Source organism: Balaenoptera musculus, chromosome 5 (assembly GCF_009873245.2).
Source record: "Balaenoptera musculus isolate JJ_BM4_2016_0621 chromosome 5, mBalMus1.pri.v3, whole genome shotgun sequence".
Lineage (NCBI taxonomy): Eukaryota > Metazoa > Chordata > Mammalia > Artiodactyla > Balaenopteridae > Balaenoptera > Balaenoptera musculus.
The window spans coordinates 68,374,320-68,872,782 of record NC_045789.1 but is presented as its reverse complement, the minus strand read 5'-3'; the positions used below and the strand labels follow the sequence as shown (position 1 = coordinate 68,872,782).

At 38.1% G+C, this 498,463-nt stretch overlaps 4 protein-coding genes, 1 non-coding gene and 1 pseudogene across 18 annotated transcripts; 4 read left to right on the top strand and 2 right to left on the bottom strand.

Annotated features, from left to right (window-relative positions):
• Positions 1-14,059: 14,059 nt before the first annotated feature.
• On the bottom strand, positions 14,060-18,971 carry LOC118895310 (annotated as a pseudogene).
• A 17,279-nt stretch (positions 18,972-36,250) lies between these two features.
• Positions 36,251-176,937, top strand: SLAIN2 (SLAIN motif family member 2). 5 transcript variants are annotated; one of them, XM_036852424.1, is made up of 11 exons: positions 36,251-36,338; positions 51,868-51,999; positions 93,202-94,355; positions 130,835-130,983; positions 136,535-136,699; positions 138,582-138,743; positions 141,534-141,893; positions 143,388-143,525; positions 151,246-151,323; positions 172,215-172,533; positions 173,903-176,937. In XM_036852424.1, exons 3-11 carry the CDS (start codon positions 93,967-93,969, stop codon positions 173,967-173,969), a joined length of 1,827 nt encoding a protein of 608 aa, XP_036708319.1. In that variant the 5' UTR covers positions 36,251-36,338; positions 51,868-51,999; positions 93,202-93,966; the 3' UTR covers positions 173,970-176,937. The 5 variants fall into 5 exon arrangements, with proteins under 5 accessions (XP_036708319.1, XP_036708322.1, XP_036708321.1 ...); XM_036852427.1 differs by lacking the exon at positions 136,535-136,699; XM_036852426.1 differs by lacking the exon at positions 151,246-151,323.
• Positions 169,793-169,865, top strand: TRNAG-UCC. The gene has a single exon. It is a non-coding gene; the product is annotated as a tRNA-Gly (tRNA).
• Positions 176,938-228,860: 51,923 nt separating the features above from the next.
• SLC10A4 (solute carrier family 10 member 4) lies at positions 228,861-234,627 on the top strand. Its single transcript, XM_036852366.1, has 3 exons — positions 228,861-229,655; positions 230,440-230,650; positions 233,607-234,627. Exons 1-3 carry the CDS (start codon positions 229,060-229,062, stop codon positions 234,117-234,119), a joined length of 1,320 nt encoding a protein of 439 aa, XP_036708261.1. The 5' UTR covers positions 228,861-229,059; the 3' UTR covers positions 234,120-234,627.
• A 57-nt stretch (positions 234,628-234,684) lies between these two features.
• On the top strand, positions 234,685-251,600 carry ZAR1 (zygote arrest 1). Of its 6 annotated transcripts, XR_005019937.1 has the most exons (6): positions 234,700-236,382; positions 237,845-237,937; positions 238,022-238,096; positions 239,358-239,560; positions 249,284-249,336; positions 251,253-251,600. XR_005019937.1 is itself a non-coding variant. In XM_036852370.1 (4 exons), exons 1-3 carry the CDS (start codon positions 235,537-235,539, stop codon positions 238,098-238,100), a joined length of 1,011 nt encoding a protein of 336 aa, XP_036708265.1. In that variant the 5' UTR covers positions 234,685-235,536; the 3' UTR covers positions 238,101-238,107; positions 239,358-239,494. The 6 variants fall into 6 exon arrangements, 4 of the variants coding, with proteins under 4 accessions (XP_036708265.1, XP_036708263.1, XP_036708264.1 ...); XR_005019938.1 differs by lacking the exon at positions 249,284-249,336; XM_036852370.1 differs by lacking the exons at positions 249,284-249,336; positions 251,253-251,600 and having other exon boundaries at positions 234,685-236,382; positions 237,852-237,937; positions 238,022-238,107; positions 239,358-239,494.
• Positions 244,582-486,900, bottom strand: FRYL (FRY like transcription coactivator). 5 transcript variants are annotated; one of them, XM_036852364.1, is made up of 65 exons: positions 486,705-486,900; positions 448,885-449,061; positions 422,865-422,996; positions 378,332-378,531; positions 369,605-369,658; positions 366,428-366,567; positions 365,503-365,599; positions 359,165-359,244; positions 358,700-358,780; positions 355,736-355,904; positions 355,351-355,443; positions 347,117-347,215; positions 345,980-346,081; positions 343,004-343,048; positions 340,423-340,526; positions 340,115-340,223; positions 337,733-337,819; positions 335,028-335,199; positions 334,392-334,524; positions 331,976-332,083; positions 327,441-327,678; positions 325,815-326,000; positions 325,461-325,547; positions 323,704-323,972; positions 320,859-321,054; positions 320,068-320,192; positions 318,379-318,436; positions 315,658-315,749; positions 313,263-313,435; positions 311,587-311,747; positions 310,926-311,036; positions 309,942-310,096; positions 309,530-309,629; positions 308,256-308,424; positions 304,744-305,003; positions 304,232-304,372; positions 301,068-301,236; positions 299,179-299,263; positions 298,540-298,652; positions 297,426-297,576; positions 296,649-296,752; positions 294,828-295,013; positions 293,323-293,527; positions 292,052-292,173; positions 291,011-291,201; positions 289,422-289,516; positions 287,743-288,350; positions 287,318-287,415; positions 283,182-283,352; positions 280,778-280,918; positions 277,672-277,869; positions 274,730-274,891; positions 274,474-274,548; positions 273,956-274,132; positions 269,951-270,154; positions 267,337-267,504; positions 261,607-261,857; positions 259,143-259,350; positions 257,485-257,634; positions 256,707-256,805; positions 250,300-250,368; positions 247,527-247,544; positions 246,605-246,715; positions 245,393-245,583; positions 244,582-245,071 (listed from the first exon to the last, which is right to left on the bottom strand). In XM_036852364.1, exons 4-65 carry the CDS (start codon positions 378,449-378,451, stop codon positions 244,813-244,815), a joined length of 9,093 nt encoding a protein of 3,030 aa, XP_036708259.1. In that variant the 5' UTR covers positions 378,452-378,531; positions 422,865-422,996; positions 448,885-449,061; positions 486,705-486,900; the 3' UTR covers positions 244,582-244,812. The 5 variants fall into 5 exon arrangements, with proteins under 5 accessions (XP_036708259.1, XP_036708255.1, XP_036708256.1 ...); XM_036852360.1 differs by lacking the exons at positions 422,865-422,996; positions 448,885-449,061; positions 486,705-486,900 and adding an exon at positions 400,268-400,420; XM_036852361.1 differs by lacking the exons at positions 343,004-343,048; positions 422,865-422,996; positions 448,885-449,061; positions 486,705-486,900 and adding an exon at positions 400,268-400,420.
• Positions 486,901-498,463: the final 11,563 nt, after the last annotated feature.

The window sequence follows — 498,463 nt, the reverse complement described above, 5'->3', positions numbered from 1 at the left end:
TTTGATTTGCATTTCCCTGGTGATTAGTGGTATCAAGCATCTTTTCCTATGTCTGTTTTATGTCTTCTTTCGAAAAACGTTTATTCAGATCCTCTGCCCATATTTTAATCAGGCTGTTTGTTTGTTTTTTGATATCGAGTTGTAGGAGTTCTTTGGATATTAACCCCTTATCAAATATATCATTTGCAAATATCTTCTCCCATTCAGTGGGTTGTCTTTTTGTTTTGTTGGTTGTTTCCTTTGCTGTGCAAAGGCTTAGTTTGATGTAGTCCCATTTCTTTATTTTTGCTTTTGTTGTCCTAGCAACATATCCAAAAAAATATTACTAAGACTGATGTCAAAGAGATTACTGCCTATATGTTCTAGGAGTTTTACAGTTTCAGGTTTTACATTCAAGTCTTTAATCCATTTTGAGTTTATTTTTGAATATGGTATAAGAAAAGTGATATACATAAATCTGCTACATTTCTATATACTAATATCTATCTATATCTATCTATCTATATACTAATATACTAACCATCAGAAAGAGAAATGAAGCAAACAATCCCATTTACAACTGGAATAAATTTAACCAATGAGATGAAAGACCTATACTCTGAAAACTATAAGACATTGAGGAAAGAAACTGAAGACAACACAAATAAATGGAAAGATATACCATGCTCATGGATTGGAAGAATCAATACCATTTAGATGCCCATACTACCCAAAGCAATCTATAGATTCAATGTAATCCCTATCAAAATACCAATGGCATTTTTCACAGAACTAAAACAAATAATCCTAAAATTTGTATGGAACCACAAATGACCCCAAATAGCCAAAACAATTTTAAGAGAGAAGAACAAAGCTGGAGGCATAACACTCCCTGATTTCAAACTATACTACAAACTTATGGTAATCAAAACTGTATGCCACTGCAATCAGTGGAACAGAATAGAGAGCCCCCAGATAAACCTATGCTCATACAGTCAATTAAGCTACAACAAAAGAGGCAAGAATATACAATGGGGGAAAAGACAGTCTCTTCAATAAATGGTGTCGGGAAAACTGGAGAGCTACACACCAAAGAATGGAACTGGGCCTTTTTCATATACCCTATCCCTAATGAAGTAAACTGACAATGTACTTCCCTGTTCTTTGCTCTACCCATCATCATCATTATCTGGACCATCTATGATATGTAATGCTGCTCTTTTTTAAAACAGATGCAAATTCACTGACACTCCTCCCCTTGAATCTGAGTGGGATTTTGATTCCTTCAACTAATATAGTACAGCAGAAGGGATACTATGTAATCTCTGAGGCTAAGCCAGAAAAGGCCAAGTAGCTCCTGCCTTGTTCTTTCGGACTTCTCATTCTTGGAACAGTCCTTCTTGGAACCTAGCCACCATACTGAGAGAAGCTCCTGCCAAATGCAGAAGCCACATATAGGTGTTCTAGTGTAGAATTCCTGCTGAGCCCAGCCTTCAAATCATCCCAGCCCAGGAGACAGATATATGACTGAGAAAACTCTCAGATGATTCCAGCCCTTAATTGTCCAAGTTGCTCCCAGGTAGCAAGTTTTCCAAGAGCACAGATATTGTGGAGTAGACATTCCCACTGTGCCCTGTCCAATTCTTAGACTACAGAATCCATGAGTGTGATAAAATGGTTGTTGTTGTGTGCCTGTAAGTTTAAGGTAGTTTGTCACACAACAGTAGATAACTGGGACATATAATTAATATACTACATCATTCTTGACCACCTCATTCTCATTTCATTCATCTCTAATCCCTGTCAACTCTCTTCCTTCCCTTAAATGTTTCCTCATTCATTTCTTCACTCATCCATCTTTTCATCATGTTCAGTTCACGAACCAATCTGTTCAGAGGAGTAGTTTCAGACATTCATACATAATCATTCATTCTGGCATTTACTGCATAGCCATGATGTATGAGGAACTATGCATGAGGCGTTGAGGTGGTTACAAAGATGAGCAAGGTATGATCTCTGCTCTAGAGTGGCATAGGGAAAAGTGACTTAAAAACAAAGAGCTACAGTACAATCTGTTGAGGGCTATAAAAGTGATATGTACAAAGTGTTCTGGAACACTAATAGCCCCTAAAAATCACTAACATGTAATCACTAAAGAGGTAACAATTACCCCTCTTCGAAGTATGGTGGACCACTTCAATGCGGATATGACATATAAAGAGAATTTTGACAGATGGCTAGAGATACACCAACACATGAATAAAAGTAGATGTTAATATTCTGGTCTGTATAATCACTTCCATGTATAATATATATGAAAATTTTCTTTCTTAAAAGTTGCTTGATTTTAATCTGAATCATAAAAAGGAAATAAAAGTTTTTAAATGGCATGTGTTCACTCTGTCATTTTCAGAATTTTTTTTTATTGGAGTATAGCTGCTTTACAATATTGTGTTACTTTATACTGTACAATAAAGTGAATCAGCTATATGTATACATATATCCCCTCTTTTTTGGATTTCCTTCTTATTTAGGTCACCACTGAGCATGGAGTAGAGTTCCCTGTGCTATGTAGTAGGTTCTCATTAGTTATCTATTTTATACATAGTATCAATAGTGTATATATGTCAATCCCAATCTCCCAATTCATCCCACTCCCCTTTCCCCCTTGGTATCCATACATTTGTTCTCTACGTCCGTGTCTCTATTTCTGCTTTGTAAATAAGATCGTCTATACCAATTTTTTCAGATTCCACATATATGCGTTAATATACGATATTCGTTTTTCTCTTTCTGACTTACTTCACTCTGTATGGCAGTCTCTAGGTCCATGCATGTCTCTACAAATGACCCAATTTCATTCCTTTTCATGGCTGAGTAATATTCCATTGTATATATGTACCACATCTTTATCCATTCCTCTGTTAATAGACATTTAGGTTGCTTCCATGTCCTGCCTATTGTAAATAGTGCTGCAATGAACATTGGGGTGCATGTGTCTTTTTGAATTATGGTTTTCTCAGGGTATATGCCCAGTGGTGGGATTGCTGGGTCATGCGGTAGTTCTATTTTTAGTTTTTAAAGGACTCTCCATACTGTTCTCCTCAGCGGCTGCATGAATTTACATTCCCACCAACAATGCATGAGGGTTCCCTTTTCTCCACACCCTCTCCAGTATTTACTGTTTGTAGATTTTTTCATGACGGCCATTCTGACCGTTGTGAGGTGATACCTCATTGTAGTTTTGATTTGCACTTCTCTAATAACTAGTGATGTTGAGCATCTCTGCAATTCAAGCTGTTGACAAATGTGTTTGTTGGCCATCTGTATGTTCAGAAGTTTTATACTGGCTCTCTGCTATGAGTTTTAATTTTGCATATTTTGTTAGTGTAGAAAAGAATTTAAACAGAAAAGCAGTAGCCTTAGTTACGGAAGAATGACTCTTTTAACTACATATATTCTTCACTTTACATACGAAATGCATTCCAAGTACATGGCTGAAATTAAAATAAATTCTAACTAGAATAATGTGCCAATATGGATTCAATTATAGAATTAAAAATACATTTGCATGGGGAAAAACGTTTATTCGATACACATGGTACAAATCTTTGGAAAGAAACAAGGCCATTCTGGGTGTTAAAGAATTGAGAAATGGTTTCATGAAACTTCCAGAATTTGTCAACAGCTTGAATTCAAATCTAGTATTTTACAGAACTTTCATTTCACCATCATCCTATTACTTACTCAACTACCTTCTCCAAAACAAATGTTTCCCACACATAAGCATCCCCTAACCATACAAAGATTTTGACTCTAGACACTTCTCCTTTGGGGGTGATATCCAAGCATTAAATCTCTATTTTTTTAATTTATTCATTTATTTATTCATTTTTGGCTGTGTTGGGTCTTTGTTGCTGTGCGCAGGCTTTCTCTAGTCGCAGAGAGCGGGGGCTACTCTTCGCTGCGGTGCGCAGGCTTCTCATTGCAGTGGCTTCTCTTGTTGTGGAGCACAGGCTTTATGCGCGCGGGCTTCAGTAGTTTTGGCACGCGGACTCAGCAGTTGTGGCTCGTGGGCTCTAGAGCACAGGCTCAGTAGTTCTGGCGCACGGGCTTAGTTGCCCCGCGGCATGTGGGATCTTCCCAGACCAGGGCTCCAACCCGTGTCCCCTGCATTGGCAGGCAGATTCTTAACCACTGCGCCACCAGAGAAGTCCCCCAAGCATTAAATCTTAATATCATGTTTTGCCAACAGATGATTGCATATTTCAGTGTGTCTGAAAATTCCATTTGAAAACTTATATTCTATAAAATAGATGCCCAACTTTTTCCAGTGCTGTGTGAAATTGTAAAAAATCAACTTTACATAAATAAGAATACTGATATTTAGATAGCCACACAGAATAAATTAGTTAATATCTATGTGTGTGTATACATGTTATACAGACATATAAATATCCATTCTGTTCCACAGCAATTTCTCAAAAGCATATTTCCAACTATTTTTCCCCCTCTGAATACTCTGTCTTAACACAAACCAAGCAAAAGAAAGTATAATATTTGGCATGATCTAGCAACTGGCACACTGCCTGAAACACAATACGTATGCAGTAAGTATTAGATGGCTTAATGATTTCCCTTTATTTAAGCCTCAATGGTATTTACTTCAGAAGCCAAACCTCAAAGGTAATGGAAGCATCTACTTCATCCCTCTCACCATATTTATTTTCTCTTATTGTCACTGGACAGACCAGCAGGAAAAATCTTTTTCAAAAGTACATCCATCTGCATTTCAAATCAGCATGGTCTTTGTCTTTGAACCATAAATCAACAAAAAACTAACAGGATCTTTTTCTCCTCTGAAATGTTCCTGAGGATTAATTCTGCCCTATGCACGAGGTTCTTTTTTCTGACGGGGCTGGCAGCTCAGAGTTTACTCAACCCAGAGTCCCACACATCTCTGATGTTGAGAACTGACGGTGTTTCCTCCAAGCTCTCCTGTACTATCTCTTCAAAGTGACAGGTCTTTGTCCGCCACTATTCCGAATCTCTTGTTAACATGTAAAAGTGAGCCTCATGGTATAGAAGAACCTTCTCTGCCCTTAGCTGACAATGCAATGGAAAGCAAAAACTCACAAACTCTGAGACACTATGATGTCATCTCTAAGATTAATGCACTGAAGCTGATGAGCTCTAATGTAGTCTTTAGCCCTAAAATTCTATGTAGCTCAACATTGTAGAAACCCACCTGTTCCCTATATTACTACGGTATTAAACACAGAAAATTCAACCATCTAGAAGGCAGGTCTATACCTTTTGACATGTTAACTCTCAAAATTTTAATATGTTCCCTGACAGAGCTGCAAAAGACATAAACAATGGTTCTTTAAACATTATACTAAAGATTCCTTTCCCTATGTCACCCTCCGTTACCTTATTTCACCAACTGCTTACGTTAGAACTTCTGGCTAAGCAGCATGATTTAGTAGAAGGAAGCTGAACTATTTTTTTTTAATTGAAGTATAGTTGATTTACAATGTTGTGTTAGTTTCAGGTGTAGAAGAAAGTGATTCAGCTATACATATACAGATTCTTTTTCATATTCTTTTCCATTATAGGTTATTACAAGATATTGAATATAGTTCCCTGTACTATATAGTAGGATCTTGTTGCTTATCTATTTTATACATAGTAGTTTGTATCTGCTAATCCCAAACTCCTAATTTATCCCTCTCCCACCCCCTTTCCCCTTTGGTATCCATAAGCTTGTCTTCTATGTCTTCTATGTCTGTGAGTCTGTTTTTGTTTTATAAATAAGATCATTTGTATCATATTTTAGACTCCACATATAAGTCATATCATATGATATTTGTCTTTCTCTGTCTGACTTATTTCACTTAGTATGATAATCTCTAGGTCCATCATGTTGCTGCAAACGACATTGTTTCATTCTTTTTTATGGCTGAGTAATATTCCATTGTATATATGTACCACATCTTCTTTATCCACTCATCTGTCAATGGACATTTAGGTTGCTTCCATGTCTTGGCTATTGTGAATAGTGCTGCTATGAACATTGGGGTGCATGTATCTTTTCGAATTACGGTTTTCTCCGGATACATGCCCAGGAGTGGGATTGCTGCATCATATGGTAACTCTATTTTTAGTTTTTTAAGAAACCTCCATGCTGTTTTCCATAGTGGCTTCACCAATTTACATTCCCACCAACAGTGTAGGAGGGTTCCCTTTTCTCCACACCCTCTCCAGCACTTATTGTTTGTGGACTTTTTAATGATGGCCATTATGAACAGTGTGAGGTAATACCTCATTGTAGTTTTGACCTGCATTTCCCTGATGATTAGTGATATTGAGCATCTTTTCATGTGCCTATGGGCCATCTGAATGTCTTCTCTGGAGAAATGTCTAGGTCTTCTGCCCATTTTTTGATTGGGTTGTTTGGTTTTTGTTACTGAATTGTATAAGCTGTTTGTATATTTTGGAAATTAAACCCTTGTTGGTCACATTGTTTGCAAATATTTTCTCCCAGTCCATAGGTTGTCTTTTCATTTTGTTTACAGTTTCTTTTGCTGTGCAAAAGCTTATAAGTTTGATTAGGTCCCATTTGTTTATTTTTGCTTTTATTTCTATTGCCTTGGGAGAACAACCTAAGAAAACATTTCTACGATTTATGTCAGAGAATGTTTTGCCTACAGGAACCTGAACTTTTGAGTCTGACTGACCTGGCTCTAAATCTTAGCTCTGCCATTTATTAGCTGTATAACTTCATGCAAGTTACTTAACTCCTCTGAGACTATTTCCTTACCTATAAAATGAGGATAATGATACCAACCTTAAAGGAATATCATGAGGTGTAAATCAGAAAAATGCATGTAAAGTTTCTTAAAAACAGCAAACAGGAAAGCGGGCTTTCCTGTCAGTTGGTTTTGCCATACCTTTGTTCTGAACTGATACACATCTACACATTCAACAACTGTTAACTGAGCATCTGCTAAGTGCCAGATATGTTATCAGGTTCTGGGACACAAAATAAAGCATAAGACACATCCAGTAAGGTGTCCACAGCCTAGGAAAAAGGACATATATGACAGAAGCTAATGATGTCATTAACCACGTGATAAGTGCTACACCACAGATGGATACAAGCTTCAGCTCTGCCCAGAGGTAGGAGGTGGAAAGATAATCAGAGAAGATGATGTCTGAGCTGGGTAAAGGCTGAGTTAGTTGTCACCCAAGGAAGATAGTGGAGCAAGGGCTCAGCCTCATGAAATGCAAGGTGAGTTTGAAGAAAAACAAACAGTAAAAACAGCTTCTATTCATTTAAATATATTCTATTTCAGTAATCCTTCCTCTCCCCCATTCCCATCCAAATACGCACACATACTCTCAAAGGAGAGACTGCTATTTCCACTATCAAAAAGAAATCGAAACCCAAAATGATTCCTTTCCAGCCTTGTGTTTGTTTGTTCATTCATTTTTCAACCAAATAAGGTTTGTTTAAAATCTACTGTATACCAAGCGCTGTGACAGAGATACAACAGTGCAAGGGAAAACACAGGCCCTGCCTTCTTGGAGCTTACACTCCAGTGGGGTTTCTCTTTAATGCCTTAAAGAGCCCTCCCCTGCAACATCCTTCTCAAATGCCACACAGAGGACAGGGGTGTACCCAGGTTATTCATATTCAGGTTATTTGATTACAGAAAATGAGAGCTAGGCACTCCAATAATTAGAAATCACTAGGTCCAAACCTCTCTACTGATAATATAAATATCAGAGTCCAAAAAAGCTGAGTTGACAAATACTACCTCTCTCTCTTTGTTCATTAATACTGTTATCAGTATCTAAATTTTTAAAAACTAACTACTCACCATAGCAATTTTTTAAGAACTCTAGGCTAAAATTATGGGTTGTTTTTTTTCAATGTCATTCAGAAGGTAAGGTTTCACACACACAAACACACAATCACACAGTCCTTTTTTCAATGTCATTCAGAAGGTAAGGTTTCACACACACAAACACACAATCACACAGTCCTTTAACTTTTAAAACTGCACCCCTGGGCTTCCCTGGTGGCGCAACAGTTGAGAAGAATCCGCCTGCCAACACGGGATACGAGTTCAAGCCCTGGTCCGGGAAGATCCCACATGCTGCGGAGCAACTAAGCTCGTGCACCACAACTACTGAGCCTGTGCTCTAGAGCCTGCGAGTCACAACTACTGAGCCCGTGTGCCTAGACCCCATGCTCCGCAACAAGAGAAGCCACCACAATGAGAAGCCCACACACCGCAACGAAGAGTAGCTCCTGCTGGCTGCAACTAGAGAAAGCCCGCGCGCAGCAACGAAGACCGAACGCGGCCAAAAATAAGTAAATAAATTTATAAAAAAAAAAAAAACAACTGCACCCCCACTCAGTATTTCATTTCATTAAATGAGTTCGTACACATAAAGCACTCAGAAGAGTACGTGGCACTTAAGAGTCATGTAAGTGTTTCATCCTAGTGTTATCATTTTAATTTATTTTTCATAGTGTTACTATTAATCACTAAGAAATTAAAATGTCCAAGAGTCCCGTAGCAAGTACCACTTTATAAATAAATAAATAAAAGCAAAGAGAATGTAACCAATATAACAACAACAACAATAATAATACCTTTGAGACTAGAAATCTAGTGTCCTTACTCCCAGACTTCTATAGTAAAAGTCTGGCTACATTAGATAGCTGACAAGCTACATTAAAATTTTTATTTTTATTGGTTTATAATTTATACCTTGTGTACATCCAGTGAGAAATTGAGACACCTTACAATAAAAATACATGAACAATAGCAGCACTATTTATCATAGCTAAGACACGGAAACAACCTAAATGTCCATCGACAGATGAATGGATAAAGAAGATGTGGTATATATATACAATGGAATAGTACTCAGCCATTAAAAAAAGAATGAAATAATGCCATTTGCGGCAACATGGATGGACATAGAGATTATCATACTAAGTGAAGTCAGAAAAAGAAAGACAAATACCATATGATATCACTTATATGTGGAATCTAAAATATGACACAAAAGAACTTATCTATGAAACAGAAACAGACTCACAGACATAGAGAACAGACTTGTGGTTGTCAAGGGGGAGGGGAGTTGGGGAGATGGATTGGGAGTTTGGGATTAGCAGATGCAAAATATTACATATAGAATGGATAAACAACAAAGTTCTACTGTATAGCACAGGGAACTATATCCAATATCCTGTAATAAAATGTAATGGAAAAGAATATGAAAAAGAATATATATATGTATAACTGAATCACTCTGCTGTACAGCAGAAATTAACACAACATTGTAAATCAACTACACTTCAATAAATTAAAAAAAATACATGAACAAAATTTAACCAAGGATGTGTGAGACTTATGCACTGAAAACCAAAAAATGTTGTTGAAAGAAATTAAAGAAGACCTAAATAAAGGGAAAGTCATCCATGTTCATGGATTGAAATTCCTAATATTGCTAAAATAACAAACTTTCCAAATGGCTCTACAGATTCAACGCAACTCTATCAAAATTCCAACTGCCTTTTTTTTTTTCTTTTTTTGTACAAATGGACAAGCTGATCCTAAAACTCATACAGTAATGCTGAATAGCCAAGTTAATCTTGAAAAAAAAAAAAAAAAAGGTTGGAGGACTCACATTCCCAATTTCCAAACTTACTACAATATTACAGTAATCCACACAGTGTGGTATTACATAAAGATAGATACACAGATCAACGATATAGAATTGGGAGTCCAGAAAGAAACCCATATATCTATGGTCAACTGATTTTTGACGAGCATGCCAAGACCATTCCATGAGGAAAGAGTAGTCTTTTCAATAAATGGTGCTGGGACAACTGGATATGAATGAATTTAGACCCCTACTTCACACCACAAACAAAAATGATTTCTAAATGGATCAAAGACTTAATGTAAGAACTCAAATCAAAAAACTCTCAGAAGGAAACGTAGCTGTAAATTTTCATAATTTTAGATTAGATAATGGTTTCTTAAACATGACACCAAGAGCACAAGCAACAAAAGAAAAATAGATAAACTGGACTTCAACTTAAAAACTTCTGTATGTCTAAGGACACTACCAAGGAAGTGGAAAGACAGCCCACAGAATGGGAGAAAATATTTGCAAATGATATACCCAATAAGAGTCTAGTATCCAGAATATATAAAGAACACTTACAACTGAACAACAACAACAAAATTTTAACAGGTAATGGACTTAAATAGACATTTCTCCAAAGATGTACAAAAAGCTAATAAACATATGAAAAGATGCTCAGCATCACTAGTTATTAGAAAAATATAAATCAAAGGCACAATAAGATCCTACTACACACACACTAGAATGGCTATAATCAAAAAAAAAAAAAGGAAAATAAGGATTGACAAGAATATGGAAAGACTGGAATCCTCAAATACTACTAGTGTAAAGTGGTGCAGCCACTGTGAAAAACATTTCAGCAGTTCCTCAAAAGTTAAACACAGAGTTAAGCTATGACACAGCATTTCCACTCTTAAGTATATACCCAAGAGAACTGAAAACATATATTCACACAAAAGCTTGTAATGCTCATTGTGGTATTAGTCATAAGAGCCAAGAAGTGGAAACGATCCAAATGCTCATACACTGATGAATGGTGATATATATATAGATATATATATATTTATTTATTCTCTCTCTCTCTCTCTCTATATATATATATACCCATACAATGGAATGTTATTCCACCATAAAAAAGAATGAAGTACTGATACATAGTACAACATGACTGAACTTTGAAAACATTATACTAAGGAAAAGAAGCCAGGCACAAAAGGCCACATGTTGTATTCATTCCATTTATATGAAATGTCCAGAATAGGCAAATCAATAGAGAAAAAAAGTAGATTACTGTTTGGATGGGATGAAGGAAGAATGGGGTGGGGGGGGGGGCAGGGGAGAGAGTATCGGGTTCTTTTTTGAGTGATATAAATCTTCTGGAATTAGATAGTGGTGGTGGTTATACAACACTGTAAATATATTGATACTAAAAACCACAGTACTGTGCTCTTTAAAATGGTTCAAATGGTGGTTTTTATGTTACCTGAATTTATTCTCAATAAAAGAAATTTAAGAGAAAATACAGGCACAACATGTAAACAACATACAGATGAGAATTAAAAGTAAAAGGAGAAATTAGAAACCAAAAGGAAGGAATAAAACAGAGTGGAACCAAAGCTTATGTGGAGGTTGGTTCTCACATCAGCATGTACAGCAGAAACTGAATATAATCAAAATTAGCCTTGAACATTCCACAGAAGACATGGCCATACTATCCCTGGATAAGTTCAACATAGCATCAGCAAAAATGTCCACTAGCACTGGAAGTTATATTAGTTAGCTTTTGATGAGAATGACCACCACCAAAAAACCCCACTCCATAACTACTAGCATAAAAACAATAAAAATGTATTATTGCTCCTGATTCTGTTGGGTGGGCAATTCTGGCCTGCATGTCTAGGACGGCCTCACTCACATTTCAAGCACTTGCAGGCTATCAGCCAGGACACCTCACTTCCCTTCCATGTGGTCTCTTCAACAGGACAACCTGGATTTATACATGTAGTTCTCAAGGTTCCAAGAGCAGTAAGAGAGAGCAAGCCCCAATACACAACACATTTCATGTCTCTGAATGATTTACCTTTGCTATTATCTCATTGGCCAAAGCAAGTCACATGGCCAAGCCCAGATTCAGAATTGGAGGTGATTCTTCAAGGTGGAGTACGTACGGGGAAAGGAATTATGGAGGACTTTTTGCAAACAATCTAACAACCTAGCAGAGAGAAAAACAGATTTTTGGTTATTTGATTTAGTATCAGATAAAGTATCAATAGTTGGTTTGGACTCAAGGGACAGTTTGTGTGAAAAACTTATCTTTAACCACTAAAATCACATTTGGCACTATGAGATGCTCATGGAAAAACCTTGGCAGACTAAGACAAGGAAGCGGGAGGTTCCTACATCTCCCAATGCACACACCCTCTGGGGCATATGCTCCCAAAGTAAAATGGTGAATAGAAGCAGGACACTCTTTAAATTGTTTCTCTAAAAATAGAGCTACCATATGATTCAGCAATTCCACTCCTGGGCATATATATGGAGAAATCGTAATTCGAAAAGACACATGCACCCCAATGCTCACTGCAGCACTATTTACAATAGCCAAGACACAGAAGCAACCTAAATGTCCATCGACAGAGGACTGGATAAAGAAGATGTGGTACAGGGGCTTCCCTGGTGGCGCAGTGGTTAAGAATCCGCCTGCCAGGCTTCCCTGGTGGCGCAGTGGTTGAGAATCTGCCTGCTAATGCAGGGGACACGGGTTCGAGCCCTGGTCTGGGAAGATCCCACATGCCGCGGAGCAGCTAGGCCCGTGAGCCACAACTGCTGAGCCTGCGCGTCTGGAGCCTGTGCTCCGCAACAAGAGAGGCCGCGGTGGTGAGAGGCCCGCGCACCGCGATGAAGAGTGGCCCCCACTTGCCGCAGCTGGAGGAAGCCCTCGCACAGAGGCGAAGACCCAACACAGACAAAAATAAATAAATAAATAAATAAAAATTAAAAAAAAAAAAAAGAATCCGCCTGCCAATGCAGGGGACACGGGTTCGAGCCCTGGTCTGGGAAGATCCCACATGCCGCAGAGCAACTGAGCCCGTGCGCCGCAACTACTGAGCCTGTGCTCTAGAGCCTGTGAGCCACAACTTCTGAGCCCGCGTGTCACAACTACTGAAGCCCACGTGCCTAGGGCCCGTGCTCCACAACAAGAGAAGCCACCGCAATGAGAAGACCGCGCACCACAAGGAAGAGTAGCCCCCGCTCGCCACAACTAGAGAAAGCCCGTGCACAGCAACAAAGACCCAATGCAGCCAAAAATAAATTAATTAAATAAATAAATTTATTTAAGAAAACAGAAGACGTGATACATATATACAATGGAATAGTACTCAGCCATTAAAAAAAGAATGAAATAATGCCATTTGTAGCAACATGGATGGACACAGAGATTATCATACTAAGTGAAGTAAGTCAGAGAAAGACAAATATCATATGATATCACCTATATTTGGAATCTAAAAAGATGATACAAATGAACTTATTTGCAACACAGAAATAGACCCATAGACTTAGAAAACAAACTTATGGTTACCAAAGAGGAAAGGTCGGGGTGGGGGGGGGGGGTGGATAAATTAGGAGGTTGGGATTAACATATACACACAACTATATATAAAACAGATCATCAACAAGGACCTACTGTATAGCACAGAGAACTCTACTCAATATTCTGTACTAACTTGTATGGGAAAAGAATCTGAAAAAGAATGGATATATGTATATATATAACTGAATCACTTTGCTGTACACCTGAAACTAGCACAACATTGTAAATCAACTATACTCCAAAATAAAACAATAATTAAATTTTTAAAAAGGGGTCCAAGCTTTTAAAAAATGTTGTTTCTTTCTCTCTTTTCTTTGTTAACCCATAGAGTTTAATTCCCCTAAATTGAACGCACAGATACTACAATGTTACTGCACACTGATAATCAGAGCATTAGATTTGGAGCTTCTCAAAATCCAGGGAACAAAGGATAACATAATGCTTCACAGGACAATAATTTTTTATCATAAGATACAAACCAATTGATCAAAAGAAAAACTTTCCCTGTCATTAAATTCTAAGGACAAACTAGTTTATATGATCATAAAGGACAATGAAAGATATTACATGATACATCTTCAATAGAAGTTTGGGCAGAAATTATAAAAACATTCCTCACCTGGTTATTTCTTATATTAACACTTGATAATAGCTTAGCAAATAAAGCCTGATAAAATCATTTCTCTCTGGGCTGAGCTAGACAGGTTTTCTTGTTAACTCAAGAAACAGGAGTACAGTACAGAATTAGGTAAACAGAAATGATCCTTGGGCTACATCTGTTAAACACTATCTACTTTTTTTTCCCCCCAAATCAAAAGAGGTTTTATTGCATCTTTAAAATATCACAAACGAGTCCGAAAATCATTTGGCATTTTGCTGTTTCTATAGCCTGACCACTCAGATCTTATTCATCAGCCTGCTGAACTGTTCCTTTTTCAGAAACATAGATATCATCCAAAAATTTTCTGATATTCTTGTTTTTATAACTGTTGTGGCTTCCTGAATCATAGCAGCTGAATTTGACACAAGTTCAATGTCGTTTCCTTCAAGAATCAACTCATCTTTCTGGTCTTGAAATACTGAGCAAGCAACGCCAGGCCTCATCCAAACCCTGCAGATGTATTTTTCACCCCAAAATTTTTGGATTTCAACAAGAGAACCATTCTCCTTAATAACAACATTGATGGGGAAGTGAGCAAGCACAGACCTCATCTAGTAACGGAAGCCCAGGGTAACACCCTTGATCATGTTCTGTACATGACTACACGTCGTGCTAACAGTCGCCAGTTCCATTCTATTTCCCCACCATTTGTCAACCCAGAGCATCTTCTTTTTCTTTCCAAGGAGACTGAGTTCTACACTAATGTGATTGAAGTCCCTCCACAGGGTGCCTCTAGGGCTCTTCACCATAACTGTGCATCCCTTCAAAGTAATGACATTTTCTGGAATGTCAACAGTCTGAGTGCTGAGAATGGTCTTCACTCTCACAGTAGATGCAGCAAAGAGTGTTAAACACTATCTTAAGCTCATTTTCAACAAACGTTGAATGAAATTTAGTTTAAGACTTACTCTCCAATATGTGACAGAAATGTAAATATTACATTAACGATAAAATAATCAATATCTTTGTTGTAAAAATTTTTGAAGGCTAATAGGTAACACCTTCCTGATAGGCCAAGTATTTTCAGATATACCCTCCTGAAAGACCTAATGTAACAAAAAACAGCAACAGTTCCAAAGATCTACAGCTTCACACTAGAAACATTTACATTTTGAGACTCTGACTTCATCTGATTTACGTCTTGCTTCTTGACTTCATGATAGTTCTGCTAACTCTAAATTAACAGTCCTCAGACTGCTATATATAAGAATTACTAAGACCCTAGCAGATGTCCTTTTCAGTATTATTTCCACCAAATCAGAAAGCTGTAAAAGGCAGAGTGGCGACAGATGTGGTTCTCAATTCACAATATGAATTGGATGAGTAGACACCAATAATTTAAACGAGTGAAATAGCAAAGCAGATTCAAAGCAACTGAACAAAAAATCTTCCAAGGCTGTAAAGACACTCTAAGACAGGGTACTGCATTTCTTCACACCGCCATCCTCACCCACCACACACAAAGCACAGACCCCAGGAAGGCTGATGAAAATAGCTGCTTAAATACCACCAAATGTACACTTGACCTTAAACAAAATACATTTAAAATTACCATTTATTAAATATAGTTGCTTTACATTATACTTTCAAATTGAAGTAACAGTGGCTTAAAAAGCATAAAAGGCAAAACTTCTACCTCTCAGCTGGAATTCCAGAACACGTGCCTGATCTAGGATCTACTGAATTGATCAAAACATCAAGTCATACTGGTATAGGAACCTGGACGAGGAAGTGGCACATTCATTCACATTCCCTTCTTAGCTCTGCCCAGGACCTGCCAAACTTGCTACCCATATCAAAATCTAAGAAACTGAATTTATCAGCTTTTCTATCATTATAAGAAAAACTGAACACCACCAACAGAGACAGAGTAATTCCAAAGAGGTCTCTTCTCTACAACAGAAGCTGAATGAGCCCAACACAGAGGCATTCAGTCTGCCCAGTGTCACAACAGAACTCATATTCTTCCCTACCTTAGAGATGGCTGAAACTGTTCCAATGGTAAATATACCTCTTCATTCCAAAATGAGAAATAAAACACAGCCACCCAAGTACCCCTGAGGAAGGTAACACACTGACTAAGTTTATCCTAAATTCTCAATCCCATCCTCTCTTGCCATTTCAAACATTTCTGGCCCACAGTTTCCCCCTCTTCGGTGCACCTGTTCCTTCTCTACTAGATCATCCCCTTTGGTACAGCAGCATCACTTACGTTCCCAAACATAAATCTCTGCCATGACCCACATTCACCTCCAGCTACCATATCACTTATGAGTCCCTTTACAGCAAAAGTTCTTGCAAGACAGGATTAGGGTTGCTGTCCCTGCTTCTCAACTCATGTGCTTTCCTCAAACTGCTCCAGTTGGGCTTCTGTCTCCATCATTCTACTAAGACTGCATTTGTCAAAGTCACCAAGAACAGCCTTGTTGCCAGACCCAATGGTCACTTCCCAGGTCTTGTCTCTCCCAACAGTGTTAAACACAGCTGACCATTCTCTCTTTGAAATGCTTAGATTCTCTTGGTTCTCTGGGACACCAAAGTTTCCTGGATTTTTCTCCAATCTTAGCGTCTGCACCTTCTCAGTCTCCTTTGCTGGTTTCTATTTTTCTGCTTTACTTCTAAACACCGGTGTGCACCAGGGCTCTATCCTGGGCTTGCTTTGCTTCTTCATCTATACCTCCTCCTCAGGGGCTGTCTCATCCAGTTGGATGGCTTGAAATACCATCTATAGGTTGATAACCCTGAAATCTACATCTTTAGCCCTGTCCCCAAGAACCTCAGATTTATATATTCAACTGCAAACCTGACATCTTTATTTGACTATCTAACAAGTATCCCAAACATAACATGGCTAAAACAGAGTGCTAGATAGTCCTCTAAAATTTGTTCTTTACCTAGTCTTTGCTATCTGAGTAAATGGCCTCACCATCTGCCCAGCTACCCAGACAAAAATCTAAGAGTTATCTTTGATTCATTCCTCTCCCTCATACCTCAATTCTAATCCATCAGCATGGTCCTCACACTGTACCTCCAAAATATTCTAAACTTGAATATTCAAGTCTCTACTTCGCTTTTCTCCCATTAGTGCAGTAGATTGATTGCAATAATGGCCCTGATTTTTCATGCCTCTCTGCATCTTTTCACACCTCTCTGTATCCCTGCTCTTTGGCAACGCCCTCCTATACTAACTGTGGTTGTACTCTTGCAACTTGCCTTGACCAATGGAACAGTAGCAAATTTGACACAAGCTAAGGCTTAAAAATCTGCTTACTCATTTCTACTTCCTTTTTGCTTCTTTGTGATCACCATGAGACTATGACTGGGCCAGCCTGAGAATAAGCCCAGGCTAGCCTACTAGAGGGATGTAACATAAACACACAGAGGAGAGCAAAGTTGTCCCAGCCATCTCAGCCGAGGCCATACTAGACAGCTGACAGCCATCTGGCCCTGCCAAACACATCAGGAAAACCAGGCAATATGGCAGAGCTATCTACCTGACCGACAGCTGATCATAGACATGGGGAAGCCCAGTCAAGATCAGCTGAGCCTGGCCCAGAACGGCAGAACTACCCAACCATCCCACTGACTCGAGCAAAAATAAATCCTTATTCCTATATGCCATTAAGTTTATGGGGATGTTTGTTGCATGGCATTACTGTGGCAATAACTGATACAGCCACCATCATCCCTTGTCAGGACTACTTTAGCATCCTCCTACTAGGTCTCACTACTTCCTGCCTTATCTTCTTATAATCCTTTCTCCATTCATCAATCAACACAAACTTTTAAAAACATAAATCAGCTTATGTCCTCAGTCCTACTTAAACCCCCTAATGGCCTCCCTGAACTTAGACTAAAAATCTCTTAACTTAGTACATCACCTACTTGTCCAACCTCATCTAGTACCACTCTCTCCCTGACCCACTATGCATCAACCACACCAGCCTTCTTCCTGTCCTTCACACACAGCAAACTCACAGCATGGCGAGGTCTTTGCAAACCATGTTCCCTCTACCTAGAAAATCACTCCACTTGTTCCCTCTTGCTCACTCTCTAAATAACTTCTTATTACTCATATTTCAGCCTAAATGTCACTTTCACAAAAAGGCCTTCCCTTGACCACACAATCTAAAGTAGATAACCAGTCACTCTGGTTAAATTAAAACAGGGATTTTAATTTTCTGCATGATACTCATCACTATGGGACATTTTTATTGATTGTTTTTAATTGTGTGATCCCCCAATGATTGTGAGTTCCACACAAGCAGGAACCTAGTCTGTGTATTCACCACTGGATCCTCAGCTCCTAAAATAGTTCCTTCACATAGTAAGTACTCACTAAATACTTGAAGAATGCTACCTGACATGGAATAAATAAAAGATCAGATCCTTTCTGAGATCAGGGCTTTTTTTTTCATATTTATTTTATTTATTTAGTTGCGCCGGGTCTTGGTTGCGGCATGTGTGCTCCTTAGTTGCGGACGGTGGGCTCCTTAGTTGCAGCCTGCAGCCTCCTTAGTTGTGGCATGGGAACTCTTAGTTGCGGCATGCATGTGGGATCTAGTTCCCTGACCAGGGATCGAACCCAGGCCCCCTGCATTGGGAGCGTGGAGTCTTAACCACTGCGCCACCAGGGAAGTCCCTGAGATCAGGTTTTTACAAAGAGAAAGAGCCAGGCAAGCTGAAATGGCGAGGGAAAAAAGACAGACTGATTCTGAGAGGAAATTTTAGAAGCAAAGAAAAAAATAAACTCACCTAATATAAAATGAAGTTAAGCGTGTGGACTCTAAAAACAGCCTAGAATGGAAGCCTGGCTCTATTCCTTCCTAGCTGTGTAAACATGGATACACCACTCACCTCTCTGAGCTTGTCTCCTCATCTATAAAATGGGGTAATAATTACTACTTTGCAGAGTTGTTGTAGAAGTTAAATATATATAAAGCACTTAGCACAGTACATGGATCACAGTAATTACTCAACATTAGTGATGGCAATGATGGTGGTGGTGGTGGTGATATCTAAATCAGCCCCGCTATTATTGATGAAATTGGCATAATCCATAGTATCTCACTCAACCTGTTAGTCTACCTAATTTTTTTTCAGTTTTTAGGCATTCCAAATTGTCCCTTCTCACCAAGAATGGAATGAGCATAGGACCTAGAATCCAAAGAGCTGGGTTCTGGCTCTGGTTCTGCCACTAACTAGCTGGGTGACCTCGGGCAAGTCACCAACTTCCCAGACCTGAAAGTTACCTTGTCATCAGCTCTGTCCATCCCCAAGGCAGGAGCTGCAGGAAACATTCTGAGAAGAAGTGGAGGTATTGGTGTAATGCAGAGACAGGGATGCAGAGAGACAGGCTGGCAGATAATCTGCTCTGCTCCATTGCAGACCACAAACAAGAATATCTAAACACGTTACCTCAAAGCTTCCCAAGCTGTTCCAGAACACTCAAAACCTGTTAGATTACACCAGACCATAATCTCACAAGGGCAGGGACACGGGCTGATTTTATTCTCTACTGCAGGACCAGTGGCCAGCACAGTGGCCAAATTATACTATCATAGTATGTGTTTACTGCATGCTTGCTGAATAAACAAATATATTTGGGGAAATCTGGGTTAAACAATGTCAAACTGGTTCCTTGTGCGCATTTCTCAAAACCTTTAATACGTGGATAGGCTCTGTGAATCATATAGAATGCAGTATTTCCCAACCTTATTTGATCATAGAACTCATTCTATTTCCCTTGAACCTGATTAACCTGATTAACATCTCCCAGAGTTGTAGTATTCTATAGAACAGTTTGAGAAACATCTTAAGCTTACTTTTTTTTTTTTTTTTTAGCCATGCCACATGGCTTGCAGGATCTTAGTTCCCCAACCAGGGACTGAACCTGGGCCCTCGGCAGTGAAAGCGCAGAATCCTAACCACTGGACCACCAGGGAATTCCCAAGCTTACATAATTTAAGTCATTTTTACCATCATGAAATAAACATCTTACTCTTTATACATAAGGTAATTAAAAGGCCAACTACTTTGATTCACATCTAGTATGCAGCTGTTTTCCCCACTTTCAAATCACCTGTCACCAGGCAGGGCCTCAATCTCTCCCATCTCCTAAGCAGCAGATGTCCTGCCTGGTTTCTCTGCCCTGCTCCCTGCACCCTCATAACCAGTATGCTCTGCAAATCCTCCCACCTTTTCTTCCACTATCCCTTCTCTCTTCATCCTCAGTCTTATTATGGACTTCTTCAACTGCTTTAATTACTCCTCTTCTCCTTTTTATAATCAACCCAACGGAGTTTCAGTCTTGTAATTTACAATATCCTCCTATGCCTGAAAACTTCAAAGTACTTCTCCCTTTAACAATAAAGGCTGGTGGGGACTTCCTTGGTGGTGCAGTGGTTAAGAATCTGTCTGCCAATGCAGGGAACACAGGTTTGAGCCCTGGTCCGGGAAGATCCCACATGCTGCAGAGCAACTAAGCCTGTGCGCCACAACTACTGAGACTGTGCTCTAGAGCCCGCGAACCACAACTACTGAAGCCCGCATGCCACAACTACCGAGCCCACGCGCCTAGAGCCCATGCTCCGCAACAAGAGAAGCCACTGCAATGAGAAGCCTGTGCACCACAACGAAGAGTAGCCCTTGCTCGCCGCAACTAGAGAAAGCCCGCGTGCAGCAACGAAGACCCAGCGCAGCCAAAAATAAACTAATTAATTTTTTAAAAAACTATAAATAAAAAATAATAAAGGCTGGTCCTTCGCTTGCATTCTCCACGCTGGATCCTCCTTAGGGTTATTCCTTAATCTTAAGTACATATAATCATGTCAAATCCCATCTGGGTTCCCTCTTCCCATCCTACCATTTATTTCCAAGAGCTCAAGCAACTAAATATTTTCACATCCCCATGCCTTTGTTTGAGTTGTTCTCTCCGCCTAGAAGAGCACCTGTTGAAATCCTACTCATTTTTTAAGGTCCTGATCATAGGTAATCTCTTTTATGAAGTCTCCCTTATATCCCACTCTGGCCACAATTAGCTACTCCTTTTAACTACCTCAAGGCTACTGCACAACTTATCACAGATACAGAAAGTTAGTTGTACATATGAATGCAGAGATGGCAGAGCTGGAAGAGAAGACCATGAACCAGGTGAGTCTATCAAGCAGAATGACCAAGAGGTTGGTGACAAAAGGAGAAACCAGAAGGGTATTTGCATGAATGGCTTGAACGCTAAAGGAGAAAGGGTTGTGGCATGACCTGGAAGCAGCAAAGGGAAGCCAAGAGAAGGCTACAGCAGAGAGAGCTGCAGAAACGGGAGTGTTTTCACTCTGTGAGATGGCTGGGGTGTGGGAATGCTGATTCACAATGGAACAATGCCCTCAGAGGGCCACCGGAAAGATTTGGGAAGGAAGCCAGTAGAAGGATGGAAGCTCAGAATCACAGGGCAGTTGAGAGTACATAAGAAGACAGCTGACCAGAAAGGCTGGGAGCCAAGAAAACTGGGGATAAGAGGCGATGCCTTAACCTAAACTGGCTGAGATCCCAGACAGTGTCAGGGGCCAGATGAGTTAAGAATTCAACAGTCTTTGATCAACATTCAAAAGTACGTTGATGAGTAATTTTTCTAATGTCTGCAAAGAACAGATTTCCCTAATGTTCCACTCATGGCACAATCCTTATCCCTATGAGTGGGCTATGCCATGGGGGTAGCGGGTTGGGGGGAGTATCAGGGAGGGATTGGGTTGGGTGTGGTATCTCCCTTCACTAGGGAAGGGCTCATAGACCAGAAAGGGAAGAAGCAAGCTGAACATGTACAGAGTTTACAGGGATCAAAGATCGGGGCTTCCCTGGTGTCACAATGGTTGAGAATCTGCCTGCCAATGCAGGGGACACGGGTTCGAGCCCTGGTCTGGGAAGATCCCACATGCCGCGGAGCAACTAGGCCCGTGAGCCACAACTACTGAGCCTGCGCGTCTGGAGCCTGTGCTCCGCAACAAGAGAGGCCGCGATAGTGAGAGGCCCGCGCACTGCAATGAAGAGTGGTCCCCGCTTGCCGCAACTAGAGAAAGCACTCACACAGAAACGAAGATCCAACACAGCCATAAATAAATAAATAAATAAATAAAAATTAAAAAAAAAAAAAAGATCTCCAGGCACGGGGCAGACAACAGTAGGCACCAAGGCCCAAGATCTAGTGAGCTCATCCAAACGATAGACAGAGAATGGCAATGGGGAATGCAAGACAAAAATATCTTCTGAAAAGTCTGTCTATTAGGCAGGGTTTTCAATTGCAAATAACTAGATTTAGGCACACAACAACAGCAAAAGGAATGTATTAGCTCACATAACCAAGAAGTCCCGGAAGCTTCAGACACATCTGAATCCTGGGGTTCAAACGATGCTGTCTGTGCTCTCACCACCACTCAGTGCTACTTCTCACTGCATGCCAGCCTCGTTCATTCTGTCCTACTTCATATAACTTCCTCCATATAGTGGAAAGATAGCCACCAGGAGCTCTAGGCTACATCACTCCAGCAGCCAAAAAATCCCAGAGGAAAAGATTGACTCCTTTCCTAAACTGGAGCAGAAAAGGAGCCTGATTTGAGTGAGCCTGGGTCATGTGCTCACCCCTGAACCAATCACTTGGTCAGATGAACAAGGCACTTCTCAGATTGGCCAAAGCTGAGTCACATGACCATCCCTGGCATTGGTGTCAACCCCACCCAAACCACATGGATTGTGGACAGAGATGTTCCCCAGAGGAAGGAAGTCTGGGCAAACAAATAATAAGTCTACTATAGACAGCGTGGTCACTTGTCAGTCAGGCCCCAGATACCAAAAAAAGAAGCCCAGTCTTGTTGCTTAAGCACAGAAGGGCTTTGAAGTCAGACAGAACTGGTTTTAAATTTCAGCTTTGACACTTGCTAGCTGGGTGACCTCAGGTAAATTACTTAATTTCTCAGCACCTCAGTTTCCTCCTTATAAAATAGAATAGTACCTACCTTCTAGAGCTGTTTGGAAAGATTAAATGATATAATGCACATAAACTGCTAAGCACAATGCTTGACATAAAGTGATCAATAAATGGTAGCTATTATTAGTAATAATAACAATCATGACAATTATTATTTAGAACAAGGGTGAGCTTGCAGTGTGAGCTGTGACTCGGTGAAAGAGAGAGCCAAGTCAGCACTTGGATAAATCAGCCCTGGGTCAAGATTCATTAAGCTCAACTCAGAATACAATACAGGGGCCCTGAATGAACTCTAAGATGACAATTCAAATCAATAAATGTGTTGAGTACCTATTATGTGCCAGGCACTGGGGATACAATTATGAATAAGACACATGGCTCCAAGGTAACCTACCATGAAAAATGACTATGGCTTCATGACGTTATTTTGCGGGGAGGAGAAGTTGACTGAATCTGCTTCCTTACTTTCAGCCATAGGCTGTAGGCACTGGAAAAGCGCTGAGCATACAAGAGAATGATGCCTGAGGCCAACTGCTGGAATGCTAGGAAGGTATAAAAGGACTACAGTCACAGCCTCCTCCCCCTCAAAAAAAATGCCTTTGCATGAACTAGGAAAAAGTGTCTCTTCCTTTAGAAAGTTTACTTCCATCTTCCAAAAAACTGTCACAGTAAACAAATCTACTAGATCTTCCATGTGAATGACATCCCAGAGTTTTGCAGTGTATAACCTGCACAACTGTACATGGTAGGCAGGGAAGATGACATGGGGGCTGAGAGGGGTCAAGGGATAGGGTGGGGATGGAGAATCTGGGAGTCCCCAGGCCTTTGGAGACAGAGAATAACTTTTGCTATGGAGCTGCTCCATTCAATATGGTAGCCACTCATCACAAATAGCTATTAAGCATTTGATATGTGGCTAGTACAACTGAGGACTAATTTTTTTTAATTTTATTTCATTTTAATTAATTTTAATTTAAAATTTAAAACTGAAGTGGTGTAAATATGTTTCCATTAACTTTGTTTGGTAGGACTACATTTTACTTTATCCATTGCACTGCATAAGATATTCTATTGAATTGCATTGTATTGCATTGTATTATACTGTATTGTATCGCGCATATCAAGCGCCTGAGTTGTTTCTGGTATCTCATTAATAATTTTTATATGATTACATGGTGAAATTATAATATTTTTTAAATATTGGGCTACACAAAATATACTATTATGATTAATTTCACTTGTTGCGTTTTGCTTTTTTTTAATGTGGCAACTAGAAACTTTTAAATTACATGTCTGACTCACAGAATATTTCTATTCACCAGTGCTGCTCTGAAGACACCTTAGGATCCCTAGTACTAAGGAGGATGGAATGATACCCAGAAGAACTGGTTGCTTTTGGTTTTGTTTGAAGCAGACCTTTATGTTTTCTTCTAGGTTGTCCAACTCTGTTGACCAGGAAGGAAAATAACAGAAGGAGAGGGGAAGAGGGTAGTTCAGTGTGGATAGCTCAGGAGAGCTATCAGAGTACACTCTGGAGTCGGACTGTATTGTTCTGAACTCTGGCTCCACCATCTAACCAAATTCCCCTGAATCTCCCTGAGCCTCAGGCTCCTCATCTGTAAAATGCTTAAAATAATCTTGCCCACTTTATAGGGTTGTTGGGAGGATTAAATGAGATAATCCAATGTAAAGAGTTTAGCATGGAGCCTAGCACATCTTATGTGCTCAACTAACTATTGGGGGGCCACTGGGGCATTATTTGGTAATAAAGAAGGTGCAAATGAATGGTCTCCCTGTACCATGGAGCTCAGGTTGCCATGGTATAAGAGGGCACACCCTGTCCACATGTCTCCTCAGCATTTATCTTTCTAGACCAAAGAGTTGGACAGGAGTCTACTTTACTCAATCCTCTATGCTGCTGATTAACATGTTGGCTTTTTTCTAAGTGCATTATGTTTTTAAGGTACATTGATGAAACTATCTTAGATGTTGAAGAATCATGAAAATGGGTAAGGTGGCATTTCTGAATTGTGTGTAACAACAGCTAAGATTTAACTAGCTTTTTTGTTCCAAATCCTACACTGAATCAATGTCTTCAGTTAAGAGTTTATAGTAATATCTGAATCTCTTTCTTGAGTAAAAACCAGAACGTCCATCTGCATGTACAGATGGATTCATTTTACCTAAATGCATTCTTTACCTCTTCCCTGCCATTTTGCATAAACTTGAGACCAGCAATTTGCTTTTTAATGTCCCAAAAGGTTTGTGTTGACTGTAAACTTGGAGTTTACACTGTGTACTCCCTCTTCTACATGTTTTATTTTAAAAATAGTAATAAATAGTTTACTCACGTTTGTAACCTGAGAAATGCCCATCTATGCTAAACCTTTGTTCTGTCTTCCAGTCCCCTCCCTATTCCTGACTTTTAAAAACATTTCTCCCAGCCTCCCACTGACTCAATTTATTTAATAGCCTTTGTGTGGAGTCTTTTCAAAAACACTTGGAAAATCACAGTTTATCCCTAGCTTCCATAATCATTTAAAGTTCTTCAAGAACTCTAGTGAATTTGTCAAACATGATTCCTCCTTACAAAGGAGTAACCTATCCCCCCAAAAGGTTTTATCTGTTTAAAAACTGTAAAATCCATTTTCCCAACACATACACTTGTGCAGAATTTATTTTAGATTCCACTTGTTCCACAAAGTCCAAGAAAAATTCCACAGACATTACATTAAATCTTCCGTCTGATTCTCAACAAGCCATTATCCTCTGTGAGGCTCACTTTTCTCATCTATAAAATGGGCATAATATAGATGCCCTTTGCTAAATAGAGCAAGCCATCTCATTACTCATGAATGTATATAAAACACTCTAGGAAAAGCTCAAAGTCCTTTACAAGCATTAGGCCATGAATAGTTCTGAAGTGGACTGTTAATTAGGTGTCATTATGCTTTGTTTAATAGATGGAAAACCTAAGGCATGGGAACACAATACCACTCAATAGCTAACTTAAAAATCTAGCCCAGGCTTTAAACATTAGTCAGAAAGATGTCAGGGGGAAAACCTGAATAGGAATTTCACTCTGCTCTAGTTCTTTATCAAGAAACTACATTACTGCAAAATTCTCTCCAGTTACTGGTTGCCCTGCCCCTCCTACTTCCTCATGCAGTCCAGGAATGGGGAAATGGGTGGGAGAGTTGATATTCCCTACTGAACGCATAATGCCTTCCCCTGCTTACAGAAAGGGTCATGAACCCTAGACCAGGTACTAAGGGCAAATGTAGTTTCACAGATACCATAACAATTTCTCCACATTTTGTTACTGATCCCTGGAAACTTTTCCTATCACACATCCAACAAAATAAAATGAGGCTATAGACATTTATCAAAAGAACACAGCCTCTGCAAATGAAACTGTCAGGTTACTCGGGCTTTATTATCTGACCTACAACTGGTCAGATACATGGCATGGCCTCAGTAACTCCAAATAAACCTTATGTCTTCACATAAAGGAGATACTGTGGATCCAAAAGGTCAAAAAAGAGGTAATGGAAACTTTATATAACTTTATATAGCCATAATTTTTCAAATTATTATTTTGTGTCCTTCTGACATTAACAGAAACAAGAAATCCTTTAATCCCAGAGTGGTATTTTGAAAAATATTTCCCAAGGAAACAATCCCCAAAAGGGAAAAACATATAGCAAAGCAACACTACTTACTTAAAAACAAAAACAAACAAACAAAAAAACATATGTCCAACAACTGGGGTGTGGTTCAAAATACCATTGTATATTAACATGACAGACTGTCACCAAGCTATTAAAAATGGCAATTTTTTTTACAAGAAAATGTCTATTTGGAATATTGTTACCAAAGAACATTATGCCTGAACTAATTATAACCTCATAAAGTGTGTGTATATATATATATGTGTGTGTGTATGTGTATATACGTGTGTGTATATATATATATATATATATTTATATAAAGATTATATAGATATAAACATTATAGAATTTGGAGTTACATAAACGGTTGCACATAATGCTCCTTAGGTTAATTATCTTCTAGAAAGGTGCTAAAGATTTGTAGAAAGTCAAATGATGATAAAGATGATGGAGAGGGGGTTCACCAAGAGCCTCTCTGGAATAGTTTTGGGGTCATCTTTAATCTCTTTTTTGTAAGCTTCAGTATTGTTTCAATTTTTTAACAAAGAATAAATAAATTTCTATAAAATGACTTTTTTTTTTAATGATGGCAGGGAGAGTCCAAAGAGCACACTGAGAGCTGGGGAATTGCAGTGGCAGGCAGAGTTCTATCCTTTGTCTGGGGGAGGAAAGGGGGTTGCATCACCAGCTCTGAGCCCCGAAAACCTCCAGCTATGATTCCAGAACCTATGAACAAGAATTATTTAATGCAGTGCTTCTATAACTGGTTTAAATATGTGACAAATTAGTTGACAATACTTAAAAAAGAAAAAAAGTAAAAAGCATTCATGAATTTACATATATAACAGCATTCATAACTCAGTTAAATTGTATTTCTGTTTCTCTGCATGGTTAAAGGATCAAGCATTTTTAGCACTCAAAGCAGGAAAATAAAAAAAGAAAGCCAACTGCCTTCTGTGAAACAAAAATAACCCCAATGGTAAAAACTAACTTTACTGCATGCTTAAATTATATTTGCAGAAAAATAAACTTTGAAATCACTACTTTGTAGGGAAAAAAACCCACGATTTATTTTTGGGGGTAGTCATGTGGAGCTCTCACAAGTTGTGGTTGAAACCTAATACTGGGAGATACATGAGGACATCACAGTTTCTAAGAAAATAGCTAACAGAAAGACACTGCTGGAACTCTTTTCAGGATAAAGAGAAGACATGAAAAGTTTTCCCCGTTAAATCAGGCTAGAACTTCAAAAAACTTAAAGGTACAGGGAGTAGGATATTTGATGAGGAGTTCTACTTTATAAGCATTTCATGTAGTATATGACAATTTAAAGTCTTTCATTTTGATACTCTATAGCTAAGCATTTCCAAAGCTCTCAACCTTAAAAAATAAATGGCATGTAGTTACGAAAGGGAAAATATATCTAATATTGCTGAAACTCAAAGACATCTTCCTCTTTTAGAAACGTAACACTTAGCAGACTAGAAAACTAATCCGCACACACCTCCCTCCCTCTTCCAAATCCACTCTTCTTAGCCATAAAAATCAAGACAATCACAAGACTATGCTAAGAAGAAATATATGGGTGAAAAATAACAATAAGTACAATTAATGTTGTCCTTTCAAGGATGTTTTCAATGAGGATTATTTCTAAATAATATGAAAAACAATACACTTGGGAACACTTAAATTGAATAATAGTCTATGGCTTCAGTCTATACAGCCAAAGAGAAGTGAAAGCCTAATCAAGAATTTAGTGAATTTAGGGCTTCTCTGGTGGCACAGTGGTTAAGAATCCACCTGCCAATGCAGGGGACATGGGTTCGAGCCCTGGTCCGGGAAGATCCCACATGCCACGGAGCAACTAAGCCCGTGTGCCAAAACTACTGAGCCAGCGCTCTAGAGCCCACGAGCCACAACTACTGAGCCTGCGTGCCACAACTACTGAAGCCTGGGTGCCTAGAGCCCATGCTCTGCAACAGGAGAAGCCACCGCAATGAGAAGCCTGTGCACCGCAATGAAGAGTAGCCCCCACTCGCCGCAACTAGAGAAAAGCCCGCACGCAACAACAAAGACCCAATGCAGCCAAAAATAAACAAATAAATTTTAAAAAATAATAATAAACAAAATTTAAAAAAGAATTTAGTGAATTTAGACTACCGGATACAACTTGGATAATTATGACCATATATATATATACTTTTTTTTTTTTTTTTTAACTGCCAACTGTCCACAACTATCTGGAAAATTCATCTGGTACAATGATCTAGTATTTACTAGGCATGTGCTCTTCCCTGGAAGAGTTCACAATTCAGCTGAGAAGACAAAAAGAACTTACGTGAATTACTTAGCACATTAGAGAAAAACTATACTGCTTGGAAAAAGAGGTTGCAATGACTTCAAAGGTTCTGTTTAGAAAAGGGAAGGATGCCTGTGGAAGCACAGAGGGAGGAATGAGCACTGCAGATATTCCCACTGGCCAAACTGTTGTTCATAATGGTACCCGGTAGGTCCAGCTGAATAAGTGTTTTCTAACCATCTATCCTGCGCTGTCCTCCTTCAGAATGACTACGGTATCTGCTCCACTGTAGCAATTGCCAGCACTGGTATTTTCTGGATTCCCAATGCATAGCTGCCATCATGAGAGTATAGAGCTTTGCTTTTTCTGGCCAGATAAGATGGTGTGGAAACAACACTCTTCCTACTTCAGCGGAAGCTGACTCTTGCCACCATTCCTCTGTGTATAAGCAGAAAGTCATGCTGGAAGAATGAAAGAAAGCTGGAAGGTCACAGTGCATTAAGGAAGCCTGAAGAATGACTCAACTGGTTAAACAGGGTTGGAAAGTTGTGATCATCCACGAGGAGCAGGGTAGGTCAGTCATCTCTGCTCAGCCCAGCCAGGAACAGGAACTTGGTGCACACTCCAAGAAGGGCATGAGCTTTGAAATGGGAAGACAGGATTCTGCTGCTGGGAAGGCAACTGTGTGATAAACGCCTCCAGAAGGAAATAACGATAATTTCCATTGGGGCCACATGGCCACCAATGACACCAGGCCCACCGTTCAGCCTAAAACATTAGATTTACAGAAGCTGAGCTTCACGGAAAGGTAAAACGTTCAGAGGCCAAGGTGACAGAATGAGTCCTCCCAGACGAGGTGAATTTGAGAAGTGGGAACCAGGGCTCTACGACCAGCAAGCTATACAGCATCAGGCTAGGGCTGCAGAGAGGTTCTGCCTCCCAAGACCACTGTAATGAATTGGTAGTGGACGCTTAGAGTGGTATAGGAAGGAATCTGGGGCCCCAACTCTGCTGGGTAAAGGCAGGGAAAATGGCAGCAAACTGCCATGGCTGAACCACACTAATCTCTCAGCAGAGGTTGGTTAAGAAAGCTATACTCCAGGCCCTAAGGAGTAGTAATGAACAAAATGAAACAAAACTCTCTACTTTCTCTCCCTCCTGAAAGCCCAATAAAATGACAGTAAAGGGATAAACCCACAAGGATGGGGAGAATGAAAGAAGAGACAACAGTAAAAACATTTAGGTGGGGTGAGGGGAAGCCAAGAAACAACCTGATTTATACCACGGAATCTCGAAATGCTAAATAATTAAAGGCAGTTGGACTCTCTGTGGGGAGTGGGGGGACGGGGGCTGATCTAAAATAAAATAAAAATTGAAAGCCTCCTTGGAAAGCACCTGGATCTCCCAGGTCCCTCCAGCCACTCTGAGCAGTTAGGTGATGGCCCCTTCTCTACCCCAGCAAAAACACCTGGAGTTTCTTCCCTACCCCGCTCCCCGAGAGGAATTACATGAACATATAACTACCCCAGAGAGGGTGAAAAAGAGAAAGTCTCTGGATTGGAGTATGTCAGGCACAGCTCAGGTGTTTTACTGGAAATACCGTGGAGAGGTGATATGAACATGCAGATGCTGAGACATTCAGCCTTCTTCTCTGCCTCGTTCCCAGATCCCTGGCAGCCAGGCTCTTCCCACCGCCCAGGAAAAAGACTGGAAGAGCTTTTTCTGAGGGCCCTCACCAGCCCAAGAGGTACTAACATCAAAATTTCCCCAAATAAAAGACTCAGCCGGGGCTTCCCTGGTGGCGCAGTGGTTGGGAGTCTGCCTGCCAATGCAGGGGACACGGGTTCCAGCCCTGGTCTGGGAAGATCCCACATGCCGTGGAGCAACTGGGCCCGTGAGCCGCAATTACTGAGCCTGCGCGTCTGGAGCCTGTGCTCCGCAACAAGAGAGGCCGCGATAGTGAGAGGCCCGCGCACCGCGATGAAGAGTGGCCCCCGCTCGCCGCAACTAGAGAAAGCCCTCGCACAGAAACGAAGGCCCAACACAGCCAAATAAATAAATAAATAAAAATTAAAAAAAAAAAAAAAAAGACTCAGACAAATCACCCAACAGTTAAGTTCCCAGCCAACAAGCTTTTTAATCCCCCACTCAGATGTGAGTAGACAACCTAGGGTATCAGAAATACAAGGAAAGCCTCTAACATGAAATGTAGAGACCTAAAACAAATAAACAGACAATAGCAACTTGGGGAAACTGAGTCTATGCACAAAGGAAAAAACTTTCCAGGTAAGAAAATATCTAGTATACAGCCCAAAATATCTAGAATCTGAACAATAAGTTTCTGAAAGAGACATCACAAAATAGAGAGGAGGAAATTATCAATGAGATAACTCAAGAAAATTTCCCAAACTGAAAGATGTAGATTTCTGGATTGAAAGAACCCAGCACAATAGATGAAAACAGACTCATACCATAGCACACATTATGAAAACTCCAAGATTGTGGAGGCCAAGAGAAAATTCTACAAACTTCCACAAAGGACACAGCAGGTTTGTAACCTGTAGACAGGTTATAGGCAAAAATTAAGGAATCAGAACAATTCTGAATTTCTCAACAGCAACACAAGCTAGAAGGTGATGGAACAATGCCTTCAAATTTTCCATCCTAGAAGTCTACACTCAGACAAACTATCAATTGTTGTGGAAAACAGATATTTTCAGGCACTTACTGAAAAATGAGGGACTTCCCTGGTGGTCCAGTGGTTAAGAATCCGTCTTCCAATTCAGGGGACGCAGGTTTGATCCTTGGTCGGGTAACTAAGGTCCCACATGCCACAGGGCAACTAAGCCCGCAAGCCACAGCTAGAGAGCCCACACGCTGCAAACTACAGAGCCTACACGCTCTGGAGCCCACACATCACAACTAGAGAAGCCCAAGCTCCACAACTAGAGAGAAGCCCATGTGCCGCAACGAAAATTCCCATGTGCCACAACTAAGACCCGATGCAGCAATAAATAAATAAATAAATAAACAAAAAGGATGATTTTTTAAAAAAAGAAAAATGAATAGAAAAAATATGAATAGATAAAATAAATAGGAAGGAAAACAGACATCCTGTGCATCCTTTACCAGAAAATTCCTTGAGAATGGGCTATATCAAAAAAAAAAGGAGTCTACAGGAAAGAGAAAGGCATGTACTACAGGTAACAGGAGATCCAATACAGAGAGAAATGATGGAGATCCCCCCCAGGATGACAAAGGGAGGTCCTCAGGGTGACATCTGTGCCCCATGTGTAGAGGGCAACCAGTCCAGACTAGAGCAAGCCAGGAGGCTCAGGGACAGTTTCTTTGGGGAAAATGAAATTGACAGAATACCAGACTCATCTGAGGTAAGAATTAGAAAACTGGTCAAAAGTTTTGGGTTGAATTAATGATGAGTACATAAAAAACTAAGCCAGTGAACAAACAAAGCAATTACTGACTCCGAGGAAAAGAAAAAGTTGTGCTTGGCTTGGCTTGGCTATGAATATTGATCTAACCAAAATTACTGTTTAACTATTGCAAGGATGGGAAAATAGGGAAGCTGTGGTTAGGCTGGGGGTTAGAAGAAGAGAGCCAAGTCATCATCTTCCACAGCAGGAAGTCAACAGATAATGCTTCAAACTGAAAAATTACAAGTATCACTTACAAGCAATAAATACCAAAATAACCAACTCGAAGAATCACAAGTGTTTGTTTCTGGAGAGGGAAAAATGCAACTTGGATTAAAGGTTTAAAACTAAAAAAAAAAAAAGAAGAAAAGAAAAGAACAAAACAAAAATCATATTGACTTCTATGCCCTTTCTTTTTTTTTTTTTTTTTTGCTTTTGCTTTGTTTCCCTAATAACAATTTGGGAAAATTCCATCCTTGTTTTCCCTAAACAAACAAACAAAAAAATGTCAGGGACTTCCCAGGTGGTCCAGTGGTAAAGAATCCACCTTCCAATGCAGGGGACTCGAGTTCGATCCCTGGTCAGGGAACTAAGATCCCACATGCCGCGGGACAACTAAGCCCACATGCCACAACCACTGAGCTCGTGTGCCGCGAACTGCAGAGCCCACGTGCTCTGGAACCCGCATGCCACAACTACAGAGCCCAAGCGCCCTGGAGCTTGCGCACCACAACTAGAGAGAAGCCCACATGCCGCAAGGAAGATCCCGCATGCCACAACTAAGACCTGATGCAACCAAAAATAAATAAATAATAATATAAAAAGAAAAGAAAATGTCACTTTCTACATCTACACCATGTAGCTGTGATCATCTGAGCTCTGAGCAGTCAAATATAGTGGGAAAGTTAATAGTTATAATCCAATCCAAGGAAGGACAGGTTGAGCTAGGGCAAAGATGCAAAGGCAAGTCTAGGTGGAGGCAAGTTTGGAGGTGAAGCCAACTACTAAGCTTCTCTCCTCTGGGGTTCTTTTTAACAAAGCTATTCTCACGGCATAATCACCTGGGACAGGGTAATTTTAGAACTGGCAGTGACCATGGACCAATTTCACTCCTTTCTAACAGACTCCAATGCCCAATTTATGACCCTAATCCAACCAAGGCGGCTAGCCTCCACAGCGGTTGATCTGGGTTCAACTTCAGTTACTCCACTTTGCCTGTGTAAACTGGATAATAGGAGAGCACAGTAAGGGCTCTGAAGCAAGTGACACTGTCATCAACAGATAGTTACTGAGCATCTGTGCACCAGGCTGAGGATCAACAGCCCTGTCAACTCTGTGGACCAAGTCTCCCTGCCCTGAATAATAAGATGATTCTTCCTAGGAGGGGGATCCCACGAAGGGGTGGAGTCGGGTGGAAACCAAGGAGCTGGAAGAGCTGGGCTGGGGAAGGGAGGCACCAACCAGGTCAACCTGGAGGAACCTGTAGACAGAGGTGTGCCTGGAGGCCCAAGGCCCAGGCTGCCAGCACTCTGCATACACAGAGGAAGGCAGAGAGACCAGCAATTCTTCCCTAAAAGCAAAAAGTGGCCAGACACTACCCACAACCCCGGCAGCCATGCTGTCAAGGGTCAACTTAGGGAGCAAAGGTGGCCATTCTCTGAGCTTCACTCTGACTTGATAAAACACAGCCCCTGCCCTTGAATAACCAGCTGCTGAGAAAACAAGATGACTATGTTTTTTTTTTTTTTTTTTTTTTTTTTGGCTGTGTTGGGTCTTCGTTGCTGCGCGCGGGCTTTCTCTAGTTGCGGCGAGCGGGGTCTACTCTTTGTTGCGGTGCGCGGGCTTCTCATTGCAGTGGCTTCTCTAGTTGCGGTGCACGGGCTCTAGGCACGTGGGCTTCAGTAGATGCAGCGCGTGGGTTCAGTAGTTGTGGCTCACGGGCTCTAGAGCGCAGGCTCAGTAGTTGTGGCGCACAGGTTTGGTTGCTCCACGGCACGTGGGATCCTCCCAGACCAAGGCTCGAACCCGTGTCCCCTGCATTGGCAGGCGGATTCTTAACCACTGCACCACCAGGGAAGTCCCAAGATGACTATCTTGATACAGAATAAGTAGATAAACAGGTTGACAGTGCTAAAGCATATATTAATATTCTATATTTTCTCCTATCTGTAAAGGTGTGAAAATTCTAGTTCAAGGACCTATGTGTGGTAGAGCACGGCACTGATTCGCATGTGTTTGCAACACTTGCCCTATACAGTTCTACAAACCAAAATGTACACAACCTCAGGGAAGAATCCAGATCATTAACATAAACACAATGCAGTAAGCGTCTAGAGCTGACAAGAGAATATATGGATCAGATTAATTGGAGTATTGGGAAAGTATAAGTTTTTCCTAAACAATGAAAATGTACCTAAACCAAAAAAATATTTTCAAATACATAATGAGAATATTATACACACTTTTCTTTTCTCCATATAAATCATGACACTCCATACTACACGTGATTCTCGCCAGCTGAGCTTCCAGCATCACAAACCAACCTGCTAAATCCTAAACTTATTTGGGAAACCCACTGGTTTGTTGGGGCTGTTTTCTCCTCTCCAGCTCTTCAGGGAAGAATCTTCTAGAAGCAAGTAAATTCTCAGAATTTCCTAAGAGGAAAAAATGGGCCCTCACTGAAAAAACACAGGGTATATGCTCAAAACACTTTATTTTGGATAAGCTTCAAACCCACTTAGCCACCAGTCATCCTGTTGTTCCAACTTAACATTGAGATCTACCCTTCTAATCAAATCTTCCAGTTTCCAAAGAATGGCAATAGATGAGATTGTTTCCGAACCTGATACACAGCAACGTGTTATTCTTCCATGAAAACAAAACCAAAAAATCAAATCAAAAGGAAATTTAGGATCCAAGGGAAAGCGCACACCCCCGAGGCAAGGCCCTAGTTTTCCCAACACATGTATTCACCGAATCCCTGTTATCAAGATTCAAACACAATTTCCCAGATTAAAAATGTGAGGCTGGTGGGGCGAGGCACTCACACACGTGCAACTGTGGAAAGTCTCTGTCGATGCTGCCAACTTTCAATCAAGACTGCGCCGCCGCCCAAGCAGAGAGGAGGAATCAACCCCGCGGGGAAGCTGGGAAGTGAGCCCAACGCTTAACTTGCTGCGGGGCGGCCCGCGTCCAGGGACCCAAGAGGAAAAGGGACGGGTGCTCCTCGGGAGAGGCCGGCGCCGGAGCCCGGGAGGCGGAGAGGCAGCGGCGGCCGCCGGAAGGCGTGGCTACGCCAGGACGCGCACCTGTCCCTTCGTGGTCCGCAGGGGACGGGTCATCACCTGGCGTGGCGCGCCCTCGCTCACGGCGGCGCGGAGGAGAGAAAAATCCTTCCTGGTTCCACGAGGGTCCGTCTCTGGGCTTGTGGAAGCCTCCTCTCGCCGCGCGCATCCTCGTCCCCACCCGTCCCCTCCCGGAGTGGCGCAGTCCCGGGGCCGCCCCGCCGGCCCGCGGCGCCCTTACCTGGCTGGAGCGCGCCGGCTGCGCCGAATCCGGGAAACGCTGAGGCCGGCCGGCGCCGCGGAGTCCCGAGCCTGGCGTCCGGAGCCTGGCGTCCCGGCCCCGCCCCCACTCGTCCCGCCCCGCGCGGCCCAGCGAGCGCCAGGCCCCCGATGGCTCCGCCCCCCGCACGCCGAGGCCGGCGGCTACAGGTTCGCACGGGTCTGCTGCGGTTCTGAGACTGGAGGCCCGAGTGGGTCGGATGGGCTTCCCGGCTCCCCCGACCCAGTCGGAGTTTCGGGGAAGTCGCGGGAACGTCCCTGGTGTTCCTGGACGCCGTGCTGGGCCTCCTCCTTCCCCCCTCGCCCCAGAGAACTGACCCGCGACGTCACGGACACCCCCAGCCCGGGAGAACCCGAGCAGTGCCACCTGTGGGTGACCGGGGTCTCTTGTCGCAATTAGGGACCGCACCTCCCCTTCCGCTAAATGGTGGCGAACCAGGTGGGTGACGCGGTGCGGTGGAGCGAAGCAACGAGTTTTACCAAAAGAGTAAGTCTTTTTACTGCCAAACCTGAAGCAGCAGAGCGTATCTGATACACTTACAGGTCACGTGGCCTCCCTAGTCCTGTAGTAACACTTCATTCACTGTAAGGTAGAAAATTGCCCTTAGGTAACTTACTGTGTCCCAGGCACTCTTTCAAGTACGTTACCCGTATTAACATTTCTGTGAAGTATATGTTATCAGAATCCCCCTTTTTTATGGAGGGTGAAAGTGAGGCACAGAGAAGTTAAACAACCTGCCTAGTGTCGCCCAACTAATAAATATAAAAGCTAGAATTCAAATCCCCGTAGTCGGCCTCCTGATTTTGAGCTCTAAACCAGGGGTCCCCAACCCTCCCGCCCCGGCTGCAGACTAGTACCGGCCTGTGGCTGTTAGGACCCGGGCTGCACAGCAGAAGGTGAGCGGCGGGCCAGCTAGCAAAGCTTCAAATGGCGCTCCCCTTCGCCCACCGCCTGAACCATGGCTGGCATTGCCGCCTGAACCGTTCCCCCCATGGCTCGCGTTACTGCCTGAACCATCCCTCCCCACCCCTCCACCCCTCCACCTCTCTACGCCCACCCTCCACCCCCGAAAAACTGTCTTCCGTGAAACCGGTCCCTGGTGCCAAAACGGTTGGGGACCGCTGCTCTAAACTACTGCTCTCTTGACTTACAAAATTTGAGTGTCCACCATGTCCCATGAACTGTTAAAGGCCTGGGCTCTGCCCTCAAGGAGCTTTTAGTCTAGTTCAGGGAGAAGGACAATCAGTCATCAATAAGCAAGTAAAAAATGAAGCCATTACACATGTGAGAAGTGTCCTGACTAAAATCAAGTAGGTGATGGTGTTGAGAGTGATGGGGATGGGGAGGCCACAGATCTAGTTGTCCTGGAGGCTTCTCTGAGGAGGTGACAGTGGAGCTGGGAACTGAATGGTAGGCCAGGCAGTCAGCCTGAAGATGAAGCAAAGGGAAAGGCACGTGAAATAATCATCATTCTACTTCATGCTTGTTGGAGACCTAAAAACATGCCTTCCTATATTATCTCTCTTTTGATCATACAATAACCCAGAGAAGTCTGACAAGATTCCATTTTACAGGAAAAAAAAAAAATCTAATGATTAATGATTTGCCTAGAGTCATACTACTCCTTAGGAAAAGGGTTGGGAGGGGAGGGGGAGGATGGGAAGAGCACACAGGTTTGAACCAAGGCTTTCTGATTCCAAATTCTCTTTCACTCAGGTGATGATGATGGGCTGTCTCAGGAAGAATCTAGTAAAATTTTTCTTTTGTGATCTTGCCTCCTCCCAGCCCCAGTCTCTTCTGCCTCCTGTTGACTAATTAACATAATTTCCCCCTGGGCAGGTGTTCTTTGAGGGAGCAGAAGTCAGGAACCTTCTGAAAGGATGCAAAACGTGTGTGTAGAGAAAAAGTTTTAGTTACATAATTATGGTAATAAAGTTGGCTTTCTCCCAAGAAAAATGCTCACATATATATATATATATATGCATAATGGAGAGGACTTAGAATTTTCATCAAATGGTCTGATCCAAAAAGCGTAAAAGTCACTGTCTGAAGATTTTAACTGATACTGTGGTGATTAAAAGAACTAGTTTCCAACTCACTTTGCCTGGGCTAGCTAGGCAACTGTGGAGGCTCATATTTCTGACTTAATGGAAATGAGGCTCTCAAAGTTTATAAAGGTTGATTGAAAGGGAAGCAAATCCAGATCCTCATGTAAGCCCTTCATAAAGTTTAAAATTAAAAGAGAAGAGAATGTCTTTATTGTCACTCTTAGTTCTCAGGAAAACCAGAGACTGATTTGTAAACAAAACATCTAGATCAACATAACTCTTTATCGGTGATAATTGAGGTCGTTTCTCATACTGTTTCCTGAAGAAAGCATTCTTTATATTACCAAACAGTGTAAGTAGGTGGTTAACGCCTGTATATGATCCCCAGAGCATGTAGTAAAGAGTACTTGCATTGGTTTTCAGCAGAGTGTTGTTAGAGACAGTGTCAGAGAGACTGTAAGAGAGCTTCAGCTACATGGATGAAAAGGTGTAAAACTGAACTCAGGATGTGGTAGGCTAAAAAAAAATTTAATATGTACTATTTCTTATGTGAAACGGACAATAGCTTTAATAGAAAACAGAATACAAAGTTAGGCTTATGTAACTCGAGCTTTCAGGTTGAGCCTCTTCAAAAGAAGGAATGTGATGGTGGACCTAAAAAGATTTCTCCCTCTTCCTCCAAGAAGAAGATTCAGACAATACTATTACTGCCTTCTTTATTTTAATAAAATTGAGATACAGAAAAAAGGCATTTATGACTTCTTAAAGACAGGGACTCCCTTCTTACCAATATCCACACGGTTTCTATAAAATTTGTATGTTTAGGTGAGCAATGTCAGGTTGACATAATTTTGCTTCCTTGAGAAAAGAAAATGCCTTTTTTTTTAAACTTGGAAATAGATTCCACGTTGTGCCTAAGAAGACACACAGCATCAACATGGAAAGTTTGTAAATAATGTGGTGTTTTGTATTTGGAGCTTCTCCCACTCTTTTTTGTACATCTCTGGCTCCCTTTTGTAAGTTTCTTCCTACCTATAGACAGGCACATCCTAGGTGAATAGTAATTGTCTGTTGAATGAATGAGTGATGACAACAGTGATGTTAATAATGCAGACCTTATCAGTCTTGTACAGAGAGTCTATTGCTACATGAAGATTACTTCGTTGTGGTGGTATGATATGTCTGCCTCTCCTTCCATGATGTACTGAAAGTAGTTGCTTCCTTGGAACTAAATAGAGGAAGGAAAGAGTTTTAAATATGGGACACAAAATCAAATATTATACTCCTGGGAATTGTTGCTAGGTAAATCATTCAAAAGAAAGAAATAGCATCATATACAAAGTATGTGTATAAGATCATGACTCATAATAATAAAATAATTAAATGTCCAATGCTAGAGAAATGTTTAAGCAAAATATATCAATGGTATGGAATGTCAGGCTGTCATTAAAAATAGTATCTATGTTAATAAATAGAATTGTGGAGGAAAACTTATGAACATTAAATGAAAAAAAGTAGAACACAGTGCTTTACGTATTCTATGATTACAACTAAATACAAATTATGTGGGAAGAAAATTGATGGGTTGAAAATAAGAATTATGAACAGTTATTCAGGGGGCTCCTATGTGCCAGACTGTTTTAAGTGCATTGGATTAATTCACCTAATTCTCACAACAACTGCGTGAGGTACAATAGCTTTAATAGAAAACTGCGTGCAGTTCTTCTTCTCATTTTACAGATGAGAGAACTGAGGCAGAGGTCTAAGTAACTTACCCAAAGTCACACGGCCAGGATGTGAATATAAAGTAGTATGGCTCTAGAGTTTGCAGCCTTAGCCATGCAAAGCTGCCAGGGAAAATAACGTTTGAATCGTGGATCATTTTTTTTTTTAAACTTCCTTGTATAATGTTTTAATGTTAATTTAACAGTGAGTAAAAACATATTAAATTACAGAGTCAGAAAAAAAGGCACAGAAGTAAAACTAGATTATACTTAGAAGAGACAGATAAAAAGGTAAGATGAAGAAAATACTGAGTGAAACCATCTGGGTTTGGCCAGTTTATGTTTTGGATTAGAATCCAAATAGTGTTTCAAATGGGTCCAACATATCAACATATTTATAGTTTATGAGGATTGAGATAAAATGAGCTATGTCACATAGAATGTTATATTCAGTATTATTAGTATGACTGAAAGTATATTCTGGCCTGGTGCCTTTTACTTACTGTTTCTTCTACCTAGAATGATCTATCCCTAGAACTTTTTGAAGCTGCCTCCTTCTCAACGGTGGCAGTTATGAAAATGTGACCATCACTGCATTAGCAGGAAGCTGAGAGAACATTGGTGAACAATCCCAACAAAACTCCCTGTTAGGGCTTCCCTGGTGGCACAGTGGTTGAGAATCTGCCTGCTAATGCAGGGGACACGGGTTCGAGCCCTGGTCTGGGAAGATCCCACATGCCGCGGAGCAACTAGGCCCGTGAGCCACAACTACTGAGCCTGCGCGTTTGGAGCCTGTGCTCCACAACAAGAGAGGCTGCGATAGTGAGAGGCCCGCGCACCACGATGAAGAGTGGCCCCCGCTTGCCGCAACTAGAGAAAGCCCTTGCACAGAAACGAAGACCCAACACAGCCAAAAATAAATTAATTAATTAATTAAAAAAAAAAAAAAGCTCCCTGTTATGGTGGAACTTACGTTCTGGTGGAAAAGTCAGTCATTTAAAAATGGATTGAGTAAAGTATAAAAACATTTTAAACAAGAGATTTTCATCATAAGTCACTATTTAGGACAATTTTAAATGGGGGAGATTAAGATATGGAAAGGGAGCTAAATTTTCTGTGCTTCTCTCAAACTGGTAAAATGATGACATCAGTAGAAATTATGTAGACGTAATGTAAAACCTAGAGCAACCACTTAAAAAAGCTATAAAAAAAGATACACACAAAAACACCCTATATAAACTGAAATAGAATTCTAAAAAGTATCCCTCAACTCTTCATGGAGCATGTACCAAGATAATCATATCCTAGGCCATAAAACAAACCAGAACAAATTTAAAATAATTGAAATCATACAGTGTATGTTCTCAGATCACAATCAAATCAAACCAGAAATCAGTAAGAAAGGTTTCCAGCAAAAGTCCCAAACCCCTGGAAAATAAACAACTTACTTGTAAATAATCCATAGATCAAAGAGGAAGTCGTAAGGGAACACAAAAAATATTCTGAATGGAATAAAAACAAAAATACAACATATCAAAATTTGTGCACACAGCCAAATAGTGTTGAGAGAAAATTTTATAGCAGTAAATGCACACATTGGAAAATAGGAAAAGTCTCAAATCAAAAATCTAAGCTCCCACTGCCAAGAACCTAGAAAAAGAAGAAGAGCAATATAAATCCAAACAGAAGGAAGGAAATAATAAAGATAAAAGCAGAAATCAATGTAATTCAAAACAGAAAAACAATGGAGAAAATCAATGAAAGATCTGGTTCTTTGAAAAGATCAGTAAAATTGTCAAACACCTAGCAAGCCTGTCAAAGAAAAAAAGAGAGAAAACCCAAGTTACCAGTATCAGGAATGAACAGGGGACTGTAATTAAAGACCATTCAGACATCAAAAAGGTAATAAAGGAATACTACAAACAACTCTGCACACAAAAATTTGACAATTCAGATGAGATAGACCAATTCCTTAAAAAGTACTTATTGGGAATTCCCTGGCAGTCCAGTGGTTAGGACTCGGTGCTTTCCCTGCTGGGGCCCAGGTTCCATTCCTGGTTGGGGAACTAAGATCCCATGAGCCAAAAAAAAAAAAAAAGCAAAAAGAATTTAGTAATACATAAAAAGAATTATACACTATGATCAAGTGAAGTTTATTCCAGGAATGCAAGACTGGTTTGATATTTTAAAAAAGGAAAACAAGAACTTTTGCACTGTGGAAAATATTTTGCAGTTCCTTAAAAGTTAAACATAGAATTACTGTATGACCCAGCAATTCCACTTCTAGGTATATACCCAAAAGAACTGAGAACAGGTACTAAAACAAATACTTGTCCACAAATGTTCATAGCACCATTATTTGAATAGCTATAAAGTGGAAACCACCCAAATGTCCTTTAGCTGATGAATGGATAAACAAAATGTATTATATCCATACAAGGGAATACTATACTGTTAAAAGGAATGAATTACTGATACATGCTACAACATGGATGAATCTTGAAAACATTACACTAAGTGAAAGAAGCCAGACACAAAAGGCTACATGTTGTATTCATTTCATTTATATGAAATGTCCAACATAGGAAAATCCATAGAGATAGAAATGTAGATTACTGGTTGCCAAAGGTTGGAGATGGGGAGGAAATTTAGGACTAACTGCTAATATGTACAGGGTTTCTTTTGGAGGGGATGGAAATGTTGTGGAATTAGGTAGTAATGATGGTTACACAACATAGTGAATATAATTTTTAAAAAAATCACTGAAGTATGCACTTTACAATGGAGAATTTTATGTTATATGAATATATATCTCAATTAAATAAAACTTTTTTCTTTCTGAAAGACCCTGTTAAGAGGATGAAAAGACAAGTTACAGACTGGAAATAAATATCTGCAAACTGAATATCTAACAGAGACTAGTATTTACTCTATATAAAGAGCTCTCATAACAGTAAATAAACAATGCAATTAGAAAATGGGCAAGAGACATAAAAAGACATTTCACCAAAGAGCATATACAGATTGAAAATAAGCTCATGAAAAAATCTTCAAGATTATTAAATATTTGATAAATGCAAATTTAGATCACAATGAGATATCAGAATGACTAAAATAAAACAGCGACATCAAATGTAGATGAGAATGCGGAGAAATTTGACCACTCTTACATTGCTGGTGGGAATGTAAAATGGTACAGCTACTCAGGAAAATAGTTGCGCACTTGCTTAAAAAAACTAAACATGTAACTATCATATGACCCAGAAATTGCACTTAGGCATTTGTGCCAGAGAAATGAAAACTTAAGTTCACACAAAAATCTGTCCCCAAAGTTTATAGTAGCTTTCTTCATAATATTCAAAACGTGGGAAAACCCATATGTCCTTCAACAGGTGAATAGTTAAACAAACTGTAGTGTATCATACTAAGGAATACTACTCAGCAACAAAAAATAAACTGTTGATTCAATGGCTGGACAAATCTCCAGCAAATTATGCTAAGTGAAAAAAAGCCAATAAAAATGGTTACATACCATATGATTCCATTAATATAACATTCTAGAAATAAAATTATAGAAACAGAACAGATTAGTGGTTACTGGGTGTTCATAAGGGAGTGGTGGCAGAACAAAGTGGGTACAGCTGTAAGAGGGCAATGTGAGGGAGCCTTATGGAGATGGAAATGTGTGTCTTGACCATGTCAATATCAGTATCCTAGCTGTGATACTGTACTATAATTTTGCAAGATGTTACCTTTGGGAGAAACTAGGAAATATGAGAACTCTCTGTATTTTTTTCTTCCACTTGCATTTGAATCTATAATTATCTCAAAATTGAAAGTTTAATTAAAATTTTAATTAATAGCTGATAATGACAATAGCCCCCAATTTTTGAATACTTAATGCTAAATATGAAATCTAAGCACATGATTCTTTTAATCCTCCTGACAACCCTATGATACATGTACAGTCTGAGGATCAGAGAACAGATAAGTAACTTGCCTAAGGTTACGTAGTTAATTGGTAGCACTATGATTCAAATTCAGGAGGCCTGGCTCCAGAGCCTACAATCTTAACTTCAGTGCTAATAACCAGTCAATTCAACATACTCAGGCTTCTCAGCTTTATAAATCTGTATCAACGTCCCTACTCTGCAACAGTTGCCTGAGGATCAGTAGCTGCTGCCCCTCTAGGCAGGGCATTGTTATACATTTGTCAAAGTGACCACTACTCTGTCTTCAGTGGAGTCTATTTTATTATTCCCAGTTCACTTCATCCATTGATGTTACCCACCAGGTCCTGTAGACGTTAAAGTTTTTAGACCCTGGCATACAACATTACCTTGTGCGTCAAGCTGCGCAGCATGGCCAAAAAGAACAAAAAACATAAAACATTAGCTTGTGCCTGCAAAATGAAAAAGTCATGGAGAAAAAAATTATTAAGACTACATTGATCGGAGATTGGTTCAAGATGGCGGAGTAGAAGGACGTGCGCTCACTCCCTCTTGCGAGAGGACCAGAATCACGTCTAACTGCTGAACAATCATTGACAGGAAGACACTGGAACTCACCAAAAAAGATACCCCACATCCAAAGACAAAGGAGAAGCCACAGTGAGATGGTAGGAGGGGAGCAATCACAATAAAATCAAATCATATAACTGCTGGGTGGGTGACTCACAAACTGGATAACACATACCACAGAAGTCCACCCACTGGAGTGAAGGTTCTGAGCCCCACGTCAGGCTTCCCAACCTGGGGGTCTGGCAATGGGAGGAGGAATTCCTAGAGAATCAGACTTTGAAGGCTAGCAGGATTTGATTGCAGGACTTCAACAGGACTGGGGGGAACAGAGACTCCACTTTTGGAGGGCACACACAAAGTAGTGTGTGCATCAGGACCCAGGGGAAGGAGCAGTGACCCCATAGGATACGGAGCCAGACCTACCTGCTAGTGTCAGAGGGTCTCCTGCAGCGGCGGGGGGTGGCTGTGGCTCACCGTGGGGACAAGGACACTGGCAGCAGAAGTTCTGGGAAGTACTCCTTGGCGTGAGCCCTCCCAGAGTCTGCCATTAGCCCCACCAAAGAGCCTAGGTAGGCTCCAATGTTTGATCACCTCAGGCCAAACAACCAACAGGGAGGGAACCCAGCCCCACCCATCAACAGACAAGCGGATTAAGGTTTTACTGAGCTCTGCCCACCAGAGCAACACCCAGCTCTACCTACCACCAGTCTCTCCCTTCAGGAAGCTTGCACAAGCCTCTTAGATAGCCTCAACCACCAGAGAGCAGACAGCAGAAACAAGAAGAACTACAATCCTGCAGCCTGTGGAACAAAAACCACATTCACAGAAAGATGGACAAGATGAAAAGGCAGAGGGCTATGTACCAGATGAAGGAACAAGATAAAACCCCAGAAAAACAACTAAATGAAGTGGAGATAGGCAATCTTCCAGAAAAAGAATTCAGAATAATGATAGGATGATCCAGGACCTCGGAAAAAGAATGAAGGCAAAGATCGAGAAGATGCAAGAAATGCTTAACAAAGACCTAGAAGAATTAAAGAACAATCAAACAGGGATGAACAATACAATAACTGAAATGAAAAATACACTAGAAGGAATCAATAGCAGTATAACTGAGGCAGAAGAACAGATAAGTGACCTGGAAGACAGAATGGTGGTATTCACTGCCACAGAACAGAATAAAGAAAAAAGAATGAAAAGAAATGAAGACAGCCTAAGAGACCTCTGGGACTGCATTAAACACAACAACATTCACATTATAGGGGTCCCAGAAGGAGAAGAGAGAGAGAAAGCACCCGAGAAAATATTTGAAGAGATTATAGTCGAAAACATCCCTAACATGGGAAAGGAAATAGCCACCCAAGTCCAGGAAGTGCAGAGAGTCCCATACAGGATAAACCCAAGGAGAATCACGCTAAGACATATAGTAATCAAATTAACAAAAATTAAACACAAAGAAAAATTATTGAAAGCAACAAGGGAAAAAGGACAAATAACATACAAGGGAACTCCCATAAGGTTAAGAGCTGATTTCTCAGCAGAAACGCTACAAGCCAGAAGGGAGTGGCATGATATATTTAAAGTGATGAAAGGGAAGAACCAACAACCAAGATTACTCCACACAGCAAGGATCTCATTCAGATTTGATGGAGAAATCAAAAGCTTACAGACAAGCAAACGTTAAGAGAATTCAGCACCACCAAACCAGCTCTACAACAAATGCTAAAGGAACTTCTCTAAGTGGGAAACACAAGAGAAGAAAAGTACCTACAAAAACAAACCCATAACAGTTAAGTAAATGGTGATAGGAACATACATATCGATAATTACCTTAAACATGAATGGATTAAATGCTGCAACCAAAAGACACAGGCTCGCTGAATGGATACAAAAACAAGACCCATATATATGCTGTCTACAAGAGACCCACTTCAGACCTAGGGACACATACAGACTAAAAATGAGGGGATGGAAAAAGATATTCCATGCAAATGGAAATCAAAAGAAAGCTGGAATAGCAATCCTCATAACAGATAAAATAGCCTATAAAATAAAGAATGTTACAAGAGACAAGGAAGGACACTACATAATGATCAAGGGATCAATCCAAGAAGAAGATATAGCAATTATAAATATATATGCACCCAACATAGGAGCACCTCAATACATAACACAACTGCTAACAGCTATAAAAGAGGAAATTGACAATAACAATAATAGTGGGGGACTTTAACACCTCACCTACACCAATGGACAGATCATCCAGACAGAAAATTAATAAGGAAACACAAACTTTAAATGACACAATAGAACAGATAGATTTAATTGATATTTATAAGACATTCCATCCAAAAACAGCAGATTACACTTTCTTCTCAAGTGCGCACGGAACATTCTCCAGGATAGATCACATCTTGGGTCACAAATCAAGCCTCAGAAAATTTAAGAAAATTGAAATCGTATCAAGCATCTTTTCTGACCACAATGCTATGAGATTAGAAATCAACTACAGGGGGAAAAAACATAACACAAACACATGGAGGCTAAACAATACGTTACTAAATAACCAAGAGATCACTGAGGAAATCAAAAAATACCTAGAGACAAATGACAACGAAAACATGACAATCCAAAACCTATGGGATGCAGCAAAAGCAGTTCTAAGAGGGAAGTTTATAGATATACAAGCCTACCTCAAGAAACAAGAAAAATCTCAACTAAACAATCTAACCTTACACCTAAGGGAAGTAGAGAAAGAATAAACAGCACCCAAAGTTAGTAGAAGGAAAGAAATCATAAAGATCAGAGCAGAAATAAATGAAATAGAAACAAAGAAAACAATAGCAAAGATCAATACAACTAAAACCTGGTTCTTTGAGAAGATAAACAAAATTGATAAACCTTTAGCCAGACTCATCAAGAAAAAGAGGGAGAGGACTCAAATCAATAAAATTAGAAATGAAAAAGGAGAAGTTACAATGGACACCGCAGAAATACAAAGCATCCTAAGAGACTACTACCAGCAACTCTATGCCTATAAAGTGGACAACCTGGAAGAAATGGACAAGTTCTTAGAAAGGTGTAACCTTCCAAGACTGAACCAGGAAGAAACAGAACTATGAACAGACCAATCACAAGTAATGAAATTGAAACTGTGATTAAAAATCTTCCAAGAAACAAAAGTCCAGGACCAGATGGCTTCACAGGTGAATTCTATCAAACATTTAGAGAAGAGCTAACACCCATACTTCTCAAACTCTTCCAAAAAATTGCAGAGGAAGGAACACTCCCAAACTCATTCTATGAGGCAACCATCACCCTGATACCCAAACCAGACAAAGATACTACAAAAAAAGAAAATTACAGACCAGTATCACTGATGAATATGGATGCAAAAATCCTCAACAAAATACTGGCAAACAGAATCCAACAACACATTAAAAAGATCATACACCATGATCAAGTGGGTTTGTCCCAGGGATGCAAGGATTCTTCAATATACGCAAATCAATCAATGTGATACACCATATTAACAAACTGAAGAATAAAAACCATATGATCATCTCAAGAGATGCAGAAAAAGCTTTTAACACAATTCTTCACCCATTTATGATAAAAACTCTCCAGAAAGTGGGCATAGAGGGAACCTACCTCAACATAATAAAGGCCATATAGGACAAACCCACAGCAAACATCATTCTCAATGGTGAAAACTAAAGCAATTCCTCTAAAATCAGGAATAAGACAAGGATGTCCACTCTCTCCACTATTATTCAATATAGTTTTGGAAGTCCTAGCCACAGCAATCAGAGAAGAAAAAGAAATAAAAGGAAACCAAATCAGAAAAGAAGAAGTAAAGCTGTCACTGTTTGCAGATGACATGATACTATACATAGAGAATCCTAAAGATGCTGCCAGAAAACTACTAGAGCTAATCAATGAATTTAGTAAAGTTTCAGGATACAAAATTAATGCACAGAAATCTCTTGCATTCCTATACACTAACGATGAAAAATCTGAAAGAGAAATTAAGGAAACGCTCCCATTTACCATTGCAACAAAAAGAATAAAATACCTAGGAATAAACCTACCTAAGGAGACAAAAGACATGTATGCAGAAAACTATAAGACACTGATGAAAGAAATTAAAGATGATACCAACAGATGGAGAGATATACCATGTTCTTGGATTGGAAGAATCAACATTGTGAAAATGACTATACTACCCAAAGCAATCTACAGATTCAATGCAATCCCTATCAAATTACCAATGGCATGTTTTACAGAACTAGAGCAAAAAATCTTAAAATTTGTATGGAGACACAAAAGACCCTGAATAGCCAAAGCAGTCTTGAGGGAAAAAAACGGAGCTGGAGGAATCAGACTCCCTGACTTCAGACTACACTACAAAGCTACAGTAATCAAGACAATATTGTACTGGCACAAAAACAGACATATAGATCAATAGAACAGGATAGAAAGCCCAAAGGTTAACCCACGCACCTATGGTCAACTAATCTATGACAAAGGAGGCAAGGATATACGGTGGAGAAAAGACAGTCTCTTCAATAAGTGGTGCTGGGAAAACTGGACAGCTATGTGTAAAAGAATGAAATTAGAACACTCCCTAACACCATAAACGAAAATAAACTCAAAATGGATTAGAGACCTAAGTGTAAGACTAGACCCTAAAAAATCTTAGAGGAAAACATAGGAAGAGCACTCTTTGACATAAATCACAGCAAGATCTTTTTTGATCCACCTCCTAGAGTAATGGAAATAAAAACAAAAATAAACAGATGGGACCTAATGAAACTTAAAAGCTTTTGCAAAGCAAAGGAAACTACAAACAAGACGAAAAGACAACCCTCAGAATGGGAGAAAATATTTGCAAACAAATCAACAGACAAAGGATTAATCTCCAAAAGATATAAACAGCTCATGCAGCTCAATATGAAAAAAACAAATAACCCAATCAAAAAATGGGCAGAAGACCTAAATAGACATTTTTCCAAAGAAGACATACAGATGGCCAAGAAGCACATGAAAAGCTGCTCAACATCACTAATTATTAGAGAAATGCAAATCAAAACTACAATGAGGTATCACCTCGCACCAGTTAGAATGGGCATCATCAGAAAATCTACAAACAACAAATGCTTGTAGAGGGTTTGGAGAAAAGGGAACCCTCTTGCACTGTTGGTGGGAATGTAAATTGATACAGCCACTATGGAGAACAGTATGGAGGTTCCTTAAAAAACTAAAAATCGAATTGCCAAATGACCCAGCAGTCCTACTACTGGGCATGCAGAACTTCCCCAGCCAGGGATTGAGCCTGTGCCCCCTGCAGTGGAAGCACAGAGTCTTTACCACTGGACCATCAGGGAAGTCCCCAGCATGTTGTCTTTAAAAATATAGCCTTGGGACTTCCCTGGTGGTGCAGTGGTTAAGAATCCGCCTGCCAATGCAGGGGACACGGGTTCGAGCCCTGGTCCGGGAAGATCCCACGTGCCGTGGAGCAGCTAAGCCCATGCGCCACAACTACTGAGCCTGCACTCTAGAGCCCTCGAGCCACATAGACTGAGCCCACATGCCACAGCTACTAAAGCCCGCGCACATAGAGCCTGTGCTCCTCAACAGAGAAGCCACTGCAAGGAGAAGCCCGCGCACCTCAACGAAGAGTAGTCCCTGCTCTCCACGACTAGAGAAAGCCCGCGTGCAGCAACGAAGACCCAACGCAGCCAAAAATAAATAAATAAAGTAAATAAATTTATTTTTTAAAAAAAGAACTTCTTAAAAGAAAGAAAAAAAGAAATATATATATATATATATAGCCTCACCCAGGAGGAAAGTAAAGATTGGCTGTGTTTCCAGTCCATTGAAAAGGATTAACCTGGCTGGTTTTAGATGGAGAGATAAGGTCTAGTTTTTGACTAGAGAAGGGAAAAGGTGAGAGCAGAAGCATCTGAAATCCCAACTTAGTATTCTTTCTTCCTCACCTCTGAATTCATCCAAGTCTGAATTTCCAGTAACTTTGCACTAATGAATTTGTTCTCTACTCTGGTGGTCCAGTTAACTCCTCCAAGGGCAACTGTTGTGGACTGAATTTTACCAACCCCCCACCCATCCCAATCTTTGCCAAATTCATAGTTTTAAGCCCTAATCCCCAATGTGATTGTATTTGGAATTAGGGCCTTTCAGGAGGTAATTAAAGTTAAATGAGGTCATAAGGGTTGGCCCTAATCCAATAGGACTGGTGTCCATATAAGAAGAGGAAGAGACACCAGGAGTACCTGTGCAGAGAGAAAAGGCCAGGTGAGAACACAGCAAGAAGGTAGCCTTGTGCAAGCCAAGGAGACGGACCTCAGCAGAAACCAGACCTGCCCACACCTTGATCTTAGACTTCCAGCCTCCAAAACTCTGAGAAAATAAATTTCTGTTGTTTAAGCCACCCAGTCTGGGATTTTTTTATGGCAGTTGAGGCAAACTAATACAGCAATCCTCGACAACTGGGGGACAATATCTGATGTACATATGAATTTTTCCACCTCCAGTCCTTTGAGCAGAGAATTCTGGAAGGCACTTAGCATGCTGCTCAGAAGGTTTTAGCCAAATCAAAGCCCTGTTGCCCAAAGCATTGACCTCCAAAACACACCTCATATTGGCTTTTCCTCCTTCTCTGCTTCAATCTCCCCACTATATTACTCTTGTTTTCTGGGGTCACTCCATACTGCCTACGTAGAATTGCTTATCACAGCTCTGCTTTTGGGGGAACCCAAGGTAAGACAGGACCTGCCCCCAGACTCAAAGTAGGATCTGGTTCTAGGAGTGGCAGCTATCAGAGCCCCATTCATGTACTGCACTCTTTACCTCCAGGTAAATTCAGGAATGCACTAAGCAAAGGTCTACTTCATTCACCACAGTCTTGAGCCCACCAGAGTATCAGTGATCAACACCTACAGAAGAAACAATGGAAGTGAAGTCAACAGCTATCCAAGCACTAAGTTTGGGCCTCTTCCCACAGTTCCTCAGACAGTATAAGCCTGTGATTCTTGTATGATTCCATGGAGGGGAGAAAAGGGGATTGAATAATAACTGAGATTTGATTTCCTGCCAGGTGAATAGATGAGGGGTCAACGCTGATGATATTTGGTTTAGAAAAATAAGGACTATGTGTTTTACATCCTGGTATTAAGAATTCATTAATAGCTGCAACTGGTAGTGTTAGAAACTGAGATCAAGGCATGTTCCACATCATCTTCCGTCGGTACCCACCCAGAGGTGCTCAGCCAAATCAATTCCAAATTAAGGAGATTATGTACTACATGTATTTATAAAATGTAAGAAACACTTTTGCCTCTTCTGTTCTCTTTTCCCCGAGGAATAATTTAAATACAAAAGAAATAAAGAAGTTATAAAGAACTCCCTTTTCCTGTGCTTGTTTTTCTAATATTGCATGTTATTTCATAACACTGATAACACAATATGAAGACCAAAAACAAGCTAGGCTTCTTTAGTTCAACTTAATTCTTGGCTTCTAAACAATGGTGGGATCAAAACCCAGTAGAAAATTTGGCCTACAAGACATATTGCTGTTAAGGAGTCTGCTAGAACTGATGGCAGCGCTCTTGGTCTTTTTCAAGAGGTAAAAATTAACATCTTTCTCTTTTTAAAAAGGAATTTCTTCCCCTCTTTGCTAATTTTGAGTTTCTCCATTTTGAAGTTTTCAGATCTGTACTAGAGATTGTCTTCTGTGAAATTTCTTCTTAACTGCCTGGAAGATTTCATGAAACTAGCACCCACTGTACATACCTTCGCCTTGCACCTAGCTGGGAGAGTCTCATCAAATTACCAAGTAGGTGAATAAATAAATAAATTTCTATGTAGAAGAAGATAGTTAATGAACTCATTTCTGTTTGCAAAATTGCCTTCATTCTCAGACTGTTTTTCTGTTCTTTATAATTTCCTGCATTTTTAACTTTAACAGAAAAAAAAAATGTCTTTAGTAGCACTCCTGTATCCTATTTAAACAGAAATTTCTTGAATGTCCTTCCATACTAATGCAACTCTAGTCTTCAGGGGCTGATAGAAACATTCAAAAGGACAGCTTAGCATATTACCAACACCTCTCACGGGTCCCAACTGTAGGCACTTTTTTTTTTTTAATTAATTTATTTATTTTATTTATTTATTTTATTTTTGGCTGTGTTGGGTCTTCGTCTCTGTGCGAGGGCTTCCTCTAGCTGCGGCGAGCGGGGGCCACTCTTCATCGCGGTGCGCGGGCCTCTCACTGTCGTGGCCTCTCCCGTTGCGGAGCACAGGCTCCAGACGCGCAGGCTCAGTAGTTGTGGCTCACGGGCCCAGTCGCCCCGCAGCATGTGGGATCTTCCCAGACCAGGGCTCGAACCCGCGTCCCCTGCATTGGCAGGCAGATTGTCAACCACTGCGCTACCAGGGAAGCCCTGTAGGCACTTTGATTAAGTGTCAGTAGTAACGTAGACAGAGAGGGTGACTGCTGCGGGTGTAGATAGAGAAGAAACTGTGTGGGGCAGAGAAGTTAGCTTCTCTCCTTCCTTGAATGAAAAGCTGTCTCCTGATGTAATGGAGAAAATGAACCCTGTACTTAGTATGAAACAGAAAAGTTAATGGTTCACAATAAAACCCAGAAAATCATACTCTAATATACATATATCAATGGTTTTAGTCAAAGAATCTTAAGAAAACAGTCACCTTGATGTATAAAACAAACTTCAATTGCCATATTTACATATCTAAAGACTTACCTGTACTAATATATTTGTTAGCGCCCTCGCTTTTTTTGCCCCCTGCTTACATAAATCTACTTAATAAGGAAACTTCAGGAAACCGAAAGTGCAAAGATCTATTTCCTCCCTCTACCTCATCCGCCTTCAGCCCCAGACTCGGCCCCAGCACCCAGCACGGAGCTTCCCACACAGCCCCCTGTTGTTGGTCATCAGATAAATCCTCCTCCTCGCCTGAGGCAGAGCTTTCTCTGGTGGCCCCAGGTGTAGCTCCCAGCAGGCTGTGGGAGCGGAGTGCTGGAATGGGCAGGAGCTCTTCCCAGTGGTGTCTGTCCGGAGCAGCACCGTCCAGCCAAAATATAACGTGTGCCACAAATGCAGACCACACGTGTTATCAAAAATGTTCTAATAACCACATGGAAAAAAGTAAAAAGAGACAGGCAAAATTAATATTAAGAGTACGTTTCACTTAACCCAGTTTATCCAAAATATCTTTTCGACATGTGATCCATACAAAAAACTATTAGTCAGACATTTTACATTCTTTTTTTTCCTACTATGCTTTCCAAATTGGGTGTGTATTTCATATCACATTTTAATTTGGATTAGCCACTTCCAAGTATTCAATGGCTGTTTGGGCCTGATGGCCCCATATTGGACAGCATGGGTCCAGAGCACACTGTGGTAGTACGTTCACAGAGGGGTGGGCAGGGAAAATGTCACTGCCTTAAATACCCCAGGTATTACACTTTGGGAAACACTGCCCTTGGAGTTTTCACAGCCTGAGTTCATGATATTAAGGGATCCCTAGTCGGGTTATACTGAGTGAAATTCCTTGGTTAATCCTAAAACTGCCTACAATGTCCTCAGAAACGTTTCAGGGACCTCCAGACTAGGGATTGATTATCCCGTCTGAATTGCTACTCCTTTGGGCCACTGCTGAAACTATACAAAATTCTGTACCAGTGGCTGAAGAACACCTTAGTTAGGGGGTTTAACTTTTCCCCCTTTCTCCAGGCAATTTCTGTGATTTTATAATCAAAGCTTCCAAAGCTGTTGATTGTCAATGAGCTGTCTCTGTAGTGTTTCTACTGTACTCTTAATACTATTTTATTTTAGGCCATGTGCATAGTCAAAATGGAGTGTGAAAAAGACTGTATAAATCATAGAGCCATTTTAAAAAAACTATCCTCACTACATGTAAAAATAGCCTACCTTCTGTCATCTTGCGGGAGGATTGTTTAATTACACAGCTCTGCGATCTGAACCACTAGACTAGAGAAGCACTCAACTCTGTTTCTATTGACAATACAGGTCTGGCCTAAATATGCCAGTTCTATTTTTTTTAATGTTTCTTAAAATAAATAAAACAATATTTAAATATAAAAAATAACTAGGTTTGAGTTTTTGGGCATTTGTGGGCCAATGAATCATAAAGTCATAGAATTACATACCTTGAGGGAATTCCCTGGCAGTCCAGTGGTTAGGACTTAGTGCTTTCACTGCCGGGGAATCCTTGGTTGGGGAACTAAGGCCAAAAAAAAAAAAAAGAATTACATGTCTTTATAGAGGGTGAAAGGGTTAGTTAGACCCTCCAGGCAAAACTCTCATATTGTAGATGATGACAGTTTTTCAAATAAATATCTAAAAGCCTTGATCTGGATTTTAATCCAAAGACTTTCAAAAATCAAGATATTTCAAATCATTATATACTTAAGAAATGATCATAATTTTTAAAATCATAAAATTTAATTTATTTAATAATCATTTATTGGAAGTCTCCCATATACTAAGAAGTCTGGTAGGTAAAGACAAATTATTTTATCCCTGTTTATATTTATTCCAATATATTATGATACTTTATGATAGAGGTTTATATAATTTGTAATGCTTTCAATAAACAACTAATAGTTTAGCTAACATATTATTGTTATTTATAATATATGAATATACTTTTCCTTTGTGATTAACCACAATGTAAACATTGGCTAAATAACAAGCTAAAACTTTAGCCAGAGACATAAGAAACATTATAATAATATAGCAGAAGATATTTAATGACAGATAAAAGGAAAACTTCCTGACCAAGAAGGTTATTAGAGCACTAGAATGGCTTACCACAGGAGACTGGGATCATTATCTATAAATGTAGGTTATTTCTTCATTATTCAAGGTCTGCTCAAGGAAATGTACATGCAAGCAATGAAGAGACATTTCTCTTTTACTTTTGGTAAATTCATTTTTTTTCCTACTTATGAAAGTAATCACAAGCATTTTGAAAACAGAGATAAAATCTCACTCATAATCCCTCCACTCTAAATGTAACCAAGATTAGCAATTTAGTATTCCTCATCCCTGTCTTTTCTTTTTTTTTTTTCACACACACACACACACACACACTGTATTTTATTTTTACAAGAGATAAATAGACTGACACCAAGCATTGTACAAGGATGACCACAACAAAAGCAACAATGATTGCAATTACCAAACATGAAACACACTCATACTATGTCATAATATTGACATTCAGTCCAGTAATCCTCCTCTGTAGCAGCTCCTTTACTTTGCAGTGAAAACTGATTTGTATATTCTTTGCCTCTGAGTCCTTGTGGGATTTTTTTTTTTTAATTCAAACAGAAAGACACAAAAATTATACTCATCCTCATCAGTTCACTCAGTCCCATGTAATTAATTTTTTTTTCATCTTGATCTTTTGTTAGCACTTTTATGAGTTCATAAGTTTTTCATTAGAGTTCTGAAAATGCTTATTCATTCAGTTCAGCAGTACAGTCAGTTACCAGAAACCTGTACTTGTCAGAGTCTTTTCCATGAATTTCTTGAAGATGAAACCCTTTTATAGGAACATATTTGCAAAATCATCAGAGTACACCCAGAACTGTCTGTAAATGACAAAAGACTTAAAAATGACCACGGTTAAAGATTTGATGAAAGTTCATAATAATGCAGTTGACAAGACAATTAGTTATTTCTTAGATATACATTTTAAAGTAATAACTAGGATTATGACTTATAACATTATACCAGAACATATAAGATTTTTAGAAATTTCATGTAATGTCTGAAACATTTATATTAACATATTTCCATACAAATAACCCAATGAAAGTTTAGTATTAGTTGTTTTGTTTGTTTGTTTTTTTATACTGCAGGTTCTTATTAGTCATCAATTTTATACACATCAGTGTATACATGTCAATCCCAATCGCCCAATTCAGCACACCACCATCCCCACCCCACCGCAGTTTTCACCCCTTGGTGTCCATATGTCTGTTCTCTACATCTGTGTCTCAACCCCTGCCCTGCAAACCGGCTCATCTGTACCATTTTTCTAGGTACCACATACATGCGTTAACATACGATATTTGTTTTTCTCTTTCTGACTTACTTCACTCTGTATGACAGTCTCTAGATCCATCCACGTCTCAACAAATGACTCAATTTCGTTCCTTTTTATGGCTGAGTAATATTCCATTGTATATATGTACCACAACTTCTTTATCCATTCATCTGTTGATGGGCATTTAGGTTGCTTCCATGACCTGGATATTGTAAATAGTGCTGCAATGAACATTCGGGTGCATGTGTCTTTTTGAATTATGGTTTTCTCTGGGTATATGCCCAGGAGTGGGATTGCTGGGTCATATGGTAATTCTATTTTTAGTTTTTTAAGGAACCTCCATATTGTTCTCCATAGTGGCTGTATCAATTTACATTCCCACCAACAGTGCAAGAGGGTTCCCTTGTCTCCACACCCTCTCCAGCATTTGTTGTTTGTAGATTTTCTGATGATGCCCATTCTAACTGGTGTGAGGTGATACCTCATTGTAGTTTTGATTTGCATTTCTCTAATAATTACTGATGTTGAGCATCTTTTCATGTGCTTCGTGGCTGTCTGTATGTCTTCTTTGGTGAAATGTCTATTTAGGTCTTCTGCCCATTTTTGGATTGGGGTGTTTGTTTCTTTAATATTGAGCTGAATGAGCTGTTTATATATTTTGGAGATTAATCCTTTGTCCATTGATCCGTTTGCAAATATTTTCTCCCATTCTGAGGGTTGTCTTTTCGCCTTGTTTATGGTTTCCTTTGCTGTGCAAAAGCTTTCAAGTTTCATTAGGTCCCATTTGTTTATTTTTGTTTTTATTTCCATTACTCTAGGAGGTGGATCAAAAAAGATCTTGCTGTGATTTATGTCAAAGAGTGTTCTTCCTATGTTTTCCTCTAAGAGTTTTATAGTGTCTGGTCTTACATTTAGGTCTCTAATCCATTTTGAGTTTATTTTTGTGTATGGTGTTAGGGAGTATTCTAATTTCATTCTTTTACATGTAGCTGTCCAGTTTTCCCAGCACCACTTACTGAAGAGACTGTCTTTTCTCCATTGTATATCTTTGCCTCCTTTGTCATAGATTAGTTGACCATAGGTGCGTGGGTTAATCTCTGGGCTTTCTATCTTGTTCCATTGATCTATGTTTCTGTTTTTGTGCCAGTACCATATTGTCTTGATTACTGTAGCTTTGTAGTATAGTCTGAAGTCAGGGAGTCTGATTCCTCCAGCTCCGTTTTTTTCCCTCAAGACTGCTTTGGCTATTCGGGGTCTTTTGTGTCTCCATACAAATTTTAAGATGATTTGCTCTAGCTCCGTAAAAAATGCCATTGGTAATTTGATAGGGATTGCATTGAATCTGTAGATTGCTTTGGGTAGTATAGTCATTTTCACAATGTTGATTCTTCCAATCCAAGAACATGGTATATCTCTCCATCTGTTGGTATCATCTTTAATTTCTTTCATCAGTGTCTTATAGTTTTCTGCATGCAGGTCTTTTGTCTCCCTCGGTAGGTTTATTCCTAGGCATTTTATTCTTTTTGTTACAATGGTAAATGGGAGTGTTTCCTTAATTTCTCTTTCAGATTTTTCATCATTGGTGTACAGAAATGCAAGAGATTTCTGTGCATTAATTTTGTATCCTGCAACTTTACCATATTCATTAATTAGCTCTAGCAGTTTTCTGGTGGCAGTTTTAGGATTCTCTATGTATAGTATCATATCATCTGCAAACAGTGACAGTTTTACTTCTTCTTTTCCAATTTGTATTCCTTTTATTTCTTTTTCTTCTCTGATTGCTGTGGCTAGGACTTCCAGAACTATGTTGAATAATAGTGGTGAGAGTGGACATCCTTGTCTCGTTCCTGATCTTAGAGGAAATGCTTTCAGTTTTTCACCATTGAGAATGATGTTTGCTGCGGGTTTGTCCTATATGGCCTTTATTATGTTGAGGTAGGTTCCCTCTATGCCCACTTTCTGGAGAGTTTTTATCATAAATGGGTTTTGAATTTTGTCAGAAGCTTTTTCTGCATCTATTGAGATGATCATATGGTTTTTATTCTTCAATTTGTTAATATGGTGTATCACATTGATTGATTTGCGTATATCGAAGAATCCTTGCATCCCTGGGATAAATCCCACTTGATCGTGGTGTATGATCCTTTTAATGTGTTGTTGGATTCTGTTTGCCAGTATTTTGTTGAGGATTTTTGCCTCTATATTCATCAGTGATATTGGTCTGTAATTTTCTTTTTTTGTAGTGTCTTTGTCTGGTTTTGGTATCAGGGTGATGGTTGCCTCATAGAATGAGTTTGGGAGTGTTCCTTCCTCTGCAATTTTTTGGAAGAGTTTGAGAAGGATAGGTGTTAGCTCTTCTCTAAATGTTTGATAGAATTCACCTGTGAAGCCATCTGGTCCTGGACTTTTGTTTGCTGGAAGGTTTTTAATCACAGTTTCAATTTCATTACTTGTGATTGGTCTGTTCATATTTTCTGTTTCTTCCTGGTTCAGTCTTGGAAGGTTATACCTTTCTAAGAATTTGTCCATTTCTTCCAGGTTGTCCATTTTATTGGCATAAAGTTGCTTGTAGTAGTCTCTTAAGATGCTTTGTATTTCTGCGGTGTCTGTTGTAACTTCTCCTTTTTCATTTCTGATTTTATTGATTTGAGTCCTCTCCCTCTTTTTCTTGATGAGTCTGGCTAATGGCTTATCAATTTTGTTTATCTTCTCAAAGAACCAGCTTTTAGTTTCATTGATCTTTGCTATTGTTTTCTTTGTTTCTATTTCATTTATTTCTGCTCTGATCTTTATGATTTCTTTCCTTCTGCTAACTTTGGGTTTTGTTTGTTCTTCTTTCTCTAGTTTCTTTAGGTGTAAGGTTAGATTGTTTAGTTGAGATTTTTCTTGTTTCTTTAGGTAGGCTTGTATAGCTATAAACTTCCCTCTTACAACTGCTTTTGCTGCATCCCATAGGTTTTGGGTCGTCGTGTTTTCATTGTCATTTGTCTCTAGGTATTTTTTGATTTCCTCTTTGATTTCTTCAGTGATCTCTTGGTTATTTAGTAACGTATTGTTTACCCTCCACGTGTTTGTGTTTTTTACGTTTTTTTTCCTGTAATTCATTTCTAATCTCATAGCGTTGTGGTCAGAAAAGATGCTTGATATGATTTCAGTTTTCTTAAATTTACTGAGGCTTGATTTGTGACCCAAGATGTGATCTATCCTAGAGAATGTTCCGTGCGCACTTGAGAAGAACGTGTAATCTGCTGTTTTTGGATGGAATGTCCTATAAATATCAATTAAATCTCTCTGGTCTATTGTGTCATTTAAAGCTTCTGTTTCCTTATTTATTTTCATTTTGGGTGATCTGTCCATTGGTGTAAGTGAGGTGTTAAAGTCCCCCACTATTATTGTGTTACTGTCAATTTCCTCTTTTATAGCTGTTAGCAGTTGCCTTATGTGTTGAGGTGCTCCTATGTTGGGTTCATATATATTTATAATTGTTATATCTTCTTCTTGGATTGATCCCTTGATCATTATGTAGTGTCCTTCCTTGTCTCTTGTAACATTCTTTATTTTAAAGTCTATTTTATCTGATATGAGTATAGCTACTCCAGCTTTCTTTTGATTTCCATTTGCATGGAATATCTTTTTCCATCCCCTCACTTTCAGTCTGTATGTGTCCCTAGGTCTAAAGTGGGTCTCTTGTAGACAGCATATATATGGGTCTTGTTTTTGTATCCATTCAGCGAGCCTGTGTCTTTTGGTTGGAGCATTTAATCCATTCACGTTTAAGGTAATTATCGATATGTATGTTCCTATGACCATTTTCTTAATTGTTTTGGGTTTGTTTTTGTAGGTCCTTTTCTTCTCTTGTGTTTCCCACTTAGAGATGTTCCTTTAGCATTTGTTGTAGAGCTGGTTTAGTGGTGCTGAATTCTCTTAGCTTTTGCTTGTCTGTAAAGCTTTTGATTTCTCCATCAAATCTAAATGAGATCCTTGCTGGGTAGAGTAATCTTGGTTGTAGGTTCTTCCCTTTCATCACTTTAAGTATATCATGCCACTCCCTTCTGGCTTGTAGAGTTTGTGCTGGGAAATCAGCTGTTAATGTTATGGGAGTTCCCTTGTGTGTTATTTGTCGTTTTTCCCTTGCTGCTTTCAATAATTTTTCTTCTTCTTTAATTTTTGCCAATTTGATTACTATGTGTCTCGGCATGTTTCTCCTTGGGTTTATCCTGTATGGGACTCTCTGCGCTTCCTGGACTTGGGTGGCTATTTCCTTTCCCACGTTAGGGAAGTTTTCAGCTCTAATCTCTTCAAATATTTTCTCGGGTGCTTTCTCTCTCTCTTCTCCTTCTGGGACCCCTATAATGCGAATGTTGTTGCGTTTAATATTGTCCCAGAGGTCTCTTAGGCTGTCTTCATTTCTTTTCATTCTTTTTTCTTTAGTCTGTTCCGCAGCAGTGAATTCCACCATTCTGTCTTCCAAGTCACTTATCCGTTCTTCTGCCTCCGTTATTCTGGTATTGATTCCTTGTAGTGTAGTTTTCATTTCAGTTATTGTATTGGTCATCTCTGTTTGTTTGTTCTTTAATTCTTCTAGGTCTTTGTTAATCATTTCTTGCATCTTCTCAATCTTTGCCTCCATTCTTATTCCAAGGTCCTGGATCATCTTCACTATCATTATTCTGAATTCTTTTTCTGGAAGATTGCCTATCTCCACTTCGTTTAGTTGTTTTTCTGAGGTTTTTTCTTGTTCCTTCATCTGGTATATAGCCCTCTGACTTTTCATCTTGTCTATCTTTCTGTAAATGTGGTTTTTGTTCCACAGGCTGCAGGATTGTAGTTTTTCTTGCTTCTGCTGTCTTCCCTCTGGTGGTTGAGGCTATCTAAGAGGCTTGATGGGAGGCTCTGGTGGTGGGTAGAGCTGACTCTGTCTTATTTTCTATACAGACATTTTCATTTTATATTGCTTTAATCAAGGTATAATTACATTTTTCCTATTATTTTCACATATTACAACATAACAATTTTCTTCACGTAAAGCATAACATTCATGAGCTATGTGATGGGATGATTCTATGAGGTGTTAGTCCATGTGTTTTGTTCCCCAAACCTACGACCATCTCTCCCCTTTGGGCTGCAAAACAAGAGGGCACCATCTGGGTAGGGTCAAGACAGAGGTCAGTTCTGGGTGTGAGAAAAAAACACTGAATCCTAGCTTTCTAAGTTCAAAAGGAATGTCCAGATGCAAGGTCATTAAAAAAAAATTGTTTTGAAAGAAAATGCAGCAGAGAGGCCAGTTCCTTCCCCATCACCAAAATCCAAAATAGAAACACTCCTCAAACCTGGGGAGGGTGGGGAAGGAATGAAGAGGAACCCGTACGGTTTAGAAGTTAGTCGGCCCCCCTCAACTCCTCACATCCCAGCTCCTGTGTGTGTTGGGTAAGGGAACAAAAAGCAGTGGAGCTGCTCTCAGGGAAGCTCAGGGGGTGTAGAGGAGAAGGGAACGTGCCTTGATGGTCCTGCCTGGGACTCTAGTAGTTTCGCCAAGACATGGTAGAGTTGAGGAGAAGGCTGGAAGGGGGCAGTGGGACCCTGCCAGATCCAAGATTCCCACAATGTTTACTTAAATATTGCCATGCAAAGGGCTCCAGTGAGTATCAGCGGTATCACTTTCAGCCAGCAGGAACTCCAGGTAGAAGGGGCAGCAGGTGGATGTGTTCCCCCTCTTTACACATTCTAAAAAGAGATGTACTTGAGCCAGGACATAGTGGGTATAATGTGGGGGCCATCCTCTAATAGAGGGACCCGCCCCCTCTTTAGGCAAGGTGAGCATGAGAGTGTCACGGGGATAAGTGACAGATAAGACTGACCACTTGGGCAGTCTGAGCTTAATTGCCAGCAGTTTTGAGCAGTGCTGAGAAAGCGGCTCCTAGCACCTGGAGACTTAGTGGGCAGATGCAGCACCTCCCACTTCAGAAACAGGGAAACCCCAGTCCCAGCAATTCTCTTTCTAGGACTACAAGGTCATTCACCAGTCACATTTGTCTCCATAAATATCAAAGATTTAATACTCTCTACATTATTTTATTTATTTATTATTTTTATTTATTTATTTATTTATTTTTGGCCACATGGCATGCAGGATCTTATTAGTTCCCCAACCAGGGATTGAACCCATGACCCCTGCAGTGGAAGTGTGGAGTCTCAAACACTGGACCACCAGGGAAGCCTCTATCTCTCTCTCTCTCTCTCTGTGTGTATATATATATATATATATATATATATATATATATATTTTTTTTTTTTTTTTTTTTTTTTTTTTTTTTTCTGCACCGGTCTTAATTGCGGCATGCGAGATGTAGTTCCCTGACCAGGGATCGAACCTCGGCGCCCTGCATTGGGAGCTCAGAGTCTTAACCACTGGACTACCAGGGAAATCCCAGGAAGTCCCTCTATATTATTTTTTATTTAGGTTTCATGGAAATCTAAACTCTTGCTATGTAGAATATGAAATTGCTAATGGAAGACTGTTTTTAGAAAAAAGACTAAAAATCTTTAAGTGGCACATATAGGCACTCAATATTTGTTGAATGAATGAATGTAAGGACAATAGAATATAATAATTCCATTTGGGATCAGATTATTAGTCTAGTAATTATAATGAATCTAGTTTGTAGAAAAGTGTTGCTCTGTGAAATAATTATATATAGTATACTTAATCTCTCCTTTGAGTCAATCATTGTTCAATTATCCATCAATTTATCTAAATTTTAAAAAATTTCTATTATAGTTTCAGCCTATACAACTTCAGGAATAATTTCCAAATGTTTATATTATGATATAAAGATATGGTTCTGTTCAAAACCTACCTTTCTTGTGACTCTTACTCATTCTCCAATGATACAGTAGTTTGTAAAAAAAAAAAAAAGTATTTTCCTGAATATATTTTGAAGCAATTCACATATAAGTTTTTAAGTTTAATTTTCATCTTTATTTAATGCTAGAAATGGCTCTCAGATTAATAGTTAGCTAGTATATGGTAAGATTTCTAGTGGATAACAGTGTACTAAATGGATGCTAATGGATCAACATTCCTTTGGATATTGATAAATATTATCAAGCTTGACATGTATTATCTATAGAGTAGGACCAACAAATTTAAGATCTTATCTGTAAGAAAGTAAAAAAAAAAAACAAAGGGTTAAAATGCTTTTGAGTGTATAAATTATATAAGCTTTACCAAGAGAAATTCTGTAGTAAATATCAAAAGCCCTAAAATTTTTTATACCATTTGATCCAGGGGGAATTGTTTGCAGGGCAGTGAGAGTGCCGAGTCCTAACCACTGGACCACCAGGGAATCCCCAGTTATTATTTTTTTAAAACTCTCATTGTTAACAGTTTTACTGAACTTAATGATTTTTAATAAGAAATAAAAATTCAATAGCTTAAGAAAAAAAAAACAGTCCTTAATACAGGCTAGAGAAGTCATCGTGAAAAAATGAAGAAAGCCTCACATATAAACACAAAAGAAAGCATTAAAAGGAAGTGATCCCTTGAAACAATTTTCTCTCTACCCCACCTCTCTGGAAGATGAGCCTTCTATCTATGGAGAATTAGTGGAAGTTGCTGTATAATTTTTGGTATTGGCAATGACTAATAAGTTGTTCTTTAATTTTGCTTTAAAAGAAATTTCATAATAAGGAAAATTCACCAAGGATGTTAAAGCTTGGGTTGATTCAGCTAGGTAGTCTTAGGGGGGAAAGTAACTTTTCTAGTTCTCACAGTCATTAAAAAGGAAGCTGTGTACCATCTTTTTCATCCTGGTGAACGCAAAGTAAGTATTGTATCAGCTTTGTATATACATCCTACCATCCAAACATTCAGCAAGGCGGAGTTGGGTGTGAGGTGTTTCATATGGATATGAAAAATAGTTACTCATTCAATCCTTCCAGGAAAGAAATTTCTTACCAAATGGCAGAGCATTAGGCATCAGGTGTTACAAAACCCCAGCTGTCCTCCATGGAACTAACAGGATGTTATGAGAAATATCCTGGCAACTCCTATCCAGTACTGTGACTCAAGACTTAATATTGGGCACTTCCCTGGTGGCGCAGTGGTTGGGAATCCGCCTGCCAACGCAGGGGACACAGGTTCGAGCCCTGGTCCAGGAAGATCCCACATGCCGCGGAGCAACTAAGCCCGTGCACCACAACTACTGAGCCTGCGCTCTAGAGCCTGTGAGCCACAACTACTGAGCCCGCGCTCTAGAGCCTGTGAGCCACAACTACTGAGCCCGCGCGCCAGAGCCCATGCTCCGCAACAAGAGAAGCCAACGCAACGGGAAGCCCGCGCAATGCAACGAAGAGTAGCCCCTGCTCGCCGCAACTAGAGAAAGCCCGCCCGCAGCAACGGACCCCACACAGCCAAAAATAAATAAATAAATAAATTTATTTTAAAAAAAGGTGAGCTTGTTTTTCATTAACCATGTGACTTGAAGTTAATTACCTGGCTTCTTTGAGCCCAAGAGTTTTAATTCATTGAATGATAAGACTTTCTTATCTCTGAAATTCTTTCCAGTTCTAGCAGCTATTGTTCCAGTTTTTTTTTTTTTTTTCTTTTTGGCCGGGCCACACGGCTTGCAAGATCTTAGTTCCCCAACCAGAGATCAGACCCGTGCCCCCTGCAGTAGAAGCATGGAGGCCTAACCACTGGACCAGCAGGGAATTCCCTCTAGTTCTTTAATCAACAGTTAGATTATCAATAAAAGTGGTATATTTCTTCTAAGACTGAAATAGAAAACCTATCTTCTTTAAAAGCAATTCCTTATGTTAGCTTGTTTTATAAAATATCTTAGATGCATCAAAATGTGTAATTAATAACAGAACAAACTTCTTTGTACCCACCATACAGCTAAAATGTAGAGCATTACAGTTTTTCATCACGTTGGCAAAAATCCTTAAGTTTGACAAAACATGTTATTGGAAAATCTGCAGGGAAGCAGGCATTTTCATACATTGCTGGTCAGAATGCAGGAATATCAGGGGAATTTGGCAATATCTAGCAAAATTAAGTATGCATTTAACCTTGGACACTATAATCACCTTTCTATAAAATGTATCTCAAAGATATATAGGCAGAAATATGAAATGATGTATGTACAAGGTGATTCATTGTAGTATTATTTGTAATGGTAAAAGATTAGAAACCATTCAAATGTTCATCAGTAAGGGACTAGTTTAAGAAACAATGGTACATCCATATGATTGGTCCTATGCTGCTGTAAAAGATGCTCTGTAAAGTGCTATGGGGGAGAAAAAAGAAAAAACAAATGCTATGGAATATGCACAGTATGCTACTTCCTGTGTAAGAAAGGAGACTATAGATATGTGTGTGTGTGTTTTTTAAGTAACAATAGAAGCACAAACCAAAAGCCAATAAAAATGGTTATGTATAGTGGAAGGAAAAAACCAGAAGCAAGGTATGGCAAATAAGCATGTGAAAAAATGCTCAACATGGTATGTCATTAGAGAATTGCAAATTAAAACAAGATACCAATACACACATATTACAATGGCTAAAATCCAAAACACTGACAATGCCAAATGCTGGGAAGGATGTGGTGCAACAGAAACTCATTCATTTCTAGTAGGAATACGAAATGGTACAGCCACTTTGGAAAACAATTTGGCAGTTTCTTACAAAACTAAGCATACTCTTACCATATGACCCAGCAATCACATCCTTTGGTATTTACCTATATATCCACAGAAAAACCTGAACACAGATGTTTATAGCAGTTTATTCATAATTGCCAAACTTGGAAGCAACCAAGATGTCCCTCAGTAGGTGAATGGGTATATAAACTGTGGTACAACCAAACAATGGAATATTATTCAGCAATAAAAATAAGTGAGCTATCAAGCCACAAAAAGACATGGAGGAACTTTAAATGCATATTGCTAAGTGAAAGAAGCAAATATGAAATGACTACATACTGTATGATTGTAATTATATGACATTCTGGAGAAGGCAAAACTATGGAGACAGTAAAAGATCAGTGGTTGCCAGAAGTTCTGGGGGAGAAAGGGGTTAGGGATGAGTAAGTGAAGCATAAGGGATTATCAATGGTTGCTAAAATCATTAGGTGCAATGTTGATGAGGGGCCTTATTATTACATGTAATGATGAATCAGGTTGACCACTTTTGAACCTATTGATTGACAATCAGCGTTATGTGCCTTTTGATGTGATACAATAGGAAGTATACAGCATTATGAATGAAGTATCTTTGCCTAAATAAATAAACCTAAATCTAAACCAAGCTTCTAAATCTAACTGCAAGTTTATAGGAAATAACATCCCATACTTATCAAAATGATAAAACTTGACAAGTCTGACCTTAGCAAGCTTGGTGAAGATGTGAAACTTCGGGAACTCTCACACTGCTAGTAGACGTGCAAATTGACCATCCTTAAACTATGGGGAAAATCACCTTCTTGCCACTAGATGGTGCCTATTGGCTTTTGAGTAGTTTATTGTATTGTCTTCTATTAGGTTGCTACATTTCTGTAATTACTCCGCATCATCATTGGAGGAAGGGACTAGGCACCAGCACTAGAGAAGTTGTAATCTGGACCCAGACAGCCATATCTGCTTTCTGCCTGTCACACCATGTTGGCACTGGGGACACATCTCTGAAGCTTGCTGTTTCTCCAAGCCACTTATTTTGTTCAGTTCCTTAGCAATATCTATCTCTAATACTGTGTCAAGGATATTTTTTCTGAAAATTATGTTTTTCGATATTCAATAACTTCATTCCTATTTTTTAGTTTGAGATCAGAGTTATAGGAAATGGTACAAAGAAATTCTATACACCCTTCACCCAAGACCTAGATTCCCTCTTATTAATATTTCACCATTCTCTTGCCTCTTTCTCTCTCTCTCTCTCCTTCCCTCCCCTTCTCATTATCTCACATGTATAAATATATGAGATATCAATTATGTATAATTTTCTAAACCATTTAAGAGTAAGTTGCAGACATGGTGTCCCATTGGCCTTATAAACAAGGGGCACTGTTCAACAAAAACTACAGCATCCCTATCGAAATCCGGACAGTTTCTCAGACTTTCCTTATCTTTTATAGTCTTGGTATTTTTGAGGGCCAGGTACTTTGTATGACCTTCAGTTTGGGTTTGTTTGTTGTTTCCTCATGATTAGATACAAGTTATGCTTTGGGGGGCAGGAATATTACAAATGCGATGCTGTGTCCTCAGTGCATCATATCAGGAAGCACACAGTGTCAATGTGTCTTCTTACTGGTAATACTAACCTTTCTTATTTTGTTTCTCCACTCAGAGATAATTAATAAATATTTTGTCGTTACTAATTAACATATAATTTTTAAGTATTTTGTGGGGAGATACTTTGGGACTATGTAAATATCCTTTTTCTCATCAAACTTTCACCTGCTATTTTGCCTGAATAAATTATTACTATGGTTGTTACTAAATGTTGATTTTCTAATTCCATTATTCCTTCTACATTAATTAGCTGGCATTCTTTCCATTTATTTATTTATTTATTTATACCAGTATAGACTCATGGATTCCTTTTGTTCAATGGTTTATAATCCATTATTAATATTATTTATTTTGATGCTCAAAATGTCCCATATTTCACCACTGAGAGCCCCTTCAGGTTAAATTCTGTATCCTTTAACATGTTCCCAACATACTTTGGGAGCTTCCTTATTTTCTGGAGCAAGAAGATGTTTCAGACTCATCTTTACTTTCCATGGCACAGCCCTAGAACTGGCAACTTATCCAATGAACTCTGGTTCCTTTTAGTAAGCTACTTAGAAACCAAGATCTGGGTGTCATTGCTTGCAGGCCTCTCACCAAAAAGAGCTAGGATTACTCCTGTATCTACACCTATATCTGTTCTAACATTCTCTCTCTTTCTCTCTTTCTCTCTCTCTCTCTCTTTCCCCCCTTCTCTGCCCCTCTCTCATTTATATATGTAAATAACTCTGACTTCACAGCAATCTCTACAATTCCAATCCAATACCGCTAAGTTTATTCTAGCCTCCATCCTTTCCATATTTGTACCCCCTTCTCCAACAAGAACATTGTCTCCCATCATCATTAATATATTTGTTTTCTCTGTAAGTAACGAGTATTCAGATTAAGTGAGCCATCTCCTCCATCTCCATGGCTCACACAACCAAATCAAATGCACAGATTACCTCCTCAGGCCCGGCCCTACCATACCTGCCAGGTGTACCAGTTTAGTCCCTTTGACCCCAAATGGTCCCCAGTCATTTGCGATTTCTCCCTCCCCCTCACTGTGAACATATGATAAACCACTAAGCCCTGAATATCCTGCCTCCTAAATATTTCTTGAATCTGTCTCTTTCTCTATATTCTTTATGTATGATTATATGACTGGGAAAACTGTACCAGCTGCCTAGCAAATCATCAATGTAATTGTGGGAGCTAGTATATTCTTTCTCCCTCTCCCTCTAATGTTTTTTGGATTAATAAGACCAATTATTAAGGGTCTTATTAATCATGGTTAAAGAGCAACATGTTCCCCAGCCCATGCTTGCTCTCATCCCAGTAATTATTGAGAGGGCCCAAAAGTTGGATGTGAGGAGTTAAGTCTTGGTCCTGGTCCACAAAAATGAAGTGATACTCAGAAGGCAAAGCTCTCCTGATGGAGGAAGTGGCGGAAAGTGAGAGGCCACTTCTATCAGTCCAGCATCACTGGTGGCTTGGTATCTTGTAGCTTCCTAATCGTAATCTGCAACCTGAGTTTCTGTGGATAGGTGAGTGCATCTCAGTTTGATGCTGCACTCTCTTTTCTAGTAATGTGCTCCAGAAGTCCAGTTGGCTCTACTTGTCTTTTAAATATTTTGCATCGTCAGTGACCTTGCCTTATCACCTCAGAGTTGATCTAAGAGGTAGAAGTCAGGTAGGGTTGGGAAAAACACCTTTTCTCCTGATGATAAAAGAAATCATCACATTCTAGAAATTTGAGGAAAATGAAAGTAAAATGAAGAAAACAAACATCACCCGTAATACTATAACTCTCTGATATAATTTCTTCCAATGTTTCCTATGCTCTTATAAAACAAACTTGATTTTATTATAGGCATTTACTTTTATATCCTGTTTTTTTCATAATGTTATCATATAAGCATTCTTCCATTTCATGTAAAAGTCTTTGTAAACATTAATGAAAACATAGATGTGTCCTAACCATGTCCTAATTTTTACATTGAGTTTGTTTCCTGTTTTTTACAATGCTGAGTAATGCTGGAATAAACATTTGTGTACATAAATCTCTGTTCTCATTGATAATTATCTTCTTAGGTTAGATTGCCAGATGTAGGATATCTGGTCAAAGTCTATGAATACAGTTAAGCTCTTGGAGCATATTGCCAAATTGTTTTCCAAAAAGCTTGCTATAATCTACCCTTTCAGCAGCTATATATAAGGGTGAATGCCTTTCTCACTCTGACACTGCATCTTAAAGGATAGGATAAGAAGTAAGAATAGGATGATAAAAAGGGAGATAAATGGAAAAGAGAGATCAAGTAGTCGCCTGAGGAAGAACATTCATTTCTAACTTTTATCTTTTTACACTAGGATGTGAGGTGATGTTTAGCCATTTTGATTTTCTTGGGAGCTTTTAGCCCGGTCTGATGTACACATCTAGGGAAACAGAAGGTCCTAGATTCTAAGATACTTTGGTGATATTAGGACATTCAGCTTTATCATTTGGTGGGAAGGTGAAAGAAATTGAATTGCCCCGTCTGGACACTTTGGAGCATCCTTCCTGCCTCTTTTTCTCTCACCCTTCACAACTGATCAATCAACAAACCCAGCCATTCTGCCTTTTCTCTGTCTGTCACCACCTCTTCACCCCTATTAGCTTCTCTAGTTCAGGCTGTCATCCTTCACTTGAATAAATGCAATAACCTCCTAACAGATCTCTCTCAAATCATCCTTTACATGAAGTGGTCTGTCTAAAGCATAAATCTAGCCATCTCATATTCCTGTTTAAAAGCCCTCAAGGGTGCCTCATTGCCTACAGAATAAGGATCAAGCCCTTGACAAGGGTCTGCTAACCTCTCCCCCACCTGTCATTACTGCTTCATCTCTTACTTCCTCCTGTCCTGAGCCTTATACTTCATTAATAGCAAGCTATTTATAGCTACTGCACAAACACCACTTTGTTTCTTGCCTCTAATATGCTCATTCTTATTACCTAGCATACCCCCCTCCCTGAAAATGACTTTAATTCTTTTTCCAAAATAGTACAATAATTGCCCCTCCTTGGAGTCATATCATACTTCCCTGTCCCACAGATATCAGGTTTGGCTACATGGTTTGTTTGGACTAGGAATACGTGAGCAGAAGTTATGTTTGTCACTTCCAAGCATAAGCTTTAAGAGTCAGAACATGGCTTGCTATGCTCCTTCTTTTCCCCCCATGCTATGAGATTCGTAATGTTTCCAGGTAGAAGCTGCTTCACCAGCCTGGGTCCTAAAGTGAGGACAATGTGGACAATCTACAATGGATGGGAACGAGAAGTAAACCTTTGTTGCTGTGAGCCACTGAGATTCTGGAGTTATCCGTTACTGCAGCATTAAGAATCCTATCCTGGGGACTTCCCTGGTGGTCCAGTGGTTAAGACTCTGCACTTCCACTGCAGGGGGCGGGGGTTCAATCCCTCGTCGGGGGAACTAAGATCCTGCATGCTGCACAGTGTGGCCCAAAAAATAAGTAAATTTTTAAAAATAAAAATAAAAAGAATCCTATCCTGGCTGATATACTGGCCATCTCCTAATCATTCTTTCACACAGGGTACTACCTCCACTGAGGTTCTGTAATAGATGTATGGCTACCCAGTACTTGATACAAACAGACTTCCTGTTTGGAGAAGCTGCCATTGCATGAATTTTGGCAGGAGGCACTTTCTGCCTCCCACTGGGGAAGCCAAAAAGAACTGACCCTTGTTCTCCCAGATTCCTCACAGCTAGAGAATAGGCATGCGACCTAATGTTAGCCATTTGGAAGCTCTCGACTCAGGACTTTGAGTCTTAATACAAAGAAGCAAGAACAGTATATTATAGTATCATTTATGTTGCTCGTGACAGCTGCCAGTGTCCAGTGGAGTGACAGCAGTGAGAGTGCAGTCAGGGGTGTAACAGTGAGTGTCCAGTAGTGACAAGATAAGCAGACTGTTCCGGTGGCGTGACCTAGCTATCTTCCAGACTGCCAAGTCCCCTCATTCCTGCTCATTTTCTGAGCCTGCTTTTCTAGTTGTCCTACCAATTCTTTGATGTACCTAATATCCTTCCAACCAATCCGTTTTCTTCTTAAATTATCCAGAGTTGCTTTCAGTTGTCTGCCATCAAGAAACTTATTCCTACCAATTCCCAGGGCTCGAAGTGACCTGGTCTCCACATGGAGTCACATTTTATTTTTATTTTTTCTTTTTTATTAATTTTTGGGTTTTTTCTGTCTTTTTTTTTTTAGTCACATTTTAATAGCCCAATCCTGCATCCAAAAAGAACTGTAAAAAGAGTTCCAATCCCTGTCTGATTTTTCTGAAGAACATTTAAAGGGATCTCTTTCATGACCCATATTTACTGATAGGCATGGTCTTTCCTCACCCACCTCCACCCTGAGGAAGTTTCTCACTCAGAGCTCCTCTAGAGCATCACACTCACAAACTTCCCACCTCTCCACACCTGGACTGCCCAACCCCGGGACCTCTTTCCCTCTTACCTTCTCTCTCTCCCAGCTCTTTTTTTTTTTTTTTTTTTTTAATTTTTATTTATTTATTTATTTTTGGCTGTGTTGGGTCTTCGTTTCTGTGCGAGGGCTTTCTCTAGTTGCGGCGAGTGGGGGCCACTCTTCATCGCGGTGCGCGGGCCTCTCACTGTCGCGGCCTCTCCCGTTGCGGAGCACAGGCTCCAGACGCGCAGGCTCAGTAGTTGTGGCGCACGGGCTTAGTTGCTCCGCGGCATGTGGGATCCTCCCAGACCAGGGCTCGAACCCATGTCCCCTGCATTGGCAGGCAGACTCTCAACCACTGCGCCACCAGGGAAGCCCACTCCCAGCTCTTTGTTATCTAGATCCTCTTACCTCATCCAGTTAGGTCCATATGTATTTTATTTCACCTCCCAGACCTTGGTTCTCTCTACTCATTTTTTCAATTCTGCAAAAGGTCTGGGAATCAAGCTGGCCAAGACAAAACTCTCCTTAAAGTAGAGGTGGCAAAATGGCAGCCCACAAGCTACCCCTAGCCCTCCAACTTAGTTTAAGTTGTAGAGTGTTGCTGTTGTCTATATGGAGTTGGTTTCCAACATTTCACAGTGGGTGAATTTCACCTAAACATCTGGATTTCCAGATCTTCTGGAAAATTAAAAGACCTGACAACATTGGGATCCCATTTTCTCCATGGTGAGAATCAACGGGAGATTGATAGCAGCCGTCTCCGTTTGTGGGGCATCACTCCAGTTCTCCATGATCCCTTCCCACTTTTCCTCATTCAAGTTGCTTTTCTACCTCCTGTGGGCATTTGAATTCGCTACCCTTGCTCTGTAAGGCACACCGGGAAGGACAGGAAGCATCTGTGAGATGAAAGGGCATATCTTCTTTAGGGATGGGGCATCAAGTGAAAGAAAGCATACAGGAGGGTAGCACTTGCACATTGTAAATCCTGTCCTGCCACAATAGGACAAAGGAGGAGAGACTAGTGAAAGACCAGCACAGAAGAAAGTGAGGCAGTTTCAGAGAGCATGGTGGGTAGGGGGACAAGACAAATGGATTAAGGTGCCTAGCTGGCCTGAAGAATAAAAGTGCAGTGTTTACAATCTTCCATGAGCTTGTGTTTTGGAGGCTTTCTCTCTCTCATCCCACCCTCCACTCCTGCTAATCCTCCCCTCTTCTCTATACCTGAAAGGCATCATCCTTGATGTTCCTCCAAGCTGCAGAGGAAGCAGTATAGTGCTCTTAATTTAGAAGCAAAGTGCATTTGATTCTACTTTAATGCATAAGGGAGAAAGCTTTTTTTTTTTTTTTTTTTTAAGATTTATTTATTTTTTATTGATTGATTGATTGCTATGTTGGGTCTTCGTTTCTGTGTTAGGGCTTTCTCTAGTTGTGGCAAGCGGGGGCCACTCTTCATCGCGGTGCGCGGGCCTCTCACCATCGTGGCCTCTCTTGCTGCGGAGCACAGGCTCCAGACGCGCAGGCTCAGTAGTTGTGGCTCACGGGCCCAGTTGCTCCGCGGCATGTGGGATCTTCCCAGACCAGGGCTCGAACCCGTGTCCCCTGCATTAGCAGGCAGATTCTCAACCACTGCGCCACCAGGGAAGCCCGGAGAAAGCTTTTGAAAGGAATCTTTTTTTAAAATCTATTTATTTATTTATTTATTTATTTATTGGCTGCATTGGGTCTTTGTTGCTGAGCACAGGCTTTCTCTAGTTGTGGCGAGCGGGGGCTACTCCTCGTTGCAGTGAACAGGCTTCTCATTGCAGTGGCTTCTCTTGTTGCAGAGTGCGAGCTCTAGGCGCACGGGCTTCAGTAGTTGTGGCCCATGGGCTCTAGAGCGCAGGCTCAGTAGTTGTGGCGCAAGGGCTTAGTTGCTCTGCGGCACGTGGGATCTTCCCGGACCAGGGCTCGAACCTGTGTCCGCTGCATTGGCAGGCGGATTCTTATCCACTGCGCCACCAGGGAAGTCCCTGAAAGGAATCTTAAGGTGAAATATTTTGAAAAGAACAGTTACCTTCCAAGGTTTGCTTATATTTCTTTTATACAAGAATTTTTCTTATGCAGTGTTAGATTAAAGCTAATGTAAATTATCAAACAATTGGACTAAAATTTCTTACACTAAACATATTGTTTGCTTACAACTTTACAAGTTCTTCACTGAGAAAACTTACTTGAGACCTATATCTGTATCTGTATGTGAAAGAGAGTTTCAACCCTTTAGTACTACATGATTGTGAGTATAAAACAAAATAGCAAGTTTCAGACTAGTAGAGAGGAAACCTATGGCAATGTTTAAGGAAAAGAGGGGGTCAATGAAACATTGGATTGTGAAGGCGCTCCATTTTAACATTATTCACTCCTTCCTCTGGAAAGAATTCAAGGATTTTAATATTTATAGTAATACATCACATTCATGCTTTTCAGGGAAGATCCAAGTGTTGAATATAGCTTGGAAGGAAAGGGAAAGGAGATGGCAGTGGAGAGGGGGAAAAAAGCTGTGTTTCATCTTTGTTGCATGCACTTGAAAGGGAGAATTGATAAATGGCAGATTTGGGTTACTATACTATTCTGTTTAACTTCCATTTCTTGTCACCTTTCTTGGCATTTTATTCTACTTTCTTGTAGTGCTGGGTTATTTTTTATATTGTAACCAGAGACAGCAGAATTTTTTACAAGCTGATAAAGTAAAATGATATCATCATTATGGAGAATAATTGGAAATATCTAGTTAGTTTGAAGATACACGTACCATGTGACCCAGAAATTCTTCCCGTAGATATATATCCTAGAACTCTTGCATATATGCACAGGGAGACCTGTACAAGAATGTACTTGTAGTATTGTTGGTTATAATCTCTATTAATAGTAGAATAAATAACTGAATTGTGGCCTATTGATTGAACAAAATACTGTGCTGTAATGAAAAGGACTGAACTATGGCTTCATGTATCATTATGGAGGAGTCTTGCAAATATAATGTTGATGAAGGGAAAAGCAGGTTGCAAAAGAAACATAGTATAACAATATAACAGTATTTGAAACAGTGTGGCTTAGTCATGCAGATACTCTGGAGTCAGACTCCTGAATTCAAAGCCATCTCCACTATTTACTACATGTGTGATGTTGGCAAGTAACTTAACCCATCTTGGCCTCAGTTTCCTTCTCTGTGAAATGGGGATAATAATTGTTCTACTTAATGTGGTTATTATGAAAAGAAAAATGAGTTAGTACTAAAGTACTGAGAAGAATACATAGTACCATTATTTTTCATACAGTGTATCTTCAGTCTAAAATCATACAAAAAATACTGGGTATTTTGTAAGAATGTATACATGTAAAAGCACATAGACATGAATGCAAATGAAAATACAAATTAATGATAGCAGTTATCTCCTGGACAGAGAGCTATTTCTTTTTTTTTTTTGCTGCACTGTGCAGCTTGCAGGATCTTAGTTCCCCGAGCAGGGATTGAATCCAGGCCCCGGCAGTGAAAGCGCCATGTCCTAACCACTGGACAACCAGGGAATTCCCAGAGGAATTTCCCACATCTATTTCTTGAGCTGTGGTAGGTACATGATTTTTTGTTATTATAATCCTTATGCCTTTGTGTATGACTAAACTATTTCATGATAAATTTTAAATCAAATAAATAAAGTTTAGTTCTAAAAGTATACACACAGTGTAACCAAATTTCCCCAAAAAATTGGAAAATAGAGGAAAATTCACCCCAAATTATACCCTTAACCCACAATTTTTAAAAATTATGTAATTCTTATTATCCAGCAATCCCACTCCTGGGAATATACCTGGACAAAACTATAATTCAAAAAGATACTTGCACCCCTATGTTCATAGCAGCACTATTTGCAATAGCCAAAACATGGAAAAACCTAAATGTCCATCAACAGATGAATGGATAAAGAAGATGTGGTACATATATTCAATGGAATACTACTCAGCCATTAAAAAGAACTAAATAGGGCTTCCCTGGTGGCGCAGCGGTTGAGAATCTGCCTGCCAATGCAGGGGACACGGGTTCGAGCCCTGGTCTGGGAAGATCCCGCATGCCGCAGAGCAACTGGGCCCGTGAGCCACAATTACTGAGCCTGCGCATCTGGAGCCCGTGCTCCACAACAAGAGAGGCCGCGACAGTGAGAGGCCGGTGCACTGCCATGAAGAATGGCCCCTGCTCGCCGCAACTAGAGAAAGCCCTCGCACAGAAACGAAGACCCAACACAGCCATAAATAAATAAATAAGTCTTTAAAAAAAAAAAATTAAAAAAAAAAGAACTAAATAGTGCCATTTGCAGCAATATGTATACAACTAGAGATTATCATACTAAGTGAAGTAAGTCAGAAAGAGAAAAACAAATACCATGTGACATCACTTATATGTGGAATCTAAAATATGGCACAAATGAACCTATCTACAAAACAGAAACAGACTCATAAACATAGAGAACAGACTTGTGGTTGCCAAGGAGGGTGGGGGAGGGAGAGGGATGGACTGGGAGTTTGGGGTTGGTAGATGCAAACTGTTACATTTAGAATGGGTAAACAACAAGGTCCTAATGTATAGCACAGGGAATTATATTCAATATCCTGTGATAAACCATAATGGAAAAGAATACTAAAAAAGAATGTATATGTGTGTATAACTGAGTCACTTTGCTGTACAGCAGTGATTGGAACAACATTGTAAATCAACTATACTTCAATAAAAAAAAAATTATGTAATTCTTTCAACAACACAATAAGGTTGGTGAATAAGAATGTTATTTCTGCAGCATTATTCATAATAGCCAAAATCAACCCAAATGGCCATCAGCAAGCAAATGGATAAACAAAATGTTGTATATCCATACAAAGGAAGGAAATTCAGCAATAAAAAAGCAATGAAATGTTGATATATGTTACAACTCAGGTGAAATTCAAAAACATTATGTTCAGTAAAAAGAGCCAGACACAAATGACCACATATTGTATGATTCCATTTATATGAAATGTCTAAAAAAGGCCAAAAAAGTGCCTAAAATAGATTAGTGTTTGCCTGGAGCCATGGGGGAGGAAACAGAGTGCCTGCCAATGGGCACAGAAGATTTTTAGGGGGTGATGGAAATATTCTACAACTGGATGGTGATGATGGTTGCACAACTTTGTATATTACTTTGTGAGTTATTAAAATTCATTGAATTATAAACCTAAAATGGGCAAATGTTATAGTACGTAACTTATATGTCCAAAAAAAAACCCCACTGTTTTGAAAAAGTCTTTAAAGAAGAAACACTTATGCTTGGGGGAGAGGGAGGGAATGTTATTTTAGATTACAGGCATGAACATAGATAGATATAAATCTGAGAAAGGACCCAGAACTCTACCCCATTAAACTATGTCAGTAAAAACCCTCCAGGTAGGTTGAGGCAGAGGCTGAAATCAAAGGCACCTTTCTGTCAGCGTCTCTGGGAGGAGGCCACCTTACAGGAAGACCCTCACCAACCTGGAACAGCCATAATAGAAAAAAAAAAAATAGTAATGGTGGCACCATTAGGCAGAGAGAAATCTGGAGATGGTGCTCCCGGTGCTTCATGTTCTGTGGGTGGTTTGCAGGAGATTCAGAAGTTCCTGCATGCCCCAATTTGGGGAGGGTAGGCACCAAATCCTGGAAATTATGATCCTGGGACCATATACCATGTATCTGTTGATGACCCTCAAATTTATATCTCACATCTAACTCTAGGCTCCAATTTCCAATAGCCAACCTGATATCTTCCCTTGGGCATTGCACAGAAATATACAACTAACCATAGCCCCAAATGGCAAACTTGATTTCTACAGCCCCAAACCTCCCCACCCACCATTCCCCCAGGTTGCCACCTCCATCCACATCCACTGTCCCAGTCTCCCCAGTACACAGAATCCACTTTCTCTATCTCCACTGCTACCAGTTGTTCTTGGCCACCATAATTTCTCTCCTGGACAAAGCAACAAACTCTTAACTGGCCTCTCTGCTTCCACTTTTGCTTTCCTCCAGCCTATCCCACACACAACAGCAAAACTTGTTTTCTTAAATGTAAATTGGGTCCTGTCACTTAAATGCTTAAGACTCTCCAATAGCTTCCCATTGTACACAGTAAATCCCTGAATAATCTGGCCTAAGTCCCCACCTGGCATTCTTCCCATTCCTCACTACATTTATTCACATTTGTTCTTATCTCAATTTTCATATTTCCTAAGCTGTTCCCATCTCAAGGCTTTGGCACTTACTGTTCCTTCAATTTGTACCGATCTTTTGCCTTCTCATTCTTCACATTTCAGCTTAAACATGCCTCTCGCAAAGTCACCTTCTCCAATCACTTTTTGTAAAGTAGCCTCCCTTTTTATTCCCTTCCTTCATCTCCTTTTCGTTTTCTTCACAACACTTCTCACAATTTGCAACTATTATGTGTTGCTTTACTTATACTTTAGGCTGTTTCTCTTATGAGAATTAAACCTCTATGAACCACATGCTACTTACTATTGTAGCCCCAGCATACAGCAAAATACCTGGAACGGCTCAATAAAGATTTGTTGAATGAAAGCACTCAGAAAACCACTTGAATATTCCCCCCTATTGTTCAATTTTCAAAAAGAAACAGATTTTCTTGGCCGTATCAGGACTATTTTGTTTATAAGTAAAGGAAGCCCATTTAAGATGCAGATACAGAGATGGGAATAAAGATGCAGACCTACTAGAGAATGGACTTGAGGATACGGGGAGGGGGAAGGTTAAGCTGGGACAAAGTGAGAGAGTGGCATGGACATATATACACTACCAAACTTAAAATAGATAGCTAGTGGGAAGCAGCTGCATAGCACAGGGAGATCAGCTTGGTGCTTTGTGACCACCTAGAGGGGTGGGATAGGGAGGGTGGGAGGGAGGGAGATGCAAGAGGAAAGAGATATGGGGACATATGTATATGTATAACTGATTCACTTTGTTATAAAGCAGAAACTAACACACCATTGTAAAGCAATTATACTCCAATAAAGATGTTAAAAAAAAAAAAAAGATGCAGATACAGGATTCTCTCAGGAAGCTGAAGGGCAAAGGTACAGATGTGCCTTAGGAAAGAACTCAACACAGGAACTGGGGTACTGTAGGGAACCTGGGGATTTTACCTTACTTGCAAGCTAACAAGTTAGCCTGCCACCGTTACATTCTGGCAGAAGACAGAAGGTTCCTGAGTCAGAGACAAAGAACAATATATCATTCATACCCATAGCAGTAGCCAGAGTATCAGCATTTGCACTGGTTCTGAGCTCCAGTTCCCACAGGGCGACATGAAGAGAGCCAGGTGGTGCTTACACACCCAGTGTGTTGTGTTACAGGTGAGAAACTCCAAGTTTACAGAACCCAAATCTTTTATAACGGGCAGGATGCATGCCTGACCTTGGCCCTGGGAGGAAACATTATTTTTATTGTATTGGATCGTAAACAAACCTGCTTTTTGCTACAGAGAGACATTCTCTTTGTGTTCCAAGGTTGTTTGTTGTATAAACATCCTTGAAAAGATAATCCAGAAGAAGGATGGCAGTGCCTCACTCACAAGATATGCAGAAATGCAAGAGATCCAGGGAGAAATGGCTCCCACCAGGCAGGTGAGGGGGACAGGATGCCCTAAGCCCAAAAAAATAACAGACATCCGCCAAAATCTCTGGAGCGTGGTAGCTTTTAGAATGGTTGTGGGAATAAGTTTAGCACTTTTCACAAATGAATTCAGGGAATATTTACTAGTTTTTATCTTATAGAACCTTACCATTAGAAACTGTTTTTCTTTTTTCTTTTTCGGCTGCGTTGGGTCTTCGTTGCTGCGCCCGGACTTTCTCGTTGTGGCGAGAGGGGGCTACTCTTCGTTGCAGTGCAAGGGCTTCTCATTGCGGTGGATTCTCTTGTTGCAGAGCATGGGGCTCTAGGCGCGCGGGCTTTGGTAGTTGCAGCACGCAGGCTCAGTAGTTATGGCACGCAGGCCCTAGAGCGCAGGCTCAGTAGTTGTGGTGCACGAGCTTAGTTGCTCTGCGGCATGTGGGATCTCCCTGGACCAGGGATCGAACCCGTGTCCCCTGCATTGGCAGGCAGATTATTAACCACTGCGCCACCAGGGAAGTCCCATAGAACCTGTTTTTCTTTAAAAAAAAAAACTCTTCCCAAAAGGTATAGAATATTTTGAAAACAATATTAATGTGTTTTCACAACAATTGGTATGGAGGAGAACAATTTAAATTCCTGGCGATGATGCATTTGAAATAATTCTTTAAAACTAATTTCACTTTTAAAATTTTCTTTTTCCAAAGAGTATACTGTGGGGACTTCCCTGGTGGTCCAGTGGCTAAAGACTCCGCACTCCCAATGCAGGGGGCCTGGGTTCAATCCCTGGTCCACATGCCACAACTAAGAGTTTGCATGCTGCCACTAAAGATACCACTTCCACAACTAAGAGTTCGCATGCAACAACTAAAGATCCCACATGCCGCAACGAAGATCTTGCACACGGCTAGGAGGATCCCGTGTGCCGCAATTAAGACCCAGTGCAGCCAAATAAATAAATAAATATTTTAAAAATAAATAAATAAAGAGTAGATTGTGGCAAAGGGTCAAGAAAGGTATTGTTTTATGTTTTTCCTGCTTAAGGGAATCTGAACTACTCTGATTCTGTATGAATAAAAACAAAACTTGGAACATTTATAGCTGTCTTTAAAAGAAATTCGAGGCAGTACTAAGGGACTTAAATGCCCTCATTTAATCCCTCATGACCATTTCAGATTTTTAAAATTATGTTTGTACATGAATTTGAAATTCTGGTTACCCAGAACTCTGTAGATGAAGAAAGTCATATAGTCTTAGGAAATAAACCAGCTATCAGAGTAACCTTATTCTATGATTTCTTTCCAATCAGTGATTATGGAATGGTAGTTTGTAAACAAATCAATGATTTATTTACTGTTTCTTCAGTTACACTTATTGATACATATGTCTTAGATGATGAAACCATAAAATACTGAATTAATCAGTTTAATTCACTTTATAGAGAACTTAGCATAGCAATTGAGTGCTTAAATATTAGCTAAATTAGAAAATGGTCCATAAATCAATTATAGAACCAAGATTTTCAATCTTAATGAAAGACGAATACTTAGAAGCACCATTTCCTCTAATTTAGTGTTAGTACTTTTTTGTTGTCTATCTCTGAAATTTAAGAAAATATATTTCCTTTTTCCCCTTGTTTGTCCCATTTCTAACCCAAGAGAAACTAGAATTTATTTCAGCTATATTTAGCAGTAGAGTTAATCTGTAATAGCAAATTTAAATAGAACAAATTACATGTTATCTTTTATAAAACTGAATATATTCTTTTTTTTTAAATTTACTTATTTTATTTTATTTCTTTTTGGCTGATTTGGGTCTTCGTTGCTGCGTGAGGGCTTTCTCCAGCTGCGGCGAGCAGGGCGGGGGGGGCCACTCCTCCTTGCGGCGGGCTTCTCATCGCGGTGGCCTCTCTTGTTGCGGAGCACGGGCTTCAGGCGCGCAGGCCTCAGTAGTTGTGGCACGCGGGCTGTAGAGCACAGGCTCAACAGTTGTGGCTCGTGGGCTCTAGAGCTCAGGCTCAGCAGTTGTGGTGCGCGGGCTTAGTTGCTCCGTGGCATGTGGGACCTTCCCGGACCAGGGCTTGAACCCATGGCCCCTGCATTGGCAGGCGGATTCTTAACCACTGCACCACTAGGGAAGCCCTGTTATGTATATATTGAAAACCCAAAATATTTGAGGTACCTGGTGAAGTTGATGTGCTAACTATTGCCTTTTTGCTCATAATCCCTTCCTGGAAATACTATAGGATTCTGTTCACCTCTGCCCCTACCCCCCACCTCATCTTGTTCTCCCTCAGTGGACTAATCTTAGCCTAATAGTACGTGAGTCTAATATAATGTCACCCAAGAATCTGGAATTGAGACACTGAGAGACTGATTAGGTCACAGCAGGCACACAAATGTCAACAGTTGTTACAACACCAAACAAAAACCCACATGTAAACTGATGTTGTGAAGGGAACTCACAAGCCATGAGTAAGCAGAAGTTTTGAGAGAGAATTAGGGGAATGGAGCAAACACGAAAGAAGCAGAGAAGAGAGGGCTCTTGTTAAAATGTAAATCAGGTCATGTCACTCTTCAGCTCAAAATCTTCCCTTTTCTTCTCATTTTAGCTGGAGTAAAAGCCAAAGTCTTTACAAGAGCCTAGTAGGTCCTATAGACTCCTTCCTCCGTCCCTCCGACTTTCATCTTCCAAGACTCTCCCCATCACTCACTCCAGTTTAGACACATAGATGTTGTTCTTCCTTGAAGCCAGGCACATTATTGCCTCAGGGCCTTTGCACTTGCTATTCTGTTGGCATGCTCTTCCTAAGTTACATGCATGTCTTGCTCTCTCACCTCCTTCAGACCTTTGCTCAAATGTCACCTTCTCTGCAATGCTTTCTCTAACCACTCTATTTAAAATTTCAATACCACCCCTGCCCACACTCCTTATTCTCTTCTCTGATTTATTTTTCTCCATAGTGCCATCATCATATGGCATACTCTACATTTTAATTATGTGTTTATTGTCTGTCACCCATCAGTAAAATGTAAGCTCCGTGAAGTCAGGTCTTTTTCCTCTGATTTTTTTGCTATATGCCCATTGCCTAGAACAATTCCTGGTACATAGTACGTGCTCAATAAATATGTTGGATAAATAAATGAATGACTCATTAAAGGAGATGGAGGACATTTCCTTGGTTTCTTACTTTGTAGTTCTGTTCCTCAAGTGGCCTGGCCACACTGTATTACCTACTCTCTGATGTTATAATACAACATTTTTTTTCACTCATTAGATTTTGTAATAGTTGACATATACCACTAGCATTATAATATCCAGAAAAATATATTTTTTTTCAAAATAAATGAGCACACATGATACACAACTATAATGCGTATTTCTCTTACATGTTTTGGCTTCATCATCTCTGACTGCTTCTTAATAGGATAGCAATTTTGTAATATTAATAGCTCAAGTGATAACTGGAAGATAATTTGGTCTTGTAGCTAATAACAATTTATTTTTTTGCTGTTATTATTATTTTAAAAAAAATTTTTAACATCTTTGTTGGAGTATAATTGCTTTTCATTGTTGTGTTAGTTTCTGCTGTATAACAAAGTGAATCAGCTATACGTATACATATATCCCCATATCCCCTCCCTCTTGGGTCTCCCTCCCACCCTCCCTATCCCACCCCTCTAGGTGGTCACAAAGCACCAGGCTGATCTCCCTGTGCTATGCGGCTGCTTCCCACTAGCTATCTATTTTAAGTTTGGTAGTGTATATATGTCCATGCCACTCTCTCACTTCTTCCCAGCTTACCCTTCTCCCTCCCCATATCCTCAAGTCCATTCTCTACGTCTGCGTCTTTATTCCTGTCCTGCCCCTAGGTTCTTCAGAGCCATTTTCTTTTTTTTAGATTCCATATATATGTGTTAGCATACGGTATTTGTTTTTCTCTTTCTGACTTACTTCACTCTGTATGACAGACTCTAGATCCAACCACCCCACTACAAATAACTCAATTTCATTTCTTTTTTATGGCTGAGTCATATTCCATTGTATTTATGTGCCACATCTTCTTTATCCATTCATCTGTCGATGGACACTTAGGTTGCTTCCATGTCCTGGCTATTGGAAATAGTGCTGCAATGAACATTGTGGTACATGACTCTTTTTGAATTATGGTTTTCTCAGGGTATATGCCCTGTAGTGGGATTGCTGGGTCATATGGTATTTCTATTTTTAGTTTTTTAAGGAACCTCCATACTGTTCTCCATAGTGGCTGTATCAATTTACATTCCCACCAACAGTGCAAGAGGGTTCCCTTTTCTCCACACCCTCTCCAGCATTTATTGTTTGTAGATTTTTTGATGATGGCCATTTTGACCATGTGAGGTGATACCTCATTGTGGTTTTGATTTGCATTTCTCTAATGACTAGTGATGTTGAGCATCCTTTCATGTGTTTGTTGGCAATCTGTATATCTTCTTTGGAGAAATGTCTGTTTAGGTCTTCTGCCCATTTTTGGATTGGGTTGTTTGTTTTCTTGATATTGAGCTGCTTGTAAATTTTGGAGATTAATCCTTTGTCAGTTGCTTTGTTTGAAAATATTTTCTCCCATTCTGAGGGTTGTCTTTTCATCTTGTTTATGGTTTCCTTTGCTGTGCAGAAGCTTTGAAGTTTCATTAGGTCCCATTTGTTTATTTTTGTTTTTATTTCCATTTCTCTAGGAGGTGGGTCAAAAAGGATCTTGCTGTGATTTATGTCATAGCGTGTTCTGCCTATGTTTTCCTCTAAGAGTTTTATAGTGTCTGGCCTTACATTTAGGTCTTTAATCCATTTTTAGTTTATTTTTGTATGATACAACTTTTTAATATCTCCCCTTTTTTACTTTTAATTTTTGTTTGTTAAGCATGTCAGTATTTACATGGTTCCAAAGTCAAAACCATGTTACAAGATAAACTCAAGATAAATTCTATTTTGTTGATGAAAAATTAATCAATCAATCTAAAAATGAAATGGAAATTTTTATTTGAGCCAAATTGAGTATTATCACCTGGGAACGGCTCCTCAGAAAGCTCTGAGAACTGTTCCACCTATTAGAAGCCAAAGTACAGTTATGAAAATTTTTTGAGACAGAACGCTGTACATTAAATGATGTATTATTGACAGTTTACACAATCCAGATCTGCAAGTACACAGTGGTGGATCATTGAGACCCCTTTAAAAGATCAAGAAGGAATGTTATCTTTAAAGGAGTTGTCTGGTTGGTGCTAGGAGAATGTTGCTCTTTATGGTTGAGCAGGTATTTCTGCTGATGGGGAGCTTTGGTTGATGCATAATGCAGATACACCATGCACAGTGAGGGGAGAGAGGAGGCCAAAGGGCAGAGAAAATTTTTTTCATGTTTAAATTTTTCTTGTCTTGCCATAAAATATGAAGTTTATTTCACAGTTTCTATGCCCTTCACTCTGTTTCCTCCTTCCTCATTGGGTCACCGTTTTTTAAAATCGATTTTTGGTTTAGGCTTCCATTTTTTATTTTTTATTTATATGTATATTTTTGTACATATATAAGCATATATGTATATATTTTATATCCCTCCTGCTGTTAACACTAAGCACCATTCTGAACCAATTATCTTGGAGACATACGGAGATTTTTCTCTTTCCTTTTTATTGAGGTTTAGTCCTCCATTGTGTGGATGCTTCATGATTTTCTCAACTAGTCCCATATTGATAACATCAGGGTTGCTCTCAGTCTTTTGATATTACAGATAATGGCATAAAAATAGTAAACTGCCTTGGGCATATTTCTGTTCATATTTGTTTCCAGTTTCCTTTTGGAATCGATTCTTACAAGTGAGATGAGATTAAATTGAGATTATTCAAGTGGTTTTCTGTTCTTTGCAACCAACAAGTCAAGATTAAAATAGCTACCTATCCCTGAAGGCCCATCTGAAATCACACTTCTTCTGGGAAAGCTCTTATTATCTCAAGGAGAAAGACTCCACTTCTATTCCCTTAATACTCTCAAAAAAAAAAAAAAATCAGAGGAAAAACAAACACACCAAAAAAGCCCTTATATTCTCTCTTGTCCATATGGCTCACATGGCACTTTTCACGTGGTTCTTTGTGTGTATTGTTATCTTGTGTACATTTCATCCCCTTAATTGGACAATAAGCTGCTCCAGAGCGAGGAGCACAGTCCTTATGACCTTTATCATCTCTGCCCCTTAACAGTGTACCTTGAACTAGTAACAGTGACCGAATAAATACATAGAGTATAATCCAGCATACGACAATGCCCCATATAAAACTGTCCATTTAGAGATATGCCTCACACAACCCACCAGAATAAATCCCATGTCAACTGAAGAGTTGAATGTAAGAATTCTAAGAAACTATAAGAAAAAACGGTGTGATATTTAGCATTTGTTTAGAGGTCAGGGAAAGGACTGTCTGAACTTTGTGGCTTTAAGCTAGACTGACCCAATAAAAATGAGCCTGGAGCCCTCTAGCCCATCATTAGGGATCTTCTCACATAGCTTCTGCCCATATTCTCTGCTCATGGTACTAATCCTGGCTGGTTAGTTGCTGGGCTGACCCTTCAAGGGATGACTGAATGTTCTTGCCCAAATATAAGGCTCCAGAGCCAAGCCCATTACTACAGTCATGTGGAAGATATGGCAACTACATTATTGTGCTCAGGGAGCCCATCAGCTTCTGTGTGGAGGTGGTGGCCTTTAGCAGCCTTTTGACTTAAGTGTAGGAGGAGTTGTTTTATCTGCCTGGAGTCTAATAGGCTACGCCCACTCTTGGAGGGGACCTTGTGCAACATTATGATGTAGCTCTGAATGCATCTGTGGTGGAGAAGTAGAAAAGCATCTCTTTTATCCTGCCAGGTGGAAAGGTTGAGAAATTTATCGCCTTCCACGCACACTGCAATCCCATCTTTGAAAGCAATACGCATTGCCCTGCTATCCCGTAGAATACATACCCTCTCCCTGCCAGGATCATTGCCAGCAACACCATGATCTGTCCTGCTGCCAATGCACAGCAGAATTTTGGTGGTTTTCTCAAGAGTTGTTTACAAAGATATCACATCATAATTTGGGTCCAGTATTGAAGGACCAGAGGATGCTGAAGCAGAACTGCGAACTGACAGCTGTGTGTGACTGAAGGTTGCCTGAATACCTGGCCACACCTCCTGATCAACTGACGGGGGCTGCAAAAACCGGCAATGGTGAAAGTGCAATCAATTTGGGAGAATGGTGATGGTAGAAAAGAGGAAACAAGTCTTCCATAATACTGGGATAGACAACCGTGCCGACAGACAGAGCAGCTCTGTTTGAACTGAGAGCCACCTCTTCATGTGCAGGTGCCCTATCTGAAGGAAACCATACCCACTGATAACAGGGGAACCACCTGTGCCATGCCCTACTAGTCATCTCTTCTCTGCCCGACACCCTACCCTCGTTTCTCTAGACTAGAGTGCAGATGTGAGATGAGAGCTATCTGGTTTCCAGGAACTTTGGGGAGATGGAATCTGTTTACAGATCGACACAATGGTGGACTCCTGTGCATCAGGGAGCTCTGAAGAGCGGGCCCTAGTCCAACATATCTGGTTACCAGTGTGTCCCAAGACTAGCAACTCACAACCCTGCCAGGCAGCAGCATCACTGGCCCTTTAAATGCAACTCTTCCTCCCGCACAACCTGCTAAAAAGCCTGCAACCACTTGGCTTTAGCAGAGAATCACCCCTCTCATCTACTGTTGAGACCATTCCTCCTATTCTCATCTGTTTCCCTGGCTCTACACTTTGTCTTTTTTTTTTTTTTTTTTTGAAATTCACGTTCTTTTTTATTTATTTATTTATTTATTTATGACTGTGTTGAGTCTTCGTTTCTGTGCAAGGGCTTTCTCTAGTTGCGGCAAGTGGGGACCACTCTTCATCGCGGTGCGCGGGCCTCTCACCATCGCGGCCTCTCTTGTTGCGGAGCACGGGCTCCAGACGCGCAGGCTCAGTAATTGTGGCTCACGGGCCCAGTTGCTCCGTGGCATGTGGGATCTTCCCAGACCAGGGCTCGAACCCGTGTCCCCTGCATTAGCAGGCAGATTCTCAACCACTGCACCACCAGGGAAGCCCCTACACTTTGTCTTTTGATAGCTGCTTTTGTATGGCTTGTTTCAGGGCCAGTTCAATTCTTCCTTCTCTCATGTATAGGCCTAGGACTCTTGCCATTAAATTCTGACCTTTGAATCTTCCTGCTTTGTTGATTGTGGTGGTAATATTACTGCCCTAGGTAAAAGACTCCCTCTGCTAACTTCTTCCCCATAAAACTCCTACAAGCTGGACTAGTCTACCAGCCTTTCCAGTAAGAAGCTCAGATGCTGAAGCTTCATCTTAGTAAACTGCTGACTGGGGGTGGGAGGGACATGGTCTTCAGGACCCTTCCACCCACCTCTCTGGAGTATCTGGAGTACTATCGGAGTAAATGGCCTACTAGGAAGTCTTTTGAACAAGAGATAAAGGAATTGCTCCCCTCTCTAAGGAACAGATTGTTTCAATGTGTTGAGTCCCAGAGGTGCTGAGACTTCAAAACTGGCAAACTTGCTCTTAGTGCAAGAGGATCAAGTTGTTGGGTATCATAAAAGCAATAACCCTTGCTCCCAATCCCCACCCCAGATGGTAGCTGACTGAGGTATCAATATTCTTGTAAGGAGAACAATGGAGAACTCATCTTGGTCATGAACTATTGGAGATTATGAGTGCGGATTCTGAAGTCCGACCACCTGTGTTCAAAACCAGCTCTGCTACTTCCTGGCTATGGGATTCTGGGAAATCATTTAACATTTCTCTCTCAGTTTCCTCATTTGTAAAATGGAGATGATGATACTAATAGCTGCTGCCTCAAAGGACAATTGTGAGTTTTAAATGAATTATTACATATCATAAAAGTGGTCAATAATTGTTAGCTACTATTATTATTGGGCTAATTCAAAAAGACCTAGATATTTACAGAATTACACTTCCAGGGTACATATAACTTTGTTTACATAAGGATGATGATGAATAAGTAAGGAAATTTCTAGATGTGCTTCAGCAAATTGAATAGTTGATTATGTCTTTCTGTCTGTGTAATATTCCAGGAGTATCCCAAAGACTCAGGAATGGAATTCTCTACAACTTCTTAGATAGAAGAGTAACTGTATAAATATCTCTATTACAGCTTAATTTACTTCAGCCTAATACAAGCCTCTGTTCATAGCCTATTATCTCTCTAGCATCTCTAAGTCAATACTCAGAATAATATATTTAAAATCTTAGATCAGATTACTGGGACTTGTATCAACTTGGAGATTTAGATGATTCTTAAGTTTTCTCCTATCCTTGAATGGTAGGTTCTCTAGAACATCATGGATATCCAGAAGTGGTTCATATTCTACTTTTCCAACTTCCCTGTCTGATATACTACTTAAAGAAAGGAGGAAATAATAAATTTTATTTAACAATCTTATCCTCCCTCTTGCTACCACAAAAAGGGTGGGAGACTAGGTATTGTTCTATTTGGGGTTAAGAAGGCAGCCTTCTAAGAGTCTGAGAGCCTGTTTACCTCTGCCCTTATCGTGGACCTTCCCATTTTACATCAATATAATACATGCCCCAACAGTGTGATAGGGGGCCACCCTTGGCCGGAAGAAGGCCGGAGGACCTTCTTAAGGAAGTGATGCCTGCCATTATGGTCACTTTTGAGGCAACTCATAACTTTAAGATTTGATTGATGCTGACTGGAAAAATTCTAGGTTCAAATCCTGTGCCCCTCTTCTTTTTGTCCCCAAGATTTCAATTCAGAATTTCTTATACACATAGCCTTTAAAGTTCTTGAGATTTCTTCTTAAAGTTGCATGTGCCAAGACAGTAAAGAGAGCCCTCTTGATAGACCAGAGGGAGGTAGATCTCTGGGAAGAATGCTGGTGAGGAATAGGTGAGAGAGAACATGTAGGAAATGACTGGTCCGGTGTGTGCCTGTGAAGACAAAATAAATGTACTGGATAGTAAAGCTTTCTTCAAAGAATCTGAACACTTTTTAAACAAATGCAAATATTTCTGTAAGTGCCTAGCAATTTCTAAATTCCTTTTGGGCATGTGCTCATATGCGTGCACCCGTACACACACACACACACACACACACACACACACACATCTTTGTATGGGATTTTAGGATAGCTAAATACCTTTAAGCCATTGAGTAATAGTTTATTTACTTAAATAATTTTAGTGGTTGTAACATTTTCCACTTTGTCAGGAGTTTCACCAAGAGCTAACATACAAGTAGAAACAAGTTATGGAAAGGGACACACCTGCTTAGAAAAAAAGCAACTCCTTCGTCCAGGAACAAAGCAAGCTTATCAAAAAGACCACACCTGAAGAGCCAGTTGGGATAATTGTGCATACTGCAGACACCTCCTAGCTTTACTCCTTATGTCTACCTGAGAGTCACTTTTAGAGTGACTTTTAAAAAACATGCTCTAACACTTCTGAGTCACCAGAGAATTGTAGTTAACCCGAAAGAGAAAGACAGGTTTAGGATGGAATGGAAGTATTCTTGTCCGCATACGTCTCAGTGAGAACCTAAAACTTTCTCTCCTCAGCAGTTCTTAAGGGCTGTTGGCATTCAGGATGTGGAGAATGACCTAGTTTTGAAGATGACATATGTAGTGTGACATGTTGCTCTTTTGAAAGAGGAAAATATAATTAAGAAAATCAACCATTCAACATTATTAGGAATCTCCACTTTAATGATTTGAGACATAATAAACGCATTTATCTGAAATTCACTTGACCTAAATCCATCCATTCATTCAACATTTACTGAACACCTACCACACAGTAGGCACTATTCTAGGCACCAAGGATACATCAGTGAATCCTGTTTTCACACAGTTTACATTCTACTGGGGAGAGGTAGGCAGTAAACAAAGGAAGAAATAGATGACGTGTCTGAGGAAAAACGAAACAGGCTAAGAGGATGGGGAATGATAGGGATGCTATTTTATGAGGGTCATAATAATGAGGATAGTGAACTTAGGTGGTGATATTTGAGTTGAGATCTGAATGAAGGGAGAGAGTTAGTAATGTGACAGTGTGGAGGAAGAATTGACCCTAGATAGTGGGAATAGCAAGTGCAAAGTTCCTAAAATAGAAACATGCTTGCAGGTTTGAAGAACATCAGAAAGGCCAGTGTGGCTGGAGTAGAGTGACGGAGGGGAAGAATAGGGTAGTCAATGAGATACCTGCAGAAGTTGCCAAGTATCAAATCTTTTAGGCCAAGGAAAGGACGTGGGATTTTCAAGTATGTTGGAAATCAAGTAGAGGATCCCTAGCAAAGGAGTGACCTGATCTGACTTACACGAAGGATCGTCTGGTTGCTATGTGCATCACGGATTGTAAGCAGCAAAGTGGAACAGCCCATTAAGAGAATACCACAATAAGCTACACAAGAAAGGATGGCAACTTGAACTACAGCTGTACCAGTGGTGGTGCTAGGAAGTATTCAGATGTATTTTGAATATAGAGCCAGAATGACCTGTGTAAGGATCAGAGATTAAAGTCAAGTACCAGATTTGTGGTATAGCTAGAATCTGCCATCCAGTGTTCTGATGCTCCATTCATTTTTCCACGTTACACCAACCTCTCCTTGCCCCCATGAACTTCATAATGTTATATGAACTATTCTTTTCAAGGAATATATTTGAATGTTCTTGTTACAGAACCTGGCTAGTTGGGATCTATTTCACAAACTATTAAATGCAAGTGAAAGTGCTATACGTGAAGCAGCCGTGTTGTTTAACCCTCTGGTGACTAGTTCAGCTGTGCCAGAGACAGCAATAACATTTAGATGTGCATTATACAGATAATACAATTATCGTGACGCAAAGATATCCTTTGACTAGGTGCGCATAGCTAGGAAAATATTCTACTTATTTATTTATTTAGGCAGCTCCGGGTCTTAGTTGCAGCACACAGGATCTTCGCTGTGGCATGCGGACTTCTTAGTTGGGGCATGCAGACCCCTAGTTGCTGAATGCATGCAGGATCTAGTTTCCTGACCAGGGATGGAAACTGGGCCCCCTGCGTTGGGAGCGTGGAGTCTTAACACACTGGACCACCAAGGAAGTCCCGATATTCTACTTATTTATAGTTGGTCAGCAAACGTCAAAAATACTCAATGCTTTTTTTGCTATGAATAACCATCTATCCGGTCCTTGACCTGTCAGAATTTACATTCCTCATAACTTTCAACAAACCAGATATTGAATGTCCACTGTGTCAGACTCTACTAGACATGAAAAACTAAAATGAATGGTCCCTTTTCATCAGGTACACAGACAAAAACAATTGAAAGTGACAGAAAAAGAAGCAAAAATTTTAAAAGTGCAGACACCTGTTGAAAACTATTGATCAGGCAATGCTAGAGTAAACAGAACCACTAGATCGTTGTGGAATTGTCAGGAAAAATTTTCCTAGATGGGTGAGCATGAGTTTTAAGAAAAGGAATCAGATTTAGCAGAGTTTTATGAAAAGGAATCAGATTTGGTAGAATATTCTAAGTAAGGAAAATATAGCACAGGAAGGCTAAAGGGTAGAAGCAAGTAAGACATGGCATGCGAGTCCACACCCAGGTGTATGTAATAGGACTGGATCATTATTAGCAAAGGGTGGAGGAGGCAATTAGAGGAAAGCTGCAAACACAAACCAGTTCACAACTGACAACTCAAGAGCAGTGAATGTGATTAAAACAAAGAATTTAGGTGTTTTGTTTTGTTTGCTGTCAGTAGTACGAATTATAAACGGGTGCGACTGAAGGCAGATTCTTAGTCATACTTCTCTCAGCATTCATCAGTATTTGTCAACATGTTTATTAAGTACTTTCAATACACAACTTTTTTCAAGACTATGAAAAAGATTTTCAGAAGAAAACGATACAAAGAGCAGATTCTGCATCAATTAACAAAGTTGAGGGCTTCCCTGGTGGCGCAGTGGTTGAGAATCTGCCTGCCAATGCAGGGGACACGGGTTCGAGCCCTGGTCTGGGAAGATCCCACATGCCACGGAGCAACTGGGCCCGTGAGCCACAATTACTGAGCCTGCGCGTCTGGAGCCTGTGCTCCGCAACAAGAGAGGCCGCGATGGTGAGAGGCCCGCGCACCGCGATGAAGAGTGGTCCCCACTTGCCGCAACTAGAGAAAGCCCTCGCACAGAAACAAAGACTCAACACAGTCATAAATAAATAAATAAAAGAACGTGAATTTCTTTAAAAAAAACAAAAAAAAAACATAAAAAAACAAAGTTGAGAGAGGAGCAGTTTTCTATCGCCGCTTCCGTGCCAGTGTGCAGTAAACTGCAGTGAAGTCGGGAAAACTATTCTAGATAATGCCTTTAAAGTGTACAGTGTCTCCCCGTAGTAAGCACTTAACAATTTATGGTTATTATTTTGACCTTAGACCTCTCTTAACCATTGCGATTCTACTTTCTCATTTTCAGAGGAATAAATGGGTCACAGATGGTCTGAGGATCCTGCCAGCCCCGACAATTTCCTATTTCAAGGAGGCATCGAATAAATATTTTCTGAACAAACAGACGAAGCAAACTGTCTCTCCACGGAGCCGGGCTGCGCGCCCACCAGAGAACCAGCCGGGAGGGAGGACAGCCTCGGATACTGAACCCAGAAGCGGGTGCTCATCCAAGGCCAACAGGCGAGGCTGAGGGAGAGTCTCGATTTGCAATCTTAGCCCCACCCGCCGCCAAGTCCACACTCCCCTGGGGCCCCGCCTGCGGCCGTAATCGCTCTTCTCAGCCACCAGGGCAACGACCCGCCTCCGCCGACGCTCCGGGCCGCCCCTTCCGGTTTAAGCCCCGCCCCACTGGCCTCGCCCGTGGCACCGCGCCTCCGCGAGATCGGCGCCGGGTCCTCTCAGCGCCCGCTGCCGGCCGGTCCACCCTCCGACGCTCTGAGGTCACCGACGGGACTGGGCTGAGGGGGGCGGAGGGACACAGGGAAGATGGCGGTCGAGGCCGGATATTGGCGCCGCCTCCCCCAATCCTGGAGCCGGCGCAGATGAGGCGGCTCGGCTGGGGCCAGCGGCGCGTCGGAACCGGAGCAGGGGGGGACCCTGGCAGTGGGGCCTGGCCCTGATATATGCCGGCGCCTCGGCTAGAGTGAGCGGCGGCGGCGCCTCTTTCCTCCGGCTCTTTCCCTGTCGCTGTGGGTCTGAGCGGGTGGCGGGCGGCCGAGGCGGCGGGGCCGGGATGGAGGACATTAACTCCAATGTGAACGCGGACCAGGAGGTGCGGAAGCTGCAGGAGCTGGTGAAGAAGCTGGAGAAGCAGAACGAACAGCTGAGGAGCCGCTCCGGGGCCGTGCAGGGCGCCGGCTCCCTTGGGCCTGGCAGCCCGGTTCGGGCCGGCGCGTCCACTCCCTCCTCCGGAGCGGCGTCCCCTAGGGGCTTCCCCTTGGGCCTCAGCGCCAAGTCGGGCTGCGGGGCCGGGTCGGGCCCGAGGCGGACGAGTAGCGAGGAGCTGCGGGACGCCACCTCCTTGCTGGCAGCGGGCGAGGGCGGCTTGCTGGACGAGGTGGAGCCGCTGCGGCCCGAGGAGCTGGAGCGCCTGTCAGGCTGGGAGGAGGAGGAGGAGAGCTGGTGAGCGCGGGGCTCCGGGCCGGAGCTGGGCGGGGACGGGCCCGGGGGCGGAGAGCGTCTTCCGAGGGCCCCCTGGTAAGACACCTCGCTTTGTGTAGCGGGGTCTGATTCGTGGTTTCCTTGCTTTGGCTGCGGAACGGTCAGCGAGAGTTGGGGGTTCGAGGCTTGCGAGAGGAACAGGCTTTGTAGCTAGTTCTCCTCTGGGTTGGGGACCTTCTGAGCTTTGGACCCCGTTGGGGTCTGGGGGCTGGCACAGCCTAGGAAGGGCTGCTCGCCGTGGGAGGAGTCGGAGATGGGAAACTGCTTTGTAGGAAGGGGTCCAGCTTTGTGTGAAATACTGGCTTTCGGATGGCGGCCTGGGCATTTTGGGTGTGATGAGGTGTCACCCGGTGCGCGGAGCAGACCAGGGTAACCTAAGTCCGGGCAGTGGTCAGTGTTTTGGACCCGTGGGAGATGGGTACATTTCTGGCGGCGATGGGGAGACCGTGTGGATCAGCACTCCCCCGTGGGTAGTAGGGTGACGCTTGCTTTGTGTGAAGAGGGCAGAGGATGGTGCTGCTTTGTGTGACGAGTCAAGGGTGGAACAAGAGCCCTGGCTCTCATTTTTTAAACAAGAATTGGGTCTGGCATTTTTCGAAGCTGTGAAGTGACAGTTACCTATCTTTCATTTCCATGTCATCCTAGGGGCAGAGAAAAACAGCCGTATTTAAAAATCTAAACCGAACTGTATTGTCATAAGCTACTTCTTGATAAAATTGTGACCCACACTGTAATATCCCTTCTGTATGTAGAAAGGACATGAGAGGCAGTTTCCCTCATGTATTATTGTAATTGCATAAAGATGTCAATGGGAAATTGTTAATTTGTCTTAATTTATCCTTTTTTAAAGTTTTAATTTTTAGCTAAAGTATCTCTGCTCTTTGTTGAAACTGAAACTTCTAACTTAGTGAAGTTGAAATCCTTCATAGACTCCGGTTTTGCAGGGCTGCAACCTTACAGAGTGTACTGAGGTAGTTAAGAGCTTTGCCTGGATTCAGGTCCTGGCTCTGCTACTTAGTAGCTGTACAGCTTTGGGCAAGTTAATCAGAGCCTCATTTTCTTCCTCTGTTTGATGGAGAAGATAATAGTTCTTACCTCTGTAGAGTTGTGAAGATTATGTGAGGTAATCCATGTATGCATGGGTCTGGTATATAAGCTCTGTGAGACTAGCCACTATTACTCTTAAGCCTAGTTGTTTAAATCAAGAAATATTTAGTGAGTGCTTTCAGGATCATGTGGGAGATTCTTAAATGTTGATCCCTGTTCATTAAGGAAGTTATAGTCTTGTTGGGAGCCAAGTTTTATGGAGGAATAAAGAAATAGGCTAGGAAATACACAGTGAATTGCTTAAAAGGGTGATAGGGACAAAAAGTACTGAGAGTGCTCAGAAATTGAGAAGAAAATAATAGTCTAGTTGGGACAAACTATGAGGAGAGGTGGTTTTGGAGCCTGAGGGTGGAGAAAGAGTGGGAAGGGCATGTTATGCTCTGACAACTGCTAGAGCAGAGTCAGAGATATTTGTAACTCTCAATTAGAAAGGTTTGAGTTACAGAGATGCTCTTGAATATATGATGTCAAGCCTTTATTTTATTGCCAAGTGATACCAAATATTATTAGAACGGACTGTGGTAGTGACAGTTTTCATATTAGTGTGAAATCACGTCCTTACAAAGGAATCCTAGGTATGTATACACTTTAAAAGAAGTCGGAATCATCTAAATATCACATGCCTCTTCCAAGTGATGATGATAATGATGCTCTTAATAATAATGAAGATTAGCTGCACTCAGCCCATTTTAGACTATGTATTCTTAGAACACATTGACTCCCCTTGGAGAAGCTGACTAAGTCTTTTGCTGCTTTGGTTTCTGATCACAGTGTTTTTGTTCAGGTAAAGCAAGTCTTTTAAAATACTATGCCAGAAGTTTCTTTTGGCCATTTGGCTCCTGCTTACTACTTTGATCCTGGTTACATATCTTGATGTTATAGATGTCCTGTGCTTTTTCTGAAAACGTGTGAATTGGAAGTCTGAAAATCATATTTAAAGTGCTTTGGAGTATGTGTATGGAGTATAAGTTATAAGGGGTGGTGGGTGTTAGTAGCAGTGAGAGGAAGATTTAAAGAGTCAAGAGTTTTACTTAGCAAGCTGAAAGTCTACTTTCTGTAACTTATACCCATTTCCTTTGTTTTCATCTAGAGGAATGTTTTTTCCCAAATGTATACCACAAAATGCCAGTCCTGAAGGTGTTAGTAGATACTGTGTGAAAAAAATAATTGTGGGTCTGAGATCAAATATATCTGGGAAAAACGAGGTTCAACAACAACAACCAAAAAAAACCCCACCAGATTTCTTTAATGCTGGGCTTTTTTAATATGCTAGTATGTATTGAATATAGTAAGTCTCTAAGTGGTATGGTTTGTTTCCTAAACTTATTTGCGCTCCCAAGGAACTAGAATCTGTAGAACACACTTAGAAAACAGTATTGTACTTACAGCAGTGGCTTTCACGGTTTCGTTTTGTTTTTTTCTCAATCCCAGCTTCGTGATAAGAAATACATTTTATACCATAGTATAATACACACATGTTTATGAATAATTGAAACAGAAGTTTCACAAAACTATACTTAATATATGTGGTAAAGCGCTAATGTTTTCTGTTCTGTTTCTTTAGAAAAAAATGCTGGTTACAGCCCACTGAGCTGATGTGGTGCCCCATTAATGGCTAATTATTAGTTTGAAAAATGCTCTTATAGAACAACTCAGAAAAGTCTAGAGAAGGGAACTAACATTATTGTGTGTCACAGTGTGTCAGTCTATGCCAGGCAACATATAAACATTTTTACACTTAATTGCATTTAATTTTTATCCATTTATGAGGTAGGTATCATTTTCTAGGTAAGGACACTTCTCTCTCTAAGCATCAAATAACAGATGGTAAATGATGGAGCCAGGATTTGAATCTAGGTCTTTATGACATCATAGCTTATGCTGTTCCCACTATATTTTGTTTTCTCCCAAGTCTGATTCCTTTTCCACATGAATGGCCCCTTATGATATTTGAATACTACCATCATGACCCTGCTGACTCCTCCCCACCACACAGTCTGAGCATTGTCATCTCTTCTTCAGAGTAATACAATCCCAGTTTACTTAATCATTCCTTAGATAATGTCATTCTCTGATCTTTCAACTGTAGTCATTTTTCTCTTAATGAATTCTGGTTGCTCCTTGTCATTAAACGTGGTACCCAGAACTGTACTCAGCATTTTAGATGATATTTGACCAGACAGTGTGTGGTGGATATGTCTTGCTTGAGCTAAATGCTATTATTTTGAAACCAAATATTTCATTAACTGTTTTAATTTCTGTTATTTATGCTTAAAATAAGTGAGTAGTTTCAATTACACTCCATATATTTTATACATAGGCTGTTACACTAAGTCTTCCTAACCCTGGTTTTCTGTAATGAATTTTTTTAGCTTGAATATTAGGCTTTTATATTTCATTTTGTTAGTCTTGATTTAGGCATTTAATATCTGTTCCAAATTTTTTTGTCATTTTCATATTTCATAGGCATACCTACTGGGTCTTCATTTAAGTTGTTGATAAAAATATTAAAATGACAGAATAAAGGGCTCTGAAGTATGCAGCTTGACTAGACTCCCTCCAGATTAATGAACATCATTAATCAACTCACACAGTGGTTGTTCAGTAACTGTTAGTACTACTTATTATTATCAAGCCCATATGCCATTTTACCTGTATGGATATTATGAAAGATTTTGCCAAGTGGCTTGCTATAATTAAGCTATATGGTGCCTTACAGAGTTCTTACCTGCAATGAAGTAAACTTATCAGCATAGACATTGCAATTAATTTGGTTTGACTTGTTCATGATGAATCTGCTGGGTTTTTCCTTTTCTAACTTTACAAACATTTTGTTTAACCTAGTTTAGAATTTTGCAAGGAATCAGTCTGGTCTGGAATTTCTAGACATTGCTTGTTTTTCTCTTTAGAAATTATCATATTTTGTCTTATCCAGGCTTTTGAACTTGCCATAATACTGATATTTCAGATCAACAGATTTCAGGTCAACAATAATTTGGTGGTAAAATTTCAGTTATCTTCCATTATTTGGAAGAGTAGACTTAAACCTGTTTCAAGCTACCTTTTGGCTTACTGTGTATCACCTTGCCTCATTTGAACCAATTTCCTCAATTTAGCCTCCCCAAAATTCCAAGTTTATAGTTCAGTACTGTCAACTACATGCACATTGTTGTGCAACAGATCCCCAGAACCCTCCCATCCTGCATGACTGAAACTCTACACTCACAGGAGAGTAACTCCCCTTCCCCCTGCTCCTGGCAAGCACTGTCCTACTGTGTTTCTATGAGTTTATCCCCTTTAGATACCTATAAGTAGATTATGTAGAATTTGTCTTTTTGTGACTAGCTTATTTCATTTAGCATAATGTCTTAAGGTTCATCCATGTTGTAGCATATGACATGGTTTCCCTCTTTTTGAAGGCTGAATAATATTCCATTATAGTATATAACACATTTTCTTTATCCTTTCATCTGTTGGTGGACACTTGGATTGCCTCCATTTCTTGGCTGTTGTGAATAATGCTGCTGTGAATGGGGACCTACAAATAATCTGTTCAAGTCCTTGCTTTCACTTCTTGTGGGTATATACCCAGAAGTGGAATTTTTGGATCAAATGGTAATTCTGTGTTTATTTTTTTGAGGAGCCACCATACTGTTTTCCACAGCAGCTGCACCGTTGTACATTCCAACCAGCATTATACAAGAGTTCCAGGTTTTCCATATCCTCGCCAACACTTGCTTTGATTCATTCTGAGTTTTTATATGGTGTGAGGTAGGAGTCCAACGTCATTTATTTTGTATGTGGATATCCAGTTGTCCCTGTACCATTTGTTGAGAAGACTTTTCTGTTCCGTTAAATTGTCTTGGTACCCTTGTCAAAAATCAGTTGCTCAGAGATTGGTTCAGATGGTGGAGTAGAAGGACGTGCTCTCACTCCCTCTTGTGAGAACACTGAATCACAACTAACTGCTGAACAATCATTGACAGGAAGACACTAGAACTCACCAAAAAAAGATGCCGCACATCCAAAGACAAAGGAGAAGCCACAATGAGACAGTAGGAGGGGTGCAATCACAATAAAATCAAATCCCATAACTGCTGGGTGGGTGACTCACAAACTGGAGAACACTTATACCACACAAGTCCACCCACTGGAGTGAAGGTTCTGAGCCCCACGTCAGGCTTCCCAACCTGGGGATCCGGCAATGGGAGGAGGAATTCCTAGAGAATCAGACTTTGAAGGCTAGCGGGATTTGACTGCGGGACTTCGACAGGACTGGGGGAAACAGAGACTCCATGCTTGGAGGGCATACACAAAGTAGTGTGCGCATCGGGGCACAGGGGAAGGAGCAGTGACCCCATAGGAGACTGAACCAGACCTACCTGCTAGTGTTGGAGGGTCTCCTGCAGAGGCGGGGGGTGGCTGTGTCTCACTGTGAGGGCAAGGACACTGGCAGCAGAAGTTCTGGGAAGACTCCTTGGTGTGAGCCCTCCCAGAGTCTGCCATTAGCCCCACCAAAGAGCCCAGGTAGGCTCCAGTGTTGGGTCACCTCAGGCCAAACAACCCACAGGGAGGGAACCCAGCCCCACCCATCAGCAGACAATCGGATTAAAGTTTTACTGAGCTCTGCCCACCAGAGCAACACCCAGCTCTTCCCACCACCAGTCCCTCCCATCAGGAAACTTGTACAAGCCTCTTAGATAGCTTCATCCACCAGAGAGCAGACAGCAGAAGCAAGAAGAACTGCAATTCTGCAGCCTGTGGAAGGAAAACCACATTCACAGAAAGATAGACAAAATGAAAAGGCAGAGGACTTTGTACCAGATGAAGGAACAAGATAAAACCCCAGAAAAATAGCTAAATGAAGTGGAGATAGGCAACCTTCCGGAAAAAGAATTCAGAATAATGGTAGTGAAGGTGATCCCAGGACCTCGGAAAAAGAATGGAAGCAAAGATCGAGAAGATGCAAGAAATGTTTAACAAAGACCTAGAAGAATTAAAGAACAAACAAACAGAGATGAACAATACAATAACTGAAATGAAAACTACACTAGAAGGAATCAACAGCAGAATAACTGAGGCAGAAGAACGGATAAGTGACCTGGAATACAGAATGGTGGAATTCACTGCTGTGGAACAGAATACAGAAAAAAGAATGAAAAGAAATGAAGACAGCCTGTGAGACCTCTGGGACAACATTAAACGCAACAACATTTGCATTATAGGGGTCCCAGAAGGAGAAGAGAGAGAGAAAGGACCAGAGAAAATATTTGAAGAGATTATAGTTGAAAACTTCCCTAACATGGGAAAGGAAATAGCCACCCAAGTCCAGGAAGCGCAGAGAGTCCCATACAGGATAAACCCAAGGAGAAACATGCCGAGACACGTAGTAATCAAATTGGCAAAAATTAAAGACAAAGAAAAATTATTGAAAGCAGCAAGGGAAAAATGACAGGTAACATACAAGGGAACTCCCATAAGGTTAACAGCTGATATCTCAGCAGGAACTCTACAAACCAGAAGGGAGTGGCATGATATACTTAAAGTGATGAAAGGGAAGAACCTACAACCAAGATTAGTCTACCTGGCAAGGATCTCATTCAGATTCGATGGAGAAATCAAAAGCTTTACAGACAAGCAAAAGCTAAGAGAATTCAGCACCACCAAACCAGATCTACAGCAAATGCTAAAGGAACTTCTCTAAGTGGGAAACACAAGAGAAGAAAAGGACCTACAAAAACAAACCCAAACAATTAAGAAAATGGTCATAGAAACATACATATCAATAATTACCTTAAGCGTGAATGGATTAAAAGCTCCAACCAAAAGACACAGGCTTGCTGAATGGATACAAACACAAGACCCATATATATGCCGTCTACAAGACATCCACTTCAGACCTAGGGATGCATTCGGATTGAAAGTGAGGGGATGGAAAAAGATATTCCATGCAAATGGAAATCAAAAGAAAGCTGGAGTAGCAATCCTCATATTAGATAAAATAGGCTTTAAAATAAAGAATGTTACACGAGACAAGGAAGGACACTACATAATGATCAAGGGATCAATCCAAGAAGAAGATATAACAATTATAAATATATATGCACCCAATATAGGAGCACCTCAATACGTAACGCAACTGTTAATAGCTATAAAAGAGGAAATCAACAGTAACACAATAATACGGGGTGTGGGGAACTTTTAACACCTCACTTATACCAATGGACAGATCATCCAAACAGAAAATTAATAAGGAAACACAAGCTTTAAATGACACAATAGAACAGATAGATTTAATTGATATTTATAAGACATTCCATCCAAAACCAGCAGATTACACTTCTCAAGTGCGCACGGAACATTCTCCAGGATAGATCACATCTTGGGTCACAAATCAAGCCTCAGTAAATTTAAGAAAATTGAAATCATATCAAGCATCTTTCCTGGCTACAACGCTATGAGATTAGAAATCAATTACAGGGAAAAAAACGTAAAAAACACAAACACGTGGACGCTAAACAATATGTTACTAAATAACCAAGAGATCACTGAAGAAATCAAAGAGGAAGTAAGAAAATACCTAGAGACAAATTACAATGAAAACATGATGATCCAAAACCTATGGGATGCAGCGAAAGCAGTTCTAAGAGGGAAGTTTATAGATATACAAGCCTACCTCAAGAAACAAGAAAAATCTCAAATAAACAATCTAACCTTACACCTAAAGGAACTACAGAAAGAAGAACAAACAAAACCCAAAGTTAGCAGAAGGAAAGAAATCATAAAGATCAGAGCAGAAATAAATGAAATAGAAACAAAGAAAACAATAGCAAAGATCAGTAAAACTAAAAGCTGGTTCTTTGAGAAGATAAACAAAATTGATAAACCATTAGCCAGACTCATCAAGAAAAAGAGGGAGAGGACTCAAATCAATAAAATTGAAATGAAAAAGGAGAAGTTACAACAGACACCGCAGAAATACAAAGCATCCTAAGAGACTACTACCAGCAACTCTATGCCTATAAAGTGGACAACCTGGAAGAAATGGACAAATTCATAGAAAGGTATAACCTTCCAAGACTGAACCAGGAAGAAATAGAAATATGAACAGACCAATCACAAATAATGAAATTGAAACTGTGATTAAAAATCTTCCAAGAAACAAAAGTCCAGGACCAGATGGCTTCACAGGTGAATTCTATCAAACATTTAGAGAAGAGTTAACACCCATCCTTCTCAAACTCTTCCAAAAAATTGCAGAGGAAGGAACACTCCCAAACTCATTCTATGAGGCCACCATCACCCTGATACCAAAACCAGACAAAGATACTCCAAAAAAAAAAATTACAGACCAATATCACTGATGAATATGGATGCAAAAATCCTCAACAAAATACTAGCAAATAGAATCCAACAACACATTAAAAGGATCATACACCATGACCAAGTGGGATTTATCCCAGGGATGCAAGGATTCTTCAATATACGCAAGTCAATCCATGTGATATACCATATTAACAAATTGAAGAATAAAAACCATATGATCATCTCAAGAGATGCAGAAAAAGCTTTTAACAAAATTCTTCACCCATTTATGATAAAAACTCTCCAGAAAATGGGCATAGAGGGAACCTACCTCAACATAATAAAGGCCATATAGGACAAACCCACAGCAAACATCATTCTCAGTGGTGAAAAACTGAAAGCATTTCCTCTAAGATCAGGAACAAGACAAGGATGTCCACTCTCACCACTATCATTCATCATAGTTTTGGAAGTCCTAGCCATGGCAATCAGAGAAGAAAAAGAAATAAAAGGAATACAAACTGGATAAGAAGTGAAACTCTCACTGTTTGTAGATGAAATGATAATATACATAGAGAATCCTAAAGATGCCACCAGAAAACTACTAGAGCTAATCAATGAATTTGGTAAAGTTGCAGGATACAAAATTAATGCACAGAAATCTCTTGCATTCCTGTACACTAATGATGAATAATCTGAAAGAGAAATTAAGGAAACACTCCCATTTACCATTGCAACAAAAAGAGTAAAATGCCTAGGAATAAACCTTCCTAGGGAGGCAAAAGACCTGTATGCAGTAAAGTATAAGACACTGTTGAAAGAAATTAAAGATGATACCAACATATGGGGAGATATACCATGTTCTTGGATTGGAAGAATCAATATTGTGAAAATGACTGTACTACCCAAAGCAATCTACAGATTCAATGCAATCCCTATCAAATTACCAATGGCATTTTTTACAGAACTAGAGCAAAAAATCTTAAAATTTGTATGGAGACACAAAAGACCCCGAAGAGCCAAAGCAGCCTTGAGGGAAAAAAACGGAGCTGGAGGAATCAGACTCCCTGACTTCAGAGTATACTACAAAGCTACAGTAATCAAGACAGTATGGTACTGGCACAAAAACAGAAATATAGATCAATGGAACAGGATAGAAAGCCCAGAGATAAACCCACGCACCTATGGTCAACTAATCTATGACAAAGAAGGCAAGGATATACAGTGGAGAAAAGACAGTCTCTTCAGTAAGTGGTGCTGGGAAAACTGGACAGCTACGTGTAAAAGAATGAAATTAGAACACTCCCTAACACCATACACAAAAATAAGCTCAAAATGGATTAGAGACCTAAATGTAAGACCGGACACTATAAAACTCTTAGAGGAAAACATAGGAAGAACACTCTTTGACATAAATCACAGCAAGATCTTTTTTGATCCATCTCCTAGAGTAATGGAAATAAAAACAAAAGTAAACAAATGGGACCTAATGAAACTTAAAAGCTTTTGCAAAGCAAAGGAAACTAGGAACAAGACGAAAGGACAGCCCTCAGAATGGGAGAAAATATTTGCAAATGAATCAATGGACAAAGGAGTAATCTCCAAAATATATAAACAGTTCATGCAGCTCAATATTAAAAAAACAACCTAATCCAAAAATGGGCAGAAAACCTAAATAGACAATTCTCCAAAGAAGACATACGCATGGCCAAGAAGCACATGAAAAGCTGCTCAACATCACTAATTATTAGAGAAATGCAAATCAAAGCTACAATGAGGTATCACCTCGCACCAGTTAGAATGGGCATCATCAGAAAATCTACAAACAACAAATGCTGGAGAGGGTGTGGAGAAAAGGGAACCCTTTCTGCACAGTTGGTGGGAATGTAAATTGATACAGCCACTATGGAGAACAGTATGGAGGTTCCTTAAAAACTAAAAATTGAATTACCATATCACCCAGCAATCCCACTACTGGGCATATACCCAGAGAAAACCATAATTCAAAAAGACACATGCACCCCTATGTTCATTGCAGCACTATTTACAATAGCCAGGTCGTGGAAGCAACCTAAATGCCCATCGACAGATGAATGGATAAAGAAGATGTGGTACATATATATATACGACGGAATATTACTCAGCCCTAAAAAGGAACGAAATTGGGTCCTTTGTAGAGACGTGGATGAATCGAGAGACTGTCATACAGAGTGAAGTAAGTCAGAAAGAGAAAAACAAATATAGTATATTAACACATATATGTGGAACCTAGAAAAATGGTACAGATGAACCTGTTTGCAGGGCAGAAATTGAGACACAGATGTAGAGAACAAACGCAGGGACAGCAAGGGGGGAAGCGGCGGCGGGTGGGGATGGTGATGTGATGAATTGGGAGATTGGGATTGACATGTATACACTGAGGTGTATAAAATGGATGACTAATAAGAACCTGCTGTATAAAAAATAAAATAAAATTCAAAAATTCAAAAAAGAATCAGTTCCTCATAAAATGTATGGTTTTATTTCTGGACTTACAATTCTATTCCGTTGATCTTTGACTCTCCTTTATGCCAGTACTACCCAGCTGTGATTACTGCAGTTTTGAAATTGGAGTGAGTGAGTCCTCCAGTTTTGTTTTTTTCAAGATTGTTCTGGCTATTCAGTGACCCTTGTATTTCCATATGAATTTTAGGATCAGCTTGTAAATTTCAGCAAAAAATAAAAGGCAACTGGAATTTTGATAGGGATTGTATTGAATCTGTAGATCAACTGGGGATCTTAACTATTGAGATCTTAACAATATTGATTTTTTTCAATCCATGAACATTGGATGTCTTTCTATTCATTTAGGTCTTTAATTTCTTTCAACTGTGTTTTGTAATTTTCAGTGTATAAGTGTTACATTTCTTTTGTTAATTTTATTTTCAGTCATTTTATTCTTTTTTTGATGCCACTGTAAATGGAATTGTTTTTCTTAATTTCATTTTTGGATTTTTCATTGCTACTGTATAGAAATACAGTTGATTTTTGTATATTGATATCATTGTTTCCTGCAGCCTTCCCCAAGTCATTTATCAGCTGTAATAGTTTTGTTTTGTTTTTTTTTTTGGTGTGGATTTCTTTGGATTTTTTATATAAAAGATCATGTCATCTGCTAATAGAGATAATTTTACTTCTTTTTTTCCAATCTGGATGCCTTTTATTTCATCTTCCCACCTAATTGCCCTGACTAGAATATCCAGTATCATGTTAGGTCCAAGTGGTGAAAGTGGACATCCTTCAGTGTGATTTTTATTGCTCTTTCATTTTTAATAATTGCTAACAATTATTTATTGCATTAACATGACAGATACATGCTAAGCAGTTTATATACAGTATTTCATCCTTTTAATAACCCAATATGGTCAGTCTATTATTAATCCCCATTTTAAAGATGATGAAATTAAAGCTTAGGTTAAATAATTTGCTTATAGTCACTCAAGTATATGGATGAGCTAGGATTGGAACACAGTTAGTCTGACTATATTTAAACATTTTCAGCCCTTACCTAATTCTAATTATCTGTATTTTTCATGTTATTCTTTGTACATTTGTATTGTTATTCACCTTTGGCTATTTTATATTCCCTAATTCTTTTTTTTGATCATTTGTCTTTAATGACCTGAGCCCTGTGTACATTTTTGTTAATTTCTTTATCTGATGACCTCTTTTTGTACTCACTATTCTTGTGCTGAATTGGCCTTTGGAGCCCCTGGGAGTCAGATTGTAGCTAAGAGCCATGACTCTGGAACTAGGTAGCCTGAGTTGAAATCCTTGCTCCCACCTTTGTCAACTGCATGACCTTGTCAGCCACTTACTCTCTGTGCTTGAGAGTTTTCATTATCTGTAAAGTAGAGTTAATTATTGTATCAACCATATAGAATTAAACGTAATATATGTAAAGCGTTTAGAACAGTTGTTGATACAAATTTAATATATGTGTTAGCTTTGTCTTTATCATCACCATTTTATTTTAGTTCTAGACTGGTCTGTCTTTGAAGTGAACTTAAAAAAAAAAACTTTTTGAAAAATTTCAAACATATACAAAAATAGAGTGAACAGTAAAATGAACCTCCACTTAACTTACCACCCATCTTTAACACTTACCAACTCATGCCATTCTTGTTTCATCTATACCATTCAAACCTCAACCCTCTGGACTATTTTGAAGCAAATTTCATCTCAAACTTCGTATCATTTAATTACTAAATATTGTAGTAGAAGATAAGGACTCTTTTTAAACATAACTACACTACCAGTTTACCCTCCCCATTAAAACTAATTCTTTAATATCATCAAATGTGCTCTGAATGTTTTTAGATCAAATTTTCTAAAAAATGGTTTGCACGTCTGTGTTTAGAATTTTTTTTCTATTTTGCTATAAACTCCAAAATGAAATGGCCTCTTTCTTCCAGTATTTTGATCATTTTGTTATCCCCAGTTAATTTGTTGGTGATGGTCAGAACAGGTCCAGTTCTCATTTCTTCCTAAGCCTTTTGAGAAATTAATTGTTGGGAAAATCAAGAATTTCTTAGGTGTTCTCTGTGCAGGGTGAGGTTTTCAGCAGATGTCTAAAAACCTGAAGTGATCCCATATCATTATTGCATATTTTCTTTGTACTAGAACTGAAATTTGAATTAGGTGAGTAACATCATTCATATCTTCCTTTGGCCTGTTGGCCTGTAATCAGCTCCTGTAATATCATCCTTATTTTTACAGTTATATAACATTTTTAGTTAAATTTAGTTTTAGTGTCTCTGTGCTTTCATCCATGTACTTGTACTTTTAAGCGCCCAGGTTTTTGTAAAACAAAATAATTTTAGTCGAATTTTCCATAAATCCTCATGTTCTTCATTAAATTTACCTAAAACAGGTATACTTTTACTGAGGAAAGAAACAGTAGTGGGTCTCAAAGAAAGGACCCTTTTTAAATGGTTTTTATTAGAATTTCTCAAGAGCCTCATATTAAAGAATAAACAAATGCATATAATACATAAAACATCTTTATGTTACTATTTAAAATATTCATTGTTGAGGGGGAGGATTAGGAACTGACCTCTCCATCTCTCCAAGTCTCCAGATTATTTTCTCCATTCCTAGTGTGAATTGTGCTAATTGAAAAGGAATTTACATCTGGGCAAATGGGGGGTGTATGTGTGAGATACTTTCTAAATGAGTTTTAGATTGTTTATTCATCCACTCTGCTGCATTTTTGTAGATGAGAGTTTAGTATTACGTATATATGCATAAAGACTGTATTATCTAATCAGTATTTGTTAGTTAAAATTATTTGTCAGTATCTAGAAGTTTGTTGCTTTATTATTATTTTTTTCTTTGAGAGATTCATTATTGCTGATATACACCCCCTATATCTGTAGAGGAGACAACAGATTGAGAATAATGATTTTAGGGAAAATAGACTTGAGCTGTCTGACTCTTTGTGGGACCCTTAGGAACTTTTGCAGAACGTAAAATCATAGAAAATAAAATTAGAAATGGACTTTGAGATGAGGTGGTCATGCCTCTTGTCTTTAAGCTGATTTAATATTCAGGCTGGTCAGGACAGATGATTATTCTTTTCTTAAAGGTTTTTGAGATTGGAAATCTAATAAGTTCCTTGTATCCCGTTAAATCCATTTTACTTTAAATCAGTTTTCTTTTAAGTTTATGAAGACACTTTAAACTCATGCTGACTTCTCATCAATAAATTTTATGAATAAACTTCCCTAACTCAGAGGTAGATAGGTCTGTGGTTTTTACTTACTGTGTTTTTTTCTCTCATAGCCCTTCACTTCTGAGAATGGACTTTTATTACTTGACCTTTTTGTTTTATGTATGCTTTTTGTAGGGGACCATTGGTAGAATCTGCCTGTGATTTAATATGATAAGCCTAGGTTTATAAAGCAATTTAATTTGTATAATTGCCACCACTTATAATTTGGCAGTCATTCACTGATTAACATCTTGAAGTTTTGTTTTCTAGACTCTTCTGTACCAAGGAGGTGTTACTTTAAAGTAACGTGGTTCTTGTGAATGTGTGTCTAGATGAGCACTTTATTCCCTTCTTAGCAGTGCTTTTCCACTGATTCTAACATGGGTTTACATTTTTTTTTTTCTTTAATGGAAAAAATACTTAGAGCGCCTATGTGTCAGCATTGCAATGCTGGGAACACTTAGAGACATGATAATGCATTTTCTTGCTTTCTTAAAAAATTGAATTTGGCCAAGAAGGGCCACATGATTGGTAAAATATATTACAGTCATTATTGTTTAAGCATGTTCTTTATACCAAGTATTGTATAAGGCATTTTATGCATGTTAAATCATTTAATCTGCACAATTTTGAGTTGTAGTTATTGTTATCCCCATTTTTTTCAATTGGGGTAAAATATACAAGACAAAAATTACCATTTTAATCATTTTCAAGTGTACAGTTCAGTGGCATATAAATACATTTACATTGTTGTGCAGTCATCACCACCGTCCATCTCTAGAACTTTACAAACTGAAACTCTGTATAAATAGTAACTCCCTATTCCCCTATTCTGCCTGCCCCCAGCCCCTGGCAACCACCATTCTACATTCTGTGTCTATGAATTTGACTATTCTAGGTACCCCATATAAGTGGAATCATATAGTATTTATCTTTTAGTGTCTGGCTTATTTCATTTATCATTGTCTCTTCAAAATTCATCTATGTTGTAGCAGGTGTCATGTTATCCACATCTTACAGGTAAGGAAACGAAACTCGAAGTCACATAGCTTATATAGTGCGTCGAGATTCATACCAATCCTGAAAACTGTGCCTGATAAAACATTTGATCTTGATTTATTTCACCTGTAGATAGATTTTTTTAGACTTATTCTGTATAACTCTGGAGATCATTACTAGAACAATAGGTATACATTAGAGGTAAGCAAATATTTATTTAATATAAGGAAGAATTTTCTAGTAGAGCTGTTCCTAGATAGTATAGACTGCTTTTAAAAAGCGTGAGTAACCTTTAGCAGTAAAGACTGCTTAATGGTCCTGTGACAAGGGATGTTTCAAAGAGGTAAAAGTTGCATTTGGTTACTTCTAAGTGTTCTTTTAATCTGTGTTTCTGTGATTAAAATATTGTCATCTATTTTGGAACATAAGATACCCTCAAGACAAATTGCTAAGCTTAAATGTGGGAGAGATCTTTAGCAATGTAAGCATCATGGATTTTTCTTTTCCTAAATCTATGGCACATTTCTCCGAATAGCCATAGTAATAGCAGATTCTTTTCCTCTTGAGGGTAGCTTTGAATTTTGAAAACTGTTGAAGTCATTATTATGCCTTGTGAATAAAAATGGGGTAGCAAGATATTTGAAGTCCTCAGCAGTCCAACTCCAATTCACCTTTTTCCTAGATTTACTTGCTGTTGTCAGAAAACTTCATAAACGTTCATGCCTGTTACCTTTTAATTTTCGTTCTGTATAGAGTACCTTTTTTCTTTCCTTTCTGAAGTTCTAAATTTCCCACTTGGTTTACTTCCTCTTCAGTGTTACCCATCACTGTTTATATATCTTTTTAGAGTATATGTAACACCACAACCTCATACTTTGATCTGTTTTGTCTAGATTGTGAGCATTTTAAGCAGAGGGAACAGTATCATATTCATCTTTGTGTGTCCGAACAGGCTCTCAGAATCTTGTGTGTAGTAAGAGTTCAGTTATATTAAATTGAATCAATCTGATTGTCAATGATGTTAAGTTGAAACGAGGTGAACAAGGTAAAATAATGAGACCAAATTTCTTGCATGACTTGCATGACCTCTATGCCAGTTACAAATGAGGAATTTCATACATACTCTGCATAATGGCAATATTGAAACTGTACTCTCCCATGAATGAATTAAAGAAAATTCTGTCCAGATACAGTATCTGATGTTTAAAATCAGTTTTAAAATTCTCTCTTTTGTAGGATAACAGTTACACCTTGTTTTATACTTCTTTGTACTTTTTGTAATTTCTCAATTTTCTGTTATGAACACAAATTGCTTTTATAATTTAAAAAAATCCTGACAAATATTACTGATTTAAGTCAGTTTCATTACTCTGGAGTCACATAGGGTAGGGATCATAATACAACATGATACATTAAAAAGCCATTGATGTTTTCCTTGTTACTTAGAATCAGTAAGATTATATTTCACAGATGAACAAATTTTGTTTAGGCATGTGTTTTTGATAGAACTGGAGCCCAGGTCAGCTGATGTGTATGATATTATCCGTTATTCTTGTTTTTAACTTTGCATTTTAAAAATGAGATTCCACAAGTGTAAATATTAACAAGTTTATCAGATTTACCTGAAGTATGTAGTCTTTTTTTTTTTTAATTTTTATTGGAGTATAGTTGATTTACGATGTTGTGTTAGTTTCAGGTGTACAGCAAAGTGAATCAGTTATACGTATACTTACTCTTTTTTAGATTCTTTTCCCATATAGGTCATTATAGAATATTGAGTAAAGTTCTCTGTGCTATACAGTAGGTCCTTACGACAGTGGCCTTAGTCTGGGGATGAGGCTTAGATTAGATAGATGGGGATGTTAAGAGGGTAGGGGGCCAGTTTCAAGGTAAGCTTTCCATTCATGAGCCCTCGTGCAGCACACGCTGTCGGCTGCTTTCATAAGCTAGCATTTCGAGGAGGGAGGGGCAAGATGGCGGAAGAGTAAGACGCGGAGATCACCTTCCTTCCCACAGATACAGTAGAAATACATCTACACGTGGAACTGCTCCTACAGAACACCCACCGAACGCTGGCAGAAGACGTCAGACCTCCCAAAAGGCAAGAAAATCCCCACGTACTTGGGTAGGGTAAAAGAAAAAAGAAATAACAGAGACAAAAGAATAGGGACGGGACCTGCGCCAGTGGGAGGGAGCCGTGAAGGAGGAAAGGTTTCCAGGCACTAGGAAGCCCCTTTGCGAGCAGAGACTGCGGGTGGCAGAGGGGGGAAGCTTCGGAGCCGTGGAGGAGAGCGCAGCCACAGGGGTGCGGAGGGCAAAGCGGAGAGACTCCCACACAGAGGCTCGGCGCCAACCAGCACTCACCAGCCCGAGAGGCTTGTCTGCTCACCCGCCGGGGCGGGCGGGGGCTGGGAGCTGAGGCTCCGGCTTTGGTGCTAGCCGGGAGGGAGTCCGGGAAAAAGTCTGCAGCTGCCGAAGAGGCAAGAGACTTTTTTTTGCCTCTTTGTTTCGCGGCACGCAAGGAGAGGGGATTCAGAGCGCTGCCTAAACGAAATCCAGAGACGGGTGCGAGCCGCGGCTATCAGCGCGGATCCCACAGCAACAGGGGCGCAGAGGGAAAAACGGAGAGATTCCCGCACAGAGGCTCAGCGCCGAGCAGCGCTCACCAGCCCGAGAGGCTTGTCTGCTCACCCGCTGGGGCAGGCGGGGCTGGGAGCTGAGGTGCGGGCTTCGGTCGGATCGCAGGGAGAGGACTGGGGTTGGCGGCGTGAACACAGCCTGAAGGGGTTGGCGTGCCGCGGCGAGCCGGGAGGGAGCCGGAGAGGAGGTCTGCAGCCGCCGAAGAGGCAAGAGACTTTTTCTTGCCTCTTTGTTTCGCGGCGCGCAAGGAGAGGGGATTCAGAGCGCTGCCTAGACGAACTCCAGAGGCGGGCGCGAGCCGCGGCTAACAGCGCGGACCCCAGAGACTGGTAGGAAACGCTAAGGCTGCTGTTGCCGCCACCAAGAAGCCTGTGTGCGAGCACAGGTCACTCTCCACACTGCCCCTCCCGGGAGCCGGTGCAGCTCGCCACTGCCAGGCTCCCGTGATCCGGGGACAACTTCCCCGGGATAACACACAGCGCGCCTCAGGCTGCTGCAACGTCACAACGCCTCTGACGCCGCAGGCTCGCCCCGCCTCCTCCGTACCGCTCCCTCCCCCGGCCTGAGTGAGCCAGAGCCCCCGAAGCAGCTGCTCCTTTAACCCCGTTCTGTCTGGGCAGGGAACGGACGCCCTCAGGCGACGTACACGCAGAGGCGGGTCCAAATCCAAAGCTGAATGCTGGGAGCTGTACGAACAAAGAAGAGAAAGGGAAATCTCCCCCAGCAGCCTCAGAAGCAGCGGATTAAAGCTCCACAAACAACTTGATGTGCCTGAATCTGTTGAATACCTGAATAGACAACGAATCATCCCAAATTCAAAAGGTGGACTTTAGGAGCAGGATATATTAATTTCCCCTTTTCCTTTTTTTGTGAGTGTATATGTGTATGCTTCTGGGTGAGATTTTGTCTGTATAGCTTTGCTTTCACCATCAGTCCTAGGGTTAGGTCCGTCCATTTTTTTTTTTTTTTTTTTTTTTTTTAAAAAAAATTTTTTTTTCCTAATATATGTTTTCTTAATAATTTTTTCCGTATTTTCTATTTTTAGAAATTAAAAAAATTTTTAATAAGTTTTTTCATATTTTTTATTTTAAAAAATTAAAAATTTTTTTCTTAATAAATTTTTTTCTTAAAAATTTTTTTCTTATTTTTTACTATAAAAAATTAATAAATCTATTTTTAAAAATTAAAAAAAATTTTTTTCTGAATACATTTACTCTTAATAATTTTTTTTCTTATTTTTTATTATAATAGCTTTATTTTATTTTATTTTATCCTCTTTTTTCTTTCTATTTTTTTCTCCCTTATATTCTGAGCTGTGTGGATGAAAGGCTCTTGGTGCTCCAGCCAGGCATCAGGGCTGTGCCTCTGAGGTGGGAGAGCCAACTTCAGGACACTGGTCCACAAGAGACCTACCAGCTCCACGTAATACCAAACGGCAAAAATCTCTCAGAGATCTCCATCTCAACATCAAGACCCAGCTTCACTCAACGACCAGCAAGCTACAGGGCTGGACACCCTATGCCAAACAACTAGCAAGACAGGAACACAGCCCCATCCATTAGCAGGGAGGCTGCCTAAAATCATAAGGCCACAGACACCCCAAAACACACCACCAGACGTGGACGTGCCCACCAGAAAGACAAGATTCAACCTCATCCACCAGAACACAGGCAATAGTCCCCTCCACCAGGAAGCCTACACAACCCACTGAAACAACCTTACCCACTGGGGACAGATACCAAAAACAACGGGAACTACGAACCTGCAGCCTGTGAAAAGGAGACCCCAAACACAGTAAGATAAGCAAAATGAGACGACAGAAAAACACACAGCAGATGAAGGAGCAGGGTCAAAACACACCAGACCTAACAAATGAAGAGGAAATAGGTAGTCTACCTGAAAAAGAATTCAGAATAATGATAGTAAGGATGATCCAAAATCTTGGAAATAGAATAGACAAAATGCAAGAAACATTTAACAAGGACGTAGAAGAACTAAAGAGGAACCAAGCAACGATGAAAAACACAATAAATGAAATTAAAAATACTCTAGATGGGATCAATAGCAGAATAACTGAGGCAGAAGAAAGGATAAGTGACCTGGAAGATAAAATGGTGGAAATAACTACTGCAGAGCAGGATAAAGAAAAAAGAATGAAAAGAACTGAGGACAGTCTCAGAGACCTCTGGGACAACATTAAACGCACCAACATTCGAATTATAGGGGTCCCAGAAGAAGAAGAGAAAAAGAAAGGGACTGAGAAAATATTTGAAGAGATTATAGTTGAAAACTTCCCTAATATGGGAAAGGAAATAGTTAATCAAGTCCAGGAAGCACAGAGAGTCCCATACAGGATAAACCCAAGGAGAAACACGCCAAGACACATATTAATCAAACTGTCAAAAATTAAATATAAAGAAAACATATTAAAAGCAGCAAGGGAAAAACAACAAATAACACACAAGGGAATCCCCATAAGGTTAACATCTGATCTTTCAGCAGAAACTCTGCAAGCCAGAAGGGAGTGGCAGGATATACTTAAAGTGATGAAGGAGAAAAACCTACAACCAAGATTACTCTACCCAGCAAGGATCTCATTCAGATGTGATGGAGAAATTAAAACCTTTACAGACAAGCAAAAGCTGAGAGAGTTCAGCACCACCAAACCAGCTTTACAACAAATGCTAAAGGAACTTCTCTAGGCAAGAAACACAAGAGAAGGAAAACACATACAATACAGTAGGTCCTTACTACTTATCTATTTTATATATAGTAGTGTGTATACATCAATCCCAATCTCCCTTTATCCCTCCTCCTCCTTTCCCCCCTGGTAACCATAAGTTTGTTTTCTACATCTGTGACTCCATTTCTGTTTTGTAAATAAGTTCATTTGTACCATTTTTTTTTTTAGATTCCGTATATAAGCAATATCATATGATATCTGTCTTTGACTTCACCTAGTATGACAATCTCTAGATCCATCCATGTTGCTGCAAATGGCACTGTTTCATTCTTTTTTTATGGCTGACTAACATTCTATTGTATATATCTACCACATCTTCTTTGCCCACTCCTCTGTCGATGGACATTGATTGAGGTTGCTTCCATGTCTTGGCCATGGTGAATAGTGCTGCAGTGAACATTGGGGTGCATGTATCTTCTTGAATTACAGTTTTCTCCAGATATATGCCCAGGAGTGGGATTGCTGGATCGTATGGTAGTTTTTGTTTTTGTTTTTTAAGTATTTATTTATTTGGTTGCACTGGGTCTTAGTTGCGGCAGGCGGGCTCCTTAGTTCTGGCATGCAAACTCTTAGTTGCAGCATGCATGTGGGATCTAGTTCCCTGACCAGGGATCGAACCCGGGCCCCCTGCATTGGGAGTGCGGAGTCTTAACCACTGTGCCACCAGGGAAGTCCCCCGTATGGTAGTTCTATATTTAGTTTTTTAAGGAACCTCCATACTGTTCTCCATAATGGTTGTACCAATTTATGTTCCCACCAACAGTGTAGGAGGGTTCCCTTTTCTCCACACACTCCCCAGCATTTATTGTTTATAGATTTTTTGATGATGGCCATTCTGACCGGTGTGAGGTGATACCTCACTGTAGTTTTGATGTGCTTTTCTCTAATAATTAGTGATGTTGAGCATCTTTTCATGTGCTTTTTGGCCATCTGTATGTCTTCTTTGGAGAAATGCCTATTTAGATCTTCCACCCATTTTTGGATTGGGTTTTTTGTTTTTTTGATATTGTGCTGCATGAGCTGTTTGTATATTTTGGATATTAATCCCATGTCGGTCACTTCATTTGCAAGTATTTCTCCCATTCTGTGGGTTGTCTTTTTGTTTATGGTTTCCTTTGCTGTGCAGAAGCTTTGAAGTTTAATTAGGTCCTATTTGTTTATTTTTGTTTTTATTTTCATTACTCTAGGAGGTGGATCAAAAAAGATATTGCTGTGATTTGTAGTCTGTTTTTGTTGAGGGGGAAAAAACCCAAACTTCCTTATTTTCCAGGAATATCAGATAAGGAATTTCAAAGCTCACATTTTGTGAGTCTTCGGGGTTACTGATGTTGCTGCTCTCCTCAGTCTCATTTTTGGGACTACTCTGCATGCAAATCCCTATGCCAAACTTTCCAGGGTCCCTGGTGGTGCCGATGCCCTGGTAGCCTAAAAGGGCTCCTTCCCTTCTCTTTTATTTACCCAGATCCCTGCCTCCTTGCCCTTCTGCTAGGAACATATCTATAAGTATATCTGTAAATCAGTTTAATTTCGACATGATTTAAAATAAAATAATTTGGATAGTAAATAGCATTAAGTAGTGTCTCAATGTAAATGAATTGAGTTACAATAATGTTCTGTTCCTTATAGTAATGACTTGTACTAGCCAAAGCACACTGCATGTTGACTCCTGTTGTGATAGTTTAGTAGCAAAAATGAACTTGTAGAAGCATTTAGGTTTTAAGGCTTTCAGTAATATAAGTTCTTATTTTGCCTGTTCTATTTACGTAAAATCACATCCTCTGTGCTCTTTCATTTGGGAATCTAAATTATGGAGGAAATGGATACCTTTAGGAACAAATTAGCTTATTTAAGAGGAAGGCTCAATAAATACAAAACATACAGTTTGCTTCGATCTTGGAAAAGGTTCAAATTCTGGAGTAAAATTGAAATTTCTTGAGGGTATTAAGGACTATAGGGAGGAAAAGAAAAAGTGATTATATTTCCTTGAAATGTGGAAATAATAGAAGCAAGATAATGCAGTACCATGAAATTTATGAAAATATTTGGAAAGAGAGAAATAGTGTTTAGTTAAAAATTAGAGGTTTAGAATTCATGAGGATGAATCAAACCATGTCCCACTTCTACAGTTACTAGAAGGAAATCTCTCCCACACACAGCCCTCCACTACTCCATTCAGGAACTTCTGCTCATCTGTCTGTGAGAGAATTAGAAAGTACCCAACCATGTGTGGCTGTTAAGGGTTGTTTTGTTTGAAAAGCGTGAATAAGAAGCAGGGGTGGGGCTTCCTTGGTGGCACAGTGGTTAAGAATCTGCCTGCTGATGCAGGGGACACAGGTTCGAGCCCTGGTCCGGGAAGATCCCACATGCTGTGGAGCAACTAAGCCTATGCACCACAATTACTGAGCCTGCGCTCTAGAGCCTGCGAGCCACAACTACTGAAGCCCACACGCCTAGAGCCCATGCTCTGCAAAAAGAGAAGCCACCGCAGTGAGAAGCCCGCTCTCTGCAACTAGAGAAAGCCCACTTGCAGCAACAAAGACCCAACACAGCCAAAAATAAAATAAATAAAATTAATAAATTTATATATACAAAAAAAAAGAAGCAGGTGTGGGCCAGGCTAAGTCCACAAATGACCTGTGAGTCTGATAAATTTGAGGAATGGAATTTAATAGATGTTATCAAGTTAGTGAGGAGGTTTTTAAGTATGTGCGTTTAGTGCCTAATTCGTACTGTATTTTATAATTATAGAGATTATATTTTATGTCTTTATTAATAACTAGTAGATATAGAGAGAGTACTTTAGTAATTTTAGGATGTGACTATCTTTTGAGTGAGCCTGCTAATTTCCCCCCTTGGAGGGAGATAATGGGTCTTGCGTTGACTTCTCATAGTGAAACTCTTGTTTGCCATTGGTTATTTTTAGCTGGGGTTTATCTGGAGAGGATTAAAAAATAAAATCCAAAAAAACAGATAAGTTCTAGAAACCTGAATCTAGAGGTTTGGAACTTGTTGAGCAGGCGCTGTAGGTTTCTATGGTAGTACAGCCTATGACTGAGAGAGCTAACAACCAGCACTATGAGAAGTATAATCATTTAATTTTGTCTTAATTCATTTTTGAATTCCTGTCGAGCACCATGCCTGGCCAGTGGTAGCTGCCACATAAACGTTTGTTTAAATGACTGATTGTGGCTTGATACTAAGCCTTCAAGTGCTTAGAGTTTAGCTTGGAGACAGAATGAACACAGAATTCGGTCCTCTCTGAAATCAGCAATGAGAGTTTACAGCAGAAAGGTTTATATGGACTTGAATGTGGGAGCTGAGACTTAGGATTTAGGTACAGATAGGCGGAAGGGTATTTCTTGCTGCTCTGTCAGAATCAAAAAATGCAGGGAAAAGAATGAGTGCTTTATTTGAGTAGGGTAAAGCGAAGCCTGTGAAGATACAGGTTTGTTGGGGAACAAGTAAGAAATTTGAATCATTGAGTTGGAGACCATACTGTGGATGGCTTGTGAAATCTAGGAGATTTTTGAGTGTCGGAATATCCTTAACAAAATGGTGTTTTGGAAAGATTAGTGTGACAATAGTATGTAGGTGGGAAAAGAAGGCATAGGTACTTTTGTGGGCTAGAAAACTGAGCCTCTGATCTTTACCAACCTCTTGGGCCCAGACGCACATAGCAAAACTGGAATTCAAGCCAAAGTATTGAGTCCATAATGATAGTCTTTCCATCTCATCCCAACCACTTACAGTTGATTGCATGAAAACAATCATATCAAGCTAAATGAATAAAGATCAGATTTGTTTAGTTCCTCTTATAAAACATCTACATTGTTTAAAAATATCATTTTGATCTTGCTTTCTTATATAAGGGTATTGACATTTGGGGCCAGATAAATTCTTTGTTGTGAGGGCTGTCCTGTGTGTGGTATGATGTCTAGCAACATCCCTGGCCAAGCAAAAATGTCAGACATTGCCAGATGTTTCCTGGGGGCAAAATCACCCCAAGTATTGCCTTAAAGCATACTTACGGTGTCTACTTGACCAGAAATATTTAGTGCTGTATTGCAGGAATAAGTATCTTATTCTAGTAACTTTTCTCCATTTACATTTCTAAGTCATAAAATAATGTTCTGAAAATTAGGTAAAATTAAAATGATTGTGTGATTTATTGTACAAACTATTTGAGAGTCAAGGGAGTGCTGAGATGCCAAAACAACAGGTTTTTTTTTGTTTTTTTGTTTTTTTTAAATTCTAAGTGTGTGCCCCAGACCCCCTTGGACCCCTTCCTTTTTTTTTTTTAGAAATTCACGTTCTTTTATTTATTTATTTATTTATTTATTTATGACTGTGTTGAGTCTTCGTTTCTGTGCGAGGGCTTTCTCTAGTTGCGGCAAGTGGGGGCCACTCTTCATCGCGGTGCGCGGGCCTCTCACTATCGCGGTGGCCTCTCTTGTTGCGGAGCACAGGCTCCAGACGCGCAGGCTCAGCAAATGTGGCTCACGGGCCCAGTTGCTCCGCGGCATGTGGGATCTTCCCAGACCAGGGCTCGAACCCGTGTCCCCCGCATTGGCAGGCAGACTCTCAACCACTGCGCCACCAGGGAAGCCCAAAACAACAGGTTTAAATGAGGACTTATACCTGGGCAAACTGGGATGAACAGTCACCATGGGAGTAATCATAAAACATTTATTGAGTACCTACTATGAGTAGAGCGCTATGTTAAGATGATAAGGAGTAGTCAGAAGAACTGTGGCAGTTGGAAAGCCTCATGAAAAATGGAAAGTCTTGAATTGGTCTAGAGGTAAGGCTTGGGTTAGACAAGGAAAATGGAAAGGAAATTATTTTTGCCCCCATAGTAAAAAGAGCTATAAGCAAAGACACATCTGTGGTTTAACAGATGTGTGAAGTGAACATTTACTTGGCCATTTTGGCTGGACAAGAGGGTTTTTTACTGGAGTACTTGAGAGAGAAGATCAAGGATGTAGTTTTGCATCTAAAACACAGGATCTTGAAAATTAAGCTGGGGAGTATATCCAGTGAGAAAGTTTTTGAGCTGTGAAACAATGTTTATCCTGACCTGTGTTTTGGAGAGCTAAATGGTAGAATATAGAGGATGGATTGGAAGGTTGAAAGTCTGGTAGGTGTGGGGAAACCAGTTTAATGAATCGATAGAATGTGTTGATTGAATGTATGGAGTGAGAAAACAGTCAAGGTCATTATAAAAATTTTCATTTGTTGACTGGAAAAAATAATGGTGTCATTTTAGGTTTGTTTGAGGATATTTGATTTTGAGACAATGTCTATAGTAAGCACTTACAGCTCTGTGACTGACACCCAGGAGAAAGATTAGGACTAAAACTATTAGAACATATTGTATGTCCAAAAAATGATGATTGGTTATGATGAAACAAACAAAAGACTTCTTCAAATTAAAAGAGTTTCTGGGAATTCCCTGGCGGTCCAGTGGTTAGGACTCAGCACTTTCACTGCCAACGTGGCAAGGCCAAAAAAAACCCAATAATAATAAAAAGTTTATGGTAGGGGCTTCCCTGGTGGCGCAGTGGTTGAGAATCTGCCTGCCAATGCAGGGGACACGGGTTCGAGCCCTGGTCTGGGAAGATCCCACATGCCACGGAGCAACTAGGCCCGTGAGCCACAACTGCTGAGCCCGCGCATCTGGAGCTTGTGCTCCTCAACAAGAGAGGCCGCGACAGTGAAAGGCCCGCGCACCGCGATGAAGAGTGGCCCCCACTTGCCACAACTTGAGAAAGCCCACGCACAGAAACGAAGACCCAACACAGCCAAAAATAAATAAATAAATAAATAAATAAATAATTTTTTAAAAAAAGTTTATGGTAAACATAAAATAAAATAGTAGGAAGAAATATATGGTTATATCTTGTGAGGCAGCAGTTGATAAAATAACAAAAATAATGTGATGTAGGAAGTGTGTGAAGAGCTCAGGTTTTACACTTCTAATGTGTATTTTCAGATCCTCATGTCATCACTTCTAGCTTTGGTAATTAATAAGTGATCTTGAGAAAACTAGTAGGAAAGGGAAGAAAGTTAAGGGACTGGAGAATAGGTTAAATTTAGCCTCATAAAGACACTGGGATAATTTGATTAGTGTCACTTGAGAGAGATCCTGGTTAGTGGTTATGGGTATTTTGAAAGGAATGAGGAGGGTAGAAATGGATATGAATTAAAACAGGAAGAATTTAGTTCTGCTGATCTTACAACTGTGGTCACCAACTGGTACATCAAGTATAACTGTAGAATTTCCATGATTATAATTTTTCAGGAAAAAGGCAGTGCTATATTACGAATTTTTTTATAATTATTTCCTTCATTCATTCTGCAGTACGGTGTTCCTTTTCTATAATACTGTGTGCCGGGCAGTCTTCTTTGGGGGTGAGGGTGAGGCATAAGGGATGATGTGAAATATTCCTGTCCCTGAGATGCTTGGAGTGCTATATGAGAGAGTTAAACAATTATATATAGCTTGTATATACACACACAACTACTTTCCCCCATCCCCCCAAATGTATTTTATGTATTTTAACCATCTTGGTATACCATACACTTTAATAATAAGGAATCCTCACTTACCCATTCTTATCTTTCTGTGTAACTCAAAAGAAAAAGAGAAGAGATGGGACTTCCCTGGTGGTCCAGTGGTTAAAACACCACGCTCCCACTGCAGGGGGTGCGCGGTTCGATCCCTGGTTGGGGAACTAAGCTACCGCATGCTACGCAGGATGGCCAAAAAATTTTAAAAAAGAGAGAGAAAGAAAAGAACGTCTGGGCTGCTTTTTTTTTTTCTTTGAAGCGTTTTTATTTTATTTTATTTTATTTATTTATTTTTGGCTGCATTGGGTCTTCATTGCTGTGTGCGGGCTTTCTCTAGTTGTGGAGAGCGGGGGCTACTCTTTGTTGCAGTGCATGGGCTTCTCATTGTGGTGGCTTCTCTTGTTGCAGAGCACGGGCTCTAGGCACGCGGGCTTCAGTAGTTGTGGCACAAGGGCTCAGTAGTTGTGGCGCATGGGCTTAGTTGCTCCGCGGCATGTGGGATCTTCCCGGACCAGGGCTCAAACCCATGTCCCCTGCATTGGCAGGTGGATTCTTAACCACTACGCCACCAGGGAAGTCCCTCGGCTGGTCCTAATATTAACTTTAGTTCTATAAGCAGAGTATTGTGTATTATTGTCTCTTCCTACTCTGGCATGTAGCGTAAAGATATTGCCAAATTTTCTTCAGCACTTTAATTACCTGATATTTCATTTTTATTTATTTATTTATTTATTTTGTAATTGCTATCTATGTATGCAATTGTAGCTAAGCAGGTATGTATTAGTCAATATACATTAAAACTGTCTCTTTCTTTGCAGCTATTGCCACAATTTGCAGTCTGGTATAGTTTGAGACTTCCAGTCTTCCTGATGTCTTTTCTCAAAACGAAACAACTCATTTTCTGATTGCTACACTCCCAGTTGGTCTCCCAGCAGTACACAATTATGCCTCAACACTAGATGTTTGCCTATTTAAAGAAGTAATTTCCAACTTCAGTTCTGTGGCATCCCAAGGAATATCAAAATTGTTTTGATACTCTTAAAATTAAAAAACCCATGCCATACCAGAATGAGAATCAAGAGAATCATGAAATGAAAATGGAAGCAGAGAGTGTCACTGTCTAAAAGTTTGGGATTTACTACCTTAAAACTTTTCTTCAGTCTGTTCTGCTTGCTCTGCCCTGTTTTTTGATTCACCATGTTGTGTTCTGCTCTCATACCAGCAATTTATATCTGTATCCTGCCCTGCAGCTATTGTCACTTCAGGGCTTGTAAACTGTTCTAAGACTTTATTAATGAATTTGCCTTGTAAATAATTACCACTATTATTTATTACTAAAATTTCAAAAAGACTCTTACTACATATGAACTGAAGATATTTTTCTTCAATTGAGTTGTGATTTTTTTTATTGTATTTAATAGTGGGATCTATTACAACTTTATATTTTGTGGTTCATAAGGCTTAGAAGAGAGCAGGGAACAGCAGGAGGCCATTAGAATGATTACTATATTCAAGCCTTTAAATCAAGGATCTTGTGCATTCTTTTAGAACAGTGGTATTAGTTGGTAAAATATGTAAAGTATTAGTTGGTAAAGTTAAGAGCTTAGGTTCTGAAGCAATCCTGGTTTTGCCACTTAACAGCTATGTCACCTTGGGCAAGTCATTTAGCTCACTGTGCCTCAGTGATCTCATCTGTAAAACAGGGATTATATTAGTACCTATCTCATAAGCTTATTGGGAAGATTGAAAGGGTTAGTATATTTAAAATACTGAGGAACTTACCTGATGGTCCAGTGGGCAAGACTCTGAACTCCCAATGCTGGGGGGGGGCTGGGTTCGATCCCTTGTTGGGGAACTAAAACCTGGCTCAGCCAAAATAAATAAATAAATAAAATACTGAAACCATGCCTGGCATGTAATAAGCCCTTGATTAATAATAATAATAACAATTATTATTTCACATTGACTCAGGAAGCTTGTTAAATCATTATAAAGCAATGTATCCTAATAGTTTATTAAATTATATTTAGGTGTGGGTACGGCCAAAGATACTTTTATTAATGAAAGTTTAAAAAAAAAAACATATACAATGGAATATTACTCAGCCATAAAAAGGAATGAAATAGTGCCATTTGTAGAGACGTGGTTAGACCTAGAGCCTGTCATATAAAGTGAAATAAGTCAGAAAGAGAAAAACAAATATTGTGTAATTTCTCTTATATGTAGAATCTAGAAAATGGTACGGATGAACTTATTTGCAAAGCAGAAATAGAGACACAGATGTAGAGAACAAACTTAGGGATACCAAGGGGGGAAGGGGGGGTGGAATGAACTGGGAGATTGGGATTGACTTATATACACTACTATGTGTAAAATAGATGACTATTGAGAACATACTGTATAGCACTCGGAACTCTACTCAATGCTCTGTGGTGACCTAAATGGGAAGGAAATCTAAAACAAGAGAGGATATATGTGTACGTATAACTGATTAACTTTGCTGTATAGCAGAAACTAACACATTATAAAGCAGCTATACTCCAATAAAAATTAACTTAAAAAAAACAGTAAATGAGTTCAGCATACATCTATTTCTTGTTCCTCTGCTCCCTTGCGTAGCTGACCAACTTTAGCCTTCTGCAATACCCCTTTGACATATCTGTCCGTCTTTACTCAACCCTCGGTCTTGTTCCCAGTGCCCTTTCTGAAGAAGTTACTCCACAGACCACCAACTCTGATCCATTGATTCCACACTCTGGGCAGACCTTTAAGCCTTTCCATCACTCTGATTTAAATTCAAGCCTTTCCTTGACCTACTGTATAGTACAGGGAATGCTACTCAATACTCTGTAATGACCTATATGGGAAAATAATCTAAAAAAGAGTGGATATATGTATATGTATAACTGATTCACTTTGCTGTACAGCAGGCACTAACATAACGTTGTAAATCAACTACACTTCAATTAAAAAAAAAAAAAATTCAAGCCTTTCCGGATGGACCTAGAGATTATCATACTAAGTGAAGTAAGTTGGGCAGAGAAAGACAAATATATGATATCACTTATATGTGGAATCTAAAAAAAAAAAGTGATACAAATGAACTTATTTACAAAACAGAAACAGACTCACAGACTTCGAAAACAAACCTGTGGTTACCAAAGGGGAAATGTCGGGGGAAGGGATAAATTAGGAGTTTGGGATTAACATATACATTCTACTGTGTATAAAATAGGTAATCAAGGACCTACTGTATAGCACAGGGAACTCTACTCAATATTCTGTAATAACCTATATGGGAAAAGAATATGAAAAGAATGGATATATGTATATGTATAACTGAATCACTTAGCTGTACACCTGAAACTAACACAACATTGTAAATCAACTATACGCCAATATAAAATAAAAATTAAAAGTAAATAAATAATAAAAATAAATTCAAATTTCCAATCTGAAAAAGCACCCCATAAAATTATAAGAATAGAAACAAAATTACAATCTCAAAATGGCCACTTTGAACTTTGTTATATTTCCTTTATCTTTTTTCATATGCACTTAAAAAACATTGTAATCATTGGTGTTTTGTTCAGGGTTCATTCAGACGCAAATATATGTCTGTAAATGTCATTACTATTGCAGGGAATATACATTGAACTTTGTGAAGACAGAGGCTCTGTTCTTTTGCCTTGAATACACCTTACTCAGTAAATAGAGAAGTATGATTTTGAGGTATTAAAATCTGATGATTTTCCTTAGCCTGTAAAAAGTTTCCATACCAATCTACAGAAATTTATTTCAATAACAGTTTTGATATAATTTTTATTTTTACTTTAAAGTTAAATCTTTGTTGTTCTTAGCTTTATTAGCCTACTTTCAGCTGACTGCAACATGAAAAGTGATTACTGTGGTTACTATAAATTCAGTAAAGTGTCTCCAGTCTCCCATCCTATCTCCATCTTTTAATAATATGTCTGCTATGTGTATGCATAAAAAAGTCACGAGAGACGTACTGCAAACTGTAAGTAACTTGGGAGGATAGAATTGGTAGGGGGAGGGAGGTTATTATCACTCCTTACATTTATACATTTCTGTATTACTAAAGTTTTTTTTTGTTTTTTTTTTTTAATTTTTGGTTATGTTGGGTCCTCAGTGCCACGCTGGCTTTCTCTAGTTGTGGTGAGCGGGGGCTACTCTTCATTGCGGTGCACGGGCTTCTCATTTCTCATAGCAGTGGTTTCTCTTGTTGCTGAGCACAGGCTCTAGGCACGCGAGCCTCAGTAGTTGCAGCACACGGGTTCAGTAGTTGTGGCTCGCAGGCTGTAGAGCACAGGCTCAGTAGTTGTGGCGCACAAGCTTAGTTGCTCCACGGCATGTGGAATCCTCCTGGACCAGGGATCAAACCTGTCCCCTGCATTGGCAGGCAGATTCTTAACCACTGCACCACCAGGGAAGTCCCTAACGTTGTTACTTTTACAAAATAGTTATATTCTTAGTTGTTTTTATCACCAGTCACATTATACAGGTATGTGTGACATATCGGACAAAATATGATTTGTTATGATCAGTTTCATAATCATATTCTTAATTACATCTTTACTAGTTCTCTCACTATTAACAATAGACATAAATTATATTTAATTGTGTTTATTAATTCCTTTGTAATAATTGTTCTAAGGGAAAAAGCAACATCTTGAGAGGCCAATTATTTCTAACATTTTTTTAACAGCTTTATTAAGATAGAATTTACATACATAAAATTCATCTGTTTTTAGTATTGAGTGATTTCTAGTATATTTACAGAATAGTACAGCCATGACCATAATCTTGGTTTAGAATATTTTCAGTATCCCAAAAAGGATCTTTGTACCCATTAGCAGTCATTTCCCATTTCTCTCTCCCCATCCCCTCTCCCATCCCTGGGCAACCACCAATCTACTTTGTCTCATAGATTTGCCTATTCTAGACATTCCATATGAATGGTATCATGCAGTATGTGGTCTTTTGTGGCTGACTTCTTTTACAGTTTAATGTTTTTGTGGTTGATCCATATTGTAGCATTTTTATTGCCCCAACACATTTTTTAATTTTTATTTATTCATTTTTGGCTGCATTGGTTCTTTGTTGCTGAGCGCAGGCTTTCTCTAGTTGCGGGAAGCGGGGGCTACTCTTTGTGTCGGTGCGCATGCTTCTCATTGCAGTGGCTTCTCTTGTCACGGTGCACGGACTCTAGGCTCTCGGGCTTCAGTAGTTGTGGCACGAGGGCTCATTAGTTGTGGTGCACGAGCTTAGTTGCTCCGTGGCATGTAGGATCTTCCTGGACCAGGGCTCGAACCCGTGTCCCCTGCATTGGCAGGTGGATTCTTAACCACTGCGCCACCAGGGAAACCCCTAATGTAGTCTTATGACAGGTACTTAAGGAAGGTTTCCTTGAAGAAGCAACATTTGAGACTTAGCAGAAAGTACGAATGGGCTGGCCGAAGTTGGGCAAGGGAGGGTGAGGTAACCAAGAAGTGGAATTGAGTTTGTTTAAGGCAAGGGGAACAGCATGCACAAAATGACCTAGAAGCAAAAGTGTTGGGTTTTTCAGGAATAGAAATTAGTACCATATGGCTATTATTTAGATTTGAGTGGTGGAGAGGGTGAGAAATGTAGCTTAAAAAAAAAGGTACTGCAACAGTTAGATCATTGCTGTGTTTCAAGGGCCATGGGGGCTCTGTTTTGGAAAAAACTATCATAAGAGCAAAAGGCAACTGGCATAGAATTTTTAGCAGAGGAATATTAATAGTCAGATTCATATTTTAGAAAACTATTTGGCTGCGATATATAGAATGGATTGGAAGGGAGCAAGACCAGAGATTTTGAAATTTAAAAAAGATTTTTCATTTTCAAAATTCTTCTGGCCGTTCTTTGTCTTTACATTTTCATGTAACTTTTAGAATTAGGTTGTCCATTTCTATAAAAATGCCTGCTGGCATTTTTGTAGGGATTGTATTCTGTTGATCAGTTTGGAAGAATTGACATCTTGACAACATTGAGTCTTCAGATCTAGGAATATGGTACATCTCTCCATTTATTTAAGTCTTCTTTCATTTCTCTCAGCAATGTTTTATTGTTTTCGGTGTACAACTCTTGCATTTCATTTGTTAAATTTATTCCTAAGTATTCTTTTTGATGCTGTTGTGAATGGAATTGTTATATTTATTTCATATTTGAGTTGTTCATTGATATATAGAAATAAATTGATTTTTTTTTTTTGGCCTGTTGATCTTATATCCTGTGACCTTCCTAAACACATTAATTAAGTCTAGTTGATTTCATTTGCTTTCAGTAGATTCCTACAAAGGATTTTCTATGTACAGGATCATAGTGTCTGTGAATAAAGACAATTTTACTTTTTTCTTTCCCACATGGATACCTTAATTTCTTGTTCTTGCCTTTCTGCACTGGCTAGACACTGTAGTACCACACTGAATAGAGATGTTAATAGTGTGCATCCTTAACTTTGTTCCCAGTCTTAGGAGAAGCATTCAGTCTTTTACCATTAGATCTGTTTTCTGAAAGAGTTTGTATAGGATTGGCATTACTTTTCCTTAGTATTGATAAAATTAATAAGTGAAGGCATCTGGGCCTGGGCTTTTCTTTGCAGGAAGAGTTCTCATTACTAATTCAATTTCTTTTTATAAATCTCTTCAGAGTCTCTATTTCTTCTGGAGTCCCATTTGATAACTTGTATCTTTCTAGGAATTTGTCTATCCAGTCTGTTTTGTTGGCGTAAAGTTGTTCAAAATATTCCTTACAATTCTTTTTTTTTTTTTTAAAGATTTATTTTTATTGATTGATTGATTGCTATGTTGGGTCTTCGTTTCTGTGCTAGGGCTTTCTCTAGTTGCGGCAAGCGGGGGCCACTCTTCATCGCGGTGCGCGGGCCTCTCACTATCGTGGCCTCTCTTGTTGCGGAGCACAGGCTCCAGACGCGCAGGCTCAGTAATTGTGGCTCACGGGCCCAGTTGCTCTGCGGCATGTGGGATCTTCCCAGACCAGGGCTTGAACCCGTGTCCCCTGCATCGGCAGGCAGACTCTCAACCACTGCGCCACCAGGGAAGCCCCTTACAATTCTTTTAATATTGGTAGTGTTTGTAGCAATGCTCACTCCTTTTTTTTTTTTTTTTTTTTTTTATTGAGATATAGCACTGTATAAGTTTAAGGTGTACAGCATAATGACATGACTTACGTATTTTGCAAGATGATTACCACAATAAGTTTAGTTAACATTCATCATCTCATACAGATACAAAAAGGGGGGGGGGGGAGAAGAAAATTATTTTTTTCCTTGTGTTGAGAACTTTTAGGAAATGTTGGGCTTTTTGGTTTTGTTTTGTTTTTTAATTGGAGTATAGTTGATTTACAGTATTGTGTTTCAGGTGTACAGCAAAGTGAATCAGTTATACATACACGTATGTCCACTCTTTTTTATATTCTTTTCCCATAAACGCCATTACAAAGTATTGAGTAGAGTTCCCTGTGCTATACAGTAGGTCCTTATTAGTTATCTATTTTATATATAGTAGTGTGTATCACTCTTTCTTTCAGACTTTGGCAATTCATGTGAAAGAAGCCAGACACACAAAACACACATCGTATGATTCTGTTTATATGAAATGTCTGGAAAAGAACATGGAGCAGAAAGCAGATTTGTTATTGCCTAGGGCTGGAGGTAGAAACGGAAAGGGGGTTTCTCTTTAGGGTGATAAAAATGTTCTAAAATTACATGGTGGTGATGGTTGGGGTAACTAAATACTAAATTCATCAAATTATACAATGAATTTTATGGTGCAGAAATTACACAGGCAAATTTTATGGTTGTAAAATCTTGAAAAAGTTGTTTTTAAAAAAAGTTGTAAGGTACTTTTAGCATCTTTAAAAATACAGAAACTACTATAAACTAAATGAATAAAACATCAATAATTCAAAATCAGTTAAACTAAAACATCATAATCTCGCCTATACCAGGTGAATGGTAGCTTTCCTGTTTTTGTCAATGGCACTATGATTCTTTCAGTTACAAAAGCTAAAAATTTAAGAGTAATTTTGTATTCTTCCATCTTTTTTTATTTCCTACCCTTATCAATTTGCCTACTAAAAACATTTTTTTTCACTCTGACGCTTTTGAATTTCTTAAATAATAATATACAGTTCAGTCAAGAGGGACTGTGTTCTGATGGACACAGCCAATTTATTGATGGCTAATGTAACTTACAACAAATTGAGATTGTCAAGTTTTTACTTGTCAAGAAAACTTGAAAAATATTGCTTTATTCCCCTATTTCTGCTAAAATTAAGTCATAGAGGCCCAGTGGGAGAGCTGAACTTCCACCTCTATGCAGCATCAACAAGACAGAAGGAGGCAATGTCAAATGGAGCGCTTTTTCTCCCTTTTCCCCATCCTCCATGAGTCAGTCAGGTGCAATAAAGGAGCTGATTTTACATCCCATCCATCTGGAAGTGTAGTAATTTTGTTTACATCATAGATTTCACTTAAGTGTCTTAATTTGGAAACCACTCTGGTTAGAATTCAAGTAACTTCACATTTTTCATATAGAGTCACATTTGAAATAAATTAACATCAATTGATGTAATCTGAATTAATCTGAGGAAAAACAAATGAAGTAGGAAGTATCTTCTCACCTTTCTGTTTTTATATACCTTCCCCAGGAGCTTGTAAAATACTTTTCCTTTCTTCTTTACTGAAACTGAAGTAATTTCATAAATTGATTCATATTGTTATTAAGGATTTTTTAATGTATTGCTTTTCTCTGACGTATCATTTGAAAAAAGGGCTACAGAGTGGGTACTGCTTAAGTAAAAGGAATGCATTACTAATGGTGAATTTTTGTGTGGTTTGTGGTAGGAAGGGAACTGGGAGTTGGAAAGCAAGGTATTTATCTGCCTTCTAGACAGGACTTAATGATATGGTTATATTAGGGAGTTAAGAACTATTGAAAACAGAAAAAAATATTGTAAAGACATGTTTCTTCATAGTTTTTGAAATGAGAGTAAAAGAGAAAAATAAGACACATTTTAGGACTGGACAGTTGGCCTCATTTGGGTTCATTTAATAGTTGAGATTTGGGCTTATATTGATGATTGTAGTGCCGTTTTCTTCCTGTGCAGAAAGTAAATGTGGGTGATTTTAAACATACTCCATCATTTTTACTCCCCATCCCCCAATTTAAATCTGTTCCAAAGGATCCCTATTTTATAACCTTGTGCTTAATAATTAACATTACCCTTTTTTGTTTTTGTTTTTTTGTTTTCTTCTAGGCTGTATTCATCACCAAAGAAAAAACTTACACCAATGCAGAAATCAGTTAGTCCTTTAGTTTGGTGCAGGCAAGTTTTGGATTACCCAAGTCCTGATGTTGAATGTGCTAAAAAGTCTCTTATCCACAAACTTGATCAAACTATGTCAGGTATGTCTATAATTTTACTTGTAAATTCATCTCTTTGCTTTCTTTAATCAAAAAACAGATAAATGTTGACTGGTATGTTTTTAGGAAGGCAGTTCTTTGCTTGGGGGTGTTTTCCAAATCACATTGTGCATGCTATCGTGAGTTTTTGCCATATGCACATAACCCTGTTCTGTTATTTTCTTAATAGCTTTTTTAAAAAATCTCCATATTTTTATTTAGCTTCATCCTAAAAAATATCCATGAAATAATGGATTTTATGTAATAAGGTTTTTTTGATGCAAGCTAAAATAAATAATTATTTTTAAAAAATGTTTTGTCTGGTATCATCTAAAATCATCTCACCAGCCTCAGGGAAATTTTGATGTGGTAGAAAGCTACAGGTTGAGAACCAAAGACCCCTCATTCTCACTCTGTCACTTAGTTGCTATGTGACTCTGCGAATTATTTAACTCCTATAAGCTCAGTTTTCTTATAAGCATGATGAACCCTGTAAGTGTTATTTAAGGATTAAATGATAATGTTGAAAGAGGCTAGCATGTTTTTCTGGCTCATGGTAGTGCTTAATAAATGTATTCATTTCCCCTCTCTTTTTTTTTTTTTTTAACTTGGCATTTTAAGTTAAATTGCTTTTATATTCTATTGTTTAATAGCATTCACAAAGCTGACAAAATGTATGTGTCACTATTTATGGTATTTAATGTAGCATGCCAGTGTGTTAGAAATGTAGGAAAAATATTATTGACTCTTTCTTGGAATTACTCTCAGTCTTTTAAAAATATGTTTCAAAAAAAAAATAAAAAAAAAGAATATCAGTTTCTGGGAATTCCCTGGGGGTCCGGTGGATAGTACTCAATGCTTTCAGTGCTGGGGCCCTGGTTCAGTCCCTGGTCAGGGAACTAAGATCCTGCAAGCCTCGCAGCGAGGCCAAAAAAAAAAAAAAAAAAGAATATCAGTTTCCTGGAATACTCATGTAGTAAAAGATTGATACATGATTACTAATCCTAAGTAGAGTTTTGTTTTTTGCTTTGTGTTTACTTGGCAGCCATGTCCTTAAAATTGCTTTTTTTTGGCTTTATTATTGAAGTATGTGCTCTTTTGTTAGAGTGTAAGCTGCAAATGGTCAGGGGAGGCAGTGGGGAGCCTACACAGTTAAACTGTCATATAGTAAAGTGTAGTTTGTTCGGCAGGAGCAGTGGTTATTATAAGAAAATAATGTATGGGATGGACATAGGGGAGAAAACCAAAGCTGTTGCACTTCAAAAGTAGCAATTGGAGTGAGTAGCTTTTTGCTTTATTATAACAAAGGTATTAAAGATAGTAGGAGCATGTAAGAAAAGCTGTTATTCTTGAACCAAAACTAGGTGTAATCAAGTACTGGATCTGCTTAACAGTGTTTAGATTTTATAGCTGTATGCACAGAGCAATAGCTATAGCTGTATATATTTAAAGAAAAATAATTTGGCTGTTGCAAGTTTGAACCTTGTAGTCCTAAACCTCTCTTTTCCCAGGTTAAAGGGAAGATTGTTTTTTGTTTTTTTTTTTTTAATTTTACACTTTATTTATTTATTTTTGGCTGTGTTGGGTCTTCGTTTCTGTGCGAGGGCTTTCTCCAGTTGCGGCAAGTGGGGGCCACTCCTCATCGCGGTGCGCGGGCCTCTCACCATCGCGGCCTCTCTTGTTTCGGAGCACAGGCTCCAGACGCGCAGGCTCAGCAACTGTGACTCAGCGGGCTCAGCCGCTCCGCGGCATGTGGGATCTTCCCAGACCAGGGCTCGAACCCGTGTCCCCTGCATTGGCAGGCAGACTCTCAACCACTGCGCCACCAAGGAAGCCCGGGAAGATTGTTTTTTAAGTGTATTTTTTTGATAAGGCAAAGCTTCCTAGGAACTTAGCCATTATATTCTAGCACAGCCGTTTCTACTCCATCATACTCAGCTTCTCTTTAGTGTACCAGCACATGTTCCTAAGGTATTCTTCTCTTGTTTTTTTTGATAGCGCATTATCTTTTTTACCCTTATTCTCCCTCCGGTTTTCTTTTCAGTCTTCTTTAAAGTTTCTCCCTTCTCTGCCCATCTTTTTGTGTGTGTTTTGGGGGGGGGGGTAAGATTTATATAGCACAAAATTTCCCACTTCCACCATTTTTAAATATACAGTTCATACAGTTCAGTGGCATTAAGTACATTCACATTGCCATCACCACTGTCTATCTCCAGAACTTTTTTGTTATCCCATACTAAAATTCTGTACCCATTTAACTTCCCATTCCTCCTACCTCCCCCCCACCCCCGCCCCATCTGCCCAGGTGTCTCTTTTGCCCCATTTCTCTCTGTTTTGATGATTTCATCCATTCATACTATATCCAGTATCATCTTTATTCAAACTAATCTCCTTTATTTATGCATATATTCAATTAATATTTTTTGAGAGCCTGTTATGTATCAGGCGTTGGGGAAAGGGTAGCGGATACATGATGAAGAAAGACTAACACTGTACCTGCACTCATGGAGTTTATCATCTAGTAGGGGAAACATGTTAATACAAATAATTTTTATAACTGGTGATATGTAATAAAAGAATAATCTACAGTGCTTTGAGCTTGGAGAAATTAGAATTTTACTTCAGGAAGTAATGTTTGGCCTGAGTCCTAAAGATTCAGGAAAATTTAAGTGGGCTAAAGGGGAAGGCGACAGAGGGAGTAGAGTGTTCCAGGTGGTGAGAACAGCGTGTGTAAAGGCTCTGTGGGAGGCCTGTGGGAGCATATGGGCGGGAGCCTGGCGTACATGAGGAACTGGACATGAGATCAGAACAGTATGTAGGAGCCAGACTCTGCAAGGCCTTAGGGACCATGTTAAAGGTTTTGGACTTTATTCTAAAAGCAATGGGAAGATACTGAAGGGTTTTATTCAAGGGTATGGTATGTGTTGGCAAGAAGAAATTATAGGATTTGCACGTTGATGAGGACATGCTTAGCTGTAGTATGGAGAGTAGATTGGAGAGGGCCAAAAGTGAACCGTAGGATGCTTTTGAGGAGGGTTGATGATGATAGCTGGGTAGTGTGTGTTGGGGGGAAAGGGTCGTAGTGGACATGAAAAGGTGTGAAAGGAAAAAGGAATGAACCAAATATGAGGAAATGAGGGAGAAGAAAGTATCAGCAGTGATTTCTAGGTTTCCAGCTTGTGTAATAGGATGAATGTTGTTATCATTCTGAGATAGAGATCCCAGGAAGAGAATTTGTTTTAGCTCAAAAATAATGAGTTTGGATTTGGACTTGTTGGCTCTGGGGTGCATTTACCATACCCTCAGGGGAGACATTAAATGGGCAGCATATATGGGACTGAAGCTCATGGAAACTTAGGCCTGGAGATATAAGTAATGGATATTTGGGGGAATAGAGATAATAACTAATGTTGGGAGTATGAATGAGATTTCTCAAGAAAAAGAATATGGTTTAGAGCGAGAAGATAAAAGAGTTGAGAACTTGAAATGCTAGTGATTAAATAACCAAATAAAGAGAGACTGCACTTCAAAGGAAATAGAAGAGTAAAGAGATAGGAAGGAATGAACACCCCTATTTCTGCTCGTTGATATATTGAGATCATGCTACATACTACATACTAAATATGTTTAGTGGTGTCTTGTCTCATGGTGAATATGTAGAAAACTATACTGGCCAACTTACCACACTATCCAACTAAACAGAAAAACTAAACAGAAAACATGTGTTCCTCCTCCCAAAACCAGTGCTCTGCTTATAGGCAAACCAGAAACTTCAGAACCATCTTATTTTTTTTCCCTTTAGTAATCCTTACCGGTTTTTAATATTTATCCTTTTCTTCCTTTTTTTTTTTTTTTTGGTCACTTTTATTGCCTAGTTCAGTCTAATCTATTTAACATTAGAATTTCCATCAGTTTTTTTTCCTTAAGCTGATTGGATCATACTGCTCTTGCTCAAAAGTCCCTGATGGTGTTATCACTGCTACTGAACAAATTTCAGACTCCTGAGCATAGTATTCCAGGCCTCCTGTGACCTGGCCCCAGCTGGTTTTTCCTGTTTTGTCCCTCACCATGAGCTTTACCTTTCTAGATTACTCACTGTTATTCCCTGGACACACTATGCATTTTCAAGACATGGCTTTAGTTTATGTTATAAACACAGATGAAAACATATACTTTCCCCGTTTCCAGTGTCCTATCAAATTATTCTCTCAAGACTGCTCCAGTGCCTCTCCTTCCAAAAAGCCTTACTACCTACTTTCTCTCAGTTGTAATGAATTACTCCTATCTCATCATTTCCATTAGCCTCTTTGCGCCTTTATGATAGTACTCATTTCATTTTGCCTTGAAATCACTGTTTTTTCTGCCTGTGCTACTTGGCTTTAGGCCTCTTGAGAAGAAGAACCATGTCACATTTGTGTATTTATTCTGCATAGTACTTTGGTGATGGTCATAAATATGAATAAGCTGTAGATTTTAGAATAGGGTGAAGAAAAGAAAAAATATTTTAAGTATTAATTTTTCTTGTATATAATTGATATCTTAGCCCTACTTTCATACTATTTTTATAATTTTATATGCATAGCACAAATTTTTCCCCTTTTTTGGCAGAAGTATTCTCCTTGGCCCAGAAAATGGGGCGGGGTGGGGGGGTTTCTTTTAAAAGAATTCTTGTGTGTTTGACCTTAATCTGGCCTAAATAGTATTGCTTTATTTTTTCAAAAATCCAAACTTTGGAAAGACTATTTTTAAAACTCATTATTTCATAGTTTTTTGTTGTTATTAGCAGTATGTATTTGTTATAGAAAAATGAGACAACATAAATATGCTTTTATATTCATTTTATTTTTAAAGGCCGTTCAAGGTTGATACGGTTGGAATAAACTTTCCAACAAGATAGAAGTAACTTAATTTAGTAGCTAATAATTTGTTGAGGAGATATTCTTCCTATAGTATTATTTCTGTTTGGTGTGGCTCCTGTTTTATTTGCATAACAAAATTTAAGATAGTGGAAATATTTTGTTGGGATTATTAATGTGATATATTTCTCTCCACTAGTATAGAAATGTTTCTGTGTTTAAACTGAGATAATGACTTACTGAATTTCCTAATTGGAAATTTTTTTTTTTTATAAATTTATTTTTATTTATATTTTTTATTTTTCGCTGTGTTGGGTCTTCGTCGCTGCGCGCGGGCTTTCTCTCGTTGCAGCAAGTGGGGCCTACTCTTCATTGCGGTGCGCGGGCTTCTCATTGCAGTGGCTTCTCTTGTTGCAGAGCATGGGCTCTAGGTGCATGGGCTTCAGTAGTTTTGGCACATGGGCTCAGTAGTTGTGGCTCGCAGGCTCTAGAGCACAGGCTCAGTAGTTGTGGTGCATGGGCTTGGTTGCTCCGCAGCATGTAGGATCTTCCTGGACCAGGGCTCGAACCTGTGTCCCCTGCGTTGGCAGGTGGATTCTTAACCACTCCGCCACCAGGGAAGTCCCCCTAATAGGAAAATTTTTGAGATGTTATTAGCCTTTTCTTCAATTTGATTTTTCCCCTTGTCATTAATGCAGCTCTCAAGAGGCAGAATTTGTATAATAATCCTTTCAACTCCATCAGTTACACAAGTCCTTACAGTCCAAATGCCAGTAGCCCATACAGCAGTGGTTTCAATTCTCCGTCCTCAACCCCAGTGCGACCTCCTATAGTCAAACAGCTAATACTTCCTGGAAATTCAGGTAAGGAGAAATGAAATGGAGTAATTAAGAAATGGTTTTTAACTTACTGCCCTGCCTCAGAAAATAGCTTACTCATCAGTAGTTCAAGTTCCTTTATTTATGAAACCTCCAACTGGTTAGAGAAGATATCATTGAGGTGCTACTTAGCACCAGGTAGTACGGTACTAGGCACCAGTGATACAGATAAGCCAAGTTACATTCATAAAGTTTTCTTTAGCATGTGTGTAAAAGTTTTTTAATGTGGCTTGATAAAATAGGGTCACAGGCTTTATTCTTTTAACCAATAGATGCTTACTGAGTAGCTTGCTTAGGTTGTAAAAGCTACAGAGTTAAAACTCTTTTAATAGGAATTTTAATAAGCTTTGATATTGTAGTTAAATAATAGTACAAGGCTGTATATGAATGTGCCAAGAGGGTGTTTAGAGCTCTAAATGATATGGGAGAGGGATAGATTGCTATAATTGGGGGAAGAATGTTCTGCTGTGGTTCTGTGACTGAGACTGTTATTCTGTAACTTACTGTTCTTTAGATTTCACCCATTCAGTTACTCTTATTACTGCTATTGGTATGATTAATTATCATAGCTTCCTTAAAAATTAAAGTATTATTAACCACCTCAAACTTTTGACTTGCATACTCCCTAGTCTCATCACTTATTGACCCTGAAGTTTGTTCTGTACGTAGGTTGTTACTTGCTACTTATTTCACCCATGACTGTTGTACTAAAAAGGTTGATCTGCCATATTTGTTTAATATAAAGAATTTTATTCAGGCACTATTTGAGACTGACCTTATAGTACTTTTCCTGTCATGTGCACTATGCTCTTCTTGATAACATAAATATTAACTTTCGTATTCTTCTTGCTCTTTTTATGTGCCATTCGTGTTGGAGCTGACTCTTATGGTGAAGAATTCTGGAAAACAAGTTTCAAATAAATCTGTATTAGAAATATTAGTGACAGTCTTGGGATTTTTAAAATTCTTCATTAGAAGTTGATGATCTGATGAAAGCATTTCCTTAGAAACAAATTAGAATCTTTTGGATATGTAAATCCTTTATTCCTCTGACCTGTCTTCTATCCCCCTTTTGGTTTACAGTGATAAAATGAGTTTTTTCATCCAGTCATTTTCTTCATCCCATCTTTGTGCTTCGCTAGTAAACTTCAGAGAACTCCTTGGATCCCCATTACTAGTTTAGCAAAGGAATTTTGTAAACATGGCATAATGTAGGAGAAATGAGCTTAGTGTTCTTTTTTTGGTTTGTCCTAAATCTCTAAGGAGTCCTGATTTTCCTCAAATTATAGCTTTCTTGTTTAGGAAAAGTAGGTGCTTTTATTCAAGGGAAAAGATGGTGGTATTTGCTAGTGACTGAATTTGGGAGGAGAAAACACATCTTAAATTCATCTATTGATAGAGTAGTTTCATTGGCTACCTTGTAAAAGTTGAAATCCTCTAGCATGTATTATTGAACATTAACTACTTGCCAGGTACTGTTTTGAAAACTTAATTGTTTCATAAGAATATAGATAAGTTATAGCTATAAGAAAATGTGTTCTGTATTTGTCATTATATATGAAGGAGTCTTTGTAGCCCTTAACTACTTGCCAGGTACTGTTTTGAAAACTTAATTGTTTCATAAGAATATAGATAAGTTATAGCTATAAGAAAATGTGTTTTGTATTTCTCAATATATATGAAGGAGCCTCTGTAGCCCTCTTTATTCTTAATCAGGTCAATTTTTAATTTTAACATTTGGGAATTTTATAAACAGAAAAGGCAGAATAACAATGAACTGAATCCAAAGATATAATATCAAGTTAATTGCAACAGATGGTTATTCAATTTTTGTTTCACTGAAGTTTGAATCATTTTCTTTTTTAAGGTAATTTGAAAAGTTCGTCAGACAGAAATCCTCCACTCAGTCCTCAATCCTCTATAGACAGTGAATTAAGTGCTTCAGAATTAGATGAAGATTCAATTGGATCCAATTATAAGCTAAATGATGTAACTGATGTGCAGATTCTAGCTCGGATGCAGGAAGAAAGTAAGTATTTTAATTGTTAAAGTTGTGGTCTTTCATTACTGTATAATTTTGTTGTCGTTATTAAATATGTCAAAGTGTTGTGGAATAGTAATGTAGTAAGAATAGAAATGTTGAAATTTCAGAGGCTTTTTCAACAAGTGGACTGGTTTGTTCATTAACTTGTTTTTAGAGTCCATAGTATGTAGAGCAGTTTGCTGTGTGAGGAGCAAAGAAAAACAGGCTATGCTCTGCTTCTGTGACTGGTAATCACACCCTGCATGTTACTCCACACTGTAACTCTGTAGTTATTACTCGGTTGCTCTGTGTTTTCTTAGTGTAGACCAGAGTTTCTCAACTGTTCTTTCATTATTGCCTCCCCAAGGAGCCGATTTAGACATTTTTTTCCCCTTTTTACCCACCCCCACTCCCGTTAAATTTTAATACCATTGATATACTGTATATCTCTTTTTGTACTATAAGGGCCACAAACTATTATGATATCTAAGATTTTTTCCACACCCCCCAAATCAGTTTTTTTCTCCTTGGGGGCAAATTTCATCTTTCTTAGAATGTTTGGTGTAGTCTGTATAAAAGACCTTCATGGGAAAATTGGAATTGTGACATTAAGTTAAATGAAGCATGTGATGTTGCTTTGCAAAGTGGTCCTTGCAACTTTTTAGGTCACATATACCTTTGAGAATCTGATAAAAGTGTTGTCCCCTGTCATTCCCAAAATATGCATATGCACAAAATTTTTCATACTATTTCAAGGGCTCATTAGTGCCCTGACTCTCATCTGAATGTAAGATGTTGGTGATAGTATTATTCTTGCCTGTATATTTTATTGTATGATGCCATAGGCTTAACTGTGAAAGAAGCAGTCTCTCTAACCTTCATAATGAAAAGGTCCTTGAAACACAGATTTCAGAGTCTTGACAGTTGGCTGAGGTAATGGAGCAATGCTATAGTTTAGTTCAAAAATTTTCTGTTTAGGTCCTTTCTTTTATGTAAATATGTAGTAAGTTTTATCAAGCTATAACACTTATTAAGAAACTGCAGTGTTTCTCACTCTGCTAATTCTTGTCTGATTTTCACACATCTTCCCTTAGAAAGATAGAAAGGTTTGGTGCTTGTTTTATCTATCTTTAGCCCTAAAAACTAATAACATTTTACCCTTTTCTTCTGTAACTTGTATATATAACTCCTCACTGGGAGTATGGTATTGTCAGCTAGTGAGGGGTTACTTATTATCATGTATGTGAAAAAAGAATGAAGAATGCTGTGTAACTACCAGTTAGAATATACTTACTCATTTCTTCTATGAACCCTGACTTTTTAGACTGCAGTATTTTGTTAGAAATTCAACCAGCTATTTGCTGTAGTTTTCATATTGTGTGTTGGTAATGCATAATAGAAATTTTAGTCTTACTTTAAAAATCCTTTCTAAGCTATTCACACACACAAATATTTCTTTTCCTGGTGAATTAAAAAAAAACAAAACAAAAAATGCTGAAAATGTGTGTGATACCTCCTTGAAAACACCAGCTTTTTTTTTTTTTTTTTTTTTTTAAAGAGAGAATGATTTTCCTTTTTACAACCTTGTTTCTCCCGTTCTTTGGTAACAAAAATGAAGAGTAACAGATTTGCGCTTTTGCCTGGTTAAGCTCCCTCATTTTTAAAATGAGAAACACACAATCCCATAGTGGTTGTGACTTCCCTAGGACCCCCTTGTTAATGGGGAACCTGCATTGGGATCTGGATTTTTCTTTTCTAAAACACCGCTCTTCTCACTGGTCTGTCGTCTTTTGCTAGGTGACTTTAGTGCCATGTTTGCTATAACATGACACTAAGTAATTTGTTGGTTACTACAGTGGTCCCCAAACCTGACCAAAGGGCTAGACAGGCCCTAGGAATCTGTAGTTTTACAGGTACCCTGGTGTGATTCTCATCCACTACTTTGGGGAACCATGTTGATATCACTTTCTGTGAATGAATATATAACTTAAAAGTTCGATACTCCTGTAGAACAGATCTTTTGGGCTAAACTGCCAATAGTTAGCAGGACTTCCTCAAAATGTTATCTAAATTACATACGTTTTTTTCAATTGTAATTTTTTTTCTCGTTGAATATCTATCAACATTTGTTTTTATTCTAGAAGTTTTTATACTATTTGAAGGGCTCCTAAGGTTGCTTGGGTATTTCTGGAGATATCAAGATAAATAAGGGACTCCTTTGAAAATTCTTACTTGATGGCTTAGAATTTATCTTGTGTTATTGAAGTCTCTTAGGTTATGAAACAACTGAAATTATGTTTGTGCCCAAGTATTGAATTCCTAAGAGTGGAATAGAAGTTTCCTTCATCATCTTCTTGAGTAAGATTAATGCAAGGATTCAGTATCCAGGGAGTATATTTACTCACTGATGTATTCTTTACACTGGTTGGGCAGTAATTGTTTTCCTTCAGTATTCCTTTAATATTAATCTCAAATTTGGATTACTGTCTTTTGGAGTAGAAATATTTTTAAATTTATGGTTCTATTTTTAATATAGATTTTGGATTCAAGAAGAAATGTTGAAATTGGGCAAAAGTTTATGAATTTCATTTAATTTAAAAATAGCCTTTTAGATGTGGTATATGCATCCTTATGTGTGGGAAAGTCTAAGGTGAATCAAGTGAAAGGGAGTTTTCCTTTACACGTTATACCCTATTTGAATTTCTCAATGATAATCTTTTGCTTTTAAACCTTAAAAATATTTAAATGTTTAAAAATAAAACTAAAGAAATAAAATAACACATTCATTATTGTCAGGTCTCCGGCAAGAATATGCAGCCACCGCATCTCGGCGCAGTTCTGGTTCATCTTGCAATTCTACAAGACGGGGTACTTTTAGTGATCAGGAACTTGATGCACAAAGTTTAGATGATGAAGATGACAGTATGCATCATGCAGTATACCCTGCTGTTAACAGGTTTTCACCATCACCACGCAATTCACCTCGACCATCACCTAAGCAGTCACCCCGAAATTCACCTCGTTCTCGATCTCCTGCTCGGGGAATAGAATATAGTAGAGTGTCCCCACAGCCTATGATTAGCCGCTTACAGCAACCTCGCCTTTCCCTTCAAGGCCATCCCACAGATTTACAGACAACCAGTGTTAAAAATGAAGGTAACTATAATGTATGGAAAAAATTTGTCCTTCATATTTCAGTATGAAAGTAACACAGTTTTTACCAAGGTTCTGTATTTCAGAAAGTAGATCAAGAATTTAGACAGTTTATTGTTTTATTAATACTGCGTCAGGGACTTCCCTGGTGGCACAGTGGTTAAGAATCTGCTTGCCAGTGGAGGGAACATGGGTTTGAGCCCTGGTCTGGAAAGATCCCACATGCCATGGAGCAACTAAGCCCGTGCGCCACAACTACTGAGCCTGTGCTCTAGAGTCCCCGAGCCACAACTACCGAGCCTGCGAGCCTAGAGCCCGTGCTCCATGACAAGAGGAGCCACCTCAATGAGAAGCCTGTGCACCGCAAGGAAGAGTAGCCCCCGCTCGCCGCAACTAGAGAAAGCCCATGTGCAGCAGCGAAGACCCAACGCAGCCAAAAATAAATACAATAAAATAAATAAATTTATTAAAAAAATACTGAGTCAATGCAAAAATAAAGGAAGAAGTGAATTTAATTTTACTTGATTATGTTAGTTTTGCTTTGTTATACTCATGAAGTGATCTGTGTATAGATTTTTTTTTTTTTAATTTATTTTTGGCTGCTTTGGATCTTTGTTGCTGCGTGCGGGCTTTCTCTAGTTGTGGTGAGCGGGGGCTGCTCTTCATTGCGGTGCGCGTGCTCCTCATTGTGGTGGCTTCTCTTGTTGCAGAGCACGGGCTCTAGGCACGCGGACCTCAGTGCTTGCAGCATGTGGGCTCAGTAGTTGTGGCTCGAGGACTCTAGAGCGCAGGCTCAGTAGTTGCGGTGCACGGGCTTAGTTGCTGTGTGGCATGTGGGATCTTCCCGGACCAGGGAATCAAACCCGTGTCCCCTGCATTGGCAGGCGGATTCTTAACCACTGAGCCACCAGGGAAGTCCCTGTGTATAGATTTTGATTTAAGCAATTTATGGTTCTTTTTAACAGTTCTGCCCATTTATAGAAACTGTATTGTTTATTTTTATAAGACGTGTACTTCCTGTTAGCTCTTCTAAAATATGCAGAACACTTAAATAAAGAATTTGAGTTTTTAAAAATTTATTTATTTTATTTAATTTTTATTTTTGGCTGTGTTGGGTCTTCGTTGCTGCACGTGGGCTTTCTCTAGTTGCAGCAAGCAGGGGCTACTCTTCGTTGCACTGCTCGGGCTTCTCATTGCGGTGGCTTCTCTTGTTGCAGAGCACGGGCTCTAGGTGCACGGGCTCAGTAGTTGTGGCTTGCAGGCTCTAGAGCACAGGCTCAGTAGTTGTGGGGCACGGGCTTAGTTGCTCCATGGCATGTGGGATCTTCCCAGACCAGGGCTCAAACCTGTCTTCCCTGCATTGGCAGGCGAATTCTTAACCACTGCACCACAGGGAGGCCCAAGAATCTGATTTTTGAATGTTAATTAACATTTTAATTTTCTCCATTGGAAAGAATGTTTTGATTTTTTCTTTTAATTAAATTTCTGTTGTCATAGAAAAACTAAGACGCAGTCTTCCAAACCTGTCCCGAACATCTAATACACAAGTTGACTCAGTGAAAAGCAGCAGAAGTGACTCAAATTTTCAAGTGCCAAATGGAGGAATACCTCGCATGCAACCTCAGGCTTCAGCCAGTAAGTATCTTTTATGTATCAGTTATTTAAAGATAAATGAAAATTACAGATTTTAATTTTGTGCTGAATAGCTGTATTAAACTATAGTAAAATGTAGTGATTATCAATTGCTATAAGATGATCATAGCTGTATTAAAATTTAAAATTTGTCCCTATAAAATACCCAATTGTATCAATACTTAAATCTGTATGAAACTGTGGTCTCTCTAGAATTCTAAAATAAGCAAGTTCTAGCTGTTTAATATATAAATATATATGCCTTAAAAACCTTATATTCTGCAATACTGCACATTAAAAATGACAGGATTTTGGGGGGAAATAGTCCTGAAGCAGACCACTTAAAACCCAAGGAGCTTTCTTACTAGAACATTAATAAAAACAATAATGATCCCATAAAAATAATAGCACAATTAAAGGCATGTTAAATTCTTAATAAATAAAATAAATACTCCAGCAAATGTAGAATTTCCTTTTTTAAAAAAGTTGAAGGTAACCTGATGGAAAGGAACGTTGAGACTGTTGAATTAAGGAGACATATGCAACATAAACAAAGATCAGATAATCATGCAGAAGGAACGTCTAAGACAAAGTGGCCAAACTGAGCCAAGAAGTGATGTGGGAGTAGATGGGCACTCTGTACTTTACAGAGTGACTAAAACAGAATTGAACACTTTCCAAAAAGTATTGCGTATTAAGTAGGGTAGATATGAGCATGCAGTCAAACCAATTTTAAACAACAGAGTTATTTCTACAATCTTAGAAATGCTCAATATGCATGCCTTCTATCCCACAGTTCACATCAGTTTTGTAGTTTGATTCATTCAGTTCCTTTGTAGCATGTTTACTGTCAGTGGTTGAAGTGGTCACTGTGATGTGTTCCTTCATTTCCTTAAAGCTGTGACAAAGAAGTGATACAAACATGAGGTTATTGACTGTCCATTTATAACTTGTGTATTGAGTAACACAACTTTGAAAGCATTCAACTCTTTTTAAATCCCCTTTCACTCTTCCTTGTCTCTATTGTGTTTAGCTGACTTTGTGTAGTTTGTATTAAGCTGCTGTTACTTGGTGGCTCAAAAATCCACAGTCCAGAAAAAAATACATTTGAACCAAAATGACTTTTGTGATATATTGATAAATTTTCCTTATTTACAAATTGCATATGATATTATTTATATTATAGAACTCACATTGTATGGTACCAAACATTCATAATTCTGTTTAATCCTCTGAACAATTCTATGAAGTAGGTTCAATTACTAACACATTTTACAAATTAGGAAATTGAAGCTTTGAAAGGTTACATAAGTTATCTATGATCATACCATACAGCTTATAAGTAGCAAGTTAGGATTCAGACCCATGTTGATCCTGATTGAAAGCCGAAGCCCATTTAGAGAGATTTGTCACATCAGTGGTTTAGTACTAAGACATAAAAATTATCCAGAAATAGTATTCTTTTTTTTTCCAAGATAAACTCTAAAATTTAAGGCGTTGTAGAAAATTGATACCTAGAGATTTGGGTACCTCATTTTTTTAGATGGAGGTGTGCAAAAACGTGTTTTTATACCACATTAAATTTTAAACACACAGACCACTTGAACTGTGTGTTTAAGAGTGCCATTATGGTACTCATATTGTACTCACAAATGGTGTAGAAAATAGAGATTCACAAAATTTTAAAAATGAAAGTAAAGGTACAGTTTGAACTCTTAAGTTACTGCTGAAGTGGTGAGGGATAGGTTTTGTGCCTTTAAACCTGCAAATTAAGTTAATTTGATTTAATAATATCCTGTTTCTGGGGTTTTCTTCCCCCTTGGGAAGAGCAATCCACAGTGTTAACACAACAGGAAAGAAACTTTTACATCATTAAGAATATTAAGTAACAAAACTCATGTATATTATAAGCTACGCTTTTACAGTCTATGCACAGATAATCCAAAACACCATTTTCACTCGGCTTTCAGAGGTGCTTTAATACTTAGTTTGAATTGTTAAATTACGAATTTCTCAAATCTTTCCATGACATATTTTCAGACAGCTTCCCAGCTCTTTGATGAAACCAGCTATATCTATGTCCTTTTTACCTCATTCCATTATTGTCAGTACCAACTCTTTACTCAGATTTGTTCCCTCATGCCCTCATACATGCTGTTTGTTTATTTAAACTATTCTAGCATCTTAAAGCTGTATGGAAATGAAAAATAACTCTTTACAAAAAGAGAAGGAACAATAAAAGATTGAGAACCTAGGATAAAAATGTTAATAAAAGAAGAATATATTGACCATATCTTAAACTTTATGATAACTACTCACCTTCTCTAGTGGTAGAATTACCGTTGTATAATCACGTGCTGATTCCCTAGAATGTTTTTTTTTCCTGTAGGTGAATTATTTTTTCTTTTTCCCCAGAAGTTGATAATTAAGGAAAATATGTAAAGAAACATAATGAGATTCTAATCACTAATTTACTTTTAAGTGGGATATATGTATACCGTTTCATATTCGTGTATTTCAATATTTGAATAATGTATAGGCAGAAGAAAAAGTAAGGTACCATCCTTTTTTAAAAATTGCATATACTTGTTTGTTTTTTATATATGTAGCTATAGTGAAGCTTATTTATGATGAAAATGTCACAAATATTTTAGTATAGAATCACACTACTCACAAGAATGTATTTGGAAAGTAGTAAATCCAGAATATTAGCAGGTTTAAAATTTAATGAAGTTTCTTTATAAAAATATTTAAAACTTGGGAGTTCCTTGGAGGTCCAGTAGTTAGGACTTGGACTTTCACTGCCGTGGCCCCAGGTTCGATCCCTGGTTGGGGAACTAAGATAACGGAAGCCGTGCGGCCCGGCCAAAAAAAAAGAAAAAAAAATTTAAAACGTTTTGTTTAAAGTTAATACATTATGAAGCAAAATAAAATGTTACCTATTTTTCTGAAAATTTTACATATATCTTTGATACATAATATATATGTGCGTTTTAACTAGTGTGTGTATATAGGTGTACTGTTTTCATAATAGCCTTTTTATTTTGATATATAATTATGTACAAATATTACAATGGCAAGTTTTATACATGAATTAGCATTTTAAATATTTTATATAAACCAAATTTATATATTTGCTGCATTTTGTTTTCTTTTAAGTATTTTTCCAGCTCTTAAGTGGTAAAGCTTTGGTTCTTACTTGCTGGTCTGCATGAACCTAACTTTGCAAGGTTGCTTTATTTCCACCTAAGGGACCACTTCTTTTGCCTTGTTACTATGCCAATCACTATTTTTATATGCTTATTTGCTATGGCTGCATTATTGTGGATGTTGGCATTCAAATATGAATATTATGAGAGTTCTAATATATTTTCATTTTGATAGCTATTACCAATTCTTGACTTTTATATTTGGAAAATGTGAGTAACTTAAAAAGTTTAAGAAAACCAGAGCATTGCAGAGGTCATGGATAACATGTAATTTTCTCAGATTCTCCAGTTAAAGGAAGGAATGTTTCTCAGGGACAGTTTTTCAAAAGACTAGTGCTTGCTTTCTAAGACCACTAGAGCACAGGTTTAATAGAAAGTTTAATTTTCAGAAAAATATAGGAATTACTGGTTCAGAAGTAAGAGAAGAAAGAAAAACCCAAGGCAATCTGCTGGTTTTAAAAAAAGTAGTATGAGTTTACTTTCACATGTATTGTCCCATTTGAACCTCACAACATCTCATTTTTCATTTTTATAGAGAGGGAGAAGAGATCCATATAAATTATACGTACAATGTCAAGTAACTAGAAAAGTGACAAAACCAAGCCAAATTACTCCCTGTTCTCAACTCCTCCATGAGTCTCCTGATTTTCTCCCAATCATTGTTTGGATTACATCATGCTGACCTAATTGCAAATGAGGAGGCATCTTGGAAAATATTCTTGGATGACTCTACTGGAGCATGATTTGAGACTGAACTATAAATACTTTGTGAATTACCACAAAAGAGTAAAATAAGTCAGTGTAACATTTATCCACTTGCTTGCTTACATTTAACTAAATATATTTGAATAGGATACAGAGTATACTCCCAGAGAAGAGATGTATAGGATCAGTATTGTACTCTGGACCGCTCGCTGAAGAGGAAGTGTCCAGGGCAGTTGTCAGCTTATGCATAGGCCAGGCTGCACTTAGGCCCATGGGGAAGGAATTCTCATCCAAATTTCACTTGTAACCAAAACACTAGAAGGTTACACTCGAATTTTATATAATTATGAAACATAAATTGAAATAAATAAGTCATGATAAATCTGTGTAATTGGCTAATGTACAAATGAGTGAAATACTTGTAGAACTCCTGTTTAAGGATAAGTAGTGTAATGATGTTGTCAGTTATCACAAAGAGATTTTATAAATGTAGTTTTTCTGACCTTTACTTCTGGAAATGTTGATTGAATACATCTGGGATGGGGACCCAGAATCTATTTTTTAGAAGTGTCTTAGCTGACTCGGGCATATTTAAATTTGAGAACCACTCAATTGGACCTCAGCTGTGGAGGATCTCGAATATTTAGTTTGAATCTCTGGATTTTATCCAGTACTCAGTCACTTATGTGTTTCTTAATTATTCAACAGATATTTATTGGGTGTATATGTTCCAAGCACTGGGAATATAAATGTGAAAGAGACAGCTTATGCCCTCCAAAAGAGGAAGTGATAGGCAGGAAGTGATGTGGGAACAGGAGAGGCATTACACAGCAGTATGAAGAGGTTTTCAGGAAAGGTATTGAAAGATATCTCAGCCAACTCTGGAGGAGCTGTCACACGAGGAAAGGAAGTATAGCTTTTCCAAACAGTGGGACCAGTAATGAAGTCTTAAGAATGGCACCCTGATTATAGTGGTTTTGTTTGACTAAAGTGTGGGTCACAGGATGGTTAGTGGGTGCAGTGACCAAGGACGAGAGATGTAGGTAGGGGTTAGGTTGTGGGAGCTTTTAAATATCATGTTGGGAATTCCCCGGTGGTCCAGTGGTTAAGACTCCACACTTTCATTGCCGAGGGTGCGGGTTCGATCCCTGGTCAGGGAACGAAGATCCCACGAGCTGCGCGGTGCAGCCAAACAAATAAATGAATCAAATAAGTATCATATTAAGGAGTTTAGGTTTCATCTTATAAGCATGGCGAGCCATCATAGGCTTTTAATCAGGGTTACTTCTTAAGAAATTCAATCTGGTGGCAATGTGGAGAATAGATTAAAGTTCTAGAAGGATTTGGAGACTTTCAGTTTAACTACTATAATTTATCTTTAAAAAGTGATTTTGGGGACTTCTCTGGCGGTCCAGTGGTTAGGACTTGACACTTTCACTGCCGGGGCCTGGGTTCGATCCCTTGTTAGGGAACTAAGATCCCGCAAGCTGTGCGGACAAAATAAATAAATAAAAAGTGATTTCGTCATTAGAAAACAGATCAAATTACGATTGATAATTCAGATTAAAATGTAGTTTTTGTTTTTATTTGAATAACACTATGTGACTTTGTGGTATCTCATGAAAATCAGTCATTTCATTCCATCTGTATCAGGCAAATTTAGAGTATACTGCCTGATCCTATTTGCTATAAACAGGATCCTATCTGATTCTTGGACTTACTATTGGACAGTTTTCACTTGTCTGTAGATGCTGTTCTTGTGGCATCACCCATGAAACTTGAGGGATAAATAAGGTCCATTGGAGTTATTGTAGCTATTAATTTAAATAAGATCTTTCCAGGACAGTTGATTAGAGATGATATGTTAAACCCTCGTTTAAAAAATTTTAGTGGTTAATAGATACTGTGGATTGCCAATATATGTACAGTTGGTTACCTTTTGCCCTCATTTACTCCACTCCAATCACCGTGGCCTACTTCTGTTCTTCAGATATACCAGGCACACTCCTACCTCAGGTCCTTACTGCTGCTTTTCCTTCCATATATAGAATGCATTCCCCTGATATCTGCATTCCCCTGATATCTGTATGGCTCACTTCCTCTCTTCCTTCAGATCTTTGGGCAAATGTCATCTCAGGGAAATATTTCCTGATGACTCTATTTGTAATTGCAACTTAAATCTCCTACTTCTTGTCTCCCTTTCCTACTTAATATTCTCCTTAGCAGCTATCACCATCTCGCAGGCCATATATTTTACTCTTTGTTTATTGTGTTTCCCCTTCCCTAAAATCTTAGTTACATGAAAGTAGGAACTTTGTCTATCTAGCTGGCTACTAAATCCATTGTTCCTAAAACAGTGCCTCTAATAAAGTAGATAATTACTTGAAAGAATGAAAGAAAGCAGGAATGAATGAATGAGTGAATGAATGAAAATATGAATGGTTGAAAGCATGTATGAATAAATATGTAAATGAAGAATATTCAGTGACGATAGCATCCTATTTTTCTGTGGGATAGATATGAGGTAATGCATTATAAAATTGGTATTTTTTAGTTTTGGAGAATTTTTTGCTTGTCTGCCTGGCAATATATTTAACTTAAACTGGCATACAATATTATTTAGCAGCAGTAATGTGTTGTAGTAAGTGTTACAGAAATTGAAATCAAATGCATTTGGTACTTTTTAAAAATGTTTACTACTATTAGGCAGTGAGAAAATCCTATCAGCATTGATACGGTTAAGCAATAGAGGGAAAGAAAAATTCTCCTTAATTCTTTTTGGTGATATATCAAGTAATCCATTTATCAACCCAATGTTTGTTTAAACTCTGGCCAGATTTATGGTTTGAGATCTCTTTTTGGGGGCGGGTTGGGGTCGTTGCTTATAAATCCTAGAGGTATATGAAGTCTGACTTTCAAATGGGTAGAATGACATTTTAGAACCACTTAAATAGGTGACTGCACTGGTACATGTGGGAATCATCAGTTCATTGGAGCCAAAGTGAGATTTAACTCTAGATGGCTTTGAACTGCTGCTTAATTGCCAGTTATGAGAGTTTCGCTGCAGTTAATAGATTAGGAGTTCTGAAGAATGCTTAGAATTCCTCATTGATCACTTTAAAAAACAGATGCTCTGACTCTTCCAAATCCCTCAACCCCAACACACACACACCCCTCCCCACCCCGTATGCATGTGTGCATAGTCCAGATATGTTGCTACCCAAAGTCTAAAGTGCAATTAGTTGAATTCTACAGCAAGAGGATGTTGAACATATTAAAGAAACTAGATTGTTTACTCCCTTGAGGACCTGCCTGGTTCTGAGTTTTCTTCTCCTTTTTGAGTATGGGGATTACTATTTCATGTTAGGACAGTTCATCTAACAATAACTGCTTTGCCAAAGTCTGCTTTTTGCACTGAACAAGTACTACATTTATTTTTTTTTTCTGTACTGTGTGCTTGCGTTCATCACTTATTAGCTTTGTATTCTTTGCATCCTGTAGCATGTTTGCTGGTGGTTTGTTTTCTCTTTGATATTTTGATTGGTTTACATATTATAGATGTTCTCATCTATAAGAAATAACTTTGGAAAGTATGCACTTTGCTCTAAGATTTCCATTCCCTTTCTTTTCCAACTGAATGCACTAAGCATCACTTTAAGATTCCTCTGCTTCTAGGATTCTAACATAGTCTCACCTTATCTGTTCCTTGATAAATTTTCAAGTTTGTATTAAAATATTCAAGTTTACAGAAGCTATAGTCTTTATCTTGTCCTTCCAGGCAAATATTACAGTTCCTTATTTTTCAACAGCTTCGCAAAGGCTGAAAAATTTGCCTCGTACTTCCCTCAAAGCCAAACAGTTGCTTCAAACTTCATCTACAAAAAGAGGTAACTACAGCCTCTTACTAAGTTTTAAATTTCAGCAAATGGTCAAGTTAGTTAAATCTTTTACCTTTTGGCATACTGAGTCAGTGATGTCTATAAGGCACATTTTAGTCTTTTTTTTTTTTTTATACTAAAATAATGTGTATTCATTCTCTGTTACTTGGATAAATCCAGAAGAAACTCATTTTCTACAGAGGTATGTATCGGGTTGCGGTTCTAAAAGGAATAAATGATATGTAGCATTTAATATTAGAGAATTTATCATTTTTCTTACCTAAAACTGAAGGTTATTGTTTTAACTTTGTTAGATAAACTAATAAATGCTTTAAAATGAACCAAATGCCAGGCATTCTGTATGTTATGTTTTTTCTTCTGTCTTTGGTTTTGGGATTTACTTATCTCTAGGATGAAACAGGCGTGTTTTCATATTAGAAATTGATTGACGTTAAAGCAGAGTTGTTAACTGATGATGTTTGGAGTATTTATGGAATGGTAGCTTTTGTAAGAACTGACAGCTGAAGAAATATATGAAGGTTGACATCGAAGTTATCATGTTGGTTCCAAGAGATTGGATGTATGGACAGCTAGAAAGAAGTAGAATTGGGAGAAACACTGTGGGATTAGATAGACCAGCAGTAATAAGAATGAATAGAAACCTCAGAGGAAATGGGACAGAACAAATATAGGCAAATATTTCCCCTATCCAGGACATGTAGATTTCCTGCTAGCTTCAGAACTCAGTAAATAACAAAGCTATATAAGAAGGATAAAACCCTAACAGGACATTATATGGAAAGAGGAGGTTTGGGATTTGATTTGTTGAAAAAACGATTTAGTTAATATGGTTATAAAAGTACTGAAATAGGTACTTTAGCAAGTTCATTAATGCAGATGTTTTAGCAATGATTTGGTGGATTAAGTATAATTTAAGGAAATAGTTTTAGATATTAGAATCCAAAGAAAAGAGGATAGTCAAATAGAAAAGTAGAATGTTGGAATGTTTGTGTTTTGGATGTCAGGGGCTGATTATAGGCCTCTAGTAAGGGTGTGTTTTGGTGCCACTGTCAGAAATAATAATAGACTGAATAGATTATGCTCTTTTGATGGAGAAGAAGGTGACTTGTTAAGTATCATTGTAGAAAAGGTTCTTAAATTATTTGAGGACCTTAAACCTCTTTTTTGAGATTTCCAGATACTTTTGAGTACTTCTAGGGGTAGAAGGTAGGTGAAAACAGATGATTATAAAAGGATTGTAGTATCTATACCAGGGCAAGAGAGGATTTTAAGTTTATATAAATTTTATTTTTTGTATGCCTCTATAAGCTGCTTCATAATGTTTTTTGGCATTAGGTACACTTATATAATTTAAAATTTTTACTTGAAGATTTTATGTTGCTATTTATTAGATCGAGAAGATCATAACTTCTGGCTGATTTTTTTTGGGGGGGTGGGGGACGCCTGTGGAGGTTACATTATTTTTGTGATTCTGAACTACCAAACTGCCTACCCTCTGTGATAAGATAACAGGAAAACCCAGTCTCATAATTCCTGGTACCTCTAGCTGTCTAGATGACACGGTAAAGAGAGAGAAGTTTGTGCGTGTACATGTTTGATTTTTTGTTCCTTTTTGTTTCATTTTGTTTAATCTCTCATTTATCTTAATCCAGACTCCCTTATTTTCTGGTCGTACTGTGGCTTGGTGATCATCATTTTATACTATAAGTTCTAAACCAATTAAAAAAGGAACAATATATGATAGGATTTAAAATACTAGTTTAATTACTGGTAAAGCTGAGTTGGAGAATATCTCTTGGATCCAAGGTCAAAATGGATTTTCTAATTTACCCTCATGTCTAGACTTTGAGAGAGAGGAGTCTGCATTGGACTGTGGGATTCTCTGCTATTGTGGGGATGTGAAGCAGACAGGATTCAGACACCACGTTTTCTTAGGTATCTTTGCACATTAATCCCATCCAATAGGGAAACATGGACTAGATAGTAAATTGCCACATAAATCAGTTGTTCCTCATCCTGGGGATGAGCCTAAAACATTTTCTAGAAAGCTGATTTACTTATTTTAAGGGCTCACAGAATCATGGGAAGAGGAAGAAGATGGTTTCCTTAACTATTGGAAAAATGGTCACTGATTTTAATTGCATTTAGTAGTAGCTGGAGTTTGAAGATGTGAAGGGAAGTAAAACTGTGTTGCCTGGCACAAAGAAACACACCATAAACATTTGTTGATGAACACGATCATGCCACTAACTCAGAAAGGGCTGGACACATCCCTCATTGCGTTTTCTTCTTGCAAAGCTTTTGTGTTTCTTCAGCCCACTTTTCTCTTTGAGGGAAAGAACGCAGTGTTTTTTTAAGACTTCGTAGAAGTGACTGCTTAAACTGCTTTGATAAAGATATATTTTATTTATCTCCAGTTGCTGGGAACTCAGTCAAGTAGAGATAAACAGGGTAGAAACCTCAACAAGTCAGGGGAAGAAAATGAAGACTAATTAGAGAAGTGAATGTAGAGATAAGGACAAATTTAAATGTACAAACATATTTTTATTTAGAAGGAAAGAAACAACTAAGGAGGAGTTCATGATGGTAGTTGTCTAATACTGCTTTAATTTTCTAATTCACTATGTTTTGAGATATTTAAGGTGACATAAGCAATATTTATAAGAGGCCTTATTGATATGAACCCAGGAATTTTGTCATTACCCTGGATCCAAAATTTAAAATTTCATGTTCCCTTTTCTGTCAGCTAATACATATTGAATCTGAAGCATAAACATTATATTATTTATGCATTATTATATATTGTTATATTATAATGCATTATTATGCATTATATTCTTTTCTATTTTTTTCTCTGTTCTAGTCCCTCTTTACTTTTTCTTCTGTTAACAGTTGTGATCAAAGCCAGCCTCTGCCATAAACAGTTGTTAGATACAGTTAAAATGATAGGAGTTGCTCTCCCTCCCATGACAGTTATATACAATTGGGAGAAGGAAAGGAGAGAGCATGGGGGCTGTTCTTGGCGCTCCCTCCAAACACACAAATTTCTGTTAGATCATTTCATGCTATCTTTGGAATGATACTTGAATAGGTTTTATTTACATTTAGACTTGCTAAGGCTTTTATGATTTTCTAAGATTCTTTTTTCCTCTTTAGTTAAATCTTGACTACATCTGTCAATTTCCTTTGCTGAAGAAAGTCCTAGATCAAAATTTCCACCTCTCTGAAATTTGTGCCTTGATTTTCCTGATTAAATAGGACTGCATTTTAAAATATTAAAAGCCTTTAACATTCTGTGGTTTTAAAAAATCACCTGATTCCAATTAACCCTCATTATATTTTTATTCCTCCCTAACTCCCAAGTTTATAGATAAGGCAAAATGCTGCTACCATTAGAGGAGGAAACATTTTTTACAATAGTAAAACTACAGCTTAGTGCACCTCTTCATATACTCTAGTTTTCCCTCAATTTATACTTTAACCTTATTAAAGTATTTCTCTCCATATCTGGAGATTGTAGAACTTTTTGTCTTGTCCTTTCATAAACTCTAGTACATTTGTCTAAGAATAAAGGATTAATAAATTTAAAAGGATTTCTAATTTATAAATCTATTTTTTAATCTTTGTTATTTTAAAATATAGCACAAATTCAGAAAACCATATAATATGTAGAGAGCTTAATGAATTCCTATAAGGTGACCCCCTTGTAACTACCGGTCATATCAGGAGACTAGAACTTACTACCTCAGATGCTCTATACCCATCTGCTTCCAAACACAACCCTCTCTTGACCCCCTCTCCCAAGAATAGCCATTCTTCCAAATTTTTATGGCGATCACTTCCTTACTTTTCTGTATAATTTTTATCATCCAAGTAATGAAATTATAGTTTTGCCTCTTTAATATATGTCTTTTTTAAGTTTCTCTTAATTTATAGTTTTCCTCCAACTCTTTACTCCCCCTTGCTGTTTGAAGAAACCAACAAATCACTTGTCCTGTAGATGTTAACACAGACTGGATTTTCCATGGTGTCATTTATCAGGTTCCTCTGTATTTCCTATAAATTGTTAGTTATCTACATGCTTAATTAGATTCAGTTATGTTATTTTTGGCAAGACTACCATATAGGTGGTGGTACTTCTTGGCGTTGCCTGTTTCATGTGATATTAGCAGGCATTGATGCCTATGTCCTTACTTTATTAGGAATTGCCGAATTGGGTTATTTCAATTCTAACATTCCTAAGAGAAACTTTTCCTTATTCTTTGGTTAACCAGCACTGAGGTTTTATTTCAATACTTGTTCTTTCCCTTTATTTACCAGTTTACAAAATAAAAAATTGGCAATCTAGGATCCTCCAAAGGTGACCAATATTTTTCATATATATATATATACACGCACACATACATATATATATCTCATTATAAACTTACAGATTTAAACATTTTTTAATGTGTTTCGATCTGAGTATTTTCCCAACTTTGGTAGAAGCATCTTCAAGTTGGCGTTCAGGTCTTTTTGACACAACCCTGGTAGTCTTTGATAACGTCTTGATAACTGGTATGACAAGATAGGCTCATCTTATACATTTCCTGCCACAGACCTGAATTTAGTTATTTCTCAAAAAAAATCCTGATTTCTTTTGGTAGGAAATGGAATTTCAAAACTAAAGTCTGAGTTTTTAGTTGTGCTCTTTACTATCCAGTTGGTCATTGTTTCTAGTTCTTTTCAGTTACTAGAAATATATATGTGTAGATTTGTGTTTGTATATTTTTTAAGATTGAACGCCTTAATGAGTTCATGCTGATACTTCCTAATCAAATTTAGGGCTTGAGGGTAATTACTTAACCTCTTTTAACTTAAAGCTTTCTTTATTTTATTCTTCTCCGAGAAGCCTGTCTCTCAGAAACACATAGAAATAGAGTATCATTTAATAATTGTTTTCTCCCACGTTTTACACAGAATCTTCTGGGGATAACATTAGTGTAATACCATACAATATGGTTACTAAAAGCAGTTTATAAAACTTTTTACATAAATAGGTTACTAGGGGATGAGGGGGGAAGGGATAAATTGGGAGATTGAGATTGACATATATTCACTACTATATAGAAAATAGATGACTAATAAGAACCTGCTGTATAGCACAGGGAGCTCTACTCAATACTCTGTAATGGCCTATATTGGAAAAGAATCTAAAAAAAGAGTGGTTATATGTGTATGTATAGCTGATTCACTTTGCTGTACACCTGAAACTAACACAACATTGTAAATCAACTATACTCCAATAAAAATAAAAAAAGCTTTTTCCATAAATAACTATTATATACTCTCCTTTATATGCCTCATTTAGTCTCAGCCCTACATTTAAATAATATTTGATGCTTGCTACCTGTCTGTTGATATTGTCTCACCAGTGAGTTTTCTTGTTTAAAGCTTATCCTCTGTTAGATTCCTTAAGGAGTTAATGGGAACAATATCTGTTCCCTCAATTTTTGCATGTCGATGACAGCTTGTCTGCTCTTTATATATTTGAAAGTCGTTAGCTAGATATGAAATCTTTGGCTCACATTTTCTTTCCTTGAGTATCTTAAATATATGACTCCTTTTTTGTCAGGAATAAAGAATTGTTTCCATTACAATCGTTTGGTCTTTTTATCTGGATGTCCAAAGGTTGTTTTCTTCTCCTTCGAAGTTCAGTCATTTATGAGACTATGTCTTAGTGTTTGTCATTCTGAGTTGATTTCCCCAGATATGTGGTGTGTTATTTTAATTTGAAATTGCAGAGTTTTAAAAATTTTAGGCAAGTTCTTTACAATTATAGTTTTTTTTAATTGTGTTCTTTTGCTTTGGCTTTCTTTTTTTGTGGGGACTCTTCTTGTACACATGTTGGGTGTTCTTTGCCTTTCTTCTGTGTTTGTTGCCTTCTCTTGAATCCTTTTCATCTTTCTTCATTTCTTCTTGTTCTATAAAAGTTTATTTTCATTGTTTATTTCTTTTAAAGCATAAGATACTGTATATGGTGACTCTTGTGTTCCTTCTTTCTTAGACTTCATTTTGAAATGATTTATTTTATGTCTGATTCTTTTCTGTGTTCCACCACCTCCCTTTTGAGTGTTTTTTCATTCTGATTTATGTTCTTTCATATCTTGTTATTTTCATCTTTTTGTGCATGTGCATGGTGGACATATTTGGCAAGGTTTCACCATTGGTAGAAATATTATTCTATTCCTTATTCTCTCTATTTTTTTATTTAGTAATTTTATATGGGATTTTGCCTTACTCTTTTTCTATTGCTCATTTTTCTGTGAAATTGGTTTTTCTAAACGTTTAGAAAGGGAGTTTTAAGATTTTCTAATTTATGGCTCTAGTGCTCCCTCTTCTTTTGTTTTAGGAAACTGTTCAAAAATATGGCTGTTTATTTTCTGAGATTTCTTGCTTTTACTCCCCTCCCCTGTTTTAAAATTCATCCTTTTAAAGTGTATAAATCAGTGTTTTTTAGTACAGTTGACCCTTGAACAACACGGGTTTGAACTGTATGGGTTCATTTATACACGGATTTTTTTTCACTAAGTATGTGCTACAATACTACACAATCTGTAGTTGGTTGAATCCACAGATGCAGAACCATGCATGTAGAGGGCCAACTGCAAAGTTATATGTGGATTTTCCACTGTGCAGAGGGTCAGCACCCTTAACCCCCTGAATTGCTCAAAGCTCAACTGTATATTCACAGAGTTGAGCAACTGTTAACCACTGTCTGATTTTAGAGATTATCATCACCCCATAAGAAACACCATGCCCATTAACAGTCACTCCCATTCCCCACTCCTTCCAGTCACTGGCAACCACTAATCTTTCTGACTCTGGATTTGCCTGTGCTGAACATTTCATATCAATGGAATCATACAATATGTGATCTTTGCAACTGGCTCTTTCAAACAAATTTTGTTTATCCATTCATCAGTTGGTGGACATTTGAGTTGTTTCCACTTTGTACCTGTTGTAAATAATGCTGCTAATGCTGCAAATGTTTGCTGGTAGCTTATTTATTCTTATCTATCAGTCTTTTTGTATGTATGGAAGAAAAGCTAGCGAAACCTGTTCCCAGGGGTTTCTTCTGCCTCTTATGTTTAATAAATATTCTCTTGATAAATATATGCTTACAGAAATAATGGTAAGTACTGTACCCTAATGAAAGAAGAAATCAAGGGATTCTATGTCTTGTTATTTTTTTATGATTACTTGTCAGCCATTACAAATTTAATATGCCTTGGTGTTGTATCTTATAAAACCTGCATAGGATAGTAGCCCCACAAATAAACTTTCTGAGTCTAGTTGAAAATTAAAATGGTGAAAAAGACATTTTAATGTCTACTCCCAGAGGTGTTTCTCTTTTGGTATTACCGAGAGGTAAAGAACACCAATCTGGGAATCAGGAGGCCTGAATTCAAGTCCTGACTTTCCTGTTTATTTGCTCAGTTGATTTCTGTGGTTGTGGCAATTTTCCTTCTCTGTAAAGTGGAAGGGTTGTAATAGTTACTAGTATCTCTTTTAACAAGGATGTCTCTTTTTTTTTTGGCTGCGTTGGGTCTTTGTTACTGCGCGTGGGCTTTCTCTAGTTGTGGTGAGCAGGGGCTGCTCTTCGTTGTGGTGCGCAAGCTTCTCATTGTGGTGGCTTCTCTTGTTGCGGAGCACAGGCTCTAGGCACACGGGCTTCAGTAGTTGCAGCACGCGGGCCCTAGAGCACACGGGTTTCAGTAGTTGCTACTCGTGGGCTCAGTAGTTGCAGCACGCAGGCTCTAGAACACGCGGGCTTCGGTAGTTGTGGTGCTCAGGCTCAGTAGTTGTGGCTCGCGGGCTCTAGAGCACACGGGTTTCAGTAGTTGCTGCTCATGGGCTCAGTAGTTGCAGCACGTGGACCCTAGAGCACACAGGTTTCAGTAGTTGCTGCTCATGGGCTCAGTAGTTGCGGCACATGGGCTCTAGAGCACAGGCTCAGTAGTTGTGGCACACAAGCTTAGCTGCTCCGCGGCACGTGGGATCTTCCCGGATCAGGGCTCGAACCTGTGTTCCCTGCATCGGCAGGCGGATTCTTAACCACTGTGCCACCAGGGAAGTCCTAACAAGGATTCTTTAACTCTGTAATGAGAGAATCATATTTACTTCATCTCTGTGGTCTTTAATAACAAGAAATTATTTTAAAGTCCTTATTATGTCAGTAACCTGTTGCCATCATTTATGGTGCATAGACCATTGAGTGACTGGAATGATATACCTATAAAGTAAGGGATAGTTGACAAGGAAGTATTTTTGTCTTTATTTTTTAAATAATTGAATGGCATATGTACTTTGCTCCCCATCAGTCATGGTAGCCAGTGTTTGGCAATGTGTGTATTTTTATTGCAAACTGTGCATTTATTGGATATTTACATATTTTTAAAAAGTATACAATTAATGTAATTTGTAGTTTGGTTGACACATGACTGTGAAGACAACCACTTGGAGTGTCTAGTTTTTATATTGCAAGATAGTGTTTAATATTGAGATATATTATTTGTAAAACATTTTGTATTCAGTGAGTATCAAGCTAAAAACAGTATACAGTTTACTCAATTTCTCCATTTTAGAGTTAAGTGCCTGCTGAATTATACAAGCCTTAATTAGAAAATAAACTTACCATTTTTATTAAATGCTTATTGAAAGACAAAAATGAATATTCAAAAAATAAGAATCCTCATATCACCCACCATTCCATTTTAGAGATGACTTAGACACCACAGTTAACATTCTTAGTCATATCTCAGTTTTATAAATAGAATTCTAATTCTTGCTTGGAGCAGATAACATTCCTTCATTTTGTGCCTTGATTCAGGTGTAATTCTCGGTATCCACAATGAGTAAAGAGAAACTGTAGCCTGCTGTCATAATTAATTTGGGTAATGGAGCCTAATTTACTTAATCCCTGTATTTTAGTTAATTTATAAGGACAGCTTAGGAGACTGTCCTGAGTGGCATTGTTGAATATCTTTCCAGATAACTGAGCTGCAACAGGCTGAAAAGCACCATATTCCTTAGATAAGGGAGGCATGGATATGATACGCCTTACAAATCCTATAATATTTTACATTTTACCAACAGTTTACTTACACATTGCTCATTTGATCTTTGCAGCTAACCTGTGATATTTGCCGAGATTTGTTTTATTAGATTTACATCTATATATCTATTTTCTCTTTTTTGGGGTGCAGTGCAAATGGTATTGCATTTAAAATTTTTATTTCCATGCATTTATTGCCAGCGTATAGAGATACAATCGATTTTTGTATGTTAATCTTCCATCCTGTGACTTTCCTGAACTCAAAATTTCTGGAAGGTTTTTTTTGTTTTGTTCTTTTGTTTTTAGATTTCTTGGGATTTTCTGTGTAAACAATCATGGAGAAAGTTTCTTTCTTTCTTTCTAATCTATATGGCCGTTATTTCCTTTTCTTGTTTATTGCACTGGCTAGAACTTCCAGCATGTATTACATAAGAGTGGTGAGAGCCTATATCCTTGCCTTGTTCCGGATCTTAGAGGGGAAGCATTCAGTCTTTCATCATTAAATATAATGTTAGCTGTAGATTTTTTGTAGGTGCTCTTTATCAAGTTGAAGTTCCTACTCCCTGTTTTTCTGAAAATTTTGTCATGAATATGTGTTGAATTTTGTCAGACACTTTTTTTACATCAATAGATAGGCTCATGTGATTTTTCTTCTTTAGCCTGTTATTGTGGTAGATTACATGGATTGATTTTCAAATATTGAACCAACTTTGCATCCTGGAATAAACCCCACTCAATCATGGTATATAATTTTTTTTTATGTATCACTGAGTTCTGTTTGCTAATATTTTGTTAAGGAGGCTTATGTCTATTTTCCTGAGAGATATTGGTCTGTAGGTTTCTTTTTTGACACTATCTTTTTCTGTTTTTGGTACTGCTGGTGATACTACTTTCATAAAATGAATTGTGATGTGTTCCCTCCTCTTCTGTTTTCTGATAGAGAGTATACAGAATTGGTGTTAATTCTTCTTTAAACCTTTGGTAGAATTTTCCAGCAAAACCATCTGGGCCTGGAGGTTTCTCTTTCAGAGGGTTTTGAATTATGAAATCAGTTTCCTTAATAATTATATGGCCATTCAGTTTATCTGTTATATACAAGATGAGTCGTGCTAGTTTGTGCATTTTGAAGAATTGGTTCATTTCATCTAAATTGTCAAATTAATGTGTGTAGGATTGTTCTTAGCACTCCCTTATGATCCTTTTGATGTCTTCAGGGTCTGCAGTGATATCCCATTTTCATTACTGATATTGGTAATTTGTGTTTTCTCTCCTTTTTATTTTGTCAGGCTTGTCAATTTTATTGTCCTCTTGAAAGAAATCTTTATTTCTTTGATTTTTCTCTGTTTTTCTTTATTCAATCTCATTGATTTCTGCTCTTTATTATCTTCTTCTGCTTGCTTTGAGTTTATTTCTCTCTACTTTCTCTAGCTTTTTGAAGTAGGAACTTAGATTACTGATTTAAGACTTTTCTTTTTCCTAATTATGACCCACAAACTTTGATATTTTGTATTTTAATTTTTATTCAGTTCCATGTATTATAAAATTTCTATCAAGAAGTATATCATTTAGTTTTCAAGTGATTTTTTTCATCTTTTTGTTACCTTTTAGTTATTGATTTCTAGTTTGATTGTATTATGGTCAGAGAAAGTACTCTTTGTAATTGCAGTTTTTAAAAAATTGTTGTAATTTACTTTATGGCCCAGGGCATAGTCTATCTTGGCTTATATTCTGTGGACACTTGAAAAGAATGTGTATTCTGCTGTTGTTTAGTGGATTGTTTTATAAATGTCAGTTAGATTCTGTGGTTGGTGGTGGTGATGTTGAGTTCTTACATGTTCTATCAGTTGTTAAGAGGGGGGTGTTTAGGTCTCCAGCTGTTGTGGATTTGTCTATTTCTCCTTTCAGTTCTGTAAGTTTATCCTTCACGTTTTTATAGCTCTGTTTAGTACATACACATTTAGGATTGTTTTGTCTTCTTGATAATTTGACCCTGCTTTCATTATGTATTATCCCTCTTTGTCCCTGATAATTTTCTTTTTCATTATCTGATGTTAATATAACCATCATGCTTTCCTTTTGTGTTATATGCTTGATATATTTTTTCCATCCCTTAACTTTCAACCTCCCTATATTTTTGTATTTGGAGTGAGTTTCTTAAAGACAGCATAAAGTTAGATTATGTTTTAAATGCATTTCTACCAAATCTCTGTCTTAATAATTGGTGTAGATGGACCATTTACATTTCATGTAATTATTGATATGCTTAAGTCTGCCATTTTATTTGTTGTTTTTTGTTTTTTCTACTTTTCATTTCTCTATTTTCTTTTTCCTGCATTCCTGTGGGTTATTTGAACATTCTTTAGAATTCCATTTTGACTTATATATAGTGTTTTTGAGTCCATATGTTTGCATATGTAGTGGTTGCATTACATTACATTATGTATACATAACATCATATATACATATCACTGTCTGTTGATGTTATCATTTTATCAGTTCAAATATGTAAACCTTACCTTTTTTCATGTACCTTTACCCTCACCCCATTTATAATTGTCTTAAATATTTCCTTTAAATAATATTTCCAACAACATCAGTGTTATAATTTTTTCTTCAACCTGCACATATAATTTTGAAAACTCGAGGAGAGGGAAAGCCTATGTGTCTGCCCATATTTTTGCTTACCTTGTTCTTTCTTCTTTTCTGATATTCCAAGTTTCCATGTTTTTATCATTTTCTTTCTGTTTATAGAATTTGTTTAGCTAGAGATTTTTTTTGGGGGGGATGCGGTCTGCCGGCCACAAATTGTCTTTGTTTTCTTTTGTCTGAGAATGTCTTGATTTTCCTTTAGTTCTTCTAGGATATTTTCTCTGAGTATAGGATTCTGGGCTGACATTTCTTTCAACTCTTGAAAAATATTTGCTACTTTTCTACTGGCCTCTGAGGGCTATGATGAGAAATCCACTGTTCTTACAATTCGTTTTCCCCTATAGGTTAGGTGTTATTTCTCTCTCTGATTTCAAGGCTTTTTCTTGTGTTTCGTTTTCAGAAGTTTATAACTATGATGTGTCTTGGCATGGATTGCTTTGGATTTACCTAGTTTAGTGTTCTCCTAGTTTTTTGAATCTGCAGGTTTATGTCCTTTGACAAATATGGGAAGTTTTTGTATATGGGAAGTCATTATTTCTCACGGTACTTTTTGTCCTCTCTTTCTCCTTTCCTCCCAGTACTCCAGTGACATGAAAATGTGGGTCTTTTCTTGTAGTCCCACAGGTCCCCAAAAATTCTGTTCATTTTTTTCTTTTTTTTATTGAAGTAGTTGATTTACAGTGTTTTGTTAATTTCTACTGTACAGCAGAGTGATTCAGTTATACACACATATATATATATATATATATATATATACACATTCTTTTAAAAATTCTTTTTCATTATGGTTTATCACAGGATATTGAATGTAGTTCCTCATGTTATACAGTAGGACCTTGTTGTTTATCCATTCTAGATATAATGGTTTGCATCTGCTAATCCCAAACTCCCAATCCATCCCTCCCCTACTGCCCTCTCCCTTGGCAACCACAAGTCTTTTCTCTATGTCTGTGAGTCTGTTAATGTTTTGTAAATAGGTTCATTTGTGTCATATTTTAGATTCCACATATAAGTGATATCGTATGGTATTTGTCTTTCTCTTTCTGACTTACTTCACTTAGTATGATAATCTCTAAGTCCATCCATGTTGCTGAAAATGGCATTATTTCATTCTTTTTTTACAGCTGAGTAGTATTCCATTGTATATATTTAACACATCTTGTTTATCCATTCATCTGTTGATGGACATTTAGGTTGTTTCCATGTCTTGGCTATTGTGAATAGTGCTGCTGTGAATATAGGGGTGCATGTATCTTTTTGAATTGTAGTTTTGTCCAGATATATGCCCAGGAGTGGGATTGCTGGATCATATGCTAGATATATTTTTAGTTTTTTGAGGAACCTCCATACTGTTTTCCATAGTGGCTGCACCAACTTACATTCCCACAAATACTGTAGGAGGGTTCCCTTTTCTCTACACCCTCTCCAGCACTTGTTATTTGTGAACTCTTTAATGATGGCCATTCTGACCAGTGTGAGGTGGTACCTCATTGTAGTTTTGATTTGCATTTCTCTAGTAATTAGCAATGTTGAGTTTCATTTCATGTGCCTTTTGGCCATCTGTATGTCTTCTTTGGAGGAATGTCTATTTAGGTCTTCTGCCCATTTTTCAATTGGGTTGTTTGTTTTTTGTTTATGAGCTGTTTGTATAGTTTGGAAATTAAGCCCTTGTCAGTCACATCATTTGCAAATATTTTCTCCCATTCTGTAGGTTGTCTTTTTGTTTTGTTTATGGTTTCCTTTGCTGTACAAAAGCTTGTAAATTTGATTAGGTCCTATTTGTTTATTTTCACTTTTATTTCTATTTCACTGGGAGGCTTTTTGTTTGTTTGTTTGTTTTTAAGTCTATTTTCTCTATGTTTAGATTGGGTAATTTCTTTTGTTCTATCTTCCAGTTCACTGGGGTTCCCCCAGCCCCCATTCTGCTACTGAGCTCATCCACTGAGTTTTTTATTTTGGTTAATGCATTCGTAAGTTTTAAAATTTACATTTGATTCCCGTTTCTCTGTGTCTTCTATTTATTTGCTGAGACTTTGTATTTTTGCATATTTCAAGTGTTTGGAATTACTCATTCAAGAAATTTTATGATAGCTACTTTATTTTTTGTTAAATATCTTTATTGGAGTATAATTGCTTTACAATGTTGTGTTAGTTTCTGCTGTACAACAAAGTGAATCAGCTACAAGTATACATGTATCCCCATATCCCCTCCCTCTTGAGCCTCCCCTCCACCCTCCCTATCCCACCCCTCTAGGTCATCACAAAGCATCGAGCTGATCTCCCTGTGCTGTGCAGCAGCTTCCCACTAGCCACCCATTTTACATTTGGTAGTGTATATTTGTCAGTGCTACTCTCTCACTTCGTCCCAGCTTCCCCTCCTCTCCCTGTGTTCTCAAGTCTGTTCTCTACATCTGTGTCTTTATTACTGCCCTGCCACTAGGTTCTTCAGTACCGTTTTTTTAGATTCCTTATATGTGATCGCTACTTTAAAATCTTTGTCAAGTATTTCTAATGTCTCTGTCATCTTGGTGTTCACATCTCTTGATTGTATTTCTTTATTTAGTTTAAGATCTTCCTGGTTCTTGGTATGGTAAATTGTTGTTTTGGTTTTTTTTTTAATTGAAATCTGGACATTTTCAGATTATGAGAGTCTAAATCTTATTTAAACCTACCCTTTTATGAAAGGGTATGTCTTTCTCTGACACCACTCAGGCATTTGGTGGATGAGGGGCGGGGGATTTCATTACTGCTATGGGAATAGACGCCCAGGTTCCCCACTCAGTTCCTTTTGACACCCAAGGGGGAGGGACCGACTGGGTGGAGGTAGAAATTTTGGCTACCCATATGGTCTCCACTGAAACTGTGATGAGGGTGGTCTTACTACCAGTGAGCAATCATCAAAGTCCTGACACTCCACTAGTCCTCCTCTGACACCAACCCAAGAGGAGGGAAAAGAGCACCTCATTACTTCCTTCTCTCTTACCTCCCTGGATAAGGTGTTTGTAGGCCTTGTTCAGTCTCAAAAGGATAGAAGTCCAGGCTCCCCACTAGCCTTTGTTGGCATGGGTGAAAGTAGTGCCACAGTTTTTTCTGTGGTGTTTGGCTGGAGCAGAGCACTTATTATCTAAAAGTTTTCTTTCCTAGTCCTTTGGCTAGAGAGAGCAGATTTTTTTTTGGTCTGTCATACCCAAAGGCCTTTTTGGGTTGCTGCCTTCTTCAGCTTTAATCTGGGATATATGAGGCAAAAGAAAATCCTGGGAACTCATTACCATGTCACCCCTCAGGTCTCAAGGTTCCTGAGTAGTGTTTCTTCTTCTCTCCATGTTTCAGTCTTATGTCTGTTTTATATACAGTGCCCATGGTTTTAAATTATACTTACTGGGAGAAATAGGGAAAAGTTCATCTATTCCATTTTCCCAAGTGGAAGTATGAGATTCACATTCTTAAAAAATTTCAGGAGACATCCATTTCCCTGGCATAACTATTAATAGTTAAAATGGTGGTGAGAAGTTTTTCCAGAGGAAAAGGCTTTCACAAAGCCTATCTTCAAGATAAGATTTGGTGAGACATTCCGAACATTATAGATATATTCCAGTATTTATAAAGCTGTGATGTAGAAATGAAGCACTCTCAGGGACTTCCCTGGTGGCGCAGCAGTTAAGACTCTGTGCTCCCAATGCAGGGGGCCCGGGTTCGATCCCTGGTCAGGGAACTAGATCCCACATGCATGCGGCAACTAAGAGTTCGCATGCCACAACTAAGGAGCCCGCGAGCCGCAACTAAGGAGCCAGCAAGCCACAACTAAGACCCGGTGCAACCAAATAAATAAATATTATTAAAAAAAAAAAAAAGAAAGAAAGAAATGAAATACTCTCAGCCTCATCAAGATGATCTGCCTAATTTCACCATACCCTCTACATCAGTCACCATAAGAGAGAAGCCTAGGACTCCTTGGTCATCTCTCATCTACCAGATTGTCATTCACAATGTCTTAGTGAATCTCTTAACCTGACCTCATTTCTGTCTATCCCCAGCTCTCCAGACTTTTCCAAAATACTCCTTGAAACTCAGTGATCCTCCTCTGAACTTTACTGTTCTTGCCTCCTATCTGAAACCTGCATCCCCACCAAAACAAAATCCCAGTCAAAAGGCTGCCAGTATGGTAAAAAAAAAACTAGGACTGAAGGTGGCTTTTCTGGAGTTGGTACTGGAAGAAGCAGGTCTAGGCACTACCCTTAGATAGTGGCTAGAGGATAACTTAGGCATAGAGTCTCAGTTATCCAGTGAGCTTCCAGGAAGACAGTGAAACAACTTGGGCAGAGACAAAGGTGGGACTGTAGGGAATGGAATTGAGAAAACACTTTCATAGTCACCTATAGAAAGGGGAAGATGGATTATGTAAGATAAAGAAAAAAAAAAAACTTCTGTGAAGATCATGGAATTTGCAATTCAGGGTACTTGGGTCCTGTGGACATCTTGTCTTCAGTTTTCTACCAGAAGAGACTGTAACAGTTTGTTGGATATAATTGATTCAAGATATAATTGGTTCATAATTATTCTCAATTATGGTCCTACTTTAGAGCCCCTTATGGAGTTTTTTTGGTTTTTTGTTTTTTTTTTTTTTGGCTGCACCCTGCAGCATCCGGAACTTCCCCAACCAGGGATTGAACCTGCACCCACTGCAGTGGAAGCCTGGGGAAGCACGGAGTCTTAACCACTAGACCACAAGGGAAGTCCTGGAGTTTTTTTTTTTTAATCAGCTTTACTCAGGTGGAATTTTAAATGCACAATTTCAATTACAAGAGTATAGATTCATGCAGCCAGCCCAGTAAAGTCATCGAACATTTACATCATCCCCCAAAGTTTTTTTTTGTACTTCCTCCCAGTCAGTTCTCCCAGCCTCAGGCAAATATCTGATTTGTGCTTAGTTACCATAAGTGAGATTTGCCTAATTTTTGAGAATCATCCTTGTTGTATCAGCAGTTTTCTCCTCTTTGTTGCTGAGTGGTATTCTGTTGTATGGATATACCACAATTTGTTTACCTATTCACCTGCTGATGGACATTTGAGCTGTGTCCAGTTGAATGGAGTGTTCTATAAATGTCAGGTTAGCTTGATTGATGGTGTTGGTCATGTCTTTGTCCGTTCTGATTTTCTACCTATTTGTTTCGTCTATTACTAAGGAGTGTTGAAATATCTAACTAATTCTGGACTTTTTTAGTTCCTTTCAGTTATGTCTGTTTCATGTGTTTTGTATATTTGTTTTTGGGTATACATAGTTAGTATTCTTATGTCCTCTTGCTGAATCGACCCCTTTAACTTTATGAACTCTATCTCTGATGGTAATTGCTTTCTGATATTATTATAAACACTCCATCTTTTTCATAATCGGTTTTGTATGAGGTAACTTTTTCTATCCTTTTACTTTTAACCTGTGTCTTTATATCTAAAATGTGTTTCTTTTAGATAGCATCTTGCTCTTGCTTTTTTGTCCATACTGGCAATATTTACCTTTTAATTGGAGTGATCACGATTCACATTTAATGCAGTTATCAATATGGTTGGTTTAAAATCTGTCTCACAACTTGTTTTCTCTTTGTCTCTTCAGATTTTTGTTCCTTTCCTCCTCTGCTTTCAGTCTTGCAATATCTGAGTACTTTTTATATATTGCATTTTATTTTCACGGTTGGCTTACTTTCTATCTCTTTTTTTTTTTTTTTTTGCTTTTTATTAAGTGGTTGCTTTAGAGTGTGCAGTGTACATATTTAACTTATTACAGTTATCTTCAAGTAATATACCACTTCACTTATAGTGTAAGAACCTCAGAACAGTATATTTCCATTCCTTCCCATTCTTTGTGCCACATTTATCATTTACTTTTACTCTCTTTATATATATTATATTAAATTGCAGAGAATGTTTTCGTTAGTTTTATTTTACAGTTATCTTTTAGTGAAATTAAAAATGATTTATTAAAGATCTTTTATGTTTCCCAAAATGTTTACCATTCCTGGCTCTGTTTATTGCTTTATGCAGATCAGGGTTACCATTTGGTATCATTTTCCTTCCACCTGAAGAACTTCCTTTAGCATTTCTATTAGTGAAAGACTTGCTGGCAACAAATTTTCTCATATTTTGTTTGTCTTTAAAAGTCTTTACTTTGATGTTAGTTTTGAATGATAATTTTGCTGGATATAGAACTCTAGATCGAAGTCTGAGGTATTTTATCTTTGTTCCTCTGTTTAAACATTTTTAAAAAATTTATTATTCACTTTTAGAAATTTGATGATGTTCCTTGGTGTGGTGTTCCCTTTGTTTGCCCTGCTCGGGTTTTTTTTGTTTGTTTGTTTTTTAAACTACTTAGATACATGAGTTTATAGTTTTCATCAAATTTGGAAAATTTTCAGCCATTCTTCAAATCTTTTCTGTCCCACTTATAACCCCCTTCATCTGGGACTCCAGTTGCATGTATTAGACCACATGATTTTGACCTGTAGATCATTGAGGCTTTATCATTTCTTTTTAGAGTCTTTTTCATTTCTTTTCTGAGTCTTTTTATTTTCTGTATGCTTTAGTTTAGATAATTCTTATTGTTATGTCTTCAGGTACCTCTTCTTCTGCAACATCTAAATTGTTATTAATTCCCATCCAGTGAACTTAGCACTTGGAATATATTATAAGTTTTTCATCTTTAAAAGTTCTATTGGGAATTCCCTGGTGGTCCAGTGGTTAGGACTCTGTGCTTCCACTGCAGGGGGCCCAGGTTCGATCCCTGTTCAGGGAACTAAGATCCTGCAAGCTTCAGGGCATAGCTAATAATAATAACAATAATAACAGAAAAAATGTTTTTTTTTAAAGTTCTATCTAGCTCTTTTAAAAATCTTTTATTTCTCACCTCATATTTATATATATTTTTTATATCCTTAAGCATATGTGTAATAGTTCTTTTTAAAGTCCTTGCCTGGTAATTCAGTCATTCCTGTGACTTCTTAATCTGTTTCTCTTGACTAATTTTTATCCTAGTTTTGGTTATCATTTTACTATTTCTTTATATGTCTACTAATTTTTTATTGGTTAGTGGACATGGTGAAGTTTTATGTTCTGTGCTGGATTTTGTTACCTTCTTTTAAATCGTGTAGACTTTGTTGTGGTAAACAGGTAAGATTTTCATGGGTTAGTTTAATCCTTTATAGCAGGGATCAGCAAACATTTTCTTAAAGGGCCCGATAGTAAATATTTTAGGATTGTGGGTGATATGGTCTCTGTTGTAAGTTTTCAGCTACTCTTGCAGCTGGAAAGCAGCCATAGACAATATAGAAACACATGAGTGTTGCCATATTCTACTAAAATTTTTTTTTTAAAAGCATTTTACTTTTCCATGGTGGTAGCTTGCTGACCCCTGCTTTAGTGGCTTGTTTTTAAGTTTTGTTTGAGTGGATTTGGGGTAGCTTTATTCTAGAACTAGTTTATTCCTTTTGGAGTGTCCCCTGATTGCCCTGGATGTTTGACAAGGATTCTCTACTCTAATTGGTTGAAACTCAGATGTTTCCTAGTCCTGTATGAGCTTTGGAAACTGTTTAGTTTACAGTGCTCCAGGCCTCCTTTGCCCAGTGTCATGGAGCTTCACTTGGTGCAGTCACAGCTCAATATTCCAACAAAGGTTCAAGCAGACCTCTAAGCTGAGTTATAGAGGTCTTCTGGAGCACCTCCCTCCTCTAAGGTAATCTGCCCCTCAGATTCCAAGTTTAGTCTTCTCAAATCAGCAAGATAACTTTGATCTGCTCTGAATCCTCCTCCTCACTCTATAATCCAACCTCCCCCCCCAAAAAAGCCAGGGTGCCAGTAGAGCTCACCACATTTATTTTCCCTCTTTCAGGGATTACAGTCCCGTACTGCCTGTTGTCCAATATTTGAAAACTGTTCTTATGTATCTTAACTGGGTAAGCCCTGTCCTATTTTTGTCAACATGGTTGGAAGTGCCTATGGTAGTTTTAAAATAAATATCTTGATTTCCATTCCAGACTAGATTCTCTAGGGGTGGTGCCTGGGCTCCCCCCACACACACCTTTTTTTAAAGTTTCTTGGGATTCTGACACACAGTCAGACTTTCCTCTACTCATATCCTTGGCAAACTAATGGAGGTTGAGAGAGAATACGGTGACTCTGATTCATTTCTCCCCTGCACTCTCCTCCCTTCCTCTCCCCGCCGACCATTCACTCTGAACCTCACCCCAGAGTTCTTTGCTAGATAAAGCATGTTAAGGTAATATTTTTTTATTTATATTGTATATAGCCATTCATGGGCATTTGAAGAAACCTTCCAGAGATGATTTATCCAAATAGAATAAACAGGAAAGGATGAATGTCCCCCAGGACATCTGAACTTACAATGCTAAGGGACCACTACAAGAATAAAATTTATCTGAAGTCTTATTTTGACTTAAAAATTAATGCAAATTGTACATTTAATTCTTTCATCTATCATTATTTGTTTCAACGTGTATTTTAAATAACCACTTAGTAGAATTGACATTCCAGCAAAATGTACCATCTTTATCCTGTGACTTCGTATACCTCTTGATGTGCCCCTAACTAGATTTATAACTTCCCTACTTGGTGAAGCACAACAATAGAAGCAGGTTTAGTTTCTAAATTATAAGTTACACTATGGATGATGCAGGGCTTGGAGGTACACTCTCCAGATACTTGATACATGTTTACATGAATGTTTCTTTGAGGGGAAAGTGTGTTTCAAATTCTAGTCAGCTGTCTAGTAGTCAGCATTTTTTTCACCTCTAGAATGTGGCTCAGGTTGGTTGCCACAGTAAAACAGAATGCTGCAGTGCCTTTTCTGGTATTGTAGATTCCTAGCTGACCTAGTTAAAACACTGTTGTCAAGGATAGTTGCAATCCTCTGAGTAAGGACTTGGTTACTTAAGAGCTACCAGTGATCGATTGATCGATCTATCTATCTATCTGTCTCTCTGTTTCCCTAGAAATATTCTTTATTCCTTGCATTTCTGTAGAGTGAGTTTTCATGAATACAGATGTACTGCTGCCCAGTCATAAAGCAGTGGTTTCACTTGCACTTGGTTTCCACTGAAAACATTGATTTTTCTTTGCCATTCTACAGTACCTTCTCCAGGCAAATTCCGCTCCCCTGCAGCACCATCTCCTTTGGCTCTCCGGCAGCCAGTAAAAGCATTTAGTAACCATGGCTCTGGTTCTCCTGGTAGCCAAGAAACAACACAACTCATGCAAACCACCTCCTCACCTGGGCCTCCCATGGTTCAGAACACAGTCCCAGCAAATCCTCCCAGCAATATCAACAGCACTACTCTAACCAGACCTGCAGGGACAACTGTGATGAGAAGTGGCTTGCCCAGACCCAGTGCCCCTTCTGCTGGGGGTATACCAGTGCCTCGCAGCAAACTTGCACAGCCTGTTCGCAGGTAAGTGGCAAATGCCCTGCTTTGACCTTCTTGAGCGTAGGGAAATGGGTAGACTGGAATTATCCTCATCTCTGCATTTGATAGTGAAGATCAAGAGTCCTAGTGGGTTCCCACTAGCATCTTAGTACAATTTGAATAAAACATTACTTTCCTTGCTTAAGAAATTCTCACTTGGGACATTGGGGTATTATATCACTTTGGTTCAGGTTAAATTTACCCAGATGCCTAACATGATTAAGCATCTTGGTGAACTTCTAGAAAAAATTGTTAGAACCACTTCATTTGGATGTGGTATTTGTTCATTTTGAATATAATGATATTCAATAAAGATACTAAAAGCATAATAGAACCTAGAATGAGATTTAAGATAAAACTTCTAGCCATCAGGTCTGAGTATATAATCCAGGAGGGTGGTTTTCAAACCTCGCTACAATTCAGAATCTTCTGTGGAATTTATGTAAATATAGAGGCCTAAGTTTTACCCACAGAGAGTAGATCTGGTGTGAAGCCCAAAATCTGTAGGTATGCTGTTTTTAAATTTGTTTGTTTAATCTTCAGGTGATTCTGAGCCAGCCAGGTTCGGAACCATGTATCTGTAGTCTTCATCTACCTTTCAGGAATGTGCTTACCACTATCAGTAAACTTAGGTGTCAAATATAATTAAACTTGAAATATTTATTTGCATGAAAAAAGTGCTTTTGTGCTGTAAGCATTGAAACTGAATTACCCATACATCTTTTATTCTAAGATAGCATATTATGTTTCTGAATTCAATAGAATATAAACTTTTTGCTACGTACTATGCTAAATAACATATCTGTACCTTATTTAGTTTTTACAATAGCATTAAACATGTAGGTACTGTTATTATGCCTGTTTTTCAGAGAAGAATATTAAAATTTAATGAGGTTAAGTAATTTGCCTAAGACTTCAGCTAGTAAGACCTTCAGTTCCAAGTATGTCTGACTTCAGAGTCCTTTTAAGCACTGTCCCATTCTGCCTCTCTCGTGATGGTGACACTACGCCTCTAATATCACATTCATCAATTTGCCCCTCAAATAAATAAGTAAATAATAAGCTTGGTGATCCATTCGGTTGGAAAAGACAAGACAATCTTTTCTCTTACTCAAGTGGCTATGTTAACAAAAAAAAGGTTAGTGCAGTCACCTGATGCCCAGTGAAACTTGAAAGTTGTGGACATGTTGAGTGTGGGATGGTTGCGCTAATAGCTGTTTAGAGCTTTGATCTCAGCAGTGCCCTAGAACATTGGATCGTGATGCCATCTGCAAAGTAATTAATATATATGGAAGATAAAATGGTAATGTTCCATAAAACCTTGCAAATCACTTTATAAATTGCTTTATTTCAGATCCTTGCCAGCTCCTAAAACCTACAGTAGCATGAAAGATGACAGTTGGAAAGATGGCTGTTATTGACCAGCAAAGACAAGAATGCAGAGTCCACAGCTTCATGGATACCCCTTCACCAGGCTAAAAGACAACTTTTATATGCAGACTGTTCAGATAAGACTCTTGGGATTTATAAAATCCCAGCCCTCTCTGTCTTAATTAGCACAAACTGACAGAGATGATCAAGCAGCACTTTAATGACATTTAACATCAGATGTGTTTGGTAATCATACAATCACTCTCCATGGAATCACTTTTAGTTTTGTTTAATAGAAACTAGGTTGATTTTTTAATATTTGACAGAGGCCAATATCTGGGCAAAAAACTAATGGATGCCAAAGAGAAATGCCCATTTGTAAATGAGAGAGTACCTTTGTGCACAAGAAAATGGTGAATTCAAGCTATCCAAAACTTCACATTCAACCTAATTTACTGTATAAATAGTATCAATAAATATTTGTGTTAATGAGAACTAATATTCTGACTACTTATCTAAAATGTTTCACTAGTGTTTCACTAGTTCTCCAGGAAACTAGATTGAGATGGCAAGGGGGCAGGGTGGGAAGAAACCTGGGCTAGAGATTTAAAACATGATACCTAAATTTGGAAGAATCCTATAAGTTATTTTTGCAGATTCATTAGAAAAATTATTTTGTTTAATCTTAAGTTTTGGGTGTAGCTCACATATCACCACCACCAGATAGTGTTACAGCATGCATCCATCATGTTGCATTGACACATCAGACTTCTGTGTGTTTGTTTTGATTGCCAAAAGGGCTTAATATCAGTTGTACAATCTTTCTAAACTTTATAGCTCCTGGCTCAGGAAAGATAGCCTTTGCTATTGAAGCCACCTTCTTTCACATGCTGTCATCTGTTACAGAACTAAGAGTTCTTGTTTTTATTAGCAGGTTTCCATGATGGGAAAGAGCAAGTAGTATGTGTGTTTATTATTGATATAAATAACACCACCTCAGTGCTTACAACCTGGAACAAAACCATACAATAAGAGGGGGGGAGGGAAATCTATGCACTTACCTTACAAAATCTCTGGTAATGACAGTAGTATTGTTACTATTAATTGACACAATAGCCTATTATGTGGTGGGAAATTATAGCCTGCTGAATCCTACTTAAGTCGATCCACTTTAAACTAACTGTTTCAAAACATCCTTTGAAAATACTGCCCCTTTTAGATTCTGCCTGACATCAATTTTTTGCATTTTTGGTAACAAATGAAACCTACTACATATGACTGTAACCTGTTAAACACTTGCTCTGTGATGGCCCTTATGTATATCTTGGAAATCGCTTATTTTGGTTTTATTCGACTATTAGCAGACTAAAACTTCCTTCTTCAGCAGGCTTCTCATTTTTCATGGTGAGGTCTGTTTTTAAGTATTTCATTTGAACAGCTCTAAAATATTGGCAGCTGGGTCACTAAAGGATTTTAGATATTTGAACATAAGTTCATTTCCTATTAGTCAAACACATTCTGTAAGTTGGCAAAAGAAATTGAGAGAGAAATGGGAAGCTTATATTCAGGATAGCACTGAGGTTGATAGGTTGAGAGAATGATAAAACTTTTAAAACCAAGACCCCTGTTCTGCCATGACAGACCCCATGGTAGACTTTATTAGCTTGACCAGTAGGTAGTCATTCAGTTAGCACAAACAGCTGGAGATTCAAAATGCCAGTGCTAATGTATTTTGGTGTATCATGCAAGGAAGAAATTTTATCCTTGGATTTGAGGGTGATGGGGATGGGTCAGGAAAGGATGGCGCCAGAATTCCACATGATGATGAACTTAAAAATGTTGCTTTTCAGAGGAAGATAAAGCATCTGTTTCGGGTAGAGGGGTATCGCGTGTAAAAATCTAAGTAAGTAAAAGAAAGAACTAGCCACTGTCTCTTTTTGAAACCACATATACACAAAAGAAAATAGGTCTCAGTTTTCAGTGCAACATTGGAAAAAAAAAATGCTGCAATCTACTAATGAAAAGGAATTTTAACCCTATTACAAAACACCCATTACATTTTTAAGTTAGATTATCAGTTTCAAAAGGAATATTCAGGTTATTTAACTTTGTTTTTAAATGGCTGCATCAGAAAAAAAAATGTCTATTTTTTTTAATTAAAATATTTCATCACTTGTTAAAAACATATTTGGATCTGAGTTGGGTAAAGTATTATTTTACCTGCTGTTGTACTACCACAGACTATTGGCTTTTAGTTTCCTAAAGAGAAAAATTGCCTATTTACTAGAAAGCCTTTGTGTATTGCCAGTTTTTCTGTTTGGGAAAAATCTAAGGATTCACTGTGGTTAGTCTTACAGATGAAGTGTGGATTTGATAAACTAGTGCCTATGATTTTAACTTATGTTTGATATATAGTAGTAAGGGTTTTATGAATGTTGATTATTTTTTTGTGCCAACAGCGCAGAATTGTCACTTATATGTAAGCAGAAATCTGTGAGCTCTGCTTCCAAAGTTATTTAATTTTCTCAGTGTTTGAATGTTATTTTTTGTAAGTGTGTTAATAAAAGTGTAAAGAATTGGAAAAAATATAAATATTCTTAACTCAAGCATTTGCTGGATCATTTTTCTACAAAACTTGTTTGTATAATATAAAACACTCTCTGAAGGGTTGGCTTTTTTTGGTTTTCATACCCTGGGAATCACATTTTGTAATACTGGGGACCATTCATAATTGTCAGATACTTTTTAAAAATTATTATCTCAGTACGTCACTTTTATAAAAAAGTTTTTCTGAAAGGAAATTAGATACATGTGTCCCCAGATGTTTGTATAACTCTAGAATGATCTAGACTATGTATATTTAACTTTTTATTGAATGTACAGGCGTCCATTTTTGACGTTATGCATGGTCCTTTTAGATCACATGAAGTTTGATTTGCAAAAACATTTCTATAGCCGAACTTGTATGTGTGGTTGCCTCCTTAATAAACAACCTGACCATAATGTTTATTATTAAATTTATATTTGTTTTTTTAAGTGTTTTATTAATTTCTGGATATGGTAAGATCTGCCCCCCCTTCCCACCAGTTGCCTACAATTGGTAATAATAAATAGCTCAGTTGATTTTTTAAAAACACAAACCCAAATCATATTGCCCTTCCAGACTTGATCTCTGTGAGGTTGGAATGTATCATGTTCTATTCTCTCTGCCCTAGTTATTTCATATGTGGATTATTTGGGGGTAAAATTTGTAGTTTACTCAAAATTGCTATTTTCCTGGAACTTTTTAACTTGCTGTGAATTGATATCTAGTTAGAAAAAGGTAGCATACGTAAAACAAGCAAAAAACTATTATATAAGAGTATCCAGGAGGGAAAATTACATTTTCAAACCAAATATGAATATTTGTTTAGTTGATCATGTGCATCTTTCTCTTATGGATAAACAGAAAAAATCAAGAATCGTACACTGTTTTATTAGTTCCCCGCATCCCTTTTGGAAGTTTTTACTGTCCTCCATGTTAAAATTAGTCTCACTAATGAGTCATAAGAAATGACACCTTCCTGCTTGAATTTTCTCCCAAGCCAACCTAAAAACTTTTAAGAACCATTTAAAATTAAATGCCATTATACTTGTAAATTAATGAATGAAAAGTTTACTTAAACTTGTTATATACCCTGTGTAACAGGAAAATGTATATGGTGGTTCTTGTGAATTATTTGCTGTATCAAAGTTTAGCTTTGAATTACAAAATAGAATAAGAATAAATGATAGTGAAACTAACTTGGAGGGAGGTAGTGAACAGCATGTTCACATGAGCATGAAGCCGAAGTTAGCAACCACTAACATATTTGAATGATCTAAATAAAAGTCTGAGTAGATTAAATGGCCCTCTGGTTACTAGTATACAACTCAGTTAAAACTATTAACTGCATGCTAATTTCACACCAGTTCTTCACACTGGATAACTTTAATGTTTTCTCTTTAAAAAGAAGGGGGGAAAAGCTTTATTTCTTCTGATTTTAAAAATAATAGACCCATTACTTTTTTACTTAACTGAAAATACTAAGAAATATAAAAGGGGAAATTATCCCACATTTCACCTTGGGATCCTGCAATCCCACCTTCCAGAAATAAATATTTAAGTGCTGACCTTAACATGGTTATAAAATGCAGGTATCTCCCACATTTCAAAGGTTCACTGTATGCCACTTTGCTTTTATGAAAGACCTATTAGTAGCTGTTTTCACTAACCAAAAGAAATCTGAAGAGTATTTTTGCTTTTATGAAAAAAGGGGAAAGCAAAAATAGCATTCAGTGTTTATTTTGCAGGGAGCAGTGCGCCCCACACTGTGAAGCTCCTTCATCAGGAACTACTCAGCATCTCAGCATCAAGCCACCATAGCTTGGAACTGTGTGAGCATCTGTGCTTTATCTTGATTTATTTTGTATACACAAAATAAATTAGTAAGTAAGTAAGATGTGTCCTCAGATAATTGCTTCTTCACTTTATGCCATTTCAACTTAGGAAAGGTTTCATAGAAATGCTTCTACTTTCAGTAGCCGGGGAAAACTGTATTAAGTGGAAGGGTAAGAAGTCTAATGTTTAAGATGAGAAAATACTTTTCACTTACAATGCTGACATGAGTTTGCTTTTGAACAGAGGTGTATATTAACTGCCTACTGAAAGCATGACACATTTCTCAATTCCTGATTGTAGATATTCCTTGATTAAAAAAAATATATTGTTTGTATCCTTATAACATCAATTGGTTTCTGTTATGAAAAATTATTTTAGGAAAGTAGAGAAACAGTAAATTATAAAGAAGAAAAAGCACTAATTCCATAGGTAATCACCCACTTAAATTTAAGGATATTGTCTTTTTTCCCCCTAATGAAATTGTGATTATATTCATGATTGACACTGTAACTCTTTCTTAACTCTGAGATCACTGAGGACTGCCATCATTTAGAGTGGTTCTGCTGGGGGAGAAATAGTTGCAGAAAGAGTATACAAATATTCCAAAACTTTACCAAATTTATATTCTCGTGTTCTTTATATAGTATCTTTTATTGACACTTGAGCTCCCCCCCACCCCCACCCCAGTCTACCAAGCCATGAATTGACAGTATTGGTTGAGTACAACTCCAGTTTCAAAACAAAATACCTCTGAAGAAATAGGCACAACCAAATAAAGAATCAAGATAGTCTAGATTAGAGTTCTCAGACTTTAGAATCACCTGACAGACTGCTAAAATGCAGATTTCTGTACCCTACCCCAAGCATTCCTGTTTAAAAATAGAACCTGGTCCCAAGAACAAAACTTCTAGGAATAGGATTCCCCAGCACAGGTCAGGTGCCCATTACTAGGCTAATTGACCATGGCAGGTGATTGGGGTTAAGTAAAAACCACGTAGCTCTTGTGAAAACCATATGGAGAGAATGAGGGAAGACCATTTTCCCTGAAAGTGGTGCTATCCCCATTAAGTAGGCCTAGTCTTGAGCAAACAAAACAGTAGGTACTTACACAAATGTCTCAGTGTATATCGTATAGAATGGTTATTTCATGTCAGTGGTCATGTTTTCCTGGAGGAAACATTTGTAGTGAGAGGGAAGGTTCCGATAGTATTTTTGAGCCCTTGGCTCAAATTGTTCATGCAGCCTAGCATCATTCCTGCCTTGAATTCCACAAAGCACCTCAGTATCCTTATTATAAGTTCCCCTTAATACAAAGGTTGATTTAAGCTAAGATTTTGGCATCTGCCACCAGAAGGAAGAGTTAATTTTTAAAATTTTTTAAGTGTTTTTTAAATTGATACATAAAATATGTACAGAAAAGTGTACAAAACAAATTTTCTGCTGAATGAATTGCTGAGTAACTATAATACATGTGTAACCACCATGTAGGCAAGAATTAGACTATTCACAGCACCCAAAAAAAACTCCCCTAATGCCATCTGCCAATCACTACTTCCTTCCTCCCCTTCAAAGATAACAGGTATCCTGACTTCCAACATTATAATTTAGTTTTGCCTATTTTTGAACTTCACCTAAATGTAACCAGACACTTTGTAACTTTTTTCTGCCTATCATTTTGATTAAAGGCTAAAAATGGTGTTTCTGTCAGACTTGGCAGTAAACAACAAAGATAATGTGAGATTCACCTGTGTTGCTCATGTCACTGTAGTGTGTTCATTCTCCTTGCCATATTATATGCCATTGTATAAATATGTTATGATTTGTCCATTCTAATGTTGAAGGACAATTGTGTTGTTTCCAGTTTAGGTCTCTTGAAAGTAATGCAGATTTGGACTTCAGGGATAACCAAGATGGAGTAAGCCCTCAAAAGCCCTTCTCTCCCACTTACAACTAAAAATTTTGGACAAAATGCAAAAGACACCTACCTGAGGACACTGAAAAGTAAACAAAAGCAGGTGGATTTGGAGGACAGTCAGACCTGGAGAAGAGACCCATACAGGGTTGAGTTTTCCATTTTTTTCCTCTTTTATCTCAGCCCTGAGCTCAGAGAGGGCACCCAGCAGAGCTGTCATAATGACTCCTCTGATAGTTTGAACCAGAGGAAATTCTGAGGGAAAACCTATGAAAGGAAAACCCCCAAAAATGAGGGAAAAAAATAGCTCTTGGTAGCTAGGACATGTTGGGGGCTTTTATTTTTGCTTTTCTTTCATGATTTGTCACTGGTGAGCACCCCAGTTAAGCCCTGGTAGCAAACAGTGCCAACAGTTAAAATTGATGGGAACCGTGTTTTTCTGACAGAGGAAATGGGAAAAGAACCTCTGCAGTTTGAAGAATGTGAAGATAATCCCCATTTTTCTCTACTCTCTTTGTCCTGAAGGTAAACTGAGCTGTGGCAACTGCACAGTAATAGTGATGGAGCTAAAATTCTGAGAGAACCCTTATATCTGGTCAGAGCACAGGGCAAAGGTGCCCTTGGGGCAAGGGGGGAACTGATGAGAGAGCTGGAGAAAGCAGCCCTTTATGTTTTGATTAGTGCAAGCTCCAGGCTTACCCCTGAGCTACACATACTCAGACCCAAAACAGCACAGCAAAGCCTTTGAGAACTGAACTAATTTAAACCACTGAACATGACACAGCCTAACTGTGTCTGTCATGCACTGAGCAGTGCATGTATGAGGTAGATCCAACATAGCATGACAAAGCCTTTGTAAACTAAACTGACATTGGAACCACAGCCCGCAGAAGATGGAACAGAAGTTGCATTCTGAACCTATCTGGGTTGACTGTTCAAACAAACAAAAATCAACATTGTCCAGAACATTTTAATGGGACCTAGAGTCTAAAGTATAATATTCAAAATGTCTAGCATATAATCTAAAATTACTCAGCCTGTAAAGAACCAGGGAAATGAGATCATTTCTCAAGAAGTAAGACAACAAATGTCAACACCGATATGGTTCAGATGTTAGAATTATCAAACTTTAAGGCAGCCATTATAACTGTAACATGAGACAAAGGAAAACACTCTTGAGATGAATGGAACTATAGAAGTTCTCAACAAAGTAGAAATTTTTTTCAAAAGAAAAAAATTTTAGAACTGAAAAGGTATCTGAAATTTTTAAAATTTGCTAGATGGATCCAATAGCTAACTGAAGATGACAGAAGAGTCAGTGATATTGAAGAGAGAGCAATAGAATTTATTAAACCTAGAGAACAGAGCGACAAAAGATTGAAAAAATGAGCAGAGCCTCAGGAACCAGAGGACCAATATCAAAAGGCCTAACATTTGTTTCACTGGAGTCTAGTAGTAAACTAGCTCTCAAAAAAAGTCATTTGTAATGTTTTCCAATGTCCAGGTAAATATTCCCACCATGGCCATTTTCAAGCTATCAACATGATGTCACTGAACGTAGTATTGGGAAGAGTTGTGCAAAATCAGCTTGTGAGTTGGTACAAGCTGGCTCTAGCAGAGCAATGTTGGGATCCCAGAAAAGGAGGAGAAAGAGCTAGGTACGGGGCAATTATTTGAAGAAGTAATGGATAGAACTTGCCAAATTTGATGAAAGACATAAATTTACAGATTCGGGAATCTCAGTGAACTGAACCTACCTGGGTTGATAATGGGATAAACTGAAAGAAAACCACACCAAGACACATCATAATTAAACTGCTTAACTCAAAAAGGAAAAAGTCAAAAGAAATACACACAGAGACACATCATAATTAAAGTGCTGACAACCAGAGATAAAGAAAAAAAAATCTTGAAAGCAGCTAGATTAAAACACTTTATGGGGACTTCCCTGGTGCAGCAGTGGTTAAGGATCTGCCTGCCAGCACAAGGGACACGGGTTCGATCCCTGATCCGGGAAGATCCCACATGCCGCAGGGCAACTAAGTCCATGCACCACAACTACTGAGCCTGTGCTCTAGAGCCCACGTGCCACAACTGCTGAGCCCATGCACCGCAACTACCGAAGCCTGTGCGCTCTAGGGCCTGCATGCCGCAACTCGTGAGCCTGCGTGCTGCAACTACTGAAGCCCCTGTGCCTAGAGCCTGTGCTCCACAGCAAGAGAAGCCACCACAATGAGAAACCCCCACACCACAATGAAGAGTAGCCCCCGCTCGCCTCAACTAGAGAAAGCCCACATACAGCAACAGAGACCCAACACAGCGCAAAAAAAGAACCACTTTATGTGTCGTGGAACAACAATGTAAATGATCACAGATTTCTCATCAGAAACTCTGGAGGCCAGAAAATACTGAAAAAGATCTTTAAAGTGCTGAAAAAAAGAATAATCAACTCAATTTTCTATCCATTGAAAATTTTCTTCAGTAATCAAAGCAAAATAAAGACATTTTCAGGTGAGGGAAAACTAAGAATTTATTGTCTGCAGACTTAAAGGAAATGATGCCAGAGGGAAACTTACAACTGCAAGAATGAAGGAAAAGCAGCATAAATGTTAATTATGTGGTTAAAAATAAACGAAAAATTTTCTGAGTTCTTTAAAATATGTATGACTGTTGAAAGCAAAAACTAACTTTGTCAAAAGAAGTTTTCAATGCATTTAGCAATAATGCATATGACAACTATAAGAATAGTAAAGAGACCTGTATAGTTGTAAGGCTTCTATATTTTTACTTGAAGTGACAAATACTAACTCTAATAGACTGTGAAAGGTCAGGTGTATATATCATAATGTCTAGAATATGTGTATTGCAATTGCAATTAGAGAGAGAGAAAATAGATGTTATAATTTAAGTTCAAATAATCTAAAAGAAGGCAGGAAAGGTGGAATAGAAGAACAAAAACAGGACAAACAGAAAACAAATATTAAAATAGAAGACCTAAATCCATCCATACCAATAATTACATTAACTGTAAATGATTTAAGCACACCAAATTAGATTGTCAGATTGCATAAAAAGACTCAGCTGTATGCTTTATAACTATATGTTGTATATAAATATGAACATATAGGTTAAAAATACAAAGATGAAGAATGACATACAATGCAAACATCAATCAAAAGAAAGCTAGAGTGATTGCATTTGTCGAAGTAGACTTCTGAACAGGGAAGATTAGCCAGGAATAAAAAAGGGAAATTACATAATGATAAAAGGTCAATTCACCAAGAAGCTGTAACAGTCCTAAAAATGTACGTACCTAACAATCTTCAAATCCATGAGGCAAAAACTGATGGAGCTGAAAGAGGAAACAGACAATATTAGGATTTGGAAGACTTGAACAACACTATCAAACAACTTGATTGAATTGACATTTAAAGATTACTCAATCCAATAACAGCATAATACATATTTTTTAAGTACAAATGGAATAGTAACCAAAATATATGCTGGATTATAGAAAACAAATTAAAAAGAACAACTTTTTAACACATTTTATTCTCTGAATAAAACAGAAATAGGGGCTTCCCTGGTGGCACAGTGGTTAAGAATCCGCCTGCCAATGCAGGGGACACGGGTTCAAGCCCTGGTCCGGGAAGATCCCACATGCCACGGAGCAACTAAGCCCGTGCGCCACAACTACTGAGCCTGCGCTCCAGAGCCTGCGAGCCACAACTCCTGAAGCCCGGTGCCTAGAGCCTGTGCTCTGCAACAAGAGAAGCCACTGCAATGAGAAGCCCACGCACCACAATGAAGAGTAGCCCCCCGCTCACCGCAGCTAGAGAAAGCCCGTGCACAGAAACAAAGACCCAACGCAGCCAAAAATAAAATAAGTTATAATAAAATAAAATTTAAAAATAAATAAATTACAGTAAGATTGATAACTGGAAAATACAACTATCTGGAAATTTTATATAAAACATACATTTAAATAACCACACATCAAAGATAAAGACACAAGAGAAATTAGGAAATATTTTGAGTTGAATGAAAATGAAGGTACAAAACATTGATATTTGGGGAAAGCAGCTAAAGTAACTTGAAGGAAATTTACAGTATTAAATGCTTATATTAAGTAAAAATGTGGTTGGCAGAATAATAGCTCGCCAACAATATTCACATCCTAATCCCTAGAACCTGTGAATGTGTTCGATTTCATAGCAAAGGAGCATTAAGTTGTAGATGGAATTCAGGTTAATCGGCCGACTTTGAGATGGGGTGGCTGTCCAGGCGTGTTCAGTGCAAGCACAGGGGTCTTTACATATGGAGGAAGGAGGCAAAAGAGGGAGAGATGGCAGCATGAGGACTCAGCCCAACACTGCTAGAGGAATGGAGTCATGAGCCAAGGAATGCAGGCCATCTCTAGAAGCTAGAAAATCAAGGTAACAGATTCTCCTTAGAGCCCGCAGAAAGATAAGAGCCTGCCGAGGCCTTGATGTTAGCCCAGTGAGAGTTGTTTCCGACTTCTGGACTTCAGAACTGTGAGATGATAAATAAATTTGTGTTGTCTTAAGCCACTAAGTTTGCGGTAATTTGTTACAGCAGCAACAGGAAACTATAAGAGGTCTCAAATCAATGATCGAAGCATTTACCTTAAGAAACTACGAAAAGAAGCCAAAGGAAAGAAATAATAAAGAGCAGAAGTCAGTGAAATTGAACACTAAAACAACTGAGGAAATCAGTGGAGTCAAAGTACTGCTGCTATGAACTTTCTTGTACATGTGCATGCATTTCTGCTAGATATATGTATATAAGTGGAATTTCTGGAAAAAGTGATGTGCAGCTGTTTTCCACAGTGGTGTGCCAGCTCCCATTCCTACCTGCAGTGCTCCATATTGACAGTCTGTTTTACTTTAGTCATTCAGAGTGTGTTGTGATATCTTTGTGGGTTAAATTTTCATTTCTTTGATAATTTATGATGGTTGAGTACTTTTTCATATGCTCATTGATCATTTAGATATCCTCTTGTGAAGTTTGTTCAAATAGCTTGCCTGATTTTCTATTGAGTTTTCTTTCTCTTACTGATTAGTAGGAGTTATATATGTATCCTGGATAAGTACATTTAGATAGTTTTTAGTAAAGTTTTTCATGATTCTTTTTAATGAGTATATAATCTGAAGTGATGTCCCTTTCATTTCATGTATTGATATTTGGGGATTCTTGCATTCTCCCTCTCCTTCTCCCACCTCTCCTCCCTTATCAGTTTCACCAAGAGTTTCTCAATTTTATAATTGCAGCTATTAATTTGATGTATCCCAGGACCCAGTCCTTGTTCCACTTCTCTCTCTGTACTCATTCAATGGTTCATAGCTTAGAAATCATCTATTATATGTCTGGAATTCAGACCCATCTCCTGAACTCCAGATTTACACACCCATCTGCTGATTCAGTATCTTCACTTGGATATCCAACAGAAATCTCAGGGTGTACATATGCAAAACAAACTTCTGATTTGCAAACCTTCTGCATCCATCTTGGCTGATGGCAACAGGCTGAAAACTTTGGAGTCATTCTTGATAACTCCTCTGTCTCTCTGTCTCCGTCAGTCTCTCTCACACACACACACACACACACACACACACACACACACGATATAAGTTTCACAGGAGCAGAGATCGTTGATTTGTTTATCATTGTACCTCAAGTGCCTAGAACAGTGCCTAGCACATTGTAGGCACTTAAATATTGAATGAAAGCATTGTTGGTGAGAATCTCTTGAGAGAGCAATTTGTAACACGACAAAATTTACAATGTAGATTAAAATGTAGATCCAGTGATTTCCAAGAATTTATATTACACCTGTATGTGTGCTTGTGTAGATGTGAATATAGAACATTTATTCTAGTGTCATTTGTGGCAAAGGCTGAACGTAAATGACAATCAATAGGACACTGGATAAATTATGATACATTATTCACTGAAAGATCATGTAGCCGTAAGGAAGACCAAGATACAATAATTCTATATAATGGTGTGGAATTACCAAAGATACAGTGTTAAAAGTGAAAACAAAGTGCCAAACAGTGCCATTTGTGGAGTGAAAAGGTTTGTGTGTGATATTTGCTTGATTAACAATGACTGTCTCTAGAGGAAAGCAAAAGAAACTGGTGACTGACCTGTGGAGAGGGGAACTGGGGACTAGGTTAATAGCAGTAAAAAGACTTATTTTACCAGCATACTTCTTTGTACTTTTGAATTCTTTACCATGTGCATATGTACACCTACTGGTTTTTCAAAAAGTAAGAGAAATGTAGCTCTCCTTCTAACTTCCCCACCCCTCCTAAAAAAACTAAAATTTTGACTTTAACGAGTAGAATCTGGTTTGTGGGACATGCTCTTCTTTGTCTTAGCCTTCTCATTTATGTCATCTTAAGTTTATATATTTGGGCCACAGAAGGCATTTTTATAAATTTTACTTTAATGTTATGCTTTGGGCTTTATCCAGAATTTTATGAAGAACAGCCACAAAAGCTGCTTCTCTCTGGCGTAAAATTATCAGGAGCATTGCTCATTATATGGCTCAACATCCCCTATATGAGGGCCCATGTGAGAACTTTAGTCTAGAATGCAGTACCTGGAAAATCATAGTCTCTCTTGAGGAACTGAGGGTGCCCCCTCTTGATTACAAGACCTCTGTGCTTTGTCATGTTTGCAGTTTTCTCCCTGTTGCCAGAAAGAGTAGATCTATAAATGATGCTTAATTGTAGTAACTGAATTTATTTCTTTATAGCCTACCTTGGTCCAAAAAATATAAGGCGGTGTTTACATAAATACAAGAAGAAGTTTTTATTAGACAGGAAAAAAATCATGAAGCTGAAGAAAATAGGAGAAACCTCATGTGGCATATTTGCTTCCTCTTCCTTTTCAGAGCACTGATTGTATTTTTATTTTATAATACAACTATTCTCTTAGAAGTAAGGTGAACATAAGTGAAGAATCCATATTTATATTTTTTAACCTAAATGTTAAAATTTTCCACCTATTTTCATTCTTCAGCAAGCCAGAAAGTCTTCTGTAGGTTTAACTTATTCTGCACAGCCCTAAGCTGTGGACTGAGAAATTATGAAATTATATTCATATAATTATATAATATAATTATATGAAGTTATACTATTGGTTTATAGTAAATAAAGGAGACTCTGACTACTAAATAAGTGTAAGCAAAATCTGTTAAAGTCCCTTACAAAAAGTTTTGCTATAGGAGTTTCTTTATCTTGATTCCTTTAAAATAACATGAAAAAGTTTTAATTAGAAAACTTGATTTTCTATGGTAGACATCCTTCTTTTAATATACACTTTTAGAAAGTTGCGGGGGAGAGGGAAAGTTATATTTGAGAATTGATAACTTGGCCAGCAGCTACTTAGAATGTTTACACTTCATCTTTCAGATAAAAGGAAGTACCTATAGGTTATTCCCATGTAGATGCTACCAAACCAGGCAGACTTACAAATAACTAGAAAGAGTTCTTTTTAACACTGTCTCTTTTATTTATCTATTTTTATTTTTATTTAGATATAATTGACATATAGCATTATATTCATTTCAGGTGTACAACAACATAATGATTTGGTATTTGTGTATATTGCAAAATGACCACCACAAATAACTCTAGTTAACATCCATCACTATACCTAGTTACAAAAATTTTTTTTTCTTGTGAAGAAACTTTTAAGATCTACTCTCTTAGCAACTTTCAAATAGACAATACAGCATTATTAACTGTAGTCCCCATGTTGTACATTATATCCCTATGGCTTATTTATTTTATAGCTGGGAGTTTCCACTTTTTAACCCCCTTCAGCCACTTCACCCCCCCCCCCCACCCCCCCCCCATTCCCCTCCCCACCTCTGGTAACCAGCAATCTGTTCTCTGTATCCATGAACTCGGTTGTTTGTATTTTGGATTTGTTTTGTTCTGTTTTAAATTCTATATATAAGTGAGATCATACAATATTTGTTTTTCTCTGGCTGACTTATTTCACTTAGCATAATGCCCTCAAGGTCCATCCATGCTATTGTAAATGGCAAGATTGCCTCCCTTTTTTATGGCTAAATAATATTCCAGTGTGTGTGTGTGTGTGTGTGTGTGTGTGTGTGTGCGCGTGTGTGTGTGTATGCCATATTTTCTTTATCCATTTATCTATTGATGAACACAGGTAGCTTTCATAGCTTGACTATTATAAATAATGCTGCAGTGAACATGGGAGTGCATATATCTTTTCAAGTTAGTGTTTTTGTTTCCTTCAGATAAATACCAAGAAGTGGAATTGCTGGATCATATGGTAATTCTATTTTTAATTTTTTGAGGAACCTCCATACTGTTTTCCATTGTGGCTGCACCAATTTATATTCCCATTAACAATGCAAAGTTTCCCTCCACATCCTTGCCAATGCTTATTATTTCTAGTCTTTTTGATAATAGCCATTCTAACAGGTGGGAAGTGATAGGTCATTGTGGATCTGATTTGCATTTCCCTATTGATTAGTGATTTTGAGCATCTTTTCATGTGCCTGTTGGCCATCTTTGGGAAAAATGTCTATTCAGATCCTCTGTCTTTGGGAAAATGTCTTTCAGATCTGCTGCCCATTTTTTAATAGAATTGTTTGGTTTTTTTGCTATTGAGTTTTACGAGTTCCTTATATATTTTGGATATTAACCCCTTATCATATATGATTTGCAAATATTTTCTCCCATTTGGAAGGTTAACTTTTCATTTTGTTAATGGTTTCCTTTGCTGTGCAGAAGCTTTTTGGTTTGATGTAGTCTCACTTGTTTATTTTTGCTTTTGTTGCCTTTGCTTTTGGTGTCAAATCCAAAAAAATCATCACTAAGACTGACGTCAAGGAGCTTGTGGCCTATGTTTTCTTTCTTTCTTTTTTAAAAAATTTTATTTATTTATTTGGCTGCATCGGGTCTTAGTTGTGGCATGTGGGATCTTTTGTTGCAGTATGGGCTTCTCTCTAGTTGTGGTGCATAGGCTCCAGAGCGTGCAGTCTCAGTACTTGCAGTGCACGGGCTCTCTAGTTGTGGCACACGGGCTCCAGAGCGCGAGGGCTCAGTAGTTGTGATGCGTGGGCTTAGTTGCCCTGTGGCATGTGGAATCTTAGTTCCCCAACCGGGGATTGAACCTGTGTCCCTTGCACTGGAAGGCAGATTCTTAACCACTGGACCACCAGGGAAGTCCCCTATGTTTTCTTATTATAGAAGTGTTAATTGTTTCAGGTCATGTTCAAATCTTTGATCCATTCTGAGTTAATTTTTATGGTGTAAGATAGTGGTTCAGTTTCATTCTTTTGCATGTGACTGTCCAGTTTTTCCAACACCATTTATTGAAGAGACTGTCCTTTCCCCATTGTATATTTTTGGCTCCTTTGTTATAAATTAATTGACCATATATGTGTGGGTTTTTTTCAGGGCTTTCTATTCTGTTGCATTGGTTTATGTGCCTGTTTTTAATGCCCATACTATACTCTTTTGATTACTATGGTTTTGTAATATAGTTTGAAACCAGGGAGTATGATGCCTCCAGTTTTTTTTCTTCTTTCTCAAGATTGCTGTGGCTACTTGGGGTCTTTTATGGTTCCATACAAATTTTAGGATTGTTTTATTTATGTGAAAATGCCATTGGAATTCTGATAGGAATTGCATTGAATCTGTAGATTGCTTTTGGTAGTATGGACATTTTAACAATATTAATCTTCCCAATCCATGAGCATGGAGTATCTTTCCATTTATTTGTGTCTTCTTCAACTTCGTTCATCAGTGTTGGTGAAATCTTTTTCTGACACTTTTATAACAGGAGATGCTGATTGTGATGTGAATATTGCTTAATGATTTAAGCTCATCAGTAAAATCAATGACTATATTCTGTGTTTGGTAGATTTGTTTCTTCTCTGGCTACCAGTTGTCAGTCCTACTGCCAGAAAGCCAGTGTTGAAGCCACCCTTACAAAGATGCTGTCTTTCTTCCTGTGGACCCAAATCAAACCATCGTAATTATTAGAGTTACATATAAGAATAGTCAGTAAGTTCTAAGTCCTTGACTATGTCTATTTCTGCATGGATGCCAAGTTTCTGTTTCTCTTTCTTTGGGACAGTTATTTCACAAGCCTCCGTTGCCATGCTTTTTGATTTTTCACTATGTTCAAATGTTTGAATAGCCAGAAATCTGATATCCAGTCATTGGGGGTGGGGGAAGGGGAAAAGTGCTGCTAACTATAGTGCTTATCAAGACTAGTGAAGCAGACAGCACAGGCGTTGAATGCCTTACCTTTTATATTCATTAATCCTGATTAGATTAGATTATAATGAACATAAAAATGTAAGGCCCACAGAAAACTGCTCATTCAGTCCTTGATTACCTATTAGGAGGTGTGATACCGGCCCCGTAGAGGATACCTGCTTGCCAACCCTGCTCGCTTTTACACGAACCCCCTACCAGGTCTGCAGCTCCCTCTCTCTTCAAGGGCATTTTGTTGTTGAGGTTGTTTGCCATTTTTGTTAGTAGTTGACTGTGCCTTCTCTTCCTGTGGGTGATATTTAAACTATGATGTTTATTATCATTTCCAAAAAAACTTTTTTAGGAAGATTTGTTCTGTATTAGTACTAAGTTGGAAAGTCAAGGTGCTGTTTTCTATTCTAAACACTAGGGGGAGATCTTGTTTTCTCTTGGAGTGGTGGTTTTTTGTTTTTTGTTTTTGTTTTCTTTTCCACTCCCTCTCCACCAGCCCTACCCACACCCCCCACAAAACTCCTGGAGCATTTTAAATACCAACTCGCAGTCAGCTAGCTCTGAATTCAGTTTATTTTCGGTACAAGTGAATGTGTGAGATTTTTCATCTGTATAAAAATAAATGAAGATGCATGATGACTAAATGCAATGTGGTATCTTGGGTGAGATCCTGAAGAGAAAAGGACATAAGGCAAAAACTAAGGAAATCTGAATAAAGTATGGACTTTAGTTATTAATAATGTATCAATATTGGTTCATTAATCGGGACAAATATACCATACTAATGTAAGATGTTAACAATAGAAGAAAGCGGGCATAAGGTATGTGGGAACTTAGTATTTTTGTAACTGTTCTGTAAGTCTAAACTGTTCCAAAATAAGTTTATTTTAAAAATACATTTTAAAAAGTGAGACCAGAACCTAATTTCCCTTCTTTTTCTTTTTGGAACCATGGAAAATATTTTAAAAACAATATATTTGCAGAACAAGTTGAATATTGGAAAGAGGGACTTTGTTAAATGAGCCATAAATATATGAAGATGTAATTAAATGGGATTAGATACATTTAAAGAAACCTAATGAAAGTCTGCTAAGTTTTCTTGAGGAGCTATCAGAGGGTTCCTGTCTGATATGTGTTGTTACATGACAATCATCTAACAAGAATTCCTGTCAACCCTAGTCAGACCTCTCTCATGTTCTCTTAAGTTTCTACTTCTCATAGGAAATCATACATTTCTCTTCTCTCTCTCAGACTCCAAACCTGTGTCCCTGGACTCACAGCTCCTTGCCCTCCCTCTGGCCTTCTCCTTATTCCCTCCTCAAGGACCCATTTGTTCCTCCCTTGAGATGGTGCACTTCTTATGTAAAGTTTCAGATTCCTTCCCTGTGGTGGGAGGGCTTGGGGGTCTGTAGTGGTCAGTAGAGTGTCTTTCAGCATTCTCGTCCTTCTCTTCCACCTGGACATAAGGTAGAGTTGCCTGTCCCTGCCTGTTCCTTGCTTTAGCCAATGGAACATGAGCAGAAATGACATGTCATTTTCGGACAGAAGTCTTTCAGAGCTGGTATGTAACTCCCACTTCCCTTTCCCCTACCACAGAAAACACTGTCATTCCAGGTGATGGGGACTCCCTCCGCTTGCATGCTTAAGTGGGGACCCCCAGCCAACCTGCAGGACATACAGCATGAGAAAGAAAAATATCTTTGTGGTTATAAGTCATTGAGATTTCAGGGTTGTTAAGAAACACAACCTAGCTCATCCTGTCCATCCACCAGCCCTCCCAACAAAACATACTGTAATCTTCCTAGTTTTGCATGTGAAGAAACAGAAGACTGGGAGATTAATATTACTCAGCTACAAAGGAGGAAAGCCAGGATTTAAACCCAGGAAGTATGGCTCCAGCGTCTGTGCCCTTAGTAACCGTCCTGCAGAGACTCTCTGAGAAAAAAATGCAGGAATACATCAGAGAGTCTGTCTTCCATTCGCTTCCCCTGAACAGCGCCATCCTGCTGCTCCTGTCTGCCCAGGTGGCTTCCTCTGCCTGCTGCATTGCTATTGCCCTGAGACTCGCCTGTGAGAACCTTTTCCTGGATCTGTGGCTTTTCCTTCTTAGTTTACTCTCTTGTTTTCTGAAGCTTTCTAAGGGGCTCATAGGAAAGGATACATGGGAGGTTAACTTTTGGAGGCCTTGAATTTTTAAAAATATTTTTTCCTTCCCTCATTGTGATGGTTAATTTTATGTGTCAGCTTGGTTGGGCCACAGTGCCCAGATATGTGTCCAGCCGTTTTTTGGATGTTTCTCTGAGAGTGTATTTGGATGAGATTAATGTTTACGTAGGTGGATGTTCTGTCAGTCTCTGCTCGTTGATAGTGATGCTGTCAGCTAGGGATGCCTGAGGCACTTGCCTGGTCCATACTACTTGTGGTGAGGCCCCCACTGACATTTCCTTGACTGGAGCCAGTGTTGTGGCTGGACTGGCCCTTGCGGTTCTTACTATGATCAGAAGACACACCTAAGCAGACACCATGAGGGAACTTTGAAGAACAAAATGTATTACTCACAGGTCCTGAAGGGTACATGGCACACCCAATGGCCACACACTGAGGTCAAAGGTAGAAAAAGAGGGAGGGGGGCGCAGACCTGGGGCTCTGCCTTAATTGGGGTCTGAGGGTGAGGTGCCTAGGGTTCACTTTTTATTGGCGAATTTAAAACATAAGAGTGGCAGTTAGGGCACAGGAAGGGAAAAGTGGAACCATTCAAGTGGTCAGTCATCTAGGTTACCCAAGGCTTTCTGAAAAGGGAACTTCATAGGTAGGGTGGCCTGGGTTCTTATCTAGTTGTTTGACAAGTAGCTGTGTCATAGAGCTGGCAACATGCTTATTCGGCATGGAGGTCTTTGAAATGGATGTCTTGGCAATCAAAGCTTAATGTCAGGCAATACATTACAATAAAAAAAAAAAAGCTTAATGTCAGACACACTACGGTGGACTTGGAGTAAAGCAGAATGCACTCCATAACATGGTGAGCCTAATCTAATCAGTTGAAGGGCTAAATGACACCAAAGACTGATCTCCTGAGCAAGAGGGAATTCTGCCAGCAGATGGCTTTCTGACTTGAATTGGCTCTTTCCTGGTCCCCAGCCTTCAGGTGCACCCTAAAGATTTTGGACTTGCCAGAATCCATAATCAGATGGGCCAATTCCTTAAAATAAATCTTTTTATATATAAATACACAAACTGTTGTCTCTGTTTCTCTGAAGAAGCTGACTAATACACTCATCCATAATTGCTAGTTTGAAAGACATAGTAATCTCCCTTGAAAATAACAGTTCTTCGGAATGTTGACATTCTTCTATGGTCTTCAAATTTTACAGTTGGTACTAAAAGTCTTATTGTCATTCTAGTCCAGTTTCTTTGAATGAATGTGAAAAAAAAAAATACTTTCTTTGTTCCAAGTCTTTTGGTATTTTATGATTTTTTTTCTTGGTTAGTCTTAAAATTTTATTCTTCTGGGCCCTTGGTGGGTCTTTTTAACCTGGAGATTCATGTTCTTCAGTTCTGAGAAGTCTTCTTCTTTTCTTATGAATATACTTCACTGAACTAGACGCTTTATGAAGGCAGGGACCATATATATCTTGCTCATTATTCATCTTACGGTGCCTAGTGTAATGTAGTACCTGGAGCCCAACAGCTATTTGAATGAGTGGATGAAGGAATGAATGAATGCAGGAGAAGAACATGTATGCTTTGGGAAGAACAGATTGTGCTGAGTTTTAGACCTGTAAAGCTTGAGGTGTAAGAGCCTGGAGCCTCAGAAAGATACCAGGGCTATAAATGTTAATTGGAGAGTTAACTGCATATATTTGGTAACTGAAGCCCTGGTCTTGAAATGATCCCCTGGAAAAGTGTATGGAGAAAGCTAAGAAAAGAAGGTGGGTAGTAGAAGACTATAAAGTAAATGATTCCTTTGAGTAAAGAAATAATTTTGGGGACTTCCCTGGTGGTCCAGTTGTTAGGACTTCACTTCCAATGCTGGGGGTGTGGGTTCGATCCCTGGTTGGGGAGCTGGGATCCCACATGCCCCGTGGCCAAAGAACCAAAACATGAAACAGAAGCAGTATTGTAATAAATTCAAAAAAGACTTTAAAAAAAAAAAAAAAGGTCAACATCAAAAAAGTCTTTTAAAAAAGAAAAAGAAAGAATTTTGTTTCCCAAATCTTCCAAACAGAAGTAAAACTTGAAGAAGATGTTCCCTTGTCCTATAGTTTTCTGTACCTCCCAGCAGAACTTTGCATATTCTTTGAGAAGCATGATACTAGAGCACACTAATTATTAGGATCTGCCATCAGAACTCACCTCTATTTATATCCATAGTTCAAGTAAGCAGAGAAAAGCAGACCTACATGGGCAGGAAACAGAAATGGCAGAGAGGAAAAGCTGTTGGTAGACAAGATAAGTTGCCAGAAGAGAGGTACAGGAGAACAGTTCTAGCCCACCAAGCCCTTGGTCTCCTCTAGGCTATTCAGACCCTCATTCCCAAGCCTTCTGCGCCTGAAAACACTGCTGCTAAACACTTCTCCCACCCCCAGATAACTCCCATTGCTCCTGCAGACCCAGCTCTGTTCTCTTAACCACACCACACCATGCTTTCCACCAAGTCTTATTCCTTCTCTAAGAAGGTTCAAGCCTCTTGCTTGTTAAGCCTAGCTTCAACTGAAACCAATCTCCCCAGTTCCAGGTGAAGTTAGCTACCTTCTCTAATCACTGGATATTTAGGGTCCCCTCTAACTGCCTGTATCACCAGCAAGATCACCTGCCAGGAACTGACTCTCAGTCCAGGTTCTATCTCTGTCTCACCCTCCATATGTCTCTGCAAGCTCCACACTCTCAGAAAGAAGCTCTCAGGGAAACCCCCCACCCGACCCTGCATAGTATCTTCCTGCTAGAACATGCTTGTAGATGAGCTCACAATTGAATTTGTTTATTTTAATGGTTGGGGTTTGGGTACCTGGAAGCCAGTTTTAGAAAATGTATTGCCTGTTGGATGAAATGATGAAGTACAGATCTAGCATGCAGTTCTAAGATTCTTCACTCCCAGGCTAGCTGACTGGAGAGTGTTAAAAGGAAGTCGAAAGTTAGTTTGTCTGTTGTAACATCCTATACAAACAGTAATTCAGTTTCCATCATGATGGGTTAGATAATAATTTTCTCTAAAATGAAAAATGTTGGATAAAATATATTTAAAATCACATTAAAAACAATAAAGAATTGAAAAAAGAGTGGGACCTGCCATGCTAAATTTGGGGGGAAAGCCTGAACCTAAAAGTCAAGGGAAAGTATCTGAGCACCGAAACCTCTTTGTGCTCAGGTGTCTCCTAATGCTGAACACTCAGTCTTGAGTTCCCTGGTCTTATGTGGCAAAGGAGACAGTCAAGGTTCAGGGTCCACCCAAGAAGAGGAAACTAAGAGGGGACATAACCTACATCATAGGGACCCCAAAAGACTATTGTGATATTGTAATTTATAATAAAAACATATATTCTGTCTTTGTCCCCATTTCCAGCAAAGAGATCCTAAAACCCTTAGAGTTTCCTAAGCGAAGAGAGCAACATAGGTGTCTTCTGTTATGTTAATGAGGTGACATTTGGATCCACCTAAGTATGAGGGCTGGTTGCCAGGAGAACAAACCATAAACAGAGGGTTGGAACTTTCAGTCCCCCCCCCCCCCCCCCCCCCCCCCCCCCCCCCCCCCCCGATTTCTGGGGATGAAAGAGGGGTTATAGATGGAATCATTCACCAATACCAATAATTTAATCAACCATGCCTACATAATGAAGCCTCTATAAAAATCCAAAAGGATGGGGTTTGGAGAGCTTCCAAGTTAGTGAACATGTGGAGAATTGGAGAGAGTGGCACATTTGGAGAGGGCATGGAAGCTCTGAGCCCTTTCCGCATACCTTGCCCTATGCATCTCTTCATCTGGCTGTTGATTCATACCCTTTATAATAAACCAATTATCTAGTGAGTAAACTGGTTTCCTGAATTCTGAGAGCCACTCTAGTAAATGAGTCAAACCCAAGGAGGGAGTCATGGGAACCTTTGATTTACAGCCCATTATTCAGAAGCACAGATAACAACCTTGACTTGTGTTTGACATCTAACATGGGGACAGTCTTGTGGAAATAAGCCCTTAACCCATGGGATCTGATGCTATCTCTGGGTAGCTGGTGTCAGTATTGAGTTGAATTGTAGGACACTAAGTTGGTGTCAGAGAGCTGCTTGGTATGGGGGGTGCAGGGGTGTGTGAAGGGAACCCCACACATTGTAATTGGAGACAGAATATTAGCTACATAATTAAAGAAATGGTAAATCAGAACAAAGCTCCTACCTCCCTGAAGTAACAGAAAGGAAAAAAAAAGCAAGCAAACAAAAACAAAAAGTAACAAGGAAAGAGTCCCTAAGAAGTTATAGTGGACTTCCCTGGTGGTGCAGTGGTTAAGAATCCGCCTGCCAATGCAGGGGACATGGGTTCGATCCATGGTCTGGGAAGATCCCACATGCCGCGGAGCAACTAAGCCCGTGTGCCACAACTACTGACCCTGCGCTGTAGAGTCCATGAGCCACAACTACTGAGCCCACGTACCACAACTACTGAAGCCCATGTGCCTAGAGCCTGTGCTCCGCAACAAGAGGAGCCACCACAATGAGAAGCCCGAGCACTGCAACAAAGAGTAGCCCCCGCTCACCACAACTATAGAAAAGCCCGCTCACAGCAACGAAAACCCAATGCAGCCAAAAATAAATAAATAAATAAATTTATTTTTTTTAAAAAAGTTATAGTCATAGACTGGTCCTTAAAAGTATTTGTATCCTGCATAAGCATAGCCTGGGTGAACCAGAGAATCTCAAGGTGAGATGGTCCATGTCTGGGGTGCCTGTGCACTTGGCAGAAAACCTCTATGAGATAAGGTTCATTTAGCCTAGAAACCAGAGAACCCACCGAGTTGTTCTTAAAGGTGATGATCAGCAAGCAAACATCCACAAGAAAGCAAGGTAACATGAATGAAAACCAGTAGAAAAACGTGACAGCAGAAACAGACTCAACTAAATCCAAGATGTCAGAATTATCAGGCACAAATTATATAAATGACAAGCTTGAAAATATCTGAAGGAAATCATTAAAAGTGACATAGCAGATTTGGGAAATAAAATAGAAATTCTAGAAATGAATGCTACAACAATCCAAATGAAAACTCAAAGACATGTTTGATAACAGAAGAATTCATGAGCTGAAAGATGGATCAAAAGAGACTACTCAGGGGACTTCCCTGGTGGCGCAGTGGTTAAGAATCCACCTGCCAATACAGGGGACATGGGTTTGAGCCCTGGTCCGGGAAGATCCCACATGCCGTGGAGCAACTAAGCCCATGCACCACAACTACTGAGCCTGAGCTCTAGAGCCCGTGAGCCACAACTACTGAGCCCATGTGCCACAACTACTGAAGCCCATGTGCCTAGAGCCCATGCTCTGCAACAAGAGAAGCCACCACAATGAGAAGCCCACACACTTCAACAAAGAGTAGCCCCCGCTCGCCACAACTAGAGAAAGCCCGCGCACAGCAATGAAGACCCAACGCAGCCAAAAAAAAAAAAAGAGAGAGAGAGATTACTCAGAATGTGTAACAGATGAAAGGATGAAAAATACTGTGGAGAAGTAAGAGACATGAAAGACAGGGTGGGTAATTCTTACCTATTTGTGATTGGAATCCCAGAAGGAGACAGATACTGGGAAGAGGCAATATCTGAAGAGATAATATATAGCAGAGCATTTTTCAGAAAAAAAAAATGAAAGATACCAATCCACAGATTCCAGAGACTCAGAATATCTTTTTATTTTTGCCGCTTGGGATTTTCACACCTAAATGCATCATAGTTGTAAAAGAAGCCAGAGGGTGAAGGAAAGAGAGTACATCTTCAAAGCAATAGCAGTTAAACTGACAACTGAGTTCTTGACAGAAAAAATGAAAGCCAGAAGACAATGCCATAATGTCTCAAAGAAAATTAGCTGAAAGAAAATAACTGCTGTATTAGAGTTCAAGCAGAGAAGCAGAACGAGCAGGAGATACATACGAAGGGATTTGTTGCAAGGGATCTGCTTACACAGTTGTGGGGCCCGGCTAGGTAAGTCTGAAATCTGTATGGCAGGCCCTCAGAAGGGTGGACCAGAACTCACTGAAACAGGCTGAAACAGCAGTCCATTGGCAGAGTTTCTTCTTCAATCTGGGAAGCCTCAGCTCTGTTTTTAAGGTCTTCCCATTATTGAATCAGGCCCACTCAGATTATCTAGGATAATCTTCCTAACTTAAAGTCAACTGATTATGGACTTTACACATCTATAAAACACATTCAGAGCAATCCCACTTTTTTAAAAAATTAATTTTTATTGGAGTATAGTTGCTTTACAATGTTGTGTTAGTTTCCACTGTACAGCAAAGTGAATCAGCTTTATATATATGTATACCTATATCCTCTCTTTTTCGGATTTCCTTCCCATTTAGGTCACCACAGAGCACTGAGTAGAGTTCCCTGAGGTATACAGTAGGTTCTCATTAGTTATCTATTTTACACATAGTATCAATAGTGTACATATGTCAATCCCAATCTCCCAATTCATCCCACCCTCCCTTCCCCCCTTGGTGTCCATACATTTGTTCTCTACATCTGTGTCCCTGTTTCTGCTTTGTAAATAAGATCATATATACCAGTTTTTTTTAGATTCCACATATATGTGTTAATATGCGATATTTGTTTTTCTCTTTCTGTCTGACTTCACTCTGTATGACAGTTTCTATGTCCATCCATGTCTCTACAAATGACCCAATTTTGTTCCTTTTTATGGCTGAGTAATATTCCATTGTATATATGTACCACATCTTTTTTATCCATTCCTCTGTTGATGAACATTTAGATTACTTCCATGTCCTGGCTATTGTAAATAGTGCTGCAGTGAACATTGGGATTCACGTGTCTGTTTGAATTATGGTTTTCTCTGGGTATATGCCCAGTAGTGAGATTGCTGGGTCATATGGTAGTTCTATTGTTAGTCTTAAGGAATTTCCATACTGTTTTCCATAGTGGCTGTATCAATTCACCAACTGTTCAAGAGGGTTCCCTTTTCTCCACACTCTCTCCAGCATTTATTGTTTGTAGATTTTTAAATGATGGCCATTCTGACTGGTGTGAGATGATACTTCATTGCAGTTTTGATTTGCATTTCTCTAATAATTAGTGATGTTGAGCATCTTTTCATGTGTTTGTTGGTCATCTGTATGTCTCCTTTGGAGAAATGTCTATTTAGGTATTCTGCCCATTTTTTGATTGGGTTGTTTGTTTTTTTGATATTGAGCTGTGTGAGCTGTTTGTATATTTTGGAGATTAATCCTTCGTCAGTTGCTTCGTTTGCAAATATTTTCTCCCATCTGAGGGTTGTCTTTTTGTCTTGTCTGTGGTTTCATTTGCTGTGCAAAAGCTTTTAAGTTTAATTAGGTCCTATTTGTTAGTTTTGTTTTTATTTTCATTACTCTAGGAGGTGGGTCAACAAATATCTTGCAGCGATTTATATCAAAGAGTGTTCTGCCTATGTTTTCCTCTAAGAGTCTTATAGTGGAATGAGAGCCAAACAAAGATATTTTTAGATAAACAAAATCAGAATTCATCACCTGCATTCTATCACCAAAGGAAATACTAAAGGATGTATTTCAGGCAAAAGGAAAATGATCCCAGATAGAAGGTGTGAGTTATAATAAGAAAACCAGGGACTTCCCTGGTGGTGCAGTGGTTAAGAATCCGCCTGCCAATGTAGGAGACAGGGGTTTGAGCCCTGGTCTGGGAAGATCCCATATGCTGTGGAGCAACAAAGCCCATGAGCCACAACTACTGAGCCCACGTGCTGCAACTACTGAAGCCCACGCACCTACAGCCCATGCTCTGCAACAAGAGAAGCCACCGCAATGAGAAGCCCACACACCACAACGAAGAGTAGCCCCCGCTTGCCGCAAGTAGAGAAAGCCCGCGCACAGCAACAAGGACCCAATGCAGCAAAAAAATTAATTAATAAATAAATAAATTAAAAAAAAAAAAGAAATCCAAAGAGCAAAATAACTAAATAAAGTAACAAAAGAAAAGAAACAGAGTATATTGTTCTAAACTATTGGGGAGTAGGGATTTGAATGATAAAAAAGTTCATTCAAAAGAAGGCAAGAAAAGCACGCTGGCCTCTGCTGCCACAGGCTCTCCCCACACTCCATACCCCTCCCTCCCCCCAGCCTGAGTGAGCCAGAGCCCCCGAAGCAACTGCTACTTTAACCCCGTCCTGTCTGAGTGAAGAACAGATGCCCTCAGGCAACCTACACGCAGAGGCAGGGCCAAATCCAAAGCTGAATCCCAGGAGCTGTGCGAACAAAGAAGAGAAAGGGAAATCTCTCCCAGCAGCCTCAGGAGCAGCAGATTAAATCTCCACAGTCAACGTGATGTACCTGCATCTGTGGAATACCTGAATAGACAACGAATCATCCCAAATTGAGGCGGTGGACTTTGGGAGCAACGATATATATATATATTTTTCCCTTTTTCTCTTTTTGTGAGTGGTATGTGTATGCTTCTGTGTGTGATTTTGTCTGTATAGCTTTGCTTTTACCATTTGTCCTAGGGTACTGTCTGTCCTTTTTTTTTTTTTTTTAATATAGTTTTCAATGCTTGTTATCACTGGTGAATTTGTTTTTTGGCTTGGTTGTTCTCTTCTTTCTTTCTTTTTTTTTAAAATTACTTAAAAAAATTTTTTTAATAATTATTTTTTTGTTTTTTATTTTAATAACTTTTTAAAATTTAATTTAATTTTATCTTTATCTTTCTTTCTTTTTTTCTCCCTTTTATTCTAAGCCGTGTGGATGACAGGCTCTTGGTGCTACAGCCAGGCATCAGGGCTGTGCCTCTGAGGTGGGAGAGCCAAGTTCAGGACATTGGTCCACCAGAGACCTCCCAGCTCCACGTAATATCAAATGGCAAAAATCTCCCAGAGATCTCCATCTCAGTGCCATGAGCCAGCTCCACTCAACGACCAGCAAGCTACAGTGCTGGACACCGAATGCCAAACAACTAGCAAGACAGGAGCACAACCCCACTCATTAGCAGAGAGGCTGCCTAAAATCATAATAAGGTCACAGACACCCCAAAACACACCACCAGACGTGGACCTGCCCACCAGAAGGACAAGATCCAACCTCATCCACCAGAACACAGGCACCAGTCCCCTCCACCATGAAGCCTACACAACCCACTGAACCAACCTTACCCACTGGGGACAGACACAAAAAAACAATGGGAACTACGACCCTGCAGCCTGTGAAAAGGAGACCCCAAACACAGTAAGTTAAGCAAAATGAGAAGACACAGAAACACACAGCAGATGAAGGAGCAAGGTAAAAACCCACCAGACCTCACAAATGAATAGGCAGTCTACCTGAAAAAGAATTCAGAATAATGATAGTAAAGATGATCCAAAATCTTGGAAATAGAATGGAGATAATACAAGAAACGTTTAACAAGGACCTAGAAGAACTAAGGAAACAAACAATCATGAACAACACAATAAATGAAATTTAAAATTCTCTAGAAGGGATCAATAGCAGAATAACTGAGGCAGAAGAACGGAGAAGTGACCTGGAAGATAAAATAGTGGAACTAACTACTGCAGAGCAGAATAAAGGAAAAAGAATGAAAAGAATTGAGGACAGTCTCAGAGACCTCTGGGACAATATTAAATGCACCAACATTCGGATTATAGGGGTCCCAGAAGAAGAAGAGAAAAAGAAAGGGACTGAGAATATTTGAAGAGATTATAGTTTAAAACTTCCCTAATATGGGAAAGGAAATAGTTAATCAAGTCCAGGAAGCACAGAGAGTCCCATACAGGATAAATCCAAGGAGAAACACTCCAAGACACATATTAATCAAACTATCAAAAATTAAATACAAAGAAAAAATATTAAAAGGAAAGGAAAAACAACAAATAACATACAAGGGACTCCCCATAAGGTTAACAGCTGATCGTTCAGCAGAAACTCTGCAAACCAGAAGGGAGTGGCAGGACATATTTAAAGTGATGAAAGGGAAAAACCTACAACCAAGATTACTCTACCCAGCAAGGATCTCATTCAGATTTGGTGGAGAAATTAAAAGCTTTACAGACAAGCAAAAGCTAAGAGAATTCACCACAACCAAACCAGCTTTACAACAAATGCTAAAGGAACTTCTCTAGGCAGGAAACACAAGAGAAGGAAAAGACCTACAATAACACACCCAAAACAATTAAGAAAATGGTAATAGAAACATACATATTGACAATTACCTTAAATGTAAACGAATTAAATGCTCCAACCGAAAGACATAGACTGGCTGAATGGATACAAAAACAAGACCCGTATATATGTTGTCTACAAGAGACCCACTTCAGACCTAAGGACATACAGACTGAAAGTGAGGGGATGGAACAAGATATTCCTTGCAAATGGAAATCAAAAGAAAGCTGGAGTAGCAATTCTCATATCAGACAAAATAGACTTTAAAACAAAGACTATTACAAGAGACAAAGAAGGACACTACATAATGATCAAGGGATCAATCCAAGAAGAAGATATAACAATTGTAAATATTTATGCGCCCAACATAGGAGCACCTCAATACATAAGGCAGATGCTAACAGCCATAAAAGGGGAAATCGACAGTAACACAATAATAGTAGGGGACTTTAACACCCCACTTTCACCAATGGACAGATCATCCAAAATGAAAATAAATAAGGAAACACAAGCTTTAAATGATACATTAAACAAGATGGACTTAATTGATATTTATAGGACATTCCATCCAAACACAACAGAATACACACTCTTCTCAAGTGCTCATGTAACATTCTCCAGGATAGATCATATCTTGGGTCACAAATCAAGCCTTGGTAAATTTAAGAAAATTGAAATCGTATCAAGTATCTTTTCTGACCACAACGCTATGAGACTAGATATCAATTACTGGAAAAAATCTGTAAAAAATACAAACACATGGAGGCTAAACAATACACTACTTAATAACCAAGAGATCACTGAAGAAATCAAAGAGGAAATCAAAAAATACCTAGAAACAAATGACAATGAATACACAGCGACCCAAAACCTATGGGATGCAGCAAAAGCAGGTCTAAGAGGGAAGTTTATAGCAATACAATCCTACCTTAAGAAACAAGAAACATCTCAAATAAATAACCTAACCTTACACCTAAAGCAATTAGAGAAAGAAGAACAAAAAAACCCCAAAGTTAGCAGAAGGAAAGAAATCATAAAGATCAGATCAGAAATAAATGAAAAAGAAATGAAGGAAATGGTAGCAAAGATCAATAAAACTAAAAGCTGGTTCTTTGAGAAGATAAACAAAATTGATAAACCATTAGCCAGACTCATCAAGAAAAAAAGGGAGAAGACTCAAATCAATAGAATTAGAAATGAAAAAGAGGAAGTAACAACTGACACTTCAGAAATACAAAGGATCGTGAGAGATTACTACAAGCAACTCTATGCCAATAAAATGGACAACCTGGAAGAAATGGACAAATTCTTAGAAAATCACAACCTTCCAAGACTGAACCAGGAAGAAATAGAAAATATAAACAGACCAATCACAAGCACTGAAATTGAAACTGTGATTAAAATCTTCCAACAAACAAAAGCCCAGGACCAGATGGCTTCACAGGTGAATTCTATCAAACATTTAGAGAAGAGCTAACACCTATCCTTCTCAAACTCTTACAAAATATAGCAGAGGGAGGAACACTCCCAAACTCATTCTATGAGGCCACCATCACCCTTATACCAAAACCAGACAAAGATGTCACCAAAAAAGAAAACTACAGAGCAATATCACTGATGAACTTAGATGCAAAAGTCCTCAACAAAATACTAGCAAACAGAATCCAGCAGCACATTAAAAGGATCATACACCATGATCAAGTGGGGTTTATCCCAGGAATGCAAAGATTCTTCAATATATGCAAATCAATCAATGTGATACACCATATTAACAAATTGAGGGAGAAAAACCATATGATCATCTCAGTAGATGCAGGAAAAGCTTTTGACAAAATTCAACACCCATTTATGATAAAAACTCTCCAGAAAGTAGGCATAGAGGGAACTTACCTCAACATAATAAAGGCCATATATGACAAACCCACAGCCAACATCGTCCTCAATGGTGAAAAACTGAAACCATTTCCACTAAGATCAGGAACAAGACAAGGTTGCCCACTCTCACCACTATTATTCAACATAGTTTTGGAAGTTTTAGCCACAGCAGTCAGAGAAGAAAAAGAAATAAAAGGAATCCAAATCGGAAAAGAAGTAAAGCTGTCCCTGTTTGCAGATGACATGATACTATACATAGAGAATCCTAAAGATGCTACCAGAAAACTACTAGAGCTAATCAATCAATTTGTAAAGTAGCAGGATACAAAATTAATGCACAGAAATCTCTTGCATTCCTATACACTAATGATGAAAAATCTGAAAGTGAAATTAAGAAAACACTCCCACTTACCATTGCAACAAAAAGAATAAAATACCTAGGAATAAACCTACCTAAGGAGACAAAAGACCTGTATGCAGAAAATTATAAGACACTGATGACAGAAATTAAAGATGATACAAATAGATGGAGAGATATACCATGTTCTTGGATTGGAAGAATCAACATTGTGAAAATAACTATACTACCCAAAGCAATCTACAGATTCAATGCAATCCCTATCAAACTACCACAGAACTAGGCATTTTTCACAGAACTAGAACAAAAAATTTCACAATTTATATGGAAACACAAAAGACCCCGAATAGCCAAAGCAATCTTAAGAAAGAAAAATGGAGCTGGTTGGACCTTGCTTGGTGGTGTGGGAGAGCAGCGGTCCCAGACACGCCCATCACCCTCCTCTCCCCGCCACCCCCCCCCCCCGTGCCCAGCTGCCCACTGACACTCCCCACCGTTGGAATTGGCAGTCAGAATCGTTACCTTACAACTTCTCATCCTGCTTTTTAAAAAGTCTTCATTTTTAAAATAAACCATTATCATCATCAGGCATTTATTAGACAGCAAAGTGAATGTTTCATAATTTTAATGAAAGACTTCAAGGAAAACGTCAATGAGACATTTTACTTTCAAATTTAAAAGTCTGAAAAAGTAAAAGTAACCCAATTATTTAAACCATTTAAAATAGCTTGCTTTCAATTAGCAAATCATGATTCAACTCAGTTATGTAATCACTTTAACCCTTGAAATATAGACAGATGCACCTGGGACTTTATTTCCTCGGCAAACTTCCAACCTGAAGCATAACAATTGTTTAAAAATTGTGTGTGTCAGGGTCATATTAATTCATTTAAGACTAGGAGAATTTCTTGGCAGAATTTCTTCTAATGGTGTGGGCGCTAAAATAAGTATCTAGTGAAATTTATGCGGTAATTGACCCCACCTGGCTTTGTAATGCCGCTAAGTGCAGCCCATCACAAGGAGGGAACCGAATGGCTGAGACACGTGTCAGCACAAATTGACTTCATGAATCTTATTTCCTGGAACTACTTGAATCATCAAACTCTAACGCACCAATCAGACAAGAGGAGGAAAACATCTGGATATCCTGAATTTCTCAGTGAGCCTTCCCCCTCCCCCATTAAGGCAGCCTTTATTTTGGATGGTGGAAACTCCCAGGAACAAAGTTGATAGTAGGCCTTCCCTCCTGCTGAGGCTGGCTTGGCGTTCAGCTCTGGGTGATATCACCGAAGGAAGGATTTCCAGGGTACAAGGCAGCCGGCAAAGTGTTTCTCTGGTGATGTTTTCCTGCTGGACAACCCCTTGGCTTTTTTTTTTTTTAATTTATTTTGGCTGCGCCGGGTCTTGGTTGTGGCACGTGGGATCTTTTAGTTGCAGCATGCGGGCTTCTTAGTTGCTGCATGCATGCGGGATCTAGTTCCCCGAACAGGGATCAAACACCGGGCCCGGTGCATTGGGATCACGGAGTCTTACCCACTGGACCACCAGGGAAGTCCCCCAACCCCTTGGCTTTTAATACTCCAACTTCACAGAGTGCAGCCTCTCAACACGTTTTTCAGCTGAAGTTTGTGGAGAAAAAAATTTTATTTATGCCCCTAAATCCAATAGCTTAAACAAAATTATACATAGGTAAAGTCTCAAATTACTTCCCCCAAACAATTAGGAGATGGCAGAATGACTTGAGGATGATTTGAAAAGGGCACCAAGTGTGCAGGTTGGATGTCGCTGGATCTCACAAATCAAGGGTTTGCAACAGTCTTACTCATTGTAAGGTCCAAATAAGTGGTGGTTTAATTATCATACATCCTAATATCGGGGTTTACTTTCATGTAGGTATGTTGGTGTTTTACTGCTTGATTTTAGGAAATTGAGTTCTGAGAACTTTTAGGAAAAGAATGAGTTCTGGGAAATAGATGGCTGGCCACAGTTGGAGCATCTGGCAGGGCAGCAGGGTGGTACATACAGATTGTCATAAAAAATAGTATCAAAGGAAGTGGGATGCCCTGTATTTCCTGCTTCTAAGATCAGATGACCTGCCTCCTGCTCTCAGGAGTAGGTCAAATCACCTAGGAATGAATGAGCTCCTTAGTGGATCCAAGCAAAAAACATGGAGGAGAGAACAGGAATTTTTATAGCAATGGTCAAAAAAAGTTAAGTATATATAAGACTTTGGCCAGACGTTCTGTCTTCAGGTTAAACAAAAAAGGAGAAGAAACATAGAATGTTGGCAGAGATTTTGGTGATGATGGTTTTCAATATGTCTGTTTCTTGCATTGCACTGCTCCCGTAGAGATAGGTTTCCTCTGTATCTGGTGAGTGGCTATCATCCTGGTACCTCCTTTCAACATCCTCCTGGAGATTCCCTTTGCCTCTCTGGTGTGTCGGATCTCCTGTTTTCTGTTTCCCATATCTTCTTTGTCTAGGGTTTGACTTTGATGGACCACACCCTACAGTAACCTCATCAGAAAGGGTGCATGAGAGGTAAGTTTTTTGAAATATTACCTGTTGAAATTCTCATTATCCTAGAGTGGTAATTTATGAATAGTTTAACTGGGTTGAGAATTTTAGATCAGCAATCCTTTTCCTTCTGAATTATGAAGGCATGACTCTACTGCCTTTAAAAATTTTTTTTTCATTTCTGAAAATTCTCTTTGGTTCTTTTTCAAAACTGCTATGTCATTCTCACGGTGCCTTGTTTTCTGAAGATATTTTTAAGTTTAGTTCCTTAAACTTGGTAAGCATAGTTTAAAGTTCATGACTGATCATTCCAACATTGATTCTCATTCGGGTTCATGTTCTGTTTTCAGGTGTGTTTCCACTGCTTACTGGACATCACCCTAGAAAAATGATTTGTTGTGGTTCTCTGGGTCCTTGATTGGATGTGCCTTCTTGCAGGGCTTTGCATATGTTTCTGCCAGGTGCCTACGGGCACTGTCAGGAAGGACCACATCAAGGTTTGAGAGTTCCTGGCCCAACCAGGTTGGATATATTCTAAATACAATTTCACGTGAGGACCAATCCATGGGTACAACCTCCCTAGGACACCTTCTTTTCCTTTTCCCCCCTTTTTCCTCTGCTGTCCTCCCCCCAGGTCCCTGTGGCTCAGGGGAAGGAGGGCGAGTCTAGTTCAGGTTTGCCATTATTGCTCTGATGTTCTGCTTGCCTCTCTGGCTACAAGCTCTAGTCTGAAAAGTGACCTGAGAGTTCCTAACTGCCTTTTTATATCTTTACTGTTTTTAAAGTATTTTTATTTTCAAAAATAGATGTTATCCAGTTTTTCAGCAGGACGATGGCTCAGTTTCCTGGCGTGACATTAACTGGAAACAGAAATGCTCCACTGATTTCTTGCTTTCAGTATTACTGTTAAGAAATCCAAAGCCATTCTGATTCTTGATCCTTTATATATGATCAGTTATTTTTGGTTGTTGCTGTTATTTTTACTTTATCCCTGGAAGCTCATGTTAGTATTGTGAAATTTCAAAATGTTGTGCTTTGACGTGTGTCTGTTTTATCCATTGTGCTGAGCTGTCAGTGGGCCCTTTCAGTCTGCAGATCACATCCTTAGATTCTGAGAAATGTCCTTGAATTACTTCACTAAATATTTACTTCACTCAGCTTTCTATGTTCTCCTTCTAGGAATGCCTATTAGATATTTTACCTCATATACTGGCCCTCTGTTATGGATTGATGTGTGTGTCCCCCAAAATTCATAGGTTAAAATCTAATGTGATGGTATTAGGAGGTGGGGTGCTTAGAAGGTAGTTAGGTCGTGAGGGTGGAGCCCTTACGAATGGAAATAGTGCCCTTATAAGAAGAGACCAAAGAGCTAGCTCACTCTCTTTCTGTCATGTGAAGATATCAAGAAGTCTGCAACACTAACCTGACCAGGACCAGAACCAGAACCCGACCATGTTGGTACCCTGATCTCGGACTTCCAGCCTCCAGAACTGTGGGAGATAAATTTCTATTGTTCACAGACCTCTCAGAGTATGCTACTTTATTATAGCAGCCCAAACTGACAAAGACACTAATTTTTGTAATCTTTTTCTCCTATGTTCTGCCTCTGTCATTTTACTTTACTTTTGTAGAAAAGTTCAACTTTATGTTCCAACTCTGCTATTGAGTGTTTCATTTCTGCTTTCATATTTTTAAATTTTAAGACCTCTTCTTTTTTTCCTTCTAAATGTTCCTTTTTATAGCATCCTGTTCTTATTTTGTGATTGCAATACCCATGTCTGTAAGGATCTTTTTCAAATTTAAAAAGTTTTATTTCCTCTGCTTGGTTTCTATTTTTGTATGCTGCTTGTTTGTTTGCTTTCTTACTTGGGTGGGCCTCTGTCTTCCACAGTGGAGGTTTTCTTTAGATGTCTAGTAATCTTTGGTTGTCTGCTTGTGCTTAAGAGAGAAATACTAAAAAGCTGATTGGAAGTTCTGAGCACAGGGTGGGATTTGCCTTCCCTTTAGGGTAACCTGGCTGGGCCATTTTATTAGGGAGACTGCAGGGTCCTTATCTTTTGACTCTAGCTGCCAAGTTCTGGGAACCAAGTGGGGGAAAGAAGACTAGGGTAGTACACACGCTCACCTATTGTTTTTGCACCCTCAACTATGCCTGATGTTCCCCTCTACAGACAGTCTTTTGCCCTCTCCAGAGAGGAAACCTCTAGTCTAGGGGAGGTTGTCTAGAAACCTAAACCAGGGAATAGATCTGGACATTTAACTCCTCCTCTTCCTCCTTCTCCTCTTTCTCCTCATCCTACTCTTCCTCCTTTCCTTCTTCTCTGAAAAAAACTTTATTGAGATATAATGTACATACAGAGAAATGCACAGATTTTCAGGGTGGGCCTAACTAACTGCTTCTCAAACAATCCTAATTTTAGCCCATCCTTCATGCCATCTTCATGAAGTATGTGGTACTGCCCATTCTTGAGCCTTTGGGGATTCTGGGGTGTATATTGAGTTAGTAATGTAATCAAACCCCAGTCTGAGTGAGGGGACTGATTCTGGTTACTACTTCTCTCAGGAGACCTATCTTTTCCTTTTTTTTCCTTTCCCAGCACCAGGACTGAGACAAACAAGTTACATTTTTTCATGCTTTGCCTTTGTTAAGGGGCAGAGAGTTTTCTCTCCTACCTTTGTGAGGAGGGTGTGACTCTTCAGGTTCCTAACTTTATGTGGGTGTCTCACTTCCAATTCCTGTCTCCTGTGTTCTGTCCCCCAGAAGCCCCCACCCAGGCTTACCCAAGGGCTCTGGGTTCCTAGTTTCAGCAAATGCCTTCAATAAAGCAAGGATTTCAGCACTGGTTCACCATTCTACGTTCCTGATTTTCAAAGGATAGTTATTGTATTTAATTCAACAGTTCTGGTATTTTGTAACTAGAGGATTTTTTAGGATATTTATTCCACAGTATTGCTGGGAACAATTCATCTTTTTAAATCCTATTCATCTTTACATGTTCAATGCAAAGGTCACTTCTTATGTAAAAGCTTCCTGCATTCTCCTGGAGGAGTAGACCTTCCTCTGAGCTTCCATGGACCCTTGTGACACTCCCACTCCAGGGCTGTAACTCACTGGGAAGGTTGCTTTATCTGTGTGCTGATATATCTGTCTTCACCACCAGTTATGAGCTACTCAGGGAAAACACTTCCAAACGCACCTCTTATCATCTGCGTCTAGCATAGAGCCTGCCACCTGAGGGGTAATTAATACTCATTGAATTAAAAGAAAAGCAATTAATAATGTGTTAATGCCACAGTTCAAATTCTCATGAGGCTCTAATCACATTTTTCAGGAGATATTAGACATCCACATATTTAATGCAAACACGTATAGGGTGCCTTCATTCTGTCCCTGAAACATGCCAAGCTTGTTCTCGTCTCAAGGTCTTTGCGTTACTGTCCTTCTGCTGAGAATGCTCTTCCCCTGGATGTTTACATGGCTACCACCTTCCCCTTATAGAGTTCTCAAGTTGAATGCTACCTCCAGAGAGAAGGCTTCCCTAACCACCCCACCCACATGCCCAGTCATCGTATCCTGTTTTCTCTTCCTAATAGTATCTACTAGTGTATGATTCTATGATCAACTAAAATCAACTAATTTATGTTTTAAAAATAAACACATAAGTGCAGTCTCTGCAGTAGCATCCCCAGAGCCTAGAACAATGCCGCAAATAACTTGTTGACTACCTAGCCTAATATGTATGGGTGCAAGAGATTTTAGAAAATGAATAACTGGCCCTAACAGGTTCATTGAAAAGTTTATTTGATCAAAAATGGATCTTCTTGAGGACAGAAATGTCAAATAGAGGCATCTTTTACAGTGTATTGACCTAAGAAATACTTGTGGACAAAATGATGTGGTCTTTTTTATATTTGCTTCAAATTATTCCAGGGAAAAAAAGGATTGACAAAAGTCCTGATAATTGCTCCTGGGGACATGAAGGTGCACTGGGCTAGGCTCTCTACTTTTAAGTAATTTTGAAATTTTTCCAAACAATTTTTTTTTTAAATTTTTATTTATTTATTTATTTTTGGCTGTGTTGTTTGTGTCTTCGTTTCTGTGCAAGGGCTTTCTCCAGTTGTGGAGAGCGGGGGCCACTCTTCATCGCGGTGCGCGGGCCTCTCAGTGTCGCGGCCTCTCCTGTTGCGGAGCACAAGCTCCAGACGCGCAGGCTCAGTAGTTGTGGCTCACGGGCCCAGCTGCTCCGCGGCATGTGGGATCTTCCCGGACCGGGGCTCGAACCCGTGTCCCCTGCATTGGCAGGCAGATTCCTAACCACTGTGCCACCAGGGAATCCCCTCCAAACAATTTTTAAATGAAAAAGTAAAATGAATTTAGCAAAGCGGGAAAAAAATCTTCTTTTGGACCACTTTTGAGATTTTTCTATGGCTATGGTGGACAACTAGTAATATCTTTCTCGGCTAAAGTCATCTAAGTTATACTCTGTAATTCTGGGGACCTCACTGGTCATTTAATCATGTGTTAGAGCAGATTTAACCTTGTTTCCTAAGTACAGTCCTGGCTTTGTCTGTAGCTTGTACCAGCTTTGGTCCCTCTAGTCATGGAGTTAGGTCGGATCCTTCGAGGTGGGACTTTGGTTCAGCCTACCCACTTCTTCTAAAGGATGCACACCTCCCCACCTGCTTATCCCTACACCTCTACCGAAGTAGCGTGTGTGCTAGGTAGGAAGGAGGATGAGACTGTAGATGAGGGAGAACACCTTGCAGTGGGGTCTAGAAAAACAAGGTAGCACATGGCACTAGGGGGTGAGAAGAGAGGGTAGGCCTGAGAAGTGGGATAAAGGGGAAAAAAGGCAAAGTGGAAAGGCCTCAGAAATAACTTGGACCAACTTTGATATTCAGTCCAGGGTCAGCTTTGCCCAGAATTGGTCTGAAAAGATGCAGTTCCTAACTTATCTTTGTGAGAAATCTTGCATGAAAGTGGGGAAGTGGGGGAAGGAGGCTGGAGATGACACTTTTTGTCCTGGGCCATGAGCTTCTTACCAGACACGGAACACAGGGAAGCAGAGCATAGATTTCTCCTTCAATTCTAAGAACGTTGTAATCTCTGTGGCCCAGTGACCACACTGCCTTTCACCTTTCACCTACTCCAGGAAGCCAGGTCATGGTATAAGCCAAGCTCTACCCTGTGTGCTAAATAAATGTTATTTGGAAGTGGTCTGATCAAGTCTAGCCACACATGCACGTAGCTTCCAGCAGTGATCCTTCAGCTTTGGTATGCAAAGGGATTTGTTAAAAATGCCGGCCAGTCCTCCCTCAGAGGTTCCGATTCATTAGATTGGATGTGGGGTCCAGGTGTCCACATCTTAACCCAGCACCACCAGTGATTCTGGTAAAGGGGATTCGTGGATCACGCTTTTATAAAATTGGCTTTTAGAAAATAATAATAGTTACCGGTTACTAAATGTTCGCTATGAGCTAGGCATTGTGCTAATAGCTTATGTGTATTGTCTTTCTTAATCCTCGCAACCGCTCACCAGCTAGTCCGGTACTGTCATTAGATGAGGACTTAGACTCAGAGGTCAGCTGTAATTTGTAAGTGGTGAATCCTGGACTTAAATCCAACATCTCTGATTTCAAAACCCCTGCTGTTTCATCGGGCTGGGAATTCTCTGTAGATTCCCTGATACCTTGCTACTCAAAGTGTGGTCCTTGGAGGACATATCTCCTGGGAACTTGTTGGAAATGGAGGATCTCAGGTCCCGCCCCAGACCCTGGGAATCAGAATCTGTACTTTAACGAGATCTCCAGGTGATGTCTATACACAAAAGTTTGAGAAGTGCTATTCTCATTTATTTTATTTATTCATTTGTACCCCATCTCATGCCAAAATAAATTAGAGGCATGGTTTCCTATTACATATATCATGGAAATACCTTATATCTAGGCAATATGATTCATATTGGTTTATGAGGTTTAATTCATCCATTCAACTAGATTTAGCTGAACCAGTTTTATTATTCTCACCCAGACTATTACAATTATCTCCTATTTGATTTATCTGCCTCCAATCTCTCCCATCTTCTATCCATTTTTGCAAACAAGTTTTTTTTCATAGCAGTGGAATATATCTTATTGAAACAAAATGTTGCTGAAAGACCTACAATAATAAGATAAAGGTGCAGCTGCTTTAGTTGAAATGTGTTTTGTGTGTGTGTTGGGGGGTGGGGAGGGGGGAGGAGGGTCCGGGCTCTGTCTTCTAACCTGCCGCCCCCACCCCCAGTTCCCTAGATGCCTTCCCTTCAGACCCCCAGGTGTCTATGAACACAGATGACCTTCCTTGCTCTAGCAGTTCTGAGCTGTGGCATCGTAACTCTGTCATGATCAGTTATGAGGTACATTGTAAATAATTTAGTAATAAAGTGCCAAAGTTTGTGATAAATTTATATTAAAATCATCTGCATTTCAGTATGCTTTCCTGAAGATGAAAGCCCCCATGTTAGTTACACATGGGGAAGTGGGACAGTGTCATCGTGGATGTCATGGTGGAAGAGGGTCAAGAGTCATGGATTCGGACTGGCCTTCATATTGCTGCCAGAGTTTCCTTAAAAATACAGCCCTCTTTGCTTAGAAACTCAGCCCTCCACAGCCTTCAGACTTAAAACCTTGCGAAAAGTGGATTCCTGACCTTCAGTGCCTGCCTCTAGTCCCTCCTGGGTCCAGCAGTTCTGCCTACCTTTGCGCTCTTTGCTGGTCTTCGATACCCTCCGTTGGGCCCTATCTCATCCTTTTACATTTGTCTGTGAGTTGCAGAGATCTCAGCTAACTCACCTTCGTACTCTCAGGGCCTGGAAAGCAGTGGGACAACAAGTCACGTATTTCTTCCTTTCTTTTTTTTTTTTTTAATTGAAGTATAGTTGATTTACAATGTTGTGTTAGTTTCAGGTGCACAGCAAAGTGATTCGGATATATATTCTTTTTCATATTGTTTTCCATTATGGTTTATTACAGGATATTGAATATAGTTCCCTGTGCTATACAGTAGGTCCTTGTTGGATGTCTATTTTATATATAGTAGTGTGTATATTTTAATCCCAAACTCCTAATATAGCCCTCCCTCCCCCCCTTTCCCCTTTGGTAACCATAATTTGTTTTCTATGTCTGTGAGTCTATTTCCATTTTGTAAATAAGTTCACTTGTATCATTTTTTTTAGATTCCACATATAAGTGATATCATATGACATTTGTCTTTCTCTGTCTGACTTACTTCACTTAGTATGATAATCTCTAGGTCCATTCATGTTGCTGCAAATGGCATTATTTCATTTTTTATGGCTGAGTAATATTCCATTGTATTAATATATATGTCACATCTTCTTTATCCATTCATCTGTCGATGGACACTTAGGTTGCTTGCATGTCTTGGCTATTGTAAATAGTGCTGCTATGAACATATTTCTTCCTTTTTAAATTTTTTTTTTAATTTTTATTTTATTTTATTTATTTATTTATGGCTGTGCTGGGTCTTCATTTCTGTGCGAGGGTTTTCTCTAGTCGCGGCAAGTGGGGGCCACTCTTCATTGCGGTGCACGGGCCTCTCACTATCGCGGCCTCTCTTGTTGTGGAGCACAGGCTCCAGACGCACAGGCTCAGTAATTGTGGCTCACGGGCCTAGTTGCTCCGCGGCATGTGGGATCTTCCCAGACCAGGGCTCGAACCCGTGTCCCCTGCATTGGCGGCAGATTCTCAACCACTGCGCCACCAGGGAAGCCCCTCTTCCTTTTTAAATGGAGCAAAGCAAAGAAAGCTACCTTGTATTTTATTTATTTATTTATTTATTTATTTATTTTAAACTTTGTTCTCATAGAATTTTTTTTTTTTTTTTTTTTTTTTTTGGCTCCGTTGGGTCCTAGTTTCTGTGCGAGGGCTTTCTCCAGTTGCGGCGAGTGGGGGCCACTCCTCATCGCGGTGCGCGGGTCTCTCACTGTCGCGGCTTTTGTCGTTGCGGAGCACAGGCTCCAGACGCGCAGGCTCAGTAGTTGTGGCTCATGGGCTTGGTTGCTCCGTGGCATGTGGGATCCTCCCAGACCAGGGCTCGAACCCATGTCCCCTGCATTAGCAGGCAGACTCTCAACCACTGCGCCACCAGGGAAGCCCCAACTACCTTGTATTTTAGATCCCATTTTCTTTCCATTGTTCGAGGTGACACTTAGACATACTCCTTTGAGTAAAAATAAAATAGCACATGCTCCTCAGGGCTCTAACTTACCATAAAGATTTTTCAAGTTCTAGTTTTTCTTTATGAACAAGAATTATTTATGTTGATTCCCTAAAGAAGCAGCACCAATTTATCACCCCAGGCATTTTCCATTTGCGTGAGATGCACGTCAGAAATGTCCGTCTTTGTGCTAAACCTAGCAGCGCACAGAGCCAGGCTTTTTAAACAGTAATTCATTAGTTTGGAAATAGGAAGTGACAAGAGGTAATTGATCTGTTTCAATTTGTTCTGGCAGGGGAGAGCTTTTATTGCTTTGCCCCGTGGCCCCTTTTGATTTAGTATATGTATTTTCTAGAAAATTCTTGTCTGTTTTTTTTTTTTTCAGTTCAATGGGGAGCAAATTTTAGACTGTTTCAAATCACAAATGTAGACCTCTCAGTCTCAACCTCTACTTTCCTACTATAACTAAATATAGAAATTAGGCAATACCAATGTCTCCCTCCCCTGCCTGGTTCCATCTCAGCATTCTGCCCAACCTTGTTTATTCTGTTTTCCCCTCCCCCACAGAGATTTTAATTTTGTTAAAACATTTTTACTGCGGCTGTGACTCAAGCGCTCAGCTAGCTGCAGAAACACAACGTCATTTAATATTCCAGCCCACAGCCCAGACAGTTTCACATCAGGTCATCTGGAGCAGAGCTGTTGCGACGGCTTTATGACAATGATTGGCAACACCCTGCTGCGGAAATCAGACAGCCTGGAAACCCACTAGTGTGCTCTGCGCGTATTTCCATTTTCACACCAGACTGCAAATCACAGCCAATTTAACCAAAGTGAGTGTGGTCACAAGATGACGGTATTACAGTAAAGCCACACTCTTGATTCCCTCTGTGTTGGTTGGATAAGACACATCCGTTCATTAACCCACAGCCCATTCATTCAGCTGTATTCAAAGTGGGCCTCTTTCGAGATGGGACCCACACAAAGGCATTGCTCAGGACACAGAACAGCACTAGCTTAGCTCCCGCTGCTACAGACCTGTGTCTACTGGAGAAGGTAGACTTCAAAAAAACATTACGGGTGGGGGCGGCCATGATGGTAACCTGGGGAACCAGAGAAGACGGCACCCTACTCACAGGCAGACCAAAGTCACGTTACAGGGCCTCACAGAGGAAGTGAGGTTTGAAGTGAATTTTGAGGGATGAACTGGCTATTACCAGATGAAGAAAAGGAGTAGATGTATTTCCGTCTATGGAAACGCATCCATAAAGGTGAGAAACTGATGACGGCAGTGCCGTTAACTGAGGTCAAGAAGAGAGGACTGGGCTGGAGAGAATGAATTCTGCTTTATGCCATGTTTGCAGTATCTGTGATGGGTTTGGGGCTTAGAGGAGAGTTGGGGCTAGAAGTAGAGATTTGAGAGTCAGTCTCTACAGTTCAGGGCTAAAGGCAGGTGAATGAATGAAGTCATCTAAGAATGTGAGGAGTGAGAGGAAAAAAGAGCCCCTGACTGAATCCTAGGAACGGCAACATTTAAGGAGGTGACAAGGGACACACAAGAGAGGCTGAAGAAGAATATAGATGGAGTACAAAAATAGAAGTGTGTGGTGGAGAGAAGGCACTGTTTTTACAGAAGCTGTCTCCCTCACTTTTACATCCCTAATACCTGATATTCACCCAGATATCCGCTAAATGAATGATTTTACATATTATCCAGCTTAATCTTATCTAAAAATGAGAAAAGTAAAGCCAAAAGTTATGTAATTAAGATATTCTCTCTCTTTTTTTCATTTTTGCTATGATGTGTCTAGGTATGGATTTATTTCTATTTACCCTTTTCAGGACTCATTATGCTTCTTGAGTCTGGAATCATGTCTTTTTTCAAGTCTAGAAAATCTTTAACCATTACATTTTGAAATATTACTTCTTCTGCCCCCATCTCCAGCTTCCATAAGTCCTTCTGGAATGCCCGTTAGATGTACATGGAGGTTTTCCATTACTCTGTTGTGGACTTATCTGTGCCTTTAAAAGGATGTTTGTTATCTTTTATGCAGCGTATCTGGGTGTTTTTTGTAAAAGAAAGATCTTCAGCTAGCCGAATCAATCATATTATCAGAAAGTGGAGGTAGGTGCGACAATTGCTATAAGTCTGACTGCTAATTTACATCTGTTCCCAGTTCTCTGTCTTAGGCTTCAGAACCAAAGGCCATTTGCGTATTAGACTCCAACTGGATGATCCAAACATCCTATACCCAATGTATTTAAAACCCGAGTCTCAAACTTGCTATTGAATACTTTGCCTATGTTCTGTAGCTCAGTTAATGTTATTACCATGCACCCAGTCTTCCAAATTAAAACCTAATTTTGCTTTAAGTCATCTCTCTCCTTCACTACAATTATATCTTTTCTCAATTTCCATGCTTATTTTCCAGGATAAGCTGCCATTATTTTCCATTGGCATTATCATAATAGCCTCCTAGCTTGACTCTCTCACTGTTCTTTATGCCTGTTCCTGTTCATTTACCCTAAGCTTCTGGAATTGTGTTTCTGAGTCTTGAATCTGGATATATCATTTCCCTGCATAGAAAACTTAGCTGACTTTCTGCTGTCCACAGAATAAAGTTCAAGATCTTTACATGGCAATAAAGGGCTTAGATACTTTACCTCTACTACCCACCTTTCCACATCTTGTTTCCTGTCCTTGCCACTTTGTATACAGTCTCTGTTGCTCTGAGGAAGTAATGTACCCATGACTTTGTTCAAGCTCTTCTTCTCTGGAATGTCCTTCCCTTCCTTCACAGATTGAAAGTCTAAGCACTCGTTGGTTAATGAGGCTTAGACTCCACAGCCACAGTTTATCACCACCATCTCTATTTGAACTTGAATATATACAGTTCATCACAGTATGCCTTGCAGTACAGTTAGCTGTATATTTAGATGGAGCAGCAAGGTCCTTGAGAATATGAAACAGATCATATTTCCACCTCTATCATCCTACTGTCTCAAAAATTGTTGGGAGATTAATACACAGTTGTTGAATTGAGTTATTATAATACAGTATTACAGGGGCTTCCCTGGTGGCGCAATGGTTAAGAATCCACCTGCCAGTGCAGGGGACACGGGTTCGATCCCTGGTCTGGGAAGATCCCACATGCCGCAGAACAACTAAGCCCATACGCCACAACTACTGAGCCTGCGCTCTAGAGCCCGTGAGCCACAACTACTGAGCCCGTGAGCCACAACTACGGAGCCCACGTGCCACAACTACTGAAGCCTGCACACCTAGAGCCCTGCCCTGCAACAAGAGAAGCCACTGCAATGAGAAGCCCGTGCACCGCAACGAAGAGTAGCCCCCGCTTGCCGCAACTAGAGAAAGCCCGCGTGCAGCAACGAAGACCCAATGCAGCCAAAAATAAATAAATAAAATTTTAAAATACAATATTACAAAAAGAACTCTGCAATTTTCAGAATCTATGTCTACTAATTATAGACAATTCTAAAGGGTCTAGAGTAATAGAAGAAAGCATATGTGTATATATATATATATACACACACACACATATATACATATGTGTCATATATATTCCAAAATATCAGATTTTTTGAAAACTCATTTATATTTGATCAGTTAGGAGAGAGTCAAAACAAGTACAATAAAAATACTAGTACCAATTTTTAATCCCCCCACCTCCAGCCCCATACGTCCTGTAAGCATGAGTTTGCAGAAGCAGTGTGGGGGAAGCAGTGACCTTATCTACTCTCCCCCAGTCAATATTCTAGACAAAGTAGGGCAATGGATAGTAATGGCATACTGGAAAGCAGCATCCAGGGGTAATAATTCTCAGATCTCTTGGATGGCAAGACTAATGCAATATTGAGAGTAAGAAAAGAACGTATGGAGTATAAAATTATTAACAGACCTCAGTCTTTTCTTAGGAAAGAGAAACCAGCATTCACTGTCATTCCACCAACACATATCACTACTTACCAAGGTTAAATTAGTGAGTAAGAGGTTGTTTTCATGATTTGCTTCTTGCGTAAGGGGCAAGATGCTTTAAATTATTCCAAGAGAAATCCAGCTTTAAAGAATGTTTCAAAATAACACTTTCTAAATTCAAAAATGTTAATGTTTTCTTCAACTTTGTATGGAGTGCTGGAAAAAAATTTTTTAAACCAAATTCAAACTAATTAGTGGTGTCTAATTTTAATAAAACTTAAATTTCACTTTTGCTATTTATCGTGTTGTCTGGTTAACAAGAGGTAATCTTTCCATTGGGAGCTTTTAAAAATATCACTGGAGTTTTTCATGTTTAGATCAAATAAATTCTCAGTTTAATATCCTGCTAGAGCTCTGTAAGATACTGTTTATTTCTTTTCAGTTTATCAGATGACAAATGCCTCCTGATACAAGCCTTTATGCCATACAAAGACTGCTATGTGAAGTCCCCAGGAAAGTCTTCTATGTATCAAAAGCACGTTGAAATATTAGAGCTTCAAGAAAGCAACAGACTTCTCACCTTACAGGTTAGTTGACAGTGATAGGAAAGTTAAAGCATAGGTGAAAACAAGGATGGGACTGGTTAAAGAATGGAAGATTAGCGGAGAAAAGAAAAAGAAAACAGTCTAAACAATCTTCTCCTGTAAAGCAAACCCCTATTATTAAATCACTGAGGAGGTGAGTAGAATACTGAGGGCCCCTCTGGTACAGACTTTGAGATAACATGCAAAGGAGGACCTGGATTAAATCAAATCTCAATGGATGCCTTCTGTAGGGACTAGGAAGTGTGCATTGAATCATGTGATTGGAGAGCAGATGAGATAGTATTTTTACAAAGATGACTATTGGATGAGATCTGACGTGTTATCAGAGCCAGTAGGATGGGCTGGAAAAAGTCATGGGAGGACACAAGGAACCAAAGCCTCAAACAATGTAGCAGAAGGAAGACGGATCAGCTCACATAACCAGGAAGGTGAGGAGTGTTGTTGGGAAGGACCAGAACAGGGACCCGGTGCTGCCTGCGTTTTCTCTCTTCACCTCTCATCTGCTTTATTTAGGCTTTTATTTTTGGCTTTATTCTCCCAAGCTGGGTGGTTTTACAAAATGGAGCCATGGTTAGTATCAGTTTCTGGGTTCACAACTTCCCAACTTCTTAACATGTGAAGAAAGGGCTTTTCCCTGTGACTCTCATTTAAAAAAAAAAAGAATCATAGGGAAGAACCCTAATTGACCTGGGTTGGATCAATTTCCATCTTCTGGACCAGTCACTAAAGTTAAGAGGTTGGTTCCTGGAGTCACATCATATACACACTTTAACATTTACAAATTCAAGTCTGAGAGTTAAATGGGGGGAAAATAAGAGAGAGAGGGTGGTTGTGTGTGGGTGACACTGCCGGCCACTGAGTACAGTGGATGTGAGCATGGAGAAGAGCATCTGCTGTGCCCGAGGGCCCAGTGCTTGTCATGGCCTGAGAACCTGGAGCAAAGGCCCAGAGAGTCATTTCATATAACCTGACCCTGAAATGCAAGCCGGCTACTTCATCTGGTAGTCAGCTGAAGAAACAGCCATCTGTTCCAAAACTGGGGGGACTTGTCACTGCAGCCTTCATTAAAAAAAAGTATACTGTTATGGGTGTTTAAAGGATTTTCAAGGACAGTTTTACCTGTAGTGAATTTCTCCTCAGAAGCTGACATTAAAACCTACCCCCTGCCTAGGATTGCTCCAAACTCTATTAAGATGCGTCTGGGAGCCCATTCCTCAACCAGCCCCTGACAGCTCGGAGGTGGGGGTCCTTTAGGAAGGCAGTGGCTGCCATTTGGACTTTATGACAAGAGCTGTTGGACGTGCAATTCCCCCCAAAAAGGAAGGTCTATCTTCCAGGAGAAGAGGGGAGGAGCACTGGGGAGCAAAACAGTTGGGATCCACTACACTGGAGTGACCATGTGGCATAAGGGTCGAGTGTCTACAAACACCTTCCTCCACTTTGACATCTTGGAGTCCGCCTCTCTCCTCTGGTCCTCACGGGGGCCTCCTTCATGGCTTCCTGGCCCTCCCTAGAGCCACTCTGTTAGTGTCTAATTAACGTGCACTTCATTCCCAGACTACTGCCTGCTATAGTGTTTGTGTATGCCAGTGGCTTCCTCCCGCTCTATGAGGCTGGAGTTCAGCTACAGAACATGTTTAATTGGAAACTCCAGTGCTTCTCTCCACCTGGAACCAGGCCAAGTTCCTCAGCGGAGGAGGAGGGGCCTCGCTGTCTCTTCATCAATCCCCAGGCAGCACCCCTAGCCCGAGTCTAGCACCTCCCCTTTGTTCCCTGTGATTTGGGGGTTGCTTCCTAACCACGTGGAGCTCTTAGCCCCCAGAGGCCACTGCTCCGTTTCCGTTTTCTAATCATCCTCTTTCTCCAGGTAAGGTTGCCTGATGAAATATTTGGGACATCTTTATACCAAAAACTTTATTGTTTATCTGATATTCGAATTTCACTGGGCAGCCTATATTTTTATTTGCTACATCTGGCAAATCTATCAGTAAGGCTTCCATAAATATGACCTCCGCCTGCCTGGTGCACCAGGCCACCCAGACATTCCTCAGCAGGTTTCAACGTGCCTGCACGCACCAGGAGCGACAATCCAGGCTTAAAATATTCAGATTTTCATGCCGGTTACATAAATGTAATACGGGTGTCCCCCACTTTTCCAAAGTTCACTTTACACCACTTCACTTTTACGAAAGCCCTACCTATCAGTAGTACTTGTTTTCGCTAACCAAAAGAAATCCAAAGAGGATTTTCACTCTCAGGAGAAGAGAAAAGCGAAAATAGCGTGGGTTTTGCAGCAGCCATTATAGAGGCAGTGCGTGCCCCAAGCAGCGAGAGTGGCCCCGCCAAGCTCCTTCCCGGGAACGGCACTCAGCATCAGGCCGCCAGAGCTGTGAACTGTGTCAGCGTCTGTGCTTTTTCTCCATTGACTTCGTACAACCGTTAGCAAGATGTATCCTAAGGTAAGTGCTTCTTTGCTTTATGCCATTTTGGTTTATCAAAGGTTTCGTAGGAAGCTCTGCTTTGGGAGAGTGGGGAAACCTTTATTGCAGACCAGCATTTTAAGTGTGGAATGCGTTTTGGACACAGAAGATAGTCCTTGGTTATATCTGTCATTAGCTAGTTACGAAGTCTGATTAACACTGTGAGAAACTGACATTTATCTGTAAAATAGGCTTAATTATGTAAATCAGGCGTAATCACCAGGCCATGTTGCTTTTAGGTACAAACCAGCTGAGAGGAATATTCCTATCAACTCTCCCATTTGACAGCTTCTATTAAAAGAAAATCTTCCCGCTTCCTTTCAACGAAAGTGGCCAAATGTTATTGCAATTCAAGTTGCTTCAAGGAAATTAGAAAACCTACGTGTTTTATTACTTAAAACACAATAAATTACTATATACTCCATCTACTTGTTTGACAATTTCAGTTTCTTTGAGAGGGTGGTGCTGAGAGTAGAGATAAAGCAAGTATAAGAATGCAAAAATCATCCATCATCCAATATATTTTGAATACATTGGCCCAATCTTTTTGAATGCAAATATATAAATATTTTTAAAGAAATTGGGGCCAAACTGTACGTACATTCTGTTATATAATTAACTTTCTTCCTATCAGATTTTTAAGCTTTTTAATAGTATATACTGTTCTATTATATGAATAAAGCATAATATACTCAACCAATTGCATATTGCTGAATATTTAGGTTTTTCTAATTTTTTTTTTCCTGTTGCCACAGTCTTATTTTAGCTTCCTGCATAAATTGTCTGCAATTCAGATGATTTCTCTAAGTCAGCAGAGTGAGCATCTAATGTTTCTGCCAGCCCCAAATCCATTTTTCCTCTGTCTGTTAACAGCACCCAATATTCTTTTGGGGAATCCCTGGCCCAAATCTGAGTTCATGTGTCTTGAGTGGGGATGAGACAACCCCCAAGTTCAAGGGAGAGCATTCCATCTTGTGGCTATAACAACTTTTTCAAGGATAGGCACAGTTCCTCTGCCTGGGTCAAATTTATCCCAGGACTTTTATGAAAAGTATTGGGAAGTAAGCATTCTCATTCCATGGGTGGTTCTGAGCTGGTGGATATTGTCCAGCCCCCTAGGGAGAAAGTGAACGTAAAAATGAAGATGACATAGTAGAAAGCAGAGCTGAGAAATGGACAGAGACCCAGTCCTCACTATAACCTGGGAGCCAGCCACACCAGGAGATTTTTCATTCTCATGAGTCACTAAATTCCCTTTTTGGCTTAAACCAATTGGAGTCAGTGTTTCTGGCACCTCACTTGAAATAATCCTAATTAAAAAAAAAAATGTCCATCAGAACTGTATTATCAAATTGCTTTCCCCAGAAGTTGTATCGAATAATTCCTACCATCAAAGCTGTGCTTCTATTGCATTTCCACCATTAAATGTTGTTACTTTGAGACGCTATTTGACTTTTTTTGAAGTTTCATATTTTATGTTTATTTAAATACTAGTGAGGTAAAACTTTTCCTATTTAATAAATAGAATGTAATTTGTCTATTGTAAATTGTATCTTTTGCCTATTTTTCTCTATCAACCTATGGCCTATGGATTGATTACATGAATTGCCCTTTGATACTTGTGGAATGTATTTTTCCTCTAGATTTTAAGCTTTAAAAAATAACATTTACATTTTTCTGATTATAAAATATATTTACAGAGGAATTTGGAAAACACAGTAAAACACAAAGAAGAAAATAAAAATCACTTTTAATACTACCACTCAGATATAATATACACTGGAGAAATTCCCTCTAAGTTTACATATATTTAATATACTTACTAGAATGTAAGTGTATGTTAATATGTGTTTATAGCTTTTTAAATTGCTTTATCACTTAAGATTATGTCAACAGGGAATTCCTCCCTTGTCATTAAATATTCCTCAAAATGGGTCTTGGACCCTCTGAGAAAAGTCATGAACTCACATTTCAGGAAAAAAATGTACATATATAGAGAAGTTGATACATTATTTCAGGAGGGTCACATATTCACCCTGGACCAGATTAGGAACTCTGGTTGTAAACACGATTCTTAGCATCTGCATAGCAGTCTTTTGTATTAGTACATTTGTATTTATTTATTTATTTTTATTGAAGTATAGTTGATTTACAATGTTTCAGGTGTACAGCAAAGTGATTCAGTTATATCTATATCTATATATCCATATATCTTCTTTTTCACATTCTTTTCCATTATAGGTTATTTCAAGATATTGAATACAGTTCCCTGTGCTATACAATAGGTCCTTGTTGTTTATCTATTTTATATATATTAGTGTATACCTGTTAATCCCAAATTCCTAATTTATCCCTCCTCCTCCACCCATTTCCCCCTTTGGCAACCATAAGTTTGTTTTCTATGTCTGTGACTCTATTTCTGTTTTGTAAATAAATTCATTTGTATCATTTTTTAAGATTCCACATATAAGTGATATCATATAATATTTGTCTTTTTCCGTCTGACTTACTTCACTTAGTATGATAACTTCTAGGCCTATCCATGTTGCTTAGGCCTATCCAAATGACATTATTTCATTCTTTTTAATGGCAGAGTAATATTCCATTGTATATATGTACCACATCTTCTTTATCCATTCATCTGTCGATGGACATTTAGGTTGCTTCCATGTCTTGGCTATTGTAAATAGTGCTGCAGAGAACACTGGAGTACATGTATCTTTTTGAATTAGAGTTTTCATCTTTTCCAGATATATGCCCAGGAATGGGATTGCTGGATCGTATGGTAACTTTATTTAAGGTTATTCCTATTTAACTACATCGTATTCGGTTTAGGAGGACAGACTTTGGGATCCAAAAACTTGGGTTCAAAGCCTAGCTCTATCCCTACTAGGGGGTGACTTGGTAAATTTCTTTTTCTCTCTCCTTTTTTTTTTTTTTTTTTTTGACTTGGCAAATTTCTAACCTCATTAAGCCTGTTATGAAGATTGAGTGAGATGATCCATGATTAAAAGCTTAGTAGATTGTCTGTATGTAAGCATTCAATGTAGCTCTCATTTTTTTTTAAATTCCCTGATTGTTTTCTTGGATAAACACCTAGAAATAGAATTGCTGGATCAAAGGAGATGCACATTTTTAGGACTACTGTCATCTACATCAAGTTTTCTTCTAGAAAGTATACACCACTAGCAGGATGAGAGGGTATGCAGTTGATAGTATCCTTGCCACCATAACATAATATAATTTATGTCAGTTTTTTCCGACAGTGGAAAAATGGCATCTATAGGGTTGGCCAAAAAGTTCGTTTGGGGTTTTCCATAACATCTTATGGAAAACCCGAACAAACTTTTTGGCCAATCCAATAGTTGCTTCAGTTTAATTTCTTTGGCCTTTCCTTTTTGTGATCTTGTGTGTCTATTCATATCATTTGCCTTTTTCCCTATTGTATTGCTTGTTCTTGTTAATTTGTAAAACTGTTTTATAAATTAATGATATTAGCTCTTGGTTTTACATATGTTGCAAATATTTTTCTCATTTTATAGTTTGCTTTTAGTTTTTTAAATGCTCTCCTGACTACACCAAAGGTAAAAATTCTTATATAGCCATATCTACTGAGCTTCCCATTATGATTTCTTCTGTTACTTTTTTGCTTGGGAAGATTTTCCCTATCCAAAGATGAGATAAATACTAGCTAATATTTTTCTCCAACATTTTGTTCCATTATTATTATTATTATCATTTCTTTAATCCATCTGGAATTAATTTTGGTGTATGCTGTGCAAGAAGGCTCTAAATTTATTTTCCCCCAAATGGCATATTTTCCATCTATGTTGTCATCTCTCCCTTCTATGTATTTTCTCCCTTCTGGGTGGGCCAGACTCTCCTTGGTGGCAGCAAGAGTAAAGGTAAGGCAATTGAGAAAGCGAAGTGACCCATGCCAGCTTGCCAAAATCACCTCATCTGGAGAACTAGCTCTGTTTTCTAATCCTGGGCTTTTCTCCTAAATAGTGAAGGAGATCAGAAGGAAGAGGGGAGGCAAGAACATCTGCTTTATTTACAACAATCACACCAGGTGTGCAGGCCCCAAGAAGTCCTCAAGGCTGCAGGCTGAGCATGATCCTGCTGACTTACAACCCAAGCCCAACACTTTCTGATTTTTGCTCTTCACCCACTGCACAAATCGCCTCCCGTATCCCTCCCCAAACCCCAAGAGGAGCTAGTTGGATGAGTTTGCCTCCCTCTAACTATGGCTTACTTAATTTGATTGTGGATTTTAATATCATTAACACAAGGAGGGGGCAAATTGGAGTGGTGTCTGCAGAGTTGGGCTTCAGCTCATGCTCTGCCATTTGTGTTCTTGGCTTATCTCATCCTGTGGTTCAAAGAATGTAAAGGTTCCGCAGTCCTCCTCCTTATCTTGTCTGTCTGTCCACATGTCTCCCCTGGATATACTCACTTAACCGAAGTATTTGGGTAGCATGCTTCTTTGTTTATCTGCACATAAGCCTAAATGAAATCTTGGAATATTTTTGGTCACATCCCACTTCCTTCAAAGCTCTACAGATATTACTGCATTGTTTTCTTGGGTTTATTGTTTTGGGGAAGTATGAGGGTATATTATTTTCTTTAACGCTTGCAGAAGCACTGCCCTCATGGAATGTATGGTCTGATGGAGAAGAAAGAAATTATTCATTTGTGATTGAGTGCAGTATTCTGTGAATTTAATCATATTTTTCATATTCTCTGTCATTTTCCTGAGATTTGGGGAGGAGAAAATATAAACACCACGAGCTCAGTCCACCATTGGGAAATGGAAGTCACCCAGTCTCCTCTGGTGTCAGAAAACGGGGTAGGGACAAGTTTCCACGAGGAAGAATTCACTCTAGGATCTTGGCTCCACACAGACTAACCATGGGCTAAGACTTCACCCTAGAAATTCCCACTGTTGGCTTTCACAGATCAACTGGCTATCACTTTATGGTCACAGCCTTCTCCAATGGCTCTGCCTCCTTGGTACGAAGAGAAGTCCCTTTCCTTTGTAGATGCATCTAGAGACTCCCATAAAGTTGTTGAGTCAACATTTCCAAGAACTCTGCATTTGATTTGTTTGGGGATAAAGCTGTCTGAAGCAGGGAATCTCACAACTTTATTTCTCTTCAGTCCTTTAATCCTAAGGCCAGGGCTATACTCAGAACACTTCATAAATCTGTGGCCACTGAAGTAGCCTCTCCCCATCTGCCAATAACTTCCCAAATACACATTTTTCACGGAGACTGTACTTAGCAGAGCTCTTCAATGCACGCTTTAATACCATATCGCGGCGCACACTGAGCCAGCTGCTTCTGGGTTTGGCTGATGAGGCTGAGATTTCCCTGTGCCTCGGATTCCTGGTGTGGAAAAATCGAGCTAACAGTATGTCTCCCACGGCTCTGCTGTGAGAAAATCAAATGAAATAATGCACACACACATGCACAAGACCTGGCTCAAACCCCACCAATATTTTTATTACTTTCTACTTTAAGTTGGAACACAAAAATCTTATTTAAAAATTGTTTGTAAGTTAAAACCAGATATTGTGTCTTGCTACCAGAGAGCAGCTCCTATTAAGTCAGGCACCCCTCGGGATGCTAGCGGTTGCAGGCTCTTTGAACAGTGTGTATGATGTATGTGCGTCCATAGACAAACTCCTCTCTCTCTCTCTCTCTCTGTATGTCTGGCTCTCCAGATTTCATTATCAAAGAGGCACAGCCCATCAGAGAACTTGGTCAGCAGCCAGGCACGGTTTTTTCTTCTTCTTGTCCTTTGTCAGGTCTTTGTTCCGCCCCTGGCTACACTCTAACAGAACCACTTACTGGTGATTAAAAGGAGGGGACTCGGCGGCGGGGGCGGCGCCTGCGGGCGCGGGGGCCCAGCGATTGGGTTCACCCTCGGGGGCTGCGCTTTCTTAAGTGCCAGCCAGCGGCCTTCGGCCGACCCCCAGCCGAGCACCGACCCGTTGCCCCGGACGTCAGACGCGCGCAGTCCGGCCTTGCCACCGAGTCCCGTTTGGCGGCTGCGGACGGGCGGACAGACAGACGGACGGCGGTGGCGACCGAAGGCGCAGAGTCGCGCGCGGCCGGAGGGCAGAGAAATCCGCAGGGCGGCAGGAGCCAGACCCGCAGCCTCCCGCCGACAGCGCCATGGACGGCACCGGCAACGCCACCCTGCTCTTCGACCCGTCCTCGCTGCAGCCGGACAACTACACCTTGTCGCCCAACGCCAGCAGCCTGAGCCCCGGCCCAGACGCCCCCCTGGCGCCCGCCTCCAGCGCCGGCCCCAGCCCCGGGCTCAGTGTCGCGCCGGGGCCCGGCGTCAGTTTCAGCCCCGGCCCCACTCCGACCCTGACGCCGACGGCCGGCTGCTTCGCGGGTGGCGCCGCCGGCCCGAGCCCTACCTCGTTCGCTCACCCCGAGGCCGCCCACGAGCCCCCGTTCTGGGACACGCCGCTGAACCACGGGCTGAACGTGCTTGTGGGCGCCGCCCTGTGCATCACCATGCTGGGCCTGGGCTGCACGGTGGACGTGAACCACTTCGGGGCGCACGTCCGTCGGCCGGTGGGCGCGCTGCTGGCCGCGCTCTGCCAGTTCGGCTTCTTGCCGCTGCTGGCCTTCCTGCTGGCGCTCACCTTCTCCTTGGACGGGTCGGCCGCCATGGCGGTGCTCCTATGTGGCTGCTGTCCCGGCGGGAATCTCTCCAACCTTATGTCCCTGCTGGTTGACGGCGACATGAACCTCAGGTACGGAGCTGCTGTCCGGTAGGCATCTTTCTTCTCCCAGTGAACCGCGTGTACAGCCATGCGTTCAAGACCAAGGAGGGAGGAAGGAGAGGCGCGGAAGAGGGGAGAATGAGGCGCGGAAGAGGGGAGAAGAAACTGGAGATGATGGGGACGCCCGGGCTTCGGAAGTCCAGGCAAACATGAAGAGGTAGGGTTGGAGGGGAGAAGATCTAGACAGGGACAGAGGTGCTCTGAGGGTCTTGGGGTCTCATCCACAGCTCCCTCCCCACCCTCCCTGAGTGTTGGGCTGTCAGTGCAGGTTTGTAGGCCCCGGAAGACAAAGGTAACTGGGAAGTCTGAAGCCAGGACTCACGGGAAATGTAAAAGCAAAATAGGACTATTGGCTCCAATAAAGAAAGTAATCTCATATATAAGACAATATAATTGAGGTTAATCCAACAAGTAGTATTCAGTAGCTTTACCATGCCTTACAGGGTGCTTTGGAGGATTAAAGAGAAAACAAAAATGTTCCTTGCCCTCACAGTCATCCAGACTGTAACCAGCTCAATAGGCTGTATAAAGCAGAGGGCAGCAGTCCTGAGATTTTTCTTCTCCTGCCTGGAGTTCATGTTTCAGCTGGGCTTAGCCATGCTGCTCTCCTGGTGCTCCCCTGGGATGAAGCAGGTTCTTCCCTGACTTCAAGCTGGGGGACTTGCAGGCTCCCCCGTTTTCTTCTACCCAATGTTCAAGCAAGGCTCCTTGGCTCAAAGCCCATTCCGACTTCTGTCCATTCCCTTTTCTGCAGCATCATCATGACCATCTCTTCCACGCTCCTGGCCCTGGTCTTGATGCCACTGTGCCTGTGGATCTACAGCCGGCCTTGGATCAACACTCCTCTGGTGCAGTTACTGCCCATAGGCACAGTGATCCTGACTCTCTGCAGCACTCTCATCCCTATTGGTTTGGGCGTCTTCATTCGCTACAGATACAGCCGGGTGGCTGACTACATTGTGAAGGTAAGGTCACTCTTCCCTTTGCATACTTCACACACGTAGAGAGTCCTTGGTCTCTGACCCACGGCTGAAACAGTGAGAAGTTTGGGAAAGAGAAGTAAGGAAGAAAAGGACTGGGTAGCCCTTGCATGGATAAACTTAAAAAAAAAAAAAGAAAAGTTTATGCCACAAATATAACTTCCGTTCCATCTTTTGGAACTTCAAAAATAATAGCTTTAATTAAGACACCGGGTTAATTTAAAACAGCATAAGAGAACTATCAGTATTCATAGGAGGAAACAGATCATGGGGGGTAAAGATGACAGTGCAATTAAATGGCAATATGTTTTCCACTAAGAAGTCATGTATTACTAAAAATCAAAGCAGGTGAAATAAAATTAATAGGATTTGTGCAGTACTTTTGAAATGCATTACAGTACTCTACTTTTTAAAAGTGGAACTCTAATTCTGAGAAACTCTGTAGAAGTTTCCTTTAAAATGTTTCATTAATTTTCTAAAAGTAAGTTTACACTAATAAGACAAAAAGTAATTTAAAAATTACATCGTAAAAAAATTACATCGTAGAATATAATAGAATACACAAAACATTGGCTTTAAAGCACAAAATAAAATCAGGTCCTGGGTAAATAATGCAGAATATATTCACATTACTAAATTTGTGTTTCTTTTTCCTTCCCCATTGCAATATTTCATACGGTTTCTAAAGGTAGTAGAAGAATGGGATTTCTATTATTTTGTGCAATATTTCCAAAATTGCTTTATTTTAAAATATTGATGCTTTTGGTAGCAGTAGAGATTTTGTAATAGTTGATTGGAGAAAAAATTTAAATATTTCTAAATTAAACTTTCTTTGAAAACTCAAAACTAGTAGTAAATAAGAGTAAATCATGAACAGGATTCTCATTTTAGGAAATTAATCAAATAAAATACATAACGAATTAGTCTAATTAGTGTAAAATGTACATGCAAATTCCTTCAGACAATGAGGAGAAAAAGGATCACTCTAATGTTTCAATTATGTAGATTTAAGAAGACAATCTTTTGTGTTTTACTTATATTATACCAAAGTAATCTGATTATACAGAGGGGCTAACTTTTATTAATATGAAAAATAGAGGGCTCTTTTCAGTACATATATCCAGCCTTGAGTAAAAAAATTATGCTCTATTGTAAGCATATATATACTCTGAATGTAATAAATATATATGTACATGTAAATATACATATTTGTTATATGTTATACATAATATATCTATAGATCATCTTGAGATCATTAAGAACTTACTAAGCTTGATCATTAAGGTAATACTATTAATGTGATGGCATTTACTATAAAACCTTGGGAATTCTAAGAGAAAGTCAAATAACCTATTTCCATGCTAAAAACAGGTAAACATATTTAAATAACAGACAATTCAATAAGATAGTGTAACTTTGAGTTTAAGCTGAACCTATTCCATTGCCAGCACTCTCATTAAGATCCACTTCATAATATTTTTATACTTTTGCAAACACTTTCAAATGAGCATTCAGTGTCAGTGCTCACCCAAATGATTTTAACTTGTTCAAAGGAAATGTTAGAGCCAATATTTTCACAACGAAGAATCAGATTTCCTCTCAAAGCTATTGATGTAGACACACTTTGAAACTTAATATAAGTTTTGATTTATAAAAGTTTGGTTTCTGTTAATTGTACATTTGTAACATGAGTATCTTATATAATAATTACTTCAGCACCATTTAGGGTAGACTTTTTGACCAGCCCAGATAAATTTTGAATAATCTTTTAAAGAATATAAAGTATATGCCAATCCCATAGACTCCAAAGGGGTATCCTCCCAGATATCTAGGGAACCAGAAACAACACTTAAACTGTTCTGGATCTGTAGTCTCCCTCACAGACACCCACCCAATCCCCTCCCCCATTAAAAAAAAAAGCTACCGATCTGAAGGAGAACTAGGAGAAGAATTTTTAGGTTTCCACCTTACTATTTACAAGCCTGTCTTATTTGCATGAGTGAAATGTACCAGTCGGACATCAAGATGACACACTGTTTTATACAGTCAATTGTTTTTATCTAAAATCCTTCTATTATATATAATAATTCCTAAGCGTCATTAGAGACTTACATGTGGGAGTATTCTCATGAACAGGTGAAAAAGCAGGGAGTTGCAGGATTACAAAGAATTCCTCACATCTTATGTTTACATTTTTTTCTTTTCTCTTACCTAATCTAAGAGTTGGTAACTGTTTGGGTATTGCTAACAATTCTCTGAGCTATAAAGTGTTTTGAAGGTTAAAAATATCAGACACTCAGTTTCATAAATCAATAGCCTTTTATGTCCTGTGTAAAACCAGAACTAATTTCTTATGGAAAACACTGGGTCCTGTTCAGGGAAAGCAGTGCCCATCTGTCCACTCTATTCATCAGACCATACCTGGTGTCTTGGGCTCAGTTCTAACTGCTCTGTTTTTAAGAGGCACATTCACAAATTAAACGAATGCTCAGAACAGTCAGGACTCCAAAACAGAGTTATGGAATGGAGGCTGAAAGCCTGGGACAGTCTGCCCCCAGAGAAGAGTAGCCTTCCCCTCATAACTGGTTTTTAAACTTTTGGAGGCTGTTTTGCAGGAGGAGCAGTCTGTCTGGTCTGTGCTGCTCCTGAGGGCCTTTCCAAGACAATGGCTAGCAGTTATAGAAGGCAAATTGTCACTAGACATAAAGACAGGTTGCCAAACAATTAGAGCTGTCTGACGTGGCCTGGATGCCTCCTGAAGAGGTGATCTACCCATCTTCAGAAATACTCTGTCAAAGACTTTTAATGGCGAAGATCTCCATTCTGTGTGGGAGGTCAGACTAGATGACTCTCCTCTTCCAAGAGCCCAGGATCCCCTTGCCTGAATCCCTCTTCAACTATCTTATTTTTGATGGCTTGTTTATCCATGTTCTTTTACTAGGTTTCCCTGTGGTCTCTGCTAATGACGCTGGTGGTCCTTTTCATAATGACCTGCACTATGTTAGGACCCAAACTGCTGGCAAGTATTCCTGCAGCTGTTTATGTGGTAGCGATTTTTATGCCTTTGGCAGGCTACGCCTCAGGCTATGGCTTAGCTACTCTCTTCCATCTTCCACCCAACTGCAAGAGGACTGTGTGCCTGGAAACAGGGAGCCAGAACGTGCAGCTCTGTACCGCCATTCTAAAACTGGCCTTTCCACCGCAAAACATAGGAAGTATGTACATGTTTCCCTTGCTTTATGCCCTTTTCCAGTCTGCAGAAGCAGGGATTTTTGTTTTAATATATAAAATGTATGGGAGTGGAATATTGTACAAGCAAGATCCTCTAGATGAGGATGAAGATACAGATATTTCTTATAAGAAACTAAAAGAAGAGGAAATGGCAGACACTTCCTATGGCACAGTGAAAGCAGATAATTTAATTATGATGGAAACCACTCAGACTTCACTCTAAATATGGAGATACACAGGAGAGTTTATCTTGCTGAAATATTACTTCATGTTTATGGTCTGTGGTAGTGTCTATGGTTTACATAAAGAAGAACAATTGGTTCACATTATTATACATGTAACAATTTTGATCTGCCCACCATAAGGTTGCGTTGGTATATTAACCAAGCGTTTTCATAAATTACAAATCAATGTCGTAATATAACTTGCACCTGGGACTGCTAGGGTGCCGCCTGAACAAGTGTGCTTTTTGGTTTTTCACCATTACCGATTTCTATGATTGTTTCAAATATGTTAACTCTTAGAAAACAGGGTCTTGGAAATGTAGAATTTTGATGCACTATCTTATATGAGTAAAAACACGCTATATTTGTAAAGCATAATTGAGTTTAATGTAATTGTTGTTTAAAAAAAAAAAGTGTGCTTGCTCAGCTTATAAATACTTGACATTGTTAAAATTTGACCTGTATTCAGAAAAATCCCCAAACAGGTCTATTAAACAATGAAATATAGTATTTTATTGTCCAGCCTGTATCAAATCAGAGAAGAATTACATTAACGTATTTGATTACTTGACCTGATACCTATTTGTAACGAGCGGCCAACATGTTTCTAGTGGACAAGGCATTTGCTTTCAGCTGGGGACTGATTGGGTCTTCTGCATTTATGTAAACACACCCTAAATCAGTTTCTCTTTTGGAAAGATTATTTGGTTAGGAAAACCCGTAGAGCGACTGTCTACCCCAGAGAAGAGCAACAGCCATCAGACCCTCGTGGTACTCAGCAGCACCTCCTGGTCACCGTTTGAGGTGGGGGGTTACGGGCGCGGCGGGGGTGGAGTGAGTTCTCCAAGGGAGAAAACGATTAGCCTAGACACATGCCCTGGAACGCTTTCCCTATGCACTTGCTGAAAGGGTTCAACGCGTAGATTTCTCAGGGCAGCCCTGAGATGATGAAATAACCTACAATCTGAGATCGTAGGTATCAGACCCAAAGCAGTTCCCCCAAAACCTTAGCAGTTTTGCTCACTAGCCAGAGGCAGTCAGCCTCGCCTCAGCTTCCCGGGCGGCGCCGACGATCACGCAGGGATGGGGACCACCTGGCTCAGCGAATCGCCGTGATGGTTCTCCTGCTGGTATCCTCTTCACCTGGAGCCAGTTCACTTACAGACCAGTTCTGCTTCGCAAAGAAAGCCTTCTTTGCAGATCATCTCAGGGTATTTGTGCCAACCTCCGGGTGTGGAAAGTTCCCACACCGAGAAAGTCTGGCAGGGGCCCCTCCGGCGGGGACACCAGCGGGTGGCGGGGAGGGTGCGGGGGGCCGCGCAGCGCGGCCAGCGGGGGTGGGGCCCGCGCCCGGCTGCCCCCGGGAGGTCGCCTATTTAGGACGCAGGGGCGGGCAGGAGCGGCAGGGGTGTGCTGATGGCTGCCCTGGGGGACGAGGTGCTGGACGCTTACATGTACCCGGCGTGCGCCCTCTACTCGTACCCGTACCCCTACCCCTACCCGGCCGCCGCCAAGGGCAAGGGAGCGGCGGGCGGGGGAGGCTGGCGGCACCGGGACGGCGGCTACCCTCCCGTTTCCTCCTCCTCTGACGGCGCGGCCTCGTCGTCTTTCCCGGGCTACGGGCAGCTGGCGGCCGCCGAGTACTTCCACAGCTACCAGCGGGCGCAGCTCATGGCCCTCCTGTCGCAGGTGGGCCCCGGCCTCGCCCCGCGGCCCGGCCGGGCCAGCATTCGGGACGTGGCCGTGCAGGTGAACCCGCGCCGCGACGTCTCCGTGCAGTGCTCGCTGGGGCGGCGTACGCTGCTGCGCAGGGCCCGCGAGCCCGGCCCTGACCCCGAGGGCGCAGCGGGCGCGGGCGGCAGCTGCCCGGCCTCCCCGCAGCTGGTCCGCCGGGGCCCCGAGCAGGGCAGCCCGCCGAGCGGCGTCCCGCGGCCCGTGCGCTTCCCGCGCACCGTGGCGGTGTACTCGCCCGTGGCCTCCCGCCGCCTTGCTACCCTCCTGGAAGGGGCCGAGACTGCGGCGGCCGAGCAGAGGCCCGGGGCGCCGGACGGAGAGCTAGGGCCGCCAGCTGCGAGGCCCCGAGGCCCCGAGGAGGGAGAGGGGTCGGCGAGGAAGGAGCCCCAACGGCCGCAGTCCGAGGAGGACGAGGCCCAGGCCGGGGTACCGGCGAGCAGGGAGCAGCCCCCGCTGGTGGCCGGCGCCGCGGGCGAGAGGTGGTCGCCGCGGAGCCCCCAGCCGGGCAAGGAGCGCCTGCGCTTCCAGGTGAGTCCCGAGTCGGCTAGGGAACCGGCGGGGGAGCCCCAGGGCTGTGCGCCCTCCTGGCTCGCGTCCCGGTCCCCGCCCCGCGGCTGCTCGCGACACGTGGAGGCGCGCGCTCCCTTAGGCGCGGGCACTTCTGTGTGCTTTTCGGCAGCTGCTGAAGTCGTCTTTCTCAGGCAGAATTCAGTCCAGTGTAGCTTGCGTGTTGCTGCGATGGTAAAACACCGGTTGCACAGGGGTGGCCGAGGAAACGCCCTTTTAACATTCTTATTCCGAGCGTATTTGCTGTATAAAGCTCTGACCACGGGAGTGTAGTCCTGTGTTGATCCTGCACTGGATGATCTAGGATGGGTCTCGGAATATCAGAAGGTGAACTTAACTGGCAAGGGGAGTTGATTCCCAAGGATCCCACTCACACTTTCTCATTCAGTGTGTTAGAAACCGTGAACAATTGACTACTGGGGTCCTAGTCAGGATCTTCTCTTGCCCTTAAGACGCACCCCTCTTCAGAAATCTAGCACTGCTGGAGCATCTCCGCTGTGCTGCATTGCTGCCTGAGAGGAGCGGGCTTGGAAGGCTAGTTGGTACTTGCCTGAAACTTAAAGGGCTGGAGCACACTGAGGGGTTGTAACCCAGGGGAGTGGAAAGGCATGAGAGGTAGGAAGAGGCCCGGAAGAGTCCTTTTGGGGTCTCTTCCAGGCTCCCCAGGGCTGTTTAGTGGGGGTGGGGAAACACAGAGGGAATCAAGTTTGCGCACAAGCTGTGCGTGATCTTAAGTCTTTACCTTCCTGGGCTTCAGTTTGCTCACCTGTGAAATTGCTCAGTGTCCTCCGAAGTTCCTTCCAATTCTAAAGGCCTGACTCCAAAAACTTGTTTATAATTTGTTTCTCACTGAGAGAGAAGAAGAACTTAAGAATAAGGTAATACTACTTTTGTTCATATTATGTGTGAATTATGGCTTATCCGTATTTTAGATTCCCAGCACCACTGTTTGGTGGAAACTTAATTAGCATAGAGAACTTTTTTCAAGGTGTTCACCCAAGATCATTTTTAGGATGCAGTCTAATTTCTTTTCTTGAGTTTAACCACTTCATGTGTGTTCTAAGATTAGACCTATTCTACAGAGAGAAGCCCTCCCTAAAGAATCCCAAAGTTCAGGAACCCTATGTGTTTGGCTTTCCCCTTGCCTGCCTGAGGGAAAACACCTGCTTAGTAATCTGTTAATTTGCTTTATGAACCAAGTTAATCTGGTACATAAATTCCGGTGGGCCCTTGCTTTTCTACTTGATTAAGCCATTAGCTTTCCTGATGATTACGTTGTGGAGACGGACTTGAACCTGATTCTACTTTCCTCCAAGATATGGAGTGGAGTTGCCAGTTTTAAGTATCAGATCCTTTCCAAGCTTCTGAGATGAAGGCTAATTCAGATGTCATGTTGGTTAAACTCTGCTATCCTTTTGCTCAGTTCTTAGAACAGAAGTATGGCTACTATCACTGCAAGGACTGCAACATCCGATGGGAAAGTGCCTACGTGTGGTGTGTACAGGGCACTAACAAGGTAAGAAGTGCCCTGTAACTGGCATCATCCTGACAAAAGGTTCAGGAGGGTTTTGCTCTAAGTTTTTCCTCTTTCCCATCACAGGTTTACTACAAGCAGTTTTGCAGAACATGTCAGAAGTCTTATAACCCTTACCGAGTGGAGGATATCACCTGTCAAGTAAATTGAATGTTTGTATTTTGTGTCTGAACTGGGTAGTGATTAGAAGATTTGGGGGTATGTTTCTTGAATGTATTTCCTAAAAGAGCCTAGATTCCCAGTGACCTGAGGTTTTGATTTCTTTCTGGAAGGAGTTGTAGAAATAATACTTAACTGGGAAACAAGGCCTTGGTGGTAGTTTTCTCCTGCTCTTGCAAACCTCTGTCATGTGAACGTCTCTAGAAGCTGTTGCCTCACTTGCAGTGTGGAAGAATGTTTGCTTTGCCTGCGACTCAGCTGAATATAGGAGAAAGTAAACTTAGAAAACAGATTATCTTTCTACTAATATGAAGTAGTAAAGGTTGATGCTTTTACCCAAATGCGTTTTATGAAGCACCTACCCAAGTTAAAGTATTTAGTAAAAGCACGGGTTTTTTAAGTTTCCATTTTGCCTGTGAGTTCAGAAAGGGATTCGTTTTAAAGTAAACCTAAGTTGCTTTAGCTTTAACCCTAAGCTTTATGGGATTAACTGGTAACACGTTGCTTGTTACTATTAACTGAGCACGGCACTGTGATAAAGGGCTCTGATAATCGAAGAGGGAAAAGTGACTAAACTTGCCTGTTAATCACACAGCTAGTGGAGCTTGATTTGCCAGTAGAGACAGCCTAATCAATGCACTTGATTCCAGGTGGATGCCGGAAGCATGAACACTGCAGGGTGGGTGGAGAGAGATTCAGTATGGAAAACTTAGACTAATCTAGATCTTGGGAGAGTAGGGTACATTCTAAAGTAGGAGAGAGGAGTTTGACAATGAAAGCGAACTTTCTAACCACTCTGCTCTTGGCCCAGCAGTTGCTGCTCTGCCTCCTGCCTCAGCTTGAGGTCCTTCGGAGCAGGGAGAGGGCCAAGGTTAGCCACTGGTGCCAGGCCTGCTACTAGTTCCCGGCCTCACACCTTCGATGTTGTTAAACTCCTCTCTCCTGCTTGCGTGTTCTCCACCCTTCAAGGGCAGGGAAAGATTTCCTCTTAAACTGTTTTAAAAGGAACTTCACAATTCAGAATTGAATCCTGTGCAACATGGGAGCAGGACTGCATGATAAAATGCTCTACTCCTCCCATCCTTCTCCTTGCTAGGAAGGGATGTAGACAGAACAAGATTAGCACAGGACTTTGCTTAGCGTGCATTCAGTTAGTATTTGAATGGACTAGAAAAGTAACTTTGAAGTTCCAGGACATCACCAAGCGTTTATGTTCTGTATGTACTTCTCACTTTTATTTCAGAATTGTAAACAGACTAGATGCTCCTGCCCAGTAAAAGTTCGCCACGTGGACCCCAAAAGGCCCCACCGTCAAGATTTGTGTGGGAGATGCAAAGGCAAACGCCTATCCTGTGACAGCACTTTCAGTTTCAAATATATCATTTAAATGAATGTGAAAAAACCAAAACACTGGTCCTGCTGAACGTGTGCTAGTGGAGCAGACAAGTGAGCTTTTTTCCCTGCCCCTCCTCCTCCTCTCTGCCGCTCCCTCAAAATACTTCGTGAAAGGCTGTATTTGACAAAGCTGTCAAATAAAAGCATTGCAAAACAATTGATACACTGCGTAAAATCCTTCAAGATTTAGGAGAGCCTGTCTTAACAGTCTGGGCCTTTTACTTTAATATTTGTCCATTGCTTACAGAGCAACCAGGCTCTGAACTAGGTTAGTCACTTGAGAGAAAAGTGTAGAGGGATGCACATGTGAGGTTTACTACTTGTAGGTCTTGTAGGGCTGATGCCTATAAGAAATTAATTGAATAAAAAGCCATCTATTAAAATGAGCATCCTTCTGGGGGAGGTGGAGGCTAGAGCCAGGCCTTGATGTTTGAGGGGACTCTGGGGGGTGGGGATGGGTAACGCAGAGTCAGAACCCAGAATGGATGGCCTACAGATGATCTCGGTTTAGTAGGTGCTGAGGGAGAGAGGCTGTGAGAACTGGTGACTTGCTACTCACAGTGTCACAGGTACGGGTGGGAACAGGGTGGCTAAGGGCAGCTTTAAGATGTTAAATAACTTCACGTGGACTTCAGCTGGTAATTTGTTAACTTTAAAAAAAGGCCTCCTAAATGTATTTAAAGATTCAGTTAAAAAAAAAAAAAGATTCAGTTAGAGGCAGCTTTATTTAGCCTTTGTCATTATGGACTTGCAGTTCTGTAAGTGGAAACAGCGTTTGGCGTCATCTAACACAGGGATTCTCATCCTAACCTGATTACCAAGCTTTCTACCTGATGACCAAGAAAACACCGAGACCCGGCACCAGCGCTCTCCCGGTGCAGGGATGGGGGTGGGGGATGACATGAGGGATTTTAACGAAATCAGAGTTGAGAGCTGTTGATTTCTTGGTTACAGAAACCACATAATTGGAACCAGGTGCTAATTAGGCCTCCTTCCAATTTTCTAAGCATCCCATTTTTAAGTTAACCCTTACTACCTTATAGGCCCTATGTAGTAAGTCTGTTAACATCTTGGATGCTTGTATATAGACAAATATGGAGAATAAAAGAAACGAAAATGAGTTTGAAGTCTCTAGAACCCTTTATAGCAAGGGGGAAGGCCTCTAACCATATGGCTTGGTAAGGTGTTTGTAAAAAGGCAGATTCATAGGGTCCCTATCTCTACTGAATCACTACATGGAGGTGAAGCATTGAATAAGCGCCCCAGGTATTGCTTATGGAATTGAAGTGTGAAAACTACAATTGAGTCAGCCTTGCACTTACCGTAGAAAAACATGGCTGTGGGCTCTGCCCTCATAAAACTTCCAGTGTAGCGGGTAGACGGCCATTAATTCCTGCATAAAACTTGGCTGCCATGCACTATGTAAGACCTACTTGGTGCCTGGTAGGAGGGAAAAAAAGGATCTGACTTGGGGAGGTCGGGGAAGCCTTGCCTAAAAAATGACACTACAGCTGAGCTAAAGTTTGGATGAGTTGAATTAGACAAAGAGGGGAAGAAAGAACTTTTCCAGACTAAGCTAATGTGTGCAAAGGCCCAGTGGTGGAGAAAGCCAGGAGGCCACAGGGGCAGGGATGGGGATGATGGCAGGTGCAACTGATAGGCCCAGGCTGGTAGGACTCTTTGGACCTTGCTCAGGATGACTGGTTTTCATATGTCATCAGTAAGAATCCACTGAAAGGTTTTAAAGCTGTGGTGGGGCATGGTGACAGATTCACCTTTTAAAGAAAATAATCACTCCGGCAGTACAGTGGATGGCTGTAAACCTGTAAGGAGTCTTGGAAAGATCAGATAAAATGGTGGTGGGACCAAAGAGAAATGAAGGATGAGAACTCTAGGTGTGGGTGAAGGTGATGTGTTTTGTACTAACACTATTAACTCCTGATGTGGTTGAGGGTAGGTACAGGGATAGGAAACCGATCTGACTCACATGACGTGCAAGGGGTACATAATATTCACTCTAAGCATTTGCTGAATGAATGAGGAACAATAGAAATATACCCTCAATGAGTCCTAGGACAAATTCAATGGTTATTAATACAGCTATTAAAATGCCTATTAATCATTCTTTAAGCTTAATATTGTTTGCCATTAATTTTCCTAATAGAGCAGCTAACCCTATTTTACAGCTGAGGAAAGCAAGGATCAAAATATGTGTCACTTTGAGTTAGTGGCCATTCAGACATTGAACAAAGTGGTATAAAAACTCATGATTCCTAAGAGTTATGGTGATAACATTCTAGCAATAAGGCACTGTCAAACTGTATGTATAGTTGGAAATTTATAAAATGGATTTTTCTTTGAGAGATGGAGAGGCTAGAAGGAAATATCCCAGAATACTGTTCTCTCTGGGTGTCAAGAGAAGTGATTCTAGTTTTGTTCATATTTCTTACATTTGCTAAAGTGACAGTGGATTACTTTGAAAATTTAAAAATAAGAATGCCATGAAGTACAATTATTATCACATTGATTCTTATTTCCTCTAGTGTAGGTTATGCTGGTGGATGGGCAGTTCTCATAGACCAAAAGGAGGTGCGCTCACTCTGGCTCTGGTGAGTCTGTTCCAAGAGAATGTCTGACGATTTCCTAAATTTAAGGTAGATTGTGGGGTGTACCACACCCTCCATCTTGTATCACTAAAAGTAGAAAATATTTTCTAAATTGTGTAAAAATCCTTTGGATTTTTCTTCTTTGGAGAAACCACCAGATATCTTTTTTTTTTTTTAGGTTTTTAAAATATTTTTTTATTTATTTGGCTGCACCAGGTCTTAGCTGCGGCACTCGGGATCTTTTTAGTTGCGGCATGTGAACTCTTAGTTGCGCATGTGGGATCTAGTTCTCTGACCAGGGATCAAACCCGGGCCGTCTGCATTGGGAGCGCGGAGTCTTAGTCACTGGACCACCAGGGAAGTACCCAGATCTCTTATCTTGTGTGATTTTACAAACGTACTGTTTAAAAATGATAAATTTAGTGGGCAAAGGAAAAAGTTTGTATGAGCAAAGACTGGGCTCTGATTGGAACTAAATAAGGTGTTTAATAAATTAAGCATTTGATATATTTTGTTAATAAATGTAAACTTTGGACCCAGAGGACAAGGAGCAAAAAATTATAGGCTTTAAGGAAATCTGATTTGCAAAAGGACAATCCTAATGACTTTACATCTGCATCTTGCTTTCTGCATGTGTGTTAATCTTTATTACATTATTAATAGACTTAGTTACATATAAATAGGAAAAGGAAATTTCAACTGTTTGGAAGGTTTGGTTTGGGTAATTAGTCAATTGAACTGAATCTGTTCTCCCCTTTTGAAGGAAAATTATTTTTAAGAACAATGAAGGCAACATTTGAAAAGTTCCTTAATTATGCACACTCTAATCATTCATCCTTTCTTAAAATACAACACAAACCAACAGCTACAATGCTTTTTATTTTAACAAAAAGGATATAAGGAGGGTGAGAAAAATAGGGGATGGTAAGATAGGCTGTAAAGTGTGGTGTGTCTCCAGACACCCACCCCTCTCTTCCTGCCCCGCACCCAGAAGTTATTAAATAATTTAAAGGACACCATTTACAGTACCAGAACACCATCAAAATAATTGTTTTTATCAGGGTCAAAAAATACAGTGATTATGAATGTGCTGTGACCAGTTACAGAATTTTACAGGTAACATAACTCTAGTCAGCAGTCCAGCGGCGTGCACAGGGCCCTCAGTTAATGCACTTGAGCATAATTACATTTCTGGCAGGGTCTGCACCACCAAGAAAAGGCAAAGCCAAGCATTTCATTTCTACATTCTAAACTCTGGAATCCCAGAGCCCAGTTTAAAAAGAAAAGTCACAGTGGATAAGAGATGCATATAAAAAATACAAGGTGTTCCTTTCAAATCAGAGGAATTGTGGGACTACATTCATTTCTTTTACAAAATGCTATTTAAAAAAAGGACAGAGAATCCAGTTCATGTTATGCTACAGGCTTGGACAGCGAATAAGTATATTGCATGTTTTGGTAGTCAGTCTTCAGGCTTCCTTTCATCTTCCCCCATAGCCCCAGGTTCCTTTAGGGTTGAAACATGTGAGTCCTGAATAAACATATAAAAATGCATTTGCATCTCTCTCCTTGAATTCTGCAGACTTCAGGGCCTGCAAGTCATATATTTTACCATCAATGACCACAATTTTTTCTTTAGCTTTGTACACCTCTTCTTGTATAACAGTGCATTGCACAAATGTACAAGAAAATACTGGTTTTAATCTATACAGTTTCTATAATAATTATGGAGTAAAATAAGTTAACTTTTCTAATGAGAAGAGCTGACGGGCAGCATACATCTTTATTTTACATTTTAAAGTCTCTGCAGGCATCTACTTTGGTTAGTTATCAACAATCGTAACATAAGCACTGATCAGAGAACTGAGCAGCATTCCAATAACGTTAACAGATATATTATTTCTTTTTGAAATACTGGGAAAGCCCAGTTTTAAAATATTATTAAAATGTTCTAACATTTACACACTATGAAGAGTTAGATCTAATAAAATAAAATTTTTTCAAAAATAATCTTGCAGTGCTCTTTTAGGCATGCTCTGAGACGTTATCACCAAACATCCATACCTTGAAAATATGACTATCAATCACATATTCACACATCTCAGCTCGCACACACACACAATTCCTTATACAGACCAAAAACCAAAACACCCACGCCCTTATCCCACATGTTGGGAAAAAAAAAAAAATCAATGGTTTTTGCAAAGAAGTCTTTCTGTGTATATCTATCCGACTGTATGTTCTTCATGTAGATGATTAAGTATCAGTTGTCGATTATGCTTGTGACTACGAGAAAGCCAAGCATCTCTGCAGGTCTTCAGCTAAAATGAACCAGCCTCGATTTCAGCCTCATTTCACCTGCTTTCCAATGTCTCAGTATTAGAGGCCATTATTGCAGACATTCTTAGAATTCTTTTCTTTCTCCAGAAAGTAATATATTTGTATGCATCACTTTTAGCCCTTTTCTTTTCACGTAGGTAAAGTAATTAAAAAAATTCTTTCTTCATACAGTTATTGTGGGAGGTATTGGCAGCTGTTTTAAACGATTCGTTTTTTTTCCCCTTCAGATCTGATTCTGACGTTCTTACTTTTTTACCTTGGTAAAGTCTGACAGTGAACTGCAAGGGTCCATAGAAGGTGCTTGTTAATATTCTTGATCGCCTTCAGTTTAGTCTCTTCCTAAATGCCTGAAGTTTCTCAGAATCCAGTGCTCACCAAATTTCCAATTGGTTTGGCCTGTGCTAGGAGTTGGTATGATTGCACCATGCGTAGAGACTCTCTTATTTCTAGATTAAGTTCCATCAATTTGTAGTTGGCTTCTGACATGTCCAGGTCAGAGCCTATGACTGCAAAGCTTCCCGTCTGGCCCAGGGTCTGGTGATGGAAATAGATGTGTAACAGTGTCTGGACAGGGTCATCTTCACAACTGCCAAAGATATCGCTGGGCCAGAGAGATCTGAAAACACACAGTATTTTTAAGTCCTGAGACTCAAAGTAATTATTAAAGATAACTACTTTTAAGTTAATACCTATAAAAATAATTTCCTTTTGAATCACTGAGGATCTGTTTTAATATTTGAGCAAACATTACTGAAAGTATCACAGAATGAACAAAATCTAAAATTGGTGTCATTTCATTGGTAACTGTACAAAATAAGGTCATGTTTTCCTTTCACAAAGATATAATATTGAAACATCAAACTGAAAACCAAACCCAATCTTTATAAACTTCCAGTTAGGTATAAAGGCATCTCCTATAAATCCCTTCACAATTTACCTGAAAGCTTTGACTTGTGCTACAGCTGATATAAATTCCTTATTTTTCAAAGTTTCAATTAAAGTATGAATGGCAGTTTCTATAGTAGTTTGTGCAGCTTTGGAAATGTCAATTTCTTCATTTTCTGAGGCAGACTCGGCTTCTTTGAGGATACTTTCCAACTGGGCAAGTTCCTCTGACATGTTGAAGACCTAAAAGAAATAAATATACCTTAAAAGGATCAAATTGTATGTTCAGTAACAACAAGAGCATTTACTTGGCTGTGAAGATACATCTAATGGTGGTAGTATTTTCTCTTAAAGATTATTTTCAACTGTTAAACTTAGTCCTTATGGGCAGTTAATATTTCAAGTTCTCTATTCAGTTGGAATAAATAATTTCAGCTGCCAAATAGTAGTCTTTAAATACTCTTGATAAAACAGGTTGTCTTAAGTGTAATAACTGTTACACTGTAATAAGTTAAAATAATTGGTTGCAACCAATGTTTATATTGGTTTTAACATGTGATATATACTTCATCTTGGATAGTAAAAATACATTTATGTTATTTTTTTTTGGTAACAGTAGGCCTGGAATTATGGGATGATCATGAAAAAAAATTTTGACAGTAATGAGAAGTCTTTATATTTTAAAGGGTTACTTACCCAGGGTATTTTATATAAACCAGTACGTGTTTATTTTTTTAAATAAATTTAACCATTTTAGAAAGCGAAGTGATTTATTCGGTGATAGTTTTGGTACCAGCGGTTGACAAGGGGGAAAAAGACTAAAGTCCCTACTTTTGAATCTATTCATGACACGATTTCTAACATTCGCAGTGTTCTTGACATGTTTATTCTTGTGTGCATTACTTGAACTATAGAAATACTATGTGGACAAGATGTTAGGGGGTGTCATAATACAATTTTGTCTTTATTGAATTGACGTGCTTTACTTCATTTTTGATTACAGATGAATGATCTGTTGCTGCTACTGCGACCTTTAAGGTCTCGGATCTTTTCAGATCGCTGGATATCTGCTGTCAGATTCACTAACAGGTCCTGAAATAGCACATCATTTCAAAAACCAATAATACTTAACTGCGGGGGGTGGGGTGGGGGAAGATTCACTATAAGCGACTTTTCACTTCAGCGCTCTTGCAAGGAGATATGTATGTATGTATTTTAATTTCCTAGGATCAGTTACTAATGCCTAGTACAACTGAATATTTACCTCTGCTTCATTTTTTATTGTGTTTACTTGATTGATTAGTTTACAGTAGGCTTGGAACAGAAGCAGCAATTGAAAATGCAATTTGTATAACCTTCGGCAGAGCTCCAGTTCCTAGAAAGAAATAACACTGTGTTAAATTTAGGTGTTATTTTCCATATTTGACTAGACAACATATTTCAAATAAAATTTTATAAGTAAATAATTGTTAAAAATTTGTTCTGAGCTTTACTTTTCTGCAGTAAGCAAGTTAATATGGTATGAAGTTGATGAAAGACAGATGAAAGATGCTCTGAAGACTGGTATTAAAATTAAAATGTAAAGATTATTGGTCACATAATTCATTTTTAGTGTGAAGCACATTTTCACATTAGACAAACAAAGAATTTTTCAGCAGGCAATAAACAGAATGCTTTAAAAAGAACTCAGTAGAACTTAAAACTTTATAACTTCATAACGAAAAGAATTTACAAGTGCATATACTCTTGCCACACTGAGATGTAAATCTCACTGCACTTATCGACAAGTGCTTGATAAAAAAAAAAAAAGTATAACCTCTCACCTAAAAAGTAAGAATAGTTTGTCTTTAAAATGAGTTCCTTTTTTTAAAAAAAAGCAAATTTGTAATCTCACTGAAACAAGACAATGAAATTAACAAATGCACTTGGATTTTTAAAATTAAGAAATATAAAAGGAGACATGTTAGAGATGTGTAAAAAGGCAGCCGCTAATTGTACAGATTAATTATAAAACCTCATTGTCTTTGTAGGACTGAAACATTTCATGGATTAGGGTTATGCAGAACTGAAGCACACACTACTCTTAAAGCAGTCCATGACAAAACATTGCTAGGTCACAAATGGCAAATGAAAACCAGTTTGTCTGACATGGATAAGTAGTCTATAAATTAAGACAGGTCACTTACTGCTAGAATTTCCATTTGCTAAGCAAGAAGGTGATCGGGTCACAAAAAATACAAAGGAAGAAAAAGACCAAGAATTAGTGTAACAAATCATTTTAACTAGGGTCACAGATGTCCCAGGCAAACTGAAGAACATTTAAAATTACACCCAAAAGAAAAATTTATGATGCTATTTCCAGAATAAAACTTTTTAGACATTTACTGTAACAATCCAGGGTGTTTTTCACTCTTTGCCAAATAACAGCTAAATTACATTTAGGCTATAGTTTATTTCTTGTGCAAAAGCTACAAAGAATAAAACTAGTGGGATATTGGGAAAGTTGGCTACTGAAAGTGGTCTTCTATCTGGGTTTTTATAGCCTTTCCAAAGAAAAAAAAAAGCCAAATGTAATAAACTTCTGTTAGTAAAGGGGAAAACTTCTGATTAGAAAATATGAAATGATTTGCTCTTCTCAGAAAAGAATTGGTTTATAATTTTATGTAACATGTATTTGCCCCTGAGAAGATTCTCTCTGGCATGGCTCATTCTGGGTTGCCTACCGTTTGCTGTCTAAGTCCTAAATTGCCATAATTAGTGCTGAGTCGGAAGGTAAAATATTGAGAGCAGTTGTGTGTTTTAAATTGCACTGCAAATGTAATTTAGTAAACCTCAGAAATTCAACCCAACTAGGTTTGAATCAAACGAGATAACGTAAAATACACAGTGAAACATCCAGTTCATGGAATATTTAAAAATTATTACATTAAAATATCTACAGCAACTTAGACCTAGTCTCATTAATGGAGGAGAATGACTTCTAATTAAAACAGCAATCGGCATAATGTAAATATTGCTTCTAAAAGTCCTTTTTGAAATCTGCTTTTCTAAATAGTTTCCTCTGAAGCACTGTTTATATAACATTTATTCCTATCAATTTAGAAGGGATTTGCTAAGCAAAGGTGAACTTCAGCTCCGCACTGCTTACCATAAATTATGTAGATGGTCATCCTGTGAATATTAGTTGAGCACAATCCAATGTCAAACATATTAGCATATCTAAATTTCTGAGGTTTTACTTCATACAGTTTTATATGGAAACTAACAACAATTTGATCCTTTAAATATTTTTTTTCACTTCCATTAGCATAAATAAAAACTGACTCTACACACGTATTATCCAGAGCATCTACTTTGGGATGTAATGGAAAAGAAATCACTGATAAAGTTTACGCTCACCACAACTGTAGGAAATAACACAGACATAATTAATTTCATAGCTCTGAATTACTAGAAATCACGCTAAATATGTTAACACTGTACATTTAAAAATATTGCTTTTTAGTGTACTGAAATTTGCATATACAGTCTTCATTTATTTTTAATATTTATTGATTGCTTATTATGCAAAAGACTATACTGGTATACAGCAAAAGACAATACATAATGTTGTGCAAAAAGGGACCCCCCGCTCGCAAGGAGCTGAATGTGAAAGGAGACCTAAGATACCAATGAAAGTCTTCGATGTACAGAGTTTTCAGTTTTCACTTAGTAGAAAACCTCAAGCTATATTAATTGGACATAGACTCCTGGAGATGGAACTCATTTTCTTCAAGGTAGAAGGGGTATAAGAAATCACTTAGTCTAACCACCTGATTTATATGTGAGAAAAGCAGTTTGTTACTTCCTTAAGCCATAGTGGCAAAGACAGAATTAGAACCAAAGGATCTAATTCTAGTCTGGGGTTAATTCCTTATCTTGCCTCGTTTCTTTCTTTACACAGATTATTTGACAATTTCTTTATGACAGAGCAGGATTTGGAGTCAGCTTTCCAAGGTTTGAATCTTAATCTATTTACTTACTGATTTTAGATAAATTAGCTTCTCTGAGCCTCAATTTTAATTTGCATATACTTTTTCTCATTTATTTTAAAATATTTATTAATTGCTTATTATGTATCCTCATCTGTGTAATGGGGCTAATTACAGCATCTACTAGACAGAGCTGTAAGGACAGAGCTCATAAATGTGAAACGCTCAGCACAGTGCCTGGCAAATAGTTTACATTTATGGAGAGTATACTGTTATTTTCTCAACATTTCAGTTTTGTAAAACCTCACATTTTTATTACAATAGTACAATAACTTTTACAGTGACTAGAAATCTATAACAATCTGATGTTGTAAAAGGTTAGAATTCTCATGTCAAATGCAAAGGGTGTTAACTGATTAATACATGTTCCCCATATGAAGTTATACTTCTATTAGAATGATTTGTAGGTCTTAATTTTATCCTCATTTAATGTATGTGTTACATATGTGCACTTTTCTCTAAGCAAATATATGACTATTATTTTCACTGAATTTTATACTAGCAAAAACCATAATTTATGCAATCAGAATTTCAGCTTCGGAAGGGCTAGTATGAATGTATATAACATTACTCAGGTTTGTTATCCTGACCAGACTATTTATCTGTAGAGTACTAATGCAGAATGAAAAAATGTTTAAAGAGGCAGATGCAACTAAAAGTCAACTTGGACTGTCCAGATATTCATCGAGCTTATCTATGGAATGTTATTAAGCTTCAGTCATAAGCTGGCCGTTCATTTTTATTAAAGTGAATTTTTCATTACTAAGCCAATATTCCATTGAACCTAACTTTTACGAAGATTGTTCTGATAACAAAAATGAAAAATGTTACAAATATTCTTTACTTCTAGGAATATCAAGGACATTTGAGCATACATATTATTTTACCTGATACAGAAATATAGCAAAACTAAGAATAAGAAACTTACTTGTGCATCTGTGTTTATCCTATACATGTCTTCTTTGGCACCAAATGTCCTCTTACAATTGTCTAACCACTGAAGAAATAAATAACAGTAAATTTTAATACAGTAATTGCACAATGCATAATGAAGTTGGTACTGTAATGGCCTGCTCATATAAAACAACAATCTTGGACTCCCCTGATGGTGCAATGGTTAAGAATCCGCCTGCCAATGCAGGGGACACGGGTTCAGGCCCTGGTCCGGGAAGATCCCACATGCCACGGAGCAACTAAGCCCGTGCGCCACAACTACTGAGCCTGCGCTCTAGAGCCCGCGAGCCACAACTACTGTAGCCCGTGCGCCTAGACCCCGTGCTCCGCAACAAGAGAAGCCACCGCAATGAGAAGCCTGCTGGCCGCAACTAGAGAAAAGCCAGTGTGCAGCAACAAAGACCCAACACAGCCAAAAATACTAAATGAATAAATAAATATATTTAAAAAAAAATAAAACAACAGTCTTAAAAAGTGAACTTGAATTTCTAGGACTGGTTGTAGACATAGACTTTCATCTCCATTTGAGCCGAATCATTTGTATGCAACAAACCCAAGCAGAGGATACTGTGTATGTGGCTACATGCACACGCTGGGGACGGTTTACTAACGGAAACACAATCAGCTGTCTTCTATTCCAGGGCCTTGTGGCGCTCCATTTCAGTAAAGAATATTCATTTTGTAGATTTTATTGGAAATCTTCACAACCTATACCTGACCTTTGCCTAATGTAAGATGGGGAAATGAAAGATGGGCTTCCCCTCCTGTCAATTTAATAAAGGCAACTTAGAATTAACCAGGTCCGTTTGCTTATCGGAAGTGTAATTCTCAGAAGACTTGTGTCACTTTTAATTAGTGAAACAGAAACTAAAATACATTTTAAATCTTGTTTTTGTTTCTTTTTATTTTTTCTTCCTTTTTGGACAGCAATAAATGACGAACGTTATCTCCAATGAATATTGAATACAGAAGCCAAATGTGGATTTTCCTTTTCCAGGGGCTAGTCCTAAAGATGGATATTTATTTAAGGTACCTTTTCCTCGGTCAGATAAAAAGAAAATAATAGCACTATGGTTTAGTGGGGAAAAAACACTGGAGTCATAGAATTTCCAAGCTAAAGTGAAAGCTTAGAGCCTGCAAGTTAAGCTCCTAGGTTTCGACGGTTTGATATTATTAATATTACCAGTTCTTTTGACTTCCTAGTTCTTTTTGTGTGATAGATTAAATATAATAAAACTAATATATATATATCGATGAAGTCATTAGGACTTTGAGAAAAACTACTAGCTACATTGTTTACTCTGAAAATATTTCAGTAGTAGACATTTGAAATTCTCAATTGTAGCTGTTAATGGTCTACGTGCAAAGAATGAAAATTAGATGTCTCGGTTGTTTCAAAACAATCTCTTTGACCTTATGTCCCTTTTATCCTGGTTCCTCAGCCTGCACGGGCCCTCAGGCTCTTTACTTGACAGCATCTCAGAAGAAAAACATGTTAGGCTTTCCTAGTAAGATACGGCTGCTGGCAGTCACTGTCAAAAGCTATCTAGCAGATTTCTTTATATGAGCAAAATTCTCTTGACATCTATCATGGAATCTGTACCTTAATCTTTATTCACTCAAAATGTTAAAATGCCTATACACTTCATCATCCTAAGTCCGGCCCAGTTTGTCCAAGTATACTGATAAATTTGAAAAAAATAATTTCAATTGCTTATTTAATGGCTTGTTCTTAATATAATTTTTTATACTGTATGCCTATGATATGGCATTTGGGGGGCACTATTCAACGTAATGATTTCTGATTTTTATTCTGTTACAAGAAAAGCCCCAACCCGATTGTCCCATGGCTGCACACTGGCCTGAAAAAGTACAGGTCCACACCTCCCCGGTCAGTGTATACAAGATACAGTAGAGAATACTGTGTACAGAATACTCTCCAACTTACATGTAACAGTCTTCCTGTCATGATGGATTTTTTTTTTTTCCCCCCAAGGGATTTTTTTTACTCAAGGCTCAAATAAAGGTTAAAATTTAACTGGAGAGGCTTGGCTTCTGGGTATGATGGGGTAGCTTGTATAAGGCCAGTCCTCCAAGGACAACCATGGAAGCTGAATACCACCAGCCAGGAGGATTTAGGGAGTTAGAGAAAAGTACTGAAGGGAGCTGTACACTGATTCCAGCATTACCCTAGGGGACTTGCTCATTGATGTCCATGGGCTCAGAAGCTGAACAAAAAGTAGTGGCTTATAGTTCACTGGGCTGGGAAAACAGGGCTATCACAGGTAGTGAGGTACTGAGGGCCAAGATCCTGGAGAAAAGATAACTGCAGAGAAGGGAGCCTACCAGTCTGTGTGCAGTTTGCTCCTGGGGCACTTGTTCCTATGTTTGTCATGTGCAGGAGGAAAGGCTAAGAAAGCAAGTGATAGCGTCTGGGAGGATGAAAAGGTAAGCAGAGACTTTTTGGTCTCGTGGTGCTGGGAGATGAGATAAAAATTGTTCAATTCCTGCCAAGAGAGCAGGGTCCTGATAAGTACCCCAGGCTTTCACCTGTGATCCTTAGAAGACTCAAGGAATAATAAAAGAATGTATAAGTAAAAAACTATTAGAGGGGAAAAACTGAATAATGGAAAATGGTTGATAGAAAAGAAGTTAAGAAAGGAAGGAAAAAGTAACAGAATAGATAGGATAAGAAATGGTGAGATGGTAGCTTAGGAAGGAATCAAATTCATTTTTCTCTTCCATACAAATATTTTAATTGATTCGGCACAATTTATTGAACATTCTTTTCCCACTGCATTGCCATAGCGCCTTTGCTGTAAGTTATATGATTATATATGTGTGGGTCTGTTATGTTCTATTGGTCTATTTGTCTATTTTTATGCCAGCACTACACTCGAGATTTTTAATAGGTCTTACTGGATGTAGGTCTAACTCTGTTGTTTAGACCTTGTTGTTGCTCTTTTTGAACAAGATTTGGAAGACATTTTCTGTCAAGGGCAGACAGTAAATATTTTAGGTGTTGCAAACCACAGATTTTCTGTTGCAACTATTCTGTGTCACAGTGCAAGATAGCCATAGACAATAGGTAAACAAATGGGATGGCTATGTTCCAAAAAAGTTTATTTACAAAAACAGGCAGGGAGCCAGATATGACCTGAGGGCTATAGTTTCCTGACCTGTGTTCAAGACTGTAATCAGCCTGTCAATTTCCATTAATATATTGTCTGAAATTTTGAATGAGATTGCATTCAATCTATAGATCATTTTGGGGAAAAATGACTTTACACTGTTGAGTTTTTTGATTCATAAACATGGTATAGCCTTCCATTTATTCGGGAGGCCTTTAGTTTCTCTCAGTAATAATTGAAATTTTCTGTGTGGAGGTTTAGCACATCTTTAAATAGACTTAATTTGTAGGTATTTGATGTTCTCCTGTTGTAAGTGGTATCTATTGCTGTATAACCAACCACCCCTAAAACTTAATGGCTTCTTAAAACAACAAGATAAATCTTTGTGTTGGCTGGGAGTTTCTTCTGGTCTTGCCTAGGGTCACTCATGAGTCTACAGTCATCTGATGGCTTGACTGGGGCTGAAAGTTCCAAGCTGGCCTTCCTCAAGTGCCTGGCATGCTGGCAGTCAGCTGGTGCCTCCACTCTCCTCCACATGGCCTCTCATCCTCCGGAAGGCTGGAGGTCAAATAGTTTTCCAGAGTTTGTTCCAATTTACACTCTGACAGGCATGATGGCAAAAGCAGAAGCTGCAAAATACCTCTTAAGTGCTAGTCTCAGAGGTTGCACAGCATCACTTCTTTTTTTTTTTTTTTTTTTTTTTAAAGCACTTTTCTTTTTTTTATAGCTACTTTATTTATTTATTTTATTTTATTTTTGGCTGTGTTGGGTCTTCGGTTCATGCGAGGGCTTTCTCTAGTTGAGGCAAGTGGGGGCCACTCTTCATCGCGGTGCGGGGACCGCTCTTCATCGCGGTGCGCGGGCCTTTCACTATCGCGGCCCCTCCCGTTGCGGGGCACAGGCTCCAGACGCGCAGGCTCAGTAGTTGTGGCTCACGGGCCCAGCTGATCCGTGGCATGTGGGATCTTCCCAGACCAGGGCTCGAACCCGTGTCCCCTGCATTAGCAGGCAGATTCTCAACCACTGCGCCACCAGGGAAGCCCCAGCATCACTTCTTAATTTGGTTGGTCAGAGCAAGTCACAAGGCCATCCCAGACTCAAGAGGTGGGAAAATAGATTCCATCTCTTGATGGGAGGAACAGCAAAGTCATATTGCAAAGAAGCGTGGACACAGAGGAGCATGATTCATGGGGACTATTATCACAGCAATCAACCTTCTAGGATAGACAGAGATTTCTGAAGACACAAAAGCACTAACCATAATGGAAAAGATGGATTACTTGGACCTAAGTAAAATGAAAAACTTCTGTTGATCAAAAAAATGCTATTGAGATAGGGGAAATGCTAGCCACAGAGGGGGAAAAAATTTGTAATTCATACATCCAGTAAAAGGCTTGTGTTTAGAATGAAGAACTCCTACAAATCAATAAGAAAACCACAAATAACCCATTTACAAAATTGGGCAAGATACTTTAGGCACAATTCACAAAACAGCTAAATGAAGATATCTGTAAAAAAAGGTGCTCAAACAGTCATCAGACAGATGCAAAATAATATCATGAAATACTACCTCACATCCACCAAAAATGACAAAATGTTAAAAGTTGGCAATACCAAGGGGTGGCAAAGGTATTAGGGCATGGTAACTCCTGTACACACTTCTGATAGGATTGTAAATTGATGTAACCTCTCTTAGAAAACTGCTTGGCAGAATCTACTAAAGTTGAACAGATGTATACCCTGTGACCCAGCAGTTCCACTCCTAGATAGATATCCAACAGGTATGTGAACATATATACGTAAAAGACATGTATAAGAAGGTACACAGCAACATTATTTGTAACATGACCAGATCTTGCCCGATACTTTCCTGCTACTGAAAACTCTCCTCTTCTCCAATCTGTCATTACTATTTCAGTCCAGATATAAGATCACTACCCCCTTAATAAGTATTTTCTTATACCATATTCTTTTCCTGAGATTAATCCCCCAATCTAAAATTAACATCTGTCAAGGATTAAGGTTGCATCTCTATTCCATGAAGTTTTCCTATCAGCCAAAACTGACCTCTCCTTGGAAATCATAGATTTGGTTTGCATCCATTCTCTGTTAGACCTGTATGATTTGGGGAAGTCTCTTTCATTGCCAGTACTTTTTTTTTTTTTTTTTTTTTTTTTATAAATTTATTTATTTATTTATTTATTTTTGGCTGTGTTGGGTCTTCGTTTCTGTGCGAGGGCTTTCTCTAGTTGCGGCGAGCGGGGGCCACTCTTCATCGCGGTGCGCGGGCCTCTCACTATCGTGGCCTCTCTTGTTGCGGAGCACAGGCTCCAGACGCGCAGGCTCAGTAGTTGTGGCTCACGGGCTTAGTTGCTCCGCAGCATGTGGGATCTTCCCAGACCAGGGCTTGAACCCGTGTCCCCTGCATTGGCAGGCAGATTCTTAACCACTGCGCCACCAGGGAAGCCCCATTGCCAGTACTTTTATTTATAGCTATAATTTAAACATTTGTTACTAATTATTCATGCACAGTATTTGTGCTTTATATTCCTATCTAGAATATTTAGGGAATAAGAACCAGGTTTAACACTTCATTTTGCATAGGCCTTTACATGTGATAGATATTTAGTACTTATTAATGAAAGACTCATCTCCTATTCTAGGGAAAAAATGCCTGCTGTATGCAGTTTGTGTGAAAAGGAGAAACTTTTTTTCCTTTAAGTTTTTCTTTCCCTGCCAATTGAAAATACACTGGATTTACTCTCAGGGAATAGAACGGCTGTGTTTTGCAGTGCCAGACTGGAGTTAAACATTTCTTTGCAGGTAATATCTATAATATACTGCGTGCTTATTTCTCCCTTTGCTTGCCCACGTACACATACACATCACTGGAAAAAGATCACCACTTTGTCACAGGTTGCAGATTTTTCTGGACCACAACATCACTGTGCCTTTCTCAGGGAAATACTGCTTTTATACCCCCGCTTGCAATGTTGACAGCAGCTATTATAGTCTCAACACAGAAGCGTTTTATAAAGCTCATTTTCCATTGTGCTCTTAGGCTCTTAGAGGGCCAATTTCTAAAAGCTAAAGATAGGAATTTACCGGACAGAGAGCTCCAAGTCCCCAACATTCTCAGTATAACCCTGAGGCAAGTGTTAATAGGTTCTGTTTTCCATCTCAGCTATTATGCCAGGTTAGCGCTTCTAGTGTCACAAGCAACTATTTTACACGGTAAAAACAGACTGACCTGCTCAGCTGCTTCTCGTTTGGCACTGTATGTATCCAGGTGCTCTTGCAATTCCAAAACACTGAACTTGAGTGTTTCTAGCAAATCACAGGACATCAGCTGTCAAATCAGAAACACATTGATCCAGGTCACCGTTTCTGATCACAATCCTGAGACCAAAAACTTTGGTTTTCAGGCCAGCTTAAGCCGGCCTCCCTAACTGTACGCTGTCCCATGCTAAGGACTGACCTTTCACTGAAACAGAGGAGAAGTGCAGTGCAATTTCAGGGATGTCAGAAGGATAAGCATGCCTTCAACTGCCTTCAAAAATGGGCTCAGGCAAAAATGGCATGTCAGTCCAGGATATACCTTAAAGGTAATACCCTTGAAGCTTTTTAAACCTTCATTCTTTAAAAACCTTAATACATAATCTACAGGCGTGCTTGGACACAAGTGGGGAAGACCAGGGAGTTCTGGATTCCTCATGGGGGGAGGTCTAGCCCTCTCCTACCCGCTTTTACTCAGGAATCAGGAAAAGTACACATCTCTAGAGCATGATTCTTCAGCTTCCCCATCTAGGACTCTGTGGAGGGTGAGGGCAGGGAGAGGCCAGAATCAGAAATAGTCACAAGCCACTGCATATGATACACGGGAATTATATTCTGCTAGATATTTATAATCAAGTTGAAAATATGAACCTTCAGACTTCAAAACTCTGAATTACCTTAAAAAAAGACCATTTACTGAATGATGCCATTTCAATTTAGTTTTTATAATAAGCCCTCATGTTAAAACTTACTGTTTCAGCATCCACAAAGACTGTCGGGCATTCTGAACACAGCATCATCACTTCCAGTGAACTTTTAAATTTGGTACCAATGCGTTGCAGACTCTCACCAAGAAAGCTGACTGCCTCATTAGTTATGTCTCCAAACTTTCTTTGAATTGACTATGGAGAAAACATAAGAAAAATGATGGTATGAAATGAAAATGAAAGCCTTTTTTCATGTTTAAGTAAAAAAGCATAATTTATAATTAGAGCAACCTTTTATTTTAAAACTATTATTGTAGTGATATATAGAACTCTTAAAACTGATCTGTTTTTAGGCACTTGTTTAGGAAACGTGGTAATTTCTAAAAATGATCAAAACAGTATTTACAGAACAGTATTCCTGAAAAAAGAAACTATTGATACAGGCCATTCATCTCCCCATTCCTGAGGTTTTTTTCATTAGGAAAGACAGAAGGAATACATGCTATATACGTTGTTGGAGATAAAGTCCTCACATGTGTGAGGAATTAGCTCTTCTAAAGTTAAGTTCTACCTGAAAGAAACTTTCAGTAAAAGTAGTGAAAAATCTCCTTGGCTATGAGCTGCCTTCTGACTTTAAGTCATCAAAATGCATCAAGGGTAATACCTTCTCAAAACTCAAGAATATTCATTCACATAAAACAGTCAGACAGTGCCTGACCCATAGCGAGCACTCAATGAATTAGTATAATCAACAGTGTAATTACTGTACAAATACTTAACGTGTACCTACATGTATATGTGTAGCACCATTAGTTGTCATTATGATTAATTAGAAAAAAAAAGCATAAGCCACAGTCTTCGGCATCAAGAAATTTATATCTCTGGCACTAAAAGAATATAAATAGAAAACCGAGTAGCAATGCAAAACTACAGAATTAAATAAATAAATGCTCCAGTTAATAAGCACTAAAGAAGTTCCAGGAGGGAGAGACCGAAGGTTGGAGTGGTTGGTTGGGGAAACCTCAGAGAGAATATGTACTGAGCTGGGTTTTCTAAGATGGGCAAAGTTGCTGAGGTAGGGAGGAAAGGTGGCAGGTAGTTTGGAAAATAATGACTTAAATGGTGGCATTTCTCTCTGCCTTGGTTTCCCTAGCTACAGAATGCTAAAAACACATCTACGTTACATAGGTCTATTGTAAGAATTACTCAATGTAGAACATTTAGCCTAGCGCCTAGCATGTACTGAGTGCTCAATAAATGTCAGCTCATATTATTTTTAGGGCTGGAAGCAACCCTGGCTAAAATTTTTAAGGTCCCCACACAGTGATGAAAATGCCAATGAATTTAACACTTTATGATAAGTTGTCTTATGATACTGACGTAAGCTCCTTGAAGGCAGGAACCATGCTTTATATTTCTTTGGTGTCCCTGAAAGTGCCTAGCATACTGCAGAAAACTTATCAGATGTTGTTCTGAAGTTTTACTCTAATTGCCTTAGGGGCGATATCGGTAGTAGTCATTGTATAATGTCCCAGCAGTGCTACAATGTTGAAGTGTAAATTTAAATATCACTATCTTAGGAAAATAAAAATTTTTAAAGGGAATCAGTGGGAATATTAAAATTTGATACTGATTTTAGCCAAAACCCCATAACTTTATCAGGTAACTATAATATGAATTCAGAAACCCTAAACCTCACTGACCTGAAACAGCCTAGAAAACACGTGAAAAGTAAACACTGCACAGGACCCATCGGTGTCAGACAGCATCTGATTGACGTGACAGCGCCAGGCTTCTTCTTCATCATCGTACGCTACTGGCTGAAAAGCGGCTATGATGGCAGAGAGAAATGGTGATGGCAGAGGTGATGTCTGTGCTTCTGGAAAACCATCTTGCTCTTCTTCATCTTGACTGTTAATACAGATATCATCATCATAATACTATCGCAAAAGAATACACTCAATTACTTAAAATAGTTTGTCATCTAACATAGATTATTTTTTACCTGTATATACACATTGATTTAGAAAATGTGCAACCACCTAAACTTTGTGAGAAAGCACAAACAAGCAGATTTTCTTATTCATCCTGTTCTTTCTAGCATCTTGTTCTTTCTTAGCATCTTTGGAATTAGAAATCTAATTTCACATGACCAGCTTACAACAGCTTAAGTTCTAGCATAGGCCAGGGCTATGGAATAATTTCTGTAACTTCTATGAATAATACAGATTAGAATGCTTTCATTTTTAAATGGTCAATTTTGGAGGCTTTTTATGTGAACAGGCCCAGATTGACAATGATAATATTTTTAAAGTTTTTGTCATGTACTTTTATGTCAAGGGCTATATATTAGGTGCTTTATACAGATTGTTTTCATTCAATCTTCACTGCAACTTTAGGACAGTTAAGTACTATTATTATCTTGATTTTTTACCAGTGAGGAAACAAAAAGTTCAGTGAAGTTAAATGATGTGCCTAGGCTACTGGGTAGGAAATGACAGAGCCAGAATTTGAAGCCAGGACTTCAAATGGGACCAAACCCAATGTTAAAGCCATGACATATACTATAATGCCTAGCAGTATAGCAGTAACAGATCTGACTCAAAGAAACATAAGGCCTGGCCATTTTCTTTGAGAAATTTACAATCCCCACAGTCAGATAATACATACAAAAATGAGACAATGGGAAAAGATGGAGATGTATTTGGGTTGGGCATCCTATAAAGATATGTATGACTCTGGGTCTTAATATTGCATATTTCACATTACAGGGTAGCTCCACAAGGCTTTATGAAATTACGGAGCAATTCATATGGAAGAGAGGGATCTGAGAAGACTGGGGGGTAAAAGATCAAAATGAAGCAGACATTTGAAGTGAAAAATTATATCTCAAAAAGTTTAAAATGTCACTGTGGTGAATGATTTGAACAGAATGTATCCTCTAAGCTTGAGTAGATATACTGCTATATTTAGTAAGGATGTTTAATTCTATTTCAACTTCAGTGCTTGGCCAAAGTCAGCTCTTTGGCTGCAGCCTTTTAGAAAGCCAGACAGCTGAGTATCTACCCCTGCATCATTTCTGGTGTCCCTTAACTTGTGTATGATCAATGAGTGAGTGATTGCATAGGCTACTGTCACATCCAAGTCAGTAATATGAACAAGGTGTGTCACCAAGATTTGTTGTTAACATCTGAATGTGCACTTTCAAGTGTAGATAGGCATTCCAGATACGCTGAGAGTGAAAAATCTCCTCATGTGCTATATATGTTAAAACTCAATTATCACTTGAAGTATTGATATAAATGAAAAGCTTTTATTGTAGGAGTAAAGCTCTGATATACTTGATTACTAACTATTAATTTTTTTATAAAATAATTATCAAGGAGCTTCAAACTGTTGAATAGAAATACACTGCTAGAGAGTGCATTAAATTAGATGTGCTTATAAAGAACATTATTTTGAGTCACAAATATAAAATTAATTTAAAAAGCAAAATAGTAGATGTAGATTGTATCATAAGTCTCATCATTATAGAATTGTTTGGTATTTAAGTTACATAACAGCCACCAAACTTTCTTTTAAGAACTTTATGTAATGATTGATTATTCAATTTTGTCAGCCCATGAGTGAAAAAAAGTCCTATTTGAGAATTCAACTATCACTTTGTGATAATTTTGAAGCTATGGTGCACAGACATTTAAAAAGGAGCACTGTAACATCTGACAGTAGTAAGAAATGGTCACTTTTGCCCATTATATAAGTGAAACTTTAAAAATATGACTGTTGATGATAAAACTATAAAATAATTTTTGGAACCTATTTGTTCTGGTATCACAGAGTTCATTCCATGATTTTGATACTTGGTTCTGGCCATGGCCCAATATTGATTGTGACACTCGGCCATTTGGCATTTTGCCAAAATAGGTATTTGGTGTACTTCTAAATGCAGAATTCTACTCACTATGTTCTGAGAATGGCCTACTTGTTTTTCTTTAAGTGAATGTCAATAATAGAAAATAAACCCATCGTAAAAATGAGGTAACTCATTTTACCTTGGAAACATACACAGGAATGAAAGTCCATTTACTAGAACAGAGGGTCATCTTTGGGAGGGGATAGGAGAGAAAATATCACCTCATTATCGTGTCTGTGATACTGTATTCTCACCTAGACAGCCCAGAGAAATCCGCTTCCTCTTCTTCACATCGTTCATCCAGTTCTTTCAGAGCTAAGGTGACATCTTCTTCACAGACTGACCCGGGGTAGCTCTCGGGAGCCGAAGGCTCTGGCATGTCAGTTTCCTCTAAATCAAGAATCCCTTGACACACGAGAGAATCCTGCTGTTCTTGAATAATATACGACCCTTCATCTTCAAAGGCTGTAAGAACTTGTTCCTCCTTTAATACTGAGCTTGTATCCTGTAAAACAATTATGTTTTTTACGGACTTGAAAAACATTAAAGAGAATTTTACCAACACAGAATAAATGACTATTGCCACCGACCTACATCTATTTTACTAGGCAGTCTTCATTTACACAGTTTAAGTGTTGGAATTTTTGGACTCTGATCATATAAAACTGATTTTTAAAAATATTTCCAGCGTTAAAATATTTTGAAATTAAAATGTATCACCTATTGCCACTTAGAAACATCATGGAGATCTTTTTTCTCCTACTAGGATTTAGGTGTTTACTTAGAAATATATCCTTATATAATACCTTCTCTCATACATATTCTAATTCTACGTAAGTATAACTTTGTGTTATTACCATAAATTCTCTCTTATTTGAAATGTCATTTCTTTCATTATGCTTGAACCTTATATCCAGTGAATCGTGGGTATAAGAAGGGGAGGTAGTTCAAAATGGTTAACCCACTGGTCCTGTGGGGCTACCGTGAATCAAGAACAGGTCCTGACCCATCAGGAGGCTGCTGAACGAAAACAGTGAGGGCCACCTGACTGGTTTAAGTGAGCCGAACACCAGAGATGTTTTAATCTGCATGGACATTAGTTCAATCAGTTTGAAAGTAAGCACTAATAGTCTCACAGCTTTAGGAATAAAGATGAACTTCTTTCAGTACTTAGACCTAAGGTTACTACTTAGTTCTACAGTAGTTCCTTATCTCTTTTCCATGGATAAAAATAGAATTTTCCTTCCAAATTATGAAAAGTAAGTGAAATCCAGAGCCCCTGACCTCAGACCTCATCCGTAAAATTCATGTATAAAATGAAGGATTTTGACCAGCCTCTGGGCTGGGTGCTCTGGGATAAATTAATAACTACAATTAGTGTGCAAACTAATAATGAGGTTAGGCTAATGTACAAATGATGGTAATATACAGTAGAGTATGGTACATGTAAGGTAAATATAAGTGATCTACAGAGGACTACTGGTACTCAAAGAAGGGAGAGATCACATCTGGTTGAGGCAATGAAGACTAGTCTCTTTGGAGGAAACAACATACGGTGGGCTTTGACAAAGGTGGGGTAGCAATAGTGCTATGGACCAAAAGTTTCTGTCCCCTCAAAATTCATATGTTGCAACCCTAACTCCCAATGGGATGGTATTAGAGGTAGGGGCCTTTGGGAGGTGATTAGGTCATGAGGGTAGAACCCTCATGAATGGGGTTAGGACCCTTATAAGAAGAGGACGGAGAGCTGGCTTGTTCTTCTTCCACCACATGAGAACACAGCAAGAAGAGCTCCCAGGAAGAGAGCTCTCACCGGACAACGAATGGCTGGCACCTTGATCTTGGACTTCCTGGCCTCCAGAACTGTGAGAAATACATTTCATTGTTGATAAGCACCCCTGGTGACAGTATTTTGTTATAGCAGCCCAAGCTAAGATAGATGGTGTCTCAGGGAAAAGGACTTAGAAGATATCGAAGGCACAGAAACATGGCAGGAAAACACAAAGTGTACTAAGGGAACACTGGTCTGGAGATAGTTATGCAGGGAAAGCACAAACTCTTTGAGTCTTCACAGGATAGTACTTTATAAATAATATAGTATAATCATTCCTTAATTGCTCCAATAGCTTATATTCAATACACTCTATTTAAGGTTTCCATATGAATTTTTTTCTTAAAGATCTGGCCATTAAAGGGGTAAGCATTAGTTACTTGGAAAGATATTTTTCCTTCTACGTATCATGTTGAAATAACCCACCAAACTTCTTAGTTTAATGCCGTCACTTTTCATTAGTGTACACCGGTATTTTGTTGTTATTTGTTCTTGAATAATAATTTGAAAATAGATGTTTTACCTAAAATTATTATTATATAGTATATGCTGAAATTTTCTAATAACACCTAGAATTCATGAAGAGAGTGCTTTTTGGTTACTGGAATGAATTCCACTATTATACACAGATGGTGAGAATCAAATTTTCTTGAACTTTACCTTATTACACAATGTCTGTCTCTCTCTCTCTCTCTCTCACACACACACGCACATTTCCATTCCAAGTTTCATATCCTATAAGGAATAATTTGTCACACATGAATCGGTGTCTAAACTATTATAGATACTAGAAGAAATCCCTCTGTGGAGGTTTCTCTGATAAACACAAGGACATAATCCCTTCTAGAGTAATTTGTATATATTATAGAGAAGGGAAGGACACACTGGGCTCTAAATTTTCTGTCTTGAGGTGGAATGCTTTAGCCTATTACGTTTTTTCTTCCCGATATTAACATAATTTAAAGGGAAAAATTCAAATAAACATTTCTAGGATTTTTTCTTTAGTTCATAAAATGTTTCATTTACTACAATTAATTGTATTCCTCCTCTTAAGAAACTGCTTTATAGCAATATGCATAGCATATGTAACTCATATATAACTCTATATAATAGAGTTATGGTTTTATTTCAATATATTAGTGCTTTCATACTTTTTTTAAAGGCACAATTTTGGGTCATTTAACACTGTTTGGCACACTAGGGAAAAACAAATTAGGCCATCATATCCAGCAGATACAAACTTGAATCATTCTCTTGTGGACAGCCATTCTTTTGGTGATAATTTTAATGTCAATAGAATTATTTCTAAAAGAAATGGTATGATTCAAAAATATCTCCTTCATTCTCATCTGCCAGTGTCACAAAGTTTACAGTGATACTGAAATGCACTACTGTAAAAGGGAAAAAAACTAGTAAATTAAAGTGTTTTTCCTTCATTTAAAAACAAGTATCCTCAGGAACTTTATAGTACCTCGGAAGTAGGCCCATTAGATATTGTCGGATGAATGATCTCATCTGAAATAACACAATTTCCAATATGTGTAGAAATATATATGAATTTCCGATTCATTTCCAATAAATATGAATGATTTACAGGAGGTAGTTTACTCACCAACTATGATTACAGCTATTTTAATTACCAAAAATAAAAGATTTCCCTGTTTGTTAACTACACAAAATTAAAGCACATGACCATTAACCATACTGCTTTTGTTAAAAAGGTATTTCTAGTATCAGCCTGCTGTTTTCCATTGTTTCTAACGAGAATGTCTGTTGACCAGTAACATGCTATGAGGCACACCAGACACAGTAGTTTAGATTAACTAGTAGCTAATGCTCGGGTAACAAGCCTTCCAACACTGAAAGTAATATAGTCTACTTAAAGCGCAGCTTGGAACCCTGCCAGCTCCCCCCGTAAACGTTTTCCTGTCCACGCACTCTGTCGGTTCAGGACCCCTTATCTCCTGCTGATATTCTTCTCGTTTGTCTCCTCATCTCAGCCTCCTCCAATCCTTCCTCCACAGCTCAGTCAGAGACTTTACTAAAACACTGATCGGACTTTAACCTTCCTTGATGACAGACTGCAAGCTCCACGTGGCAGGTATAGGTACTAGAACCGACTTTCCCTTTTCCAGAGAAAAAGCCAAGATTGAAAAAAACACAATCAGATCATGTCCTCCTTCTGCTGAAAACCCTCCAATGGTTACCTGCTGTGTGGCCTCTAAGATTGCCCTTGAGGGCACCTGGCCCCCTCCAGCTCCTTCTCCCCGACTCCACTCTCAGGTTCACCATGCTCCAGCCCCAAGAGCCGGCTTGTGAGGTCATCAGACACACCAGGGCCTTTTCCACTCCTGTTTCCTGGGCCCTGAACATTCTTTCTCCACACCTTCGAGGGTTGGCTCCTTCTCGTCACTTGTTTCACCTCAAACGCCACCCTAGCTAACTTTCTCCCTTACCAAGTCCACATTACGGTCAGATTTTCTTAGTATGAACAGTAAGATGATCACTTTCAGATATATCATTTCTATTTTATCTGTTTTACCTGTTTATTATGTCTCTCCTACTAGAATTAAGCTCCATAAACCAGGAGCCTTTGCCTGTTTCACACGGTGCTATGTGCCCATATGCCCAGGGCCTAGGACAGCGCCCAGCACACGGTAGGGGCTCTATAAATAAATATTGCTTAAATGTCTGACTGCCTGTGTGCCCCGTCTTCCCACGTCGGTATCTGGTACAGGGCTTGTCACATAACAGGCATCTCTGGAAAGAATGAAAATTCATGACTTCCTATCATCTCAAGATAAAGCGTGTCTTTAGCACGGCCTGCGGGACCCAGCATGTCTTAGACTCACCCGTCTCTCCTATTGCTACTCCTCCTCCTGCCATTTTATTCTCTAGAAGGACTGAATTTCCTGCTGCTGCCTGCACATTCCATGTTACTTCACATGGCCATGTCTTTCTGCATGATGTCCCTCTGCCTGCAATGTCTCCATTGCCACGAAGCCCATCCTTTGCCACCATCACCCCTAATGCACAGCTGATCGGTTGTCCTTTGAGTTTTCCCAAAGCTTTGAGCATGTCTATTACTGAGTTTCTCTTATTGGCATGTACTGCCCTTTTTTTTTTTTTTTAAACCATCTCTGCCTCCCTTAATAGACAGTGGACACTCTGAGGACAGGGTAATGTCTTATTCATCTTTCTAGCACCTAATGGAATGTCCAGCATCTAGTAAATCTCAATAAATATTTGTTGAATTGAATTACCTAAACTTCAGCCGTACTAATATGAGCATTTAAAAAACTCCCCAAATGCCTTCATTTCAAAATATATCTGCTTACTGTAAAGATCTACAATACATTGTCAGTGTAATAAGAACATGAGATTTCAACTTACTCAGATAATAAGATCTAACAACTAGATTGGTCTAGATCTAATAACTACATTAATTTGGTTAACACTGAACAAAATATAGTATTTTCCTAATACCAAGGCATAATAGCATATATGAGAGAGCTATAGCAATTACAGTTTAAAAAATATCTGTAATAATCTTAAAAAAAAAAAAAAAACTAAGAAAACTAATACTTACTTATTTTTGGTCAGTCATTAGCTTGGAATCTGGCTTACTTCTCACACGCCTTTCCAAAAAACATAATACTAGTAGTTCCAAAATCTTTCTAAAAGGTTTCATTTTAACCAACTGCTAACACAGCTGGCCTGAGGTTTTCATCCCAATTATAGCACCAATCACAAAAACCCAAATACAAAGCAAAAAGAGAAGAAAAAACAAAAGCGGTCCTTCAAAGAAGGTACAGCGCCACAGAAGATGCTCCCCATCCCCAGAGAAGCGCCTGCACATTAACCTAATCACATTCTGCAGCACAAAATGCTCATTAAAAACACTCAGGGTTATTTTTAACCTGTAGGTCATTTCCTTAATCTATCAAAGTTTTTGTTTTGTTTTTTTTTTTCAATCATCAGATCTGACTATTTCACTTAGACTATATCACTTAACCAACAGGTTAGAAATACTGGTAACAAATCAAATAATTAGCGTATCAGATGAAAACTCTTTCAAAAGAAAAGCAAGGGGTATAACGGATTGCTAAAAAGAGCCCAGATTGGCCATGCACCAGCCCCCATGTCTCCCCACCTCAGGCAGCTGGCTGTTAGCATTATCTAGAGAAGCTTCCAAACTTGGGGTCTCATCTCTGATTTGCAGCACTTCTTCTGCTGAGATGCTGCCCGTGGAATCTTGAGACTGAAGAAGTAAATCAGGCTGGTCTGGCATGGTTTCATCTGCAGCAGAATCATTGTTTAACTAAAAAGAGAGACAGTAAAATAAGGAATTCATTTATGAGTCAGTGGCGGTCACAAAGGCCACAAGAAACATTCTATGTTGTAAGACATTCTGGGGCCATAGTTATAAAGAGCTCCTTTGACTTCCTAAAATTACTTTTTCCCCTCATTTCAGTCTATGCCAGAATTGGTGCTGTGAACCAAGCAGCTAACCCATCAGCAGAAATGAAGTATCCGTTAACAAGGGTTAAATTTTGCTAAATAAAGACTACCAAAGTGAAAGAGCTCCTTGTGACTGTGTTAATCTTGACCTAAAATTCTTATTTTTACAGCGACGTCTCGTGCTTGCAGTTGGTCTAAGGACTCGTGAAGGGGACGCTTTCACCTCCCCCGTGGCTTTGGCGCCAAACACTCAGTGGATTCTCAAGAAGCAGCGTTAACTGGGAAGCAGGCACATAAGTCTGAACTGGCCATTCACTTATTTAAGCAAAAATCAATACCACAAAACTTCAGTAAGACGTAAAGAATTAGGACAATAAATTTGTAATGGCAGACCAGCCTCAGTGGGTTTATGTTCTAAGAAAATATTACAATTTTTCCTCTTTTAAACAGGGCTATACATTTTTTTTTTAGGAATTATTTTTTAGGTGTGAAATGGTACTGTGATTATGATTTTATTTTATTTTTTTGAATTTTTTAAAAGTAGACATTTTATTTAATATTTAGATACACTTTTTTCTTTTTAAAAAATTTAATTTAATTTTTTTTTATTAAAAAAGAAATTAGCAGGTTCTTATTGGTTATCCATTTTATACATATTAGTGTATACATGTCAATCCCAATCTCCCAATTCATCACACCACCACCCCCCTCCCGCCACTTTCCCCTGCTTGGTGTCCATACGTTTGTTCTCTACATCTGTGTCTCAATTTCTGCCCATGCAGGGTTATACATTTTTAACGGTCAATATTTAACATGAGAAAAATCAAGTTCATGATTCAGAACAGATAAAGGCAAAAACTGATTTTTTTTTTTTTTCCCTGTGAGGAGGAATCAGCTTCAAATTCTTTTTTAATTTCACTACCACTATGACTAGGGTCGGCCTTCTAAGGAGACAGTCAGCTCTGCCCTGAGGCTCTCATGGGAGCGAACCTTTGTTAAGCACTTACTCTACTGTCCTCCCCATGAAATTCCCACGAGGCAGGTACTGCAGGTACTACTGGGAGAGGGCAGGTAACGACCGCAATTACACAGCAGGTTGGTGGCACGATGCCAGCCTCTGAGCCTCTAGTCTGGCTCCGGGGAGAGCCTGGGCCTTCTTCAGTGAGTCGCTGCTACCAGCAACTCACTGTTCCTTTAAATGCACACAGTCCCTGGAGAAGACTGTCCCTTAGGTAGCATGCAGACCGCCTGGCTCAAATGCACTTACTAGCTGTGTGTCCTGGGACAAGTCACTTAATCTACAGAACTGCTGTAACTGCTTGTGTGGTTGGGGGGACACTTACAGTGACTAATCCACGTAAAACACCTTGCCCAGGGCCTGATGAATCTCAAACACTCAGCGAGTGGTAACTACCGCTGGGAGTTAGTGGAAAGACATATTGGGGTAACGGTGAGATGCCAAAACAGGAGAGGCGACAGGAAGCCAACCACAAGCTGACAAGTGTACATGCTCGCTATCTAAAGCCAACTCAGCCCGGCCATTCAACAGCACTGCCAGGGCTCTACCAGCAGACCGAGTGTGACGCGAATGGGCCCAATTAAAGAGAGGCACGTAAAGGGCCCTCATGTAAGAGCGCTGTAACTGTAGCTGCTGCCTGGTCTTCACTAGCTGACTCCTCGTCACGTGGGCCCCGGTGGCTCATCCACACCCCTTCTCTCTCCTCGTTCCGCCACCTTCAAGCTCCAAACCAGGTACCACTTCGTGTTCGGTGCTCCCCTCAATCCACAGTTCTGCACGGACAGACTACTCCTGCAGCCTTCATTTTCTCATCTCTCTCTGTCTCTCTCTCTCTGAATATCTGCCATCTGGCCCTTGGAATACAAGTCAGAACCTCCATATAACTGACTTGATCTTGCAAAGAGAGCGAAGCTGCGCTCCATCTTTCCACGCTGACGAGGAAAGAAAAGCAGGTGGAGAATTAAGCAGTGCTGGTGCTCACACCGATACCAAAACATGTATCATTCAAGGCGAGGGCCTCTAAGAGTGCCCAGCACAGCTCACTGTTACCAGGAGAGAAGCAATAGAACATACGTTTCAGCGGCTAAGCGGCGCACAGTATCGAATGTTTAGTTCTGTCATGAATAATGGAACACGGCATTGCGGCTACAATTTTGTATTTTCATTTCAGTGTGTGCATTTCACCCGCACTGAAATGAAAATCACAATATAGAGAAACAGTAATTACTAAGTTGGAAGGTAGGAGAAAGAGGAGGCCAGCTGTCACTGTACGAAAAGGTCACTGTACCATCTGTGTGCGTGAGAGTATCTGGCTTGCTGTGAGTGCTGCTTCTTCTTCCGAGGACTCGTCCGTATCCTCCTGGTTTGTCAGGTTCAGGCTGGGGGTGCTGCTGGAACACTGGTACTCCTGGAGGGATGGTGTGTCCCCTTTGTCAATACTGTCCAGTGAGCGCCTGCGGACTCCCCAGTTGAAATTGTCCATGCTTTCGCCCTGGAAAAGCAAGACATCGTTTCTAAGACCTCAAATACGTGCTTATAAGTATAGGAAAGGCAATACAGCAGGAAAACATACACCAAGATGAGAAATACTTAATGCATCATCATAAGCAGAGTTTCAATCAGCCCTTCAATTTCTTGAAACTTTTAAAACATCATTCAATATTTATAATATTTAAAGGGATCAAAATATTTGGTCAATGACCTGTTTTAACTAAAGAATTCTCTTGACTTTCTATCTTATATTACTGGGGACCAACTAAATCTACTACCTAGGCCATTTCTATTCTAATACACAAACACAGATGAGACCACAAGGAAGACAAATACATCACAGATGACAACAAATAAACAATCCACAACACCAGGCTGCAACTTACCTGCAGCTCCTGGTTAGCAAAAAGGAAAACACACAGAATTAGAAAGAACGAAGACAAACATGTAAATATACACTACACTTTTGGGGAAAACTCTTTGTGATTTCTCAAACCCAAAGACTGATTCAAGCTCTGGATTAAGCTTTGTGCAGGAAGCCAACATGTGATTTAAACTACTTTTTTATGCAAAATATATTGTGAAAAAGTCAGAGACAGACACTTAAAACAACATTTCCATGATACACTTTGGCAACACAAACTTTAGGAAAATCTTCAAAATTTACATAGATTTAATGCTGGATACAATGTAAAACTGACTTAAAATACCCACATTCAGTTGACAACATACAGGTTCACAATTATTTTAGACTGTAGCATGGTTCTGGCTAAACCCAATGGTCATTTTTTGCTACAAAGTAGTTTAAAATCAAGATCATAGTTATCAAAACATAACCTTTGCCAATCTCAAAAGGTCAACAGGAAATAAGACAAATTTCAATTTTGCCCCACTTACGGATTTATATAAGCTAACGTTTCTGTTATTCCAAGCTGATCCTCCTTTTGTAAGGATATAACTCTTAGGCTCCTCTTTCTTAAGCCCTGATGACAAATTACAGTGTGTTGGCTAGCAAAATATGACTTATGTGTATTCCTTTACTCAAGAGGGATTGTCCAGAATAGAGGTTTTCAGATTTTTTTTTTTTTTTTTTTAAATAAAGCAGAGGAATACTCATGTCAAATGAAATTTACGACGGAAGTCAACTGTGCAAAACTGATGAACAAAACCAGGGCTGCTCCGGTTGAAAAAGGTGGCCAGGAGTCCTCGGATCTTTCCCTATTTCTCAGGTATCCTAGAAGCCCTAAGGCTCTGCAGGTCAGAGTTTGAAAGCCACCTTCCTAGAATATATCATTTCAAATATTACGATGTAGCATAACACATAATAATGGCAACAGCCCTTGATATATATCTGGTGAATGAATGAATACACACTGTGGGCTTTCAAGGTTGGGGGATATTTTAGAAGTTTCATTAGCAGTTAAGTTTGTTTTGTAGCAAAGTACTTCCTGTTACCATGTTCGAAGCAAGACTATCTTTAGGTTTTAGAAAAATCTCTATCATTTGATTTGGCCTAATTATGAGGCATAAATTAGCACCACCCTCCCCAAATTACTGTGACTTGAATGAAAGATAGAACTACAATAAGCATCTTTCATTTCTTCTAAGGTTCTATTCAAAAGTCATATTCTTTACTATGGACATTTCAGAGTACTGGATGAACCTGAAAGCATTTACAGTGTTCTTTAAAAAAAAAAAAAAAAAGGCAAACAAAAAGAAAGAACCTGACCATTACAAAAATGTCAAGAGTCAGCCTTTAGAGATTCTAAATTCTGCGCTGAAAAAAGCAAGTAACTACAGAAGAATTTAAAGTGGCTCATGCCCGTGAGGTAGGGCAGCAGGTCTCTTGAACCCACCACAATTCCTTGCCTGATTGTGCAAGTTTGTCCAATTTCCTACAACATGTTTTTCAAACTGTGGGAGCGACATCAATTTTAGAGGCTGGTGACGTGCTCTTTTTTTAAAAAAAAAACTGAAATGAAAGGAATAGAAAATATCACTGTGCATAGCATAGAGTAAGGATGCATATTCTTGAAACTTTTATTTTAAAGGTGCGTCCATATATATACACTTGGATGTGATATAAAATGTACTAGCAATGGCCACAGTTAAAAAAAAAAGTTTAAAAGCCACTGCCCTATAAGATGCTGAATAATACTTGTTCTTGGGCTCCTGTGAACCTGCCCAGTGGTGTCTTTGGGAATATGGCAAACAATGACATAGGAGCCTGTGCCGCCCCTCAGCCAGTGTAAGGGCGTCTGCTGATCTCTGAGGCACCATGGTCGTACCCTCATATCTGCAGGGGTGGGGGGCCTGGGGGGCCGAAGCACACAGGAGGACCTCCCTAAACTGGCTTCCTATCCACAGCTAACGGTGTGACGTGGCAGAAGCCATTACATTTTATTCCTCCACCTCACCTATATGAGCTAAAGGAAACATCCCTTCAAGAGGGTTGATGAATGCATGCAAGTTATATGAGTGATTTTAATGTCTTTGGACAGAGATATATCAGTGACACGGTATGGATACTTGACAGTAAGGCATTTGGGGCTCTTGAAGACAGACATTTATAACAATTTTAGAATGAACATTTTTGTGATCTGTTTGATGTAAACTTTTCAGATTTAGGAGACTGTTGTTTAGGGGACTGACATGAGCTACAGGAATAGGTCCTGAACAGCCTAACACAGCCAGGGCAATGGGCAATCCTATTCTCTTTGCCACAATGATTGGTTTAGAAATTGGCAAATGTCCCAACTTGGGCCAATGAGATGTGACAAGAAGTGTGCTAAAAGCATTCGGAGAGTAACTTCTTTACTTTCATGAGAGCATTTCTGGAAGTGACCCCTGCTTCCTCTTAACACTGCTGTGTGTGGACATAACCAAGGTCGTCTGAGGTGAAGCTGACTTGCAGAGAAGGGCAGAGCCTACAGAATTGCAGAGAAACAGCCGGAAACCTCACTGAGCCTTATCTAAAATAAGCTCTAACTCTGGACTAGCTCAGTTCTGGGAGCGTAAATCTACTTTCTGAGTTGGATTTTCCATTTAGGAAGCATCTAAACTGACACAACTATCAACTTTCTCTAAACGGAGTCAATATCAAGGACAAAGTCCTTGGTATTGAATGAAATGAGGCATTTGAGAGAGCTGGCTCCAACCTAAAGGAGAAAGTGATGATCAATGTCATAGGCAGAATCTCAGCCATAGGAAAGTGTTCTAGAAGAGAGCCAAAGGCGCCTTAATCGTCAATTTAGTTTCAGGGCCACCCTCTTTAAAGTTGTCTGATAATTTTTTAAAAAATAACTAATTTTATTTTATTTTTTAAATTAAATTTAATTTTTTTGGTCACGCTGCTCGGCATTCAGGATCTTGGTTCCCCGACCAGGGATCGAACCCGTGCCCCCTGCAGTGGAAGCGTGGAATCCTAACCACTGGACTGCCAGGGAATTCCCCATGTCTGACATATTTAAATGTAATTTTTACTATTCTGCTGCACATTAATTTGTATAATTCATGCAAACATTTAAGTCTAAGCGCACCCTCAGTTAAAAAAATACTTTCGAAGAAATCCATTTTTACTCTATATTTTTAAATATAAAGATGAAAAATTAGATGTTCCTTTTATTTCAGACTTATTCTGCTATACCTAACTGTACTAATCATGTTTAGTTCCCAGTTTAGATTTTTACCTTTTGACCTTACACTGCCCTTAATCAGGAAAGATCCTGTGGTTAAATCCTTCAGTTTCATGCAGTTGTTAACTATTCTATAAATATTATAAAATGAAAGCCCATATCCTTACCTCTGCATCTTCCAACTCAACATCTAAAAAGTCAAAATCCTTAAAAACGCCAAACTGTTGTTCACTGCTGTTATCTTCCACAGCTACTTCTTCCTCTTGAATTATGTCCTCTGTTGCAGAAATGAGGCTAGTCTGTTGGTCCCCGACTTCCAAATCCTCATTAGAAGAAAATACCACCTGACCCCCAGCCAAAAACAAAGCAAAACAAAACAAAACAGAAAAAGGCCATCCATCAGCTTTGTCACTCTGAATATGGGACATCAGTGCCCTAAGAGCCATTGCAGGCCTCATCTGTCAATGAGCTCAGAGCTTCAATTTGGTCTAATGTCTACCTGGGTGTATGCTTAATTAGCATAGCGGCCAAGTGTCAGAGAGGCAAGTAATAGTTTTTTCATTCTCAGTCAACACCGTAAGTAAGGTAAGTTAGAAAAGGCAAGCAAGGAGACACAATAATTTCCGTTTCTTCATGGACTAACATGATTTTTAAAACCTTTACACAGCTTTTCATGATTACTCACTGATGGATTCTTCGGAAGACCAGACTCTGGACCACAGAGAGAAAGCACATTCATTAGCTTTTCTCTTGTTCTTCGCTAAGAAGAAGGAAAATGCAAATGTTACGATTCTCGATAAAATAAGACAAATTCTTAAGTTCTCATACATAGAATAAAATGGATTCTTCTATTCTATGAACCTTTTTTTTAATCTTTTCTAAAAATTTTATTTTATTTATTTTTTATACAGCAGGTTCTTATTCTATGAACTTTTATGTACCTGTGATAACTGTGGCCTCTTCCAACTAACAGGCACCAAGGCATTAGAATTAGAACCAGAAGAAGTTGAGGAAGTGCTTCTCGTCACAGCGATCACTTTCGGCTTCCCGTTTCTTCCAGCTGCGCTATGCTGATCACCATATTTATTTCCAATAATTGGTGTCTACACAGAAATAAAACACCAGTGTTTGACTCAAATAATTCAACATAAATGGGTTAATAGTGTATCTATAATGACATTTTTTATAAACAGCCAAAAAAAACAGCATAAGGAGAAAGATTACTTAGCGTAAGGCAGATACTACAAAAATCAAAGGTAATGATATCTTTTTTTTTTTTTTAAATCATAAGATTTCACTTTATTGGGAACAAGTCTCTGAGGAGATTATTGGAGAACTTATTCCTACTTTAAATACAGATCTGCTTTCTTTAAAAACTACCATCTTCACCTTTCCCCCTGTGATTATAAAATAGGTCCTCTTTGAAAGCTCAGAAAATATGAAAATGATTTTAAAAAATCACCTGTCATCTCACCACTCAGACTTAATGTCTATTAATATTTTGGTGTTTTTCTGATGCAGGTTGTTAAGTGTGCTTCAATAAGGTGCTTTTGCAAATATTCCAGATAAGTAACAACTTCAAAGAGAAAGCTATCTACATGTCTTACTGCAAATCGGATATATAACATTTCCAAAATTTATTTCCGTAAAATTCCATGATGAGCCCAAACTTTGGATGATCCAAAACATGTGTATTTACTTGGCTTTGTGAAGTGTCTCAAATTCACATTTGAATATAATTTTAAGCTCACTTGCATGTCACACAAGTCCCCTTATGATCTGGTTCCTGCTTATCTCCCCAACTTCAGCCTCCACCACTCCCTCCTGAACTTCACACTCCAGCAGAGCTGAACTTGCTCCCCAAGCACGTGGTGCCTTTGTGGACCTATGTGTTGGCACACGTCACCTCCTTTGCATGGAACACGCACCAAGCAAACCCCTAATCACTTTGAACGTTGCCTCCAGACTTCCAAGGAGGCCTGTGCTGATACCACCACCACCTCTGGGTAATTATACGTGGACATTTACCAGGTGATGGTGACTGTTTCTGTGCCTCTCTCCCCCTGCTATACGGGAGGCCCTGGACTGAGTGTGACTCACCACTGCTCCTCTAGTATATCTCCAGTGCCTACACAGAGCAGGTACTTGGGAATTTTTTGATGAAACAAATTGAAATTAACTATGTGATATAGATCAAATGTTCTGAGGATTTGTATCACTGTTTTAAACAAAATAATTGTGACACCATCATTTTCTGACTCAGAAGAACAGCAAAGCCCAGTTTCTCTATCATATTCCCATTCTATGTATTCCATGTTACAAATTCTCAGGTGATCGTAACCAAAACATTGGCAGTAAACATACTTTCTATCTTAAAAAAATAACCAATAAACTCTGGATAAATTCTAAGACTAAACTGCAAAATTTTTTTTTAATCTGTATAATCCTAATCAATTAAAACACGAGTAGATCTTCAGCTGTTATTTTTCTCAACTCCTCCCCCCCCCCCAATACTTGATCAATAACTCCTCTCTTGAAAAATTCCTGCCTTGGCTTGTGAAAGACCACTTCAATGGCACCAAAGCCAACAAAAATGGGCTGAGTTTCTGGAGGAAAAAAACCCAAAACTGACGTTCTCCGCTAGGGTCAAATCTTTGCATGAGATTTGTATCGATATTAATATGTAACATAGTCAGGGCTCAGGTTCCCTCTGGACTGGGGGACCCTGCCTCAGTCTAGCCCTAAAATGTAGGGCTTCTCAAATCTCAGCTTATTTTAGCCTCATTTTTCCTTCCATGATTTCAACCATCCACCTATATGACACTGAAAACACTTAAACTTTTTCCTTCCGCCCAAGTTTTCCTCTAAAACTTCAGATCTCTTTAGGTAATCAGCACCTCCGTCAGTATGTTTTTTAGTCTCTTCAGAGCCAGTATACCCAAGACTGAGCTCATCACGCCCTCCTTCCCTGCTAAGACCTGCCCCACCTGCATTTCCATTCCCTTTGAAAGGTACCAACACTCACCAAGTTGTCACGGCAACTGTCCTTGTCTCTTCCTTACTTAGCACCTCCTCTCCTTCCCATCAAACCCCATCAATTACTTCCTCAGACTTTTGAAAACCATCCCTTCCCTCTTTGTTTCCTTTGCAGTTGCCTAGGGACACAGTCCAACATTATCTTTTACCCAAATTACTCTAACAGATTCCTTAAAAATTTCCACCCCGCTCCTCCCTGGTCTGTTTTCTATCCTGTTGCCAGAGTGATCTTCCTAAAATGCAAATCCTAGTATTTCCTATTCCAGCTAAAAATCCTTTAAGAGCGCCTATTGCTTCAAGAGAAAACCACCTCGTCAGACAAGATGCCGGTGACCTCGCGGCTCCCTATGTCTTCAGTTTCCTCTCTCATCCCACTCTATACCTCCATCCTCTGTACTCCGTGCTCAGGGTAGGCCACACTAATTGGATGGAAGTTTCCAGAGCGCTGCGCTTTCTCACACTTACAAGCCTTCATTCACACATGCTGCTTTTTCTTGGACTACTCCCCCCTCCCCAGACTTCCATATATACCTGTCTAGGGTTACTTATCTCTCAACATTCGGCTCAGATCAGGTTAGATGTACATGCTATATATTCCTATAGAACTTCAAACCTACTTCCAGCCAAAGTACTTATCACAATGTTTATTTGCCTATCTCCCCAAGAGGCTATAGGCCTTCTCCCCTGAGAGTAACCTTCTCCCCACTCCCACCCCATTTTCATGACACCTGTCACAGCACCTACTGCTGAGTATGAGCTCAATCAATGCTTGTTGAATGACAGAATGAATAAATGAACAAATGAAAATTTCTAATAGAGCACCTTTATCAATCTCTGAGCATCTTACCTCAGATATATCAAAATGAAAATCTAAGGTCTTCCCAGGCAACTCCTTAGAGACATTATTAAAAATTTTAGTGAAGGATATTTCAGGAGAACCTGTATCTCCTCCGTAGGTCCTGGGGATATCGTTGGGCACGACAAGGCTTGCCGACCGAGACACCACCAGTTTTAAGATGTTAAGGGCTTCCTTCCAATAAGGACTCTGGTTTCAGAAAATAATAGACAAATACATATTTAACTAAGAACAAAAACTTAAGTGTACACTGTAGACAACGAAAATATTATTTCTACAAAAACTCCTTGTAAATTATTCATTTTTACTTTGAGGTCCCTAACAGAGGGTCTGAATTACAAAAGGAAAGAAAATAAGTTATTATTTGTACTGTTAAATTTATGAGATATTGTACATATAATAATGCTACCAACTCAGAATATTTTGCATTTTTCCCAATAAGTGCTTTATAAATATTATTGGTTGAGAAAGTCTAATACAGTAATCTGGCAGTCGGGGTAAACAAAGGGGTTGTATACATATGTGAACTTTCTAGATGAATGAAGTATATGGCTTTAAGACTCTAAATGTTTTAAGTCTTGGAGATAAACAACTTTTGATGCATACTTTTTAGACATAAAAATATTAAAATACTAAAAAAATTTTAGATTTTTCTTAATGACCCAAGCCCCAAATAATAAGCCTAAGTGCTGTGCTAAAACGATGCTCTCAGTGATTCCTGAGCTGTATAGGGTGAACTTTTCTCCCTATATATGGTGGCTATGTTTGCGAGTTATTCTTCTGCTTTTAGTTTTGTATATTTCTACCAATATAATTTAGGAATGATTTACATGACAGATGTATATGTGGAGAGGAATCAATGTCTAATTAAAAATTTAGAACTTTTTTTTTTACTGTCTACTGAAAATCATATAAAAATGACATTTTTTCTTACTTGTGGTACCAAAATCAAACTTCAACCTTGTATTATACATATTGTTTCACAGTTGGCAGTTCTGAGCGAGGGGAACTACTACTTAAAAAAGGAAGTGAAAAATCTTTGGCAGAACTGAGTTATCCAATTTAGCTAATAACATCTTGATATGAAGACATCTAAAGCATAAAATATTACTAGTAATTAAAAATGTCCACATGATACTGTGACATTTTAAGCACATCATCGTAGAAAACAGTTTATCTTTAACAAAGTTAGACTATGTAAAAATCATCATCATTTTTTCCTTATGGAAATAATTAGGAGCTCTGGGCATTGCAAAATGCTAAAATCTCTTCAGAGATGTTTCCATAAATTATACTGGAACCTGTGTTCTAAATGTAAAAGATTATCAAGAGTTCAAGTATGTAAAATGTTTAATATTTGAATAAAGCAGAAGTCACTAACTGGGATGATCTGTCAGCTAAATATAACCTTGGTTTACCCAACATTTAAAAATAAATTTGAGGACTTCCCTGGTGGCGCAGTGGTTAAGAATCCGCCTGCCAATGCAGGGGACATGGGTTCGAGCCCCGGTCCAGGAAGATTCCACATGCCGTGGAGCAACTAAGCCTGTGCGCCACAACTACTGAGCCTATGCTCTAGAGCCCGCGAGCCACAGCTACCGAGCCCACGTGCCACAACTACCAAAGTCCATGCGCCTAGAGCCTGTGCTCCGCAACAGAAGAAGCCACTGCAATGAGAAGCCCGTGCACTGCAACGAAGAGTAGCCCCCGCTCGCTGCAACTAGAGAAAGCCCACGCGCAGCAAAGAAGACCCAATGCAACCAAAACATAAATAAATTAAAAATAAAATAAAATTAATTAATTAAAAAATTTAAAAAAATTTGAGACATTTTAAAATTAGGCGATTTTAAAGAAAAACCCAGATTTTGAGCTTCTCTTTATAAATTAGAAAAGAAAAATTAGAAGTTCTGGCCACAGTGGACCTGTACTCCAACATGGCAACCATTCTTGGTCGTGCTGTTCCTTTTAGATGAGGAATGTGCAGTTCACTTAGTCATAAATCTATGCCCTCTTATGGTTACTTGCTTGCCCAGTGGGCATATAAGCTTGTGGTTCTGAACAAAAGAAATGTTATCTATGTTTCATAAATTAGTAATTCAATGTGCTATGTATTTCTGCGGGTGATCCAGCAAATATCTGATGAGTTAACTTCTTTAAGCCTTAAGGAAAAAAAAAGAGAAAAGCGCTTTAGGAAAAAAAATATAATTGTTGAGTGGTGAAGCCTTGCTCCTTAAGAGATAAAAATAGAGAAGATACACAGAGTTACCAAAGAAACCTATGTTTTTTTTAATATTTGCAATCACTGATTTTCAAGGGAATCTAAAAATTAACCCAGATTACCCAATAAAAATACCAAAAAACATTTTAATACAGTTTTATTACTTTCAGATATGGACTAGAACACAAACTCATTGCAGCTTAGTATTTCCATTTGTAAATTTTGCTTTAGTGAATGCAAATATCACTGCAGTAGAAACACAAAGTATTAATCTGTTAAGGCTCTCAAAGAGTTTGCTCTGTTTGGTCAGTTGTATCCACAATACTGCTCTGCTTATCAAGGCCTTTCTTACAGATAGTTCGAAAGTGAAATTCAGTACAGACCAAGTTGACTTGTCGCCATTTACAGTTAAACCAAGTCTGATTTTCTACTTTCTAAATATCTGGCACTTTTTACCAGACCCAGAAAGCAACTCTAAAATACAGACTCTTCAAAGAGTTCTTCTGTTTCTAAAAGTAATATCTGTTCATTATGTAGGATTTGGTTAAAAACAGAAAGGTACAAAGAGTCACAATCATACTGTCCAGAGACGGTGACTGCTGCCATTTGTGTACATTCCTTCCAGTGATTCCTGAAATGTACATTCGTAGATGTAATCATTAAAAATAAAAATCAGGAATCATGCCAATCCTACCGTTCAGATTCTGCTTTACGTCACTCACATTGAGAACATTTTCTCATGTTGTAACTATTCCTGAAAACATGATTTATGAACTAACCACTTCCCCTATCTTAGACATTTAAGGCGTTTCCAACTTTTTATGATTATAAATTGTTTCGAGAGGAACACTTCTATACATGAGATTTGGGGTCACTCACCTGTACATATTTGCCAATAATCTTTATGATCTCCAGATTAAACTGCTTGACTGGGGCAGCGGAGAGGTCAATATGACTCAAAAGACTGTAGATGATCTGTAGTAATGATTGCTGCATACTGGACAGTCCTTTTTCTAACAACTGAAAGTAATATTAAAAAGTATACTTTAATCAGGTTAAAGAAAATTCCACAGGATTTACATTAGTGATGTTGAAAACCATAATAGATTTAACCTAAGAGTTTATGGTTAGAGTTATCAGAAATCCAGAGAATGATGAAGGTAAAAGGTAACGTCTATTACTGTTACTTGTCCTTGCTGCAGAAAGGAGAATTAGACTTGTCATCTTAATCTTAGTGCTTTCTTTTATATCCTTAACTAATTTAGTTAAACACCATTTATTTTAGGTTAAGAGAAAAACTGCTACACCACCGTCACCAAAGAATAACTACCCGCAAGCCATTCACACCAGCCGCTTACTACCTATGTGATCTTAGATAAGTTTCTTATTTCTCTGAACCTTGATTTTTAAAAATAAAACTGATAGGGCTTCCCTGGTGGCGCAGTGGTTGAGAATCTGCCTGCCAATGCAGGGGACACGGGTTCGAGCCCTGGTCTGGGAAGATCCCACATGCCGCGGAGCGGCTGGGCCCTTGAGCCACAATTACTGAGCTTGCGCGTCTGGAGCCTGTGCCCCGCAACAAGAGAGGCCGCGATAGTGAGAGGCCCGCGCACCGCGATGAGGAGTGGCCCCCGTTTGCCACAACTAGAGAAAGCCCTCGCACAGAAACGAAGACCCAACACAGCCATAAATAAATAAATAAATAAATAAAAATTAAAAAAAAATAGAAATGACAAAATTTAATTATTAAAAAAAAAATAAAATAAAACTGATAACACTTGCCTCATAGGGTTTGTAGGACAATTAAATTATATATGTGTAGTTTTAAATACATGTAACTAATTTTAGTACTGTTGTAATAATTTGAGAATTATTAATAATAATAAAATAAGGATAACTTACACTAATAAGAGTAACATTGGGGACAAAGCATTCTCTCTGTAGACTGGAACTATATGGCCCATATGTGGTACCCAATAGGCTGTATTGTGCCAGTGCCAGACCTTAGAACGCCATGGGTGGGTCTTCAGGGAGCGCTAGTGTTACTTTAGTGTTGAACTTTACGGTGGCGCAAAAGTGAAAGCTAGACTAAGGCACTTAAATTCAAAGCCAGTTAAGGAGGTCTGGCTTTATGTTGGCTCTTGTCCTAAAGGTGTAGGTATAAGATAACCTAGCGACGCGCATTCATTCAGGTTAGGAAGCTCTCAGGCAGAGGGCTCACGCTGTTGGCTCACCTAAATATAAAGTCGATGGGGGTAAACCCGTCCAAACCAACACCTTAAAAATCCACACCAGTCCCGAGCACTTTATGATGCTCACCATCAGTGACTTAGCTAAGTTAAACAGTGCTACGAGCAATACTTAAAATGTTTACTGAGTTACAAATAATTTAAGTTTGTACAGTGTGTTAGGTTTAATTGCCAGAGGTCAACTTTCTGGAAAGGAAGGTATCACTGACAAACATTTTTAGCGACTAGGAATTTCTTCCTTTTGAGGGTCTCCTTGTGGCTCTCTACTCAATAATTGACTTTTCTAGGCACGAAGTTAGTTCTTCAACAAATAAATACAGTCGACCCTTGAATAACAGGTTTGAACTGCATGGGTCCACTTATATGTAGATTTTTTTCAATAGTAAATACTACAGCACTACCGGACTCACAGTTGGTTGAATCACGGATGCGGAGGGCTGACTGTAAGTTACACGTGGATTTGACTGTGTGGAGGCTTGGCACCCTTAACTCCTGCGTTGTTCAAGGTCAACTGTATTAACTTTTCATGCTGTTCTATCACCAGATTTTAAAATTCTATTTACTCCCCCCCAAATCATATTTTACATTAGGAAGGAAATATATCATCAAAATTAAAACTTGCCCAGCAGAAATGACTTTGCATGCTGTATTACTATTCTAGAAAGGATCTCAAAGCCAAGAGCTGGTTTTGCAGAAACAAAAAGATAACCGTTCCCTCGGATCAAGACCAGGAAAAACCCATTTGCCTTTTGAAATAAAGGTGAGGTTTATATTATTATGAGTTTTATGTCACTTAAGGACAGTGAATGAGGAAATAAACACTGAAAATGAAAAAAAAAAAAAACCTTTATAAAAACTTCCTCCTTACTTGAAAGATATTACCTATATTTTTCTTCAAAAAAAGATGTTACCTATATTCACTCTCAAAGAAAATTTGAAGATTAATTAGCATCAGTGCTGCTTCTAGAAATAAATCTACTTGAAAATTTTGCCACAGAGCAGTTGAAAACTCCTTTTTTGGGGGTTGAATTTACCTCTGCAAGATAAGTCACAAGACTAAATGTAGTATCTGAGAAGGAGTCGTGCAGGTATCTACACACTACGTTGATCCAGTTAGAACAGTCTCTGGAATACGTGTGCGTACTGTATAGACTCATCATGTGAGCCAGATTGACAAGCGTTGGGCATTTTTCTTCTGCACAAACCTAAAAAAGCAAACAAAAATTTCATTCACTTAAAGACAGTTAAGTTTAAACTTGATTTCATAGTAAATGTATTTATTTAATGAATCAATTTAGATATACATGTTGAAGAGTTAATGCATTTTATTTCAATACGGTAGAGAAGTTAAACAGAAGAGGAAAAAGCACAAGGCATTCTTAAGTGAATGCCTTAGATCATACGGAGAGGATTAATATGTCAAGCACTTCCGTGGGTGTTAAAAAGTATGGCTTTTTTTCAGTCTGATGTAAAATGTCTTTGGTAAAAACCCACATGTTTTTGTAAACCCTGTGTGTCATTTCGTAAAAAGTGTTTTGTTTTGTAAAATCTATATATGGTTCAGTGCACAAATAACTAAACAGCCAGGCTCAACGTGGGAATCCTCAGCGGGGTTCGGAGCTGCTATGCCAAAGAAGAAATGCTTTAGTCTCAAGCTGTCCAGGGTATCTCACTAGAGCAGTCAACTGCAGAAGCCTCAACCTGTGTGATATAGTCAAAGGACTTCACTGGAGAACTGATAAGACATTTGAGTCCTGCATCTCCAGTGAATGGCAATCTCCAGTGTGGACGTCAAGCTACTCTTAAGGAAATCACCTAAAGCTCTTAAGGTCCTTGGCCAATCATTTACAGGCTACTACAAAGTGTACTGACTTCCTAGACTTTGCACGATACGATACTACAGAATCCGAATCAACAAATGTTTGGGAGGATCTTACTGACTAAATGCACCTTCACAGTCCGTCTGTCTCCGGAGTTAACTGGTGAGGATGTTCCTTAACCTCCTCCGAGGACACCTGAACAATGAAGAACTGGAAAAAGGCCACCCTCGTCTTATAGCCTGATCTACCATGAAAGGCCACCCTCGCCTTATAGCCTGATCTATCATGAAAGGCCAGCCTCGTTGAAATTTCCTTTAGTTTTCCTTTTTTCATTTTCCTCACTTATTCTTCCATCTTATTGATGTTCGGTATGTATTTTCACAAATTGCCTAGAGCATTTAATAAAGAAAGTAGAGTATTACCTACTAAAATATATTTATTTTCAACTTTCAGATGACTATAACTGACTTTTACTTTGATTCGTCATGCAGACGGCACCACTGGACAGGCCCAAGATATGGAGGCATGCAAGACTATGCAGAGACTACTACAGTACCTTGGAAGTTATTTTATAAAATCATTAAAAGCAGTTGTTTTCATGCCATTAGCCTTTTACTCATAAAACAGACACCAGGAAGAAAAAAGAAAAGTTGTTTGATATTTCTGATTCATATTTCAAAATATAATAATTTATCACACTATTTTAAAAAAAAACCACATAACTTTATAATTTCAAAATCTGTTATCCTTCAGCAAAAATTTTTACAGTTTAAATTCTTTAATCTTATCCTGAAGAATAAGGCATTCCTATAGAATTCTTATATTCTTAAAGAATATTTTTTGAAAGAATGATTTTTTAAAAACCTATTTTTTTGAAACAGAGGAAAGTTCTTTGGAATAATAGGCTGTGTAATTTTATAGTAAAGCAAATGGCTTAGATTTAATTTTGGAACTTTGGAATTACCAGGTTAAAATACGAGCCAGAAAAGAGTATGTTTTCAACAAACTTTTTTAGCATCCTATTTTTGCCATAATGAATAGCTAAAAAGGACAATATTTGTCCTAAGTGTTGCCTCATTTTGAAATTCTGCGCTCTCCAAGGGCACAAACAGTAGAAAGAGTGATATTTGCATAATGAGGAAGCACATAATGGCAGAAAATTATTCTCAACAGTTTGAGAGAACAATTAAGGAATCAATTTAGTTCACATCCTGCAGGTTGCTGAAAGGCCACAGAGGGAACCTTTGCGTGCTGCTCAACAGGAAGAAAACAGACTTAATAGCAGTTTATGACTAACAGAAAGCCACATATTTGATTTCTTAAAAACATAAAAGATATTTGGGACTTTCCTGTGCTTTGCCTCGGTCATGACAGCAGAGGCTTGGAGCTCAAGGGGCTTCTATGGCCTTCCGGCCACGCTGCGCTTCTCACCTGACCCAACACTTAGCAAATTACTCAGCACTTCAGCTGCCAATCTCAAATGCTTCTACTTCCCCTATCAAGGGATTTATGCTTTTTACTTTCTTAAAATCCCCAAATAAGCCAATATACCTTTTTTCCTTATATTTTCTTTCTTACCCCTCATGTAGAAAAAAATAAAATCTTTGTTTACATTTTCCTAATGGTGTGTTATTAGAATATTCAAATGAAAGTCATTTTAATAAATTATTTTAAAAATCACTTTTAGACCTCATTAATGCAAATACATGTTGTTGAGTTTTTTAGTGCAAACCATCATTTTCAAAACTAAGATATGTCTCCATTAACTACAATAATGGCTCTTCTTTTTAAATGCATGCTTTTAAAATGGTTAAGAATTTCTCCATATCTGTTTAGAAATTTAAATAAGGATGGATTCAACAGCAAATTTTATTAAATATTTTCTTGTCACTTATTAAATATTTTCTATCCAGATAATGAAAATGTTTTTACTCTTGTTACTGTGTATGTGATTAATTGGGTTGGTAGTTATTTTTTCACTCCATTGGCACCCAGAGATAAATTTGCACTTAACAGTATTGAAATGTGGGCCATAGAGAGATGGATGTTTTATTTGGTTTTCTAGAAGCTTGCTCTTTCCATTTACTGCTGTGCTACTTGCTAACTGAATCTCAGGTTTGAAAAAAATTGCTTATATAAAAAGCTCTTCCAGAGAAATTTACTTGCTTGTTCCCTTCTGTTGCAGACTTCTCTGATTTCTCTCCCAGTGCTTTAGCCAGGTTATCTTACTTATATTACTATTGAGTCACCCCCTCCAGTTCACCTGATTTCCTGTTGTATGTATATTACTTGTAAATTCCTATAACTTCTTCTTGTAACTGTTTGTATTTTCAAATACAAACTTTTCAGCCTGAAAAGTCTTTTTTCCAAGACTCAATGTGACAAAAGAAATAAATATATAAAATAAAAATAGTTAAGAATTAAGTTTAAGCCGAAGGTAAGGTATTTGTGATCTCTTTACTGTTCTTAAGAGGAAGTTACTAAATAGATAAAATGTCAAAATCATATTCTTTTACAATTAAGACTAAGAGCTATAAAACTTTTAAACAAATGTTCACAAACGATTTAAAAATAGTCACATACGTGTTTAAGAAATATATGATGGGAGGGAAAGAGTCAAATAAGGAAGAAAAAAGAATGAAGGGAGCAGAGAGAGAAGATAAAGAGAATGTTAGAAGGAAAAAGGCAAACATAAAGGGAGAGAGAACTTTCAGAATCAAAAAATACATTATGCCCTCTTCTTCCACAGGACCTTTGCACATGCAATTTCTCCTGCCTGGAAAGTTTCTACCTTCAGCTCTGCGCTCTTGTTTCTCATCCAGGGACCTTATTTCGGTTATTCTTATTTGCCCTTCAAGTCCGCTTAGATATGACTTCCCCCAGGCAGACTTTTGCTTTATGTGTCCCTAGAATATTTTGTTCTCCCATTGCAAAGTCACCAGACTCTACGGTGATTGTCTACTTACTTGACTGCACCGCCACCCTAAGGCCCATAGGGCTAAGGATTCTATTTACTCTGATTATCATTGTGATTCCAGCATCTGATCCAGTGCTCAGTACGTATCTGGTGGCAAATAAATGAATGACTTGGAAACTGACAGAGGATAAAGTAGGGAAACAGAGCAGAAAAAGATTCAGACTCAGAGGAGTGCTACTCTAAACAAATAATTTTATTCACTGTCATTTGAGCAGCTAACATATCATTACTATATTACGCCTTCATATGCATAAAAGAATAAAAATTTAGATAGGAAGTGACAGTAAAAGGATTTTTAAGAGATTTCCCCCCTTAAGATAAACTCCAGAGAAAATTCCCTAAAGTGTTATCTTCCAGCATCACATTTGCTTACCTTTGCTATTCGACTAGCTGTTTCTTTGCAAAACTGAGTTGGGCTGTCAAAATGCTGGATTAAGTGAGGCAATAAGCAAAGGATGTTAAGAGGAAAGCCTATCAAAAAAAAAAAAGCAAACAATAACCAATTTTATTGCACATTATTTTAAAAATTAAAGGATTTTTTTTTCATGGTTCACAAAAACCATTTTCTTTTTATTTCCTGGAGTACTTGATTTTCTAAAAAAAAAAAAAAAAAAAAAAATTCTTTTTTTTTTTTTTTTTTTTGCTTTTACCAAAGAATTTAAGCTATCTCACATATTAAGAAAACCATCACTGTTTGTGGAAAAGCAGAAATTAGTAGATTTCAAAACCAACGATTAGTTTACATGTCACTATATTAAAAAAAAAAGCAGAGAGTTGGTGCAATTCTAGTCACATCACCTGACAACTGGGAAGGATCCACCAACGTGTGTTTGGAGACAGCAATGAGTTTACTCAGGAGGTGCACTGTCATTTCCTGGGTGGATACTGAGGTAAAACCCTTAAGGAAGAGCTGCTGAAGGCCTGGGAAATTATTCCACTTCAGCTTGCTTTGCACGGTTTCAATCTTCTCTCGACTCTCTGACTTTTCCAAAGGCAGGTGTATCAGCAGTTTGTTGAGAAGTCTGAGAGCCAGGAGGTATTCATATTCATAATCCGATTCTAATAAAGATGCTGCTATCCAGAAAACGGTAGCCATCAAGCTGGCAGGCTCAGTAGTGGGCTGCACATCATACACGGCTTTCTCTCTCAGGGAGGAAAGGCTTCGAGTCCTCGCTAAGCTACTGCTGTGGTTGAGCCGTCCATCCGTTATATCCAGTGTATTACTCCGCCGCCGGTCACCTCTTCGGTCACCAATTAAACTTAACCTCAAAGAGTTACTTCTTGCATTACTGCTATATCCCAAATAACTGCTACTATTAATGGGACTTGTGCTTAGATTGAGTTGTCCAGTGCTTTTCCTGTTAGCTGCATACTTGTTTCCCATTATAGGATCATGGTATGAGGTTCTTTAAAAAAAAAAAAAAAAGAAAAGAAAGAAAAAAAAAAAGATGAATCCATGCACAATCACTTCTTTTGCTACATTAATTGTACTCTTGAAAACACTGCAAAATGGTAACTGTTACCAGGAAAAATCATTTTTAAGTATATCTGACTTTGCTTAACCCAATTTCAGTTCTTTCCTCCCTATTAAAATGTACAACAGTACCTTTTCCACTGTGGCTACTTTGGGTTGGGTGAGGTTTGATTTGAAGCGAAAATTCTGCTATAGTTATCGCTGATAACTTTCAGCTCTGGGATTTAGTACATATTACGTCCAAAGCAGGCCTCGTTTGTCTCACCCCCAGACTCAAAGGTCCTGATGTCCCTATTTCTGTCAATTCGCATTCTTTCCAAAAGAACCAAGCTCAAAAATTTATTTTTGATTTCTCCTTCTCCCTCACATCTAATTATCATTGATTAAAAAATAATTACAGAATACTTTCTACCTGTGCCAGCAGCATGTAAAATGCTAGGAATATTAAAGTCCATGGAAATGGATAAATTAGAGCCTGTTAGTTGCTGTTATGAAAATATTAAGAAAATACTGTGAGATCCCGAAGGATGGAATGCTTAGCATTCCCCTGCGGCAGTTAGAAATACTTAGCTAGGAGGTGATATTAAGACGGGACTTGAAGGATAAATCAATTTGGGATTTGCAAGGAAGACAAAGTTCGAAGAGAGGCTGGTCCAGGGAGAAGGAACACTATGTGGAAGGTGTGAGTCCCAAGGAGCCTGGCCTGCTGGGGTGACAGGAGGATGTTGAGTGTGGCAGTAATACAGCCTGTCACTGAGGCTGAAGCCGAGTAGCACAGCAGAAAGGTCTCTGACCAGGGTGTCAGAGGAACGGCACTGCCGCATACTAGCCCCGTGAGCTTTCACACGTCTCACTGTCTGAGGCTCATTTTCCCACCGGCAATCCATCTGAATTTAGGGGTAGTACTCTCACTGCCGATATTAGAACGATACAGTATTACACATATTTAGCTCTTGAAGGTCTAAATACAAATCTACTGGTTGCCTAGTTTTTCAGTTCTTACTGAGAAAGGGCAGAAAGAAGATCGTAATGCTTCATGGTTTCAGCCAAAGTATCAATTGCAGATTCCAACGTGAGAAGAAGCTCAATCACAAATCCCTAGAAAAAAAGGCAGATCTTAATTAATCATAATCTGGAAAGAAGAAACTGCAGTGCACTTCCTGATGAGATTTCAAAATAGAACAAACTCCACATTAATATTACAAAATAAACTCTTGAGCAACATGATCCTGCTGATGGATGAGAATGCATCAAAACTAATGGTATAAACTCATTATAATGGCAACACGATTCACCCAAAATTACCTGGGCCAGAAATCTAGGATTCCATCCTTGTTTCTTTATCTCACACCTAAATTGAATACATCAGCATCTTGAAAATATTACTTTAAAAATAAATCCTAAATCTGACTTCTTTCCTCTACCTCCATAGCTTCCCTTAATCCAAACTATCATCATTTTGGCCTGGACTCTTACAAAGAGCCTCTTAACTGACCTCTCTTGCCTTCCGAAGGATTCCACCTAGCCTCCAGAGTGAGTTTTTAAAAAAGCAAGTCATATCCATCACCTTCCTTTCAAAACCAATGGGTGGCTTCCCATCAATTCAGAGTAAACTCCCACCTCTCACCAGAACTTCCTCGGCCTCACATGACCTGGACCTGCTTACCTCATCAATCTCCTGCCTCTGGAGGTCCCCAACCAGTACGTTCTAGCCACATTGGTTTGCTTGATGTTCCTTTATTTTGTTTTATTTTAATTTTTGGCTGAGCCATGAGGCTTGCGGGATATTAGTTCCCTGACCAGGGGGATTGAGCCCCTGTGAAAGCGCCGAGTCAGTCCTAACCACTGGACCGCCAGGGAATTCCCCTGATGTTCCTTTAAAAAGCCGATTCCTTCTGCCTCAGGCCCTTTGCACTTGTTAGTCCTATTTCCCTCTGCCTTCTTCCCCAGGTTATCACAGGGCTCACTTCATTTAAACATGTGTTCAAAACTCTTCTTCTCAGATGATCATATATATATATATATATATATAAAAAAAATCCTCTCCCTCATCATTCTTTAACCTGTTACTCTACCTTATTATTTTCACGGCATTCATCACTAAGTAAACTTGTATTATACATTATTGGTGGATTAAAGGCTTGTTTCCCCAATGAAATGTGAGCTCCAGAATGCCAGGAACTTTGTCTTGTTCATTACTGTATCCCCAGTGTCTAAAACAGTGTTAATAAAGTCATGAGTCTGTACAGACCTACGTAAGCTCTCTATTGCAGTATTTCACTTAATTTATCTTAACAAATGAAATTCAGTGTTCTAGTTTACATCTAACTTTAAATTCCTCTTTTACCTTGTGGGCATCTCAGAATAATATCCAGGTGTGTCTGATAAAGCTGTTTCTGATAGGCACTATTTAATTCAATTAGTATGTTATTAATTACACAACTTTGTTTCTTAATTCTTTGCTTGTTAGCACCTGACATCAGTAATTCTATACGACCATCATCTTGCTCTACCTGCCATGATTTACATTTGGCAGTAAGTCCTTGACAACGAGGAGTGCTCCATACTTGCTGAAAGAATTGAATGAACTACCTGTGCATCTTCTCCTGGATCCCCTACAGTTTCTACAAGTCTGGAGAGAACATCAGAAAGTGTAGTTGCCGAAAGAGGCTGCTTAAGGGCCCTGAAAATCTGAAAGGATCTCCCAGCATAGTGTCGAGAAGAGCAAGAAAGTGCTGTCTGCAGAGCAACCTCGCTAAGATGATGTTCCAAATGAATTCCTTCTGTGAAAGCAAAGGAAACAAGTAAGTGCTTGTTTTTCAGGATATATATAGGGGTTATGATCAGAGGCTAATAACCATGTTAAACCCGGTGCCAGCACAATACCTGGCAAACTGGGTGGGCACTGGTATTTCAAAAGTCAATGCTTTTTCTTTTCATTCAATTCCATCTGCACTTTAGATGACCCTTCATTCTAATCTCCAGGGAAGTAATCCCTGAGAACAGGGTTTCTCAGCCCCGGCATTACTGACATTTTGGCCAGATAATTCTTTGTTGTGAGGGCTATCCTGTGTAGTTTGTTTGTGTAGCAGCACCCCTAGCCTCTACCCAAGTGGACACCAGTACTAACCACTTGCCCCGCGCCCCCTAATTGTGACAAAAATGTCTCCAGACACTGCAAACTGTCCTGAGAAGCAAAATCACCCCTAGCTAAGAACCACCGTTTTAGATACATTTTACTATAATTTTCAGAATGTGTTAAATTTTAGATCATCGAAGCCCATACCAGTATAAAAAAATAATTTAAAAGTTTGTCATCTCTACCTATGTTCCTTCAATATAATTGTTTCATAATAAACAATTTTATTGTAATTTTATTATGCCGTCTTACACCAAACTAAGAACCCCAGAGCGTCAAAGTAGCATTCTTATTTTTAAGTAGTAACAATTTTTCTTCAACCAAAACAAATCTGTTTTCACTAGTAAGTTAAAAAAGAAAACCTGTCTAAAACTTTTGAAAATTTAGACATGTCAGCTTGTCAACTTTTTGCTAAACATTATCAGAAGTTTTGACATCACACTAAAAGATCTGCTTGAAAGTAAATACTATCTGAAATGTTTATTAAAGGATACCTGAGCTTGACTGCTTAAAAACAGAAACCACATGTTTCAAAAATGTAGTTAACTGCTCAGCACTCTTTATGCTAGGATTCTTGGCAGAAACATCCTCATGGTTCCAAAGGGGCCCTCTTTTTCTGAAAACAGAGAACAGACATGATTCCCTTGGTTTTTAAACTTAATTAAGTTTTACTCATACTCACCTAAAATGTGCTTTTGCACTTAGAAAGGATAGTAGTTGAAGAAATCAAACAGCATGTCACACAGCCTACTGCTACTATTTATGTACTTGGATATGTAATGATCTAGAGCAAGTACAGGAAGATCCAAGTTACGTATAATTTCAAAGTCTTCCACTGTTACAGTCAAATTCTCTCAGAGGTAGCAGGAAAAGATGGCAAATTTTGCCAAGTGAGAAGAGTACTGGTTACTGCTTAGGTATTACAGGTCAAAACAGTCTAGTTTGTAGAGGCTGGACTGTATTTAGATTGTAATGCAAATAAAATAATTTATAAGTTAAAACTACCTGTCGATTCTTTCTTTAAAATATCTTTGCACTCACCAGCTTGGTTAGTAAGGGTTAGGCCCCTTATTGCCACAGGCCCGAAGTGCCCTGGAAAAAAGATGTGGTCACGCTGCCTCTAGTCCCTAACACCTCTAATTCATCACATACTTTGCTATGAGACTGATTTTCTCAACACATTTATTTAATTGGGTCCTCCACCCTCCCCATCCAGCTCAAAGATTTTTGCTAACGTCTCCTTTCTTAAAAGATCTATAACCTCCGGCCAGGGCTTCACGGCCCTCCAGCTTGTCTAGCAATTCCTCCGCATTAAACTCAGGCTGGATTACTCACCAGTTCCAAATATACTTTGTTTTTTCACACCTCTGTGATTTTGCTCTTGCTATGGTATACTAGCCCCTTTCTCCCCACCTACGTTTCTTCTTTACTTATAGTGCTTTTGCAAAGAGTAGGCCATAAATAAATATTTGAAGATTGAATGTTAATGTAGCTAATGAAGGCAGAATATATATTCAGATAATACTGTATCCTCTTTGGGTACCTGGTATCTAGTCATGATTAAGGCCCTCCTTAGGTATAACAGTGTGAGCAAAAGAAGAAAGTCTTTGGTTGCATCAAATTTTCTAAATATTGCACAACACAAACCTGCCTATTCCAAATCAATGACCCTTCGGAAAACAAAATAGGGCTCGCGGAAGCTGACAAATGAAACAACGACTTAACACAGCTATGTGTCAGGAATGGTAGGAGCTGCAAATGTTACCTTGAGGTAATGAATTCCATGAGGGTTTTGACTTTTCCATCCTGCTCTACTGAGATGTCGACCTCGCTGAGGACGGTGGTGTGCAGATGTGAAATGGCAGCGCTGTTATTTCCTAAGCTGATACTAGAGGAGGTAGAACTTGAGCTGAGCCCTGAGTCGGTCATGGGGGAGGGCTGGTAATCAGGTATAAAATCGCTAACACCTGCTGAAAGAGACGCGGGCGTGAATGCCCAGATGTAAGCAATTTCCCACAACCCTCAAAGAAGTGAGCCTCACAAGCGCCCAACTACACTGAATGCGTTTTTGAGCAAATGTTGTTTTCGGAGCCTCTCAGTCAAACTTTAACGATTTGGACTTACTATGCAGTCCTGTGCTGCCATCTGCTGAACAAAGTTGAAATTGTCAGTTTCCTAATATTGTGGCATATTTCCTCAACATAGGTTGCCATTCACACTTCTATAATGAGAACTGGTTTTTAATTTCTTATGTTAAGGATTCTATGCTTTCTGCTTCACTTTACTTAAGGAAAATTTTAAAGTTTATTTGTAATATTATTATGTCAATTATTAAATAATTCTAAAGGTTATTACTAATGCCCACATTTACAAAATAGCAAAAGGAGCCTTAAAAACAAACACCAAACTATGGAATTTTGAATAGAAATGTTTTAACATAAAAAAGGCAGTAAACTTTATTCCGTTCATCTTTTAATCATGGTTTAAAAAGGCAAATAAGTTTACTAATAGATGTTTTCTCACTAACTACAGGTTTTTAAGTAAATAACAGGGCTTAAGTAAGTAACTTTAAAACGTATTAACCCTGTATCTGGCATTATATGATTAGGAAAAAAAAAGTAATTTTATTTCAATTTTTAAAAACCAATTATTTTCTACATCATCTATTATAAACCTGATGACACTGATGAATGTAATAAATAAGTTAGGGCTATTAGGGAAAAAGAAAATATAACTTGAAAAGTAAACCAAATTCACATCAACAGTGAAATAAATTTTACATTAAAGTCTCATTAATTTGGACCTCACTATTTCAAAATACATAATTTGGAACTTACTAGACTTCAAGATGTACAACATTTTAAGTGCAATCAGTATAACTGAGTGAATAAAAAATTTTTTGAAATTTTAAATGTCTTCCTTTGTCAATTTTTCAGATCTTGAGAGTAGGGGGAATCTAATACAAGTTCACCATCTTTGTCATAACCAGTGCTCAACAAATTAAGCCACTCTTTCATTGTACCTTTAACTTACATGTGGAGAGTTTAACATTTTTATGACAAAGACCCTTAAAGGTAAGAGAGATACAAATACTCCAAGTTTAATTCCTTCTTCTATGAATTAATAAATAATGTCAATGGTACTTAAAATAATAAAACTACATTAAAAAATATTCTCTAATATCTCAACTTCAGTTGATGTTCTCTAATGCAGGATCCCAAATTAACGAAGTACGGTTCCAGTTTCAAACTGTACTTTTAAAGCAAATACCTGTGAAAGTATAATCTAAGTGTGCAATTTGTTTGACTGTAAGCACCCTGGGCTCATTAAACTCCTTGTTCCTGAGAAGGACAGAAGCAACAGTTCGGATGTTACTGTTGGATCCCATTACTATTAACAAGTGCAGAAGCAGGCGTTTACAATGTTCATACACCTCAGGGTGGCAGTGGTCAAACCCTAAAGAGAACAGTAGAAAATCATCATCAGTAAAGAGAAATAATGAGTATTCTTGTTATCAAACTCGTATTTTAAAAAGAAAAGCAGAAATTATATAAAATATTTTGTGAAAGATGACACAGTACATCAATCAAGTTCTTTATTGGCCTAGAGTGTGTATACACTTTTACAATAGCCTATTGTCCTACTGGACTAGGGAGAATCAAGACAAATTTCCAGTGTGTTTTATATCTAAAATTTAGTAATCTCTTAGAAACTATTACTCTGTTACATAACACTAGATGTAAATGAACTTTTAAAGGCAAGCATTTTTTGTGCCTAGAACACAATAGAAAGTCAGGAGATGTTTGCTCACTGAAAGAAGAAAGTAGTACCTATATAATATGTGTACATATCAGGAAAATTTAGGAGAAGATGGCTATTTTGACTTGCTTCAGGAGAGCAATCCTACAAGCATGAGAAGTGTTGCTGATGTGATGGATCCCACATGTTTGTTACAGAGGGCACAGTGGAGTTTTAGCTGTAATAATCAGACTGTCCACAATCTAATTCTTTTGGGAAACACTAAGTACCCGTCTCAATTTTCCATTTACTCGGAAAGTTCCCAGTCCCAGAGGTAAATAAATTAATTTTACTCTTGCTACAGTTACAGAGTTTTTCCTACTGGAGGGTATGTGTGTTTCTGTGTGCAGTGGGAGAGGCTGTATGATAGGAATGGGTATAACAGAATTGTTTGTGGTTAAAGGAGAGGCTAGGAATAACTCTGCTCTAGACCACAAGAATCACGGTAAAAAGTGTCATGGAAATAACATACAGAAAATAGAAAGAGAAAGAGAAATATGAAGAGACTTTCTTGAAACCATATCTCCTTTCCCACTGTGGAGAACAATATGGAGGGTCCTCAAAAAACTAAAAATAGAGCAACGATATGATCCAGCAACCCCACTCCTGAGCATATATCCAAAGAAAACAAAAATACTAGAAAAGATACATGCACCCCAATGTTCACAGCAGCATTATTTACCACAGCCAAGACATGGAAGCAACCTAAGTGTCTATCAACAGATGAATGGATAAAGACAATGTGGTCTATGTACCCAATGGACTACTACTCAGCCATAAAAAAGAATGAAATAATGCCATTTGCAGCAACATGGATAGACCTGGAGGGTATTATGCTCAGTGAAATGTCAGACGGAAAAAGACAAACACTGTGTGTTATCACTTATAAGTGAAATCTAAAAAATAAAACAAACTAGTGAATATAGCAAAACAGAAGCCGACTAACTGATATAAAGAAGAAACTAGTTGGTTACCAGTGAGGAGAGGGAAGCAGGGGGGCAAGGTAGGGGTAGGGAATTAAGAGATACAAGCTACTGTATATAAAATAAATAAGGTACAAAGGTATATTGCACAGCACAAGGAATGTAGCTGATATTTTATAATAACTATAAATGAACTAGAATCTATAAAATTTTGAATCATTATTTGTACACCTGAAACTAATATTATAAATCAACTCTACCTCAACTAAAAAATAAAATAAAATGCAACGTGTAAAAAGCAAACAAACATACTGACTTTCAATTATCACAAAAATATAAAATGAAGGAATTAGCGCCGAATATGTATTACCTATAAAGATTGCATGAAGAAGAAGATGGAGGTAGCTTCCCCATTCCACCTTCACACTATGATCGATAATGAGATCCGTCAAAAGGATGACGGCTATGTTACACCTATGACAAACAAGAGCATTATTCATGTGTCACTAGAGTAAACCTAGAGAAAATCTTATGCAAATTACTTAAAGATTTTAATATTGTCTTTTATGGAAAAAATACAATTTCTCAAGAAAAAAAGAAGAAAAGAAATACAGCTGAAGAAACCGTTACATGATAGTTTTAGATAAAACCTATCTGGCTAAGGGCTCCTTGAAGTCAAGGGCCATATTTTCTTCATCTTCAACCCTAAGGCCTAGCACACTGCTTGCCACATAGTAGGTGTTCAGTACATGTCTGGTACATTAATACATTTCAAAAGAATGCAGTAACTGTTCTATTGTGATTTTTGCTGAGTAGACATCAACTTAACTCAATTCAAAATAATAGTGCCTACTACCGTAAAATAATATTTTTCAGATGTAGTAACTGGGTCCCAGAAAGGTCAAGTAACTATGCCAGACACCCAGAAAAGCAGCAGCAGCAGAATTAGATTTAGTAATACTAACTGGAAACAGTGAGAAGTGTGAGTTTTTAGATTTCTTAAAATCTAAACGCACGGATCGAATTTGTTGCAGTCTCAAAAGAAAGAAGGTTGCTTATGTTGTGTGTTGTCGGACAGCGTAAAGAAAGCTGGAAGTGTTAAGCAGTGGTTTGGCTCATATGAAATAGGAATGACACTGTGGTCCACCTGTGAAGAGGTAATCCAGGTGATGACGTTTCAGGCAAGTAATCCACCAGTGGTGACCAGCAGCCTCCCGCTGGTGGGAAGGGTAGTGGCTCTCCTTCATTATGCTCCATCACTTTCAGTCGCCAATTAGAATAAAGTGGCATTGAGTCACCTATCAAGATAAAATGATCTCATTGTCTACACCATCTACTTTCCGCCAATATAAGCAAACTCTAGTAAGACACCAACTATTTATAGCACTGGAAAGTGATAAAAAGAATTTCCCACTATTTGGACATATGTTTGCTAGGTAGACATGGGTACAAATATTATCAGATTAAGCAAATCAGAGAGAGAAAAGAGGTATCAATTCAGGTTCCATCCTTTAAATCAAAGCAAAACTACATGAGCACTTCATCAGGATTCCACAATTGATGTCCAAGCTATGAGACCACATTATAGGTAAAGCTGCCTTGTAACAAGGGCCTTCTGGTAAGTTACTCAGTTCTAAATTTCCTGAGATAGGGCCAACACAAACCCATCTTCAAAGGAAATCTGCTCTACCACAGTGGGGCTGCAGGGTGCAGTAAGAAAGGCCATCAGGAAATGTGAGTTCTGTGTGACGTGGGTAAGTCACTTAACCTCTCTGGACCTCAGTTCCATCGTGTGCAAAATGAGGAGATTGGACCAGATCATCTTCATGGTCCCTTCCAGTCTGAAGGCTTGTGCTTCTATTCTACTACCCTACCTTAGTGTTATAATGAGACTCGGACACATTATTCATTTTGCAATTGCGAGGGAGAACGTTTTAGTAAAATGTGAATCCCACGAAAGTTCAAATCTGTTAAAAAAAGCAGCCTGTTGGTCAATGTTTGTTCTATGATGCTTCTTGAGAACCAATTCTTATGTTCCTTTTGATTTATCTACAGGGAACCTGTGCTTTTGAAACATATTTCCCCGACTTACGTTGCTTCTTAAAATCAAGACATTTCAGATTATGTTGGAACACCACTAGTGGCAGTTAAACACCCTTCTTAAAAACAATTTCTGGGAAGAATATATTTATTAACATTAATATAATGATAATACACCTTGCCATTGCAGTTATTAAAAAAAAACATTTGGAATGTATTACTTTTTTCTTCTTCATAAGATCCTCCAGAGCTGCTACTGTATCGAGATTCTAGTCTGTGATGTTGACGATTTAAATGACTGTTTAGTCCACTGTAGATGTCTAGGTGCACATAGCTATGGGAATGATCATTGAGTTAGTCACAGTCATGGTAAAGTGGTATTTGTACTTTATGTTTTACGTTCTATGCTTAAAAAAGAACACAGTACACAAAATACTAAAGTTTACTATGATATATGTTAATTTCCACATTACAATTCAAAAGCTTAAGCTTTGAAGTCAATTATTTCTACCTGAAGATTTTTCTTAAATTGTTGTGATAATAATGTGCTGATGAAACCTATTCCATATAAAACAGGCAGAGTAAATACCCATTTAGAAAAGTTTAACAATGTAGCAACACAAAAAGTGACTGACCATACTCTACCTATTCATCCATTAGTGCATATTAAAAAATCTAGCATGCCAGCATCTTTAATGTTAAAATAGTCAATGTGGAAAATTTCCAATATGGAAATATATTTCCTCACTAGAATTTTAACACAATGAAATATACATTCCAATGCAGAAATTGTCATTTATGCTGATGATAATCTGTATATGTCAAACTGACAGGCTAATGAAGAACAGAGAAGTACTTACCTCTCTTCAATATTCTCTTTTATGGGCTTATTATCGGGATTGCCATCCGTGGGAGCTACCATTGTATTGCTACTAGAAGTAGTTCCTGTAATCATAAATAAAACAGTATCTATGAATTTAAAGCCTAGGATAGCTCAATAAGAACAAAAGATTTCAAATTATAGATGTCAAAACTCCACTAAAATGAGAAGAAGGTGATTTTTAAAAAGGAATGTACTCTTAACGACCTAGAGGGTAAGGAGACAACAGCAACAAAATTATGGATACTGGAAAACAAATGGACAGGAAGTAATCAAGTGTTAAGAAGGCTGAATCCAGAGCTGTTAGTGGAGGAAACAAGAAGCTTCCGTATCTATAGTGTTGAACCTCCAAAAGGTCAGGAATTAGTGGCATCAAGTACCTCTGGAAGTAGGGGTTGAAGGAGGTGCTAAAAATGGCAAGAATGGTTGAAAATCTCTTTCGTAAGTAGCTGGCTCCCAAGATCTACCCCTCTGCCTCTTGTAACTGGGTAGTTCTCTCGCCTCACTTCCAGAAGTCTTTTCTGATGAGAGTATATCAGAGGATTTCTGGACGAGGGCACACCACATACAGGTGAAGGAGGAAGTACTTTACTGAGGATACGAAGACTAAGCAAAAACATACATACATACATACATACATAAATTTGCCATTGGATCCCCCTGCACCCTTCTCACACCATGGGCTACCAGAAGGCTTGAAGACTCTGTGCAAGTGTGTGTATGTATGGATTATATGTATTGGTATACACACACACACACACACACACCCCTACACCTTCTACTCTAGGCAGAGGACTAGAAGAGTTTTCTCTGGGGAATCTGATTACTGCAAGGGAAAAGACCTATGTATACTTGTATCGACGAAATCATCATACAACAAAGGACAAAATAAGTTCTGTATATACCTACAGAACAACCAATCAACTTTTTAATATGCCTGTTAAATGAACTGTTTATGAAAAGACAGATCCAGAATTGGTAGGCTTTTGAGGAAAGCTTTTACTAAGACAAACCAAAACAAAAACACAGTAATATAAAGAAAATAGGAACTTTCGCTGCTAGAATATTTTATCAAATATACAGAAGATAGTCCAACCATGAAACATGAATAGGATGCTCCTAAAAAAATTCTAATTAAAAAACCTCTCTTTGGAATTAAAAACATTCTAGCAGATATGAAAAATTCAATAGAAGCATTATTAGAAACCTCTTGGAAAGTATAACAAAAAGATGAAAATAGATGACAAAAATAAATTATAAAGATATAGTATGAGAGATTTCTAATTATACAATGTTATTAACATCACAAAAACATTTAATATAAACTGAATGGCAAAGAAGTTCATAGAAATTTAATCTACAATAGCCCAGATATTATACTGATTTTCAATGAAAGTTATTCCCTCAGCGACGTAGTTTCTTCAACTCGAAATATTACAATAACTATAAGTATATGGGTATACATAAAAGTATATACACTCATGTGATTGGATACTATGTATAATACATGCCCAAATAATTATAATATGAAATTACACAGTAATTTTCAATAAGTGAGCATTTTCTATATTTACATACTAATTATAGTCATTTTAAAAAAGCATTTGTTGTGTAGAGATATATAAATGTATATTCCAGTTCTAAATAAGTATGTAAGTATGCTTCCCTTTATCACATTTTGAATCCTTACATTGTCAAACTTCTTTACTCATATGAGGATTTACAAAGTTTTGTCCGGTTAATTAGATATATGACTCATGTTTGCTTGTTTTCTTTATGATGATGTTTAAAGCAAACGCTTGCTAAAATGAACAATTATGGAAAGCTTCTCTTTTTATACAAAGTAGTCAGTTTTAAATGACTTCTCACCTGAGGTGACAGAAGGGATTTTATAGCTGGAAGTGATGCGGTAATATGGGGGATTATCCATGTGAGTGACGCCTGAACTGACAGGGTCGGTCAGCTGTAGTTCACTCACCAGTTCTTCTAGCAACTGCATTGTTTTGTCTCTACCTAAATATACAATAACTTTCTTCACCTGTCACAAAAGAAATTGTTCGGAAAAGAAAAAGCACAATTTTTATCTCACAAACTTGTCTTGAGACAAATTTTATCAGAGTAAGCTCAACTTTAAGCGGTAGATGAATAAGCACAATCTTAATTTGAATAGACACTGATCAGCAATCAGACATTAATCAGCTTTATAAGTACTGTTCTATCTTCCCTCTAACCCTCAACATTGTATCTAATTAGGATGACCTAAATGTATTGTTTAATGGTGTCCATAAAGTTATCTACTTCCTTTACCTTTTTGGGGTTTTTTTAGAAAAGCAAAAGATAACTTGCCTTTCTATAAATCAGTTTCTCTTTCAACGGAAACTTTCAATTAATATCATCCTAAGATTTTCCTCATATTTTTATTCAGCCAGCCTTCATACCCAGGATTCATCACTTATTCTGCCTTCCCCGTTCTCTATATTCAACCAGCAGTATAGACTGGAGATTAAGAGCGAGAATCTAGAACTGAACTAGAACTCCAACGACACAGTCTGGATTGGAGTGTAGATGTAACTTTTACTAGCTAGGCGATCTGGAAAGTTCCCCTCAGTTTTCTCTTCTGCAATTAGGGACGTCACCTACTCCATACGGTGGTTAGGATTAAGTAAATTAAAATTTATAAAGCACTTTAAAAAAAGGCCTAGTACACAGTACGAGTTAAGTAAGTGAAAAAAACTTTCCAGTAGTATGCTTTATGGGTATGTTTTAGTAACATGTATTATTGAAATGGGCTGATCGGTTAGTAAGCGATCTCTCTTTTTTCTCCCTACTTTAATCCTTACTACTCAAAATGTGGTCCTTGTAGAACATGCATCGTCATCTGAGCTTGCTAGAAATACAGAATCTCAGGCCTCACCCTCACCTCCAGACTCAGAACCAGAACAAGATCCCCAGACGACTCACGTGCATACAGACGTGTGAGAAGCTCTGTCTTATTAGATGACCCCCGGACAAATCTTACAACATGCTTTATCACATCATACCAAAAATCTGATAACGGTTCCCTAATGATAACTGACTGTCCTCCACACAGCTCTTGAGCTCTCCAAGCTGTTCTATTTGCTAATTCTCTGTTCCCAAGTCCAGTCTCCTCTGACCCAGGAAACGTCAAGCACGTTTCTTCCTCTGTGCCTTTGCTCTGATCCAGAACCTCTGAGTTGACGCTCCTGACTCTAATCCTGTCAGGTCTTCAAGCCCCATCTCCGCTCCAGCTTCACTGCCTGTCCCAGAAGCTTTCACTGACTTTTCACCAACAGCTCTGGGTTGGAATTCCAGCTCCACGAAGATAGAGCTAAATGGCTGTGCGACTTTGAGGAAATTACTCTTCTTTCTACCTTATTTTATTCATCTGTAAAACTGCAGTAATCTTAGCAAGGTCACAGATTTCTTCCGGAAATTAAGTAATGGAGATGAAGTGCTTATACCGTGCCTGGCCTCTAAGTAGTGCTTAAGAAATGACAATTAAGAAATTATTATTATTGTCATTAAAAATAGCTCTTTTAATATTTCTGGCAAATGGCTATGCCTTGAACTTCATCTTGGCTTCTTAGAATTATAGCTTCATGCCTGTTTCTAGTGCCAGCCCTGACTCACTCATTCATTCATCCGATTAAGGGGAAGATTCTATGTGTCAGGCACTAGTCCAGGCTCTGGCAAGAAGGCAATGAACTAAGCAGACCAAAATTCCTGCTCTTAAGGAGCTGACAATCCACTGGACTGATTGAGGCAAAAGTTATGAGCCAAAGAGGTAAAATATGTAACAAGTTTGATGATAAATGCTAGGAAAATCAATGAAACAGGGAAAAGAAAAGAAGAGCGTACGTGTGGGGGGCAGGGCATTTGCAGTTTTAGACAAGATGACCAGCAAAAGTATCACTGAGAACTGACATTTGAGGAAACGTCTGAAGGAGGTACAGCAGTGAGCCATGTGGCTGTCTCGGACAGAGAGGAAAGTAAGTACCAAGGCCCCCGGGTGGGATGCCCGGTGAGAAAGCAGGACAGCAAGCGGGGTCAGCGTGGCTCAAGGGCAGGGGGCCTGAGGGAGAGCATTAGGACGTGTGGTCAAGAGGTAATGTGTGATGGTGTTTTTGGTACCAAACACCCACCTTTCTCTAAGTGCTTCTCATTGAAGGTTAATCTTGTGACATGCCTTCAGAACAGTGCTTTCAGTAATCAAGTTAACTGGTTCGTTTAAAGTAGGATCCATAAGAACTTTCAGAGCAACATTCTGCAGAGCTAGTCTTCTGTGGACATACTTTAAGGAGATGCTACCATGCCACTGATAGCTATATCTACATATACACACGTGTGTTTGCGTGCATGTGTGCATATTCAGTTTAACCTTCATGTTTGATAGTTTCACGCTGTTCTCTTAACTTGAGCAGATTTAAGTATTGCTTTCCCTCTAGAAGGCAAAGACTTATATTCTTCACTGTATATCTCTTATCGCGCTTTTCCTTGCTTCTAGAAGCCTTAGGGCACGATTCCATAGGCACTGAGCTCTCACTTCCCATCCTGCTCCAATATCCCAATGCCAACTCCTGATAGGAAACACTACTAACATCTCTCCACTTCCATATCACTTTCTCTCCAGTATCATCTCTAATCCTCCCAGACAGTGGTGATTCCAAAGTTATCCACTCTCAGGACTCTTGCAATTTTCCTTTGTAGCCCTTACCATGACTGTACTTTATTAACTTAGATTTATTCATTAAATAAATTAGGTGTAGGTTCAAAGAATAAAATCTGTAGCATCCATCAGAACCTAGAAGAACACCTAACCTGTAGTAAAGCCAGATGATATCTGTTAAATGAATCAATGGATAAATCCATGTGCTATTTCCTGATTTTCCTCATCTTGGCCCCTGCTTTGCCTCTGCTGGTCTACTGCTTGCCCAGACTCTGACATCACAAGACACTGGGTAAATATATATATTAAAAAAATAAATAAAAAGGAAAGGAACTTGAACACATACGTAAGGCAAGAGGCTTGGTTCACTATTCACTCCACAAATGCTGATCAAAAAGTGCAAAATTATTTTCAGGTTTTTTGGCCAGCCATCTGCGAGCGTGGTCCACACATTCTCCACCTCCGACCAGGCCAGTTCATCACCATACTAGAGGCAGGAAACACAGCACACACTTTAGGAACAGCTGTCTTTTCAATATCTAACTTGCCATGTCATGAAATATTAGAAAATAACGCTGTTACAGACAGCTTTAATCTGTTCCACACTTTAGAGGAACAATCATTTCTTTCAACAAATCTAAACACAAGTATCATTAAGCACATATGATTTTAGCTCCCCCCCCACCAAAAAAAAGATATTTTATATCTAATGAGAAGTTTTTTAAAGAAAGGAACTTATTGATAACACATACATGTTTGGTTACCACAGGATTATCTAATCTCTTTGTCTATTTCTAACCTGTTTACTCCTAACTCGGTAATTCTGTCCAGCAACTGCAAATACAAAAACCATGTTACCTTTGCTGTCATGTACATCAGATTATTCAAAACCATGGCAGTGGCTTGTGGGGATCCCCAGCCTTCTCCTCGTAACCAGCGCCTGCTCGTCACCATAAGTTCTCGGTCTTTTAAGGAATCATCTTCATCTTCATCATGCCGCCTTGCTGTGGGCAACGGTTTTAAATCCACCAACTCGATGTTGTTCATCCACGGTAACAGGTAGTGCAGCATCACTTGCCTCCCAGCAGGGTGAGCTGTCTGAATTCTCTGGCTTATCTCTGTAATTAAGAACAAGTCAAAGAGGGAACGACTGATGTAACTGTGGTTTTCCTTTGACTTGTAATGAATTTAAATTTAATTTTTAAATTTAACTTTTTAATTCTTAAAAAACAGCAAGCCAGATTTTATTCATTACATTTAAGAATTACGAGCACTGTTTCTCCTTTTAATGAATTTGACATTGATGACGTCATAAAGAAAAGATAACAGCTAACATATATCACACACTTACCTTTTCTATAAAATATCTCTGGCGGTTGAGAAAAATAAATGTTTGCACACTATTGGTGAGATGGTAAAATGGTGCAACTGCTATGAAAACAGTATAAGAGCTCCTCAAAAAATTAAAAACAGAACTATCATATGAGCTAGTAATTCCATTTCTGAGTATGTATCCAAAAGAATTGAAAGCAGGGTCTTGAGATATTTGCACAACCACGTTCATAGCAGCACTATTTACAATGGCCAAGAAGCGGAAGCACTCCAAATGTCCATTGATTGATAAATGGATAAACAAAATATGGTATATACATATAATAGAATACTCTGCAGCTTTAAAAAGGAAAGAAATCCTGTTATTTGCTACAATATGGATGAATGTTGAGGACATGATGCTAAGTAAAATAAGCTAGTCATAAAGCCACAAATGCTGTGTGATTCTACTTATATGAGGTATCTAACAGAGTCAAATTCATAGCAATAGAAAGCAGAATGGTGGTTACCAGGAGCTGGGGGAAGTTCTGGAAAAGGGTGGTTACTGTTTAGTAGGTATAAAGTTTCAGTTCTGCAGGATGAAAAATTTCTGGAGATCTGTTTCATAACAATGTAAATATATTTAACACTACTGAACTGTACAGTTAAAATGATTAATATGGTAAATTTTACTATGTATGCTTTTTACCAAATAAATAACTAAATGTAATTATAAGATAAAAGGCAATCTTTATACATGGATTAATTTAAAAGTGACCCATGAAAAATCTCACATATTTCGGTTTTATCTAGGGGAGACGCCTATGATGTGCTTATTACTTTTACATTCATCTCATTTAATGCTCATGTCAAACCTGTGCAGCGGACAGTCCAAGTAACTTGCCCAAGGTCAATGATCAAGTGGCAGAGGATTCAAATACAAGGTCGATTCCAAAGCCTGTGAGTTTGTTGTTTTTTTTTTTATAAATTTATTTATTTTTATTTTTGGCTGCACTGGATCTTCGTTGCTGCGCACGGTCTTTCTCCAGTTGCGTTGAGCGGGGGCTACTGTTCGCTGTGGTGCACAGGCCTCTCATTGCGGTGGCTTCTCTTGTTGTGGAGCACCGGCTCTAGGCACGCGGGCTTCAGCAGTTGCAGCACGCAGGCTCAGTAGTTGTGGCCCACGGGCTCTAGAGCGCAGGCTCAGCAGTTGTGGCGCACAGGCTCAGCTGCTCCGCGGCATGTGGGATCCTCCCGGACCAGGGCTCGAACCCGTGTCCCCTGCACTGGCAGGCGGACTCCCAACCACTGCGCCACCAGGGAAGCCCAGCCTGTGAGTTTTTATATGCTATTTAATTTCCATAAATCACTTTAAAGTACAAACCTTCTTTCTCCTCAAGTCCCGTTTTGCCCACTAGGTCTTATACCTATTTACTCATTAGAAGGAATAAATACGGAAGCATAGTGATTTGGAACTTGGCTCTGGAATCACACACACCTGGGTTTGAATCCCAGCTCTACCACATACCTACAGGTTGACCTAGGGCCAACCTGTCAACCTCTGATGCTCAACTGATTATTCTGTAAGAAGGTAACAAAAACAGCTGCATCATGGGGTTACTGTGCAAATTCAACACAGTACCAGTGAACTGCTCAGCCCAGTGCCTTGCACATATTTATGCTCAATTCTAACTTTTTACAAGAAGCCCTTCTGTTAATAGGTCAATGTTATTGCCATGACTATGAAATATTAGACCTGGAGCTCTGAAAGTAGCTGAATGAAGAGATCCTGGCCAGGAGGTTGTAAGTGCGTATAGCAGCCGGGGCCATGGCAATACCCACTGCCATCCTGACCAATTTCATGACCTCTGAGACTCAGAGGACTCCTCTGTTTTCTGTGCTGGAGCCTCCCGAAGAAGCCCAGCAGCAGCAAAATTAGTGTTGACAGTGGTTAGTACTTTGCGTTGATGACCAACCACGTCCATCTTGAAAGGGCTGTCAGGACTGTGGGAGCTGGGAAAAAGGAAGGGGCTTGACTGCTGCCATTTATCAGTGCAAACCAAACACGTGAGCTGCTTTAAAAACTGAACGTTAGGAGAACTGAAGTTGTTTTTTCCCCACTCAGGTCAGTTAGGGATGGGAATCAAACTATCTCCACCACTAAAATAGGTACTGTGGAAAGATGTGCAAAGAAGGCTAAGGCTTCTACGCCTTGAGCCCAAATGAAGGAAAGGATCCACTTAAGAACCCTGTTATTCCCTGCATGCCAATTTTGGTGCATTTCTAGTACTTGGATTAGAACAAGATCTTGCTGCAGATGAAGAACAGAAAAACTAGCTGAGTGTCTTTTGTAAATATTATAATTAAAACCTTTCAGTTAAAGGATAAAGCACCATGGGGGCATCTGCAATAGTGTGCTCATTGGCCAGAGGTTAAGCTGGATGAACCCCCAAATTATCTTAAATCTAAATCCTGGGAGGCCCAGATATACAGGACATCTTGCCTGACACATAGACCTGATGTTTTCAAAACTCCTGGCAAGAATATTTGTTGCCCCACAAGGAAAGGAAACTGGACCAGAAAGCAATGTGGGTTCCTAGCAATAGTTTTGCTTAAGGCAGTGCAGGACCTTTCCCTAAAATTAGAGCTTTTACTTATAGAAAGAAACTTGTATCTCTATCCCTGTCCATTTTTATTATTAAAGACAGACCAATACACAAGATAAACTGCATACCAGAAGATTCAGGAAGTTCTATGTCTACTAAAGAAATACTTTTAAATTGCCTGTGAAGCCCCCTTCTACCTTTTTTTTTTTTAAAGCTGGGGTAAGGTGGAGAATGGAGGCCAAAGTTAGAATCCTTGCAGAGATTTTTAATAAGCAACCCCAATATCATGGTAGATCAGTGTTAAGAGTTCATACTAAAGAAAAAAAGTTCTCTTATATAAAGACGTGTTTTGTTTTGATTCAACCTCAAATTTCATATATTTAAATTTCCTAAAAGTAGTTTTTTTCAAAATGGTTGCTAAAGAAAAACTATTAACCAGTTCAATGATCATACCTGAGAATATGGCGAGAGTTAGCTCAGGATATGCCCTTGCTAATTCTTCGGACAACTGATAATATGAAACAGAATACAGATGCGGCAGAGGAGACAGCTGGCTGAGTACCCCATCTGTTCTCTGAACCTCCAATTTGTGAGCATAGCGAAACATCTTCGGTTCCAGGATCTACAAGAATGTAATCCATTAATTTAAGATTTTATGGGTCCTCTAAATTTCAGCTATAATGAAAAACATAAAATCTTCTCCCAAGAAATATTCTAGTTTAAAAGTTATATAGTTATATATGTTGTAAAGTTTTTCAGGTGCTAATTTGTAATTCCAAGAAATGTTTGCAAAAGATCTGTAACTCTTTACAAGGCTTTGCATTCCCTGTGTTGAATGCCAGTAGCATAGTTTGAAAATAACTTCAGCAACTTAATATACAATTACTTAAAGAAGATTACCACTTTTCCAGTTCAAAACTATGACTATATAAAAACATGTATACTTGAAAAAAAAATTCTTCAAACCTATCTTGTTTAATAACAGATTAAATATGGAATGTAAGTTAAAAATTCTTTTGGCATTACACTATACAAAGAGCTACACTACTCAACTTTCTTCTTAATTATTAAAGACATTAGGGTATAATTCCTAAGATGGTCCCTACCAGCCTCAATACCACTTCAAACCCTTTGGAAAAATGTGCATCTCCTTGAATCCCATTCTTAACCCTTGGTTAAGAGTGAAGAACCACACCCTATTATCAATGGATATAATCATATATCCACACTTGATAAGTCAACTTTCTAGGTTATTTTCCTCAGTCTAATAAAGAAATATTATAAAAGGTTATCATAAAAGAGCTAATTACTTTTCACTTGATTCTCAAAAAAAAATTTGACTCGCATTATTCTTATCTGCTGAACAGAAATAGTTAAATGCACACATAGGCCTTAACCACTCAGTTTTTATAAGTACTCACACTCACACACACACACACACACACACACAGAGGCACACACAGGTGAGCGGAAGGGGGGTTGCGGGAAGGGGAGGGGTATCATACATAATCCCCTACAGGACACTTCTGAGTAGTTTGCATGATTTATAGACTTAAATGACCCATATTATTTTACTCTTCTATTTCTAATGGTAATCAGGAATTAACACCATACCCCACTATTAAAAATAAAGCTGACTGTTAGCATACTTTCAAGGCAAGAATAGATTATTATGCTTCATTAAATCCCGAGCAAAACTATATTTTAATTAACATTTGTTTACAAACCTGTAAAAGCTGCATAGCAACTTCATAGATACTTCGAGAAGAATCAGCGGCTTTAAACAGTATCAGGTTGAGAAGCATCACCGTGTCACACTGACAATCCCTAGGGACAAATTTTACATGTTAGGTAAAATAATGTTTAGAGGCTTTCACACCAGTTAATAAACATGATATAAAGGGAAGGCTACAGGCATGCAGCTGCTAAGCCTATGAGATGACTGGGGTGTTTTTGTTTTTGTTTTTAAGGCAATAGGTACAACAGATGCATGGGGATCATTATCCGTATTTGGTTAAATTTTGTTAGCACTTAAGGAAAGAAAATACGGGTTCGTTATTATTTCTGAGTTCAAAAGGACACGTTTTCTCTTTTAAGAAAAGCTAAAAAAAATATGAAAGACAGTAGTATCTAGAGCACCTGTTCTGGAATACATTAGCTATGGCTTTAAAGCAGCCAGCTGCCACTCTCTTGGAACCAGTGTAACAGCGATCCACCGCCCAGTACATCAGGTTGCTCTGATCCGGGTTCAGCTCCAGCAGTAATGTAACTGCTTCACAGCCCAACTGATGAACCTAAGTAAAGGTCACAAAATTGCCCAGAACAGAGAAAGGGATATATTATTTGTCTACTCCTCTACATTTTAATTAAAATAATATAGTGCATATATTCACTGTATTGAATCACGAAACTCAAGCCTCCTTTTGTTCAACTCTTTCTCATTTTATTCAGCCAGCAGAAAAACCAACGTGGAAAAATTATGCTTGGTCTCCTGCTTTTTATATAAGACTCTTAGAAGTACAATTCTCTTCTCCAGCAGAGCCCCGGAGGTGGCTGATGAATATGAACAGTGATTAAGTGCTTTCAGGAAAGTGAGTTATTAACCTCTCCAGTTATTTTTATCAAGCTTTATTCTTGTTTTTGATAACCCAATAGAAAAATTATTCTGAGGGGAAAAAATGTTAAGTCCTATTTGAAATTGTGAAGTCTGTGTGTGTACAGAATGAGAGTAAGGAGGTCAAGAAAGAATGATTAATTGGAGAGTGGTCAAAAAAAATTCAATTAAACATAGCAAACAATGTATTTTTCCATGGAGCTCAATGTATTCCACAATTAATATTCTTTTATTGACTTAGAACCCTATTGTGATATATATATATATATACACACTACTGTATTAATCCTATAATATAAAAGGGAAATTAAAATTATTCAAGTGAGTACTAAATAAGAATTACAAATCTCGTAGTTTATGGTATCCTACTTAATTTTACATAATATATTTTTTTGCCTGTAATTGTAACCTATCTTATGTTAAAAAGACATGTTCAGTGGGCCATACAATAACTCTAAACAATGCAATGACAATTTATTATAGAATTTTAAGGGAACTGTCATAAGTACCTTTGTGTCCAGAGAGTCCAAAATGTTATCCAACCATTTGTACAAATATCCATCTGATGAAAGTCCTACATTATCTGCAACAGGGCCACAACATAGTACAGCAGACATAGCCTTCAAACAATAATATTAGAATTACATTTAAAACATTTAAGAGGTTAAATGTTGGTTGCTTAATGAGAAGAGGCAGGATATTTTACTCATGCTTATGTAGCCACAATATCGTTAATTTTTTTCTTTATAAAGAAAAGCAAAATAGTAACTTTTGAAATGAAGAAATTTACTATGAGTAGTATGTAAATATCGTGATACCAGATAAGACATGGAGTTTGAACAGTATTGGAGGAGAAGAGAAAAAAAAAAGACCAAGAGAAAGTACTTAAGTAGGAAAAAAAAGTAGGTATTTCTTTGAGGCAATCCTCAGTTCTTTAAGAGAATGGCTTCCAATTTTGGTAGATTCTGGAACTTTTTTGCATTGTATTTTATACATTTAAATAAACTTACAGTATAAATGTTTGAATACAGCAGGCAGATGTATATTCTAATACTCTCAGGTACTCTGAAGAAATCCCTATCCTTTTTATAACACCAGGCACTGAGAGACAAAAAAATTTAACTCCACTCTTAACATAAGAAAAAAGAAATCAGATTTCTAGGTAAATACCTTTAGTGCACAGTACTGATGTCTGTTAATTTGCATATTTCTATCACTGTATCTGTCCAAGGGCGTAAACATGATGCTAAAAGGACCTGCCCAGTGACTGAACAGCATAAACAGACTGTGACGAAGGCTCTGTTGAGGAAAAATACTTCTTCTCTGGTGTACTGTAAATAAAAAATAGGTAGAAAAAATTATTTCCATTTCTTTTTTCCTTAATACGCATGTCAACTTCATTATTGAATATATATTATAAAAAAAGAAAGCAAAAGCTTTCATTTTAACCTACCGCAAACCTCCAGAGTAACAGAAATTATTTATATATATGCAAATAACAGAAACAAAGTTGCAGTGTATGTCATCATGTACTGCAGTGTTATGTGAGATGCAGCGTTATATGAAATACGGCATCTTGGCAAGCAGAATTTCACGGCAGTCACAATGCCGCCTGAAGGCTGGCACAGAGCTGAGAGTCGGGACCCTGCTTCTCCCTGGGCTGTTGCTGGCTACATGGTAACCTTGCCGAAACATTAACATAACATACCTCTGGATCTTGGTTCACTGGTAAGAGAGGGCTTTGGACCATATAAGCTCTTTTCAGCTATAAAAGGATCATTACATGGAATCTTGATATACATAACAGACAACAGGGGAGCTGATCTGCTTGTAGTAAAGTGTGAGGCCTGGAGTCCAAACCCATTCTGCTGCCCTTTGCTGCTGGTTTAGATGATTTCCAAGGATTCTTTCCACTTTAAAAATCTATTCTACAAGTTCTCTGCATCAGTTCTTGTGGAAGAAACTCAATAGTACCGTAATGAACCAATGTGGAAGTTGCAGACAAGTGTTGAGTAATGGACTAAATTACATCTTTACATCAGTGAGCTGCAGATCAGAAAATTTAGAGGAAAAAAATGCTCTTTTCATCTATATAGCATCATTTGCCCCTAAAGTTCAAAATAGGTTTTCTGCACTTGAAATTAATGTATCTAAAGAAGTGCTTACAGGACCCTCCTATAAAATACAACCATTGTCTTACTTTAAAAGTCAACTATTTGCATATATACTTTTTAAGGTAACAAAGTAACTTTAACTCTTTTCTAGAAAGAAAAAGAAACATTTGTATTTACATTTTATAACCAAGGCTATAACCACATTTTTACACTTGTATTTATGACTTTTTAAAATGCAACTGCACATAGTAATCTTCCTGCTGCCTCAACCAGTACCTGGAACGTAGTATGTGTTCAATAATAGGCACACATCTGTTAAAGGAATCATGAGTCACACTGTATCCTTATTATACTCTATTTCTGTGCCTATACCCTTCTCCCATTAGTCAAAGGTATCTTGTTAATTCTATTCTCAAATACCACTTGGAGCATTATGCTCTTCGCTCATTGTGTCTGGAACAAGTTTGTCCCAAGAGTTTATTCTACTGATTTCTTCAAATTTTTGTTAGTGTCTTGACTGTCGCTGAAAACCTATGTTGGGTTGCTTTTTGATTTCTAGTCATTGATACTAATTCAAAGGTAAAACAAATTCTTGCTATCCGTGTTACCCTGACATATTTTTCATATGTTCACAAGTTGCTTGTCAACATAGATTACAAAACCTCAGGGGGAGAAAAAAATACGATGGTCCCTTAATATTCATTAATGGTTTGAAGAGCTAAAAAATCGTACCTGGAACATTCTGAATGATATTCGCCACTAAGGCACTAAAATGGCATCGTATATCCTTCAGTGTGTCAGAGTCTTTTTCATTTTCTGCTTCCAGGAGTTGTCTAGTTAAATCTACATATTCCAATAAAGTGTTGTTGAGGAAATGTGTTTCACTATCAAGGCCACCGCTTGCACTGAAAATATTAAAGAAAATACATGGTAAAGAAAATGTGATTTTAAATTATAATTTAAGTCAAAATAAATTCCTAATAATCAAAATCAGAATAATATATATTAAAATTTGCATAGCCGTAGCACTGTGCAACTTACAAAAAAAATTGAATGAACATGATTTTGCCTTAGTGAAATATAAAAATACATGGTGCTTCATAATCAAGGAACTGCAAATGTAATTTACATTATTCAGTTCCATATCCAACTTCAATCACCTATTGTGAGTGCTAAATGTTATTTTCTCTCCATCAAAATATATTGCTTTTTAAAATAAAGAAATAAGGAGACACATGGGGTAGGGAGGTTCAGTTTAGAAGGTAGAGAGATGAAAGACTAATCCTATATGTTCGCATAGTTGCCCCACATATTCATATTATGCCTTTAGCATAATCAATCAAATATCCATTAGGTACTTATTCTCAGCAAGATTCTGGCATAGGTATTACCGGGGATACAAAAATTTAAGAGAATTCAAGTAAGAGAGCTGGTTTTCAAATCTTCTATTTAGACTTTGGGAGTTGCCCCAAGAATCTCTACAGTAAGATTCTCTTTGAGGCCAAGGTCCCGGGCCTGAAGCCTACTGACTGCAAGGGGATCGTTTGGTTAGTCACAAGTCCTGGATTCCAGTCTTATTCCATCAGTTATTAAGCACGTGACCTTTAGCTACTTCAGAGCATTTTAGTAATTTGGTTAACTTCTCCTTGTTATATTTGAAAAATACCTCTAAAATGTATGACTTTAAGTATGCCTTTCATAGCTGCGAATAGTTTTTTATAAATATCCTACAGCCATGAAAATAAGAGAAAGGAGCAACAATAAAAATATGTTGAATGTATTCACTATGAAATTTTTTCCTTTATTCCTTAAACGAATGTTTTTTAAACTCTGGGTCATGACTTCTTAGTGGCTGGGAAACCAATTTAGTAGATTGTAACCTGGCCCAGAATAAACTCTGAGTACCTACTATGAATCAGGCACATAGGATCGATTGGGTGAACAAATTAAAGATCCCTGCTGTCTTGCCATTCAGAATTCATCTTTTTTTCCTTAAGCAAGAAAATAAAAAGTCCATAATAGTCCATAATAGGTAACTTTATATTGATTTCTCTTGGGGGAAAAAAAAAAAGACAAATCCAAAAACAAAACATGCAACTGTGTTACTAACATTACATTAAAAGCAATCAAGAAAAAAAGGATTCAGATGTGTATTAGGTTAATTTTTTGCATCAAGCTCAGCAAGTGTCAAATTCACTTTGGCTAAACTTCCACTGTTTTATTTTTGTGGAGGACAAAAAAAAAAAAAGTGATGTTTCTTTTTTCTTTATTTTCATTTGCTTTTCATTTACTATAATAGTAAATCAATGGTTTAAATTCTCTTTGATTAAAGCTATATTTTGAAAGCACTTGTCAAAAGCACTCGATGCTAAATATGAAAGGTGTTAGGCACACTGAGAAAAAATGATCAGGACAAATGGTAAAGTAACAATAAATACAACACTTGTTTGATTATTACTATTTTTTTCTTCAGGATCTTTTTTCAGTTATCTTTTTTGGAAATGGTCAGGTTTATTTTTTTTCCCTCCTTCAATGGTCATGCAACAACATTACCTTCCTAAGGAAATAGTTATTTCTCAACATAAAGCTGATCGAATTTTCCTCGAGGGGATAGTCTTAGTGTCAACAATAAGCTCAGGTTTTATGTTTTTTATTTGTAAAGGGTGGAAACAAGAATTATGGTTTTGGATTTCATACTTTTTCTCAGCACAATAGATTAATAGTTGATTGAAATAAATCTGCAAACCTTACAATGTTTAGCCTTTAAATATATGATTTTTACAACTCCAGAAGAAATAGATCTTAAGAACAAGGTAAGACATAGATCAGACACCAAAAGAAAAAAAAAAAGGCTACTGTTCACTTGCCTAGATAACTAGATCCCCCAAAATATTAAAATCATAAGAACATTACACCCAATTTTTGCCTGAAGCAGTATGTACCAGTGGTAGATCTTCAATACATTTTTTAGCCATGGGTTAATGTACCAGATGCATCTTTGGTAAATAATGTTTATAGTGGTACAGATTTTTTGTTGTTGCAAAGGTGCTTTTCTGTATTTCCTTAGAGAAAAATATTACGGTCCCTAGTTTTAAAAAAGTTCTAAAAATCAAAATCCAATACTGACCTGTGACTAATGACACCGGCGTCTGCCAGCAGTTCAAATATTCGTACCAGTTGTACTCGTAAAATATCTCGACGCCTGCGTCGTTTCATGTTCTATTCCAAAGATAACAAAGATATTAATTAAAAAATCCTTCAAGGAAGTTGACAGAAAACTTGCTGGCGTAACTTGGAAAGAATAATGTGAATGTCTTAGAGTTTGGGGGCTCATTATTTTGCTTGTGCAAGGTAGATTTGGGGCACTCTGGTGGCTATTGCATCAAAAAGGTATGTGTGGATAGTTTGAAATTCACGAGCCAAATAAAATCAAATGACATTTTACGCAGTATTAACACTTATGAGGGGAGAAAATAAAATTCTACACTTTGCAGTTACTTTTAGGTCAGATTTGCTAATCTGACAACTTTAGAGGAACTGAAACAGTTAGTAAACTCTTCCCTTTGGACGGTAAAGAATCCCTAAGATACTCCCAAATAATACGACAGAAGGGCAGGGAAAATATCACAAAGGGGACTGAGAAACCCCACAGATTTTGCTCATGCCATGGTTTTTCACTTAACAATTAATTCTGACACACAGAAATACAAACAAAAACAAATTTCTTTGATCATCATGGCACGAATTAATGTTTGTCTTACTAGGGCCAAAGTACTAATGCCTAGGGTAATAGCTGTAACAACTTGATTCCGCTTCTAACAGAAACTCATATAATGGTAAGATATAATTAATCTCCTATAGCACTTTCTTCTATAGCTCATTATGTCATTTATGATATAATTTTCATAATACAGAGCAATTAAAAATCAGTCATTCACTTTCATGTCCACAATCCAGTTTTCTGCCTTCCAAAAGCAGGCCAATTTGTGGGTAACCAATTCATTAAATTTACTGTTTCTTTTAGCTCTTATGAAGTTTGCTGCAATTCATATTGAATGAAATGGGTTTTTAACCGTCTTTGAGGATTTTTGCAAAGTTTTAGTCGACCTGTTTTCATTTTGTGTCCATAGAAAGATTGTGAGTCTAATGCTCTCAAAATATATCACACCTTCAAGGCACATCACTGTGCATATCTATTCACCTGCTAAGAGGACTTTTTGCCCTGAAATTTGTAAGTACAAATACTGCTACTTAATTTTATTTCCAATTCCACTTCGCTCTAATAAATCATTTTTGCACTGTAACCACACAATCATTCTGAAACAAAAATTAATCAATTACACAATGGAGATACTATCACTACTCCACAGGGCTGAATTACAAAGGAGGAGTGAAGAATTACAGATGCTGTTTTAAGGTCCCTATAAAAAGTAGCTATTGGGCTTCCCTGGTGGCGCAGTGGTTGAGAATCTGCCTGCCAATGCAGGGGACACGGGTTCGAGCCCTGGTCTGGGAGGATCCCACATGCCGCGGAGCGACTAGGCCCGTGAGCCACAATTGCTGAGCCTGCGCGTCTGGAGCCTGTGCTCCCCAACAAGAGAGGCCACGATAGTGAGAGGCCCGCACACCGCGATGAAGAGTGGCCCCCGCTTGCCACAACTAGAGAAAGCCCTCGCACAGAAACGAAGACCCAACACAGCCAAAAATAAATAAATAAATAAATTAAAAAAAAAAAAAAATAGTAGCTATTGTCACCATCTCCCTCTCCTGCTAAAATTCCTCAGAGGATCTCCAACATTAATAGCAGTGACTCTCATTCAATGTTCTACATCAGATTCATCTAAGGTGCTTAAAAAAATAGATTTCTGAGTTCTATTCCAGGGATTCTCATTGAATAGGCCCAGGAATCTATAATTTTTAGCAAGCTCTCCCGGCTAATTCTCACATTCCACTGCCATATGGGGCACTGCCACTGGTCTACTGGATAAAGCTGAAACCAGGAGCCTTTCATAAGATAGTTCCTTTTTTGCTTTCCAGCCTAACATTCAGTCACTTTCCCCATAACATAATTACAAAGAAAAATTTGCCATGTCCAAAATTTTTAAATAAAGTTTGCAAATGCTGTTCCTCTACCTAGAATGTCTTTCCCTTGCTTGTCCACTGGGGAATATGCTTCAAAAATTCACCTCAAATGTCATGCTTCACCTATAAAGCATTCTCTTACACCACAGGCAGAATCAGAGGCTTTCTTCTCTGTAGCTCATACAATCCTTTATCTATGACTTTATCTGAGTGCAGAATAATTGTTATAATTATGGATTACATATCATCTGTCCCAAAAGACATGTGGCTTCTGAAAGGTGCTCTGAACCTGATGTGTAGATTTGGGAATCTAGACCTGGGCTTGGTAAAACACAGCCCTCAGGCCAGATCTGACCCACTGCTGCCAGTAACTATAAACAGAGCTTTACTGGACTATAGAGCAACACGCACTTGTTTAGTTGTCTAGGCAGCAAAACTGAGCAGCTGCAACAGAGACAGGATGGCCTGCAAAGATGGAAATACTATCTGGTCGTTTACAGAGAAGGTTAGAGGGCTCCAATCCAGACTCTGACCATCCTAACTTCAGGTAGAGCAATTAAATATCTGCATTACAGAATGGGTTTCTGAGTAAGACCTCTTGTGGGGGGGGGGGGGAAAGAGTTCTACACATTTTTAAAATGTTGAAAACTGCAGTAGACTTATTTACTTCTGAACTTCTAACTTCTGTTATATTGTACAGAATAGAGAAGCCAATTTTAAGTGTTTGCCAAATAAATATTTAATGCTAGAAAACTACACAGCTTACCTCTGGCCTTCGTTCAAGTGCTTCTTTAATTATGGGATGTAATTCCTCTATTAGTTCCCTAGAAGAAAAATGATATACATTCATTTAATTAATAGCTAAATATATAATCTGACATGTAGAAATATGTAAATATTAATATAATGATGTAAACTAACAAGTGTTAACCCTAATCCTACTGTTTTAAACACAATTTTTATTGTTTTTTTTGTTTGTTTGTTTTGTTTTGGTTTTGGCCACACTGCGCAACTTGTGGGATCTTAGCTCCCCGATCCGGGATCAAACCCAGGCCGTAAGCAGCGAAAGTGCGGAGTCCTAACCACTGGACCCCCAGGGAATTCCCTGTTTTGTTTTGTTTTGATTGTGAAATAACATGCTCTCTGTAGAACACTTGGAAAACACAAAAAATGGTATAGGCCACTTACTCTAATTTGTAGAGATAAATACAATCTATTCAATCATTTTCAACCCACATACATTTTACATAGTTGAAACTCTAACATATATAAAATAGTATCCCTTTTTCTTTAATTAACACTAGCATAACCACTTTCACATGCCATTAATTAATTCATAATGCTCTAGTATTGATAATTTTCCTAACCATATTCAGTTATTACTGTTTCATTAAATTTTATCTAACTTTTTAAATAAATACTGTCCAGTGAACATCTTTGTACATTAATCTTTGATTTCTGATTATCTCTGTAGGATTAATCCTTACAAATGAGATTAATGGGTCAAAGGGTATGAACATCATGAAAATAATCTTTTTGTTGTTTTGCTTATATTCTGATTTTAAATTGCAAATGTACTCATTGTAGAAAATTGGGAAAATACAAAAAAATAAGAAGAAAATAAAATCCATCCACGATTTCATCATCTACAGAAACTGCTGCAGACATTTAAAGTATCTGCCTCAGAATTGTTTCTATTTATAGGGATTTGTTTTTTAAGAAATTGAGATCATTTTTGTATCTCATTTTTTCTATTAGCACGATCGTGTGTTTACTTGTCATAAAATTACCTTCCAACACTTCAATTATAATGAATGCTATCCCACACCTACAGACATATTACAATTTATTAACCTATTCTCTGTTGTATATGTTATCTTGGAGACAAAACATCAAACATCACCCCATATCAATGGAGGACAACCTCAAAAGAAGAAAGTCAGGATCCATCAGGCAATAACAAAGCAGAAACTCAGGCAAAAAATGAAGAATTTGCTTTATGACTATCAAAAACACCAAGAATAATATAAAATATGTACATAAATATTTATTTTAAGAATAGTCATTCTCTTGAACAAGAAGGGGAAAAAAACTACAGTTTTAAGCAACAGATCAAGATTATAAACTAACAGAATCACTGTGTAAATAAATCAGGTAGGAAAATATTACAAATTTACATGGCATTCTATAATTTCTAGAACGCATTTATGTATAATATATATTTGATTTCCATAATCATTCTTTGAAGAAAATATGGTGTTATTTACTCACTCAAAATGAGGAAATAAAGGCTCAGATAAATTAAATGACCTGTTAAATGTTAAATGGCTAGTTAGCTGGTAAAAGTCAGGACTGATATGCAACTATCCTGATAATAAGTACTCTGCCTCACCTTCTCTCCAAGTAGCCACATTTGCTATTTTAGGGCATAGAGAAAACATGCAAAGATAATTACCTAAAAGCTCCTGGGTTGGTCCTGCCAAGACCTAGAACAAGGGATTCTGTGATTTCCATGCTCTCAGAGCGCATCATTGGAACTATATGCTTAAACAAAGATGAAGGGGATGGGATGCCAATAATCTGGAAAAAAAAATATTATATTTATAGCAGCCACTAATGATAGTACATCCAACTAAATAATTTGACATTTCAACAGTATTTGGCAAAGGACAATGGATAGGTGACATTTTAGAATGAATGTCATTTCAAAATTCACTTGTGGTATACATAATCTAAAAAAGTTAAATGATTTATCCAATGGCTCACTACAAGTTCGTTAATGGAAGTGGGATTTGCAGGTCTCTTAATACCTTACAGACACTCGTCATCATATAATAGGCTGACTCCATCAGCCTATTTCTTTCGATCTGTAAAAATGAGTAAAAAAATTACTTCTAAAAGAGTCATCAGTGTTAAAGTTAGACACCCAGGTGTTAAGTTTTGTCAATTTCCTCCAACTACCTGATAATATTTTGTGTCATATCGTGAAGACTATGTCACTATTCTTATCAAGTTACTTGTACCCCTACATAATCCAGGGAAATTCTAAAAGAAAAACTTTATGTATTATTGATTCCAACTAAGAATCCATAAAAATAGTAATGGGATTTCTTGAACTATTTTCAGTATTAGTCCAAGTAACTAATACACTTTTCAACCAAGTTATTTTATTGTCCTGAAAAAGAAATTTTAAAACATTATTTTTATGCTGCCATTTGGATTCAGTGGCAGATGCAGAAAACTTACTTTAGAATCAATGCTGTAGCCACTATCAGGGGTGGACGCCAGCGTCTCAGGAGGAGAGCACCGCACGGAACCCGCAGATGTTGAAGATGCGGTGGAAGTCGCCGCACTGCAGCAAAGAAGCAGGTAGTTTCTCCACAGGCCCATGTATGAGTCACTGCTTGTGGTAGTATTTACTTTCTTAGCATTGATGGGGCTACTGAAAAAAAGAAGAAGAAGAAAAACAGGTAGACATAAATAATACATGTTTTGAAAAGTTTTTTTTAAAACTAAAGCTAAATTTCTATCAATTTAGGGGAGATGGTTAGCATAAAGTTTTTATTACTACCACTGAATCTTGGTGGAATAAGATATAATGAATAAAATATTAGACTGAAAAATAAAACACATTATAGGATCATTTTAACATAATCTATTACTTCTGTGAGTACAGTTAATATTTTATCAGGTCACATTTTATAACTTGTTATACATGCTCAATGTAGGAAAAAAAAAGTGAAAACAAAATGAAAATCACCTTTAATCCTATGCCAAAATACGCACTGTATAGTCTTCTACATATCTTCAATTCATATACATTAAAATAAAGGCATAAATACATCTCTTTAATTTATAAAAACTGAATAATATTGTTTCATTTGTTTTGTACGTGCTTTTTATACTTAACATATATATTTAAACATCTTCCATGTAAATTAATATACTTCCATGACATCATTTTTGATGACCATATGTTATATCATAGAGATTATCATGATTTATACGCCACACTTTCACTGTCAGATATTTTAGCTAATAGTAATTTTTCCCTATTATACACAACACTATACATTTGAATATATGCTTAATTATAATAAATGTTTTATTATTTTCTTGAGTAAATTCCTGAAAATGGAATTGCAGAGTCAAAGAATATCTACATTTTTTTTTTAAACATCTTTATTGGAGTATAATTGCTTTACTGGTATGTTAGTTTCTGCTTTATAACAAAGTGAATCAGTTATACATATACTTATATCCCCATATCTCTTCCCTCTTGCGTCTCCCTCCCTCCCACCCTCCCTATCGCACCCCTCCAGGTGGTCACAAAGCACCAAGCTGATCTCTCTGTGCTATGCGCTGCTTCCCACAAGCTATCGGTTTTACATTTGGTAGTATATATATGTCCATGCCACTCTCTCACTTTGTCCCAGCTTACCCTTCCCCCTCCCCTAGAGTATCTACATTTTTAAGGCTTCTATCAAATTTCTGTTTTGAGAGATTAGACCAATAAAATATTCTGGAACAATTCCATAAATCTTTCCAAATACCAAAAATTTTGTTGGGATTAAGGACTGAAAGCAAAACAAAGACAGGAAAAATACTAAGTTTTAGTCCTCACCTTCAATAGATTTATAATCTATTGATAAATAATACATATCATTTCACTGATTCGTCAACAGTTTCTCAGTATTTTAAAAATGTTCAGAACACTGTGACAGCAGTAAAAAAAACCAAAAACAGAAACCTGCTAAAAAAAAAAAAATCACTGCCATCATGTGTGCTAGGGGAGATATATAATACAGAAATAAAACAATGTCAGATGGCGCTAAGTTTTATGAAGAAAAATAGAGCAGAAAGGGGATATAGGGAATGGTGGTAGGAGAGGGGCTTATAATTTAAAATATGGTAATTAAAGGAGACTAAATAAGTTCATAAATGTTACACAAGGTGGCAAGTGTCAATCTTCTTTAAAAAACCAGCATCCAATACACAATACCTGAGAATCTACATAGATATATAATTAACATGTATATATATATATATATATATAAACAGTAAAAACAAAAACAAAAAATATATGTGCGTGTATATATATATATGTTTATATATATATGTATATATAGATACACACAAATGCAAAAGAAGGAATAATTACTCTGGGTTGGAGATATAAGAGAAGGCTTTAAAAATAAGGTGGACTTTGCGATGCGTCAGATATGGGCAGAGCATAAAGAAAACAAAAGGCATTCTCGGTTCATGTGAACACAAGCTCACGGAATAGACACTGCAGACCACATTCAGTGAACTCTGAGAGGTTTATTTTGGTTCCAACATAGAGTACATGGATAGCATTGATAGAAAGTAAGGGAGAAAGTACAGACTGGAGGAGCCAGGTTTGTGCAGGCTTTCATATGAGCTGAAGGTGTTAAGTTTATCCAGGTGTTGGGTTTATATGGTCAAGTTATATGATAGGAGGGCTCATGCCATGCAATCTGATCAATGGCATATTGGATAAGGTGAAATCAGGAACTCAAACTCAAACAAATTCTCTTTAAAATTTAAGAGCAAGACTAAGCTGCAGTTATAAAGCCTTGGTCAACTCTCCAGCACATCACCAGTTACTCCAACTCTTTACCATTATCCTCAGAACTACAACCAATGTCATTATCACGCATCCCTCACAGTGGACGGCCTTCCTTACAATGTTGTCAGGAAAAGTAAGGTCACTGAACTCGGTTTCCCTTTACTTCTCACCCTTTATCTACAAACTTATCTATACTCACATCCATATTCATCTTCGGATGATTTCCTCATTAATTCTTTCATTCACTAGACACAAACTACGTACCAAGCAGTGTGTTATTAAGTGAATGAACGATTACAATTAGGTGAGACCAAATTATACGAAAAGAATGAAAGGATAATGAGACTAGGTCCTTTACAACTTTCATCTCCCTTCTTCACATACCAGTATGTTATGGCATGTTATTTATGGGATTCTCAATTTGTAGAACTTTTCAAATGCATAACTTATGAAGGCTGACAGTCTATACATTTTAAAACTTGCACTAGAAAAACAACTTACTTTATATCAACTTGTGGGGATAACAACTGAAGTCTTGTGTATGCAAACATCCAAGCATAGCTCACAGCTGTAGGGCAGTGTTTTGGAAGGTTTTCTTGCTTTAAAAAACTGGAGAGACTTATAATCCATGGATCTTGGCCTTGGGTCACATGTGCAAATATCCATATGTGCGATGGACTAATCACATCAAACTGGTGGCTAATAGGAGAAGAGTTCCATTCTGCTAATGTCTGTAAATCTATTGAGCTAGGGCAATACAGCAAAGTAGTCTATGCAGAGAAAAAAAAAAACAACCAATTGATTATTGCATATTTCAACAACTTTCAAAGTTTTGCCATATAAATTGCTTTTAACTATAAGTGGCCTATTGCTAGTTTCTAGAACAGAGGTTCTTAAACAGGGGTAATATGAGCAGAGAATTCCTGAAACTGCATATAAGCTGTTTTGTGCACATGTGTACATGCAATTTTCTGGAGAGAGATTCCATAGTTTGTGTTAGTCTCAAAAAAGATCCATAAACCAAAAAGTTTAAGAACCACTACTTATGTAATTCATGTATGAATATGTAACTTTCACGGGCATACTGAAGCTGCTAGAGAACTCAAAAACGAACCATTAACTTTCATGCTGATGTGCCCTATATATGCATAAGTGGAACAGATGGGGAAATGGGCTCCTCTCCAGAGGTACATATTCTCAAATATTTGCTCAATAATATTCAAAGACTGAATATTAGACTGAAAGAGATAAAGACTTACCTTCAGAACAAATTATTTATGATTCAAACAACAACAATGACAACAAAACAACAACAAAAACCGGAGTCTTAAACTGAACAGAGGCCCAATTCACTCGATCATTCAACAGATATTTATAAAGTACCCGCTCCGAGTCAGGCACTGCTTTTGGCACTAGAGAGAGCCATCTATTTCTCAATTCATGGTTAATAATCTAAAACAGAATGCTTTAAATTGCACAGGTTTATAACCATCTCTTAGGTTTATAAAATTTTACTAATATCTCTCTTGGTTACATATAACTCGTGAGGTATGAGAGCCATGTGTTACGCGGAAAGCACAGAAACCTCTTGTCCAGGTATTCCAAAACGGGAAGAAAATAATTTCGAGTAGTAAAGTGTGATGGTTATTCTTACATCAGTTTTGAAATCTTGATATATGACCTTTTCTTCCCCCAAGCCAAATTAAGAAAGCTGGCATCAGCTTTCTTATGTATGTGTTGACAAAGTGTTTTTCTTCATTTTAATGAGTCAAATTACGTATGACTCAGGCATAAAATACTATATATTTACTCTATGCACTTAAATTTACACGGCAAAGCAAACAAATACACTTACTGAAGGTGCAGAGCACAATTTTTTGCTTCGAATTTCAACAAAAATTTTCTCCATAGCCTTTTAACCAGCATACAGAGGTCAAGAATATTATATACCGTAATAAATAGCAAACAGTAGTCGATAGCAACTTCAGATTTAAGAGAAACTTTTTAGATTGGAATGGTTGGAATTTTACAAAGATAAAATATTGCTATTTCTGTGGGAAGAGTACTGACCATAGCATAAACTAGTGCCACTTTGTGTGTGTGTATGCCACTTTTTTAAAAGTATTTTTTATTTTTAAAGCACTTTACCATTTTCAAAAATACTTTCTAATGCATGACATTTGTAAAAGAAACTCATGTATGTATGTATGTCTTAAGTTCCAAAACACGACTGAAGAGCACAAAATCATTAAAGTTACCTGATCGGCCCCAGTGAGATGGATGAAGCTCTCAAGGATGGATGGGCTCAGCCTGTCCATCACATCTATGGCTAATTCGTCATCACCCTATAAAAAAGACATCACATGTCTGAAAAAGTTTAGGAATGTTTAAGAAAAGCCGTCAAACCTACGTAAACATTAAAACTCATTTTAGCCCTATTTGTTACAAATGGAATCGAGGGCAGGTAGGTGGGTGAGCTTAGACCCTGTCAAAAAGATCTTGTTATAAAGTAAATTATCCTTGCATGGTAAAAACAGAAATGGAATAAGGATGGACAAAAGGAGTTTTTAAGTACTTTCATTAGATAGCTGGATGAGATATCTAAATCTTACCTTAGGTATTTCCAAAAGTGCAAATAAAGCCCGTATTTCTCTAAGGACACTGACAGCTAATCTCCTAGTGGCAGGTCGACTGCTACAGAGAGTGACAAGTGCAAACCCTTCAACCACATGGAATACATTGGAATACGGGCTCCTTTCCAGAGGAGGGGGATGAGAAGCTCCATTAACCATACCATGCTTGAAAAATAAACAGAAGTTAAAAAATATATGTATGTATAGACATTCTAGTAAAGCAATTACTAAAGAGTAAAGCAAATCATAAAAATGATGGCTATAGGTCTGTCTCAGCTCAAGAAATTTAAATAACATTTAATTTATAAAAATGTCATAGTCACATAGTGAAAAAAGCATTTAATTGGCAGTCTGAACAGGAATTCTGTACCTAAGTTCTATCACTCTCTGGCTACTTTGTAAAAGCCTTAGAGCTGACACTTAAAATCACTACTGGTCTACATTCTATATTGAAAATGAGGGGATTGGATGGTATCCTTTGTACTCGAAGTGTGGACCAGCAACGTGGCATCACCTAGGAGCTTGTTAAAAAGAGAGATTCTCAGGCCCCTGTGATTTGTAGGCTCTTTAAAGGTTGAGAAGCTGGGTTGGCTTAGATGATCCAGCTCTAATATTCCAAGATTCTATGACTTAACACATTATCACAAATCAATAATTTGAGCACCTTTTACGGTTAAGAAGCACACGTACTGTATATGTGAAATGGGGACTGGTGCCTTTGAGAAAACAATCAAATAACTCATCTGAAAGGCTACCAAAATTTTTTATTATATCAGCTTTAAATATATTGGAAACAACCTAAATGTGAGCTAGAATTGCCTCTAGTTTCTATGTTCATTTAAAAATAATTATTACCGGGACCTCCCTGGTGGCTCAGTGATTAAGAATCCATCTGCCAATGCAGGGGACAGGGGTTCGAGCCCTGGTCTGGGAAGATCTCACATACCACAGAGCAACAAAGCCCGTGCACCACAACTACTGAGCCTGCGCTCTAGAGCCTGAGAGCCACAACTACTGAGCCCACGTGCCACAACCACTGAGCCCGTGCACCACAACTACTGAAGCCCACGCGCCCTACAGCCCGCGAGCCACAACTATTGAGCCTATGTGCCACAACTACTGAAGCCCGCATGCCCTAGAGCCCGCGAGCCATAACTACTGAGCCTGTGTGCCACAACTACTGAAGCCCACACACCTAGAGCCTGTGCTCCGCAACACGAGAAGCCACCACAATGAGAAGCCCATGCACCGCAACGAAGAGTAGCCCCTGCTCGCCGCAACTACAGAGAAAAGCCCGCGCGCAGCAACGAAGACCCAGTGCGGCCAAAAAATAAATAAATAAATATATTTTAAAATAAATAAATAAAAATAAAAACTAAAAATAATTATTACCAAAGAAAGAAAGTTGGAAAGGTTGGACACACAAATGTTATGTATTTAATATATAAACTATAGGAAAGTTCTGCTTAAGGGATTACAAACACTTTGAAAGGAAGTAAAACTAATAAAACTTTTAGTTTTTGAGAAAGTCAATATGTTTTAATATAATCATTGGTCATCTACCACTGACCACATACAAAGAGACACTACAAAAGAGTTTGGTACCTGTGAGTCCTGGTTTTTGTTATGCATTTGGGTTGCTTGTTTCCACTGATTTATTAATTGCACCAACATCTTTACGGCATTATCAAGAAGCGTGGGATGGACATCGGTCACTTCACGAACAATAAAATAAACAAATCCTGAAAGAACATCCTCCCGCCAATCTGGAAAATCAAGCATTAGTGCCTGCAGAGTATTGAAAGCCAGAGCACGTAGTTCTTCATCCATATGAATTGTGAGCCTACCAAGAACAAAATTCCATTAGCAAACCTCAAAAACCTTCCAAAGAGTTTTATCATCTAAAACGTAAAACTAAGAATTTAAAAAATATATCCTCTCAATTGGTTCATAAGAAGTAAGAAGATAGGAACCAATGTTCCCTTTTTGTGCTATATTCATCCTTATGCTAAACTATATTCATTTATTTAAATTCACACGTCAATCTACTAATATTAGCTGATACTTGTAATATAATTCAGAATAATAAGTTTGATCATAATTCAAATGTTGTACTTTAGAAAGCACAGATTGACAAATCAGAATTATATTAAAAAAATTCTTTAATCCTTAAAATGCCATATGTTATCCTATAATCAACCAAAAATTACATCCAATCATATAATACCTTAGCGCTAGCTCATATTTATTTAGTCCTTTACTGGAAAGGACATGATTTATCTCTATCATTCCTTTCATGCTGCTGAGGTTACAGTTAAACATAAGATGGCTGATTGTGAAGAAAGAAATACAACAAATCAAGATGGAATCAGTTTAACAGAAATAATTCTTGACAGTGAGAATGAGAATAAATTTGGGAGTAACTTCATAAGTGGGGTATGCCTAGAAAGAAAATGAAAAAAAAAATGTGTCAAACTAACCCATAAGGTCTTCAAGAGTTTAAGTCTAAATAAATTATAGGAGAGGCTATATATAATTACCTTTTAAAGACATCAATACAATATGAGGACGTGAATTAATATTAGTTAAAGGATTTTAATGGAACTTAAAGAAGAGAATGATAAACAAGAAAATCATAAAACATGGCTGCAGCAGTGAAGCTACCAATATATATTGCTATATGAATATGAGTTTCTGTTTGGGGCTGTAGAGTATTATTTTCATGATTGACCATCAAGACACATGCATCAGAGTTAGAAAGAGCCTGAATGAATAAAGAAAAGCAGGTGTATTGAAAAGTATGCCACAGTTACATGCTTGGGCAGCTGGAAAGATGCAGTTATCCTCAATGATAGAGGAAGAGAGCTGCGTGATTTAGGTGAGAGGAGACACACGGTCTTCGCCCTGCTGAGCTCAGTTCTGGTCTTCACTAAGCCAACGTTCAACTGACCATGAGACTGAGGAGAAAATGTATTACAGCTACAGAGACCTAGGAGTGAGCCACAAAGCAGCAGCAGTTAGAGCAGCGCACTGGAAGTACCACATGGGGTCAGATCAAGGGTCTCTAGCCCAGTGTTCTGTCTCTGATAGTGGCACCAAAGGCGATACTGTGGGCTAGGAGAGTGACTGACTCTGTGCTGCTGGCTTTAAAGGTCATTTTAACATCCCTTAAATCCATGAATTTACACCTATCTGTGTGACTCGTGGTATAGCCATGAAGAGAATGGTGCCTGGATAATTTAAGGCAGGAGAACAAATTGACCTTCCCTAGAGACAGCAAGACAGGTCTGCAAATTTACAGTGTATCTTTGCTTTGTTTGTTTGCTTACTTTATTTCTAAGTAAATAAGATTTAGACATCACAATTCCAAACGATAGGAGTTGGGGACAAAGTAAGCAGACCCTAGAATCTTTCTTTCTGCCAAAATAAACTAATTGGTAAGTGAATACCACAGGGGAAAGAAGCAAAGTATTATAAACAGCAAAGCAAATTGTCAATCACTGTCGAGATGTTTGCTCCTTTACAAGGCTCCTCTATCCCTGCCCCTTGGAGATGCAACTTCATTTTGGTGGGGGATATGGACTGCCGTCCACAAAGATGCAGGTGAGTTATAAACTGAGGTGGGAGGAGTAAGAACAGAAGTGAATGAGAGTTGTTTACTGCTTTCCCAAGGAACAGCATTATAAATAATTACAACTTATTTTCCCTCCCTAACACTGACAAGACCTTCGTAACTCTGCAATCTAATTTACAGCAAGAGTTAAGAGACAGAGTAGGAAGGGATGAATTTATCTCATGGTGCAAAGTTTCAAAGTAACCCCTTTCGGGGCTTCCCTGGTGGCGCAGTGGTTGAGAATCTGCCTGCCAATGCAGGGGACATGGGTTCGAGCCCTGGTCTGGGAAGATCCCACATGCCGCGGAGCAACTAGGCCCGTGAGCCACAATTACTGAGCCTGCGCGTCTGGAGCCTGTGCTCCGCAACAAGAGAGGCCGCGACAGTGAGAGGCCCGTGCACCGCGATGAAGAGTGGCCCCCACTTGCCACAACTAGAGAAAGCCCTCGCACAGAAATTAAGACCCAACACAGCGATAAATAAATAAATTTAAAAAAAAAATAAAAAAATTAAAAATAAAGGCAGAAATCTTAAAAACAAAAAACAAACAAACAAAAAAAAAACAAAGTAACCCCTTTCTTCTCCTCGTAATCCTAAAAGACACCAATACCATTCAAGGTCTGAGTGCAACCCGCAACCGCTGAGGATAGGTAGTGCGCGGGTGTGTGAAATGCTAGGTGTTTTCAAGGAGGTAGAAAAGGTTGCTGGTGTGGTCTATTAACTGTTTATCCATTGTGAATTTAACTTAAGACTTAGTGATAAGTGCCCAGCGAGCAGTAAACGTCTTTCAATGTGATCAAGTATCACTGCCCTGATAGTCTTTGCACTTGGTTTTCCCTTTAGGCTGGGGCCAGCAAGCTATGGCTCAAGGGCCAAACCCAGCCAGGAGCCTTCACAAGTGGCTGCTTCTGCACTACAGTGGCAAAGATGAGTAACTGTGACAGAGACCATGTGACTTGCAAATCTTAAAATATTTACTATCTGGTCCTTTAAGAAAAAAAGTTTGCTGACCCCTTATCTAAAGAGAATCCCCAACTATGTCAACAAAGCGGTTTTTCAAAAGGCCATCACCTCAAATCAACTTAGAATTACTTTTGGGAGCTGGTTAGTTTGGATGTCATGTTATTTACTCACTTATAGAGCCTAGTAGAGGAAAGAGATAAAAACTTGAATGCTATGGGCTCTGTAATAAGAGGAAAAACTAAAAATGAGACCTGGTTATCACCCCAGGTGCTAAAGAAATGACTGTAGGAGTTAACACACTAATTAATTGCCCAGTGGGGCTGTCATACACCGATAATGCCCATATGTTAAGAGACAACATGAAAGGTCCCAAGAAACAGTACTATATGGAAAGGCAAGGAATTTAAAAATAGGATTTGTAGGGGAATCCAGAAGAACTTTAACAGTTAAAAAATGAGTGAGGACTGCTGGTGGGAATGTAAATTGATACAGCCACTATGGAGAACAGTATGGAGGTTCCTTAAAAAACTAAAAATAGAACTACCATATGACCCAGCAATCCCCCTACTGGGCATATACCCAGAGAAAACCGTAATTCAAAAAGACACATGCACCCCAATGTTCATTGCAGCACTATTTCCAATAGCGAGGACATGGAAGCAACCTAAGTGTCCATCGACAGATGAATGGATAAAGAAGATGTGGCACATATGTACAATGGAATATTACTCAGTGATAAAAAGACACGAAATTGAGTTATTTGTAGTGAGGTGGATGGACCTAGAGTCTGTCATACAGAGTGAAGTAAGTCAGAAAGAGAAAAGTAAATACCGTATGCTAATACATATATATGGAATCTAAAAAAAAAAAAAAAAAAAAATGGCTCTGAAGAACCTAGGGGTAGGACAGGAATAAAGACGCAGATGTAGAGAATGGACTTGAGGACAAGGGGAGGGGGAAGGGTAAGCTGGGACGAAGTGAGAGAGTAGCATGGACATGTAATGTAAAATAGATAGCTAGTGGGAATCAGCCGCATAGCACAGGGAGATCAGCTCGGTGCTTTGTGACCACCTAGAGGGGTGGGATGGGGAGGGTGGGAGGGAGACGCAAGAGGGAGGGGATATGGGGATACATGTATACATATAGCTGATTCACTTTGTTTTAAAGCAGAAACTAACAAAACATTGTAAAGTAATTATACTCTAATAAAGATGTTAAAAAAAAAAAGATACTTTTAGGATTTCACATTTAGGATATCAAGTCATTCGTTGCTCTCATTCCCTGGGGAAAGAAAGGCTTTGACCTCTCTGCCATAAAATTAAATAAAAGTCATTAAATGCAACTTGAGATTAAATTTCATCAACAACAACAACAAAAAATTAGTGAGGAGAAAGTGTTAACAAAACGTAAAAGACAAAATGGGAGTTTAGAAAGTTATCAAATAAAGGATTAAAAATGTCTTTATCACTACTTTTTTAGTGATAATAGTAACAGAGGTGCATTAGAAATTTAAAGAGATTTAAAGAGATAAAAGGTAACCTCACAAACAGTAATTCTCATTTACCTTGCTAACAATTCAATGAGGTCAGTTCTGCTCATACCGTCAGGAATCAACCTTGGAATAGCAGCAATACAAGTTCTAAACAAATCAATTTTGGGTTTTCTTTCCCCCCTGAAAAACAGATCACAAGAGGACTTAAGAAGAAGAATCTTACATACACCAGACAATGAAAGCAAACTTGGAAAAATTATTACAGAAAATGAGCCCACCTCCAAAAGTTTAATGTATTTATTTTAAAAAGCATATACAAATCCAGTAAATAATTATCAGTTTATAAATGCAGAAAAGAATATATGGATAATTCAGGAAAAAAACACAGGTAGCCAGCAAAAAAGGTTTTCAGTGATTAAAAACAAGTATAACAACTATTATGTTTAAATAATAATTATTATTTAAGTAAATTATTTATATTATAATTGTTTCAAATAGAATTAAACATATAATATTTAACCTTTGAAAATACTTAATTATTAAAATAATAAAATTGACATTAAATAACCAAATATTAGTTATTTGGGGGGGGGGTCTATAAAATCAACAAAATTTTTTCTTTCTCTTAATCTCATATACTAACAAGGGTTTTAGAAAACAGACATTCTCATATACTACTGTTGGAGTTGTTTTTTCTTGTCTTTTTATTTTACTTCAGAATGTACACACACACACACACAGACACACACAAACATATTTAAAATTTTTATGTAATAAAATATATGAAGTTTTGAAAACCCTGGTTCCTCCAGAGGCTTGATACAATTTAATTCTTCTGTATTTTCCCCTAGTTATTCAATGATTTTATTTATTTTAAATATCTAACCTTTTATATACTGGTTTTTATTTTGGTCTACATTTCAAGGGGAAGCTGTTAATTTATTTTATCCAAATTATTCTTCAATTGGCCCAATAAAATAATTCTTATATAGACAAGAATTTGGATGTTTTAAGAGTTTTCGGCTCAGTATCCATTATCATGGCAATGGACCTACTACTTACGTTCAGTGATTTTATATACAGTCAGTTTTCTCAGCTTGGTTCCAACATGCATGAATTTCAGTTACCACAGTTTAGTTAAATAGTATCAGTCTCCAACAATGTGGTTCAATTTTCTGTTACCATTAACTGTAAGTAATTGTATAGCCAAGCTTCCCTATTAGCTCCTCAGTGCACAAATCAGGATGTAAAAAACAGATGTGTATCATAACCAGTGACTTAATCACATTAATTTTTTCAAAGTCTGTCATGATTGGTCACTGCACATCTGTTATTCGGTTCACACATACATGGCAAATTATGTAGTTGTGTTGATTCCTTGTCTCCAGGGGTAAACTCAGGTGAGTATCCATCTGACAAAAATGGATAATCAAAACAGGAAACTGGCCAACAAAGATTAAAGTACAGCAAAGAAAGGAAAAGTGAATACTGGAAGTGAAATATTGGGTTGGCCAAAAAGCTTGCTTGGGTTTTTCTGTAACATCTTATGGAAAAACCCAAACAAACTTTTTGGTCAACCCAATATGAATCAAACATTAATGGAGTTACAGAGGAACTAGCTGACCAGGGAATGCTGACACTGCTGTCATTGAAGCCCCTACATACGCAGCCAGAGGAACTCAGTGTGGGCAAATTTACAGGCAGAAATGAGCAAAGTGTGACAAAAAGGATGAAGACTTCCCAGAGGAAGTAACGCAGGAAAAAAAACTTCGCATTAGAGAAACTCTCAGAGATATTAAGATTTTCTAGTATATAGTAACTATGCATTAATTGAGAGATCCAATACCCAATTTGGTTATCTAAGATGTACAATGCAGATATTAACACCTTAAAAAAAGTCCTCTTATAAAGAATATGTAGACACTTCCTAGCAAGTAAAAGTTGTTGCCATAAAATATATCTTCCTGAGGAGGAAGTCCCTAACAATAGGGAAGAAAACATGGGTTGACAAGCAGTGCTGGCAGTGGGATGGGGGAGAGATGAGGTACAGTTTCTCACACAAAAAGCCACTCATACATTATTCCCCTCTGCACCCTCAGTTCCCAGGAGATTTTCAGGTTTTCTTTTTTTGTTGAACAAGGCTCTGGAAATAAGAGCATTTGTTTGACTTAATAAACCAACCATGTCCACACACATCTGGGGTCACTAGCATTTCTCTCTCGCTCACAGAATAAGTATAAGGCCTCATCACTGACAACAAACTGGACGGATCCAGGATGACTTTTGCTATCTATACTGGTTTGACAGCACTTTAAAGAGTAAAACTGAGCCTGTGGGAGGAATCGCTGTATTAAAAACTGCTGCAGATGGCAATAGGGGCGAACTCCAGAAGAGAAAGGAAGGAAACAAGGAAGGAAACAAGCAAGAATCAACCCACTTTACTTATGAAAACTGAAATAGCAATGAAGAGAAATAATTGACTACATACGTAATCATATCTTCAGGCTCCTTATTAGACATCTGCACACTAGTCATACACATTGGTCTTCCGACTTCTTTGTCCAAATGTCTGAGAATGCTGTCTAACGCTTTTCTCACTTGAGGATAGTAAACAGACATTCCTGGGAAGGGGGGAGAAAACCTCACAGTTATAAAATGTCAAAAATTAGATAAAGAATAGTTACAATTATTTTCTGTAAAAAATAAAAGCCTATCAACCTTTAAATTACATTAGCTTATTTTTGTTACAAAAGAAGGAGTTCTGACTTTGACATACTATTCTCCCTGATAATTTGCTTCAGTATATTGGAGAAAATGTGTAAAAATTATGCACACAACTGAAATTAATTTGAAGGAAGGACAAAATGCAGTGAATAGTATCATGTGAGAAAATATTTAACCAGAAGACTTTTAACATAACAACTTATGGACATTATAAAAAAAAGTATTCATTTCTGAATCACTCTGTACACTGGAATAACCAGGCAAATATATACTTTCATAGGCAAATATATACATGTATGTATACATTTACACAGGCAAATGTATACATTTTAGATTCGATCATAACCTTTCACAAAAGAATATTAAACTGTATTATTGACTTATTCCAGTTAACACTAACCTATGACTTTTGCCTCTTCATCTGTCAAGGTTTTATTGAGAAAAATTTTCTTTACACGCAGAGTGTTTCCTGAGGGAAGAATAACTCCTGTTGTTGGCATTGGCGGCTCACCATCTTTCTGCTGCAAACTGTCCGCTATTACAAGGAACACTCTGAGGCCTATGTTCATCCTCTTCAGAGAAAAAAGTTTCAAAGTAAAGAAGTCAGAGTGTCAGAAAATTCCTTTTTTTTCATGCTAAAAATATCTCATCAAATAACACTGGGGGATGTGAGGAAGGAGGACAGAAGAAACACAAACCTTTCTGTCCAACATTTTTTTTAACTAGCCCAGGCACTGGAGTGTGCTTTAATATCAAATTCCCAAGGGCCACCCATTCACTTATGAGGTCAACTGGCTCTTTTATTTTCTAGCTTATTTCAAACCTCTTCCATCCCTTCCTCAACTCTCCTACCCTGATACCATACTCTCCCCTCTGTAAGCAGATGATCTGTCACCCACTTGACAGTCAGAAAAAAAACCATCAACCTTCCTCAATCTCTCACTACAAAACACACTGATCTACTTATATCTGCACCTCTTCTTCCTCTACTTTGCTCCTGTTACAGTCGAGGGGTGCTGGTATTCCTAGTTATTAGAATCCCACCCGCTCTTGCATTATCAGGAAACTACACTATCAATTCTCCCTTCGCTTTCTTGCATCTTCAGCATTTCCCTTTTAACTGAATATATCTGATTCCTGTTAACTATACTCAACTATCTTAATGGAATGAGCCCTCCCCATAATACTTCCCTCTCACTCATCAGTGACAATACTGCTCAAAACAGTGGGCGTTTTTCCTGCATCCTATCTGACTTTTCAGCAGCATGGGACACTGTCAAATATTCCTTCTTCCCTGAAACCCTCCCTTCCTTGGATACATCTGTGCCACTGCTGACTATGTCATCTCTGTCCACATTTCAAATTTACCCTCCTTTATCTGAATATTAAATGTTAGACTGCTTCAAGGCAAGTTCCTAGGCTGCCTTTTCCTATCATTATGTATTCTCTCCCAAAGCAATTTCATGTATTTACATGGCTTCAATTACCACCCATACCAGATCGCCTGCTAATTTTAAGCCTTACTTCTCCTCTGAACTTGGACCCTCAGACCAATTTGACACTTCTACTTGGATGTCAGAAAGCTGCCTCAGATTTGCCATGTTCAAACCAAATGCCCTCTTCCCCGCCAAACGCAGTATCTTCTCAGTGTTTCTTTTCTCAGTAAATGACCTCTCTATCCACACCACACCCCATCTCAGCCCAAGCTGTCATTAGTTATGACCTACACCAGTGGTCTCTAAAATGGGTATATGCATCCCAGTGGGTGTGTAAGATGGTTCACTGGAATACAGAGAGAAAATAAAACTTTTCGTTTATATATTTTTTATCTAAATAAGATCAAGGTTTTAAGATTTACCCCTCTTTACATATGACATAATACTGGTGATATTAGTCTAATATCAGATGGTCATTTCACACACTCATAGAAGACACCTTGAAGGGAGCAGGAAAATTCCACAGTGTACTGTGGTTCACAGAGGTGTCCTCACTTATTCATTCTTTCAGTGTATTGCAATTTGCTTGATTTGATTAAGTGGATTAATAGATCATTTTATCTGGCTTTAACTAAACTAGCTCTCATAAGCTTAAAAAGATTCCTGAAAAGAAAATACAGATTGAAGAAAATCCTAATAAAGTAAGCCTGTAGAAAAACAACAACAACAAAACGGCACAATTGACATTTTTTCTACTCTTAGTATGAGCGTTTCAGTGAGGAAAAAACTTAATTTCAGAAATAAACTCGTTCAATGAAGAGAATATTTTTGAAAACGGATGATCAAGAAAACGCCTTTCATTATGTGATTTTTGTTGCTGAGAACCAGGTTAAGCATGTCATCTATAAAAAGTCTTTTTTGCTCACTTTAAAAATTTGGAAATAATTATTAACCTATCTTAAAAATCCTACAAATAAAAAGCTTCAGGGCTTCCCTGGTGGCGCAGTGGTTAAGAATCCGCCTGCCAATGCAGGGGACACATGGGTTCGAGCCCTGGTCTAGGAAGATCCCACATGCCGCGGAGCAACTAGGCCCATGAGCCACAACTACTGAGCCTGCGCGTCTGGAGCCTGTGCTCCGCAACGGGAGAGGCCGCAACAGTGAGAGGGCCACGCACCGCGATGAAGAGTGGCCCCCGCTCTCTGCAAGTGGAGAAAGCCCTCGCACAGAAACGAAGACCCAACACAGCCGTAAATAAATAAATTTATTAAAAAAAAAAAAAAGCTTCAATAACTTTTGAGCTCATTTGTTAACTACATAAATATATATCTTAGGATTTGATTATGAGGAGGACCAGCACAGGCATTTAAAAGAAATAAGAGAAAATATAACACGTATTTTGTCTTTTTACATTCTCCAGTGTCATTAAATTCCAATAAGCAATTACTTCAAAAAATATTTTTAAACAATCTGAAAATTTAATATCTAAAGGATGAGTAGGAGTTTACAAGGGAATAACAAGGCCAAAGAAGTAGGAAATAACATTTACCTTAATTTGTCTTTAACTAGAGATTTGAGCCTAAGAGTTCTGATTCCAGAAATTGTGCTTAAAAAAAAATTTTTTTTAATTGTATGGATAGTAAATCACTAACATTATAATTTTTTTTACCTCTGGATTAATGGTGAAAGTTTTGGTAGATTTTCCAACACTGAGAAGATCAAATATTATTTCTTTCATTGCAAAATCCAAACGTTCCTAGAGAAAAAAAAAAAAAAATCAATAAATCCTTATAGCTTTCTACTGCTATGGGCATACCTTGGAGATAATGTGGGTTTTGTTCCAAACCGCAATAAAGCAAAATCGGAATAAAGCAGGTCACACAAGTTTTCTGGTTTCCCAGTGCATATAAAAGTTATGTTTAGGGCTTCCCTGGTGGCGCAGTGGTTGAGAGTCTGCCTGCTAGTGCAGGGGACGCGGGTTCGAGCCCTGGTCCGGGAGGATCCCACATGCCGCGGAGCAACTAGGCCCGTGAGCCACAACTACTGAGCCTGCGCGTCTGGAGCCTGTGCTCCGCAACAAGAGAGGCCGCGATGGTGAGAGGCCCGCGCACCGCGATGAAGAGTGGCCCCCACTCGCCGCAACTAGAGAAAGCCCTCACACAGAAACGAAGACTGAACGCAGCCAAAAATAAATAAATAAATAAATAAATTAAAAAAAAAAAAAAAAGTTATGTTTATACTATACTGTAGTCTATTAACTGTACAATAGCATTATGCCTAAGAAAGCAATGTACAACCTTAGCTAAAAAATACTTTATTGCTTAAAAAACACTAACCATCATCTGACAACACAGAGTCGCCACAAACCTTCAGTTTGTAAAAAAAGGCAATATCTGCGAAGCACAATAAAGCAAAGCACAATAGAACAAGGGTCTGCCTGTATAAGTTAGGTATCATGTTAAGAATTATACAAATAATGGCAACAATACAGGTCTGTGCCCACAAGAAGTTCCTGAATCTAGCTGGACAAAAGAAAACTACATATGAATTAATGTTAAAAGTGTATGATTATAGATACGTGATTTAATTATCAAATGATTGGTTTTATAGCCAAACCAGCAGGATAGAAGTTTTAAACACTCATTTGCCAAACTCATATTCAAGACCTAAGTGAAGGAATTCCCAAAATAATGATAAAAGGAAGTCCCATGATGATAGCAATGAGGCAGGTCTGGAGAGCAGGGAGTTCATACTGGGATAGAAAGAACAGGGCTCCAGGAAGGTAATCTCCAAGGAAAGAAAAGTTAACTAAGAGTAACTGATGTTTGAGAGGAGCTCTATAGTTCTGGAGGAGTGCTGGTGTGAGGTGATTAAGCAAAGGGAGTGGGTACGACCCTCGGGGAAGGGATGCAACCAAATAGCAAAAGTTTTCTCAACAACAGATCTAAAGCACAATCTGCTTTCATTCATCTTACTGACACATTTATTCTTATCTAATTATCATTAATTCTGTGCCCCTGTAAATAGAAATGTATTAGTTTTATTTAAATATTCCTTATTTCTTCATTGTCAAAAATAATTACATTACGGGTCATCTTCGTTGTCATAGTTCTAGTTCAAAGAGAACTCAATGAACATTCTGGAACCAAAGCGTTCTTCCCAAATAGAGAAGGTAACCCTACCTATGCTTCTCCAGGGCTGATGTCCCAAAAGAGAATGTGACCAGAGCCATGGATTTGCTTACTCAGCCCCCATTTAATCCTCTTCAAATAAACCCTCCTTTACTGCAGAGGCTAGAAAGCTAAAATATTTCCCAGGATGCCTTTGGACAATAGGCTTCAGGATGTGACTGAGACCCAGTCAAGTGATATACTCACGGGAACCCTTGGGAACTGGGGTACGGGAGGAGGAGGGGGAGGACAGGGACAAAGGAATCTATTTTACTGGTGGGGATTGTGGTGGAAACATGATTCTGAAGTGCTTGGGGCACTTCCTAATTTGGCAGGTTTTTGACTGTGGCAGAGGCAGCAGCTCCCTTGGTAGCCCGATGGTGTAGTTTCCTCTGGATTTCCATTTCGGCTAGAATCTGTTTCTTCAGTCCTCTGAGTGATTCTGTGAACGACCTCTATTCCTTAAAAGACCCCTTTGGGTTCAACTAGCTACCACGGACTCTAGTGTCTGTACCTGAGAACCTAGATTAATGCAGGTTATGAAAACAATGTTCCAAAATCTTTCAAGACGCTCAGGAACTAATTAGTAAATAGACAAGAGGAGGATTATGAGACATTTTCTTGACTTTTCCTAAATTAAGTGTCTCCTCCTGTGAGTCTCCTTTCCAAGTGTGTAGATCAATCATCTAAATGTATTTTGCACACACACAAAAATCATTAGCATCATTTATTTTTTACTTTTTAAAGCATACTTTTACTTTTCACTATTCAGCATTAATAAATGTTTTGTTATCATGCTTTTAGATGTGTAACAAATTCTATGACTCTAAGTTACTCTTACAATTTACATGTATATAGGTATTATGAGGTGAGGCACTCACCTGAGCAATGAACTGAATAATCTTCACAAATATATTGAGAGGTGTATCACGAGGAACCACACTACGTGACCCTTTTGGGAAAAGTGCTGACACTATGCTCATAAGACGACTGTAGGGAAAAAAGATTTAGTCATAATGAGAGAATGAAATCAACAAAACATTAGCAAAATATCCTCCCCATTCTTCATAATATGTCAAGATAATTCATATCCCTCCTCAAGGTATTTGTAATGTTAACTAAAATTCATCAGTGTGGCATTTTTTACCAAGATGTTATTTTAAATATACTTTAAAACAAAGGCACTCACCTTTGAGTTACAGTGTTGCTTTCACATTTTATTCTAATTACATAGACCCACAACAATCTATACAAAGATTCCAGTGCAACTCGAGACATTTTAGGATCTTTATTCTGTTTAGAAACAAAAGAGAATAAAAATAAGCTTATTTATCAAAGTACCTGCAATAATTTAAGATCAATTATATTCTCTGTCAACAACTAAAAGCCCCCTCCATTCCCTTCTTTATTCAATCTAAAACAGGTTTAAATATGTAAGTATATATTTGGTATACAGTAAGTACAGAGAGCGCAAAAGCAACCATAAATAAGGAAATTGAGCCGTCCCTTATATTCTCAAAACAAAATACTATTAGTATCTCTAAGAACTCTGAAATTATACACACTTCAACTTACCTGATGGTAAATGGGACACACAACAATACTGACATAATGATGAAAGGATTGCTCATCTTTGCCGTAATTCACTGCAGCTCATACACAGTTAAAATTTGGAACACCAAATGTTGTTATAGATATTTGCACTTATGGAATAATACAAAATATTATTGAGTGATTATACTTAAAAGAAGGAGTACGGAATGGTGGGTTAAGAGCATAGACTCTGAAATTAGGAATGACTGGCCAAACCCCATCCTTGGATCAACTGGTGAAACAGTTTCCTCAGCTCTAAAATGGAGATAACACGGTACCTACCTCACAGATTAAGGGAGTTATTACGTGAAAAGCACTTGGAACACTGCCTGACACATGTTAAATGCTCAGTAAGTGTCAGGTGTTTACCTTTAATTTTTTAATTTAGAATTAGAACATTATTATTTAAAATCAGCAAAGTATCCATTTCAATCGCAATTTGATCAGCAAACCTTTTCTTCATACTAGCTATTATAAAAAGTGAAGTACTTAAATGACAAGAGACATGTAATGAGATTTAATTGTAAATTTTGAAAATTAGCTAATAATCACCTTTAGTAGGAGAAACTCTTTATACATCTGTTAATTAGTTGTAGGATGCATTTAGTGCTATAAATTAGCATTTATTTAATCTGGTTTGAGAGATTTCTTATTGTTAAACAATTATTTTATATATAACAATGGACAAAAGGGAGTTTTAAAATACTAAGTAATTTACCATTCTATTTTATGTTTTCTCAGACTATAGAATAATAGACATCCACTACGTATGATTAAAAGCAATGCAACAAGATTACCACTGGACATGTTTTTAAAAAAGACAACCACTAGAAAATATAATTTTGTACATCTATGTATATGAAAATCTGATATAATTCAGAATGGAGTATCAACTATTCAGCTGGTCAGAGTCTCAAAGTCAGTCTCTCCCTCTACTGCCAAATCCGCGATTCCAAATTTCAAATACACTCCCCAAGTAGTTTTCTATTAATTTGTTACTAATGTAACTAAAGTAACATATAAAGTTACACACAATATATGTTACTAGTATAACAACCAAGCTTTTTGTAGTACTTTCTTTTCTATCACTTAAATGCAAGGTCTCAAATATCAAAATATGAGTTCAATTAGTTTTATGTACACTCCAAATAATACTTTCACATAGTTAAATTATCTTTTCAAAATATGAATACTACAAATTAACATATAATAAATTATATAATAGAAATATTTAAGTCCAATTCCACATAAAAATTCTTCTCATATAAATTGTTAATAAAGTATTTGGATTATCTTATCTTATGTGCTGAGGTATCTGGCATGAAATAAAATTTGAATTTCAAACTTTCCAACATGGACTACTATCTTTTACAAAGCAGACTTATTTTATAATGAACAATTCCAGAAAAGATAAAAAGTGATAAAAATTATATAATTGTTTACTCGGTAACTGCAATGCTGCTATATATCTCTGAATAATGAAAACATCCTAAATTGATCTGATCCTTAAACAAAGATACATAATTCCCTAGTTACAATTTTGGTCTAATTTGAATAATCAGATTACATTAATAAAATCCAGTAATATTAACGTATAATACAGTTTTTTAAAATTCTTTTTTCTTTCTTTCTTTCTTTTTTTTTAATGGCAGGTTCTTATTACTTATCTATTTTAAATAATACAGTTTTGATGTCAGGCAAATATGCTCTCTGGCAGCAATCATTTTAATGTTTCTTCATTTTTTTCCTACTGTGAACAACAAAAAAAAAAGATTTGTTTAAAACTCAAACCAGTAGGATTGAAGTTTTAAAGTGTTGCATCAAAATCATATTCAAAATCTGAGCTACCGTCTCCTGAATTTCATTGGAAAATGTTATAAAAAGCATCATTTATAACAGCTAATTTTAATTAAACAGAATATTTTAAAACTGAAGATTATGGTTAAAAATCAACATTCGGTATCACTTCTCTCTCTTAAATTCATCTTCTTGGGACCACATTAATATTAAACTTTCGGTAGAATGTTCCTGCTGTGTGCTGCTCTTCTTTTACAATACGAGAAGCAGACTTAAATAAATACGTTGGACATGCAACGCAGCCATGGGTAAAGGGGGAAAAAAGCCACACTTAAAGGAGATAAAGCAATATTTTACTTTGTAACATCAACACGACTCACCTGGAGTGTTTCTATTTGTTTTCTGATACTGTTGTTAGATGGCATCTAAATAAAGCAATGTGAGACAGCAAACATAAACATGAGATGCAGCACATGCATGTTAGATGAAAATAAGCACAAAACAAGACAGCTCTTCACCAAGGTCTCTATTTAGAAGAAATTTGAAATGTCCAAGACAGTGGCTAGAATCACTGAAGAAAAAAAAATTCTATAATTTGGGCATCATAGGATACATCTACAACACTCAAACTGAGAGAAAATAGATACATTTTTAACTATCTAATTTTTCCTCTACAAGTACTGCATTTGATTTCAGATAAGTTTCAATTTTTAAAAGAAAATAAGCATACACTGTAGAAAAAAATATCTAAATTATTTTTACATGTCATCTACTCTTACTCTTCTCTCTCTCTCTCTCAATTATTCTTTAGAAACTTTAAAATCATTTTTCACATAATGACCTTATTTGACATAAAGATTGGGGAATGGGAAACTACCAAATTATGTTTGGGACAAAAACAGCAGATTTAACACTTTCGGTGAAAATAAACTGATGTTCTCTCATGCTATTTATGGACCTACAGACTAATGCCCATTTTTCATGGTCACCAACTTCAGAAACTAGTATGGTAATTTTTTAAAAATTGGGTGGTATATTAAAGTGCCTTGAAAATGCATCATATTTATTCTTATGACTCTAGGGAATAATGCCTTTTTACTATCCCAGAATTATAGCCAAAAATATTTTTAAAAATACTCAGTAAAGCACCATTCCTTATAGTACATTAGAAGGTAACATGGTAGACCAGAAAGAGCAAATTTTACTGAACTGGATGGATTAGATGCAAATCCTATCTCTATCACTTTTTTGGCTCCCTAAACTTGGGTTACTTACTTATCTTCTTTCAGCCTCAGTTATAGTAAGAATTAAATGTGATATTGTACTTAGAGAATCTAGCCTATAATAAATACTAATAAAAATCTATTTTAAGGAGTAGTAGGTCTAATAAATGGAAAAGTGTTACAGATTTTTTTGAACTCAAGAGATTACTTGAATCTCAAAACAAAATCAATTTAGGTAAGACCTTTATCTTGGACCAACTTTGCCTGTATACAAAACAAATAAATGATACCTGTCACAACAGATAATTAGCATAGTTTTTCTCTGAATGCTTGACTCCTTACCTCAACTATGTAGCGTAGCCACAGTATCTAAAACTTAACAAGCAGGAACCAAGTCATAAAATTTCTGCTGAATAGAGCCTTAATGTAAGTTAAAGGTTAATGGTCAAGACAACTATATTCCAAATATTCATGCTAAGTGGCTCTTATCTCCTTTAGCCTGGCAGATTGACACAGCCATTAATGAAAATGGACAATATGCCAGAAATATTTAACAGGAGGTAAGGGTTCAAAGAAAACAGAGCATTTTAAATGAAAGCCTTAAGCCAAAAAAAAAAAAAAAGTTAAAGTACTGCGAAAGAACTGCAAATATGTTAGGTGGAAACGTGTATATATATAAAAACATTCCAACAAGCAACAGAAAAGTATGAATTGTCATGAAACAAAGCAAACTTCCAGGAACACTTAAATGCGTGTCTTAAAATACGTTATTAAAAGTTTGAAGAATCATACTACCCAGAAAATGATTAATTCCCTTTCAGTACCTAAATCTGTATGAATTATCAAAATAAGGACAGAAACAATATAATGTACTTAAATAAAACTTATTTTCTGGTTGCATGACATAAAGAATTTAACCAGCTTGATTGGTCCTGGGAATTTTCATAAACAGAGCAAAGAGAATATATCAACTCTCACCCAAATATGAATAACATCAGTGTATGTATATCTAGGAGGAAAATAGCCAAAAATATTTTTCAAAGACATATTTTAGTACACCTTACTAAGAAATCAAAGTATTTTTCAAAATGATATGTAAAATCATTAAAAAAAAAAGATATATAGGATAACGTCCAGTGAAGCAATCCTGAAGTGAGAAAAAAAAAGCCAGTCCTATTTCTCACAATATCACGATGAGCTGCAGAGTCAGAGACAACTCATTTAACCTCTCTGTGCCTTGGTTTCATTGTCTTCCAAGTTTAAGTTTTTCAGTCTTAACCCTAACTTAGAGGAATAACAGAAAACAAAATGCCATGTCTACGTGTTTCTATAACATGTAAGCAAATATTCAAATATATTCATTTATGTATCAAAATGGTATTCAAATCAAGCATTCACATGACATGCAGATGAGGAATATTCCCACGTTCTGTGTCAGATATTAACTGTGGTCCTATCCACAGAAGAAAAGAAGATCCTGTTAGATTCTGCCAGCAGAGCATCCTGGGCAGATAATGATCCTTCTATCTCACAGTTTTGTTTTCAATCCTAAGAGACTGGACATAGATGTGCCAAATAGTGTTAATAACAATTAATTATCCCTTGATTCAAGTCCGAATCATTTCAGGAGCTTTCACATCTATGTGGATCCAGTACCATACTTTTAGATTTGGCTGGGCATACTTAACACTAAATGTGCTTTTACTGATGTTTTATTATCGAGGCTGTTTTCATATTATTCAGACTTGAGCCAACATTACTGAATTTTCTCAAGAGAAAACGCAAAATAAGCATCTGGAGAGTTTTATAAGATTAAACTAATACTCTGAGATTCCAAAGGAATTTATTTATTAACAAATATTGCTAGATCCAAGATAATATAAACAATCATTACAAATGTATAATTTTGCATTCATTAAGACCAACTAAATTTTTAATTAACAGTTTATTCATGTCTATAACATGATTCCCTATAGAAGGAATGAAGTATGTATAAGAAAAGGAATACGTTAAAGTATCACTATTCAAATGAACTATAGTACTAAAAGTTTTATTATATACTGTTCAATGTATATGCATAAGTGAATATACTACAGTCAGTATTTACAGGTCAGAAATGAGATTAAGACTTACCTTTAAATGTGACAAACAGTTCTGTAGGAAAATATGCCAGTTATTTAAAAAAAACTGTTTTTGACTGACACATAAAAGGCAGGTAATTAATGGATATAGAGCCTATAGGAGACAGAAGAAAGAGAATAACATTTTTATGAAAAAGCACTGGACTTGTAAATTATATTTCATTCATTCTCATAAACAAAAAAAGTTCTATTAGCAGTTTTCCCATTTGTAATCAAAAAAATACGATCTCAGGGAGTAATCTAACAAAGAATGATAAAGGGTAGATTTTCTATAAGAACAATTTCCTGATCTATCACATCTCCCCAAGTGAGAAATGTGCTATTATTTCTCCCTAGACCCATTCCTCCTCTAACCAGTACAGTGGTCCTGGGATCAGAGGACAGACCGGCATTAATGTTGCAGTTTTCTATTCATCAGGTGTGTGACTTCAGGGAGGATACGTTAAAGTGCTCGAAGCCTCACTTTCCTAACATGTAAAGTGGAGAATGCTAATCACACACATGCTATAGGGTTGTGAGGCTTAAAGTAAGACAAAGAATGTAAAGCACTTGGCTCAATGCCTGGCACAACCAGTGTTTATTATTATACCTCTATCTTAAGCGGTCAAGTATTTGTCCAATTCTCCAAACTTTCTCCAAGGTGCATACAAATTTACAGAAAAACCCCTCAAAGTTACTGAAGTGGATGGTGAAATGGGAAAAAAAATGCTTTAAATCTCTGAATAGAAAAGATGTAATTAGACAGACAATAGCTCCTAAATAATCAAATGCTTCAGAATACAATTTATTATAATGTAAAATAAAGGAATTTATGGTTTAATATGAGACTACACTTAACTTTTCCTTTATTCTAATACATAATTTATAGCATCTGTCAAGACAGGTAAATACCTAGAATGAAGTCTGAATAACCTATCAAATACAGAGCTAGTAAAATTAAGAATAGAAAGTTTTGAAAAGAGCAGGAGAAAATAGGTAAAATTTGCCCTTGTGTTACACTTTGGATATTTTACAATTTCAGTTTTTACAATTCTCTTAAAACTCTACTAAAAAAAAAACAACTAAATTCATAAATCAATTACTAAAACTCCTAATTAAACATATGAAGGTTTGAAATGTTTCTCAATACCAATGAATGCTTCTTTCTGGAACTCAGTTCAAAAGTAGTCTGATAAAGCATCTCCACAAAATTTTTCAAGCAGGGAACATTCACTTCATTTTTAACAGCCTAGGTAAAAAGATAATACAAAAACAAAGAAAATGGTTACAAGTGTTAGATCAAACTATACAAGGATTACAATAACTTTCTGTAAGGTTTGAAATTAGTCAATAATTCACTGAGTATCTGATGAAGTCCCATAATATACCAAATTACCAAATGTTGAGTAAGTAAGATAAACCGGGTTCCTGCCCTGGGTGAACACGCAGATGAATGTGTGGTATAACAGGAGCTCTAAGAGGAAATTCTCTGTGCTCTTGGAGCACTCAGAAGAGGCCCCAATGGAAAAACTCCACAAGGAAGTAACATCTAAGCTGAATTCGGCATTTCTTTACCTAAAATACTGCAATGGCCTCCCATTTAACCTTTCTGGTCTTATCTCCCACTACTCTGGCCCCCTGCACTAGGATCCAGCCACACTAGCTTCTTTGTTGCTCCTAGAACACATCAAACATGCTCTTGCTTCAGGATGTCTGCACTGGTTCCTTCTGCCTAAGAAGCTCTTCCCCCAAATATAGCATGTCTTACTCCCTTATTCCTTTAGTTTTTGCTCAATCGTCACCACCTCTTTCAAGGTGGTGGTCTTTCCTAATTACTCTATTTAAAATTTCAACTCCCCTGCCCACTTCAAGAATTTTTAGGCCCCTACCCTGCTCTACATTTCTGCACAGTACTTACCACCACATCTGGCATATACTCTTGATACATAATTTTACATACTTGTTTGAGTTTTCTGCACTAGATGTAAGCTCTGTAAGAGCAGGGAGTCTTTCCTACCTTGATCATTGTTGTATTCCCTGTGGACGGAAGAGGCCCTGACACACAGAAAGCACTCAATACATATAATGAATAAATAAGTAGAATCTAACCAGGAAAGGAGGCTGGAGGTTATTTGAGAGGCAAGAATGTTCCAGACAGAAGGAGTTCTATGTGCAGAGGCTGGTGTTATGGATTGAATTGTCCCAAAATTCATATACTGAAGTCCTAACCCCACATACCTCATAATGTGACCTTATATGAAAACAGGTCATTGCAGATATAATTAGTTAAGTTAGAATGAGGTCACATTGAAGTTGGGGCGGGGGCTACTCCAACATGACTGGCGTCCTTAAAAAAGGGGGCGGGGGATGAATAGGGAGACTGGGATTGACATATACACACTATTGATACTAGGTATAAAATAGATAACTAATGAGAACCTACTGTACAGCTCAGGGAACTCTACTCAGTGCTCTGTGGTGACCTAAATGGGAAGGAAATCCAAAAAAGAGGGGATATATGTATACGTATAGCTGTATTGCTGTATAGTAGAAACTAACACAACATTGTAAAGCAACTACACTCCAATAAAAATTAATTTTAAAAAGGTGGGGGGGGGGAATTTGGACAAAGACATGCACACAAGGATAACACCATGTGAAGATGATGGCAGAGATCAGGGTGATACATCTATAAGACAAGGAAGATCAAAGATTTTCAGTAAACTACCGGAAGTTAGGCAAGAGGCACGGAACAGATCTTCCTCACGGCACTCAGAAAAAAATCAACCTGGCAACACCTTGGTCTTAGACATCTAGCCTCCATAAATGTGAGACAATAAATTTTTGTTGTTTAAGCCACCTAGTTTGTGGTACTTTGTAAGGGCAACCCTAGTAAACAAAATACAAAAGCAAACATGGCATAAAAGAAGAATTAGGCAACACAGTAATAATGGACCACAGTCGAGGGTCTTTCTTCCCACAATCTGCTCCTTTTGATGAGTTACCTTAAAAACTACAACATAATCTCAGATATCTGGCAAAAACAGATTTTTCAGACAAGGGGGAAGCACAAATGACAATTTGGGATGGATACACAGTGTTTCAAACCATTTCTAGGAAAAGAAATTGAAGTACATGCACTAATGATGTACTTCATTAAGCTAAGCTGACATGGTTTTATAAATGATCATCTGTTTTCTTCTTGGCAAAATGAACCTATTTTCACAGTTAAAACTGAGGTGAGAGTGGGGGTGGGGTATTTGACTCAAACTACTTACGAACTTATAGTTCATGACTTCTGTTCGTACTCATTTAAAAAATCTTCAAGTATTTAACTCTAAGTAAATATTCAAAACTGGTCAAAAAAAATCATGCCAATCTCTACAACTGCTATGTCATTAATATTTTAAATTCTTAATTTTTCTTACAATTCCCTGTCCATCTTTTCTGAACATGTTCTAAAGATAGGCCCTGAATACCATAAACCATTCCATATGAACACATAGATCACAAGTCAATTAATTCAATATTTAAAAATAAAAGTCAAAACAGTTACATTTGATTCTCAGTATGAAAATAAATTTCTTCATTTTAAAATATTTTAAATAGAAAAAAACCTGAATAAAGTGACTCTTACTAACTTCCATTTCTAGCCAAGGTGGTGTAAAGGGGGCTAGACTTATTTTACCATCTGAAACAACCAAAAAGGAACAAAATATATGAAATGATACGCAAAATATCATACATCAGTCAACAAAAGAAAGTGACCCCTGAGGAATGGAAAAGAGATGAGCCCTTTGATGGCCCCAGCTTACTGCTGTGTAAGAATTTTCAGGGAAGAAATGAAAGTGTACCATTGTGTATGGTTTTTACACTACACAGGAACAGTATAACATCACTTGAGGTAGACAACGATAAGTTAAAGATGTATACCATAAACAATAAAATGACAAAACAATCAGATATAGCTAATAAGCCAACAAAGGAGATAAAAGAATCACAAAAATATTCAATTAATCCAAAAAAATAGTAGAAAAAGGAAACAAAGAACAGATGGGAAAATTAAAAATATAATCAGAAGATGACAGATTTAAAATAACTGTATCAATAATCATATCAAATGTATGTGGTACCCAATTAAAAGGCAGAGATTGCCAGACTGGATAAAAAAGCAAGAACCAACCATATCCTGCCTACAAAAAAAAAATATATATATATATATATATTTTTTTTTTTTAATATAAAAACACAAGTAGATTAAAAGGAAAAAATGGAAAAAGATATACTACCCTTATACAATCAAAAGGAAGCAGGAGTGGCTATATTACTATCAGACAAAGTAGACTTCAGAGCAAAGAATATTATCAGAGATAAGGAAGGTTTCACAATGATAATGGTGTTAATTAAAGAGGATATACAATCCTAAACATACATGTGTTTCATGATAGAGCTTAAACATACAGCAAGCAAAAATTGACAGAACTGCACAGAGAAACAGTTGATCAGATTTCAATACTCCTCTCTCAGTAGTTGATAGAACAAGTAGAGAGGAAATCAGCAGAGTTGAAGAACACTATTAACCAATTTGCCCTAATTGATATTCATACAACACTCTATCCAACAGCAGTATACATAGTCTTTTCAAGTGCACATGGAACATTCATCAAAATAAATGATATTCTGGCCCAAAAAACAAATTTCAATGCATCTAATGGGATTCAAGCATACCAAATATGTTCTGCAACCACAAATTAAAAATGAATAACCTGAAGATCTCTGGAAAATCCCCAAATGTTTAGACATTAAATAAAATGCTTCTAAATAACCCGTGGATTTCAAAAAGGACAGCAGAAAGTATTTTGAGCTTTACAAAAATGAAAACACAAGATATCAGAATTTGTGGGCTGCCACTGTAGAATTACTTAGAGGGAAATACATAGCATTAAGTGCTTATATTAGAAAAGAGAAAAGGTCTTGATGACCTCAGCTTCCACCTTAAGAAACTAGGGGGGAAAAAAGAGCAAATTTAGAGTAAGTAGAAGAAAAATAATAAAAATCCAAGTAGAAATGAGTTAAATAGAAAACTGAAAAATAGAGAACATCGATAAAGTCAAAAGCTGGTTCTTTGAGAAGATCAATACAATCAATAAACTTCTAGCCAGACAGATCAGGAAAAAAGGAGAAAAGTCACAAACTACCAATATTTGGAATGGAAGAGGTCACTACAGATCCTATAGCTATTTAAAGAAATTAAGGGAATATTATGACCAACTTTACAACAATAAATTGGATAATTCACACAAAATGGGCAAACTCCTTAGAAAGACATGAAAGCACACTCAAGAAGAGATAGTCTGAGCAGCCCTATGTATTTTGAAGAAAATTATCTGGTAGTTAAAAAGCTTGCCACAAGAAAAATCCCAGGCCAGGTGGCTTTATTGGTGAATTCTACCCAACTCCAAAGGAAGACGTAGAGCCAATTCTGCACAAACTTCTTCAACATTAACTTGCTACTAAAAACAAAGACATTGCAAGAAAACCACAGACCAACAGCCCCCATGAACATAGATAAGTGCAAAAATTCTCAAAAGAATAAAACCTAGCAAATAAAATCTAACAATATATTAAAAAAATCTTATCATGATCAAGAGGAGTTTAACCCCAGGAATATATGGTTGATCCAACATTTGAAAAATCAATCAATGTAATTCACCATATTAATGAACAAAAAAGAAAAACTATATGATTACTTCAGTAGACAGAGAAAAAAAGCATTTAACAAAATCCAACATTCATTCCTGAAAAAAACTCTTAACAAACTAGGAATGGAAATAAATTTCCTCAATATGATAAAAGGCATCTGTGAAAAATCTACAGGTAACATCATACTTATTGGTAAAAGACTGATGACTTTAGCCCTAAGATGTGAATGGAGTCTGTTCTCATCACTTCTATTTATCCTTGTACTGAGAGTCTGAGCCAGTGCAATAAGGCAAAAATAAAATATGCACACTGGGGCTTCCCTGGTGACACAGTGGTTAAGAATCTGCCTGCCAATGCAGGGGACATGGGTTCGAGCCCTGGTCCAGGAAGATCCCACATGCCTCGGAGCAACTAAGCCCATGCGCCACAACTACTGAGCCTGAGCTCTAGAGCCTGTGAGCCACAACTACTGAGCCCACGCACCACAACTACTGAAGCCCGTGCGCCTAGAGCCCATGCTCTGCGACAAGAGAAGCCACCGCAATGAGAAGCCCGCGCACCGCAACGAAGAGTAGCCCCTGCTCACCGCAACTAGAGAAAGCCTGTGCGCAGCAACGAAGACCCACGCAGCCAAAAAAAAAAAAAAAAATATGCGCACTGAAAAGTATTTTGAGCACCTGGAAAATGATATTTTAAAACAATGCCATTTACAGTAGCATAAAAATATGAAATGCCTAGGGCTAAATTTAACAAAATATATTCGAGACCTGTACCCTGAAAACTACCAAACACTGTTGACAGAAAATAAAGACCTAAGTAAAAGGAGAGAAACTATGTTCATGAATTGCAAGAATCAATATTAAGATGTCTGTCCTCCCAATTTATTGACTAATTTAATCCAATCCCAATCAAATCCCACTAGATATTTTTTAATGGACTAGGTGATTCTAAAATTTATATGTAAATGCAGTAGACCTAGAAGAGCCAAAATTTTTTTGAAAAAACATAAAGTTGGAAGATGTATACTACCTGCCTTCTAACTTACTACAGTAATTAACACAGTATACCATTGTTGTAAGAATATACACACAGATCATTGGAACAGAACAGATTCAGAAAAAGACCCACACAAATAGAGTCAATTGAATTTTTTGACAGACGAACTAATGTACTTAGAAAGAGCTGTCAACAAACAAGTGAAATGGTACAGGAACAACTGGATGTTATTTGCAAAAACAAAAAGAATTAAACAAAACAAAACAAAATTTCAATCCATACCTCATACCATATACAAAATTAACTCAAAATAGATCACTGACCTAAAAGTAAATCCCGAAACTGAAATATAGAAAACCTTTGTTACCCTGGGTTAGGCAAAGATTTCATAGGTACGATACCAAAAGCACAACTTATAAAAGAATAAACTGATAAATCAGACTTCTTCAAAATTTAAAACTTCTCCTCTTCCAAAGACATAATTAAGAAAATGAAAAGACAAATCATGGACTAGGAGAAATATTCACAAAGCATGTAGCTGACAAAAACTTCATATCCAGAATATACAAAAAATACAAAAATATATCTCTCAAAACTTAATCAGAAAATAACCCAATTTTAAAATGAGAAAAAAGATTTCAACAGACATTTTGCCAAAGAAAACATACAGACAGAAAATAGGACAGGAAAAGATGCTCAAAATCATTAGTCTGGAGGGAAATGCAAATTAAAAGCTACACTGAGATATCACGACACACTTATTAGATTGGCTAAAACTAAAAAGACCAGCCAAAGCCAGAGTTGGTGAGGATGTGGAGGAAGAGAACTCCCACATAAGTGGTGGGAATGCAAACCAGTAAAACCACTTTGGAACACAGCTAGGCAATTTCTTTAAGAGTTAAACATACACCTACCATTTGGTCCAGCAATTTCACTTCTAGATATCAACCCAAAGGAAATTAAAGCACATGTCCATACACAGACTTGTACGGGAATTTCATAGCAGGTCTATTTGTAACAGTCAAACACTTGAAACAGGGCTTCCCTGGCAGCACAGTGGTTTAAGAATCTGCCTGCCAATACAGGGGACACGGGTTCAATCCCTGGTCAGGGAACTAAGATCCTGCAGGCTGCGCTGCGTGGCCAAAAAACTAAATAAAATAATAAAGAAGATACACTCTTGGGACTTCCCAGATGGCGTGGTGGTTAAGAATCTGCCTGCCAATGCAGGGGACACGGGCTCGAGCCCTGGTCCAGGAAGATCCCACATGCCGTGGAGCAACTAAGCCTGTGCGCCACAACTACGGAGCCTGCGCTCTAGAGCCCACGAGCCACAATGAAGCCCGCATGCCTAGAGGCCGTGCTCCGCAACAAGAGAAGCCACCGCAATGAGAAGCCCGTGCACCACAAGAAGAGTAGCCCCCACTCGCCGCAACCAGAGAAAAGCCCGCACACAGCAACGAAGACCCAACGCAGCCAAAAATAAATAAATAAATTTATATTAAAAAAAAACCTTGAAACAACCCAAATGTCCAAAAACAGATAAACACATAACCGAACTGTGGTATATCCATACAATGAAATACTAGTCAACAATGTATAAACTGCTGATATATTCTGTAACATAGTTGGAACTCAAAATAATTGTGCAGAGCGAAAGAAGCCAGAAAAAAGAGTCTGTACTGTAAGAGTCCATTAATATAAAATTCTAGAAAACCCAAAACTAAGTAGAGGAATAGAAAGATCAATGGTTACCTGAGAACAATGTGGAGTGAGTGGGGAGGGGATTAAAAAAGGAACATGAGGAAACTTCTGAAGTATGATAGGTACGTACATTATCTTGACTGTGGTGAAGGTTTTACAGGCATATATGTCTAACTGTACACTTTAAATATGTGTAATTTAAGTCAATTTTACCTCCATAAGTGTTTTTAAATGAAATTATATGTATATATATAAAGAATATAATTTATACAGCACTATGTAGTATACTGAAAGTGAGTGGCATATCACATACCACAAAAAAAAACCCCAGGAAACAAAAAAATCTAGCATGTCTAAGTATTCTAAAATCCCCGAATCCTATTTATACCATGCTATGTTACTAGTAACTACAGAGTTGTTTTTGAATAACACAATGAATTTAGACCTAGAAAAGCTTCTATAAATCTGCTTCCCTAGAAGTTATTGGAACCATATTTATAGCAGTCATATTTTCTAAATAATTTAGAATACATATTTTGACAGGTATGATGAAAGTCATGGCAGCTATAGAAATTAACTTTTAAAACTGAGACAATCCTGTAAACTCTAGGATACATGTCACAGTACTTTTAAATTCTTCAGAGGCATTAAAATGGCTGCCATTTTGTAAGGAGCAAATGCCATTAAATGCAGTGTGTTACACTGAGCTACTTGAGATAACCATTACTTCTAGGTTGCAAATACTCTGCCTTCCTAACAGTCTCTAAATCTTAAGGGCCTGGGCTTGTTCTTTTGATTAAAAAACTGATTGATGCTCTTCTGCTATGTGTCCAATAATGATTTACCCCATACTCCCACTACATTCAAAGTTTCCGCTTTATTGTCTATGAGATTACCAGAAAGTAAGAATATCACATGTGGTAACTTCTTCAGCAAAAAAGGTACTTTTAAAATGCAATATAAAATTTAAAATATACTTACAGCAGCTACAGGGATAAGAATCTCCACAAATAAACCAGCAAGTGCATGTTTTATATCTTTATCTTTTACTTCTAAGAAATACTGAGCACATTCCTTGAGAGGGGAAAAAGGTATATTAGATTAAAAAAGGAGGAAGATATATAGAAATGTTAATATCACAATAATTTTGTAAATACTCTGCAATTTTACCAGAAAGCTAAGTTCAAATCATGCTCAAATTTAAAAAGAAAATTAATTCACACTTCTGACAATTTAACGCTTGGGGTAAGGAATTAGTAACAATGTCATTAATTGTATTTATTTTGTTTCTTTTAAATAGTCATGAAAAGCAAAAACAACCACTGTTAGGCTAATTCTAATTACTGCACTTGAGAAGGTAGATCACCTGCATGAACTGAAATGATGCTTCAAAATCTTCTACAGGATACATTTTCACTCGGAAAAATTTCATTCCCATTATTAAGCTGATGACGCTTTGTACCACATGTGGACTTTGTTCCTTTTGTCGCAGTTCTTTTAATTCTGTCACAAACTTCTTCCTCACAGCCTGAAATCTTTAATGTACACGGATACACAATTTGATGTGAATTGAAAACACTCATTTCCCACATGATATTTAAGGTTGAAATCAAAAAGTATTTTACCTAAACACCATCTCCTTTCTCTGCCCTCATCAAAATTACCCAGAAAAACATACAGATGAAAACAAAAATATTTCTGATTCTAAATTTACTGTTCATTTATTTTTTCAAATAAAAAATGCCTTAAGGAGAAATTCTTATTTCTTATTAGAATTTCTTATTCCTATAATACCATCAATACAGCATCATTACCACTTAATGGTTCATAATCATCATAAAAATAAGATCTAATAACCCACCCATAAAACATCCACATGTAAATCAGAGAGTGTCTCTAAATTTTAAGACTCATTTTGATCAAGTCTGCAATTTGAGTTACATGGAGAGCAGACTGGAGACTACATATTTGTTCAAAGAGACAAACCAATCACTTGTAGACTACTAATTATCTCTTAAAATTATTATCTCCTTACACTGTAGAAAAACTGAAGAAGATGAGTGGGAGGACACTGGTCTCACAATGTGAATCAGCTAGAGAATCAAAATGCTTTTGAAATGTTGAGCAACATCCTGGATTCAAATGACTACAACAGTTAAGGCTACTAAGTTTTTCTTTGCTTACAATGGAAAAAGATATCTGATAGTTTGTTAATCAATAACACTTCATTTTCCCCCTCTATCTATGAAACAACTAAAGGTTTTATTGCTGATGTTACTTGGGGAAACCAGTTCTTGAAAGTTATAATGACAAATGAAGCATACTTCCCAATGGGCACTGAGGACATATTAATATTAATTAAACATGGATATTAATTACATGTTAATGAAATATGGATCCATGATAGGAAGTATAACTTCTCCATTTCCATTTCAGTCTTGTAAAAATACAACACCATTTTCCATGAAAGTGTTCTTTTACGTTTTATAAAGAAAATATAAAGTGGATAAAAATCTTCCCATTGCAATATTATTAGAATCCAAGGATTTTTCCTTCGATTAAATTTCTCATAATAATTATTAGTCACTATAATCAAAGGAAATGCATTGACAAGATTCTAAAACACCCCCAGCCTTTTCTTTCTCCCCACCCCTTTCCCACTTCACCACCTTTCCTCTCAAATGTTGGTGCCATCAGCCCAGCCTAATGTGGATCCATCCACGTTTTTTCCCATGCTCATTGTATGTATGGGTGGAAAACACCTCAATATTGCTCTGAGTGGCATTTCTCTTACAACTAGACCAGTGAGGCTGAGCATCATTTCATAAATTTACCATTGGCCATTTAGATTTACTATCCTTACCATCCTAGATTTAACTTCACTATGATGTAGGGTTCTTCTGGACCCAACTTGCTCATGTGTTATTTAGCACTTCTATATTCCTGACAGAAAATCATTTTCAATAAAAATTACAATATCATGAACTACTGTGCCATGAAAAGAAATACATTATTGCTCATGTTTTTGTAGCTATATTCCTGAAACAGGGATTCATTGTTGATTAAATATAAATACAATATTAAAATATTATTGTCTACATCTCAGTCATTTCAAATACTCCAACTATGTTCAAAGTTCTATAGCATTGTGTGTACAAGGAAGGGTCCCTGGTAAATTACAAAGGATAAAAAATAAATAATACTAAATTAAAGGACAGTAACTACCAAATAATAAAATACATTACTTCATATTAAAATCTAAACTACTAAACATCAACAATAATTGTGTTTGGTTTCTTAGACTTGAAAAAGGTTGCTATAGGATGATTTCAGGGCCAAAGACTGACTCTTTAAATAGCACCCAAGAAAATCTAAATTGATACTTTTTTCCTTACAAATTTCCCAGTAGCAACAAAGGAAATTCAAAATCTTCCATAGTCTTTAGAGCAGGCACAAGATACTAAAGACAAACATCTTTTTTACCATTTACGATAATGATGGTTCAATACAACTCAATGCATGTTAACTCCTAATGAATATCACCCTCTTTATGGAGTACTCTAGTATCTTTATCTTTCCTTTCTGGTATGTCTTCTACCTATTCAAAACTCTGTTCAGTATTAAAATAAATAAGATGGTTAGAAGGAAGACACTGTATTGCTATCTCAAAATAAAAGCATTCAAGTAGAAACTATTAAAAGTAATTATTAGCTTCGACAAGAGTTCTATAAAAAAGATTTTTAAAAACACTTCTCACAGAACTGTGAAAAATAGGGAATAAGGTAATGACCTGACTATTCTTGGCAATTTCTTACTTCCTCAGTTCAGGTTTTATGGAAAACCCCAAATAATGAAGACAAGTTGTGGAATTGAGGTATGGGTGTCACTTAAAAATCCTCTAAAGCAGGGGTTCCCAACCCCCAGGCCATGGACCAATAGCTGTCCACGGCCTGTTGGGAACCGGGCCGCACAGCAGGAGGTGAGCAGTGGGCGAGTGAGCGAAGCTTCACCTGCCACTCCCCATCGCTCGCATTACTGCCTGAACCATCCCCCCCATCACTCGCATTACCGCCTGAACCATCATCTGCCACCACCCCCCACCTCCCCCCCCTGGAAAAATTCTCTTCCACGAAACAAATCCCTGGTGCCAAAAACGTTGGGGACCCCTGCTCTAAGGAACAGAGCAGCAAAATAATAAAAGGTGAAACAGACTTCACAATAACTCTATGGAAAAAAAATAGATCTAAAACTGTCAGTGTCTATTCTGTTAGCTAGCAATGAGAATTCTAAAACACAAAACAAACCAAAATCAGTGATTTATAAAACTTACTTTGATTGGGCAAGAACGCCTATCACTTCTGCATATAAATCTGCAATAATATGCACATTCCCAGTGTTGGTTCCTGAATATCTAAAATAGCAAAAGAACAAACATATTATTTCATGAAATTTTTCTACAAACTCTCTTTCTTAATAACTCTGAAAATTCCTTATCAGGGTGTTGTATAAATTTTCTCTGAAGATTCATTTATAGGATGATAAAAACCACATGAATTTTCTTCTCTCTCTAGATTTCAATTTGCCAGGAAATTTAACCTGATTCTTATAAATTCAATCAATGGTTTTAAGAATCATTTTTTACAAAATCTTTCCCATAAGCATCTCCTGTGGACTAAAAAATACAGGAAGATAATTGCTTTGAACTTCAGAAAACAAATGATTTATGAGAGTTCAAATTAACAGTCTAAATCTGGACCGCAGATAAAAGCAACAGTCCCGGAAGTATTTTACTTACCCTTCCTTATGTTTAAAGTGCTTGAAAGCTAAGTTTAGAACTTCATGAACTAAGGGATCAGGCACAGGATGAACAGGAATCTAGAAAAAAAAAAAATCAAGTGTGTGCTAAACAGGTTACAGGTCTTTTATGAGTATCCTCATCATTTCAACTAACCAAATCAATGATCAATTTAAATTTTCATGATATGATCTACTACTAATCCGTCAATCTTCCCTTTCTAAGAATGCTATTATTTTTCTCTAAGAACTTAGCTGGACATCTACTTTAACAAGCTCTAAATTCATGAACATTAAGCTTTATAACCGCTAATCTTTAAACTACAGACTATGCAGATGAAAAAATAGTCATTGTTGTTACGACCATTGTCACTGTCAGAAAGTTAATAAACACACACTCATGGGTGACTCCCTGCAACACCTATCGGACAGTAAACTTTGACTGAGCCAGGCCCCACATAGTCTGACTTTCTATCATAATAGTATCCAAAAGGGACTCCAACTTTCCCAACAATTTAAAATTATTTATGGTTTTATTAGAAATCTGTTATTTAAATGTTTGTTTTGTTTAGTTCTTTAAAAATTACATGCCAGTTCCTAATATGGACAACACATCAAAACATTTAAACCAGAAAGTCAAATCCCTGCCCCTTCCCCCATGTATAATCACTGCTGGTATATGTCTTTTTCCTACACACACTCATCCACACAGCTTATTTTTTACTTGATGGAATGATGCATCTTTCCCCATCAGTACTTAGCTCCTCCTTACACTATTTAGCAGCCATGTAATACTCAGTATATATATATTATAATTTATTTAATGAGCTCCCTATTAATGAACATTTCATTCCAGATTTTCAATATTCAATATATATAATGTTATACAGTAAACATCTTGTGCATTTAACATTATTTACTTGTATAGTTCCATGGGAAAGCGTCCAAAAGGAAGAACTGATGGGTCAAAGATTATCCAAGACGTCATTGATATAGATTCTAGTTCTTTATATGTGTGGGTCTGTTTGTGAGCTCTCTATTCTATCAATTTATACACGTCTATACTAAACTCATGTTGTCTTAATGATTAGGGCTTACTAATAAGTTCTCATGTCTGGCACCACAAGTCCTCCCTTATTTTTCTTCAGAGATAGCTTGGCTATTGTTCTTCCCTATTCAATTTACAGACATCTTTTCAAGTTCCAAAAAAACTGTTATAGATGAAGTATAATCAAATCATTATATAACATATAAAAACATTTTCTTCATTAGACCAAAAGGTCTTTCTACACTTTTTATCATTCTAATGAAGAAAAGCCAAGCTTCTCTTTTCACTAGTTATGTAACCTGGAGGAAGTTTCTACTTCTTTACCGGTAAAAAATGTAGGTAATAGATTAGAACCCCATAATTACCAGCCCTGAGAGAATGCAAAACTGGGTACATTACAATTGGAGATTCTTGGTCTCTCACCTTTTCCACCCTTCTCTAAAAGGGACTAGGACAAAATTCTTACTTCCTAGGAATGTAGGGCAGATGATGGAACTAGAATATAGGATGGAGATATTGAGGACAAGGCCTGGTAGGGAACCCAGAGCCCATTAGGAAGTGGGGAGGCAGATGTATTTTCCTAGCTTCATCTTCCCTGGATTGGGCCAAACAAACTAGGCCCCAAGGTAAGAAAAAGGTTACTGAAGTCACTGCTGTTGTCCCGTAAGTCCCAGTAAGCCCTATGATTATCCCATTGATGGTTAAAACAAAGTAGATATCTACCACTAGGTGATACCAAACTTTAGTCGGGAATATGCTGTATCTGGATCCAGCAGCCCGACTTCCAGAACTTACTCCAGAATTCACAGCGCTAATCACACAGGCTGGCCCCAGACACTGCATTTTACGTGACTTAATTTTTTGGGCCCCATTTACTGTGCTGTGTTGTGGTTTTACCATACTGACTTCTTTACAGGGATGTTTGGTGTGCTCTAGGCCAGAGATATGAAACACAAGTTAACTTACACCTATACTTTCTCCTAAGTAGTCTTTATTTGCTCCAGTTATGCCAGAAGTCTAACAATGACAGCTAGGGACACTACTTAGCTATGTTGTGTGCTCTTTATTACTACCTTAATAATATTAATTATTAATAATGCCACCACCAACAATTTTCACGTGTCTGTGTGCCGGGTATTACTTAGGCATTTTATATACATTATTTATAACACTTATAGTGGCCTTACACAGTAGTATTTGTCCCGTTTTACAGATGAGGGGACTGAAGTTTAGAAGCCAGTGCATACTTCTCTAGAAAATACTGTGTGCCCAGTTTCTGATATATGAAAATGCATTTAATAAATGGAACAAATGAGGAAAGAAAACTTTCAGTTTTATCATATTATAGCTAGAAAAGAGACAGAAACAGAAGTGAGAGAAGAAATATTATCTCATCTTTAATTTTTGGAAGAAAAAAAGCACAAGCTCTAAAAATTTTATTTTAAGAATGAACACTATCAGGATGCTCAGATGTTCTTGAAATTCCTACTTCTCCCCTTATTTACAATAATAAAAAAAATTCCCAAGCTGAATCTCCAAAAAACGGGGGGCTGGGGCGGGAAAGAATCCCAGTTCAGTTTATAGAGAAAACGTTCTACTTTCATGGAGTAGTATTCCCATCTATAGCATCAAGAATTTTTTAGATCTTGCCATTTGCGTGATTTTGGAAGCAGACCTAATTCTATTTGAACATTCGAGAAGGATGTATCTAGCAGACTCTAAAGAATAGCCAAGTTTTATTCCAAAGCTATTCCCACCACCACTTCCCCAGATCTAATGCTTTTAGCACATCATGAAAGTAGAAAACCACAAAACCAGGTTAAGACATGGACAACGGGGAGTCAGCAAGGTGCGCTCATTATGTAAATGGTCAGCCCTCAGTGCAAAGGACAGTGAATAAACTCATGACTCAGCAAAATCACAAATAACCCCATAACCTTCAGGGCTGCTCACCAGCATCTAAAATGCTTATGTCGTGTGATGAACTGGAAGATTGGGATTGACATGTATACACTGATGTGTATAAAATGGATGACTAATAAGAACCTGCTATATAAAAAAATAAATAAAATAAAATTCAAAAATTAAAAAAAATAAAAATAAAAATAAAATAAATAAATAAAATAAAATGCTAATGTCAAACCTGAAAATACTAAGGATCTACTCCTCCTTCTGATACTTCACAATAAGCACCCATAAAACTAAGCCAAGAGCCTGAAGTGGCTCATAAGCTTGGTTTCCCAATCTTGTTTGTTTCAATGAATAAATGTATGGCTAAAATCGCAGTGGTTGAGAATCTGCCTGCCAATGCAGGGGACACGGGTTCGAGCCCTGGTCTGGGAAGATCCCACATGTCGCAGGGCAACTAGGCCCGTGAGCCACAATTTACTGAGCCTGCACGTCTGGAGCCTGTGCTCCACAACAAGAGAGGCCATGACAGTGAGAGACCCGCGCACCGCGATGAACAGTGGCCCCCACTTGCTGCAACTAGAGAAAGCCCTCGCACAGAAACGAAGACCCAACACAGCCATAAATAAATAAATAAATAAATAAATAAACCCAAAAGTTTAAAAAAAACCAAAAAACTAGCACGGCACATATTAAAAAAAAACAATAAAAAACACACTTGCCGTGGTTATCTCCCAAAGTTTACTGTAGTGACCAGCTGGTACAAGGGATACAGAGTTCTTCGTGCATTTTGAAGAGATCTAAATATGTGATGATGACACATGATAATGTCTGATAAAGACATGACAAATTATTTAAGAAACAAACAATTTATAATATATGAGGTCAAGAACTAACCCACAAGTAATATATATTCCTCTTTAAGACTGATCCAACCATGTATCGATATTTCAATACTCCTGGGGCTGTCCATCTCATCAAAATAAAACTGAATCACATTTTAATACATGTATATCATGTGGGACAAAAGTAAAAGTCCTATTAAATTCAATATATGCTACACTGATTACTCGCCGGAGCTATTAAACCCTACACCGTTTTGATACGGGAAAAAACTGGGTTCGTTTGTCATGATATTTCAGAAAGTTCTACTGATTTTTACTTCATTTTCTATAGTTTAATTAGTTTTGAAGAAGCTAAAAAGACTTTCCTTTTACTAAGAAAGAGAAAACCTACATGGGATTTTTTTTTTAAGTCATTGTTGAATTTGTTACAATATTGCTTCTGTTTTATGTCTTGGTTTTTTGGCCCCAAGGCATGTGGGATCTTAGCTCCCCTACCAGGGATCAAACCCACACCCCCTGCATTGGAAGAAGTCTTAACCACTGGAGTGCCAGGGAAGTCCCGGGACTATTATTTTCTTAAAGGAAGAGGAGGAAAAGGACGATGAAGACAAGGACAATGGGGCGGGGGAAAGGACAAGAGAGAAGGAAGGGGAAGAGGAAGAAGAAAAACCTCCAAGGGGTTGCCTGTGCACTGAAGTTCTGAAGTCAGTGCAATTAAGGGCAACTTTTAGATGAGAAGAGAGACACTGCTAAGTAGAAGAAAATCATGGGAAACAAAGGAAAAAAGGCACAATAGAGCCTGAATGTCAGTGCACGGAGTTTGCAATTTCTTTTGCTGGAAGAAGAAATACCTCTATGATTTAACTAAGTAAAGAAGTGCAAATGCTGATTACCAAACCACTCACAAGACCTACATTTAGCACATAAGAAATGCCAGGGATCAACCACAATGAGCCCTAGTCCAAGTCCGTTCATGGTGCAGTGTCTCTGGTCCGCAGCTCCTCCTATATCCCTACTGACTTCAGCCTTAGCATCTTAGGATCCCAGCTAAACTAAGAGATCACAGAAAGTATATCTGGCTTTCAGAAAGCACAACTTTCAGAGGAAAGTTCTTTTCCACCTCTACTAAAAACAACCTCATGGAAAGTACAAATTAAATTGTTTTTATCTTTGATTAACGCATTTATCTATGTCACGTATTCAAAATTATTTTTAAACAAAACAAAGCCAAAAAAATTATTTTTATTTTCAGATTTCGGATATTCAGATTTCAGTGTCTTTTCACATATATTGTAAAAACAAAGGCAAAGTATAAATGATTACATAATTCAAATATTTTTATATTAGCTATGTTAAAAAAGACTATCAAATCAATTAATTTTATATCTTACATTTGCTGTTTCCTGCTGTATTTTATATTCTATTCCATTTTATACAACAGAAACAAAACTCCCTGTCCGAACATGTCATGTGCTGTGCAAAATATGATTTTTTTTCTTTTAGGTAGCCTGACTGTTTTTTCAAAACACTACGGTGTGCATGACTGGAAATATATGGAACATCTTTGAATGATGTATATAACTTTTTAAAGACTACAAACTACAAAAACATTTTCATATCAGTACAGGTAGTTTCTTTTTAATATGCATTTATTTATTTATTTTGGCTGTACCAGGTCTTAGCTGCGGTAGGCGGGATCTTTTAGTTGCGGCATGCAGGCTCTTAGTTGTGGCAATGGGAACTCCTAGTTGAGGCATGCATACGGGATCTAGTTCCCCAACCAGGGATCGAACCCGGGCCCCCTGCACTGGGAGCATGGAGTCCCACCCACTGGACCACCAGGGAAGTCCCTCAAGTCAGTACAGGTATTTATACATATACTTGTACTGACTGTGAATAGTAAAAATATATAACATGATATCTGACACTATTTACCTATTTATATCTTTACTATCTATGCCATTCAGATGTTGAGCTCAGGAGTGCAGTACCTAGAACAATGCCACCCAACAGCAGGCATTCTAATATTCACTGGGTGAATAAACATAAACAATTCATTATCCTGAGGTCTTCTCGCTTGTCTGAAAACCATTTGCACTTGACAATTCAGTCTTACTCAAGTCAAATCACCCCCATTCCTCAACTATCACTGCACAATTATTACATGTTGAAATGCAGGCTTGAGGGCTACACAGATAACTTCTGTGAAAGTGGAGGTAAAAAGGGATTGAAGTAGGTGAATGACAGGTGGATTACAGTTGCTGCTAAAAGCCCAGATTTTACATACTTTTTATTCAGCTCCATTTCGCTAACATGATTTCATGTCTTGGATGGTAAACTAAGGTAGAAAAATGGGGAGTGATAGGTACGGGACACGGAACCCTCAGGCAATTGACAGAAGTATAATTAAATTATAGGAATTTTGTTTCTGTGAGCCAGAAGTTTAGATATAACATCCTAAATAAGGTTAACTGAAACATGAAGGCAAAATTAGCAAAAAATAAGAAATACAGACTTTGTAGAAACAAAAGAGCTTACCTGCTTTAGAACTTCAACTAAAACTAAACAAAAAATGAAATCTACTGCTAAATCTCTTCTTTCAAGAAGATAATCTCTTTCACGTTGCTGTTCATCCCTGAAACAAGAATCCCAAATTAGGATTGCATTAAAACTATAAGTTCTCAAATAGCTCTTGGTAGTACTTCATGTTATTTACTGAGTTCCTAGTACATATGGTGTCCCACAGCAATCGTTACAAGTTTTTAAAATAACCCAACGTATGTATTACACGTTCTTATGTTCTTTCTCTTTTTGTACATTAGGAACTTATATGCACATCTCACTATTACATCTGTCAGAAATTAAACCTAATCTAAAAGAATTAGTAAGAGGAAGAAAAACACGAAAATACAGTGCCAGGTCATTTTTTCACAAATCTAAGTTGAAAAATCACAAGTGGCATCTACTGAAGTACAATTCTAAACCATGGGCCATCACCTGAACACAAATAGATGTTTTACTTAACGCCATGATCTACCTGGGAAATTTGAAGAAGGAGAAGACAAGTTCGAGGATTTAACACCAAGAAGAGTCTCGTGGTATAAGAATTTAGGGTTTTGGCAGTCTTCCTGTATCACAACAACTGTTTCCCTTCACAAACCACGTGAACAGGACTTCCTTCGAATATTTTCTTAACTTCTTCCATGACTGTTAAAGCTCCTCACTGAACTACGGAAATTCAGTTTTGCATGACTAGTCCCAGTGATGACTCCTGTAGGGCAGCACCTGCTTTAACTGATATCTTTCCTAGATTTACAGTTTAAGTGTGGACTATCTTTTCCCCTTGTTACCACTTCATAACAAAAGTAACCAAACAATCACAATCGTCAGTTGATAACACTATTACCCGCTTCATTGGAAGTGTTTTGAGCCCAGGTTGAACAGCAGAAAATGAGCCACTTACCCCTTAGATTTTGTGCTAGACCGAGGCCTATACTCATAAGATTCATCTTCAGTTCCATTCTGGCGTCTGTACCAGTCAAACAAGGTGCGAAGTAAGGAAGGGAGACAGTGCTCTGCTACTGAGCTCATAGAGCTTATCAACTGAAAATACAAGATGTTACCAGAAGTAAAATACAACATCAAAGTGCCATGCTCCTCACGCTACTACCAATCACTTAGAAATGAGCAACATTTCTAGAAGAAAAATACACTAAACGCAGTAACTCCAAAGCAATAAATGTGTTTTAAAATAAAAGGGAAAAAAATAAATACAAAAAATGCCACTTACATTTAAATATTAAAAAACAAATAAAATAAAATAAGGGCTAGGGGTTTAGCCAAGTAATAAAGTAAAGTGAGCTAAGTTTCACGGGCTATTAACATTTACCCAAATCCATTCAGTTTAGCTCAGAGACTTTCCACCTTTTTCCTGCCTCCATATGCTACTCACATGTGTAAAAACTTGACCATCAGTAACATCCCTGATTACACACATGACACCTCTGGGTGAACTGTAACACAGAACATGAAACAACCACACCTACTTCCTTCCCCCGGCCAGTTCCTCTCTGCTCATGTGAATGAAATGTTCTAAAATGTTGCCACTAGAAGGGATGACGAGATGCAGAAACAGAGAAGACTACACCATGTTAGAACTGTGGGAAAAGCTCCACTTTATTCTGTGCTGCTATGGCACCGAACAGAGAATTATAATTACACAATTAATTTGTGATACTCACAAATAAACATATTAGAAATGTGTTGTATACATGCTTTTAAAGCTTAGAATATATAAATGAACAGCAGAAAGATAAATGAAGTGGGATGGACACCTGCAACTCAATTTGAGGAATCCCTTAAACTATCTGAATTGTAGGTGAGTTATCAGATTCATTTCATGAATGAACCCAACTTGCCTGTAATGGTGGTTAAGAGGTACACCAGCTACCATTAGTCATCCCTAAGGTCACTCTTCATCTTGAGGATCCAGAGAAAAAACACTCTCTCTTCATAAGATACTCTGTATCTGATTCAACCCATTGCTCGTAAAATTAGTATTTTAAAATTAGCATACAGCAAAACATGCTTCACTTTGTTTTGTTTAACTAAAAAACTATGGGTTGTAGCAATACTCAAGGTCTCGTTCAGTTCCACGACTGTAGGAAATATCAGTTAATGAAGATAAATTGATACCTCTAGGAATTAAACATTTATTTTTCCCAATATTTTATATTTTTCATATAAAAAAGAATGAAACAGTTGAATTATGTATGCTATTTTTCTCTTTTTCATGATCTCTGCCTTCCTTTAATCATGCTTTTATTTATAAATTACCATAATGTGACAGGTGAATAGTTTCTAATATAGGGAATTAAAGTAAAAACAAGATTCTAATTTTATTTAGCCACTTTTGAAAATTTATATTTCATTAACAATGAACAATACCACTCAAAGGAAATCCCTTTTAATACCTAAAGAAGGAACAACAAAACACCATCTGCTACTGTAAATACATATTAAAGCAGTTTACCCCACTCATAGCTTTTTATTGTGGAAAAAAATCAAGGTATGGGGCATGATAATAGTTTTATTAATCATTTACATAAAAAAAGAAATGGAAGTTTTCCTTAAAATGTTGTTTAATAAGATTTCATATTGATTGTTCATTCATCATTAGTAAAATGGATTCAAGATGTGAATAATCTAAATACCTTTAAAATAATATATTAATAATACATTAATAATTAATTAATAACTAGTAACAATTAGTACCTTTTGTAATGGCATTAAGATTTGAAAAGGGTTATATGAGGTGATCTTATTATTACTGTAACAGAAAACTAGCCTTGTTATTTATGGTTTCTTCTTAGACCAGTGGCTATTTACTAAGTGTGTGCTTCAGAATCACCTAGGGAGCTGTTGCAAAATACAAGTGCCAGAGCACTCACTGCTCTTGGTGATTCGGAGTCAGGAGAACTGGAGTGGGATCCAGAAACACAGCATTTTGGTAAGCCTCCACCAAGTAATCCTAACCAGTCATCTTTATCTAATCAAGCAGACTAATGTGAACATTAACTTCTATTTCCTAGATACATAATTATGAGAAGAGTAGCTCAGGAATACTAGATGGCAACAGAAAGCTGATCTGGGTTATTGGGTTTTGCAGACAATCAACATGTAATGAAATAAGTCTTGAACAAACATAATTATGACAAAAATAACCCTTGATCTAACATTCAATATTAGCAAGAGGAAAGAACTGACATTAGAGGATTACCACTAAATTTTAGATATTGGTATTATATAAAAAGGTTTTTGGTTTTGCAGGGTTTTTTTGGAGGGGGAGGGTTGGCCATTGTATATCTTCCTTTTTAAGCTTCTTTGGCTTTTTGACACAGACAGTCCATCTGGCCTTTGCACAAGCACAGCTACAAGTAGTTAATGCCTCTTAGGGCAACCCTCAACTGCTGGAGATGGGGGCTGCAGAAAAATGCTCCAGCCCTCCATTCTTCAGAAAGACAAAAATGGGTGACATTCTGTATGATTCTCAGAATAGAATGAACCCCCAGTGCCCAGAGCAGTGATCTCTATCAGTTCTTCCTCTTCCCTGCCTCAATCTCTCAAGTCTCCTCCTTGGAATCTCTTTCCAGAACCAAGTCCTTGTCTCTGGCTCTGCCTTCAAAATGGGGTGGAGAGGGAGAGAACCAGGCTGGATGTCTCAGTATAAAGGTTCTGATACCCCCAACAGGAAAAAATAAATGTTAAAAGGTCAAATATTATTATGTAAAAATTGTATACAAGGAAAGATTGAGGGATATGATTGGAAATCTTTTAAGAAATTTTCAAAGGGCATAGTAAAGAGGGTACCAGTGAAAAGCAAAGTTTTAAAATGCTTAATGAACAGGAATCAATAAAGTTCACAGCTCATTCTATGAACTATGAAGTTCACAGTTCGTAACTCATTCTATTTGTTTTGTTAAAAAACAGACTACCAGTTCCAGACGGAATCTAGTGTATAAAAACATACAGGACCACTAAACAAAATAAATAAATTTCTTAATATTGGATGTATTTGGATCAGACTGTTAGGATAAATATTTTCCTTTCAGGAAAAAATATTCCCCCCACATTGGCATACCTGGTCAAACTGAAGATCTTCACCCCTCTGAAGAGATCTAGATAATGGCTTCTCCTACAGTTGAAAAAAAAAAAAGTATATATGCAAAATATTAGAAATCTTACCGATAATAAACAGTTGAGATTCGTGAGATGGTTTTGTTTTTGTTTTCATTAGTAATTAGATTGTTTCAAGGAAAGGTTCTAATCTGCTAATACAAACAAAATTTAATATTATTAGTTTAACTTAGAATAGCATATCTAGCATGACCCCTTCTGTCAGCCTTTCTACCTACTTGCCTTGCTGCTTACCCCACATATAGTTACCTGACTTACTGAACATAAGAGATGTCTCAAATTATGTTCACATATATTATGACTGATTCTTTTGTTGAGATTTTTTAGGATGATTTTCTAAACTTTCTACTTTATGCTTTTTTTATTGAATTTTTATCTGAAATATATATCATAGGAAAACAAATGCCATTTTTCTATGAAAAAAACTGGAATTTAGCAATATGTATATTCTGAAGCTTATCTATCCAAGAGCCCCAATTTCCTTCTCTCATTTATTGCTATAACTTCATGAAAATAAACTCACAAATGTATCTGCCACTGAAATTTAAAAATTCCTAATCTAACTATCAGAGAATCACATTTCTAACTAATTTAATTGGGGTCAGTAAGATACCTGAATTCCATAGCGCTTGACTTTCTTAATAGGTAAAGGTTTTTGGCATGTCCTTGGCACTTGAGCCCCTATATGCTAAGCACACTTTGGTAATTATCTTTTAGACAAGTCGTCGACTTCTAAAACCGACTATTATACACTACAAACATGCAACATGATGAGGATCCCGTCCAATTATATATATGCCCAATTAACTAGCTCTAAAATTTAAGTAAAACAGTAAGTCTCATAGCAAGTCCAATAGAACATTGTTTTTAAAAGTACCTAAAAGTTTGAAAATTACTGAGCTATCCTAATGTGAATTGTGTATTTAAAACCTGGGCTGGGGGTAGGGTAGGAGAGATAATAAGCTGTTTCTTACCAACTTATTTGACTTACTTGATCCCCCTCACTTGATCCCTCTTTTCACTGTAATATTTAATTTAAAGGTCTTCAGTAATATTATGAGGAGTGTTGATCTAAGTAGTTTATTACTCACATAGGGTGTTTATACAATAAAGCAATGGCCAAGCAGACTAAAAGAGAGCAATAACCTTCTCAGAAACACTTACACTGTTTTCTTATACCTCACACTTTTCATTTCTCAACAAACTCATGCTTTCTCAAAGATTTCTGAAGATCTGACATCCTCACAGAGCTTTCCCTAAACCAAAAAGTGAGGATGAGTTATTCTTTCCATAATAAGAACTCAGAAATGATGTTTGAATGCAAAAGAACACTCATGTTACCATCAGTACAAAAATATGAAATAAGTGTACTGCACTAAACACTGTATAAATTACTAATCAAGGACTTTGTATTAACCTCTCGATTTGATTACAGTATGGTTGAGGATGGCCTGATCGTTGTCAAGCAGATGTACTTTCAATGTGAGATTTTGAAAGGATAAACTATTTAAAACATGTTTATAGTACACGCAACCCATTGCCACAACAACTAAAAAGAATACAAATTATTCTCTATATTCACATATAGACGAATGCAAAGACGTATGTACCAGAATGTTTACTGTAGTATTTTTTTCACAGTAGCCTCAAGTTGGGGTAAGTCCCAAACAGCTTATCCATAGAGACTGGTAAAAAAAAAAAAATTTATAGTACTTTCTTTTATTGAAATAATATTCAACGTTAGAGAGAAAGAGACAAATATATATGGGCTGATAATAGAACAAGCTCTGATTTACATTGTTAAAATAAAAATAGGGACAGAAAAAATATACATATAAAAACTCCCATTTGTGTTTTTTTAAAAAAAAAAGATGGAGGGTGCTACAGAGATGGATAAATAATAGACATGAAAAATGGTATACTAAAAACTATGGACAGTGATTATCTTGATCCAGAATGGAAGGAAGGGTCATTATTTTTATTACATAACCTTTAAGACTATTTCCACTTTTTATAATGTTATTATTTCATAATAATATAATAGATCAACAATGAATCTAAGGTTCACAATCCTTTATACTCTAATTTGACCCTTTAATTAGTATCTATGTATAGAGTACCAACAGCAACATGTAGCTTCCAGGGAAAGCAGAAGAATTTACTGAAAAGATTTTTGCAGCATAACAATGATACTGAAATATTTCAATAATTTGCAACTAAAGATGGCAATCTCTCCTAAACAATCCCTGTCCTTGTAGAGCTAAAAGTCTAATGATAGAGCAAAGAAAATATATATTATCTTAGACAGACTTTATAGGATAGGAAGTTGCAATGGAGGTGAAGATTTTAAAATGACCACTGAGAAGATGACGTTTAAGTCACAATCAGAGGGAAGTGAGTAAGCTTGCCATGCAGAGTGAAGGAAAGATAATCCAGTCAGTACCTTGGAACTCCCCAAAGGCTCAGGAATTGGAGAATTTCAGTACTATGAAAGTGTGGGTGAAGGTGAAGTTAAAAATAAGAGGACTGGTTGAACGATAGTTTAGGAAACATTTAGACCCCCCCTCCCATTCCCTTCACCCACTCTACTTAGCACGTTGGCTGTCCCTCCTACCTACCCACACAGGAATTGCCCTTCTTATGAAAGGGCAAAACAGAGATGTCGACTGGGGGATACTACAGTTGAAGACAAGGTACCACACTGAAGACAGGGAGCTTAGGTAAAAAGGTATATGCTAAATATCAAAACCCCCAGTTATCTTCTGTCTCTACATCCCCAGAATGCTAGCAGCCAAGTCTAAACCCTCCCATTTGGGCTACTGAAGGACCCCTCCAGGGGACTCTCACTAGCTTCCAACCAAAGATCTGACACTGATGGTTCAGATGATTACACACTAAAGACCACAGTCAAAAAGGCCCCTCCATGTACACAGAGCTTCCAATCAGCTGTTTAGTGCCTCAATCATAATAAATAACATATGTTATAATAAGCATGTGAGGAGAAGGGGAAACTAACAGAAAAATGCAGTTTGTGATGCTGGGGAAGGGACTAGGTCTTATCAATCTCCTTGACTGGCAGATGTCACTAACTGTAACATTATTAACAATAACTAATTAAATTACCTGGACTAATTTTAAAAAAAAGATGTAGTTTGGAGGAAATAAGAGATCAGAAACTCTTTAAAATACATATTTAATATTATCAAAAAAACAGTGGACAGTGCAGAGCTGTAAAAATGCTGGGCCTAAACCAAATACATACAGTCTAAATCAGCAGGTGATTAGTTAAAGCCCTTTTTCCTCTCTTCTTTTCTGGTCACTGGCAATCTAAAACAGTAACAGATAGGCTTGGATGTGCCTGGATCATTACCCAGGATTGATCTACCTCCTTTTAGGAAGAAAGAAACCTAAGGTATTGGACTGCATAGTTTGCAAGCTGCAATTTTAATCAGTGGTTGCCCTTCCTTCTTGAATCTTCCAAGATAAAAATGAAATTGTGGCTAAAGTCAAGCTCAGGTAATCTTCGAATCTTTTGCCTTCCTTAACCTCCTTTTATTGTGGCTTCTAATATGAGAATGAAAAGGCCAGTTCTCTCATTTTAGTGATTGATTAAGTTCTTTTAGCAAAAGCCATTCACATTTGTGCTTCTAAGTTTTCATGTAACCTACACTCCATCTGACCATGACACATGCTAGCCTCCTTTTATGTAACAATTCGTGGATGCTGTTTTCTTTAAAGAGACCCCATGAAAGTTTCATTCAAGAACGCAAGAGAGTCATCTTGAATGGCTGTTTATTACTGGAAAGGGTACAAAATAAATTTCAAAATAAATGAGATCACAATAAACGCATTTGAAGCTATAATAAAAACCTTGTGATAATGTTAGATTAAATGTATTTTCATTATCTAATCTTGATGCTGGGTAAACGATACACCATCTACTCAGACTTGGACATAAATGAAACAAAGCTGGCAGAGATCTGATTCAGACAAGAAGAAATTATGCCGGTATATAGGAGTGAGGCGGATAAAATCTGTAAAATATGATGGGGATTTTCTCAGCCAGTGTTTGTCCTTGGCTGCTATAGTCTACAACACTGGGGGTTTTCCTGGTGTGTCAGGAGGAGTAAGCAGGGATGCCTCATCTCTCTTAAGTGTGATGATGGGGTAAAAACACCTATTTTCTAATGGAATCCTCACCACTACTCACCATAACTTAATAATCTCATTTTAAATTACACAGCAGATGTTTCTGAAATTAACTGTTAAATGAATGAATACAATATAGTCAACATCAGACTATTCTGAAAGAACTATCAGAAGCTCTGGCTAACACAATGATACTAAGCTTTGTTAGAAGAAAAAGGGCACAGGCCACAGCAATGTTCTTAAGGCTATATTCAATTTAAAATACAAACTTTTACTAAGCACCTACCACCAAGGGCAGTGCTGCAGGTACTGCCTGGAAAGAGAGACCTGGTTCCTGGTATCAAGTAGCTCACATCAGAAAAGATAAACATGTAAGCAATTAACCATAATATGACAATGTCAGAATCGAGGAGTATGAACAAATTATTATGGTAAAACAAAGATTCATTTAGTTTGGGGAAGGATCACTATGTCAGAGGGAACATGTGGGAAGTTGGAAGAATGAGTAGAGGTTTAAAAACAGAGGAATTAAAAGCATTTTAAGACTTCCCTGGTGGCGCAGTGGTTAAGAATCCGCCTGGCAATGCAGGGGACACAGGTTCGAGCCCTGGTCTGGGAAGATCCCACATGCCATGGAGCAACTAAGCCCGTGAGCCACAACTACTGAGCCTGCGCTCTAGAGCCCATGGGCCACAACTACTGAAGCCCGCGCACCTACAGCCCATGCTCCGCAACAAGAGAGGCCACTGCAATGAGTAGCCCGCACACCACAAAGAAGAGTAGCCCCCGCTCACCACACCTAGAGAAAGCCTGCGTGCAGCAACGAAGACCCAACACAGTCAAAAATAAATAAATAAACAACATAAAAATGACACTTTGAACAAAAAAGCATTTTAGATTGAGAGAAAAATAAAAACAAATACATCAGAACAACAGAATATATAGAGGATACTTTTAAGTGTCACAGCACACATCAGGATAGGAGAATCATGAGACATTATACAAACTGTAACGAGACTGTGAAGAGGCTGAAATGACTCACCAAGAACTTGAATTTAATCCATAGCAATGAAAAGGAAGCAAGATTTCTAAAGCAGAAAGGCAATAATATTTGTATTTTAGATGAGGAAAAGTCTGGTGAGAAGAAGGTAAATGGGAAGGAGATGGACCACTTCTTGACTGCTTAGAAGGCTAATGCAATGGCTGAATATGACAGAACCTGGCCCTGAGCTAGGACAGTAACGATGGCATTGGGAGAAAAAGGAAGGAGAAAGATGTAAAATCACCATATTATAGACTCATTCAAACTAGGTAATTTCACTCGTATTTTCTTTTAACTATTTTACTCTGAAGACTTTCACATTTCAAAATTAAAATTCCTTTAAGACTATAAAATATTTTAGAGCTCTTAGGACCATAGCACATGGTGCTGTTTAAAAATATTTTATAAAATAGGTAAAAGTTTTAAAAATGTGCTATGTAAGTTGCAAATTGCTGAAGCCAGCTGATTGCTGAGGGTTCATTATACTATAATCTCTACTTTTATATAAGTTTAAAAATTTTAATAAACATTTTTTTCAGGCTTATTGAGATATAAGTAATAAATAAAGGTGAAATATATTTAAAGTATACAATGTGATATATACATATATATACTGTGAAAGGATTCCCACCTTCAAGTTAATTAAAACATCTATCACCTCACATATTCACTTTTTTCTTTCTTTCTTTTTATTTTTTTTTTGGTGAAAACACTTAAGTTCTACTTTCTTGGCAAATTTCAGTTATACAATATAGTATTATCAACCATAGTCACCATGCTCCATAAACTTTTTTTAAAGTATTTTTTAAAAAGTGGTTCCCTTTCTGACTGTACGTTATTTAAGTAGGCTAGTGTAGCGATCTGTCATGTAATTCATAGACCATGGATGAAGAAAATAACATTTTATAGAGTAAGTACATTTCTAATCAAACCTTATAATCACTAATTCATATCTATAGACTCTTGTAATCCTTATTTCTAAAACAGAATTTTAAATTATATACATGCTGTAAAATATATATACATTGGTATAAAAACAAATTAATTTGATATGCAGAAAGCAGTCGTGGAATGATTTAAATTGAATATAGTGAGATGCACAGTTTTAAAATATACATTTTGGTTAATGATCTTTTACCTATTATTATTTATTAAACCTCAAATACATTATTTCATAGATGCTTTCTTCAGAGTAGTTTCCTCTATTTAATGATCAGAAAGAAACTCGAGGCATGCATGTACCCACACACATACCATCATATTATGAGTAATGTTAAGTCCTACTTCACTAAGAAAATTAAGAACATATAATACTTCCTCAACTTCCCTTCTTTCTTAGGTCATCAATTATTCTCTTTTCTGTTCCTTTCCTCCCTTCCTTCTGAGGAAGGACAGCAGATTGAGTAAGCCTAACTCTTCACTCTGCTGCTTATTGGCTTTGGGCTTCAGACAAGTAACAAACCCTCTGAGTCTCAAAGTGGCAGTGAAGACCTATCTCTAATCCTGTTGTGTAAGGAATAAATAAATTTTAGCTATTACATCCTCTACCTCCATCTTCATTATCATCACCGTACTTCTAACCTACCAGCGTGATCCTGATACATCACATATCCATTCCCTTCAAATCCAAAGAGTTGCTTCCTAAAGTTATATCATCCTGCTAAAACTGTTCTCAGGCTGCTTAATTTCCAAGTCCAATACCCTCTTCCTCAGTGTTCACTGTGTTCTTCTGCCTCTCTATATTATTTGACAATAATAATGCTATCGTATACTCTCTTCCCTTGATATTATCATGTGCTCTTTTAGCTTTAACTATCACCCTCATGTAGATGATGCCAAAATCTATATTTCTTGTGAGTTCCAAAAGGAATCTCCAGCTACCAATCAAATAGTTCCACATGGTTTAGATTGCTAGTAGCTCAAGCTTAACATGCACAAAGGAAAAATTATCTTAATCACCTTGACTATCCCAATAATATTTCTGTTTTCTTTACCTAAGTAAATACACTACCATCTTTTCTAACACTTCAAAAAATCTTCAACCCTTCACTCTCACTCAAAACACCTACTCCTATTTAATTATGTGTCAAGTTCTACTGATTCTGCTTCTGTTGTTTATCTCACTTTTTTCCACAACCACTTCCACTGTTAATGCCCTAGTTCCAAGGCTCTTTTCATTCCAGCCTGAATTATATACAATAACTAAACAGTCTTTGCCTTTCATCTATTCTCCCTCTTACTGTCCAACCACTGTATTATCTATCATAATAGCCACCACAATTTGTTAGAATCCAACCCAGACATTTGTTTTTGGTCTTTTTCTTCCTTCTTCTTCACCATAAGCTCGACTCACACAGAGCTTCTCACATTATTCAAGTATCCTCGTGTACTGTAAGTTCAAAGCTGTTTACGTGTTCATTATAAGTTTGGCTACTGTCACATCATTAACTCACAGAATGTTTTAGGTTTTCTCTTATGTTTTATCTGTCTCAACAATTCCCATTGGTGAAATCCATTTTTGTTCTTTGGTGACCTGCAGTAACTTATCAAAGTGGGTTCTAGAGTCATTACAGCTCTTTAGATCATCACTTTAGGGCTTCCCTGGTGGCGCAGTGGGTGAGAATCTGCCTGCCAATGCAGGGGACATGGGTTCGAGCCCTGGTCTGGGAAGATCCCACATGCCGCGGAGCAACTAGGCCCATGAGCCACAACTACTGAGCCTGCACGTCTGGAGCCTGTACTCCCAACAAGAGAGCCCGCGATAGTGAGAGGCCCGCGCATGGCGATGAAGAGTGGCCCCCGCTTGCCACAACTAGAGAAAGCCCTTGCACAGAAACGAAGACCCAACACAACCAAAAGTAAATAAATAAATTAATTAATTAAAAAAAAAAAAAAGATCATCACTTCACTACTGGCCTATCCCTTAATTTTTTTTTAAGACTTTATTTTTGAGAGCAGTTTTAGGTTCACAGCGAAACTGAGTAGATGGATAGACTTCCCATATTCCCCTGTGCCCTTACACGCATAGCCCCCGCCATTATCAACATTCTGCACCAGAGGGGTGCCTTTGTTATAACTGATGAACCTACACTGACACAGTCTAATCATCCAAAGTCTATAGATTGCACTACAGTTCACAACGGGTGTTGTATATTCTATGGGTTTGGACAAATGTATAATGACATGTATCCACCATTATAATATCATACAGAATATATTCATTGCCCTAAAAATCCTCTGTGTCTGCCTATTCATCCCACCCCTACCCCTGCTCAGTCCCTGGCAACCACTGATCTTTTACTGTCTCCACAGCTTTGCCTTTTCTAGAATGTCATATAGTTGGAATTACACAGTATGTACCCTTTTCAGATTGGCTTCCTTTAATATTTTTTCAAGTATATTATTTTCTTTGAAAAATTTGTAATATAATGGTTAATGCAAGTCAAGAATATACTTGATTTATAGGTCAGCTCTACTCACCAAGGGTTCAGCCATTACAACTTCAATTTTCTTTTCAGCTTGAACAGCAAATTCTGCAAAGAGGCTCTTGATGACATATTCACCAGGCTTGACATCTGGGTCAATCGTAATGCTTGACATGATGATATTCTTTTTCCCCAAAGTGGAATGAAAGTTGGAAGAAGTGCAGTACTTATTCACTTTGCTGACTTGTGCTGAAGCTGAAAATAAAAGAAACAAAAGAACTCTACTTTAATAATCAACTCAATTAGGCCAACCATAACCCCCCTATTTAATATGTATCCTCCGCCTAAACCCCATCCGGATCTCCCAATCTGTATTACCAGACTCTATTTTTGTCTATTACACTTGTCACCTTCTAACATACTGCCCAACGTAACTATAATTTAGTTATATATTATGTTTACTATGTACTATTTTTCTCCCTACCATACCATTGTAAATGCTATAAGAACAGAGATCCTCTTCTGTCTTTTTTGTTCATTGATGAATCCCAAGAGCCTAGAACAATGCCTGGTATATATACTAGGTATACAATAAATATGTATTGAATGAACAAATGAATTCTAAACAAAGTTATATGCAATGAAGGAAATAAAACGTGACTCATAGGACTTTTCTTTGAATCATTCAAAGGAGAGATAGGGATGATATCAATCGTGCCTGGCAAATAGTGCTTCGCATCAAGTAAGGCACAAAAAGAGCACACACCACTACTTGCTGTTTATCTTCACCTGTTCTGTTCTTTTGACTGCCTGGGCATTCTACCTGGCTTTTATCTACAGTTTATCCAGTCACCTCGATATTCCAGGCTGTTGTATGATATAGACCCTCCCATTCTCTAACCTCAGCTTGTGACATCCCTTTGGCCTGGAATATTCACGGAGAACCTGCAAGAATGTACTTCTCTCCCTCAAGCTGATCTCTAGATACTACCCTTTCAATATGCTGTCCTATAAATAACTCCCTCTTTGAAACAGGAAGCAGAACACAATTTTTCAAACATTGAATTTCTGCTTACGTGTATGTGTGTATATAATCACAGGACAATAAATTTAATCTAAATAAATACACTCCCAACTTATAAGGAATTGTTCCGTCAACTAAAAAAAAAAACCCTACTCTACCAAACATAGTATGTGTCAAGATATCTAAAGGTGACTGTGATAACACCCAAAGAAAATTCTAGAAAGTAATATAAAGTCAGGTTATGGCAGTCACTTCAGAAAAAATAATTTGCAAATTTAAGAAAAATAAATATTTTTGAAAGACTGAACTTCCGGGAGTTCCATGGCAGTCTGGTGGTTAGGACCCCACACTTTCACGGCTGAGGGCCCAGGTTCAATCTCTGGTCGGGGAGTTAAGATCCCACAAGCCGTGTGGTGCAGCCAGGGGGGAAAAAAAAGACTGAACTTCCAAATACCAAAGAATGGTTTACTTTCATGTCCTATTCATTATCTTTGTTTACTTACTTATTTTTTATAGAATAGAATATTTTCCTCCAAGGTTAAGATTAGAAATTAGTCATACATGATGCTTAAATATTTAAAATAATAATCTAAAGAATGTTATAAACTGTTACTATTGCATCTAAAATAAATATCTTTGTATCACATAAAATTAAAATATAATATGTAATGTATTCTAGAACTAAAATTATATAAGAACAAATCAAAACAAAAATTCAGTCCTTTGAACACAGTGCACACTATTTATTTTAAACAATGACTTGTTTGTTTACTCTGTTTCATGATCCAACACTGTGTATTATAAAGGAGAGAATGTGTTAACAAATGTCATTGTGGGGAAAGGAGACCTTAAATTTTAAAAATTTATTCTGAGTCATTAAGAATACTCTATATTTTATATCCACACATATTGAATAACTCTTGGGAATAATAAAATAGTGAAAAAGCCTACCCAGATAGTTTCTAGAATTTTAATTTACATTTTAGAAATAAAAATGAAGATGAAACATTTTTAAGATTTTGACTTATGGTAGTAGATACAAAATATATCTTGTAATTAAGATTCATAAGATCATAAGAGAGTTACAAAGTTTCTTTGGCTTTAACTTTACAATAAACGTTTTAAACAAGAAGCTATGATAGACTTTGGCACTTGAATTCTAGACTTTGATGAAGTATGATCTTAATAACATTGTAACCTTTAAAGTCTCCTCAAAAAGAAAAAACTTTAGTTAAAATGACCTCTGAAAAACTCACCCTTACTGTCTTCTACTTCCTAAAAAATCATAAACATAAATTAAGCATAAACAAATATTCCTACATATCATAATTGCATATTTCAAGAAATTTGCCAATACAGCCAAAAGTTTTAGGGAAACCAGTATTTATCTTCCAGATAAAGGTTTATCTTCCAAAGACCTGCATTATCTTCTAAAATAAAAATACTTCAATTTTTTAAAAAATCAAATTTTAATGAAAATTACTTATTAAGAGTTAATCACTTTTACCTCCATCCACAAAGCTCTAATGAAATCAGTTATAAAAAGACCCACACCCCCAAACTGAAAACTGGACAAAGGACATGAAGAAACAAGCTACAAAAGATATAATAGAAGAAGCCAGTAACCATGAAAATAATATTTAACATCACTAATATTTAAAAAATAAATAAAAATTAAATAATACTTTTCATTTATCAAAGTGGTTTACCCCAATTGTGTATTTCACTATAATGTTCAGCTTTGGTGAAGATATGTGAATTTTTCTCATATTCTGCTAATAGTTAAGAAAAAGGGATGGTCACTCTAAGGAGGGTAAGAAGGCTAGTTTACACATAACTAGATTAACTTGATGTCACCAGACTGCTTGAGTTAAATATTTTATGAGGTTAAACAATCCTATTTCTCTACATGCTATTAAAATTTTTTGAAAAATTTATACAAGCCTACGGGAGAATAAAGACATAAATGTTAGGGTGTAACTCTTAACACAATTCAGGCATTGAATTACAAGTTGTAAAAACCCAATGTCAGATTAAACGTCCTTGGAATATAAATCTATAAAACTCTGACAATAATAATAAGAATAAAGCAAGACCCGAATAATTAACATATAAAATTAAGATAAAATATAAAAATTAAACTAGCATGTATACTCTTTCTCTTAGATAAGGTGCAAATAAAACGTAAATACAGTATTTTTAGACATTTTTATTTCTAACTCTCTATATAGCACTGTTCTCAGCATGTTTCATTTAAAAATTACCTTTTTCATGCTCATAAGACTCCTATACCTGTATAAGATAAATTGAACTTCAATGAAGGGGAACAGACAAGGGAGAAGAGACACAAAAACCCTAAGTCGATACATGTTTGGTTTCATTACTTTACAGCAGCGGTTCTCAGTGTTTTCTAGCTCCATTATATTCTTATGCACAACACTAAACAGTAACATCCCCCAAAATGCAGTGACTCTCAATGACTGAGGTGTTTTAGATAAGGATGAGCAGGGGTGGGTGGATGCAGCTTTAAAAAGACCCCAGTGGAGTCTATGAAAGCTGCCTGCAGTACCCTCACCCCCAAAAACAGATCTTTAGGGATAAAAAATTACTACTTTGTGGTCATAATCTTATATATACATGCATATTACACACATATTTATGAAGAGATTTATATAATACAGAAAAGTAACAAAATACCACACAATTGCTTACTTATTATAATTATTTACTTATATTGGTTAATAGGAAACATGTTGATGACAACAAGAAAGAAAAGGTATAAGGTAAATGGCCTTTGAACAAGAACAAAAGTCAAAAATATCTCTTATTTTAAAAGGCAAAAGCAAAATTCTTAGTTTAAAAAGCAAGCCCATCCCAGCAAGTTATTTTATGGCTATCAACAAACCGATTCTGAAGTTTATATAAAGAGGCAAATGACCCAGAATAGCCAACACAATATTGGAAGAACAACAAAGTTGGAAGACTGACACTACCCGACTTCAAAACTTACTTTAACGCTACAGTAAACAAGATAGTATGGTACTAGTGAAAGAATACATAAATTGATCAGTGGAATAGAATAGAGAGCCCAGGAAGAGACTCACAGAGTCAAGTGAAACTAATCTTTGACAAAGAAGCAAAGGCAATCAATGGAAAAAGGAGACTTTTCAACAAATGGTGTTGGAATGACTGGACATCCACATGCCCCCCCCCCACCAAAATCTAGACACAGAACCTACACCTTTTACAAAAACTAACTCAAAATGGATCATAGATCATAGATCGAAATGTAAAATGCAAAACTATAAAATTCCCAGACTATAAGAAGGAGAAAATCTAACAGTTCTTGGGTTTGGCTATGACTTTATTAGATACAACACTAAAAGCACAACCCATGAAAGAAAAATTGATAAACTGAGCCGTATTAAAATTACTAACTTCAGCTCTACAAAAGATACTGTTAAGAGCATGAAAAGACACAGACTGGGAGAAAACCTTTGCTAAACACATATCCGGTAAACTGTTATCCAAAATATATAACAATTCTTAAAATGCAATTAGAAGATAAACAATCCAATTAAAAAATGGGCAAAACATCTGAATAGACCCCTCACCAAAGAAGACATACAGATGACAAGTAAACATATGAAAAGATGTTCCACATCATACGTCTTCAGAGAAATGCAAATTAAGACAACAATGAGATACCACTGTGGATGGAAAATGTCACCTGCCATATCAGTAAACAAAGGGTGTTGCCAACGTCAAGCCATCAGCCACTGCAGCCCCCCCAACGTGCACCCTGAGGGGATTCAGGATGGAGAAAAACAGGATACTGGCCCTAGATAGTTAAGGTGCATATCAAAGGAATGATTTCAATAAGCCCAGACTCTTGCATCTTTCTATGTGCTAATGAATTTAGCACATAGGAAAGTGCTAAATTCATTAACATGAGATGTCTGTTTTTTTTTAATTAACAGTAATCTTTTGATGTTCCAACTACCTGGTTTTTTGTTGCAAAAACTCCTATATATCCTAGCTCCTCCCTTACCTCTTAGGAGCAGTCCCTCAGAGCTATCTTAGAGGCTGCCTCCTAGGCTGAAGTCCTCAGCAAGTCTGCCAAATAAAACACAATTCTCAACTTTCAGGTGGTGCTTTGTTTTTGTTTTTGTTTTTTTCAGTCAACACCACTACACACCTATTACAATGATCAAAATCTATAACACTGACAAAAACAAATGCTGGTGAGGATGTGGAACAACAGGAACACTCAGTCAACACTGGTGAGAATGTAAAAGGGAAGACAGTTTGAAGGTTTCTTACAAAACTAAATATATTCTTACCACACAACACAGCAACTGTGCTCTTTGGTATTTCCCCAAAGGAGCTGAAAATATATACACACAAAAACCTGCACACAGATGTTTTTAGCAGCTTTATTCATAACTGCCAAAACTTAGAAGCAACCAAGATGTCCTTCAGGAGGTGAATGGATAAACTGTGGTACATCGGACAATGGAGTATTATTCAGTGCTAAAACGAAATGAATTATATAGCCATGAAAAGACTTGGAGGAAACTTAAATGCATATTACTAAGTAAAATAAGCCAATCTGAAAAGGCTACATACTGTGTGATTCCAACTATTTGACATTTTAGAAAAGGCAAAACTATGAAGACAATAAAAAGATGAGTGACTGCCAGGGGTTGGAGGGAGGGAAGGATACAAAGGTGGAGCACAGCGGATTTTTAGGGGCACAGTACTATTCTGCATGACGCTGTAATGATGGATAAATGCCATTATACATTTGTCAAAACCCACAGAATGCACAACACCAAGACTGATACTGTAAACTATGGACTTTGGGTGATTATGATGTGTCTATGTAGGTTCATTAATTGTAACAAATGAATCCCATTAACGTAAAATGTCAATAGTAGGGGAAATGGGTGGGGCTGGGAGGGGCGGGTAGCAGAAGCAGGTACATGGGAACTCTTTGTACTTTCTGTTCAAATTTCTGTAAACTTGAAACTGCTCTTTACAAAAAAAAGTCTATTAATTTTTAAAAAAGAAAGAAAAGCCTACTCTATTCCTGTCAGCCAGAACCAAAGGTGCCTGAGAAGAGTCACAATAAACAGCAGACCAAGCCAAAGCTTAAAACAATAATGTACTTGGATCAAGAGAAGAAAACAGTTTACTAAGTCAATTACAATAAAATGTCAAAAACACAAATCAGTTTATATGGTAGACAAATTGAAAGCAGAAACAAAGACAGCAAAATCAGATTAGGGAATAAAAGAAAACTTCAACTTCTGGGGAGGCCAGTTGGATTGGTGTGTCTTTCAACCAACTATCCAAAGCAAAACTGTACATTTGAAAGCAACTGTTTCTGAAGAGAAGAAAAGAAAAGAAAAGGAATGTGCATGCTGTACATGTTGAGAGGTACAATATGAAAGCATTGTTTGATGGGTTCAGCGCACAAACACAATTTGCTATATAAGGCAAGGTATACCTCAAAATTCCTTCATGAATGAAGGAATCTCATACCAGACACCATTCACTTCTTATGGAAACAAAACATTATTTAATATTTATTAAGATATTTTGCATGTTATCTTATTTTATGCTAACAAACCAAATCTTATTTCAAGCGATAAGCTGGTAAACGCCTGTCTTTAAAAAAAAAAAATATTGTGTCCTGATTTGCAGCATTTGCTAATTTCCATCATGGAAATACTCCCATCATGGCTGATTTCAAGCCACCAATAATTTAACAACCAGATGGTAAAATTCCTGGCAGGAACCAGATGCAAAACACCACATCAAGTTATTGTTCATGTATGACAAGGAAACTGACTTCTAATTAAAGTCGATTGTCCCATTTGAATGGAATGTGAACTTAGGTTCTCAGTTTAAGAACTTTCAGATCAGTGGCTTTATTTCCTCCACAACTGCCAGATTTTGATATATCATTTTTTCTTCCTTAAAAGTCTATATTATTAACATACTATTTGCTTAGAATAACTATTTGCCAAATCAAGTACTTTTGTTGCTCTTCAAATTCATTTATATAAAATGAGCTAAAAAGAAAAAGCTTCCCCATTTTGATCAGATATATATTTACCTCTATTTTCTTTTAACTCTCTTTTAGTTATATTTACTCCATTTAAATCTATCTTGGGGTGTTATACAACAAAAATTTAAAAATTTTTCCTCAACATTTCATCAGTTCTTCTCAGTACCTTTACTAAAATTTTGTCACTGATTTTATTTTCATAAACTAAATTCATACTCAAATATGCTTCCTATTCTGCTCATTAACAATCAGTTTTTGTATCAGTACCATTCTTTTAATTATTGTTAACTTTTCATAATAGTTTTTATCATCTGTTGGCACAAATACTCCTGGTGTACTCATTATCTTCAGGAATTTCTCACATATTGTCATTCACTTACACTTCCAAGCTTATGCATACTTTCACAAAATAATTAGAAGAAAATTGACATCTTAATTAAGACTTCTTATCTAGAACCTGGCATACCCTCACTAATTTGTCTTCTTTCATGTACCCAAAGGAAAATGTATACTTTCCTTCATAGGGGAATCTCTCTAACTCTTATTAATTCTGTTCCTAAATACTTTGTCTATTCTGTATGAATGAAATCATTTTCCTCACTACTCAGTCCAACTTTTTTGCTTCTGGATGAATTTCAATGGATAGAAAAATTAAGACTTTTGCTTGTTCTTTGGACAGCTGTTCCTAAAATGTTTATTTATCCTAGGCTAAAGTATTCCCATTGAAAACAATTTCTAAACATAGAAGTCCTATGACATCTTTGGCACATTTCCAATGTTTTTTACTTGAAATCTACTACAGAAATATCACTTATTATAAAGCTTAAGAAAAATGACCTATCATCTAAGTAATCCATTATTCACTCAGCCAGAGTCTCCCTGAGGTTATTATTTTCCTGTACTCTTTTGAACCTTCAGAAGCTCGCCTAAGAAACTCTTCTAAAAATTTAGAAATGATGTGGTATTTTTAAAATATGCATGGACCTAGGAGTCAGAAGACAAGAGCTCTGGACTTGGCTACTGAATATCATTATAATCTTGGTCAAAATATTTAACCTCTCTAAGCTCTGCTTCCCCTCCAGAAAATGAACGAGTTGAGTTACATCTCAACTGTGGGTATGGTATCAGAAGCAACAAAAAAGTTGTTTTCATTTTTGTTCTCCACTCTTCTGCCCATAAAAATATTCACTGCCAATGAAAAACCTATTGTGGCAAAATCTTCTCCTCTGGCCAGACATGAACCAGGGCCTTACCACAGGATAGCCCTAAAGTGAAAATATGAACACCAGAATCCTGCAGAATACCCAGTTGTTTCATCCAGCAAACATACCTAGACCCAGGGCTTGGCAGAGGTAAATAACTGCATATGGTTGTGTAGCCATTCTTCTTTGACTTCCAAGAAGGTGAGCAGAATCTAAATAGGTGGGCTGAGTCCTCTATACCCCTGAGGCTGATATGACTTAAACAAACCAAGAACAAAGGGGCTTCCTCTTAATATCTTAATTGATAGCTAACTAAGGCTCACAGAGACTGAGCCTGCTTTCCCTTCCATCACTCCTGGGATTACACTTTAAAATAGTACTGTAGCTGTATGGCTCACACACTTAATTAGCTGACAAAGAAATATAACTGCACACCTACTAGTATCCAGCAGCCAGAGACAAAGGAAACAAATAAAATATTTACCAGGGCTTCCCTGGTGGCGTAGTGGTTGAGAATCCTCCTGCCAATGCAGGGGACACAAGTTCGATCCCTGGTCCCGGAAGATCCCACATGCCGCAGAGCAACTAAGCCCATGCGCCACAACTACTGAGCCTGAGCTCTAGAGCCTGTGAGCCACAACTACAGAGCCTGTGTGCCGCAACTACTGAAGCCCGCATGCCTAGAGCCTGTGCTCCGAAACAAGAGAAGCCACTGCAATGAGAAGCCCATGCACCGCAACGAAGAGTAGCCCCCGCTTGCCACAACTAGAGAAAGCCCGCGTGCAGCAACGAAGACCCAACGCAGCCAAAAATAAATTAATTAAATAAATAAATTTAAAAAAAAAATTTACCATTCACCAGCAGCAAATATTATTACAGGTTTCAAAACACCAAATCTATTTCAATTAAAACAAATTAAACAAAGATGCTGATTCTTGCTTTATTATTCAACACCATCCTGAAGGTTACGGGATAATATAAGTAAATGCAATAATACAAAAAAAATGAAATCATTGTTATAAATATTGAAAAAGAAGACATGAAATTTCTTTATTAACTAGCAATTATGTAGGAATGAAAATCAATAAAAACCTATTCACAAATATAAATAGGTAGGGATAAATTTAATAAAAAAGCATAGGACTTATATAAAGGAAAATTCAAGAACTTCTTAAAGAACATAAAAAGAAGACATGAACAAAGGTAAGGACATACTTATAGATAAAAGCATTTGTTATTATGTGTCAATTCTCACAAAATTAATATATTAATTAGTACAATTCCAATTAAGATTTCAGTACTATTTTGTTTAGGTTGTATTGGATAAAATTATCTTAGAATATACTAGGAGGAATAAATACCTAAGAACAGCTAAAAAAAAAAATTATTTAAAAGGAATACAAATACCATTCTCTAAATCAGAAGATAATATAACTATAATCAGAACAGATTATAACTATAATCAAAACATATATCAAAATATAACATAAAATGTTGAACATCACTGATCACCAGGGAAATGCAAATCAAAATCACACTGAGATATCATCTTACACCTGTCAGAATGGCTATCATCAAAAGGACCACAAATAACAAATGTTGGCAAGGATGTGGAGAAAAGGGAACCCTTGTACACTGTTGGTGGGAATGTAAATTGGTGCAGCCACTGTGGAAAACAATATGGAGGTTTCTCAAAAATCTAAAAATAGAATTACCATATGACCAAGCAATTCCACTCCTGGGTATATATCCGAAAAAAGCAAAAACACTAATTCAAAAAGACACGTGCACCCCAGTGTTCACAGCAGCATTGATAACAATTGCCAAGACATGCAAGCAACCTAAGTGTCCATCAACAGATGAATAGATAAAGAAGATATGGTATATATATATGTAAGTAAGTATGTGTATACGGAATACTACTCACCCATAAAAAAGAATGAAATTTTGCCATTTGCAACAACATGGATGGACCTGGAGGACATTATGCTAGGAGAAGTAAATCAGACAGAGAAAGACAAATACTGTATGATATTACTTATATGTGGAATCTAAAATACAACTAACTAGTGAATATAACAAAAAAGAAGCAGACTCACAGATATAGAGAACAAACTAGTGGTTACCAGTGGGAAGAGGGAAGGGGAGAGGGGCAATATAGTGGTAGGGGATTAAGAGGTACAAACTATTACATATAAATAAGCTACAAGGATACATTGTACAACACAGGGAATATAGCCAATATTTTGTGACTATAGAGTACAACCTTTAAAAATTGTGAATCACTATATTGTACACCTGTAATTTATGTAATATTGTACATCAAATATACTTCAATTAATAAAAACTTAGTAAAATGGGTAAATATATATATATATAATGACTATATCAGAACACAATGTAAAAGTAATCAACTTAGTGAATATTAAGTACAGATAAATTAGATTAATATAAAAGATTAGAGAACCTCCCAAAAATCCCAGAATAAGAATTCAACATAGGCAAAATTAGAGGGAAGGGGATGATTTAGTAATAATGTTGGATTATCTTCCTACTCATCTGCAGAAAAATAAACATAATATATTCAAAAACCAAATTCCAGATGGATATGAAGTAAAAATGTTTTAAAGTCTTAGAAAAAAAAATTCAAAGTCAACATGTATAATCCAGGAGAGAGGAGACTTTTAGCCAAGATAGAAAGCCCAAAATTATTTTTAAAAAAAAAGAAAGAAAGAGAGAGAGAGAAAGAAAAAGATGAATGTACTCAACCAAATAAAATTTTTAAATATTTATAAGGCAAATGATACCATAAACAAGAAAGGACAAAGTCGGGGAAAAAACAGAATGCAGATGACATAAAACATAAAATATTCAAAGAGCTCTTACAAATTTATAAAAAAAGACAACACAACAGAGAAAAAAATGGCAAAAGACATAATTAGACAATTCACATAAGAACCAATCTAAGAAGACAACAAACATATGAAAAAATATTCAAACTTTGTAATGCCCAGAAAACGAAAATTAAACTAGCAGTGAGCTTTCATTTTATACACAAATGTTAAATTTGTGCCAAATATTAAAAAGAATAATTGGATCTATTGCTGGCAAGGTTTAGGGAAATTAACACTTAGCACACTGCTTATGGAAATGTCATGTCCAACTAAGTACAGTGCAATAGGGTGGACAAAAGGATGAGTATTCTGGCCCCTATAGCAGAGCATGACAGATATAAATTTCTTAGATCTTTAGGCTCTTCCATGCAACTTCCTGATTACAATTTAGCTTTTATGACCTACCTCACAAGGAGAGCAAAGAATGGCCTGCCAGCTCCAGCATTAACGTTCATTCACTTGGCGTATTTCTCACTATAAATTAGTAAATTGGCAAACATAAAAGCTTGCCTCTGTCAGACTGTTTATAACAATTCTGCCCCCTGGAAAAGATTTCATATCCACTCGCAGCATTCTGGCAAAGTCAAGTTTTCTGACCTGATGCTGGTCTTTGCTGGCCTTCTCTGGCAATTCCTTAAATCAGAATCAAAATCTTTGGAGGGAGGCCCAGGCATCTGTATGTTTTTGAAAACTCCCTAACGTGGCTCTACTGTGCAGCCAGGGTGAAAACCACACTGCCTTCCACTATTCTTCTAAAGCAGAACAGTTGGTTCTATACAATGATTTTATTTAAAACTAATTCTGATGATAAAAAGTTTGAAAAACACCATAAACAAGGAAACCTACTTATATAATACCACAAATAATATCCATCAAGCAATTCAGAGAGAGTTAAATGAATGCATGTCAGGGACAAAGCTCTAGGAAGCACAGTGAAGGATCGTTCATAAGATAACTCAAAAACCTAATTTTAAAAAGTCATACAGAGGACTTCCCTGGTGGCACAGTGGTTAAGAATCCTCCTGCCAATGCAGGGGACATGGGTTCAAGCCCTGGCCCAGGAAGATCCCACGTGCCACAACTACTGAGCCTGCGCTCTAGAGCCCGCAAGCCACAACTACTGAAGCCCGCGCACCTAGAGCCAGTGCTCTACAAGAGAAGCCACAACGAGAAGCCCACGCACTGCAATGAAGACCCAACACAACCAAAAATAAAAACAAATAAATAAATTAATTTTTTTTAAAAAGTCATACATAGTTCTCTCAGTTCATACTAGAAATCTTGATGAATTGATTTCTCTCTCACGGTTTCAGCCACTTCACTTTACTCACTGTTCGTGACCCAAACCACATATCTTGGTGCCCAATCAATCCTCTGCCTTTCATTAGCTGTGATTTCAAAGGGTAAAGTTCCAATGATCTAAACTTCATTGATTCCTCCCTGTGCCCTATATTCCATATCCAGTCTACCCATCAAATCCCATCACTACTAAAAGTAATCCCCCCATTCTTTTTCTGCATAGCTAAATTTTAAGTTTAGGTCCTAATAACAGTCTATGTAAACTCCTGAAAAGCCTTCCTTCACAGTTATCCCTGCCTCTTAGCAGACGCAATATCGACTTCACATAGCAGCCAAAGGGACTACTTTATATTTGAACCATTACTAGGCCCTTATATATCAAACCATGGTAATCCAGTGCCTCTGTACTCTGCATAAAAATGCACCACTAATTACCTTCAGGAATATTACTAAAGCCATTTTATTGGAACATCATTTTCTTTTCTTCCATAGTCTCCCTACGATAAAAATGGCTCATTCATATAACTGCTCCAAAATTTTACATGAATTTTCTTCAACTTTTTTTTTTTTTCAAAACAATTTTTTTAAGAGCAGCTTTAGGCTCACAGCTAAATTGAGAGGAAGGTACAGAGATTTCCCATAAACCTCCTGCTCCCACACATGCATCCTTCCCCCATTATCAACATCTCCTGGTACATTTGCTACAGTTCATGAATCTATATTGACCCATCATCAGCCAAAATCCATAGTTTATATTAGGGTTCACTCTTTGTTGTACATTCCATAGGTCTGAACAAATGTATCCATCACTGTAGTATCATACAGAGCAGTTCCACTGCCCTAAAAATCCTCTGTGTGCCACCTACTCATCCCTCCCTCTCCCCAGCCCCTGGCAATCACTCCTCATTTTACTGTCTCCATAATTTTGCCTTTTCCAGAATGTCATATAGTTGGAAACATACACTATGTAGCCTTTTAGACTGGCTTCTTTCACTTAATAATATGCAATTTTGCTTTCTCCATGTCTTTTCATGGCTTGATAGCTCATTTCATTTTACCACTGGATAATATTCCATAGCCTGGATGTACCACAGTTTATTCATTTACCTACTCAAGGACATCTTGGTTGCTGAGTTGTGGCAATTATGAATAAAGCTGCTATAAACATCAGTGAAGCTTATTTTAAACAAAAAAGAGCCATTAAATGCATCTAATGTAAATCTGTTATTTGTTATTATGTTACATTGTTACTATATTGCATGTTAATGGACATTAATTTATTCTTCAATTTTTATGAATGCCTTTGCGAGCTACTTTCTGCATCAACATGGATCAATAAATACAACTGAAAAATATAACTTCTAAAACATTTCATATAATTTTCTACTATGAACTACCATCACACTTATAATTCATCATCTTCTAGTAGAAACAGGTCTGACAATTCAGAATTTGGTTTTCTATAGCCTTCCCCATTCAAAGGGATTTCTCTTTTTGTAAAAACCCTTAAGATTCACCTGGTTGAAAATAAAATCCCATGTGACTGGCTCTGCTCTCAGGCCATCATGGCGTCTCCCAGTGGGAAGGGAGCCAGGGCACCGGAGGCTCCTGGCTGCCGGCCCCAGCCGCTCACCCGGGGCCTGGTAGACTCCATGGACGACGAGGAGGGGCTGTACATGGCGGTCGAGCAGTGTCCGCTGTGCAATACCACCCGCCAGCAGCTGACCTGCACCAAGTGCGTCCAGAGAGGTGATTTAGTCTACTCCGATCGCCATGACCGTGAAAGGTTTATAGACAACAAGGAAAGGTTAAGCCAACTTAAGAGCAAGCAAGAAGAATTTCACAAAGAAGTGTTAGGGACTTCCCTGATGGCGCAGTGGTTAGGACTCCGCTCTCCCAATGCAGGGGCCCGCGTTCAACTCCTGGTCAGGGAAGTAGATACCACGTGCATGCTTCAACTAAGGGTTCACATGCCACAACTAAGGAGCCAGTGAGCCGCAACTAAGACCCAGTGCAACCAAATAAATAAATAAATATTAAAAAAAAAAAGAAGTGTTAAAAGCTATGGAAAGAAAATGGATAACAGATCAGCTGGGGACGCAGGTTCAATCCCTGGTCGGGGAGCTCTGATCCCACACGCTGCGGGGCAAGGAAGCCCGCGTTCCACAACTACAAAGAAGCCTGCGCAACGCGAAAGATTCTGCATGTCGCAAGGGAGATTCCACGTGCCGCAACTAAGACCCGACACAGCCAAATTAATTAATTAATTAATTTTAAAATATATATGCATTTAAAAAAAGAATTATTTAAAAAAATAAAATAAATACTCATCAAAAAAAAAAACCTTAAAATTTCACTCACTTTAGCAAAAATTTTTTAAAATAGCATGCATAATAAAAACCAACTAGTGGACCCAAAATACAATTTTCAGAAATAACAGGCACTGTCCGGTAACATCCTGCATTAACAGATTAGGAGGAGGAATAATTAAGAGAACACAGCCCATTCCATCCTGCAAAATGTTAAGCAACTATGACTTTTCAATGTGATAATGAGATTGTAAACATGATTACCTCCAGAAAAGAAGTCTAAGGGTTTGGCCAGTAGTGAAACAGTCTAAAACTCAATGATTTGGGGTATAAACACTATAACAAGCCAGATACCTGTCAGATGTTATATTTAAAATATTAGCACTCAGGACAGAGGGACAGTCAGAACAGCTTCTGGCTGTAAATACCAGTACAGCCATAAGGATGCATTATAGGTGAGTATCAGCAACACTGAAGGTAATGAAAAATCTAGTAATGGAGGCAGAATGTGGTATCTAAAGAGTCTGATAACAGGTAAAAAGCACCAGGGGATCCAAGAAATAACAAGAGATATGGCAGTTAGACAGATTCATAATGCAAAGTCTAAGAACAGGATATATATGGCCATGCACCTAGGGAGGTGGGTTTAATCATTAAAAAGGTATGTCAGCAGAACTTGATTCTCATCCAGTTTTACTTTTGTTTTAGGATGAGAACTTCATTCTCTTGAAGGGCAAAGCAGGGTCTCATATTTGGAAGAAATGGAATACCAAAGATTTTGACAAGCCAAGGCTCAGGAAGGAAGAAGTACCATTATTAGAGGTGGAGCCTTTGACACAAGAATGGGTAGCAGCCCAGACATTGGAACTGATGAATAAAACCAAGCCAAAACTCATAGTGAGGTTAGGCTGATGCTGAGCTGTCTAGACTAGTGAGCTAGGGCTCTCCCAAACCAACGTCCCATCTTAGCATAGGACTGGACCCAGAACCTGATGTAAGACTGAGTCTACACATGACTACAATAGAAGGTACAAACAGGAAAAGGTTGTGACATCAGGATTTATGGAATAGTGGGTCTGAAACTTACCATACATATTACACTGACCTTTTTGAATACTCTCAGACACCTAGGAACACTGTGACCATCTGTGTTGCAGTTTCCTGATTTCAAATTTCCTATCTAATTATTAGACTATGTATCAAATTTAAAACAAACCATGAAACCAAATACTTAATGAGTTAGATAATCAGCTGCACTTCTCACAACACAAAATGTTTAGACTTGAAGATAAAATCTTCACATTTGTCTTTTGTCAAATGAAGTAAAATCTGTCTTTTGTCAAATGAAGTAAACCTAGCTTAAGGAGTCAGAACATTTAAAATAAAATTGGAGAAAGCAGGCTCATGATTCCTAAACTCAATGATATCTGCAGCTTGGAACTCCAAACTCAGGGACCATCACAGACTTCACACTGTTCCCTTAACAGCACACTGAGTTGGCTGCCTTGTCTAGGCTTCATTTTTTAAAGCAGACAGATTTTTCTGAGGGATGAGAGGGTATCTGGGCACTAAGCAGTAGGTGATTCTTTTTCACTATGACCAATGGATACATCTCTGAAGTTAACGTCAATGAGAACATAAATTACCCTACCAAGTTCATTTTATAAAAGCCTAGTTAAAAATCTCCTTTACCTCCCATATCTAACCCAAGACCTATTGTTCCTAGTCTTAAATAGTCCCCATATCCATGATTAAGTGAGTTAGTATTTTGTAAAGCATTTAGAAGAGCACCCACCCACCCATGTGGCAGGCATTACATACGTGTTCGCTAAAGAAATAACATTTGTTCCGCCTTCATCTCACATCTGGTCTACTGTAATAGCAACCTAATGCATCTCCCTATACATGCTGCACCCCTCTCTCTTCCCCCTTTTCTGTCCCCATCCCATGAAAAGTGGAAGTCTAATGAAATCACCCCAACCACTGTCACAAAGGCCATCAATGACTTCCCATGTGTTTTACGTTTAAGACCAAAATCTATAAGACAGTCTTCAAGATTCCACGTGGTCTGGCCCCTGCCGACCTTTGCAGCTCATTCCCATCACTGCCCCCATACCTCTCTGCTCCAGCCAAACTGGTCATATTTCCTCCCACCCCCCAGCACATCATATCCCTTCTGCCCACCCACACGCTCCCCGAAACTGTTAACTATTTCTTCCCTCACATTTTGCTAAAGTCTCACTAGATCAGGGAAATCTTTAAACTGAAATATGAAGGATTAAAAGAAGTTAGTTGGATAAAAAGTCTGAGTGTGTGTATGTGTATTTGGTTTATTTGGGGGGCGGGTGTTCTTTGTGCACTTTAACTTATCTGAGCCCCCTTTTACTCTACTATAAAAACGGCAATTTATCAACTGATGAATGGCTAAACAAAATGTGGTATATTCATGCAATGGAATATTACTCAGCCACGAAAAGTAATGAAGTACCAATATATGCTACAAATGGATGAACCTTGGAAATATGGTAAGTGAAAGAAGACAGTCACAAAAGAACACCTATAGTACGATTCCACGTATATGAAATGTCCAGAAGAGGCAAATCCACAGAAACAGAAGTTAGATTATAGGTTTGAGGTTTCCTTTTGGTGTGATAAAAAAGTTCAACAATTAGAAAGTGGTGATTATTGTACAACTCTGAATACACTAAAAACTACTGAATCACACACTTTAAAAGGATGAATTTTATGGTGTGTGAATTATATCACAATAAAGCTGTTATTTTTTAAAAAGCAGCAATAATAATAGTTTTCCTCAGATTTTCAGGATAACACGAGATTTAATAAAAGTATGTATATATGTGATTGTACACACACATACATACACACACACGCACATTTACAATATGTACTTAACACAATACCAGACCCATAAGTACTTTAATAAATGGTACGTATTATTTTAAGCAAATAACACAGATTTTAACTGAAATTAGATGATTGCATAATTGTGCTTTTAGGGTTTGGCTTTGACTATTTTTGCAATCCAGGAAAAACATCTGAGCATTAAAAACTCTGTTTATGAATTTTTTTCACTGTGCAAAAATTCAAGTAAATTATGCAAATTTAATTTTCTTAACACACTGTATCTTATCACATTTTAATTTATAAAACTGTGGTTTAAAATAAGTCAATTTATTTCTTCTATGTCTGTGATAAAAACTGAATTCTTTGAAACACTAGCTCTCATAAAATCATGTATGCAAAATAAATTCTACAAATTAATATATTTATGAAAGGTAGTGTATTGATAATAAATGCATCTGTGACCTTACATTGCAGATAAATGACTAGATAGATCTCAGTACTGAATCTTGCCTGTCTTATCAATTTTAGGGAACTAAGCCAATCTTTAAAATGATAACATCTTCACTACACAGCTGGTTTAACAGAATGTTCCTGATTCAGTTTTTAAAAGAAGTAATGCCTAAAACTGTTGGCACAAAGACAAAATCCTGAATTTAGGCCATATGAATGTCACTTCATTGTTGTTACTGAAAGAAATAAGCTCAACAATAATCAAACTTCAGCAGCACTGCATCAACATTCTGCCGGCTAAGCAGGCCTTGAAACCAGAGGGCCTCTAGCAATTAATATACAATGTAGCATTGAACATTAATACAAACCATGGCAAACGTATCTTATAAACATGAAACATTATCACATTTAATGATAAAGAAATATAATATACACTGCTATTAAGTTGTTTTCAATAACAAAAATCAGAGTTTTGTCTCTTTTTCCCTTTTTCTTTGGAGGATAGGGGCAATATTTGAAATATATAACTTATTTAATGGAAAAATTACTTTCCATTTCTGTTTTCTCCCTAAAAGCTATTAATAAATCAAGTTTTTCTCAGTTTTTCCCAAGGAATTCACTAAATAGAATATCGGAAAATGTTATTATTATTATTTTTTTAATCACTGAGGTATCCTTCTATGCATTCCTGCTTCAGGAACTGTTCCCCTGAGAAACATCGGTAATATAATAATAATTACATAGTCTAAGGGGGCTCGTATATTTATCCTCCTGCCTTCTTTCCTATTATTAATCCATTCCAACAAAAATGACTGCAGCCCTAAGCTTTATCTTAGTTGCCTGCACATTTACCAGAAGTCAACTAAGCATTAAGTATACAAAGAAGAACAAAACCACAATCAACCTATGCCCTCTAGGAGCTTATACTCAAGTAGCAGAGGAAGACATGAATAGCTGCTAAGTGTAATGATACGGTAACGTTAAAGTGAAGAACAGACCCAGGGAAGCATTTAGTTATCTGGCTGACTCAAGAAAGGGAGGGTCTTCAAGCATGAATAAGAATTCACTGTGAAGCAGACAAAGGGGTGAGGGGTAGGAGGTGAATTCTAGGCAAAGGCAGCTGCAAATATGAAGGCATAGCACGCTCCAGGAATTGGATGAGTATAGCAAGAGAGGAGACGGACAAGGTGAGCAGGGGCTAGATGACGAAAAGCTTCATCACACAGGGGACAGGAAGACTGAAGTAAGGAGGGGAGAGCCTCTAGGAGCAGGCATTTAGAAGGAACCCCTGGCAGCAACGGGAAAGATGCAGAGAGGACAAAAAAGAAGCAATGGCAATAACCCAGGTGATACTGAAGGCAGAGGGCTGAACTAAGGCAGGTTAAGTGGCTGTGGAGCAGAAAGCAGGAGAGACTAAGGACGCTTTAGAAGGTAGAATGACAAGTCTTGGTGAATGAGGGCTGAGAGAGGGGTGTTCACTCACCCCTGGATTCTGGCTCAGGGAGAATGTGGATGGCTGTACTGCCTACCACCACGGGGAGCATCCTGTCATTCAAAACTAAACTCCAATGAACTCCTTTCCTGCTAAGTAAGTCTTCTCCATCCCCTGTGGTTCAATGTGATTCCTTCCATCCCTGTACTCCCTCTGCCTGTTGTGTATACCAGAAATTCGGTAAGTCATAACGCATACTTCATTTAACTGCCTTACTGTGAACTTTTCATGTATATTCCCTCTCTCTGAGTAAACTAGAAGTTCCTTATGATCAAACATCACGCCTATTTGTTACAGAACAGTATATGTTCAATAAACGTTGGCTGATTCAAGTGTTGGTATCATGAAAACATCCCTAGGAAGAGACAGATAACCACTGTCCTTTTCTAGGGTCTTAAAAGTATTCTAATCCTCTGTCTCTCTTTTTAAATACAATAGGGCTAGGTGAAGAAAAAAAAAAAAAAAGACATCCACAGATGCTGGTGAAATAAAAACATTCTCCCACTTTCCAGGCCTAGGGCAGACATGGTTAGGGCCTTATTGAACCGTGAGACTTGTCACTTCTTTTCAGTATTAACCAACTGCTTTATAACTATAAAAACATCTTCAAGAGGTTTACACTACGAATGCCCAAGGGTAATGGGATACCCACAAACTGAATCATTATTTTACTAACAGCTAACAACCAAGGCTTTACAAACATCGATTTTGGGTTCACTCTTGGCTTCAGGGAATATGACTACATGAGATTTGGCCGTGGCTGGTTACAGGGTTCAGGCAATGACATGTAGAAATGTTTAAATGGTCACAAAACAAAGTAACCACATAGTTCACAAGCATCTAAACAAAGTTTTTACAGGACAAGCTGCTGTGATATAATCTAATACACTGTTCCTCTATAAGAACCCATTTATAGCTTCATTCTCACTATAAAACCGTCTTTCTATTTTTAAAAAAGTACATGGTGAGGATGGGGGAAGGAAGGAGAAGAAGGGGGGAAGGAAGGAGAAGAAGAGGGAAAGGGGGAAAAAAATGATTAGAAACCAGAGTCTAGTTTATTTTAGTAAAAATATATTCTATAGTATCCTTTTAAGTAGTAAAAGTAGTTAATTTAAATTAGTCAGTGATTATAATTCTCCCACTATTTTAACTATGTATATTCACTTAGAAACTTCCCTCATACTAAGATAATTTTCTGCCATCTGGCACAACAATATCTCCATATGGAAGCATTACTTACAAATCAAAAATAAAAGAAAAACAGAGATTGTAAATGCAGTATACTTGGCATAATACAAATCTCCTCAAATTATATTCTATAAAGTTTTAAGAGGCTCCCCCCCCCATATCAACATTTGCTCTTTTATATTATTTGATTACAAAACAAAACTACATCAAATATTTTGGTTAGAGAGTTAGCAGGAAAAAATTAAATTTAGTCTCTCATATTTTATTCATTAGTTTGCTCAGGCAGCGGCAGCACAGTTGGGACCAAGTACAACTGGGTTCGAATTCCAGTTCTTGGCCACCATATGACCTTGGAAAAGTCACAGTTTTTCTACACTTCAATTTTCTTTGGGCAAAACAGACATTATAGCAGAATCTTTGCTTGCTTACTTCATTAGTCTGATATCATTTTATTAAGATGATTTTCACAGAAAAAAGAAAGAAAAGAATAGAAAAACAGACCATGGTGATAAATAATTTCCAGAAGTGCTTTGAGAGCTTCAGAGAAAAGTGCCATTGGAAATCACTGGGAAGACTGAACAAAATCAGTGTTTCTGCCAAATCCACATATTAGGAAAGGAGTTAATAACATAAGAGCTCAATGATATTAGTGGTAATGACTTAACTGTGAACTCTGAAATACAAGTACATCATCCTGAATGCTCTTTATCAGAAAATTCACTACATATGAAAATTATTCAATGTTAACTTCAATTATAGGACTAGGGGGAAATTACGATCATTATATTACACTATCTGATGCCTGAAGATAGCTGATGTTGCTTCAAACATTTTGTGCTAACAGAACTATGGAAGAGTACTGGTATCCGATATCCCTGCAGACAGAGATCAGAGTCTATTTGTCATCTTTTTTCCCCATTTTTGACCAATGGAGAGAAACTTTGCCAGAATGACACAAATTAACAAGAAAAGCCAAGGCTGGTCAAAGAATATTTAACTACCCATACTACAACTGCCCAGTGTGTGCACATCTAGGTTTTTCTATCTATCTTACTGATTACTATTCAAGAAAGTATTCTTCATGTTATTTCCAACAGCTTTAATTCTATTTGAATTGGGCTAAGGAATTAGCATGCAAGGAATGGCAATGATCATACCTCAGCATTTCTCCTGTTTAGGCAAATATACTTACAGCTGCTGCTCCAGGACTTTAACAGGGACTTTATGCTAATTTCAAAAAACACAGAATCCTGTAGACTCAACATTGTGTCCCAACCGGCTGCAACAGCAGCAGCAGCAGTAGCAGCAGCAATGGATTCGTTGATCTCTCTCCGAGCCGCTGTCCCTTCTGCTCTCACGGGCAGCAGAGTTTTGGCCCACAGTGCCTCGGCTTCATTACCATGCAGTCTCGCAGTGACGCACAACTATAGTGGAAACGCTGCTGAATGCAGATGAACTATCCAGCTGAATAAAAGCTTACAAGTTTATCACGAGTGCCCTGAAGGACACCCTCACCTTTCTTGCTGTAGATATACACGTGGCCGCAATTATCGGCTCTGTTTATGTCCCTGTTATCAGTTTTGACGCTGCTTTCAGTGTAGTCACTACTGCTAGTAAACAGACATAGGGGAGAGCTCTGCCCTTGGATGCCAACTTTTCTCACTAGCTGAGAGCCTTCGAAATAAGAAATGAATTTGGATCTAGCATAAGATCTTTAAGGCTCTTCCTGTAATAGCTGACCCCCTCCCCCCCGCCAAAAAAACATCGGTGGTATTTATCCCACTCCAACCAGTTTTCTCTAGGTGATTTTAGTAGTAAATTCTCTCCACTCCTCTACACGCCCAGGCAGTAAGCGGTGACTTTCTGAGCGTGCTCATGATGATGCAGAGTCCACTGCCTCACTTAACCCACCGGAGAGAACGCTGGCTAATGGAATGAAAGGATGATGTAATGAACACCGAGGCTGAGCTTCCATCAGCCTCTAAAACTGCTCAGCTCAGGACAAAGTTTCCTCTGCTACAGGCAACTTATTCAAAAGCGAGAACTCTATTTAAATAATGGGATTATTTTAAAACATAGGGTCTTCTATTCTTAACATAGCACATAATTCCCCTGAAAATCTTAAGAGTCAGAATATCAATGAATAGCAAGAAATCCTCTGGCCAAATAAAATGCACATTTTAAAAACTTTACCCTACAAAAGATATTTTAAAATGGAAAACTGACACTATTGAAAGCCTGACTGCTCTTCAAAAAGTAGAAAAATTCTAAAATCAAACCTGACAAATAATATTTTATGTTAATATCTAAAGAAAAATGTCTTGACCTCACAATTAGTTTACTGTGACTTTGAAGGTCAGTGAGGGGGGGGCGTGTTTTTCCATATGTGGCAATACATTTGTATTGATCCATCTATATTTTTTATCCTTTAAATACCACAAGAAATAAGTAAATTCAGTGATCAAAGTCATAACTGAATAGACTAATTCATAGCCAAATGGCTAGGTGCTGTATTAAAAGCTAAAAGAATATCCTTCTACGCACAAGTATCATACACCAAGGGATAAAGATAATCATATTCATTAAGACACATTCAGTGGTAATAGTAGCATTGAGAGTGTCATTTAAAGCTTGTATTTTTCTTCAGAGTAGTCCAGGAACTCTGGAATAAGTCTGTGGCCACTCCTACCCCTGAACAGGTCCAAAATCTAAATTTAAACCAGGGCCACAAAGGCTAACCACGCAAAACTCCAATATCACAATACTGTTGTTTGGGCACATCTTGATCAGAGACATCTCAGGATCAGGTAAGAGCAAGGTTTCCCCTGGCCTAATGGAACACAAATGCCTCATGGAGTTGCATGAATAAAGGGTATTCCACAGTCCAAAAACACTGCCTACTACATCCATTCTTGTACATTAACAACATATGTCAACAAACAAAAGGCTCTCGGTTATACACAAACCAGTTCAATTTCTCTTTTTAGTTAAAGTATTCCCCAAAGTGATTTGACAATACAATCCTCTTTTCATCAAACAGCTGTTAACAGATTCAGGGAATAAGATGATCTAGACCCAAACAAACTACACCAGTAAATGCCAAGACTCAGAACTGAACCATGTCAACAAGCAGACAAGTTAGAAGGCATACACACAGATATTTTACCATAGTTTTTCTATCCCTACTGAGCTAATAAGACTTTTAGTCTCACACAAATCTTGAAAACTACTTAATACTATTTGACTATAACGTCCCACCAAAGTAACCAGGGTTCATTCTTAGTAAACCTTTATAAACTATAACAAGCAAAACCAACTGTCATACAGAACGTCAGAGTAGGATATTTTTTTAAGGGATGGGGGTTAAATAATAGGTGATTTTCTCACAACCTTAAAAAAGGATTTTCTTCTGCTGAAGTTTTGTGTACATGGATCTAAAAGAATAAATCAGAACCTAAAGTTTCTCTTATACCTAATGAGTCTGTGTATGTATACACATGTATACACATGTATCCTATGTGTATACAGCCAAAGCAAATCAATAGTTTCTTGGAGACATAGATGCATAAAAATTAATTTCAGGGCTTATTTTGGAAGTTGCATTCACACTAGGACTTCCTTGTAGACAGAGGGTGAGTGAAAATTGCGTTTTCCATTTATACGGAGAATAATTCAACAGGCCCATGCGGGCAGAGCCTGGCTTCTGAGCTTTATCCTGAAATGTAAAAACTAAAATAAGTAGCATTATTATTCCAACTCTTAATCACAGCTAACAAACATTAATGGATTAAGTATCTCCTTTCTAACCCTTGCCAAACGTTTATCACCCAAATCGCTGAAGTAGTGACTAGGAGAACTACATACGCACCCAACAATTCTTTTAGAAGACTGGGGCAGAGTCCCACTGTGTTCCAAATGCTTTCTCAATCCCTCAACTACTAATCAAATTTTTAAATTACACAAATAATAATACTCCTATCATTCTTCAAGTGATTTCTCTATCCTTAACCTAGCAATTAATCACAGAAACAAACACATAGCCTAAAGCTCTTGCAAGCTTGACAAAAAGCCAGTCAAAATGTCAGTCAGTCTTCTACTTTACTCCTTCTATAAATTCAGAATTCTCCAAGTTGCATCATTCATGTATTTTTTTTTGTCTCGTCACCATAAAAAGCACAGATCATTCCTCGATGGCATATCCTGGGCGAAGCAGAAAAATCTATTTTGTATCATTTCCTTCAACAACTCCTCTCTACCTTTCAGACTGTAATATTGAAGAGTGCTTTCAAAACGGTAAGATTTAGAACATTTTAAAGAAACACACAGTTCCAATATTATCAGCCTTTGCTGAGGTCCTCTTGGCATGGGCCAGATACTGTGAAGCACTGGGTACAAAAGATGACCGTGCCAGTCCGCTTGCCCCCAGGGAATTAGAAAGTAGGTGCCCTTCTTTCTTTTAATCAATTTCCATTTAATTCTATGCCCTTTTCACTGGCATTTTAAGGATTCATGGAATTGGTTACTTGCTTTACATTTCTAAGTAGAAGATGGATAGAGGTACATCCTAGTAAACCAAGAGAATGTGTACCAGGAAAACTTCTCAGTAAATCCTACAAAAATATTGCCATTTAGATATGTTCTAAATGGATCCAAACAAAATGTTCTTTAATAAAAAATGAAGTTTGGATTTAACTGACTATATCATACAATATAATCTAATAGAATTTAATGTTCCACCAACCCAAAAGGAAATAAAAGTCTTCAATTATTAACATTCTTAGGAAGAGTACAAATATAATGGATCATTCCTTATATTAACACCTTTTACAATATCTAGAAATTATTAAACTGGTAACCAAACAACCGTATTATGGAAAAAAATAGAAACATGGCAAATTTTTCTACATCAAATATCAAATATCCTATCACTCCTAGAGCCTTTCACAGTCCCCATACATTTCAGCCTCTTCAGAAAGTCCTCATCTCTTCTGTTTAGGAAAGAGATCGAAAAGCTTTAGGTATGGAAGGAAAGATGCTCTCAGGTCTATTAGGTATTAACACCACACATGAAATGCAAAAAAAGAAAAAACAGAAAAGGCTGTAAAAATCACTTCATATTGTTTTGTTGTATTAAATAATACAACAAAAAATTAACAATTATCTATAATTATAACAGTAGTTAACATTTACTTTTTAGTGCACTTAATTCTACTTTCTTCTTTCTCTATTTCCCAAATTTTCTACCATGAATTTGATTTAACATTTTAAAACTTCATTACAAAAAGAAAGCAGAGCTCCTTGGAGAAATGACTGATTCTAGGGCTAGAGCATGGAACACACAAGATAAGCCTGGAACATCTTGTAGAGCCAGAAAGTGAGAAAGGGCTCAAAACACAAAATAATGTGGGTATGTCAAAGGGATATGGGAGCCAAGTGATAGAGCTGCCAACAGCCAAAGCTAACACTTTGAGCAACAAAATAAACAATGTAGTTTTGGAATACAACCCAAAGTAAAAGATAAATAGCCACTGAGTCTATACTTATATAAACAAATGATTAAATAAAAGAGAAGACACAATTCTCACACTATACAGAAGAGTTAACCTAGCAGGCTTGACTGATAGTCTCTGAAAGGCCTGTTTACAAGATTGGCCCTTGGCTAGCATCCAAGAACTTAAATTTTAAGAGGGGCCCACCATTCCCATGATAAGAGTGGCTCACCATGACTAAATTGTTGGTACAAACAATATAGTTTACGCTGAACAACTGCTTTCCCTTCAGGGAGTCTAAAACTGGGTATGTGCCATGTCATCAGCCCCAATAAAAATCCTGGGATCTGAGTCTCTAATGAGCTTCTTTTCTATGAGGAGAAAATAGAAGATCTAAAAATAGACTCAAACAGAACTTTGAGAGATAAAATACCTAAAACAATAAATTTAATGGGTGGGACCAAGAAAAGATTAGATTCTGTGGAAGAAAAGACCAGTGAACTTGGAGAAATGGAAATAGTAACTCTCCAAAGTGAAGTCCAGATGATAAAACAAAGGGAAAAAAATGCACAAAGCCTCAGAGACCTTTGGAACAACATCAAATAGTCTAATATATGTTGGAATATGCCAAGGCATACCATACGCAAACTGCTGGAAACCAACGACAAAGAGAAAAATCTCAGAAGCAGTTGAAGAAAATGATAAATGATACGTTACATACAGAGGAACAAAGATAAAAATGAACACAAATGTTTCATCTTCGTTGCCGCGTGCGGGCTTTCTCTAGGTGAGTGGGCACTACTCTTCACTGCAGTGCACGGGCTTCTCATTGCGGTGGCTTCTCCTGTTGTGGCATGCGGGCTCTAGGGCACTCGGTCTTCAGTAGTTGTGACACGTGGGCTTCAGGAGTTGTGGCTCGAGGGGTCTAGAATGCAGGCTCAGTAGCTGTGGCGCACGGGCTTAGTTGCTCCATAGCATGTGGGATCTTCCCAGACCAGGGCTCAAACTCGTGTCCCCTGCATTGGCAGGTGGGTTCTTATCTACTGCACCACCAGGGAAGTCCCAGGAAAACACCTTTTATTTCTCGTTTTAAATTTTTTTTACGTTAACTGACTGCTTAAAGCAAAAGTGCTTAACAACGTACTATCAGGTTTATAATGTGTGTAGAAATAAAACATTTGACTACAGTAGCAGAAAGGATGGACAGGAGAAACAGAAGTATAAAGTTTCAAGTCCCTACATTCTACATAAAATATTATGCTATTATTTGAAAGTAGACTGTAAGTTGAAATTCATTTTGTAAACCCCAGAGCAACTAATTTTTAAAAGAGAGAGATAATAAGCCAATAGTAGAATAAATTAGAATACTAAAAAATATACAACTAATTCGAAAGAAGGCAAAGGAGGAAGGGAAAACAGATGGGACAAATAGGAAACAACCGCAAAATAGATTTAAACCCGACCAAGTCACTAATTAAATATAAATGGTCTAAACACGGTGTGGAAGCATCACGTCAGGTACAAAAAGGATAATTTAGTGAATAAAACAAAGCTTTGTGCCCTTGGGAAGGTTAGGATCCAATGGTGGTGATAAAGAGTGTGTGGTATGTGTGGGTGTGTGTCCCCACATAAATCCATCCAAATATAAACTAACCAGTTGTGATTAAGTGCTGTGAAGGCAATAAAGGGGGTATAGTGACAGAGAAAACCAGAGGAGGCCCTGCTGAGTTAGGGTGATCAGGGTTGGCCACTCTGAGGGAACAATATCAAATCTGAAATCTGTTTAGCAGCGGATCTTCTTCTGAAGAATGAATCTTTATGCTTAATCCCCAAAAGGAAAACAGACTGAAATCAAAGTAACCCTGGCTGACCAGGGTTAGAGCACCAGAGTCCTACCCACTTGCCTGAGGAGATTCTCAAAGAATCCCTGAAATACCCATAGGGACCCAAGAAATATTGAGGTCAATAATTGGATGCTATAGAAGAGTTCTGAGCAGGAACAAGGTCAGACAGACCAACCTGATTGGTGAGGTGGAGAACGGACTTTAGGAGAACACAACGATGGACTATCTAAATTGCTGAGGTGAGAGATAAGGACTAAAAAGATAAATAGTATACATACTTAGAATACAACAGAAAAGGGCAAAAAAGATGGGAATAGGAAGACAGATTCCATTTTTTCCTAATAGATACTTCTTGATGTATCTGGTGACTGACAGTATAGGAAAAAAAAAAAAAAAAAGCGGTAAAGCTGAAACACTCAAAAGTGACCCCTAGGCTTAGGTGACTGTGTGGACAGTGGTATTTACCATGGACTAACCAGGTGTGGGTCACATCAAGAAGGGTTTGGACAACATAAATCTAAAGTACAAAAGGGATGTCAGAACTAGAGATAAGAGGAGGACAAAGACAGAAGAGAAGCAGACAGCCAGCCAATCCCACAAGCTCTCCAACTTCTTCTCCGTTTATGAGGGGGGTAAACAGAATTCACTATTTTCAAATACATGCTGGCCAACAATAACCACAAATTAACGAATTCAGCTGAAATGAAGAAAAGTAAAAACAAACATAAGAAGAGACAATAATTCAAACATGGCACTATGAAACAGCAAATGAAATAAACAAGTGAGTAATGAAGGGACTCTGCTCCTGAAACACAAGGATCAGAATTCCATCTAGATTTCTAGAGAGAAAGGTTTCAGGTCATGACCAAATGAACTGCTTATTTTAGAAGTATAAATCAAGTTTCTGAATGAATGATCATAGCTATAAAAGGGTCTCATAAAAATAAGTTTTAGACAAATGTCACAGATAGGATTAATGCATCAGTATATTCACAAATTAGCAGCATAAAACCAATAAAGAAGCATTTTAACTAAGCTCAATAACTTGGGGAGTGGCTACCTATACAGCAATTATATTACTTGTGAATGCCGTAAGGTACAATTACCGTTACCTTCCTGACACAAGGTATTTATTAATAGCCCAACTTATTCCTAGCTTTTGGTTTAAGTTCTTTTCTATATATTTCACCTGTAAAACAAAAAAATTTCTTCCTCTGCTTAAAATGAAGTAGTCCAGACCCTGTAATCATACTTTCTCCTCTGCCCTCACAAACCATACCAATTTGCTATCATTTGGCCCAATGCTAAGATATTATTATTTCTTGAATGAAAAAAATCTATTTCTGAATATACTTAAAATTGATTCTTGAGATCTTAGGAACTCTAGACATCAGAAATTAAATTTAATTGCCTGAAATAATTTTTGAAGATACTGGCGATAAAAAATCCAGCTACAAATTTTCTATTCGAAAGGCTTGTTATTGGATTTGTAGTTTTACAACATGCACAATGTATATTCACTGCCCCAAAAGAAACTAGAATTGTTAATACTAAGATACTTTCATTGTCAATACATGGTATACAGATATATTGAGAAGAAAAGAGTATATGCATTACAACTGCTCAATCCTACTGGGAAAGAATAGGTAAAATTCTATGAACCATGAATAAGAGAGAACATAAAATGTACTGTCCAAGGCAGGACTTTTTTTGAGCGTGAAAGTAGGCACGAACTATTAACAACATGTCAGAACAGAGATGTAAACCATTAACTGTCCAAGGTCAGTGGAGACCAATGGTCACTTTATCCATGAAGCACCATCACAAAGTAAAGGCTCACGACTTCCTGCCAACACTTCCCTTTCTGAATTTTTCCTACCTTGTCAGTAGCACAATAAGCTTTCAATCAACTAGAAATTTTTATTGTTAGAGCCACCTTTTATATCACTCAGTTTTAAAACAAAGGGGTGAGTTGGCAAGGCTATAATAAAGTATAAGAGGAACAGTCTAAATCAGTAAAGGAAAGGAAGCGTCAAACTGCAGAGGCACTCAAATGTAAAGACAAAAATTACACTTAGGAAGTAGAGTACCAGCAGTGTTAGGAAGAAAAGATGAAGAGATTGTCCAGTGTAGTTAAATGGGCAAGCCCAAAACACAGGAAAATGTTTATGCACCGTCAAGCTTAATCATAATGTACTATATTAAAACTAATTTGGAAGAATTTACCTTCGTAATCTTAATATTCTTTAAAGCCTCATCCTAAACCTTATAAATCAGAACCGACTTCTTTATAAGATCCCCTAGGTCATTCTTAAGCATGGTAAAGCTTAAGAAGTGCTACTTTAAATTATATTAATACAAAAACATCATTATCTTGCTTATGTTATTTTTAGCACACATCTATACTTATTTAAAAATAGAGATTAAGAAAATTCAGGACTTCCCTGGTGGCGCAGTGTTTAAGAATCCACCTGCCAATGCAGGGGACATGGGTTCGGCCCTGGTCCAGGAAGATCCTACATGCCGCGGAGCAACTGAGCCCATGCGCCACAACTATTGAGCCTGCGCTCTAAAGCCTGCGAGCCACAACTACTGAGCCCGCGTGCCACAACTACTGAACCTGCGAGCCACAACTACTGAGCCCACGTGCCACAACTACTGAGCCTGCGTGCCACAACTACTGAACCCGTGTGCCACAACTACTGAAGCCCATGCACCTAGAGCCCATGCTCCACAACAAAGAGAAGCCACCACAATGAGAAGCCCACGCACCGCAACGAAGAGTAGCCCCTGCTCGCCACAACTAGAGAAAGCCCGTGTGCAGCAATGAAGACCCAACGCGGCCAATAAATAAAATTATAAATAAATAAATAAATAAATAAGTAAATAAGTAAATAAATAAATAAAATAATAAATAATAAAAAAGATATATTCATTAAAAAAAGAGAATTCAGAACCCTGAGAAATAATAAATATAAATTTTCTGCATTCCTTACGAAGAACTTTTTAGAGTTTTTTTTAAAGTTTCTCTATCATGTAGACTAGAAATATATGCCAGCTTATACTTCTTCTTGAGGACAGTATAAGAGATTGTCAGATGCCTTACCTAACCTTAAACAAATCACTCTCTAGAAACAGAAAAATCTATCAAAAGTCTAAGTAAAGGGGTTTCCCTGGTGGCGCAGTGGTTAAGAATCCACCTGCCAATGCAGGGGACACGGGTTCAAGCCCTGGTCCGGGAGGATCCCACATGCTGCGGAGCAACTAAGCCCGTGCACCACAACTACTGAGCCTGCACTCTAGAGCCTGCAAGCCACAACTACTGAGCCCACGTGCCACAACTACTGAAGCCCGCGCGCCTAGAGCCCGCGCTCCACAACAAGAGAAGTCACTGCAATGAGAAGCCCGCGCACCGCAACAAAGAGTAGCCCCCACTCACCGCAACTAGAGAAAGCCCGCACGCAGCAACGAAGACCCAGTGCAGCCAAAAAAAAAAAAAAAAAAGTCTAAGTAAAAGTAGAATTCAAGATTTAGGTAAGGTGATAATAATTTACATCTGTAATATCTAAAATTATTTTGGATTATTGTTTAACAGTTTAAATGAATAAATCAATGATGGAATGTTCACTTGCTGATACAGCATTTAGGAAAACATAATTCTCAAAGGCAGACTGATCCTCATTTTGATTGCCATCTTTCTATAAAGAATCATTGTCTTTCTAAAAAAAAAAAAAAACCTACAATGAATTACCTTTAGAGCTAATTTATTCTATTAAAAAATGACTAGGCTTAATAAATTTTATGATTAAAGTAAGGCAAAGTGTGTATTGTATCCACACATGTGGCAGGATAGGGTGATAAAGATAGGTGAAAGGTACCAGTATAACCTAGTGGACAGTGAGTTCCATTATGGAAACGTCCATAAAACAAAATGATTGGTAAAAAGCAACTATTTCAGAATCACAGCAGGATATTAAAGGCATACAGGAAATGTGTTAAGCCAACAATTGTTATCTTTAAAGAATTAACCATCTGGCCTTCCACAAACAGAGAATTGCAGATTTTTTTTTAACTGGAGAGTCTTTAAAGATCACGTAACATAATCCCTTAAATTTTAGATAAGATAACTGAAGCCCAGGGAGAATAAGTGAGAGAGTTGGATCCCAAATCAAATTAATAAATATTTATTGAACACCTACTATAGATAAAACACTACTCCAAGGGTTACAGAAAATAAGTATAACAGTGAACCGCTTCTTCAAAGTTTCCATTCTCTATTTCCCAGGTAAATTACCTGCATGTAGCTCTCTGATGATAGCAATATCCTTTTCCATATTCCGGCTTAGGGTTGGAACACTTAGGCCCCCAGGCCAAATCTGGTTCATCACCTAATTTGTAAATAAAGCTGTACTGAAACACAGCCACACACGTGCATTCACATTACATCTAGGCTCCTTTTGCTCTACGAAGTCAGAGCTGAGCAGTTGTGACAGAGACTTATGGCCTACAAATCCTGAAATATTTACTATCTGGCCCTTTCCAGAAAAAGCTTGTATTCTAGATCATCTTTTGCTTGATTTGAAGCATTTTTTTTTCTTTTTTCATTTTCAAACTAATGGGAGGCTGCTTTTGCCTCAGGAACCACTGCCCACTGAGCAATGTGCTAGATGGTTCTGAAGGAAGAAGTCAGTGGGCTAAATATGGCAACTGACAGCAGCTCTTCAGAACAAGTGAAAACTTGCTCTGGCACATAAAGGACGAGAACCAGAGGACAGAAGACGCTAACCTTCAACAAACATTTAATAACTGCTTCCTAAGTGCCTGCCATGGGGCTGAGCTCTGGGGCTACCCATATAAATAAGACCAACTCAGTTCTGAAAGAACTCACTATCTGGAAAAAGAAACAATGCTTTTATATTAAATGGAATAATAGAAGCCAGTGGACAATGACAGAGAATAAGTAACTGAGGTTGGGGGCGAGGGAAACTATCAACCCCAAGGACAGTCACACAGAGACTTCTATTCCCCCTGCAGAGTTCCAGTTTCAGGAAGTAACCAGGATTGGAAGCTTATAACTATGTATGGTTGCCTCAACCCAAAGGCCACTACTTATAGGTGGGTGGAGTTAACCCTTGGGCTGTATGTTGCTTCCTGAATTCCTTTTATAGCACACTTTATTTTCGTTTAACCCTCCTAGTATATTCTTTTAGTTACATTTTAAATTTACATTCAGCTTTAGTCATCTTAACCTATTTTACTGTGCGTTTTAACCTCTTTGTTATTTTTTTAGAATCTTTGGATATAGATATTATTTTCTGTCATTTTATTCATCTTTTTACACATTATTTCAGTATTTTTCCCTAATATTTATTTATATTTTTCTTATACCCTTTTGTTTCAACTATTTTATCTTATCCATAGTATCTCCTTCCTTTTGCTTCTCTAAGTGAGAATAACAGGGGTGATCATCAAATAGTCAGCCACCAGGAAGGTACGGTAAACTGAACAATTTAACAAGCCCAGCCTCAGAGTGGAGGTGGGGTCCTGGAGTCCCTGGTATGCCTAGTCTCACCCTTTAGTTGATGAAACCCGGGGTGATCAAAGAGGGTCCTGGGGTAGGACAGGAGGGCTGAAGTAGCAGGAGCACGTGGGGGAGGGACGTAGGAGTAGCTAAGTATCAACTGATACGAGAAATTGTAATATTTTAACAACCAGTGTCACCATACTAGATAAACATCAATTCTGTGATTAGGAAACGAGAGAGTAAGTGGGATAGAGAGGAGACTATTCTAGGCCTCTTAAAATGGAGACAGATGCATTTTTATTTCGATTAAGTTTCTTAAAAGTCCTTTCTAAGAGCCAAAGAAGTAAAGACCCTGACCCTAACTCTAGTCACACTTAACTGCCCCAATTTCTAAAAATATACATCCACGTAACTTGAGAAGACAGTCCAAAATGACCCTTCTTAAGAAGCGTTAGGCTGGGACTTCCTAGTAGCGCAGTGGTTAAGGATCCGCCTGCCAACTCAGGGGACATGGGTTCGAGCCCTGGTCCAGGAAGATCCCACATGCCGCGGAGCAACTAAGCCCGTGCACCACAACTACTGAGCCTGCGCTCTGGAGCATGCGAGCCACAACTACTGAAGCCCACGTGCCACAACTACTGAAGCCTGCGCGCCTGTAGCCTGTGCTCCGCAACGAGAGAAGCCACCACAATGAGAAGCCCGCGAACCGCAAGGAAGAGTAGCCCCCACTAGCCGCAACTAGAGAAAGCCCGCACACAGCAACAAAGGCCCAACGCAGACAAAAATAAATGAAATTTTAAAAAAAAGTGTTAGGCTAACTTTAAAAACAGCCAAGAGAACCTACTGAAGTAATACTGCTACACTAACTTCTAAAAACCTTTGTATCAGAATCACAAGATCTTTTGGCAGTAGCTATTTGGAAGAGCACACATTACAGACAAAGAAGGAAAGCACAGGAGAAGGTGTTGCAACTCAAGTTCCCACGAACTGTCATGTAGCTATAAATCACATGCTAAAATGGTTCGGAATTATGCACAACGAAAGACCTAGATCCAAATTCCTAGAATGTTTTCTACGATGGAATGCTCCAAAGATAAATTCTAGTTAACTTTGATTCATCTATCTCCAAGTCAAAAATTCAAAAGTTTTCTTAAACAGTAATAGCCACTATGTATTGAATCATGTATCAACTTTGTTACCATTTTTGGTAATCTTGAAAACAATGCTACAAAGAAAATATCATTCAAAGTGATAGGTGAGGTCAACTGGCCTAGAGAGATTAAGTAGCCTGTTCAAAGACACATAGCCAGTCACCAGTGGAGCTCAACTCAGTCTGGATCAAAGCCCCACTCCATGCCATTCTCAATACTTACTTCACTGCCTCTCTCCCATCACGCCTGTAGGTCTTTTCCAATATCTCTCCTCTATCATGAGAATTCTCACAGACTCAGAAAAGGCATGAATATAACCACCCATACGGCTTCTCCTGCAATCGCCAATGAAAACCACCTGAAAAGTACTCCAAAGGCCCTCTATGTAAGGGATCCTACTTGATTTCAGGACACTATGAAAGCCCAACACTTCCAAATCCCATTTATATAAACAAGAAGAATTCATGAACTCCTTCACACACTTACACAGTGAGAACAAGGTATCACTGGGGTCAAGCCAGAAATTCCATAGCAGACTGATTATAATTTGGAGCTCAAGTTCTTCCATGACACTGTCCTGCCCAAGAATCTTTTAATGACATTTGAATTCCAAAGGATTCTCTATCTCCTTTGGTCTGTTATCACTTACAAGCATTTGAAGCGGCAAAAGAAAACCTCAGAGTCCAGCCTTGGATGAACACTTAAAACACTCTTTACTCATCTCATTCCCTTCTAAAAAGAAACTGGCCTGCCATGCTATTCCTCTACCCAACATAGGGTACATCAAACAAAAGCGAGCTATTCAGGAGATACAAAATCTAATAACCACTGAGAGCAACGGTTCGACAAAAATAAAACTAAAAAGATCACTTATTAAGGAAATCCAGTTAGTAATAGTTGGCATCCCCCATTCTTCACTAGTCAAATATAAATAGCAGCCTTTAAAACTCAACCAAAAGACATCTGGAATTTTATATAACAAGTGCTACGTTTTGGTCTGTTCCTCCTAGCAAGCTGTGCTGAACACCTCAAGAGAGGTATACCAGTATACTATTTAAATGTTTATATCTCATGGAGTCATTAACACTTCATAATGAAATGAAAATGGTATCTTAATGTGAGTCTCAACTGTTTTTGTAAAAGTCATGTGAAACAGCTATTTACTTAACCAGCTTACATAACCAGAGTGTTAGAGAAATAATTATCAACTGTTCATTAAACCGTAACACAGGATCTGAAAGAGATGCAGACATATTGGAATTAAAGTGTTTTCCTATTGAAATATAGCTCTTAATTAAAATGAAAGCACCAAAAAAAAAAAAAAAAAGCATGTGTTCTTTGGTGGAACAATTAAACTTGATAGATACACTAGTCTTTTAAAAAATATTTTATACATAAAGATTCAAAAACATCAAACACTGCAGTGAGGTGGAGTAGAAGGACAAAATGCCTGACTTTAAAACAATGGCATGGGCTTCCCTGGTGGCACAGTGGTTATGAATCCACCTGCCAATGCAGGAGACTCGGGTTTGAGCCCTGGTCTGGGAAGATCCCACATGCCACAGAGCAACTAAACCCGCGTGCCACAACCACTGGGCCTGCGCTCTAGAGCCTGTGAGCCACAACTACTGAGCCTACACGCCACAACTACTGAAGCCTGCATGCCTACAGCCCATGCTCTGCAACAAGAGAAGCCACCGCAATGAGAAGCCTGCGCACCGCAACGAAGAGTAGCCCCCGCTCGCCGCAACTAGAGAAAGCCCGCGCGCAGCAAAGAAGACCCAACACAGACAATAAATAAATAAATAAATAAATTCATTTAAAAAACCAATACACTTTCTGTGGGGATGACAAATATCAGTATTAGGAAATCCAATTATCCAAAAAAAATAAATAAAAAAAGGCATAACTATACCACTGAGTAGCCAAAAAAACCTCAAATAATTTGGTTAAGCTTCTCTGAACTTTTAAAACTTTGTACAACAACCTATCTCACAGGGTTTTCATGACAACTTAGATAACATCTGCTCATTCAACCAATATTTATTGAGCAACTATTATGTTCCAAACCCTGGAACACATCAGTAGACAAAGCAAAGTCCATGTTCAACTTATATTCTGAGAGGGGAAAAGGGACAGGTATGCACTAAATGGGTAGACAAATGAGACCATTTAAGTTATTTGTAAATCAAAACAAGAAAACAATGCCCAGAATACATAAGGTGCTCAAATAATGTTGACATATATTTAGTTCTGTTCAATGTCTCATTATCTCTGTTCTTGGTGAATTATAAAAATCAATCATAATATATTTACACTCACTTATTCTTGACTCCAAACAGAATGAACAACAACAAAATTAAGGTTGATTCCATCAGAATAAAAATAACCCAGTCCTGGAGATACAAGGACTTTGCAGCTGTCACAACAGAAGCCTGTGGAAACACACTGCCTGATCCTCAGGATCTGACGCATAACTATGCCTAACATTCATTCTCCTTCAATGGTGAGACAGCACTGAAGTATATTCTGAATCAGTGAAGGGCATTTTCTCCCCACCAACTCTTACGCCTGAAGATAAATATTAGTAGAACTGGCACAAATAATATCTATCTGTGAAATCAGTCTTTGATCACATTATTAGGACTCTACACAAAAAATATTGGATATTTAAGCATCTATGAATGAGATTATATAACATGAACACATGAACATTTTGATTCCTTTTTTTTTATTAAGGACAGCAAATAAATGATTTACTTCTTTAACAAAATTGCAACATTATACAACTATATAGAGTCCCCTTATTATAAATTATAACTGTTAACTAATCATTTAATCAAAAAGCTCCATTAAAGTAGGAATCAGGGGGGTTGGGGGGGAAATCAATAGGTCTACTAAAGGTTTTAACTTAATAGAAAAATCCATGTTTATTCCCTAGCCTTTTGATGTAGTGCCAAGTCCCTGTCTCTTAAGGTGAATTTGCTGATTACTCTGTTGTCTTTCTCACCTAAAATACAGCCCGTGTACATCACCTATGATACCTAGTTTCAATTTCTTCTAAGTGGAGTGGGAAATTGAAGGTATGTGAGGGTAAAATCCTTCCAATCTTGTATATTTCTCTGGCCTACATGTAATTTAAAAGCAAACTTTTCGAGGAATTCACTTTTATGGAGTATGACCAAAGTATTCAACTTTTTTACACCGAAACAACTTTCTTTTCAGCCTCATACTTTACTGAATTATGTGATACCTAATTAAAATACATGATCACAACTACAAGTATAACTGGCATAAACAAGTTTGGTTTAAAACGCAACCAACTCTTGGTAAGCCCACACCTGAATCTGCTCGGAGCAGATGCGGTGGCAGGGGGTCTGAACAGTGTGCAGTGAACTACAGGCATTTGTTAATATATTTTCCAGAGAAATAGAGGATTTCTGGTAAATCCAGTGTGTTGTTTGCGAATTTCTATCAAACTCTTAAAACATTAGGTTACTTAATATTTAGAGAAAGTTAAAAAATGAAAAACTTTATCAAAAGTGAAGAAAAATGTTCTTCAAAATGTCAACCCCTGCAAATACCTCAAAATTCTATGCATATTTTTGTTAAAGAAACCATAAGCATCTATAAACGTTTCTGGAGTTAAAAGTAGCAAGGTAAATTTCTATATCCTCTCACGGAAGTACAATTATCAATCCATATTACAATTTTGTCTAAAATTCCTTAGAAATAATTTTTTGTAATTTTGAATTAACAATTAAAGAAGTTGGAAACAACTGATCCAAATACAAAGCTATGAGATTACATACCAGTTTTTCTCTAAAAGAATACTTCCTTCTTTGCACTACTGATATGAAATCTCTTCATACTTTTGATTTCTCCTTTCATTAAATGAGCAAACTGTAACCCTTTAGAAGAACTGTACCCAGTTCTTCGCATGACTTCTGGATAAACTACTGCATTATCTCTATCCCAAAACCACCAGCAAGCAGGAGGTAAAATTCATTCATGCTGAGTTGCAAGTAATCAGTGTGTAGACTGGTGTGAATCATGTGGGTTTTATTCTTACATACAATATAAATTTAGTATCAAATTTTGAGATTCAAGAAAAGGACTTTATCAGTAAATTGAAATTTCAGAAACCAAATCTTTTTACAGATATTGCCAAAGAAGTCCCTTAAATTAATTTTAATAGTCATTCCCTAAAGTTGAATTTTATTTTTGAAGAGAAAAACGGGGCAAGAGTTATTCCACAAAGGACCTGTGGCCTCTGAAATTTCAAACAGATTCCTCAGTTGTTTCAGTTCCATGATTTTGCTTTATTTTGACTGATTGGTAAAAAGATATATAGCATAGAAAGCCCTTAATCGTTAAATTGAGTGCTATTTGCAAATTAATGTAAATTATAAAATCTCATTATTATACTTTATAACATATACGCTATGTTCAAAAATGTGTAAGACAGTCTTAAAAAAAAAAAAGGAGCCATATTAAACTAATGGGCATAGGATATTACATTTAAACACCAGGTCCCTTATATATGCTGTGGTACCGTGAAGAAAGCAACTAAATGATTCAAGACTGAAAGTTAAAGAGTAAATTTTTAATAACATAAATAACTGCACATATTAATGCACTCATATTCTTCACTTATGCATATCTATACTGTTGAACACAAAACTAAGTACTGAATGATTTAGATTTTAATTGAAATTAAGAGGCACTAACCCATCAGTAGTCTCACCTCCACTTCATCCACCCAAATGAGTGAAGAGTATAAAAAAAAAAGACTTCTAATACCAGTATATTCTAGATAGGAATATTTCTTTTTAAAACTTAAAAGTTCCTTCTCCTTTCTTTTACACAATATATTTAAAACAGAAATTTTAGTTTCTCCTAAGTATGACCCTATTTTTTAAACTGACAAGAAACAGTGTTAAGGAGAGTACAAAGAAATAGAGATACTGCCTTGGGGAGCTTAAATTGAGAAAATTCTGAAAAGTAACTTGACATTGTCTATCAAAATTTTTAATGTACATAGAAATTTATACTAAGAAGCAATCATACAAAGGCATAAAGTAATACAATAAATGGATAATAAAGTAATAAAATAAATGGATATTTATTACATAATTACTTTTAATAATTAAAAATTAAAGTCACTCAGTGTTCATCAATAAGGACTGATTGAATAAATTATTATGTCATACAATGGCATGCATTTTAAAGAGACAGAAAGATGGTTATGATGTATTAAATGAGAAAGCAAGTATCAGAACAGTTTAGATAGTAAATCTCATTTTTAAATTCTATAAGTAAAAATGTATATGTGCATATTAAATATGCATAAAAAACAGCTGTAAGAATATATATCAAACTTGCAGAGGATTTACAGAAAATCTCTTCTTTCTACTAAATGTTACATTAATTTGTATGAGCAGTTATATATTCCCTATAATAAAAATTCATAATCATACAGAACATTTTAACATTTTTAAGTGTTTTAGTCAAAATTTTAAAGCAGTAATTTTTTTCATCATCTTCTTAAAGGATTTTCCTTTTTTTTTTTTTCCAACATTTTCTAGTTACCATATGCAAACCTGACTTTTCTCCTGACACATGAGTATCATCCTCTCAAACTTTAAAAGGCATTATATTCAACTTTGCAGAATTATATGAAATAAAGGTAGTGACACAAAATAATCATTATTATATTCAAAGATTTTTTTTTAATATTTCATCCCAAATATTCTTTATCTTTAGAACAAAAGAATGGGACTTTTTTTTTAAGTGATTTCTGTAGTGATAGATAAAACTCAGTATCTTGTTTTTCAGGTATATACCCTACCTTGTTTTTACCAATTGTAAAATAACACTTTTTTCAATAAGTATAATCCTTCATCATAAAAATATTTTCCAAGATCACTAAACTGTTAACTTTATTAATGGCTTTATCTTGATCTATAGCAATCAATATTTCTCCATCTAAACTCAAAGCAACATTTTGATACTAAAAAAATTTAGGCCAACTATATATTTACTCTTTTTAAATTCTTTTTAGTATTTAAACTTGATTTTCAAAATAAAGATTTATGCTCACTAGAATTCATACTTATAAAAATAATTTTACTTTCCTAAAATAGTTTTTATTAAAGGATTGAAAATACATTTTTACTTTACCTAGTTGCTGCTGTTGGTGTTTGTCATAATTACTGTGACCACTCTCCTCATCTACAGTCTTCTCTGATGAAAGCAAACTAAGAGGTTTCAACTTCAGCAATCTTGGAGGACTTCCCCGAAAACTCTCTCTAGTGTCCAAAACCACATCTCCCGAAAGAATGGGAGGAACAACTCTCTTCAAAAAGTCCATTTTAAGGTTCTTCTACATTACTGGGCCCACGAGCACACAGAAAGGTGCTTGTACCAACTTCCTTGATGAGAAGGTAAGGTCCACTCTTTGTGTCAAAGAGCAAAGAAACGTCATGTGAACTTAGGTGGGTCGACTGCCAGCTGTTTTGAAGCTGATTTTTAGGACATTTGCTGTTCATACTGATAAGAAGTCAAACAGCTACCGACTGTGAAACTGCCGGGACTATAAAATGTTTAGCATCCATCTAGTTTAACATTTAGACTTTGAAAACCTACACTGTGATAATGTTAAGACAAATTTACTTTGGTCTGAGGTGTGTCTTACTTTTTAAATACACTGAACAACTTAAATGTGAAACAGTAACTTGTATTCAAAAGATAATTCTTATCATTCTGAAAATTCACTAATAGACCGCAGGAACATCAAGTTTTACAGGAGGTGAAAAGGAGTAATTTAAAACTATACTGTATTATGAACATCCCAATGTACTTTTAAACACACACAGAAAAACCTCTTCATTATAAGCAATCATAAGTATCAACAGTAGCAAAGGAAACCTTGGCATGAATTACTAAAAAAAATTGATAATTTAAAATGTATGAATCTAAGAAAATAAAGTTGAACAGTTTAAAGTATAAATATTTAATTCAATAAACCCAGTAATCAACCTTACACAATTTATTTCCAAATAACTGAGCATTCTACTAAATATTTTAAAATAGCAAAAGTAGCTGATCCTACTGCCTTACTACAATCCAGAAGCATGACAAAATGTGCCAGTAAAAGGTGCCTACATAAGACTTTGTGAACTTAAATTAATGTCTTTTCTCCCTTCCTTTGCCTGCCCTCTGGTGGGGTTACGAAGTGACAAGAAAGAAATGGAAAAAAAAAATGGGAACAGATAAGACGTAAACATCTCTAAACTAATCAAATTGATAACTTTGAAAGACACACATTTTAATAATAAAAAAAAAATCTGATTCACTTAGTGAAACACAAACACAATCTCATTCTTCCAACACTCAATATGAAGAAAATGGTCTACATATATTAAAAGATGAAGCATAAAATTGTCTACACAGATATCAGGGAAAATTGTTATAATATAAAAACAAGGAAATTTCTGGTCTGAACTGTCGAGTTTTTAATCCTTATTCTTCTGCCACGTTAATAATGAAGTCAATTATTCTCTATTTCATTCATTTAAAAGATGTTAAGTAAAAGTCCTCTCTCTACACATAAAGCATTAATATAGTATTAAGGTTCAGAGAAAATTTAGAGGATTTATTAATGCAAATCCTGTCTCATGGAATCCTACAGTAAAAAGGAAAAGAGGAAAAAGAAAACAACAAGAAGTCAAGTAAAGGACTCAAATTTCTTGCCCTAAAGCAGGACTGTACCAACTAGAAAAAAACACTGACTTTAAAAAAGCCCTTCTCAAAAAAATAAAATAAAATAAAAAAGTCCTTCTCAGAAGCAGATTCTCTCTTAACCTGGAGCATAAGAGGATTAAAAATTCATATCTGATCAGCCTATTCCCTACACACAGAAAAAACAAACTGGTTAGAACCATAATCCACATCCCTTAATAGCCTAGGAGTTATCACTGTATCTTACAGGGTTTTTGTTTTTTCCATCTTACCTCATTCATTCTTTTTTTTTTTTTTTTTTTTATTTGGCTGCATTGCGTCTTAGTTGCAGCACGTGGGATCTTTGTTGCAGCATGCAGGATCTTTCGTTATGGTGCGCAGGCTCTTCTTTGTGGCGCAGGGGCTTCTCTCTAGTTGTGGCGTGAGGGCCCAGTAGTTGCGGCGCACGGGCTTAGTTGCCCCACAACATGTGGGATCTGAGTTCCCCAAATCAGGGGTCAAACCCACATCCCCTGCACTGGAAGGCGGATTCTTAACCACTGGACCACCAGGGAAGTCCCTCGTTCATTCATTTTTTTTTTAACTGAAGGATAACTGACTTACAATATTATACTAGTTTCAGGTTTACAACACAGGGATTCGATATTTTTATAATTATGAAAAGATCACCATAAGTCTAGTTACCACTTGTCACCAAAGTCATTACAATATTACTGACTATATTCCCTATGCTGTATGTTACATCTCCATGACTTACTTATTTTATAACTGGAAATTTGTACCTCTTAATCTCCTTCACCTATCTCACCCATATTGCCAACACCCTCCCCTCTGGCAAGCCCCTGTTTGTTCTCTGTATCTGTTGAGTCTGTTTCTGTTTTCTGTGTGTTCCTTTGTTTTGTTTTTGAGATTCCACATATAAATGAAATCACATGGTATTTGTCTTTCTCTGCCTGACTTACTTCACTTAGCACAATACCCTCTAGATCCATGCTGTTTTTTTTGTTTGTTTCCTCTTTACTGATACAGTCTCATATTCTTTAAAACAGGTGTCCCCAACCCCCCGGGCTGCACAGCAGGAAGTGAGCGGCGGGCAAGCGAGTAAAGCTTCATCTGCCGCTCCCCATCATTCCCCATCGCTCGCATTACCTCCTGAGCCATCACTCACATTACCGCCTGAACCATCCCTGCCCCTCATCTGCGGAAAAACTGTCTTCCACGAAACCGGTCCCTGGTGCCAAAAAGGTTGCGGACTGCTGCTTTAAAACTTATATGTGTGGTTTTCCTCAGGTCCCATTGTAGGTCTTCCTTGTCTGTGGAGCCCAGGAACACAGTGGTATGCAACACATGCTGATTATGGAGGACAAGTTACCTTCATGTTTGTTCATGATGTACAAGACAACCATGTGTGTCACTGTTAACCTCACTGTTCTAAACCACACTTTCAACTGGAAAAAGGAAGGGCAAGGATTAGGTGTTACAAGAGGGACCACAAGATTTTTCTCAGATTTCCTTCATTCAACAAATATTTGCTGAGCAGCTTCTTTAATGGCCTGTGCCCAATGCAAACGCATTAAGGATATGTCTCCATCCCCAAGAAGCTTAACTCTCACAACTACAAGACTCCCTGTCTCAGTTGGCTAAGGCTTTGTTGAGCCTACATTACACTTCAATTTCCACTGCCCAGTAACCTCCTCTCTTTATAGGTTGTTGATCCCTAATAAACATCCGGGAAGCCAAACTCTCTTCCAGCATCAGTTTTCGGAGGACCCACCCTGAGACATACAGCAAGAGGGAAAGCATGGCACTCCAGTATCTGTTAGTAGCTGAATCTATGACAGGGAAATACCATAAAGCCTTGTTTGCATGTTGATATTTCTAAGATCTTTGGTTGATTATCACAACCTTGAACTCTTGGTATAAGAGTTACAGGACTGAGAAATTATAATAAAGGCTAGTCACTCAAAGACAGCATTCAAAAATCTTTTTAGACCTCATGGTCACTATTTAGCCTTTAGAACATTTATTATAATCTTACCGTAGAATTCAAGACAATAATTTCTTGGTGGTAAGTTGGATCATCTAATCCTGGCTGTGGGACTCTTGAGCAGTTCTGAGAATTAAGCATTTAGGTGTTAATCATCCAAGATTCAAATAAACGGCTTCAGCTCTGAAGAAAAACAAAACATGAGATTGACACATTAGATATGTTTATAAAAAGTACATCTGTGTGTGACTCATATCTACCCTTACTTCTGAATATATTATATTGCAGTGTCAGCTGGTGCTACAGTTATCCTCTTTCAATTAATGTTGCATTACTTTTTTCTAAGTTTTTATTATGAAAAATTTCAAACTAATGCAAAATTATTAAGACTAGTATAATGAACCCACCGTTGTTAACTCACAGCAAGTCATGTTGCATTTATATTTTCACACCCCCGCCCAACCTCTAACCCACCACTCTGGATCATTCTGAAGCAAATTCCAGGCATTATACCACTTCATCTGTAGATAATTCTGTATGTATCTCTCTAAGACAAAGATTTGCTTTTTAAACATAAGGCAGTATCATTATAATATCTACAATAAATTCAAAATAATTTCTTTACAACATCAACTACCAATCAGTGCTCAAATTTCCCCAACTTTCTCATAAGTGGTTTTTTTGGGGGTTTTTTTTGTTTTTTTTAAATTTTATTTATTTATTTTATTTATGACTGTGTTGGGTCTTCGTTTCTGTGCGAGGGCTTTCTCCAGCTGTGGCGAGCGGGGACCACTCTTCATCGCGGTGCGCGGGCCTCTCACCATCGCGGCCTCTCTTGTTGCGGAGCACAGGCTCCAGACGCGCAGGCTCAGTAGTTGTGGCACACGGGCCTAGTTGCTCCGTGGCATGTGGGATCTTCCCAGACCAGGGCTCAAACCCGTGTCCCCTGCATTGGCAGGCAGATTCTCAACCACTGCGCCACCAGGGAAGCCCATAAGTGTTTTTTTAAACAGTTTGTTCTAATCCAGATCTAAAAAAAGTCCATACAGGCAATTGTTACTGTCGCTCCTAAATCCCTTTTAAATCTATAGTTTTTCTCCTTTCTTCTCTTTGCAGTGACAAGCCATGATGCTTTTACTAGGCTATGACTGAATGAATACGTTAATACCTGCACTGTTCAATAATACATTAAATCCATTTTCATTTTATTCACTAAATTAATCAGATTTGCAAAATAGTTCATATACCCACTAGGCCTAATATTTATCCCATCTACAGACAGTGTTTAGGATATATATTTTTCAAAGTCCTATTATAATAACTCTGAGCGGGTCATGGATTGTGAACTACTATACCTTATATGTAATAATTTGATGGCTACTAAGAATGAAACCAATGACCATAGGGAGTTATCCTTTTACCACATATGAGGCCTCACATATAATCATGTGCATTCCATGTTTTTATTACCATGAAAGGTCTGTGCATTTTTCAACAGTTAAATAGGACACATTTTTAATTTGTCATTGAAACTCTAATCAACCTCATTTTAAATCACATCTGGTTTCCTACTATTTTTTCTGTTTAATGAATTTAATCCCCAACCCAACAGAAAGAACTACTTGCTGAAATATTAATTTTGTACTTAAAACTTCTTAATCTGAAATTCCTTTAGCCAACTTAGAAAAAAATATAATGATATTTCACTTATTCAGAGGTATAATCAACTAAATCATGACTAAAACCAAATCTTCGAAGCCCCAAAACTGGTAAATACGAACAAAATAGTAATTTAGATGCACTTGTTCATAATCAGTTATCATTCAGACCTATGGAATTTTTGACTGCCCCACCAAATATTTCTGAATATATTAACAAGCAGATATCTACAATTCTGCCGTAACTTTTTATCCTTTATTTTATATAAGGTTAATGGAATTATTTCTCCCTCAAAGCAAATAAAGTTTATGTGACAAATAGCATACCATTTCTTGTACATAGTGAGCAGAGCACAGTCATGTGCTGGTCTGTATTTAATGAAATTTAAACTATTTTTCACTGTGTCTTCTAGGACAAATCACAAAACCCAGTACTCCTGGAGGACAAAGCAGTTTTAGGAATACTGCAAAAATTGCATCTAGGATTGATTTGTACTACCATGTCTATGTCTTTCGTTTTGCTTCATTTTTGAATATCCTTTTGCTCAGACACAGCAAGGGCTAATGCCATGCTGTTTATACGTGTTTTCTCTTCTTATAACCACACTGTCAGAGCACTGTCATTTTAAGATTTCCCAATGTTTGCCTAGAATTTTCAATACCTCTCTAGTAGAGATACAGCCTTCCTATTTTCCACTTTCACTTTTGATAAAATAAACAAACTTTTATCTTTAGTTACCCTGGAAAATATTTGGTTTATACTTCCCTGGCTTTCTTTATAGGTTATAATCACTTTTAGCAGGGATGGGTGTTTGTTTTCATTTTGCTTGAGTGTGGTTTGGGCTGTTGGTTTTTTGGGTTTTTTTTTTTTTTATATCAATTGCACTTTCACCTTGTCTCCATATATATTATCTAACATGGAACTCATTTTTATTTTTCATTTCACTTGATTAATTTGGAGAATATTTTATCTACAAGAAGAGTAATTTTTTTTTTTCAACACTTGTCACTTGTTATTTTTCTTTTTTATTTATTTATTTATTTATTTATTTTTGACTGTGTTGGGTCTTCGGTTCGTGCGCGGGCTTTCTCTAGTTGCGGCAAGCGGGGGCCACTCTTCATCGCGGTGCGCGGGCCTTTCACTATCACGGCCCCTCCCGTTGCGGGGCACAGGCTCCAGACGCGCAGGCTCAGTAGTTGTGGCTCACGGGCCCAGCTGCTCCGTGGCATGTGGGATCTTCCCAGACCAGGGCTCGAACCCGTGTCCCCTGCATTAGCAGGCAGATTCTCAACCACTGCGCCACCAGGGAAGCCCCAAGAAGAGTAATTTTTATTACCATTTTTAGACTACTGCTTTTGAGATGATCAAGGTCAGAGAGGTTAGGTAACTGTGGTCACGGTATACACATGACTAAGCCTGTTGTTTCTTATTTTAAAAGAAAAAAGTCATATAAACAAGAGTGACTTGAGGAGGTCAGTTGGTATTTAACAACACTGAAGATAAGACTGTAAACAGTCAAACAGCACAAGCTTTAAAGGACCAAGGCTTTAAACCTTCAGCAAGACTAATGATCTAGAAGCTTCCATGTGTAATAAATAAAGAGAACAGTGGCCCAGCTCTGGGGCTTGGGAGGATTCTCAGATCAAATGAGGTCCTTCAGGGACAACCCTGATTCACTTCAGTCTAGAAAGTAAAAGAGAAAGTTGAATGGGTGCTCAGATAACACATTAACCTCATTTCCTTTCTGAAAAGAATTATAAAGAACAGAAATGCCACAAATCTAATGTATCCTAATTGTAGTAAGACATGTGACATAAAAGTCTCTGATATACATTGATACAGAAAATGATAATCTCAAGCAAATAGAGTAGAAATTAAGAATAAGTGAATCTCAGTGATGTTCATTATAAGTACTCACAATACTTACAGACTTGGAAGAGTTCATAATTTGAAAAGGAAAACAGGAAGTTATGGTGCCTAGCACAAGGTAGATTTGAGCTCAACATAATAAAAAGAATAAATTATTATATAATTCATTTTAAAAAGCTGCCTCATAAAGAAATAGAGTTCCTACTCACTGAGTTTTTAGGCAAAGATTGTTAGAAATGCTACAGAAAGGGTTACACCACTGGGTCAAAAGATTAAGCTAAATTACTTCACAGATTCCAACTTGAAACTCTAAATTTCACTTCAAAATGTATTTTGTACTTATACTTGAATAATGGAATGTGTGGTGACCTAAAGATTCAATCATATTTCAACTAAAGAAAGAAACCACATTGCAAGATATGAAATCTATATGGGAAAATTCCTGCCCTTCTATTGAAATTATTCTGAGAATATTGGAAGGCCTCTTAAAATGATGCAATGATTTCTGAATAAATTAGAATAATCTAGCTCCTATTTGTAATGGCAAAATAAGTGTGGAAAATGTAAAATGCAATGACTTTTTAAATCTGCCAAAGATTATGGAAAATGTGAAAAATCTATTCACAAAGACTCAAATGCAGGCAGCAAATAATTACTCAAATTATCTTTTCTGTCTGGCTGGCAAAAGTCATTAAGATAAAGAATTTACAGTCATCCCTTTAATTAAGAAAGAAAATTAATGATTTATAAATTAACACTGGTTCCATCACACTTCAATTTTTAGAAATTCACTTTTTCTCTTATTTTAGAAATGTTATAATTTTTACAAATTTTTTTTTTTTAATTTTATTTATTTATTTATTTATTTATGGCTGTGTTGGGTCTTCGTTTCTGTGCGAGGGCTTTCTCTAGTTGCGGCAAGTGGGGGCCACTCTTCATCGCGGTGCGCAGGCCTCTCACTATCGTGGCCTCTCCCGTTGCGGAGCACAGGCTCCAGACGCGCAGGCTCAGCAATTGTGGCTCACGGGCTTAGTCGCTCCGCGGCATGTGGGATCTTCCCAGACCAGGGCTCGAACCCGTGTCCCCTGCATTGGCAGGCAGATTCTCAACCACTGCGCCACCAGGGAAGCCCTAATTTTTACAATTTTTAAAACAAACCTGCATTTTAATCTTTTGTCATTCTTTTAACCTTCTACCAAATTTCAATTTTAAGAAGTATGGAATTACATGAAATTTCTAAAAATCTTATATTTGTATTTGTATGGAAATATGTATGGAAATATGTTAATATAAATGTTTCAGACATTGCATGAAATTTCTAAAAATCTTATATGTTCTGGTATAATGTTATAAGTAATAATCCTAGTTATTACTTTAAAATGTATATCTCAGAAATAACTAATTTTCTTGTCAACTGCATTATTATGAAAAAAAAAAGAAGTATGGAAACTTATGATGCTGACTAATGCAATCACAGATTACACTATATCACCTGCTAAAAATGCCGTATAATGGCACTAAAAATGCCCCACTGCTTTCTCTTTTAGAATAACTGGGCTTCACTGCAAAAATCTAAATCTCTTGCTGATAAAGCAATGTTCTCTGCAGGTAAATTTTTCAACATTTTGTTGATTTTACATTTTTAGCCACAATAGCAGTTACTGCCATACCACTTGGTTTAATGAAAACAATTAGAAAAATTTTCCATTCTCAAATTTAAGGGGAAGTTTTTCTATAACAATTACATTCATTGAATCAAATGAAAACAGAGCCAAAGTACATTTTCTAATAGACTGATGAATGAATATGTATTGTTTAGAACAATTTTCCTGTTACATTTCTACAGCATTACATTTCTATAGTATTTCTAACCCATTCTACAGCATTTCTGTTGGCACAGACAAAACAGGAATTCGACCACAAAATTATCATACAAATGCCCTACCTACTCATCTAGACTTAAACAAAAAGAAAATTTTTGGACAAATATAGAAACAGCCAAGCAAGACATCAACCTCACTAAACCTGGAATTTTCTTCCATCCCTAATTTCTAAAAATCCATTGTTGTAACTATGCCACACATAAATTTACAAAAATCATACCTTTAACAAATATTTATTGAGCAGAACTATGTGCCAAGAACCAGGGACAGAGGAGTGAACAGAACAGACAAAAGTCCCTAGCCTCACGGAGCTTACCTTCTAGTAGGAGCTTGAATTTTGAATTTGAATTTTTTTGAAGTCATTCTTTTGAGAATCTGAAAAAAGTTTTAGAGGCCTCTCCTTCCAAAATGCACATATACCTAATTTTGCAGGGTTATGAACCTTTATAATCCAATCATTAATTATGGATTAAAAACCCCTGATAAAAATCCTCCTTATGCTTATTTTCTATATCTACCATTTATAGTTGATAGTTTCATAATTTTACTATTCATAGTATAAAGAAGTAGTACAGTCATCCCTCAGTATCCAGAGGGTATTGGTTCCAGGACTCTTTGTGGAAGCCAAAATCATCAGATGCTCAAGTCCCTTATATAAAAGTGTGTAGTATTTGCATATAACCCACTCAAATCCTCCCATATGCTTTAAATCCTCTCTAGATTACTTATAATACCTGATACAATGTAAACGCTATGTAAATAGTTGTAAATACAATGTTAATGCTGTGGGAAGCAGCAAATTCAAGTTTTGTTTTTTGGAACTTTCTGGAATTTTTTTTTCTAAATATTTTTGATCCAAGGTTAGTTGAATCTGTGGATGTGGAAGACTCAGATACAGAGGACCGACAGTACTTTTTTTTTCCCCATTAAAATACTTAAGGCATTCAAATTTCAATAAAATGTTTTCTATTTATTCCATTTGTCCCTCTCACAAATTTATAGACTGTCAGAGTACCCTTTATCAACCTTGGTTTTTACAGAAAAAAATTGATCCTGACCTCTTCGGTAGCTTCAGAGGTAAATTTTCTGATTTCGTTAATTATTCTCTGGACCTTCTTAAGTTAAAATCTCCCTCCCTCTGCTCATATCTTCAGCTAAAGTCTCTGTAGAAGTCACCACAGTCCCTGGAAGAAGATATATGCTCAAGAGAAACCACAATAAAACCTTATTTAACCCTAACAGAAACCACCAATTACCCCCAAATTTTTGTTCTTGCTTTTCACAAAAAGAGAGTGACCCCCTAAAAAAAAGCTTTCTTATTTAAAAATACAACATCTAAAACACTTTTAGGGTTATTACTGTCTCTAATCAATGTCTTATGCCTTTTATACCTATAAGTTTTTAAATTATACATTGGAAATTTCTCTACCTAATTATGATCCTGAGGTCCTAAATGATCAAACATTAAAGAAAATTCATGAAAATCTGATATGTGTATTTTAGATGTTATATAAAACAATTTACAGTAAAAAGGTTTTAAGGCTAATCCAAATTTTAAGTTAATCATAAAAATGAATAAGTAGCTGTGAAAGGTCACAGAGCAAGTAAATGGCCACAATTTAATCTCCAAAGTTTGTCTTTTCTCTTTTTCTCTGTGTTTATAGTCTCCAGCAAGCTTAGAGAAGTCTCACTTTTGTAAGAGCAACTGTGAAAGCACAAATTCCCACTGATGTTTAGATGACCTATTTCTCTCAAATTTATAGCGCCAAAACAATTTCTCTAAGTTTAAGGAAGAATGATCATTTGTTACCTGCAGTCTCATAACTTGTATCAAAAGCCTTAAAAATGTTTATGCTCTTTGACCCAATAATTCCACTTCTAAATGCTTTTTCTAGGAAGATAATCAGAAATGCACACAGAGATTTATTCACAAAGATACCATTGTACCATTATTCCTATGAGCAAAATACTGGAGGGGAGGGGCAGAACAAAAACAAAGGACCAGTTGAAAAAAAATCATGGTATATTCACTAGACGAAATGTTATCCATCAATTAAAAATCATATTTTTTAACTAATATGCCATAATATTCACCATGTATCTTTAAGTAATACGTAGAAAAATAAAACAGTATTTATAGTATCTTCCTAATTATTGGAGATAAAACTACATTTAGAAGCAAACAAACTTAGAAGGATAGACTCAAATTGTCGAGGTATTCAATCTCTCTATGCCGATTTCCTCATCTGCAAAATAAGGATTATAAAACCTCTCAGGGCTATTATGAGAATTCACTTTTAGATGAAAAGTGCTTAAATAGTGTTTGACACATAGTAAGTACTCAAATGTTTATTATTATTTATTAACTCATATAACATAACGCTGATAGACAAAATCTGCAACATTTCTAAAAAAAAAAAGAAATGAGGGCTTCCCTGGTGGCGCAGTGGTTGAGAATCTGCCTGCCAATGCAGAGGACACGGGTTCGAGCCCTGGTCTGGGAAGATCCCACATGCCGAGGAGCAACTGGGCCCGTGAGCCACAATTACTGAGCCTGCGCGTCTGGAGCCTGTGCTCCGCAACAAGAGAGGCCGCGATAGTGAAGGCCCACGCACCGCGATCAGGAGCGGCGACCACTTGCCACAACTAGAGAAAGCCCTCGCACAGAAACGAAGACCCAACACAGCCATAAATAAATAAATTAATTAATTTTTTAAAAAAATGAAGAAATTTAAAATTACTCATAATTCTAACACCAAGAGATAGCCACTATTAATTCATGTAAATATCTGGGTTAATTTTTTTCAGATCTTTTAATACACATTCAACATTTTATACAATTGGTATCATGTTTTACCATTTCTACTGGTTACAAAATATTGTAAAATTTTATAAATACACTATGTGCATTGCATCCTTCCACTGGTATTGAACATTAGGTTCAATTCTTCACTCTATAAATAATATTGCAGTGAATATCTTGATTGGCAGTCTTTGTACACATCTTTGATTTTTCCCTCAAGAAAGAGTCTAGAAACAGAATTTCTATCTCAAATAGTATGAAATACACTTGGCCTTACTCCCTAGTGACCTGTATAGAATGTAGACACATACTAAGTATTCAGAACTGCCAATTTCTCCACTTTCTCCATGAATACTCAAAAGCTATTAACTGGCTTTTTCATTGTAACCTTTCTATTGTGTTTTGATACAACTGCTTATCAGGTATTTCTCTTTTTCCATTTATTCTATTTAAAGGAGCTCACTTTTCCTTTATATCACTCTACCATCCCAAACACAATTTGAGTGTTCATAACTTCAGTACATTCCTCAAAAAGATTAAGATTCTACTTTGTATGTCTAGAAATAGAAGTCCTTGTCTTTCAGAAATACATCCTGAAATATTTACAGATGATGTGTTATGACAGAGGAACTGCATCAAAATAAGTGGGAACTGGGGAATGGGAATGGGTAGAGTTAACAAAGAGTTGATCAAGGTTGAAGCTGAGGAACAGACACATGAACATTCATTCCACTATCCTCTCTGTTTAAATATTTATCATTAAATATTTAAATATTAAATTTAAATGTTAAATGTAATATTTCTCTAAAGATATAGTATAAATATCTATAAGCATGTTTATATGTTTATATTTCTATATAAATATTTAAATATTAAACATAAATGTTAAATATTAAATATCTTTAGTCAGGGGAAATTGTTTTAAAATAAATCTTTAAGAGATAAAATTATTAAAATCTACAGAACAATTATGGTTAAACTTCTATCATAATAATTCAATGATTATAAAAAAAATAACAAGACCAAAAATATTTAAGCCAAATTCAAAAGTGAAGTAAACAACTACAGTATTTAGAATCTCTCAATTACACTTGCCAGTAATTCCCACAGATAAAAATATACTACAATGCCTTTTTCCAAACCATGGCTTCAGCATACCATGCTGATTCTCCAAAACAATATTAGTATTTATACTGTGCATTACAAGAATACAATTATGCCTCTGTATGTGCCCACATGAACATTTGATAAGTAGTTTTATTATGTACTAGTATTAAATAATCCAAATTCTCTTGGTGCTTAAATCACATCTTGGTACCAAGTCAGGCACATCATAAACAATTCTTACAGATTAATAGTTAAGATCCACCAAAGTGTTTATTTGTACCCAGAGGCATGCAAGCAAGACCAGTGTAATGAAAACACCACCTTGCTGCACATCTTTATGTACTGGGGGAAAATATCACCTCTGTATATTTCTAACTGGTTAGAAAACACTTTACCTTGGAGTCAGGTCATGATGACAAGACAGCATAGCAAAAAGAATAAGTAATATATTTGGGCTGTTCCCCAGGTTTAAAGCAAGGGTGAAATAGACTAGGGACATGTTTTTCTAAACTCTTTTCACTGCAGTAAAGAAAAAAAATGCATTTTACATAAATGAACATGTAATACATTTTATGTAACAACCCAATATATATACAACCACATGATACCTTTGAAATAATATGTAATACACTGTGATAGTCTCCCACCTATTTTTAAAAAGTGTTATAGTTAAAATGATTTCTTGGCTTCACAGTTTTAAATACCTGAACTAAGAAATTGGCCCGAAAAAAAAAAAAAAAAGGCCTGTATCTCCTCCTGTTTACCAAATAAAGAAAATGAATTCCTGTCAACCCTTCATAGAAAAATGACATTAGTACTTATCTGGGAGGATAAGGAGTGGGGGACAGGAGACACTGAAGTGGTCAGGAATCAAAGGACTGCTGCTTAAACACACACACACACATACACACACACACACACCAAGAGAGGAGACTCTCTTTAATCTCTTCCTGTTCTAAAACACACACCAAGAGAGGAGAATCTCTTAAATCTCTTCCTGTTCTAAAACACACACACACACACACACACAAACCAAGAGAGGAGAATCTCTTAAATCTCTTCCTGTTCTAAACACACACACACACACACACACACACACACACACACCAAGAGAGGAGAATCTCTTAAATCTCTTCCTGTTCTAAAATTCTGTGGTTCTAAGAGATAGCTCTGAGATTATGAACCCCTAAAGAGCAAGAAATTCACTTTACATCTCCCACAGTGCCTAGCAAGCCAACTTTCATAAGAATAATAAAGCACTAAATAAAGCTTTATTATTCTTATGAAAGCTAAATAAAGATTAAATTCAACTAATAATGTACAAAATAAGCATAAATGTAAAGGTTTCTGTCATTTAAATGTATGTTTTCCACACTATTAAATGTAAAATCAATGCTATTGTATATTATTTGCAAACTCGTAAGCGTAAAAGTGTTAAAATGTATATGTATTGTGCAGGTATATAAGTGTGTATATATATTAATATACGTGTCACAAAACGAATACTATTCGTGTTACTTTGCCCATAAAAGGTATAAAAACAATTCACTGTAAAATTACTCTAAAACTCAGAATCAAATTAAACTGCTAACTTTTAGTTTCAATAATACCTTTTTTTCCCTACATCCTTAATGATATTATTTGTGAGCAAAGAAATGAGCTATGGGCCCAGTATAAAAGCAAAATAACAGTAGAGGACTGGACAATGTATAACTTTTATAACTCAACCATGATTTTTTGTATTCTAAAGTCTACCAGTTCTTGGTTCAAACAGTGTCCTCTGCTTTTGTCTTCGAAGGGTAGTTTTCTCCCCCCCCCAAAATAAAAAAAGAGTCAATGACATTGAAGATTTTTCCTATATACATTAACTTTCAATAAACTACGATGGCTTAATTCAAGTGGGGGGGGGAGATGAAAAAGGAGTCTATGTAAAAGACTTCCAATTTTAAAGCCCAATAAAACCTTTTATAAATAAGGACAATACGGTCAATCCTTATACCTTTTATAATGTTATAAAATGCCATATGATACAATAAAGGATACCTTTCTCACAACAACCTGAAAATTGTAACACAACTGTCACTTTCTTTCTGTAAGCTTTACCCAAATTTCCCATTTCTCTGAGGTTTTGAATTAAATTATTTGGAAAAAAAATCTAGAATTTTACCAAAATTAATATAACTGCTGATTTTTAAGAGGAAAATGTTTACAAATATGTTTCTGTTACTTAAAAGAATAATGTATTTTAACAGGCCAATTCCAAATTTCCAGTTCTAGTTAACATTTCTCGCTTTTTCTTGGATTTCTGAATTTTGATTACTACTAATTAAAATTAAACATACCTTTAAAAAGCTACATGGAAAAGGACTTGAATTGTTCCTTGAAAGAAATAAAGGAAATCGAAAATTTGCATTGGCAGAAGAGAAAGAAATAAGAATGGAAATACAGGATACACGGTAGAATTAGCCCCTCTAGAGGTTTTTCATTAAAGAATTAGAGAGGATGTGGAACAATATAATTGGACCAGTTAATGTTGGAGTCCCCACAAGCCACAGGGAGACATGCACTTAACACAGACTGAAGATCCACCCTGAGCTCCCAGAATCTGCACTAAGTGACACTAACACAGACACGACCACCACCAACCAGGAGCTTACAGACAAGCTGGAAGAGAGACACATGGGACAACCCTTTTTAGATGCTTTGAGAGAAGTTACCTAAATATGTTCAAGCTACAACTGGGTACAAGGGAGACAGCCATCAATTTCCGTGGAGGGTGGGACAGGAAAGACATTGCCAATGAAGCGGTGCTCATAGCCTCCATTGCCAGGAAGTAACTGGAGCTACAATCTACAATGACATGAATGGCTTTTTGCCTCTCTTTGAGGAGCTGGCTAGCTGTTGATAGAAGAGCCATTTAAGTGACATATTAAGGCTTAATAAACATGACTATTTCACCACAGGCCTCCAAGCCATGATTTCCCGTTGTGACAGGCTCCAAAGTTGGGTGCTATCACACACCCTCTGAATTGCCCAGCCGTGCCCGGCTTTATCACCCGAAAGGTTATCCTGGGATTGCTTCCTCCCTGTGTTTATGAAAGAAAGTACTGTGTCGGATGAGGTTTACACCGATTGACAATTCGTCTCATTCTAGATATTTATAAAGGATAATAAGCAATTTATTCGGATCAACATCCTCTGTACAGAAAATAACACATTTCAAAGTTAGTAACAAAACAACATTCCAAATCAGTTTGGTCACTATGGATGACCATATAGAACATGCCACAAAGCTTAATCTTTCACATTCCAGTACATCCAGTAACTCTAAAAGGACTTGCACACAAAAGTCAAAAAGCTCCACCCCACCAATAGGCTTTATTCTTCACAGTGGTTAAGTCAGTCTAAACAAATTACAAATATGGGAGGGTAGAATTCAATATTGGTTCACTGCACTCTAAGAAATGGTGCCCTAGAAATCCAAATTAATTAAGTGACCAATAATAATAAAAATAACCACCATTAATTACTGAGGGCCTACTATGTGTGAAAAACTAGGTTAGGTGCTTTACATACGTTACTTCATTTTAACCTAAACAAACCCATAATTTCTGTAAATGTTCAACTTTGCAGCTGTGGAAACTGACAAGACTAGTAAGTAAACTGAAAAATACTGCACATCCGGATTCTTTTATATTTTAAAAGAATAAGCTGTTATACAGAGTTATATGAGATAAAGTTCTCAAATTAAAATGCAATTATGATTTCAATGTTTTTATATTGATTCTGAACCTCAGAACAAAAGCAAGAGAACTTTCAAAAAAGGATAATTAAACATAATTAACACAATTTATCTTGAATATTTCATAAAGAAAGAATAAATTTGCCTTATCAAATGTAAAAAATAGGAGGAAAGGGAGAAATCATATTATGGCTAACAAATCATAGAGATGCTTATTTAAAACTAAATTCAATCCTCTTCTGCTAATGTCTCACTATTAATTTAAAAGTCCAGGAACCATTTTATAAAGGAAAGTGACATTTCTCTGTCTCAGCCAGAATTATTAAAATAATCTTTAATCTAAAATATATGTTTCCGGGCTGTCCTGGTGGTCCAGTGGTTAAGACTCCACACTTCTACTGCAGTGTGTGCGGGTTCAATTCCTGGTAGGGGAACTAAGGCGGCCAAAAAATTAAAAAATAAAAATAAAAATAAATAAATAAAATATATGTGTCCCTAAGATGGATGCTCACAGGTACAAAATTCTGTGTCAGCAATTTCTACATTACAGGGAAAACCTGACCAAGTATGCAAGTTGCTGTGTCTGTGGTTTAACTGCAACTTCCCTCCACTTAAATCATCCTTTTTCTCCTGGGTCCCTGCATGCCTCTTTTCCTTTATTCCTGCTCTATGTTGAGAAAATTTTTGGTCCCTGGCTCAATTTAGTGGATTCAGGGTCATTGGAATTATGCTTTTTGAATGTTGACTCTGGACCAACTTCCCAAAACACTTTAGCATTTCTAGAAACGTAACACCAGGTACAGTATAATAAATGAAAACAGACATAATTCTACTACCTTTACTAGCCCAACTTGATAGATATATCAAGCTATGTAGTGAAGGACACAAACACTGAATAGACATAAACCTTAAGGAATTGGCAGTGTGGTGTGACTCATCCAGCTCTACGGCCACCCCTAAACTGTCCTAGAAGGAGACTGTTCTAGAAAGTTCCAGTATGGTACAAATGGAGTTATTATAAAACAACAAAAGCTTACCTTTTAATATATCAGGCTTCTGAATTAATGTTGTGTTTATATTTGAAGCTGTAATATTCATGCAGGATTTAAAATGGAGAGTGCAAAGTGAGGAACTGAGTCATTTCTCCCACCTCATCAGGTTTTTTTCACCCTCACTTACTTAGTTACATAAATCCTACGTTGAATGCAATATTTCACTTACAACAATTTTATCTTTCAAGGCTTTCATAAACCTGTCAAACCATGAGCTGCTTGAAACATTTTTTGTTTTACAGATACTTAGTTTTAAAAATAAAATCCTTCATCACTCTAAACTTGAAGATCACAGTACCAAATGATAATTTGATTCTTACCTATAAGCACCTGCCCTAGTTAATATTTCACAGTGATTTTTAAAAATTCATATTCCAGAAACTAAGACTTAATGTCCTAATTTAATCTGAAGCAAGCTCATCTAAAATTTCTATTAAGATATTTTTACCTTAAAATAATACAACCAAAAAATACTTCTCATTAGTTAACATTGCTGAAACACCCAAAATTTGAAATGTGACTTTAGGAAATTTAATTTAAAAATAGCTTTAAAAGGTTTAGTTTCTACTGCATTTCCAATGACAAAATTAAATCCCATTTAGTATGGAGGCAAAATGATTATAATCTCCCAACCCTTTTATTGCATCAATAGGTATTAGAAATCAAAAACAGTCATTTAATGCAAGAGGTGATCCAAAGAGACTTAAAAGTTAGATTAATATCTGAAAAGTACATGTAAGACAAATCTGTAGAAACCCCATTTCCCTTATAAGTTCAGAGAAATGACCTCATATGAGAAGGCAACACAATGTATGTAGCACAGTTACGCAATACAAAGCTATATTAACTTAGACAAAGTGACTTAACCTCATTTATAGGAAGAAAAGGAGAGAGGGAAGAAGGGAGGGAATAAGAGAGGAAGAGAAGAAAACCTGTTAGAATTTTAAAAGGTGGGACACATAAAATCATTTTGCAAGTGTGTAGGTAGTAATGATACGACCCTTCTCTTCACAAACGAAACATACTGGCTGGCCCCGATATACAAACAAAACCACATATGAGAATCAAGTATATGAAACTTTGCCAACACGCAGACCACTACTTTTAACCTAGCGAGGTACCCAGTCAGAAGTTGTCTAAGTGGACAACTAGTCAGCAGGATACCTCAGGTAAAAGCAGAGGTACATTTAGATATGCTACATAGTCATGGTTTTATTGACCCCTCCCCACCAGCATGGAAATTGAGTATTAATCCTCTATATACCCCCAGTAAGTCAGAAGAACTCTCTGATATTGCCATATAAACATATTTTTGCCAAACTAGTATACAGAGTTTAAGTATTATCTGATATCCACTGAACTGTAAAGACTGTTTCAAAAGGCAAGTCAGATTTTACTATTTCTAAATGAGGTCACTCCCTGAAGGTTCAATACAAGATATTTATAAACTTGTACTTGAGACTTACCTCTTTTTAAAGAGATTTCAGTGAGGGATCTAAGCACATGGAATGATCCCTAATCTCCTACAATTCAACACATCTACTGAGTTCTTGTCTGTTAAGAAAATGAAATATGCACAATACTTTGCACTCCAAATAAATACAGGAGTGCTTCTAATACAACACAGGCTGTGATGAATCTTAGAACTGACATATCAACAAATGTTAAAAGTCAACCTGACTGAGGAGATTTAAGGATTAGGGGAACAGTTAGGATCGGAATGGAGACTTTAGGGGAAAGAAAAAAAAAAAAGAGAGAGAAGGGTTCAAAAGGCAGAGATGTGGGACTTCCCTGGTGGCGCAGTGGTTAAGAATCTGCCTGCTAACGCAGGGGACATGGGTTCAACCCGTGGTCCGGGAAGATCCCACATGCCACAGAGCACCTAAGCCCGTGCGCCACAACTACTGAGCCTGCGCTCTAGAGCCCGCGTGCCACAACTACTGAGCCCACGCACCTGGAGCCCGTGCTCCGCAACGAGAAGCCACTGCAATGAGAAGCCCGCGCACCGCAACGAAGAGTAGCTCCCGCTCCCCTCAACTAGAGAAAGCCCGCGCAGCAACGAAGACCCAACGCAGCCAAAAATAAACACATAAATAAATTTATTTAAAAAAAAAAAAAAAAAAAAAGGCAGAGATGTCATGACAGAAGATGAAGATGAGTTTAAAAAAAGAGGTAGAATAATATCAGTCTTGGCTGCCTAAAGAAAAGTAGTCTCAGAGGAGTAGACCTTGAAGCTTAAAGAAAATGAGAAAGGCTTCAATTTCAGGTGGGCTTTCATTTTTCTGCAATGAGGGAATGTGTTAGGGTTCAGAGACTACAGAGAAACAAAATCAATAGGATAATATAGATATAGAAGAGGATATTTATAATGGGAATTGGCTCCCACAATTACAGAGGCTGAGAAGTCCTACGATCTGCCACCTGCAAGCTGGAGACCCGGGAAAGCCAGGGATAAAATTCAGTCTGAGTCTGAAGGCCTGAGACACAGAGGAACTGATGGTGTAACTCTCAGTCTGAAGCCAAAGGGGGTTGGGGTCGGGGGGTGAGGGTGATGTGCTGCCGGTTTAAGTCCCAGAGTCCAAAAGCCCAAGAACCAGGAACTCAAATGTCTGAGGACAGGAGAAGATGGAAGCCGCAGCTCAAGGAGACAGAACAAATTCACCCTTCCTCTGCCTTTTGGTTCTATTTGCATCCTCAATGATTGGAGGACGCCCACCCACACTGGTGAGGGAGGATTTTCTTTAGTCTACTGATTCAAATGCTAATCTCTTCTGGAAGCACACTCACAGACACACCCAGAAATAATGTTTTACCAGCTCTCTGGGCATCCTTCAGCCCAGTCAAGTGGACACATAACATTAACAGTCACAGGGAGCCACCAAGAGTTTTCGAGAAAGAAAGTGATATGAACAGACCTCTTCTGAACCAGATTGGCTGGCGAACAGAGACTAAAACAACGTGGGACCAATTTGTAAAAACCCATCAGAGTAGTCAGGAGGTGACTTTCTGAACGAGGGCAGTAGATATAAAAATATGGGAAGAAAGAACAAAGCACCAGTGTAGAATTGAAAGAATGTCACTAAGAGAATGAATGTGACACTTCCACTTTTCACGGTTACCACCACAGCCTCCACACCAGGCCTTCCTCACCAACCTCTACACACACGCCCTCCACCCCTAGAGCCAGAGTGATCATTTTACAAAGTAAATCAGATCACATCTCATGGCCCTCTACCCCTTCTCCCTACATGCCAGCCAAACTGGTCTGATCATTTCCTAGAAGTTAATTTTCTGCCTCAGGATCCTTCCACATGCTGTTTCCTATATCTGGAACCCCAATTTTTTTTTTTTTTTTAAAGGCATTCCTTTATTTTTATTATTTATTTATTTATTTTTGGCTGTGTTGGGTCTTCGTTTCTGTGCGAGGGCTTTCTCTAGTTGCAGCAAGCGGGGGCCACTCTTCATTGCGGTGCACGGGCCTCTCACTATCGCAGCCTCTCTTGTTGCGGAGCACAGGCTCCAGACGCGCAGGCTCAGTAGTTGTGGCGCACGGGCTTAGTTGCTCCGCGGCATGTGGGATCTTCCTGGACCAGGGCTCGAACCTGTGTCCCCTGCATTAGCAGGCAGATTCTCAACCACTGCGCCACCAGGGAAGCCCTGGAACCCCAATTTTTTTCACCAGGTGAACCCTAATAGACCTTCAAATCTCAGTTTAAATGTCACTTTCTCTAAAAGGCTAACTCCCTAACCTCTCCAATCTAATCACATGTCCCAGCCCATAAATTCTCTCTTGAAATACTTACCACCCATTGAGACGTGGGTTTGTGTGTATATTTGTTTACTACTCATTCCCCCATCAGACTGTTCCCTGAGAGCTAGGATTGTGACTATTTGTTACCTAGTGCCTAGTCCAGTACCTGGCACTTGGTAGGTGCTCAACAAATACTTGCTGAATTAATAATAAATAAACCACAAAAGATCACTCCAAGTTTCCAAGTAGGAAAATGGTAATGCCATACCTGACAAAGGGAACACAGGAATATCAGGTTTGTGGATAAAGTTGAATCCTATCTGGGGCATGTTGAGCTTGAAGAAATGGTGGGATAGGTTTGAGCTGCAGAAGTGGAGTCAGCAAATACTGAATAATGATTTAGCCAGAAGAAAAAATGTAACACTAATGGAAAAGGATGAGAAGCAAAACAAAGCAAACTAAAAGCAGATTAGAGACTACCTCTATTTAACTGGCAGGAAGAAGAAAGCAAATGGACAAAATGTTGATATTCCTAATATGTAAAGAGCTTATAAAATAGAAAACACCAACAAACCTAGAGAAAAAGAGCTAAAGAAATGGACAGTTAACAAAAAAAGAAATGCAAATGCCTCTTAACCATATAAAAAGATACTCAGCCTAATATGTCCAAGATAAACATGGTATGTTATGTCTAAAAATATCCATAGTTGATTTAAATGGTTCTGAAATGTCTATGAACAAAACTTTAAAGTTAAAAAAAGATATTCAATCTCACTCATAATGAGAGATGAAAATTAACACTACAATGAGGACAAAAAACCCAAAATTCTAACAATATATTCTGTTGATAAGGTTATATATACACAAAGAGGCACTCTCGTACATTACTGATGGGAACACAAAGAGACATAATTCTTATCAGGATAAATCTGGCAATATCTATAAAACTGTGTACTCATTTACCCTTTGACCCTGCAATTCCACATCTAGGAATCTGCCCCTAATGTACAATGGCAAAAATATAAAGACATATATATGAATTACAAAGTTATCCATTGCAGTACTATTTACAAAAAATTAGAAACAATCCAAATGCCCATCATTTGGGAACTGGTTAAATAAGCTTTGTTTTTTCATTCATGCAATGAGATATTATGTAGCTATAAAAAGGAATTAGTAATTTACTACTAAGGAGTGATCTCCAGAATATGTTAAGTGAAAAAAGCAAGGCATATAATATTTTATCACTTGTCTAAGGAGGAATATGAATACATAGCCTACTTATATTAAACTTGTTTTTAGAATATAATTACTTAGAAAGAGAAAGAGAGAAAACGGTAGAGAAAACAGAGATAGAAGTTAGACTCCTTTGAATAAACCTTGTTTTGTGGATTTGACTTTGGAAACATGAAACTATTATACAGGATTATAAAACAAAATTACATTTTAGAACAGTCATTAAATATCAAAAATAAAATAAGTTAACTTAGGGACTTCTCTCGTGGCACAGTGGTTAAGAATCCACCTGCCAATGCAGGGGACACGGGTTTGAGCCCTGGTCTGGGAAGATCCCACATGCCGCGGAGCAACTAAGCCCGTGTGCCACAACTACTGAGCCCGCACTCTAGAGCTGCGAGCCATAAACTATTGAGGCCCGCGTGCCACAACTACTGAAGCCCACATGCCTAGAGCCCATGCTCCACAACAAGAGAAAGCCACTGCAATGAGAAGCCCCGCGCACCACAACGAAGAGTAGCCCCCACTCGCCACAACTAGAGAAAGCCCGCGCACAGCAACGAAGACCAACGTAACCAAAAATAAATAAAATATAAATAAATTTATTAAAAAAATTAAATAAGTTAACTTAAACGTATACCCTGTGGTGGCAGAACTATACAGAACAATTATTAAGACTGACTTAAACAGTGTGGGTGGCAGCCTCTAGGGACCCAATGATCCACACATCCTGGTATCACATGTTATATAACTACCTCCTCTTTAGTATAACTGGATTTGGAGACTTGCTTCTAAGAAAAGAATGCAGTAGAACACCAATATTCATAGAAGTGTTATTCACAATAGCCAAAAGGAGGAAACAAATGTCCATCAACGGATGAACGGGTAAACAAAATGTGGTATATACATGCAATGGAATATTATTCAGCCTTAAAAAGGAAGGAAATTTTGACACATGCTGTCATGTGGATGAACCTTGAAGACATTATGCTGAGTGAAAAAAGCATGTCACAAAAGGACAAATACTGTATGATTCTACTCATGAAGTACCTAGAGTAGTCAAATTCATGAAAACAGAATGTAGAATAGTGGTTACCAGGGGATGTGGAAGGAAGACTGGGGAGTTAGTGTTTAATGGGTAGAGTTTCAGTTTGGAAAAAGTTGTGTAGATGGATGGTGGTGATGACTGCACAACAACGTCAATGTACTTAATGCCAATGTACTTAATGCAATGTACTTAACTATATACTTTAAAATGATTAAAATTGTCATTTTATGTTATGCATATTTTACCATAATAACTTAAAAAATAAATAAAAGAATGCAGCATACGTGTTGGGCTGTCACTCTAAGAAACAGGTACTAAAAAGGCAATGGGTTCCATCTTGGATACCCTTTCCTCCCTTGCTCCAAGAAAACCCAGTGCCATGTTGTTAGCTGCCCCATGGAGAGGCCTGAGGGACTGGTCTCCAGCCAATGGCCAGAAGGACATGAGACCTACCAATGATCACAATGAGTGCATTTGATAAAGCCCCCAAAAGGCTCTTTGTGGCTCCTCCAAATGAGCCCTGGGATATACACAGCCCTAGCTAACACCTTAATTGCAGCTTTATGAGAGACCTTGGAGCTAGAGGCACTCAGTTAAGCTGCACCCACAGAAAACTGACCACAGCAACTGTGAGATAATAACTGTGTTTGCTGTGGTTAAGTCACTAAGTTTTGGGGTGATTTGTTATACAGCAACAGATAATGTTCATACAACAACATGGATGAACAGAAAGAAGGCAGACAGAGACAAAATGCTGGTACTGCTATTCTGAGACTGTTGTTGTGTATTATGGGGGGTACTATAAATGAGTAATTATGAAATATTCTAATTGTATTATTCTTAGTATCACTGAGAACTAGAATTTTCAGTTGAAAGATACAGATGTAAAATAAAAAGATTAACTAAAAATCTTATAGTATTGAAACCGAATTGGAAGTATCAGTATGAATTCATGAGGTACTCTATCAAAAAAAAAAAATTTTTCCCTAGTTCTGACTACCAAAAAGGCCTAGAAACAATGGTCAACCCACTAGGAATGAGAATCCCTAGAGCTCAAACTGTGGTCTTGAAATTCCATTCCCCAGTGAAGGAATCAGGGCTCCTTGGAGAAACTATTGACACCAGGTGTGGGGAGGAAATGTACATGATGAGCCTGGAGCTCCTTGTTATACCAGATAATCAAGAAGCTATCAAAAACTACTAGAGTCATGCCAAAATAACTCAGTAAGCAAATTTAAAAGGCTCCCACTGGCCAAAGATTAAATAATTTGAGCATCAATAAGGGTAATTACCATAATGATTTTTTTAAAAATCCAGTATGTTTAAATCTAAGAGTATATATAGTGAATCTGGAGGAGAAGGGGAGACCTTAATTAGTCACTGTTGGAGAAAGCTAATATACCCGATTCATTATTTTGAAATTTGTAAGCCAAGGGAAACTGTCAAGCTTTTGTCTAACATTTCCTATATAAACTGTACTACCATGTAACAAACAGTACACATGGAATAGCTTCTCTCTATAGAACATTTCACCTAATAAATGAACAGTAAAGTTACAATATTAAAATTTTCCAAACCCTAATGATTTAATAGACCTCAAGTAGGGAGCCCATCACCTGTTTTTGTAAATAAAGTTTTATTGGAACACAGCCATGCCCATTTCATTTACATTTTGTCTATGGTGGCTTTCTCATTACAACAGCAGAGTTTAGTAGTTGCAGCAGAGGAGACCAGATGGCTCACAAGGCCTAAAATATATACTATCTGCCTCCTTACAGAGAAAGTTTGCCAACCCCTAATCTACAGCATGGAGGCGAAATGGCAACTAATCAGCAGAAAAAGAGAGACAACTAGGCATTGTGTGCACCAGAGAGACACTTGCCCAAAGACAAAGACATGCCAAAAGAATCTGAACTTGAGTCTGAGCAAGTCTCTAGATCCAACGACCAATTAACAGGAAATACAAAGGTCAGATGTGTATGCTTAATCACTTCACAGGAATGTAATCAGAAACATCCACATCTACAAGACAAAGACCCAATTTGTTCAACAAATAAATTTTAGAGAAAAAAAGGGAGGGGAGGTTGAAACTTTAAGAGAAAAATCAACCAACTGCAATGGAGGAAGGGCTTATCTAGACCCTGATCCAATCAAGTAAACTGCTTTTAAAATGTGTAAGGGGAATTCCCTGGGGATCCAATGGTTATGACCCATGCCTCCACTGCAGGGGGGCATGGGTTCGAGCCCTGGTCAGGAACTAAGATCCTGCATGCCATGTGGTTGTGGCAAGCAAATAATAAATAAGTAAATAAAATGTGTGAGAGAATTGGAATTAACATTGATTGGATATTTGATTATACTGGAATTGTTGTTTTTTTAAGATTAATAATGGTATCATGGTTATATATTTTTAAAGGGTCTTATACATAAGGATATGTACTGAAATACAAATAAATTTTATGAGATCTAGGATTTTCTTTAAAATAGTACAGGAATGGGAGGGAAGTCAGTGAGAGACTGAAAATTTGGCCATGACATGATAATTACTGAACCTGAGTCATGAATACAAGGGATTCATTATACTAGTCTGTTTACTTTTATATGTCTTAAATTTTCCGTAATAAGAATTATAATAAGGTACATAATTTCTTCTTTAGACACAGAAAAAAATTCTGTGAAGCGAAAAGAAGAACAGGTCAGGAAGTACGCTAGATAGCCCCAAAAAGACAACTTGGGGCTTCCCTGGTGGCGCAGTGGTTGAGAATCTGCCTGCCAATGCAGGGGACACGGGTTTGAGCCCTGGTCTGGGAAGATCCCACATGCCGCGGAGCAACTAGGCCCATGAGCCACAACTACTGAGCCTGCGCGTCTGGACCCTGTGCTCCGCAACAAGAGAGGCCGCGACAGTGAGAGGCCCGCGCACCGTGGTGAAGAGTGGCCCCCACATGCTGCAACTAGAGAAAGCCCTCGCACAGAAACGAAGACCCAACACAGCAATAAAAAAATAAATAAAAAAAAAAATAACAATTAATTAAAAAATAAAAAAAAAAAAAAAGACAACTTGACTGTGACAAGGTGTGGGGTCTTCTAAAGGAAGGGTAAGAAGCCAACCTTGAAAAGAACCAGTTTAGAGATCAAGTAAATGGCTGCCTAGTAGATCCAAACTTAGTTACGTGACCTTTTCCAACTGCATCAAGCAGCTGGAACTAGGAAATATATACATGGCAAATTAACTTAGGTTTGAGATTTGGACAGGTTCCTCACAATGTTAAAAAGGCAACAGAACATAAGATGCTGCTGCAAATATGATCATGGGGTTTGGGTGAGTAGAAAGCAAATGAAGCTAGGAGATAGCTAACTTAACTATAAAAACAAAATGCCAAGAAACTACAAGTCATAATAAAGACAAAGAAGAGATTCAAAAAGTGTGGCATGATAGAGGGTTATGATCATGAGAGGAGACTCCAAGACCACAGAAATTTAACTAAGTGATGATGTGATCTAAGGCAAGAAGTGACGGGGTGTAAAACCTGGGGGCTCCAGTCCTAGTGAACTAATAATGCTGGTTTACTAGTAGGTTTCAGCTACCTGCCAAAAAATCGTACCCTTCTCCCAAGCTCATTTTAGAAGGTATCTGTATTTTTTTAAAGGGTCCCAGGATTAGAATCACTGGTGTAAGATGTAGTGATCCTGGAAAATACTAAGATGAAAACAATGGATGCTAGACAGGTCAAGGAAACATGATGAGAGCCACTAATAAGATACAAGAAACAGAAAGGGAACAAATGAAGCGTCAAATGAAGGAAAATTCCAGAGGTCAAGAAAAGAGAAGGATAAGAACGTGGAGGAAAAAAAATAAAAGATATGACCTTCAAAAGAAAATGACTGAGGGATTTCCCTGGTGGCACAGTGGTTAAGACTCCGCCTGCCAATACAGGGGACATGGGTTCAAGCCCTGGTCCGGGAAGATCCCACATGCCATGGAGCAACTAAGCCCATGCGCCACAACTACTGAGCCTGCGCTCTAGAGCCTGCGAGCCACAGCTACTGAGCCCACGTGCCACAACTACTGAAGCCCGTGCGCCTAGAGCCCATGCTCCACAACAAGAGAAGCCACCGCAATGAGAAGCCCACGCACTGCGACGAAGAGTAGCTCCCACTCGCCGCAACTAGAGAAAGCCTGGGCACAGCAACGAAGAACCAGTGCAGCCAAAAAAAAAAAAAAAAAAAATATATTTCTAAAAAAAAAAGAAAAAAGAAATGATTTTTAGTGGGGACCTTATTCTAACCCCACAATTCAAAGAAAGTAGTCTAAAAATATCTCTATTGGAAAGGCTAGAGAAGAAGAGATATCCTCAAAAAAACAAACATCTATCAATTTGTTCATAACAAAGTGTTAGGTGTATGAAAGCAGCAAAAAACCTTATAAACCATTTAGTTAATTCACTCATTTCATAGATGAGAAAACCAAAGGCTACTAAGACTAATAACTTACACTCAAGAACACTGTGCAATTAATAGTTAGAGTTAGAGCTAAAACGTACCCCATTCTTCACTCAACCTCCCTGCTTTGCATCCTCATCTAATGCCATGGTTTCTATTTGATGACTTACCTCTTCACAATGCCAAATGTCATTGTGTATTTTTATTCATAAACAGCAGGCATTTGGTAACTATTTGTTGACTGACACTCAAAATGAGTGTTTGATATTTTACAACAATAATTTTATTTTAAAGGTTTCCCACTTCAGCAACTTGTTCTGCTCAATTTTATTCCTCTGCACCCACCCCCCCCAAAATGTGTTTTGAGTAAATCTCAGAGATGTTCAAAAAACATATTGGCTAACTAGCACTTATGCTTCCAAAAATTCTTAGAATATGAAAAGGGACACACAGTGCCATGCTATAAAAAGAACAGCTGGCATTACACACCTCTCTCATCAACTCCATAAATGTGCACATAATTTACAATTGCTAGGAACAGGATGTTCTTGACCCAATGGACTCAAGATACCTAAGTAGGTAGGAAAAGAGAGCAACAGGAAAAACTACCTCAGCCTTATAATAAGAGAATATACAGACCTAAAGTTGGAATCTGTGGCTCTGGCAAAATGAAAACAGAACCAATAACAAATCATAAAATACTAACATTTACAACTCACTTAACATGCAATTTCTTGTTCAGCACTGAAATTACTCTATTTTCACAGCTTTTTTCTTAAGTCCAAAATTTTATCATTCCATAAAACAGTTTTCTTCCCAAATCAAACTACTTTTAGTAAGCCCAGTTTTATAAGTTCACTTGTGGTAATAACCACTAAAAGTGGTAATCACCTATAGCAGTAAATATATACATAAATTTAAATCATTATTTAAAAAACACTTGGAGTTAAAATCTCTAATTATGAAATAAATATAAACTATAATCTTGTGACATCAATAACTGCCACTTGTATCTCAAAATGAAAATGAAACTATTTGTAAAATATCAATATATAATACAGAGCATGTAAAGTACATATACATAAAGGTGTTTACATACTTTTATATTTATTCCTAGCAATTGTAAATTATGTGCACATTTATGGAGTTGATAAGAGGGGTATGTAATGCCAGCTCTTCTTTTTATAGCATGGCACTGTGTGTCCCTTTACATATTCTAAGAATTTTTGGAAGCATAGGTGCTAGTTAGCCAGTATGTTTTTTGAACATCTCTGAGATTTACTCAAAACACATTTTTGGGGGTGCAGAGGAGTAAAATTGAGCAGAACAAGTGGCTGAAGTGGGAAACCTTTAGAATAAAATAAAATATTTTTATTCCATACCAAAAGAGAATGCAGCATAAAAAGGGGGAAGGCAATCCAAACAAAAATTGTTTTACAAATTTCTATTAGTCTTTTTTAAAAGTACATATCACTTACCACTTAGAAAGGGTTGTTGAGGCACAGAGTTTGTAGAAAAGACACCAAATTTGGAAAAGATCCATCTAAAAGCTTTTTTCAATCTGGAGCTTGTACTTTATAGGCACGCAAGTGGGCACACTGGTGCAAAGCAGTAGTGATTCACCATGTACAAAGCAGAATGTGGAATGTTAAAGGCTGAAAGACAAAAAAAAGAGAGAGAGAGAGAAAAGAAATATGGTTGGTTATTAGTAACAGCCATGTTTAAAACAAAAGCTGTAACATTTTAACAGTTTTCGTATAACATATATCATTATTGAAGTTAGTTTTTATAACTTGAGAATTTGGCCAAGAAGAACTTACTTATAAAAAAATGTCAACTGTATAGGGAAAGCATTTATCTGGAGAGAAAAAACAAGAAAATGAGAATTTGTCTTTTTTTTTTTTTGGCCTCGAAGCGTGGCTTGTGGGATCTTATTTTCCCAACCAGGGATCGAACCCTGGCCACGGTAGTGAAAGCGCCAAGTCTTAACCACTGAACCACCAGGGAATTCCCAGAATTTGTCTTTAAATGTTCTAATTTAAATTTTTTTCACCACCTATAATATCTTTCTCAAGTATATTACAAATTTCCTCACCATCTAAACATAATTACCTGTTTCTTGATGACACAAGGGTCATCACCATGAGTTCTTCTATAGTACTTGAGAATACATATATTATGGGATTTGAGGTAATGACACTAGGACTATCGTTTTTCAAAAGGTACACCGAGGAACCCCAAGAAATGAGCAGTCTCCATTGCCGGTGGAAGTGTCAATATCTACAAAACCAAGAATGCATTTATTTTTTGACCCAACAACTCTCCTGGGACATTCTCCTGCAGATATAATTACACATTCACAAAATAAAGTGTGCAGCAAGATTATTGTGGGATTATTTGTAAAAGTGAAACACACTGAAAACAACCTAAGAGGACTGGTAAAATCACCTATGATATATCCATTAGAAGGAATACAGTGCAGCTGTAAAAATAAATAAGGAAGCACTCTGTGTACTTCTATACAAACATCACCAGAATATGCTAAATAAGCAAGGTACAGAAAAGCAAGGTATATGTATATATATGTTGTTATATTCTGTGTTTTTAAAAAGGGAGGGAAAGAGGGAAGTAAGAATATCTATTCTTATTTGTTAATTTTTATTAAAAAGCACTGTAAAGATACATAAGAAATTGGTATAAAAAAAGGGGGTTACAGTAAGGAAACAGGGATGGAAGTTAAGCCTTTCAAAGTGTCATTGTGACTTTGAAACATGTAAATGTTCAAACAATATAAAATTTAAAACAAGTTCCCCAAATAAGCTTAATTTTACTCTTTCATCCCTTTTTTATAAACACATGAGCTATTATATGATCAGTGTAACAAGGCTACTTCCTGGAAAGTTGAATGGCAAGTTATTTCCCTGTCCTTCAGAGAGAAACCCTTTTCTTCCTACTGGTAGCATTCTACATAAATTCAGTGCCTACTATCTTCCAGCAATACACATCAGTGAACAAACTCAAAAAAATCCCTGCTCAATTCACCTTAAAACTCAATTGTTACCCATTTACTCATTGCTAGTGAAGGTACAGTAAGAAAGGAATACATATACACTGCTAGAGGAAATAAAGGAAAAGCAATTTGTCAATATGAAACAAGAATCTTGTAATACGTTCATAGCTATTGAGTGACCCATAACGGCATTCCGGAGAACCAAAATGCAGACCGAATTTTACAGACAAAGTACTGATGAGTAAACGAAAAACTGAAGAAGAGAAATGTCTGAAATAGGGGGAACAGTTGGCAAGATGGTGCATCAGCAGATAGAAGTGAGTGGCAGAAGAGAAGGAATTTCTAGGTAACACGTAGTAGAACCACAAAAATTACCCACTCACCTCCAGGCTCCTCGAAATAATTGAAAATTTGAAAAATTAATAAAAAATAAGAACACAAAAGCCAAAGAGAACAAAAGAGACATTCTCTGATAGGATAAAATTAAAATACAACTTCAAAAAACATGGGGAAATGCTGTTAAACAACAAAAAAAGGCAGGACTCAAAATCATATATATTTTTAGCCATATTTTAAAAATTACTTTAAAACATGGCGAAAAAAACCCACTCAATATTATTTCTAAATAGTGATTTAAAAATAAATGATTTTTTCTTTTATCCTTTTCTATATTTTCCAAAATATCTACAAAGGGCATTTATTACTATTATAGTCAGAAAAATAAAATCACTTTAAAAACATATATATACCCACTAGGATGGCTATAATCAAAAAGACAGATAATAACAAGTGCTGGCAAGTGTATGGCTGGAACCCTCTCACACACTGCTGGTAGGAATATAAAATGGTACAGCCACTTTGGAAAACAGTCTGGCAGTTCCTCAAAAGTTAAACATGACCAACCATTCTCTCCCAGGTATACAGCAAGAGAAATGAAAAAATAACATCCATGTAAAAATATGTGTACAATAGCATTATTTGTGATAACCACTACACTACGGAAACCATCATAATAGCATTATTTGTAACAGCCAAAAGGCAGAAACAATACAAATGTCATCAACTGATGAACGGATAAATAAAACGTGGTATGTCCATCCAATGGATTCTGCCATAAAAAATACGGATACATGCTACAACATAGATGAACCTGAAACACATTATGCTAAGTGAAAGAAGCCAGTCACAAAAGGCTACATATTACATTATTCCATTTACATGAATAGACAAATCTATACAGTATAGAGAGAAAATAGATTAGTGGTTGACTCCGAACAGGGGGGAGGAGATGGGGAGCTAATGGACACAAGATTTCTTTTGGGGATGATGAAAATATTCTAAAATCAATTGTGGTGATGGTTGCACAATTCTGTCAATATAAAAAACCTCGAATTGTATACTATAAATTGGTGGCTTGCATGGTATGTGAATTATATCTCAATAAAGCTACTGTATTAAAAAATATATACATATAGTCTGTAACTTCACCACTAACCAATATTTCACATATTATTCCTTATCACCCTGCAACACAACATAATAGGACAAACATTAGATTCAAGATAAAACCAGACTCTTGCCAATCCTAAAACCATGGACAAACCATAACTCCCAAGTTTCAATTTCCTATTTGGGGGAAATGGGGAGTCCTCTCTGGTACACCATCTCATTTTTCTCCCAACAATTGAGTCGCATGCCTACCAAGAGCAAATTATCTTATATTTGTTCCAAAATCTTTTTATGCCAGTTGTATTTACTACAATTATATAATTTAGTTAAATATTATATCAAAAACATGAGTGCAAAAAGAAAATGCTTTGTCTCTGAAAATTAAGCTGTACGATTTGAAAAAGGCAAGTTACTTTTAAAATATCCTTACGAGAAGGTCTCAGCTATACATCAAAAGATTGATGACGGGGCTTCCCTGGTGGCGCAGTGGTTGACAGTCCGCCTGCCAATGCAGGGGACGCGGGTTCGAGCCCTGGTCTGGGAAGATCCCACATGCCGCGGAGCGACTGGGCCCGTGAGCCACAACTGCTGAGCCTGCGCATCTGGAGCCTGTGCTCCGCAACAAGAGAGGCCGTGATGGTGAGAGGCCCGCGCACCGCAATGAAGAGTGGCCCCCGCTTGCCGCAACTAGAGAAAGCCCTCGCACAGAAGCGAAGACCCAACACAGCTAAAAATAATAAAATAAATAAATAATAATTAAAAAAAAAAAAAAAAGATTGATGACGTATGAGCATTTATACACTAATCAACTATAAAATATTTAAGGCAGATATCCTTCCTATTATTCTTCATTTCAAACAAATTTTTTATTTAACCATTCTAACTACTGGTGATTATACAATCAATATTGTATGAGAGATTCTACTCCGTGTAAATTATTCGTATAAAAGACTAACAGAAGTATACTACTATTACTATTATTCTATCTCACACTCTAAAGACTGATGGTTGACCCTACTAAGCTGTGTCTTAGTGAGGTTGAAACTTTTCTATCCTTCAAGTTCCCAGGCCCACCATAGCCCTGTACTCTCTACAGATACCCTCATCTCTTAAACTGAAAGAAGATGCCCAATGTAAACTCTTCAAGTGCAGTTCAAGGCTGCTAAAATCCCTCTTCCTGTCCTCTTGGACCCTCCAAATCCTCCCTTTTCAAAGCCAAACTTATACCTGACCTGTATATTCAGATGACCATTAAGGAAAAAAAAATCTTACTTACGCTCATGCACCATAGACTTCTCTCTATTTCCTCTTACTACACATTTGGGCCTCTACTTTCTCATCTCTCAACTCATCAAGTCAGTCATTTACACTCTGACCCCAACTGCTGCAATACTAAAATACTCTACCATCAAAAAAATTCTAAGTGGTCTCTGACCTCCCCTCTCTCACTACTCTGATGCATCTCAGATATTGCTGCCAAGTACATATTCCAAATGCACAGCTCTGATCACAAAACTCCCTGACTTGGTAATTCAGTGACAGTCCCAATGCCTATAGAATAAAATCCAGAAATTCCTTAGCCTCAGAGTCAAGGTCCTAATGGAAGAGAATAAACTGTTAGCCCATCTCCCTAATGTTCTCTAGACTAGACAGGCTGAACTCTGCTCTATGCAAACATGTCCCATTCCTTCCTATGCCCAGATCTTTCTTCCATCTGGAATGCCCTCCCTTTGTTTCTATGCATTAAATTCCTCTAAAATCATTTTTAAAGTAGAAAATCACTTTTTAAATCAGAGCCTTGGGTTTCTCAACTATAAGACTTTTTATAAGGATTATAAAGTGTTAGAAGTATTATAAGTATTATTAAGCATAAACTTAGAACGATAGCCAGCAGATAGCACTCAACAAATGTTGTTACTGTTGTCCATTCAACATAATGAGGACTCAATAAATATTTTTTAAATTGACATGCAAGACAAAGCAAAACAAAACAAAAAAGTCTCTTCTATACTATACTATACTCTTTGCTCTCAAAGCAACAGTTTAAGATCTGACACCTCTGGAAGTTAAGATGATGAAAACTTCTGATAATCAATAGTTTTCAGTTTCTGGGAATCTCACACAGATTTATGATATAAGAACAGCAACCCACTATTTCAGATTTAGTCAAGAACAACTGGATTTATAATCACTTCACGATATATTATGCTGCACACCCTAAACTTATACAGTGCTGCATGTCAATTATATCTTACTAAAATGGAAAGAAAAAAACAACTTAATTCACTAACATCTACCAAAAAGGAGGAGGGCAAGCCTTACCAAAATAGAGTAGTTTTATTATTCACTTTTTTTTAAACTGTGTAAAATACACATAACATATAATTTACCATCTTAACCATTTTTAAGTGTACAGCTCAGTGGCACTAAGTACATTCACATTGTTGTACAAACACCACCACCATCCGTCTCCAGAACTCTTTTCATCTTGCAAAACTGAAACTCTGTACTTAATAGACAATAACTCCTCTTCCGCCCCCTCCTCCCAGGCCCTGGCAACAAGCATTATGCATTCTGTTTCTATGAGTTTGACTACTCTAGGTACCTTATTTAAGTGAAATCATACAGTATTTGTCCTTTCGTGACTGGCTTATTTCACTAAACATGAGGCCCCTTCAAGGTTTGTTTGTGTTATTTACTTTTTCAGCAAGAACTTCAAAACCACATGAAGGACATGGTTTAAACATACTCTAGTTTAAACTCATGGTTTTAACGCACACTGTATTATACGGCACTAAACTGCAGATTTGGATGACTCAAATTACAGAAAGAAAGGGAAAGTAGAATAACATGTACCCAATCACCTGGTATGATACCAGGTATCAAACCAGGTGCATTTCACACACAATTAAGTCCACACAACTCTAAAGAGGTAGGTTATTATTATTCCCAGCTGGTAAATGAGAAAAAGGAGATTCAGAGGACCTCCCATGCTACTGCCCTATTTCCATTTTGTTTTCATCATAGAATTTATCACTATCTGACATACATACATATGCACATACATCTATTTCCTTATGTGCAAATTGTATGTAGGCAAAAAAAAAAGTTGAGAATCACATTTATGCAACAAAGTTGTATCTATAATACAACATAGCTTGGAATTTGAACATTTTATACTCTCTAGCTTTTCTGAGATGCTTGTCCATAGGTACATTTCTTAGATACTCAGAAGTTGGGAGACTTTATTACTGCCAAAGATAGATATATATAGATATATATATATATATATTTTTTTTTTTTTTTGGAGCAGGTATGGGAGGTGGCGGGCACTGGAGGACAGAAGTAGGGGATAAAATTCCAACTGAAAAGTCCAAGGGTTCAAGAAGGCCAGTCTCCAGTAAACCAAAACCTATTATTACAACATCCTCATCTTCTATGAATTTTATTGTTTTAAATCGAACTTCACCTGAGGAATCTTCTAGCAAGCATGAATTTACAATGGGAGGGGAGATACTAGTTTGTGATGTTCTACTTATCCCTTGAATATATTCTCACTATAATATTAGCTATATTTACAGTACTGTGGATTTCCTTCTTCTGCTTCAGAGTGAAAAATATTCCCACCACCCTGTATTGCTACATTTTCTCCCTTAAAATTAGTCAAAACTTTTTATTACATTACAAGAAATTAAGAACTAGATACCTAACTTTTAAATTTGTTAAACTATACTTTTTCATAATTTAAATGACAACTATCTCCACCATGAGAAGAATTTTAAATGTTCTGAAGAGAAATCAAAAAATGTTAAGGGCTCCCACTAAATAAATTCCCACTTGTAACAAAAGTCTACATTTCCCATTAGCTTACTGTTTTCATAAAATAATTTCTTTTGATCACAGTATGAAAAATGCTACTCACAAAAGGAGTACTGTATTCACAAAATAATTTTATCTTTACTGATATAACAAGAAGTCAGCGGTTTCCTTTTTGTGGTAAACAATGGGCCTTGGGAAACACGTTCCCTGTTAAATGTCTTTCACATTTTTTTAAATACACAATTGGTTCAACTTCCTAATAATCACCATTTACCAGAAATGTGAAAGATAAAAATCTATCAAGATACACAATAAGACTAAGCAAGCCAAAAAGAGGAAAACAAAAGAAAATCACAATGGCTCCCTGAAGAGGGTGGGGTAGAGAAAACTTCCAACCTAACCTCAACCACCTCCGGACTACTTTCTAAAAAACAGGAGAACATCAATGTCAAGGTGACAAAAATCTCACATCTTTTTTCTCCATTCCTAAGGGATCATGCCCATTAGCATACAAACATACCATAATGATCACTCACCTTAAAGAGAATAAAAGGGGGGAGCCCTCCTCCCTCCTCCACCACGAAACCCCTGTCATGACTGCCCTGTTTCTCTGCTCCCCTTTACAATAAAAGTCCTCCAGACAACTGTCTCTATTCAGTATTTCACTAGCTCCCCTTCTTCATCTCATTCTCTCCTCTCTTCTACCCCCAGGGCCGCTGGCCAGTGTCACTGATGACCTCCACGCCTCATGAAATCCAAAGGTCAATAATCAGTCCTCATCTTAGCTGACTCCACGGCAGCATTCCTCTCCCGCCTTTTTGAAACACCTTCTTCACTTGGATGGCAAGATGCCACACTCTCCTGGTTCTCTTCCTCTTCCTCTGCCTCTTTTCCAAGTCAAAATGTTGGAGAGCCCAGGGCCAGTCCTTGCCCCTTTTCTCCACTGACATTTACCCCTGGACCTTATCCAGGCTAAAGGCCTTAAATTCGAATCTGGAATTTGTTAGCATACAGATGGTATCTCTAGCCCAGACCTCTCTCTACTGAGCACTAACCTTGCAAATTCAAATACCTGTCTGCACACCTAACGAGATGTCAAACACAACTCTTAATACAGCCCCCTAAATCTGTGCCTACTCCCAGCACTTCACTTCAGTAAATAACACCACGGTTATTCTAGTTGCTCAGGCCAGAAATCTGGCAGTCACTTTTATTCCTTTCTTTACCTCACACCCTCATATCTAATCCATCAGCAAGTCTGTCAACCCTGCTTTCAAAATACTGTATACCTTAAATCTGGCCACTTCTCTGCCATCCACTGCTACCACCTAGTCAGAGCCATCATCATCTGTGGCCCAAACAATTCATGCAGCCTCTTAGCTGATACTTCTGCATCTACTCACCCCTTAATTCTCCACATAGACACCAGAGTGATCTTTTTAGAATATAAATTTATTCACTTGCGCTCAAAAATCCTCCACTGGTTTCCCATCAAATACAGAAAAATATCCCATGGTCTCCCTAACATTTCCTTTCCTCTATTCTAGCTACACCAGCTTTCCTGCTATTCTTCAAGTTGGAGAAGCTTATTCCCATATCAGGGCCTATGCACTTGCTAATTCCTCTGCCTGGAAAGTTCTTTCCCTTGAGTATGACTTGCTCCCTCCCTTCCTTCCTTGGCTCCCAGGTGACTGCAAATGCTCCCACAAAGAGGCCTTCCCCACCATGCTACCTGAAATAACCAAAACCTATCACACTCTAGACAAACTTAGTTTTTCATCATAGAGTTTATCATCCAATATTTGTTTAATCTTTGCCTACATGACTAAAAAGCAAGCTCCAGAAGGGCAGAGACTGTCTTGTTTACATTTATAATCCCTAGCACCATCTCCTAGCTCACAGGTACACAATAAGCATTTGTTGATTAAATAAATGTCAAAGGTAATACATGATATGCACTATAAAAAAAAATAAACCAATATATAGACTTTCAAACATTTTATTAAACAAAATGAATATTAACTGCTTCATAAGGTTCCATTTTACAGCCTTTAGAGGAGATAAAGAGTAGCACAGAATGACAAAGGAAAAGGTAAACTTCTTGACTTCAGCACATAAATCCAATATATTTGCATACTCTACCTTATATACATTTTGAGATGTAACCTAATGTTTCCAGAAAATAACAGGTTTTAAACTGTTTCTTTTCTTCTTGTTAAAGACCTGAATCAACCTACATCCAAACAATTAGCTTAAAAGGAGGATTAATACTTAGAGGATAACCTAGGAATACATATTTGACAAGGTCAGCTCCCTGTTCAAATAGCCCCTGAGATAACTTAATCAACATAAAAGGGAAAACTCAAGCAACATTAGAAATTAAAAAGGGGTATCACCCCACCCCTGAAATTTTGAGCTTCCACAAAGATATTCTAAGGTAAGAACAATGGGAAAGGAGACATAATCTGCCCTGACATCAACCATTATTGCTGTGCTCGAGAGCGGCTTACAAGTCTACTCCACCGAGGTGCACCCCAGAAGATAATGCTCAATCCCTCCCTCCATCAAATTCACTGGGCTAAATACTAACTGCAACCTTCAACAGACTCTGACTATCCTTTAAGAGCAGGATAAAACAGAATAAAATCTCATGCCAGGCTGTGACAGAGCCTGTACTATTTATCAACACAGAATAGCATGTACACAAAAGAAAATTCACCAGTCTTAAGAAAAGAATTGGAAGATACAAGACTGATCAAGATGTTCTGAATTGCAAGGATAATGATCTTGGCAGAATTCTAAACAAAGGGGTGAGATGTGAAACCATTTGCTTTTCTAAGATATTCACTCTCTTGGGGGGATAGAGTGGTAGTCAGGCTTACCAAAGGAATGTCTACAACCAGGCTTAGGGACTTGAGGAGACTCCTTCTCTCAAAAAACAACAAATCAACCAGTAAAAAATGATAATAATAATAAAGATATAGAGCATATTAACAATATTACTCACTTTCCCTCTCCTTCTAGGCTTTCCTTCTCTCTCTTGAAGTCAGGCATGGTCATGTGATTTGTGTTGGCCAATGAAATGTGAGTAGAATTGATATATAAACTTCCCATGGAAGCATTTAACTGTTGGCACTGGGCTCTGTACCTCTCTTCCCACTGTCTCTGTAATTATGGAGGCAGGTGTTGATATGGAAGTGCATTGCCAAACCTGTAGGCAGAAGACAACTTGCCTAAAAGGCATGAACTTGACATGAATGAGAAATAAATTTTTGCATTTTAAGCACTAACAATTTGAGGATTGTTTTCACTGCAGCATAAGCTAACTTGATTACTTTAAAATTCCAATAAAATTAATTAAAATTTGGCAAATCCAGAAAATCAGACAAGGGGAAAGATGTTTCAGAGATAGAAAAACATACAAACATGACAGCATAATGAGAAATGGTTTATAACCATAGAAACAGAAGATTTTAATGGAATATCCCTTCAAAAATCAATAATTTCATCTTAATTAAAAAAATTTTAAGAATAGTAGGCTAGCTCTGGAAGGATGCACAAGAGGCTGATAATACTGGTTGCCTCCAGGAAAGGAAACTGTATGGTAATAGAAAAAGTGAGGAGAGACTTCCGGTTTTCATTCCAGCGTGAAAAGACACTTAGAAGTCACCACTCCGTCTTAAAAAAGTAAAAAGATAAACATATTGAAAAAGCAACAGCTCTTTTTAGATTCATAAGAGGAGTGAGGTCATAGGGCAAACCACTACTCCCAAAACTGGAGACAGGCAGGTGCAGAGAATCACAACTTACGGGAACAGAAATCCATGAGCAGAAGCTTCCATGGGAACCAGTGCCAGGGTAAGAAAACCTGAACTTTAACTGACAAACTGCTAGAGGCTCAGTGTGGACAATGAGAGTTAAAAACTCCAAGGGGACCAATAATAGGGGGAATCCCATACTTGTGAGTTTTATCTCCAAGAGCTCCACCTGGTTCTCATAGTGAATATCAAAGAAAAATCCCCTCAAGTTTCTGGCAGGGGGAGGGGAAAAATATTTTGAAATACTCCAAAGCATTCTGTTCTTCTTAACTAAGTCTGCCCTCAGGAGAAATTAAGAAATTGTTTAACCAGAGCCTGACTGAGCTAGGAGAAGGGAAATACCCAACCCCAGCTCCCTCTGGCCATCCTGTGCCACCTAAGGTAGGAAAGAAAACTGAGAAGCACTTGTGAAATCCACAGTCTGGAGGCAAAGGCTGACCCCACACACACACACCTCACCACCACTTTACTGAGAGCCTACTTAAATCAGTCTCTTTCACTTGGTACTGTAAGTCCATGTCCAGCTACCAAGAAAATATTACAAGGCATGCTAAAAGGAAAACAAAACAAAACAAAAACAGTTTTAAGAGACAGAGCAAGCATCATAACCAAACTCAGATAAGGCAGGATGTTGGAGTTCCCAGACTGGGAATTCAAAACAACCATGATTAATATGGTATCTAATGGATAAAGTAGAAAGAAAGCATGCAAGAAAAGATGGGCAATGTAAGCAGAGAGAAGGAAATTCTAAGAGTCAAAAAGAAATAGTAGTGATCCAAAACACTGTAACTGAAATAAAGAGAGCCATTGATGGGCTAAAGAAAGAATATCTGAGCTTGAGGCTATATCAATAGAAACCTGAAAAGAAAGAGAACACTGAAGAGCAAAGAGAAAAAAGACTGAAAAAAAAAAAAAAAAAGAATATTCAAGAACTGTGGGACAACTACAAAAGATCTAACATACATGTAATAAGAATACGAGAAGAAAGAAAGAAACAAACAGAATATTTGAAACAATAATGACTGAGAATTTCCCCAAACTAATATCAGATACCAAAACCACAGATCCAGGAAGGTCGGAAAACACCAAGCAGGATAAATGCCAAACAAACAAAAACACACACCCAGGATATCCTGTTCAAAATCAAAGATAAATTAAAAAATCCTGGAAGAGGCCAGAGGAGAAAAAATAAATAAACCTTACCTGTAGAGGAACAAAGATAAGAATTATACCCACCTTCTTCCGAGAAACCATGCAAGCAAGAAGAGAGAGGAGTGAAATATTTCAAATGTTGATAGAAACAAACAAACAAACCGAGAATTCTGTACCCTGCAAAGTTACCCTTCCAAAGTGAAAGAGAATAAAAACTTTCTTAAACAAAAGTTGAGAGAATTTATTGCCAATAGACCTGCCTTGCAAAATATGTTAAAAAAAAGTTCTTTAGAGAGAAGGAAAATGATATAGGTCAGAAAATCAGATCTACATAAAGAAAGGAAGGCATCGAAGAAAGAATAAGAGAATGTAAAATACAAACTTTTACAATTTTTAGTCTTAATTGATCTAATAGACAACAATTTGTTCAAAATAATAATAGCAACAATGAATTCAATTATGTATGCCTATAAGTGAAATGAAGGACAGCACTGATATAAGGGAAGGGAGGGAAGAATTAGAATTATTTTACTATAAGGCACTCACTCTACTCATGAAGCAGTATAGTATTATTTGAAAGTGGACTTGAATTAGTTGTAAATAGATATTGGAAACTACAGGGCAATGACTAAAAACAGTTTAAAAAGAAGTATAATTGATATGCTAACAAAGGAGACAAACAGAATTAGATGAAATACTCAAAACCATAAAAGGCAGAAAAAGACTGGAAGGAAAAAAAAAAGAAAAGAAAAGAAACAAAGAACAAGGGCAACAAACAGAAAACAAATATGATAGAAATTAATCCAATTGTGTCAATTATCACTTTGAACATCACTGGTCTAAATGAATCAATTATAAGACAGAGATTGTCAAAGTGGATCAAAAACCAAGACCCACCAGAAACCCACTTTAAATAAACAGACACAAAGATTAAAAGTAAATGGATGGAAAAAAATTTACCATGCTAACACTAATAAAAGGAAAGACAGAGTAGCCACTCTCATTTCATACAGAGCAGACTTAAAAGGAAAGAAAGTTATGAGGGATAAAGAGGGGCATTAGAGAATGATAAAGAGGTCAGTTCTCCAAGAAGACATTAACAATCCTCAACATGTATCTACCTAACAAGAGAACAAAGTACGTGAAGCAAAAACTGATAGAAATATAAGGAGAAATAGATGAATCCACTATTACAGTTGGGGACTTCAACACCCCTCTATAAGAAATGGACTGGTATAGCAGTCAGAAAATCAATAAGGACATAGTCGAACTCAACACCATCAATCAACTGGTTATAATTGACATCTATAGACTACTTCAGCAACAGCAGAATACACATTCTTTTCAAGCTCACATAGAACATTCACCAAACAAATTTAAAAGAATAGAAATCACACAGCATCTACTCTCAGACCACAATGAAATTAAGCTTGAAATCAATGACAGAAAGATAGAAAAAATCTCAAAACACATGGAGATTAAACAATACTTCTAAATAACACATGGGTCAAAGAAGAAATCTCAAGAAAAATTTTTTAAATATTTTGACTGAATGAAAATGAAAACACAATTACCAAAATTTGTGGGATACAGCAAAAAAAAAAAAAAATCCTTAGAGGGGTATTTATAGCACTGAATGCATATATTAGAAAAAGAGATCTGAAAATCAATAAACTAAGTTTCCATTTTAAAAACCTAGAAAGAGCAACTAAATGCAAAGTAAAGAGAAGAAAAGAAATAATAATAATTAGGGCAGAAATCAATGAAACGGAAAACATGAAATTAATAGAGGAAAATCAATGAAACCAAAAGTTGGTTCTTTGAAAAAAAATCAGTAAAATCCATAAACCTCTAGCCAGGCTAACTAAGGGAAAAAAGGGAAAAGACACAAATTACTAATATCAGAAATAAAAAACAGACATCACTACAGATCCCATGAACATTTAAAAGAATGAAGAAATACTATGAACAACTCTATGTCCACCAATTTGAGAACCTAGATGAAATGGACCAATTCTTTGAAAGACATGCAAAGAAAACTGCAAAAACTCACACAGAAGAAACAGAGAATCTCAATAGGCCTGTATCTATTAAAGGATTTGAAACTATAATTAATAACATTCCAAAAAGAAAGCACTAGGGCCTTTACAAAAATTAACTTAAAAGGTGTCATAAACCTAAATGTAAAATGCAAAACTATAAAACTCTTAATAGATAACATTAGTACAAACCTAGATGACCTTGAGTATGGCAATGATGTTTTAGATATAACACCATAAGCACAATCCATGAAAGAACTAATAAGGATATTGATCAGCTGCACTTCGTTAAAATTAAAAACTTCTGCTCTGCAAAAGACAGTATCAAAAGAATAAGAAGACAAGCTACAGACTGGGAGAAAATATTGATATTTGCAAAACACATGTCTAATAAAGGGTTGTTTAAAAAAAAAACAACAAAGAACTCTTAAAACTCAACAAAAAGAAAAGAACCGGATTTAAAAATGGACCAACTCCCGGGCTTCCCTGGTGGCGCAGTGATTAAGAATCCTCCTGCCAATGCAGGGGACACAGGTCCTAGCCCTGGTCCAGGAAGATCCCACATGCCGCAGAGCAACTAAGCCCGTGCACCACAACTACTGAGCCTGCCCTCTAGAGCCCACAAGCTACAACTACTGAAGCCCACGTGCCTAGAGCCTGTGCTCCACAACAAGAGAAGCCACCGCAATGAGAAGCCTGCGCACCGCAACGAAGAGTAGCCCCCGCTCACCGCAACTAAAGAGAAGCCCACATGCAGCAATGAAGACCCAACGCAGTCAAAACTAAATAAATTTTAAAAATTAAAAAATAAATAAAATAAAAATAAAAATGATCCAACTCCCAACAGTGCACCCTAAGGGGACTCAGGATGGGAAAGAACAGGATACTGGCCCTAGACAGCTAAGGTGCATACCAAAGGAACGATTTCAATGAGCCCAGACTCTAGCCTCTTCCCGTACACAGAAAAGTGCTAAGTCACAGGTGTAGAAAGCAAACTTATGGTTAGCAGGGGGGAAAGTGGGGGTGTGTGGGGAGGGATAAATTGGGAGACTGGGATTGACATCTACACACTACCACATATAAAATAGATAACTAATAAGGACCTACATATAAAATAGATAAAATAGGTAACATATAAAATAGATAACTAATAAGGACCTACTGTATAGCACAGGGAACTCTTCTCAATACTCTGTAATGACCTATACGGAAAAAGAGTCTAAAAAAGAGTGGATATATGTATATGTATAACTGACACACTTTGCTGTACAGCAGAAACAAACATTGTAAATCAACTATACTCTAATTCAAATTTTAAAACATTTTTTTAAGAAATGGGCCAAAGACCTTAACAGACGTCTCACCAGAAAGGATACTCAGATAGCAAATAAGCATAGAAAAGATGTTCCATAGCATACATCATCAGGGAAATGCAAATTTAAACAACAGTGAGATACCACTGCACACCTATTAGAATGGCCAATTCCAGAACAATGACGATACCAACTGCTGGAGAGGATGTAGAGGAACAAGAACTCTGACATACTGCTGGTAAAAATGCAAAGCGACACAGTCACTTTGGAAAACAGTTGGCAGTTTCTTACAAAACTAAACATACTTTTACCTTACGACTCAGCAGCTGGTGCTTTGGTATTCACCCAAGTTGAAACCACGTCCATGCAAAAACCTGCACATGGATGTTTACAGCAGCTTTATTCATAATTGCCAACCAAGATGTCCTCCAGTAGGTGAATGGATAAACTGTGGTACATCCAAACAGTGGAATATTATTCAGCACTAAAAAGAAATGAACTATCAAGCCATGAGAAGACATGAAGAAATGTTAAATGGATAATGCTAAAGTGAAGGAAGCCAATCTGAAAAAGCTACATATTGTACATATTGACATTCTGGAAGAGGCAAAACTATGGTGACAGTACAAAGAAAGTCAGTGGTTGCCGGGGATGGGTGGGAGGATGATTAGGCAGAGCACAGAGGATTTTTAGGGCAGGGAAAGTACTCTGTGTGATACTATAATAGTGGATATACGTCATTACACATCTGTTCAAACCCTACAATGTACAATACCAAAAGTGAGCCATAATGTAAACTATGGACTTTAGGTGATTATGATGTGTCAGTGTAGATTCATCAGTGGTAACAAATACACCACCCTGATGGGGGTTGTTGTTAATACGAGAAGCTATGCATGAATGGGAGAAGGGATCTATGGGAAATCTCTGTACTTTCCTCTCAATTTGGCTGTGAACCTTAAACTGCTCTCTGAAAAAAAGTCTTTATAAAAAATAAAGTCTACAGGGACTTCCCTGGTGGTGCAGTGGTTAAGAATCCGCCTGCTGGGCTTCCCTGCTGGCGCAGTGGTTGTGAGTCTGCCTGCCGGTGCAGGGGACGCGGGTCTGGGAGGATCCCACATGCCGTGGAGCAGCTGGGCCCGTGAGCCACAATTACTGAGCCTGCGCGTCTGGAGCTTGTGCTCCGCGGCGGGAGAGGCCGTGACAGTGAGAGGCCCGCGCACCGTGATGAGGAGTGGCCCCCGCTCGCCACAGCTGGGAAAGGCCCTCGCACAGAAACGAAGAGCCAACACAGCCAAAAATAAAGAAAGACAGAAAGAAGCTTTTTTTAATCCGCCTGCCGATGCAGGGGACACGGGTTCGAGCCCTGGTCCGGGAAGATCCCACGTGCAGCGGAGCAACTAAGCCCATGCGCCACAACTACTGAGCCTGCACTCTAGAGCCCGTGAGCCACAACTACTGAGCCCGTGTGCCACAACTACTGAAGCCCGCGAACCTAAAGCCTGTGCTCCACAATAAGAGAAGCCACCGCAATGAGAAGCCCGCGCACCGCAACGAAAAGTAGCCCCCGCTCGCTGCAACTAGAGAAAGCCCGTGCGCAGCAACGAAGACCCAACGCAGCCATAAATAAATAAATTTATAAAAAATAAAATAAAATAAAAAATAAAGTCTATTAAAAAGGCTTTTTTTAATTAAAAAAAAGAAAACCTTGCCTTATGTGATCTAATTCCAATTATTTCTACAAATCTTAAAAATTACGTTTTCTGCTTTGGTTGACATTAAAACAAAAATAGTTTGAAAATTTTTAAATGACATATGTATTGGTATATCAAAGACAATGCCACAATTCTGACTTATTATAAACCAGTCTTCCCATTAAAATTAACTTTTGAAAATAAAACGTTCAATGTTTTTAAGCAAATATTTGGATTTTATTCTTGGATGCGGCATATAATTTTACACAAAAACAAAAACTCGACTTCATAGAAATCTTTGCAGAGACTGGTTTTATATGGCCTGTGATGGAAATCAATTTACAATACAATAAGTTGTATAAAATTTTTAAAGCGTGTGTTTATAGGCATTTTTCATGTAAGAGGTCCATAGCTTTCATTAGATTCTCAAAGGGGGCCATCATTCAGACAAGATTGAGAATGGCAAGTTTTTAGCTATCAGTTAAACCAAGACATTCACCCACTATTTAACACTGAGGCTTCTACTATGATTAATCATGAAACCCTCTCTGACCCCCATCCTGTATCTGTTCCCCCTTCCAAGAACATAAAAGGAAAATAATTTACTGTCACCCAAGTATTTAGGGAAGTACTAGGGAACACCGTAAGAGTTCATTATTAGATGAAAGAGGACGATCGGAAGTCAATTAAATCACCCCAATAATCTTTTTTTTTTTAAAGGATACATTCACATATGGTTAATGGGATCCTGGAAAATAATTGGGCTACACGCATCAAGACATTAAAATGGCCATAACCTCTAAGTTAATAAAGGGGAATTTACCAAAAGATATAATCTAAAATCAGGTTTAAAAACATATATGCAGAAAGATGCTTAACTGCATAGTTAAGAACACAGGCTCCAGGGCTTCCCTGGTGGCGCAGTGGTTGAGAGTCTGCCTGCCAATGCAGGGGACGCGGGTTTGAGTCCTGGTCTGGGAAGATCCCACATGCCACAGAGCGGCTAGGCCCATGAGCCACAATTGCTGAGCCTGCGCGTCTGGAGCTTGTGCTCCGCAACAAGAGAGGCCGCGATGGTGAGAGGCCCGCGCACCGCTATGAAGAGTGGTCCCCACTTGCCGCAACTAGAGAAAGCCCTCGCACAGAAACGAAGACCCAACACAGCCAAAAATAAATAAATAAATAAATAAATAAAATTTAAAAAAAAAAAAAAAGAACACAGGCTCCAGAGCCAGCTTGCAAGGACTCACTTATGAGCTAAGCAGCATGAAGCAAGTCTCTTAACCTCTGTTTCCACGTTTATTTTTAAAAGGGATAATAAAAGTTCCTATTTCAAGAGGGTTTCATGAAGATTAAATGAATATACGTCAAATGCTCAGTGTACAATAAGCCCTCTGTAATTGAGTGCGCACTTAAACCTACTAAGCATCAACCATGTGGCAGGCACTGTCCTAGGCAGTTGAGATACATCAATGAACAAAAGAGAAGAATCCTGCCCTTCTTAGAGCTTACATGCTAACAAGGGAAGACAATAGACAATAGAAATAATAAGTAAATTATGAGGCATAAAAAGATTAGAGAAGCTATGGGGGGGGAAGAAAGGAAAAAGAAAAAGTAGAGAAGAATCACGGACTGGCAAGTGCCAGAGGTGGCAGGCGTTGCAATTTTTAAATAGTCAGAGTACATCTCATTAAAAAGGTGACATTTAAACAAAGATCTGAAAACTCAGCCAGGTAGCTATCAGGAGTAAGCATATTCCAGCCACGGGAAGAGCAATCACGAAGGCCCTAAGGCGGGAACATGGCTGGTACATTAGAGCAAGAACAAGGATGGTTAGAGCAGATGAGTAAGGGAAAGAGTAATAGGAGAAAAGGATTAGAGCGGTAACGAGGGACCAACTCAGGTAAGGCCTGTAGGCAGCTGTGCTCTGGGGAGCCACTGCACGGTTTGCAGAAGAGTAACATGACTGTCATACATTTGAAAGGACTGCTCTGGCTACTGTGCTGAGAACAGAGTACAGGGGAGAAGCACTGATGCCGGGGAACTCTCACTGCGAGGCTATTTGTAACTGAAGTGTTAGCAAAACCCTTGTCTTTGAGCCTGAGAAATTGCTCTTGGATTCAGTTCATCTTCTAGCTCTGTTCCCCTGGAAACCATACAGGCAGAATGTCAGCTGTGTTACTAGGCAACGTTGCTTATGGTAAAAATGACTATTGGTAAGTTGCTTCGGACCGAGAGAAACAATAAATACCCGGTGAGTGGCTGTAACTGTGGGCTTCCCTTACTATGATGACTCCTATAATTCAGCACATACCTTGTAGGGATCCTGGAAGCTATGCTCATGGGTTGTTACACAAGATAATGGCTCTTGTGGAACATGGGGCTCCTAAGCAAAGTTAGTTACATATCCATCATGTGAGCCTCATTACTCTTACTTAAGCTTCACTTGGAAGAGGGGAGAGGCACAGAGAATGGTTCCAGCTGTTCTCTTTGTAGACTGCTACAAGGACTCCTACCAAAGAGAGTATCTGATTCTTCTCTGCTGGTAAGCTGTGTTTCCTGTCCCATATCCTCTTAAGCAAATCTGATGTCAAATGTGGCCTATGGCAATCCAAACATCTGTCTAGTTGAACCCTAAGAAAATTCCCTGGGTAGTCACTGCTCTGTTGTGGTAACCCAGGCAAGAAATGGCAGTGACTTGGACCAGGAGGGTAGTGGTGTCAATAGGAAACAGTAGTAAGATTGCAAATATAATTTGAAGGGGGAGCTTTTAGGATCTTCTAATGAATAGGATGTGGGATGTCCATATTCTATGTGCATACAATAAAGTTAGGGATAATGGCAAGATTTTTTGGCCTGAGCAACTGGAAAGATGGGGCAAAAAACTGGGGTTGGGGAGCACTGAAGATCAGGAATTCAATTTCAAACAAGTTAATTTTTGAGTTGGGGGTCATTCATCATCTTGCTTTCTTCTCAATGACCCAAAATGGCTGCAGCAGCTCCACGTATCATGAGCTTATGTGACCACATCCAAAAGAAGGGGTGTGCCTTCATAGATTGAAGGAAACCAGACTCCCAGGGGACTTCCTTTATATATGTCACCCTGCCTGAACCAATCACTGCCAAGGAGAATGAAACTAACACTACTGACTTTAGGCGGCTTTACAAACTGCCCCCTTTGGGTTGGGGAGGAGCCCATGAAGCAGGTGAACCCTAAATACCTGAACAAACTAGTCTTAAGAAAGAGAAGAATGACTAATAGGTGCAGTGTCTGTCAAAGGTATTGTCAAGGGCTTTGAATGAACCATCCACACTGATGTTAACATCACCCAGAATAAAAGAAGGTCAGTAATAAAGTACAGGTATAAAATAAAACAGGGAGCCAGGTAATGAATAATGAATGAATAAAACAAGTGACCTACCCTCTGTTCCATGAAAGAGGCACGTAGACAAATCCTGGGAAATTTCATAGCCAAAAATTATTCTAAATGATTTGAGGAAAAAGCAATTAAGAATCTGACTAAAATCAAACTCTCAATTGTAGAAGACAGAGCAATGTCTTGAAAACTTCCAGAATTAAGTAATTTTGACCTAGACTTTTACATCCAAATGATCAATCGAGAAGGCAGAATAAAGACAGTTTCAGACATGTAAGAACATTACTTGAGGGCGTTCTTTAGCAAGCAAGAATGAAAACCAATAAAGTGGATGTGAGCACACAACAAACAGTGGAAATGATCCAAGAGTGAAATGAAAAAGAAATCCCAGAATGGCAGGTGTACAGCAGGACTAAACTATAATTCATCCTATTAATACAGAAAATTAGTGAACTCCATGAAAGGAAGAAAGGAATGGATTCTGTTCCAAAGACAGAATAACTAAGAAGTTGGTTTTGACAGGAATGCATGTGTTTCTTTTCTTAACAACAACAAAAAAAGATATGCAACAGAAAACTCCAGCAGAATGCTGTCTACCTACAGCTTTTCCTTCCTTATTCCTTGCTAAAGGAATCCAATCTTTTTTTTCTTCTCTTCTTTTTTTTTTTTTTCTTTTTTTTAAGGCATCAGGTGAGAAGCACAGGATTAGGGAAGGCAGACTCACCCAGACCCATGGGATAAATCACTACAGGTCTAAACAAGCCCTGGAAATCCCATTCTCCTTTGCCAGCAACTGGCCTGAGCAACTGAGGTGAACGAGCAACTCAGTTTAAGCCAATGAGACTTACAGGAAAGTCATCTGGGGAGCTTCTTGAAAGACTTTCCTCCAACCAAGATAAAAAGAGAGATCCGATGGTGGGAGGGAAGATTTGCCATAAGGAGCATTACTGGGCAACTGGTGAATTTGCACATGGACTGTATATTAGATAATAGTACTGTGTTGTGGTAGACATGGAAATCTACCACTCACATCCAAAAGACTCACTACCAGGAGTGAGGAGTGTGAGGAGTGTGGTTAAGCTGTTAGTTTCATCAGAGTTAGCTTCAGCCTTCCAGAGAGGGTCTCGATATTCTCCGGACAAATCCCAGCCCATAAATGAAAAACACAAGTTACAGGCCAAGCAATTTCTGCCCAACATGGAACTCCCCTAATGGACAGTCTTAACTCCAGATGTGCTCCTTGTGCTGGCAGACAGGGTGTCATCACAATCTGACAGCTCCACGTGTCCAATCCTGCTTCCTTCTTCCACTTTTGTAAATACAATCCTAATTCTGGCTCAGCATCTGCTCCCCAGAGATCTCAACCTGTGACAATTACATTTCCTGAATTTAATCATTGTTCCATGATCACACCTTTTCTTATGTGATATGTGATGAAGTATTTAAGGGTAAAGAATCATGATCTCTGCAACTTTCTCTCTAAAGATTCACCAAAATAAAGACAACTGGATCTAGATTTATAGAAACAAAAGATAAAGGAAGGAAAAAGCAAATGTAGCAAAATGTTTGTAACTGATGAATCTAGGTGAAAGTTAGACAGTTCATATTACTATTCTCACAACTTTGTTTTAAAATTTTTCAAAAATATATTTTAAAAGGGGGAAGATCCAAAAAAAAACAAAAAACAAAAGACGCACTCATCCTATCCCCTTCCTCCTGCTTTTTAGTAAGTGAAAAAAAGATGCTTGGAGTTACAGCAGCCAATGGCAATAAGAGAAAGATCAGAACCACCAGATATGTCACCTGTGGGTGGATATTCTGTAAAATGCTGCCAAAAACAACCAAAATGATACATTAGGAAAAACAAAAAAGCTATTCAAGGAAGTAATGGTTCAAGTGTGAAAACATATACATATGACATGATTTTGAGCAATTGATAGATTATAGGAAAAGATAATCCATTCGTCTTTGATACTAGGAACATCATCCTTCTATTGGCATGGGATCATGACACTGGTGGGGAGAGAAGGAAATGTAACCATAAACTCACTACTCCATTCTGCAATTAATATTTGCATGGTAATTAAAAGATGTATGACCGATACAAAAACAAAGCACCAAGGATTTCATTAAGGTTACAGAACAGAATGTAAATGTTTACAACCTTGTAAGGATAAAAGGTACAGCTGATAGAAGTTGGGAGATGGAATGGGGGAGGGCAAAAGGCAAAAGGAAAAGCAGTGAAAGAGTAGGATTTCAATTTTTGATTCCCATAAGACTAGAAATCGCTAAACATATTCCACTTGACTCATTTTTTAAGTTTTTATTGAGATAATTCACTTACCATAAAATTCATCAACTTACTCATCATTTTTAATTAGGATGTTTGCCTTTTTATTATTGAGTTGTTAAGAGTTCTTTATACATCCTAGATACAAGACTTGCAAATATTTTCTCCCATTTTGTGGGTTGTCTTTTCACTTTCTTGATGGTATCCTTTGAGGCACAAATGTTTTTAATTTTGATGAAGTCCAATTTACCTATCTTTTGTTGCTTGTGCTTTTAGAGTCATATCTAAGAAGGCTTTGCCTAACCCAGGTCACTAAGATTTATTCATATTTTCTTTGAAGAATGTTATAATTTTAGCTGTTACATTTAGATCTGTGATCCATTTTTAGTTAATTTTTGTGCATGGTGTGAGGAAGGGGTTCAAATTCATTTCGTATGGGGATCTCCAGATGGCTCAACACTGCTGAAAAAGCTGTTCTTTCCCTATTGAATTGTCTTGGCACCTTTGTCAAATTTTTTAAAAACTTGATTGATCATAGGGTTTATTTCTGGACTCTCAATACTATCCAACTGATTTCTATGTACTGATACTTTTTTTAAATTAAGCTAAAATCCACATGATATAAAATTAACCTTTTTAAGTGTACAAATCAATGGCATTTAGTATATTCACAGTGTTTTGCAACCAACAACACCTCTACCTAGTTCCATGATGAAATGAAAAACATTTTCATCACCCCCAAAGGAAACCCATACCCATCAAGCAGTCACTCCCCATTCCCCATGCCCCTGGCAGCCACTGAACTGATTTATGTCTCTATGGATTTACCTGTCCTAGATATTTCATATCAATGGACTCATACAATATGTGATCATTTGTGTCCAGCTTCATTCACTAATCATAACGTTTGAGGTTCATGTACTTTGAAGCATTTATCAGTACTTCATTTTTATGGTTGAATAATATTCCATTGTACACATATACCACATTTTGGTTATCCATTCATCAGTTGATTACATTTCGGTTGCTTCTACCTTTTAGCTAAAGTAAACTGTTATGTAAGCACCACCATGAACATTCATTACAAATATTTCTTTGAATACCTGTTTTCAATTCTTTTGGGTATGTACACAGGAACAGAACATGTGGGTCATATCATAATTTTTGGTTTAACTGTTTGTGGTCAAACTGTTTTCCACAGTAGCTGTACGATCATAAACTCCTACCAACAATGTACAAGTGTTCCAATTTCTCCACATCCTCGCCAACACTTGTTATTTTCTGTTTTCTGACTCGTCAAATGTCACATCCAGAACACAACACAATACTCCAGGTATAATCTGGAGAGTACAGTATAAAGTAAGACTGATACCTTTCCTCTTCTGAACCTCCTCCCCCAGTAGTCCAGATGACAATTCTATGAAGTCTTTCTTATAGTTGTAGTACATTTTATATCTATATTGAGTTTATCAGAGTAATTAAAATACCTAAGTTGTTTGTCCTCAACCACATCTCCTTCACCCCTATAATTATGCAGCTGTTTTCTGAACTCATATACAGGACTTCACATCAAGCTCCATTAAGTTATCATGTTAGCCTTAGCCCACCATTTCAGTCAGAAATATTATTTTCAAAAGTCAACCCTAAAAAATTCATTTCATCCAAAAATTTGATAAGCATGGTATCAATGTTTTCATTCACATCATTACAAAAATATGTACAGCAACTTTCAGCATGTCACTAGAAATTTTTCTCCAGCTGTCATCAATTCATTATTAATTTTAGAGGTGCTACTCAACCAATCACATTTCCACCTAATTTTATGGCCATCCAGCCCACAGCCTCTCCCTGTCAACAGAGAGAAATCTCATAAAATGTTTGGCTGAAATCCAGTGATACTGTACCTTCTGCATTCTCTTGACCCACAGTCCAATAATCCTATCTAAAAAGTAAGGTTAGTCTAACATAATTATCTTTAGCAAGCCCATGTAATACCTTTCCTTCAAAAATGTAATCATGGTCAATGTTTTTAGCACTTATAACACGATGAACTCAGATTAGATCATACTAGGTTTCCAATCATATTTTGAGATTTAAACATTAAAATACAACGAAAAAACAATATGTATCACTCAAGGCAATATATCACTCAGGCAACACAGGGAATACAGATATCTCAGGTATTATACTTCACATTATCAAGACAAATATGTCATCAATTTACTGTAGTTTGCATTTACAAGTTTTAAAAATTCTACAAGAGTCTCTCCTCCACCATAAAAAGTTCAATATGAAAAATATATTTCTCCCATGTGTTCACAAAAAATAATAAAATAATAAATAAATAAAATAATAATTAAACCAGTAAACTTTAAGTTTTGTGTTTCTAATAACATAGATTATTTTGTTGGAACCAATTTCCCCAGTACCTTTAAGAGCATATTCCTAGCTCAAAAATCTCTTTCACAAAGCCTTCAGAGGTTGTTCCATTCTAAAATAGCTGCTCTCTGCTTTGCTCTTTCATGATACCTACTACTATCCCTACCACTCACTTTGGCACTCAGTCATCTGATGCTTGGTAGTTAACTGTTGTTAACTGTTTGATTATTATCTACAATAGGGTCCTGCCACATTCTTTTCTAACTTCATCACGACCAACATAGAAAAGGTAAGCACTCGGATTCTTTTATTAATTTATACTGCATATATTATAAACCTACAAAGAATTAAAGTGAAATTGATCAATCTGAAGACATTTTAGGATCTCCTGGTTCTTCTCTTTCTGAAAAGGGAAAACCAGGTACAGAGAAACAGATGTTGAAATAGACGAGGGTAAAATTCAGCAGGCTGCGTTAAGAAAGAATGTTTACTCCTAAAATGTATTAAGTAAGCACTGTATCAGTTTGCTATTGTTGCAATCACAAATTACCATAAATTTAGTGGTAATGAATATATGTCTTACAGTTCCGGAAGTCAGAAGTCCAAAACAGGTCTCACCGGGCTAAAATCAAAGTGTCAGTAGAGCTGCATTCCTGTCTGGAAGCTCTAAGGAGAATCCATTTTCTTGCCTTTACTGGTTTATAGAAGCTGCCCACATTCCTCGGCTCACGGCCGCCTTCTATCTTCAGTGCCAGCAATGCCCGGTCAATTCCTCTTCATGATGCCATCTCTCTGGTTCTGACTCCGCTGCCTCCTGCTTCTTCTTTTACAGGCCCTTGTGATTACATTAGGCCCACCTGTTTCTAAAGCCCTCATAACTCTATTTGTGTCGGGGGGGGGGGGGGGGGGGGGGGGTAAAGGGAAATGTACAAAAAGTAAGGCTTTTCTTGCCCCCTACATCAACAAAAACCATCTCTCCTTTCATCACTTTATATTAGCGATCTCTGTGCATGATTTTGTTTAAACAAAAGGTTTTAAGATCTCTACAAACCATGCTACATTCCACTTAGGCTTTGGCATACGAAGAGAGGTCATTAGTTAAGAAACAAAACTAAAACTATGTGAAAATGTGACATATCGGATGTGAAAATCCAACACATTTATGTATCTCTGAATCATCTCTTACCTATTTTAAATGAATTACAGAGTTTAAGTTTGTAGATTCCTTCCCCATTTGTACAATTTTAGGCTCTAGAGTTGAACATAAATTATTTTTATAACTATTTCAAGCATTCAAATAAATCCCCCAAGATGTAATATACTGGATTGCAAATATCAACAGTTTACTATGTCTTGACATGTATAGCACATTATTTTTCAGGAAACCATCAGCCATATGGGAACATATCTTCTTAAAAAAAAAATTATTGGGGTGATATAATTGACTTCCAGGTGTCTCTTCTCATCTAATAATGACCTCTTATGATGTTCCTTGGCCCTTCCCTAAACACTTGGGTAACAATAATTTTCTTTTCATGTCCTGAAAAAAGTCTACAGATACAGGATGGAGATCAGGGAAGGGATCTGTGACTGCCGGCAGAAGCCCTGGTGTTAAATGTTTGGCAAATATCTTGATTGAACTTATACCTCTAGAGCAGCCGTTTTTAATCTTTCCTGGGTCACGGCCTCTGTTTTGAGAATCTGATGAACCTACAGACTTCTCACTAGAAAAATGCACATGAACACATACTCAAAATTTTTAATATAACTTATTTTATTGTATTTTAAATTGACTGTCATTACAGACCATATAAAACCAGTCTTTGCAAAGATATCTGTATGTCTCAATTTTTGGTTTTATGCCAAAATTTGTTACACCCAGGAATAAAATTCAAAGTATGCAATAAAACAAACCAAACTTTAATTATTTTCAACAAATAGAAACCAAAGTACTGCTGGCTGCTGGCTGGAGTGCCTCTGATACCAAAGCACAGTTCTAGGAGAAAATCCACTTCTTTCACAGAATTCTCCAGGGAGAGCTGGGGAAAACATAGGTGTAAGAGGGAAAGCTCAGGTCCAGACAGTAAGAGAATAATGTTGACTGAATTTAATGAGTGTTCCCAAAACAGTAACATTTTATACTTGTATATATTTATTAAAAAAAGGAAAAATATGGTTTCAAAAATTGCGAGACATTAAGAATAAAATTTAAATATTTGGGAAAAAAATCATACCAGACCTGCTATGTTCCTACTACTTAGTCATGCAAAATGTATTAAGTTCAAAGTGGAGTAAATGCAAGCCTCAAAAGAAGGGTTCTCAAGCCAATAAGGTAAAAAGAAAATACTAGAAGATAGTATATATGTGTTATCTTAAATTTGAAATTTGAGGTTTACTAATATTCAATGTGTCAGACTGACACCAGCACCTGCTCTTGGTCCTGCATCAGGCTGCTTCCGTCTTACGGCATTTACGTGAACTATGCTGGACACCACAGATTGGCGCACTTGACCTCCCGCCTACCTATGAGCAATTAGAAAGGAGCCTTTTCAGTTGTTTGGGGGGCAAGCACAGTTGTGGAAACATGAGATTTCTCTACAGCATAATTCCAGAGTCCATCCCCCAGCTTCTTGGGTGACAAGAAGTGGGGCGCCAGGAGCACCAGCAGCAGAGGTGTCTTGATCTGACTTCCTAATCCAGGGCTGCAAGTTGGGGTCTGTCCTGCAGTTTTCAGAGTATCTAGAGGCAAACGCAGCAGTGGCAGAGGTGGCACGAGGTCTGGATTCCAGCACGGCTCCCAGGGTGGCCTCTGAGCTGCCCTGGTGAGTTACCTCTGGATTGACCCCCTAAAACCTGCTGTTAGGCCCTTCTAACAATTCTGTAAGCACCTAATACCTTGTATGAAATCTCTTCTAGCTTAAAATATTCAGAAGGGTTTCTGTTTGCGACGCTGACTACACACACAGTATTGCAGTAGATAAAAGTCTCCTAAGGGAGAGGTAGCAGTTTCACACCCTGGAGGGGTTGTCTGTGATGTCCTCACCTGTTCACTGTCAGCAGATCACAACATGCTGCAGCCCGCATGGGCCCAAGTAAGTAGATCTGCCGATCTCAGTAGAATTATGATATCACTCATGGATGGATTTTTAAGATTTTTGCAAAGAAAGGGAGATTAAACATAATATTAATAAAGCAAAATACAAGCAAGCAACAAGAAAATGGGAGAGCTGACAACTGCGTGTTACCAATACCAGTGCTTTATCAAAAGCTGTAAGGTAAAAATGTGATTACCTTGTAAAACATAATCTATAAAACTTTTAGAAGAAAACACAGGGGAAAAAAAGTCTTTGAGACCTAGGACTAGGTGAACAGTCCATAGACATGACACCAAAAGAACAATCATAAAAGAAAAAACAATGATTAAATGCACTACATGAAAATTTAAAACCTTCTTGCCTCTGTAAAAAATCCCTGTTAAGAGGATGAAAAGACAAGCTGTGGATGGGTAGAAAATTTGTGCCAATCACATATCTAACAAAAGACTTATATCTAGAATATATAAAGAACTCTCAAAACTCAACAATGAGAAACAACCCAATTTGCTCATTAGGGAAACAATTTGCCCACTAGGGAAAGGCAAATTGAAACTACAATGAGCTATCACTACACAACTATTAAAATGACTACAATTTTTTAAAAACAGTGAAAATAACCAAATTCTGGCAAGCATGTAGAGAAGCTGGCTCTTTCATACATTGCTGCTGGGAATCTATAGCCAGTCTGGAAGATAGTCTGGCCATTTCTTGTAAAACTAAACATACACTTAGAATACAACCCAGCAATTACACTCTTGGGCACTTACACCAGAGAAATGAAAACTTATGTTCACACAAAAACCTATATACAAACGTGCAGGGCTTCCCTGGTGGTACAGTGGTTGAGAGTCTGCCTGCTAATGCAGGGGACACGGGTTCGAGCCCTGGTCTGGGAAGATCCCACATGCCGCGGAGCAACTAGGCCCATGAGCCACAATTACTGAGCCTGCGTGTCTGGAGCCTGTGCTCCGCAACAAGAGAGGCCGCGATAGTGAGAGGCCCGCGCACTGCGATGAAGAGTGGCCCCCGCTTGCCACAACTAGAGAAAGCCCTCGCACAGAAACGAAGACCCAACACAACCAAAAATAAAAAAAAAAAAAAAAAAAAAGAACAAATGTGCACAGTAGCTTTATTTGTAACAGCCAAAAGCTGGAAACAACTCCTATGCTCTTCAACAGGTGAAGAGTTAGCAAACTGTGTACTGTTGTACATCCATACACTGAACCCCACTCAGCACTAAAAAGAAATGAACTACTGATACATACGACAGCTCGGATGGTTCTCTAGGGCATTGGGTTGGGTGAAGAAAAGTCCATCTCAAAAGGTTACATACAGTATGATTCCATTTATGTAACATTCTCAAAATGACACAATTATAGAGATGGGGAACAAATTACAGGTTGCCAGTAAATAGGGATGGGGAGGGTGGGGAAGGAGGAGACCTTGAGCTGCGTGAGGAGTTTCTTGGCAGTGACGGAACAGTGTTGTATCTTGATTGTGGTGGTCGTTAAATGAATCCAGACATGAAATGTTATCAAATTGCATGAACTATACACACACATACACATGAATGAGTGCATTAAAAAACATGAAATCTGAATATAGCTACTTAACAGTACTGTACCAATGTTAGTTCCCTGGTTTAATGTTGTTATAAATATGTTGTGTTATATAAGATATTACAACTGAGGGACACTGAATGAAGGTTACACAGGACTCCTTGTACTATTTTTGCAACTTGCCATGAATTTATAATTATTTCAAAATAAAAAGTTTTTTTTTAAGTGAAGACATTCAATCATACTTATTTTTAAAATTACTAATATTTTAGGTGGAATCAAAAACATGGAAATAATACATTTTAAATTGTTCTAAAATATTTTTCATCTTTATCTCATTATTTTTGTTAATGTCTTCTTATGTACGTAATATTATAGTACATAGTTTACAAAAAACATACACATATTGGGAATGCAGATACATTTTTTTATGCTGCTGGAGTGTGACATAAAACTTTTGCAGACCTCTGTTACAGAGACTACAATAATCTAAGACTCTATCTTTTACATTTTTTTACTTGGGCAAGCATATGCCAGAACAGGAAAAACATGGGATTGAGAATCAAAAAGAACTCAATTTTTATCCATAGGTTAAACAAGTCACAATCTCATCCTCGTCTACAAAATGTAGGAGTTGTATTAGATCATTCCCAAGGACAGTCCGGCTCTTAAACATTATGACTCCATGAGTTCTACAACAGGAAAAAGTGAAACAACCATAAAGAAATGTATGACTAAAACTCTAACCAGTATTCACTGAAACTGGATGGATTCAGTATTGCCAGGAATATTAAATACAATACACAGCCTAAGTTACCATCAACATAAACACAGAAAAGTGCATCTACAAAGATAATTTTACCTCAAAGAAAATAGATTAGCAAAAGATCCTGTTTAAATATAAATACCGAGATAACAGGCACATGTGGCTATTTTACATGCAATCTCACAGTTATTTAAAGCCTCTAATTTCTGCTCATGGTATTGCATTAGGTTCTGAATTGCAACAAACAATATACCAATGCATACAGGTATCCTGGTATACAAGCTTGTGGGTTGGGTTCTCACAAGAAATAGACTATCAAGACATCCAGAAAAGAATTATTTTCCATCCACTTAATTATTCTCCATCCACTTGAGTTAGACTTAATAAGACAGAATTTTAAGAGATCCATTATTCAGGGGAAGTTAAATATACCACCCTGTTATACCACCTTTTACTTCTAAGCAGTAAAAACCAACACAACAAGGTCCTAGCACTAAAGCTCCATGCACAGGAAGTTCTTCAGTTTCTCACCCAGAACCTTCTATCATTTTTATCCACCATTCAACAAGTGGTTATGGGTTCTAGTCTCATAACACATGGAAAATACCAAATCAGAAAGGTGAGTAAACTACTACAGGTGGGTGCAATGAGAGCAAACAAAGAGATACAGTTAACAATAAAGTAATAAGGAAATCTACCCCACAAAACCAGACATGCTTTAGAAAAGAATGGTTTCACCAACAAATGAACAAAATATGGTGGTCTGTATATTGCTGACTGAGGAGACTAATGGCTGGAGATTCTGCAAATACACTGTGATGAGTTCACTGACACCCAGGACACATGAATGGAACCACCAAAGTAATATTTTTTTTACTAGTATTATAGACAGCATTATCCATCTTAAATTTTTTTAATGGAGAAGAAAACTGAAAATCACATTTAAATTATCTTTCCAGCATTCTTTAGTATTGAACTAAATTACATCACATCTGAATGTTACCAGGAAATAGAGACACACCCAAAAAAAAAAACAACACACAAAATAGGACAAAACAAAACAAGGAGTCCTCAGAAGTTGAAATATTATGTTGAAATTCATTCAGGCAACAAGGCGTATCTGTGAATGTTTTACAATCTAAAAAAATGAAGCTGCACTGCAGTAAATGAACAAACTAATATCCCCTTCTTCAATTCCCAGATGCCCTTTAAAAAAACACCACCACCACCACTTCAACCTCTCTGAAGTATGGTTGTTCTAAAATAGAAATGTATCTCACAACTGCTGCCACCCAACAGCGACATTTAGTTGGTAAAAACTTCATGTTGACATTTCCTAAAAGTTCAAAAATGCAGTGGCATCCAAGTGTCTTAGGTTTGATCAAAAATGGTCATTCAAAATAATCTTAAAAAAAAAAAGAAATGATCAGAAGCCTGTAAAACTACAATCAATGGAGATACAGAAAATTCTCAAAACTAAATTGCATCCTTTTACTTTAAAAGATAGTACATATAAAGAACTTATTACTTAGTAAGCACTCAATAAATGTAGTTGCTATTATTACTACAAGACAGAAAATAAGGACTAGAGAGAGCTGATGAAAATATCTATAATCATAGTGGTCAGGCAACCAATATACACTTATTAAGTGCCTACAAGGTCTCCAGCACTGTGCAGGGGCAATACAAGTTCATCACAGTCAACTTACACAGCACTATCTCTGATCAAATAAATGACAAGTTGCGCAATATATTCTGAACCAATAAGGTAAACATCAAGTTATATTCAACAATGATTAGAACTTACCAAGTACTTTCAACTTCTTTCAAAGTACCCTCTTTTATTTAAGTCCAGTATACAGAACTTGAAACAAATTACTTGTAGAGAGTCACCAAATGATTAAATGAACATAAAAAAGTGTCACCAAAATGAGTCTTTTTCTTTCTTTCTTTCAAAATGAGTCATGATTTTCATAGGGGGAAAAAATCTCTTTTTCCATTTCTCTCCAGGCGTAGGTAGAATAAGGATTTAGATAAATTCCCTCTTTAAAAAATCTTTCTAAACTTCTAGGGTCATGAAAAGACTCTCTCTACTCCTAGGATTTATGCACATTAGAGGGACGGATTTATACAGGAACGCACATTTATTAAAATGTTATCTTTCATTTATATGAAAGATCCAGAATAGCAAATGTGTAGAGATGGAATGTAGATTAGCAGTTGCCTAGGGCTGAGGAGGGAGGTAAGGAAGGTGATGGGGTGATGAAAAAGTTCTAAAATTGGTTGTGATAGAGGTGTACAACTCCGGAATATACTAAAAAACATTGACTTGTACATTTTAAATAGGTGAATTGTATGGTATGTAAATTATATCTCAATTAAGCTGTTATTTAAAACTTTTAACTCTTCTCAAAACTCAACAAATCACACTTGCTGCATTATGGTCAAACTCCATAGGATGTATCCTTGGTCAGATATTCTTCCTAGCCTGGTTGACTCCATCACTGACAACTCTACAAGGCCCCTTTCTCAACAATCTGATTCTTTCCCCACAAATACAAAGATCGAGCAACAGAACAGGCTTGCGGGGAAAGGAGATAGTCCATTTTGTAAAAGTTAGAAATACTTCACACTATATTTTAATACAAGTGATTTTTCAAAACAATTATTTTCATAACATAAAAAAATCCTGATAAAGCTATCTATTTATTATAGCATTTTGAGTTTAAAATAATGTGTTACTACTCTATCAGGAAACTGTGAATTACCTACTAGGATACAGATACAGTGTCATAACGGTGGTCTATGCAATGGACGATCCTTGTAGGGTATAAGGAAAGACACATCAACATCTGCAGAATTTCTGAAATATTCTGCCTCACAGGAATAGCAGTGCTTGAAATTTAAAAAAAAAAAAAAATTCTACAGCTCACAGATTTACTTTAACAGGTTCCATGGATCCCAACCCACCTCCTATGGAATACCAGGTTTGTTTGTTAGGATACTTTGAAAGAAGCTATACAGAACAACAAACAAGGGTGAATAACAAATCACCTAAAAGTACACATCATGTACGCTACCTTTCATCCACATGTACCACTCTGTCTATTTAAGGATCCTACTCAGAGGAGCTCATAGCCTGTGGCCCAGACAGACTTCATCATCCTATTCTCAGTGCCTACATGGTGCACAAATTAGGTGTAGTTTTCAATACAAACTTGCTGAATAAACGGAGATTTCTCACCTGATTAGCCCTGGCTGCTTGCAGCTGGGTTTTCTATTTAGGAGCCTTTGGAAAACCTTTTTTCCCACCTGGGCTGGCTTAAAGAAGCACCCAGAACAACAGAATCTTATCACCTCCTTCATCAGCCTAAATTGTAGCTCCCTTTTCATAATGAGCAACATAAGGGTAGAGTACAACCTCTGCGTGTGAACTGATGAGAAACAAATATCTTCCTACATTCCTCCAGGGGCTACTGTGAGCAGTGCCAGTTGGCAGTCTCGGAGCAATTTTTAATGCTCTCTAGAGACGAGAAGAATCAAGAAATGAGAAGAGATTAGGCTTACGGTATGTACTCCAAAAACATTTTAGCGTAAAGATACTTAAAATGTTCAGGGACACAGGTTTTGACCATTTTTGAAATGATTACGATTCTAATAGTCTGTAAATCATAGTCTATGTTTTGAACACAAAAATACTGGTGGGAGCCTTGTTTCTCAAGAACAGGTAAAATAACCATAATAACTGAGCCTGGAGAAATTAATAAATAATTATTTATTTTATTATATAAAATAAAAAATAAATAAGTGTATAAAAATTGATTACCTTTCTCCATTCCCAGTAAACATAACTTACTCATTAAAATTTTTCAAGTATGATAGTTTAAGGCACTCCTATCTGAAGGTAATAAAAAAAAAGAAGGGGAAAAAATCCCTGGAATTAAAACCATTACCAATAGTTATAATGTGATAGGGGCCATGTTAGAGGGGATATTTAGTTTCTAAGTTATACACTTCCTTCATAGCAATATTTTACAATGAGCATGTGAAACTGGTGATAAGGAAAAAACTGGTTTTTCCTTTAAACACTCATATACTCTTTCCCCAAACAAAACAATATGAACTTTTTTATTGCTTATGGTTTTACAGACTCTATTGGGCTAATAATAATAAATCTGCTCAAGTACTTTAGGCAACAGTAAAAGGGACTGGGCGGGGCGGGAAGGCTCCAACTTTTGTTAATGGTTTTTACCAAAATCCACAAGCTAATGAATAAATACATAACTATACTGTAAGTCAGAGCATGGCTTGTGCTGTAAAAGGACTTTACAGGAGCAAGAGAAAAGAGCCATCACTTAGGATCAGGAGAACAGGAGAGCTTGCAGACAAGGTGACATTTGAGCTGGGTTATATAGATGATCCCTCTGATGAGGTAACAATAGGTGAAATTCAGAATACATGCTCTGCCCCCCCTCAGTATTTTATAGATTAAAAATAGTTCAAGTAGTGAACATACACCCCAAACATACTTTATTTTTTTAATTTTTAAAAAATATATTATAAAATTTGCTACATAAAGCAATGAAAACTTTCCCACATCTCCTAAGTTTCTTCTATCATTCCACTATTCCTTTACCATTTTGGCATGAATCCTGTGTCACTGTTAGTTTGCACCTGTTACTGCAATGGGATACACATTATCTTTTCCCTATGGATAATTTTGCATCTTCCCATTAAACTCCATAACTTTGAGAGCAATGAATGTCATCCATTTCCACTTTACCTTTCCATAAAACTCCTCAAATAAATGGGTACTCAACAGATGTTAACAGATTAAACCTAATTCTAATAATTGGGACAGGAAGCAATCACCATCACAAAAGATGTCTGTGGAACAGATATTATAAACAATTAAATCACAGTTTTGTACACAGAATAAAAAGCACCTAGATTAATATATCTTCCCCCAGACACTAAACCAATTGCTATTCTTTGGTGTAACTTGCTCAGAAAGGTGTTTATTTAAAAAAATAAATATATAAGCCTCTCAAGCAGCCTCTATAGAACATTATCGTTTTCTGTCACAAAGACCTAAGTCAACACATTAATTGGCACTAGAAAAATACTAGGTGACACAGTGAATCTGCACAGAAATAGAGGACAGTCCTAGTTCCCAGGGATCTCAATGGACAGTGCACAATTCAAGAAATGCCCTGGCAATGTGTATATTTAGGACAATGTGTTTAAAACAATGTGAAAAGCACACAGGAAAAATATGTTTTCCAGGAAACATAGCCTAGATAGTTCAAAGATAATTCTTTCTGAGTGTTTTCTTTATATGCGATCTTTTAAAAGTTCAGGAATTCTCTCCTCTATTGTTTAAATAAGCTGGTAAGTAAACAAAAATAGAAATTTGGAAGCTTGCTTTAATCTTCTACTTTCTATTATGAGATGGAAAAGATTATGCCAGCAGGCCTGCCTGACATACTTATCAAAGAAGAGGATCAAAGAGAAGAGGAGGAAGGAGGATATTAGGTGTAACAACGCCAGATACCATCAAGATTACTACGAAAGATCATGTGTTTGTGCGTCTACACTTCCTAAATTCTATAGGAAGAGTCAAGTATCTCTCAAATATTATTACCTGAAATTGGTTTTTAGATTCCCAAGTATAGCTTCTCCGTTGTTATTGCTGAGCCTGTGAACTTACGTTATAATGCTGCACACCACTCATATAATCAATGAACACTTTGGAAAGTTGTTAGTATTGCTTAAAAAAAAGAAAAAAGAAAAAAACCCCGCTGGGCCAGAGGTTCCAATAAAATTCACTTTTCTAGAGAAGTAATTTTACAAAATAACTCAGAATGGAAGAAAAGACAGGATGGAATGCTATCTTTGATAATGAGTAGCCAAAAAAAGACTACAGAATAACACACACACCGCAGCTTTGTTTATAGGGTTGTAACTTGCACATGCAAGTACTCTACAAAGTACTGCACAAGAAGAAACTGTCAAAAATGAATGTTCATGAAAACATTCCTTTTCTAAATAAGATCTCTAACAAGGAGGTACTTTCTAAATATAATTTCTTTAGCAAGTATTGACAGGTATAGAATAGCAGCAGTGCTCAAGATGGAAAAAAACTACTTACATTTGTCTTATCAATAGTACAAGTTACTGTTACTAATTATAATGCCTATGGGCTCAGTAGCAGAAATTTACGGAGATATCTGCTGGGCAGAACAGTTACAAAACTAACTTTAATCAAAAGTTTTTTTTTTCCCTAATCCTATAGACCCTAGCAACCTGGAGTTTTTTGTTCTGTTTCGTTTTGCAATTTCTTTTCCTTCCAAAAGAAGCTCCGCCAGTAAAGTCGAGGTAATACTTTCCACAGTTCAAAGGTTAAGGCGCATTCGGCTCTACATAGAGCTCTAGCTCCTCATCAGCACCGCTCCCTTTTTTTTTTCTTTTCAAATTATCTTGACCTGAGAGAGGTTAATGCTCCCTTACAATGCAAATCCACGAGAAAAGCGATTTTAGGTGCCGAGAAATGAAACTGGGATGGGAGGAAAACACCGACAGCGATCAAGAACCATTTCGCCGTAGAAATCAGCCTCTCCAGAACGCAAGAAACTGAGGTTTTGTCCAAAGAACCTGCCGCCCGGAAGCCACAACTTCCAGCAATTGGCAAAGAAAAGTTACAAGTAAGAGCTCAGCGCCCAGGGAGCCTGCGCCGGTGTGGAGACTGAGAGCTGCAAGGACACTCACTGGCCCCGACGGCCCGCAGGCGGTGGCTGCGGCGTCGGTGGGGCCGATTCCGGCTCGGGCAAGCTCGGGGTCTGGGGGTGCGCGGAAGGCGCGGAGCGACGCGGGCACGGCGCCCGCGTCCGCACCCCTCCCCACTACCGCGAGCAGTGGGCGGAGAGACAAGAGCAAAGGAAAAGCAGGACAATGCTGGGCCGGGCTGGCGACTCCGCGCGCTCAGCGGGTCCCCAGCGTCCTCCTCGCCTGGGGCCGCCAGCTGCCGCGCTAAGTTTGCTCCTCAGCCCTGCCTTCCTAGCCGGGGCAGTAAAGCAGTGACCGCCGACCTCCCTCCGCCTCGCCACCACCGCCACCGCCTTCCTCCCCGCGGGGCGGCTCCCGCGAGTCCACGAGGACGCGGCGCGCGCGAGCGGAATGGGGCGCGCGAGGGAGAGGGGGCGCGCAAGGAAGCAGCGCGCGCGCGGGGGAGCCGGGCGCGCGGGGGAGCGGGGCGCGCGGCGCTCCCCGAGGACCCGCTGCCGCTCCAGTGGGTTTTCGGTTGAGGCGGGGGCTGCGCCGCGGCTAAGTGTCCGTTATGAGTCTTGGCCCGGGCGGCGCAGCTTGCCAGCCATCCTGGCCCGCCCCCACCTCGACTCCCACCAGAAAGGCAGCGAGCGAGGGCCGGCGACCTCGTCTCCCGCCAGGGCTGTGGCCGCCAGTCGGCGGGCATCCCGGCGCCTGCCCCTGGGGCTGGAAGAGAAAGTGAAATGAAGCGCCTTTCCCCAGGCAACACCTACCCGTCCCCAGTCCAAGTGCAGCTGCCTCACTCCTCGGGCGCCGCCGGTCCCCGCCCTCGGGCCCCAGGCTCCGTTCTCTTGACAATGGCGCGTCCCCTTTAAGGAATAATCCGATCGGAACCGATCTGTGGTTAAACCTCCCTCCGACTCTGATTTTTACCGGATTTCTCTCTCTCTCCCCCCAGAGCCCGACGGGCGCCCGGCGGTGCTGCGAGCTCTTCCCACCTCTTCCCCGCCCCGCCCACTCCCTAGCCTTCCTGATTGGCGAGAAACACTACTACAGGAACAGCAGTTCTCGCATCCCACTCGCCAGTCCAGCCGCCGCTCAGAGTTACCCCCCCACCTTCACCCCGCCCCCTTTCCTGGGTTGGTCCTACCTCTAATCATTCTCCGTCTTCTACTCTATCGTTGCTTTGGAGAACTGGCAGTCAAGGCTCACCCTCCCGCCTCCGGAAAGCGAACTTTATTTTTATTGGTAAAAGGACATCTTCCTGTGCACCTGATTGGGCAAGGAAGGAGTTAGTCTGCACGCCCCTTACCCATTATCGCTCTCTCTCTTTACGGGTTTCAGAAACAGCCGCAAAGTCCTCCCCCCCTACTTTGCCTTGTTCTAAGCGCCTTTCCCTTTAAATATTGGTAGGGGTGGTAGACAAACTCACAGCCTGTATTGGAGAAAGACGGAAAGGGAGAAGAGAAAATTTCAAAATCTTCTCCAGATGAGTAATATATCGGGAACTGGAGCTGGGATACTGCGGAATCTCATCCTTCGGTCTACTGAATGGAGTGGTTAGAATGAGTTAGAATACCTGAAATTCTAGTACTAACTTCTGAGATGTACTCAACAAATTTTCACTCACCGTCCACTCTACTCCTACTGACGATCCCACTGGCATTTCGCTACTCCAGAGAGCTTTAATAAAAGTATCTGCAAACCTAGAGGTGTCCTTGTTTGTCCCGCATTCATTTAAAAAAACCCTTTAAATCGCTTCCATTAAAAGTTCTGTTTAGTTCACGTCCTCTGTTGTTATCTCGGGGTTTGTCACGAGAGCTAAGTTATTCTTCTGAAAAGATTGAATAGATGCCCACCCACCATGCCAGCCTGCAAAGTTGAAGAAATCCATCCCCCTTGCTAGAACTGTGCCAGGGGGGAGCCCAGGTTGAGCCCAAGCGGGCACCAGAAGGCTATTTCTTGAGAGAATGGGGCAGTCTGGCACCGGAAGCTTAACCCTGCCGCGAAACCTCACGCATGAAAAGAGGAGGAATTCTGCTGCAGCCTGGTGTGGTCTGCGTTAGGAGTTCCCCAGTTTCCCATGGGAACTGCAAGAACCGAAAGTGTCGTACCTACTAAAATTGGGTACTCAAGTGCTTTGGTACCCATCTGTGAATGTTAGGGGTAAATGGTTAAATGTTCTGCCCCTCTTTGCCAATGAACTTCGAGAGACTTTGGACCTCAGGATGTTTAGTGCATTTGCAGTGAGAGCCCAGTGGAAACCAATGATGCCAAGATAGTGGCAGCGCTCAGCAGTACCGTGGAAGGGATTTATACCAGAAAAGGGGGAATAAACATCGGTAGTCGATAGGACTTTTCCGTGAGTTCAGGGGAAAAATCTCCTGGGATACCTATAAATATGGAAGAGTGAGAAAAGGGAAACGTTGTAGGTGGTTTAGGTGTTTCTAGTAGGAGATAAGGAAATATCTGGATTATATTTATATGGCCTTCATGGTATTTTTTAAAAATCAAGATCTAGGCAATGTTTTCAAGTTCTTTGTAAATCACTTGCTTTATAAGGCCAAGATTATTTTGTTACACTAGCACATTGGGCTCATAACTCCAGAAGGCTGTCTACAGTAACCTCTAGATTCTCTTTGTCACACCTAACCAACCACGTTGAGATCATCACCTTACAAATATAATTTATATTATTTTTTTCTCTATTTCATACTTGCCCACAATAGGATTACTTATTACTTTTTAGCCCATACACCCAGGCTCCTGGTACTAATACTGCTATTGGTATTTCACATTGAGGAAAAATTTAGGAAATCTGCAAGCATGGATATGCAGGTCATTCTTAAGAATGTTCAGTAGTATTGAACACAGCTGCAGTTCTAACCCTGGAGAAATTGACAATTTGCACTTTTCCCTTCAGAGGGACTTTATGTCTCCTACCTTTGTTTTCCATCTCTAAGCCAGATCCCCATTCTTTAAAAAGAAATATTCCCCCAATGTGCCAGTATGACTAAAGCTTTTCAACATCCTTGTATATAGATCTTTGTTAAACTCTTTTAAAGGTGAAATTTCACACATTATGATCACTTATTCTCCCTTTGTTTATATATAAAGGTAAGCCATATCAAAGAACTACCAGTTAAGCCAGTAACTCAGTTTTCCTCAGAAAAAAATGTTACCATGTATATTGCAAATTCTTTTCAGTTCACCATAGGTTTATATAGTAACTATTATGTGTTGAGTAAACAATAGGGGGTAAATTGATGAATATGACTCTCCAAATTCTACCCATAACTGGCACAATTTTACCCCTCACTCAGCATGTAGGTGGATACCATCTATTAATCAGTGATTTTCCATAGTAAAATTAAGAAAAAATCCAGTCAGTAAAAGCTGTCAACCAAAATCTTTCCCCAGACCTTTACAAGCATTAACAAGAATGAGAAAAATTAAGACAAAATACATTCATTCAGTAATTTGTTTTATAAAGAAAACTTCAAAAAATATTTCCTGGGTCTCTAAAGAGGAGGAAGTCCTACACCTTCTATATTTCAATGTGTTCCTTTATAAAATGAGAACTGATGTTCATTGAGAAGATCACTGAAAGATCTTCAGTTATCAGTAAAAGGTTCAATTATGTTCAGTATATTCTACTTACTCAGGCAGAAAAAAAAAAGATACTAATATATTTTTTAAAAGATTTCCAATTCTCTCCTACTTAAAACCCTTCGAAGATTCTCCAAGCACATATTGAATATAGTCCAAGCATCTAAGCAAAACATACAAATCACTTTATAATCTGACTCCAGGCTACCTCTCAGATTTATTCTCTGGCCACTCCTTCATTTGACACTTGAAATGGCTGCTCTTTAGATATCAATGATTCTGTTCTTTCAAGCCTCAGTGCTTTGGGGCACGTGGGTCCCTTTGTATAGAATAGCTTTCCCCTCCATGCTCACCTGGAGGATGCTTCCATCTGTCCATCCAAACCCAAAAGAAGCTTTACCTTTTTTGTGAAGCTTTCTCTGATTGCACCCCCTTCCCTAATTTAATTATTTTTCTACTATATATATATATATATATATATATATATATATATATATATATATTATTCTGATTAGAATGATGCCTGACATAACTGAAGGCTTTCAATAAATGCATGTCAAATTGACTGAGCAAGGATGAGACAAAAAGGTTAACCTACAATGTGAAAATCTAATTAACCAGAACACTATTCTAGGAATATTCTAATTACTTAATATTTTACTGTAAATCTATCTCATCAATTAGTCTAGATTACTGGTTCCCAGGCTTTTTTATTTCATGGACCAGTAAAATTTGCAAGGAATTTTTGGGAACTGATATAGGTTTAACAACTTTTTTATTTTGCGAAGCAAAGGTATAAAAATAAATATAAATAAATCGCTATCTATTCTCCCCATTATTTCATAAAATAAGAATATTTTAAAACCCAAAATTGGGAAGGTTGTTTCATAAAACAAGAATATCTGAAAACCAAAAATTGTTTGAGAGGGTTATAACTTCAGAATGAAAGTCCTCTGAATAAATTTGACATTATAAAGAACTTGTACAGGGGACTTCCCTGGTGGCACAGTGGATAAGACTCTGTGCTCCCAATGCAGGGGGCCCAGGTTCGATCCCTGGTCAGGGAACTAGATCCCACATGCATGTCGCAACTAACAGTTCCCATGCCCCAACTAAGGAGCCCAAGTGCCACAACTAAGACCCGATGAAACCAAATAAATAAATAAAAAGAACTTGTACAAACATCCAGTTGGGTCCAGAATACTCACTGCATTTCACAGTACTTGATCTGATGCTCTTTTTCATCTATTTTAAAAGATGGCTTAGAAATGAAAATATTCCTAAGATTTTTTTCCCTCGATAATGTTTATGGAGGGGAGGAGAAACTATTTGACTTTTTGTTAATTTCCACTCTACCCATAAGTAAATGTTAGAGCATCATCACTAATGACTTGCTAGCTTCCTGCCAGGATATTTGTAGAGAAACTCCCATTGTTACTGGAGGCCCTTGCAAAATGCTTCCTGAATTCCCTTTTGCATCTACCATATCTTACAGAGTTTCCCTCCTTTCCTTTTGGGAAACTTACAACTCTTTAAGAACCATTGTTTAGTCCTTAGGAAGTTCCCCCTTGTTTGTCAATGAGTCAAACAATAAAAATTCAAGTGCTCTTTTAAAAAATTGTTTACCCATATAACATATTTTCTGAGCTTCCAAAAATTTAGGTTAAGTGCCCAATAACCATCAATGAATATCATAGTATCTATCCTGCGTCACAGTTATTGTAATGCTAATATGAGCCTACTATAGCACATGGAGAAATGTTTGTGTTAGAGTAATTCAAATATATATATTTAAATATTTATCTATTTATATATAAAAGTGCTTTTTTAAATCATGCAACCCAATCAGATATAAATTCTTTATGATGGGATGGCTCATAATGGCTAAGCAACTTGTAGAAGAAATCTGATGCCACGGTAAAGGTCTAGAAATACCACCTTCTAAACTGGGTCAAATAATTGATTTGTTGTTTCACGGAATATATGATAATGTATATTAGATCATCTTCCATTAATAAAATATTATATTTATTTTGCATTCAAATTCTATACCTATTTTAGATCATTTAGGAGCTTCATAATTGTGATACTTTTATCAATAAGATCTTAACTTTATCTAAAATATCTTACTGCTGGTATGTTAGTATTCTGTCATTTTTCTTTCCTTTTATCATTACAAGGGGACTTCCATTCTAAATAGATCCATTATATGAAAATATGAATTTAAAGAAGAGATAAATCAAGGATTAAATACTGACTTTATAAGTGATTTACTCTGAGAGAATTTTTAGAATATTATTCAAATGAGATCTATTTCCGATCACAAAAAACTTCTCAGAAGTAAAAGGCATGATATAAAGAAAGACATCTAGGGAATTCCCTGGCGGTCCAGTGGTTAGGACTCCTTGCTTTCACTGCCAGGGCCCAGGTTCCATCCCTGGTCAGGGAACTAAGATCCCAAAAGCTGCCTCGTGCGACAAAAAAAAAAACACCTATATTCACTACAATCCTCTTTGTCTACTCTGTCACTAAAAATATCTTTAAATTCAGCAGCCAAGAGCATAAACAGTGGTTACTTTTCAGATTAGATTTTTTAATTAAATTATTTAAAGGAATGAACAGTTCATCTGTCCCTCTTGGGACAGTTATCCAGTACTATGGTGAAATCAATTTGAAACTATCTTAAAACCTTGTTAGATTTTAATGTGTATTTTAAAGTGTTGCTCTGGTAAGTATGAATTTGTAACTGGAAAGGGGTATAGTCCATTTATAAGAAAACAGAAAATATTTTTTAATCCATTCCCAGTTTATGAGTTGAAGGAAAGTTGATGGGAAAATGTAGGCACTCTATTTAAATTCATTGTTACCACCTATCAACTCATTATCTCATTTGGGAAAGGAATTCGTGAATTATCTGAAAAACCGGGAAATCTGATTGGGGGGGAAAAATAGTTACGCCATCATACCACTGGCAAAAGGAGTTTACCATATGACTGACCGCCTTTGGGGGCTTCTGTCTGTTGATAGGAAAGCAGAAAAACAAAGGACAAAGGAAAGTCTCCTTAATTAATCCTTCCAACTAAGCAAAATAAATAGATCACTTGTTTCAGCAACAGAAGCAAACTGTTAACAATTGAGAAAAGCCACCTGCAGGTGCTTTTGAACACAAAGTGCCCCAGAGCCCAGAATTACTATTGTTTAAAAGGGTCAGCTAAGTTTTTCTGTAAAGGACCAGATAATAAATATTTTTGGCTTTGCGGCCCTATGGGCTCTGTCACAACTACTCAACTCTTGCTGTAGCACAAAAGTGGCCATAGAGAATACATAAACGAGTATGCAGAGCTATGTTTCAATAAAACTTTATTTATGGACACTGAAATGGAATTTTATTTAATTTTCATGTGTCAAGATATATCATTCTTCTTTTTATTTTGTCCTAATCATTTAAAAGTATAAAAACCATTCTTGGCTTGCAAGCCATGTAAAAAGAGGTAGAGGGGGACTTCCCTGGTGGCACAGTGGTTAGGGATCCGCCTGCCAATGCAGGGAACACAGGTTCGAGCCCTGGTCCGGGAAGATCCCACATTCCGCGGAGCAACTAAGCCCATGTGCCACAACTACTGAGCCCATGTGCCACAACTACTGAGCGCATGTGCCACAACTGAAGCCCACGTGCCTAGAGCCTGTGCTCCGCAACAAGAAGCCACCGCAATGAGACGCCCGCACACAGCAACAAACAGTAGCCCCTGCTCACTGCAACTACAGAAAGCCTGTGCGCAGCAACGAAGACCTAACGCAGCCAAAAATAAATAAATAAATTTATTAAAAAAAAAAAAAAAAGAGGTAGTGGGCCAGATCTGCTTACGGGCAATAGTGCTGACTGCTGGTCTAATATAACCTTAATTCATTAAAAAATGTATTTTTTGGTTCAGTACCTAGTATGTGTTCAGTACTATGCTGGACCTGGGGACTATAATGGCTAACAAGATGGACATTGTCCCTGTCCTCATGGAGCTTATGATATAATAACCATACAAATATATAGTTAGAAACTGTAATTAGTGGTTATGAAGGAAAAGTACAGGGTGCTCTAAACTGTGACCTGTAATCTAGGCTAGGAGGTCAGAGAAGGCTTCACTTTTGACAAGGACTGGGAAATGAGTATGAACTGACATGGTGAAGTGGGAGTGGGGAGAAGGGAAATATTTCAGGCAGAAGGCACATCATGTAGGGTACCTTAATGGCACTCAAAAATCTGTGTGCCTAGAAAATACAAAGTGAAAGGAAGAGAGACAGGGTGTTAAATTGGCAAAATATAGTTTTTAAAAGAAAAAGCATTCAGGGCCTAGTAGGTCTTTATTCAAAGTCCTAGAAAACCTTGAAGGCTTTATGTCAAAACCATGACATGGTCAGATTTGCATTTTTAAAAGATCACTCATTATAGTGTGGAGAATAATTAATGAGGGAAAGCCCTGGTGACTACAATAGTCAAAGGCTTCTAGACCCTAGACTCTAGGCCCTAGAGTCAAACACTACTATTTTACCTAGTAAAATAGTAATAGCCAGTATGTACTTTTTCTTTTTTTGACAGTTCAGATAACATTTATTTATTTATTTATTTATTTATTTATTTATTTATTTATTTTCATATTGTAAGTCCATAAGCTTTATTTTTTTTAACATCTTTATTAGAGTACAATTGCTCTACAACGGTGTGCCAGCCTCCGCTGTACAACAAAGTGAATCAGCCACACACACACATACATCCCCATATCTCCTCCCTCCCGCGTCTCCGCCCCACTCTCCCTATCCCACCCCCGAGGTGGTCACAAAGCACCGAGCTGATCTCCCTGTGTTATGTGGCTGCTTCCCACTAGCTACAGTATGTTCTTAATACTTTAATGTACATAGGTCCCCTACATACGAACCTTCAAGTTGCAAACTTTCAAAGATGCGAACGTGCATCCACATGTCCAGTCACATAAGTTAGTTCACGTGTCTGGCGTACATTGTCACGTGCATGCATCCTCTACAATTGGTTGTGCTTTTGTGTACTTTACTGTACAGTACTGTAGAGAGTACAGTAGTACAGTATTTTTCTTTCAAGCTAGATCTGCAAGAGGATGACTTCATTGAACTCCTTGCTGTGCAACACGAGGAGCTTACTAATGAAGACTTGATGGAAGTGGAGGCCCAGAGAATGGACGAAGAGAGACAAGAGGAAGAAGTAACTGAAGCAACAAACAGATTCACAACTCAGGAAATGGCAAGGGGATTTTCTTTATTTGAGGAGGCACTGTTAGTTTTTGAGGCACAGGACCCAAACGTAGAACGGTACAGGAAGGTTGCAGCAGCCGTTCAGAATGCAATCCAGTGCTACCGTGTCATCTATGACGAGAAAAAAAGAGCTACTACCCAGACATCACGGGATTGTTTTTTCAAGAGGGTAGATAGAATGAATCCAGCAAGGAAACAGAACCTGTGCCATCAACGTCAGGTGTGAGTGAAATTGCAGCTTGCCCTCCATCTCCTATTGCTGACGATCCTTCAGCTCTACCATCTCCCGCCTCCTCTCCCTCCTCCAGTCAATAATTCTTCTTGCCTCTTCACTCGATGCCAGTCCCTGTATGCCAAGTATTGTACTGTACTACTGTACTTTTCAAGGTACTGCAGTGTAAGATTAAAAATGTTTTCTTTATTTTTTTTTTAATTTTTTGGTCGCGCCGCCCGGCATGTGGGATCTCGTTCCTCGACCAGGGATCGGACCCGCTCCCCCTGCATTGGAAGGGTGGATTCTTAACCACTGGACTGCCAGGGAAGTCCCCCGTTTTCTTTATTTTTTGTGTTTGTTTATTTTTTATGTATTATTTGTATGAAAAATATTATAAACCTATTACAGTACAGTACTATATAGCCAGTTGTGTTAGTTGGGTACCTAGGCTAACTTTGTTGGACTTATGAACAAATTGGGCTTACAAAGGCACCCTGAGAACAGAACTCGTTTGTATGTAGGGGACTTACTGTATTAACAGATTGAATTTCATAACAACCCCATAAGTAGGCATTATTATCTTCCCTTTATGGAGGAGGAGACTTAACCATGGGCTGCCTATCAATTTCTTCCCTTGCTGCAGCCCCAGTTGAGTTTACAAATCATGGGAAGGAACTATAGGAGAAATGTAAGAGTGAGGAGGAAAGAGGGGCAGAAAGAAACGAATAAGTGTGTTCTATGGGACCATAGCCTTGGCTCAGACCCTAGACTCTTCCCCAAGAGGTAGTATTGTGTTGTACTGGGAATGAGCCCCAAATTCAGCAAGGTGACTGCCTTGGGTATCTGTGGAAGCCCTTGTGAGAGTACTCATTGCTACAGAAATATACCCAATGCAATGTTTGGTACATACTTACACTAAAAAAAGCCCTCCCTGTTTATCTAAAATTCAAATTTAACTGGGCATCCTGTATTTTATCTCCCAAACCTATACTAAGGAAACAAATACAGTCCCTCCCATAAAACCAAGATGTCAGCTGGAGACACCTGGCTCCTAAAGACTTAGAAAATCAGCCTGAAAACCTTTTCTTCATCCAAAAGCCTTCCCAAGGACATTGTGAATTACCAGGGCAGGGGTATGGGATGGAGGATTGTGTTACCACTTTTGCCTCCAGGCTCATTCTTCCACCTGGAAGACTCATTTTTGAGCTCTTCCACTATCAAGAAAACAAACGGAGTATGGAAATATTGTGAGAGTGGTAGATTTCACAGGAGACCTGGGAGTTGATGGGAGCAGTCTTGCAAGCAGAACTTGCAAACAGTTCAAAGTAGTATTTTATTATACTCGCTTGTTTAGACTCCTTTCAGCCACCTACCACCAGTGGTTTTTCATAGCCCTCTGCCATGATCCCTGGGTCATATTCACCCTCTTAACCAGCCGTTTTCCCTCCCCTATCTTCTCGACATTCTCTCAGTAGCCAAGAATTTCTCTCCTCCTAACGAGCAAATTCCCGAACAAAGCAGTTTTGACTCCACTCTAAAGCTTTGTCTCCAGCTGATGACCAAGACCGCAGGATCTCACTTACTGAGGCATTCTTCCAAAACAAAGACAGTTTGAAATTCTCCCTAAGAAGAATTCTCTTGCCAGCATTTAAGACAATAATCACTTTTTCTTAAGTTTTTGCAATATCATTTTTTGCCAGCATTCAGGAAAAAGAAGGATATTTCTTTTGGTTGCATCCAGTGGGGCCCACTTTTACCAATTACATCGTCATTTTCTTGGGAAAGTTCAACTGTTTTTCACTATTGTAACTTAGTACATCAAAAGTTCAGGAAAAACCTAATGGGCAGCACTTTGGATTCCAGAAAAAAACTTTTTTTCCCCCCTCTGTTCTGCCTTTAAATCTGATTCAAAATTAAAGCTGATTGCTTTTTCCAAGGTAAAGAGAGAAGGTTTTGGTACACATACCACAATTTGCTATAGCTGGAAGCATTGCCTGATTTAAAAAAAAAAAAAAGAATGAAATGTACTATCAGGTAAACTCTCAGGAAAGAGTGAGGGGAAAAGAGGAGGCAGAAAGATATGAAAAAGGTGGGTTCTGTGGAACCATAGCCTCGGTTCAGGCCCTATTCCATTATCTTTTCCAAGGTTTATCTTCTAAATTTAGCTTTACTTCCCTATTTTCCAGGTGGTTCCTAGATACTGCAAAAGCCACATAAAGATACACAGATATAGTAATCCTGCTAGCCAATTGAAATAATAATAAAAATACAAAGGTTGATGAATACATATTCCTATGAGGTCATCGATAGCAAAATGAAACAGGGAATTTGGTCAATCATACTGAAACATTTAAAAATAGCTTTGCCACAATTATCTTGATATTTAGTCATCTATTGACTAGTGTCTTTTTTTTGTTTGAAGTATCCAAATAAAAGTATTCATGTTTTACTACTTTTCTGTAAGTATTAATTTGGCCTGAATGTTAGTGTATTAACAACTGACATAGAATATATTAATTATTAATTATATAAAGGACAAGCAGATTAGTAATATAGTAGCCACACTGGTAATATTATAACAGAGAAGCAGAGGCTCAAATTCAAGCAGCAAAACAATATGTAATTGATTTGTCATTTTTTCAGGATGTTTACCACAACAGAAAGTGCTTATCTTCTACATATAATAAAAGTACCAACATAGCAAATATTTTTACAAATCTACTGAAAAAAAAAATCTTATTTCAGTAAATTACTCTTTTAACACAGAAGAAGTCCATAATAACCAAACAATATTCTAAATTGTCCTTCAAAGAGACATCTTACCTTTAGGGAATTATGATGTTTCACTCAATCAATGAAGCAATGTAAATCTTATCTGTGTGGGTATTTTCCCTTCAAGAAAATCCTCAACTTTCCATGGGCCAGTACTTTAGCAGGTCACATTTTCCATAAGACGAGTTTTACAAACCATATGTAGATATCTGATGGCTGTTGTGAAATCTCACTCCACGCAATTTAGTATTTTGGATCTATTTATAGAAGTCCTGTTATGTGAACATTTTCAGTCTGTACGATGTCAGCCTGGTAATTTTCATGCAAGTAGGAAAACAGTTTGTTCTGGCCTCCAAATGGTACTGACATCAAAAGTGTCCTTCACACTGGAGAAATTGTGACTGAAGAATTTTCAGCAAAAGCAGTAAAAATGGTGGCAGTAGCAAGTCTGAAGTGGCAGTGCTAATGGGAGAGCTCTTCCCCCCATCAGCATAAGGGAGTCAGCAGTCATTGTCAAGTGAAGGCCAGAGAGAAAGCACCTGGCCTTCAAGTTCATTCCTTTCCTAACATGGAGATTCTGCCAACCTCAGAGAATCCAGGCTGTTGTTCCTAATGGCAATCCCATTACAGACCCCAATGTATTTTTCTAGCACCATCTCC

Bases quoted from the DNA above. Each gene is read 5' to 3' on its own strand.
- ZAR1 (XM_036852367.1), top strand. From the start codon at position 235,537: ATGGCTGCCCTGGGGGACGAGGTGCTGGACGCTTACATGTACCCGGCG. The intron at 236,383-237,844 runs GTGAGTCCCGAG...CCTTTTGCTCAG, and splicing joins AGGAGCGCCTGCGCTTCCAG to TTCTTAGAACAGAAGTATGG. The intron at 237,938-238,021 runs GTAAGAAGTGCC...TTCCCATCACAG, and splicing joins GTGTACAGGGCACTAACAAG to GTTTACTACAAGCAGTTTTG.
- SLC10A4 (XM_036852366.1), top strand. From the start codon at position 229,060: ATGGACGGCACCGGCAACGCCACCCTGCTCTTCGACCCGTCCTCGCTG. The intron at 229,656-230,439 runs GTACGGAGCTGC...CCTTTTCTGCAG, and splicing joins GACGGCGACATGAACCTCAG to CATCATCATGACCATCTCTT. The intron at 230,651-233,606 runs GTAAGGTCACTC...TTCTTTTACTAG, and splicing joins TGGCTGACTACATTGTGAAG to GTTTCCCTGTGGTCTCTGCT.
- SLAIN2 (XM_036852424.1), top strand. From the start codon at position 93,967: ATGGAGGACATTAACTCCAATGTGAACGCGGACCAGGAGGTGCGGAAG. The intron at 94,356-130,834 runs GTGAGCGCGGGG...GTTTTCTTCTAG, and splicing joins GAGGAGGAGGAGGAGAGCTG to GCTGTATTCATCACCAAAGA. The intron at 151,324-172,214 runs GTAACTACAGCC...GCCATTCTACAG, and splicing joins AACTTCATCTACAAAAAGAG to TACCTTCTCCAGGCAAATTC.
- FRYL (XM_036852360.1), bottom strand. From the start codon at position 400,340: ATGTTGAGTCTACAGGATTCTGTGTTTTTTGAAATTAGCATAAAGTCC. The intron at 297,577-298,539 runs GTAATACATTCC...TTATCTTGATAG, and splicing joins ATCTTATGAAGAAGAAAAAA to GTGACTCAATGCCACTTTAT. The intron at 289,517-291,010 runs GTAGTTCATTCA...CTTTTTTTCTAG, and splicing joins ATCCAGGAGAAGATGCACAG to GGATTTGTGATTGAGCTTCT.